At 45.7% G+C, this 576,716-nt stretch overlaps 6 protein-coding genes and 3 long non-coding RNA genes across 22 annotated transcripts; 3 read left to right on the plus strand and 6 right to left on the minus strand.

Moving 5' to 3' along the window:
• Nucleotides 1-1,860: 1,860 nt before the first annotated feature.
• LOC143765938 (uncharacterized) lies at nt 1,861-51,546 on the minus strand. Of its 4 annotated transcripts, XR_013213484.1 has the most exons (5): nt 50,717-51,546; nt 37,805-37,961; nt 30,130-31,519; nt 5,743-5,839; nt 1,861-2,750 (listed from the first exon to the last, which is right to left on the minus strand). It is a non-coding gene; the product is annotated as an uncharacterized LOC143765938 (long non-coding RNA). The 4 variants fall into 4 exon arrangements; XR_013213485.1 differs by lacking the exon at nt 50,717-51,546 and having other exon boundaries at nt 30,130-30,257; nt 37,805-39,374; XR_013213482.1 differs by lacking the exon at nt 50,717-51,546 and having other exon boundaries at nt 37,805-39,374.
• A 2,130-nt stretch (nt 51,547-53,676) lies between these two features.
• Nucleotides 53,677-124,363, minus strand: RTF2 (replication termination factor 2). Of its 4 annotated transcripts, none has more exons than XM_077253148.1 (9): nt 124,171-124,363; nt 121,516-121,610; nt 121,020-121,113; nt 120,541-120,677; nt 111,643-111,721; nt 66,456-66,569; nt 65,224-65,281; nt 64,574-64,657; nt 53,677-54,630 (listed from the first exon to the last, which is right to left on the minus strand). In XM_077253148.1, exons 1-9 carry the CDS (start codon nt 124,237-124,239, stop codon nt 54,452-54,454), a joined length of 909 nt encoding a protein of 302 aa, XP_077109263.1. In that variant the 5' UTR covers nt 124,240-124,363; the 3' UTR covers nt 53,677-54,451. The 4 variants fall into 4 exon arrangements, with proteins under 4 accessions (XP_077109263.1, XP_077109265.1, XP_077109264.1 ...); XM_077253150.1 differs by having other exon boundaries at nt 64,574-64,651; nt 124,171-124,334; XM_077253149.1 differs by having other exon boundaries at nt 53,677-54,627; nt 124,171-124,334.
• Nucleotides 98,720-105,239, plus strand: LOC143769207 (putative beta-1,3-galactosyl-O-glycosyl-glycoprotein beta-1,6-N-acetylglucosaminyltransferase 7). The gene is made up of 3 exons (XM_077257761.1): nt 98,720-100,034; nt 102,246-102,341; nt 104,527-105,239. Exons 1-3 carry the CDS (start codon nt 99,068-99,070, stop codon nt 104,745-104,747), a joined length of 1,284 nt encoding a protein of 427 aa, XP_077113876.1. The 5' UTR covers nt 98,720-99,067; the 3' UTR covers nt 104,748-105,239.
• Nucleotides 124,364-133,560: 9,197 nt separating the features above from the next.
• LOC143769208 (uncharacterized) lies at nt 133,561-142,924 on the plus strand. The gene is made up of 3 exons (XR_013214265.1): nt 133,561-133,590; nt 134,129-134,218; nt 142,892-142,924. It is a non-coding gene; the product is annotated as an uncharacterized LOC143769208 (long non-coding RNA).
• A 209-nt stretch (nt 142,925-143,133) lies between these two features.
• Nucleotides 143,134-236,200, minus strand: CASS4 (Cas scaffold protein family member 4). 5 transcript variants are annotated; one of them, XM_077253152.1, is made up of 9 exons: nt 236,075-236,155; nt 177,445-177,534; nt 156,119-156,544; nt 148,432-148,542; nt 148,178-148,309; nt 146,734-148,071; nt 145,689-145,766; nt 144,549-144,617; nt 143,134-144,227 (listed from the first exon to the last, which is right to left on the minus strand). In XM_077253152.1, the coding sequence occupies exons 1-9, from the start codon at nt 236,105-236,107 to the stop codon at nt 143,814-143,816; spliced, it is 2,691 nt and encodes an 896-aa protein (XP_077109267.1). In that variant the 5' UTR covers nt 236,108-236,155; the 3' UTR covers nt 143,134-143,813. The 5 variants fall into 5 exon arrangements, with proteins under 5 accessions (XP_077109267.1, XP_077109269.1, XP_077109270.1 ...); XM_077253154.1 differs by lacking the exon at nt 177,445-177,534 and having other exon boundaries at nt 236,075-236,200; XM_077253155.1 differs by lacking the exons at nt 177,445-177,534; nt 236,075-236,155 and adding an exon at nt 204,345-204,464.
• A 4,144-nt stretch (nt 236,201-240,344) lies between these two features.
• CSTF1 (cleavage stimulation factor subunit 1) lies at nt 240,345-252,667 on the minus strand. 3 transcript variants are annotated; one of them, XM_077253159.1, is made up of 6 exons: nt 252,649-252,667; nt 248,563-248,778; nt 246,314-246,591; nt 245,319-245,516; nt 241,998-242,388; nt 240,345-241,280 (listed from the first exon to the last, which is right to left on the minus strand). In XM_077253159.1, exons 2-6 carry the CDS (start codon nt 248,729-248,731, stop codon nt 241,021-241,023), a joined length of 1,296 nt encoding a protein of 431 aa, XP_077109274.1. In that variant the 5' UTR covers nt 248,732-248,778; nt 252,649-252,667; the 3' UTR covers nt 240,345-241,020. The 3 variants fall into 3 exon arrangements, with proteins under 3 accessions (XP_077109274.1, XP_077109273.1, XP_077109275.1); XM_077253158.1 differs by lacking the exon at nt 252,649-252,667 and adding an exon at nt 252,501-252,628; XM_077253160.1 differs by lacking the exon at nt 252,649-252,667 and adding an exon at nt 251,646-251,664.
• Nucleotides 252,668-252,749: 82 nt separating this feature from the next.
• On the plus strand, nt 252,750-280,000 carry AURKA (aurora kinase A). Of its 2 annotated transcripts, none has more exons than XM_077253161.1 (9): nt 252,750-252,915; nt 262,148-262,210; nt 272,243-272,510; nt 273,179-273,251; nt 274,079-274,270; nt 275,273-275,411; nt 277,103-277,251; nt 279,049-279,223; nt 279,436-280,000. In XM_077253161.1, exons 2-9 carry the CDS (start codon nt 262,154-262,156, stop codon nt 279,613-279,615), a joined length of 1,233 nt encoding a protein of 410 aa, XP_077109276.1. In that variant the 5' UTR covers nt 252,750-252,915; nt 262,148-262,153; the 3' UTR covers nt 279,616-280,000. The 2 variants fall into 2 exon arrangements, with proteins under 2 accessions (XP_077109276.1, XP_077109277.1); XM_077253162.1 differs by having other exon boundaries at nt 252,750-252,887.
• Nucleotides 280,001-288,511: 8,511 nt separating this feature from the next.
• Nucleotides 288,512-290,924, minus strand: FAM210B (family with sequence similarity 210 member B). The gene is made up of 3 exons (XM_077253163.1): nt 290,617-290,924; nt 290,375-290,538; nt 288,512-289,302 (listed from the first exon to the last, which is right to left on the minus strand). Exons 1-3 carry the CDS (start codon nt 290,797-290,799, stop codon nt 289,095-289,097), a joined length of 555 nt encoding a protein of 184 aa, XP_077109278.1. The 5' UTR covers nt 290,800-290,924; the 3' UTR covers nt 288,512-289,094.
• A 21,749-nt stretch (nt 290,925-312,673) lies between these two features.
• On the minus strand, nt 312,674-458,840 carry LOC143769209 (uncharacterized). The gene is made up of 3 exons (XR_013214266.1): nt 458,575-458,840; nt 389,915-390,081; nt 312,674-314,219 (listed from the first exon to the last, which is right to left on the minus strand). It is a non-coding gene; the product is annotated as an uncharacterized LOC143769209 (long non-coding RNA).
• Nucleotides 458,841-576,716: the final 117,876 nt, after the last annotated feature.

Consider the following 576,716-nt stretch of genomic DNA (forward strand, 5'->3'; position numbering starts at 1 on the left):
AAAGGGAGAGAGAGAGAAAGGGAGAGAGAGAGGGAGAGAAAGAAAGTTTGGGTCCGCATTCATTTCTATGGGGTTCGGGTTCATGTTCAAGTTTTTGTACAGTCCTGGCACCCGAACCAAACTTTGGATTAAAGCTCAGTCGAACTCAACCTTCCACGGGTCAGCTCATTCCTAAATACAAAGAATTTAGCAATTTACAACTTATTAAAATTTTCAGTCGTCCTTGAGATATTTCCACTTTTCTTTTGTTTACAGCTTGTTGCTTTGAAGACCGATCACCGCTGCTAGCCAGTAGAACATATGCAGTGGTTACAAGCTCTTTTCTATTGCGCTTGTAAGCACTGTTTTGAAGCTGGCCAGGATTCCTAGAGCACACTCTTACCTCCTAATCCCGGCCAGTTAAAAAAGGTACACAGCAGCGGTGGTTGGTCTCCTAGGCAACGAGATGAAAACAAAAAGAGAAAAGTATCTCAAGAATATCTGACAGTTTTAATAGGCAGTAAATTGCAAATGTGCTTGTTTTTACAATCACTATCTGACATTATCCATCGATGAAGATCGGAATAACCTTTTAGGCTGCTTTTGAAGAATACCATTCATCTTACCTCATAGTGTAGTGTAAACTGGAAAAAAAAAAGTCCAAGTGCAGTGAAATTGTGAAAAAAAAAGCCTTGTTTTTTCGCAATTGTTTTTATGGCACGCATTGTGTGGTAAAAATGACCTGGAAATATGATTGTCCTCATCAGTACGATTACGGTGATACCAAACATGTCCAGTCTTTCTATCAATTTAGTGGTGAAAAAAAAAATCAGCAGTTTGAAAAAAAAATTGGGAGGTTTTGTAGCCATTATTCGAGTCCCGTAACTTTTTCATTTTTCTGGTCGATGAAGCTGGCTGAGGGCTTACTTTTTGCAGGACGAGACCAAGTTTTTATTGATACCATTTTGGGATACATGTCATTTTGATCGCTTGTTACAGCATTTTTTTTGTGGTTGTTGCAGTGACTAAAAAAACGTAATTTTGGCGTTCTTGAATTTTTCTTTGCTTACGAATCAAGTTAATAATTTTTATATTTTATAGGTCGAACTTTTCTGAACACATTAATCCCACATACTGTATGTGTATTTTATTTTATTTTTTATTATCTTTATATTTAATGGGGGAAAATGGCCGTGATTTGAATTTATTGTTTTTTTTAATTTATTTCCAATTTTTTTTAAATACTCTTTTTTTACTTTTCACTGTATTTATTAGTCCCCTTCGGGGACTATGAACCTGTGATGGTCTGATCGCTTGTTCTACATACAGCAATACCACAGTATTTCTGCATATTGTAAAAATCACGGTCTCCTTTGGAGCCCGGCCACTGGCAGGTCCTCAAGGGAGCTCCATAATGACAGTCAAGGAGGTTTACATAGACACCCAGGTGTTATAGCAACCTATCAGGGACCCGCAAACACATCACGGGTGCCCTGATGGGTACATAGAATGATGCCCCCCATGCGGAAACACTGTTAATGCTGCATGGGGGCATTTAACAGGTTAATAATCGCCGGCAGTGCTGTAGCACACAGCCATTACCTGCTGGGTATGGGGCATACTAACCTGTGAGCCTGCTCCATACGCCCACTACCGTCTTGCCCCGTATGTAATATTTTAACTGCTATAAATGCCGCTGTTCTCCTGAATCTGACATTGTCTTTCTATTGTTTCTTGCGAAATGGCCCCCTATTCCTTCCATATTCATCTAATAATTTTAGCCAAGTGGGTGTGGTCTTTGAGAAGATTTGACACCCACTTGGCTAAAAGACTTGATTTACGTACAGGGAAGAAGGGGCCATATCTCAAGATTGGAGAGGGGCAGATAAAAAAGAAAAACAGCGCCAGATTCAGGAAAACAGTGGCATGTATGCCACGTGAAAATATATATATTTATGGCAGGTGACTGGTCCTCTGTGAATGGGGTAGTTGGCCAAGATGTCAGCTTAAAGGCCTTTTAGTGAATGTCTCTGGCCCCTTTTGCGATCTGACCATGTCTTGCACAACCCTCTGCAGTGGTCATCATTCAGCCCGGGCAGCTCATTATCATAGGGCCCTCGGGGCGATGATGAAGCTGTTTGAATGGATTATGGCAGCTCGGCTATATATTAGATTAGCCCTAAACCAGTCCCATGCCCGAGGCCTGCAAGAACTCATTTATCTCTCAGTGGGCCGACCCTTCACACAAATCTTACGTCTCCGGCCCTATCGTGCTTCTCTGTGGCTGATTGATATTGTTGCCCCCATCACATGGATAGCATCCAAACCAGAAGGATAGTCATACGCTTTACATTCATCAGTAATATTCCTTTAATTAGAGAAGATTGCTGGATTATCAAATGTTATTAGTTTTGGCCTTTCTATCAGCTTCCATATTCCATGATCATTTATTGGAATGTTTCCAGTCTGTGCCAGTGTGTCAGTCATTACTGCAGTTCTGAAATTCTGTTCATGAACAAGAGAGCCCTGGATGAACAGAACTGAAGTTGAATTTATTGCCAGCTGCAATATCTGTGCTTGTAATTTACGAGGAGCGATATCTGCAAATATCAGATCATATCTTAAATTTTCTTCTTCTTAACCTTTTCTGCAAAAGCCACAAAGAATTCTTAAAAGTGTGAGAACAAAACCGAGCTGTCGTCCTTCCATCAAATCTGAGGTTACCCTTCACACTATGATGTATCGATCCGAGGAGCTTTGAAACCAGACACCTGCAGTAGCAAGAAATAAGTATGAGGGCCGTGTTATGTGATCTACCTGGAAAAAAAGAATTATCCGAGTTCTGACAGCTCAAGATGAGACAAAGTCCTGAAATTTCTAATATGAAATGTACAAGAGAAAAATATCTGTATTTTGTGCACTTTACATTTTTTTTAAAGTATTGTTGTATGTAGAGCAATGAATTCACCTGGAAACTGTCAGCAAGCTGCTGCTGATGCATATGTCATATGTATTATATATTGTGTTCTGCCTGGAAACGTCCCCCTAAATTACTTATTATGGATTACTGATGTATAGGCAGAAATATGTCAGTTAGGACCAGTGCAGGATAAGTAATGTAATGTATGTACACAGTGACTCCACCAGCAGAATAGTGAGTGCAGCTCTGGAGTATAATACTGGATGTACAGTTGTGGCCAAAAGTATTGACACCCCTGCAATTCTGTCAGATAATACTCCGTTTCTTCCTGAAAATGATTGCAATCACAAATTCTTTGGTATTATTATCATTTAATTTGTCTTAAATGAAAAACACAAAAGAGAATGAAGAAAAAAGCAAAACATTGATCATTTCACACCAAACTCCACAAATGGGCCAGACAAAAGTATTGGCACCCTCAGCCTAATACTTGGTTGCACATCCTTTAGCCAAAATAACTGCGACCAACCGCTTCCGGTAACCATCAATGAGTTTCTTACAATGCTCTGCTGGAATTTTAGACCATTCTTCTTTGGCAAACTGCTCCAGGTCCCTGATATTTGAAGGGTGCCTTCTCCAAACTGCCATTTTTAGATCTCCCCACAGGTGTTCTATGGGATTCAGGTCTGGACTCATTGCTGGCCACCTTCGAAGTCTCCAGTGCTTTCTCTCAAACCATTTTCTAGTGCTTTTTGAAGTGTGTTTTGGGTCATTGTCCTGCTGGAAGACCCATGACCTCTGAGGGAGACCCAGTTTTCTCACGCTGGGCCCTACATTATGCTGCAAAATTTGTTGGTAGTCTTCAGACTTCATAATGCCATGCACACGGTCAAGCAGTCCAGTGCTAGAGGCAGCAAAGCAACCCCAAAACATCAGGGAACCTCCGCCATGTTTGACTGTAGGGACCGTGTTCTTTTCTTTGAATGCCTCTTTTTTTTCTCCTGTAAAATCTATGTTGATGCCTTTGCCCAAAAAGCTCTACTTTTGTCTCATCTGACCAGAGAACATACTTCCAAAACGTTTTAGGCTTTTTCAGGTAAGTTTTGGCAAACTCCAGCCTGGCTTTTTTATGTCTCAGGGTAAGAAGTGGGGTCTTCTACCATACAGTCCCTTTTCATTCAGACGCCGACGGATAGTACGGGTTGACACTGTTGTACCCTCGGACTGCAGGGCAGCTTGAACTTGTTTGGATGTTAGTCGAGGTTCTTTATCCGACATCCGCACAATCTTGCGTTGAAATCTCTTGTCAATTTTTCTTTTCCGTCCACATCTAGGGAGGTTAGCCACAGTGCCATGGGCTTTAAACTTCTTGATGACACTGCGCACGGTAGACACAGGAACATTCAGGTCTTTGGAGATGGACTTGTAGCCTTGAGATTGCTCATGCTTCTTCACAATTTGGTTTCTCAAGTCCTCAGACAGTTCTTTGGTTTTCTTTCTTTTCTCCATGCTCAATGTGGTACACACAAGGACACAGGACAGAGGTTGAGTCAACTTTAATCCATGTCAACTGGCTGCAAGTGTGATTTAGTTATTGCCAACACCTGTTAGGTGCCACAGGTAAGTTACAGGTGCTGTTAATTGTGCCAATACTTTTGTCCACCCCCTTTTTTATGTTTGGTGTGGAATTATATCCAATTTGGCTTTAGGACAGGGCCGGACTGGCCATCGGGCAGTTCTGGCAAATGCCAGAAGGGCTGGTGGCAGTAGTGGGCCACTCGAGTGTGCCTCTGTCGGCACACTCCCCCCCGTTGTCGGCACACTCCCCCCGTTGTCGGCACACTCCCGGCCCCGCATTCAACTATACCGGCGTCATAGACACCGGTACAGTTGAATGCAATGATGGAGGAGAGAGCGTCTGCTGACGCTCCCTCTCCCATCATTCCCCGCTCTGCCTGCCGCTGACACTGCGGGTGCGCGATAACGTCATATCATCGCGCACCTGCTGTGTGACCGGGCGGGCAGACTGCAGCTGCTGAGACCAGAGCCAGGAGCAGCGCGGGGCAAGTGGAAAGGTGAGTAGAGTGTTGTTTTTTTTTATTATTACATATCAATGAGTGATACTGATAACTGGATTGTGGGGCTATTGGGGGGGGGCTGTGCTGCATTACATTCTATGGGGGCTGTGTGACAAGTGGGTCTGTGTGACTTCAAATGCCAGGGCTGAATTTTAGTCCCAGTCCGGCCCTGCTTTAGGACAATTCTTTTTGTGTTTTTTCATTTAAGACAAATTAAATGAAGATAATAATAACAAATAATTTGTGTTTGCAATCATTTTCAGGAAGAAACTGAGTATTATTTGACAGAATTGCTGGGGTATGTACACAGTGTCTGCACCAGAAGAATAGTGAGTGCAGCTCTGGAGTATAATACAGGATGTAACTCGGGATCAGTACAGCATAAGTAATGTACAGTATGTACACAGTGACTCCACCAGCAGGATAGTGAGTGCAGCTCTGGAGTATAATTCAGGATGTAACTCAGGATCAGTAATGTAATGTATGTACACAGTGACTCCACCAGCAGAATAGTGAGTGCAGCTCTGGAGTATAATACAGGGTGTAACTCAGGATCAGTACATGATAGATATTGTAATGTATGTGCACAGTGACTCCACCAGCAGACTAGTGAGTGCAGCTCTGGAGTATTAATACAGGTACAGGATAATTAATGTAATGTATGTGTGAGGGGCAGAGCCAGGGCCATATTCATGGCAGAGTATATCTGGTTAAGCGCGCCCTGGCCTCCTGTCACATTTATACAATGTCCCTTTGCTTGCATACCTTCTGCTGCACCCTCTGCAATGTCAGGGTCCCATCGGGGCTGCTGAAGTTCGGCTGCTGGTGTTGTTGAGCACAAAGAGACAGAGTCCATTTCAAACTGTAAATGAAGAACTTTACCTGGTTTTAATCACAGCACATCCATATCAATTAGTGCATCAACACAGAGTACGGAATCATTCACATCTGTAACTTTCCCTGTGTCTTCACTTATTCCTTTCAGGGGTTCCCCGGGTCATACCAAACCATTCGGTACTGCAGCATCCTCCATGTCTAGCATGACTACTCTTAGGAATTCCCTCATCTGTTTTGCCCCAGACAGAAGGGCATCTGCCCACGAAGAAAGCTGCCACATTTTGGAGCGACCTGTGTTTTTTTATCCTGCTGCAATTCTTAGGCAGTAACTATCTGACCCACTGGCACTGGATTGCTGGGCCCTCTTCTCCAAATGTTGCGGTCCTGCTGCACTGATCTGGGCTCATAAGCCCTTTGGGGTGCCTGGGGCTCTCTGGTCCCTTTGAGCTGTATCAGCTCCCTGTCTTCCCTGAACTAGAATCAGGAAATGCTCCTGCTTTACCCACAGCTAGCTCCTCCCATAGTTAACTATGTTGTTTTAAGAGACCCTATCTAGTGGCCAAACTTCAATACTACACTGTCCCCATCATACATAACAAGACACACACAGTGAATATACATAGCAATATAGCGGAACACAACAGCAATTACAATGATTTAAAATGTCCACATATTATAAGGAGAACCGGTTCAGTTCTTAAAGGAGTAGGGGTGAACACCAGTCCTTAGAGCCCCTTACATTCCCCTTTCCCTTTGAGATGGTCGTCCCCAACCATGTCACATGAAAATTTTATTTTTTACATATAATACTCCACGCAGGGAGGTAAACGGTTAAACAAGGTAGTATTAAACACTTTCAATGTACTGAGAGGGGGGTAATGAGGCAGAAGGTACAACAAAGGTTCCATAATATCAGTCCGTGGTGGATAAGTAGCAGAGAGAAGTGAAGCCCATGGCATCACCGGGGCTGGACAGAACCTGGCAGACGTTAGCGGGTGAGTAAGGGTAAAGTTCTCAATAAGTCACTTGGTTTCTTTTAGGCAGCATGTGCGTGTTATACGGTGGCCCGAAACATGGAGTTACTTGAGCAGTAGGGGCCAACGAGTGGAAAATGGTTCTCCTATAATAATCATTTTAGGGAGCCGCTGAGACAATGTAGCGCGGTCCTGCGCTGTTATGGTGCTCAGAGGACGAAGCACCTAAATTCCCCTGCTACATGCTATGTCTTCCTGCCAAGTCTCTTTTCCTCAACAAAGTCTGTTTTGCCTTTAATAAAATATAGGGGCGCGGCACACAGTCCTACAGTTGTTTACACCATTCATTGTTTTACATGACCTGTCCGTCAGGTCCTTGGAGGAGGTTTACCCCCTTCCTTTGTCCATGGCACTGCCCTTTCTTTACATGTGCACTGCCTGTAACCGGAGTACAGTCTGTTGCTGCAGCCACACACAGTCCATGACACAGTTCCAGAGCAAATTCCTGCTTCCCAGCAGAAAAGGCGCAACAAAACATTAACAAGGAAAAAGTTCACTCCTGGCAGTAGTGGCCTCATTACACCCAATTCTGGGGGGTGCTTCAGGGCTCCTATGCCCACTGGGACGTGAAACAGTCCCGTGCAAATGGATAGTACAATAAGCACAACTATTAGCAAGGGAGTGATATCTTTTAAACGACATCCACTTATCAGCGGCACTTATCCTGTGCTGCTCTACTCCACATCAGGCTTTGTGCCCGTACTCCAGTAAACGACCCTGTACTGCAGGTGTCGTGTCCTCCTGCCGCCGCAATGACATGAGAGGGGCATAACTTGGTCGTTTATTGACCAGGGAACAGGGGTCCAATTGCACCTGTTCCAGGCCCACATATAACTTCAGGTGACAACGTGATGGGCTGGGGCAGGGCGTTGCTGAACACTGACCGGCATTCTGGGACTTTCGACCGAGGTTCACTCACTACCATCTGCCCATTGTCCGGCTCCTGTCGCTCCACCATCCCGGCCACGACTGCTCCGCAACCACCAGATCCCTCTGCCACGGCAGCTGCGCACTCTGGCTCAGACTACTTTTCCGGCATGGGCTTCTCCAGGGCAACTTTTTCTGATTCACTGGCTTTCTCCTGTTCCAGGTTATGTTGCTCGGGTTCCCGCAACCATCGGCACCACTCCTGTGGTACGTGATGGTGTACCCAGTTGCACATGAGATTTTCTTCTAGGCTTCACCCGTTCCAAGGTGGGGTCGCTTCCGGCCGCTCCACCCATTTCTTTGCAATCAGTGGTAAGGGGCCAGGTCTTCTCTTTTTCAGACACACCTACCAGGGACAGACACCATGCTTAGTCTGCCGACTCTGCCAGGCAATCTTTCGTGCCACTTCCAAGTCAGAATGCCCAGAAGGGGTGGGATCAAAGTGGTTGTTCTCCATTTTGGCACCATTTTCCACCATCTTTGGGGTCGCCATCTTGGTCATCACAGAGTCAATCACGTCCAGTACATTAGTCACATCAACAGTTTCTTCATGTTTCTTATAAACATCCAGAACATCAATTTCTTCATTTCTTATGGCATCCAGAATATCCATTTCTTCATTTTTCACCGCATCCCTGCTTTGCAAGGCTGCGACATCCTGCCGACTACGCCAAGTGTGAGGGGCAGAGCCAGGGCCGTAGTCGTGGCAGAGCATATCTGGTTAATCGCGCCCTGGCCTCCTGTCACATATAAACAATGTCCTTTTGCTTGCATGTGCAGCGCCCCAGAGTCCTGGTCGTTGCAGTAATGTCATTCTCCCACCAGTGGGAGTGATATTACGTCCGAAGGTAATAAAGGAGTCCATCCTTCCAGGTATCACCAAACATACACCACACTTCACACTCCAGTCCACTAGGGGGAGCCATGCTCCTATCTAGTAGGGCACTCCTCACAGTAGAGTAAAACTGGTGGTTTGGATAGGAAGTTAGAGAGACGCTGGCTGGGCTTTGCCCAGACAACACCTGTCAGGCAGACAGGGGGAGAAGGAGAAACATCTGAGCTGCAGACAGAGGGTCCCTGTCAGGGGTGGGATCCTGACAGAGGCCTAGCAGGATAGAAAGCTACGGAGCTGCGCCTGCCCCACGTGCGGCAGCATCCTAAGAAAGGACATGAAAAGAACTGTGTTGTAAAGAGTGAGAAACGAGATCATGGCACTAGGAGAAAACACCGGGAAGAGTTCTGCCCTGAGACAGGCAGCCTCTTTCTGAGGCGCGTAGCCGGTGGCCGGAACACCGAGGGAGTAATTGACTACGCATTACTTCAGAGACCGGCAGGACAGTCAATTCCAAGTTGGCTGCCCGACCTTAATACCTAAGAAGACACGGTGGCATATTGTGGGGGTCGGGGTGTCTCTAGGGTCCCTATAAACAAGCCTCAGACCATCCCAGTCATACGGGTTTGTCCTATCCACACCATCTGGGGGACAGAGAGGAAGAAACAACATCTAGAACATCCACGAGAGTTGTGAGGACCTTACCGAGTTGCTCAGCAGGGAGGTACTACAACACACAGGCGCTAGTAGGAAGGCTACTGATTTCCACCTGGATAAGGGGACTCTGGATTTGCCTTCGGACCGGCCGGACTCTACCTACCCTGTGGTCTGTACCCTGGACTGTGGATGCTGAAGCTTCCAGTAAAAGGTAAAGAGACTGCAACCTTTTGTCCTCGCTATTCGCCACACCTTATATTGTCCACCATCACCACCTACACTTCTGGGAAGCCCTGGGGATACACTTCACCTGTGGGAAGGTATACCATCTAGCTGCCATACCATCACCCCAGCGGACCCCTAAGCAGCGTCGGTCACTCTGACCGAATACCACAGGTGGCGTCACGAACACCGTACAAACTATCCCTTTTATTGGGCGCCCCTCAAAGGGCCACGAACCGGGTCGGGCCACCGTGACATCCCCCGAACCGAAGGACCCGGTGCCGAGTACCCCATTGCCCTTGCGCGTGGGGGCGCTCCAACTTTGGCGTCACTAACAGGATCTACTTAAGCCTGAAAAATCGGGTCATGTGTGCCTAAGAACTGTGCCAAACTGTATTGGAATTGTGATTTGCTTAAGGACTGTGTATTGCAAAAGACCGCCAAAATTCCCGCCAAAACCGCCGCCATTACAGCGCCACGAGGAGCGCAGGAGAAGAAGAAGGGCGTGCCATGGGAGGAGACCACCACAGCGGAACCGAAAGTGACGACCGCCCCCTCCAACTACTTCTGCGAGATGATGACGTGCCCGGGAGCCAAGAAGGAGCTCCACCCCCAGAAAATGGAGGAGCAGCGTGTGTGTGCTATCGTAGACCTAGGAGCAGGGATGGCGACCAGCGGGTACCTGAAAGACGAAGTGACCCAGGACCATCTCAGCCGACCGGAGACTAATCCGAACTTATCGCTGCTGGAGGAGTCGGACCCCTGGGATCCGTCGGAGGAGGAGCTGAATCCCCAACTCCCGAATGCGGAGCCGACCGCAACGAAGAAATGGAAGTCAGAGCTGTGCAAGAAAATCGCGTTGGAAGAACTGTGGTCCGAGCCTCCGCCGATTCCGGTGTCCTCGTCAGCGGAGCAGATCGACACCGGTGAAATCACATCAGACGCAGGTATTGAAAGCGCCCCTGCCCCACCGACCGATCCTGCTCCAGTGGCCGCTTCCCGCCCCGCTTGTGACCAGTCACCCGCTGCGGAGCTAGTCTTGACCGCTCTCGGCACAATGGAAGGGATACTGCCCCCGTTACCGACGTCCCTGGGTAAACCACTGGAAGTGAGCTCAGAAGGGGTGATCTTCAAGTGGGATGCCCCAAGAACCAAGTTGGACGGATCCAAACAGGAGGGGACCTATATTGCTGTGCTCACCTGGGAGCAGTATAAACAATGCCTAATTTCACACTGGAAACACCGAAAAGGAACCAGAACAAAATGACCAACCTAAAGTACAGATGCCTAAGACCAAACGCGGTAATAAGAACTCGGCGAAACAAGGAACGGTAGTAGCCTTTCACCCGAAAAGGGGTTGGGGCTTTATACAGGAGCCGGGACTACCGACCGAAGTCTTTGTTACCAGCTACAACGTGGAGGCCCAGTTCTGCGACGGACACCATAAACGAAACTTGAATAGAGGAGATCATGTGACCTACACCCGCCATTGGAGTGAGCAAGGTTGGTATGCTAAGAATGTTAAGCGATGCGAGCCTACAGTAGCGCCACCTGCTGTCCTGACTAAGACTAATTCTGAACTGACAAATTCTAACACTGCCACCACTGTGTGCATCATTTCTACTACTGAGCCTGTCACTAAAACTGACATTCAAATCCAGACTCCTAGTGACTTGACCGCACCTGAGAGACGAACCAACGACATTGACACCGCATCAGGTGAGAACACGGAACCGAAGCTTCCCCGGTCAGGAAGTGTTCATTACCGACTGATGTCTTGCAATCTACTATGAGAATAAACCTCGGAAACCTGAAATTGCAAATAGTTAAACTGTTCCTCTTTGCTGCTTAAACCTGTCTAGGGTAACTTCTTAAAGGGATCCCTTTGTTTACCCGGGATCTCTAATGTTTCAAGTTTTACAGAAGTTCATCATTGTTTTAAAGAACATTGGAATCATGGACGGTGAATGGTTCACAAACTGTTGCTGTAAATAGTTTGCACCTTCTTAAAGGTGCTCTCTACTGGTTTTACATAAGAGGCTTTTACAGAGACTGCCTCTTAACAGAAACTGCTGTTCATTATGCTGTGAAACTAACTGCTTTGCCTTACAGACCTGAAGAAAACCCGTTGGTGCGGCAGAATTCCGGGTCAGGATTACATGTCTTGTAGCCCACCCAAGCCCAACGTTTGGGGGTTCGTAACGGGTCCCTCATCTCCAATCACGTCATGTTGCCTTTAAGTAAACTTGCATATTGCTGGTGTGATTATTTTGCACTACCTCGAAAAGACTTGGGTTTCCCCTTAAAGGGAATGTTTATTTGTTGCACTTTGCTTTGAATAGTTAAATAGTAATAATGTTTATACATAGCTGATAGTATGTAGCTAGGAATAGGAAATGTTAATAAATAAAAATTGAAGTAAACTGAAGAAAAATGCAGTTAGCCCGTAGGGATAGATAGATAGTCCTGCATGTAGAAGAATTGAGAAAAAGGAAAAATGTTAATTTATACTTTGAAGTTTAATAGTATACCCTTAGAGGGTACTTGCACTTAAAGAAAGAGAAATACTGTTTTATACTTGCACTTAGTAGATAACATACCTGTATGGGTAATGGTTGTTCATAGCTAGTTAATAATTGTTATTTAAAGTCATACGCACAAAGTAAATGTTTTTTTTTGCAACGTTCAAGTGTTCTCACCTCCCATAAAGGGAAGCATTGTTATATTTACTTGTTTACAGCATTCCAAAAATTTTGTATGTCTTTTTGCTGATGTATTGTTGTTTTCTTTTCCCAGCCCGGGAGTGCTGGACTTAACGGAGGGGGGAAGTGCAGCGCCCCAGAGTCCTGGTCGTTGCAGTAATGTCATTCTCCCACCAGGGGGAGTGATATTACGTCCGAAGGTAAGAAAGGAGTCCATCCTTCCAGGTATCACCAAACATACACCACACTTCACACTCCAATCCACTAGGGGGAGCCATGCTCCTATCTAGTAGGGCACTCTTCACAGAAGGGTAAAACTGGTGGTTTGGATAGGAAGTTAGAGAGACGCTGGCTGGGCTTTGCCCAGACAATGCCTGTCAGGCAGACAGGGGGAGAAGGAGGAACATTTGAGCTGCAGACAGAGGGTCCCTGTCAGGGGTGGGATCCTGACAGAGGCCTAGCAGGATAGAAAGCTACGGAGCTGCACCTGCCCCACGTGCAGCAGCATCCTAAGAAAGGACACGAAGAGAACTGTGTTGTAAAGAGTGAGAAACGAGATCACGGCACTAGGAGAAAACACCGGGAGGAGTTCTGCCCCGAGACAGGCAGCCTCCTTCTGAGGCGCGTAGCCAGTGGCCGGAACACCGAGGGAGTAATTGACTCTACACATTACTTCAGAGCCCGGCAGGACAGTCAATTCCAAGTTGGCTGCCCGACCTTAATTCCTAAGAAGACACGGTGGCAAATTGTGGGGGTCGGGGCGTCTCTAGGGTCCCTATAAACAAGTCTCAGGCCATACCAGTCATACGGGTTTGTCCTATCCACACCATCTGGGGGACAGAGAGGAAGAAACAACATCTAGAACATCCACGAGAGTTGTGAGGACCTTACCGAGTTGCTCAGCAGGGAGGTACTACAACACACAGGCGCTAGTAGGAATGCTACTGAATTCCACCTGGATAAGGGGACTCTGGATTTGCCTTCTGACCAGACTCTACCTACCCTGTGGTCTGTACCCTGGACTGTGGATGCTGCAGCTTCCAGTAAAAGGTAAAGAGACTGCAACCTTGTGTCCTCGTTATTCACCGCGCCTTATATCGTCCACCATCACCACCTACACTTCTGGGAAGCCCTGGGGATACACTTCACCTGTGGGAAGGTATACCATCTAGCTGCCATACCATCACCCCAGCGGACCCCTAAGCAGCGTCGGTCACTCTGACCGAATACCACAGGTGGCGTCACGAACACCGTACAAACTATCCCTTTTATTGGGCGCCCCTCAAAGGGCCACGGACCGGGTCGGGCCACCGTGACATCCCCCGAACCGAAGGACCCGGTGCCGAGTACCCCATTGCCCTTACGCGTGGGGGCGCTCCACATACCTTCTGCTGCACCCTTTGCACCTTCAGGGTCCTATCGGGGCTGCTGAAGTTCGGCTGCTGGTGTTGTTGAGCACAAATAGACAGAGTCCATTTCAATCGCAGCACATCCACATCAGTTACAACATCAACACAAAGCATGGCATCATTCGCATCTGTTACTTTTCCTGTGTCTTCACTTATTCATTCCAGGGGTTCCCCAGGTCATACCAAACCATTCGGTACTGCAGCGTCTTCCCTGTCCAGCATGACTACTCTTAGGAATTCCTCTGTTTTGCCCCAGACAGAAGGGCATCTGCCCACGTAAAAAGCTGCCACATTTTGGAGCGACCTGCGTCTTTATCCTGCTGCAATTCTTAGGCTGTAACTATCTGACCCACTGGCACTGGACGGCTGAGCCCTCTTCTCGAAATGTTGCGGTGCTGCTGCATTGTCCCGGGCTCTTAAGCCGTTTGGGATGCCTGGGGCTCCCTGGACCCTCTGAGCTGTACCAGCTCCCTGTCTTCCCTGAACTAGAATCAGGAAATGCTCCTGCTTTACTCACAGATAGGTCCTCCCATAGTTAACTATATATAGTTTTAAGAGACCCTATCTAGTGGCCAAACTTCAATTCTACACTGACCCTATCATACATAACGACACAGTGGATATACATAGCAATATACCGGAACACAACAGCAATTATAATGATATAAAATATCCACATATTTTGAGGAGAATCGATTCTTAAAGGGGTAGGGGCGATCACCAGTCCGTAGAGCCCATTACATATGTACACAGTGACTCCACCAGCAGAATAGTAAGTGCGGCTCTGGAGTATAATACAGGATGTAACTCAGGATCAGTAAAGGATAAGTATTGTAATATACAGTATGTAACACAGTGACTGCACCAGCAGAATAGTGAGTGCAGCTCTTGAGTATTAATATAGGATGTAACTCAGGATCAGTGCAGGATAAGTAATATAATGTATGTATGCAGCGCCCCCAGGGGCCGTGGGGTACTCAGTACCGGGTCCGGTCGGCTCGAAGGGGAATGTCACGGTGGCTGACCCGGTCCGTGGCCCTGGGACGTCCGTATAAGTGGGAAAGGTCTTTAAAGGGATAAAGTTTATGTTCATGACGCCACCTGTGGTATTCGGTCAGGGTGACCGACGCTGCTTTAAGGGGTCCACTGGGGTGATGTTATGGCAGCTAGATGGTATACCTTCCGACAGGTGAAGTGTATCCCCAGGGCTTCACAGTGTGTAGATGGTAGAATGGTTAGAGGCGCAGTGAAGAACGAGGACACAAGGTTGCAGTCTCTTTACCTTTTACTGAAGACTTCAGCATCCACAGTCCAGAGCACCAGATCACAGGGCAGGCAGAGTGCAGCCAGTTTGGAGGCAAGTCCAGAGTCCCCTTGTCCAGGTGGAAATCAGTAGCCTTCCCTTGCACTGCAGTGGTGTAGCCCCTTACTGCCTATGGCTTCACATAAGGGTCTCACAGATGTGGTGTTTCTCTCTCTCTCTGTCCCCCGTATTGGATAGGACAAAACCCGTATGACTGGTGACTTGAGCCTGTTTATAGGGTCTCTTAGATAACCCAGCTCTGTGGGGTGTCACCGTGCCTCCTGCGTGTATATGCGGACAGGTAACCTGCAATTAGCTGTCCTGCCGGTCTCTGAAATAAGGCGTAGAGGTCCTTACTCCCTCTGTGTTCTGGCTACCGGTGTTCTGCGCCTCAGAAGGAGACAGCTTGAGTGGGGCTGGTCCCCTTCTGGTATCCTCTCCTTTGCTTCGACTTCCTTCACGCTCGCTGCAATACAATTCTGAGTGAGCACAGCTCTGGAGTATAATACAGGATGTAACTCAGGATCAGTACAGGATAAGAAATGTAATGCACGTACACAGTGACTCCACCAGCAGAATAGTGAGTGCAGCTCTGGAGTATAATACAGGATGTAACTCAGGATCAGTTCAGGATAAGTAATGTAATGTATGTACTCAGTGACTCCACCAGCAGAATAGTGAGCACAGCTCTGGAGTATAATGCAGGATGTAACTCAGGATCAGTTCAGGATAAGTAATGTAATGTATGTACACAGTGACTCCACCAGCAGAATAGTGAGCACAGCTCTGGAGTATAATACAGGATGTAACTCAGGATCAGTGCAGGATAAGTAATGTAATGTATGTACACAGTGACTGCACCAGCAGAATAGTGAGTGCAGCTCTGGAGTATAATACAGGATGTAACTCAGGATCAGTACAGGATAAGTAATGTAATGTATGTACACAGTGACTGCACCAGCAGAATAGTGAGTGCAGCTCTGGGGTATAATACAGGATGTAACTCAGGGTCAGTACAGGATATGTAATGTATGTACACAGTGACTGCACCAGCAGAATAGTGAGCACAGCTCTGGAGTATAATACAGGATGTAACTCAGGATCAGTGCAGGATAAGTAATGTAATGTATGTACTCAGTGACTCCACCAGCAGAATAGTGAGTGCAGCTCTGGAGTATAATACAGGATGTAACTCAGGATCAGTACAGGATAAGTAATATAATGTATGTATACAGTGACTGCACCAGCAGAATAGTGAGTTCAGCTCTGTAGTATAATACTGCTCATTCTCCAGAGCTGTAAGTATTCATTAATTTTGTCAGCCCGATATCAGTAATTCAGCCAAAACAAGTAGTGCTGTGAACTCTCTAGCAACTCTTGTAGTATTGGACGCCGCACCCTTCTTTCTATGAAAAAGATTGTATTTGGATATTTGGGTCAGTGTGGTGCAGGAAAAGGCGAGCATTGTTATCATGGTAGTAAAGCTTTGTATCATTGATCAGTTCTGACAGCACAAACACTTGGTATTAGTTTCTGAGTCATTTTAAAAACAATGGAGGGACGTAGTCGTTGTCTTTCCCCCCAGTTTTGTCGCTTTCTGCTCCTTTTTTGTTAGAGATTTCCATCTTATTTATTCTTGAATTATATGTGTTGTATGATTTTAACAGTGTGACATTTATATTTGCGTAAATTTGGCGCAATTTCACTCCAGGCACGTATGGGATAAAATTATTACTTTTCGTATTTGCAAACAGAAACTTTAATTTGATAGGCAATTCAGGAAATTTGTGATTTATCATGCCCATTTTTATGCAAATTGTGCTGGTAATATATAAAAAAGTGTTGTTTACATCCATATCATTGGCCCCTACAGGGTTACTAACGCTTTAAATTCTCCAGTGACTTCCATACCTCCTGGCCATACACAGCACATGAAGTCCAAGACAGGTCAACACCACCAGGTACCCCCAGGAGAGAGACTCCGCCACAGGTTATGTCTGCTGCATTAGAGTATAGCTAAGGAGCTTTGGAGCCTTTATAGTGGACGATCCCCTTTAATTACCATCCTAATTGTTTCCTAGGCTGGATGGGGTGTCCAAACTAATGAAAACTGACTGAAACACAATTTTAAAAATATTTCAATTTCACCCCTCCTTCACCTCCTGAAAAAAATGGGACGCCTAAGCTGATGAGCTTCTACTATCTGCCCCGGGCTGAGGCAACCATATTGCTCAGCAATGCATTGTGTGACCTGAGGCAACGGCAGAGGTTCCTATCATTCCATATCTCTCAGATGACGTCAGAACTGTGCGGCAGGTTCTAAGTAAACCCCCGGGACTGTTGGCTTCAGCTGACAGACATGCTGGTGTGGTTTGACCGGACTGTCCTGACAATGTGACATAATGACCCAAGGTGGAGAGCTAGAAGTGGACTTGTCCTCCTAATGGTCCTACAATGGCTAGTTCCCATGTCTTAAAGGATAAGTAGAGACAAGTGTGTAGGGGGGGAGTGTTTAGCCCTCTAGTGCTGAAGGGGTTAAGTCAGTACAAAGTACTACAAAACTACTTGCTCAGGGTAGGAAGTGCTAAAATCCAGGGCTTGGGGCAGTGGTTTAGCTATGGGGGTGCAGACATTGCAGATAGACCCAGACACCAATGCCAGAATGGCCCAAAGGGCAACAACATGGGACAACCCTCCAACATCCTTTGTGTTTAAATTCCTCCCAATTTTCTGCTTGCTCTCAATAAATAAAGGAATTCTTCTTTCACATCGTAAAATTTAAAACCGCGTTAGGCTGTGTTCACACGTTACTTTTTGCTGTGTTATTTCTTCTGCATCCAAAACTGGTCCCTTGACAGTAAAAATGCTGCTTACAAAAAGCAGGTTTTGCTGCGCTTTTTTTTTGCGTGCGTTTTTACTGCATTTTTTCATTTTTTTTTTACTCTGCTTTGGATGCAGATTATATGTGTTATTTGCCTACACTAAATGTTTAATAAAACTAGCTTCATTCACGTTCTGCGTTTTTTGCACTTTCTCATTGCTTTTCATAGTTAAAAATGCTGAAAGAATTGAAGAATGTTGCGGTTATCAAAAAACAAAGCAGTTTTCCAATTCAGCCAGGAAAAAAACAGTGTGTGCAGGAAATTTGTGAAACCTCATAGCTTTTGCTGGTACTGTAAAACACAACTTTCAATTTGCATTTAAAAACCACTGCAAAAACGCAACGTGTGCACATGACCAGGGTATCAGAGCTTAGAACGTCTCCCTACTTTCTCAGGCTCGTGATTCACAGATCTGCCTGCTTATTTATTGCTCCATAATGGGGCAGATGTCATTCAAGAGTCACTTGGCTGCAACTTTTTTCCTTTCTCACCTTAGTGCAAAATAGACATGGATGTGGCACAGAAAAAGTCCACAAGTATTAGGCCAAAAGAAAGAAGACTCCCATAGGGGTGGGATGATTTTTATGCTTTGATCAATACAAGTTAACTAAGTAACCTATGTTATTTGTTTATTTTTTACAGGGTATTTTCTCACTTTATTTACATCTTAGATTATGTCTGTTAAACTGCCACAGTGTGAATATGCACCAATGCATTGCACTTAAACCAGCATATGAACCAGCTCAATTTTTTTGTTTTAGGTTTTGCTTTAGTTTTTTGCACTTTGTAGAAACTGCAGCGTGGCTCTCCATTTTTGGGCTGTTCACTTTGTATGTAGCTTTCCATGGGCAGGTGTTTTTTGAACAGTTGGGACCTGGTCTTCCTCTGCCCATGCTGATTGGGGTACACCTTGTTCTGAAGTCAATAGCCTTTTCATACGTTGTAGATAGCTGTCGGCCAAGACAGCTATCTCTCCCGTCTCCCCCATACACAGAAAAACTTGGTTTGGATGAGTGCTCCTATGTTCTCTGAGAGAACCGGTGCAAGATTCCTCTGGCAACAGCTGATCTCTCCACTAAACAAATGGTTTGGTTGTTGAAAGTCAAAAGGCTAGATCCTTTCTTCTCCAACATCAACTATCGGGAGAAAGTCAGAAGGCTCCATACACATTAGATTGTGGTCCTTCAGTCAGCTCTCCAATAACAGCTTGAGCTTATTCATAAAACAGTTTTTTTTAGGTTTCACGTGTAGTCCTATCTGCACATGGACTGTACACTGGCCCTGTAATAGTCAAGGACACAATTCACGTGAGAACTTTTCCACTCAGACCAAGAGAGTCAGATTGGATTGTGCTATATGACATATAAAAACGTACAGACCTCTGGTCCTATCCTTGCAATATTCATGTGAACAAGACCCTAAGGTTAGTGTTAGTGTTGGGTAGTGGGGAGCCAAAGTTGAGGATCACCAAATCCCTGGGGGCCTTCTTTACCTTGGGCTTTCAAATTGGTCAACGCATGGTGCTAGTGACATACAGAGGACATCGGAATCTCCACCATACACCAAGCCTTAATGTCTTACCACCAAGTGTAGATCTATTACACATCATGGCATAACAGAACAGAGTACGCCATCCTTGCCAAAACCAACTGCCATATTGTCTTCTAGATACACTGCCTAATAGTCCTGAACTCCAGGACATTTATTTCCTGCTGGTCATTTTTAAGGGGAAAATAAAAATTACTTGACGATTTAGTGGTGGCGACAGCAGCATTTTATAGGAGCCCTTTAAGATTGTGGATAGAATGTTTCTTGCACAACAGTACACATTATTACCTGCTGAAATATACAAGGAGGGCACACAAGCAGCAGTATCCCAGCAGGCGGCGCTGCCCCATAAAGGGTTTTTATTGGGATAGTAATGGCGACCCCTGTATGCTGGCACCTTCTATAAAGGTCTGCACCTTGGCTAATGTCCTGGATTCCTGTGTACAGTAAACACACAGCACAGCGGGGCACCTCTGTCATTGTAAATGGCTTTATTTGGGGTAAAAGCCCTCCGTTCCCCCAGACAATGTGTATTGTCACCATAAAACAATAATTACTGACTTGACAGCCTGTGTCTATGAACCCATGGGCCTTTCATCTGCACCTAGATGTGTTGTATCCATTATATCTTTTTTTTGATCATCCTGATTGCTACTTTATTATACAAATTTTGCAACAGTTCAAAATGATTTGTCATTAACCCCCGGGCACTGCAGCCGGTATTGGTAGAAACTTTTTTTTTTTTTCTTCTTCTTCCCTGCCATCCAAGAACCATAACTTTTTAATTTTCCGTCGACAATGGGATTTATTTTTTGTAAGACAAGTTTTATTTTTTATTATTGACATCATTAATTAGATCTAGTGTTGAGCGAATATACTCGTTACTCGAGATTTCTCGAGCATGCTCGGGGGTCCTCCGAGTATTTTTTAGTGTTCGGAAATTTAGTTTTTCTTGCCGCAGCTGAATGATTTACATCTGTTAGCCAGCATAAGTACATGTGGGGATTCCCTACAACCAGGCAGCCCCCATTCTGATCTCCAACAATGTTTTTAAGAGGTCTGAATAAAGTTAAAAGTTCATTATCAAGAAGACGTGCTGGAGTATCATGGATTCAGTTTGCATGCAGGCTTGGACGCTATTCCATGCCCCTTCGTGGATAACTGCACCTGCTGCGGACAATTCAAGGGTGATGAACTTTTTTCTTATATCCTATAGATTAAATACCTTTAGTAAAACATTTGGAGGTATTTTATTTGTATGTAGTTAGATCCTTCCTAATGGCCCAATCACGAGATTGACACCAGCGCGGTAATCATATGATTACCATAGAGTTGGATTTTTTAGAACTTCCTCCCTCCTCCTAGCACCCACCCACCCCATATAACACGGAGAAATAGTACATCCCAAGATTGTAATGGCGTTCAATGACAGGACATGAATTTTAGGGTAATTCTGTCCTCCCAGGTGTGTGCTCAAATCATCTGGCTCCAGGCAAAGTTATTTTTATTGTCAGCTATAATTAACCACACAAGCTGTACGAGCTGACATCAGCACTCAAAGGGGGAAGGTCTGGGTTTTATAACACCGTGTTCCTAAAAAAGAGAAAAAAAGCTAGGGCCAATGATACTGTATATATATAGATATGTACAGTATATATCAAGAAAATGAGGTGTAGGCCCTAAAAATATACATGCACCGATTCAGCAAGAACAATCAACTATGAGATGGAAATAGGCCTGAAGAAGACCGAAACCAAAGCTTATGTCCACACTTAGGCCGGGGTCACACTGGTGTGTGCAATGCGAGAAACTCGCACGAGTCTCTCGCCTCAATACCTGGCACTGCCGCCGGCACTCGGGACCGGAGTGTGCGGCTGCATGTATTTCTATGCAGCTGAACGCTCCTGTCCCGAGTGAGTTGCACAGGCAAGTGTGACCCCGGCCTTATTTTAAGGGCCTCAATCACTTACTTACCTTGCCTTGATGGATTTATAAGTATCATTTCAAGGAGTAACATTTAGTATAATTTACCTTAACCCCTTAAGGATCAGGTAATTTTTCATTTTTTTTTGTTTTTCTTTTCCTTCCCCTTTTTTTTCCAAGAGCCATAACTTTTTAAAAACATTTTTGCTGACATTACTGTACAACTTTTATTTTATAATTTGTACCTTTAAAATGGAAAGTGCTGCGAAATATGTTGACGCTTTAGAAATTATTATTACTTTTGAATTACACCATCCATTTTACCATGCCATGTTATGGAAAATGGGGAAAAAAATCCAAATGCAAAGAAAATGTACATTTTTTTTAAAAAAAAATGCATCTCTGTAATTGTTTTTTTTTTTTTTTTTCATGGCATTCGTTACGCAGTAAAAATCCCCCCAAGCAATATAATTCTCCAGGTCAGTACGATTACGGTGATACCAAACTTGCTATTTTTTTTTATTTAAGATAATGAAAAAAATAGGACATTTAAAAAAAAAAATGCTTGTGTCACTATTTTCCATCCTTTACGTTTTCCAGTTAATGGAGGTGAGGGGATGTTTGTGGTGACCTAACACTTTTATTGATATCATTTTGGGGCAGACACAACATTTTGATCCTTTCTTATTGCTCAGCTTCTGAGCCCGCTTCATAAACCCACTTCCGATGAGTGTTAGGCTGGGGTCACACATGGCGTAAGACAATACGCCACGTATTATACGTCCGTACTACGGCCGTAATACGGAGAAATGTTCCCAAAATAGTGATCCGTAGTCAGGGTGTGTCAGCGTATTTTGCGCATGGCATCCTCCGTATGTAATCCGTATGGCATCCGTACTGCGAGATTTTCGCGCAGGCTTGCAAAACCGACATCTAATGGATTTATGTGCTCAAATGTTCGGGAAAACATATATACAGTATATATATATATATATATGTCATTGTGACACATATATATATATTCTGTATTTAGATTTCAATCAGCGCGATATCTGTGAACAGCCGGTAATTCAATTGCCGGCTTTTCATTTCTCCTGCACAAACCCGACAGGATATGAGACATGGTTTACATACAGTAAACCATCTCATATCCCCCTTTTTTTTGCATATTCCACACTACTAATGTTAGTAGTGTGTATGTGCAAAATTTCTGCGCTGTAGCTGCTAAAATAAAGGGTTAAATGGCGGAAAAAATTGGCGTGGGCTCCCGCTCAATTTTCTCCGCCAGAGCGGTAAAGCCAGTGACTGAGGGCAGATATTAATAGCCAGGAGAGGGTCCATGGTTATTGGCCCCCCCGTGGCTAAAACCATCTGCCCCCAGCCACCCCAGAAAAGGCACAGCTGGAAGATGCGCCTATTCTGGCACTTGGCCACTCTCTTCCCACTCCCTGTAGCGGTGGGATATGGGGTAATGAAGGGTTAATGCCACCTTGCTATTGAAAGGTGACATTAAGCCAGATTAATAATGGAGAGGCGTCAATTATGACACCTCTCCATTATTAATCCAATTGTAGGAAAGGGTTAAAAAACACACACACATGATTGAAAAGTATTTTAATGAAATAAACACAGCGGTTGTTGTAATAATTTATTGTTCTCTCAAATCCATTTGCAGTCCCTCGCTTGGCAACATAATAAACGCACAAGATACATACCTTCTGATGTACTGTCAGGTCCAACGATGTAATCCATCTGAAGGGGTTAACTAATATTACAGGCAGGAGCCCTGCTAATGCAGCTGTGCTCCGTGCCTGTAATCCCCGGCGAATGAATGAAATGTAGGTCATTGACCTACATTTCATTCATTCGCGGTGAGGCGCCCTCTGGTGGATGTTCTCATGAACTGCAGCCTGGGAACTTTTTCCCACGCTCCAGGTCATATGAGGACATCCACCAGGGGGCGCATCACCGCGAATGAATGAAATGTAGGTCAATGACCTACATTTCATTCATTCGCCGGGGATTACAGGCACGGAGCACAGCTGCATTAGCAGGGCTCCTGCCTGTAATATTAGTTAACCCCTTCAGATGGATTACATCGTTGGACCTGACAGTACATCAGAAGGTATGTATCTTGTGCGTTTATTATGTTGCCAAGCGAGGGACTGCAAATGGATTTGAGAGAACAATAAATTATTACAACAACCGCTGTGTTTATTTCATTAAAATACTTTTCAATCATGTGTGTGTGTGTTTTTTAACCCTTTCCTACAATTGGATTAATAATGGATAGGTGTCATAATTGACGCCTCTCCATCATTAATCTGGCTTAATGTCACCTTCCAATAGCAAGGTGGCATTAACCCTTCATTACCCCATATCCCACCGCTACAGGGAGTGGGAAGAGAGTGGCCAAGTGCCAGAATAGGCGCATCTTCCAGATGTGCCTTTTCTGGGGTGGCTGGGGGCAGATGTTTTTAGCCACGGGGGGGCCAATAACCATGGACCCTCTCCTGGCTATTAATATCTGCCCTCAGTCACTGGCTTTACCACTCTGGCGGAGAAAATTGCGCGGGAGCCCACGCCAATTTTTTCCGCCATTTAACCCTTTATTTCAGCAGCTACAGCGCTGAAATTTTGCACATACACACTACTAACATTAGTAGTGTGGAATATGCAAAAAAAAAGGGGATATGAGATGGTTTACTATATGTAAACCACGTCTCATATCCTGTCGGGTTTGTGCAGGAGAAATGAAAAGCCGGCAATTGAATTACCGACTTTTCACTAACAGCGCTGCGTATTTCTCGCAAGTCACACTGCTGGTCCGTGTGGAATCCGTATTTTTCTCGCCCCCATAGACTTTCATTGGCGTATTATTTGCGCAATACGCTGACAAACGCAGCATGCTGCGATTTTGTACGGCCGTAGAACGCCGTATAATACTGAACCGTAATATACGGCTAATAGGAGCAGCCCCATTGAGAAGCATTGTGCCGTATGTAATGCGAGTTTTACGTACGTAGTTTTTGCGCTCTTACGTACGTAAAACACGCATGTGTGACCCCAGCCTTAAACATATAGCGCTTGTACATATAGCCCTTGTCTTTAAGGGGTTAAAAACTCAAAGAAAAAATCCAGTTTTGAAAGTAGCTCTCCTCTAAGTCACTGTATTTTAACCCCTCAATGACTGCCGATATGCCTTTTAACGGCGGCAGTTAAGGGTGCAAAAATTAAAAGTTTGAAAATTGCAAAATTGCAAATTTGCAAAAACTGGTCAGAATTGTAATAATTGGCTTGATCATTAAGTACCAAATTGACTCTGTCACTAAGGGGTTAATTGATTTTACAAGAATAAATAATAAAATAATATGAATAAAAAGAAAAAAAAATAGATAACAGACCCATTAGGACGTCATAGGAACAGGAAAACCAGAGCAGTGAGAATTGATCCCCGAAATTAAAGACCAGGAATTATTAAAGTTAATTATTTTTTCATACTTTGGTGGCTATTTTTATTATACTGTTTGTTTTTTTACTTTCTTTTTTTATTTAAAGGCATGCCCTTTTATAGTCAGTCTTTTGTATTTTTTTTAATCATTTATTCAATGGAATGAAAGAAAGAAATACAGAACATCAAAGTAGTCACAAAAGTTTAAAGTAATAATCAGTAATTATTCATTTCTGTACAATTAAATAAAAATTGACTCCTCCTATTCTCAAAATAAAATGTTACCATATTTAACCCAGCAGAGAATAAATGACCACTTTCTCTCGAATCTAACCCAAAAATACAGGACGGCATTCTCATCCCCCCATCTGATGGGGATTGGACTCCACAGGTCTCTGTCTTCCGACCACGAACACCTGGACCGTCACTGATAATAAATTATGAAGAACTTCTTGAGGCTAAATTTAAAAAAATAAATAAATCACAATTTACAGTTAAAAGTATTTTCCATGTTATCGCTGCGTCTCTTCCTAATCTTTTCTGTCTAGGGGAAGCTATGAGTAAAACGCATGCTCAAGTGTGGTATTTATGGATGCATGTAAATCCTACGGAGGCGGCTTGTAACCTCATGGGCGAAAAAAATCACTTTTATCATAACTGCAAAAAAAACTGGTGCAAAGGATTCTGGGAAATGTAACTAAAGTAGGTCAAATCCTGAGCTCATTTCTAGGATATCTGTCATTAGGTTCTCTAGGGCTATACTTTTCCTACATTAGTGTAAGTCACCACCCAATGGGCTAAAAAAAAGTGAAATCTGCCCTGGGTGCCAATTTGTGATGCCCAGGAGGGTTGTCACTCCCTTTCTCACATGTAACTTTGAAGTGAGATTCTTTACTTTGATACTTTGCAGAATTTGCTTCCTGGTCCAGGAGGCAAATTTATCTTGGACCATGAAGAAAGGATTTTAATTTCTTAAATCAACCTTTTTACATGTCAACAAACGCTGTACGATAGGCAGAGAAAGTTAATTTTTGCCAAAACATTTTACCAAAATTTCCATGAAACCAATAGCTGTCCAAGATCTATGACACAAAGCCATGGATCATGAAGAAAGGATTTTATTTTCTTAAATTAACCTTTTTACATGTCATCAAAAGCTGTATCATAGGGAAAAGATGCTAATTTTTGCCCAAAATATTTTACCAAAATTTCCATGAAACCAATAGCTGCACAAGATCCATGACACCAAGCCATGGATCCATGACAATGACAATGGGCTTTTTGTAAACTTAAGGGAAAAATGTTTACTAATTTTTTATCTCAGAAAAGCCAATAATAAAAAAAAAAAATAGATTAGTAACGATAAAATGATAGACGTGAAAAATCAATTTGGGTGCCAATCAGTTGTGCACTCATTATTATAAGGGTCAAAAAGGTAAAGGAACAAATATACATTACATTCACTCCCTTTTTTTTTATTTTTCTGCCAACATAGACTTATAAGGCTTATTTTTTGCAAGACGAGTTATAGTTTTGAATGCTGCCGTTCATTTTGCCATACAGTGTAAGGAAAAATAGCAAACAAAATTCCAAGTGCTTTCAAATGGTTAAAAATAAATGTAATTCCACCTTAGTTTTTAGGTTTTATTTTTACCGCATTAATTTTGCAGTTAAAATAATTTGACCTTATGATTCTCCTCGGCAGCATTGCGATTCCAACCTTGAATATTTATTTTTTTTTTACTACTATAATGCTTTAAAAAAAATTGGAACTTGAAAAAAAAATTGGGTTTGTGCCACCATTTTAAAAGACCCCCAATTTTAATGTTCCATTAGGCCGGTTTCACACGTCAGTGGCTCCGGTACGTGAGGTGACAGTTTCCTCACGTACCGGAGACACTGACACGTAGACCCATAAAAATCAATGCATCTGTTCAGATTTTATTGATTTTTTGCGGACCGTGTCTCCGTGTGCCAAACACGGAGACATGTCAGTGTTCGTGGGAGCGCACGTATTACACGGACCCATTAAAGTCAATGGGTCCGTGTAAAACACGGACCTCACTCGGACGTTCTCCGTCTGGGGTCCGTGTGCGTGCAGGAGACAGCGCTACAGTAAGCGCTGTCCCCCCCACATGGTGCTGAAGCCGCGATTCATATGTTCCCTGCAGCAGCGTTTGCTGCAGAGAAAATATGAATAATAGTGTTTAAAATAAAGATCTATGTGTCAGCCGCCCTCCCACCCCCTGTGCGCCCCCCCGCTGTTCAGAAAATACTCACCCGCTCCCACGTTGGCTGTCACTCCTTCCTCTCTGCCCCGCGCCTTCTACTGTATGCGGTCATGTGGGGCCGCTCATTTACAATCATGAATAGACGGCTCCGCCCCTATGGGAGGTGGAGCCACATATTCATGACTGTAAATGAGCGGCCCCACGTGACCGCATACAGTAGAAGGCGCGGTCAGACCAGGAAGCTGTGACAGCCAACGTGGGAGCGGGTGAGTATTTTCTGAACAGCGGGGGGGGCGCACAGGGGGTGGGAGGGCGGGTAACACATAGATCTTTCTTTTAAACACTATTATTCATATTTTCTCTGCAGCAAACGCTGCTGCAGGGAACATATGAATCGCGGCTTCAGCACGATGCAGGGTACCACACGCTCCGTGTGGTACCCACTCGCCATACGGGCGGCACACGTGTGCCGCACGTATGGCCTACGTGAGTTCCCAGGCACACGGACATGGATAACTCCGGTACCGATTTATTCCGGTACCGGAATTATCTGGACGTGTGGGACAGCCCTTAAAGGAATTATTTTTCTCGTGGCAAACTGGTGTTATCATTTATCTCAATTAGGGTACATGCTATGTTTTGGTAGATTTTTATTGTATTTTTTATAGGAGGTACATAGACAAAGTAACAGCAAATTTGTCAATTTCATTTATTTTTCTCTATGAAATTTACAATAAGGGTTAAACGTTTTTCTAGACACTTTTACAGACACTGCAATACCAAATACCGTATATACTCGAGTATAAGCCGACTCGAGTTTAAGCCGAGGTACCTAAATTTTCCTCAAAAATTGGGAAAACTTATTGACTCGAGTATACGCCGAGGGATGAGATGCAGCAGCTACTGGGTCCGCAAGTCTCCCCTCTCCCCATCAGTCCGCGAGTCTCCCACTGGGGTGTTTCTTACCCACTTCTACACAGCAGGAGAGAGAGAGAGAGAGAGAGAGAGAAAAAAAAAAAAAAAGAGAAAAAGAATCCACATTGACTTGCATTGGGTTTCGTGTTCCGGTCCGGAACCCGACCTCACAGTAGAATCGGCCGATTTCACGCGATCCGACTTTCGAGAAGGTCGGGTTTCACAAAACCCAACTCGATCCTAAAAAAGCAAAAGTCGCTCAACCCTAGTCGTGAAGGCAAGCGGTAGCCGTACGGCAGGCGGAGATTGCGGTGGGGGTGACTCGAGTATAAGCCGAGAGGGGCACTTTCAGCCTAAAAAAATGGGCTGAAAATCTAGGCTTATACTCGAGTATATACGATAGTTTTTTACTTTGTTTTGTACATTTCTTATTTCTAACTAGAAAAAAAAAAGTTTGTAATATTTTGTAAAACTTTTCACTTCTTTGTTTCAGTTGCAGTTGCGATAGTCTGATCGCTTGTGCAATACACTGCAATATTTCAGAACCTCATAAAATGAGCAAACACCCTCTAGTAAGTAAATAAATAGTAATAGTGCATGTAAATAACATGGGGTAGAGAGTTAACAGAAGGGATCTGGTCCTGATCTGCCCTTATTATGTTGAGGTCTGGTGACACATAGTGAGGCGAACTACAAGAGTTAGGTACTGTCCAGACCGGATACACCTTGTCGCGGTGGGATGGCTTTTACTTTTCTTTGAGCAAAACAATGTTTATTAAATACACTATTATTCACATGCACTATTACTAGGTATGTGATCATTTTGTTTTTATCTAAGGTTCTGCTTGTTAAATGGCCACAGTGTGACAACACACCTATAAATTGCTCTTATACCAACATGTGCTCCGGCTCAATTTTTTTTAAGGTTTTGGTTTATTGATGGATACAGTAAAAATAAATCTCCTTTGATGCTCAGCCTGTAGCTGGATATCATAGGAGAAACAACATGACAGGCATGGGGGCATTTAGTAGGCCCGTGGCCATGTGAACTCATCAGTTCCCCACAATCAGGGGTTGATGAGTGCCCAAATGAATTGCCAAGTCAGACTGTGGTGCTTAAATGCCATTGTCAGTAATTCACAGCAGCATGTAAGTGGTTGACAGCAGTGATTGGCAGTAGAGTTGATTGATGCTGTTAAAGGCAGATGCCAGCCATGCAATATAACCAGCATCTGCCCTGAGTTGGAGCAGGATCAGCTCTGGAGACCGCCGCTCTAAACACATTGACCATTGACATGCTCCATTAAATAATAGTACATCATGGAGCATTAAGGGGTTCAAATTGACCAAATCAATCAATTTCTTTTCTCCGGAAAATGAGCCACTGCCAAATATGTCAAACAGTGACTTTCTCCCCTCTCCCTATTAAAGAAAAAAAACACTTGATCAAGCCAAGCATTTGTCTGCGGGAGATGGGAGAGATCACTGTTGGCCGAACAAGTATCCATTCTACAGCAGATTCCTTTGTATGGGCACCTGAAGTCAGTGGTTGGGGCACTAGCAAGCCACTCTGCCATGGCCTGGGTATTTAGACGATGGGTTATGGCAGCAAACTGTTTGTCCCTAGTGAAGGAAACCCTATCTACAGCTCAAAATAAAGTCTACCATGAATAGTTGGACATCTTGCACCTCCATGAACATATTCTATGTTGTCTACTTTTATAAGGATATCTGTCAAGCTCTTCCTTCCTCCATAGAATTTGAAAAGCCCCAATGATCATCTCCTATCTCAGTAATGGGAAAATATGTTTCACTGAATACAGATTTTATCCATGAATTGAAAATGAAAAATTAGTCCCGGAGGAGAAAGAAGCAGATTTCTTGAATAAGATGTGTTACAAAGTTGCTTATGTACTATTGGTTTATTTAAGAATATATTTTTACTTTTAATCTAGTTTTTATGTTTTAATATATAATATATTATATTTTTTATAAATGTTTTATTTTAGTATTAATCTATTTTTTTTTTTACTTTGCAGCCCATATACTGGACAATCACTCCTATGGTTGACTCACCCTGATATCCAGTTTTCACAAATCAATCTTTTTATTTGACTTTTTTTTCCAAAAGTTGACAAGTTAGCCATTAATGTATTTTTTTTTTCATTTCTATACAAATCCTCTGATTAATCTCCAACTAAAATAATTTTTGGTTTCTAGCAGATAATCAATCAAAAAAAGTCACTTTAAAAAAAAAAAATTTGGGGTTTTTGACATACCCACTTGTCTTTGATATTCATGGACAGTCTTAAAACTTTTTTTTTGATCATTAGTCATGGACAGACCGAGACATAAGCCAGGCATCGCCGTGTCTATGGCCATGTTAATGGAGACGAGACTCGGAGTTCTAGAGTAAAAAAAAAAAAGAAGGTAAGAGATAAAGAGAATGAACACCTGTAAAGACAAGATGTGTATGATAAGTTATGATGCAATCACCTGGGGCAAAGGTTTGTACTGTTGACCTCTGATCCCTTCCCCCTGACCTCTCCAGTTTAACAGATTAACCCCAGAGTGTCATCGGCCAAGAAGACTTCGGGTTCTCAGAGGTCAGATATCAAAAGCACTTTTTAAAAACCCTCACTCCGAAACTATAAAACACAAGCCATAAATCACATGATCATTTTCCATGGGTGCACAGGTTTAGACAATGACTCCATATAGCACATAGATTTTTGCATTTTCCACTTTATTAATTTTAACCGTTATACAATAAATCATTTCTAATTACAAATGTTCTGAAATTTCAAAATGACAAATTATCGCTTGTATCAACATTTGAAGATTTCGGGTTTGAGGATTTTTTTTTTTTAGATTGGCAAATTGTCCATGGTAAAGAACTGAAAGTGGAGCCAGTAAGAAGTTAAAATCACTTGTTTTGTTTGTTTCCTTTTCTTTTACAAGAATTGATATTGTTCCAATATGAAACATTTTTGCCCCGAACTGAACAATTGTTAATATATTAATATCTGTGGTAGGGTGTTTGGGATTTTTGACTTCCAAGTTTTGCTGCTTATTTTGTTTTTAGCTCAATCAGACGTCAGTGTTTTCCACCTATGATAAAAATTGACTGATTATTCTGATCAGACTTTGGTCAGCGTTTGGTGGGGTCCGATTGTCATCAGTTGCTCCAAATTCTCCTTTCTGACAGTCCATGACTGCACTTGGATGTCATCTGAGTGCAGTCCGATATTTTTTTGCCCAGACCCATAGACTTGAATTGCTGATTTTGATCTGGCGCCCAGATCAAAATTGGACATGTCTCCGATATTTTCCTGGGAACCTTTGGTCCATACAAAATCATAGGTATGAGTGGTGTCCACAGGTAGCACTTTTCTGAGAAAACGGGACATGTGGCCGAGCCCTTCCCCTTCCAATATAGAGACACAAGTGAGTTCTAAGTTGGGAATATCATGGATACCTATTTAGATGGGCAGCACACCAATGTCCAGTTGGGAGATAGCCACGTGGTTTTCAGATATATAAAAAAAAGACCGGTTGCCCCTGGGAAAGTGACTATAGCTCCTGGCTTATTGTGATTGCAAGTCATCCCTGGTCACATCCAGTTCAGCTGAGTTATTTCAGTTTGTTCTTGTTCTTGTAGGTTACTTTCTGCAAACACAAAACAAAACAAGAACAAACAGATGTTTTAGCATTCATTTTGTTTACTTTTTACTTTTTCTTTTTAGCTGTCAATATTTTTCTTTTATCATTATTTAGCGTTCTTTTTATTTAAATGTAATTTTATGTACAAAATGTGATAACTATTAATAGTGAACCATTCCGTGACAAAACAATATATATTATTTCTTTCAGAATTTTAGTCACTTTACTTAGGTTTTTTTTACCAGTACATATTGCTTTCTTTCTTTCATTCTTTCTCTTCTTTCTCTTCTTTCCTTCTTTTTTTTCTTTCCGTCTGTCATTCTTTTCTTTCCTTCTTTTTTTTCTTTCCGTCTGTCATTCTTTTCTTTCTTTCTTTTTCTCTTTCTTTCTTTCTTTCTTTCTTTTCTTCTTCCTTTCTCTTCTTTCCTTCTTCCTTTTTCTTTCTTTCTTTTTTCTTTCTCTTCTTTCCTTCTTTTTTTCTTCCTGTATTTCTTTATTTCTATCTTTCTTTTCTTCCCTCTTTATTTCTCTTCTTTCTTTCCTTCTTTCTTTCATTCTTTTTTTTTAATATTTTTTTTCCTGATGTTTAATGTAATTGAGTCATCCCAAAATGTGACTTGCTGGCCCATCCTATAAAAGCTACAAAAACCTATTAGAGAAATTATTGGTTACTAACAGGATTGTTTTTTACAGTTAACCTCCCAAACTGGACGCTGGGTGTTGAAAGCGCACATTCCATTCTGTCATCTAACTTGGGGGCTAATTCACCTGGACTGTCCATCACAAAGTGATGTCACGCTGCATCTTTGTACACAAACAATGGTTTTTCCTTTGTTGTCCTAAGTAATTTTAGTTTAGACACTTATCAACAGATTAATCACATAAAAGAGCTCTGGATATTGGCATGTAAATGACCGTCCACCTCAAAAGAAAACCTTCATTAACATAGAAATGTTGGGGTTTTGTTTTCTCTACCTGTTCTTTTAAAGAAAAAAAAAAAACATAGTGTAGCAGGTCTGACTTCTTGGTGGGATTTTTCGGCCAAACTGGGATTTCAAGGGATTCAGTTTCAAAATTTTGGCAACTTTTCAAAAGATTAAAAAACACTTGTGCAGAATTGCACTAAAAAATGTCTCTTTTAGGGATTTGCACAAACCAAACGCATTTAGTGATTACTAATGTAGGGCTATTTTAACCCCGCAACGGCCAATTTTTTTTTACCTCCATGCAAAAGCCATAACTTTTTATTTTATTCCAGCAACATAGCCAAAGGAGGCCTTGTATTTTTTTTTTTTTTGCTGGTCGAGCCTTAGTTTTATGACACCTTACTATAATATATTTGAAAATGGGAAAAAAAATCCAAGAGATGTGAAATTGTGACAGAAACCCAATTCCGTTTTTGTTTTTTTTGGACTTTTATGGTGTTCATTGTGCAGTCAAAATGTCACACTGCAATACGATTTCCCCACTTGAACGCGATTACGGCGACACCAAACTTGTATTAGCTTTTTTATTATTATTTAAGTGGTGATTTTAAATTTTTGACATTTTTAACAATACAAATTGGGTTTGTGTTGCCATCTTCTGAGAGCCGTAACTTTTATTTATTTATTTTTTCTACCAATTAAGCTATGTGAAGGCTTGTTTTTTTGTGTGGCGAATGACGTTTTTAATGATATAATTTTTGGCTACATGCAATGTTTTGATTTCCTTTTTTTTCAAAAACTGTAATTCTGGCATCTCTTTTTTTTTTTCTTTACAGTGTTGACTGCACGGGTAAATTTTCTATCTTGATAGATCAGACTGTTGCGGACGCAGCGATATCAAATATGTTTACTTTTATTTTTTAAACTGGGAACAGAAAGGAGAATAACATTTTTACACGTTTAACTTTTTAAGAGAATTGTTTGTTTTTCTTTTTTTTTTAATTCTTTAGTTTCCTTTTTAGTCCCCTTAGGGTAATTACACCGGTTATCATTTGATTGCTTGGCCTACATACGACAATGTTAATGTATTCCACTATATAGTCAAAATAATATACTCTTATGAAGCCCAGCCATAACTGGGCTTCAATGGAGGACCATCTGTGCAGTTTTGAAGGTCTTCAGGAGACTCCTTGCTGCCATAACAACCTATGGCCATTTAAATGCCACAGTCATTCATTGACAGCGGCATTTAAATGATTAAACAGCAGTGATCAGAGCTAACTGAGCGCTGCTGTCACAGGCAGGTGCCAGCTGTGTAACGCTGCCAATATCTTTCAGGTACGGGGCAGGCTCACTTGCAACCTACAAGGCTTTACATGCTACTATTCCTGTAGAACAATCCCTATAGAACAAAGGCAGAGATTGGTGGAGTGGCTGTTTTCAGTGTGTCAACAACTGGTTCCAGGAGGCAAAGACCAATGGGCATTGGGTAAAAAAAAAAGTGAATCTAATTAAACGAATGATGGTGTTGTGTTTTGTTTTGTTGTTTTTTTTTTACATCACCAAAACTTATCATGCAAACAGTGTCTATGTAAACCCTAATTCCGTGTGAGGATAGCCTTACAGCAACCTAGAAAATAGTCGACAATAATTGGATGCAGCTAATTGTTTTCCGAAAAATTGTACTTTTTAATTTTCTTTGTAACGGTCTTCAGCTTAATCTTGAGACATCGTGAATTGGTGGATGAACGTTCTGTAGGAAAATCGACCTTGTACAAGCCTAGATAGGTCCATCTGCATCTTCTCCACCGTTATCTTGATAGTGTAAAGCCATCAGGTTGTTGGTCCTAATCTTCACCTTATTCCTTCTATTCATTTTTTTGGGGGGGTGGAAGACTTACAAATACTGTATTCGAGACATGAAAACAGTTACCAAGTGTCTTGTCCTGTTAGAAGTTGAATTACTATGAGTCAGGGCCCCTGATTGTTCTTGGAGTGAAGAACTTTACCTTTGGTTATGATTTGTGCTGTGACAATAGAGAATGGCGGTGGGTATGCTCTGAGATCTGTTTGTTAGGCATTGCTTGGGGGACGGTTGAGTCATTTCTGGCCCCTAGTCACCACATAAGGCTGTATTTCCCTGACAGCAAGGGAAGTCTTGAGATGTCCCAGTGACTCCAAACGTCTCAAACATTCACCAACGTGTGGCTACCTGCACTGATACCATTGTTGACAAACAGACTCGTTACCCAATCTCCGCTCATCAAGGTTACACCCAGCCGCAAGTCTATTAAATTAAATGATTGGAAACATGGAAATATGCCAACATGAGAAATGGTAATAAAGTTATTTTTATGAGATTACAGGGTAGCATTTAGGGATTTCATGTCAACATGTACACCCCCATCCCCCACCATAGATTATAATTTATATTAATCTGGGAATTAGCATGGTTGGATGGCTTTAACATCTAATCTGTGGAATGGCAAAAAATAATTCTTCTGGAATTGTAAATATACAAATAAAAAGAGTATGACATATAAATATAAAAACATGTAGCTGAACGATATAAACAAAATCCTAAAAGTACCCACTAACCCTAATCTATACATTTCAACACAATTAAAAACTAATAAAATAAATAAATCATAAAAATATAAAATTATGCAGTTGAAAACTATAAAAAATCCTAAAAAATAAACACTAACCCTAATTTATACATTTAAACACAAATACAATCCAATAAAGTATATTATAAAACTATAAATATATGTTGTTGAAAAATATAAAATAAATCCTACAAAAACACTAACCCTAACTTATGCAATTAAACACAAATGAAAACTAACAGTTTATATTAAAAGAATCAGACAAGAATGTTTTGGAATAATATGCAAAAATATATATTACAAAAATGCCTAAAAATATAAATTACAAATATGACAGCGTAAACATATAGCGTAAACAATAGACATAATTATGAAAGTGAAAAGAAAATTGGCTTTCAGTTGCATTGCATTCATTCATCTCTAGCTAAAGGCCAAGTACAAGTGAAAAAAAAAATTTACAAGTTTTAAGCAAACCAAACTTTTAAGCTTGTGAGTTTTTCACCTAGAGCCATAATACTGGAAAGGTGTGAAGCCGAGAAATTGCAGCCTCTGGTTGAACTCTGAAATAAAGCAGGCGTGGATCTTCTTGTTTTCTACTTTCGTGAAATACCACTGCTTTTTTTTTTATTAATTCAAACCTCATAGATGACAAACAATCAACGTTCAAAGCTCTAAGTAATACCTGGAGGAAAGGTTTTCCTGGCTTCCAGCAAAGTCTATCTATAGTCTTGTAATCCTCTCCTTTTATTCTTTGCAGAAGAACTTTCTGATCATTGTATAGACGATGGGGATGCTGTTTATTATTATTATTGTTTATCCTATTTCATTATTTAACTTTTTATGAAGTATTTTTATGCACTGTTAGACTATATATTTCATATACTATTTGCATATATATATATATATATATATATATATATACACACACACATTATATATATATATATATATATATATATATATATATATATACGTATTTTAGATATAAGTATATATGTATTTATAAATATATACATACTGTATAAATGTATACATATATATATATATATATATATATATATATATATAGATAGATATTAATTTTTAACATTCCCAATATTTCTATTATTCATACCATTGCTGTTAGTGATGTAATATCAATGTATTATATACTTTAATTTGCTTTCCTATTTTTCTTAATAACATTGGTTCATTTTAATAATCTTCACTATACATATAATTAGATTTGGATTGCGATATTTTTTTTTTACCATAAGAAACCGATAATGTGCTTGAAATAAAATCTTTTTTCTAAATATGAGTCCAGGTGAAAGAGGTGAGGACAAGGAGGGTGGGATAAAGTTCTCACAATAAATAAAAAAAAAAATGAAAACTATGTAAGGTAACGTTTTTACAGTTGCCAATTTATCTTGCCTTTGCAAGCAGGATGACACATTTATTACCCTGCCCACAAGGAATTTCTGCGAAAAAAATTACAGGTAAAATGATCTACTTACTGGCAGCTAATTATACCGCTCTCACATGAATTTAAATTCTGTGAATTGTTTCAGATTTTTTTTGCTAATTTATTCTACATTCATTTTTTGACTTCCTTTTTCTTTATATTTTTCTCTTAACTTATCTTTTTCTTTTATTTCCGGTACAATTAACATCAGAGTCTATCTCCCTCCTAGTATACACATGTATAAATATGTATTTCTCATCATCTAATTTTGGACTGAGGCTTTGGTTTTTGGATTTGTACACAACTGGGTTTGGTGATGGAAGGGTGCTGCTTTTCTTTCTTTCTTTCTTTCTTTCTCTCTTTCTCCCTCTTTCTTTTTTTTTAACTTTTTTTTCTGTCTTCCTTTTTTCTTCCTTTCTTTTCGCTTTCCTTTTTTCTTTCTTTCTTACATTTTTCTCTTTTTTTCTTCTTTTATTCCATCTTCTTTCTGTCTTTCTCTCTTTCTTTCTGTCTTTTTCTTTTTTCTTTTCTTCTTTCTTCCTTTTTCTTACTTTTCTATCTTTTTTCTTTCTTTCTTACTTTCTTTTTCTTCTCTTATTCCCTCTTCTTTCTTTTTTTAATTTATTTTCTGTCTTTCTTTTTTTCTTTCTTTCTTCCTTCCTTCCTTCTTCTCTTTCATCCATCTTTGGTTTTTTTTCGCATCATGCATTCATGAAAAAAAGCTTTTCTACATAACTGATGCTGCATTACTCAGCACCATAGCTGTTAGTGGAGGCTACATCAGGGATGCGAAGAGGGTGTAGGGTCCTATGGTAGGGATTCCAGCATGAGACTCTGCCTTGGTATTAGGTTACAGCAGTATGATTAGTTTTTGAGTTTCTGTTGTATTTTTATGTTGTTTTTTCAGCATTTAGACTTTTTTTTTATGTAGGTAGACAGTTTTATATCTAATGCAAATTTGGTCAAATTGACAGGAAATTATGTCAAATATCACATTCAAAATAAGGCAAAATCCGAACGTGTAAATAGAGCTTTACTGTCAAAATATTGTAATTGTTCTTATGTAAAAAAACATCCTGAGTCTTTTATATTTTGTTCTGCTTGGTAAAATAATAAAAAAATAAAGAAATATTTTGCTTCTTCCAAATCAGCCCTCAAGCAAACATAATTGCTGCATTTTTCTACAATCTTTTTTTTCTTCCTAATTTCTGTAGTATGCCATTGCTGCTAATAATGGTAATTTGTTTTCTTTCTTTGGGGTTTTTTTTTTTGCTGACAGCCAGGTGCTACAAATTATCAAAAGTTATGTCACCTGAGTAACTGTATGTAAACTTCAAGCAAAACACAGGAGCTGGCCTGCAGGACGGGTTACATTCCTGACTCCGGAGAGATATAAAGTAGAAATATGTCTGCCCGCGGGACTTCTGTGATATATTCATGCTATGTTCATGCCAATGGCTCTCACAGTCCTGTGTGTAAAAAGAAGAAAAAAAAACATCTAAAAAAATGAATAAATAAAAAAAATTAAGTTGGGTTGCATCTATCATGGCCCAAAGGATGGCAGCCCCTGTTTAGTGCCAAAACCAATGCAATGTATTCTATCTATGTGCATGAATAATAGTCATCACTCCCTGTTATTGGCCATGTCAGTTGAATGTGGGTTGAGATGTGGATTGACCATAGAGTTCCTCAGCGGGTATAATTATCCACTGCCCACTGCAGGTTTATTACTGAAAATTTGAAGTGATGGGCAGGTATCAGTCATAAAAGACCTCATAGCGATCCCAAGATAGGAAGTCCCTTAGCAAAACCATCATGGAGTCATGTCATCATGATCACCATCCCAGAAGTTTGGTGTCCCCAACTGATAATGGAGAAAGGGAGCTAAATGCACATTTACTGAGCCTGAACCCATCGTTTTGTCGTGTCCTCAGTAGCTGCTTGGTTCTTGTACAACCTCAGATGTCATCAAAAATATTACCTTACATTTTTGGTGGAGACATGTTTAAAATATCTTGTTGCTACCCTAGATGTACATGTAAGGAACATCTTGTAGACATTTCTTCAGAGCTGATGCTATGTGGATCACAGATACCAAAACTACTAGGGCTAGGATATTAGAAGTATTTCCACAAAGCCCAAATGTCCCTCTTCTACCCAAGAGCCCAGCATTATAAGTGGAACATTGCATGTGTTTCCTTGGGACAGATTTTCCTTTCAAGGTCCAGGAGCCTTACGTTCTGTCTCTTGTGGCCATCTGATGGAAATTTGTTCCACTGGATGGAGAAATTTTTGCAATCATACCCTCTATGATGTCAACACAAAAAATGACTGACAAATTCCCATGTGGGCCAAAAGAAATATTAAACTCTACTATTAGAACAGACATCTATGACTTAGTTGGCATATATTTTCCATCTCTAGCCCAATTCAACAAAATGTAATTAAAGACCATTGCTCAAAATAAAGGACTAACATTTGGCTTCAATCTCAAGGAAATAGAATCTGACCTTGTTTGACCACCACAGCAGCATTATACCAAAGAGTCTGTTACCTAAATTTTGTTAAAAAAATTAAAATATTTGGTGGGTGCCATGTATACCTAAGATCAAAGGCGATCCCAAGAATAGTGATGACCTAAATTCATTAATTTTAAGATATCCGTAAAATACATTAGTATGCAAAATGTCAAATAAATTACCTTACAGGGTGAAATGCAGTTTAGAAAAAGTTATATAACCTTTCCATGGATTTTCTCATCGAAACTATTACAGATCTTTCAGTGCACATCATTTACTTCAGTCTGGCCAGGTAAGCAGATTATTATACCACCGTCAATATGTTAAAGTTTACCAAGCAGTGTTTGTTTAGTGCCGCCGGACCCTAAGGCCATGTGCACACGTTAAGTATTTTTCGCGTTTTTTTAGCGTTTTTTCGCTATAAAAACGTGATAAAAACGCAAAAAAACCGCTTACATATGCCTCCTATTATTTTAAGTGTATTCTGCATTTTTTGTGCAAATGTAGCCTTTTTTTCCGTGAAAAAAATCGCATCGCGGAAAAAAAAGCAACATGTTCATTAAAATGCGGAATTGCAGGGGATTCCGCACACCTAGGGGTCCATTGATCTGCTTACTTCCCGCACGGGGCTGTGCACACCATGCGGGAAGTAAGCAGATTATGTGCGGTTGGTACCCAGGGTGGAGGAGAGGAGACTCTCCTCCACGGACTGGGCACCATATAATTGGTAAAAAAATAAGAATTAAAATAAAAAACAGTCCTATACTCACCCTCGATGTCTTCCCGCCTCCACTGCATGCTGCCGCTTCGGTTCCTGTAGCTGGTGTGCGGTGAAAGACCTTGCCGATGACGTCACTGTCCTGTGATTGGTCGTGAGCGGTCATGTGACCGCTCACGTGACCGTGACGTCACGGAAGGTCCTGTGCGCACACACCAGCTATACGGAACGGACGCCGGTGAGATGTCTGGGTGAGTATAAGCATTTTTTTATTTTTTTTATTATTTTTAAACATTCTATCTTTTACTATAGATGCTGCATAAGCTGCATCTATAGTAAAAAGTTGGTCACACTTGTCAAACGCTATGTTTGACAAGTGTGACCAACCTGTCAGTCAGTTTTCCAAGCGATGCTACAGATCGCTTGGAAAACTTTAGCATTCTGCAAGCTAATTACGCTTGCAGAATGCTAAAAAAACGCGAAAAAAACCGGAAAAAAAAACGCAAAAAAAAAAATGCGGATTTCTTGCAGAAAATTTCCGGTTTTCTTCAGGAAATTTCTGCAAGAAATCCGCAACGTGTGCACATACCCTAAGAGTCAAGGTAGTCACATCTTGTGTAGACAGAGCAATCAATCTTGTTCTGCGCATGCACCAGTACTCAGTTCGCCTATGGGTTATCAGGGCTAAGGCATGTACAGACCAAAAAGAGTGTGTACTATTTTTTTAGCTTTACCATACAAGCCTCAATCTTCCTGCAGCCTGTGCAAAACATTGTAGACGCCATCCACATTAATCAATATACCAGTGGTGGTGAGTGTGACCATAGATAATTGGGACTTTTAAGACCCTCAAACACACTAGACTAATGTTGGCTGAATCCACGATATCGACGGGCTCAGTTAACAGCTTAAGGGCTGTCCCACACGTCCAGATAATTCCGGTACCGGAATAAATCGGTACCAGAGTTATCCGTGTCCGTGTGCCTGGGAACTCACGGAGGCCATACGTGCGGCACACGTGTGCCGCCCGTATGGCGAGTGGGTACCACACGAAGCGTATGGTACCCACTCTGCATGGTGCTGAAGCTGCGATTCATATCTTCCCTGCAGCAACGTTTGCTGTAGAGAAAATATGAAGAATAGTGTTTAAAATAAAGATCTATGTGTCCGCCGCCCCCCCACCCCCTGTGCGCCCCCCCGCTGGTCAGAAAATACTTACCCGCCTCCCTCGCTGCGTCCTGGTCTGGCCGCGGCTTCTCCTGCATGCGGTCACGTGGGGCCGATCATTTACAGTCATGAATATGTGGCTCCACCTCCCATAGGGGCGGAGCCGACTATTCATGATTGTAAATGATCGGCCCCACGTGACCGCATACAGTAGGAGGCGCGGCCAGACCAGGAAGGAGCGAGGGAGCGGGTAAGTATTTTCTGACCAGCGGGGGGGCGCACAGGGGGTGGGGGGGCGGCGGACACATGGATCTTTATTTTTAACACTATTCTTCATATTTTCTCTATAGCAAACGCTGCTACAGGGAAGATATGAATACCGGCTTCAGCACCATGTGGGGGGGACAGCGCTTACTGTAGCGCTGTCTTCTGCACGCACACGGACCCCAGACGGAGAATGTCCGTGTGAGGTCCGTGTTTTACGCGGACCCATTGACTCTATTGGGTCCGTGTAAAACGTGCGCTCCCACGAACACTGACATGTCTCCGTGTTTGGCACACGGAGACACGGTCCGCAAAAAATCAATGACATCTGCACAGATGCATTGATTTTTATGGGTCTACGTGTGTCAGTGTCTCCGGTACGTGAGGAAACTGTCACCTCACGTACCGGAATCACTGACGTGTGAAACCGGCCTAATGTGTATGAAGTCTCCTGACTCTCCTGTGACAGATTATGTCAGAGAACAGAAGGATCTAGCAAGTCCATTTTTCGGATGGCTGTTCCTTTTGTTCAAAATGAGATAAATAGCCACCAGAGGAGTAGATGGGGGAGAAACACAGGAGTAATTTGGTGAAGAATACAGTAGTAGCTGAGGGGGAAAATACAGGAGTAGTTGGGGAGGAATACAGGAGTAGTTGGGGAGAAACACAGGAGGTAGTTCGGGGAGAAACACAGGAGGTAGTTGGGGGAGAAACACAGGAGGTAGTTGGGTGAGAACACAGGAGTAATTGGGGAGGAACACATGAGTAGATGGGGAGGAAAACAGGAGTAGTTGGGTGAGGAACACAGGACTAGTTGGGTGAGGAATACAGTAGTAATTAAGGGGGGAATACAGGTGTAGTTGGGGGAGGAACACAGGAGGTAATTGGGTGAGAACACAGAAGTAATTGGGGAGGAACCCAGGAGTAGATGGGGAAGAACACAGGAGTAGATGGGGGAGGAACACAGGAGTAGTTGGGTGAAGAACACAGGACTAGTTGGGTGAGGAATACAGTAGTAGTTGGGGGGAATACAGGAGTAGTCGGGGAGGAATACAGGAATAGTTGGGGGAGAAACACAGGAGGTAGTTGGGGAGAAACACAGAAGTAGTTGGGGGAATAACACGGGAGTAGTTGGGGGAGGAATACAGTAATAGATGGGGGAGAAACTCAGGAGTGGTTGTGGGAAGATAGCCGCCAGTCGAAGGATTGGTCAAACCATCTAACGTCTGACACCTATTTATTGTGCATGGGGCCCTTAAAAGTCTAGGCCCACCCTGATCTTTCAGTTGCATACAGCACAAATTAAGCTCTCTTTCAAAGAACTTTTTATGCAGTATGTGGTACTATAACTGACTACTGGTTAAACCTTTACAAAGATCTTGACCAGACACAAAGGGTCATAAGGGTAACTCCTGAATGACAGTTTCCCATTAAAACAGTTCCATCAAATATTGTGAGGTCGCCATTTGGAGAAAAATCTAGGCAAAAAAAAAATCTGAGAAATTAATAAATTTAGGATTTCCATATAAATGCAATCTGCCAGGGATAAAGTTCACTACTGAGCAGTGAAAGTAAAGTAAATGTAACAGAATACTGTAATTACTAATGGAATAGATTTTTACATAAAATGTGGAATTTTAGAAGCTACTGATATATTTAGCAGCTCTGCTCCAGGCAAGGTTTATCCAGTGATCTGTAAAGCAGCGTTATTAATGTTATCTAATCTACCCCACCCACAGCTGCCATTAAGACACCCAGACAAACTTCTCAACTTTGTTACTTTACAGCAAGGACTTCATGGCCCCCAAGATATCGAACGGTTCAAATGTTTCCAAGAATTTGTAGAAAATAAACTTCTGCAATTGCAAAAAATATATATTAACATAAAATACACTACTACTAATACTACTATTACTGTAAATGTGCAACACAGTTAGTCTTTAAATCCGCATCCAGACAGTAGGATGAATTAACTAAGACTAAACAACACATAAAGTGGTAAAATGTATGAAATAAAAAACAGGGTTGTTTTTTTTTAATATTTTTCAAACTAAAGAATCGTTTTAGGGTTTGAATTTCCTTGCAAAAATGCCATTGCAGTCACAGAGAGCATTAAAACAGCGCCACCTGATGGCAACTTTACTATGGAATACTTAATCTACATATATCTTTAATTACATTATTGCAAACAAATTATCGCTGCTTTCAACCTGTAATTCTGACATTAATTTTTATTTATATTTTAATATATATATATATATATATATATATATATATATATATATATATATATATATATATATATATATACACCTTATTTATTTATTAATAAAAATGAAAACTTCTAGCAGATTCCAGGGAAAATGTTAGCAATGTTACGATGTGGACGAGTCTTAATGAAAATAGGCCATAGACAAAAAAAATATTACCTACATCAAACCTTTTAAAAAAATTCTCAGTTGTTTTGCTAAATTTTGTATTCAACTGGATAAATCCGCATTTGTCAAATCTGATTGTTTTGATACCATATATAACTTATTGATAGGAGCATTACTGGTTCTATGGGCTGAAATATTTTATTTTTTTATGGCAGCTTTTATATACTTTTTTGGGGCCATAATCAGAGGTTGATTTATAAGGAATGGGAATTTAAAAAAAATCTCCTTCCTTTTGGATCTTCTTTTTGGCTTTGGCTCAAAAAACTGCATCAAAACCTGCATGTGTGTTTTCAGCCTACAGCTAATATTAAATTAAGCCGTCACTAACAACGAGTTATTGATGGAGCCAAGAACAATGAATAATGTTTAATATAAAGTTTTGTCTTTGAAGTCCCCGCACTGTAATTCATGGCTGCGGGGTGCACCCATTTTATTTCTCCACCATTTTTCTTTTCTTTAAAAAATTCTTTGAAGGATAGAAATATGTAAAAATAATATTAATAAGAAGGGAGACAGATACACTCATAGATCTCTGTGTGTGTCACTGTTTTCTGCTGTCTCACGTTCATGTTTTCAGTCTTATTTAAGGCAACCGAGGTAAAAAAAAAAAAAAGTATAAAAATCTGTAATTTCTAAAATGTATAATAATTTGATACTTCAAGGAAATAAATTGACAAAAGTAAAAAAATAAAAAATAGGAAAACATTGCAAGTGTATTGAATTTTCCTTTAACATTGTTTTCTTCTGTAAATATTGCTTAAAAAATGAAGACAATACACAATGAAACATATTACAAAAAAACCCTTAAAAATATGAGGTGCAAAGTCAATAGTACCATTCAAGGTACAAGTATTACCTTAAATTCAGACTTATTTTTAAAGGGCCCATATATTGTTCTTGCACATGGGCCCTTTTCTGTCTTGGTCCGCCAGTGATCTAGTGAATGCAGACTACTGTGACTCCCTTTGTTTTCAATGGAAGCCATAGGACTCTGTCTATTTACAGAATTGGCTGTGTGCAATGTACAGGGGGTATTAGAGCTCTACACCGTGTTCCAAATTATTATGCAAAATGGATTAAAGTGTCATAAAGAATAAATTGTTTTGTTTTTCAAATAAAATCATGGATGGTATTGTGTCAGGGCTCAACGAATCACTGAAATCAATCTTAAACACATGAGATAATTAGTTTTCCAGGTGATTCTAATAAAAGGAAAACTACTTAAAAATGATGTTCCACATTATTAAGCAGCCCACAGGTTTCAAGCAATATGGGAAATAAGGATCTCTCTGCTGCTGAAAAGCGTTAAATAGTGCAATGCCTTGGACATGGTATGAAAACATTAGAGATTTCATGAAAACTTAAGAGTGATCATCATACTGTGAAGAGATTTGTGACTGAAACAAAGCACAGATAGAGTTCATGCAGATAAAGGCATAATGAGGAAGGTGTCTGCCAGATAAATTCATTGGATTAAAAGTAGCAGCAATTCAAGTCTTCATACTCCTACATGAAACTGTTGCATATTAATGCTACTTACTTGTGGAGTTAGTTAAAATACTGTTTATTACTCCATTCTGTAGTACAACCTTGTGCGGCTGTGCTCGGATTAAAACAGGGTGGGATATTTGCTGCTTGTAAGGTAATTATAAACTGTTGCATTCTATTGTTTTTCTTGTTTCTGTACCTATAATACTTTCAATAAAAAGATCATTGAAAAGGAAAAGAGAGCAGCTGCCAAAATACCATTAGAAAGCAGCAAACAGATATTTGAAGCTGCTGGTGCCTCTGGAGTCTCTTGAACCTCAAGGTGTAGGATCCTTCAAAGGCTTGCTGTGGTGCATAAACCTACTATTCGGCCACTCCTAAACAGTGTTCTCAAGCAGAAATGGTTGCAGTGGGCCCAGACATACATGAAGGCTAATTTTCATACAGTCTTGTTTACTGATGAGTGTCGAACAACCCTGGATGGTCCAGATGGATGGAGTAGTGGATGGTTGGTGGATAGCCACCATGTCCTAACAAGGCTGCGATGTCAGCAAGGAGGTGGAGGAGTCATGTTTTGGGTCGGAATCATGGGGAAACAGCTGGTAGGGCCCTTTAAGGTTCCTGAAGGTGTGAAAATTACCACTGCAAAGTATATAGAGTTTCTGACTGACAACTTCCTTCCATGGTATAAAAAGCAGAAACGTGCCTTCAGGAGCAAAATCATCTTCATGCTGACATTGCACCATCTCATGCTGCAAAGAATACCTCTGAGTCATTGGATGCTATGGGCATAAAAGGAGATAAACTCATGGTGTGGCCACCATCTTCCCCTGACCTCAACCCTATAGAGAACCTTTGGAGTATCATCAAGCAAAAGATCTATGAGGGTGGGAGGCAGTTCACATCAAAACAGCAGCTCTGGGAGGCTATTCTAACTTCATGCAAAGAAATACAGGCAGAAACTCAATGGATGCAGGAATTGTGAAGGTGATATCAAAGAAGGGTTCCTATGTTAACATGTAACTTGGCCTGTTGGGATGTTTTGGCGTTAAATAGCTTTTTTGTTCAGTGAATGTGACCTCCTAATGCTGCAAATTCCACAAATGAGCATTTTCAGTTCTTTAAAACATATCAAATGTTTAGAAATTCTACTGTGCCTAATAATTTGGAACAGTGCATTTTGAGTTTTTATTCATTTTGGAGATTATACTGTTATCATTGGGAGTTTTTTTCAAAAAAATCTGATATATAATCAAACGGGTGATGACTTTTATTAGACTGACTGTCATTTGCACCGCCCATTTAGGAAAATCCGAGAAAAATATAATTTGCATAATAATTTGGAACATGGTGTATATTGGGGCACCCTCATTCTTATAAAAGTACATGACCACCTTCCCGATGCAAGATGTACTCAAATTGTACGTGAATGCAGCAGGCTCAGGAGATGAGTCTGCAGCACACTAGGCAGATGCTGGATAACAGCAGCAACCAGAGTTTTTTCTGATCTGTAGTGTTTAACCCCTTAAGTGCTGCTGACAATCTCTGACAGTGGCATTTAAGGCAAGTGATCCTGCCCGAATACCCTTGGCCGATGGATTGACAGGACTGCCATGTTGGTGCTACTGTAGAGCCAAGTCACAGGCCGGGTGTCATAGGAGACAGTCAGGTTCCCTATAAACTGCCAAACTGAGGTATGGCAGAATAAAAAAAGTTCCTCATGGTTACCCTATAACTACCACCATATCACATATAATAAAGTATAATAAGATTCTTTTACAAATAATATGAAAACTTTATTCATAAAAAAATTTTTTAAACACAAGTACGAAAGGCAAAAAAAGTTTAAAAAACAAACAAACAAAAAACCCAAATAGAAGGAAAACGGGCAGTGTGCTTTGATATTTAATAGCATGAAAATATACAAAAAATCGCCCATAACAAAATAATGAAGGCATAGAACTATAGTTTGCACTATTTATAGGAACAAGGAAACTATACAGCACCTATAATGAGTAATGATGTAACCAGACCCTAAATATATATGGCCCCAACGCTACACATCATGCAGAAAGGGCAACACTGCCCCTTACCTCGACGCGCGTTTCACGTGCAGCTTCATTTTTTAAAACTATATTATATGATATTTGTCTGTAGTTATAGGATTATTTACTGTCTGCTGGTACCCCCTACATCTAAATTTGGCTATTTTGAATATGGGTTAAAATCTCCAATGTTTGCTATTAAGTTGAGTTACATTTAATGCAAATGATATATATATATATATATATATATATATATATATATATATATTAATCTAAAAAAAACATTTGAATCACCCCCTTTTCCATAATTGCATAGTTGAAAATACATACAAAAAAAATTGGAGAGTCTATAAAAATAAAATCTATAAATAAGGAAACTCATTTGACATATACGGTAAAAGCGATCAAGCAAAAACAAAAACAACATTGCCATTTTTGAGTTTTTGCTCCACCCACCAAAAAAAGTGACATTCAAAATATATTTTCCCTAAAATGGCATAAATGAAAACATTAGTCCTCCAATAGGAATTTTTAAATGTTCAATTTCTATTAAATAAGAAAAAACTTTACAAGTAAAGTAATCTTACTTCCCAGGGGACAATCATGTTACCAGCTCATTTTCATTGAACAGTGTAAAGACAAAAGTAAAAAACAATTGCAGAATTGCTGTTTTTCTTTTAACCAACTTGGAATTTTCCTCCCTTTTGTCCAGCACATCACATGGTAATAAAAAAATGGTGTCATTCTAAACTACCGTACATTTTGTCCCAAAAATTCTTATGGGTTTTGGAAAAAGGGAAGGAAAAAACCCAATGGGGAAAACTAAATTTGGCTAAGGTGTGAATGGGTTAAAGATAAATGAGGGTCACATGTATAAAAAAAACTTTAATAAACTATTTTCCAAATATTTCTTTCAGTGCAGACTCGAGTAGCTTGTGCCTTCCTTGAAAGGAGCGTAGTTATTTTTATAATTGCAGGTTACATTGAGAAGGCGGAGAAAAAAAACTGAACATAAAATGATAATAATGAGTTACACAAACAAGTTTAAGTGTTACTGTGAAGATAAACACGGCTGCTGACAATGGAGCGCCCCGGGGCCGACAACGCCACCATCCGAGGTGATGATGGGAGAAGAGCTCCACAGAAAGGAACAGAGGACGCGCTGCTCCCAAACAATGGCCGCAGCCAACACCAGCACCGAGCCGGGAGCACACTGCTGCCAGTAGTGCAAAAGATCCATAGAAGTCTACAGTGCTGCTGTATCTAAGCCTGTCCACTGTGATACTGTCTGCTGATCCTTGCATCTAAGCCTATCCGGTCATACTTACTGGTGATCCATGTATCTAAGCCTATCCGGTCATACTTACTGTTGATCCATACATCTAAGCCTATCCTGTGTCATACTTCCTGCTGATCCATATATCTAAGCCTAGTCTGGGTCATACCTTCGGCGGATCCATGCATCTAAGCCTATCCAGTGTCATGCCTTTTGCGGATCCATGCATCTAAGCCTATCCTGCCATACTTACTGCTGAACAATGTATCTAAGCATATCCTGTCATACTGTCTGCTGATCCATGTATCTAAGCCTATCCTGTGTCATACCTTTTGCAGATGCATGTATCTAAGCCTATCCTGTGTCATACTTTCTGCAGATCCATGTACAGTATTTACCCTATCCTGTGTCATACTTTGTGGATCCATGTACAGTATCTAAGCCTATCCTGTGTCATACCTTTTGCTGATCCATGTATCTAAGCCTATCCTGTGTCATACCTTCTGCGGATCCATGTATCTAAGCCTATCCTGTGTCATAGTTACTGCTGATCCATGTATCTAAGCCTGTCCTGTGTCATACCTTCTGGGGATCTATGTATCTAAGCTTATTCTGTGCAACCCTTTTTCTCATATAGTGTATCTAAACCTATTATGCGAGATCCTCTCTTCTGACCCAGTGTCTTTAATCCTAATATTTGATACTGTCCTCTGAGCTCATGTATCCAAGTCATTAACAAGTGATACTGTCTGCTGACCTGATGTATCTAAGACTAAGTGCTCACTGTGTTTTTGTATTTAGCAGTACATGCATGCTGGGAAAAGCTCCTGGCATATACATTAACGTTCCTAAAGGCCCCCATTCGGCAGAGGCCTAAATGGTGTACTTTGACCCTCCATCTGGTCAGTATACATTTCATACCGATTATTTACCTCCATCATAAATGAATATTGTCGCATAGTACTTGTAAATGCGAGCAATTTTACAATTTACTGCTTATTAAAATTTGCAGCCGTTCTTGAGATATTAAAATTTTTCTCTTTTGTTTACGGCTTGTTGCCTTGGAAACCAACCACTGTTGCTAGAGTGGAACATGCACAGCGCTTACAAGCTCTTTTCTTTTGAGCTTGTAAGCACTGTTTTGAAGCTGGTAAAGATCTCTGGAGCATGCAGATACCTCTCAGTCCTGGCCAGTTTCAGCACAGTGCTTAAAAGCTTGACAGCAACAGTGGTCGGTCTCCCAGGCAACTAGCAGCAAACAAGTGTGTTAATATCTCAAGAAAGGCTGCGAATTTTAATAAGCAGTCAATTACAAAATTGCTTGGCTTTTTACAACAATATTCATCTATGAAGATGGGCTTAACCCTTTAAGACAAGCAAAGCACAACTGTCCATCATGGTGATTGCACAAGGCACAGCTTCTGGTCACCTTGGGATCCCGGTGGCAATTGACTCCTACTGTAACATCCAGGATCCATGGGGAAACCTCTGATTCTGGCCATTTAATGCCTTAGATGCTGCAGTCAGTTGCAAGTGCACCATCTATGCGGTTAGAGAGAGGGAGAGAATTCCTCCCACTCAAAAAAATTAATAAAAAGTAAACAAAAAATTGTATATTCCCCCAAATCAACACAAGTAATGATGAAGATGGGGATAGAAAGCAGTAAGACACACAAAAATGGTATCGCTATAATCATAATGCGCCTTAGTATTAGGGTAACACATTGGTTATGCGGCACAGAGACTCTCGTACTTTTTTTTTTTTTTTAAAGTGCATGATTTATTTTTTTCCCAAGAAGTTACTAAAATTAATAATAAATTGTATGTATTGCTGTAATCATTAATGACTTCTCGGAATAATTAAATTAAAAGTTCTGCAGATTTTTTTTTATTTTTTACAATGGGCCTCTAGCGTCGGGCACACACCTCCTGATACGCAGCATGTAGTCATCACTTTCTGCTGAGCTGTGTATCTAAGCTTAGCTTGTGATACTGTCTACGTCGGTGTATCTAAGTCTATATAGCAGCAGCTCAGGCCCAATCTTGGAAGTTCAGGGTAAAAGCCATAATCCCAGGTCACATCCGTGATTGTAGTCCTATATGGAGGCTGCCAGCTATAGAGACACAAGGTCATAAATATATATATTAACATACTATGAAAATATCGTCAACCTGTAGTCTGAGCCCTACAACTACAGCTGCTGCAGTACTTCTTGAGGCCTCATTTTCTTCAGCAATGTCCTGACCCAGATCACCTGCGAGAGTGAGTCAGTCGTCTGCACCTTGTTGCATAAAGCCCTGAGTAATACCTCGTTAGACGGCGGAAGGAATGGCCGCTGCTCAGACGTCTCCTTGAGTCAGTGGCTTCTGGAGACAGTTCCTGCGTGTTGTGTCAATAATGATTCCAGTCATTGGATGAATCATCCACAGCCGATAATGGGAAGTAATGTAGAAATAAATAACGCATATGGCGGGTGTTTGTGTTGTCAGCGATGCAATAAGGTCATATCAGGGAAAAAATAAACCAAAAACTGGAAAGCAGCGTTCCCCATAAGTGCCAGATAATGAGGGCACAGAGCGGATAGCAATATATAGCATTATGCTGCCATCCGGTGGTTATAGGAGGAAGTGCGGACTCACAGCTCATTGCAGCTTGCAAGACATTCTAGGAGTTGTAGATTTTCAATAGGAGTACCAGTGTGTTAGATTCTACAATTAGGGGTGTGCACAATTTTTTTTTTTTATCAACTTGAATATTAGTGTGTGACCATCAAAGAACACACGACTTTCTATCCCCATCATGAATGGTATCAGTGCATGGATCATAGAATGTTAAAAGTTGGGTCATCATATCTAACCCCCTGCTCAATACAGCGAAGGATCATCTAAACCAGGGGTCTCAAACTGTATTACTCGAGGGCCGCAAACCACGCGTGTCTTCAAGATTTCCTTAGCACTGCACAAGGTGCTGGAATCATTATCTGTGCAGGTGATTAAATTATCATCTGTGAAATACAAGGAAATCCGGAAAACATGACCTGTTTGTGGCCCTTGAGGAATGCAGTTTGAGACCCCTGATCAAAACCATCTCAGACAGATGTTTGTGCAGCCTCTGTTTGAAGACTTCCATTGGAAGGAGAACTCACCACACCTCTCGTGGCAGCCTGTTCCACTCACCCTGTCAAAAAGTTTTTTCTATCTAATCTGTATCTTTTCCCTTTCAGTTTCATCCCACTGCTTCTAGTCTTTCCTTGTGCAAATGAGAATAAGGATGATCCTTCTCCATTGTGACAGCCCTTCAGATATTTGTAGATAGCTAATAAGTCTCTTAGCCTTCTTTTTTTTCAAGCTAAACATTCCCAGATCCTTTGATCGGTCCTCATAGGACGTAGTTTGCAGTCCACTCACCATCCTGGTCGCTCTTCTCTGAACTTGCTCCAGTTTTTCTATGTCTTTTTTTAAAATGTGTTGTCCAGAACTGGACACATTATACCAGATGAGGCCTGACCAAGGAGGTGTAGAGTAGACTGTATGCTTCTCTTTATACATCTTAGAACTGTATTTGCCTTTTTTTCTGCTGCATTACACTGTAGACTCATGTGCAGTCTGTGATCTATTAGTATACACGAGTCTTTCTCACATGTGCTGTTGCTTAGTTCTATTCCTCCCATTCTGTAGATGTAATGTTATTGTTTTTCTTACCCAGATGTAGAAACTTGCATTTCTCCGTTAAAAACCATTCTATTAGTCGCTGCCCATTGTTCAAGCTTATCTAGATCCTTCTGAATCCTTTTTCTGACTTCTCTATTAGCTATCCTTCCTAGCTTTGCATCATCTGCAAATTTGGTTAGTTTACCGTCATATCCCTTATCTTGTATCATTTATAAAACTGTTAAACACTGGGGCCAGGACAGAGCCTTGTGGTACCCACTTGCAACACTCTTCCAATTGGATGTGCAACCACTCGGAGTACGATCAGTGAGCCAATTATGAATCCACTTAAGCGTAGCCTTGTCAATCCCATACTTGGTCATTTTTCAATAAGAATAAAGTAATGGGGTTTAGCTTTTACAAAACTATAAGTCCTGGCATGCAGTCACAACCTGCTTCTGTTAGAGCATGCTGGGAGGTGTAGCTCTGCAACAGCGGGAGACCTGGTAATTACCAATGCAGACCCGGATATAAAAGAAAGCTGTATATAAGTAAATATCACTGCCCCACCTAGTGTCCACAATGATGTACTACAACAAAGCAACAGAGCGTGACTTCTCTGGCATTTGATCTAACACAATATTCTAATCATGAGAGACCATCATGCGATATTGCCCCCTTAACCGCTGTAACTAAGCCTATCGTGTGATACCGTGTACATGGAGGTGTCTGCTGAGCGGTGTATCTAAAGGCCCCGTCTCACTAAGCGATTTACCAACGATCACGACCAGCGATACGACCTGGCCGTGATCGTTGGTAAGTCGCTGTGTGGTCGCTGGGGAGCTGTCACACAGACAGCTCTCTCCAGCGACCAACGATCAGGGGAACGACTTCGGCATCGTTGAAACTGTCTTCAACGATGCCGAAGTCCCCCTGCAGCACCCGGGTAACCAGGGTAAACATCGGGTTACTAAGCGCAGGGCCGCGCTTAGTAACCCGATGTTTACCCTGGTTACCAGCGTAAATGTAAAAAAAAACAAACAGTACATACTCGCCTTTCGGTGTCCAGGTCCCTTGCCGTCTGCTTCCTGCTCTGACTGAGATCCGGCCGTACACTGAGAGCAGAGCGCAGCGGTGACGTCACTGCTGTGCTCTCACTTCTCACTGTACGGCCGGCAGTCAGTGAGAGCAGGAAGCGGACGGCAAGGGACCTGGACACCGAAAGGCGAGTATGTACTGTTTGTTTTTTTTTACATTTACGCTGGTAACCAGGGTAAACATCGGGTTACTAAGCGCGGCCCTGCGCTTAGTAACCCGATGTTTACCCTGGTTACCAGTGAAGACATCGCTGGATCGGTGTCACACACACCGATTCAGCGATGTCAGCGGGACCTCAGCGACCAAAAAAAGGTCCAGGCCATTCCGACACGACCAGCGATCTCGCAGCAGGGGCCTGATCGCTGGTACGTGTCACACATAGCGAGATCGCTATGGAGGTCGCTGTTGCGTCACAAAACTTGTGACTCAGCAGCGATCTCGCTAGCGATCTCGCTATGTGAGACGGGGCCTTTACCATATCTTGTGTTTCTCAGTAATAACAGACAACAGAACCAGGTAATGAGATTACAGGAGCCACATCTTTAATTATATTCTTTTAAAGGGGAACTCCACTTTCCATCTTCAACCAGCATAGATCCCTAGAATTTATGAGGCAAGGCGACCTATGAATCTAGTAAAGAGGCAGCAGCGTTCAGTGTAACAAAATCTTAGGCATGGGTCAAATTGTCATTGAAATTATGGTTTTACCCACGGAGTCAAAAATCACATCAGGAAATTCTGTGCGGTTTTGCAGCACTTTTGCAATGCTTTTCTTGGCCATACAGGTTTACAGGTGAAAGTCATAAAATAAACTCTTTTCACAAAAAAACAAAACAAAAACAAAGCAAAATCACAGAAATTTGTGATAATGCCATGTGCAATTTTAAGGTGCAGTTTTGATTGTGCCATAAAAAAAATAAATAAAAAAACCATCTCCTGCACTGGTCCTACGATGCCTAGAGCTGAAGGTATGTGGACTCTTTAGAGCTGAGCCCTGTTCTGGCTGCTAGTATATGATCCAGCCCATATGCCTTCCCTTATGTTAAAATGTGGATTACCCCTTTAAAAACCTGGCTAGTGAATCATCCAGAAGCCATGTAGGCATTTCCATATCTGTGTATGGCAGACAGTGGTGTGGAAAAAGAACTGATTAGGTACGAGAGATTAGAAGTGGCCATGAGGCCATCGCCCCTTTAATAATGGGAGTTCTATAAGAAGAAAAGCACAATAACGGTCCCACACTTTACACACATGTCCATTCTCAGGGTGGTAGAGGCGAGGTTGTGTAAGATTCGTTAGAAGTAATATGCCGTGTGGGTGACCCAGTTGGAGGATTGATCCTTGGTGCGTTTGGCAGAGCTGTGAGATGTGAAGATGGATTTATAAGCTTCAGATTTCTTATCTGTGCTGGAAAATGGTCTCTTAGCGGCAGAAGAGGATGATGATACAGCCTTCTCCGATGATCCGGACTCTGCTGAAAGAAGCAAAGCAGTTATAGACATCATAAAGAATACTCGATCACCGACCATAAGGATACATGTAATTACTGATCCTGCATTATCCTCCAGAGATAAAACCACTATTCTGCTGATGAATTCACTGTACACATAATTAGTAATGTAATATTACTTACCCTGTACTGATCCTGAGTTACATCCTGTATTATACCCCAGAGCTGCACTCACTATTCTGCTGGTGCAGTCACTGTGTACATACATTACTTATCCTGTACTGATCCTGAATTACATCCTGTATTATACCCCAGAGCTGCACTCTCTATTCTGCTGGTGCAGTCACTGTGTACATACATTACATTACTTACCCTGTACTGATCCTGAGTTACATCCTGTATTATACCCCAGAGCTGCACTCACTATTCTGCTGGTGCAGTCACTGTGTACATACATTACTTATCCTGTACTGATCCTGAGTTACATCCTGTATTATACTCCAGAGCTGCACTCACTATTCTGCTGGTGCAGTCACTGTGTACATACATTACTTATCCTGTACTGATCCTGAGTTACATCCTGTATTATACCCCAGAGCTGCACTCTCTATTCTGCTGGTGCAGTCACTGTGTACATACATTACATTACTTACCCTGTACTGATCCTGAGTTACATCCTGTATTATACCCCAGAGCTGCACTCTCTATTCTGCTGGTGCAGTCACTGTGTACATACATTACTTATCCTGTACTGATCCTGAATTACATCCTGTATTATACCCCAGAGCTGCACTCTCTATTCTGCTGGTGCAGTCACTGTGTACATATTACATTACTTATCCTGTACTGATATTGAGTTACACCCTGTATTATACTCCAGAGCTGCACTCACTATTCTGCTGGTGGAGTCACTGTGTACATACATTACTTATCCTGTACTGTTCCTGAGTTACATCCTGTATTGTACTCCAGAGCTGCACTCACTATTCTGCTGGTGGAGTCACTGAACAGTTGTGGCCAAAAGGTTTGAAATTGATCCAAATTTTGGTTTTCACACTTTGCTGCTTCAGTGTTTTAGCTGTTTTAGTCGGAAGTTTCTCTGGTTACTTAAGTATGATTATTTCACAAATTTTTCACATTTTTAATGATGAATTCATCATCAAGTAAAGACTCAATATTTAGTGTTGTCCCTTATTTTTCTGCCCTTCCCTCCTGGAAGGATATCAGCTTCCGGGCCAAATCCTGACTGATGTTGTCCGATCCGTGCTTGGAGCTTATCACAATTTCTGTGGCTTCAGTCAATGGGATTGAAATCTGCCCAGTTTCCTGGCCATAGACCCAAAATTCAAAGTTTTTTTCATTGCTCCACTTAATTATCATAAATAGAGATGGGAGAACCCTAACAGTAAAGTTTGGTGTCCGTACCAAACACCTACTGTTCGGGCATGGACACAGAACACGCACTTCATGAGGAAGTCCGTGTTACTGTTCGAGTTTGGCTGCCCGAACACCGGGTGTTTGTCGCGCTGTCATGTGCATGACAGTGCAGCAAACAGCTTCTGATCGGCAGTGAAATCATCCCCGCCGGTCAGAGAGCCGCGGTTCCCACGCTGTCAAAAGACAGCATGAGCGCTCAGCTGTGATCGGACGTATAAAGTTTACCTCCGGTCACTGGTGTCAGTGGATGGGACTACAGCTCTCATCATCCAACACCTGCTGCCGCTAATAAGAGCGAGAACAGGGGTGGCTGATGGGTGCATTCATTAGCCGGCTCTTGTGCTGTAAATAAATAATTTCAAAAAACCCGGCGTGGGTTCCCCTGTATTTTTGATAACCAGCCAGGCAAAACTCACAGCTGGGGGCTACAACCCTCAGCTGTCAGCTTCAACAAGGCTGATTATCAAGAATAGTGGGGTCCCCATGCCATATTTTTTAAATTTAAATAATTTTAAAAAACGGCGTGGGGTCCCTCTCATTTTTGACAACCAGCCTTGCTAAAGAAGACATCTGGGGGCTGGTATTCTCAAGCTTGTAAGGGCCAAGGATATTGCAATCCCCCAGCCTAAAAATAGCAGCCCGCTGCTGCCCAGAAAAGGAACATCTATTAGGTGCAAAAATTCTAGCGCTTTATTCAGCTCTTCCAACTTGCCCTGTAGTGATGGCAAGTGGGGTCCATAATAGTGGGGTTGCTGTCACCTTTGTATTGTCAGGTGACATAAAGCCCACGGATCAGTAATGGAGAGGTGTCTACAAGACACCTAACCATCCATTACTAATCCTATAGTTGAATTGTAAATAAAGACACAGCCAAAATAAAATATTTTATTAGAAATAAAAAAACACAACTTTTTTATTTAAAAATAACAGAACACAGATACTCACCAAACGCCTAATCCACCGAAGCTCTCATCTTCTGTAATAAAGCAAAAAACTACAATTTCCCTCACCTGTCTGTCGTTCTGACCCACGCCGTAATCCATGTCTGGGGGAAATAGGGATTTTTGTGTACTCACCGTAAAATCCTTTTCTCCGAGCCAATCATTGGGGGACACAGACCGTGGGTGTTATGCTGCTGCCACTAGGAGGCTGACACTAAGTTGAAACAAAAAGTTAGCTCCTCCTCTGCAGTATACACCCTCCTGCTGGCTCCCAGAGAACCAGTTCAGTGCAAAAGCAGTAGGAGATCATTAACATCATATCAGAGTACAACACATCAAATTAAAGAAAAAACAAACGCAAGCCAAAAGATTAACAGGGTGGGTGCTGTGTCCCCCAATGATTGGCTCGGAGAAAAGGATTTTACGTTGAGTACACAAAAATCCCTATTTCTCCTTCGTTTCATTGGGGGGGACACAGACCGTGGGACATCCAAAAGCAGTCCCTGGGTGGGGAATCACATCACAGATCGAACCCCATGTACCAACTGACCAAAGTTGCGCTACCGCCGCTTGCAGAATACGTCTGCAAGGGGCCGCATGTGCAGAAGTCTGACAGTGTAGGCTGTATCAATTTGCAGCCTTGCAGACCTGTTCTGCTGACGCCTGATGCCGAATGTCACAAAAAGAACATCCACCGACTGATTAGAGTGTGCCTTAATCCCCACTGGGATAAGCTGGTCTCTGATGCAGTAGGACTTCTGAAAAACCAAGTGAATCCATTTGGTATTGTGGTCCTGTAGCGGCTAAACCCTACCTGAGACCCTCAGGAAGCACAAATAGGGCGCCCGACTTACTGAAGGGCACAGTCTTTGAGATGCACCTTCTGAGAGCCCTTACTACGTCCAGGGTGCGAGGAGCTCATTCCACCCGAAGTACCGCTGCTGGACAAAAAGAGAGAAGGACAAAGTCCTCGTTAAAGGTGGAAAGACACGAACACCTTGGAAAACAGAGAACGTAGATGATTCGATGGCCACCTTGTCCTGGGAGAAAATCAGGAAAGGCACTCAACCGGACAGAGTGGCTAGCTCTGAGACTTGTCTGATAGACATCACTGCGACAAGAAAAAACGACTTTCAGAGACTTCCTGCAACGGTTCGAAAGGCGTCTGCTAAAGAGCACCCGGGACCAATATAAGGTCCCAGGCCTCTAACGGCATTATATAGGGGAATACCACATGGGAGCCTCCCTGAAAGAAAATGCTCACTTACAGGATGGAAGTAATCCTGCGCTGGAATAAAACAGATAAAGAGCTGAGAGCCAAACCTGATTCCAGACCAGTCTGGAGAAATTCCCAAAATTGAAGGAACAGAGAAGACATGAGGACGTCCGCGGTGCCTGCACCATGGGGAAAAAGGTTATCAGGTGTGCTGATAGATGCTAGCTGATGCAGGCTTCCCACGCTAATCATGGTGGGAAACCCCTGATGACAGAACCCAGCTTGAAATCGCTCGTAGGCTTCAACCGTCAAGCTATTAAACACAGGGTCCCCGATTTCTCAAAAAAGGACAATGGCAGAGCAGATCTAGATGATCCGGCAGTCGCCACGGGACATCGGCGACTTTCTGCACTAGATCTGCATATCACACCCAGCGTGGCGAAGCCTGGGCGACAAGGATTACTGGAGTCCCCTCCGCTTAGATTTTCCTGATGACCCTCGGAAGTAAAGAAAGTGGAGAAAAAACACGTATGGAAATCGAAACTGAAGCCACGGAGAGATCCGTGCATGCACCTTGAAGTCTAGAGATCCCGAGACCGAGCTCTGAAGTGGAGTATCTTGGCGTTCAATCTTGAAGCCATCAGATCCACGTCCGAAGTCCTTAAACAAATACATATCTGTCAAAAGCCCAGTTTTTTTTTTTTTTTATGCCTTGGATATGGACTGCTGAAAATATCAAGTGGTTCCTCTCTGCCCATCAGAGAATATGGGCTACCTCGTGCATGGCCACCCTGCTGCGGGTTACCCCCTTTAATGATTGATACATGCGACAGCCATGGCTTTGTCCAATTGAATTCGGATGGGGTGACCCGCCAGGAGATAATGGAACTGGTGCAGAGCTATCCTGATTGCTCGGATTTCCCAGACATTAATTGGAAGGCTCGACTCCTGAGTTGACCAGCGCCCCTGAGCCATGAGGTGACGAAGACTACTCCCCAGCCAAGGAGACTGGCATCGGTAGTCACCACTAGCCATTAAACCGTGAGAAAGAATTTTCCCTGGAAGAGAGAAGACCTCAATGTCCACCACTTGAGAGGTTTCCTGACCCGCCGGGGCAAGCGGCACCGGCGATCGAGGGAGAACGGGTTCAAGCTGCAGGGGACGGAGATGCAGCTGAACGAAAACAGACCGCTTTAATTGCTGCCACCATTTTTCCCCAGTGCCTTCACAGCAAACCAGATAGAATGATGGGATGAGTGGCTAAGTGCGCGGGCTCCCTGTTGAAGGGCTCGGACCTTGTCCTGAGGGAGAATCACTAACCCACGGAGGTATCCAGGGTCATTCCTAAAAAGGATATCCACTGGGCTGGAACGAGGGAAGACCTGTATACGTTTATCAGTGAGCTCCGGTGAGGAAGAGTATCGCCAGTGATGCGAAGGCACTTCGCGCAGTCCTGGAAGGACGGCCCCTAATGAGGTCGTCTGAGTAGGGCAGCACAATCACGACCCGAGAGTGCAAGATGGACGAGATGGCCGTCATGACTTTCGAGAGCACTATGTGAACTGAAAATGCTGTTCGGGAATGGTGAAGAACAGGAATGTCTAGAGAGGGCAAATTCGGAATATGGAGGAAAGCATCCCGTTGTCGATGGATGCTAGAAACGCTTCTCTTTTACTGACGAGTTTGCATGATCCTTGGTAGGAGCTGATCCCGAGATTCCAGCGCCGCAAAGCTGTAGTACTAACCACTGAATCAACGTGCTGAGAAAGGATTTCCCCTGCGTTAGAGATGGAGGAATCATCCGAGTCAGGCTGGCGAAGACCCTGACTGATAGAGGAAAGATCATGAAGGGACTGTATCGCTGTCACTAGTGACGCCATGGCCTGTGACAGTGACGAAAACCAGTCCGGGGGTCCCAGCCCCAGCAAAATGAGGCTGTACCACAGAATACCCCATGACACATTAATCCAATGCATCCTTTGCAGGGAAACCAATGGTGCCTCAGGGTCAGAGCACTTTCCCAGGACTGTTGTCCAAGGGTGCTGCAGATCCGAGAAACTATGGTGGGATTTTGATCCCAAGACCACATGCAGCCAAAGTAATAACCGAACTTCAAACAGGTTCGAGTAGAAACCCTTTGAGCTTTTCGTGAATCTGTGGTGTCCGAAGTAGGATTTGTTGTTGACGCCAAAAAAAAAAAGACATCTAAGCCTTGCTGCGGAAAAAATTTGCTCTTTCCTCGCGTAGCATCAGAGACAAGCTTCACTCTAAATAAACGGCCACTCTAGTAAGGAAGAGATGCCAGAGACTTTTTGCACACAGAGTCCGTTTTCTATTCACTGAGCCATAATGTCCTTCTGAACGTGATGGCCTTGGCTGCTGATAGTGGAGCACAGCTAGCCGCATCCAAAGAGGCGTCCAGGAGACCATGGCTTTAGCTACACCCACCGCGGCAAACAATAGATAGTGCTGAACCCGAGGCCTCAAAGACAGAGCGAGTCAGATTCTCTGAAGAGTCCGTGGTGAAGATCCATCCGGCTAGGATAGAAGCATTCTGAATACCAGACAAAATACTGTCGGGTTCACAGCAGGAGATTCAGCTCAATCTTTCCGCAGATCAGCTGAAACAGGGGGTACCTCGCACGAGAAGCTTCTGACCTGTGAGGCGTTTATCAGGTCACTCTCAGCGCCGGTTAAGTATAACCCGGACCACCAGGTGAATGGTAAACGCTGTATGAGGGTGATTAGTCCTCTTGAAGGGACTGTGTGTTCGGGGACTGAACCGGAATCCTCGTCAACCTTAAGAGTCTGATTGACGGTCTCAATAAGAGAGTCCCCCATTTTCTGGAACTCTGGCGAGTGCAGATCCGGGAAAACATCCAATTCAAACTCAGTCTTGTTCTGCAAATCTCTGGTGAGGGAGAGAGAGAAACAGAGCTCATGTATACCAAGGACCAAGATTGCTCGGGTATTCGTACCACAAATCTGATTTCTAGACGCCTGTACGTTTCTAGAATACTTGAGGCCACTGCTAGCCGATGACTCCCATGTAGGAGAGGATCCATTTATATCAGACCTGCTCACGCTCCGATCCACAGAGGAATCATGGAGGGATTCAATCTCTTTGGCCAGAAAAGCCATGGATTGCTACAGTGACGCAGCCCACTTAGGGGAACTAGGTACACTGGGATTGGGGCGGCGGAGGGCTCCTGAACACATTTGAGGTCGCAGGCTTTGCAAATTAAATAAGACTTCTAGTCTTATTAGACCCTATGGGAGCTTGGACCGTGACAAGGTGTCATGGCGCCTTTAAGACCGGGAAATACTACAGGGGGAAACTGCAGGGGGAGAGAGCACTGCTTCCTTACCTGGGTACTGATGTTCCTGGAGTCCGCATTGGATTATCGCAATGTTTTTGCGCTAAGAGTTGCCTGCCAGGTCCTGTGCGGAGTGGTTGTGCTCCTGTAATGCAAAGCCGTCGCCCCTGTGTGACCCGTCCGGGTGGACCAAGATGGCCACCGGGAATTGCAGAGGTGGTAAAGTCTCCCATAAAGCGAGAGGTGCCAATACGGGGCGGAGCCACAGCCACAATGTCATTTAGTGGGCGGAGCCTCGTGACGTCCATGAATAGGCCCAAGCCGGGACCTAAATTTCTGCAGCCGGCGGGAGCCTTACCAGGGGTTGAGTGAAGGGGCGTTGGGGGGGGGGGGGGGGGGGATTATGGCGAGAAAAGCGAGTGCTCTTATCCCAAGCGAGAAGCGCCAGAAAAGTGGACGGAGCCTCCTTAGTGCGCCATAGTGCTTCCGGGATGCGGCCTACACATCGGCCAAAGCCGGGGGCAAAATTTTTTCTAGCCGCCCAGCGCCGATGGAAAAAGGGATACAGAAGTGTGCCCTCGCTGCCAGAACGAGCCCCCTCGTCAGCGTTGCCCCAGACCGCCTGTCCAGAGCCCTCCAGCCCCGGCACTTACCCGGAGAAGCTGCCAGGTGGCAGGTAACACAGCATGCGGCAGGTGCTGAAGTCCACTTGCTGCCGCTGCTGGTCTTGGACGGTGCAGGGATAAAGGGATCACCCTCAATCCACCATCCCTTTAATAGGGAGGTGGAGAGGGACCGTCCGCCTCCTTGTACCATCCGCTTTAACAGTGGTGGTGCAGTGGGGGCTGCTCAGACACCACGAGGTGGGCCTCTGTACATCCAAAGGGTTAATCACCTAGGATGGGACAGGGCTGAATGTCCAGCAATAGGCCTAGCTGCGGAAGAGGGTATATGGAGGCGACACTCCATGTGCTCGTCCGTTGAAGGTGTGGGGAGATCGGTGCCCTTGAAGGGTCCCGTCGCCCCTAAGAATCAGCTCAGGCGTGGCATCCCACGTCGCAGGAGAGGATACGGGAGGCGACACTCCGTGCTCGCCTATTGATGGTTCGGGGAGATTGGAACCTTGAAAGGATGCGTCGCCCCATTCGTCCGTGGAAAAAATAAAAATCAAAAACGTAACAAGTCAAAATTGAAAAGTAAAATAATAAAGAGTTTTTGGTACTGAAGAGCAGACCCGTCCGTGTGCCTCCTACGGACACTAAGCAAGAACTGGTTCTCTGGGAGCCAGAAGAGGAAGAGCTAACTCTTTTTGTTTTAACTTACTGTCAGCCTCCTAGTGGCAGCAGCAGCATAACACCCACGGTCTGTGTCCTCCAATGAGGCGAAGGAGAAAAACAGTTTTCAACCTGGACGGTGCCAAGATGCGACCATCCAGGCTGAGAACCACTGCTGACTGAACTGCTGCGAGCATGGCGTCAGTGACCGGCGGTGACGTCATTGAGGTTACCTCCGGTCACTGAGGCTGCGTTCCCAACAGAGCCGAACTGCTGTGACCTCGGTGAGATCCCTGCTAGCACCGTGAGAAAAACTCATCAGAGAAAATAAGTTTGCAAACAGTACAGAAATTGGACTGCACAGGACTGGGGTAAAGGTTATTTTCCCTCATGAAGCCCCTTTCAGACTGTTTGGGACATCTGGAAGAATAATTGACCACAGAAGAAAAGGTGAGCGCTACCATGAGTCCAGAGCCATGCCAACAGTAAAGCATCCTGAGACCATTGATGTGTGGGGGCTTTTCATCCACGGAGGGGGCTCAATCTCAGTTTTGCTTTAGAACACGGCCATGAATAAAGAATGGGATCTAACATCCTGAAAGAGCAGCTTCTCTTCCAGCAAGATGGAGACCTTCTCACCAGGCAAAAGTGATAACTTTAAGTGTCTCGGTGATCAAAACATTGAACTTGTGTCCATGAGCAGGAAACTTCCCAGATCTTAATCTCATTGAGAACCGGTGATCAAACCTAAAAAAGTTTGATGACAAACATAACACAAAAATTGTGATAAACTCCAAGCACCGATGACACAAGAATGGGTGGTCATCACTCAGGATTGTGCCCAGTAGCCGATATCTAGCTGCCAGGGAGAAGGGCAGAAGTCTTGAAAAATAAGGAAGAACTTAAAGTGTGCACGTACCCTTATACTCCAGAGCTGTACTCACTATTCTGCTGGCTGAAAGTCAGCAAGTTTGAAGCCAGACACTCACTCACATCTTAGCTATGCTACAATAATGCTGCGGGGCGGGGGGTGGGGGGGGAGGCAGATAGTTTTTTCTATAACAGATGACTGATGTAGGAATACCTGATCTATAGAATACAAATGAGAATAGCAAACCCTGAACAAAGTAACAGCAACGAATGGGAACTGAAACTTAACATTTAATATACATGATTAAAAAGTGGTCGCCTGGTGAAACATATAAACAAGACAGAGTATATTAGAACCAAAGAGTGTGAATTCATTCAAAAAGGGTAGATCATACAATGAAAACAATCACAAGCTGTTCATTAATCTGTGTAAATGTGCAATCAAAACATAACAGATTGCTAAATAAATGCAGTTATCTCAATGTCGGTCACAATATCATAAGGAAATCAATAGAAATCTGCAAGAAGAGAATAAATGCAGTCAGTCTGTAACCACATTCAAGGCTGCAACAGGCTGCTAGATAGATATAATAATGTCAAGGTTAATCACCATAGAGCAAATAAGCAGCAGATGCTTATGCTTTATGTTCCTATGCTGCCACTACATATACATTGAGTTTTAATATATAATTTTAATAATATTAACGTTAAGTTTTAGTTCCCATTTTTTGCTGTTACTTAGTCTTGTGGAATTATTGGAACCCTTCTTAATTTGGGATGCTAGTGTAGTTTCTACAAAACCCTGAACAAGCAGCGATCACCGGAAGAATTCAGCCTAGTTAGTCTGACAACTTTAGGTGGTGGCGTATCAGAAATTCTGGGTAATGAAACTAGTTTAGTTTTAACACTTACCGGTGGATTCAGTACTGGACACAAAACTGATTTTGTCCCTTGAGTTGATTTTGCTTCCATTTGTTATCCCTGAGGGTCCTGCAGCTACCGGGAAAAAAGAAAAATAAAAGAACTTAGAGGAGGTTAACCACTGGAGAGCTGCATCCAGGATTGTAATGTTAGGCACCCCGGGAGTCTGTGTACTGACAAACTGTACTGTGCTTAATTTCCCCTTTGGTGCAGCTGCAAAGAACCATTTCCTGCTTTTATAAACGAACAAAAATGAAAAATCCCTTTAAGTGGGTTGTCCACTACTTATAGCGTATCTGGAGTATATCTCAAGAGAACAGCACAAATCCGTCTACTATGTAGTGGCTGTTCCTACAGAACGGCATCTCTTGAGTCGTATAGTAGTAGAGCTGCAGCACTGGGGAGCGGCCACTACACAGTAGATGGAGCCATGCTGTTCTGCTCCATACAGTTTACATTACAAAGGAGTTACCTATCCAATAATTAGGTCGTCAATAACAATGTAGAGGATGAACCCGTTAATATCTTCCATTAACATCGGTCCTTCACAGCTCTTAGGACTCCCTGGATGATTATGATCACAGCTGTCTCATGGTTCAGTCTTTAATATTGGCTACGGTAGCATGCCCATGGCATCTTACCTCCTTCCATTTGTCCATGCACACTTGTGTTCTCAGCGGGTTTGGTCTTCTTGGATTTCTAGAAGTACAGAGTATTTCAGCATTATATACAAATGAAAAAAATATATAATATAAATATGATATAATAAACACACACACACACACAACTATGCAAAGGTTTTAAGCAGGTTAGGAAAAAGTACCACAACCTAAAAAAAATAAAAAAAAAGTGTTAATATGCAAAGTGAATGCACAAAAGAGAAATCTAAAATCACATCAATATTTGGTGTGACTGCTCTTTGCTTTTAGCTGTTCGAGATACACTTGTGACTTGCACAAAATGTTTTTCATGAACTCAGCAGGGAGGTTGTTCCAAACATCTTGGAGAAGTAACCACAGATCTTCTGCGGATGTCGCTTGTGTAAATCCTTGTGTCTCCTCATGTGATCCCAGACAGACTGGATGATGTGAGGTCAGGGCTCTGTGGGGCCGTATCATCACTTCCAGGACTCATTGTTCTTAATGACATTGGCTGTATGTTTGGGGTTGTAGTTCTGCTGCAGAATACATTTAGAGCTGCTGCCATTTGTCTTCACCTCAGATTCTATGTTTTTATGTATAGCTGAGTCACTTGTGCTCCCTTCTATGATGAAGGCATGGCATCATGTGAAGTAAGTATCGTGTCTTTCTTCTGCTGTGGTAAATTTCCTTGGCCATTTGATTCTTCAAAAGAACTTGTACAGCACATGTTCAGACCCCAGTCTGATTTGAATTCTAGGTTTGGGAAAGGCCTTGCTGATGCAGTGTAACTACCTTGTTGCTGTGCTCAGTTTTCTCATGGTGTTTGACCTGTGACATGAAACGGTCTTCCACATCCTCACCTTTGCAGCTGAGTTTGTCTGTTCCTCACCCAGTCTTAAGTCTCCTACACAGCTGTTTCTGGTACAGTTAATGACAGTTTCAATCTACATCTGAAAATGATGATCATTTTCTCCCCATTGGTATAATTGGTTGATTATATATTGTTACATCCTTTTCTGTTATCAACATCCTATAACGATCTTCGTTATGTCACTTTATGGCCAAAACATAGCTACTCATCCCAGAATGAAGAGCACAGAACGATGTTAGAGAAGTATGGCTATTGTAAAATTTTAGCTTTCTAAATTGAGCACTTCTCTCAAATTTTAAAGAAGCTGTGAAGAACAGTCTTTAGTGGGCACAGCCCAGAGAGTCATCCTGCACCTCCTCACCTTCTCCATCTTGGCTCTTAGCCGTCGTTCTTCCATCTTCCTCCTCAGTAATTCTACTTCGTCTTTATCTCCATTTAACAGAATGACATCGTCGTCCGTGAAGTTCGCTCCACACTAAAGACGAGGAGATAGAAAAAAATTAATCAATGTACATGCTCCCTCATTCCCCGATAAAGATGGACCAACATCTGCAGCTCCATCACCTGTGCAACCTTGCAAATACTGTATTAGCATTACTGAGTCTCATACTGCTCTTATACCAAGAGCAGCATTCAGACTTCAGCTGCTTCCTGCTAACATCGGGCTCTAGACTTTAGTAAGCACATTAAGGGGTACAAAATTTACGGGTCCCCAATACAGCTGACATGGATGGAAATGCCTGCACAAACAATCACTAAGCAGCCTCAGCCACTAGTGAGGATTTTCAGCTATTTTCTGAGTACTAAGTCATTAAACGTAGGCCAAAGGGGATCAAGAAGCATCAGAACTAGTGTTGAGCATTCCGATACCGCAAGTATCGGGTATCGGCCGATACTTGCGGTATCGGAATTCCGATACCGGGATTCCGATACTTGCCGCGTATCGGATACCGGAATCGGAAGTTCCAAGATTCAAAATGCAGAAATTCAGCCAATGAGAATGATTCCAAGTGTGGGCACATCCTGTTCAGCATGGAGGGCATGAAACTACTGGCATGGCTGTGATTGGCTGCTGAAATGATGTCATGATGCAGTTTAAAAGTCGCTGGCGCCATTTTGCGATCACTCTGCTGTGAATTCAGTTAGTGACAGGACGCTGTTTGCTGACTGAGGGACAGTTTAGAGATAGCGATTTGCTTCTTTGTGCTTTCCAAAGGCTAATTTAGCAACCGCTGTGTTCACCTACTATTCACCTTGCTTTTGCCTTGTAGCGCTGTTTTCACAGCGATCTGCAAGGTCTGTGTGTGTGTGTGTGTGTGTGTGTGTGTGTGTGTGAGTGCAGCCCACTCTCTAGTCTGAGTGCAGCCACATAGGCCATCCATAGCTGGTTGTATTCAGTTCAGGGAGGGTGGTTCATTGCCTCATACTGTTCTTTTTTTTTTTTTTTTTTTTCAAGTAGTGTAGTCTGCTGCTAATTTATTCAAAAAAATCCTATTAGTGTCTTTCCACCCGTCTCCAGCTAATTTGTGGAAAAACACTACATGGGATAACGTAGAGGAGGGTTTTTGGGCCTTGCAGCGCCGTTTACGGCTGTCTGCACGGTCTCCGTGTGACTGCAGCTCGCCCTGTAGTCTGTGAGCAGCCGTAGCCTGGTTGTCTCCAGCTCAGGGTTGTTCACTGCGTCATACCGCCAAATCAATTTTCATTTTGTTTTAAGTAGTGCAGGCTGCTGCACATTTTTTCAAAAAATTCCTATTAGTGTCTTTCCACCCGTCTCCAGCTAACTTGTGGAAAAACACTACATAGGATAAAGTAGAGGAGGGTTTTTGGGCCTTGTAGCGCCGTTTACGTCTGTCTGCACGGTCTCCGTGTGACTGCAGCTCTATCCGTTGTCAGTTCAGCCCCCAAAAAATAAATAAATAATAAAGTTCACCAAACACACCAGTTACACCACTTTACATTTGTGTAGGCCACATTAGCTCATATTAAAGTCTAGTCCACACTTTAGAAAATTAGTGTTTCTTATACCTGTTAGGAGGAGTTGCTCAGGAATAAGCACACAAAGCCGTTAGTACTTTTCTGCTTATCTTTATCAGTCAACCAAGATGAAGAAGGCAGTGAGTAAGGCACGTGGGCGTGGGCGCGGAGCAGGGAGGGGACGTGGGGATTCTGTGCCTGCTGCGGGCACCGGTGACTCATCAGCACCCACATTCACCAGGCAACAGTCGTTCATGCGCAGCTTTGTGTCAGAGCGCCGTACACCGCTGCTGCGTGAAGAACAAATTGAAGCCGTTGTCGGATGGATGGCAGCTAATGCATCAACTTCAATTAGTGCCACATCCTCTCAGACACAGAGCACTGGAGAGCAGCCATCTGTCTCTTCACCACCTGCCAAATTGCCCAGGCAGACAGAGAGCCCAGGACAGGAGCCGTCTCTACTTCTGTTCTCTGAATCTCTTGGCTTGGAAACAGGGGGCCAGCCAAGCAGCATTGGAGAAATGGAAGAGGAGGCAGGGTGCAGTGATGCCCAACAGCTTTTTCTCTCTTCCTCTGAAGAGGCGGGTGGGCCAGTGGCTCTGGTCACCACATCGCAGGCCGCATCAGCTGATGATGACACTCAGGTGCCACTTACTGGTGCGTGCTCTGCTGCTGAGACTACCCAGGAGGAGCAGTTGGGGGCAGAGGGTAGTGTAGATGATGAGGTCCTTGACCCATCTTGGCGTGAGGGACAGGAAGGTGGTGGGAGCAGCTCTGAGGAAGAGATTCCCCGTACGGCCCAAAGAGGGAGAGGGAGGGGGAAGACTGCGGATCCTGCAGCCTCCGCTTTGGCACCCGTTAGGAGCATGTCTCTTCCAAAAGCCAAAAAGGGCGCTCCCAAGACTTGCAGTGCCTGGTCCTTTTTTGACACAGTTGCAGATGACATTTGCTATGTCAGATGCAAGGTGTGTCATCAAAAAGTCAAAAGAGGGAAAAATGTCAGCAACCTCAATACCTCCAACATGTGGAAACATGTGCGCAACAGGCACCCGGCGGAGTTAGAAAAACACACTGAAGAGCTAGGCCAACCAACAGCGGCAGCTACCACCTCTTCAGCTCGTGTTGCCTCTTCCTCTAGCTCACACGCAGCTGGTTCGGCTTCCTCCCAGGATCGCCGTGGAAGAACCTCTGGCCCTGTTGTCCAGAGACCCGCTGTAATTCCACCCGCAGCACCACTTTCCCAGTCATCCACACACTCCCAGCCCACTCTACAGCCATCGGTAGTACAGGCATGGGAGAAAAGGCGGCCTTTCTCGTCAAACCACCCACGAGCACAGGCTCTGACTGCAGGCATTGCCAAACTTCTGTCACTGGAAATGCTGTCATTCAGGCTGGTGGAGACTGACAGCTTCCGTGACTTGATGTCATTGGCAGTCCCACAGTACAATGTGCCCAGCCGCTTTTACTTCAGCAGGCAAGCCGTCCCTGCCCTGCACAAGCATGTGGAGGGACACATAAAACACGCGCTACTGAACGCCGTCAGTAGCAAGGTCCACCTCACCACCGATGCGTGGACCAGTCAACATGGACAGGGGCGATACCTTTCCCTCACTGCCCATTGGGTTAATGTCGTTGAGCCGGGTACAGACCGTGCGAGTGGCGCAGGACGTGTCCTGCCCACTCCAAGGATTGCAGGAATCCATTCTGTACGCATTGACTCCTCCTCTTACACCAGTTCCTCAGAATCATCGCTGCAGGAGCCGTCACAGTCCACCTCCACATGGACCCGTGATGAACGTGTACCTGTTACGACCGACATGAGCACAGCCGTGGCCAAACGTCAACAGGCCGTGTTGAAATTAATTTTTTTGGGGAATCGTAGCCACACAGCGCAGGAGCTCTGGAATGCCATCAAGCAGGAGAGCGATGTGTGGTTTGTGCCAGCGAATCTCCAGCCAGGCATGGTAGTGTGTGATAATGGCCGAAATCTGGTGGCAGCTCTGGGCCTCGGCAACCTCACTCACATCCCATGTCTGGCACATGTGCTCAATTTGGTCGTGCAGAGCTTTTTGAGGGACTATCCGGATCTTGATGCACTGCTGCACAAGGTCCGCCTAGAGTGTGCTCACTTGCGGCGTTCCAGCACGGCAAAAGCGCGCATTGCGGCTCTGCAGCGCCGACACCGCCTGCCGGAACATCGCATCATATGTGACCTACCTACCAGGTGGAATTCCACGTTACATATGTTGGAGCGGTTGTGTGAGCAGCAGCAAGCTGTAATGGAGTACCAGCTGCTTCAGGCGCAAAAAAGTCGCAGTCAGCGCCGTACAGACTTCACAACCACAGAGTGGGCCACTATGAATGACGTCTGCCAGGTTTTGCGTCCCTTTGATTATTCCACGCGGATGGCGAGTGCAGATGATGCACTAGTCAGCATGACTGTCCCCCTTATCTGCCTGCTTGAAAAATCACTGCAAGCGCTAAGGGATGATGTTGTGGAAGAGGTGGAGGATGAGGATTCACCATTTCCATCATCTTCTGGACAGTCAGCGCCACGTGGTTCCTCACAAACGCGTAGGCAGGGGACAGTTTGTGAGGAGGATGAGGAGGAGTCAATGGAGGAGGAAGACATCCGTCCAGAGGAGGGAGTTACCGAATTGTCCAGTACTCAGTGTGTACAGCGAGGGTGGGGTGATGACGAGCGGGCAGAGACCACGCCTCCAGCAGGGGACAGCGTTTCTTGGGCAGTTGGCAGTCTGCAGCACATGGTGGATTACATGCTGCAGTGCCTGAGAAACGACCGCCGCATCGCCCACATTCTCAACATGTCTGATTATTGGGTGTTCACCCTCCTCGATCCTCGCTACCGGGACAACGTAGAAAGCCTCATCACACCGTTGAACCGGGAGCGAAAATGCGGGAGTACCAAGACACACTGGTCAATTCCATCATCTTCTCCATTCCAACTGAGAGAAGTGCTGCTAGTGCATTCCAAAGCAGCTCAGTGCGTCCAGGCAGTGGTGGAGGCTCTGCACAAAGAGGGAGCAGAAGCAGTGCCTCTGCCCAAGGCAAGACCAGTATGGCCCAACTGTGCCACAGTTTTCTGTGCCCCCCACAAAAGTCTACACCATCACAGACGGCTCCAGTCAGCAGGAGGCAACGGTTCCGTCAGATGGTGACAGACTACATGTCTTGCCCTCTTGCTGTACTCCCAGACGGCTCTTCCCCTTTCAAGTTTTGGGTCTCAAAGCTGGATATATGGCCAGAGCTAAGCCAGTATGCATTGGAGGTGCTGTCTTGCCCTGCGGCCAGTGTATTATCGGAACGTGTCTTTAGTGCTGCAGGTGGTGTACTAACTGACCGTCGCATGCGACTATCCTCCGATAACGTTGACCGGCTTACTTTCCTGAAAATGAACAAGGCCTGGATCTCGCAGGAATTTGCCACTCCTCCTCCTGATTAAATAATTAGGTCACTGTATACGTTATCCAGGTCTCCTGTTGTGTTCATCTTTCTACCACCTGAACTTAAATTCCTGGGCTCCAACACCGCCAGTTGAGGCTCAGAAGTGCCGTCTGCACAGTCAAAACATACGACCCAGTGTTATTGGGTTTCAGTAACGTCAGCTGATCCCCAGCTGTGTAGCCGGCAATGTGTCATGCGACTGCCACGCTGACACAACAACTGAAATGTAAGGGAATCTGTCCCCCCCCCCAAGGCGTTTGTTACTGAAAGAGCCACCTTGTGCAGCAGTAATGCTGCACAAGGAAAAGGTAGCTATTTTGGTTTAGCTCCTTGCACACGCAGAACTTAACACTTATAAAATGTGTCCACTGATACCGTAAAACCGTCCCGGAGGTGGGACTTTCCTTCGTAATATGACGCAGCACAGCCGTCATTCCTACCCCCCCGGCGCTGCGCCCCGGCTCCTCAGCGTTGTTTGATTCCGTCCAGGAGCCTGCGCTGTTATGTTATCCCGTGGCCAGGCACACTTAGCGCTGCCCGTCTTCTGGCATCATTTGGTGTCAGGATGGCTGCGCCTGTGCGGCCGCGCTGGCCGAGAGCCCGCCTCGCAGTGTCTTCTGATTTAATCCCACTGGGGGCCTGGGATCCATGGACATGCGCATTGCATATCTGAACCTCCACCTCTCACTCATCTCCCTATGGCTTCTTCAGACTGTTCGGTGTCAGCTGGTCCCTAATAGCATGCCACGGTCGTGACACCGCACAGTCTTAAGAAGCCGTAGGGAGGGGAGTGAGAGGCGAGGATATGCACTGCGCATGGCCATGGATCCCAGGCCCCCAGTGGGATAAAATCAGAAGACACTGCGAGGCGGGCTCTCGTCCAGCGCGGCCGCACAGGCGCAGCCAGCCTGACACCAAATGATGTCAGAAGATGGGCAGCGCTAAGTGTGCCTGGCCAAGGGATAACTTAACAGCGCAGGCTCCGGGACGGAATCAAACAACGCTGAGGAGCCGGGGCACGGCGCCGGGGGGGTAGGAATGACGGCTGTGCTGCGTCATATTACGAAGGAAAGTCCCACCTCCGGGACGGTTTCACGGTTTCAGGGGACACATTTTATAAGTGTTTAGTTCTGTGTTTGCAAGGAGCGTGATGAAAAGAGCCACCTTTTCCTTTTGCATCTTTTGTGCTGCACAAGCTGGCTCTTTCAGCTACAAACGCCTTGGGGGGGGGGGGTTAAAGGTTCCCATTCGACTTTCTCAGGCTTCGGCCTACATTGTGTTCCTCTGCTTTTCCACCTGTCCCTGGGCTCCAACACCGCCAGTTGCCGTCCAGAAGTGCTGTACGCACAGTCAACAGTCCCTCCTCTGTTATTGGGGTTCAGTAACGTCAGCTGTTCCCCAGCTGTGTGTGTGGCAATCCCTCCTACCTCCTCCTACCTCCTCCTCCTCCACCTGTCCCTGGGCTCCAACACCGCCAGTTGCCGTCCAGAAGTGCTGTCCGCACAGTCCCAACAGTCCCTCCTCTGTTATTGGGGTTCAGTAACGTCAGCTGTTCCCCAGCTGTGTGTGTGGCAATCCCTCCTACCTCCTCCACCTCCCCCTCCTGTCCCTGGGCTCCAACACCGCCAGTTGCCGTCCAGAAGTGCTGTCCGCACAGTCCCAACAGTCCCTCCTCTGTTATTGGGGTTCAGTAACGTCAGCTGTTCCCCAGCTGTGTGTGTGGCAATCCCTCCTACCTCCTCCACCTCCTTCTCCTCCACCTGTCCCTGGGCTCCAACACCGCCAGTTGCCGTCCAGAAGTGCTGTCCGCACAGTCCCAACAGTCCCTCCTCTGTTATTGGGGTTCAGTAACGTCAGCTGTTCCCCAGCTGTGTGTGTGGCAATCCCTCCTACCTCCTCCACCTCCCCCTCCTGTCCCTGGGCTCCAACACCGCCAGTTGCCGTCCAGAAGTGCTGTACGCACAGTCAACAGTCCCTCCTCTGTTATTGGGGTTCAGTAACGTCAGCTGTTCCCCAGCTGTGTGTGTGGCAATCCCTCCTACCTCCTCCACCTCCCCCTCCTGTCCCTGGGCTCCAACACCGCCAGTTGCCGTCCAGAAGTGCTGTACGCACAGTCAACAGTCCCTCCTCTGTTATTGGGGTTCAGTAACGTCAGCTGTTCCCCAGCTGTGTGTGTGGCAATCCCTCCTACCTCCTCCACCTCCCCCTCCTGTCCCTGGGCTCCAACACCGCCAGTTGCCGTCCAGAAGTGCTGTACGCACAGTCAACAGTCCCTCCTCTGTTATTGGGGTTCAGTAACGTCAGCTGTTCCCCAGCTGTGTGTGTGGCAATCCCTCCTACCTCCTCCACCTCCCCCTCCTGTCCCTGGGCTCCAACACCGCCAGTTGCCGTCCAGAAGTGCTGTACGCACAGTCAACAGTCCCTCCTCTGTTATTGGGGTTCAGTAACGTCAGCTGTTCCCCAGCTGTGTGTGTGGCAATCCCTCCTACCTCCTCCACCTCCCCCACCTGTCCCTGGGCTCCAACACCGCCAGTTGCCGTCCAGAAGTGCTGTACGCACAGTCAACAGTCCCTCCTCTGTTATTGGGGTTCAGTAACGTCAGCTGTTCCCCAGCTGTGTGTGTGGCAATCCCTCCTACCTCCTCCACCTGTCCCTGGGCTCCAACACCGCCAGTTGCCGTCCAGAAGTGCTGTACGCACAGTCAACAGTCCCTCCTCTGTTATTGGGGTTCAGTAACGTCAGCTGTTCCCCAGCTGTGTGTGTGGCAATCCCTCCTACCTCCTCCACCTCCTCCACCTGTCCCTGGGCTCCAACAACGCTAGTTGCCGTCCAGAAGTGCTGTCCGCACAGAGCAAAACACCTCGCCAATGTGTTAGTCGGGTTCAGCACCGCCAGCTGTTCCCCTGCTGTGCAGCCGGCAACGTGTACTGCGACCGCCACGCAGGCACAACAAGTTAAATTTAAGGGAACCTGTCCCCCCCCCCCCCCAGGCGTTTGTTACTGAAGGAGCCACCTTGTGCAGCAGTAATGATGCAAAGGGAAAAAGTGCCTCTTTTCGTGGTGCTCCTTGCACATGCTGATCCTAACACTTATGAAAAGTGTCCCCTCCTACCGTGATACCGTCCGGTTGGTGGAACTTTCCTTTGTGATGTGACGCAGCACAGCCGTCATTCTTACCCCCTTGGCGCCGTGCGCCGCCTCCTCAGCGTTGTTTGAATCAGTCCCGGAGCCTGCGCTGTTAGGTTAGCCCTTGGCCATGCACACATTTTGCGCTGCCTGTCTTCTGACATCATTTGGTGTCAGGCTGGCTGCGCCTGTGCGGCCGCGCTGGCAGAGAGCCCGCCTCGTACTGTCTTCTGATTAAATCCCACTGGGGGCCTGAGATCCATGGACATGCGCAGTGCATATCTGAACCTCCACCTCTCACTCATCTCCCTACGGCTTCTTCAAACTGTGCGGTGTCAGCTGGTCCCTAATAGCATGCCACGGCCGTGACACCGCACAGTCAGAAGAAGCCGTAGGGAGATGAGTGAGAGGTGGAGGTTCAGATATGCACTGCGCATGTCCATGGATCTCAGGCCCCCAGTGGGATTTAATCAGAAGACAGTACGAGGCGGGCTCTCTGCCAGCGCGGCCGCACAGGCGCAGCCAGCCTGACACCAAATGATGTCAGAAGACGGGCAGCGCAAAATGTGTGCATGGCCAAGGGCTAACCTAACAGCGCAGGCTCCGGGACTGATTCAAACAACGCTGAGGAGGCGGCGCACGGCGCCAAGGGGGTAAGAATGACGGCTGTGCTGCGTCACATCACAAAGGAAAGTTCCACCTACCGGACGGTATCACGGTAGGAGGGGACACTTTTTATAAGTGTTAGGTTCAGCATGTGCAAGGACCATAATTAAAAGAGCTAAGTTTACCTTTTCCAGCATTAGTGCTGTACACGATGGCTCTTTCAGCTACAAACGCCTGGGGGGGGGTTAAAGTTTCCCTTTCAACTTGCTCCAGTGCAGGCTTCGGCCTACACTCTGCTCCCTCTCCTCCTCCTGCTGACCCTGGGCTCTAACACCGCCAGTTGGGGCCCAGATGTGCTAGCTGCACAGAGCCAAACACCAGCCAATGTGTCAGTGGGGTTCAGCACCGCCAGCTGTTCCCCTGCTGTGCAGCCGGCAACGTGTCCTGCAACAGCCACGCAGGCACAACAGACCCAAAGCTGCCGCCAGTGCAGGCTTCGGCCTACACTCTGCTCCATCTCCTCCTCCTGCTGACCCCGGGCTCTAACACCGCCAGTTGGGGCCCGGTACTGCTAGCTGCACAGAGAAAAACACCAGCCAATGTGTCAGTGGGGTTCAGCACCGCCAGCTGTTCCCCTGCTGTGCAGCCGGCATCGTGTCCTGCAAAAGCCACGCAGACACAAGAACTGAAATTGAAGGGAACCTGTCCCCCCTCCCCCAGGCGTTTGTACGTTTTTAAGGCCACCTTGTACAGCGGTAATGCTGCATGTGTGCAAGGTGGCTCATAAACGTATTCTCCTCGCACATGTGGAACTGAAAACACGTCTGAAATGTGTCCTCTGTGTGACCATTTAACCGTCCCGGGGGTGTGACTTTCCTTTGTAATGACACGCTGCAACCCCCTTGGTAGCGCTGCCCGTCTTCTGGCATCATTGTTTGGCTGCCTGCGCCCTCTGCGGCCGCCCTGACCCACACAACGCCCCTCGGTGTCTTACTTCTTGGGACTGCGAGGGTGTGATTGATGGGCATGAGCAGTGCATCAGTTCGCCTGTCCCTCATCTCCTTCCGCCTTCTTCAGACTGTGCGGCTTCATGGCCGTGGCATGCGATAAGGGATCAGCTGACGCCGCACAGTCTGCAGCAGGTGTAAGGACCCGAGTGCGAGAGGCGAACATATGTGCTGCGCCAGGCCATGAATCTCAGCCCCGCAGTGTTTTAACAATGTTAAGACACCGCGGGGCTGGGATTCATGGTCATCGCGAACCGCAGCGGCCGACATTAAATGAGGTCAGAAGATGGGCAGCGCTAACAGCGCTAGGCCAGGGGATAACACGACAGCGCAGACTCCTGTACAGCAAATAACAACGCTCAGGAGGCTGCACCCAGCACCAAGGTGGGATTCTTGACATCTGTGCTGCGTCTCATTACAAAGGGAACTCGCGCCTCCAACACAGTTTGACTGTATAAAGGGCTAAATGTTATACGTGTTTCATTCAGCGTGTGCAAGGAGCAAAATTAAAAGAGCAACCTTTGACTTGTGCAGCACTACTGCTGCATAAGCTGTGGCTCTTCTACTTTGTAACCCCTGAGGGGGGGTTAAAGGTTACCTTTGAAATTGGTTCAAGTAGGCTTCGGCCTACACTCTGCTCCCCCTGCAGAGCCCGGGCTCCAACACCGCCAGTTGGGGCCCGGTACTGCTAGCTGCACAGAGCCAAACACCAGCCAATGTGTCAGTGGGGTTCAGCACCGCCAGCTGTTCCCCTGCTGTGCAGCCGGCAACGTGTCCTGCAACAGCCACGCAGGCACAACAGACCCAAAGCTGCCGCCAGTGCAGGCTTCGGCCTACACTCTGCTCCATCTCCTCCTCCTGCTGACCCCGGGCTCTAACACCGCCAGTTGGGGCCCGGTACTGCTAGCTGCACAGAGAAAAACACCAGCCAATGTGTCAGTGGGGTTCAGCACCGCCAGCTGTTCCCCTGCTGTGCAGCCGGCATCGTGTCCTGCAAAAGCCACGCAGACACTTGCTCTTGTACCTTCTGCTCTCCATCCTGGTTCCAGTACCGTCAGCTGGTTCCGGGAAGAGCCTTTGGCTTAGGTGCCTCCCTCTGGGTATCCGAGTTCCACCAACGTCAGGTGGTCCTTGGTAGTGCTTTCAGGCACGGGTACCTCCTGCTTAGTAACCGGTTTCCAGTAACGTCAGCTGGTCTTCGGTAGTTCCATTGGCTCTTGGACCTTCGGCTACCCATCCGGGTTCCAGCACCGTCAGCTGGTTCTCGGCAGTGTCTTTTGCTCTTGTACCTTCTGCTCCCCATCCTGGTTCCAGTACCGTCAGCTGGTTCCGGGCAGAGCCTTTGGCTTAGGTGCCTCCCTCTGGGTATCCGAGTTCCACCAACGTCAGGTGGTCCTTGGTAGTGCTTTCAGGCACGGGTACCTCCTGCTTAGTAACCGGGTTCCAGTAACGTCAGCTGGTCCTCGGTAGTTCCATTGGCTCTTGGACCTTCGGGTAGCCATCCGAGTTCCAGTTCCATCAGCTGGTTCTCGGCATTTTCTCAGCCTTCTTGTACCTTCTGCTACATTTCCAAGTTCAAGAGACTAAACACGATGACCCGGAAGACCACCCCTAAGATGACGACGACACCAGAGACGACAACCACCGTGATGACGACGACCCTGGAGACGATGACCCCGAAGACCACCCCGATGACGACGACCCCGGAGACGACGACCCTGAAGACCACCCCGATGACGACGACCCCGGAGACGACGACCCTGGAGACGACGACGACCTGGAAGACCGAGAAGCAGAAGAACAAGAGGCTGCAGAACAAAGAGCAGAAGAACATTAAGCATAACACTAAATATCAGAGCAAAAAATATTATCTAAATTATAAGCAGAAGAAGACTAAGCAGTGTATGGGGGTGAGTCCGTTCCTCCTCGTGGTGCCCCTGGATAAAGCCTGATGCTGCAGGCCAAACTGAACGCGGACAAATGTAACTCTTTTGTGACAGGCAGAACGGAAGGTGTAATCTTCAAACTTTTATAGATAACAACTACGGGAATGCCTGTCACAAATAAGAATATGATGAAGAAGTAGAATATGATGAAGATAATAGTAAAATAAAAAGAATATGAACAATGTAAGAAAAAAAATAATAGGTAGAAGATGAAGAAGAAGATGAATAAGGTGAAGAAGTTGATGTCAAAGAAGCTGATGATGAGGATAATGAAGAAGAAAGTGTGGGAGAAGTAAAAAAGAAGGTGAAGGGCGTGGAAGTAGTGAAACATCAATATCTGACAAAATAAAAAAAAATTAACATAGTCAAAATCTTTCTACCGCCGAACGTCATAAAAAAAAAACAAAAACCTGCTATTCTATTACATTGGGCTAAACCTCTGTGCCTTTAATGTCTCCACCACGTCCCCCAATACATCCTACATTATTCTTAGTTGTTTTCCTTCATGTAGAATGAACCTACAAGTTTATAAAGGGTTTATTTTAATTCCGATATTTTCGTCCCATTGACTTGCATTGGGATCGGGTATCGGTATCGGATTAGATCCGATATTTTGACGGTATCGGCCGATACTTTCCGATACCGATACTTTCCGATATCGGAAAGTATCGCTCAACACTAATCAGAACACTACTTTCTTCGTAGTTTTCGGGTAATGAGATTCTCATGCTCCTGGGGGGCCTGTGGGGGGTCTTCATGTGGTGCTCTGCTTACATATTCATCTGTATGGCTAATGACAGGTCAGTGATCATCGCATCTGCTGTCTCAGTGGCACACACTGAATGGTGGAAGGAGACACATAGCGGTGGAATCAGGAGGTCGAAAGGAGTAGAATCAGGTCAGTGTTTTCAGGCTGCCTCAGTCTACGGGGTGGACTGGAATAGCCAAAGGGTCACACTTTGTCCAGGTCTGAGATTAGGTCAACTATAAATGGCAGGAACAGGATGAGGATTAAAGTTTGGGGAAGCAGTATATGCAGCGGACAAGCTGTTGATAGATGAGGTCAGGGATGTATGGAGGGGACAGGCTGTGGATTGCAGATTAGGGTAGGGATGTGTGGAGTGGACAGGCTGTGGATTGCAGATTAGATAAGGGATGTATGGAGGGGACAGGCTGTGGATTGCAGATTACGGTAGGGATGTATGGAGGGGACAGGCTGTGGATTGAAGGTTAGGGTAGAAATATATAAGGGGACAGGCTGTGGATTGCAGATTACGGTAGGGATGTATGGAGGGGACAGGCTGTGGATTGAAGGTTAGGGTAGAAATGTATAAGGGGACAGGCTGTGGATTGAAGATTAGGGTAGAAATGTATAAGGGGACAGGCTGTGGATTGCAGATTAGGGTAGGGATGTATGGAGGGGACAGGCTGTGGATTGCAGATTAGGGTAGGGATGTATGGAGGGGACAGGCTATGGATTGCAGATTACGGTAGGGATGTATGGAGGGGACAGGCTGTGGATTGCAGATTACGGTAGGGATGTATGGAGGGGACAGGCTGTGGATTGAAGGTTAGGGTAGAAATGTATAAGGGGACAGGCTGTGGATTGCAGATTAGGGTAGGGATGTATGGAGGGGACAGGCTGTGGATTGCAGGTTAGGGTAGGGATGTATGGAGGGAACAGGCTGTGGATTGCAGATTAGGGTAGGGATGTATGGAGGGAACAGGCTGTGGATTACAGAATAGGGTAGGGATGTATGGAGGGAACAGGCTGTGGATTACAGAATAGGGTAGGGATGTATGGAGGGGACAGGCTGTGGATTGCAGATGTAAAATGGTGATGTCTTTTTCTATCATAAACAGTGTTGATACAGTAACTGTGTTCAGCCACCGGAGGTCACATTGAGTAATAGACAGGATAATTACAATGTTGTTGCAGTAATTTTGTTCAGCCACCGGAGGTCACTCATGAGTTAAAGACAAGAAGATTCTGGAAACAGGACAGTTACCTGAGAGAGAGTTTCTGGGCGTTTAAGAAGAAGCAGCGCGGTGATGGAGATTGGGGAATCCAGATCTTGAGGCATTCCTGTTTTTGGCGTTCCTGTCGCTCCCCCTGCCTGTCACTGTCTTCGGTGCCGCAGCCTCTTCCCCTGAGCTGTCACGTGGGACCGCTCATTAGAGAAATGAATAGGCTGCTCCACCTCCCATAGGGGCGGAGCCGCATAATTCATTTCTCTAATCAGCGGTGCCGGTGACCGCTGACAGAGGAAGAGGCTGCGGCACCGAAGAACAGCTGTCTGGGGGAAGGAGCGGGACGCCGGGAGCAGGTAAGTATATCATATTCACCTGTCCTCGTTCCACACTGTCTTCCCAGCGTCTCTCTCTCCGCACTGACTGTGCAGGTCAGAGGGCGCGATGACGCATATAGTGTGCGCGCCGCCCTCTGCCTGATCAGTCAGTGCAGAGAGCCGCCGGGACGGGACGCTGAGGAGATGAGAGCAAGACAGGTGAGTATGTGTTTTTTTTTTTTTTTTATTGCAGCAGCAGCAGCAGCTATGGGGCAATAATGGACGGTGCAGAGCACTATATGGCACAGCTATGGGGCAATGGTGCAGAGCACTATATGGCACAGCTATGGGGCAATGGTGCAGAGCATTATATATATGGCACAGCTATGGGGCAACGGTGCAGAGCACTATATATATGGCACAGCTATGGGGCAACGGTGCAGAGCATTATATATATGGCACAGCTATGGGGCAACGGTGCAGAGCACTATATATATGGCACAGCTATGGGGCAATGGTGCAGAGCATTATATATATGGCACAGCTATGGGGCAACGGTGCAGAGCACTATATATATGGCACAGCTATGGGGCAACAGTGCAAAGCACTATATGGCACAGCTATGGGGCAATGGTGCAGAGCACTATATGGCACAGCTATGGGGCAACGGTGCAGAGCACTATATGGCACAGCTATGGGCAACGGTGCAGAGCACTATATGGCACAGCTATGGGGCAACGGTGCAGAGCACTATATGGCACAGCTATGGGGCAACGGTGCAGAGCATTATATATATGGCACAGCTATGGGGCAATGGTGCAGAGCATTATATATATGGCACAGCTATGGGGCAATGGTGCAGAGCATTATATATATGGCACAGCTATGGGGCAACGGTGCAGAGCATTATATATATGGCACAGCTATGGGGCAATGGTGCAGAGCATTATATATATGGCACAGCTATGGGGCAATGGTGCAGAGCATTATATATATGGCACAGCTATGGGGCAACGGTGCAGAGCACTATATATATGGCACAGCTATGGGGCAACGGTGCAAAGCACTATATGGCACAGCTATGGGGCAACGGTGCAGAGCACTATATGGCACAGCTATGGGGCAACGGTGCAGAGCATTGTATATATGGCACAGCTATGGGGCAACGGTGCAGAGCACTATATGGCACAGCTATGGGGCAACGGTGCAGAGCACTATATGGCACAGCTATGGGGCAATGGTGCAGAACACTATATGGCACAGCTATGGGGCAACGGTGCAGAGCATTATATATATGGCACAGCTATGGGGCAATGGTGCAGAGCATTATATATATGGCACAGCTATGGGGCAACGGTGCAGAGCATTATATATATGGCACAGCTATGGGGCAACGGTGCAGAGCACTATATATATGGCACAGCTATGGGGCAACGGTGCAGAGCATTATATATATGGCACAGCTATGGGGCAACGGTGCAGAGCACTATATATATGGCACAGCTATGGGGCAATGGTGCAGAGCATTATATATATGGCACAGCTATGGGGCAACGGTGCAGAGCACTATATATATGGCACAGCTATGGGGCAACGGTGCAAAGCACTATATGGCACAGCTATGGGGCAATGGTGCAGAGCACTATATGGCACAGCTATGGGGCAACGGTGCAGAGCACTATATGGCACAGCTATGGGGCAACGGTGCAGAGCACTATATGGCACAGCTATGGGGCAACGGTGCAGAGCACTATATGGCACAGCTATGGGGCAACGGTGCAGAGCATTATATATATGGCACAGCTATGGGGCAATGGTGCAGAGCATTATATATATGGCACAGCTATGGGGCAATGGTGCAGAGCATTATATATATGGCACAGCTATGGGGCAACGGTGCAGAGCATTATATATATGGCACAGCTATGGGGCAATGGTGCAGAGCATTATATATATGGCACAGCTATGGGGCAATGGTGCAGAGCATTATATATATGGCACAGCTATGGGGCAACGGTGCAGAGCACTATATATATGGCACAGCTATGGGGCAACGGTGCAAAGCACTATATGGCACAGCTATGGGGCAACGGTGCAGAGCACTATATGGCACAGCTATGGGGCAACGGTGCAGAGCATTGTATATATGGCACAGCTATGGGGCAACGGTGCAGAGCACTATATGGCACAGCTATGGGGCAACGGTGCAGAGCACTATATGGCACAGCTATGGGGCAATGGTGCAGAACACTATATGGCACAGCTATGGGGCAACGGTGCAGAGCACTATATGGCACAGCTATGGGGCAACGGTGCAGAGCACTATATATATGGCACAGCTATGGGGCAATGGTGCAGAGCATTATATATATGGCACAGCTATGGGGCAATGGTGCAGAGCACTATATATATATATGGCACAGCTATGGGGCAATGGTGCAGAGCATTATATATGGCACAGCTATGGGGCAACGGTGCAGAGCACTATATATATGGCACAGCTATGGGGCAACGGTGCAAAGCACTATATGGCACAGCTATGGGGCAACGGTGCAGAGCACTATATGGCACAGCTATGGGGCAATGGTGCAGAGCACTATATGGCACAGCCATGGGGCAACGGTGCAGAGCATTATATATATGGCACAGCTACGGGGCAACGGTGCAGAGCACTATATGGCACAGCTATGGGGCAACGGTGCAGAGCATTATATATATGGCACAGCTATGGGGCAACGGTGCAGAGCACTATATGGCACAGCTATGGGGCAACGGTGCAGAGCACTATATGGCACAGCTATGGGGCAACGGTGCAGAGCATTATATATATGGCACAGCTATGGGGCAATGGTGCAGAGCATTATATATATGGCACAGCTATGGGGCAATGGTGCAGAGCATTATATATATGGCACAGCTATGGGGCAACGGTGCAGAGCATTATATATATGGCACAGCTATGGGGCAATGGTGCAGAGCATAATATATATGGCACAGCTATGGGGCAATGGTGCAGAGCATTATATATATGGCACAGCTATGGGGCAACGGTGCAGAGCACTATATATATGGCACAGCTATGGGGCAACGGTGCAAAGCACTATATGGCACAGCTATGGGGCAACGGTGCAGAGCACTATATGGCACAGCTATGGGGCAACGGTGCAGAGCATTGTATATATGGCACAGCTATGGGGCAACGGTGCAGAGCACTATATGGCACAGCTATGGGGCAACGGTGCAGAGCACTATATGGCACAGCTATGGGGCAATGGTGCAGAACACTATATGGCACAGCTATGGGGCAACGGTGCAGAGCACTATATGGCACAGCTATGGGGCAACGGTGCAGAGCACTATATATATGGCACAGCTATGGGGCAATGGTGCAGAGCATTATATATATGGCACAGCTATGGGGCAATGGTGCAGAGCACTATATATATATATGGCACAGCTATGGGGCAATGGTGCAGAGCATTATATATGGCACAGCTATGGGGCAACGGTGCAGAGCACTATATATATGGCACAGCTATGGGGCAACGGTGCAAAGCACTATATGGCACAGCTATGGGGCAACGGTGCAGAGCACTATATGGCACAGCTATGGGGCAATGGTGCAGAGCACTATATGGCACAGCCATGGGGCAACGGTGCAGAGCATTATATATATGGCACAGCTACGGGGCAACGGTGCAGAGCACTATATGGCACAGCTATGGGGCAACGGTGCAGAGCATTATATATATGGCACAGCTATGGGGCAACGGTGCAGAGCACTATATGGCACAGCTGTGGGGCAACGGTGCAGAGCACTATATGGCACAGCTATGGAGCAATGGTGCAGAGCACTATATGGCACAGCTATGGGGCAACGGTGCAGAGCATTATATATATGGCACAGCTATGGGGCAACGGTGCAGAGCACTATATGGCACAGCTATGGGGCAACGGTGCAGAGCATTATATATATGGCACAGCTATGGGGCAACGGTGCAGATCATTATATATATGGCACAGCTATGGGGCAACGGTGCAGAGCATTGTATATATGGCACAGCTTTATGTGGAGTATCTATGGGGCAATGGTGCAGAGCATTGTATATATGGCACAGCTTTATGTGGAGCATCTATGGGGCCATAATGAACGGTATGGAGTATCTATTTTTAATTTTGAAATTCACCGGTACCTGCTGCATTTTCCACCCTAGGCTTATACTCGAGTCAATAAGTTTCCCCAGTTTTTTGTGCCAAAATTAGGGGGGTCGGCTTATACTCGGGTCGGCTTATACTCGAGTATATACGGTATATATATATATATATATATATATATATATATATATATATATATATATATATATATATATATATATATATATATATTTATATTGGGAAAAACCGGGTACCCGTGATTTATTGTAAATTAGGCGGGTGTAATATTGTATTCCTGAGAGGACCACGTGTCACAGGCACAGTGTAACCCCGTGTAGGCCCATTACAGTTACGGGAGGGAGTGGTATAGTTGTGGGGTAGTCGGATTCCTGTCTGTGAAGCTGGCACTTGGGGTCTCTCAGGCTGTATAACTTGTATTCTGTGAGTTGTGGCTGTTGTGGCCCATATTGTGTTGGGAGAGAAAATTCTGTTATTTTTTGCATAAGTTATAAAGAAAAGTTGGTTTAATATCATATTGTGCCCTGAGTCATTCATAGCAGCACCGTATTCTGTTCTCGAGCAGCGACCGGCATAACGGTCGTTACACAGATTAGGTATGTATGGAGGGGACAGGCTATGGATTGCAGATGACAGTAGGGATGTATGGAAGGGACAGGCTGTGGATTGCAGATTAGGGTAGGGATGTATGTAGGTGACAGGCTGTGGATTGCAGATTAGGGTAGGGATATATGGAGGGGACAGGCTGTAGATTGCAGATTATGTATGTATGGAGGGGACAGGCTATGGATTGCAGATGACAGTAGGGATGTATGGAAGGGACAGGCTGTGGATTGCAGATTAGGGTAGGGATGTATGGAGGTGACAGGCTGTGGATTGCAGATTAGGGTAGGGATGTATGGAGGGGACAGGCTATGGATTGCAGATGACAGTAGGGATGTATGGAAGGGACAGGCTGTGGATTGCAGATTATGGTAAGGATGTATGGAGGTGACAGGCTGTGGATTGCAGATTAGGGTAGGGATATATGGAGGGGACAGGCTGTAGATTGCAGATTAGGGTAGGGATGTATGGAGGAGACAGGCTGTGGATTGCAGATTAGGGTAAGGATGTATGCAGGGGACAGGCTGTGGATTGCTGATTAGGGTAGGGATGTATGGAGGGGACAGGCTGTGGATTGCAGATTAGGGTAGGGATGTATGGAGGGGACAGGCTGTGGATTGCAGATTAGGGTAGGGATGTATGGAGGGGACAGGCTGTGGATTGCAGATTAGGGTAGGGATGTATGGAGGGGACAGGCTGTGGATTGCAGATTAGGGTAGGGATGTATGGAGGGGACAGGCTGTGGATTGCAGATTAGGTATGTGTCGAGGGGCAGGCTGTGGATTGCAGATTAGGGTAGGGATGTATGGAGGGGACAGGCTGTGGATTGCAGATTATGTATGTATGGAGGGGACAGGCTGTGGATTGCAGATTAGGGTAGGGATATATGGAGGGGACAGGCTGTGGATTGCAGATTATGTACGGAGGGGACAGGCTGTGGATTGCAGATTATGTATGTATGGAGGGGACAGGCTGTGGATTGCAGATTAGGGTAGGGATGTATGGAGGGGACAGGCTGTGGATTGCAGATTAGGGTAGGGATGTATGGAGGGGACAGGCTGTGGATTGCAGATTAGGGTAGAGATGTATGGAGGGGACAGGCTGTGGATTGCAGATTAGGGTAGAGATGTATGGAGGGGACAGGTTGTGGATTGCAGATTAGGTATGTATAGAGGGGACAGACTGTGGATTGCTGATTAGGGTAGGGATGTATGGAGGGGACAGGCTGTGGATTGCTGATTAGGGTAGGGATGTATGGAGGGGACAGGCTGTGGATTGCTGATTAGGGTAGGGATGTATGGAGGGGACAGGTTGTGGATTGCAGATTAGGGTAGGGATGTATGGAGGGGATAGGCTGTGGATTGCAAATTAGGGTAGGGATATATGGATGGGACAGGCTGTAGATTGCAGATTAGGTATGTATGGAGGGGAAAGGCTGTGGATTGCAGATTAGGGTAGGGATGTAAGGAGGGGACAGGCTGTGGATTGATTAGGGTAGGGATGTATGGAGGGGACAGGCTGTGGATTGCAGATTAGGGTAGGGATGTATGGAGGGGACAGCTGTGGATTGCAGATTAGGGTAGGGATGTGTGGAGGGGCAGGCTGTGGATTGCAGATTAGGGTAGGGATGTATGGAGGGGACAGGTTGTGGATTGCAGATTAGTTATGTATGGAGGGGACAGGCTGTGGATTGCGGATTAGGGTAGGGATGTATGGAGGGGACAGGCTGTGGATTTCAGATTATGTATGTATGGAGGGGACAGGCTGTGGATTGCAGATTAGGGTAGGGATATATGGAGGGGACAGGCTGTGGATTGCAGATTAGGGTAGGGATATATGGAGGGGACAGGCTGTGGATTGCAGATTAGGGTAGGGATATATGGAGGGGACAGGCTGTGGATTGCAGATTAGGGTAGGGATGTATGGAGGGGACAGGCTGTGGATTGCAGATTAGGGTAGGGATATATGGAGGGGACAGGCTGTGGATTGCAGATTAGGGTAGGGATATATGGAGGGGACAGGCTGTGGATTGCAGATTATGTATGTATGGAGGGGACAGGCTGTGGATTGCAGATTAGGGTAGGGATGTATGGAGGGGACAGGCTGTGGATTGCAGATTAGGGTAGGGATGTATGGAGGGGACAGGCTGTGGATTGCAGATTAGGGTAGGGATGTATGGAGGGGACAGGCTGTGGATTGCAGATTAGGGTAGGGATGTATGGAGGGGACAGGCTGTGGATTGCTTATTAGGGTAGGGATGTATGGAGGGGACAGGCTGTGGATTGCTGATTAGGGTAGGGATGTATGGAGGGGACATGCTGTGGATTGCAGATTAGGGTAGGGATATATGGAGGGGACAGGCTGTGGTTTGCAGATTAGGGTAGGGATGTATGGAGGGGACAGGTTGTGGATTGCAGATTAGGTATGTATGGAGGGGACAGGCTGTGGATTGCTGAGTAGGGTAGGGATGTATGGAGGGGACAGGCTGTGGATTGCTGATTAGGGTAGGGATGTATGGAGGGGACAGGCTGTGGACTACTGATTAGGGTAAGGATGTATGGAGGGGACAGGCTGTGGATTGCAGATTAGGGTAGGGATATAAGGAGGGGACAGGCTGTAGATTGCAGATTAGGTATGTATGGAAAGGAAAGGCTGTGCATTGCAGATTAGGGTAGGGATGTATGGAGGGGACAGGCTGTGGATTGCAGATTAGCTATGTACGGAGGGGACAGGCTGTGGATTTCAGATTAGGGTAGGGATATATGGAGGGGACAGGCTGTGGATTGCAGATTAGGTATGTATGGAGGGGACAGGATGTGGATTGCAGATTAGGGTAGGGATATATGGAGAGGACAGGCTGTGGATTGCAGATTATGTATGTATGGTGGGGACAGGCTGTGGATTGCAGATTAGGGTACGGATGTATGGAGGGGACTGGCTGTGGATTGCAGATTAGGGTAGGGATATATGGAGGGGACAGGCTGTGGATTGCAGATTATGTATGTATGTATGGAGGGGACAGGCTGTGAATTGCAGATTAGGGTAGGGATATATGGAGGGGACAGGCTGTGGATTGCAGATTAGGTATGTATGTATGGAGGGGACAGGCTGTGAATTGCAGATTAGGGTAGGGATATATGGAGGGGACAGGCTGTGGATTGCTGATTAGGGTAGGGATGTATGGAGGGGACAGGCTGTGGATTGCAGATTAGGGTAGGGATATATGGAGGGGACAGGCTGTAGATTGCAGATTAGGTATGTATGGAGGGGAAAGGCTGTGGATTGCAGATTAGGGTAGGGATGTATGGAGGGGACAGGCTGTGGATTGCAGATTAGGTATGTATGGAGGGGACAGGCTGTGGATTGCAGATTAGGGTAGGGATATATGGAGGGGACAGGCTGTGGATTGCAGATTATGTATGTATGGAGGGGACAGGCTGTGGATTGCAGATTAGGGTAGGGATGTATGGAGGGGAAATGCTGTGGATTGCAGATTAGGGTAGGGATATATGGAGGGGACAGGCTGTGGATTGCAGATTAGGTATGTATGGAGGGGAAAGGCTGTGGAATGCAGATTAGGGTAGCGATGTATGGAGGGGACAGGTTGTGGATTGCAGATTAGGTATGTATGGAGGGGACAGGCTGTGGATTGCTGATTAGGGTAGGGATGTATGGAGGGGACAGGCTGTGGATTGCAGATTAGGGTAGGGATATATGGAGGGGACAGGCTGTAGATTGCAGATTAGGTATGTATGGAGGGGAAAGGCTGTGGATTGCAGATTAGGGTAGGGATGTATGGAGGGGACAGGCTGTGGATTGCAGATTATGTATGTATGGAGGGGACAGGCTGTGGATTGCAGATTAGGGTAGGGATGTATGGAGGGGACAGGCTGTGGATTGCAGATTAGGGTAGGGATGTATGGAGGGGACAGGCTGTGGATTGCTTATTAGGGTAGGGATGTATGGAGGGGACAGGCTGTGGATTGCTGATTAGGGTAGGGATGTATGGAGGGGACATGCTGTGGATTGCAGATTAGGGTAGGGATATATGGAGGGGACAGGCTGTGGATTGCAGATTAGGGTAGGGATGTATGGAGGGGACAGGTTGTGGATTGCAGATTAGGTATGTATGGAGGGGACAGGCTGTGGATTGCTGATTAGGGTAGGGATGTATGGAGGGGACAGGCTGCGGATTGCTGATTAGGGTAGGGATGTATGGAGGGGACAGGCTGTGGATTGCTGATTAGGGTAGGGATGTATGGAGGGGACAGGCTGTGGATTGCAGATTAGGGTAGGGATATATGGAGGGGACAGGCTGTGGATTGCAGATTAGGTATGTACGGAGGGGACAGGCTGTGGATTTCAGATTAGGGTAGGGATATATGGAGGGGACAGGCTGTGGATTGCAGATTAGGTATGTATGGAGGGGACAGGATGTGGATTGCAGATTAGGGTACGGATGTATGGAGGGGACTGGCTGTGGATTGCAGGTTAGGGTAGGGATATATGGAGGGGACAGGCTGTGGATTGCAGATTATGTATGTATGTATGGAGGGGACAGGCTGTGAATTGCAGATTAGGGTAGGGATATATGGAAGGGACAGGCTGTGGATTGCAGATTAGGTATGTATGGAGGGGACAGGCTGTGGATTGCAGATTAGGGTAGGGATGTATGGAAGGGACAGGCTGTGGATTGCAGATTAGGGTAGGGATATATGGAGGGGACAGGCTGTGGATTGCAGATTAGGGTAGGGATGTATGGAGGGGACAGGCTGTGGATTGCAGATTATGTATGTATGGAGGGGACAGGCTGTGGATTGCAGATTAGGGTAGGGATGTATGGAGGGGACAGGCTGTGGATTGCAGATTAGGGTAGGGATATATGGAGGGGACAGGCTGTGGATTGCAGATTATGTATGTATGGAGGGGACAGGCTGTGGATTGCAGATTAGGGTAGGGATGTATGGAGGGGCATGCTGTGGATTGCAGATTAGGGTAGGGATATATGGAGGGGACAGGCTGTGGATTGCAGATTAGGTATGTATGGAGGGGAAAGGCTGTGGATTGCAGATTAGGGTAAGGATGTATGGAGGGGACAGGTTGTGGATTGCAGATTAGGTATGTATGGAGGGGACAGGCTGTGGATTGCTGATTAGGGTAGGGATGTATGGAGGGGACAGGCTGTGGATTGCAGATTAGGGTAGGGATATATGGAGGGGACAGGCTGTAGATTGCAGATTAGGTATGTATGGAGGGGAAAGGCTGTGGATTGCAGATTAGGGTAGGGATGTATGGAGGGGAGAGGCTGTGGATTGCAGATTAGGGTACGGATATATGGAGGGGACAGGCTGTGGATTGCAGATTATGTATGTATGGAGGGGACAGGCTGTGGATTGCAGATTATGTATGTATGGAGGGGACAGGCTGTGGATTGCAGATTATGTATGTATGGAGGGGACAGGCTGTGGATTGCAGATTAGGGTAGGGATATATGGAGGGGACAGGCTGTGGATTGCAGATTAGGGTAGGGATATATGGAGGGGACAGGCTGTGGATTGCAGATTATGTATGTATGGAGGGGACAGGCTGTGGATTGCAGATTAGGGTAGGGATGTATGGAGGGGACATGCTGTGGATTGCAGATTAGGGTAGGGATATATGGAGGGGACAGGCTGTGGATTGCAGATTAGGTATGGAGGGGAAAGGCTGTGGATTGCAGATTAGGGTAGGGATGTATGGAGGGGACAGGTTGTCGATTGCAGATTAGGTATGTATGGAGGGGACAGGCTGTGGATTGCTGATTAGGGTAGGGATGTATGGAGGGGACAGGCTGTGGATTGCAGATTAGGGTAGGGATATATGGAGGGGACAGGCTGTAGATTGCAGATTAGGTATGTATGGAGAGGAAAGGGTGTGGATTGCAGATTAGGGTAGGGATGTATGGAGGGGACAAGCTGTGGATTGCAGATTAGGTATGTACGGAGGGGACAGGCTGTGGATTGCAGATTAGGGTAGGGATATATGGAGGGGACAGGCTGTGGATTGCAGATTAGGTATGTATGGAGGGGACAGAATGTGGATTGCAGATTAGGGTAGGGATATATGGAGGGGACAGGCTGTGGATTGCAGATTATGTATGTATGGAGGGGACAGGCTGTGGATTGCAGATTAGGGTACGGATGTATGGAGGGGACAGGCTGTGGATTGCAGATTAGGGTAGGGATGTATGGAGGGGACAGGCTGTGGATTGCAGATTAGGGTAGGGATGTATGGAGGGGACAGGCTGTGGATTGCAGATTAGGGTAGGGATGTATGGAGGGGACAGGCTGTGGATTGCAGATTAGGGTAGGGATGCATGGAGGGGACAGGCTGTGGATTGCTGATTAGGGTAGGGATGTATGGAGGGGACAGGCTGTGGATTGCATTTTAGGGTAGGGATGAAAGGAGGGGACAGGCTGTGGATTGCTGATTAGGGTAGGGATGTATGGAGGGGACTGGCTGTGGATTGCAGATTAGGGTAGGGATGTATGGAGGGGACTGGCTGTGGATTGCAGATTAGGGTAGGGATATATGGAGGGGACAAGCTGTGGATTGCAGATTATGTATGTATGTATGGAGGGGACAGGCTGTGAATTGCAGATTAGGGTAGGGATATATGGAAGGGACAGGCTGTGGATTGCAGATTACGTATGTATGGAGGGGACAGGCTGTGGATTGCAGATTAGGGTAGGGATGTATGGAGGGACAGGCTGTGGATTGCCGATTAGGGTAGGGATATATGGAGGGGACAGGCTGTGGATTGCAGATTAGGGTAGGGATGTATGGAGGGGACAGGCTGTGGATTGCAGATTATGTATGTATGGAGGCGACAGGCTGTGGATTGCAGATTAGGGTAGGGATATATGGAGGGGACAGGCTGTGGATTGCAGATTATGTATGTATGGAGGGGACAGGCTGTGGATTGCAGATTAGGGTAGGGATGTATGGAGGGGACTGGCTGTGGATTGCAGATTAGGGTAGGGATATATGGAGGGGACAAGCTGTGGATTGCAGATTATGTATGTATGTATGGAGGGGACAGGCTGTGAATTGCAGATTAGGGTAGGGATATATGGAAGGGACAGGCTGTGGATTGCAGATTACGTATGTATGGAGGGGACAGGCTGTGGATTGCAGATTAGGGTAGGGATGTATGGAGGGACAGGCTGTGGATTGCCGATTAGGGTAGGGATATATGGAGGGGACAGGCTGTGGATTGCAGATTAGGGTAGGGATGTATGGAGGGGACAGGCTGTGGATTGCAGATTATGTATGTATGGAGGCGACAGGCTGTGGATTGCAGATTAGGGTAGGGATATATGGAGGGGACAGGCTGTGGATTGCAGATTATGTATGTATGGAGGGGACAGGCTGTGGATTGCAGATTAGGGTAGGGATGTATGGAGGGGACAGGCTGTGGATTGCAGATTAGGTATGTATGGAGGGGACAGGCTGTGGATTGCAGATTAGGGTAGGGATATATGGAGGGGACAGGCTGTGGATTGCAGATTATGTATGTATGGAGGGGACAGGCAGTGGATTGCAGATCAGGGTAGGGATATATGGAGGGGACAGGCTGTGGATTGCAGATTATGTATGTATGGAGGGGACAGGCTGTGGATTGCAGATTAAGGTACCGTTACACTAAACGATTTACCAACGATCACGACCAGCGATACGACCTGGCCGTGATCGTTGGTAAGTCGTTGTGTGGTCGCTGGAGAGCTGTCACACAGACAGCTCTCCAGCTACCAACGATGCCGAAGTCCCCGGGTAACCAGGGTAAACATCGGGTTACTAAGCGCAGGGCCGCGCTTAGTAACCCGATGTTTACCCTGGTTACCATTGTAAATGTAAAAAAAAACAAAAAAAAAAACCAGTACATACTTACATTCCGGTGTCTGTCACGTCCCTCGCCGTCAGCTTCCCGCACTGACGGTGTCAGTGCCGGCCGTAAAGCACAGCACAGCGGTGATGTCACCGCTGTGCTCTGCTTTACGGCCGGCCGGCGCTGACACATTCAGTACAGGTTAGCCGCCGGCGGGGGACGTGACAGACATCACAAGGTGAGTATGTAGTGTTTTATTTTTACTTTTACAATGGTAACCAGGGTAAATATCGGGTTACTAAGCGCGGCCCTGCGCTTAGTAACCCGATATTTACCCTGGTTACAAGTGAACACATCGCTGGATCGGTGTCACACACACCGATTCAGCGATGGCAGCGGGTGATCAGCGACGAAATAAAGTTCTGGACTTCTAGCTCCGACCAACGATATCACAGCGGGATCCAGATCGCTGCTGCGTGTCAAACACAACGAGATCGCTATCCAGGACGCTGCAACGTCACGGATCGTCGTCGTTCTCGCTGCAAAGTCGCTTAGTGTGAAGGTACCTTTAGGGTAGGGATGTATGGAGGGGACAGGCTGTGGATTGCAGATTAGGGTAGGGATATATGGAGGGGACAGGCTGTGGATTGCAGATTAGGTATGTATGGAGGGGACAGGCTGTGGATTGCAGATTAGGGTAGGGATGTATGGAGGGGACAGGCTGTGGATTACAGATGAGGGCAGGAATGTATGGAGTTTCATTATCATGGATAATCCTTTGTTCTGGGATGTGAGCTGGAACTGTGGAAATATCTCGATTGCAGGCAAGTAACGTTTAGACATTCTTTGCATAATTTTTTTTTGCATTTTTATTTGCGATCTGTCATTGCCCAGGTCCACCCTTCATGATGTCATGCTGAACAAGCAGCACAGAGGATTTGTGCAGATGATTTTACATTTGTGAAGCTGGACAGTTTTGCATAGGTAAAATATTCAAAACCCTATTAAAAACACCTGCAACCACGGAGCAGGTAAGAGATACCAGTGCGGAGGACGACAGCAGCACATACATACAGGGTAAGACACTGCTATCTAGCCCAAAATGCTAGAAAACTTCTTAAATGGTCCTCCTATGTGACATTTAACGAGGGTCATTCCATATCAAGTGATCCAAATATGATTTTTTTTTTACCTGACGTCTTTAGATTTTTTTTTATTTTTTGTTTTTATGAAGTACAACTTTAGTTAATTACAAATTAAAAGTTTTGAATTTTTTTCTTCATCAGTTAATTTTCTACAGATTTCTAAAGTTTTGAAAAAGTGCGGATTTTGGCCTGGTATGGCTTTACATTTTTTATCATATCTCGGGCTACAATTAAGATAAAGAGGTGGGAGAGGCATCATTTTTCTCAGAACGGTACCAGCTTTCATTTGATATGTCACAAGACTATGTTTCTTTATATTTTGTTTTAGAGAAATCAAATTCAAAATTTTGATGTGCAATTGTGAAAAAAACGTATGTTTTAAAATTGTGAAAACATGCATGTGTGTTACTTGTGTTCTTGTTTATATTTGTACAGGGATTCAACTTGGGACCTATCAAATTTGAATTTTTTTTTTAAGCCGTGAATCATCTGATTTTATGTTTGTGTGAGTTTCTTCCTTTTTTCTTCTCAAATTACAACTTATTGCATTCAACATTTATATGCAACAATAAAGAAACACAAGAAAAACAAATACCGAAGTGCCAGAATAAATGCATCTTAATCATCATAACACAACTTGTTCAATGCATTCACGTTAAAAATGCTGAGCAAGCCAAAAGAAAAAAGGTGATCACATCCTCAAGTGTGATTCTCTAAATACAGTCTGATCCTAATTACCGTATATGTTAAAAACCAGATTAAAAGAACCAATATTTTTACCACCTATTTATACATGTAACAATTTTTTTTTCTATCACTAAACATGTCATTTATGAAGTGTTTAAGAAGAATAGTCCAGTAGTTAAATCCTCGTTTTATAAAATATGAACTAATCAAACAATTAATAGTAGGTTTTTACACTGGCCTTCTATCATCAATGTGTCCCTTCTAGTGGGTGAAATGTCATCTTGTCTATAAGCACTTACTAGCAATGGCCGTTTCCTTTTGTGTCAGAGTATGTGCGGCTGTCATGGTGCTCGGCTCCACCTGAGTTAATATCTGATTTTTGCTCACTAATACAATGTCTGGTTTTCTTGGTAACACAAAGGACGGCGCTGGACCAGAAGGTGCAGAAAAGTCACTTCTACGTCTTCATTTTCTCAATCTTTGGAGAGTCCAGTAGCCGCCAGCGCCAATCATATTCACAGGTCACATCACCAGTTGTGTCATCCATTGCCGATCTTGTGCCGCCTTCTACCACTTCATGGACTTCACTCTCTTTGCTGAATGATGAAATCCGTGTTTTTTATTTCTGTTTCACTACATGGAATGGCAGTCTGGTATTACTGAGTCCCTGTGATGGGTTCTGCTTCCTGTAACCGATGTTATAACAAACTCTCCTCCTCTTCATAGTCCTGGTTTGTACAATACATGAACTGGGTGTTAAGAATATTTTTCTCCCTCCATTTGAGGAGTTTCCTGGGTGTTCAGATTTGGTGTGAATACGGCCTCTGGAGACCCGAGCTGCCGGCCTGTCATCTGCTCTGCAGTCACCGTCTACCCCTGCTCATCCTCAGCCCTAACAAAGCTTCTCCTCTGCCCTCTCCTGCTCCTAAGCTGTAACATAATAAAATAATACAGTAATATCTAAAAATCATAGATTTGGTAAATATGGACCCCACACTTTTACACCACAGGCTGAACAGATCTAAATTTCAGATTTTTGAACTGACACTGTAATAGTTTTATTTTTTAAAATATGATCCCATCACAATCCCAACTTGTGTTTTGGTACAGATATTGCTAGGAACATAGCAGGTACATGTGCAGTTTTTAACATTTTGAAATTAAACGTTTTTTTTCAGAAATGCGTTTTAAAATTTTGCGTTTCTGTTCGCATGGGTAAAATATTAACAAAGATACTCTTGTGACATATCTGGTGAAAGCCTGTACAGATCTGAGCTGAATGGTGTTTATTTTGTTTCTCTATCTTTTTTCTAGCCTGAGTTATGAGGAGAAATGTAAAGGCAGGCAACACCGAAATTCGCACTTTTTCCGAACTTTGAAAATCAATAAAAAAAAATAAAAAAAATATCTAGAATTTTTTTTCTTCACATTTTGCATTCTCTGACACACTATTACCAAATAACAAAATCTCAAAAGAATTAAAAATATAGAGGTAAAAATCATTGGTTCACTTGACACGGAATGACCCACTATTAAATGTCACATTTAACTTTTGTAATCAGTTTGTCTCCTATGTGGGTGACTTGAGTCTCACCATCCTCTTGCTATCGCTACTGAAGCCATAGTTGCATAGTTTGGCAAATGATATACATATGTTCTTCAAGCGTCAGTCTTTACTGTAATACTGGCATTCTACTCATGAAAGTGGAAGCTCAGTACATGGGGGTAAGCGGTTGCTGCACAGAAAATATGGATATAAGTAATTCAGAGGATTCAGTAGAGTAAATGCTCATTAATGTGCAGCATCTTGAGATCTGAAGATTGCGGTGGCATTACTTTCCATTTAATGAAACCCAAAAGGACGCAGGTGTGGTCCCAGGGGCCCCAGGAGCCGGCAGAGAGGAAATGTAAAGCTCGCTTGGAAACGCCATCTCAGCCTCTGATACCTGACAACTACCATTGCTCGTCAGAAGCGTCTGCGGCAAAGAAGACTCTGGAGGCGAGGAAATCTGAGCGGGTAAGTGAGGCCCTGAGAGCTCCGGTCACCATAGCCTAGTGGGGTCACGGATATACACCACGGGGAGGGATGTCATCAGTAATGTGCATCTGTCCACATCATCCATGGCTGAGAACAATCCTGTGTGCACCAGGCAGAGAATACAACAGAAATAATGATTCGGGGGAAACTCATTTACCATTAATTAATGGCTGAGAGTGTGGAGATAAATAGAGATAATAAAAGACAACTTAAGACTTGGTTCACACAGTGTTCTCCCATGAGCGCTACATCAGGGTGTGTGTTAGAATCCCTCTCCTCCTCTTAAATTCTAATGGAGTGAAACTGATGCTGGGCACTGACTGGCCTCGGCCCTGGCAGCGTTCATTATGTTCAGACATGCAGGGAAATGTGGTCCACCATGGAGACTGCCAGGATGGGACTACAGCAACTAGATGACGTCAAGTTACAGAGTGCGGAGGAGCAGAAGACATAGAAGTCACCAACGCTCTGCCAATTCCATAGTTCAATCCTCGGCTTGTATTATCATCACCATAAAAACTGTGCAAAGGGAACATCATGGCCGAGCAACTGCATGCAGCATTACATCACCAAGCACAATGCCAGCATCAGAATGAGTGGTGTAAAGTCGCCATCACCATACTGTGGAGATGTGTTCTGTGCAGTGATGGATCTCACTTTTCTATGTGACGTCCCCATGCCGGGGTGTGCATACAGCCACCACTCACTATATACTGAACAATGACTGAAGCTGCACTGGCGGAGCCCCTATGACTGAAAGTCAGAGGCTGCCCAAAGGAATAAAATTCATTTTCTCGTTGTAGCCGCGCTTTCAGTGCCGCAGAGCTTTAGGACGCTTTCATCCTGCAGATTAACCCCATATCTGCAGGTGAATAGTGTTTGGGGACGTGACAGGTTCCCTTTAACATTTCAGCATATAAGATACTTTGGACAATAATAGATATGAATTAAGGTCCATGAAGACATGGTTGGGGGAGTTTGGTGGGAAGAACATGACCAGCCTCAACCTCCTCCAGCACCTTTGAGATTAACTAGAATGGAGATTGTGAGCCTGGCCTCTCCTCCAACATCAGTGTGTGCTCTTCTGGATGAAAGGGGAAAAAACAGACACCTCCAAAATGTTATAGAAATCCTTCCCAGAAGAGTGGGAGCTGGTATAGCTGCAAATGGACAGACTCCGTATTCTTGACTGTGGATGTAGAAAATACAATATTTTTGTCCATATCCTGTATGGGATGATGATAAAATATGTATCTATGTTTAAAGAAGTAATTCAATGTCCACACCAATTCCTAACATCCATTATCTGCACTCTACTTCACATTGAACATTATGTATCTGTATAGAGACGCTGTAGTCTGTTGTTCAGGACTCACGGTTTCCTAGTGAAGCCAATAGAAGGTTTATGCAACTACAGATAGGACTGGAGAAAAAAATACATGATGTAGACAAATGTAATCTGTTTGCAGAGATCAATGAGAATTGTGAATGCAGCTCTGGCTGTGACAGCCAATGAGGATTGTGAATGCAGCTCTGGCTGTGACAGCCAATGAGAATTGTGAATGCAGCTCTGGCTGTGACAGCCAGTGAGGATTGTGAATGCAGCTCTGGCTGTGACAGCCAGTGAGGATTGTGAATGCAGCTCTGGCTGTGACAGCCAGTGAGGACTGTGAATGCAGCTCTGGCTGTGACAGCCAGTGAGGATTGTGAATGCAGCTCTGGCTGTGACAGCCAGTGAGGATTGTGAATGCAGCTCTGGCTGTGACAGCCAGTGAGGATTGTGAATGCAGCTCTGGCTGTGACAGCCAGTGAGGATTGTGAATGCAGCTGTGGCTGTGACAGCCAGTGAGGATTGTGAATACAGCTCTGGCTGTGACAGCCAGTGAGGATTGTGAATGCAGCTCTGGATTTGAATAGAGAGTTAGATATTTTGTATTAACAGAAAACGAATGTTTCCATATTGGTAGAATGATTTTTCTTTTTCTGTAGGTTCACGAAGGGAATGCCCCAATGATGCTAATGATAAGACACTGGCAGAGCAAACAATGAGCCTCCTTGGGTGCACCAAGTCAGGATTCGTGTTATGTCTCGGCCTTTCCATCATTCTTTTGGCCATTAACAACATTAACCAAGTGGAGGACGGACAAAGCATCGAGGAGGAGATCAAGGAATGCGGCTTCTATCCGGGAGAACTGTGTAAAGCGTTATTCGATGGAAAGCCTGCCGCCCTGGTGGTGGGAAATATATGTCAAGAAGCCCTTCCCCTATCCAGAGAAGAAGTCCCGATCACCCTGCAGTCCAACTGCACCAACCTGATAACCGAGCTGCACTTTATAACAACCCCACTGTCGCTGGAGGAGGCAGACTATCCCTTGGCGTACATCGTGACTATACACAAACAGCTGGACATGTTCATCAAGTTGCTTGCCGCCATTTATGCCCCACAGAACGTGTACTGCATCCACGTCGACCAAAAGTCTTCCAAGACATACAGTCAGGCGGTGCAGAGACTTGCTAACTGCTTCCACAATGTGTTCTTATCATCCCAACAGGAGACTGTGGTCTACGCGGGGTTTTCAAGGCTGCGCGCCGACATTAACTGCATGGAAGACCTGGTCCGCTCTGCCCTACCATGGAGACATGTCATCAACCTATGTGGCCAGGACTTTCCCATGAAAACCAACAGGGAGATAGTCCAGTACCTCAAGTCCAGGTGGAACGGGAAGAATCTAACGCCGGGAGTGATCCAGCCGCCGCACATGAGGTACCGCACACAAGCCACTTACAAGGAGTTTGTCCATATGGGGAAGTCTTACGTCTACCCCACCAAAGAGGAGAAGGTTGGCCCACCACACAACATCACCCTCTACTTTGGGACGGCCTACTACGCCCTCACCAGGAACTTTGTAGAATTTGTGTTGACGGACCAAAGGGCGAAGGATCTCCTGGAGTGGTCAAAGGACACGTATAGTCCGGACGAGCACTACTGGGTGACCCTCAACAGGATCGAAGGTGAGATTTTCCACATCAGCCATAAAACGATCTCCTGATCTAATCGTGCCCCCCCTTTATTACCAGGACCAGAGGTGTCCATGCTCAGTAGGGATCAAATCTTGTCCCTACCCAAGACTTCTCACAGCTGAGGGTTTGTTATATTGTATTCAATCTGTAACATAAATGGCCAGGACTCCAGATTGATACTTTACCTGCACTGACACATTGCAGCACACATGATGATGTATTAAGTTTACGGAAGATTATATAAAACTGGATACACCCTCAGCTATAAGAAGCATCAGGTCGGCACAAGCAAGCCTCTGTTTACATCCACTGACAGAGCGCTTGAAAACAGTAATGAATACAAATACAAAACATCAATGAAGGAGCTGCCGTGGAGTACAAAACCGTGTCTGCATTCTTCCAAAATTGGCTCCTCTCCTGTCCATGGGTTGATTAGAAATCTAATGAAGTGCTATACACTGTGTTCCAAATTATTATGCACAAAGAGTTTAGGAGTGATAAGGTTAGAATTTTTTTGTTTGTCATTTAAACTCATTGATGGTGATGTGTGTCAGGGCTCTTTATATCACTGAAAGCAATTGCAGATACCTGTGCAAATTAGTTTGGCAGGTGTGTCCAAATAAAGGCAAGACTACTTAAGAAGGCTGTTCCACATTATTAAGCAGCCTACATTTTTTGCCAAAATGGGAAAAAAACGGATGTGTCGGCTGCTGAGAAGCAACAAATTGTGGAGTATTTAGGTCAAGGCATGACTACAATCAACATTGCCAAGACACTTCATCGTGATCATTGCACAATCAAGAAGTATGTAGCTGATTCCCAGCACACACGTGTGCGTGCTGATAAGGAAAAACTGAGGACTCTTTCCAATAGGCAATTGCGTAAGGTTAAAAGAGCAGATGCAAAAATGCCTTGTCATAGCAGCAGACAAGTTTTTGAAGCTGCTGGTGCCTCCAACGTCCCCAGAACAACAAGATGCAGGGTCCTTCAGAGGTTTGCAGCTGTGCGTAAGCCATCCTGTCGACCACCTCTATCCACTGCACACAAGCAGAAACGGCTCCAGTGGGCCAAACGATACATGAAGACTGACTTCCAAACTGTTTTGTTCACCGATGAGTGCCGTGCAACGCTCGATGGTCCAGATGGATGGAGTGGAGGATGGCTGGTTGATGGACACCCCATGAAAACACGGCTAAGGCGCCAACAAGGAGGAGGTGGAGTAATGTTTTGGGCTGGAATCATGGGGAGAGAGATTGTCGGCCCCTTTATGATCCCTGAAGGGGTAAAGATGAACTCCATAATCTATGTGGAGTTTCTAAAACAACACTTCCTGCCATGGTTCAAGAGGAAGAACTGTGCTTTCCGCAGCAAGATCATTTTCATGCATGATAATGCACCGTCTCATGCTGCAAAAAACACATCTGCATCTCTGGCTGCTATGGGCATAAAAGAGGACAAACTTATGGTGTGGCCACCATCTTCCCCTGACCTCAACCCCATTGAGAACCTCTAGAGCATCATCAAAAGGAGTGTCTATGATGGCGGGAGGCAGTTCACATCTAAGCAACAGCTCTGGGAGGGTATTCTGTCCACATGCAAAACAATTGAAGCAGAAACCATCCAAAAACTGACAAATTCAATGGACGAGAGAGTTCAGAAGCTTCTTTCGAACAAGGGGTCCTATGTGCAAATGTATCATCACCTAGAATAAAGTTTTCACTTGAAAACTGTTTGATTTCATTTTGTAATAAGCTGATAATGCTTATAACCTCACAATTGACCATTTTTTTGTTCAAAGTAAAAAAAAAAAAAAAGGTTGAAAACTCTGCTGTGCATAATAATTTGGAACATGCATTTTGAGTGTTTATTTATTTTTTTTAAAAGATACTGTTTTCATAGGCAGTTTGTTCCAAAACATTGCAATTATACTAGAATAGTAGATGACTGGAAAATAACAATGACTGCAATTCAGATAGGTAATTTAGAGGAAATATGAGGAAATATTATTTGCATAATAATTTGGAACACAGTGTATATGGAAGAAAGCAACCATAAATCTTTATAAGAAAAATAAAAAACCCTCTTTGAATATCTCACCATCTACTGTATATGCATTTAACTTGCAGGCAAGAGGTAACTCAAACAGAATCCCCAGACAGGTTACTGGCCCCTTAAACTGTGTTCTGCATTTATTTTTTTCAGATTTTCCGGGATCGACCCCTCACGCTGGCTGGGAGGGGAACATCCGAGCTGTGAAATGGAGGGACCAAGAGGGCATCTCACACTCTGGCTGCAGCGGTAACTTCATTATCTTTTGGCCTTGGACCACAAAAGGGGGGAAACCGATATTTAGGTCAGGGCCAGGCTAGACTGCCATACGGTTGGTTTAAAGGAAAGACATCCTGTGCTGTGCCTAGTACAAGGCCTGGCAAAGAGAATCCACGTGTACCTGGAGCGGGTACAGCACAGGGCAGCGGTCTCCCTTTGAGTGTTGCTATAACACGCGCCTCACTACAACTTATTCTGTCACGTTTCATCGAACTCAGCCCAACCTGTAGTCTTTCTGCAATTTTCTAGTACGCTTAAGGCCTGAATCGTTGATTTAAATACCGTAAACAATTTTTTGATCCATAAAGTATCCCATGCTTAAAACTTAACAACAAATCCCCATCTATCACCCTATATGCTCGTCTAGAGCAAAATGACTAGAGTTGCACAAGAAAAATGAAGAATACATTACAATTTTATTGAAAATTCCAAGACAAACGTACAAAAATAAAATAAAAACAAATGCCTCAATAGCGAGGAACGTGATTGGCTGGGGACACCTAAAGAATATCAAGAAGGTTATGCATAGACTTATGTGCTAGACTAACTTCATCAGGACGATGAAGTGAGGACAAAACGCGCGTCGAGGTTAAGGTATGCTGGCAAGGACATTCCATATGTATTGAACGTAATTGCTACAGAAACTGCCCTATTATAATGGAAATGTAGCAGATTAATTGATTGTTGAATACCAGGTTATATCAATTAGTCTATGCATAACCTTCTTGATATTCTTTGGGTGTCCCCAGCCAATCACGTTCCTCACTATTGAGGTATTTGCTTTTATTTTTGTATGCTTGTCATGGAATTTTTCAATAAAATTGTAATTTATTCTTCATTTTTCTTGTGCAACTCTGGTCATTTTGCTCTGGATGAGCATATAGGGTGACAAATGGAGATTCACTGAATCATCATTAGCATCTTCTTTTTTATCTAGTTTTACCCTTTCGCTTGTTTTCATTTGCATCTTATTTAAAGTCTACTTTATATGCGTTTGGCTGGCTTTGTTTTTGTTTTTCAATTTTTATGAGCCTTTTAGATTTTGATCAAAATTAACTAACCGCGTAAGCCATTTTGAAAAATTTGGCACAACAAACATCAACAAAAACTAGAAGATTACAAAAAAAAAAATTTAACACACAATACCCTTTGTGCTTCAGTTCTTCCCAATTTTTAAGAACTCTGCTTGTTTCTGGTGAGTGGGAGCCATGATTATTTACGCCCCACCTCTCCGGATCCAATACTGTTCCTAGCTGAGGGTTTTGTCAGTCTTATCCAGTTTGGACAACCCTTAAGGGTACGTTTCCACGGGCCGTATAGTTGGCGCCTTGGACGGAGCGGAAACCCTGCTCCGCCAAACGTCAACCCCTTCTGTACGCACGGTGATTCCAGATGTGTTGATTGTACACATCTGGAATCGCCGCACCCTATTCATAGGACTGTGTTATTTACCTTGCAGGGACGGAGCATCGCCGCAAGGTAAACAGACATGCTGTGGTCTAAAAAGAAGCCTGCATGTCCGTAAACGCAGGGCCACCGGATGCGTGTTAACACGCATAGTGAAGACAGGATTTCATAAAATCCCCTCCACTATGCTGTAAATCTGGACGCTGCGGATTGAACGCTGCGGTTGTACACAGCATCCAATCCGCAGCTAATCCAGATGTAATCTGGCCCGTGGAAACATACTCTTAGAGTATGTGCACACGTAGATGGAACTCCTGTGGATTTTCCCGCACCTGTTTTTGTAAATCCGTAGGTAATCCGCACTGTGGATTACCTGCGGATTTACCGCGGTTTTTGTGCAGATTCCACTTGCGGTTTTACACCTGCAGATTCCTATTACGGAGCACGTGTAAACCGCAGCGGAATCCGCACAAAGAATTGACATGCTGTGGAATAAACAATGCAGCTTTTCCGCACGTTTTTTTCCACGGCATATGCACTGCGGATTTTGTTTTCCATAGGTTTATATGGTACTGTAAGCTCATGAAAAACAGCTGCAAATCCACAGCGTCAAAACCGCTGCGGAGCCACACCAAGATCTGCAGCGTGGGCACATACCCTAATACATTTTACATGCACTGACACATTGTAACATTTAGCTCAGAGGACGGGATACAATAGTAACCTACTTGTCCCATTCCTCTCTCAGGGCACTATGTCCGGGATATCTGCGTGTACGGCCTCGGAGATCTGCGCTGGTTGATCAACTCTCCACACTTATTTGCAAACAAGTTTGATCCGAGTCGCTACGGTCTGGTCACAGACTGCCTAGAAACACATTATAGACGGCGTGTCCTGGATGGGGCGGATGTCCCGGTGGAGCAGAGCTGGTATTTGCAAGATGAGTATTCGACAAAGGCCTTAAAGTGATGGCTAGTGTTTCCAAGAGGTGAAACGAGATATGTCCTTTGAATACATGCAAACCAAACCTACCACTCTGGTCCCGGGTTCTTGTAAATCCTCAACTTTATTATCCCTGGATGGGTTATCTGTTATAAACAGCAGAATGGACAGGGGAATTATCGAAGGATCAGCCATACAGGATGAAAACACAGAATGAGTCAGGAGTAACGAAGGGTCCAACATCCTGAAAAAGCCAATCACATCGGACAAAAATACAACGGGCAAGTTCAGACCAAAGTCCGGCAACAGAGCTCCTGCTTGATATTTACTATGCAAGACTACACAGTCAACGGGTGTCAATCATTTTTTAGCAAAGACTCAGTTCTAAGACCCTTCTCGTCAGGATTGCCAACTGGCAAGACCCTTCAGAGAAGACGCAGGTGCTGGCACAGGAGTGCCAAGGGTTGTATTCGCTGAATAGTATACCCAGGGAGGGGACAGGAGTCTCATATTCCAATCAGCAATTTGACTCACAAAAATCAAGGAAAATACACATTCTTAAACCAGGGGTGGGCCACATGAGGCCCAAGATGCCATTCTATGAGGCTCGCCCATCCATATGGACAGAAAAATGCCTGACTGACAGGTTAACTATAAGGGGGTAGCCACACACACACTCAAAAAAATAGTGGTGGCAGCTGAAGAGCAGGGCCTGGAAAGTACTAATGGTGCACGGTGTAGACATCTCTGGATGCCTCATACATCAGGAGAATGGGGTCCCGTAACTCGCTTAGCACTACAGAAAGGAATATGTAAAAAATGTTCAAAATAACGTGAAAAAATTCAGTACTGTGTACACAAAACAAGCTTTTCCTATTAAAATCAGCCAGAAACTTATTATAAGAGTATTTGGGCATTTTTTGATGTGGATTTAGGAGCAGAATCTATTTCTAAATGCTTGACAAAAAACTCAGTGAGAACCTACCATTAAAGTGCTGATTTTTGGATGGAAGATTCCTGTAACTTGAATATGTACTGATCAGACAGTTATGCTGTATGCCACAAAGGTCATAGATGTGAATATCCCTTTCATTTTTAGTGCTGTCCCCATATTGGTTCAGTATGATGATGTGGTCCATAAAACGAAAAAAGCTTGTGCACCCCTGTAGTAAACCATCACTTATTTATTCCAATAAACCATAATTTATTTACTTGGGATTTCAATGATCATATATGCAAAATGAGTAAGTGGAAATGTAAATAATACATTTACCATATTTTTCTGACTAAGAAGCATTTTTAAGCAAGTTTACAACTTGCTAAAATTGTGTGTGTGTCTCATAGCCCTTTGAAAAATCAACCACACTCACACGGAGACCTTGGAATTTTAAATTATGCTGATTTTCATTGATGCAGAATAAGTCACCGCGGTGCTGGTTAGGGGGACAGAAAGCGACAGGAAATGTTTTTGACGTTTCGATCCTTCCCGGGTATTTTTCAAACAGTCGCTGTGCCCAGAACGCGAAGACGGAGAGGTGAATAGCACAACATGCGATCCAGCGTCAATGTGTGACACAGACGTAGGCTCGCACCGAAACACGTGTAGGGGCTGGCGTAATTTTAATAGGAGGAACACATGGGTACAGATGAATTTTGACATTTATTTATATATTATATATGAGGCTCCATTTACTGACCTCAGTCTTATTTCTTTACTTTACTGCATATGACTGGTTATTCAGCCTTGATTTCAGACTACTCATTTATGTTTTATCATACTGGTCAGTTGACATCTTTTCCATTTTTCATTCATTTAATATTATTGTTATTTTTTGTTCGTATATCCAAATTGGAGTCTACTTACTCCCATTCACCATTTCCTCCTGCTGTGTTTGTCACCCTCTAGTGTTCCCCCTATTTTAAACATTTGTCTTTTATCCATTGTCAGTGTTTATCTCAACACATTTAGTGCTATGTACACACGTTCAGGATTTCTTGCAGAAAATTCCTGAGAAAAACCTGAAATTTTCTGCAAGAAATCTGCATGCGTTTTTGCCGCATTTTTTTCCAGACATTTCCCAATGCATTTTATAGTGGGAAATCCGCAAAAAAACCCGCAAAATTAATGAACATGCTGCATTTTTTACCGCAATGCGTTTTTTTCGCGGAAAAAAAACCCGCATCATGTGCACAAAAATTGCGGAATTCATTCTAAATGATGGGATGCATATTGTATGCAGTTTTTTTGCGCTTTTATAGCGTTTTTATAGCGAAAAAAACGCGAAAAATCAGCAACGTGTGCACACAGCCTTATAGTTCACAAACCAGAGGCCAAGAAATGGATCACTTACCTGGTCCTTGCTGTCAAATTTTCTTTTAATCCATATTACGATAACATCCACATCTTGATGAAGTGCAGGTGATTAGGCAGGAGAAAGGAGTTCCTCTCACCTGCCTACTCCCCTGCCACCAGCACACCGCACTTTATCAAGATGTGGATGTTATCGCAATATGGATTTAAAGAAAAATTTGACAGCAAGGACCAGGTGAGTGCTCCATTTCTTGGCCTCTTGTTTGTGAACTATATGAACATCTCCTGTGTATGCACCACCCAAAAGAGGTCCTGGATATTTAATTGTGGGGTGAACATTTGTCTTCAAACAAAGCACTTACTTAGATGTTTTCATTGCTGCCTAAATCTCTAAAACACATTTTTGTAGGTTTTTTAAAAAAGAAAACATTACACATGTGTAAGACACCATTGTGCCCTTTATGGCCCTTGGTACAAAACAACAAGAAAAATAAAAGGCATTGGCCCCTTGTTAGGTCCCTGTTGGGGACAGTACATAATGCCCTTTGTTTGGAACAACCCTCCTCCACTCATACCCCTTCGGAATAGACCAGTACCAACGTTTTTACCCTAGAGAACCAAGAAATGAGACCAACCATAGACCACCAGCTCCACATCTTTACATCACAATAGTGTTAATATTTTTCTCTATTTTCTGTTGTCCAAACTTGAGTGCGTCTTTACAGCACAAAAATATTGTAAATGTTAAATGCCCTTTCTATGTCGCACCAACAACAAAGTAATGTATGTACACAGTGACTGCCCCAGCAGAATAGTGAGTGCAGCTCTGGAGTATAATACAGGATGGATGTAACTCAGGATCAGTACAGGATAAGTAATGTAATGTATGTACACAGTGACTCCACCAGCAGAATAGTGAGTGCAGCTCTGGAGTATAATACAGGATGTAACTCAGGATCAGTGCAGGATAAGTGATGTAATGTATGTACACGGTGACTCCACCAGCAGAATAGTGAGTGCAGCTCTGGAGTATAATACAGGATGTAACTCAGGATCAGTGCAGGATACGTAATGTATGTACACAGTGACTGCACCAGCAGAATAGTGAGTGCAGCTCTGTAGTATTATAGAGGATGGATGTAACTCAGGATCAGTACAGGATAAGTAATGTAATGTATGTACACATTGACTGCACCAGCAGAATAGTGAGTGCAGCTCTGGGGTATAATACAGCAGAGGTCCCCAACCGCCGGTCCGCGGACCAGGACCGGGCCGTTGGGGTTTTTCAGCCGGTCCGCGGCGCCCCTGTTCAGCGGTCACGTGGGACCGCTCATTAGAGAAATGAATAGGCGGCTCCACCTCCCATAGGGGCGGAGCCGCATAATTCATTTCTCTAATCAGCGGTGCCGGTGACCGCTGAACAGAGGAAGAGGCTGCGGCACCGAAGACCAGCTGTCCGGGGGAAGGAGCAGGACGCCGGGAGCAGGTAAGTATATCATATTTACCTGTCCTCGTTCCACACGCCGGGCGCTGTCTCCATCTTCCCGGCGTCTCTCCGCACTGACTGCAGGCAGAGGGCGCGATGACGCATATAGTGTGCGCGCTGCCCTCTGCCTGATAAGTCAGTGCAGGGAGACGCCGGGAAGATGGCGCCGAGGAGCTGCAAGCAAGACAGGTGAGTATGTGTTTTATTATTTTTATTGCAGCAGCAGCAGCACAGCTATGGGGCAATAATGGACGGTGCAGAGCACTATATGGCACAGCTATGGGGCAATAATGGACGGTGCAGAGCACTATATGGCACAGCTATGGGGCAATAATGGACGGTGCAGAGCACTATATGGCACAGCTATGGGGCAATAATGGACGGTGCAGAGCACTATATGGCACAGCTATGGGGCAATAATGGACGGTGCAGAGCACTATATGGCACAGCTATGGGGCAATAATGGACGGTGCAGAGCACTATATGGCACAGCTATGGGGCAATAATGGACGGTGCAGAGCACTATATGGCACAGCTATGGGGCAATAATGGTGCAGAGCACTATATGGCACAGCTATGGGGCAATAATGGTGCAGAGCACTATATGGCACAGCTATGGGGCAATGGTGCAGAGCACTGTATGGCACAGCTATGGGGCAATAATGGTGCAGAGCACTATATGGCACAGCTATGGGGCAATAATGGTGCAGAGCACTATATGGCACAGCTATGGGGCAATAATGGTGCAGAGCACTATATGGCACAGCTATGGGGCAATAATGGTGCAGAGCACTATATGGCACAGCTATGGGGCAATAATGGTGCAGAGCACTATATGGCACAGCTATGGGGCAATAATGGTGCAGAGCACTATATGGCACAGCTATGGGGCAATGGTGCAGAGCACTATATGGCACAGCTATGGGGCAATAATGGTGCAGAGCACTGTATGGCACAGCTATGGGGCAATAATGGTGCAGAGCACTGTATGGCACAGCTATGGGGCAATGGTGCAGAGCACTATATGGCACAGCTATGGGGCAATTATGAACGGTGCAGAGCACTATATGGCACAGCTATGGGGCAATTATGAACGGTGCAGAGCACTATATGGCACAGCTATGGGGCAATTATGAACGGTGCAGAGCACTGTATGGCACAGCTATGGGGCAATAATAAACGGTGCAGAGCACTGTATGGCACAGCTATGGGGCAATAATGGTGCAGAGCACTATATGGCACAGCTATGGGGCAATAATGGTGCAAAGCACCAGGGAAACAAGCATGGTGCTCCCACTCATTCTGAACCTATGGTAAGTTGAATCACATTCTCATTATAAATGTCATAATTATATGATAAGTATGCACTAAGCTCCATCCCTCCATAACCCCACCCCCATATGACCAAAGCCCCGCCCCTGCCCCACCCCCACCGGGCCATGGAAAACTGGTCTTGCTTAAAGCCGGTCCCTGGTGCAAAAAAGGTTGGGGACCTCTGCAATACAGGATGTAACTCAGGATCAGTACAGGATAAGTAATGTAATGTATGTACACAGTGACTGCACCAGCAGAATAGTGAGTGCAGCTCTGGAGTATAATACAGGATGTAACTCAGGATCAGTAATATGATGATGTACGCACACAGTGGCTCCACTGTTCATGGTTATTATATAGCTGGTTCATGTAACATACGGGCCTTCTATTACTTGGTGCTGCCATACAATATTGCTTGTATTAGAATTAGAACTTTTAGCCATGATTGTGCATTCAGTGTAAACATTAATTCCACATTTACAGACTGGGGGGTAAATCTGTGCCTGCTGACGGCGTGCACCTAAGGCCATGTGCACACGTTCAGTATTTTTCGCGTTTTTTCGCTATAAAAACGTGATAAAAACGCTAACATATGCCTCCCATGTATTCCGCATTTTTTGTGCAAATGCGATTTTTTTCGCGGAAAAAAAAGGCTACATCACGGAAAAAAAAGCAACATGTTCATTAAAATGCGGAATTGCAGGGATTCCGCACACCTAGGAGTCCATTGATCTGCTTACTTCCCGCACGGGGCTGTGCACACCATGCGGGAAGTAAGCAGATTATGTGCGGTTGGTACCCAGGGTGGAGGAGAGGAGACTCTCCTCCACGCACTGGGCACCATATAAGTGGTCAAAAAATAAGAATTAAAATAAAAAATAGTCATATACTCACCCTCGATGTCTTCCCGCCTCTCAGCTGCATGCTGCCACTTCGGTTTCTGTAGCTGGTGTGCGGTGAAGGACCTGTGATGACGTCACTGTCTTGTGATTGACCGCGACGTCATGGAAGGTCCTGCGCGCACACACCATCTATACGGAACGGACGCCGCTGAGGTCTGCAGGTGAGTATAAGCATTTTTTTTATTTTTAAACATTCTCTCTTTTACTATAGATGCTGCATAGGCTGCATCTATAGTAAAAAGTTGGTCACACTTGTCAAACAGTATGTTTGACAAGTGTGACCAACCTGTCAGTCAGTTTTCCAAGCGATGCTACAGATCGCTTGGAAAACTTTAGCATTCTGCAAGCTAATTACGCTTGCAGAATGCTAAAAAAAAAACGCGAAAAAAAAAATGCGGATTTCTTGCAGAAAATTTCCGGTTTTCTTCAGGAAATTTCTGAAAGAAATCCGGACATGTGCACATACCCTTATAGTAACGTAAGTGAATGGTATCAGAGAATCTCCTGGACTAATAACAGCGCAGGGCTATGATGCCTCCGCCACCAGGGAGCGATCCCAGAGGAGAAATAGCTAATGATCTTACAGAACACAAATAAAGGATTAGTAACAAGAAACCTTAGCGACGGCCCCAGGGGAACGTCCCACAGTTTACACGGCGGCTAAACCACTTTGTGTTACTATAATGATCGCACCTTAGTACAAAGTGACAGGGCTGTAAAGGAAGAGGACACCGCTGAACAATGGGGGGACATAGAAGCAATGCCGCAGTGCCCTGCTACAATCACTATCCTGCAACTGCCTGCTAGAGCAGTGCACTAATCCCCTGAAATACTCTGTGCTGCTACAGTACAGCATGCTGACACCTACTGATGTGCACCACATTTCTGTCATTACAATAAGATGCCCACCTTATGGCATATGTCCGTCTTGATCTCTTTTAACGCTCTCTCAGAGAATACGCAGCCGCATCGTCTCAGCACGCAGAACCTGGGAGACAGAGGACACATTACAGAAATACTTACACCTAAGGAAAACGTGACCAGCCAGGCCTGATAAGGCTCTGGAGCTCCACTAGGTTATATTCACTGTACATCTTCCTCAGGCTGAAAATCCATCCAATATACGTGAATAGGTTTGTATCAGGTGCACGTATCTATACAAACACCATCCAGATGGAATTAACAGTCAGAGATTACTGCAACAAATATGCCATGTATGAGCTGTTAGACGGTGCGGAGAGTAATGCTGTTACCCCACTAGTGTAGGGGGATGGACACTAACGCAAAGCAATATGTCTCATGCCTTGCATAATATTTTCTTCACCCTCTAATGTAGATAAGACGTGGCTGAAACAGAGCTGAGCGTTACTAAGTGTGTAAGGAACAGGCTTGCCACAATTTATACTGCTGGTTTATCAGAAAAATGCAAATCTGTGATTGCCTGTAATTACACATTATGACCTGTAGATGTCACTGATGCTGTGCTCTTGTCCACCGATGTTTCTCTATGAAAGCCAACCACAGCTGGCAACCAGAATCCATTTTAGGGCTCAGTCACAGGAGTGTATAACACGGCCGAGTCGAGTACAATGCAACATTTTATCAGATAGCACTCAAACCAATGTTATACTAACGTGGCAAAGAGCGCAGGAGTCGGCACCAAAAAAAAAAAGTTGCAGCATATCGCGAGTGCATCCTTAAATCGGAGGATGCGCACCCATACAAGTTTGTGGGTGCGTGGAAATCATCGGACTCAGACAATGGAGAAATTAATTTCTCCATCTTCTCTACACCTGTGCTCGCATGAGAGAATTGGATCACACTGAGATGACACTGCTCAATCTCTAGCAGAGTTTCATCTGAGTGTCTTCAGCATAATTGGACTGATTTTCTCCCATGACAGAACACACGGCTGTCTGACCGCAGCCTTAGGGTGCAGCAAGAGGCATCTGCCATCCAGTTAGGTTTTATCTATGGACAGGGCAGCAATAGAAAAGCTTCTGTCCTGCTGCATTCATGCGCATTTCTCCACCACCACATACATGACCCTATCCAAAGGGAACAATCAGAGTTGGTCTGAATCGATTCACAGGACCCAGTTCGGCGGCCGGGTCACTGATCCGTGGCTGCTGGACGTGAGCCCTTTAAACCAGGTCCAACTTCCTTTCATCCGTGGTTTCTCTTTTCATGAGCCGACCTGGCACAAAGTCACATGTGCGTCACGCTGCAACGTTGACGTTATGCCAGGCCGGACGATCCCAGGGCTCCTGTGCAGCGGCCATAGATTACTCAACTGGGTCCTGCAAATCAATTTACACCCACACTGGTAACCATGGTAAAAGAGAAATGGAACAGTAGGTCATTTTCTAATATACTATGCTATCCGTGATAATACAAATCTTCGAGGTATTCTGGTTAAAAAAAATGTATCACCTCTTCACATGATAAATGATAACGGCTAGATCGGTGGGGGTCCATCTGCTGGGGACCTTTATCCCTGTCAGAATGGATTATCAGTGCATTAATTACCTATGGCCAGAGTGCGGCATCCAGCTATTACCGCAGTGTGCACGGCGACTCCACTATAATAAGGATAAAAGTGAATGAGAATATCCATGCTTCCATTCAGAGGGACACACTTCCCAAAACCAACTTTGCTACAATTGTACCCAGAGAGGATCTGTCAGTTCTCCAGATATGTGTAACCCCTTTCCGACACGGCCAATTTCCATTTTTTGCATTTTCATGTTTTCCTCCCCTTCTTCCCAAAGCCATAACTTTTTTTTTTTTTTTCTGACCACATGGACATGAGAGAGCTTGTTTTTTACTGAACAAGTTGTACTTTTGAATGACACCAGTCTTTTTATCACATACTGTACTGGAAAATGGGAAAAATTCCAAGTGTGGTAAAATTGTGAAAATTAAAAAAAAAAAATAAATACATAAAAAAAAAACAATTCTGACATTGTTTTTACAGTTTACATTTTGTGGTAAAAATGACCTTGCAATATGATCCTGCCCATTAGTACGATTACAGTGATAACAAACATGTCCAGTTTTTATTTATATTAGTGGTGGGAAAAAACACGGGTATTACATACCTGGTAATGTGTTTTTTCATGAGACATGACGGCACCACGAGAGAGGGGATCCGCCCATCAAGGACAGGAAACCTTCAAGATAAAAGGGGCGGCTCCTCTCTCCACATCAGTTGTTTACAGAGTACGAGAGGAACTCCGCTGGTTAGTGTACACATAAATAATACATCCTATACGGTTCTATTCACCGATACCCCAGGGAGTGTATAATACAAATAATGCTAATAATGCACCCAACTAATGACGTGATCAAAAGGGTGGGAATATAAGGGTGCCGTCATGTCTCATGAAAAAACACATTACCAGGTATGTAATACCCGTGTTTTTCCATCATACATGACGGCACCACGAGAGAGTTACAGAGATTGTATTCTCTTTAGGGAGGGATCACTGCTTGTAACACTCTTCTCCCAAATGTGAGATCAGAGGTAGCAGATAGGTCTAGCCTATAATGTTTAAAGAACGTAGACGGAGAGGACCAAGTGGCCGCCTTACAAATCTGGTCGATGGTAGCATCTGCTCTCTCCGCCCACGACGTCGCCATGGCCCTCGTGGAGTGGGCTTTCAGACCCTGTGGAACAACCTTGCCTGCACTACTATACGCTAGAATAATGGCCTCTCTCACCCATCTAGCTATAGTCTGTTTTGAGGCTTTAAGGCCCTTCCTTGACCCCTGGAACGAAACAAATAAAGCCCTATGCTTCCTCCAGGATTTTGTCACCTCTAGATACTGTAGGATACATCTCCTAACGTCTAGGCAATGGAGTCTCTCCTCTTTTTGGTTACTGGGATTGGGACAGAAAGAGGGTAGGGTTATGTCCTGAGCCCTATGAAATCTCGATACCACTTTGGGGAGATATGCCGGATCTAATTTTAATACAACCCTATCGTCCATGATTTGTGTGTAAGGGGGGTCAGCTGACAACGCGTGTAAATCCCCCACCCTACGGGCTGATGTAAGGGCCACTAACAAAGCTGTTTTTAATGTTAGTATTTTATCAGAAGTTGTATTTAATGGCTCAAAGGGGCTTTCCGTCAGGGCTGTTAACACTAGATTTAGATCCCATGGTGGAGGAGTAGGAGATGGAACAGAGTCAGCTCTACTACAGGCTCGGACAAACCTCACCACCCACCTATTACTTGCCAGGTCACAGTTAAATAGGGCTGCTAAGGCTGAAATGTGTACTTTGAGGGTACTAACAGCTAACCCCAGATCTAAGCCCTTCTGCAGGAACTCCAGTATTGCCACTATTGGGACCTCCCCTTCCCGTATTGGCCCTGAGCTGGAGAGGAATTTCTTCCATATTCTCCCATAGATCTTGGTCGTTACTGGCTTTCTGCTGCTGAGCAAGGTGGATATTAGCCCAGCCGAGAACCCTTCTTTCTCTAGTAACGACCGCTCAAATGCCAGGCTGTCAAATGAAGCCCGGAGTTCTGCGGGTGGTTGAAGGGACCCTGCGTTAGAAGGTCCTGGTCTTCCGGGAGAACCCATGGGTCCGTCACTGACATCACTCTCAGCCAGTAAAACCACGGTCTTTTCGGCCAGAAGGGAGCTATGACAATTACCCTGGCCTTGTCCTCCCTGATCTTCCTCAGAACCACTGGGATTAGACATATCGGTGGGAAGGCATACAGGAGTCCTGACGTCCATTCTATGCTGAAGGCGTCTACTGCCAACGGCCTGTCTGCTGGGTTCAGGGAGCAGAACTTTTGGACTTTCTTGTTGACTTTTGAGGCAAAGAGGTCTATCTTGGGTTTTCCCCACATGTGCACTATCCGTTGAAAAACGGACTTTTTTAGGGACCATTCTCCTTGCCTCAAGTGGTTCCTGCTTAAAAAGTCTGCCTTTATGTTGTCCACGCCTCGGATATGCAGGGCCGATAATGACAGGAGGTGCCTTTCGGCTAGAGACATGAGTCTTGTGGTTACGTGCATCAGAGCCCGAGAGCGGGTGCCTCCCTGGTGGTTCACGTATGCGACCGCTGTTCGGTTGTCCGATAGGACTCTCACATGATGCCCTGCCAAGTGAGGAAGTAATCTCTCTAGCGCTTTTTCTATTGCTAGGAGCTCCCACTCGTTTGAGGATAGATCTTTCTCCTCTTGAGCCCAGGGGTCTTGGACCCATAGTGTGTCTGAGTGGGCTCCCCACCCCCACGGACTGGCGTCTGTTGTGATCACCTTGGAGGCTGTGAATGTCCAGGGAACTCCTCTCGGGGATGACTCTATCTGTAACCACCATCTGAGAGATTGGAGCACAGAGAGTGGGAGAGTGAGCTTCTGCTCTAACTGCCCCTGAAGTTCCTGGTCGTTCTGCAGCACACACCATTGCAGTTCTCTTGCATGGAACTGGGCCCATTTTACTGCCGGTATGCAGGAGGTTAGGGATCCTAACACCGACATGGCCCTTCTTAAAGTCATTTCCGGTTTTTTTAAAGTGGTCATAATCATTTGTTTGATTTTTTCCTCTTTTCCTTCTGGGAGGCGACACTCCTGTGCCACGGAGTCTACCGTTATCCCCAGGAAATTCTGGACCATAGCTGGCTCCAGCTTGGACTTCTTGAGATTTAGTTGCCATCCCAGTGTCTGAAGAGTGTCCATCACTATCCTGACCTGTTCCTGACAGTGAGAAAAGTTCTTCCCCACTATCAGGAAGTCGTCCAGGTAGGGTATTATCAGAGTGTCTTTTTCTCTGAGATGAGCTGTGACCTCTGCTATCAGCTTTGTGAATACCCGTGGGGCTGTTGCTATCCCAAAGGGCAGAGCCTTGTACTGGAAGTGACGCAGCTGGGACCCCATCTGGACTGCCACTCTGAGAAACCGACGATCTTGTTGCCTGATTGGGACGTGATAATAAGCGTCCTTGAGGTCGAGGACGGACATGTAACACTGGGGATAGAGAAGTTTCACCGCTGATTTTATGGTCTCCATCTTGAATGATGGTATTACAAGAAATTTGTTGAGGCCTTTTAGGTTTATTATTGTCCTCCAGGAGTTGTCTGGTTTCTTTATGAGAAAAAGAGGGGAATAAAATCCTTCCCTTCTTTCCTCTATAGGAACTTCCTCCAAGACGTGTTTGTCTAGGAGTGATGTTACTTCTCCTTCCAGACTGTCTTGTTTCTCCTGAGAGGATTGTACTGGGGTCTGCATATACCTTCTTGGAGGCCAGTGGTGAAACTTTAGTTTTAGGCCTGATCCTACGATCTGCCGGATCCATATGCTGGATGAGATCCTCTCCCAGGCTGGAAGGAAGTGAGAGAGCCTCCCTCCCACCTGAGAAGGACCGTCACTGGGAGGGTTTTTTGGTGTCTCTGGGGGACTTGCCGAAATAGAAGCCCTTTCCTCCCCTGGGTCGCTTGTCCAGGTTGCTCCTGTCTCGGTCTCTGTACTGCTGTCTCCGGAATTTTTGACCTCTCCGAAAGGAGCGACGAAAGGGCTGAAACGGCTGTTTCGGGAAGTTCTTCTTTTTATCCCCGGCTTTCTCCAACACCTCGTCTAAAGCCGGTCCGAAGAGGAAGTTCCCCTCACAAGGCAAAGAGCAGAGCTTCATCTTCGCCTGAGTATCTCCTGGCCAGCATTTAAGCCATACGGCACGGCGTCCTGTGTTGGCTAACGCTGCTGATTTTGCTGCCAGCCTAGCCGAGTCCGCTGATGCTTCAGCTAGAAACACCGCCGCTGCTTTCATAGTTAGTATTGCCTCCAGGATAGTTTCCCTGGGAACTTTTTTCTCTACCTGTTCCTCCAGGTTGTCTATCCAGATTTTAAGGGATCTGGCTACACAAGTGGCCGCGATGGCTGGCCTTAGTGCTCCTGCTGAGGCTTCCCAAGCTGTCTTCAGGGAACTGTCCACCTTCCTATCCAGAGGTTCTTTTAGAGAACCTAGGTCCTCGAATGGCAGGGAGGATTTCCTGGCAACTTTGGAGACCGCCACATCAATTTTTGGGGCTCTGTCCCAAGATGAGGACGCCTCCTCTTCAAAAGGGTACCTTCTTTTTAGGGAGGTAGTTAACTGGGACCTTTTTTCTGGCTTTTGCCATTCTCTTTTAATTAGTTCTTGTAGCTGCTCATTAACAGGGAATGACCTCCGTTTTTTCTTTTGTAGGCCAATGAACATGAGTTCCTGGGCTGTCTTTTTGGCCTTCTCATCTACCAGCCCCATGGTAGAGCGAACAGCTTTAATAAGCCTATCCGTAGCCTCTGCTGGAAAGATGTCTTCTTCCTCTGAGCTACTATCAGAGCAGCGGGCTGTATCGGAATCCTGCTCTGACCCCGAGGAATCTCTTTGGGATCCTACTGAAGGGCTGGATCTGTGCCTAGATCTGGCATCTGTGTCAGCTGTCTGTAATGCGTTTACGGACCTAGAGACTTCGGTCTGAATCAGGGACCTTAGGCTGTCCGTAAAGGAGGGTGTTTCCTCCGCAACAGTCTGGTTGATACATTCCTGACACAGTCTTTTACCCCAAGATGTCTTTAAGGGTTTTTTACATAAGGGGCACTCCTTATTTTTAGTTTTCCCCTGACGCTTTTTGGGGACCTCCTATACTCCACCCCGCAATGTATGTAAGAAAAGAGGGGAGAGACGGAGATAAGAGAAGAGAAAAGAACAGACATTAGCGTGCTGGACTTTCTCGCAGATCACTCACCACTCGGACGCTTTCAAAGTACGGGTACCGGATCCGGAGGTTGGCTGGATTTCTCCATGTCTCCTACTGAGACTAGGGACCCTTCCTTGGCACGGCGATCCGTCCGTACGCTGTCCGAGCGGCTTCTGCTGCTGCCATGGCGGGACTGGCTCTTTTCGCTTGAGCGAGACCGCCTCTCCTGCATCTCTTGCTGTGGCATCAAATGCTCTGGTGAAAGACTCTGCATCATACACGTTAACACTTAGCAAGAGTAGTCACCTTCAACCTGGCCTGGTTTTAGTGACACAGGGCAGCGTTTCTGGCTTGTTTAAATAGATTCACTTTTTTTTTTTTTTAATGAATCACCTGGTTGATCCTGCCTTACTGGCTGCTTCAGTGATCAGGTGTATAATCGCACCTGTCCTGAATAAATACCTGGTTGATCGTGCCTGCACCACTTCCGGTGCTTCTATGTGCAATCAATCACCTGGTTGATCCTGCCGCGCTAGCGCAATGCCTGCGCTGAATAACCGTGCCAGCGCGCACCCGGCAACCACTTCCGGTGCGCGCTTTGTAATTCACGATTCACCTGGTTGATCCTGCCTCTGCCAGAGCTCTGTGCGCGCTCCCGGACTTACTTCCGGTGCGCGTTGCTGAATTGTGCTCCAGGCGCGCGCATCACTTCCGGTGTGCGCCGCCTTTTTCGGTCCCCCTGTCCCTTAGCCCCTGAGAAAAGTTCCGAGTGCTGCGGCCGGATGTCGTGCGCATGCGCGTACCCACCGTTTTCGGCACCCGACGCCGGCCGGGACTCCAGAAGGCAGTGCCGCACACACCTCCAGCGTCAGATGTCCTCTTAGCCGGACATCGCTCCATGCCGCACTCCATGTATCAGGTACCGCCAGAAAGGGGGAAGGAGGCAAGGGTGGAGACCTGCTTCTTCACGCTCGACAGGGAGGGCCCCAAAACCCACCGAGGAGCTTACCTAGCCCGGGCACCGATGTGCCTCACGGGCTGCATGGCCACCTTTGGTCAACAGGGGGGGCACCAAAGGGTGACCCCCGTGGACAGCAGGATTTCTACTCGACAGGGGGGGGGCGCCCTGCGGTCCCCGTGGAGGATCTTCACCCGGGCGTTCGCCTCGCGGGCTGTGGCCATGCTTCGCTCAGGGGGGGCATGGTATACATTGACCCCCGAGGCGACTACGGGTACCTGGTGACGGGTGCAGCAGACAGCGCCTGCCCAAATTTCACCCGACCCAGATCCCGGCATCCTCTTCAATCTTCAGACGTCATCCATCTTCATCAGACGTCTTCCATCTTGAGGGTTCCCCGTCAAGGACAGGAAACCAACTGATGTGGAGAGAGGAGCCGCCCCTTTTATCTTGAAGGTTTCCTGTCCTTGATGGGCGGATCCCCTCTCTCGTGGTGCCGTCATGTATGATGGAAAAAACAAGATTTTTTTATAAAAAGAAAAAAAAAAAAAAAAGGAGGGGGGGGCCTTGTGTCGGGTTTTTAGCTTGTAACATGTATAGTGGATGTCGGAAAGGGGTTAAGTAAAACACTTGCATTCCTAATTAAATAATTCTGGAATATCTTTCCTTAGTCCTCTGTGTGGTGCCGTTCTGCTGATATTTCTCCAAATCAACCATAGCAAACAATGTAGACACACTCCCTTTACACAAGAAAACCCTTATCAAGGAGAGATATTCGATCAGGATAGGATATTAGCCAATTGATGTAAACAGAAATGACAATAATGAGTATTTGGGATGCACGGTATAAACCTAATGGGGAAATACTACGCCACCCTAGCTGAGGCACCTATATCTGCCCCTACCTAGCTGCGGAGGTAGACGCCCTAGGGGGGGGAACGCTGTGGCGCCCCCGCTCAACGATGACTATCCCTATGGGCCCTGATATGCCCTGCAACCACTAGTGGCTAGATGGTTGTACCTCGCGCCAATTTAATTTTTTTTTTAGATTATTTTGGGATGCACGGTATAAAAGGTTACAGAACGCATCACTGTACCGGGATCCAGCTTTATGCATTATAAAACCAATATTTCACAATGGTTTTCATAGATCACCTACCGGTGTTTGCCGTTCATTTCCAGACCCACAACAGGGCAGATGAACTGTGCTCGCTGATCGTCATATTTGTCACCTTTCGTATTGCCTTTGTCGCCTGTCCAAGCTGGGTTGTCACTGAGATTGAGCTCAATCACGTTCTGTCAGGAAACAACATATTATTACATGAGCTAAAGCCTAAACGTTCCCCCGTAATATAATAGCACTGATCTGATTGGCATTGCAGGAGGTGCAGAGCTCATGTCAGATGCTGTGCAGGGATTCTTTGTTCTGATCTTGTCACACTGATTTTGTAACCTGCGACGGAGGCTGCAAAGCAGTGGGGTGAACAAAGCCTGAGAGCCTCCGTCGCAGGTTACAAAATCAGTGTGACAAAATCAGGAGAACAAAGAAGAAGTGTGCAGCAATAGCACAAGATGGTAGCCAACATCTCCCACAATGCATGTAACCAGAGCCTGTACAATAAATAGCAGGTGTGGTACCTTGATGCTTTTGATGTGAGCAGCAGAATCCGTGTGCGGTTTGTCCGTGGATTTGTCCAGTAAGAATTCAATTACAGCGTCTTTATTATACAACCTGAAGAGAGATAAGGAGATAGAGTGCCCGTTGTTGAGCCGTTTACCATAGTGACGGGACATACACTAACACGACTCCTTATGGCATTACGGAGCCTGGCCCTATTCTAAAGGATGACCAGACATTTAGCAGCACAGATGAGAATTAGCATTAATGTATCTAAAATGAAAGACAAAAAATCTCTCCATCTTCCAGACGGTCTGGTGAAGGTGATTGTATGAGACAAACTAGCAGCACTTAGGGCAGGATGGGTTTCTAAGGCTCTGGAGGAAGACTACGGTCAATCTTTATGGTTGGTTTTTATCTTATGTGGGGACCAGTAATAACAGAAAAGCAGAGATCTAGTAATAAATGGAAACAAAAAGATCGAATATGTAAGGGTTAGGCCTTGGTGGTCCGCACCTTCCCAGCTCACAGGTCACGATGGGCCTCTTCAGCTTCTCCTGGCTCAGGGTGCAGTAATACCAGCGGGCGACCAGCTCTGCGTTCTTATCAATCTGCAAGAGACAAGAAGGGACATCAGATCTGAACAGATTAAAACATTCATTAAGCTGTTTGAGTTACTTCAGGTCCCGAGAACTGACATGTCCACTACTACATGTGCTGTATAATGAAGTGCTCAACAAGCAATCCTGCACTGCACAAAAGGAAAGCGCCCCCAGCGCTCACATATAGCGGCACAACTCGGCAGGTGAGCAATTCAGCAGTCCAAAGGGAGAAGCACGGCGCGGAGGGGCAACAAGCGGTTAAGAGCACGTTGAGGAGGGCCCACCAGCGGGGGGGAAACGAACAGCGCAGAGGGGCCACCAGTGGGAAGGACGCACGGCGCAGAGGGGCCACCAGTGGGAGGGACGCACGGCGCAGAGGGGCCACCAGTGGGAGGGACGCACGGCGCAGAGGGGCCACCAGTGGGAGGGACGCACGGCGCAGAGGGGCCACCAGTGGGAGGGACGCACGGCGCAGAGGGGCCACCAGTGGGAGGGACGCACGGCGCAGAGGGGCCACCAGTGGGAGGGACGCACGGCGCAGAGGGGCCACCAGTGGGAGGGACGCACGGCGCAGAGGGGCCACCAGTGGGAGGGACGCACGGCGCAGAGGGGCCACCAGTGGGAGGGACGCACGGCGCAGAGGGGCCACCAGTGGGAGGGACGCACGGCGCAGAGGGGCCACCAGTGGGAGGGACGCACGGCGCAGAGGGGCCACCAGTGGGAGGGACGCACGGCGCAGAGGGGCCACCAGTGGGAGGGACGCACGGCGCAGAGGGGCCACCAGTGGGAGGGACGCACGGCGCAGAGGGGCCACCAGTGAGGGGGAAGCACGGCGCAGAGGGGCCACCGGTGGGGGGGGACGCACGGCGCAGAGGGGCCACCGGTGGGAGGGACGCACGGCGCAGAGGGGCCCCCACTGGGAGGGACGCACGGCGCAGAGGGGCCACCAGTGGGAGGGATGCACGGCGCAGAGGGGCCACCAGTGGGAGGGATGCACGGCGCAGAGGGGCCACCAGTGGGAGGGACGCACGGCGCAGAGGGGCCACCAGTGGGAGGGATGCACGGCGCAGAGGGGCCACCAGTGGGAGGGACGCACGGCGCAGAGGGGCCACCAGTGGGAGGGACGCACGGCGCAGAGGGGCCACCAGTGAGGGGGAAGCACGGCGCAGAGGGGCCACCGGTGGGGGGGGACGCACGGCGCAGAGGGGCCACCGGTGGGAGGGACGCACGGCGCAGAGGGGCCCCCACTGGGAGGGACGCACGGCGCAGAGGGGCCACCAGTGGGAGGGATGCACGGCGCAGAGGGGCCACCAGTGGGAGGGACGCACGGCGCAGAGGGGCCACCAGTGGGAGGGACGCACGGCGCAGAGGGGCCACCAGTGGGGGGGACGCACGGCGCAGAGGGGCCACCAGTGGGGGGGACGCACGGCGCAGAGGGGCCACCAGTGGGGGGGACGCACGGCGCAGAGGGGCCACCAGTGGGGGGGACGCACGGCGCAGAGGGCCCACCAGTGGGAGGGACGCACGGCGCAGAGGGCCCACCAGTGGGAGGGACGCACGGCGCAGAGGGCCCACCAGTGGGAGGGACGCACGGCGCAGAGGGCCCACCAGTGGGAGGGACGCACGGCGCAGAGGGGCCACCAGTGGGAGGGACGCACGGCGCAGAGGGGCCACCAGTGGGAGGGACGCACGGCGCAGAGGGGCCACCAGTGGGAGGGACGCACGGCGCAGAGGGGCCACCAGTGGGAGGGACGCACGGCGCAGAGGGGCCACCAGTGGGAGGGACGCACGGCGCAGAGGGGCCACCAGTGGGGGGGGGACGCACGGCGCAGAGGGGCCACCAGTGGGAGGGACGCACGGCGCAGAGGGGCCACCAGTGGGAGGGATGCACGGCGCAGAGGGGCCACCAGTGGGAGGGATGCACGGCGCAGAGGGGCCACCAGTGGGGGGGACGCACAGCGCAGAGGGGCCACCAGTGGGGGGGACGCACGGCGCAGAGGGGCCACCAGTGGGGGGGGACGCACGGCGCAGAGGGGCCCCCACTGGGAGGGACGCACGGCGCAGAGGGGCCACCAGTGGGAGGGATGCACGGCGCAGAGGGGCCACCAGTGGGGGGGGACGCACGGCGCAGAGGGGCCCCCACTGGGAGGGACGCACGGCGCAGAGGGGCCCCCACTGGGAGGGACGCACGGCGCAGAGGGGCCACCAGTGGGAGGGACGCACGGCGCAGAGGGGCCACCAGTGGGAGGGATGCACGGCGCAGAGGGGCCACCAGTGGGAGGGATGCACGGCGCAGAGGGGCCACCAGTGGGAGGGACGCACGGCGCAGAGGGGCCACCAGTGGGAGGGACGCACGGCGCAGAGGGGCCACCAGTGGGGGGGACGCACGGCACAGAGGGGCCACCAGCCAGGGGGACTGATGAGGCACAAACAGAGGACAGCAAGTGAGGTAAGACACAAAATATATGGAACAAAGCAGGGGCCACTAATCGCCATATGTATTGTACACCCTCCAGTGTGACCTGGAGCCACCACAGCTCAGGAGCCAGGCCCTTCACCCCGTCCTCACCTTCTCCACCTTCTTCGGCCCTTTCACCAGTTCATGGCGCTTGGGGATGGTTCCTCCGTCACAACCCATCTCACGACTCAGTCTCTCAGCGACCACAACAAACTCTGACCGAAAACTGAACTACTTCCGCTTCCGGCGTTACGTGACGTCACTTCCCGTTCATTCTGTGCCTCCCGGATCGGCCATCTTGCTGCACCTTACGTATGACGTTTGTGAAGTGAATATCTTAGAATGATTATCTTGATATAGTGAAAAAAGCGGGAATTTTGTGACTGTGACATTACAAAAATATCCAAAGTCTGGTAACAAAAACAGATTAAATTAGTTGTCTTATCTGCGCAGCTGCTACTGTGAACTACACATCCCGGCATTCCTTGCCCCATGCTATGACTCCTATACAGCGTGAATGTGGCAAGGCATGATGGGAACTGTAGTTTCGCTTCTGCTCAATTTCAAGTACCCGAACTAGAGATGCTGAGGTTGGGTTTCTTAGAGGAGATGGTGCTGGTGAGGTTTCCTGAGGTGAAAACATCCTCAAAAGAAACAAGTGGCAGCCAAGCTTGTGACTTAGGCTACTTTCACACTAGCGTTAACTGCAATCCGCCACAATGCGTCGTTTTGCCGAAAAAACGCATCCTGCAAAAGTGTTTGCAGGATGCGTTTTTTCCCCATAGACTTACATTAAGCGACGTATTGCGACGGATTGACACACGTCGCAACCGTCGTGCGACGGTTGCGCCGTGCTATGGCGGACCGTCGGGACCAAAAAATGCTACATGTAACATTTTTTGCTCACTACGGTCCGCTTTTTCCGACCGCACATGCGCGGCTGGAACTCCGCCCCACCTCCCCGCACTTCCCCGCACCTCACAATGGGGCAGCGGATGCGCTGGAAAAATGCATCCGCTGCCCCCGTTGTGCGGCGGAGAGAACGCTAGCGTCGGGAACCTCGGCCCGACGCTAGTGTGAAAGTAGCCTTAAACATACCTGTCCATCAGCTTTTTACATATTTTATGACCAAAAATATATTTTTACTTTGTCCCTTATTATTATTATTTATTGTTATAGCGCCATTTATTCCATGGCGCTTTACATGTGAGGAGGGGTATACATAATAAAAACAAGTACAATAATCTTGAACAATACAAGTCATAACTGGTACAGGAGGAGTGAGGACCCTGCCCGCGAAGGCTCACAATCTACAAGGGATGGGTGAGAATACAGTAGGTGAGGAAGAAGGTCCCTTCTTATGAACCAATTTTTATATATCAAAAATGTTTTTTGTGGTTGGTGGGGGCGAGAGCCTTAATAGCAACATTTGTTTCTCAATAATCGTGCGCTGTAAACAGGCTGCCAGTCACCAGCAAAACTCTCGTTCGTCGGGTGAAATGATTTTAAAGCAGACTTTAAAAATCATCATTCTCGGCAGCACATTGTCCACCTGTGCTGCCGACAACAGTGACAGTCTGTGTACACTAAACAATCTATCCCTGATCGTTCTGTGGGCATATTAAATGCGGTCAGCCTGTTCGCTTTTACATGACCACTGATAAGCTAATTTACAGCCGATCAGTGGTCACTTAATGCTGCTAATTGTGCAGTGTAAACCCCGCATAAGGGTCATCAGTATCATGGTCCCAGACCACCCTTTTATGAGGCAGCGTGGGGGGGATATTATGGAGAGGGGCAGTGTGGGGGAATTTATGAAGAGGGACAGTGTTTGGAAAATATTGTTGAGATGTGCAGTGTGGGCGGCATATATTGTGCAGGAAGTACAACGAGGGACAAATACTTTTTCATCACACAGCAGCATGGGGAGGGTCGGATTGGCCCAGGTGAAATACCGGATGAAGCTCCGGTGAGCCCCAGGTCCTTGGTGGACCCCTGAGCAGGTCGCAAAGGGGACCCGCCAGTACTGCACTAGTAAAAATGTCCACCGGCTTATAAGAGACTAGCAGCTGACATCAGCGCACGGAACAGGCATATGGCAGTGACATCACTATCTTGCGGCACATGCTGATGACAGCATGCGACCTCTTATAGGCCGGCGGCCATTTTAGCTTCCGCTCCGGATATGAAGCAGCAAGATGGCGCCAGGGGAGCGCAGGAAGAAGAATATATATTTTTGCTTCTGTGGATGCCGCAGGATAGTGAAAATAGGGGCACAGGACAGAGGAAATAGGGACCCAGGATGAGGCAACATACGGCTTAAGATGGGGCAACATAGTGTCCCAGGATGGGGCGACATAAGGCCCAAGATGGGGCAACATACGGCTTAAGATGGGGCAACATAATGTCCCAGGATGGGGCGACATCAGGCTCAATATGGGGCAACATAGTGGCCTAGGATGGGGTAACATAAGGCCCAAGATAGGGCAACATAGGGCCCAAGATGCGGCAACATAGTGCACCAAGATTGGGAAACATAGGAGCCAAGGATGGGGCTACATAAGGGCCCAGGATGGCGGACATTATTGAACAAAGTGGGCAAGGATGGGGGACATTATTAAATAAAGGGGCCCAAGATGGGGGACATTATTAAACAGGGCCAGGATGGGGGGCATTATTAAATAAAGGGGCCCAGGATGTGGGACATTATTAAACAGGGCCAGGATGGGGGGGCATTATTAAATAAAGGGGCCCAGGATGTGGGACATTATTAAACAGGGCAAGGATGGGGGGTATTATTAAATAAAGGGGCCCAGGATGTGGGACATTATTAAACAGGGCCAGGATGGGGAGCATTATCAAATAAAGGGGCCCAAGATGGGGGAGCTTATTAAATGGCCCAGGATGGGGGGCATTAGAAATATTAGTAAATAGAGGGTCATAGGATGGGTGACATTATTAAATAATGGGAGCCAGGATTGATTACATAATTGTATGGGGGCCAGGTAGCTTTTTTTTCATTTGTTGCAGTGTAGTAGCCGAGGGGGGGGGGGGGGATGGAGAAAGTGCACTACAAGTGATGACCTATAGATGATGTGTGTTACTTTCTGCAGAATTGAGTCTGGGCTGGAAGTAGTGATAGAGGTCTACGCTAAATGAAGAAGAAAAACGAAGATGGATTACGTCAACTAGAGATGTCACTGGTGAGTCACTGTATTACCTGTACATTACACACTCTATACTATCTACACAGCTCCTGTGTATAATGTCACTGGTGATCCCTGTATTATCTGTACACTGACATTATATACAGAGCTGCTGTGTATAATGTCACTGGCGATCACTGTATTACCTGAATTTTTTTCCCCAATTTGAAGTTTACTGTTTGCCACATGGGTTTTTTTTGCCTTCCTCTGGATCAACGTGTTAGGGCATGTTACGTTAGGCTATGGGTTGAACTAGATGGACTTAAAGTCTTCCTTCAACCTTAATAACTATGTTACTGTGTTACTATATACAGAGCTCCTGTGTATAAAGTCACTGGTGATCACTGTATTACCTGTACACTACACACTATATACAGATATTCTGTGTATAATGTAACTTGTGATCACTGTATTTCCTGTACATTATATACGGATCTCGTGTATAATGTCACTGGTGATCACTGTATTACCTGTACACTGACACTATATACAGAGCTCCTGTGTATAATGTGACTGGTGATCACCGTATTATCTGTACACTGACACTGTATACAGAGCTCCTGTGTATATTGTCACTGGTGATCAGTGTATTAGGCCAGTCTCACACATCCAGATAATTCCGGTACCGGAAAAATCGGTACCGGAGTTATCCGTGTCCGTGAGCTCACGTGGCACATCAGTGTGGCACACATGCGGCAGCCGTGTGTCGCCCGTGTGCCGACTGAGTACCACACGGACCGTGCAGGAGACAGCTCTACAGTAAGCGCTGTCCCCAGCGTGGTGCTGAAGCCACCATTCATCCCTTCTCTCCAGCAGCGTTCGCTGGAGAGAAGGAATGAAAAATCAATGTTTTTTTAAATTATTTTTGTCTTTAAAATCAAGTTCCTTGTCACCTCCCCCCTCCCACCCCCTGTGCGCCCGCCCGCTGGCATTAAAATACTCACCCAGCTCCCTCGATGCTTCCAGCTTGTCCTGTATGAGCGGTCACGTGGTACCGCTCATTACAGTGATGAATATGCGGCTCCACCCCTATGGGAGGTGGAGCTGGGTGAGTATTTTAATGCCAGCGTGCGGGCGCACAGGGGGTGGGAGGGGGGAGGTGACAAGGAACTTGATTTTAAAGACAAAAATAATTAAAAAAACATTGATTTTTCATTCCTTCTCTCCAGCGAACGCTGCTGGAGAGAAGAAATGAATGGTGGCTTCAGCACCACAAGCTGGGGGGACAGCGCTTACTGTAGCGCTGTCTCCTGACTTTAATGGGTCCGTGTGATCCGTGCGCTCCCACAAACACTGACATGTCTCCGTGTTTTTCAAACGGACACACGGTCAGTGAAAACATGCTGACATGTGCAGAGACACATTGATTTTAATGTGTCTACGTGAGTCAGTGTCTCCGGTACGTGAGAAAACTGTCACCACACGTACCGGAGCCATTGACGTGTGAAACAGGCCTTACCTGTACACTGACACTATATACAGAGCTCCTGTGTATAATGTGACTGGTGATCAGTGTATTATCTGAACACTGACACTATATACAGAGCTCCTGTGTATAATGTCACTGGTGATCACTGTATTACCTGTACACTGGCACTATATACAGAGCTCCTATGTATAATGTTACCGATGATCACTGTATTACCTGTAAATTATATACAATGGAGCTCTGTATTTAGTGTATAGTTAGTGTACAGCTAGTACAATGATCACTGGTGACATTATACACATGAGTTGTGTAGATAGTGTCAGTGTACAGGTAATACAGAGATTGATTTGTGGGGGTCCGACTGCTGGGACCCGGCTGATTGGCAGAATGTGGAACTTTTATCCCCATTAGAATGGAGCTCATGTTCGACTCGACCACTGATCCTTCCATTCATTCTCTAAGTGGCTGCCAAATGCTGCACTTGGCTTTTTCTGTAAGCCCTAAAGAGGATGAATGGGGCTGAGGTCAGACATCCCACCTGTGGCTCCATTTTAAAATGGGAATAAAAGCTCCCTGTCTGGTATAAAAGTTCCCAATTCTTCTGATCAGTGCGGTTTCCAATGGTCGGATTCCTCCAATCAATAAGTTATCACCTGCCTAACCTGTGGATCCATGATAACTTGTTTTCATCAAAGAACTCTTTAATGCAAGCTACTGTAATTGTACATCCCAGTTATAATGTGGGCACAGTAGATGTGCAGGAGCCCCCTGTGTTTTACAGTTCATGCTCCACTATATTGGGGATAACGGCTAACAGGTATTTGCATGTAGCTGTAGTTTGGGCCCTTAGAGTCCATTCCCCTGTGGGCCACAAACACCCCAGTCTGACCGTGTGCATGGGAGATATTTTTGTTTATGGGGCAGAATACTATTTTTTATGGGCACTTTGTTGAGAAGTGCTTCTGAAGACTGGTAAGAGGAAAATCTGCAGAAATCAGTTCTAGCCTTGAAATCTCATCATGGCATCTGTATTATATGGAGACAAAAGACTAATCAGACATGTCATCTTTAAGTCACCTGGGTGTAAATGTTTATTTGTAATACTGCTTGCGTCTCATCGGTGGTGTAGTTCCTGTATGGTCCGCAGTCTGATTATGGCTAGTAACAACAACTCTTATATCTCCTTATCATTGTTATGGACTTACTAGGAGTTGTAGGTTCATGCGATAAAATTGTATATGGGGCTGACCTGACATTAAAATTGATCGCTGTACTAAGCTTGCTCTTGTGCTACATTCATGTACTGGCTGTGATTCTGGTCCTGCATTCATGCACTGACTGTGGTTCTGGTGATGTATTCATGTACTGAATGTGGTTCTGATGCTGCATTCTGTTACGCCCAACCATGGCACATGTAGATTTGTGGATCCAATATGCCACAGGGCCGCACCTATCCAGGAAGGGGCGTAAGTGAGCTGCTACCTTGGTGCTTCCTGGAGTCTTTAATGGTAAGGGCAGGCTTGTACACCAGGCAGCCATCAGGTACCATTCCTGTGAAGAACACGGTACTATAGCTGCTGACCAAAGGGGACAGGAACATTGACACTGTTTTAGGACTTCGTTCAGACACACTTTTCTAGGATATTGGATCAGGGTTTGGCCTCTAATGGACCTGGGAATATTGCTCATGCACTGGCCGCACCGGGACCAGGGTATACAGGTTCAGGACACTGGTCACACTGGGACCAGGGGACCTCACAACTCAAACACCTTATTAACTAATAATTCAATATGCTGCTTGGCGACTCCCTAGGGTAGAGAAAGTCTTTTATACAAGATACCTCTCAGCAACAGGCTGAGAGCATTTACCATAACGCACGCACTGCACCTTTAAAAAAGGGGAAGTGCAGTCATGCAGGTAATAGGCGCGACACACATAGAAGTGAGAGGAAAGCAGAACGCTAGGGACCATGCCGCAGTGCTGGGCTAGTGAGTATACCAACATCCCTGCATGGAGAGGGAAGCGGACACGATGCAGGGGCGCCTGCAGCAGCGTTACACATTAATGTACTGATGGTGGTTCTGATGCTGTATTTATGTACTGACAGGGTTTCTGGTCCTGCATTCATGTATTAATAGTGGTTCTGGCGCTCACTCATACGCTGAGAGTGGTTTTGATCTTGTACACATGAAGCAATCCATAACATTCAGGGCTATGTTAAAACTTAAATTTGAGATTTAACATTAGATTTAAGAAGGATTTGTCGAGTTTCTGCTCCAAAAACTTAGATTAAGTTAATGTCTGTTCACACTGATTTTTTGGAAGCAGAAACTCTCTAAATCCTCCTCAAATACTCAGAATTTGACTCTGGTGATGTACTAACATACTGATGGAGGGTATAGTGATGTATTAATGTAAGTACCTCTACGTATTTTTTTTTTGCAGCCCTTGGGATTGGTTTGATATGGCAATGTGGCCCTTGAACCAAAAATGTTGTGCACCTCTGATCTAAACAAACATGTACAACAATGGCTTATCCTGTACTAATCCTGAATTATATCCTTTAGTATATTCCAAAGCTGAACTCACTGTTCTGCTGGTGCAGTCACTGTGTACATACATTACATACATTAATTATCCTGTACTAATCCTGAGTTACATCCTGTATTATACCCCAGTGCTGCACTCACTATTCTGCTGGTGCAGTCACTGTGTACACACATTACATTACTTATCCTGTACTGATCCTGAGTTACATCCTGTATTATACTCCAGAGCTGCACTCACTATTCTGCTGGTGGAGTCACTGTGTACATACATTACATTACTTATCCTGTACTGATCCTGAGTTACATCCTGTATTATACTCCAGAGCTGCACTCACTATTCTGCTGGTGCAGTCACTGTGTACACACATTACATTACTTATCCTGTACTGATCCTGAGTTACATCCTGTATTATATTCCAGAGCTGCACTCACTATTCTGCTGGTGGAGTCACTGTGTACATACATTACATTACTTATCCTATACTGATCCTGAGTTGCATCCTGTATTATACCCAGAGCTGCACTCACTATTCTGCTGGTGCAGTCACTGTGTACACACATTACATTACTTATCCTGTACTGATCCTGAGTTACATCCTGTATTATATTCCAGAGCTGCACTCACTATTCTGCTGGTGCAGTCACTGTGTACATACATTACATTACTTATCCTGTACTGATCCTGAGTTACATCCTGTATTATATTCCAGAGCTGCACTCACTATTCTGCTAGTGCAGTTACTGTGTACATACATTACATTACTTATCCTGTACTGATCCTGAGTTACATCCTGTATTATACTCCAGAGCTGTACTCACTGTTCTGCTGGTGCAGTCACTGTGTACATACATTACATTACTTATCCTGTACTGATCCTGAGTTGCATCCTGTATTATACCCAGAGCTGCACTCACTATTCTGCTGGTGGAGTCACTGTGTACATACATTACATTACTTATCCTGTACTACAGTGGGTATGGCAAGTATTCAGAACCCTTTAAAATTGTCACTCTATTTCATTGTAGCCATTTGGTAAATTCCAAAAAGTTAATTTTTTTTGTCACATTAATGTACACACTGCACCCCATCTTGACTGGAAAAAAACAGAAATGTAGAATTGTTTGCAAATTTAATAAAAAAGAAAAACTGAAATATCACGGTCATAAGTATTCAGACCCTTTGCTCAGACACTCATATTTAAGTCACATGCTGTCCATTTCCTTGCAATCCTCATTAATGGTTCTAGTCCTTCATTGGAGGCCAGCAGTGTTTAATTAAACTGATAGGACTTGATTTGGAGAGTCACACACCTGTCTATATAAGACCTCACAGCTCACAGTACATGTCGGACCAAATGAGAATCATGAGGTCAAAGGAACTGGTCAAGGAGCTCAGAGACAGAATTGTGGCAAGGCACAACAGGTGCCAAGGTTACAACAGAATTTCTGCAGTACTCAAGGTTCCTAAGAGCACTGTGGCCTCCATAATCCTTAAATGGAAGAAGTTTCGGACCACCAGAAGTCTTCCTAGACCTGGCCGTCCAGCCAAACTGAGCAATCGTGGGAGAAGAACCTTGATGAGAGAGGTAAAGGTGAACCCCAAGATTACTGTGGCTGAGCTCCAGAGATGCAGTAGGGAGATGGGAGAAAGTTCCTACAAAGTCAACTATCACTGTAGTCCTCAACCAGTGGGGCCTTTATGGCAGAGTGGCCCGACGGAAGCCTCTCCTCAGTGCAAGACATATGAAAGCCTGTATAGAGTTTGCTAAGGACTCCCAGACTATGAGAAAAAGGATTCTCTGGTCTGATGAGAGGAAGATAGACCTCTTTGGTGATAATTCTAAGCGGTATGTGTGGAGAAAACCAGGCACTGCTCATCACCTGCCCAATACAATCCCTACAGTGAAACGTGGTGGCAGCATCATGCTATGGGGGTGATTATCAGTTGCAGGGACAGGACGACTGGTTGTCATTGAAGGTAACATGAATGCAGCCAAATACAGAGATATCCTGGATGAAAACCCTCTTCCAGAGTGTTCTGGACCTCAGACTTGGCCAAAGGTTCACCTTCCAACAAGACAATGACCCTAAGCACACAGCTAAAGTAACAAAGGAGTGGCTTCAGAACAACTCTGTGACCATTCTTGACTGGCCCGGCCAGAGCTCTGACCTAAACCCAATTGAGCATCTCTGGAGAGACCTGAAAATGGCTGTCCACCAACGTTCACCATCCAACCTGACGGAACTGGAGAAGATCTGCAAGGAAGAATGGCAGAGGATCCCCAAATCCAGGTGTGAAAAACTTCATCATTCCCAAGAAGACTCATGGCTGTACTAGCTCAAAAGGTGCTTCTACTCAATACTGAGCAAAGGATCTGAATACTTATGACCATGTGATATTTCAGTTTTTCTTTTTTAATAAATTTGCAAAAATGTCTACATTTCTGATTTTTTTTCAGTCAAGATGGGGTACAGAGTGTACATTAATGAGAAAAAATGAACTTTTTTGAATGTACTAAATGGCAGCAATGAAACAAAGAGTGAGAAATTTAAAGGGGTCTGAATACTTTCCATACCCACTGTACATCCTGTATTACTGTATACTCCATAGCTAACTTATTATTTTGTGTATTGTTTATTGAAACAGTCAGCAAGCTTGCGGGCAGTCACCCCTAGCAGTGTAACTGAGCCACTACAATGTAGGGAGTAGATGGTTTCCTCACACCAGAAGTCTGGTGTAAAATCAACACATCCGAGATTATAAATCCCCAAAACTAGCGTTGAGCACCAATGACAAGATGGATGTCAAATATTTTTTCAAATTATTCTATACGGAAATGTAAAGGCCCAGAGCCTGAGTATGTTTCTTCTTGATTGTTTGCAGTACTGTTATAGAGACGTTATCCTGGTCACCATCCACATCAGTTTCTACCCATAGCTGCCACTATGCACCTCAGGTGGATGAATATCACAGGTGAGTGGATGTTTCTGATTCGCAACGTCCTTTTATTTCAGTTAAATTGTAGCCATGCGACACTCCAGCCACCGACAAACTGAGCCCGACCACGTAACAGCAAAAGGGGTAAGCAGTATGAACTGCTCAGTGTAACAAATGACATGTTGACTGTATTTATGTGTACACTAGAGGGCAGTACACACCAGTAGAAGGACTATAGTGCGGTCATGGTCCATACATAAAAGACTAAAGGAAGTCTCCACTGACACCTAAAATGTGTCATCAAAAAGGTATATGGTTAAATATAATGTCTAGTTCTTGGATATTTTCCTTTTTACAGTATATTAAGGTTGTTTTTTGAGCCGAGAGCAAGATAATCGGGGATAGGCCTTAATTTGCAGCATCGTGTTCTTTTTTTGCTGGCATGATAGAGCCCTTTAGATGTGTCTATAGAATGCTCAAATTGTAGATTAAACTACAGACTGCTATCCTCTTTGTAGATTGGTCAACATATTCTTATTGTAGACTAGATGGTGGCCCGATTCTAAAGCATCGGGTATTCTAGAATATGTATGTATGTATGTATGTATGTATATCGCGCTGTGAGTGGGGTTTAAATTCCGTGCCAATATCACTGGTCGCGTGCGGCTGGCCGATCAGCGAAGCGTGGTTCAAATCTGGCGCCAATTCGCGTCTGAACTGCGTCTGTCCCTGATTGGTCGCTGGATGTCAGGGGTTTGGGTGCAGGATATAGTACAGCCACGTAGTATATAGCACAGCCACGTAGTATGTAGTATATAATACAGCCACATAGTATATAGCACAGCCATGTAGTATATAGCAGCCACGTAGTATATAGCACAGCCACGTAGTATATAGCACAGCCACTTAGTATATAGCAGCCACGTAGTATATAACACAGCCACGTAGTATATAACACAGCCACGTAGTATATAGCACAGCCACATAGTATACAGCAGCCACATAGTATATAGCAGGCACATAGTATATAGCAGCCACAGAGTATATAGCAGCCAGAGTATATAGCAGCCACATAGTATATAGCACAGCCACATAGTATACAGCAGCCACATAGTATATAGCAGGCACATAGTATATAGCAGCCACAGAGTATATAGCAGCCAGAGTATATAGCAGCCACATAGTATATAGCACAGCCACGTAGTATATAGCACAGCCACGTAGTATATAGCACAGCCACGTAGTATATAGCACAGCCACGTAGTATATAGCACAGCTACGTAGTATATAGCACAGCCACGTAGTATAACAGCCCACGTACTATATAACACAGACAGCCAAGCAGTATATAGCACAGCCATGTAGTATATAGCACAGCCACGTAGTATATAGCAGAGCCACGTAGTATATAGCACAGCCACATAGTATATAGCACAGCCACGTAGTATGTAGCAGCCACATAGTATATAGCAGCCACATCGTATATAGCACAGCCACGTGGTATATAGCAGCCACGTAGTATATAACACAGCCCACGTAGCATATAGCACAGCCACGTAGTATATAGCACAGCCACGTAGTATATAACACAGCCCACATACTATATAACAGACAGCCACGTAGTATATAGCAGAGCCACGTAGTATATTGCACAGCCACGTAGTATATAGCACAGCCACGTAGTATATAGCACAGCCACGTAGTATATAGCACAGCCACGTAGTATATAGCACAGCCACGTAGTATATAGCACAGCCACGTAGTATATAGCACAGCCACGTAGTATATAACACAGCCCATGCAGTGTATAACACTGCCCACGTAGTGTTAAACATTTAGGGGGCACCACAGTCAAAGAGGTGGGATCTACTACCTGACCAACCACATTGTATACCATAAAAAAACAAAGAGAAAAGCAAAGGTCATATAAATGGGGATCACCACACGAATGGACTTTGGCTAAAGTGAACACAACTTTTTATTCATGTGCAATAACAAATCAGAACATGCAATAGAAAAAAAACACATTTTAAAAACGATTAAAAAAAGGAAACATATTTGTCCCTTATATACACAGCCCACAATATGGCTAACACCTGCGCAGGTTAACTAGGACCAGGGCCGGACTGGCCATAGGGCACTTCTGGCAAATGCCAGAAGGGCCGGTGCCAGTGGTGGGCCGCTCAATCCGCCGCCCCCGCCGTCGCATTCAACTATACCGGCGACGCCGGTACAGTTGAATGCAATGATGGAGGAGAGAGCGTCTACAGACGCTCCTCTCCCATCATTCCCCGCTCTGCCTCTGACACTGCGGGTGCGCGATGATGTCATATCATCGTGCACCTGCTGTGTCCCGGGCAGACTGCAGCTGCTGAGACAGGAGCAGGAACCAGGAAGCAACGCTGGGCACGAGGAGAGGTGAGGAGAGTTTTTTTTTTTTCTGGACTGTGGGGCCATTCTCGGAGGAGGTGAGGGGAGGAAGAGAAGAGATGTGGGCTGTATATAGTTCTCTGTGGGCTGTGCTCTGTGCTGTATACTGCTGTGGGCTGTATATAGTTCTCTGTGGGCTGTGCTCTGTGCTGTATACTACTGTGGGCTGTATATAGTTCTCTGTGGGCTGTGCTCTGTGCTGTATACTGCTGTGGGCTGTATATAGTTCTCTGTGGGCTGTGCTCTGTGCTGTATACTGCTGTGGGCTGTATATAGTTCTCTGTGGGCTGTGCTCTGTGCTGTATACTACTGTGGGCTGTATATAGTTCTCTGTGGGCTGTGCTCTGTGCTGTATACTACTGTGGGCTGTATATAGTTCTCTGTGGGCTGTGCTCTGTGCTGTATACTGCTGTGGGCTGTATATAGTTCTCTGTGGGCTGTGCTCTGTGCTGTATACTACTGTGGGCTATATATAGTTCTCTGTGGGCTGTGCTCTGTGCTGTATACTACTGTGGGCTGTATATAGTTCTCTGTGGGCTGTGCTCTGTGCTGTATACTACTGTGTGCTCTGTGCTATATATAGTTCTCTGTGGGCTGTGCTCTGTGCTGTATACTGCTGTGGGCTGTATATAGTTCTCTGTGGGCTGTGCTCTGTGCTGTATACTACTGTGGGCTGTATATAGTTCTCTGTGGGCTGTGCTCTGTGCTGTATACTACTGTGGGCTGTATATAGTTATCTGTGGGCTGTGCTCTGTGCTGTATACTACTGTGTGCTGTATATAGTTCTCTGGGCTGTGCTGTATATAGTACTCTGTGGGCTGTGCTGTATATAGTACTCTGTGGGCTGTGCTGTATATAGTACTCTGTGGGCTGTGCTGTGTATAGTACTCTGTGGGCTGTGCTGTATATAGTACTCTGTGGGCTGTGCTGTATATAGTACTCTCTGGGCTGTGCTGTATATAGTACTCTCTGGGCTGTGCTGTATATAGTACTCTCTGGGCTGTGCTTTATATAGTACTCTGGGTTGTGCTGTATATAGTACTCTGGGCTGTGCTTTATATAGTTCTCTGTGGGCTGTGCTGTATATAGTTCTCTGTGGGCTGTGCTGTATATAGTTCTCTGTGGGCTGTGCTGTATATATTACTTTGTGGGCTGTGCTGTATATATTACTTTGTGGGCTGTGCTGTATATATTACTCTGTGGGCTGTGCTGTATACTACTGTGTGGACTGTGCTGTATACTTCTACGTGGGCTGTGCTGTATACTACTGTGTGGTCTGTGCTGTATACTACTGTGTGGTCTGTGCTGTATACTACTGTGTGGTCTGTGCTGAATACTGCTGTGTGGGCTGTGTTATCTACTACGCGAGCTGTGCTATAGTATGCAGGCTGTGCTGTATACTATGCGGTTTGTGCTATATAATATGCGGGCTTTGCTATATACTATGGGGAGTATATTATATTCTATGGGGGAGGCTGCGTTATATACTATGGGGGGCTGCATTATATTCTATGGGGGGCTACATTATATATTATGGGGAGGTGGGCTGTATTATATTCTATGGGGGTTACATACTCTGGGGTGGCTGCATTATACTCTGGGGTGGCTGCATTATACTCTGGGGTGGCTGCATTATACTATATGTGGGCTGCATTATACTGTATCGAGGACTATGGGGAATACGTTATACTATATGAAGAACTATGGGGTGCATTATACTATGGGAAGTGAATTGTACTACATGGATGACTGTGGCGGTGCATTATACTATATGGAGCACTATGAGGATTGTATTATGCTATATGGAGGACTATGAGGATTGTATTATGCTATATGGAGGACTATGAGGAGTGTATTATACTATGTGGAGGACTGAGCAGTGTATTTTAATATATGGAGGACTATAGGGAGTGTATTATACTATATGGAGGACTATGGAGCACATTATAATATATGGAGGACTATGGGGTGTATTTTACTAAACAAGTAAAATGCTGCATATTCGGATTGTTTTTGCTGGAACAAAAAGCCTTGTTGTCAGCAGCACATTGCCAGTGTAAACTGTAGATGTGCTGCTGAAAACATGATACTGTATGGTGATCTATTAGTGATCGTTCTGTCTCATCATTATTCCTCAGCTGGTGGAAAGAGGCCAGGAAACAAGCGTTGAACAACTTCAGTATTGTCGATCAAACTCGTTTAGCGGCCTGAACTCAGCGCACGTAAATACAACAGAAAGGCTTCTGTGTGATGTGCAATATGTTAGCATTTGGGGACCCATTTTAAACTTTGCCTAGGGCCCCACTTTGCCTAAAACCGGCCCTGCCTACAAGTGTACAAAGATATTATACAGTCATCATGTGACAAGTGGGCCTGTGTAACTTCAAATGCCAGGGCTGAATTTTAGTCCCAGTCCGGCCCTGACTAGGACCCATAACCCTGAATAGGGTGCCTATATGGACAACACTGTGATTAAATGACATACAATAGAGCAAAGCCCATTAATAAGTCCTAAAGATGGAATAGCAACTAAATAGATTATCTCTCTGCCATGGTACAATTTGGACACTCATAGGGACGAAGACATCATGTAGAAATAGGCTTAGCAGTATCCCACCAGTGAACAATGCCAATATGCTATAGATACGAAAACACAATGCTGTTAAATATATAACAAATACCGCTACCACTAATAGAGGAAATCTCTCTAGTAGGCTTACACATGAGTAATAATCCTAGCTCACGTCAACTGCTATAGCTGACTGTGAACAAAAAGTGCTGCGGACCCCATGTGGAGCCTGGTCACATACAATACCATGAGCCAGCTACAGGCGGTAAACAGTCTAATATACCAAAGCGCAGGTGAAGCGGAGACCCGACGCGTGTCGCCACACCAACGTGGCTTCGCCAGGGGTCACCCCTGTAGCTGGCTCATGGTATTGTATGTGACCAGGCTCCAAATGGGGTCCGCTGCACTTTTTGTTCACAGTCAGCTATAGCAGTTGACGTGAGCTAGGATTATTACTCATGTGTAAGCCTACTAGAGAGATTTCCTCTATTAGTGGTAGCGGTATTTGTTATATATTTAACAGCATTGTGTTTTCGTATCTATAGCATATTGGCATTGTTCACTGGTGGGATACTGCTAAGCCTATTTCTACATGATATCTTCGTCCCTATGAGTGTCCAAATTGTACCATGGCAGGGAGATAATAATCTATTTAGTTGCTATTCCATCTTTAGGACTTATTAATGGGCTTTGCTCTATTGTATGTAATTTAACCCCTTTCTGACCTCGGACGGTATAGTACGTCCGAGGTCAGATCCCCTGCTTTGATGCAGGGCTCTGCGGTGAGCCCGCATCAAAGCCGGGACATGTCAGCTGTTTTGAACAGCTGACATGTGCCCGCAATAGCGGCGGGTCAAATCGCGATTCACCCGCCGCTATTAACTAGTTAAATGCCGCTGTCAAACGCACACAGCGGCATTTAACCGGCGCTTCCGGCCGGGCGGCCGGAAATGATCGCATCGCCGACCCCCGTCACATGATCGGAGATCGGCAATGCTTCAGAAGAGTAACCATAGAGGTCCTTGAGACCTCTATGGTTACTGATCCCCGGCAGCTGTGAGCGGCACCCTGTGGTGGGCGCTCACAGCACACCTGCATTTCTGCTACATAGCAGCGAACATCAGATGCAAAAAATAAGCCCTCAACCGACCCCAGATCATGAAAAATGGAGACGCTACGGGGATCGGAAAATGGCGCAATTTTAAAAAGAATTTTTTTTAGCAAAGTTTGGAATTTTTTTTCACCACTTAGATAAAAAATAACCTAGTCATGTTAGGTGTCTATGAACTCGTACTGATCTGGAGAATCATAATGGTAGGTTAGTTTTAGCATTTAGTGAACCTAGCAAAAAAGCCAAAAAAAAAACAAGTGTGGGACTGCACTTTTTTTGCAATTTCACAGCACTTGGAATTTTTTTCCCATATTCTAGTACACGACATGGTAAAACCAATAATTTCGTTCAAAAGTACAACTCATCCCGCAAAAAATAAGCCCTCACATGGCCATATTGACGGAAAAATAAAAAAGTTATGGCTCTGGGAAGGAGGGGAGCGAAAAACGAACACGGAAAAACGGAAAATCCCAAGGTCATGAAGGGGTTAATCACAGTGTTGTCCATATAGGCACCCTATTCAGGGTTATGGGTCCTAGTTAACCTGCGCAGGTGTTACCCATATTGTGGGCTGTGTATATAAGGGACAAATATGTTTCCTTTTTTTAATTGTTTTTAAAATATGTGTGTTTTTTCTATTACATGTTCTGATTTGTTATTGCACATGAATAAAAAGCTGTGTTCACTTTAGCCAAAGTCCATTCGTGTGGTGATCCCCGTTTATATGACCTTCGCTTTTCTCTTTGTTTTTTCACTGCCTACGTAGTATATATCAGCAGTGTGGGCACCATATCGCTGTTAAAAAAAAGAATTAAAATAAAAAATAGTTATATACTCACCCTCCGGCATTCACCGATGCGCAAGAGCGAGACCGCTATGTCATTTGGGTAATTTTGCAATGCATCTCTGGGAACGGAAGCTGGCAGCAGCCTCGCCGCTCGTGCGCATCGGTGGACGGCGGAAGGTGAGAATAGCACCATTTTTTATTTACTTTTTATTATTTTTAACATCTTTTTACTATTGATGCTGCATAGGCAGCATCAATAGTAAAAAGTTTGTCACAGTGTTAATAGCAGCATTAACAGACTGCGTTACACCGCGTTATGCCACGGTGTAACGCAGTCGGTTTAACGGACTGCTAAAACGCTATGTGGGCGGCGGGTGTGACTGGGGGGGGGGGGGGTTGGAGTATGGAGGGGGCACTGACTGCAGGGGAGTAGGGAGCGGCCATTTAGCAGCCGGACTGTGCCTGTCGCTGATTGGTCGCAGCCATCTGGCCTCGACCAATCAGCGACTTGGGATTTCCGTGACAGACAGACAAACAGACGGAAGTGCCCCTTAGACGTTTATATATGTAGAATGCTCTCCTTATGGTCTATAGAATGCTCTCCTTATTGTAGATACATTTATATAATGCTCTCCTTTTTGTAGATTAGTCTATTTCTCTCCTTATTTTAGATTGATCTATAGAATGCTCTCCTTATTGTAGGTTAGAGTACAGACTGCTATTCTCATTGTACATTGGTCTATAGAATGCTCTCCTTATCATAGATTAGTCTATATAAAGCTCTTATTATTGTATACAAGTCTATAGAATGCTACCCTTATTGTACTGTATATTAGTCTATAGAATGCTGTCCTTATTGTATATAAATTTATATAATGCTTTCCTTATTGAAGATTAGTCTATATATTTCTCACCTTTTGGAGATCAGTCTATGGAATGCTCTCATTATTGTAGACTTGTCTATAGAAGGTTCTCCTTATTGTAGATTAGTCTATAGAATGCTCTTATTATTGTAGATTGGTCTATAGAATGCTCCCCTTATTGTAAGGTTAGCCTATGAAATGCTCGCATTATTGTTGATTATAGAATGCTCTCCTTATTGGAGATTAGTCTATAGAATGCTCATTATTTTTCATCATAGAATGTTCTCCTTATTGCAGATTAGTCTATAGAATGCTCGCATTATTGTTGATTATAGAATGCTCTCCTTATTGGAGATTAGTCTATAGAATGCTCATTATTTTTCATCATAGAATGTTCTCCTTATTGCAGATTAGTCTATAGAATGCTCGCATTATTGTTGATTATAGAATGCTCTCCTTATTGGAGATTAGTCTATAGAATGCTCACTATTTTTCATCATAGAATGTTCTCCTAATTGCAGATTAGTCTATAGAATGCTCGCATTATTGTTGATTATAGAATGCTCTCCTTATTGGAGATTAGTCTATAGAATGCTCATTATTTTTCATCATAGAATGTTCTCCTTATTGCAGATTAGTCTATGAAATGCTCTCCTTATTGTAGATTGGTCTATAGCATGCTCTCCTTGTTGTAGATCATAGAATGCTCTCCTTATTGTAGATCATAGAATGTTCTCCTTATTGTAGACTAGTCTATAGAATGCACTTATTATTGTAGATTATAGAATGCTCTCCTTACTGTAGATTAGTCTATGGAATGCTTTCATTATTGTCGATTGGTCTATAGAATTCTCTCCTTATTGTAGATTATAGAATTCTCTCCTTATTGTAGATTATAGAATGCTCGCATTATTGTAGACTAGTCTATAGAATGTTCTATTTATTGTAGATGTCCTTCAGCCATGGTATACTGGGTTTGGATCTGACCAAGGACATCATCTGCATGCAGTTTGTATGTTCTCTTGTCCACTAGGATTTTCTCCTGCTCTTCAAAAACATACTGGTTAAATGGCCCTTCTAGGGAAATTAAATAGCGAGCTCCTTTGGGGACAAGGGACGGATGAAAATCATGACAACAGTATTTTAGAATATGTTGACACTCGATGAGAAATCAAAGGAAACCAGGGACGAAGAATAAAGTGTCATTTAAATATTCTTTTGTATTAAATACAAATTCTGTCAAATTACACATAAAAAAGACTAGCAAGTCTGTACAAATGTCCATTTGGAAATACATTTACAGTATAAGGATGTTCTCATTGTGTTCAGCCTAAAATGAGAAGGCAGAACATATACTGTGGATCCCTTGTGTATATTGATAGTCGTTTGCCCAAAGACTGACAGTTTCATGCAAATGAGGTTCCTTTCGACTTGGAGGTTGTCGACAGTAAACCCCATTAATAGTGGAAACATGTTCTATTTTGTTAATGGTTTTTTTGTCGATCGCCGACTAGCTTGGTAATTTATACAAATGAGACAATACTTCCTGTGAAAAAAGGTACGTAAATGAGCAGTCCTCCAAAAGGAAGAATATCATCTTGAATGCTGCAATAAGGTATCTACCCTATGTGTACTCTTTTCTTTAAAAGCGACACACCAGTACAAAGCAAAATAAGGGATACCAAGATGTTCTCTCCAGCACTGGGTATTGGAAGAGGAAGATAAGAGGATGCCAAAGAGACACTTAATCAACGGTAGCAATACATTCTCCAACTTCTTTGGCTTCACTGGTATCCTTGTCTTTGACCGTGGGTCATTTTTATTCACAGTATATGACAATCCATTTTGTATTTCTTTGACCATTTCCACTCTCATTCCATCATTGCCCGAAATAATTGTGTGTAGTTGGACAGCTCATTTGTCCTACATTGAAGCTCCTGCATGGTGGCCATGTTTGGGTACTGAATGGCAGCCGTCTTGGTTGCTATAGCCAAGTTTTTGAGTAGACTACAAAGCTCACTGCTCTTGAATAAAATGTCATTGCGAGCTTCGTTGGTCTTGACGTCTTGGCAGAGAAGGTCCACCAGTTTCTGTCCGACCATAATGATCAGTTTTCCGTGAGTGATGAAGACTTCTGGTGTCTCATTTTTGTTGAGGCTGTCTTCAAAAACACGGATTGCCTTCTGGAGAGCGCCAAAGTAAAGGTAGCAGCTCTCTGACAGTGCAATCTTCTTGACTGGTTCTGTTGATCTAGGGGCTTCTGGTTTCGTTAGGACTGTGGGCTCCTAAAGGAAATAAATAGAAGGAATCAATATTCTGTTTGTATCATGACTACATTAGAGAAATGCTGTCCTCCTGAAGAATGAGGATCTTCAGGATGAGCACATAGACATGAAAATGTTGATGGTTCTAACCAAAACTAGATTTGTTTCACAGAAGTTGCTTGTAAGCCCCTTATTTACACTATAGAAACAGTATGCCCACTAAACATCTTAATGGGGTAGTCCAGGGAAAATCACGGTCATTGAATGCTCACACTGGCCACCATCCTATCTCCCACTAGCTGTTCAGTGAATATTGTCTGATCTTATGCAAACCACACTTACTTTTAAGAGGCCTGTGCCAGGGTCACTGCATGAATATATCCTGGATTCAGGTTTCAGCCATCCTTTCCTCTAAAATAAAATAGAACATTGTCAAGATCAATTATTCCATTAAAAAACTGACAAAAATAGTTATATGTGAATTGTATCCTATTTTTACATTATATTATACTCCAGTGGCAGCTGTTTTATTAAAATTTATATAAAATGATTTAGTTTTTTTCTGGGAATCGCTGACATAAGCCATATGTCACGGGGTTACCGCAACAGGGAGGAGCCAGTAGGCTGCAGCATCTGATTACTCCTAACTCCTGCACTGAAAGGAAGCACTTCACCTTCTTTTTAAATGTTTTCTTCTTTTGGCAGAACAAGGGTTAATCGGCCATGTCGGAAGCTCTGGGACTCTGAGCTCTCAGCTGAGCTCGGTTAGCCACTCCTATCCCCTATATAACCTGGGTCTTGACTCTAACACATGTCAGAGCTAGCTTATGCTGCATGGCTTGGAGGAGAGGTGTTTTGGGTGTTTATATGAGAAGGAGTTATCTGTGACTGTTGTGTGGGTTTGTAAGTGTGATAAATCCCTTCCCTCCTCTTATTTAGATATTTTCCCCATCTTTCAGGGTCCTCCAGGGTGCATTCCTCTGTTATATGTGAGTGAATATTTGTATGCTTCGTATTTCAGTGTACATTTGTTCATGTTGCCTTGTTCATCAGGTTGGTGTACTGCGGTGCTCGGCAGCTCCCCTTTTCTGTGGGTGGGGGAAGGGAACAGACGGAGGGCTGAATCAGGAGATAAGGCAAGGGTGGCGGCCTTGGCATCTTTACCTTCAGAAAGTATCCCGGGGAATAGGGCAAGCTAGGGCGCCCCCCAGTGTTAGGGACAGGGAAGGAGCCCCTGGTCCCGGGTCACCCGACAGTGGAGTTGTAACACCATATCTGTACAATTGTGGTCACATGTCACATGACTCAAAATAACGCTAATGTAAGGACACATCACCACCAACTGGATATTAGTGGTACTGCAGCCTTAATTACAAAGATTTGCAAAATAAATTACTTAGTGGTGGAAGTAAGCTTGATTTCACTGTGAAGAAAGACCCTTCATTTTGAATATAATAACTACAAGCTGAAACTGGTCTTTACCTTTTCTTCAGGACTTGTCTTATTTTCCAGCTGTTGAATTGGAGATAAGTGCTGCATTTTCTCAAAATCCTCTTTTTTCTGTAGAAGAAGGGAAATATTACATTAAATAAGTTTTCCCTTTAAGAAGAGTGGACTCCAAACACTTTAATATACATAACAAATAAAGCGTGTTTTTGCTTCAGTGGTCATGTCATGTCGACTGCTCACATTAGCACTGCAGCCAATCATTAAGCTCAGCGACATTGTGCCGCTACACCAGCTAAGCTACTGAGCTCACTGATTGGCTGCAGCGGGGACGTGAGCTGTCGTTTAGATGTCACCGTTGCAACCAAAATAAATGAAAGTAGAACAGCAGTAGACAGTCAGCACTGGACCTGGGGAGGGTGATTATCTGGTTTGCTTCTTACGCTATGTTTCTAAAGGAGTTTGGGGTCCAGTTTTCCCAAAGTGGAAAACTCCTTTAATATAAGTTCTAATATGCTATAATCAGTCATTTGATCCCTAAAGATAATCCTATTACTGTAAATGTTGGGAGAACAATTTCAGTGTCAGCTAACCATAGCCCATGTCCATATCGCCTGGTAGGGCATGTGCAGGTCATAGACGGAGATCCCCATTCAGGACTTATTTGTGTCATATAATGCTAGATTTACATTGTGCGGCTAGCGGACACTTTGCGCAATAACTACAGCTTGTCCTCATGGGTCAGAGAAGCTGGATCCATTGTGATCAACTGATTGCTGCAGCAACAATATTTAGAAAAATGAATGGACAGGAGGAGAAAAACAGGGCTGCCATACCTGTTATAGGTTATATCTAATATTGCACCTAAGCCCTATTGAAATGACTAGAGCTATGATGCAATAGCACAAACAACCTGTTTATGGGAAGAAAAAAACAACAACCTTGTTTTCTTTTCCTGTGTACATCCCTTTTAACACTGAAACCCTTTAAATCTTCTTACACAATACATTCAAGTTCTTCAATAGGAACTAGTTACCTTATGGAGTTATAAAATGTAAAGATCTTAACTATAGAAATTTACCTGAAGGTAGACATATCCATTATCTTCCATAGCTTTCTGCCTGAAGATCTGCTGTTTTTCATCCTTGTGTTTTTCAATGGTTTTATTGGCACATGACTCCTGAAGAACTTTGGTTCCTTTGCGGAGGAGAACCTGTGGCTTTCGGCTCACCACATGTTCTTTCACAGGTTTCAGCTTCTTCTCATTCTCTGTTTTTTTAAACAAAAGTTTTCCATTGGCTATAATAATAGACACAAAGCGCTTGATGTCATCTGGAATTGTCCTGGCCACCATGACAAACTGGTCAAGATCATCAGGTGTCGTATGAGGTTTGTTAATAATGACCAAAGCCTGAAGCGACCATTTGCACAGATTTATAGCTTCCTGATTTTGAGAGAGGGTCTGGAAGGAGTCTGTAAGGGTTTGTAGCTGGGTATTAATCCTCGTTTGGATGTTTGTATCTGTCAAGTGAGAAGCATTGATCTTGATGCTCTGGGAAAAGTCTATGAACTGTTTTAACGAGAGAATAATACTGTCTACAGCTCTGTGAATGTCCTCCAGATTGGCCTCCATGTTTTCCTGAAGCCTCCATTTGCTGCTCACAAAGATCATAAGGCTTGCTATAGAACTCGACACCCGTTCTTGAAGCTCAGTAATCCTCTTAATTGCCACTTCTGGTTCTAGAGTCACCTTGGCGGTGCTTTCATCTGGAAGAGACAGCGTAAAGGAGTCACTAGAACCACTGGATGAAGTAGACAAGGTGCTGGTTCGACTTTCTGAGCTGGAGACAGATAACCTATCTTTGTCAAGTCTGTGTAGAGTAGGTTTAGGATTCCTTGGAAGTGGTGGAGGTACATCATATACCCTCTCATTGTATGATATACTACTCATCTCAAACTTTGGGGGAGACCCAGCAGATGATCCTCTTGGGATGTCGTAAACATTTTCCTTGGAATCTTCGTGATTCAACCCTTGCATTCCTAAAGTGGATGAGACTTTCCTTAAGCTTCCATTTTGATGTGGAACAGAAATATCTCTGCATGCAGGAACATCGTAGAGAGTTTGATTAGCCAATGATGGTTTACTTTGCTGTGGTGGGACATCATATATTTGACCTGATGCACAATGGGAATGAACTGGTCCATACCGTGTTGGAGGCACATCGTACACCATACCTCTGTCTATGGATATTTTTCTACATCCATCTTTTAAATGATTTCTCTCTGGGGATAGTGGGTAGTCGTAGATCCAGTCTGACTTCCGGGGGTTTGGTAGAGTGTTGTAATGAGGACTAGCAGGTGGAGTTTCACTTCTGTTCTTTTGGTGAGCCAATGTACCCATTGGCGGTATGTCATATACCTGTAATAGGTACAAAGTGGTCAGCAAAGTCACACAGATGATATTATGGATACATAGACCCTTAGAAGATGGGATATTTTGTATAGTTTAAAGGTACCATACGTACATTTGAACCTTTAGGAGTCTTGACGTTGCTTCTTCCTGGAGTGTCTGGACTAGATGGGATGTCATAAATTTGCTGTTCAGACGGGGTGAGATATGGAGAACGTCCATTGACTGGAGATGGTGTGGTACCCCGCTAAAAATCGTACACATGCGAAAAAAGTTAATATAAAAATAACTGGACGTTAAGGTGTACGATCAGCAACAAAACGGAAAGGAAAATGTAAGGTCAAGATGAATTATCTAGAAGGTACTCACTTGGGAGACAACTGAAACATTCAGCTTAGAAGGTGGTACGTCGTAGACTTCTGGTTGGGATATGTTGGTGACGTTCGAAGCACGTGACGCTCTTGGGAGAGTCAAGAGATGCTGTAGGACAAATGACATAGATATTATGTCTTCTATTTAAAATAGCCAGTTTCAGGTTTGATGTAAAATTATGTGACTTAGTCTTACTGTCTGAACTACATGACCTAACTGTAGGCCAAGAAGTCATCTTAGGCAATAAGATTGGGCCACTAATGGAAGTGAACAAGAATAACTACTAACTAAGAGCAAGGAGGTACTCAAGCATCTTCATCTTGTTGGCTTGGACTTCTAAAGTGATCATCCATTCTGGAGTTTGGAGGAGAATTGTAATGGAATTCCCCTTTAAGTAACCAGGGTTTTTTTGAGGGACTGCAGTAATTTTCTACATAACACAAAGCTTCTCTTTTCTGATCTTTTAGTTTTTACGTAAGAAAAAAATGCACGAGACATCTATAAATACCACATTTTGCTGACTGACAGAAAACATGACAGTCCTTGGAATGCAAGCTGGACATGGAACCTATGAAGCAAAGCGCTCTGCCTACTGTCCCCTGTTTCGCTCTGCCGGGGACATCAACCAGCTGCTGGTAACAGCTGACTATGTAGAGAGTTTAAACATTTGTGTTGTACAATATCCCAAAGGGTAAATAAAAGGAAGAGAACTCATCAGAGATCAGTATTTACAGCCTAGCGCTGTGTCTTTTGTTTCATTTTCTGAATCTGCAGAACATTGCATTACTGGTGTAAATACAGAATGCAGTACAACCTGTCAGCAGGATTGTGCACAGTAACTACAGACAGTGTCAGGTCTGCGCCGTTATACTGATTACAATGATACCTGGTGATGAAATCCGTCTTGTGGTTGTTGTTTAATCTTTATTTTCAGTTTTGAGTTAATGATATGCTCATGCTCCGGGGCGGCTGCGCCAGCTATTTGTGTATTCAGAAGTGCAATTTTGCTAGCGAAGAAAAAAATTCCTCCTCCAAGATGGCGCCACCGAGCCTGCGCAGTAGCAGCTATCGGCGATATCTGCTACTGGTCATGCGCCTTCAGCGCCATCTTGGAGGATTTTTTTTTCTTCCCTAGCAAGATGACACCTATTGAATTCTCTATATATACTGATAGCTGCTACTGCGCAGGTGCGGCGGGCGCTATATTCAAATGGATTATTTTTTTTAACTATTAGGATAACCTCAAACATATTAATTATATGCACATTACACGTGTGATTATGCTGCAGCGCAGGTGCCACGGCCAGCACCTGCCTGCCTGCCTGCAGAACGGATTTTATATTTTTTACTTTGTATATATAATATTCATTATGTTAACTAGGGGGCAGGTCATTGAGGGATTAGTGACCTGTCAGGAGCCATACACATGAATACCTAATCAGAGCACCACATGCAGACCCCCCAAAGGCCGCCCCGGAGCACGAGAATATCATTAACTCAAAACTGAAAATAAAGATTATACAACAACCACAAGACGGATTTCATCAACCAAGGTATCATTTTAATCAGTATAACGGCGCCGACCTGACACTGTCTGTAGGTTACTGTGCACAATCCTGCTGACAGGTTCATTTAATGCAGCACCTTCTTGTTTGAAACCTTTTTTATCCAACATCCCTCGAAAGATCCTAATCATTTTAACCTGGAGAAACGGATAATTCTGAATTTTCACGATTCAGACACTGGAACCCAAGGTCAGCATAAGGCCACAGTCACACGTTCAGTATTCGGTGAGTACCGGTATTTTACATCAGTATTTGCAAGCAAAAATCAAAAGTGGACCAGAGGAAAAGTAGAATAGAGACACGTCACCACTTCTGCATTTATCACCCACTCCTGGTTTTGGCTTACAAATACTAATGTAAAATACTGACCAAATACTGAACGTGGGCAATAGGCTCCATAAGAGCACTTTCATAGTGCGGTCCAAAATTTTTAATCTGCGCAAAGGCTGAATGTTCTTTTATTAAATCCCTTTTCAACTAAAATAAATAATTCTACTTCAGGCATCTTGTCATTTTTCAGGATGTAGTTATCAAAAATAAGGCTCTATTTTTTTTTTTCTTTTTGAAGTTGTCCTTTCACCAGGCTTCTTAAAGGGAATCTGTCGGTAGGATTAACCTCCCCCACACCACACTGCATAAATGGGCATGCAGGTTTTTGAAGTGTAAATCTATTAACAACTTTATTTCTTCTATCTGTTGCTGCATTCCCTAGGAATTCGCTTTTTTAATCATATGCAAATGATGCATTAAGTTTTCTGGGCGTGACAAAGCACTTAACATGCCACTGCCTCCAGAGTTTGTTCCTCATCCAGCACCTCCAAGATTAGGCCTCTTTCACATTTCCGTCGGTACGGGGCCGTCGCAAACCGTCGACCCGACGTACGTTGTGCAAAATTGTGCACAACGTGGGCAGCGGATGCAGTTTTCCGACGCATCCGCTGCCCATTCTGAAGTCCAGGGAGGAGGGGGCGGAGTTCCGGCCGCGCATGCGCGGTCGGAAATGGCGGATCCGATGGACGAAAAAACATTCCCTTGAACGCTTTTTCATCACGACGGTCCGCAAAAACACGACGCATCCGTTGCACGACGGATGCAACGTGTGGCCATCCGTCGCAATCCGTTGTCAATAAAAGTCTATGGCAAAAAAACGCATCCTGTGGGCACATTTGCAGGATCCGTTTTTTTTACAAAAACGACGGATTGCGACGGATGGCAAAAAACGGAAGTGTGAAAGAGGCCTTAGCTGTCTGTGTGACATTAAGCGAAAGGCAAGGAAATCAGACAGTGATCTATCAATCATGCTAAAGAGACTGATCCTAGGCTAGGAAATAACCTAAAGAAGCTGATGCTTGTCGAACTGTTCTGTTACGCCCAAAGCACTTTGTGCCTCATTTGCATATGAATTTAAATATTAATTTATCAGGAATGTAGCAACAGCTAGAAAATATAAAAGTTGTCGCTGGACTTACATTTCAAAGACCTAAGTGCCCATATATGTGATTTGTGGGAGGGAGGGGGAAAATGATTATACTGACATATATTACCTTTAAAGGAAATATGTCAGTAGGATCAATTGCCCTACGCCATCTATATGGGCATGTAGGTCACAGAAAGTTGAATAAAATGATATACTGACATCTACGATAAGTTGAGTGGTTTATGAGAAATCCACCTTTTTCTTACTATGTAAATGAGCTGTTAAGATCTATGGGCCGGAAATAATAATAATAATTTTATTTCTATAGCGCCAACATATTCCACAGCACTTTACATTTTAGATGGGACTTGTACATACAATAATAGACATTACAGCATAACAATAATCACATAAACCAACAGATACCAAGAGGAATGAGGGCCCTGCTGCTCGCAAGCTTACAATCTATGAGGAAAAAAAGGAGACAGGAAAGATGGATGGTAACAATTGCTTTCATTGTTCTAACAAGCCATAAAGTAAGAAATCGGGTGTTCATGTAATGCTGCATGAACCGGTTATCAGCCAGAATGTGTAAAAGTACAGACACAGAGGGCTATTAAATGCATTAAGCGTGTGAGAACATGATACGAGGTTATTGTGAAAATTTTGAATGGGCAACACGGGGATAGTTTAATAAATAGGTTGAGATGGTAGGCCAGTCTGAAGAACACTTAAAACTGTGGGTATTGGGGATTAATCTAATTATCCTGGGTAGTGCATTCCAAAGAATTGGCATACTATGCAAGAAGGCTTGGAGACGGGAGTGGGAGGTTCTGATTATTGATGATGCTAACCTCAGGTCATCAGCAGAATGGAGGGCATGGGTAGGGTGGTAGACTGAGACGAGGGATGAGATGTAGGGTGGTGCTGAGCCATGGAGTGCTTTGTGGGTGAGAGTGATAAGTTTATATTGAATTCTGGAGTGAATGGGTAACCAGTGCAATGACTGGCGCACGGTAGAGGCATCGGTGTAACAGTTGGTGAGGAATATGATCCTGGCTGCAGCATTCAAGACAGATTGGAGAGGGGAGAGTTTGGTAAGAGGGAGACCTATTAAAAAAGAGTAACAATAGTCCAGACAAGAATGAATAAGAGCAACAAGTAAGAGTTTTTGCAGAGTCAAAAGTAAGAAAAGGTCAAATTCTAGAAATGTTTTTGAGGTGCATATAACAAGAATGAGCCAGTGATCTGCTGTGGAGGCGTGAATGAAAGCTCTGAATCAAGTATGACCCCAAGACAGCGGGCATGTTGCTGGGGAGTAATGGTAGAACCGCACACGGAAATGGCAATGTCGGTAGGTTAGTAGAGGGAGGAAACACAAGGAGTTCAGTTTTTGACAGGTTCAGTTTCAGATAGAGGGAGGAAATGTTGTTGGAGACAGCGGTCAGACAATCACTGGTGGTTTGTAATAATGCAGGTGTGATATCAGGAGCAGAAGTGTATAATTGGGTGTCATCAGCATAGAGATGGTACTGGAAACCAAATCTACTGATTGTTTGTCCAATAGGGGCATACAATATACAAGGAGAAGAGGAGGGGGCCTAGAACTGATCCTTGAGGAACCCCAAGAGTAAGGGGGAAGATGAGAGGAGGAGGAACCAGCAAAAGATACAGTGATGGAGCGGTCAGAGAGGTAGGAGCAGAACTAGGAGAGAATGGTGTCCTTGAGGTCAATGGAGCGGAGCATAGTGAGGAGGAGCTGCTGATCCATAGTGTCGAATGCTGCAGAGAGATCCAGGAGAATTAGCATGGAATAGTGACCATTAGAATTATCTGTTTGTAGATCATTAGAGACTTTAATGAGGGCAGTTTCAGTAGTGTAAAGAGCGGAAACCGGAATTAAAAAGGTCAAAAAGAGAGTTATCGGATTAGACAGGAGTGGACCAAGCATTCCAGTTTAGAGGTGAAGGGAAGATTAGAGACAGGTCTATAGTTAGCAGCACAGTTTTGGTCGAGGGAGGGTTTTTTAAGTAATGGATGTATGATGGCATGCTTAAATCAAGAGGGATAGATACCGGGGGAAAGAAGTTGAATATTTTTGTTAGGTGAGAGGTGACAGCAGGGGAAAGTGACTGGAGTAGATGTGACAGAATAGGGTCACTGGTGCAAGTAGTAGGGCGAGAAGATGCAAGGAGCCTGATTACTTCTTCTTCTGTGACTAGTTCAAAGACAGAGAGTGAACTACATAGAGTGGGGAGGGAGGACAGTGCATGATGTGAGGGGATTGGGAGAAAATTTCCTGTCGGATATGGTAAATTTTTTCTTTGAAATAATTGGCCAGATCGTCAGCGCGGAGATCCGTGGTTGGGGCCTTGGGTTGAGTAGGGAATGAAAAGTGTCAAAGAGATGTTTAGGATTATTGGATAGTGAGGTGATGAGGGTGTTGAAATAGGTTTGTTTGGAGAGGTGAAGGGCAGACTTGTATGTTTTAAGCATAAACTAATAATGGGATGAAATCTTCGGGCAGATTGGATTTTCTCCACAAACGTTCAGCGCACCTGGAGAACCGCTGTAAAAATGTGTTTGCAGCATGTGCCAGGGTTGTTGCCATCTGTGCTAAGTTGTTCTATGTATAGGAGGTGCAGCTTCATCATAGGGCACTTTGCAGGTGTTCATTATAATGTTTCAGTGCAGAGTCAGGACATGAGAGGGAGGAGATTGGGGCCAATGAAGGCTGTAAATTCTTCATAAGTTTCTAGGTGTTAATGGCCCGTATATTTCTATAAGTGTGGAAAGTGGGGGTGTCCTCAGCAGGATAACAGTTCTTGACAGAGAATGAAGGGAGGAGAGCACGGGAGAGAGGAGTTGGTAAAAATCATACACTGAGCAAAACCAGGAGAAGACAAAGTCGAGGGATTTTCCATCTTCATGCGTAAGAGAGTTAGTAAGCTGCGAAAGGATGAAGGAAGAGGTTAGAGCTAAAAGGTGAGTGGCAGACAGGGAGAGGGGAAAAGCAATGGGGATGTTAAAGTCTCCGATGATGAGGGTGAGGATGTCACAGGAGAAAAAAGGAGAAGCCAGGTGGCAAAGTGATGCAGGAACTGACAGGAGGGGCCCGGAGGACGATACAAAACCTCCACTCGCATGGAGAAGGGGATGTAGAGTCTGACAGCATGGACCTCAAAAGAAGGGAAGATAAGTGAGGGTACTTGGGGGATAACCTGAAAGGTACATTTGGGTGATAGGAGCAGACCAACGCCTCCACCTGGTGTGTTGTCCGATATTGGGTTATGAGAGAAGTGTAGTCCACCATATGAAAGAGCAGCAGCAGCTGTGGTGTCTGACTCCTGAATCCAAGTTTCAGTAAAGACCAGAAGGGTAAGAGAATCAGAAAGGAAGAAGTCATGGATGAAGGAGAGTTTATTACACACTGAGAGAGAATTCCAGAGGACACAATTAAAAGAGACATAAGGCATGCAGGGAATATTAATGGAATTTGAGGGGTTTCTGAGTGTAGTAGTTGAGGGGTTCAACTTACTATAACTTGAGGGGCCAGGATTGGTAGAGATATCTCCTGCGACTAGGAGAAGGAGGATAGAAAGAGTGGGCAGATGGTTAAGTGATTTGTGAGAGCGTTTCTTGTGTTGGATGGTGGGACTGAATGGATCTGTGCAGTTTAGCAATGTGAAAAGCGCGTGAGTGCTATATATAGGAGAGGAGAGGACTGAGAGGCTGACAAAGATGGAGTGTAAAGAGTTAGTGCAAGAACGGTGGATGTGAGTGAATGCAGCAGCTAGGATATAAATTATACACATGCATATGGTGAATATTTGAAGCAATACAAATGTACTGGGAATAGGTTTCTTTGAATGTCTTATCTGTCTCCTGCCCTGTCTAACAGCCTTGATTAACTGCAAGTGAGAATCTGCCTCCAGAGCTTATTTTAAATAAAAGGCGGCATTACCAGTGTGAGACATGTAGTGACTGACAGTCTGTTCTCCTGATCTACGTGTCTCGAGCTGGTAGCACTCCTTTTCATTTAAAATAATATCTGGAGGCAGATTCTCAGGGAAATCTGTGTCCTGCCCGTTGATCTTAACAGCTCATTTACATATTTATAAAAATGTGGATTTCTTTGGAATAAAACATTGGATCACAGATAGCAAGGTATCATTTTATTCAACTTTCTATAACCTGCATGCCCAAATAGACGGCTTAGGAGGCTTGATCTTACTGACAGATTCCCTTTAAGATAATGACTTCTGTGAAATTCTCCATACAGTTGTTGAAAAGAACTCTTTATAATGATCATCACAATTTTAAAGCATGTCAACAGCATGACCGTCTGATTACCGATACTGCTCTGTTGATTTATTAAGGGTTCTCTCACTGTTTTTAAAATGTTGGGGAGAAGAGAACACACTTACATACAACTTCAAACATATCTCCAGTCCCTGCTCTATACATTTGTAGGAAATTGCACAATTCCTACATACTTTTATGGGGGGAGGGGAGGGTTCTGAGAAAGAACCTTCACAAACTGAAATGGTAAAAATAGAAAAATCTGTGAATGCAAATTTCCAGGGTGGTTATATCAGTTGGCCAAATTTAAAAGAAAAAAAAAACGATACTGAGACTGAACAGAATAGGGGTAACTAACTTCTAGTGACTGGGAATCCTCATGTTCTTGATGATTATTTACCTGGCTGGAGGAGCTGTTCGTCCTTTCATAGAAGACTTGAGCAGGAGAACAAGTAGGAGTCTGATAGATGTCCCCAGATATAGGCTTCTGTGTCTCCGGAGTGATGTATAGGTTTTCCATCCTCTCGTACATGGATGCCACCTCAGTCTTGGGTGCGGTAGGCACTTGGTAGATGTTCTGAGAAGATTGTTGCCTGCCCAGGGAGTTATAGTTTAACTGTGCTACTGGGGACTCATTCTGGGGTATGGTCAACAGTTGTAACCGGTTGGCCGGAGCAAGACCTTGTCGTCCATGTAGGTAGCACCTCCACCAGCCCTCGCTACCCAAGATATTCTGATCTAGCACGGTCAGGATGTCACCCTTTCGGAAGGCCAGCTCATCCGGGCATTCTGCCTTGTTGTCATACAGTGCTTTGGCCAACATGTTCTAAAAGCAAAGAAGACATGAAGATTAGGACATATCTTATTATAAGGTAGTACAAAAGGTCAGCAGTCTTTTGAGCCTACTATTGCTCGTCCTGCATGTGTGACTGTAAACCACAGTGGACCAGAAAATATTTAGTCCCAAACTTATTATAATATAGTTCTTTGCTCTGTTTTTAAATTTAACAGCATCAAGTCTTGATGATAAAATAATAAAAGAAGGCATACTCACCCCTGGACTCCGCTGCCTACTGAACCAAAAGCGATGACTTCACTGACCACTAGTTACCTGACCACTGCTGCCAATTAGCAATCACGGCATTCAGATCACTTGTGGTCAGTGACATCGTTGCTGCTAGAGCAGGTAGTGGAGTCTAAGGCCGGTTTCACACGTCAGTGTCTCTGGTACGTGAGGTGACAGTTTCCTCACGTACCGGAGCCACTGACACACGTAGACCCATTAAAATCAATGCATCTGTGCAGATGTCATTGATTTTTTGCGGACCGTGTCTCCGTGTGCCAAACACGGAGACATGTCAGTGTTCGTGGGAGCGCACGTATTACACGGACCCATTAAAGTCAATGGGTCCGTGTAAAACACGGACCTCACACGGACGTTCTCCGTGTGCGGTCCCTGTGGCGTGCAGGAGACAGCGCTACAGTAAGCGCTGTCCCCCCCACTGGTGCTGAAGCCGCTATTCATATCATCTGTGCAGCAGCGTTTGCTGCATAGAAGATATGAATAATAGTGTTTAAATGAAAGATCTATCTGTCCGCCGCCCCCCCACCCCCTGTGCGCCCCCCCCCACCCCCTGTGCGCCCCCCCGCTGTTCAGAAAATACTCACCCGCTCCCACGTTGGCTGTCGCTGCTTCCTGGTCTGGCCGCGGCTTCTACTGTATGCGGTCACGTGGGGCCGCTCATTTACAATCATGAATAGTCGGCTCCGTCCCTATGGGAGGTGGAGCCGCCTATTCATGACTGTAAATGAGCGGCCCCACGTGACCGCATACAGTGGAAGCCGCGGCCAGACCAGGAAGGAGCGACAGCCAACGAGGGACGCGGGTGAGTATTTTCAGAACAGCGGGGGGCGCACAGGGGGTGGGAGGGCGGCGGACAGATAGATCTTTCATTTAAACACTATTATTCACATCTTCTATGCAGCAAACGCTGCTGCACAGAAGATATGAATCGCGGCTTCAGCACGATGCAGGGGACAGCGCTAAACTTTAGCGCTGTCTCCTGCACGCTCCGTGTGGTACCCACTCGCCACATGGGCGGCACACGTGTGCCGCACGTATGGCCTACGTGAGCTCACGGGCACACGGACACGGATAACTCCGGTACCGATTTTGTCCGGTACCGGAATTATCTGGACGTGTGGGACAGCCCTAATAGAGAGTATGCCTTCTTTTATTGTTTTTCCATCATGGTTTTCCCCTTTAACAACCATAATTTATATTCACATTTATATCACTAGATAGCAGTATTATAGTAGATATTTGTATATATAAAAGAGGCAATATTAAAGTAGTTATACACTTGTACATACGGGCACGGGCAGTATTATAGTAGTTATATACTTGTACATAGGAGCAGTATTATAGTAGTTATATTCTGGTACATAGGGGCAGTATTATAGTAGTTATATACTTGTACATAGGGGCAGTATTATAGTAGTTATATTCTTGTACATAAGAGGCAGTATTATAGTAGTTATATTCTTGTACATAGGAGGCAGTATTATAGTAGTTATATTCTTGTACATAGGAGGCAGTATTATAGTAGTTATATACTTGTACATAGGGGCAGTATTATAGTAGTTATATTCTTGTACATAGGGGCTGTATTATAGTAGTTATGTTCTTGTACATACGGGCAGTATTATAGTAGTTATATTGTACATAGTGGACAGTATTATAATATTTATATTCCTGCACATAGGGGGCAGTATTATAGTAGTTATATTCTTGTACATGGGGCAGCATTATAGTAGTTATATTCTTGTACATAGGGGGCAGTATTATAGTAGTTATATTCTTGTACATAGGAGCAGTATTAGCGTAGTTATATTCTTGTACATAGGGGCAGTATTATAGTAGTTATATTTTTGTACATAAGAGCAGTATTATAGTAGTTATATTTTTGTACATAGGAGCAGTATTATAGTAGTTATATTCTTGCACATAGGAGCAGTATTATAGTAGTTATATTCCTGTACATAGGAGCAGTATTATAGTAATTATATTCTTGTACATAGGGGGCAGTATTATAGTAATTATATTCTTGTACATAGGGGGCAGTATTATAGTAGTGATGTTCTTGTACATAGGAGCAGTATTATAGTAGTTATATTCCTGTACATAGGAGCAGTATTATAGTAATTATATTCTTGTACATAGGGAGCAGTATTACAGTACCGTAATTATATTCCTGCTCTTAAAGTAGCAGCACATATAAAATACATTGCTTAGAGGGAGTGACAATTAGCTTAGGAAAAGGCAGGTACATTTAATATAAAATTAAAGAATTTGATAAAGACCTATTACAAAAATGAAATGAATCCTTATTGCTGATTAACAGTTGTACGTGGAGTTGCTCACTTTGTGCACAGAATAGACTTTTAGCGTAATCTGACTTTATCCTTTCATCATGGATGTCTCAGAATGCAAAGATAGTGCTGAGAATTAAAAAAAAAAAAACCTGAATCCCTGCTATAACCCGAACCCCTTCCCCCACCTCTTTCTTGGTAAACTCACTTCTAGAATCATTGACATAACCGCTAGAGGAATATGTTACAGCTCACTGCAGGAATAAGAATATAACAAAGATATGGCCTTATGTTATTAATATAGGAAGACCCCAACCATGAATTCCATGACCAAAGGGTAAGATAAATGAAAGCAGACATACAATGCGTGGACACACGTGAGCATCCTACTGAAACCAGTCTCATGCACTGAAGAGATGAATAATTATTAACAGATGGGGAGGAAAGCAATCCCATCTCAAAGGTTACGCAAGAATTGTCATCTTCAAATCTCACTCACCTGCAGTGACAACCACAAGCCCCTAGAGGGCCCTGTGCTGGGATAAATACTAGAAATATTAATTACTAGATGTTGGTTGGACTTTTCCTCTCTTTAGTACAGTGCAGCTGGGAGATAATACAAATGATATGCAGATTAAATAGTGATTACATTTGGCATTTTTCATATTGTCCACTAGGGGTCAGTATAGTAGTAAAGTCTGACCATGTCGTTTTACAGCCTGCTGTGAAAGACTTACCATATTATCTTATAATTAGTAAAAGAAGTGGATTAATGATAGAAAGATGCTACCACTGTAGTAGAGTGACTTATCTAGCTTTTATACCAAGGGAAAGAGCAATTTTATTAGAATATGATCTCTGCAGCAATTCTGTAATTATATTTTTGGAAAAATTGTCTGTAGAAATGGTAAGAATCCTATAACATCCTGCACATCCTTCACAGAATATTAGATCTTTTGTCCCATAATTCTGCTGTTTTGACAGCCCCCATTTCTTTTTGTTGACAGTTTGGGGTGTTCCATTTAATGGGGGCACTTTGCATTTATTAAAGGGGCTAATTAAAGGGACAGTACCCCTACATTCTCCTCTCAATTTTATAGTATTGGTAATTGCAATCTGTTGTTCCCCGTTATCAGGATTCGGCTGGGAAAAAGTTTTGGACTTGCTGCAAACTGTTCCTCTGCCATTAATAAAAGTCCGCTGATAAATTCCTATTTGGGCAGTTGACGTCTTCCTGTCACCAAAAGCAAAAATAAAATGAAAGTTGTTTTCGGACACGCGGAAGGTAACTGGAGCCTGAGTATTTATATCCTGAGCATTTGCTGGAAGGAGCAGCTGGTTTAAAGGGACATGGACATGTCAGCTCAGCTGATAACATGGTGTGTGCATCCCAGGGAGAACAATGAGCCTTTCATAGAGGCCACAGGGCCAGCACAGGTCCCATAGCCGCAGCTGTCACATACAGCAACAGTGCCACCGATGTGATGACTGGCAGGACCCTCGCTGTGCTGGGCACTGCCCTGACACCCACACTATAAGAACTGACAACTACAACCCCCAGCATGTAATGTTACTCAATGTCATCAGAAAATATTATCCAGGATTAAGGGGTGCCTGGCCTGTGTATCTAAGCTTATAATGTGTGATACAGTCTCAGCAGCGCATCTAACCCTATCTTGAGGGATACTATCACCTGGACTGCTGTATCCAAGCCTCTCATGTGTGCTACTGTTATGTCATCGACTTCTTGGTAAACCACTATATTTCAAAAAGAATGTGTGATTATTCGCTTTTCCAGTGTATCTAAGCCAAATACTGCTTGCCAAACGGAATGAATAATCTGCTAATATGTTAAACTATCTGCAAAGCTGTATATCTAAGTCTATCAAGTGTAATATTGCCTGCGGAGCTGCTTATCTAAGCTTATCACGCAAACTAATATCTGCCAAGCAGGCGTATCTAAACCTATCATGTGTAATACGGTCTGCAGAGCTGTGTATCTAAGCCTGTTATGTCTAATACTGTGTGCAAGCTGTGTAGCTAAGTCCAATCATGTGTAGTTCTGTTTGCAAAGCTGTGTATCGAAGTCCATCATGTGTAATATTGTTCACAGAGCTGGGTATCTAAGCCTATCATGTGTAATACTGTCTCAAGAGCTGTGTATCTAAGCCTATTATGCATGATACTGTCTGCAGAGCTATGTATCTAAGCCTATTATGTATGATACTGTCTGCAGAGCTATGTATCTAAGCCTATTATGTATGATACTGTCCGCAGAGCTGTGTATCTTAGCCTATCATGTGTGATACTGTCTGCAGAGCTGTGTATCTAAGCCTAGCGTGTAATACTGTCCGCAGAGCTGTGTATCTAAGCCTATTATATGTGATACTGTCTGCAGAGCTGTGTATCTAAGCCTATCATTTGTGATAGTCTACAGAGACGTGTATCTAAGCCCATCATGTGTGATACTGTCTGCAGAGCTGTGTACCTAAGCCTATTATGTGATACAGTCTGCAGAGCCGTGTATCTAAGCCCATCATGTGTGAGTCTGCAGAGCCGTGTGTGATAGTCTGCAGAGCCATGTATCTAAGCCCATCATGTGTGATACTGTCAGCAGAACTGTGTACCTAAGCCTATTATATGTGATACTGTCTGCAGAGCTGTGTATCTAAGCCAATTATGTGTGATACTGTCTGCAGAGCTGTGTATCTAAGCCCATCATGTGCGATACTGTCAGCAGAACTGTGTGTCTAAGCCTATTATATGTGATACTGTCTGCAGAGCTGTGTATCTAAGCCCATTATGTGTGATACTGTCTGCAGAGCTGTGTATCTAAAGGTACCTTCACACTAAGCGACACTGCAGCGATATCGACAACGATGCCGATCGCTGCAGCGTCGCTGTTTGATCGCTGGAGAGCTGTCACACAGACCGCTCTCCAGCGACCAACGATGCCGAAGTCCCCGGGTAACCAGGGTAAACATTGGGTTGCTAAGCGCAGGGCCGCGCTTAGTAACCCGATGTTTACCCTGGTTACCAGTGTAAATGTAAAAAAACAAACACTACATACTTACATTCGCGTCCCCCGGCGTCCGCTTCCCTGCACTGTGTAAGCGCCGGCCCTAAAGCAGAGCGGTGACGTCACCGCTGTGCTTTGCTTTCCAGCCGGCACTGACACACACGGTGCAGGAAGCTCTGAGCAGCAGCGCGGACGCCGGGGGACGTGACAGACATCAGAAGGTGAGTATGTAGTGTTTGTTTTTTTACATTTACAATGGTAACCAGGGTAAATATCGGGTTACTAAGCGCGGCACCGCGCTTAGTAACCCGATATTTACCCTGGTTACCATTGTAAAACATTGCTGGCATCGTTGCTTTTGCTGTCAAACACGACGATACACGCCGATCGGACGACCAAATAAAGTTCTGAACTTTGTTCAACGACCAGCGATATCACAGCAGGATCCAGATCGCTGCTGCGTGTCAAACTAAACGATATCGCTATCCAGGACGCTGCAACGTCACGGATCGTTGTCGTTATCGTTGGAAAGTCGTTTAGTGTGAAGGTACCTTAAGCCCATCATGTGTGATACTGTCTGCAGAGCTGTGTGTCTAAGCCTATTATGTGTGATACTGTCTGAAGATGTTTTTCTAAGCCCATCATGTGTGATACTGTCTGCAGAGCTGTGTATCTAAGCCTATTATGTGTGATACTGTCTGCAGAGCTGTGTATCTAAGCCCATTATGTGTGATACTGTCTGCAGAGCTGTGTATCTAAGCCCATCATGTGTGATACTGTATGCAGAGCTGTGTACCTAAGCCTATCATGTGTGATAGTCTACAGAGCTGTGTATCTAAGCCCATCATGTGTGATACTGTCTGCAGAGCTGTGTATCTAAGCCCATCATGTGTGATAGTCCACAGAGCTGTGTATCTAAGCCCATCATGTGTGATAGCCCACAGAGCTGTGTATCTAAGCCCATCATGTGTGATACTGTCTGCAGAGCTGTGTATCTAAGCCCATCATGTGTGATAGTCCACAGAGCTGTGTATCTAAGCCCATCATGTGTGATACTGTCTGCAGAGCTGGCATACTCAAGTCCTACATGATCAGTCTGTCCAATAAACCTGACTGACAACCTGCTGGGGCTTTGATGTTGCCTACAGTAGTTGTCAGGCAGCCATTAATAATTTCTCCATATCTCTTTCCGCTCGGGCAGATGGTTTTCTCTGAATTCCTCCAGTCCGCCTTAAGACTTCACAGATCCAAGAAATATAAGGAAAGTTTGGAAACTTTCCGCCTGTCCTCCAGTAAACAGAGCAGGAATACAATGGCCTGCCGCCATAGAAAACTGTGCTGAAGAAAACATAAAAGGACAGGACTACAAAGAGGGAGCTAGGCACAAGTATGGTGGGGAGAGACCCTCTGCCTGTACCCACAAAGAGGGTAAGCAGGGGGGCTGTCCCATCCCAGAATCCTCTGCAATCTAAACATCCCCTGCTTGTTGTGGCCCGGGGTCACATTCTTCTGGACGTGTCAGAGAAATGGTTTAGTCTTATACATAAACTGTAAGTGTAGCCTGACATAACACAACACTGGGATTTTTACCTCAGCCTCCTCCTTAAACGGTAACTCCACCAATAATAAGACTTTCCCCGTTTGGTTTCCGTAAAGAAAAAAAAATGGATGTGCTAAAAGAAATCAATAATAAAAATAGGTTCTGAGACATCGGCCCTTTAAGTCTAGAGATACCGAGTTATATCCATTTCGTATAAGTGACAACCCATGTGCCGGCCATGGAAATGGTCACCCCGGGACATAGTGGAAATGTCAAGAAGGGATCTGGTTATGTTACCAGCACTGTCAGCAGAGGAGCCATAGACTGTCAAGTATCAGTTTATCGCCAGAATGATTTAAAAGGGCAACTCCACTTTTAAAGGGAACCTGTCAGTAGGATCAACACTCCTAAGCCACCTAAATGGACATGTAGGTCATAAAAAGTTGAGTAATATTATACCTTGATATCTGCAATCTGATGTATTATTGACGAAAAATCCACATTTTTCTTAATATGTAAAATAGCTGTTAAGATCTATGGGCAGGACAGCTAATTTACATATCCACATTTTTGTTAATTTCTCTGGAATAAGACAACAGATCGCAGATATCAAGGTGTCATTTTATTCAGCTTCCTATGACCTACAAGTTCATGTAAACGTCTTAGTAGGGCTGATCCTACTGACAGATGCCCTTTAATAATTTATTCACTTTTAAGAACACATTGGAGGACGACTGTGACCTAATTTTGGGGACCAAGATGCCATAAATCTAGGTCAAATACTCAAAATCCTTTAATATGGTTCTTGTTTTTTGGTCACCATGACTTCCTCAAAGGCTTTGGGGATTCTCCGAAGTTCATGGATTGTAAATGTCTGATTGTTGATGCCCCATCAATACAAGTGTGGGAGGCTGTGTCCTTTATTCGAGCGGAGCGGTGGTTGTGCGGGTGAAGTACTGACTCTGGGACTGGTGGAGCTGGCCAACCACAGTGCTCAGATCTCTGCCTGTCCTATAGTCAGTGAATGGAGCAGTATTGTGCATGCGTGACCACTGCCAGCGATCATACGTTTATCACCATATTGTTTTTGATCCTTAATATAATAATAATAATAATTTTTATTTATATAGCGCCAACATATTCCGCAGCGCTTTACATTATAGAGGGGACTTGTACAGACAATAGACATTACAGCATAACAGAAATCACAGTTCAAAATAGATACCAGGAGGAATGAGGGCCCTGCTCGCAAGCTTACAAACTATGAGGAAAAGGGGAGACACGAGAGGTGGATGGTAACAATTGCTTTAGTTATTTGGACCAGCCATAGTGTAAGGCTCGGGTGTTCATGTAAAGCTGCATGAACCAGTTAACTGCCTAAGTATGTAGCAGTACAGACACAGAGGGCTATTAACTGCATAAAGTGTATGAGAACACGATGCAAGGAACCTGATTATGTGTTTTGTTTTGTTTTCCTTCCCATATACTTTCCCATATACCTTATTTATGTGCAATTCTCCTTTTCCTAAAAAAAAAAAAAAAAAAGCATTCTCCACTACCAAAAATATATAAAAAATTAAAATTCTTGCTTCTGCTGGGGGGGATCATCAGATGGCGAGTGGTAAAACATGTGTTTGTGTAAATATCCCGGCTCTCACAGGAATCCGAGGCTGGGAAGAATTCCGGCTACTTCCTGTGTCCTCTTACCACAAATATTAAGTTCCCGGGGTCTTGTGTGGAACTCCGCTCAGCCTGAGAATCCCACAGTCAGAGCGTCCCACAGATCCTGACTCTGCGCCCCACAGCTGCAAAACGTGTCATAACCAGAAACTGAAAACGTGTCTATGGTATGAAATAAAAGGGGGGGATTTGTCCACCACTCCTGGGCAGAGGATAGCCACTGTTCACCTGACCATACACACTGGATTAAGGTCGGACGAACCCATCAACGGTCTGAGGCTATGTTCACATGTCCAGTAATCATCCATCAGAACAGCAGACGCAACCTTTTTGTCCAGCTAAAAAAAAAAAACTGATTTCAACTAGATCTGTTTTTTTTTAGCATTGAAGTCTATGGAAAAACGGATTCATTAATTTGCCATCAGTTTTCTTCCATTTGAAACTGATCCAGTAAGAGGAAAAAATGGATCCATTTCAAATGAAAAAATAAAATGGATGGCTAATGAATGGATCCGTTTTCCATAGACTTCAAAGTTAAAAAAAACAGATCTAGTTGAAATCAGTTTGTTACGTTTGCATCCAGGTTATACAATCCTCTTGGAGCTAAACAGGTCAGCAGCAGAGTCTCTTTCCGGTCCTGATCGTTTGTTACATTGTATCAGTGCGATTTAGGCTGGAGTCACACTAGCGAGTTTTACGGACGTAAGAGCGCAGAAAATACGTCCGTAAAACTCGCCAAACAAACGGCACAATTATTCTCAATGGGTCTGCTCCTATCAGCCGTATATTACGGTTCAGTATTATACGGCTTTCTACGGCCGTACAAAATCGCAGCATGCTGCGTTTGTCAGCGTATTGCGCAAAAAAACGCCAATGAAAGTCTATGGGGGCGAGAAAAATACGGATTACACGCGGACCAGCAGTGTGACTTGCGAGAAATACGCAGCGGTGTTAGTGAAAAGCCGGTAATTCAATTGCCGGCTTTTCATTTCTCCTTCCCAAACCCGACATGATATGAGACATGGTTTACATACAGTAAACCATCTCATATCCCCCTTTTTTGTGCATATTCCACACTACTAATGTTAGTAGTGTGTATGTGCAAAATTTGGGCGCTGTAGCTTGTAAAATAAAGGGTTAAATGGCGGAAAAAATTGGCGTGGGCTCCCGCGCAATTTTCACCGCCAGAGTGGTAAAGCCAGTGACTGAGGGCAGATATTAATAGCCAGGAGAGGGTCCATGGTTATTGGCCCCCCCCCCTGGCTACAAACATCTGCCCCCAGCCACCCCAGAAAAGGCACATCTGGAAGATGCGCCTATTCTGGCACTTGGCCACTCTCTTCCCACTCCCGTGTAGCGGTGGGATATGGGGTAATGAAGGGTTAATGCCACCTTGCTATTGTAAGGTGACATTAAGCCAGATTAATAATGGAGAGGCGTCAATTATGACACCTATCCATTATTAATCCAATTGTCTGAAAGGGTTAAAAAACACACACACAATATTGCAAAGTATTTTAATGAAATAAACACACAGGTTGTTTTAGTATTTTATTGCTCTCTCAATCCAGCTGAAGACCCTCGCTTGGGAAAATAATAAACCCACAATATACATACCCTCTGATGAACCGTCACGTTCCACGAGGTAATCCATCTGAAGGGGTTAAAATATTTTACAAGCAGGAGCCCTGCTAATACAGCTGTGCTCGTGCTTGTAAGCCCCGGCGAATGAAGGAAATGTAGGTCAATGACCTATAGTTACCTTCAGTCGTGGTGAGGCGCCCCCTGCAGGTTGTCCTCATATGAGCTCGAGCGTGGGAAAAAGTTCCCAGGCTGCAGTTCATGAGGACATCCAGCAGAGGGCGCCTCACCGCGACTGAAGGTAACTATAGGTCATTGACCTACATTTCCTTCATTCGCCGGGGCTTACAAGCACGAGCACAGCTGTATTAGCAGGGCTCCTGCTTGTAAAATATTTTAACCCCTTCAGATGGATTACCTCGTGGGACGTGACAGTTAATCAGAAGGTATGTATATTGTGGGTTTATTATTTTGTCAAGCGAGGGTCTTCAGCTGGATTGAGAGAGCAATAAAATACTAAAACAACCTGTGTGTTTATTTCATTAAAATACTTTTTAATAATGTGTGTGTGTTTTTTTAACCCTTTCAGACAATTGGATTAATAATGGATAGGTGTCATAATTGACGCCTCTCCATTATTAATCTGGCTTAATGTCATCTTACAATAGCAAGGTGGCATTAACCCTTCATTACCCCATATCCCACCGCTACACGGGAGTGGGAAGAGAGTGGCCAAGTGCCAGAATAGGCGCATCTTCCAGATGTGCCTTTTCTGGGGTGGCTGGGGGCAGATGTTTGTAGCCAGGGGGGGGCAATAACCATGGACCCTCTCCTGGCTATTAATATCTGCCCTCAATCACTGGCTTTACCACTCTGGTGGAGAAAATTGCGCGGGAGCCCACGCCAATTTTTTCCGCCATTTAACCCTTTATTTTACAAGCTACAGTGCCCAAATTTTGCACATACACACTACTAACATTAGTAGTGTGGAATATGCAAAAAAAAGGGGGATATGAGATGGTTTACTGCATGTAAACCATGTCTCATATCATGTCGGGTTTGTGAAGGAGAAATTAAAAGCCGGCAATTGAATTACCGGCTTTTCACAGATATCGCGCTGAATTAAATATAAATACAGAATATATATATGTGTCTTAATGACATATATATATATATATATATATATATATATATATATATATATATATATATATATATATATATATATATATACACTGTATATATGTTTTCCCGAACATTTGAGCACATAAATCCATTAGATGTCGGTTTTGCAAGCCTGCGAGAAAATATCGCAGTACGGATGCCATACGGATTACATACGGAGGATGCCATGCGCAAAATACGCTGACACACCCTGCCTACGGATCACTCTTTGGGAACATTTCTCCGTATTACGGCCGTAAAAAACGGACCGTATTGTCTTACGCTGAGTGTCACGCCGGCCTTATATGTATCAGGCTGGAGTTCAAGATTGTCACAGTATCTCAGAGCTTTGTCTAGAATCTAGCTGTACCAAACCCTCAGCTGTGAGCAGTCTTGGGTCAGAGCGGGTTTTCAGACCCTAAAAATGCCCGGGGTGCCCATGCCAGGGGAGAGATCACCGTTTTCTCCACATTTATTCCATGTGTAGCCAGCAGGGCTGTAACTATAGCGGGTGCCGGATTTGAGGTCCCAAGAGGTCACTTTGACTCATTTGAAAAAGACCAATACCATTAAAGACCAGGCTGTGATCGTTGGGGGACCTGTTGGAGATTTTGCTTTGGAACTCACAAAATTCCATTTCCTCCACTGGTATCCATATAGTTAGCCATGAATCTGAGCTGATTAATAGAACGGCACGATTAGCTGTAATTACATTCTCTTTGTGGAAAACATGTGTCCGCGGCATAATGAACACCTAGGACTCAGCAGGTCACACAGCCCTCCGGGCCTGATGAAATGTAACAATCAGTGACTTTGTGCTGGTGACTACCCCAGGCCCGGTCCCTACACCCTGCCTCATTACTGAGCATTTGTTCTCATTAATTATCATTTAATCTCATTGTCATGCACAGTCACTACTCTCCCTACAAAGATTTACATCTGTAAAATGACTTAATCTGCCCGCAATTTGCTAAATTAAAACCTAACGAGTTATAAAAGCTGCAGCCTGATTGGACGAGAGAAGACTTGTAAGATACAGGCACGAAAATGTAAAGGGAAGATCTGTTTTTGACAAGCCATATGTATTCTATTTGGGTATATGGTGGTGTATTTGTAGTCCTACAGTATCATTACAGGGGAAGGTAGCATTTGGAGGGTGCTAGCTTGCTAAAATGTAAAAGTCCCCCCCCCCTTATACATTAGACCAAAGTTTGACAAACTCAAGGTTGGGGGGGTTGGCAGGTTCCGAACTGTTTGCCTACCCTGCTTAACTGATTTCTGCATTCAGTATTATCTGTGTATGTAAGATGCGAATTCAATAGTAGGTATGAGCCTCGACACCGCAGGAGTAGAGGAGCGTAGTAATCTCCCTATCCTATATGCCGCGCCATGATGCTGTCACATCATCACACTGCTGACATTGCTACAGTACTGCAGCAAAAACAATGGCAATGATAAATTATCCATATGGAGTCGAAGATTCAAGGGACTTTTATTATTGTTAAGGCACAGTATGGAAGGAGAGTATGGGGGGGGAGAAATTGTGAAGAGGATGAACAATATAGAGCAGGGGCATTGTGAACTGGGGGTCACAGTATGGAGAAACAGCAGCATGGGGGGCTGTTTGAGGGCAAAGTATGAAGAAGGGGCAATATGGGACGACACTGAAGATGGGCAGTGTTGAGGAGGGGCAACATGGAGATAGCGATAGTATGAGGGGAAACTGGAGAAAAGACAATTTGAAGTGGGAAGAAAGTAGAGAAAACAGTTCATAAGGGAACATGGTGTTGAGGCAAATTTATAGGAGAGGGTGGTGTAGTGTAGATCATAACTGGGTATAGTACGATGGGTATCTGCGTTCATAAGGGCGTACAGAGTAGCCGATATAGTTCATGAGAGCAAACGGTGCTGCTGTTATAGTTCAGTAGCACAAACAGTATGGCGGTTGTAGTTAATAAGGGAGGACAGTCTTGAGGCAATATTTTATAGGAGAAGATAGTGGTAGTTATAGTTCATAAAGGGAGACAGCATGGCAGCTATAGCTTATAAAGGTGGACAGTGTGGTGGTTATAGTTAAAAATAGAGGCAAAGCATGGCTGTTATAGTTCATAAAGGGTGGCGGGTGTAGCTCATAAGAAGGGACAGAATGGCGGTTGTAATTCACAAGGGGGGAAAGTGTGCTGAAAATAATATATAGGATAGATTGTGTGGAGGCATACTTTCTGCAGGGAGCACAGTGAGGTGCAATTGTTTATTTAAGGGCACAGCATGGGCCGATATTTTAATTCAGGGGGCACAATAATGACAACATATTTAAGGGGACCATGTTGTCATGTGCAAAATAAGGTTGGTGAAGAGGAAAGTCTGCAAAGACAAGCAGTGGATTTGAAAATTCTTTATGGCATCTGGTCAAGATAGAAAAGAAAGGGATAAGAATGACTCCAAATCAGAGGTCAACCTGGATGTAAATATTTATTTGCGATACTGACTGAATCTAAACAGTATTGTGGTTCTCCTCAGTCTGAGGATAGCCGGTAACAACAACTTTCAGCATCACCTTTAGGCCTGTTTCACACGTCAGTGGCTCTGGTACGTGTGGTGACAGTTTTCTCACGTACCGGAGACACTGACACACGTAGACACATTAAAATCAATGTGTCTCTGCAGATGTCAGTGATTTTTTGCGGACCGTGTGTCCGTTTGCAAAACACGGAGACATGTCCGTGTTCGTGGGAGCGCACGGATCACACGGACCCATTAAAGTCAATGGGTCCGTGTAAAACACGTACCGCACACGGATGCTGTCCGTGTGCCATCCGTGTGCTGTCCATGTGCGTTTTTCCTGTCATAGGGTTAAAATTGTAAAAATTGTTGCAATACACGGACAGCACATGGACCTTAAAAACATACTCACGGACATCACACGGATCCCACATGGATGGCCTACGTGAGCACACGGACACGGATAACTCCGGTACCGGAATTATCTGGACGTGTGAGACTGGCCTTAAGGACATATGACCAGAAATTAAAATTAATCACTGTACAAAGCTTGTTTCTGTAGTCCTGTACTAATGGTAGTTCTGGTGCTGTACCAATGTACTGATTATTGTTACAGTGATGAATCCCTGTACTGATAATGGTTCTGGTGCTGTATTAATGTACTGATGATTGTTTTGGTGATGTATTCATATACTAATGATGGTTCTGCTGCTATATTCATGTACTAATATTGTTTTTGATCATGTACTAATATAGCAATCTATATGTTGTCAGATTACGTTCTAAGTTAATAAAGTAGTACCATTTGAAAAGCTAAAAGAGTACTACATCTGTATTTACATTAGGAGCATTAAAATGTCGTATTTAGTAAGAGTGGGGGGTGCATTAAAGATGGGAGTCCTACCTCGGCATACAGTGTAATCTGTGTAGGTAGATTCTGTAATCTTCTGAAATACTTGTATAATACCTACTACATTATCAGGTAATGCTGTGTACTACCTCAGAGACCACAGGTGTGCTTGGCCAAGCCTTCCTGTGTATGGAGAAATTGGGAGTGGTAGCAGTCGGCCTCCACACATAATAGATGGCTGTTGGGCAAACAATCGATTGGCTGGCAGCTATCTCATCCGATTCTCCCATGGAGAGAGGGGCACGGACTCTGCCAAGTGCTCCTGTGTCCTGTCAGTGAATATTGGTGGGTTCGGCCGACGTTTGTCTAATATATATTGGGGTCAAACTAGCCCTATTACATAAACAACAACAACAAACTACTTTTGGATCCAGAATATGGCAGCCATTACATCTGAAGCAGTAAATTTCTCCCAGATTTTTTTGCCCTCATGTCCATACATTTGAATGTGGCAGCCATATTGGTTGTCATTCAGCTTTCTCCTGAAAAAAAAGATTTTTATACTTTTTTATGGAGTCCTGGGAGAGGAAGTAGAACATCTGTGTTTGAGATGGTAATCAGCACCATCACCACCAGTCAGCCCCCACATGGAGGGGAACAATAGAAGATTCCCTATCTACAAGAGTGGCCATCTGCATATGAATGTGGCCATCTCTCCATGACCCCAAGCCCTGAGTGCTGCAGCCACCAATGCAAAGTTAATAAGGAAGAGGAGGAGGCCTCCATATTAACAAATGTGCCGCATCCTGCTGCATAACATTGGTAACACTGATTAATGGGAGGCAGATGTCCATAGTAATATATCAGTATCCAGGTTCTGTAATACATAGCAACCAGTCATTAGTGATCACTTACCAATAGCAACTAACACAATTTGTAGCCCACAGCAACCAGAGAACCATTAATTTTGACCAGGTGTAAACCATAGCAACCAGCTATGTGTGCTGGTATGGTCCACTCCTCTTCAATGGCTGTGCGAAGTCTAGCATTGGAAGCATGTTTGGGATGCTCTAGATCGCTTTATAGGACTGTGTGTTCAAGTTCCTGCCGTTATCAAGCAACTTCACACAGCCATTGACGGGGAGTGGACCAACATTGCAGAGGCCGCCATCAACAACCTGATCAACTGTATGTGAAGGAGATGTGTGAGGCAAATGGTGGTCACCCCAGATACTGGCTGGTTTTCTGACCCCCTCTTACTCCCACACCTTCCCAATACTGTAAATTACACATTTTTTGAGTGGCCTTTTATTGTGGCCACCCTAAGGCACACCTGAGCAATAGTCATGCTGTCTACTCAGAATCTGGATATGCCACGCCTGGGAGGTGGATGGATTATCTCAGCAAAGGAGAAGAGCTCACTAACACTGATTTAGACACATTTGTGAACAACGTTTGAGAGAAAAAGGCCTTTTGTGTACAGAGAAAAAGTCTTAGATCTTTTGAGTTCAGCTCGCGAAAAATGGGAGCAAAAACAATAGTGTTGCGTTGATATTTTTGTTCAGTATATATGCCTATGAGGGTGTTGAAACCCACCTCTGGTCTGGACATTATAGTTCATACTTATTAGACTATGAATTATCGTGACTTTTGAAACTGGTCTTTTGGGGAAAATTCCGGGTTCTGAGATCGATGCATCCCTGATCTGTCCCATAGGCCTCATAGATATTAGATTCCTGATCTGTCCCATAGGCCTCATAGATATTAGATTGTTGACTGATCCTACCAAAATTGTTGCAATGTGCCCTCATTGCTTTTATATCCGGATGTTTGGAGATGCATTGTACAGAGTATTAGCTCATTTAGGTCATAAAGGCATTTTGTTTCAGAAGTCACTTCACCCTTTCCCTTCCCCCAAATCCCTTGTAGAAGCTGGTGGCAACTAGTCTTGGTCACCTGAGGTCATCACAGGACAGATTGGAACATCACTCAACCAGAGTAGCCATTAACAGCTCTGGTGTCACCTTTATCTCTGCAGTGTGATGACTAAAGCCCCCCATACACTTCAGATGGGTATCAGCCAAAGAATGGGTTCCACAGACCGTTCATTTGGTTGGCACATAAGCTCACATCCGAATCTCCCATACCCAGGAGTGCTCACTTTGAGATAGCTTCTGTGAAACATCTCTGGTGGCAGCTCAGCTGTAGAGCACAAAACATCAACTGTCCGAAATTGGACATGTCGGATAGAGAATTGTCTTGGGCCCCCATAGAAATTAGATGGCCAAACCCATTTATATAAGGGGAAAAAAAACAAAAACCAAGAAATGCAGTATCAGTTTTTATCACAATTTTAAGTACTAGGAGCCATAAGAACATTTCCTAAAATCTAAACTGCCACCAAACCATGTTTTGTCCTTCCAGGACAGTAGGAAAGCTGAAATGCATCTGTAGGATCAGTCAGTGAGGATATGTGGGTTGTCACTCGATTTTCCTTTATAGGAACTATGTTCTTAAAACTTTATGCAGGCGGACGACTCGTGCTTCTGTCAGAAACAATAGCTTTCTGCCCCAATTTATGGTGCCCCAGGGGTGACCAGGAAGCCCTCCTAAAGATCACAGAGATCAATTGAAAGGATTGTGGAGGTTTCCTCATACTTTGGGAAGGGACTTCACTATTAAGTGCCGGAAAACAGAGCTAAAAGTATTGAGAAAATGAGAACCGATGATCATTAAGTATGAAGAGCCGCGAACAGAAGTATGAGGCCATCAAGTGCTCCTGCCTCAATTAGGTTATTTGTGAATTCCTAATATTATCATATTGGCCTAGGACACACAAAAGCGTTTTCATCTGGCCACAATGTACAAAAACATTATTGGCCTCCTCTTACAATCCAGTATCAGCTCCATAGCACCATGTATTGACATTGCAGTCCCATTGCCAACCCCTTAAAATCATTATACACAGACACTTATTGCCAGTTCCTCAGGGCTGCAACGCTTGTACCTCATTCTGCGCTCCATATACCGTAGTGATTGTGACTACTTCTTCCAAGAAGTCACCATGCATGGACCTCCTGGAGCACCCAAAGTGCAGATCATTTCCAATCTATACATAGTGCATAGATGCCATTACCATATTAATGCTCTAATCATGTACTAAACTGGTTGTCAGCCCTTGTCCCAACAATACTCCATTGCCAGTTGTCAAACCTGTGAAGCCCCCCAACACAACATCCCCACTGCCAGGTCAATAAAGTCCAAAGCCTTACTATTCTGCTCCCATAAACCTCTTTGGCAGCCATTCTGAGCAGATGGATCTCATTTTGGTCTACTGACCAGACCATGAGTGGATATGATCATGAGAATTCAGGTCAACGAACCTGTGATCGGGTCGAAAATTGTGGCCGTAATAGGACTAATATACGGTAGATCATGTGAATTAACCCTTATGGTGATATCAGTCATACAAAAATCACTCCACCTTATGAAGGTCCTGCCATCCTCAGTCATGCCTTGAACTCATATTGCAACCCGCACTCGGACAACATGGGGAAAAAAAAGGAAATTTCTTCATCTAATCATCTAGTAATGGTTTCCTGTTGTGCAGACTTTGCACGTCCACCTGGTTGGACACAAGGAGAGTGAGATCATCTGATCTAAACCACGGCCCTTTAAATATGACAGCTGTACATGGGTGACACATGTTTTGTTATAGAGTACGCCTGACACAAAACATGTGACCATTTAAAGGGCCACTGTACCATCTTCTCCAAAACACAATGAAGAACTCATTTAGAAACGCATAGAGGGTGACGATTATCCTACAGGTATTATTCATAGATATACCAGAACACGTCACTGCCACGCATTAGTTTTTGATTGCGAGCCCGACTGCTCAGAGGATATAAAAATGCATTATGCTGGCCGGTGACATTTATTCAGTGTGCCCAGTGGCACCGTCACCCTCCACTGAGTCAGCCTTTGTACTCACCAGTCAGGTATGTGGCAGTTCCTCCAGGAACTAGCTGCATGTGTCACCGCTCTCATTCCTCCCCTCTAAATATAAAGATCTTTCTGCTTCACTTGCATAAATAAAGTATTGAAATGACCTTTTCCCTTTTATTTTATTTTTTTTACAAAAATCTGAAATCTTCATTTTCAAACATTGTGCAACCGAAAAGAAAGAAAAAAAAAAAGCACATTTCTCTCGCAGGAAAATTGAACTTGGGATCGAGTCCATCTGTTTTAACCCTTCTTTGCCAGCACCATGCAATGCAAATATACAAAAAAAAAAAAAAAAAGAAGCATAAGGAAAACTTGATCCCTATGTAAATTCACATCCAAATTTTACATACTTTTTATAGTACTGCTACCCTGTTATAGGGGCAAAGTACCTTAGGGACCCCTTTGCCATTACAAGTCACCTTGTAGCAATAGACTGAAGTGGATGATACAAAGTTGCACTATAGTGACAATATAATTATTGCAACCAGTGGAAATTTGTTTCTTAATTCTTGGTGCCAATTTTTCCGTTGTTCTAATTTTCCCAAAAAACCTATACCAAACCTTCTGGTCTGGTCTTACTATAGTGACCGTACTGAATACACAATGCAACATTCGTGTATCAATGCTCGGGTTCATATCATTTCAACCTGATACTGATATATCATCAATCTGTAACCTGCGACTCTGGCCGTTAGGCAACTACAACTCTCAGGATGCTCTGACTGTCAGGATATACTTGGAAATATAGACTATAGAGGAAGAAAATAAATCAACATGGATATTGCTTCAAAAGTCCAAATAATAATAAATACAATAAATAAGATATATAAATAATAAGAGTCACGTAAATGTAAAAAAAGCCATCATCATAAAAAAATTACTTAAGTAAAAACTTCTAAAAACAATATTTAAAGTACAAATGTAAATATTTGCAAAAAATATATATAAAAATAATGTTACAATGCACAAAAGTCAATAAAATAAACTTTCTTTGCATGCAATTCTGCCGCCTTAAAGGAAAAATTCTCCCAAACTATTAGACCCCCATCCTGATTATTGTTTGTTCCTTTTTTTCTAGCGGCCCCAGGATATTAATCATTGATGTCGCTATGAATCAGAAAGTTCAGCACTTACTGTAACCTTCATCTTCTGCCCAGGGGTTTAGTAGTCCATGCCAGGGGAGGTAATAGTATCCAGTGTGAGGTTGTGGGAAGTGTTTGGAGCTGCAGCTTTGTCCTGACTGAGACTCACTCAGAGATGAATGGGATAGAGTTCCAGCATCCCCCCTCCCACCGCCAGCGATTGGCCCAGGACCCTGCTTTATAATGTAGATGAAAGGCCCTGCCTGTGGACACACAATGCCATATATATATAGCTGCACAGCATTGCAATCCTAGGTAGCCTATGACTGCTAAACGTGGCCAACTACAACTCCCAGAATATAACGGTGGAAGCAATGGTGGACACAAACATAAGAGGCCCATGTGCAAGAACAATACATGGGCCCTTTGCAATCCAATAGCTCATCATAATGCACAATCCCACCTGCTTTGGAGATGGATGTGGCCCCCTTACCTCTTGGGCCCCTGTGCTACAGGTTGCACCAATGATATGTCTACCTCTGAGCTGAAGGGCCACAAGTTGGTTGGGGAAAACTGATCTAGAATATTATGTAAGAATGAATTCCTTCAATCCTTATGGTTCTCCTGAATAAGTCTGAGAATGTCGAAACGCGCTGAGAATAAACTGCATGTCCAGAGGCGTAGCTAGGGTTTTGGTTCGGGGGGGGGGGGGGGGGGCGAAGCTTCTGAGTGGGCCCCTAACCAGGTAATCTTCATTACAATTCGGTGATGCGCCCTAATAGTAGAGAAAAACCTCAGCAGATGACAGCGCTATTACTGAAGATAATCTCTATATAAAGACCACTATTGATATTACCGCCATATGGTCAGTGGTAGATACCAGTCCTACAGAACATAGATTACAGCACAGTTACAGATAATGACTTACCGCTGATGTTCTCTGATGGAATCGTTCACTTTTCACGTCTTTTCCATCTGGCGCAGAACGACATGACAACTTCTTCCAGCCAGGACTCATCTGCAGAGAATACAACAAAGACACATTTCACTTCTCATATTCCAGCCCCATCACCATCTATTCCCAACCTGCACAAACTCCTCATCCTGCTGATACCCCCAATACTGAGCCTCTGCTGCCGTATGTGTCCCTATTACTGCACCTGCTGTGTGGTTCTCTGTGCCTTCTAAATTCTAAAGCACCCCTCTATAATATAGTAATGCCGGGTGCAAGTGCCCTACAAAACAGTGTCCACATATTGCTCCCTAGAAAGTAATATTGTCCTGTGTGCCCCTTTGATAGTCACAGTAACCTGAGATCCCCTATAACAAGAAGTGCCCACTTTACATTCAATAATGTCCCGAGTCTCCCCCCTGTACAGCTCCCCTATACAGTATAATGCCCCCTCACTGCATAGTACCATCCATACAGTATACTGACCCCTTAGTAGCCCCCAAGCTGTTTGATGGCTCCAACACTCTATGATGGCCCCTTCACTGTAATCTCCACACTGTATGATGGCCCACTAGATGGCATCTGTCATGTTCCCAATGGCAGGGAATTAACAAAAGAACACGGGCAAAAACAGGACGAGCTCTAGGGTGATGGAACCTGAGCTGACCGCGATCCTGAACCTCAACACACAACTAGCAGCAGCCGGGGAACGTTCCTGGGGGGGCTCTAGACGTCTCGCGCCAGCCGGAGATCTAGCTTCCCCTATCAGAAGAATCACAGACCTCTCTTGCCTCCAGAGAAATATTCCCACAGAAATAGCAGCCCCCCACATGTAATGACGGTGAAATGAGAGGAAGGCACAAACGTAGTTATGAAAACAGATTCAGCAAAATGAGGCCCGCTAAAGCTAGATAGCAGAGGATACAAAAGGTGAACTGCGCGGTCAGCTTAAAACCCTTCAAAATACCATCCTGAAATTACTTGAACTCATTTGCCAACTCATGGTACATGAGTGGTAATTTCAGCCCACTAGAGCAACCAGCAGCAGAGATTTACATATCTGCAAGCTGGACTAAAAACATGAAAGCAAACATGAAACAGGGAAATCCAGACTTAGCTTGTCCTGTAGGCTTTAGGAGCAGGTAGCAAAGGTAACAGAGACACACTGATACATTGATAGCCGGCGAGGGAATGACAGAGAAGCCAGGTTAAATAGGAACTCCCACTTCCTGATGGAACAGGTGGATGCCAGAGACCGTAGGGAACGCAAGTCACCCAGTACCATCTGCAGCCACCAGAGGGAGCCCAAAAACAGAATTCACAACAGGCATCCATATAGTATAATGCACCAGATCATCCTAAATATAGTATAATGCACTCCCCATAGGTCTCCATATAGTATAATGCACTCCCCATAAGCCTCCATATAGTATAATGCACTCCCCATAGGACTCCATATAGTATAATGCACTCCCCATAGGACTCCATATAGTATAATGCACTCCCCATAGGCCTACTCTATAGCACAAGGCAGCACCCATAGGCAGACTCTATAGCACAAGACAGCATCCCCATAGGCAGACCCTGTAGTATAAGACAGCACCCCAATAGGTAGACCCTGTAGTATAAGACAGCACCCCATAGGCAGACCCTGTAGTATAAGGCAGCACCCCATAGGCAGATTCTGAAGTAAAAGGCAGCACCCCATAGGCAGACCCTGTAAGTATAAGGCAGCACCCCATAGGCAAACTCTAGTAAAAGGCAACACCCCATAGGCAGACCCTGTAGTAAAAGGCAGTACCCCCATAGGCAGATTCTGAAGTATAAGGCAGCACCCATATAGGCAGATCCTGAAGTATAAGGCAGCCCCCCATAGGCAGATCCTGAAGTATAAGGCAGCCCCCTATAGGCAGATCCTGAAGTATAAGGCAGCCCCGCTATAGGCAGATCCTGAAGTATAAGGCAGCCCCCCGTAGGCAGATCCTGAAGTATAAGGCAGCCCCCTATAGGCAGATCCTGAAGTATAAGGCAGCCCCGCTATAGGCAGATCCTGAAGTATAAGGCAGCCCCCCGTAGGCAGATCCTGAAGTTTAAGGCAGCACCCTTATAGGCAGATCCTAAAGTATAAGGCAGCCCCCCTATAGGCAGATCCTGAAGTATAAGGCAGCCCCCAGAAAAAAAACAATACTCACCTCTCTTCCTCCTTGTGCCAGCAGTGCTCCGACCTCCCGCTTATCTTCTGACAGCGGGCGCCGGGTGGTGACGTCATCGCGCCCACTGTCGGCGTCGGTGACGCTGACAGGGGGATGATGGGAGAAGGAGCGCAGCGCAGCGCTCCTTCCCTCATCAGTGCGGTGATGGGCGGGGGCCCACTACTGGCACTACTGCTCAGGGGCCCCATAGCGGGCGGCAGAGCAGGGAGATCGATTCAGTTACAGTAGCGTAGCTCCAGGTGGACCCCCTCTGAGCACCGGGCCCGAGGCGATGGCCCCCTCTGCCCCCCCCCCCCCCCCCGGTAGCTACGCTACTGTGCATATCGGATGTGCTGTCATGCTTGATTTGTTGCCATGACATATTTCAATTCCTTCAATCCGCCATCTCATAACCCAGTAAATCTAACATATTTCCATCTTAGGACTGTCTGATTAATGTACACAATTATAGCAACAGGACTATATTAGATTGCAAGCTCCAACAGTGAGGCTGTTCGCCCACGATAACTTTTTGATGCTCCGTATTATCGCTGTTCCAGAAATGCAGTGTACTGCAGTTATAGCAAAGTGGATGGGATTTCTGGAAATCTTCTGCCCACTGTGATATTTATTTTTTTAACTAAGTGTAAACTGACCTGCGACGTGCGTTTCAAATCCGTAACCTGACAATTTCCCTTGTGGGTACGCTGAGCTTTCTGTGCAGATTTTCCAATAGGCTTGCAGAAAATCTGCAGGTAAAAAAAACCACACATGCATTTGTAGAGCGTTTCCGCCGTGTAAAAATGCATGTAATCCGCACATGACTGTATGAATAAAGTTTTATCAAAACCAAATAACAGGAAGTATCAAAAACGACGCAGCTTTATTTAAAACATGAGAGACAAAAAAACACAGCATCAAAAACGCGATAAAAACGCATGTAAAAAAGCAAAATAAAAAATGCAAGTAACCAGAAGAAATTCTGCAACATCAAAAACTCACCAGAAGCTCATCGTGGGAACGTGGCCTAAGGGTTCAAGAATGACTGTTAGGAAAAAATAACCAGTGCCTGTAAGTAAAGGCTTCCAAACTTAGTGGAAAAGTTAAAGTTGGTTGCACCAGCCATTTTCGGTGAAGACTGGTCAACTGATGTGTATGGGCTGTGCATGTGTTGGCGCCCGCCAAAGGTGTCTCTCCCCATTGAAAACACATGCATGCAGGCAAATAATGCATGTATTTGGGAGTCAGGAGAGAAAACTGAATTACAGATTTTCCAACATGATTATTCTTTACCAATGTACACTATAAGGACAAATGTATTGAGCCCCCTCCACATTACACGTACCGGAGCTTTAAGGCCTCCCATTCTATATCCACAGCCATTAATACGGAGTTGGTCCCTTTGCAGGTATAACAGCTTCCTCTCTTCTGGGAAGGATTTGTAGAAGATTTTTATATTTTTGCCCTTTCATCCAGAAGAATATTTGTGCGATCAGACCCTGATGTTGGATGAGAGGCCGGGCTCACAATCTCGATTATAGGTCTTTTCAACAGGTGTTGGATTGGGTCAAACTCTCATGTTCTTCCCACCAAACTTCACCCAACCATGTCTTTATGGACTTTGCTTTCTCACTGTGGGTGGCACAGTCATGGGGAGCAGAAAAGGGCCTTCCCAAACTGTTCCCTTAAAGTTGGAAGCTTCACTTGCCTTATAAGCATTAACATTCCCCTTCACTGAAACTAAGAGGCCTTGAAAAACCAATCCATATCATTAGCTCTCCTCCACCAAACTATTTAGCTGACAGAATGCAGTCAGGTAAGATTCTCCTGGTACTCGTCAAACCCAGAATCGTCCATCAGATGCCAGATAGAGAAGTGAGATCCGTCACTGAACAGAATGTGTTCCCACTGCCCCACAGTCCGGTGACAGCTTTATATCATTTCTAGTGATGAGCGAATATACTCGTTACTCCAGATTTCCTGATCACGCTCAGGGGTCCTCCGAGTATTTTTTAGTGCTCGGAGTTTTAGTTTTTCTTGCCGCAGCTGAATGATTTACAGCTGTTAGCCAGCATAAGTACATGTGAGGGTTGCCTGGTTGCTAGGGAATCCCCACATGTAATCAAGCTGGCTAACAGCTGTAAATCATTCAGCTGCAGTGATGAAAACTAAATCTCCGAGCACTAAAAAATACTCAATCTCTAGTAACGAGTATACTCGCTCATCACTAAGATTCATTTCATATGATGCTTGGCATTGTGCTTGGTGATTGCACATAACTGCTCCGTCATGAAGCGGGGCAGTTTTTGTGCTGATGTTGATACCAGTAGAAGTTTGGACAGTTATGGAGTCAGCAGGGCATTGGTGACTTCCCTGCTCCTCAGCACTCGGTGACCCTGCTCTGTAATGTTACGTGTTCTCCACTTTGTGGCCAAGTTGCTGCGGTTCCTTCCACTTCTCAGTAATATCACTCACAGGTGATGGGGGAATATTTAGGAGGGAAGAAATGTCATGAGCTGACGTGTTACACATAGTACAGGACCGGGCTGGTATCAGGGAGCTCTGTACCACCAGCCATGTCAGTAAAGACAGACGACATGGTGAGGGGCTGGATGTGATATAGCGGGGGGCAATAGGACTGAGCGAAATACCCGAATTCAATGAGTAAGAGGAGCCTCCCAATATTTCTGTGCACCTAGTGTATGAGCTACACATAGGGGGACATATACCTAATCACCCCACACAGTCAGCACCTTGCTCCATCTTCTGTCATCCTCAGCCCATATCTGTTCCGCATTGGACAATTTGGATCCATGTTCTTTATACTGCATTATTGCTCTTCTCCTCCAATAAGAACTTCTATGTACTGCAGGGGTTCGATTGCAAAAATAATCACACTCCCATAGAAATCCTATTAATATATTTTATATGTATTGGGGAAAGCTGATAACCAACCATCATGACCGATCCAAAGAAGATTCAAGACTGAAGATAGATGTGTGGTCAAGCAGCGGACTGACTGTGGCACCGTCTGCAGTGGTTTTTATGGCATTTATCTAACTGTGTACCTAATCAGCGGGCCAATCAGAACTCTAGAAAGCTAAGTGCCTATGGAGGAGGGGGCTTAAAGCCATGAAAAACAGTATTTCCTGTGTCCTCCATGTTTACGGTTTCTTCTAATAATGCAATTAGGTTTGACAAAAAGACTTGACACCTTCCCCCCAGACCAAAAAGTGTAGCTGCGGGGCGAACATTTTAGAACAACCTGCCCACTACACAAGAACTTCCACCACTGTTTGCTACTACCCCATGCACAGGGCCAGGGGAGATGTCAGACCCTTATAATTATCCCGAATAAACAAACATAAAGGTGAGTGGTGACTACCATATACAGGTGTGCAATAATAAAGTTGTCACCCCCTCCGTTCCGGGGTGCGTTACTATAGATAGAGGATTGTCGCCTGCCAGTAAGGCTATGTTCACACTTTGCGTTTTTTGCTGCGGATCCGCAGCAGTTTTCCATGCAGGGTACAGTACAATGTTACCCTATGGAAAACAAAAACCGCTGTGCCCACATTGTGGAAAATCCCTTTAAAAACCGTGCGGAATTGCTGCGGAAAAAAAGAAGGAGCATGTCACTTCTTTCTGCGGATTCCGCAGTGGTTTTCAACATGCACCAATAGGAAAGTGCTGTTGAAAACCCGCAGAGGAATCCGCAGATGAAAACGCAGGAAAATCCGCAGTGAAAACCGCAGCGGTTTTTGCAATGCGGTTTTTCAAAATCTGCTGCGGAAAAATCCGCAGCAAAATCTGCCAAGTGTGAACCTGCCCTAATATGGAAGAGAAGGTCTGATGTGTGAGATGTGCTTTGCCGTACTCTGTGCTTCACTCTGCCCTAGTCAGGTTAGAGAAGCCCGCCTAAGCAGGAGCGCGATGTCGGGGGGACTGTGTGGACGCGTCATCCACACGAAGCAAGGCAGAGGACGGCATCGCAAGAAGGAGGGAGGCGCCGGACCAAGACCTGCGACACCCCTCTGATCGGACCCCGCAGGTGAGTATAATAAAAGCTCTTTTTCTTGCCTTGCAGGTCGGGTTGGGGCTTATATACAGCATTATAGAATGCTGTATATCAGGCCTGAAAAGTGATGGTCTTATCTCATATCAGCCAAACCTGGTGACAGGTTCCCTTTAAATGGTACACATAAGAGCCGTCATATGATAAAGTCTGATAATCAAGCCATGCAAAAATGAATAAATCACATAGACATGTGTCTCTGATTCTAGGCACAATGTCCAAAATTGACCCCCATATTGTGGTATTAAAAATGCAAGGTGCCAATCTATATATATAATTGTCTAAGGGGTACTTCCGTCTTTCTGTCCGCAACTTCCGTCACGGAAATCCCGCGTCGCTGATTGGTCTCGCCAGCTGCCTGTCATGGCTGCTGCGACCAATCAGCGACGGGCACAGTCCGATTACTCCTTCCCTACTCCCCTGCAGTCAGTGCCCGGCGCCCGCATAATCCCCTCCAGTCACCGCTCACACAGGGTTAATGCCAGCGATAACGGACCGCGTTATGCCGCGGGTAACGCACTCCGTTACCGCTGCTATTAACCCTGTGTGTCCCCAACTTTTTACTATTGATGCTGCCTAATGCAGCATCAATAGTAAAAAGATGTAATGTTAAAAATAATAAAAAACAAAAAACCTGCTATTCTCACCCTCCGTAGTCCGACGATGCGCTCGCGCCTGCCGCCATCTTCCGTTCTCAGAGATGCATTGCGAAATTACCCAGAAGACTTAGCGGTCTCGCGAGACTGCTAAGTCTTCTGGGTAATTTTGCAATGCATCCTGGGAACGGAAGATGGCGGCAGCCGCGAGCGCATCGCCAGAGCTTCAGTGGATCCCGCCGGGTGAGTATATAACTATTTTTTATTTTAATTATTTTTTTTTAACAGGGATATGGTACCCACACTGCTATATACTACGTGGGCTGTGTGATATACTGCGTGGGCTGTGCTATATACTACATGGGCAGTGTGATATACTGCGTGGGCTGCGTGATATACTGCGGGGGCTGTGCTATATACTACATAGGCAGTGTGATATACTGCGTGGGCTGTGTGATATACTGCGTGGGCTGTGTGATATACTGCGTGGGCTGTGCTATATACTACATGGACAGTGTTATATACTGCATGGGCTGTGCTATATACTATGTGCCCTGTGTTATATACTGCGTGGCCTGTGTTATATACTACGTCGCCTGTGTTATACACTGCGTGGCTGCTATATACTGCGTGGGCTGTGTTATATACTGTTTGGGCTGTGCTATATACTGCGTGGCCTGTATTAACGCATCGGGTATTCTAGAATAAATATGTATGTATGTATATAGCAGCCACATAGTATATAGCACAGGCCATGTAGTATTTGTCTGCTATATACTACATGGCTCCTATATACTATGTGGCCTGTGCTATATACTATGTGACTGCTATATACATACATACATATTCTAGAATACCCGATGCATTAGAATCGGGCCACCATCTAGTTAATAATAAACATCAACTATTTATATGACAATCAAATGCACAATGCAATGCGGATCTTTATCAATGGAATGGCAAGGTGAAATACATTTGTGGCACAGGCAAAAAATGCTAAAGATGTAAAGAGATGGTGCTAGGCTCAACAGGGTAATGGTAATGAGCATCAGGTAAGTAAGTAAATTCCTGCGCACAAGTAAGTAAAATACAGATCCTAAGGCCGCCTTCACACTAGCGAGTTTTATGGACATATGAGCGCAGAAAATCTGTAATATACGGTATGTTACGGGCGTAGAAAATCGCAGCATGCATGCTGCGATGCGTTTGTCAGCGTATTGCGCAGAAAATCCGCCAATGAAAGTCTACGGGGGAGAGAAAATTACGGATTACACATGGACCATGCGTGTGACTTGCGAGAAATACGCACCGGAGTTCTATCGAAAAGTCGGCAATTCAGTGCGGTGTACAGTAAAATCACACTGACAGAATAGAATAGATAGAATAAATGTCTACGCATAGTATGTGTATATATGTATGTATATATATATATATATATATATATATATGTCAGTGAGACACATATATATATTTAATTCAGCGCTAGATAGCAGAAAAGCTGGTAATTCAATTGCCGGCTTTTCCTATCTCCTTCTCAAACCCGACAGGATATGAGACATGGTTTACATGCAGTAAACCATCTCATATCCCTTATTTTATTACATATTCCTCTTTATTAATGTAACAAGTGTCTCTGTGTAAAATTTGGGGTCTCTAGCTATTAAATTAAAGGGTTAAATCCCGGAAAAAATTGGCGTGGGCTCCCGCGCAATTTTCTCCACCAGAGTGGTAAAGCCAGTGACTGAGGGCAGATATTAATAGCCTAGAGAGGGACCATGGTTATAGGCCCCCCTGGCTAAAAACATCTGCCCCCCAGCCACCCCAGAAAAGGCACATCTGTAAGATGAGCCTATTCTGGCACTTAGCCTCTCTCTTCCCACTCCCGTGTAGCGGTGGGATATGGGGTAATAAAGGGTTAATGCCACCTTGCTATTGTAAGGTGACATTAAGCCAGGTTAATAATGGAGAGGCGTCAATTATGTCACCTATCCATTATTAATCCAATAGTACTGGATGAACTCATGAACTCGAGCCTGGGAACTTTTCAGAATATTTTCTCAGGCTCGAGTTCATATGAGTTCAGCCAGTAGAGGGCGCATCACCGCAACTCGAGGTAACTACAGTACATTCCCCTGCATTCCATTCATTCACCAAGTTTTACAGTCAGGAGCACAGCTGCATTAGCAGAGCTCATGGGTGTAAAATGATTTAACCCCTTCAGATGGATTTACAGCATGGGACAAGACTGAACGACGGAAGGTATGGAATATTGTTGTTTTTTTTTTTTAACTTTATTTCAGGTGACAAGGGTCTTCAGGTGGATTAAGAGTATAATAAAATATTAAAACACCATGTGTCTATTTCATTAAAATACTTTTTAATAATGTGTGTGTTTTATTAACCATTTCGTACTATTGGATTAATAATGGATAGGTGTCATAATTGACGCCTCTCCATTATTAACCTGGCTTAATGTCACCTTACAATAGCAAGGTGACATTAACCCTTCATTACCCCATATCCCACTGCTACAGGGGAGTGGGAAGAGAGAGGCTAAGTGCCAGAATAGGCACATATTACAGATGTGCCTTTTCTGGGGTGGCTGGGGGTCAGATGTTTTTAGCCAGGGGGGGTGCTATAACCATGGTCCCTCTGTAGGCTATTAATATCTGCCCTCAGTCACTGGCTTTCCCACTCTGGCGGAGAAAATTGCGCGGGAGCCCACGCCAATTTTTTCCGGGATTTAACCCTTTAATTTAATAGCTAGAGACCCCAAATTTTACTCAGAGACACTTGTTACATTAGTAAAGAGGAATATGTAATAAAAGAAGGGATATGAGATGGTTTACTGTATGTAACCCATGTCTCATATCCTGTTGGGTTTGTGAAGGAGATAGGAAAAGCCGGCAATTGAATTACCGGCTTTTCTGTTAACTAGCGCTGAATTAAATATAAATATATATATGTGTCTCACTGACATATATATATATATATATATATATATATATATATATATAGACTGTATATATGTTTTTAAGAATATTTGAGCCGATGGATCCATGATATGTCCATTTTGCAAGCCTGCGAGGAAAAATCGCCGTACGGAAGCCATACGGATGACACACGGATAAATTTGTGCGTAAAAATCGCATCCTCACAATTGAATACGGAACACTGTTTTGGGACAATTACTGCGTATTACGGCCGTAAAAAACGGACCGTATTTTCATACGCCTAGTGTGACGCCGGCCTAATCCAGAGCCTATAACTGCCATCTAAAAAAGTTACCATCCCAAAAAGATGTGCCGCAAGGGAATTGAAGAGAGATCACGCAGGCAAACAAATAGGTGATGGAAGACTAGAGGACCCCACGCGTTTCGCCACCACCCTTTGTGGCTTCCTCAGGGGTAATGTGAGCATATGGTCTGTCAAAGAAGTATATATACTGTACACAATGAGTGATTATCAGATATACAGTAGAGAGTAGCGGGAGGCGCAATGACTGGAGTCCACCATTTTGTTCTCACAGTGGCATTGTTAAGGTCTAAATAAAGTTGATACAAAATACAAGATGCAGCCGAAAACAGCACACGTGCAAGAAGCCCTCGGACCGAACGGACCCAACAGAAATTACCAAGTGTGCCTGCTCCCCGTAATCATTGCAGCCCCACAAAAATGACATTAGATAACACGTCACCTGTGATAATAAAATCTAAATAATAAATTACAGGCTGATTGTGTGATCGTGGATTGTTTGCTGGTTTCCAAGCACCAGTATTTGTGTTCACAATATCACCAGAGTAATCATATAACTTCCTCACAGGTCACTAATTCCCAGCTAAGCACAAACACATGGCTGCAGATTGACAGGTTACAGGCATTCCTGGCAGTGAGGGGAAGCTAAGCCGAGGTAATGGAGGGTCTCACTTCCAGGAATGTCCCCTGACACAAAACTCCAACCAGTAGGCTACTCCATCACCCAAAACCCACGTAGGAGAGTACAACTGGGGGATGAAGAAACTCAGAAGAGGTAAAAAAAATAAATATCTAAAAGGAAAGTATAATAAGAACTAGTTCCTAGTGTTTTCTTTGCAGGGGTTTCTAATTGTTCCTGCCATCGTGCCTCCAGAGGATGCGCATATTTCATTGTCCAGCGTCAACCCCTGATAAGCAATATGCTGTGTATGATCCAAAGCAGAGCGGAGAAAGTGACAACTCTGAGTATTTTTCTACCTCCCAGAAATGGTTGTCATACTGAATAAAAGTAAACCTTCAATCTAATATTCTTCAAACCATCCATAAATAATACCACCTGTGCACAACAATGTAGCTTCGATAACATTGCCACTGTGTAGAAAAAATATAACTAACACTGCCTGTTGTGTAAGAGAGTATAAGTACTGTAATACTGCCCCATGAACAAAAATATAACTACTACAATAATGCCCCAATGTAGAAGAGTATTACTATTATAATACTGTTCCTATGTACAAGAATATAACTACTATAATACTGCCCCTATGTACAAGAATATAACTACTATAATACTGCCCCAATGTACAAGAATATAACTACTATAATACTGCCCCTATGTACAAGAATATAACTACTATAATACTGCTCCTATGTACAAGAATATAACTACTATAATACTTCCCCTATGTACAAGAATATAAATACTATAATACTGCTCCAATGTAAGAGAATATAACTACAATAATACTGCTCCTATGTACAAGAATATAACTACTATAATACTACCCCTATGTACAAGAATATAACTACTGTAATACTGCTCCAATGTAAGAGAATATAACTACTATAATACTGCTCCTATGTACAAGAATATAACTACTATAATACTGCCCCTATGTACAAGAATATAACTACTATAATACTACTCCTATGTACAAGAATATAACTACTATAATACTGACTCATCTGTACAAGAATAAAACTACTATAATACTGCTCCAATGTAAAAGAATATAACTACTATAATACTACCCATATGTACAAGAATATAACTACTATAATACTGCTCCAATGTAAGATAATACAACTACTATAGTACTGCTCCTATGTACAAGAATATAACTACTATAATACTGCTCCTATGTACAAGAATATAACTACTATAATACTGCCTCATCTGTACAAGAATATAATACTATAATACTGTCCCATATGTACAAGAATATAATCACTATAATACTGCCCCTATATACAAGAATATAACTACTATAATACTGCTCCTATATGCAAGGATATAACCACTATAATACTGTCCCTATGTACAAGAATATAACTACTATAATACTGCCTCTATGTACAAGAATATAACTACTATAATACTCCCCCTATGTACAAGAATATACCTACTATATTACTGCTCCTATATACAAGAATATAACTACTATAATACTGTCCCTATGTACAAGAATATAACTACTATAATACTGTCCCTATGTACAAGCATATAACTACTATAATACTGCCCCTATATACAAGAATATAACTACTATAATACTGCTCCTATATACAAGAATATAACTACTATAATACTGTCCCTATGCACAAGAATATAACTACTATAATACTGCCCCTATGTACAAGAATATAACTACTATAATACTGCCCCTATATACAAGAATATAACTACTATAATACTGCTCTTATATACAAGAATATAACTACTATAACACTGCCTCTATGTACAAGAATATAACTACTATAATACTCCCCCTATGTACAAGAATATAACTACTATAGTATTGCCCCTTTGTACAAGAATATAACTACTATTATATTGCTCCCTGCATACAAGAATATAACTACTATAGTACTGCCCCTATAATAATAATAATAATAATCTTTATTTTTATATAGCACTAACATATTCCACAGCACTTTACAGTTTTGCACACATTATCATCACTGTCCCTGATGGGGCTCACAATCTAAATTCCCTATCAGTATGTCTTTGGAATGTGGGAGGAAACCGGAGAACCCTGAGGAAACCCACGCAAACACGGGGAGAACATACAAACTCCTTGCAGATGTTGTCCAAGGTGGGATTAGAACCCAGGACTCCAGCGCTGCAATGCTATCCACTGAGCCACTGTGCTGCCCCTATGTACAAGAATATAACTACTATAATACTGCCCCTATGTACAAGAATATAACTACTATAATACTGCCCCTATGTACAAGAATATAACTACTATAATACTGCACCCTATGTACAAGAATATAACTATTATAATACTGCCCCCTATGTAAAAGAATATAACTACTATAATACTGCTCCCTATGTACAAGAATATAACTACTATAATACTGCCCCCTATGTACCAGAATATAACTACTATAATACTGTCCCTATGTACAAGAATATAACTATTATAATACTGCCCCCTATGTACAAGAATATAACCACTATAATACTGCCCCTAATGTACAAGAATATAACTATTATAATACTGCCCCCTATGTACAAGAATATAACTACTATAATACTGCTCCCTATGTACAAGAATATAACTACTATAATACTGCCCCCTATGTACCAGAATATAACTACTATAATACTGTCCCTATGTACAAGAATATAACTACTATAATACTGCCCCCTATGTACAAGAATATAACCACTATAATACTGCCCCTAATGTACAAGAATATAACCACTATAATACTGCCTCCTATGTACAAGAATATAACTATTATAATACTGCCCCCTATGTACAAGAATATAACCACTATAATACTGCCCCCTATGTACAAGAATATAACTATTATAATACTGCCCCCTATGTACAAGAATATAACTGCTATATCAGACTAAATACTCATAATGTGTTTCTTACTGTAGCTCATCAGATCTTTTCCTTCCTTGGGTATGTGGACACCCACAGAACGTTCTGTTTTTTGCTTGCACCCTGGAGATATTCGCTCGGTTGCCCGCTGCTGTTGGATGCAGACTCACACAGGAAGTTACAGAGGCTAATAATAAAGCTGAGGCTGTTGTGTACAAGGAAAGATAAAAAAATTTCTTCCAAAGCTGATTTATCTAATCATTTATTCATGTTCTACAGTGGGAAACTGGGCACCAAATAAAGAGGCGGCACTGTATAAAAGGTGTCATGTTGGGTTTGTATGGACATCAATACTTTGTAAGGAATGGAAGCCGTCTTGTGCCTTCTGTCTTGTTTGTCATTTGCAGAACATATAATTATAATGTTGCCATGTTTTATATCGGGCAAGTGACACTGATGTAATTTTTATAATTTATGTACAAGATTTATTGAAGTGTTTCCCTTTAAAGGGAATCTGTCAGCAGGCTTTTTCTATGTAATATGAATACAGTATAAAGTAGAGGCTGAGACACTGTTTTCAGAGATGTGTCATTTATTAGGCTGTGTGCTATTGTTTTACTTACAATGAAGGTTTTATGACCAGGAGATCATCACTGGCCAGATTTGCTCCCCAGCTCCAAGTGCTCAACCACGCCCCCTCCTCTGATAAGCAGCTTATTGTCAATAGACAAAGTGCATAAAGAGCCTGGCGTGGCTTTTGAGCCCTGCTTTATGCTAGATCTAAGAACACTGTGTCACAACTGCTGTACCCAGTAAACTAAGTAATATATTGTTGGAATCGGGGTCTATTTTCCTACATTATGCTGTGCTCAGATAAGGAAGCAAAAACCTGGTGACAGATTCTCTTTAAGGACGGTATAGTAGTCTAACAGGTAGCTGACATGTTTCCCGAGTGCATCGACCCTGATGCCATGTAAGTGAAGGCTACTGCCACTGGCTGTCTTTAAGGGTGAGTCCTAGCGGTCCTTACTCTGGGTACCACCCTGCGGTGGTAGCCCTCCATGCACTACTGATTGTTAGGCCTGGTAGAGTGCTGCTCTGTTCTCCTCCATGCTCCTACCATGTGAGGGGCCACTGATTGAAGGTAGCCATGCAGTCAAGACATACTGGATGACCATTTGATGTGTATGGGGGGCTCCCTGACTAGTCTTTGGTAGATTATGTGGGGGGTGGGGAAGGATTGGGCAAATGGAATTTCAACAGCAGATCCTTTTGTTTTCATGGAACATAATCAGCTGAAACGGCCTGCTCCCCTCTCCCCATTGAAAACACGACTGTTTTGCCAGAATTGAATGGAAGAAAGGATATTCCTAAGCCCCCCAGACACATATTAAATTTGGATGAACCCACCAATATCGGCGGGTTGGGCTGACACTCTAATATGTATGAGGGCACCAGCCAAACGATCATTGGGGAAGATGTCGATCCGGCACGTCCTGTTTCAGAACTACAATCGTTTTGTTCCGGCAGAGACAGTTGTCAGCTTTCTCAGCCAAGCGAGCGCTCCTGTGTGTGGGAGAGACGGCCGAGATGGCTGCTGAAGCTTCGTTAGGCCCAAAGTCATCTACTATGTATGGCCGGCTCAGGCTCTTGTCCATCCGGAAGACCCCATCATAAAGCTACGCAAGCAATAGTAGTACCCAATACAGGAACTATTTACAGTTACATATTATTGCCCATATATTAATTGTGGGCACAAACACATATTAATATCTATATATAAGTGCCAGTCCTAACAGTATCTCGGGTTACTACCGGCTCATGTCTCAGTGGTATACACATGTGTAATAGTGCCATCTATGTACAGTAAGGATCCATATAACAGTGCCAGTCATTGCAGTGCCAATGTAATCATTTTTGGTGCATACAAATGATACAACTAAACAATTATCTGTATTACGGTACCATTGCTACCCGAGTCCATACCTACCATAAGAGTCCATCTAACCATGCCAGGTATATCAGTGCCATGTAATATTACCAACATATCAGTGTTCACTCATGACACAGTCTATATGCAACGCCCCAGATTCCTGGTCGTTGCAGTACTGGGGTGGGCTCGTATGACCACCGACGGGATAGTACGTCATATGCGATCGCAGCAGACATCCGGCACTATGTACCAGGAGCGGTCACGGACCGCCCCCGCCACATTAACCCCCGGCACACTGCGATCAAACATGTTCGCAGTGTTCTGGCGGTATAGGGAAGCATCGCGCAGGGAGGGGGCTCCTACAAATACATTTCTCTATCTAAATTAAAAAAAAACAATAAACGTACACCAATTTAGTATCGCCGCGTCCGTAACGACCCGACCTATAAAACTGTCCCACTAGTTAACCCCTTCAGTGAACACCGTAAAAAAAAAAAAAAAAAAAAACGAGGCAAAAAGCAACGCTTTATTATCATACCGCCAAACAAAAAGTGGAATAACACGCGATCAAAAAGACATATGAATAACCATGGTACCACTGAAAACGTCATCTTGTCCCGCAAAAAACGAGCAGCGTCATCAAAGAAAAAATAAAAATTATAGTCCTCAGAATAAAGCGATGCAAAAATAATTATTTTTTATATAAAATAGTTTTTTTTATTGCATAAAAGCGCCAAAATATAAAAAAAAATGATATAAATGAGGTATCGCTGTAATCGTACTGACCCGAAAAATAAAACTGCTTTATCCATTTTACCAAACGCTGAACGGTATAAACGCCTCCCCCAAAAGAAATTCATGAATAGCTGGTTTTTGGCCATTCTGCCTCACAAAAATCGGAATAAAAAGCGATCAAAAAATGTCACATGCCCGAAAATGTTACCAATAAAAACGTCAACTCGTCCCGCAAAAAACAAGACCTCACATGACTCTGTGGACCAAAATATGGAAAAATTATAGCTCTCAAAATGTGGAGACGCAAAAACTATTTTTTGCAATAAAAAGCGTCTTTCAGTGTGTGATGGCTGCCAATCATAAAAATCCGCCAAAAAAAAGCTATAAAAGAAAATCAATCCCCCCTTCATCACCCCCTTAGTTAGGGAAAAATTAAAAAAATGTATTTATTTCCATTTTCCCATTAGGGTTAGGGTTGGGGCTAAAGTTAGGGTTAGGGCTAGGGTTAGGGTTGGGGCTAGGGTTAAGGCTTCAGTAAGGGTTGGGGCTAAAGTTAGGGTTAGGGTTGGGGCTAAAGTTAGGGTTAGGGTTTGGATTACATTTACGGTTGGGTATAGGGTTGGGATTAGGGTTAGGGGTGTGGTTAGGGTTACCATTGGGATTAGGGTTAGGGTTGTGTTTGGATTAGGGCTTCAGTTATAATTGGGGAGTTTCCACTGTTTAGGCACATCAGGGGCTCTCCAAACGCGACATGGCGTCCAATCTCAATTCCAGCCAATTCTGCGTTGAAAAAGTAAAACAGTGCTCCTTCCCTTCTGAGCTCTCCCGTGCGCCCAAACAGGGGTTTACCCCAACATATGGGGTGTCAGCGTACTCAGGACATATTGGACAACAACTTTTGGGGTCCAATTTCTGTTACCCTTGGGAAAATACAAAACTGGGGGCTAAAAAATAATTTTTGTGGAAACAAAAAGATTTTTTATTTTCACGGCTCTGCGTTATAAACTGTAGTGAAACACTTGGGGGTTCAAAGTTCTCACAACACATCTAGATAAGTTCCTTGGGGGGTTTAGTTTCCAATATGGTGTCACTTGTGGGGGGTTTCTACTGTTTAGGTACATTAGGGGCTCTGCAAACGCAATGTGACGCCTGCAGACCAATCCACCTAAGTCTGCATTCCAAATGACGCTCCTTCCCTTCCGAGCTCTGCCATGCGCTCAAACGGTGGTTCCCCCCCCCACATATGGGGTATCAGCGTACTCAGGACAAATTGGACAACAACTTTTGGGGTCCAATTTCAACTGTTACCCTTGGAAAAATACAAAACTGGGGGCTAAAAAATAACTTGGGGGTTCAAAGCTCTCACAACACATCTAGATGAGTTCCTTAGGGGGTCTACTTTCCAAAATAGTGTCACTTGTGGGGCGTTTCAATGTTTAGGCACATCAGTGGCTCACCAAACGCAACATGGCGTCCCATCTCAATTCCTGTCAATTTTGCATTGAAAAGTCAAACAGCGCTCCTTCCCTTCCGAGCTCTGCCATGCGCCCAAACAGTGGTTTACCCCCACATATAGGGTATCAGCATACTCAGGACAAATTGTACAACACATTTTGGGGTCCAATTTCTTCTCTTACCCTTGGGAAAATAAAAAATTGGGGGCGAAAAGATCATTTTTTTGAAAAAATATGATTTTTTTATTTTTACGGCTCTGCATTATAAACTTCTGTGAATCACTTAATGGGTCAAAGTGCTCACCACACATCTAGATAAGTTCCTTAGGGGGTCTACTTTCCAAAATGGTGTAACTTGTGGTTGGGTTTCAATGTTTAGGCACATCAGGGGCTGTCCAAACGCAACATGGCGTCCCATCTCAATTCCAGTCAATTTTGCATTGAAAAGTCAAATGGCGCTCCTTTGCTTCCGAGCTCTGCCATGCGCCCAAACAGTGGTTTACCCCCACATATGGGGTATCGGCATACTCAGGACAAATTGTACAACAACTTTTGGGGTCCATTTTATCCTGTTACCCTTGGTAAAATAAAACAAATTGGAGCTGAAGTAAATTTTTTGTGAAAAAAAGTTAAATGTCCATTTTTATTTAAACATTACAAAAATTCCTGTGAAACACCTGAAGGGTTAATAAACTTCTTGAATGTGGTTTTGAGCACCTTGAGGGGTGCAGTTTTTAGAATGGTGTCACACTTGGTTATTTTCTATCATATAGATCCCCCAAAATGACTTCAAATGAGATGTGGTCCCTAAAAAAGAAATGGTGTTGTAAAATGAGAAATTGCTGGTCAACTTTTAACCCTTATAACTCCGTAACAAGAAAAAATTTTGGTTCCAAAATTGTGCTGATGTAAAGTAGACATGTGGGAAATGTTACTTATTAAGTATTTTGTGTGACATATCTCTGTGATTTAATTGCATAAAAATTCAAAGTTGGAAAATTGCGAAATTTTCAAAATTTTCGCCAAATTTCGTTTTTTTCACAAATAAACGCAGGTAATATGAAAGAAATGTTACCACTATCATGAAGTACAATATGTCACGAGAAAACAGTGTCAGAATCACCAGGATCCATTGAAGCGTTCCAGAGTTATAACCTCATAAAGGGACAGTGGTCAGAATTGTAAAAATTGGCCTGGTCATTAACGTGCAAACCACCTTTGGGGGTAAAGGGGTTAAAGTTCATATTATGTCTAATTAGCTCTAGTGTCCATTTGTTTTCGGTTTTCTTAGGTCAGTAGCAGAACGGAGAGCACAGGTAGGGTGGCAGACTGAGACGAGGGAGGAGATATAGGGTGTTGCAGAAGCGTGGAGCACTTTCTGGGTGAGTGATCAGTTAATATTGAACTCTATATCAAGTGGACAACCAGTGCAACGACTGGCACAGGGTAGAATAATTGGTGTAGAGGTTGGTGAGGAATATGATCCTGAATGCTACATTCAGGACGGATTGTGTACTACCCAATAGTACCATAATAGTACCATCATATCAATGTCCATATAATAGCATCATTCACACAGGTATAGCATGAACAATATCATTGGCTATATAATCTACCACCATATATAAAAGTCTATTTCATATAACAGTATTGTTATGGTAGTATCAATATACAGAGCCATGTAAAACTTTGGGCACCCCTGATCAAAATTACTGCTATTGTGAACAGGTAAGCAAGTAGAAGATTAAATGATCTCTAAGGGTACCATTACACAAAACGATTTACCAACGATCACGACCAGCGATACGACCTGGCCGTGATCGTTGGTAAGTCGTTGTGTGGTCGCTGGGGAGCTGTCACACAGACCGCTCTCCAGCGACCAACGATGCCGAAGCCCCCGGGTAACCAGGGTAAACATCGGGTTACTATGCGCAGGGCCGCGCTTAGTAACCCGATGTTTACCCTGGTTACCATCGTAAATGTAAAAAAAACAAACCGTACATACTCACATTCCGGTGTCCGTCAGGTCCCTAGCTGTCTGCTTCCCGCACTGACTGAGTGCCGGCCGTAAAGTGAAAGCAGAGCACAGCGGTGACGTCACCGCTGTGCTGTGCTTTTACTTTCCGGCCGGCAGTCAGTCAGTGTGGGAAGCAGACGGCTAGGGACCTGACGGACACCGGAATGTGAGTATGTACGGTTTTTTTTTTTTACATTTACGATGGTAACCAGGGTAAACATCGGGTTACTAAGCGCGGCCCTGCGCTTAGTAACCCGATGTTTACCCTGGTTACAAGCGAACGCATCGCTGGATCGGTGTCACACACACCGATCCAGCGATGACAGCGGGAGATCCAGCGACGAAATAAAGTTCCAAACGATCTGCTACGATGTACGATTCTCAGCAGGGTCCCTGATCGCTGCTGCGTGTCAGACACAGCGATATCGTATGGATATCGCTGGAACGTCACGGATCGTACCGTCGTAGCGACAAAAGTGCCACTGTGAGACGGTACCCTAAAAGGCCTAAAGTTAAAGATAACACATTTTATTGTCATTTGTTACATTTTATAAATTACAAAAAGGAACATGCTAAATTTTGGGCACCATGCATGGTTAGTACCTAGTAGCACCCCCATTTGTATGTATTGCAGCTAGTAAACACTTTTTGTAGCCAGCCAAGAGTCATTCAATTCTTCTTTAAGGCCATGTGCACACGTTCAGGATTTTTTGCGTTTTTTTCGTGTTTTTTCGCTATAAAAACGTGATAAAAACGCGAAAAAACCGCTAACATATGCCTCCTATTATTTACAGGGTATTCCGCATTTTTTGTGCAAATGTTGCATTTTTTTCCGCGAAAAAATCGCATCGCGGAAAAAAAAGCAACATGTTCATTAAAAATGCGGAATTGCGGGGATTCCGCACACCTAGGAGTGCATTGATCTGCTTACTTCCCGCACGGGGCTATGCACACCATGCGGGAAGTAAGCAGATTATGCGCGGTTGGTACCCAGGGTGGAGGAGAGGAGACTCTCCTCCACAGACTGGGCACCATATAATTGGTAAAAAAAAAAAGAATTAAAATAAAAAATAGTCCTATACTCACCCTCTGATGGCCCCCGAAGTGTTCCCGCCTCTCCGGTGCATGCTCTCTCTTCCGTTCCTATAGATGGTGTGGTTCAGGACCTGTGGTGACATCGCTGTCTTGTGATTGGTCGCGTGACCGCTCATGTGACTCACGCGACCAATCACAAGCCACGACGTCATCGAAGGTCCTGAACCACACCGGCATCTATAGGAACGGACGCCGCTGAGATCGGCTGTCTGCAGAGGGTGAGTATAACTATTTTTTTTTTATTATTATTATTTTTAAACATTCTATCTTTTACTATAGATGCTGCATAAGCAGCATCTATAGTAAAAAGTTGGTCACACTTGTCAAACAGTATGTTTGACAAGTGTGACCAACTTGTCAGTCAGTTTTCCAAGCGATGCTACAGATCGTTTGGAAAACTTTAGCATTCTGCAAGCTAATTACGCTTGCAAAATGCTAAAAAAAACAGCGAAAAAACTGGAAAAAAAACGCAAAAAAAAAAATGCGGATTTCTTGCAGAAAATTTCCGGTTTTCTTCAGGAAATTTCTGCAAGAAATCCGGATGTGTGCACATACCCTAAGGGATTTTCATCCATTCTTCCCTGGAAAATTCCCCCCCCTCTGTGAGATTCCTAGTTCGTCTTGCATATGTAAGGAGGTGACAAGGTGTAAGGAGTCCGTCAGGTGTCTTCCCCACCCGAGGACACTATGCACATGTATTCCGTGCTGCACCATGTCGTTTTGCTAATGTTGATGTAATGTACTGTCTTGTTTGTGCACTGTATTGTGATGCATTTGATATATGTAGTAGGAATAGTATAGAGGTTAGCACAGGAAAATAGTGGGGTTAGATTAGTAGGGCACATTAGAGATAAGGAATAGGAATATTATCTTAGGTTTAGTTGGCATAAGGGTTTTCAAGTAGGGAGAGGCTATAGAGCAGTGCAGCATGAAACGAGAGGCTATAGGCAGGCCCTTCCTAGTGCTCAGTGCAGTCAGGATGCAGCAGTGAACAGTGGGAAAGGACAGTCTTCCATCCATTGACATAAAGCTGCTGTGGCAGGAAGGGGCCCCAGGCTGAGGAATGTGCTGGCGGTCACCAGCTAGAACAGAGATCAACTCGAAAAGGATCCGAGGTATACGACCAGGGCAGGTGAAGCTGAGATGGTGAACCTGACACCTTTTCCTATTGAAGCCAGACCAGGGAATGGTAGCATGCTGGTGGCCTGGAGCACGGACGGAACAGGGATTGTTCAGAAGCAGGACAGGGATTGTCCAGGAGTGGGACAGAGATTGTCTCAAAACAAGGCAGGGATTGCTGGAAGGAGAAAGAGACTGCAGGAGAAACAAGGAAAGCTGAGGAAATGTCACTCTGCATAGATTATGCTGCATGTATGATGGATACTCTACTGCCCAGTAAAGTTAAACTGTTGAAAAAGGATATTTTGCTCTGAAGTGGTTTGTGGAGTTAGTGGATTGGGAGCCGGAGTGACAGAAGCCGAGGGGACTCTGACAGTAAACGTGAGTGTACTGCTGCACATGCAGCAGAAGAGACATTGTGTTTAATCTGTGGGGCACCAGTGTGTGGGAACACTACCACCCCCCTGGCTGCCTTAGACCTCTTTCAAACTTCCGTCTTTCAGCTCCCGTCACAATCCGTAGTTTTTTGAGAATGCAGGATCCTGCATTTTCTCAAAGACTTGTATTAGCGACGGATTGTGACGGATGGCATCCTGCGCTGCCCGTCACTGGCTACAATGGCAGCCTATGGGCGCAGGATGCGTCGCTGCCTGTGAAAAGCAGGAATCCAGCAACGGGTCCCCCCTTTTCAAAGAGAGCATGCGTGGAAGAATTTCCCGTCAGGGAAATTCTCTCTCGCTCTCTTTTTCTTTTAACAAGATATCATGTTAAAAATAAAAAAATCGCAATATTCTCACATTCCGGGGTTCCCGGGCAGCGTTACCGATGCTCCCGGGAACGCCGCTAGCTGCCGGGAGCATCGCTGCGCGGGAACGCCGGTAGGTGAGAATACTGCAAGTTTTTATTTTTTTAACCTGGTTTGTGTTGTGTATGCGTTTTCGAGGTGGAAAACCGCTGCGAAGACGCATACACAACAGGTGCACATAGGCTTGACGGGTCCGTCAGAAAGACGGGCCCAGTGCACACGTTTTCCACAATCTGGACAGGATCCGTCATTTCAACGTCTTGACGGATCCTGTGCAGATTTGGAAGACGGAAGTGTAAAAGAAGCCTTACACATGCACTGCTATTTTGAGGTCTAGCCACAGATTTTCAATGATGATCAGGTAAGGGGACTGAGAGGGCCATTGTAAAACCATGCACCTTTTGAGGTAGTTGCGGATTTTGACGTGTGTTTAGGATCAAAATCCATTTGTAGAAGCCATCCTCTTTTCATCTTCAGCTTTTTACAGATTATGTTATCTTTGCATCAAGAATTTGTTGAAATTTAATCGAATACATTTTTCCTTCTACCTGTGACATGTTCCCTGTGCCATTGGCTGCAACACAACCCCAAAGCACGATTGAAATTCTGTGCCCTTTTTTCTCCACACATACCTTTGATAATTGTGGCCAAAGAGTTCTCTTTTAACCTCATTGGTCTACAGGTCTTGTTTCAGAAATGCATCAGGCTTGTTTAGATGCTCTTTTGCATACTTCTGATGATGAATTTTATGGTTAGGACTCAGGAGAGGTTTTCTTCTGATGACTCTTCTTTGAAGGCCATATTTGTGCAGGAGTGAACAGTAGAACAATGTACCACAACTTCTAGAGTCCGCTAAATCTTTCTTAAGGTGTTTTGCATTCAAGTGGGGGGGTTCTGATTTGCCTCTCCAGCAATCCTATGAGCAGCCCTCACTGAAATTTTGCTTGGTCTTCCAGACCTTATCTTGATCTCCACTGTTTCTGTTAACTGCCATTTCTTAATTACATTTAGAACTGAGGAAAGGGCAACTTGAAAACGCTTTTCTCTTCTTATAACCTCCTGCTTTGTGGGCCTCCACCATTTTCATTTTCAGAATGCTAGGCAGCTGCTATGAAGAACCCATGGCTGCTGTTTTTTGGCACAAGGTTAGACGAGGCTGGATTTTTATAAAGATGGAAATTTACATCACCTATCTTTTCCTAACAATGATAATGAACAAGCCATAACCCTGATAGGCCAATTAATGTCTGAAACCTTGGTCAAAATTATCATATGTTCACACAAATCTCTAAGGGTGCCCAAACATTTACATTGGCCCACTTTCCTTTTTTTAATTTTTAAAATGTAAAAAAATGACTTTTTTGTTGCCTTAAATACAAAGGTAATGTATCATCTTTAACTTTAGACCTTTTAGAGATCATTTCATCTTCATCTTTATTAACTGTTCACAATAACAGTAATTTTGACCAGGGATATTCAAACTTTTACGTGCCACTGTATATTGAATTTCTCATGTAATGGTTTCATTTATTCTAGTGTACATACAATACTATTATTCTGATTGGCGTCCATATAAATAGTACCATCCATATTAGCAGGGCTGTCACCGGGAATTTCAGGGCCCCATACTGGCAAACTTTTCGTGCCCCCTTGAGATTCTGCCCAGGCTCCACCCCAGCCCCGCCTCCACCCTTCAAACCTTCCACAGACCCACTGCCAACTCTTGGAAAAATCCAACCATTGGAAACTGCAACGATCTGAAGAATGGGGAACTTTTATCCCGATTTTAAAATGCAACGGCAGGTGGGATGTCTGTCAGACCCCCACTAAACAACAAGTTCCCACCCTCAGGCCACGATCACTTGTTCAGTATTTTACATAATTTATTTGTAAGCCAAAATCAGGAGCGGAAAAATCAGAGGAAAACTATAATAGAAACATGTCACCACTTCTGCATTTATCACCCACTGCTGGTTTTGGCTTACAAAAACTGAGGTAAAATACTGACCAAATACTAAACGTGTGAATATGTCTTTGGGATAGGTAATTACTTGTTTACAACGTAGAACAGCTGTAAGTGCATATTTGCTACTGCGCATCGATCACAGGACAAGTAGGGGTTAAACGTCCAAGTAATTAATCTCTAATGTAAATAACTATCTTCCCCTTACTGAAATCTGAGAGAACAAGTGATCTCCATACATAACATAATCCACTATACCAAGACCAATTAATACCACATACAAGGTACAAATACTGTCACACCATGACCAGACTACATATTATCACCACACAGTGACCGAATAATACCACACATAGTGGATAAATACTGTCACACTATGACCAGACCACATATTATCACCACACAGTGATCAAATAATACCACATACAAGGGATACCACACCATGACCAGACCACATATTACAACATAATGACCAAGTAATACCACATACAGGGAACAAATACTGTCACACCATGACCAGACCACATATTATCACTACACAGTGACCGAATAATACCACACATATAGGGGATAAATACCACCACACCATGACCAGACTACATATTATCACCACACAGTGACCGAATAATACCACACATAGTGGATAAATACTGTCACACTATGACCAGACCACATATTATCACCACATAGTAATCAAATAATACCACATACAAGGGATACCACACCATGACCAGACCAAATATTACAACATAATGACCAAGTAATACCACATACAAGGAAAAATACTGCCATACCATCACCAGACCACATAGTACCACCGCATAGCAACTGATTAACACCACACAGAGAGGACAAAGACCACAGGCCACAAACAGCTGGAGACAGACCGGAGCAGCGGTGATACTACATGAAGATGCCACAAGGTGAAAATCAGACAGGAGACTTGGATTTAAAGCACCACTCCAGCACTGACATACAAAACAAAACACTGGAGTGGTTCTTTAATTATTCTCTGTGTTTTTTGCAGCAAAAACTGCAGCATTTCTTAGTACCATCTAAGTTAATGAGATTCCTGACGTCTCATGCACACGTTGCTTAGTTTTGCCTTGCAGATATGAAGCAGTTTCCAATCTGCAGCATATCAATTCATTCAGTGTTTTTCACCTTATCCAATGCAATGGGGGAAAGAAAAGCAAATAAAAAACGCATAAAAAATGCAAGTAGAAAATGAGGTAAAGCCGTATGCATGTCATATTGCGTTTTTCCTGCCACAAGACACGTTTTGATGTGGAAATGTCTGCAGCAAATGCTCAATGTGTGCACATACCCACATACAGCCTATTTCATACACACAAGTTCAGCTATATGCCATATATACACACAAATACACACATATAGGAATTGCAGTGCACAAATACACAGCCACAAACATGCAGTACAGGGCACAGTTATAACACATACACATTACATGTACTGTGCATATATTATACACATGTACACTGTGCAGAGGACTGGGCACCTATCATGCACCCTATGGCTATGTGCACACTTGCGGAAATTGCTGCGGGTCCGCAGCAGTTTCCCATGAGTTTACAGTACCATGAAAACCGAAAACTCTGTACACATGCTGCGGAAAAAAACGCGCGGAAACGCAGCGGTTTACATTCCGCAGCATGTCAATTCTTTGTGCGGATTCCGCAGCAGTTTTACACCTGCTCCATAATAGAAAACCGCAGGTGAAAAACCGCAGTGGAATCCGCACAAAAACCGCAGTAAATCCGCAATAAATCCGCAGGAAAAATGCAGTGTTTTTGCCCTGCGGATTTATCAAATCTGCTGCGGAAAATTCCGCAGCCCTCACAAATACGTGTGCACATAGCCTCAGTCTCAAGCAATGGGGGGGACTCGGGAGCATGTACAGCTCTGTGCACAGCACACTGCTCCCCTCCCCCTCCTGGTGTTTGCCGACTACTAGATGTGCTGGAAAGGCAGGATGTGTGGTTGGTGAGAAGCAATAGTGCTGAATAGGGGGCAGGGGGATTCGCATATACCCCATCCTGCTCTAAGAACAAACCTGTGGGCAGCAGAGACAAGGCTTCTTCATCCTGGAGACAGCAGTCTGCTGCTCTGCCCTGCAGGAGGCTCAGGGGAGTGGGCGGAGTCTGCACTGTCTGAAGATTGCATTGAAGCAGCCGAGCAGAGCAGTGAGGGCAGCAGAGCAGTGAGGGCAGCAGAGCAGTGAGGGCAGCAGAGCAGTGAGGGCAGCAGAGCAGTGAGGGCAGCAGCCGGAACAGAGCAGTGAGTGCAGCAGAGCAGTGAGGGCAGCAGCCAGGAAGAGCAGTGAGTGCAGCAGAGCAGTGAGTGCAGCAGAGCAGTGAGGGCAGCAGCCAGGAAGAGCAGTGAGTGCAGCAGAGCAGTGAGGGCAGCAGCCAGAAAGAGCAGTGAGTGCAGTAGAGCAGTGAGTGCAGCAGAGCAGTGAGTGCAGCAGCCGAAACAGAGCAGTGAGTGCAGCAGAGCAGTGAGTGCAGCAGCCTGGGAAGAGCAGTGAGTGCAGCAGCTGCAGCCGAGCAGTGAGTGCTGCAGCCAGAACAATGCTGTGAGTGCAGCAGCAGCCTGGGCAGAGCAGTGAGTGCAGCAGCCGAGCAGTGAGTGCAGCAGCAGCCGAGCAGTGAGTGCAGCAGCCGGAACAAAGCAGTGAGTGCAGCAGCAGCCGTAGCAGAGTGCAGCAGCCGTTGGAGCAGAGCAGTGAGTGCAGCAGCAGCCGGAGTAGAGCAGTGAGTGCAGCAGCAGCCGGAGCAGAGTAGTGAGTGTAGCATGAGCCGATGAGCAGAAGCAAGTGGAGAAATAGGGACTCATACGGCAGCAGTGGTACAGTATTGGGGTATCAGGTGCAGTAATAGGGACACATACGGCAGCAGCGGCTCAGTATTGGGGTATCAGGTGCAGTAATAGGGACACATATGGCAGCAGCGGCTCAGTATTGGGGTATCAGGTGCAGTAATAGGGACACATACAGCAGCAGAGGCTCAGTATTGGGGTATCAGGTGCAGTAATAGGGACACATACGGCAGCAGCGGCTCAGTATTGGGGTATCAGGTGCAGTAATTGGGGCACATACGCAGCAGAGGCTCAGTATTGGGGTATCAGGTGCAGTAATTGGGGCACATACGCAGCAGAGGCTCAGTATTGGGGTGTCAGGTGCAGTAATAGGGACACATACAGCAGCAGAGGCTCAGTATTGGGGTATCAGGTGCAGTAATAGGGACACATACGGCAGCAGCGGCTCAGTATTGGGGTATCAGGTGCAGTAATAGGGACACATACGCAGCAGAGGCTCAGTATTGGGGTATGAGGTGCAGTAATAGGGATACATACGGCAGCAGCGGCTCAGTATTGGGGTATCAGGTGCAGTAATAGGGACACATATGGCAGCAGCGGCTCAGTATTGGGGTATCAGGTGCAGTAATAGGGACACATACAGCAGCAGAGGCTCAGTATTGGGGTATCAGGTGCAGTAATAGGGACACATACGGCAGCAGCGGCTCAGTATTGGGGTATCAGGTGCAGTAATTGGGGCACATACGCAGCAGAGGCTCAGTATTGGGGTATCAGGTGCAGTAATAGGGACACATACAGCAGCAGAGGCTCAGTATTGGGGTATCAGGTGCAGTAATAGGGACACATACGGCAGCAGCGGCTCAGTATTGGGGTATCAGGTGCAGTAATTGGGGCACATACGCAGCAGAGGCTCAGTATTGGGGTGTCAGGTGCAGTAATAGGGACACATACAGCAGCAGAGGCTCAGTATTGGGGTATCAGGTGCAGTAATAGGGACACATACGGCAGCAGCGGCTCAGTATTGGGGTATCAGGTGCAGTAATTGGGGCACATACGCAGCAGAGGCTCAGTATTGGGGTATCAGGTGCAGTAATAGGGACACATATGGCAGCAGCGGCTCAGTATTGGGGTATCAGGTGCAGTAATAGGGACACATACGGCAGCAGAGGCTCAGTATTGGGGTATCAGGTGCAGTAATAGGGACACATATGGCAGCAGCGGCTCAGTATTGGGGTATCAGGTGCAGTAATAGGGACACATACGGCAGCAGAGGCTCAGTATTGGGGTATCAGGTGCAGTAATAGGGACACATACGGCAGCAGCGGCTCAGTATTGGGGTATCAGGTGCAGTAATAGGGACACATACGGCAGCAGCGGCTCAGTATTGGGGTATCAGGTGCAGTAATAGGGACACATACGGCAGCAGAGGCTCAGTATTGGGATATCAGGTGCAGTAATAGAGACACATACGGCAGCAGCGGCTCAGTATTGGGGTATCAGGTGCAGTAATAGGGACACATACGGCAGCAGAGGCTCAGTATTGGGGTATCAGGTGCAGTAATAGGGACACATACGGCAGCAGTGGTACAGTATTGGGGTATCAGGTGCAGTAATAGGGACACATACGGCAGCAGCGGCTCAGTATTGGGGTATCAGGTGCAGTAATAGGGACACATACGGCAGCAGCGGCTCAGTATTGGGGTATCAGGTGCAGTAATAGGGACACATACGCAGCAGAGGCTCAGTATTGGTATCAATATTGTATGTAGTCTCTTTCAATTAAATCTCACTTTCATTTGACCACGTGTGTGCCAAGTTTATCCACAACATAAGTATGGTTTGGGCACCTACTTGTGCACCACAATTTATAGTAGTGCCTACGGCTATCTTCCACTGACCATATGGCGGTAATATCTATGTTGGTCTTTATATAGAGATTATCTTCAGTAACAGCGCGGTCATCTGCTGAGGTTCTCCTCCAGTATAAGGGTGCATCACCCAATTGTAATGAAGGTTACCTGGTTAGGGGCCCACTCAGAAGCTTCGCCCCCCAGAACCAAAACCCTAGCTACGCCTCTGATTAGAACCTACCATATTAGTATCCAAGAACAGTGTCAGGCCTAGCAGTGTCGATGTAAAAAGTACCGGTCATATCAGTGGCTATGTTGTAGGACCATTCCTAGCCGTGTATATTTTATTACACTGCTTTTATCATTGCCATATCATAGTGCCTCCATACTAACATTTATATAATAGGACTATACATAGCAGTGCCCATGTAGCAGTATTCACCATGTTAGTCACCATATAATAGTACCAATTATATTAGTAACTCTATAAAAGTGCTGTTGCTTTAACCATGTAATGGCACGATCAATTCCTGTGTACATACAATAGTACCATTCATATTAGTGTGCATACAATAGTGACAGAATGACGGTGTATAGGCACATCCCTGCTGAATCACTGGTAAAGTGGACCTGTCACCTTTTACATTCTCCTGAATCCGGCCTTATTTCTCTTTTCTTCCAGCGCCTCTCCGTTCCTGAGATATGGCCCCCCGTTTCCCTGTATATAAATCTAGTCTCGATAGCCAAGTGGGTGTGGTTCTCAACTCTCCTGTGAGTGTTTTTTTGAGGGACACACACACTTGAATAACAATATTAGGTTTACATACAGGGAAGAGTGGGCCATATCTCAGGAACAGAGAGGCACAGGAAGAAGAAAAGTAACACCGGATTCAGGAGAATAGCGGCATTTACACCAGGTAAAATATTACATAATTATTCCAAATAACAGGTCCCCCTTAATGATGACATTTGGGGGCATTGTGAAGACCGTTACCCCGGTTATTAGGGTAACGACCTTTCTAGTCAGCCAGTGTGGTGGATCGTGTGACCCTTTATAAATATGGATGCTGCAGAATTTTAGGGGCAACTCTTCTTGCCTGTGGTCGGCTTCACCCCTCATCTTCCCAGAATCCCGAGCTGCAGGAGTAATGTGAGGGAGACTAAATCTGTCCTTGAGGCCACAGAGGAAGGAGAGGGTCGGGCCTGTCCTTGTGGCCATTTGTTATATTTCACCCCTGACAAGTTGTTTGTCTTTGAAGTAAATGATCATCATCACCTCTCAGACAAGTAACCTGCAGGTTACCCTTCACAGCCCCCACCCGAGGGAGCGACCAAATGTCCCCCCAGTCTGGGATCAGCCCAGGTCTTGTGCTTATAAATGGGCCTAGATAGGCTTAGCTACATTAGCTCAGCGGCCAGTATCACACATTAGTGGCTTAGATACAGCAGCTGAGCAGACATTATCACAGATTAATGGCTTAGATACAACAGCTGAGCAGACAGTATGATACACTGGCTTAGCTGCAACACCTATGCAGACAGTATCACACATTAAAGGCTTAGATACAGCAACTGGACAGTATTACAGATAAATGGCTTAGATACAGCAGCTAAACAGACAGTACGACACATTAATGGCTTTGATACTGTCTGCATAGGTCTATCTAATATTTATGGCTTAGATACAGCAGCTGAGCAGACAGTATCACACATTAATGTTGTAGACACATTAATAGCTTGGATACATGAGCTGTGCAGAAATAAGCACACAATGGCTTAGATAGCTCAGCAGATAGTATCACACAATAGGTTTAGATGCAACAGCTCAATAGACAGATTTGGATAGAGCTGGTCAGAAGACTACATCACACATTAAGATTTAGATACAGCAACTAAACAGACAGTGTCGTACAGGATGAGCTTGGATACTTTGAGCAGACAGTAATACACATTAATGGCTTAGATACAGCAGCTCAGCAGACAGAATTACACATGATGACCTGGGATGGATACTCCTCCTGACTGGACAGTGTCACCCAGGATACACTTAGATACACCTTCATAGCCTCATGAATAGCTGACGGTGTCATGGAGGGGTAGGAATATATGGCACCTGGTCTGTGATAATCCGCGCGGTGCGTTCCTGGTCATATATAGATGAGGCCGGCCTCTATTTCGGACCCCTTACTCCACTATATATAGGTGGGGGCCAGAACTTGCAGATGATGGAAAGCCGCCGCCTCGCTGGAGTATTTATAATTTACAGGCATATTTAAGATGATTCATAGAAATAGAGCGGGTGTATGGCAACAAGGGCAAACATGGAGGGTGGCAAGAGCAAGTACCGTACCCGTATACGACTGTGACGGAATAATCCTGGATAACCCCCATAACTTTACCATTCCTTTTAATTTTTGCATCGTCTGATCTCGATAAGCTGAGAAATTATCTATCCTTTCTTCCCAAGGGCATCTGATCACAGCAGCCATTTTTGGGAACTACAAAGCTATAATTTAGTCAGAGTCACCTGGACTTCATAGAACCTGCTCGCTCCTGCCCCTTGTGGCTGTACTAAATGCAGCAGTCGATCTCTGGCAGCCTAAGGCCGGTTTCACACGTCAGTGATTCCGGTACGTGTGGTGACAGTTTTCTCACGTACCGGAGCCACTGACACACGTAGACACATTAAAATCAATGTGTCTCTGCAGATGTCAGCGTGTTTTCACGGACCGTGTGTCTGTTTGAAAAACACGGAGACATGTCAGTGTTCGTGGGAGCGCACGGATCACACAGACCCATTAAAGTCAATGGGTCCGTGTAAAACACGTACCGCACACGGATGCTGTCCGTGTGCCGTCTGTGTGCCGTGCAGGAGACAGAGCTACAGTAAGCGCTGTCCCCCCAGCATGGTGCTGAAGCCGCCATTCATTTGTTCTCTCCAGCAGCGTTCGCTGGAGAGAAGAAATGAAAAATCATTGTATTTTGTGTTCTTTTGCGGTAGAAATACAGTAAATATCTTTGTCTCCACCCCCCTCCCACCCCCTGTGCGCCCGACCGCTGGAAAGAAAATACTCACCCGGCTCCCTCGAAGCGTCATCTCCTCGCCGCAGCTTCTCCTGTATGAGCCGTCACGTGGTGCCGCCCATTACAGTGATGAATATGCGGCTCCACCCCTATGCACCCTGGCTCCTGCTCCCGACTCTCTACTTCATTGCCCCAAGGTGAAAAAAATTACTACGAACAAGCCAATTCCCTTAAAGGGGTTCACCACTATATAAATAAAGTTAACTGATGAGCGCACAAGAAGAATTGACCCTTTACTTATACATTCCTTAAGTTACTAAAACAGAGCGCCAATTACTAGGACAGATGCCTTTAAATAATATAGCCATCACTGATGGAGAAGGAAAGTTTTAATTAGTTTGCATAGTTTTTGGGGATTTAATTAACTTTATCAGGTGACAATAATCTGCCAAAATCCTAAATATTGGCCAAATCGGTTGTAGACACACAACGATCATTCGTTTAAAGAGCTTAGTAACATAAGTATGTACACATTAGTGATTGTCCATGCGAACAATGCACCCTTGTTGTAAAACACTCCATAATTCCTGCACACACTTCACTACAAAGTGCTAGTCATCTAATTTTAAGTATCCATCGTCTCTGAAAATGACTCATTCTCTTTGAAAAATAACAGTAAATCCCGTTTAACGCGTTTTGGTCAGGTAAATGGCGCATAGTGATTTAAATTACTCCATTAAACTACACATATCACATCCGCACACTAGGTAGGAACCATATGCATTTTGGAGTCTTCATGACATTATTATAAACTGGTAAATCCACATAAGGAGGAAGCAGTACACCAAATCCAAATGCGTTTTGGGAATTAATGATCATTGTGTGTAAATATTGAAATCCCTATATGTAGGACTACACTATATAGTACACACATGCCAATCAACTATTCATAATCAACCATGAAACGGCGTGTACATGTTGAAATAGCTCTGTAAAAGACCACAAATATCATACGCAGAACTAGATGGAAACAAACGCGTTTCAGGCATTCATAACCTACACACTAAAGCACAACAACAAAAAATCCATGCTCAACATTTCGGACACTACATTTTTTGAATTTTCAACATTTGGGGCATTCATGATTATGAATGTCAACTTTGATATACAGTATTTATTAAAACCTACATGCTTTTTAGGCCTCCAATAATAATCTAGGGTCTGGTAATCAGCTAATTACAAGTGTTTTGAGGTTCTCATGGGCAATATATCCCTATACGTACAACTAACCCACACATGAGCCATATGCGTTTTAGAAAATCATAGCATGAATATTAAAAAAAATCCATACACACGCGTTTCAGAGCATTTTCGATTATTTAAAATAGGTCTATGCCTAAAATCCATTTTACAAATATTTCAATCATCTAGAGACCACTAATCAGCTTATTAAATGCATTTAGGGGTATTATTGGTCACTCTTGCTAGTTCAGTATACGCATTTCAAGTACTTATCTCCCTATATACAAAAACTAACCAAACAAAATGCATACGCATTTCAGACCATGTCATGCACAAATAACACTAACATTCATACATACTAGCATTTCAGAGCACTCACAATTATGTCAGCTCTTCATATTCATTAATAAAAGTGTTTAATAAAGCCCTATACACTAGTTTACACGCGTTTCAGGCCTTCAATTAGAATTATCCAGGGACCACTAATCAGCATTTTAGCTTGTTAACACTGCATAATTGATGAAAGGACATAACATATCCCTATGCAAACAGATGTCCTACACTGGAGCCATACGCGTTTCAGGCAGAGAGAACACATGAAAATCCATTTGAGATTGGCTGAATAATCTTGATATAAAAATGAGCAGTTTTATGACTCCGGTTAAACCGCATTCAAAATTCTAATTTGAATATAGGACAAAAAAAATAACTTTCAAAATGGATCATACAGCCATTCTGACGTGGATTTTTAAAGTAAGCACACCAGCCTCAGCAGGTCTAAAAGTTCTACTGAACAGTGATTGAAGTTTTTATTGTGAACGCTGATGACGGATCCACTTTAATATGTCGATATACACACACAACTAAACTACAAAGAATTCATGCGCGTTTCAGGCATTGATGGCATATAAACAACCCACGCATTTCGGGGTGTTCATGATCAGTTTAGTTCTTTATATGCGTCTTAAGAACTTAATAAATTCTTATAAAAAACAGGATGAAGATATGTTTACATGGACTGACCGGCGACACGATACGACCGCCAGTCGGAAAACTTCTATGGATCGGCAGTCGATTAGATGCCCTTAGACCAAAGTGGGCTGTGCGTTTCGCTCATTGATCAGGTGATCGGCAGGCTGTTTAAAAGGCAAGATAATGGCGAAACAAGATTTTTTTTTTTAAACAACGCTTCTTCACTTTATCTTTTGCAGCTTTCCAGGCATTTCTGGCCACTAATCATCCAGAGACCACTTATCAATTTATCACAATAACTACTTTCTAGGTACAAGGGTTAATTACCGGAGAACAAGGGGCACTAATGAGATGTTAATGTATTAAATTCCAGCTTCTGTAATTAGATTTAGAGACAGCCGGCTGATGACATTACAATCCGGGTAATCATGGCGGGTTATTTACTGTCCATCAGACAAGTCTAGGGTGCATTGTGAGCCCAGGACGCTCCTGATAAAGGCTTTGATGTCTGGTGAGAACTCTTTGCTTTGTTGATACCTGTAACCTGTCAAATCACTGATATATCTTATAATAGAGGAGACAGCAAGTCCAGGTCCTGTAGTCACTGATATCTCATGTGCATTCTTCCATTGTTAAAGGATCTAATGTAATCCCTTATAATACAGGATCATTACATTTTTAGAGTCCCTTATTTTGATTACAATAAAACATTTGCCATTCTTAGGAGACAGTTACTTCAATTCTGAATGCAGTTTATTACACTAACATCTTTTGCTTGCAGTACCATTTTTCACCACAGTGGTCATCCCCCCCTTAATTTCCATAACCATCAATGCAACAGTGCCCCCAGTTCTAATCTTTATCGTTCCAAGATTCAAATCTTTGCAAAGCAAAGATCACCTCTGCCCTTCTACAACACTGAAAAATGAATTTCCAAATTTAAGATTTCCAGTAGATGTAATTTTGCCATGTTTGTGATATTTATTAGATGGTGTGTAGACCTTTATAAGCCATTTTATTACACTGGTCTACAAAAAAAAAAAAAAATTCTGGCATGGACTTTAAGAACAGTTTTAGACTAATTTGAGGGTGCTGAATTCAAATCTGATCTTATAATTTCTCTATCACATCACGTTTTTGCGCTATAGGTATATAGCCCATTTTCATGAATTCCATGATAAATATAATTAGTCTATGAAAAGTGCCGGTTTATACGGTTCACTAAGGTAAATTTAGTTTTCATTTAGTCCCCCAAAAAATGTGAGAATATCTTTGTTTTCTTTGAACATGCATAATTCCCATTTGTTATGATAACACCCTTGTTTTCTGTGCTACTGGGACAGTAGAGCTACAGCAGAGCATTGGGTGAAAACTGAATGGCCTCAGCGACAGAGTTTGGCATCTGGCGATAAGAATGTCATCCATGATCCTCTAGTGGATAGGAAGGACATTGTTTTTCCTCCCTTACACATAAAACTTGGATTGATGAAGCAGTTCGTCAAACCTCTCAATCACAGTGGAGAATGCTTTAGCTATATATGTTCAACTTTTCCTGGTCTTAGTGAAGAGAAGAAAAAGGCTGGAATATTTGATGGACCTCAAATAAGAACACTTATGAGAGACCCAAATTTTATCACATCAATGAATGAGACAGAAGAAAGAGCTCGGAATGCATTTTGTAATGTGGTGCAGAATTTTCTAGGGAATAAGAAAGCAGACAACTATGAAGAGATTGTGGAAGAGCTACTAATGAGTCTGCGAAATCTTGGATGTAGAATGAGTATCAAGATTCACTATTTACACAGCCATTTGGACTTTTTTTCCAGAGAACCTTGGGGATGTGAGCGAGGAACAAGGGGAGCGTTTTCATCAGGACATTAAAACAATGGAAGAATGGTTTCAAGGCCGGTGGGACTCACATATGATGGCTGACTATTGCTGGAGCTTGATGAGAGACAACCCAGAAGCTGTACATGACAGATCAGCCAAGAAAGGAAAGTTCCAATAACTGCCATTTGTCATTCATCTGTGTGCCATATATATGTGTTTTTATATTTTGTAGTTTAATTCTGTAAGTATATTTGATTTGCTGTACATAGACTTTGTAATCTTTGTTATTCCTTGATTAAAAATATACAAAATGTAGTACCGAAAATCATGTGTTTTTATCATAAAACATTAGGAGTAATTTTCAGCAAAAATTGAAAATATCTCGAAATCCTGATGTGAAAGCCAAAAACGGAGTTCATATTCATAATCAGAAGCCAAAATTGACTTAAAATATGTTTTAAAACCTTTTGCCAGAAAAATTGCATTGACCAGTGTTATTACTCCAATGCCCCCACACATAGTCTTAGTTAAAAACCTGCTACCTTTTTGGATATACACCTATGCAAAACCTGAGTGTCTCCATGGTTACTTTATGTCTCTCCCTCTTTTACTGTCTCTGAGGGACACAAGGTGTGGAGTAGAACATACCTGTAAAGCCCACCATACACGACAATTGTCGGCTGAACGAACATACGCCCGACAGCTAGCTCTTGAATCCCCCATACAAAGGAACGTTAAAACTTGGCCAATCCCCTGTGGTCTCTACTAGAAAACTCTTCTGGCAACGGCCTATTTCCTAGAAGACCATTAAAAATCTGATGTGTCGTATCCTTAGTTTACCTCACATCTTCTGTTTTGGGAAAATCAGCATGGCCCCATACACATTGGGCTATCGTCCGATCCCACCAATATAGGCTTTTTAGTTTAAGGCCCCCCATACACACTAGACTAATTGTCGGCTGAACTTTCCAATATCTACGAGTTCAGCCAATGTTCTGATTTGTATGGGCCGACTGATAGTCGAGAGAGATGTCGATCACACATGACTGCTGATCGCATTGTCCTCCCTGAGATAAGCCGCAGACCGACATGCCATAGAAAACTCAGGAGCACTCATTCGGCCCAGCACTACTGAGTATGCGAGTCAGCTGAGATGGCTGTCTTCCGAGCGATCGGCTGAAGCATCGTGTTATCGAAAGCCATCTAATGTGTATGGCCAGCTTTAGCCCCGGTGGCCTTCAGATCTGACTGCAAGTAGGGTTTGTTTGTAGTCTGTAACCATGGAGAACAGGTCTGCAGAGAAGTTGAAGAAGGAATGGTAGGAGATTTTCAATCTATTTTTTTGTTTTCAATGCACTGGAGCATAACTGGTTGCAGAAGTCTGTACACCCTTTATGATGTCACTGTGTTATACCTCTATAGCAATGTGGGACATGTATGGGCGCTAAGGACGCTGTCAGATGTCATATTGTAAATGATCATTGACCGCAGTCCTCAAGATCTCGGTGGGGCTGTATGTAAAGCCTCCCCAGGTCAATGATCTTTTCCCATGCGGCTGTTTCCTAGGATTCCCACATTAATCATTTCCTAGTTCTGTGTCTTCTGTTTGGCATTAAATCTGTCACAGACAAGGAGCTGCCCTTCCTCCCCAGCCCCCTCCAAACAAATGTACAAATTAGCCTGACCTGGGTAGACAGGATTTACTCCCTATCTCCCAAATCTAACTGGTTTTCCTGCACAATCCTGTGATCTGGAGGGTGGTGGGATTGTGCATCTTCTTAAGGTACCTTCACACGAAACGACTTTGTAACGATATCGCTAGCGATCCGTGACGTTGCAGCGTCCTGGCTAGCGATATCGTTTAGTTTGACACGCAGCAGCGATCAGGATCCTGCTGTGATGTCGCTGGTCGATGAATAAAGTTCAGAACTTTATTTGGTCGTCCGATTGCCGTGTATTGTTGTGTTTGACAGCAAAAGCAACCATACCAGCGACATTTTACACTGGTAACCAGGGTAAACATCGGGTTGCTAAGCGCAGGGCCGCGCTTAGTAACCCGATGTTTACCCTGGTTACCAGTGTAAAATGTAAAAAAAACAAACAGTACATACTTACATGCGTCCCCCGGCGTCCGCTTCCCACACTGACTGAGCGCCGCAAAGTGAAAGTGAAAGCACAGCACAGCGGTGACGTCACCGCTGTGCCCTGCTACTGCCGGCGCTCACACAGTGCAGGAAGCGGACGCCGGGGGACGCATGTAAGTATGTACTGTTTGGTTTTTTTACATTTTACGCTGGTAACCAGGGTAAACATCGGGTTACTAAGCGCGGCCCTGCGCTTAGCAACCCGATGTTTACCCTGGTTACCCGGGGACCTCGGCATCGTTGGTCACTGGAGAGCGGTCTGTGTGACAGCTCTCCAGCGATCAAACAGCGACGCTGCAGCGATCGGCATCGTTGTCGCTATCGCTGCAGCGTCGCTTCGTGTGAAGGTACCTTTAGTGCCCAGACCACCTTTTTTCAGTCACTTACAGCTAGTTCTTGGTAGTAGTTGTAAAAGTTTTTGGTCTCTCAGTTATTCTGGGATAACCATAAAGTTACTCCACCTAGTGGCTAAATTATTGTGAAAAATCCATGTACTTCTGTATACGGCAAGGATTCCAATATGGTAGAAATGTAGAACCACAACATTACAGTACAGTGAACTGGAGAAAAAGTTACCACTGGCATATGCTGGTCTGTATCTAAGCCCATGAGATGGGATACTGTATGCTGAGACACACTGTATCTGAACCTATTATTATATGTTGTCCAGAGGCACTGTATCTAAGCTCATCAAGTGATATCTCACAAAATGGAGTATCATTTGTTGTTTGCTGAGGCACTGTATTTAAGTCTATGACACAGTATCTAAGTATATCATAAGGGATACTGGCTGCTGAACAGTTGTATCTAAGCCCAAAATGTACAATAGCGTTTGTCAAACTGGAGTATCTAAACTTATGACGTGATGTTATCTTTACCTTTCATGTGTGATACTTTTTTCCGAACCAGTTGTATCTAAGCCAATCATGTGTGATACTTGGACATGGAAATAAAGTATCTAAGCCTTCCTGCCATATTTGATACTATCTGCAGAATCATATTTCTAAGAGTATTATATTGTCCTCAGACCCATGTATCTAATCCTATCAGGTGAGCTATGGTGATGGGACAGTGTATCTAATCCTATTATGTGTAATATAGTCTGTACAGAAGTTGTATCTAATCTAATCATCCATGATATTGTCTGCCAAGCCAGTCTGTCAAATCATTGTGCTATACTGTCATGGACTGGTGTAACTAATGCTCTCATATGTAATCCGGTCATGTGCCAGTGTTTCTAATCCACTCATATGTGATGCTATCAGGAATTGGTGTACCTATTAAGCGTGACAAAGTAGGAGATCAGTATATCTACAGTAATGAAATCATGTGTGATACACCCATCCATTACTGTATCTCAGCTTGCCATGTGTACACACACACACACACACACACACACACGCACACATACACACACACACACACACACACGTGCGGTCTGGATGCCCATTTTCCCTCTGCCATCAGCAGAACTTGATGGATTGCGGGCGGCTGTCACATAACTATGTATCAGATTGAGTTGGTTGCGCCCCACGCATTTCATTCCAGGAGACTGACTCCTTATCTGTGCAGATTGCTGCCTCTGAGCAGGAGCTTTCATGTGATGTATGATTACATGAATAAGGAGATAAGGAGGCACTGCTTCTGCTGGAGGATACAAGAATTCCTGGTATGGAGAGAAAATAAATACTAAGTAAATAGACCAGGCCTCCAGAGGAGCAGGGTGGGTACATGACTGACCCCTCATCAGCCCTGGAGAGAATTGAGAGGGAGGCTTATCTAGGAAGTGAGCAGTCCTCAGCTTTTCTTTAGCACTGGTCAATGGGATAATGATCAACAGTAACAAGGGATGGGTAATGAGAACTGAAGGACATAGCAGCCGAAGGTCTGAACCCATCCGGGTTGTGATGCCCGCTGGTGCCCTTCTATGGCAGCCCTGATAACCGCACATTCAACTTCAAAAACACATTGCTAAATAGGAGTTTCTAATACCTGAAGACCCCTTTAAAAGTTAACAACGGTGTGATGTATAATTGCCTTATAGAGTGTTCATCGCATTGCTGCTCTCTGGTCTGGAGGACTGCTAGTGTACATGGAAATTATAAGGGTGGAATATAGAAATGGACCACCAGAAGGACCTCAACCACCCATAACAGATCTGGTCAGAAAGTGAGATGAACCACAGCTCTATAGGACTGTTGGTGTCCATGGAAATTATAGGGGTGGTGTTACGATCTCCACACTGTCCTTGTCTGCTCTGTTACTATTGTATGGAGGCTGTCAGTCTATTTTGGTTGTGCTGGGTCTGGGCTGCAATCACCTGTGTTCACTTCCCTTGATTAGTCTTCTACTTAAGCATGCTAGCTCCTTCATCCAGTGTCAGTCGTACACTTGGTGCTGCCTGTGTAAGTATGATCCCTCTGTGCTCTGTGCCTGATCCGGCCTGACTTTATTCCCTTCCTGGACTTAGACTCTTTGCTTGTGACCTGACTTCTCTTTTGCCTGCTCCCTGTAAACTGTATTGCCTTTCTGGTTTTCCTTACCCCGGCTCGTGAATTGGATTTCGACTCTGACTCCCCCGCCTCCTTGTTGTACTGCGCCATTTCCTGGACCTGACCTCTGATCGTTTGAACTCCCTTTACTTATGCAGTAAGTAGTATTATATTACTATCTGTTATTGTAGTCTTTCTCTCCACTTTTGGGACTTATTACTATAGTGACTCACGTCACAGGTGGGTTATAAGAATTGACCACTAGGAGGTCTTGCAGTACTTATATTTTCTGACCAGACCTGTTGAGATGAACCACAGATCCCGAGTAGAGATTCCTGGAAAAAAGAGCGAGAAAAATAGACTAAAGTTCGGTTGGCTACCAGAGCCCGAACCTCACCTGGTCAGCTAAAATGAATAGATTCTTGCAGTGGAAAAAAAGACAAGCAACTCGTGATTCTAGTTAGGGATCCCTTTATGAAGACCGCTTAACAAACTTGTTATCGCAGAACCTGAATTATGACACTACGGTTTGTGTATGTTTTGCCTAAATCTACCAACTTCTAAAACAGTTTCTTGACCACTTACCTCAGTGCTCCTCTCCGGTCCACACAGCAGCTTCTCAAATCAAGGCACTTTCTGAATTGTTTAACCACAGACCTGAAATTACATGCTGCTGGGAATTAGGACATCACTTTACAGCTGAGGACATGTACATAGACAGCCAGGGTTGTGAGGACCTGAGGCAAGTCTGGGTGAAGTCAGCCCATAAGAAGGGTGTGGATGCTGAACCTATCTCCCAGGGGGTCACACTCTAACACCTCATGTGCCAATGTAGACACCTCAGCACTCTGCTTACTGGAGGCTCTGACCCCTGTACACCATTCTGCCTTTTGTTGATGCCCAGTTTATTCTGCTTGGTGGCTAAGTAGATAACATTCATAGGTGGTCTGAGGAAACATCTGACTAAATGTTGGACTCACTAGTTCACTAGGCGAGGTGGATCCTCTAAGCCTCAGGTCCGGGTGGGCGCACAGGCCCAGACAGGCGTTGATGTTGTAAGCTCGAAGGCACAAGGGCAGTGAGGACCAGGCACACACAGGAATTTCAGGATCAGGAGGATGGATGAAGTGGAACCAAGTAGGGATGGAAGTAAGTAAAGCACAGTATGCACCGAAAGTCAAGCACACCAAACAGAGGTCTAGAGTCTCAATCATAGGACACAGGTGTGTGTATGTGTCAATGGACCTTAAATAGGTCTAGGGAGATGTCATTGATCAACGCCGGGCAATTTACAAAACCTGACAAGGAGCACAGCAGAGGGCAATGGAACTAGGGGAAAGAAGCGGAGCCCAGAACAGGTGTGTAACACTAAAGCTAAAAGAAACAACCATCTAAAATATATAGGGGTAAATAAGTTTTGACTTGTTGGATTTCAACCTGTCCCATCATTTTGGACGTATAAGCTGCCACCAAACATGACTTGTTCTTCTCTCCCCATTGAAAACACGTGCACATACTAGGTCTTCTGCCCCACAGACTTTAAAAAAAGAAAAAAAAGAAAACGTATTTGACATAAACCATCTGACTGGTCCCATGGTCAGTTGGTTGTCTCTGTGGCGCCCCTTCAGTCTCTTGGTGGCATTATAGAAAGCAGTTTAGTTGATTTTGGCTTGCCCTAAGATTCTACTCTCTGCCTTAGGGCTCTTTTCCATTTGCGAGAAACACGTCCGTCTCTCGCATGTGAAAACCAAGCTCTGGCGCCAACACTCCAGAGCGGAGCGTGCGGCCGCATAGCAACACATGGAGCTGCGCGCTCCGCTCCCAAGTGCCGGCGCCAGAGCTTGGTTTTCACATGCGAGACACAGACGTGTTTCTCGCAAATGGAAAAGAGCCCTTATGGGGTTTTACGGAGATGAAAGCTCAGGCCTGGCGCTCCTTTTTCACTCTGACCGAATTTACAAAAATGGAACAAATGGACTGGTATCTCCTTTCCAGGATGGCACAATGGTCGTTTTGTCCTTGGTACTAAAAATGTCTGATTCTTATGATTCTTACCCATACAGATCAGGCATATTGTATGAATCAATTTTTTTCCCTGAATTGCATAAAAAATTGCAATAATTGTCAGATCTGGGTAGGTTCGTTACATTGGGGTTCGGCTGCAAAGGATGTAATCCGTATAAAGGGTCCTGGGATAAAATGCGTAAGAAGCACCAACCACAAAGTCAATCTGGTACATTGTGACATGCTAGCCACAATGTATCATCTTGGAAGGACACTAATATAAAGGGGGTTTTATCTTAGTGATATCACTTGGGGGTTTCCTCCTTCAAAGGAAAACTGAAAAATAGATACATAGGAAGCTCTGGTGAATGCTGATTCACATCATACTCACTCATGAAGCGGAGATCCAACACTGAATCATAAAAGGACTTTCTGCCACTCTTCCCTTTAATTCCTAAGATTTTATCTCCAGCTTCTGTGAGTCTCATTCTGCCATATAATTAAGATAGATAGCTATGTTTCATCAATAAAAAGCACCACACCTGTCCTCAGGTTGTGTATGGTATTGCAATTCAGGTTAATTCCCTTCAAGAAGCCAAGCTGTGATACCAGACACAAACCACAGCCAGGTGATGTTTGCCTGATAGCGCCTACATATACCGATACACTGTGAACTGGAAGGGAGAGATTTATGGCGCTGTGCTGTTTATAGGTTTGCCCAGGCTGATACACGTTCACAACCACACTAGCTGTGTGAGCAGAGCCAGGTCAGGATCAGAGACAGCAGGTCCAGTTTACAGACCTAACTAAAACGACACTGGGACAGCACAGAAAGGGTCAATGTGGGGAGCCAAATATTAGTCCATGGTCCTAATATTTAGGAATAGTTATATTCTTGTACATAGGAGCAGTATTATAGTAGTTCTATTCTTGTACATAGGGGCAGTATTATAGTAGTTTTATTCTTGTACATATGGGCAGTATTATAGTAGTTTTATTCTTGTACATAGGAGGCAGTATTATAGTAGTTATATTCTTGTACATAGGGAGCAGTATTATAGTAGTTATATTCTTGTACATAGGGCAGTATTATAGTAGATATATTCTTGTACATAGGAGCAGGATTATAGTAGTTATATTCTTGTACATAGGGGGCAGTATGATAGTAGTTATATTCTTGTACATAGGGGGCAGTATTATAGTAGTTATATTCTTGTACATAGGGAGCAGTATTATAGTAGTTATATTATTGTACATAGGGGGCAGTATTATAGTAGTTATATTCTTGTACATAGGGAGCAGTATTATAGTAGTTATATTCTTGTACATAGGGCAGTATTATAGTAGATATATTCTTGTACATAGGAGCAGGATTATAGTAGTTATATTCTTGTACATAGGGGGCAGTATTATAGTAGTTATATTCTTGTACATAGGGGCAGTATTATAGTAGTTATATTCTTGTACATAGGAGCAGTATTATAGTAGTTATATTCTTGTACATAGGGGGCAGTATTATAGTAGTTATATTCTTGTACATAGGGGCAGTATTATAGTAGTTATATTCTTGTACATAGGAGCAGTATTATAGTAGTTATATTCTTGTACATAGGAGCAGTATTATAGTAGTTATATTCTTGTACATGGGGGCAGTATTATAGTAGTTATATTCTTGTACATAGGGAGCAGTATTATACTAGCTATATTCTTGTACATAGGAGCAGTATTACAGTAGTTATATTCTTGTACATAGGGAGCAGTATTATACTAGCTATATTCTTGTACATAGGAGCAGTATTACAGTAGTTATATTCTTGTACATAGGGAGCAGTATTATACTAGCTATATTCTTGTACATAGGAGCAGTATTATAGTTGTTATATTCTTGTACATAGGGAGCAGTATTATAGTAGTTATATCCTTGTACATAGGGGGCAGTATTATAGTAGTTATATTCTTGTACATAGGAGCAGGATTATAGTAGTTATATTCTTGTACATAGGGGGCAGTATTATAGTAGTTATATTCTTGTACATAAGAGCAGTATTATAGTAGTTATATTTTTGTACATAGGGGCAGTATTATAGTAGTTATATTCTTGTACATAGGAGCAGTATTATAGTAGTTATATTCTTGTACATAGGGGCAGTATTATAGTAGTTATATTCTTGTACATAGGAGCAGTATTACAGTAGTTATATTCTTGTACATAGGGAGCAGTATTATACTAGCTATATTCTTGTACATAGGATCAGTATTATAGTAGTTATATTCTTGTACATAGGGGGCAGAATTATAGTAGTTACATTCCTGTACATAGGGAGCAGTATTATAGTAGTTATATTCTTGTACATAGGAGCAGTATTATAGTAGTTACAGGTGCTTCTCACAAAATTAGAATATCGTCAAAAAGTTAATTTCAGTTATTTCAGCTCTTCAATACAAAAAGTGAAACTCATATTATATAGAGTGATCTATTTCAAGTGTTTATTTCTGTTAATGTTGATGATTATTGCTTACAGCCAATGAAACCCAAAAGTCATTATCTCAGTAAATTAGAATACTTTATAACATCAGCTTGAAAAATGATATTAAATCCTATATCTTGGCCTACTGAAATGTATGTTCAGTTAATGCACTCAATACTTGGTCGGGGCTCCTTTGACATTAATTACTGCATCAGTGCGGTGTGGCATGGAGACGATCAGCCTGTGGCACTGCTGAGGTGTTATGGAAGCCCAGGTTGCTTTGATAGCAGCCTTCAGCTCCTCTGCATTGTTGGGTCTGGTGTCTCTCATCTTCCTCTTGACAATACCCCATAGATTCTCTATGGGGTTAAGGTCAGGCGAGTTTGATGACCAATCAAGCACAGTGATACTGTTGTTTAAACCAGGTATTGGTACTTTTGGCAGTGTGGACAGGTGCCAAGTCCTGCTTCAGAATTACATTTCCATCTCCAAAAAGCTTGTCGGCAGAGGGATGCATTAAGTGCTCTAATATTTCCTGGTAGACGGCTGCGCTGACTTTGGTCTTGATAAAATACAGTGGACCTACAAAAGCAGATGACATGGCTCCCCAAACCATCACTGATTGTGGAAACGTCACACTAGACCTCAAGCAGCTTGGATTGTGGCCTCTCTACTCTTCCTCCAGACTCTGGGACCTTGATTTCCAAATGAAATGCAAAATTTACTTTCATCTGAAAACAACACCTTGGACCACTCAGCAACAGTCTAGTTCTTTTTCTCCTTGGCCCAGGTAAGACGCTTCTGGCGTTGTTTTTTTGGTCATGAGTGGCTTGACACAAGGAATGTGACACTTGTAGCCCATGTCCTGGATACATCTGTGTGTGGTGGCTCTTGAAGCAATGACTCCAGCAGCAGTCCACTCCTTGTGAATCTCCCCCAAATTTTTGAGTGGCCTTTTCTTAACAATCCTTTCAAGTCTACGGTTATCCCGGTTGCTTGTGTTTTTTCTACCACACTTTTTCCTTCCACTCAACTTTCCGTTAATATGCTTGGATACAGCACCCTGTGAACAGCCAGCTTCTTTAGCAATGACTTTTTGTGGCTTACCCTCCTTGTGGAGCGTGTCAATGACTGCCTTCTAGACATCTGTCAGGTCAGCAGTCTTCCCCATGATTGTGGAGCCTACTGAAACAGACTAAGGGGCCTTTTTATACACTTAGGAAACCTTTGCAGGTGTTTTTTGTTAATTATTCTAATTTGCTGAGATAATGACTTTTGGGTTTTCACTGGCTGCAAGCCATAATCATCAACATTAACAGAAATAAACACTTGAAATAGATCTCTCTGTTTGTAATGACTCTATATAATATAGGAGTTTCACTTTTTGTATTGAAGAACTGAAATTAACTTTTTGATGATATTCTAATTTTGTGAGAAGAAACTGTATATCCTACTTAGTTTCTCAGAAATGAATAGTGTACAGCAATAAACCATTACAGATAACTTTACGACACAGATATGTGCCCAGTAGTAATTTCTTACCCCAGCTCCTTCAAAGTGCCATACCAAACAGGGAGTGACGCAGAGCATTGTACTATTCTTTGCTCATGTTAAACAATCGATGTTGCATCCACTATATTTTAATGCAATTCTGCCTCTAAGTAAATATTACCTCTTCTATTGAAGATTTTTGTTTAATATACACACCCAGTATGTGGTGTACGCTACACGCTGTGGTATATACAGACATTTCCTCTTGTTACATTTCATGCTATTTTGTTACTTTCAGAAACTCCTACTTTAAAACCACAATAAAAGTTGTTGCCAAGGTAGAATCGTTACTTATACCCGAGACTTAACTAATATAGGGGAAATACAAATACTATAATTCAGTCCTCTATGAAAAGACTATAACTACTATAATACTGCTCCCTATGTACAAGAATATAACTACTATAATACTGCTCCTATGTACAAGAATATTACTACTATAATACTGCTCCCTATGTACAAGAATATAACTACTATAATGCTGCTCCTATGTACAAGAATATATCTACTATAATACTGCCCCTATATACAAGAATATGCTCCTATATACAAGAATATAATTACTATAATACTGCTCCCTATGTACAAGAATATAACTAGTATAATACTGCTCCTATGTACAAGAATATAACTACTATAATACTGCCCCGTATGTACAAGAATATTACTACTATAATGCTGCTCCTATGTACAAGAATATAACTACTATAATACTGCCCCGTATGTACAAGAATATAACTACTATAATACTGCTCCTATGTACAAGAATATAACTACTATAATACTGCCCCCTATGTACAAGAATATAAGTACTACCAGATGGTGGCCCGATTCTAACGCATCGGGTATTCTAGAATATGTATGTAGTGTATTTATGAAGATTTGAGAATAATGCAATGAATACACAGGATTCGTCCTGCCAGGCGCGACCAATTAGCGAAGCGTGGTTTAAATCCCGCGCCAATTTGCGGCCAGACTGCATCTGTCGCTGATTTTTCACGGCCGGCCGGGCGCGACCAATCAGTGAAGCCAGGGCCAGCTCCAGGTTTTTGAGGGCCCCGGGGCGAAAGAGTCTCACAGCTCACGTAGCTTATAACACAGGCCACGTAGGATATAGCACAGCCACGTAGTATATAGCACAGCCACGTAGTATATAGCACAGCCACGTAGTATATAGCACAGCCACGTAGTATATAGCACAGGCACATAGTATATAGCACAGGCATGTAGTATATAGCACAGCCCACGCAGTATATAACACAGCCACATAGTATATAACACAGCCACGTAGTATATAGCACAGCCACGTAGTATATTGCACAGTCACGTAGTATATAGCACAGCTACGTAGTATATAACACAGCCACGTAGTATATAGCACAGCCCACGTAGTATATAGCACAGCCCATGTAGTATATAGCACAGCCCATGTAGTATATAGCACAGCCCATGTGGTATATAGCACAGCCCATGTGGTATATAGCAGAGATGTCAAACTGCATTCCTCGAGGGCCGCAAACAGGTCATGTTTTCAGGATTTCCTTAGCATTCCACAAGGTGCTGGAATCATTCTGTGCAGGTGATTAAATTATCACCTGTGCAATACAAGGAAATCCTGAAAACATTACCTGTTTGCGGCCCTCGAAGAATGCAGTTTGACACCTCTGGTATATAGCACAGCCAACAAAGTATATAGCACAGCCCACATAGTATATATCACAGCTCACGTAGTATATAGAACAGCCCATGCAGCATATAACACAGCCCACGTAGTATATAGCACAGCCCACGTAGTATATAGCACAGCCCACGCAGTATATAACAGCCCACGTAGTATCTTGCACAGCCACGTAGTATATAGCACAGCCCACGTAGTGTAGAGCACAGCCACGTAGTATATAACACAGCCCACGCAGTATATAACACAGCCCACGCCGTATGTAACACAGCCCACGTAGTATATAACAACCCACGTAGTATATATCAATGTGGGCACCATATCCCTGTTAAAAAAATAATTAAAATAAAAAATAGTTATATACTCACCTTCCAGTGGCCCCCGGATCCAGCCCAGGCCTTTAGCGATGCTCCGTTCCCAGTAATGCATTGTGGCAAAAACCCGTGATTATGTAGCGGTCTCGTGAGACCGCTACGTCATCACGGGTCGTTGCCGCAATGCATTCTTGGGACAGGAGCATCGCGAGGAGCGGGAAAGGCTGCCACGGATGCCGGAAGGTGAGAATATAATGATTTTTTATTATTATTATTTTTAACATTATATGTATTTACTATTGATGCTGCATAGGCAGCATCAATAGTAAAAAGTTGGTCACACAGGGTTAATGGCAGCGTTAACGGACTGCTAAAATGCTATGTGGGCACTGACTGGAGGGGAGTAGGGAGGGGCCAATTTGCAGCCGGACTGTGCCTGTCGCTGATTGTTCTCGGCCAGCTAGGCGCGACCAATCAGCAACGCGGGATTTCTGTGACAGACAAACAGACGGAAGTGGACCTTTGACGACTATATGGATACATAATACTGTCCCATATGTACAAGAATATAACTACCATAATACTGCACCCTATATAGAACAATATAACTACTATAATACTGCCCCTACATACAAGAATATAACTACTATAATACTGCCTCCTATGTACAAGAATATAACTACTATAATACTGCTCCCTACATACAAGAGTATAACTACTATAATACTGCCCTCTATGTACAAGAATATAACTACTATAATACTGCTTCCCATGTACAAGTATATTACTACTATAATACTGCCCCCTAAGTACAAGAATATAACTACTATATTGCTGCCTTCTCTGTACAAGAATATAACTACTATAGTACGGCCTTCTCTGTATAAGAATATAACTACTATAATACTGCCCCCTATGTACAAGAAAATAACTACTATAATACTGTCTCCTATGTACAAGAATAAAACTACTATAATACTGCCCCTATGTACAAGAATATAACTACTATAATACTGCCCCCTATGTGCAAGAATATAACTACTATATTACTGCCCCCTATGTACAAGAATTTACTATAATACTGCCCCTATGTACAAGCATATAACTACTATAATACTGCTCCCTATGTACAAGAATATAACTACTATAATACTGCCTCCTATGTACAAGCATATAACTACTATAATACTGCTCCCTATGTACAAGAATATAACTACTATAATACTGCCTCCTATCTACAAGCATATAACTACTATAATACTGCTCCCTATGTACAAGAATATAACTACTATAATACTGCCACTATGTACAAGAATATAACTGCTATAATACTGCCCCTTATGTACAAGAATATAACTACTATAATACTGCCACTATGTACAAGAATATAACTGCTATAATACTGCCCCCTATGTACAAGAATATATCTACTATAATACTGCCTCCTATGTAGAAGATGTGATGCAGTGACCCATGTTACAGCCAGAGTCTGTGCTGTAAGCCTGAAGTAAGGTTGTTCTGGGACCTGTAGTCCCACAAGTATTTGTATAGTTAAAAGGCAGGTTTGCAGGGTCAGTTGGAGAGCTGGGGGTGGTTACAGGTACATAATGTGACCAGGGTTTGGGTCACATGTTCAGAGTGTATGGACCGGAATGGTCAGTGTGTAAAGTCCTGTATGGTCTGTGTTGGAATGTCCTGGAGTGGACTGGATTCCTGGAAGCACATGGTGAGGCCATGGACTGAGGGCCTGTGTGTTGCAAGTGCCTGGGACTGGACTTCCTGAACAGCGCACGGAGAGGCCATATCTGCAGAGCCTGTGATTGTTACTGTGTTGGGGAAGCTACAGTTCCGTCTTCGGGTCTGGACTATCTTAAGTGCCCTGGTCACAAGGATGGTGATCCCAGTTCGGCAACTTCCATGGGAACTAGGACTGACAGGAGTCAGTGTTTGGAGCAGGAGCTCCTGTAAGGTAACTCCAGATAAAGGGGGTTATGGGCAGAGAAGTATCTGCCACTGGAACAGACTGTCGGTGGTTGATGTGTTCTGTTGATGCATATAATGAACTGTTCGTGGTGCGCTTTATGATGTTTAATAAACCGGATAGACTGTTTTAGTGAGAAAACGTGCCTGAGTGCTTTAATCCTGTTGCCAAGCGAGTGTCCCCCAACGCACTCAGGGAGCGCTATCTCTCAAAGAATATAACTACTATAATACTGCTCCTTATGTACAAGAATGTAACTACTATAAGGCCATGTGCACACGTTCAGTATTTTTTGCGTTTTATTCCTTATAAAAACATGATAAAAACGCGAAAAAAAAAACCGCTTACATATGCCTCCCATTATTTTCAGTGTATTCTGCATATCTTGTGCAAATGTTGCATTTTTTTCCGCGAAAAAATCGCATAGCGGAAAAAAAAGCAACATGTTCATTAAATTTGCGGAATTGCGGGGATTCCGCACAACTAGGAATGCATTGATTAGCTTACTTTCCACCATGCGGGAAGTAAGCGGATCATGCGCGGTTGGTACCCAGGGTGGAGGAGAGGAGACTCTCCTCCACGGACTGGGCACCGTATAATTGGTTAAAAAAAAAAAAGAATTAAAATAAAAAATAGTCATATACTCACCTTCGATGGCCCCCGCAGTCTTCCCGCCTCTCAGGTGCACGCTGCCGCTTCGGTTCCTATAGCTGGTGTGTGTGAAGGGCCTGCGATGACGTCGCGGTCACAAGACCGCGATGACGTCGCGGTCACGTGACCGCGACATCATCAAAGGTCCTGCACAAACCATCTATAGGAACGGACGCCGCTGAGGAGATCGGCTGTCTGCAGAAGGTGAGTATAACCATTTTTTTTATTTTTTTTATTATTTTTAACATTCTATCTTTTACTATTGATGCTGCATAGGCTGCATCTATAGTAAAAAGTTGGTCACACTTGTCAAACACTATGTTTGACAAGTGTGACCAACCTGTCAATCAGTTTTCCAAGCGATGCTACAGATCGCTTGGAAAACTTTAGCATTCTGCAAGCTAATTACGCTTGCAAACTGCTAAAAAAAAACACGAAAAAAACGCAAAAAGAAACATGCGGATTTCTTGCAGAAAATTTCCGGTTTTCTTCAGGAAATTTCTGCAAGAAATCCTGACGTGTGCACATACCCTAATACTGCTTCCCATGTACAAAAACATAACTGCTATAATACTGCACCCTATGTACAAGAATAACTACTATAATATTGCCCCTATACATAAGAATGCAACTACTATAATACTGCCCGCTATGTACAAGAATATAACTACTATAATACTGCCCCTATGTACAAGAATATAACTACCATAATACTGCCCCTATACATAAGAATGTAACTACTATAATACTACCCCTATGTACAAGAATATAACTACTATAATACTGCCCCCTATGTACAAGAATATAACTGCTATAATACTGCCCTTATGTACAAGAATATTACTACTATAATACTGCCTCCTATGTACAGGAATATAACTACTATAATACTTTTCCCTATGTACAAGAATATAACTACTATAATACTGCTCCCTATGTACAAGAATATAACTACTATAATACTGCTCCTATATACAAGAATATAACTACTATAATACTGCCTTATGTACAAGAATATAACTACTATAATACTGCCTCCTATGTACAAGCATATAACTACTACAATACTGCTCCCTATGTACAAGAATATAACTACTACAATACTGCCTCCTATGTACAAGAATATAACTACTATAATGCTGCTCCTATATACAAGAATATAACTACTATAATACTGCCCCTATGTACAAGAATATAACTACTATAATACTGCCTCCTATGTACAAGCATATAACTACTATAATACTGCCCCTTTGTACAAGAATATAACTACTATAATACTGCCCCTATATACAAGAATATAACTACTATAATACTGCCCCCTATGTACAAGAATATAACTACTATAGTACTGCTTCTATGTACAAGAATATAACTACTATAATACTGCCCCTATGTACAAGAATATAACTACTATAATACTGCCCCCTATGTAGAAGAATATAACTACTACAATACTGCACCCTATGTACAAGAATATTACTACTATAATACTGCCCCTATGTACAAGAATATAACTACTATAATACTGCCCCTATGTACAATAGTATAGCTACTATAATACTGCCTCCTATGTACAAGAATATATCTACTATAATACTGCCCCTATGTACAAGAATATAACTACTATAATACTGCCCCTATGTACAAGAATATAACTACTATAATACTGCCCCTATGTACAAGAATATAACTACTATAATACTGCCCCCTATGTACAAGAATATAACTACTACAACACTGCACCCTAAGTACAAGAATATAACTACTATAAGGCCGGCGTCACACTTGGCGTAAGACAATACGCCACGTATTATACGTCCGTACTACGGCCGTAATACGGAGAAATGTTCCCAAAATATTGATCCGTAGTCAGGGTGTGTCAGCGTATTTTGCGCATGGCATCCTCCGTATGTAATCCGTATGGCATCCGTACTGCGAGATTTTCGTGCAGGCTTGCAAAACCGACATCTAATGGATTTATGTGCTCAAATGTTCGGGAAAACATATATACAGTATATATATATATATATATATATATATATATATATATATATATATATATATATATATATATGTCATTGAGACACATATATATATATATATTCTGTATTTAGATTTCATTCAGCGCGATATCTGTGAACAGCCGGTAATTCAATTGCCGGCTTTTCATTTCTCCTGCACAAACCCGACAGGATATGAGACATGGTTTACATACAGTAAACCATCTCATATCCCCATTTTTTTTGCATATTCCACACTACTAATGTTAGTAGTGTGTATGTGCAAAATTTCAGCGCTGTAGCTGCTAAAATAAAGGGTTAAATGGCGGAAAAAATTGGCGTGGGCTCCCGCGCAATTTTCTCCGCCAGAGTGGTAAAGCCAGTGACTGAGGGCAGATATTAATAGCCTAGAGAGGGTCCATGGTTATTGCCCCCCCCCTGGCTACAAACATCTGCCCCCAGCCACCCCAGAAAAGGCACATCTGGAAGATGCGCCTATTCTGGCACTTGGCCACTCTCTTCCCACTCCCTGTAGCGGTGGGATATGGGGTAATGAAGGGTTAATGCCACCTTGCTATTGTAAGGTGACATTAAGCCAGATTAATAATGGAGAGGCGTCAATTATGACACCTATCCATTATTAATCCAATTGTTTGAAAGGGTTAAAAAACACACACACACACACACACACACACACACACACACACACACACACACACACACACACACACACACACACACACATGATTTAAAAGTATTTTAATGAAATAAACACAGCGGTTGTTTTAATAATTTATTGCTCTCTCAATCCATTTGCAGGCCCTCGCTTGGCAAAATAATAAACGCACAAGATACATACCCTCAGCTGAACCGTCACGTCCCACGAGGTAATCCATCTGAAGGGGTTAACTAATATTACAGGCACGAGCTGCGATAAACCACTCGCTCGTGCCTGTAATCCCCGGGTGCTGAAGGGAAAGCTGGATCTGTACTTACATTGAGTCGCGGTGATGCGCCCCTGCTGGATGTTCTCATGAACTGCAGCCTGGGAACTTTTTCCCACGCTCCAGGTCATATGAGGACATCCACCAGGGGGCGCATCACCGCGACTGAAGGAAATGTAGGTCAATGACCTACATTTCCTTCATTCGCCGGGGAATTACAAGCACGAGCACACAGCTGCATTAGCAGGGCTCCTGCCTGTAAAATAATTAACCCCTTCAGATGGATTACCTCGTGGGATGTGACGGTTCAGCTGAGGGTATGTATCTTGTGCGTTTATTATTTTGCCAAGCGAGGGCCTGCAAATGGATTGAGAGAGCAATAAATTAAAACAACCGCTGTGTTTATTTCATTAAAATACTTTTAAATCATGTGTGTGTGTTTTTAACCCTTTCATACAATTGGATTAATAATGGATAGGTGTCATAATTGACGCCTCTCCATTATTAATCTGGCTTAATGTCACCTTACAATAGCAAGGTGGCATTAACCCTTCATTACCCCATATCCCACCGCTACAGGGAGTGGGAAGAGAGTTGCCAAGTGCCAGAATAGGCGCATCTTCCAGATGTGCCTTTTCTGGGGTGGCTGGGGGCAGATGTTTGTAGCCAGGGGGGGGGGGCCAATAACCGTGGACCCTCTCCTGGCTATTAATATCTGCCCTCAGTCACTGGCTTTACCATTCTGGCGGAGAAAATTGCGCGGGAGCCCACGACAATTTTTTCCGCCATTTAACCCTTTATTTTAGCAGCTACAGCGCTGAAATTTTGTACATACACACTACTAACATTAGTAGTGTGGAATATACAAAAAAAATGGGGATATGAGATGGTTTACTGTATGAAAACCATGTCTCATATCCTGTCGGGTTTGTGCAGGAGAAATGAAAAGCCGGCAATTGAATTACCGACTTTTCACTAACACCGCTGCGTATTTCTCGCAAGTCACACTGCTGGTCCGTGTGGAATCCGTATTTTTCTCGCCCCCATAGACTTTCATTGGCGATTTTTTTGCGCAATACGCTGACAAACGCAGCATGCTGCGATTTTGTACGGCCGTAGAAAGCCGTATAATACTGAACCGTAATATACGGCTAATAGGAGCAGCCCCATTGAGAATAATTGTGCCGTATGTAATGCGAGTTTTACGGACGTAGTTTCTGCGCTCATACGTCCGTAAAACTCGCATGTGTGACGCCGGCCTAATACTGCCCCTATGTACAAGAATATACCGTAACTACTATAATACTGCTCCCTATGTACAAGAATATAACTACTATAATACTGCTCCTATGTACAAGAATACTATAATGTTGCTCTACAGATTGGAACAAGCAGTTGAAATTTCTGGTGTAGTTCTTGAAATGTATGAGGCCATTAGGTGCATCCAGGTTAAAGATATTGTGTAGTTTAGGAAACACATTTTCATGACCCTGTTAGGGAACTCCATGTTAATAGAGGTCTGGATCCTCCTCTCGATAGACCTGTCGTACATTACACATGTGCTGTGGGACACAATGTATTGCAGGTTTAATCTCATGGGTCCTCTCTAGGGATTGTGATGATGCCTTTAATAGATACAGTTTGGTATTTTCCTGGATGATGGCCTTCTCCGCTACTGTGTGTTTCCTAGTGGGGGCACTGGACCTCCCGATGCTCGTGCTGGAGATATTCTTGGAACGTGTTCCCAGACTTTCTGTATTTGGACATTTTCGCTTGTCGGCCTCGCACTGATTTGTGTTAGATGAAAGCTCCAACCAAGAAGTAATGGGATTTGGGGGATGTGGCGCTGTGGGGAATATAATGCTGCTTTCTATCTCCGCCACATGGAGTGAAGTCTGCGAGTAATAAACCACAGACGACAAGTTCAGGAGAACAGCCAGAAGTGTCCACATGGGTATGTGGCACACCACGATGAGAAAGAGAAGAAGTGACAACCAACCAAAAAGTAGATGACATTTAAAGGGGCGGTTACTGCAGAATGTACTTTTTGCGTTTCCAGTGTTGGAACGCCAGTGTTGAGCGCCATCTATTACTTCCTGTTATCAGCCATTTCAGCATGGTGAGAAGATGTCTGCAGGACGGGTGAATGCAGTTATGAGCTATTTAGGCTTAGGAGAGGATGACACACTTTGTTCTATCTGCGGCCAATCCGTGCTCCTACCATGTTTGACGGACGTGGTACCTACTGGCACCCACCTGGATCCAGGCCGCTCTGCACTGACCCAGCAAGAGCGAACGCCAGCAATCAACCAGCAGCAGAATGGCTGTAGCTGGGTAACTGGCTGAAAGACAGGATCAGAAAACCAATCAATAATGCGTTACTCAAGTCACAGGACCACTGCAGCCAATCACACGAGGCAGCGGTCCTGCTGCTGGTGAAACGCTGACGTCTCTCCCCTTCACATCACATTGCCATGGAGCGGCCTGTGCTGGGTCAAGGTGGGTAACAGTAGGTGATTATTACTTGGTTTATTTTTACAGCCACAAGCCCCTGGGCAACTCTTGCTGTTTCCCCACACAACACTTTTAAGAGATTGAACAGCTCTTGTTAAATGAAAGCAGCAGTCTGACTGAAATTGGGAGACTCTTCAGAGAGTTTTCAATAGATGTGTGGGTGAGATCAGTCTATAGGCGGCAGACATCAGGGTTTCAGGGCGCTACAGACTATAAACAGAGGTGGTCATGTTTCCGTAGGTTGTTTATTGCCGCAGTTACCACAAATCTGATCTTGGCCTTCACTAGAGGGAGAATAACATCTGATGCTCTAAGTCACTAGTTACATGGTACAATGTGTGTAACGGAGTATACCCTATATAATATACATAGTAATGGCCAACCTTGTACAACCGTGCCGCCTGCCAACATCACCTTATACACTTTACCCTATAGCCACTCTAGCCTGCCATCAAGGTTCTAGCTGCTCAAAGATAGATAGATAGATAGATAGATAGATAGATAGATAGATAGATAGATATGGGATAGATAGATATGGGATAGATATGAGATAGATAGAATAGATAGATAGATAGATATGGGATAGATAGATAGAATAGATATATATATGAGATAGATAGATATGGGATAGATATGAGATAGATAGAATAGATATATATGAGATAGATAGATAGATAGATAGATAGATAGATAGATAGATAGATAGATAGATAGATAGATAATTGCTGCTGAAAGTCATGAATTAGGCATCCGCTTTTTTTTTTTACTTAAGCATTTTTAGTGCTGCCCTCTTTCTGGATTAAAGATAGATTAATCGATAGACAGAAAGATACAATAGATTGATAAACAGGCAGACAGATAGCTGGATCCGATAAAGATAGATAACCAATGGAAAAGCACCAGAAGATGAAACTTTGTGTATACGGCCACAAACAGAATCCAACCGTTGCAATAAAGATGAAATAGATCACTCCAATAAATTAGGAAAATAAACCTGAGAAGGTTCTGGGACAGAACTGATGGGCTTATAAAAGTCCACATTTTTTCACAGAATTTATTTGAGCGCTGCCCCCTTTTTTACATTGATAGAGTCACTGCCTCATTTAATCTTGTGGCTATGTGATTGGGCCGGTGACCATTAGACAATTTGCTTTTTCGTTTTCTTCTACATAGAAGATGAATCTTATGCCAGGGGGTCCATATGAAATATGGCTGCGGACATTCTGTATCCATATCCCCCTTCTCCCCAGCTCCCATCCAATAGTCCCCGGAGCTGTCCCCCGGTCCTTGGCTCTGGGACTTACCTTTTTGGAGAGGCCCTGGACGGTCACCTCCATGCCTGGACAGTCGTGCCAGCGTCCCCTCTTGCTGCTGACTGCTCGCTGGCTCCGCGCGCTCTGCACAGTCACCACACGCTCAGCTGCAGCACATCTGGCTGACACACAGTCCAGGAAGTTTCTGGCAAGGTGGAATGGTCTGTGCAAGCGCTGATAAGAAGGCAAGGAAAAGTAGCGTAAAATACCAACCAGAATATTACAAAAATATTTATACAGAAAATAATAAAAAAGTAAAGCTTCTCACTCAGGAAGGTAGGACTGCGACATTTTCCAAGAATGCAGTCTTGTTCATCTGCTGTGGTAAGCTCAGGTTCTTGCTCACACCCAGGAATATTTCTTCACCTTTTTAGCTTCAGTTTTAGAGAAGACGAGGTTCTGTTTTCATGTTCTTCGGAAGTCGACCTAGATTTTTAAGATCACCTCAGTCTACGATGAAGACTAGAGACCCAAGTGTGATCCATAGAGGTGTGAACACAGGAAGGTCCCGAGGATTCCTCTAGGGCAGTGTTTCTCAACTCCAGTCCTCAAGACCCCACAACAGGTCATGTTTTCAGGATTTCCTTAGTATTGCACAGGTGATAATTTCATCACCTGCTCAAGCATTAATTCCATCGCCTGTGCAATACTAAGGAAATCCTGAAAACATGACCTGTTGTGGGGTCTTGAGGACTGGAGTTGAGAAACACTGCTCTAGGGGTGAGGAGCCTTGCAAGCCAAGCTGTGGTCAAAGGTGGCCTTGTAATTTGGGTTGTAAGTGCGCCTCTAGACCTCGGGCCCACAATGTGGGGGGATGTTCTTCAATAAAAACTCCATAACATTTATCATCTACTGGTGACGGGCGCTGCAAACCCACGTGTAGAGGCCACAGCTGCCACTGATCTATAAACATGGTCGAATTTTACCATTTCACGATGACAGAGGGCTGGTGTACTTATTTCTTATTTCACAAAGGTTTATTCAACCATTCTGACGTGGATTTATCAAGTTTAAACTCAACCTCTACTAAAACAAACTGATCAGCTACCCCTCAGGGTTCCTCCTCCCTGTTGATATCTCATGCTGCTCAGTAGCAGCTGCAGCTGGTCACCGTAGCTAGGCAGAGACTGAAAACACTTTGGCCTTCGATTTATCAAATCCTTTTTTTGCCTAAAAAACAAAAATTAAACACTTTGAAAAGTAACAAAATGTTTGCATTTTAGACATTTTCAGGCAGCTCCGCCATAATGAGCGGAAAGGATCAGGAGCCGTGGTGTAGCTACGCCCGCTGGCCAAGTTCATCAATAGTGCTGGCGTCTCTTACTTCAGAGATATTACTCTGATCCCCAACTGGGGTAACATTTCTGGTGAGGCACAAGCCACTGGTAAGATGTGCCAAATTCATTTAGTGATGCGCACCTCTTAATGAATTTGGCGCCTCTTGTTCTTGCACTCCCGTCATTATGACTGGGGTACGAAGCTTCAATGTTAATGAATCGGGGCCCTGGGCTCCTGAGCTCTCGCACTACTTGGACTCATTAAATGTTGATTATTGGGAAATCTGCCTCACTTACGCTGTCTTACTCCACTAATGACCACGTCTCAGCACCTCCCTTCTGTGTAACTTGTGGACCACTGCCTGGAGCCAAGTGTAATCCGCTACTAACAGCAAAAGATGGATTACTGGAAGTCTTTGCTCCTGCTCTCCTGTCTGTCACAATCGATACAGGCATTACAGATATAACATTTCCAGTTTGGGAATGGTAAGATGCAATGCATGCCGGGAAGTGAAGTAAAGGAAGTTCCAGAACCTATTATACTGGCAGAATGCTGATGATGAGGAATCACAATTTAGAGTGTGTGAGAATCTAAATATCTCCTGGATTGGGACGCGCACCAAAAACAGTTATACCGTGTTGTAGGGGATAAGGCAACACCACCATGATGTCCTACAGGTTTTGTGTGAAAGGACTGAAGTACTTGAAGGGAACATGGTGAGAACATACAAGCTCCATGGAGATGTTGTACTTAGACTCAACTGTGACCAGCTGGTTAGTCTAGACTCGATAAAGGGTCGTCTACCCCAGACTGTCCATACATGTAGTCTACATTGATCATACATGGTGACCATAGTTTGAAGATTTTAAAGGGGACGTCTACCTAAATGTTTTCGATAATGCCGCTTGGGCTGGGTGCTGACATGACTGCTGCCGAGTGACCTTTTCCCATAGCCAGCCCAGCTCTCAGTGGAAATGCCTGACAATCTGGTTGCTATGGCTTTTACATGGGATTGTCAGACAGCGTGTCCATGAGGCGAGATGGATGAAAGGACCCCGCATTGCGTGACACGCCGAGTCAGTTCTGACGGGCTGATGCCTGTAGTCCAGCCTGAACGTGCAGAAGGCGAGTGGCGGACAGCACCGAAGCACCCACTCCCAACGGTTCTTGACTGTGATGATGAAGAGACACTCGCCACAGCCGTAGAAGTGAATAATTCACCGGCCCCAGGGAAGTGTCGGGGCCTGAAGTGAAAGAGGGCAGATTCATCGGACCAAACTATTCTCTCGCCTCCTATCAGTCAACCTGAACTACACTGGTCAGAGCGAACGACAGACAGAGTACCTCCCACTCGGTTATTAACAAGACCAATTTATTTTGCAACTAATTATTGCAATGGAAGAATGTGAAGGAACCCTCGCCCGTGGAATGGCGAGTTCAAGGAGGAAGACCGGGCTGCGGGTCTGGAACTGCTGTTGTTGGAGGGAATGCAATTGTAGCCGGAGCGAGCCGATAACCTTGGTGAAGAGGGCATGGCCAGGGACAGTAAGCAACAAGGTGCTGCGCAGGAACAGAGAAGGGCTTCCCGCCAGAACATAAGACAGGTGCAGCCGCTGTGAGGGGAGCGACAGGCCGCGGCGTGAGAGCCTCACCCATACCGGCGGGTGAGCAGGGGAACACGCCCGAGACAGAGCATCGCAGTAGACATCCTGTCGGCTGACACCCAGAGAGGCGCGCGCCGGACAGAGCATCGCAGTGCAGCCATTCAGGTGATGAGAGCTGCCAACGCGACATCTTGATCCTTTTGCTCTGCAGCTATATGGACTAGGGGCTCAGCGGGCAAAACTGAAGACTGCCCGCTGCCGCCAGAAGCAGGACCGTGTGCTGGCGAGGACGCCAGCAGACACCACACCCACAGCCGCCAGCATCCTGCTACCCACGGAACCTTCAGCGAGTGACAGGCCGTGGAGCCACCATAAGTGCAGCTGTTAACCAAAGACTGTATAGTTGAATAGCAGTTATACGGTTTCCCCTGCCTCCCCTTTTATCTCCCTGCGAGGAGCACATCCCTGTTGTACCATTAAACCATAGTTAACCCCTGCTCTGCACGTCTGTGTCACTGCATCCAAGTACCTGCTCACATCCATAGCAACCAGTCCGTTTTAGATTACCGTGAAACACACATCTAAACTGAATCGCCGCGTTGTGACAAGTGCTTCTGAGCGCAGACTTCCTGCCCCCCCAAGATGTTCGCTTATGTTGTGGTTCTCTAAAAATAAAATAAAAATGACAAAAGCAAAAAAGAGGAAAGAGAAGCGCGCAGCTGACACCAGCGGATATGTGCAACATCCTGACTGACGGCCAATTCCTGGACCTACCCGCAATGGTGAACGCTGCGGCATCACCCACAGTCCATAATAAGGGCCAGAGGCAACTTCAAGGACAAATCCACCCGTGTTTCATTTCCATACCAATGATGGGGGAATGGTTCGCAAGCCACGTGGCACAAAGATAGTATATAGTAGGTTTTCCTACACTCGGTTATTTCATTCTGATGCCCCATCCATCAGATCTCAGGAGGGAGCACTGGGTATCTATCACTATGGGAGGAGCTCATCGTCGCCCCCTACTGATGACTAATGTACTGGTTCTAAGATTCCAAATGGAGCAGGGGTGGAAAGTGCCAACTGCCCTGAGGTGTCCAAGGCCAGCACCAGGGTGTCACATCTCACACTTGTTAATCAGAGCAGATTGAGAGTGTGGTTATCCCCGCCAGTGAGGACACTGCTCCTCCCTTTTCACAATGTAGGAGATGTAGTGAGGCCAGAGGGTGAGATTAGGACTCCATTATTACCAGCCTGTGTGCCCAGTTCAGCATGCTTCCTATCTGACGCTGTCCCAGCCGATATACACCAAGCTGCAGATTACCTACACAGCGTAACATCCAGCAGGGCGGCGACACACAATGACCACAACACAGAGGGGCAGTGTAATCCATTTATTATTAAAAAAAAAAAAAGAAAAAAAAAAAAAAGGTAGAATTTATATGATCCTGCCACAAGTGAAAAGACCCATCCGATGGCCGAGACGCTGGACGTCTGCCAGGTGTTATATCGACCCTACGGAGCAGCAAAGCTGGAGTTAAGGGGCGGTCAGGTATTATTGGTGACTTAGTGGTCACGAAGAAGTACCGCACCTCATGTCCTACCACCTACGAGGCTTCAGTTACACCCTGCACAGCGTTGCTCCTGGGACACGTCCACATTTAATCGAGAAGCCAGGGGCCCTTTGTATTTGGATCAGTGGGAGCCCATAGGTCAGAAATCCCCTGATTATAAGGAGATGACATGTTCCAGCAATATACAATAAGACAGGAATACCGCAATGTGAGAGACGACCCATCATGGACGGGTGCGCACTAACAATAGCGCAGGTCATGATGAGCGATGGGGGGCACTGTGGGGGGAGAACGCAGTCAGTGATGGAGGGCTGACATCCCGTGTACCTCTCCTTGTGGGTTGTCAGGGATTGTGGCTGGCAGAGACCATAATAAAATAAAGCCCGGGCAGGTGCGTGCTGGAGATGTCACATCGGGGGGGGGCGCTCCGGCATCACTTCTACCTTATCATTAATTGAGAATTTTTTTTTTTTTTTTTTAATTAGTCTGTGGTTGACCTGCGGTACCAGAACCGGGCTCGGAAGTCGTCGCTGCAGGTCATGAATCCGGGGTTAGTGGGAGAGTGGACGATGCAGCGGACAATGTTATTGTGCCCTAAGGAGAGGAGGTTGCGGCGCTCGGACGTCCGGGAATCCCAGCAACACAAGCTGATTGTCCTTTCGTCTGGGAGCAGGATGTAGTCTTCTGTATGGTTGAATACGGCCTGGGTCCTGTGTACCTGCCTGCCGCTGAGCCCGGCACCTGCAGATGGAAAAGAGGTGTTTATAGGGGTTCAGTACCAAGCCTACAACCAACAAGGGTTAATGGTCACATCTGCACCACAAATGGCTTCTGTCCTATGTTCTGCCTGGTAGATAATCTGTACTGTAGTGCCCCCTGCTGTTCACAAGCGGTAACTCGCACATACCAAACTAATAATGATACAGGAGTGAGACACCCATACTAAATCCTTGACCCCTTCACAAACATGTACCTAAGCTTGCTCTATAGATGGTGTGCACTGTCTGTGTCACACAGCCTGCACCTAAACAACAGAATTGCTATTTAACCTCTTAGATACTGCTTTTACCGGTAACTGCTGGTTCAATGGAAAGGGAAGACCTTTAAAAATTTTTTTAATAGTAAAAAAAAACCAACAAAAAAAACCCCCAGAAGTGATAAACTCATTTCAACTCCAAAAGAAATGCAATAAAAAGATCAAAAAGTCATACGTAACCCAAACTGTTAGCAAGCAATACAACAGACCGCCATGCGAAAACCAAGCCCTTACACAGCCTCCTCAACAGAAACAACATTATTATGGGTCTCAAAAAATGAAGACAAGGCTATTTTTTTGTTGTTGCAAAATGTTGAAAAAAATAAAATTAAAAAAAATAAATAAATCAGTAAATACAGTATAACCCCCCCCCAGAAATTTGGGGTCGCTGTAATAGTACAGATCTGGCACCCGGGCCTTACCTGTGTACTTGACCAGCATTCGGCCGGTGGAGATCTCCCACAGCTTGGCCACAGAGTCCTTGCCGTTGGACAGAATGTATTTGGAATTTTTGGAGAAGATGGCGGAGCAGACTTCGGCCCCGTCGTGCGCCTTCTCGTAGGTGGTGATGCAGCGGTTGGAGACCCCGTCCCAGAGTTTGATGCTGCCGTCTTTGCTGCAGGTGACGTAGGTGTTGGCGGATGGATTGTAGTGGACGGAGCAGATGGCATCCGTGTGCTGGTCTTGGGGGTTACAGGAGACGAAGCACTGGAAGGTGTTGATATCGTAGAGGCGCAGCGTGGGGTGCTGGGTGCCCACAATGATGTAGTCTCCCGACGGGTGGAAGGAGATGGAGCGCAGCATTTCTGCTTCCTGGAGAATTAGATCACGGCAGTGTTAGAGTACAGGCTCCGCAGGGAACATCTGTGCATAATTATTCTATATTTAACACACATTTTAAAGGGAACCTGTCACCCCGTTTTTTCAGTACGAGATAAAAATACCGTTAAATAGGGCCTGAACTGTGCATTACAATAGTGTATTTTGTGTACCCTGATTCCCCACCTATGCTGCCGAAATACCTTACAAAAGTCGCCGTTTTCGCCTGTCAATCCAGGTGGTCAGGTCAAATGGGCGTGGTGACATCGCTGTTTCTTCCCCCAGATCTTGCTTATCTTTCCGTTGGTGGCGCAGTGGTTTGCGCATGCCCAACTGCCGAATCCACAGCGCAGGTGAAGAAAAAGAGCGCGATTCCCCGGTGAACGGTGGGGGCGGCCATCTTCCTGAGGCCGCGCGTGCGCAGATGGAGTGCTCTGCTGCCCGGAGCTTCAGGAAAATAGCCACGGGATGCCGCGCGTGCGCAGATGGAGATCACGGCGGCCATTTTCCTGAAGCCCCGGGCAGCAGAGCGCTCCATCTGCGCATGCGCGGCCTCAGGAAGATGGCCGCCCCCACCGATCACCAGGGGAATAGCGCAGATCGCGCTCTCTTTTCCCTTCACCAGCGCTGTGGATTCGGCAGTTGGGCATGCGCAAACCACTGCGCCACCAACGGAAAAATAAGCAAGATCTGGGGGAAGAAACAGCGATGTCACCACGGCCATTTGACCTGACCACCTGGATTGACAGGCGAAAACGGCGACTTTGGTAAGGTATTTCGGCAGCATAGGTGGGAAATCAGGGTACACAAAATACACTATTGTAAAGCACAGCTCAGGCCCTATTTAACGGTATTTTTATCTCATACTGAAAAAACGGGGTGACAGGTTCCCTTTAAGTAGAGGTGATAGTATGACCGTAGTGTTCTGTAACCGCCACAATCTCATTACTATATATGACTGATATCTGCTGTAATACCACATATCATCCGGTGTTCACACACACTGTCTGCATACACCTGGTTCTGCCAGTTTTCATACTGGGAGATGTCCTATTTATGCCAAAGTGTATAGTCATCTCATGTAGAAAAAGATCAGCAGAATAGTGAGTGCAGCTCTGGAGTATAATACAGGATGTAACTCAGGATCAGTACAGGATAAGTAATGTATGTACACAGTGACTGCACCAGCAGAATAGTGAGTGCAGCTCTGGGGTATAATACAGGACGTAACTCAGGATCAGTACAGGATCAGTAATGTAATGTATGTACACAGTGACTCCACCAGCAGAATAGTGAGTGCAGCTCTGGAGTATAATACAGGATGTAACTCAGGATCAGTACAGGATAAGTAATGTAATGTATGTACACAGTGACTCCACCAGCAAAATAGTGAGTGCAGCTCTGGGGTATAATACAGGATGTAACTCAGGATCAGTACAGGATAAGTAATGTAATGAATGTACACAGTGACTGCACCAGCAGAATAGTGAGTGCAGCTCTGGAGTATAATACAGGATGTAACTCAGGATCAGTACAGGATAAGTAATGTAATGTATGTACACAGTGACTGCACCAGCAGAATAGTGAGTGCAGCTCTGGAGTATAATACAGGATGTAACTCAGGATCAGTACAGGATAAGTAATGTAATGTATGTACACAGTGACTGCACCAGCAGAATAGTGAGTGCAGCTCTGGAGTATAATACAGGATGTAACTCAGGATCAGTACAGGATAAGTAATGTAATGAATGTACACAGTGACTGCACCAGCAGAATAGTGAGTGCAGCTCTGGAGTATAATACAGGATGTAACTCAGGATCAGTACAGGATAAGTAATGTAATGTATGTACACAGTGACTGCACCAGCAGAATAGTGAGTGCAGCTCTGGAGTATAATACAGGATGTAACTCAGGATCAGTACAGGATAAGTAATGTAATGTATGTACACAGTGACTGCACCAGCAGAATAGTGAGTGCAGCTCTGGAGTATAATACAGGATGTAACTCAGGATCAGTACAGGATAAGTAATGTAATGTATGTACACAGTGACTGCACCAGCAGAATAGTGAGTGCAGCTCTGGAGTATAATACAGGATGTAACTCAGGATCAGTACAGGATAAGTAATGTAATGAATGTACACAGTGACTGCACTGTAAAAGTTGTTAACTTATTTCTTGTAGCACCCAACTGACCACTAGGGGCACTACAGGTGCAGTACTCGCTGCGGTCAGGAATGTTATATGCAGATGCTGCTCACAGACACAAACTGATGAGGTCACTAAATGGCGCAATTATCAGGAGAGGACACAGATGCTGGTGCGGAGACCAGGAGAACACCTTATTGTCTCTGAGCTCAGATGAAATCATATGGGGATCAATACTGCAATGTACTGCAAAGATGCAATAATGGATCTCGATGTAGTAGAGACCCTTCACATTGTCAATGTCACCAGCACCTGACGTTGTGCCATCAGTAGGTGAGTCACTGCGGCAGCAACTGAGATCTCTGGAGAAGAATGAACTTGCAAACCCCGAAGACCTTTAAAAACCTTCCAAGATTCTAGTGTAACGTGAAGTGTTGCTTCTACATGTGGACCTAATGCTGGATTATCATAGTCATGCAGTAATCTCTCCGGCTCCATCTGACAAGAGATTTAGGAGAGACCCCATTGTGCGCTGGATAGGACCCCTGCAAGTATAATACAGTGATCCTATGCAGGATAGCTGCTCATGGCTGGATGGCTGCCTTCTCGACTGTCCCATCGTGCGAGCAGAGAAGCCTCTCCATAACTGGTGTCAGATGGGAGGGAGGATTTGAGTGTAGCCCCCAAGGTGAAGCTCTGAGTTACTCAGCGCCACTTGAAGTAGTTCTGATAGGACCAGCAGATTAGAGAATAAGGGGGTCTGGGTGGTCACCCACCTGGATGTACTTGAAGGCTCTCTTAGCTGATGGTTTTGAGTAGTCGAACAACTTTAGGGTGTAGTCTTTGGAGCCGGAGGCGAGAATCTGCTCTGTGGGGTGAAAAGCTAAACATGTGACTTCATCCACGTGATCATAGAGAGTGCGGATGACGGGATGGTTCTCCATGTTCTGCTGTGCGGTCTCATTCATCATGACCTGAGAGTCGAATACAGGAGAGAAAGCATTAATATAGGTTTCTCCACAGAAAATGCCAGACAATGTCTAATAGATGTGACTCCCAGCCCTGGAATACTGGAAATAAGTGTCCCTGACCCTCGTCCTGCCTACTGAGGCAGCCACTGGCGGAGAAGACATGCATAGGTGTCAGTTCTATCTCCATAAACATAAGGATGAATGACCTCGGGGAGATCAAAACATGTTCCTTCCCGGTGAAAGACCTGGCTATTCATTGCTTGCGTTGAGAAACAGGTGATGGTGTCTCCGCGGCTTTTCGACATGCATTTGCATATTTCCCTTTGGGGATGGGGGCAGTGTTCTGGATCACTGCGTTGAGAAACACGTGATGGTGTCTCCGCAGTGTTGGATGTTTTGATCTCCCCGAGGTCATTCATCCTCATGTTTATAGCCTTTTCACTAGGCACTGCTCCTAATAGCCAGTTTCCTACTCCCCACTGATGAGGGGCAAATACCCCGAAACAGCTGTCTGTGGATGGATACCATGTTTTGGCATAGGTGGTTTTCCTTTCTTGGATGCTGCCCTTTCCATGGTTGTTCCTTCTCGGTGAAAGACCTAGCTATTCATTGCTTGCATTGAGAAACACGTGATGGTGTCTCCGCGGCTTTTCTACATGCATTCTATCTCCATAACACCCACAGAAGTGATGGGACTGCTCTCTACATGTGTGCAGACCACCCTCCTTTCATCCTCCGCCTGGATGTGGAGGCTGCAGTCTCAAACAATATCCATCGCTTCACACATGAGGAGCAGGTACCTCTATCGGCATGGCACTCTTAGCCAGCATGCGCTCCGTGTCGAGGATCTTGATGGAGGCGTCAGCAGAGCCGGTTGCGATCAGCTGGCCATCTCTGCTGTAGGTGGCTACACGACAGGGACCTTTGTGGGAGGTCACATAGCAGGTCTCGTACTCCGACGCCTCTGGGGACATCGTCTGGACATCAGCATCAAACTCAAGGTCGATTCCTGTGCCGGGAGCCACAGTATCAGATCGGCCAATGGCATACTGCACGGCGCTGTCATCGTTCTCCATGCCTGCAAAGAAAAAGGTATATCAAAGCTTAAAGGGAAGCGGTCATAAGTGTTTACCCTTTAAAGGGAATGTGTCAGGTGATTTATGCAGGCAGCATGAACTAGCGCCTGGCTGCACGATTACAGCTAGTTTTTCTCTGACATATTCTGGAACTGCAGTAAAATAAAGTTAGAAGATCCAGTCAGGAACCTTAGCCACCTTAGCCGTAAAACAGAAGCCTGGCCTGCTTCTCCCAGGACTGCTGCAGGGGATTGACAGGTCTCTCCCACAGCGATAGACCTGTCAATCACCTCTAGTACTGCTGGGGAAAAAAAAAAAAGTCTCATCACCAGGTATGTTACCCAGCTGGAGCTAACAAGTTTATATTTTCTGAACTGCTGGAGACTTTCAGAGAAAATTTATACCTGGCCGTAAATGCGCTGTCAGGCCCCAATTCATGCTGCCTGCGGTTTTGATAGCATGAGTTAGGTGCCCTTTAAATTCATAACACTACAAAATATGTGGTGACGAGGCAACGTCAATCATCCCCATGCCTGGTAATGTAATCTATGCCTGAGAAAATCAACCTATACTCCCTCCAGCACCCCATGCCAATGAAGTGTATGATGGGCGTCCCGAGGAAACCACTGCACTCCTGCCGCATCCAAGGTACCTTGTGGGGGAAGGATTGCTGCCAAAATCTCAGGACACTTCAGAAATGCCCTGGTATAAGGGGACACTTAACAAATCCTATACATGAGTGCATTCATCTTCATAGTATGCTTGGCTCAAGATAAGTAGCAGCATGTCTTCAGATTAAATCATCTTTAGTAATAACCTGAATATACTTCCGATAGTCACTCTTGCCAAAGGGTTCTGCTGGCTGTTAGTGAATGCGAGCGTTCTTTTATACCCACAGTATGACTAATAAATCAATGTGAATTTTTGTGCCCTCTGACAGATCATAGCTATACTGGAACATTGCAATGGGTTGATAGTAAAGCCAATAAGCCCCCTATAAGAACATACATTGCCCTTGACCCAATGAACACGCATAACGATCATGGGGTAAATGTATCGCTTATGCCGACATAAAAATCGTCATTATTATCAATAGCACATTGCCTGGTGAACCCATGGAATGTGCTGCCGATTACACAGCACTATACGATGGGCCTTTATTACCAGAATCATACACCCCTACCATGCGGGTCAGGATTCACAGCCCTTTTGAGGTTACATGCGGCTTGTCACAATATTTTTGTAGGCTGTTATTGAAACACAACAGCAGAACGTAGTTCCTCCTCTGCCACTAGGCCATCAGGTCTGATCTACCATATATATTGCCAGCAGATTAAGGTAAAGACAAGTTTAGAGCCTCTGGAAGTTCCCATTCATTAACAGCAAGTAAGTCCTGAAAATGGTAAAGAAATGCGCCATCCATCACCAGTCTGGGGATGCCCCATGTAAGAGTGGGCACTCACAGTGGCAATTTCTTCAAATATCACCCATTAACAAAGCAAGTAACCCGAATGTTCCCTGAAAGGGCCCAACTTTCTAACAAATGTCATAGCCGAACCTTCGGGTTGTGGGATCTCGGCGTATAACCTTCCCGGCCCCTCTTGCAGAGAGAATACACTAACCCGGCACTGACATGTACTTTAGTGCCAGTAACCAGTAAAGTACGGGCAGCTCTGGGTTAGTGCAAAGAGCGAGATCTTGCAACTTCAATGGAGCTGTGAGATCCCACCCTGCATGCCAGGATCCCAGCACCCCAAAGTTTAAAGTCAGGACCGTTCACGAGACATTAGGATCACTTATGACACAGACTTAGATGTTATAGGTTCACCAGTCTGAGGCCGCCGCTCCTTTATTAAACAGGGAAGCCCCAGACTGCTGATATAATGTAAGGCCTGGACGATGGTGGTCCAAATGGGAGACGCAACCCAGTGTAGCAATGAGCCTCAGTCCCTACTGTGGACTCTTCCACTCACCCACTTTAATGAGGTGCAGCAGCTGTTCGGAGGGGGCGCACACCGTGTTCATCTTGGTCTCGCTGATCAGGCCGTTGGCGATGTTTATGTGGCCGTCGTACAGCAGCTGGCTTATGATCAGCTTGTACAGCTGGTGGCGGTCCTTCAGGGTTACCTTATACCGATACATTGTACTGGAGCTGCTGCTGTGTCAGGACGAAGTACAAAACAACACAACTGGAAAAGACAAGGAGACATACGGTCATCCTCATGCCTGGGGAATACACATTATAGCTGCTTACCCCCCATCCAATGTATTGTAAAATAAGACATGCAAAACTCAAGTACTTGGGGGTTTTCCTTTGAGTCTACTTGTCACACACTGCAGTAGTCCTTGACTTTCATCCCCAGTCAGTATATATGTGGCTGCACCAAACTCATTGCACAGGGCAGACATGGCCTGTAGATGGGCTCCTCTGTCAGTGCCACATGAAGTAACAATGACCAGACATGGAGGCGCTGATACCTCAAATGTCATGACTCAATGGGGGCAGCAGCAACACTATGGATGATCACAGAGGCCAGCGTCTGGCTACATATTTCATGTGACTGATGGATACGACAACATTGCCTAGTCAAAAGGGGACACGGGGTCCTCATTAGATTGAATGGTAAGGCTGTTATTTCTATAATGAGTAGCTGTACATCCCCTTCATTAGGTACTATCCAGCCTTTTACAAATGATGGCCCACCCTTAGAACAATCCATGAATACTATATTGGAGGGGATCTGACGCTCAGCACCAATCAACTGATTGAGGGGGCAGTGGAGCTTACCGTTTAGTTAATATAGAATAATGCCACAATACTTAGCCACTGTTACTAAAAGTATTGACTTCCTCCCACGTATCAATTTCGGAAAGTCCTGTGTGTATATAATATACACTCACCGGCCACTTTATTAGGTACACCATGCTAGTAACGGGTTGGACCCCTTTTGCCTTCAGAACTGCCTCAATTCTTCGTGGCATAGATTCAACAAGGTGCTGGAAGCATTCCTCAGAGATTTTGGTCCATATTGACATGATGGCATCACACAGTTGCCGCAGATTTGTCGGCTGCACATCCCAAAGATGCTCCATACAAGGCAGGATGGATCCATGCTTTCATGTTGTTTACGCCAAATTCTGACCCTACCATCCGAATGTCGCAGCAGAAATCGAGACTCATCAGACCAAGCAACGTTTTTCCAATCTTCTACTGTCCAATTTCGATGAGCTTGTACAAATTGTAGCCTCAGTTTCCTGTTCTTAGCTGAAAGGAGTGGTACCCGGTGTGGTCTTCTGCTGCTGTAGCCCATCTGCCTCAAAGTTCGACGCACTGTGCGTTCAGAGATGCTCTTAGGCCTACCTTGGTTGTAACGGGTGGCGATTTGAGTCACTGTTGCCTTTCTATCAGCTCGAACCAGTCTGCCCATTCTCCTCTGACCTCTGGCATCAACAAGGCATTTCCGCCCACAGAACTGCCGCTCACTGGATTTTTTTTCTTTTTCGGACCATTCTCTGTAAACCCTAGAGATGGTTGTGCGTGAAAATCCCAGTAGATCAGCAGTTTCTGAAATACTCAGACCAGCCCTTCTGGCACCAACAACCATGCCACGTTCAAAGGCACTCAAATCACCTTTCTTCCCCATACTGATGCTCGGTTTGAACTGCAGGAGATTGTCTTGACCATGTCTACATGCCTAAATGCACTGAGTTGCCGCCATGTGATTGGCTGATTAGAAATTAAGTGTTAACAAGAAGTTGGACAGGTGTACCTAATAAAGTGGCCAGTGAGTGTATATACCCAGCACCCTGGAATTAATGGGGCTTTACAAATAAATAAATAACAAGGTCTCTGCTGCTACAATATTCTGATCTCAAATGAGGTTGCAAAAACCTGCAGAAAGAGACTCTTTAAAGGGAACCTGTCACCCCCAAAATCGAAGGTGAGCTAAGCCCACCAGCATCAGGGGCTTATCTACAGCATTCTGGACGGGCGGTCTGATCCGATGGGCGTCGCGGTCCGGTCCGGGGTCTCCTATCTTCATAGGATGACGTCCTCTTCTTGTCTTCACGCTGTGGCGCAGGCGTACTTTGTCTGCCTTGTTGAGGGTAGAGCAAAGTACTGCAGTGCGCAGGCGCCGGGCCTCTCTGACCTTTCCCAGCACCTGGGCACTGCAGTACTTTGCTCTGCCCTCAACAGGGCAACCAAAGTACGCCTGTGCCAGAGCCGCAGTGTGAAGACAAAAAGAGGACATCATCGTAAGAAGATGGGAGGCGCCGGACCGTGACACCCATCGGACCGGACCGGACCGCACCGCACCGGGACCGCCCCTGGGTGAGTATAATCTAACCTCTTTTTCTCATCTTTCAGGATACATCGGGGGCATTACAGAATGCTGTAGATAAGCCTCTGATGCCGGTGGGCTTCGCTCACCTTCGATTTTGGGGGTGACAGGTTCCCTTTAAAAAGACTAAATATCTCCTTGAGGCTACGTGCACATGTTGTGGAAAGTCCTGCAGATTTTTCAGGACTGATTTTGGTAAATCCGCAGGTAAAAAGCACTGCGGATTTTATGCATTTTTTGTGCAGATGCCACCTGCGGTTTTACACCTGCGGATTCCTATTATGGAGCACGTGTAAACCGCTGCGGAATCCGCACAAAGAATTGAAATGCTGCGGAATAAACAACGCTACGTTTCCGCGCGTTTTTTTCCGCAGCATGTGCACTGTGGATTTTGTTTTCCACAGGTTTACATGGTACTGTAAACTCATGGAAAACAGCTGCGAATCCACAGCAAAATCTGCAACATGTGCACATAGTCATAGGGCTCGTCTGAGTGCAGTCTGAGAAAAAAACAGCCCAGCTAGGACCAATGTTATCCAATGGGGTAGTGCAGATGGGTAAGTTTTTTCACTGACTGAATGTGGAAAAAAAAGGCAGCACTAGATTCTTCCATAAATCAGAGGAGACTCAGCCATTCGAGTCTATGGTTGCGTAAAATAAATAAATAAATATTTAAAAAAATTGAGTGCCGTGGTATATCCTCTGATACTTACACAGGAAACTGTAGATGATCAATAGCGGCTGCTGTAAATAACGGATTGTGCACGAATGACAAGTGAGGAAAAAACAAATCATCCCACTTATCTGGATACAGCTCAGATTATTTATATGCTTTAGTGAACCTTTAAAAGTATTTTATGGGTTCTAAAATTCCCGCTGTCCCTGGCGAGTATTGTTGTCTGCAGCACTGCAGACAATAGCTGAGCTCAATGATTCTGCCTGTGTAGACAACAACCACCGGTAACAACAGCAGACTCAGGGTTTGGACCTGGGGAGGGGATTAAGGGACAGTTCATTTTTTTTTCTTTTCATAAACAAATTTCAGCCAAGGAAGAAGGGTTTCCCCAAACTGAAAAGCCCTTTAATTGTCACCTCAGAATGCTTTTCCAGGGAGATCAGTAGCACTAACACTTGTCTAAAAGGCGGCCGCTCAGTGGTGTAAAAAGGTGCAGAAACGTGAGATCGACCGGTCAGCTCTCTCTCCAGTCAGCCAGGAGGGACACTGCAGGCAATCATCATTATTTGCATCCACTATTAATGGGTCATATGATCAATTAAAGGACAACTCCACTGTTACATAAAATAGCAGCAAAATCAACAGCAGCCAATCAGATGTCACGTTTCAGCTTTGCAGTCTAACTGGAACATGAAAGCTGCATGCTGATTGGTTGCTATGGGCAACAAAGAATCTCTCTCCAAATCCTACTGAACCACGAGGTCCAGGCGGCCACGTTTAGACTGGACTCCGCTGCTCTATATAAGCTCATAAAATCCATCCTCCATTACACATAACGGCCCTGACCGTGCTAGGAGAACCGCACACAGTCCAATGTAACGCACATACTCACAGTTCGGTTGCCGCTTTGAACGGTAAAAAAAAAAAGGCCGTACGTCACCAGGGAGCGCCGGTCTACCGACAATGACGTCACGATTTGACTCTTAACTGCGCTTGCGCTTTGTATGCACCGCCTCCTCCCTCCTATCTTGCGTCATTACCTCCTTTGCTTACAACGGCTTTTCTTTCCACCAACCAATCAACTTCCAACACCTTCAAGGCTTCAGCCAATCAGCGTCGAGAGCGGTTTAAAGCGCTTTAAAAGCGGGCTGTTTGAATCCGAGCTGCTGCGAGCGGTTGGTGGAGTTCGAGCTGAGGAGGGAGTGAGGCCTCAGGGGTTGGAGGACGGAGTGCGCCGGGTGAGGAGGAAGGCGCAGCCGCTGCTGTCGTGTGCACTGAGGTGTGTTCTGGCCGGCCTGCTGTGAGAGGTATGTGCCCGTCCGGCAGCGCAGGTTATGGGGGCGGGTGGGCGCAGGGGCTCGCACTCTAGTGCTACTATATGGTCGGGGCTGCGGTGCAGTGATTAACAAAGAACGCGACCACTGGTTATGACACTGTCACATGACCGTTCTGTGAGCCCCCACATAACGATGCCACTAGTCTGTTCAGTGGGTGGCGGGTGCAACTGCTACGCTGGTATTGGGGTGGTCACCCGCAGAGTCCTCCCCCGGGTATGCTGGTATTGGGGTGAGGGGCTACCCGCAGAGTCCTCCCCCGGGTATGCTGGTGTTGGGGTGAGGGGCTACCCGCAGAGTCCTCCCCCGGGTATGCTGGTGTTGGGGTGAGGGGCTACCCGCAGAGTCCTCCCCCGGGTATGCTGGTGTTGGGGTGAGGGGCTACCCGCAGAGTCCTCCCCCGGGTATGCTGGTGTTGGGGTGAGGGGCTACCCGCAGAGTCCTCCCCTGGGTATGTTGGGGTGAGGGGCTACCCGCAGAGTCCTCCCCCGGGTATGCTGGTGTTGGGGTGAGGGGCTACCCGCAGAGTCCTCCCCCGGGTATGCTGGTGTTGGGGTGAGGGGCTACCCGCAGAGTCCTCCCCCGGGTATGTTGGGGTGAGGGGCTACCCGCAGAGTCCTCCCCCGGGTATGTTGGGGTGAGGGGCTACCCGCAGAGTCCTCCCCTGGGTATGTTGGGGTGAGGGGCTACCCGCAGAGTCCTCCCCTGGGTATGTTGGGGTGAGGGGCTACCCGCAGAGTCCTCCCCCGGGTATGTTGGGGTGAGGGGCTACCCGCAGAGTCCTCCCCCGGGTATGTTGGGGTGAGGGGCTACCCGCAGAGTCCTCCCCCGGGTATGTTGGGGTGAGGGGCTACCCGCAGAGTCCTCCCCCGGGTATGTTGGGGTGAGGGGCTACCCGCAGAGTCCTCCCCCGGGTATGTTGGGGTGAGGGGCTACCCGCAGAGTCCTCCCCCGGGTATGTTGGGGTGAGGGGCTACCCGCAGAGTCCTCCCCCGGGTATGTTGGGGTGAGGGGCTACCCGCAGAGTCCTCCCCCGGGTATGTTGGGGTGAGGGGCTACCCGCAGAGTCCTCCCCCGGGTATGTTGGGGTGAGGGGCTACCCGCAGAGTCCTCCCCCGGGTATGTTGGGGTGAGGGGCTACCCGCAGAGTCCTCCCCCGGGTATGTTGGGGTGAGGGGCTACCCGCAGAGTCCTCCCCCGGGTATGTTGGGGTGAGGGGCTACCCGCAGAGTCCTCCCCCGGGTATGTTGGGGTGAGGGGCTACCCGCAGAGTCCTCCCCCGGGTATGTTGGGGTGAGGGGCTACCCGCAGAGTCCTCCCCCGGGTATGTTGGGGTGAGGGGCTACCCGCAGAGTCCTCCCCCGGGTATGTTGGGGTGAGGGGCTACCCGCAGAGTCCTCCCCCGGGTATGTTGGGGTGAGGGGCTACCCGCAGAGTCCTCCCCCGGGTATGTTGGGGTGAGGGGCTACCCGCAGAGTCCTCCCCCGGGTATGTTGGGGTGAGGGGCTACCCGCAGAGTCCTCCCCCGGGTATGTTGGGGTGAGGGGCTACCCGCAGAGTCCTCCCCCGGGTATGTTGGGGTGAGGGGCTACCCGCAGAGTCCTCCCCCGGGTATGTTGGGGTGAGGGGCTACCCGCAGAGTCCTCCCCCGGGTATGTTGGGGTGAGGGGCTACCCGCAGAGTCCTCCCCCGGGTATGTTGGGGTGAGGGGCTACCCGCAGAGTCCTCCCCCGGGTATGTTGGGGTGAGGGGCTACCCGCAGAGTCCTCCCCCGGGTATGTTGGGGTGAGGGGCTACCCGCAGAGTCCTCCCCCGGGTATGTTGGGGTGAGGGGCTACCCGCAGAGTCCTCCCCCGGGTATGTTGGGGTGAGGGGCTACCCGCAGAGTCCTCCCCCGGGTATGTTGGGGTGAGGGGCTACCCGCAGAGTCCTCCCCCGGGTATGTTGGGGTGAGGGGCTACCCGCAGAGTCCTCCCCCGGGTATGTTGGGGTGAGGGGCTACCCGCAGAGTCCTCCCCCGGGTATGTTGGGGTGAGGGGCTACCCGCAGAGTCCTCCCCCGGGTATGTTGGGGTGAGGGGCTACCCGCAGAGTCCTCCCCCGGGTATGTTGGGGTGAGGGGCTACCCGCAGAGTCCTCCCCCGGGTATGTTGGGGTGAGGGGCTACCCGCAGAGTCCTCCCCCGGGTATGTTGGGGTGAGGGGCTACCCGCAGAGTCCTCCCCCGGGTATGTTGGGGTGAGGGGCTACCCGCAGAGTCCTCCCCCGGGTATGTTGGGGTGAGGGGCTACCCGCAGAGTCCTCCCCCGGGTATGTTGGGGTGAGGGGCTACCCGCAGAGTCCTCCCCCGGGTATGTTGGGGTGAGGGGCTACCCGCAGAGTCCTCCCCCGGGTATGTTGGGGTGAGGGGCTACCCGCAGAGTCCTCCCCCGGGTATGTTGGGGTGAGGGGCTACCCGCAGAGTCCTCCCCCGGGTATGTTGGGGTGAGGGGCTACCCGCAGAGTCCTCCCCCGGGTATGTTGGGGTGAGGGGCTACCCGCAGAGTCCTCCCCCGGGTATGTTGGGGTGAGGGGCTACCCGCAGAGTCCTCCCCCGGGTATGTTGGGGTGAGGGGCTACCCGCAGAGTCCTCCCCCGGGTATGTTGGGGTGAGGGGCTACCCGCAGAGTCCTCCCCCGGGTATGTTGGGGTGAGGGGCTACCCGCAGAGTCCTCCCCCGGGTATGTTGGGGTGAGGGGCTACCCGCAGAGTCCTCCCCCGGGTATGTTGGGGTGAGGGGCTACCCGCAGAGTCCTCCCCCGGGTATGTTGGGGTGAGGGGCTACCCGCAGAGTCCTCCCCCGGGTATGTTGGGGTGAGGGGCTACCCGCAGAGTCCTCCCCCGGGTATGTTGGGGTGAGGGGCTACCCGCAGAGTCCTCCCCCGGGTGTGTTGGGGTGAGGGGCTACCCGCAGAGTCCTCCCCCGGGTGTGTTGGGGTGAGGGGCTACCCGCAGAGTCCTCCCCCGGGTGTGTTGGGGTGAGGGGCTACCCGCAGAGTCCTCCCCCGGGTGTGTTGGGGTGAGGGGCTACCCGCAGAGTCCTCCCCCGGGTGTGTTGGGGTGAGGGGCTACCCGCAGAGTCCTCCCCCGGGTGTGTTGGGGTGAGGGGCTACCCGCAGAGTCCTCCCCCGGGTGTGTTGGGGTGAGGGGCTACCCGCAGAGTCCTCCCCCGGGTGTGTTGGGGTGAGGGGCTACCCGCAGAGTCCTCCCCCGGGTGTGTTGGGGTGAGGGGCTACCCGCAGAGTCCTCCCCCGGGTGTGTTGGGGTGAGGGGCTACCCGCAGAGTCCTCCCCCGGGTGTGTTGGGGTGAGGGGCTACCCGCAGAGTCCTCCCCCGGGTGTGTTGGGGTGAGGGGCTACCCGCAGAGTCCTCCCCCCGGGTGTGTTGGGGTGAGGGGCTACCCGCAGAGTCCTCCCCCCGGGTGTGTTGGGGTGAGGGGCTACCCGCAGAGTCCTCCCCCCGGGTGTGTTGGGGTGAGGGGCTACCCGCAGAGTCCTCCCCCCGGGTGTGTTGGGGTGAGGGGCTACCCGCAGAGTCCTCCCCCCGGGTGTGTTGGGGTGAGGGGCTACCCGCAGAGTCCTCCCCCCGGGTGTGTTGGGGTGAGGGGCTACCCGCAGAGTCCTCCCCCCGGGTGTGTTGGGGTGAGGGGCTACCCGCAGAGTCCTCCCCCCGGGTGTGTTGGGGTGAGGGGCTACCCGCAGAGTCCTCCCCCCGGGTGTGTTGGGGTGAGGGGCTACCCGCAGAGTCCTCCCCCCGGGTGTGTTGGGGTGAGGGGCTACCCGCAGAGTCCTCCCCCCGGGTGTGTTGGGGTGAGGGGCTACCCGCAGAGTCCTCCCCCCGGGTGTGTTGGGGTGAGGGGCTACCCGCAGAGTCCTCCCCCCGGGTGTGTTGGGGTGAGGGGCTACCCGCAGAGTCCTCCCCCCGGGTGTGTTGGGGTGAGGGGCTACCCGCAGAGTCCTCCCCCCGGGTGTGTTGGGGTGAGGGGCTACCCGCAGAGTCCTCCCCCCGGGTGTGTTGGGGTGAGGGGCTACCCGCAGAGTCCTCCCCCCGGGTGTGTTGGGGTGAGGGGCTACCCGCAGAGTCCTCCCCCCGGGTGTGTTGGGGTGAGGGGCTACCCGCAGAGTCCTCCCCCCGGGTGTGTTGGGGTGAGGGGCTACCCGCAGAGTCCTCCCCCCGGGTGTGTTGGGGTGAGGGGCTACCCGCAGAGTCCTCCCCCCGGGTGTGTTGGGGTGAGGGGCTACCCGCAGAGTCCTCCCCCCGGGTGTGTTGGGGTGAGGGGCTACCCGCAGAGTCCTCCCCCCGGGTGTGTTGGGGTGAGGGGCTACCCGCAGAGTCCTCCCCCCGGGTGTGTTGGGGTGAGGGGCTACCCGCAGAGTCCTCCCCCCGGGTGTGTTGGGGTGAGGGGCTACCCGCAGAGTCCTCCCCCCGGGTGTGTTGGGGTGAGGGGCTACCCGCAGAGTCCTCCCCCCGGGTGTGTTGGGGTGAGGGGCTACCCGCAGAGTCCTCCCCCCGGGTGTGTTGGGGTGAGGGGCTACCCGCAGAGTCCTCCCCCCGGGTGTGTTGGGGTGAGGGGCTACCCGCAGAGTCCTCCCCCCGGGTATGCTGGTGTTGGGGTGAGGGGCTACCCGCAGAGTCCTCCCCCCCGGGTATGCTGGTGTTGGGGTGAGGGGCTACCCGCAGAGTCCTCCCCCCCGGGTATGCTGGTGTTGGGGTGAGGGGCTACCCGCAGAGTCCTCCCCCCCGGGTATGCTGGTGTTGGGGTGAGGGGCTACCCGCAGAGTCCTCCCCCCCGGGTATGCTGGTGTTGGGGTGAGGGGCTACCCGCAGAGTCCTCCCCCCCGGGTATGCTGGTGTTGGGGTGAGGGGCTACCCGCAGAGTCCTCCCCCCCGGGTATGCTGGTGTTGGGGTGAGGGGCTACCCGCAGAGTCCTCCCCCCCGGGTATGCTGGTGTTGGGGTGAGGGGCTACCCGCAGAGTCCTCCCCCCCGGGTATGCTGGTGTTGGGGTGAGGGGCTACCCGCAGAGTCCTCCCCCCGGGTATGCTGGTGTTGGGGTGAGGGGCTACCCGCAGAGTCCTCCCCCCGGGTATGCTGGGGTGAGGGGCTACCCGCAGAGTCCTCCCCCCGGGTATGCTGGTGTTGGGGTGAGGGGAGGGGCTTCTCGCAGGTTTCCCCCCTGGCTTATCTAGTATTGCGGGTCACCCGCAGGTTTCTCCTTAGGGTACCGTCACACAGTGAAATTTCCATCGCTGCGACGGCACGATTTGTGACGTCGCAGTGTCGTATGAATATCGCTCCAGCGTCGTAGACTGCGGTCACACTTTGCAATCACGGCGCTGGAGCGATGCCGAAGTCCCCGGGTAACCAGGGTAAACATCGGGTTACTAAGCGCAGGGCCGCGCTTAGTAACCCGATGTTTACCCTGGTTACCAGCGTTAACGTAAAAAAAACAAACAGTACATACTCACATTCCGGTGTCTGTCCCCGGCGTTCTGCTTCTCTCCACTGTGTAAGCGCCATAGCCGGAAAGCAGAGCGGTGACGTCACCGCTGTGCTCGCTTTCCGGCCGGCAGGTGCTCACACAGTGCAGAGAAGCTGAGACGCCAGAGGACAGACACCGGAATGTAAGTATGTACTGTTTGTTTTTTTTACGTTTACGCTTGTAACCAGGGTAAACATCGGGTTACTAAGCGCGGCCCTGCGCTTAGTTACCCGATGTTTACCCTGGTTACAAGCGAACACATCGCTGGATCGGTGTCACACACAACAATCCAGCGATGTCAGCGGGTGATCAAGCGACGAAAGAAAGTTCCAAACGATCTGCTACGACGTACGATTCTCAGCAGGATCCCTGATCGCTGCTGCGTGTCAGACACTGCGATATCGTAACGATATCGCTAGAACGTCACGAATCGTACCGTCGTAGCGATGGAAATTTCACTGTGTGACGGTACCCTTAGTCCTTTACCTTACATGTCTTTACTTTTATCCCAAACTCCGTGTACAAAGGACAGTTTCATCTGACTTGCTTGTCTATAGAGCCCTGATTTATACCAGCCCCTCTCACCATGCTCGGCTTGTAATTTGTATCTGAACATCGAGGAAGGGGGCATGGATGCTCGCACAGTAGTGCATTTATTTAAAGGGGTATTCCCATCTCTAAGATCCCATCCCGATATGTAGTGGGTGTAATATTAGCAAATGCCTCCAATTAGGAACATGGTATAGTTTAGGCGTCCATGACTACGACCACTAGCAACTGTCACTATATCAGTGGTTGTAACATGGCTACCTAAGGTTCTGCGCATGAAGAGAAAACTAGTGAATCAGAGAAACTATGCCATGTTTCTAACTGGAGATAATTGCTAATATTACACATACTACATATTGGTATAGGATCTTGGAGATGCCCCTTTTACTAGACCTGCAATTCAAACCGACCACTCTTGTACGTGAAGCATGCCTCGCCATGGTGTCAAAGAAAGCCGGATAAGAAACAATATTTCATATTCCGAACTCTACAAAGACTGGTTAATAATTATTACTCTTGCTGCTTAGTGTTCATTTTTGGCTGAACTCCCACTCTTGATTCTCATCCTTGGACTAAATTGTTTCAGACACTTAAAAGGGTTGTTCCTCTGCAGCCACCCAGGGGAGAAACTTGATTTAAGTTTGTTATAAGATAACAAGCTTCCCCGGTGTAGTGCAATATGTATAGGTATGACCAGCAGTAATTTAACATCTGTCCTGAGACTGCAGGGGTCACAGCATATGTTATCCTGGCAAGGCAGTCTCCTGTCTCCCATCTCGCCAGGGCGCCTTGTGAAGAACCACTGAAGTGGAAACACGTCACACCTTCTGGCTCTTTTGAAGAGATGCCAATTAACAGCCTGATAACATCTATCTATGAGAAATGTTAAACAAAGTTTCAGAGAAAATACACTGCTCAATAAAATAAAGGGAGCACTAAAATCCCACATCCTAGATATCGCTGAATGAAATATTCCAGTTGTAAATCTTTATTCATTACATAGTGGAATGTGTTGAGAACAATAAAACCTAAAAATGATCAGCGTAAATCACAATTAATATTCCATGGAGGTCTGGAGTTGGAATGATGCTCAAAATCAAAGTGGAAAATGAAGTTACAGGCTGATCCAACTTCAGTGGAAATGCCTCAAGACAAGGAAATGATGCTCAGTAGTGTGTGTGGCCTCCATGTGCCTGTATGACCTCCCTACAATGCCTGGGCATGCTCCTGATAAGGCAGCGGATGGTCTGAGGGATCTCCTCCCAGACCAGGACTAAAGCATCCGCCAACCCCTGGACAGTCTGTGCTGTGACGTTGGTGGATGATGCGAGACATGATGTTCCAGATGTGTTCAATCGAATTCAGGTCTGGGGAACGGGTGGGCCAGTCCATAGCCTCAATGCCTTCATCTTGCAGGAACTGCTGACGTACCTCAACCACATGAGGTCTGGCATTGTCCTGCATTTGGAGGGACCCAGGGCCAACCGCACCAGCATATGGTCTCACAAGGGGTCTGAGGATCTCACCTCTGTACCTAATGGCAGTCAGGCTACCTCTGTCGAGCACATGGAGTGCTGTGTGGCCTTCTAAAGAAATGCCACCCCACATCATTACTGACCCACTGCCAAATCGGTCATGCTGAAGGATGTTGCAGGCAGCAGATTGCTCTCCACGGCGTCTCCAGACTGTCACATGTGCTCAGTGTGAACCTGTTTCATCTGTGAAGAGCACAGGGTGCCAGTGGCCAATTTGCCAATCCTGGTTTTCCGTGGCAAATGCCAAGTGTCCTGCACAGTGTTGGGCTGTGAGCACAACCCCGATCTGTGGACATCGGGCACTCAGTGCTTCCTCTGTTCCTCCTTGCACAAAGGCTGAGGTAGTTGCCCTCTTACTCTCCCCCCCCCCCCCCCCCCCTCCACTTCACTTCTCCTGGTGTACTGGCCTGTCTCCTGGTAGCGCCTCTGGACACTTCCCTGACAGACACAGCAAACCTTGCCACAGCTCGCATTGATGTGCCATCCTGAATGAGCTGCACTACCTGAGCCACTTGTGTGGGTTGTAGAGTGTCTCATGCTACCACGAGTGTGAAAGCACAACCAACATTGAAAAATGACCAAAACACCAGCCAGAAAGCATTGGTACTGAGATTTAGTCTGTGGTCCCCACCTGCAGAACCACTCCTTTATTGAGTGTCTTGATTGCCAATAACTTCCATCTGTCTATTCCATTTGCACAACAGCATGTGAAATTGATTGTCAGTGTTGCTTCCTAAGTGGACAGCTTGATTTCACAGAAGTTTGATTTACTTGGAGTTATATTCTGTTTAAGTGTTCCCTTTATTTTTTTTGAGCAGTGTGTATTCATTGGTGGAGTGGCCATGGTTCAGTCAAACCAGCAGTTACAATAACATGAGGCTAGTCTAGAAATTTCACCTCCAAGGTGACTCTATAAATTAGGCCTAAACACAAAGAAGGATGTTCACATGTGGGGGCAGCCTGGAAAGCTGATGTGAGCCATTCCATATTTCCCCCCTCCCTCAGGGGCAGGATACCATAATGCAAAGTTCGATATTTCTGTAAGTTTATCACTGTTTTTACATATTTGTATGTCACTTTTTTATTCCCATATTTTTATACCACTTTTATTGTAAGCACTGTACCTTTTCTATTACAGCTTAAAACTTTATCAAGTCTGAACCTTGCATGCTATAAAAGAATCCATAGCTTTAAAGTGTGTGATCCTTATGATTGGCCAGCAGCACTCATCGCCCGTGTGTGGCCTGTGTCGGTGTGATTTGTGCTCCCATTACAGCATAGGACAGAGGTTGAATGCTGGACTGAATGAGTGGAGATAGGGTTGCGCCTGCAAAGTTAATCTAAGTCACACGCTGAGAAATGGGTATGTGACACCTGGGTCTACCAGTGAATCTCCAACATTGCTCCTTTATTCTGGCAAAGGCCGAGGCTCTGAAAGTGGAGGTCCTGGCTACACTGGCATCACAGGAGCTAGTGGCAGACACTCTCTGGTGGTGCCGGGAATGTTATCACAGCAAGGTTTGTTTTATAACGAACTCTGCCCAGGGGAGAAACTTAACTAAAAAAAGGAACAAACCTCTTAACCCCTCTTATCTTATTACAGGACGCTATGGAGCAGCGCTCAGCCAAGGAGAACCGCCATGGAGTTTCTGGCTATAATGTGAAGGTAGGAGGAGATACTAGGTGGAAGGATGAGTGGTTAAGAACTATGCAGATTTACCGCATCTAATGAGTTTATTGGTGAGAATATACACCAGAGACTAGTGTCTCCGCTACAGCAATTGACATGCTGCAGCTCATAAAACCGCACTGTGGGTGAGTTTACACTATAAGGCCTGTCCCACACGTCCAGATAATTCCGGTACCGGAGTTATCCGTGTGTCCGTCAGCTCACGTAGGCCATCCGTTTGGCACACGTGCGGCAGCCGTGTGCCGCCTGGGTACCACACGGACCGTGCAGGAGACAGCGATAGAGATAAGCGCTGTCCCCTGCATCTGGTGCTGAAGCCGCCATTCATATCTTCTCTCCAGCAGCGTTCGCTGGAGAGAAGATATGAAAAATCCTTTTTTTTTTTTTTTCGTGTTTAAAATAAAGATCCCTGTCCCCACCCCCTGTGCGCCCGCCCGCTGTTAATAAAATACTCACCTGGCTCCCTCGAAGCGTCCTCTCCGCGCCACAGCTTCTCCTGTATGAGCGGTCACGTGGTGCTGCCTATTAGTCACGAATATGCGGCTCCACCCCTATGGGAGGTGGAGCCGCATATTCATGACTGTAATGGGCAGCACCACGTGACCACTCATACTGGAGAAGCTGCGGTGCAGAGGATGCTTCGAGGGAGCCGGGTGAGTATTTTATTAACAGCGGGCGGGCGCACAGGGGGTGGGACAGGGATCTTTATTTTAAACACGAAAAAAAAGGATTTTTCATATCTTCTCTCCAGCAAATGCTGCTGGAGAGAAGATATGAATGGCGTTTTCAGCACCACGTTGGGGGGACAGCGCTTACTGTAGCATTGTCTCCTGCACGGAACATGGACTGCACACGGACAGCATCCATGTGCGGTACGTGTTTACACGGACCCATTGACTTTAATGGGTCCATGCGCTCCCACGAACACTGACATGTCTCCGTGTTTTTCAAACGGACACACGGTCCGAAAACACGCTGACATCTGCAGAGACACATTGATTTTAATGTGTCTACGTGAGTCAGTGTCTCCGGTACGTGAGAAATCTGACACCTCACGTACCGGAATCACTGACGTGTGAAACTGGCCTAACTAAGCACAGTGGGCAGGGGATGTCTATAAATCTCATTGACTGAGCTTGAGATGTAGAATGCAGTGTTTCGGACACAATGAAAATGCACTGCATCCAAAACGCTACTATTCCTGATCATTCACACCCAGCCTAAAGGTAACCTGTACAAAAAAAGCTGCTATTCTATTAATCTGCAGATTTTTCCACCTTATGTAGCTCGGAATCTTGCCTAATAGTGCGGTAATAATCTTTATCTCCTCCCTATGACTTTTTGGGGGGAGGGGGGGTGGTTGCTAGACCTTAGACCTGGCTGTGTTGGCTGGAAACAAGGAGCAGGGTTTACCTTTGTTTGTGTATGAAAGGTGGGTCCTTATCCCTCTCCAAACCGTTCAGAGCTTTCTGGGTTAAAGAATGGGACAGGTGGGCGTTTAACTTTTTTTTTTATCCATCACCCCCCAAAATGGAAGGTGAGCTAAGCCCACCGGCATCAGGGGCTTATCTACAACATTCTATAATGCTGTAAATAAGCCCCCGATGTATCCTGAAAGATGAGAAAAAGAGGTTAGATTATACTCACCCAGGGGCGGTCCCGCTGCGGTGGGTGTCGCAGTTCGGTCCGGGGCCTCCCATCTTCTTATGATGACGTCCTCTTCTTGTCTTCACGCTTTGGCTTCGGCGCAGGCGTACTTTGTCTGTCCTGTTGAGGGCAGAGCAAAGTACTGCAGTGCGCAGGAGCCGCAGCCTGAAGATGACATCATCGTAAGAAGATGGGAGGCCCCAGACCGTGACACCCACCGCAGTGGGACCGCCCCTGGGTGAGTGTAATCTAACCTCTTTTTCTCATCTTTCAGGATACATCGGGGGCTTATTTACAGAATGCTGTAGATAAGCCCCTGATGCCGTTGGGCTTAGCTCACCTTCCATTTTGGGGGTGACAGGTTCCCTTTAAAGGGGGAGGTGGGCTTTACAATAGACATTCTGTGTGACAACACGTGCCCACTAGGGTTGTCAGGTGGTGAACAGCACTGATTAATTATGTGCAGACAATATTAACTGTTTTTCACTTTGTGCCAGTGAAGGAAAAATCAGTGGTCTTAGCATCTTCTGTTGGACCCTGCCCTGCTCCCATCAGGAAGTTGAGTGACTTAAAGGGAACCTGTCAGCAGGATTGTGCACAGTAACCTACAGTGTCAGGTCGGTGCAGTTATACTGAATAAAATAATACCTGGTTGATGAAATCCATCTTGTGGTTGTTGTTTAATATTTTCGGTTTTGAGTTAATGATATGCTTGGGCTGCCTGTGGGGGTCCTCATGTGGTGCTCTGATTAGGTATTGATAGTTTGCATTATCACTGATCTCTCACCAGGGTGGAGTGATTTAAATCACGCAGATTTAAATCATGATTTAAATCACGATTTAAATCAAAAGATTTTTTTCTATTTAAATCGGATCGATTTAAATCATGATTTTATTCATGATTTAAATCACTGATTTAAATCAAAAGGGTTTTTTTAATATAAATCACGATTAAAATGAGAAGTGAGAGCAGTGCGCATGTGCGCCCATAGTTACACGGACGAAACTAGGGGCAACGATCTAACGCCAGGGTGAGGGGGAGACCCCAAAGTAAGTAAAAATCTTTTTTGTTTTACTATATGGCAATAGGTAGGTGTTTAAAAGCAGCATGTCTTAATTGTATAAACTATTAATAGCCTCCACATTTTGTTCATACTGCCCCTTTAATTCCACACTTCTAGCTTGGTTTCACTTTTGGTTTAGTTTCTTTTTCCATTCAGTTGACATGCCCAAACTTGTTGGATAGTCAGCATCCTACAGAAACCTCTGGAAGAGCATGGCATTGTGAATGTTACACATATACAGCCTTTATTCTACTGAGTTAAACAACTCAGCTTTATCTCATGATGGAAGAACCTTTGGATGGTAAAATATTTTCCTCAAAAAGCAGTTTATTGAAAAAAATCCGATTTAAATAAAAAAAATCCGATTTAAATAAAAAAAATCCGATTTTTTTGATTTTTTTTAAAAAAACATTGATTTTTATCCACCCTGTCTCTCACTGACCTGCCCCCTAGTTTACATAATAAATATACTAAAGTGTGTATTTGAGAAGTCACTTCACCAAAATGACAGTGCCTGTGCACAATCACTTATCAGTTGGTGCCTATTATATTGCTGTGCTTGGGGGGAAAAAAAAATCACCATCAAAATAGCACCATCAGCTGTGCCTGAGCATTGGGGTGGAGACACACTGCCGTATTTCTCGTGCGAGCATCGCACTGGCCAGCACCTCTCCTGACCTGAGCAAGACCGTGTGATGGATTACTATGCAGCTGTAAAGCTCAGGTCAGGAGAGCCGACAGCCAGTACGAGGTTCACGATGCCATTCTCGCACGAGAAATATGGCAGTCTCTCTGCCCTTGGCATCTATGGCATTCCGATAGATGCTACTGCACAAGTGCCTCCGCGGGCTCCTTGTTGCTGCAGCCAAAAAATGTACACAACAAAATTGTGCCAGAGGTGGCGCATACACAGTAGCATCCATTGCATTCTGACAGAGGCTACTGTGGAAGTGCCTCCTTGTTGCTGCAGCCAAAAGGCACCTTTTTGTTGTAGTGTTAATTTGTTTTTTTTTTTTTTTTTTTGGCTGCAGCGACAAGGAGGCACTTCCACAGTAGCCTCTGTCAGAATGCAATGGATGCTAATTTTAAAGGTGGTTTTTCTTTTCAGCACAGCAATATAATAGGCAGCAACTGATAAGTGGTAGTGTGCAGGCACCGTCATTTTGATGAAATGACATAAATTTTTTTTTTTCTCTAGTCACCTTCCACGACGGCATATGGAGGTTGTCTCTTTGCCCTAATGGGGAACAGGAAACACAAGAGAGGTTAAAAGCACCTCCCACCTCCCATTCACCAGTGTCTTTCCTGTTCCCCATGGGACAGGGAGAGGTTCCATATGCTGTAGTGGCCGGTGGCTACAGTCATTTTTCAGGTCTTACCTGTATTTCAGCCGGGCAGCTGGGGTCGCCTTGTGCCTCTCCATGGGCTGCTCCCGTCGTCCTGCTTGCCAGGTACCTCGGGACCCTTCCCGGCCTTCCTGCGCCCCCGTGAGGGTAAAGCAGGCCGGGATCCCCAGCCGGGATCCTCTCCGTAGCTTCCCGGCTTCCTCCCTCCATGCTGCCTGGTCGGCATTCCGGAAGTGACATCGGCGGCGCGCGCGTCACTTCCGGTTTTCATATCACCCTGAAGCTGGCTCTTCCGGGTTCCGGCGGTGTCGGTGCAATGGCGTCCCACACGTGGATCCTGGAGGAGGAGGAGGGGAAATTCTACCGCTGGGACAGGTGCTAGGAGAGTTACTCCATAAAAGCCTGCTGAACCACCACTGAGGTAAGACTATAATCTCTTCAGTATGGACGGTTCTTTATGCCCTGCAACTGCAGAGCCCAGCACTGCCCCTGCTACTGTGAGTATGCAGGGTATGGATCCGGGAGGTAGTTTTATCTTAGGGGTAGCTCCTCATTCTTCTCTCCCTCTCTGTTTCAGGGAGAAAAATCTGCCCCTAGAGCTACTATTAGGAAGAAGTGTCCGGTCTGTTCTGCAAAACTCCCTCATACCTGGGATAAAAAACTCTGCCAGCCATGCACTGACAGGATAGTTAAAGCAGAGCAACCATCTCTTCTAGATGAGATACGCTCTCTTGTTAAACAGGAGGTACAATCTTCCTTAGCAGCCTTCACTCCTTCACCTCCACCTCCGCCGCCACATTCCCCAGCTAAGAAGAGGAAGATTCAGGTCATAGAATCGGATTTGGATTCTGACCACTCTTTTTCTTCATCTGCTGGCTGGGAAGATCCAGCATCCCCCTAGGGCTGAGGTCAGGAAATACCTCTTCTCTTCGGATTATATTGAGGACCTGGTGTCTGCTGTTCGTAACACCATGGGGCTTGAAGAGGAACCTGTACCACAGTCCATACAGGATCATATGTTTGGTGGGCTTAAATCGGAGAAAAAGGCAGGGTTCCCTGTTCATGCAAATGTGCTTAATATGATTGAGCAAGAGTGGGATCTCCCTGAGAAGCGCCTTAATATGTCTTCCGAGATGAAACAGATTTCCTCTAGAAGGCGACCTTGTTAAACTTGACATTCCCAAGGTGGATGTGCAGGTGGCCAGAGTCGCCAAAAGAACAGCACTCCCCTTTGAGGATGCGTCGCAGTTAAAAGACCCTATGGACAGGAAGATTGAGAGTCTCCTGAAGAAATCCTGGGAGTCGTCTTCTTCTGTTCTCAAGGCTAATATTGCCTCTACATGTGTTGCGAGGACCCTTTCCTGCTGGCTGGAGAAATTAGAATCACACATTTCTCAGGGTACCTCCAGAAGTGAGATGTTGGATTCCCTCCCTATCTTACATAAGGCTACTGGGTTTCTGGCGGATGCTTCTCTGGAATCCGTTAGAATTGCTGCCAGATCTTTAGTGCTCTCTAACTCTGCCAGAAGAGCCCTCTGGCTTAAATTATGGAGTGGTGACGTCACATCTAAGGCCAAGTTATGTGCCATCCCTTTTAAGGGAGACTATGTGTTTGGTCCAGCTTTAGACGACATTCTGGATAAAGCGACCGACAAGAAAAAGGCGCTCCCGGAGCAAAAACAACCAAGAAAACGGTTTTTTCGTACCCCACTGTCTCAACCTTCTCAGCCGAGGGGTAAAGGCAAGACCGGCAGGTGGAGCTATGCTAAAGGCAGAGGGAAAAATATCTTCATCCCGCAACAGCAGCAGCAACAACAGTCATTTCAGCAAGATAAACAATGACTCCGACCCAGTGGGGGGAAGACTCTCAAATTATGTGGATCAGTGGGAAAACATCACCAGCTCCCACTGGGTCCTCAATGTTATCAAGGAGGGCCTATTGATAGTTATCTTCTCCCCCCCCTCAGGGTCTAAAGATTACCACCCCCTCAATGAGGGATCACAAACTGCTAACATTGGGTCTCAGAGACCTTTTAAGATCAAATGTGATCTCTCCAGTTCCACAATCAGAATGGGGTCAGGGACACTACTCCCGCTTATTCATGGTACCAAAGCCATCAGGGGAAGTACGTATCATCATAAATCTAAAAGGTCTGAATCAACATGTAAAATATCGAAGATTCAAGATGGAGTCTGTAAAATCAGCCATTCCTTTAATACATCAGCACGCCTTTATGGTGACAATCGACCTGAAAGATGCGTATTTTCATATCCCTATTCACCCGAGACATACAAAATATCTCAGATTTGCGATTCAAGGGAATCATCAGGTGGAGCACTATCAGTTCGGAGTCCTTCCCTTCGGCATCTCATCAGCTCCGAGAGTGTTCTCCAAAGTGATGGCGGAAGTCGTGTCATTTATTCGGAGACAAGGGGTTTGTATAGTGCCTTATCTGGACGATCTGCTGATAGTGGCTCCCACCAAAATGACCCTGGTATCTCATGTATCAACCACATTAGAGATATTGAAATCTCTGGGTTGGATACCGAACATAAAGAAATCCCAGCTTCAACCCTCAAGAACCAGAAGGTTTTTGGGAGTAATTCTGGACTCGGAAAAGCAGATGTCCTTCCTTCCAGAAGATCACAGACTACCATTAGTAGTAAAGGTCAAGAAATACAGGGAGATGAGATCTCCCACACTCCGGGAAGGAATGTCACTGTTAGGCTCGATGACGGCCTGTATTCAGTCGGTGGCTTGGGCTCAAGCCCACTCAAGAATTCTCCAGACTCATTTGCTAAGCAATTGGGATGGTCATCCTGGCTCTTTAAACAAGAGGATTCACACTCCAGGTCGAGTGAAAGCATCCCTAACGTGGTGGATGAAGTCCGAAAACCTTCGCAGGGGTGTGAGTTGGATTCAATTCCCGTTAACCACGATCAAAACAGATGCCAGCAAGAGAGGCTGGGGAGCCATGATAAATCATGTGCCTTATCAGGGTCTTTGGGACCCGTCAATCAGAGAGAGATCGTCAAACTTCCGAGAACTCAAGGCTGTGGAAGAAGCTCTCCTTGCAATAAATCATCAACTCTCTGGACAACATGTCCAGATATACTCGGACAACATGACCACGGTGGCTCACATCAGACATCAGGGCAGTACAAGATTCACCAGTCTAAAAAATATCTCTGCCCGAATCTTTGCCTGGGCCGAGAAACACCTACTGTCCCTGACGGCAACTCACCTAAAAGGTACTGCCAATTTTCAGGCAGATTATTTGAGCCGACAGGATATTCACCCAGGCGAATGGAGTCTGGATCGGCAAACTTTCAACTTACTGGTAAACAGATGGGGTCTCCCGGAGGTCGACCTCTTTGCTTCCCACCAGAACGCGAAAGTAGAAATATTTTTTTCCCTGGATACAAGAGGAAATCCCAGAGCAATAGACGCCTTGGTTCAAGATTGGCAATTTCATCTGGCATATGCTTTTCCGCCCATTCCGATTCGTGCTACGGAAGATTCGGATAGAAAAGACTCCAACTATTTTGGTTGCTGCATTTTGGCCCAAGAGAAGTTGGTTCAACCTGATTATTCAACTTCAGGTGGACGGACCGATAATGTTACCGATGAAGACCAATCTCCTTTCCCAGGGCCCAGTTCTTCACTCGGATACTCAGAGGTGGAATTTAGCGGCGTGGTTTCTGAAGCCAATGTACTAAGAGCGAAAGGGCTATCAAACCCATTTATAGCTACTCTACAAAAATCCAGAAAACCGGTAACAAATGCTATTTATAATATCTGGAAAAAATTTTCATCTTTTTGTCTGCCTAACCCTCCAGACCCTCTTAGGCCAGATATATCTAAGATATTGGACTTTTTACAAAGAGGCCTAGAAATTGCTCTGAAACCCAGTACTCTGAAGGTCCAGGTCTCTGCGCTTAGCTCCATCTTTGATCAAGATCTAGCAGGACATCGCTGGATTAAAAGGTTCATGACCTCAGCAAACAGAATGAACCCTAGGAAGCAAGTTATAGTTCCTCCATGGGATCTTAATATTGTGCTTCAAGGCCTTACAGGTCCACCGTTCGAGCCTTTGTCTACCTGTTCCCCACAGAATCTCGCCTACAAGACTATTTTCTTGGTAGCTATAACTTCAGCTAGAAGAGTGGGTGAATTACAGGCCTTATCAATAAGAGAACCTTATCTTCTGGTTAGAGAGGATTCAATAGTACTCCGTCTTGATCCTTCTTTCCTCCCAAAAGTGGTCTCTGAATTTCATCGTTCTCAAGAGATAGTGTTACCAACTTTTTGCAGTAATCCTGCAAACTCTGAGGAAAGAAAATTTAATACTCTTGATGTTAGACGTATCCTGCTACATTATTTGGATCAAACCAGTGCTCTTAGAGTTGATCACAACCTTTTTGTCCACTCTTCAGGACAAAATAAGGGGAAGAAGGTAGCCAAGAGTACCATCGCTACTTGGATTAAAAAAGCCATAACAGAAGCTTACCTTGCTCCAAAATAAACTACCTCCAGTAGGAATCAAGGCCCATTCAACTAGATCTACGTCGGTCTCCTGGGCAGAGAGAGCAGGCGCAACTCCAGAGCAGATCTGCAGGGCAGCTACGTGGTCGTCACTCCATACCTTCTCCAAGCATTATAGGTTGGATGTATTATCCAACAGAGATTTAGTCTTCGGCCGCAAGGTTCTTCAGGCCGTTGTCCCTCCCTAGTGCCAATTAGTTGGTATTCCTCCATATGCCGTCGTGGAAGGTGACTAGAGAAAATAGAATTATTCTTACCGTTAATTCGGTTTCTAGGAACCTTCCACGACGGCACTAATTTCCCACCCTCTATATTTCCTGGATTAATTCTGGGACTCAGAAGGTAACCGGTGCTATGGTTTCACTTATAAGTCACTGGTGAATGGGAGGTGGGAGGTGCTTTTAACCTCTCTTGTGTTTCCTGTTCCCCATTAGGGCAAAGAGACAACCTCCATATGCCGTCGTGGAAGGTTCCTAGAAACCGAATTAACGGTAAGAATAATTCTATTTTTTTTTTTTCCTCTCCACTTAAGTATATTATATAAACTAGGGGTCAGTGACCAATCAGCAGTCTGCATTATGAATACCTAATCAGAGCAGCACCTGATGACATCTCCTACCCCCCCCCCCATGCCCATAGGCTGCCCCACAGCACGAGCAAATCATTAACTCAATCTGACAATAAGGATTAAAAAAAAGCACAACTGGTTTCAGGCATCCTTTTTAATCAGTATAACTGCATTGACCTGACACTGTAGGTTACTATGCACAGTCCTGCCGACAGGTTCCCTTTAAGGGTTTATGAAAGTCTCAGACTGTAAGAATAAGTACACCCCTCACTCCCTGCTCTGAGGAGACTGTCAGATATATATGGGCTGTGCACTGATTCTCATTTCAAATAGTAGAGCGAGGGTCTCCGCTCTCCTCACCCCCCCCAGGAAAATCCTAATGTTTCAAAAATTGGATTCCTTCATGGCATCTTCTGTAATGATCATGTTGGAGATTCTTTGGCCTGTTTCCATCCTGAAATGGCTGCTATTGACCTACAACAATCCATAACGTGCTTAATCGAGCAAATGTGATACATGGCCAGAGCCCGCAGTTAGTGCATCAACTGCCTCCACACCTTAAAAGACATGTCCTCTTACTGTCTTTATTGCTGTTGTCTCCCACTTCCAGCTTCCATCTCCATCTGTGTATGTGTAATGCATGGATGCCAGTGGTCTTCATTTGTGCAACGCTCTGTTAACATGCCCTGTGAGGAGGCTTGTGTCAGAGCCTTCAATCTACTGCTTCCTACAGTGTTAAGCCCAGTTGGTCACTATTTTCAACCACTTTTGGGATGCCAGAATTGGTGTCATGACAACCTTCTTCTAACTTAAGTTTTGCATGTTGTTTGTCTTTAGAGCTTGACATCTATGGCCGACGGCCCAAAACGTATTCCAGTTACCCAGCAACATGCCCCCCAGATGAAGCAAGCTGGAAATGGTACTGGCCCCCAGAGGGTCCTCTGCTCTTCCAACCTGCCGCAGAGGGTCCTCACTCAGAAGCCAGTTTTAACCAATCAGAAGCAGACGGTACAACCAACAAAGCCAACTGCTCCAGTGCAGCATCCATGCAAACCCCAGGCGGTGAATGAGAGCAAGGAGCCGGCCCAGAGCAATAACTTGGCAGGTAAGGGATCTCCTACTAGATGTCTGCTGCATTCACAACAATTTGTGGCAAAGGGACTGTCTGCACAGAATGGCTGTTCAAACCCAGTTTGCCACTAAATTTCCTGCACCGCCTTCCATATCTGTGCTTTTGTCCTACTCACTGTATGTGAAATAAACTCTCTGCAAATGTTCATCAAGAGTGTGCAGTGATTCATTACTACCTGTTTATGGGGATTTCCATCCCACTTCAGACACAGGAGTTCCCGCACAGAGTGCACAACATTGTTTCTTCTTCAAACCAAAGTATAGGTGCTTGGTGCATCATTTTGGGGAACCTTTTTATATGCTCCTTTCACCTGCTTGGTTTCAATTTATCTATACCCTTCTTGACTATGAAGCTGGATCTGTCAAAGGGGGAGATGGAGGAAGGTGTATGTAAATGATTGGCCCCACAATAAAGCAACGAGCAGTGGGACTTCACCAATCATTCTGCTGACTGGTCCTTTAGTATATGGGTTAGTACTCTGCTGTAGATGACATCATTGTATGATTGAGGGGTTAGCCCAATGTGCTGTAAGTATTTTCTACAGAGGATTGAAGAGAAACTCATCAAGTCACACCCAAGAATCAATAAGTGGCTGCTGTGAACACTAGGCTTCATGACTGTCATGTTTTGTGCTTTCCCAGCACCAGTTATAGACAAGAAGGCTATTGCCGATCAGAACAAGGCCACAGTCGTTCCCAAGGAAGAGGGTAAAAAGTGAGTATATAAGTTTATTTCAATATGAATGGTTCCACTAATGTTGGAATGTTCTGGGGATATTACGAATAAGATTTGCAATGTGTAAGGGCATTAAATAAACACTTCTCCGCACTTTATTTGGGTGACTGCAAGGGGTTAATCAATTTTGCACTCCTTCCACTCTGCTGTAGACTGAGCATAAATGTCACCCCAGATACACCACATGCTACCCTCAAATAGGGCAATGAGTCTCCAAAAGACACTGTTCAACAGTCAGCCTGAGGATTAAAAGGGAACCTGTCAGCTGATGCATGCTGCCCAGACTATGGGCACTGGCTGTATGATCACAGCCATGTGTGTTAGTCTCTGAAACGTTGCGGGATTTCACAGAAACAAGCTATCGGGGACTGAGCTGCACTATTGACTAGTTGTACAGGCCACTCTCGGCGGGCAGGGAGAAGCCTCCAGGGCGTAAATGATCTCGTTAAGGGCAGTGTTTGCAGTTCTTAGAAAATGCATTGATGTGGGCACGATGCATGCGGTGTATCTGGGTCCTGCTGAACCTGAAACTTGGCTGAGATTGCAAACTGAATGTGAGGGAGTCTGAAAAGATATGAAGAGTGCGGGCTTCAACTTGGGCCTTATACAGACCTATTGGTCTGCCAAAAGAAAAATGTATAAAATGGACATGTGAAAAGCCTCAGTAACTCGGATCAAATCGGACAAGACACATTGCTGTCAGTTATACAGGACTCAGCTTCTGTAGACTCTCATTATTTTCAGAAGACTGACTGCCACACTTCCAGGAGTATTCCCGTGGTTTACAGTCTACCTTGTTCCTGCAGGAAGCAGTGGTGTCTTGAAGACTTTGAGATTGGCCGTCCTTTAGGGAAAGGAAAGTTTGGCAATGTGTACTTGGCCCGTGAGAAGCAGAGTAAATTCATCCTGGCGCTGAAGGTTCTGTTCAAGTCCCAGCTGGAGAAGGCAGGGGTAGAACACCAGCTGCGCCGAGAGGTGGAAATCCAGTCTCACTTGAGGTGAGTGCGTGGTCTGCTGCAGATGCCCTGAGTGAGGTGGGTTTTATTACAAATAACCAGTCACTCAATGGTCTAGTTTAGTATTTGGTCAGTACTTTAAATCTGTATCTGTAAGCCAAAGTCAGGAGTGCCACAATCAGTGGACAAGTATAATAGAAACACGTCACCACTTCTGCATTGATCACCTACTCTTGGGTTTGGCTTACAAATGCGGAGGTCAAATGCTGAACATGGCCCAGTCTGCCGTTTGTACTCCTGTTACTTGGAAGTCAGACTCCTCCATAGGAGAAACATCAAAATGGAGCAGAACCTGTCTGCTGACATCTGGGATCCTAAATTTCTTTACCACCTCCCAATGATGGCTGTGTTGCCTGTGTTCAAGTTGTTTCTCATGACCATACTCAAAACTACACTGAATATAGAGTAAACTTGTGGTCATGAGACCCATGTATAAAAAAGCCACTTGATCAAACTTCCATTTAGCCTGTCCAATAATGCCATTTAGCTACAGATATGGGGGGTTAATAGTTCAGCAGCTGGTCTCTTCAAAATGCTAAGTGACACTTGAAAGAAAACTGCCTCTATTCCTCCCTGGAGCTGCTGGCTAGTCATATTGGCATGCTGGTACAGCTGTTGATCACTCCCAGCACTGAGCGGAGGCTGTAGGTGCGCACTGGCACTTTGACAGATGGCTCTGCAGAGTGCCAGTGCTTAGTCACCACTCAGTGCTGGGAGTGATCACTGAAGGCTGGCTTCTCCTGGGAGGAATAGTTAAATTTGACCACACTTCTAGTTCAGCAGCCAGGCACCTTCTCAATGTTGTTGACCTACAGATTAACCCTATATCTGCAGGTTAATAATTGGCAGACCTGACTAGACTTTCTCAAGAATATTAAAGTGAAGCTGTCAGGTTAGATATAAGGTCATCTGAGCTGACAGGTTGCCGTTTAGTTTTCATACTTTTTAATATTATTGGTATTTGAACTCTTACATTTGTTTCAGGCATCCCAACATTCTTCGACTTTATGGCTATTTTCATGATACCACCAGAGTCTACCTCATCTTGGATTATGCCCCCCGTGGGGAGCTCTACAGGGAACTCCAGAGGTGCACACGATTCGATGAGCAGAGATCGGCTACTGTGAGTAGTGTAATCTGATTAGTGGGGTCACTGGTTATCATGGCCATACAGGCATGAAAGGAAATGCCTCCAAATAGAACCTCATGGTTATGTTCACAAGACCTGTATTCATCTGTGACACTAATGTATCAGGTTTTCCAAAGCATTCCATAGAAAGTGACTTTTTAAAGAGTTGACAGATGTTTGCACAATTATCTTTTTCTGCTAAGATAACTGTTTGCTGCTGGAGCCGTTTCATATGGCTGATTACTTGACATGTGAACTCTGCCTCAAAATGAGTGCCCATAACCAAGGAAAGCAAAGTCTATAGGCAGGAAGTCGGGAGAAGCAAACTGCATTGTATTGGGATCTCATGGGCTCAAACTCCTGCTGTTGGTCGGCAGCATGAAGATTGATCTTCTGTGAACTGCGCCAAACCTGCTTTGTTGTGTTTATATTCCATACCAGTCACTAATAATGGAATTTTCTGCAGTCATGCAAACTACACTGATCTGTAGACTAGCAGAGCTTTCTGACTAGTAGTGTCCACAGCGCAGCTGCAATGTGAACGCAGCCTGACGGATGTAATTCCTGTAAGGCTAGGTTCAGATTGCGTTAGAGCAATCCATTTAGCGCTAAGTGCTAGCGGATTGCGCTAACGCAATGTCTTTTAAGGGGTCGCGTTAAACGTCCCCGCTAGCGCAGATCCCCGAACTGCGAGAGCGGGGAACGGACCGCGGACGCTGCAAGCAGCGTCCGAGGCACGCTACATAAGACCGGCACATCGCTAGCGCGTGCCAAAAATGACACGCGCTAGCAATGCGCTTTAACATTGCGGGCAATGGGAGCGCTAACGGATCATATGCTGCACACAAATGCTAATGTGAACCCGGCCTTGGAGGCTGATTTGAACTGTAGTAAGTGTATTACCCCCATGTGCTTCTGCTTCTGTCCCCCATGCTCAAGACAGGAAAGGGGGCTTGTAACAAGTGTGTGTGTGTGTGTGTGTGTGGGGGGGGTGGCTCCTAAGTCTATCTGTATAGTTACCAATGTTATCTAAGTGCATGTTAGTGTAAAGTTAATTAAGTGCACGAACAAGGCAGGTGAAACAGGAGGATGAGAGCAGCTAGATAAGTTAAAGGAGTAATTATAAAATGTGTAACTTTGCAAAGATTGATTAAAAATGTATCCTTCCTTTCCCTGACTAATACACCACTTGGTATCTTGATGCTGACATAGGAGGCCCCCCACAAACACACACTTTTTGGAAATGGATGACATGGGTGTACAGCTATTGCACTCTTCCACCCACTCCAGTGCCACTTGCTATGTGGCTCTTCTGCTGTCTCACTTTTACTGTGGTCTATAAACCTTTTTAGATAGTATGGGTTATTATTGAGAGACAACTATCATGCAGTGTTGATCCTGACTGTCTGCAAATGTGGTGACCAGAGTAGTGCCCCCTTCCCATCTCCTGAGTGAGGATGCAGATGTGGCAGCAGAAGCTGAGACTGCTCTGTGCCAGTCTGATCCTAGTTCTTATTGAGCACACACAATTAGTCTTGTTACTGTCTGGTCCTTCATATTGTACAGAAAATATATTCACTAGTCCTACTGCAGGTTTGGGGGTTTAACTGCAAGAAACATAAGCCCAAACAGATGTTAAATGATCTCCAAGAAGCCTCAATCACTGACATGTATTCTCTTTGCAGTACGTCACTGAGCTCGCAGATGCCCTTCTGTATTGTCACTCAAAGAAAGTCATCCACCGAGACATCAAGCCTGAGAATCTCCTCCTTGGGTCTAATGGGGAGCTGAAGATTGCAGACTTTGGCTGGTCAGTGCATGCCCCATCTTCAAGGTGAGTGCCATGCTCCAGGGCAGGAATGGCGTTCCTACAGCTCCAGAGAAGGCAGTCTGTACCCCTAGCCATTGTATTGGCATATGGTTCCACAACTGTAAACCCCAGACCCTGAAGATGATGGATCCAATGGCCTAATCTCAACTCTTTTATGGCTTTACAGCTTGCATGGAGCGACTGCTGTTTGTACAAAGTAAATCAGTCCTTGCAGCATTGCACGTCAGGAACTGGGACTAAGCATTCCGATCCGTTACTCGTACATATTCTATAATGGTCCTTTATGCCTCAAATCCAAAACAAAGCCACTCTTCTATGCAGCTTGACATGAGATTTGCTTTGTCATAGTGATATTGATATAGGGAGTTAGTAATAGACACGGGACAGCTGGGCAGCTAGCGATAAGTACCCAACATGCCAAGCTCATAACTTCATCCTTTGTAGACTTCTTCTACCAGCTCTTGCAAGTGAGGTCTTCTCCCCCCCCCCCCCAGTTCTGTCCTCGGAGCTTGTCCTGATATTGCCTGTGCTGAGGCAGAACTTGTTGTGCCCACCATAACGGAGCAGCATTTCTCTGCATACAGGGGTCATGCTGATCTTGCCAATATAAAATATTCAGCAAGCGCTTGATGGCTTCCTCATGTCAGGAAAGGAAATTAATGTGCATCTAATAAGGGATGCGGGCTTCACTTAAAAGGCCTTGAGTTGAGTGTAACGGTGGGATGTGAATCTATCCACTGTGTCATCGTGACCAATCCAGTGGGTCGCAGTACCGTCTGAGCTGGCGTCAGTCTGACTCAGAAAATACTCCAGAACTGGTGATTGCTGTCCGATGCCTTTGCTTATAGTAATGGGGGTTTATCAGCGCAGAAGAGTGAAGTGCTTGAATTCATATCCTTGCAATGTAACATCCAGCACCTGAGGCTTGTTAAAGACCCATTATACAAAGAATGCATAAAAGGTATTGACTCCATATGTATTGTATATGGTATTCCAATACTTGGTCCTTGTCCTATGTTAAAGCCCTAGGGGCACTTATCTTGGCATGTTTCCTGTGTAAGGCCTCATTCACACCAGTATATTTGATCAGTATTTGTATGCCAAAACCAGGAGCATCTCAAACATCACAAACGAGTGTCCCTTTTTAATCCTAGTTTTTCTTTAAGTTCCACTCTTGATTATTGGCATACACTGATGCAAAATAGTTAGGAGTGATTGAGGCCTTAAACAGCTAAAAGCCACCAATGAACACTATGTAATAGATCTGTACTGGATCACTCAGTGCACATGGGCTGCCATATTTCTCTGCAGCAAAAGCTGTGCTTGCACTACTGAGAACTATTCCATTTCTGCGCAAAAGATCACTTCACCCAATTAATGAGTTTTGTTCATTCATCAAATGATTGGCAGAGTGAAAAATCCAGCGCTGCACTCGCTGTTCTGCTGGTGTACTCACTGTGCATACATTACCTATCTTTCTTTTCATGCTATACTACACTCTGCAGCACAGGAAGGGCCTATATAGCTCTTGTATGGATTAAGCTGTTAACATTGGAACATAATGTGCGGTGTCCTGGGATATATCTGAAACCAAGGTCCTTTCCCCTCCCCTCTGGGCTGTTGAGACTACAGGAAATATGTCAGCACTCAAACCATGGTAACAATGCTGTGCTGTGGCGTGTGACCGACACCATCAGTGGCCTTCACCCCAAGCTTGGTCTAGTCTTTGTGCCTTGTTTTCGCACTTCCTGAATCACATGCAGTATTAGGTTTTGTACCTAGAGACACCATATATTTCAGGAGGACCACATTGTGCGGGACCTTGGACTACCTGCCCCCTGAGATGATTGAGGGTCGGATGCACGATGAGAAGGTTGACCTGTGGAGTCTCGGTGTCCTCTGCTACGAGTTCCTAGTTGGGAAGCCCCCTTTTGAAGCTGAGACTCACCAGGAAACTTACCGTAGAATTTCAAAGGTAAAGTCAATCGTTCCTGTGACCCACTGGTCACTGTAAGGGCAGAACTTCCTTTGTTTATGGACCTGTGGCTTACCCTGGCTGTGCCAACATGGTACCTATACATGGTTTCATGAAAGTAGCTTGGTCCTACCAACTGCAGGGGGCAAGTAGCTGCGTGGTGCCCAGATGATGCTTGTGTATAGTTAGTGACTCCTCACTCTTCTTTGCAGGTGGAGTACCAGTACCCTCCGTATGTGTTAGAGGGTGCCAGAGACCTCATCTCTAAACTGCTGAAGCACAACCCCAATCACAGGCTGCTTCTGAGGGATGTCCTTAAACACCCCTGGATTGTACAGAACTCCAGTAAGCACCCCCAGATGACAGAATGCCCCCCAGGCCTGTCGCAGTGAGACCAGGCTGCGATCTTACAGCTTGTATTCCAGTAATCTGTGGTGGTTTCTATTGCTGCCCTGTGTGGCCTGCAGGGGATCTGTCAGAGCGGTGAGTGCCCTTGCTGTGAATACACTGAATGTTTGAGGACCCTGTGGATGAGATCTGCCTGCTCCTGGGAGGATGACCAGTGCAATATTGATCTACGAATGCCATGATGTATTTATTGAGGCTGCAGGCGCAGTCTTCACCAGCTGCTTGAATATGTGAATGGGTCGTCCAGATCTACTACGTGTAAATACCTACTGGGATTTTTTTTTTTTTTCTTTTTGTTCCTTTTAAGTGTTTGTCTCTTTCTATGTTTTGAAGGCAAATTTTACATATTTCAATAAAAAGTCTAACTTTTGGGTGTTAATTACTATATGCAGAGGCTGAAGTCTCAACATTAAAGAAATGTCTGTCCTCTCCCCGGGACATATGACCTATTAATATTGGCATACCGGTAATGGTGTAACATTTCTAGTCCTATCTGTATGCCTCATTAACTGTCTTGTTGCTGAGAAATGTTAGTCTCGGTATGTTAATGATGTCTTCCAGGTTCTGGGGCATGAGGTGTCTAGGAGAAATTCCTACCTCCTTACAATACTGCCCATGCACATCAGTTATGGCCCTAGAATCCTGCGTGCTGCACTCTCTCAGAAATGTATTCCTTATCCTCAAGAAGAAAATGTTCAGCTTTACCGAATCCGTGAAAAGTTTTTTTTTGATTCACAAACTTAAACATGGAGGATACAAACTTCAGTACAAACCATATGGGTAAAAATCTCAATGCGTTTCTGGAGACTAAGCTCCCTTAATCATGACCAAGTTTGTATCCTCCATGTCCAAGTTTGTGAATAAAGAGAACTTTTTTCACTGATTCGGTGAAGCTGGACATTTTCTTCTCATGGATTCTACACACCCAGACAGTGGGTCCGTGCTCCTGAAATTCAGCTTATGCATCACGGGTGAGCTGGTTTATATTCCTTCTTTCAAAATTCCTTATCCTCCCCTTCTGTGGGTGCTGCATTCAGGGATCTTCTGCTCCAGTGACCTTTGGTGTGCATGCTGATGGGGTACTTTTTCATTCCTGCCACGAAGAGCAGGTTTTGCTGTAGTAAAAAAAGCCCTGTCTGAACTTAACCTATGGGTGTGAGTGAAACATCGTACTGCACTCTGATATCACCCTAGTGCAGTACAATTCCTGTTGATGCTGGCAGCAAAGGAGAGAACTTACTCCTCCACAGTTGTGCTCTGCTCCTGTTATGCAAGGTGATCAGAGCACCGAGTCTCCTGCTCACAGCAGAGGTTAGTTAGCATATGGCATCAGATGCTATATACTAGTGTGGTATCAGCCTTTGGGAAGGTGCCCACTTTTTTCTGGCTAAAGGTAGCTTCACACTAAGCGACGCTGCAGTGATATAGACAACAATGCCGATCGCTGCAGCGTCGCTGGAGAGCTGTCACACAGACAGCTCTCCAGCGACCAACGATGCTGAAGCCCCGGGTAAACATCAGGTTGCTAAGCGCAGGGCCGCGCTTAGTAACCCGATGTTTACCCTGGTTACCAGTGTAAAATAACAAACAGTACATACTCACCTTCACTTCCCTGCACTGACTGAGTGCCGGCCCTAACAGCAGAGCGGTGACGTCACAGCTGTGCTTTGCTTTTACTTTACGGCCGGCGCTCAGTCAGTGCAGGAAGCGGACGGTGAGGGACGTGTGACAGACATCAGAAGGTGAGTATGTACTGGTTTTTTTTTTTTTTTACTTTTACGCTGATAACCAGGGTAAACATCAGGTTACTAAGCGCAGCCCTGCGCTTAGTAACCCGATATTTACCCTGGTTACCATTGTAAAACATCGCTGGCATCGTTGCTTTGGCTGTCAAACACAACGATACACGGCAATCTGACGACCAAATAAAGTTCTGAACTTTCCTAAACGACCAGCGACATCACAGCAGGATCCTGATCGCTGCTGCCTGTCAAACTCAACGATATCGCTAGCCAGGATGCTGCAACGTCACGGATCGCTAGCGATATCGTTTAGTGTGAAGGTACCTTTAGTTGTCTCCTCATTCAAAGTGTACCTAAATCTTAATGTTATATTTAAATACTAAACTGGAAAGTTAGTATCGAAGTGTGGAAAACATTACAAATCCATCACCGCTCCTGGTTCTGACAGCTGCCCTTTCCCAAAATGGCTGGGATCTGCAGCATGGAAGGGGGAGACAGGATTTTATTTAACCCCCTCATCATCTAGATGAACTTGTTTCTCAAATGCAATGATTTGCAAGCTGTGCAACATGTCACCCAGTGTGCACATTGTTGCTGCTTAAATAGTATTTTAGGTACATAGAACAAATGTATTAATCTTCTGTGCAGAGAATGTTTGTCTAACTGTAAACTATTCCTTTGCATTGATCAGCCTAGATTGTCCTGTGTAAAAGGGCATTAGTCTAATGGAGAGCACAGAAAGTCAGTTACTCACCGATAACGGTGTTTCTCAGAGCCCATGACAGCACTACCAGAGAGGGGATCTGCCCTTCAGGGACAGGAAACCTACAGGATAAAAGGGCAGTACCTCTCCCCTGCATCAGTTTTGTTTACAGAGCATCGGAGGTCCTCCAGGTTAGTCACAACAACAAAAGAAATATACAATTTTACGTATCTCTTGGGCTACGTTCACATTTGCGGTCGTCGCCGCCGCATGCGTCATGCGCCCCTATATTTAACATGGGGGCGCATGGACATGCGTCGCACTTGCGGTTTGCGCCGCATGAGTCCCTGCGGCGTCCGGGTGCAGAGGACGCAGCAAGTTGCATTTTTGCTGCGTCCAAAATCAATGAAAAAAAGGACGCATGCGGCGCAAAACGCAGCGTTGTGCGTGCGGTTTGCTGCGTTTTTGTTTGCGGTGTGCGTTGCGGCGCCGACGCTGCGGCGCACAACGCAAATGTGAACGTAGCATTATTAAGTAAACACCGTGTCTATATGGAAAACCACTTCACACAAAATAATGTGCTCACTGCACACGTGATGAGGGGGGGGGGGGATAAGCAGGTGCTGTCATGGGCTCTGAAAAACACCGTTATCGGTGAGTAACTATGACTTTCTCAGTCGCCCATGACAGCACTGCCAGAGAGAATTTCAGAGATATTGCTTAGGGAGGGACCACAGCCTGTAGAACCCTTCTTCCGAAGGTCAGGTCAGATGAAGAGGCTAGCTCTAAGCGGTAGTGTCTGAAAAAGGTTGAAGGTGATGACCAGGTGGCCGCTTTACAGATTTGATCTAATGGTACCTCCGACCTTTCGGCCCAGGAGGTCGCCATAGCCCTCGTAGAGTGGGCTTTCAGTCCCTCTGGAACAGCGTTTCCAGTGGATGAGTACGCCAAGGCTATTGCGTCTGTCACCCATCGAGCAATAGTGCCTTTAGAAGCTTTGAGTCCTTTCCTAGGCCCCTGGAAGCAGATAAAAAGAGACCCTTCCTTCCTATGCTGCTGGGTGATTTTAAGGTATTGGGCTAGACACCTTTTCACATCTAGTGTGTGGAATTTCTCTTCCTTATTTCTAGGGTCTGGACAAAAAGAAGGAAGTATTATTTCCTGAGATCTATGAAATGAGGATGCAACTTTTGGCAAATAGGCAGGGTCTGTTTTTAGTATCTATCATCCAGGATTTGTGTAAATGGATGGTTTGCGGATAGGGCTTGGAGGTCACTTATTCTACGGGCCGAAGTCAGGGCTATTAGGAGGGCCGTTTTAAGTGAAAGAATCTTAAGAGGGAGTGATTCTAAAGGCTCGAACGGGGATTCTGTTAGGGCTGACAATACTAAGTTCAAATCCCAGGATGGTAACCTCCGTATAGTTACGGGTTTAGACCTTGCGGCTGCTCTGACGAATCGTACTACCCAAGGGTTGGCTGCTATGTTTTCGCAGTATAATGCTCCTAGAGCTGCTATTTGTACCTTTAATGTACTTACTGAAAGGCCTAGGTCTAACCCTTTTTTGTAAAAACTCTAGTATTTCAGTGATTGGGACCCCGTCCTGCAATCTTACCCCCGAGGATGATAGAAATTTTTTCCAGGTTTTACCGTAAATTTTTGTAGTCACAGGTTTCCTACTTTTCATTAAAGTGGACACTAGTTTGTCAGAAAAACCTCTCCCTCAATAGTGACCTCTCAAATACCATGCTGTCAGATGTAAATTCTCTGACTGAGGGTGGAACACCGGTCCCTGAGACAGGAGGTCCGGAAGGACCCAGGGATCGGTGATCGATAGCATCCTCAGCCATGAGAACCAGGCTCTCCTGGGCCAGAAGGGGGGCTATTAGCATAAGACTGGATCTGTCCTGCCTGACCTTCCGCAGGACTGCTGGAATGAGAATGGTGGGGGGAAAAGCGTACGCCAGTGTTTGTGTCCAGGGAATTGTGAATGCATCCACAGCCTGAGGGTTCCCCCCGGGATCTAGGGAGCAGAAGGCTTCCACCTTCCTGTTGTGAGAGTTGGCAAAGAGGTTTATCACAGGGACTCCCCATAGATCTGTGATTTTGTTGAAAATCCCCTGATTTAGAGACCACTCTCCCTGTCTTAATTGGGTACGACTCAAGAAGTCCGCTTTCTGGTTTTCTACTCCCTTTATGTGTAGGGCCGATAGGGAAAGAAAGTTGTTTTGAACCAGGCTGAAAATTTCGGAGGTGGTTCTCATTAATGTTTGGGATCTGGTTCCCCCCTGGTGGTTTAAGTAAGCTACCACTACTCTGTTGTCTGAGAATACTCGGACATGGTGACTTTGCAACTCGTTTAGAAAGTACAGTAAGGCATGCTTTACCGCTCTCAGTTCTTTTTGATTTGAGGAGGACACTAGCTCCTGATTTGTCCATAACCCCTGAGTGATTCTGTTGTCCAGGTGAGCCCCCCACCCTGTGGGACTTGCGTCCGTAGTGACTATCTGAGATGTCTCTATCACCCAAGGAACTCCCCTTGACAAGTTGCTGGGATTTAACCACCAGGCTAGGGAACGAATAGTAGGCAAATCTAGAGTCATGCGACCTTCTAATCGCCCTCCCAGTAGTTTCTGGTTTTTTAAGACGTCCCACTGGAGGGGTCTTGTGTGGAGTTGCGCCCACTGAACTGCTGGAAGGCAAGCAGAGAGGGACCCCAGTAGTGACATCGCCTTCCTTAGAGTCATGGTAGGGTTCGTACGTGCTTGTGACATTAAGTGAATTATTTTTTGTCGTGTGGCAGGAGACACATTTGAGAATTTGAGTCTAAGATGAGACCCAAAAATTCTTGAACCCTGGCTGGTTCCAGCTTCGACTTTTGGAGGTTCACTAACCACCCCAATTTTTTAAAAAAAAATGTCTATGACTCTGTCGCGTTGCTGGCAGCAGAGTTCGGCCGAATTGCTCACAATCAAAAAATCGTCTAGATATGGAATAATCAAGACATTTTCCTCCCTCAGATGCGCCATCATCTCTGCTATCAGCTTGGTGAAGACGAGAGGGGCAATTGATATACCGAATGGGAGAGCCTTGTATTGGTATTCCTTTGTCTGTCCTTTCATGACTACCGCTAGTCTGAGGAATTTCTGAGAAGTCTTGTGGATGGGGACGTGATAATATGCATCGCTGAGATCTAGAACTATCATAAAACAGTTTGGAAACAGATTTTTTATCGTTGACTTTATTGACTCCATTTTGAACCTCTGGTTTTTTACATAGGTGTTCAACTTCCGTAAGTTTATTATGGTTCGGAAGGTTCCGTCTGGTTTGGGCACCAGAAACAATGGAGAATAAAATCCCATTCCCCTCTCTAGAGGGGGGACCTCTTGGATGACAGATTTGTTTAGTAGTTTTATGATTTCTAGCTCCAGGGCTTCTTGCTGAAGGGGAGACGACCTCAGCGGTGTTACCACATAGTTCCTTGGGGGTAAGGATAGAAAGTTTATGCGAAGCCCTTCCCGTATTAGATTTATAATCCAAGGGCTGGACGAAACTTTCTCCCAGGCCGGGAGGAATTGGGATAATCTCCCTCCCACCCTGGGAGAGATGTCACTTGGAGGGGGTTTTTTTATCGCGAGGGGAGTTACCAAAGAGGAACCCTCTATCCTTTCTTCTCCCGTCATCCCATCGGGTTTGTTCTCTTGGTGGTCTCCTTTTAAAGAATTTTCTGTTCCGAAAGGGCCGCTTATTATATGTTGGGGCGAGGATAGGAAACCCTTTCTTTTTATCACCCGCTTTTTGCAGGATATCATCCAGAGTTTCTCCAAAGAGGAATTTGCCCTCACACGGAATGGAACAAAGTTTCTGTTTAGTTTGCAAGTCCCCTGGCCAGGTTTTCAGCCACAAGGTTCTACGTGCTGCATTTGAAAGGGCTGCGGATTTAGATGTTAGTTTAAGTGAGTCAGCCGAAGAATCCGCCAGGAATGCCGCAGCTCCCCTAATCATAGGGATAGACTCTAAGATTTTATTTCTCGGGACCCCATCTCTGAGCTGTTTTTCTAGGTTATCAACCCAGATCATTTCACTCACAGCGTCGCCCCTGAACCGGAAGTTCCACTACTACTTCCGGTGCGGCGCCATCTTGGATTTCGGCGTTTCTCACAGCAGGATGAAGCCCCAAGCTCCCATCAGAGCGGCGGCTGCGCTTCCCCCTGCACACACTACCGGACCTCTCAGTCGGAGCTGTGGCGGCTTCGGATACCGGACCAGCCGTGGCAGGGGCGTCCCCGCCGCCAGAAGTCGGACTGGCGGGCCCCGGTCCTCGTCGGTCGGGTCTTCACGCAGGTACCGTCCAAGGAGGTTCCCCGTCAGGGACAGGAAACCAAACTGATGCAGGGGAGAGGTACCGCCCTTTTATCCTGTAGGTTTCCTGTCCCTGAAGGGCAGATCCCCTCTCTCTGGTAGTGCTGTCATGGGCGACTGAGAAAATGGGTCTATAAGGAGGGAAGCACCTGAAGATGAGATGTGCCGGATAGAAGCTCTGCTGATTTATGCTAATAAAAACTGCAGACACTCACATGTTCTGTGTACACAGAAAGCTGCTAATCCATATGGAATACTACATGCCTGTAGGATTGCTAGTCCGATAATATCTGCTGATGATTTAATCGGAACTATAGCAAGGGCCCCAGGAACTGATACATCACTGCAATCAGTCTCTACTGTGCTGCTGTCATTAACGGTAAAATCCTAATGATCCCTTCAAAAAACTGCACCATTTGTTTAAAAAAAAAAAGTCTAAATCCATCTGTTGTCCTTATGCTGGTAGTAGTACCTCTAGCCTCATAATATGCAATATAACAGCAAGCAGAGCTCCTAAGTAGTAATGCAAGTAAAATATTAAAGGTCCCCCCCCCCCTCTCTCCTACACCAAATCTGTGTATGTACACACATTATGTTAATGGGAATCTGTCACCTAATTTTGGCCCTATAAGCTGCAGCCACCGCCATCGGGGGCTTATAAGCCCCCCAACATGTAACCTGAAAAATAAGTTAGATTATCACCCAGGGGCGGTCCCAGTTCGGGTCCAATGGGCATCGCAGGTCCAGCGCCTCCCATCTTCATACGATCTCGTCGTCCTCCTAGCTTCCTGTCGTGGCTCCTACGCAGGCGTACTGATTTGCCCTGTTGAGGGCAGTGTAAAGTACTGCAGTGCGCAGGCGTCGGGAAAGGTCAGAGAGGCCCAGCACACTGCAGTACTTTGCTCTGCCCTCAACAGGGCAAATCAGTACGCCTGCGCAGAAAGCAAAGAGGATGTCATTGTATGAAGATGGGAGGCCCCAGACCGCCCCTGGGTGAGTATAATCTACAGAATGCTCCCCTGATGGCGGTGACCGAAGCCTATATATGAAATGAGGTGACAGATTCCCTTTAATCTACTCCCCTATCTCTATTGGCACCCAACTCTGGTCTGCTCTTCTTCTCCATAATGTCTGCAGTAAATACTTAAATGTGTGTGCTCACACACACTACATACTTAAGCACAAATTTAGCTTAAACCCCCCCCCCCCCCCCCCCCCCAGAGAATGATCCTGTTGCAGTTCAGCGTGTGACCAGCAGATGTCAGTGAAGGAGCAATGTTTGCAGTCCTTGATTAAATCTTGCCGGAAAACTGATCTAAGACCCCAAAGCTCATAAATACAGGGGGGCACTTTAGTCTACCGCTTTAGTTGACATTTAGCTCAAAGGCTAAAGGCTCATCCTCCACACTGGCATTTATTATCAAGGAAGGAAAAAAATATGTAACTGGGGATTTTACCTGCGATATGAGGAAAATGAATAGTCTCCTACACTGTGGCCCATCCAGGATCACATGAATCCCTAAAGTCACAGCTAGAGCTGCAGCAACACATCTGCCTATACATTGTTATGCTTCCCCCTGGTGGTTGTGGGCTATATCGCAATCTGCTGTCCATTACATAAGTGGATCTAGAAACATGGGTCCCCTAAATCCAGAGCAGGGTATGTGCCCACCTAGCGGACTCCACCCCTACTTATACATGCACTAAGCATTGTGATCTGCAGAGTTCTGGTTCCAGCTGGCAGTATGCAGAAGTGTAAGGGTATGTGCACACGTTGCAGATTTCCTGCAGATCTACAAGTGATTTACAGTACAGTGTAAATCAATAGAAAAAAAAAAAATGCTGTGCTGATGGTGTGGAAAAACCTGCATAGAAAACGCAGCAGATTCAAAAAAGGACCATGTCACTTCTTTGTGCAGATCTGCTGTGTTTCTGCACCCATTCTATAATAGAAATCAGCAGGGGTAAAAAAAAAAGGAAGAAATCTGCACAAAAATCTGCAATGTGTGTGCAGCTTGGGATGTGACTGGCGTAGTCACTATGAACTACATCAAAACAGGAGACAATCTTATAATTTATTTTTATTTTTTATAAAGGATTTTTTTGTTTTTAATATTTGAAGTGGATTCTAAAAAGGTAAGGCACTAAGAAAACCCGAGCAAGCCAGACATGACTGTAGTAAAACCACGCTCCTGCCAAGTTTCACCAGTGATGGGGTGGGAGAGTCCCCACTGGGGATATTGTTAGTACTTTACTAAAGATTTACTCCAGTCACTCACAGATCTGTCTACACAAGAATGCTGAGGGCAGACACTGAACAAGCAGGAGGCCCCCTGCTGGATCGGTGTCTGCACAGCACACACCAGCTGCCCTGCATTGTGGACCCTGCCAGCTGCAGAGGATATTTCAGGCAGATTTGGATGTGACTGGAGTAAGACAGGATGATGTCTCCAATCAGTACTTTATAGTCAGACTTAACCCGTTAATAACTAGGGCGCTGTTCCAGTGTTTATCTTCTAGAGTAACTGATTCAAATTAATATATTAAATCTCTGGTACATTATAAAGCTCATTATTTCACAAAGGCGCAGACTCCTGGAGATGACGTGCAGGAAGGGGTCCGCAGAATCACCTGGTGGGACGTAGACCCTCTGCATTTTACGATGGAGGCTTGAAGAAGCCAGTCCTTCTGAAGTACCTGACGAGGAAGGGAACGGACACGACGGTGATGCTGATCCGTACCGGGGCAAACAGTTTATGAACGGCATACGCCAGCACGAAGGTACTGGTGCCGGACGCCAGCTTGGACTGGACCACAGCTTCACTGAAGCCCACTTTAAGAAGCAGCGACGGGACATCCAGACCGCTGAGGAGGAAGAAACACACGGTAAATGCACAAGGAAAGACAAGTGACAACTAGTATGAAGCTACCGCTGTCTCTGGGAAAGTTGGGTGACACCATTTCCCATGAAGAGCTTAGGAGCCCAGTTATACAGAGTGTGGTTTCCTCACTGCACAATTCCAGACTCAGAAAGAGACAAATGTGATCGGCTATTCCACACAGCTTTCCTAGATTCCTGAATAGCAGACATGTAACCTGGTTATACAATGGAAAGCTGGGAGGTAAGATGGACACAAGCCCTCATGTGAGGTCACCCAGCTTTACCAGACTCCTGAACAGGAGATAAAGCACTTCATAAGAAGGCATTTACCATTTTGCCCTATAGGAAAGTTGGGTGATTACTAGTTCTCCTATACGATGGGCTGTCACTCAGCTTTCCTAAATTCCACAGCAGGAAAGCTTCCTCACCATACAATATTACAGCATGCAGTAACTAGACAGGTTTTTCAGGACTCCGGTAAAGCTGAGTGACGCTCATTAAAGATAATCCCACGTTTCCAAAGTCCTAGATGGCAAATCTATATCTAGTGCATGACATGGGAAAAGCATGAGATATATTTATATAATTCGGCACTAGGAAGGCTGGGTGCCACTGTAATTAACACGCTGCTATCCAGCTTTCCTAATTTCCTGAATGGCAAGGTTCTTTCCATTACACACCACTAGCCAGAGGAGCATAACTTCAATCTGTCTCAAGTAGAAAATAACAAATCTACAATCATCTTATTACTGTTCTACCTGGTAAACGCTGGGTGATGCCCATCATGGCGGCTCGCACAGGAGAACGTCACCCAGCTTTTCTGACTGGATATGGAAAGACACAGAGCACAGATCTTTCCAGAGGAGATAACACATCACTTGCCCTTCAGTGGTCTTGGAAAGCTGGGTGACAACTCAGGAGCTATAATAGCGCCATATTGTCACAGTTTTCCCAGAAAGTTCTAATTTTCAGCACCGAATGTTCATCGTACACATGGATTGGCGCCTTGTAGATGCCCGGCGTGCCCATACAGGCAGGGCAGAGTGTCCTCCTCACCTGGAGACCAGTGCATAGAATATTCCCAGCGACACCAGTGAAATCCCAACGTGGAAGGCCACCGCCACTCCGCCGTACTCCGTGAAGACCCGCTTCAGCTGCTGCGCCCTGCTTAGCTTCTGCCCATCGTCACCCGCAGAGACGCCGGCCGGCTCCCCGCTGCCCTGCACACAGAGGAAGAGAGCGAAATGGCAGAACTGCTGGGCTTAGCGCCCACACAGCCCGGGGCACATTACACCCACCTGAGCCGCGTACGTCCGCACACTCATGGCTGCGAGCTGCGGCAGGGGGCAGACAGCGGGAGGCCGCAGAGCCCCGACCTCCCGTACACACCGCAGCCGGGCAGCCCCCAAGCACAGGCCGCGGAGTGCAGGCCGCAGCACCGGGCCCCGGCGGAGGAGGAGGTGTCCCGGGAGAAGCAGCATTACCGGCAGCAGCAGGCCCCTCACACAGCGCCGAGCACAGCCCCGGCCTTATCACTGGCGCCCAGAGCGCGGGAGCCGCCTCCCCGCCAGCGCTGATAACATCAGTGGACGCGGCTACAGTGGAGCAGTGCTGCGCCTGCGCGGGGGGGATGTCACCGGAGGGGCGGAGCCTTCATCCAGTGTGGCGCAGATAGCAGAGTTGTGCTGTGCTGTGGCTGCTGCATGCTGGGGGCTGCGCAGAGAAGGCGTGATGTCATTGAGTGGGGGCTGCACAGAGAAGGCGTGATGTCATTGAGTGGGGGCTGCGCAGAGAAGGCGTGATGGCATTGAGTGGGGCTGCGCAGAGAAGGGGTGCTGTCATTGAGTGGGGCTGCGCAGAGAAGGGGTGCTGTCATTGAGTGGGGCTGCGCAGACAAGGGGTGCTGTCATTGAGTGGGGCTGCGCAGAGAAGGCGTGATGTCATTGAGTGGGGGCTGCGCAGAGAAGGGGTGATGTCATTGAGTGGGGGCTGCGCAGAGAAGGGGTGATGGCATTGAGTGGGGCTGCGCAGAGAAGGGGTGATGTCATTGAGTGGGGCTGCGCAGAGAAGGGGTGATGTCATTGAGTGGGGCTGCGCAGAGAAGGCGTGATGGCATTGAGTGGGGATGTGCAGAGAAGGGGTGATGTCATTGAGTGGGGGCTGCGCAGAGAAGGGGTGATGTCATTGAGTGGGGGCTGCGCAGAGAAGGTGTGATGTCATTGAGTGGGGCTGCGCAGCGAAGGCGTGATGTCATTGAGTGGGGCTGCACAGAGAAGGGGTGATGTCATTGAGTGGGGCTGCGCAGAGAAGGGGTGATGTCATTGAGTGGGGGCTGCGCAGCGAAGGCGTGATGTCATTGAGTGGGGCTGCGCAGAGAAGGGGTGATGTCATTGAGTGGGGGCTGCGCAGAGAAGGGGTGATGTCATTGAGTGGGGGCTGCGCAGCGAAGGCGTGATGTCATTGAGTGGGGCTGCGCAGAGAAGGAGTGATGTCATTGAGTGGGGGCTGCGCAGAGAAGGGGTGATGTCATTGAGTGGGGGCTGCGTAGAGAAGGGGTGATGTCATTGAGTGGGGCTGCGCAGAGAAGGGGTGATGTCATTGAGTGGTGGCTGCGCAGAGAAGGGGTGATGTCATTGAGTGGGGGCTGCGCAGAGAAGGGGTAATGTCATTGAGTGGGGGCTGCGCAGAGAAGGGGTGATGTCATTGAGTGGGGCTGCGCAGAGAAGGGGTGATGTCATTGAGTGGGGGCTGCGCAGAGAAGGCGTGATGTTATTGAGTGGGGCTGCGCAGAGAAGGGGTGATGTCATTGAGTGGGGGCTGCGCAGAGAAGGGGTGATGTCATTGAGTGGGGCTGCGCAGCAAAGGCGTGATGTCATTGAGTGGGGCTGCGCAGAGAAGGGGTGATGTCATTGAGTGGGGCTGCGCAGAGAAGGGGTGATGTCATTGAGTGGGGCTGCGCAGAGAAGGGGTGATCTCATTGAGTGGGGGCTGCGCAGAGAAGGGGTGATGTCATTGAGTGGGGGCTGCGCAGCGAAGGCGTGATGTCATTGAGTGGGGCTGCGCAGAGAAGGGGTGATGTCATTGAGTGGGGCTGCGCAGAGAAGGCGTGATGTCATTGAGTGGGGCTGCGCAGAGAAGGGGTGATGTCATTGAGTGGGGGCTGCGCAGAGAAGGGGTGATGTCATTGAGTGGGGGCTGCGCAGCGAAGGCGTGATGTCATTGAGTGGGGCTGCGCAGAGAAGGGGTGATGTCATTGAGTGGGGCTGCGCAGAGAAGGCGTGATGTCATTGAGTGGGGCTGCGCAGAGAAGGCGTGATGTCATTGAGTGGGGGCTGCGCAGAGAAGGCGTGATGGCATTGAGTGGGGGCTGCACAGAGAAGGCGTGATGTCATTGAGTGGGGGCTGCGCAGAGAAGGCGTGATGTCATTGAGTGGGGCTGCACAGAGAAGGCGTGATGTCATTGAGTGGGGCTGCACAGAGAAGGCGTGATGTCATTGAGTGGGGCTGCGCAGAGAAGGCGTGATGGCATTGAGTGGGGCTGCGCAGAGAAGGGGTGATGGCATTGAGTGGTGGCTGCGCAGAGAAGGGGTGATGTCATTGAGTGGGGGCTGCGCAGAGAAGGGGTGATGTCATTGAGTGGGGGCTGCGCAGAGAAGGGGTGATGTCATTGAGTGGGGCTGCGCAGAGAAGGGGTGATGTCATTGAGTGGGGCTGCGCAGAGAAGGGGTGATGGCATTGAGTGGGGCTGCGCAGAGAAGGCGTGATGGCATTGAGTGGGGATGTGCAGAGAAGGGGTGATGTCATTGAGTGGGGGCTGCGCAGAGAAGGGGTGATGTCATTGAGTGGGGGCTGCGCAGAGAAGGTGTGATGTCATTGAGTGGGGCTGCGCAGCGAAGGCGTGATGTCATTGAGTGGGGCTGCACAGAGAAGGGGTGATGTCATTGAGTGGGGCTGCGCAGAGAAGGGGTGATGTCATTGAGTGGGGCTGCGCAGAGAAGGGGTGATGTCATTGAGTGGGGGCTGCGCAGAGAAGGGGTGATGTCATTGAGTGGGGGCTGCGCAGCGAAGGCGTGATGTCATTGAGTGGGGCTGCGCAGAGAAGGGGTGATGTCATTGAGTGGGGGCTGCGCAGAGAAGGGGTGATGTCATTGAGTGGGGGCTGCGCAGCGAAGGCGTGATGTCATTGAGTGGGGCTGCGCAGAGAAGGAGTGATGTCATTGAGTGGGGGCTGCGCAGAGAAGGGGTGATGTCATTGAGTGGGGGCTGCGTAGAGAAGGGGTGATGTCATTGAGTGGGGCTGCGCAGAGAAGGGGTGATGTCATTGAGTGGTGGCTGCGCAGAGAAGGGGTGATGTCATTGAGTGGGGGCTGCGCAGAGAAGGGGTAATGTCATTGAGTGGGGGCTGCGCAGAGAAGGGGTGATGTCATTGAGTGGGGCTGCGCAGAGAAGGGGTGATGTCATTGAGTGGGGGCTGCGCAGAGAAGGCGTGATGTTATTGAGTGGGGCTGCGCAGAGAAGGGGTGATGTCATTGAGTGGGGGCTGCGCAGAGAAGGGGTGATGTCATTGAGTGGGGCTGCGCAGCAAAGGCGTGATGTCATTGAGTGGGGCTGCGCAGAGAAGGGGTGATGTCATTGAGTGGGGCTGCGCAGAGAAGGGGTGATGTCATTGAGTGGGGCTGCGCAGAGAAGGGGTGATCTCATTGAGTGGGGGCTGCGCAGAGAAGGGGTGATGTCATTGAGTGGGGGCTGCGCAGCGAAGGCGTGATGTCATTGAGTGGGGCTGCGCAGAGAAGGGGTGATGTCATTGAGTGGGGCTGCGCAGAGAAGGCGTGATGTCATTGAGTGGGGCTGCGCAGAGAAGGGGTGATGTCATTGAGTGGGGGCTGCGCAGAGAAGGGGTGATGTCATTGAGTGGGGGCTGCGCAGCGAAGGCGTGATGTCATTGAGTGGGGCTGCGCAGAGAAGGGGTGATGTCATTGAGTGGGGCTGCGCAGAGAAGGCGTGATGTCATTGAGTGGGGCTGCGCAGAGAAGGCGTGATGTCATTGAGTGGGGGCTGCGCAGAGAAGGCGTGATGTCATTGAGTGGGGCTGCACAGAGAAGGCGTGATGTCATTGAGTGGGGCTGCGCAGAGAAGGGGTGATGTAATTGTGTGGGGGCTGCGTAGAGAAGGCGTGATGTCATTGAGTGGGGCTGCGCAGAGAAGGGGTGATGTAATTGAGTGGGGGCTGCGTAGAGAAGGCGTGATGTAATTGAGTGGGGCTGCGCAGAGAAGGTGTGATGTCATTGAGTGGGGCTGCGCAGAGAAGGGGTGATGTAATTGAGTGGGGCTGCGCAGAGAAGGGGTGATGTCATTGAGTGGGGGCTGCGCAGATAAGGGGTGATGTCATTGAGTGGGGAGCGCAGAGAAGGGGTGATGTCATTGAGTGGAGGCTGCGCAGAGAAGGGGTGATGTCATTGAGTGGGGCTGCGCAGCGAAGGCATGATGTCATTGAGTGGGGCAGCGCAGAGAAGGGGTGATGTCATTGAGTGGGGCTGCGCAGAGAAGGGGTGATGTCATTGAGTGGGGCTGCGCAGAGAAGGGGTGATGTCATTGAGTGGGGCTGCGCAGAGAAGGTGTGATGTCATTGAGTGGGGCTGCGCAGCGAAGGCGTGATGTCATTGAGTGGGGCTGCGCAGAGAAGGTGATGTCATTGAGTGGGGGCTGCACAGAGAAGGGGTGATGTCATTGAGTGGGGGCTGCGCAGCGAAGGCGTGATGTCATTGAGTGGGGCTGCGCAGAGAAGGGGTGATGTCATTGAGTGCCGGCTGCGCAGAGAAGGGGTGATGTCATTGAGTGGGGGCTGCGCAGAGAAGATGTGATGTCATTGAGTGGGGGCTGCGCAGAGAAGATGTGATGTCATTGAGTGGGGGCTGCACAGCGAAGACGTGATGTCATTGAGTGGGGCTGCGCAGAGAAAGGGTGATGCCATTGAGTGGGGGCTGCGCAGAGAAGATGTGATGTCATTGAGTGGGGCCTGCGCAGCGAAGGCGTGATGTCATTGAGTGGGGGCTGCGCAGAGAAGGCGTGATGTCATTGAGTGGGGCTGCGCAGAGAAGGCGTGATGTCTTTGAGTGGGGGCCGCACAGAGAAGGCGTGATGTCATTGAGTGGGGCTGCGCAGAGAAGGCGTGATGTCATTGAGTGGGGCTGCGCAGAGAGGGGGGGAATTTAATTGAGTGGGGGCTGCGCAGAGAAGGGGTGATGTCATTGAGTGGGGCTGCGCAGAGAAGCGGTGATGTCATTGAGTGGGGGCTGCGCAGAGAAGGCGTGATGTCATTGAGTGGGGGCTGCGCAGAGAAGGGGTGATGTCATTGAGTGGGGGCTGCACAGAAAAGGCGTGATGTCATTGAGTGGGGCTGCGCAGAGAAACGGTGATGTCATTGAGTGGGGGCTGCGCAGAGAAGGCGTGATGTCATTGAGTGGGGCTGCGCAGAGAAGGGGTGATGTTATTGAGTGGGGGCTGCGCAGAGAAGGGGTGATGTCATTGAGTGGGGCTGCGCAGAGAAGCGGTGATGTCATTGAGTGGGGGCTGCGCAGAGAAGGCGTGATGTCATTGAGTGGGGGCTGCGCAGAGAAGGCGTGATGTCATTGAGTGGGGGCTGCGCAGAGAAGGCGTGATGTCATTGAGTGGGGGCTGCGCAGAGATGGCGTCATGTCATTGAGTGGGGCTGCGCAGAGAAGACGTGATGTCATTGAGTGGGGCTGCGCAGAGAAGGCGTGATGTCATTGAGTGGGGCTGCGCAGAGAAGGGGTGATGTCATTGAGTGGGGCTGCGCAGAGAAGGGGTGATATCATTGAGTGGGGCTGCGCAGAGAAGGCGTGATGTCATTGAGTGGGGCTGCGCAGAGAAGGCGTGATGGCATTGAGTGGAGGCTGCACAGAGAAGGCGTGATGTCATTGAGTGGGGCTGCGCAGCGAAGGCATGATGTCATTGAGTGGGGCTGCGCAGAGAAGGCGTGATGTCATTGAGTGGGGGCTGCGCAGAGAAGGGGTGATGTCATTGAGTGGGGGCTGCGCAGAGAAGGCGTGATGTCATTGAGTGGGGCTGCGCAGAGAAGGCGTGATATCATTGAGTGGGGCTGCGCAGAGAAGGCGTGATGTCATTGAGTGGGGTTGCGCAGCGAAGGCATGATGTCATTGAGTGGGGCTGCGCAGAGAAGGGGTGATGTCATTGAGTGGGGCTGCGCAGAGAAGGCGTGATGTCATTGAGTGGGGCTGCGCAGAGAAGGGGTGATGTAATTGAGTGGGGCTGCGCAGCGAAGGCATGATGTCATTGAGTGGGGCTGCACAGAGAAGGGGTGATGTCATTGAGTGGGGCTGCGCAGAGAAGGCGTGATGTCATTGAGTGGGGCTGCGCAGAGAAGACGTGATGTCATTGAGTGGGGCTGCGCAGAGAAGGCGTGATGTCATTGAGTGGGGCTGCGCAGAGAAGGGGTGATGTCATTGAGTGGAGGCTGCGCAGAGAAGGGGTGATGTCATTGAGTGGGGCTGCGCAGCGAAGGCATGATGTCATTGAGTGGGGCAGCGCAGAGAAGGGGTGATGTCATTGAGTGGGACTGCGCAGAGAAGGGGTGATGTCATTGAGTGGGGCTGCGCAGAGAAGGGGTGATGTCATTGAGTGGGGCTGCACAGAGAAGGTGTGATGTCATTGAATGGGGCTGCGCAGCGAAGGCGTGATGTCATTGAGTGGGGCTGCGCAGAGAAGGGGTGATGTCATTGAGTGGGGCTGCGCAGAGAAGGTGATGTCATTGAGTGGGGGCTGCACAGAGAAGGGGTGATGTCATTGAGTGGGGGCTGCGCAGCGAAGGCGTGATGTCATTGAGTGGGGCTGCGCAGAGAAGGGGTGATGTCATTGAGTGCGGGCTGCGCAGAGAAGGGGTGATGTCATTGAGTGGGGGCTGCGCAGAGAAGATGTGATGTCATTGAGTGGGGGCTGCGCAGAGAAGATGTGATGTCATTGAGTGGGGGCTGCACAGCGAAGGCGTGATGTCATTGAGTGGGGCTGCGCAGAGAAAGGGTGATGTCATTGAGTGGGGGCTGCGCAGAGAAGATGTGATGTCATTGAGTGGGGGCTGCGCAGCGAAGGCGTGATGTCATTGAGTGGGGCTGCGCAGCGAAGGCATGATGTCATTGAGTGGGGCTGCACAGAGAAGGGGTGATGTCATTGAGTGGGGCTGCGCAGAGAAGGCGTGATGTCATTGAGTGGGGCTGCGCAGAGAAGGCGTGATGTCATTGAGTGGGGCTGCACAGAGAAGGCGTGATGTCATTGAGTGGGGCTGCGCAGAGAAGGGGTGATGTCATTGAGTGGAGGCTGCGCAGAGAAGGGGTGATGTCATTGAGTGGGGCTGCGCAGCGAAGGCATGATGTCATTGAGTGGGGCTGCGCAGCGAAGGCATGATGTCATTGAGTGGGGCTGCACAGAGAAGGGGTGATGTCATTGAGTGGGGCTGCGCAGAGAAGGCGTGATGTCATTGAGTGGGGCTGCGCAGAGAAGGCGTGATGTCATTGAGTGGGGCTGCACAGAGAAGGCGTGATGTCATTGAGTGGGGCTGCGCAGAGAAGGGGTGATGTCATTGAGTGGGGGCTGCACAGAAAAGGCGTGATGTCATTGAGTGGGGCTGCGCAGAGAAACGGTGATGTCATTGAGTGGGGGCTGCGCAGAGAAGGCGTGATGTCATTTAGTGGGGCTGCGCAGAGAAGGGGTGATGTCATTGAGTGGGGGCTGCGCAGAGAAGGGGTGATGTCATTGAGTGGGGCTGCGCAGAGAAGCGGTGATGTCATTGAGTGGGGGCTGCGCAGAGAAGGCGTGATGTCATTGAGTGGGGGCTGCGCAGAGAAGGCGTGATGTCATTGAGTGGGGGCTGCGCAGAGATGGCGTCATGTCATTGAGTGGGGCTGCGCAGAGAAGACGTGATGTCATTGAGTGGGGCTGCGCAGAGAAGGCGTGATGTCATTGAGTGGGGCTGCGCAGAGAAGGGGTGATGTCATTGAGTGGGGCTGCGCAGAGAAGGGGTGATATCATTGAGTGGGGCTGCGCAGAGAAGGCGTGATGTCATTGAGTGGGGCTGCGCAGAGAAGGCGTGATGGCATTGAGTGGAGGCTGCACAGAGAAGGCGTGATGTCATTGAGTGGGGCTGCGCAGCGAAGGCATGATGTCATTGAGTGGGGCTGCGCAGAGAAGGCGTGATGTCATTGAGTGGGGGCTGCGCAGAGAAGGGGTGATGTCATTGAGTGGGGGCTGCGCAGAGAAGGCGTGATGTCATTGAGTGGGGCTGCGCAGAGAAGGCGTGATATCATTGAGTGGGGCTGCGCAGAGAAGGCGTGATGTCATTGAGTGGGGTTGCGCAGCGAAGGCATGATGTCATTGAGTGGGGCTGCGCAGAGAAGGGGTGATGTCATTGAGTGGGGCTGCGCAGAGAAGGCGTGATGTCATTGAGTGGGGCTGCGCAGAGAAGGGGTGATGTAATTGAGTGGGGCTGCGCAGCGAAGGCATGATGTCATTGAGTGGGGCTGCACAGAGAAGGGGTGATGTCATTGAGTGGGGCTGCGCAGAGAAGGCGTGATGTCATTGAGTGGGGCTGCGCAGAGAAGACGTGATGTCATTGAGTGGGGCTGCGCAGAGAAGGCGTGATGTCATTGAGTGGGGCTGCGCAGAGAAGGGGTGATGTCATTGAGTGGAGGCTGCGCAGAGAAGGGGTGATGTCATTGAGTGGGGCTGCGCAGCGAAGGCATGATGTCATTGAGTGGGGCAGCGCAGAGAAGGGGTGATGTCATTGAGTGGGACTGCGCAGAGAAGGGGTGATGTCATTGAGTGGGGCTGCGCAGAGAAGGGGTGATGTCATTGAGTGGGGCTGCACAGAGAAGGTGTGATGTCATTGAATGGGGCTGCGCAGCGAAGGCGTGATGTCATTGAGTGGGGCTGCGCAGAGAAGGGGTGATGTCATTGAGTGGGGCTGCGCAGAGAAGGTGATGTCATTGAGTGGGGGCTGCACAGAGAAGGGGTGATGTCATTGAGTGGGGGCTGCGCAGCGAAGGCGTGATGTCATTGAGTGGGGCTGCGCAGAGAAGGGGTGATGTCATTGAGTGCGGGCTGCGCAGAGAAGGGGTGATGTCATTGAGTGGGGGCTGCGCAGAGAAGATGTGATGTCATTGAGTGGGGGCTGCGCAGAGAAGATGTGATGTCATTGAGTGGGGGCTGCACAGCGAAGGCGTGATGTCATTGAGTGGGGCTGCGCAGAGAAAGGGTGATGTCATTGAGTGGGGGCTGCGCAGAGAAGATGTGATGTCATTGAGTGGGGGCTGCGCAGCGAAGGCGTGATGTCATTGAGTGGGGCTGCGCAGCGAAGGCATGATGTCATTGAGTGGGGCTGCACAGAGAAGGGGTGATGTCATTGAGTGGGGCTGCGCAGAGAAGGCGTGATGTCATTGAGTGGGGCTGCGCAGAGAAGGCGTGATGTCATTGAGTGGGGCTGCACAGAGAAGGCGTGATGTCATTGAGTGGGGCTGCGCAGAGAAGGGGTGATGTCATTGAGTGGAGGCTGCGCAGAGAAGGGGTGATGTCATTGAGTGGGGCTGCGCAGCGAAGGCATGATGTCATTGAGTGGGGCAGCGCAGAGAAGGGGTGATGTCATTGAGTGGGGCTGCGCAGAGAAGGGGTGATGTCATTGAGTGGGGCTGCACAGAGAAGGGGTGATGTCATTGAGTGGGGCTGCGCAGAGAAGGTGTGATGTCATTGAATGGGGCTGCGCAGCGAAGGCATGATGTCATTGAGTGGGGCTGCGCAGAGAAGGGGTGATGTCATTGTGTGGGGGCTGCGCAGAGAAGGGGTGATGTCATTGAGTGGGGGCTGCGCAGCGAAGGCGTGATGTCATTGAGTGGGGCTGCGCAGAGAAGGGGTGATGTCATTGAGTGGGGCTGCGCAGAGAAGGTGATGTCATTGAGTGGGGGCTGCACAGAGAAGGGGTGATGTCATTGAGGGGGCTGCACAGCGAAGGCGTGATGTCATTGAGTGGGGCTGCGCAGAGAAGGGGTGATGTCATTGAGTGCGGGCTGCGCAGAGAAGGGGTGATGTCATTGAGTGGGGGCTGCGCAGAGAAGATGTGATGTCATTGAGTGGGGGCTGCGCAGAGAAGATGTGATGTCATTGAGTGGGGGCTGCACAGCGAAGGCGTGATGTCATTGAGTGGGGCTGCGCAGAGAAAGGGTGATGTCATTGAGTGGGGGCTGCGCAGAGAAGATGTGATGTCATTGATTGGGGGCTGCGCAGCGAAGGCGTGATGTCATTGAGTGGGGGCTGCGCAGAGAAGGCGTGATGTCATTGAGTGGGGCTGCGCAGAGAAGGCGTGATGTCATTGAGTGGGGGCTGCGCAGAGAAGGCGTGATGTCATTGAGTGGGGCTGCGCAGAGAAGGCGTGATGTCATTGAGTGGGGCTGTGCAGAGAGGGGGGGAATTTAATTGAGTGGGGGCTGCGCAGAGAAGGGGTGATGTAATTGAGTGGGGCTGCGCAGAGAAGCGGTGATGTCATTGAGTGGGGGCTGCGCAGAGAAGGCGTGATGTCATTGAGTGGGGCTGCGCAGAGAAGGCGTGATGTCATTGAGTGGGGGCTGCGCAGAGAAGGCGTGATGTCATTGAGTGGGGCTGCGCAGAGAAGCGGTGATGTCATTGAGTGGGGGCTGCGCAGAGAAGGCGTGATGTCATTGAGTGGGGCTGCGCAGAGAAGGCGTGATGCTATTGAGTGGGGGCTGCGCAGAGAAGGCGTGATGTCATTGAGTGGGGCTGCGCAGAGAAGGCGTGATGTCATTGAGTGGGGCTGCGCAGAGAGGGGGGGAATTTAATTGAGTGGGGGCTGTGCAGAGAAGGGGTGATGTCATTGAGTGGGGCTGCGCAGAGAAGCGGTGATGTCATTGAGTGGGGGCTGCGCAGAGAAGGGGTGATGTCATTGAGTGGGGGCTGCACTGAAAAGGCGTGATGTCATTGAGTGGGGCTGCGCAGAGAAGCGGTGATGTCATTGAGTGGGGGCTGCGCAGAGAAGGCGTGATGTCATTGAGTGGGGCTGCGCAGAGAAGGGGTGATGTCATTGAGTGGGGGCTGCGCAGAGAAGGGGTGATGTCATTGAGTGGGGCTGCACAGAGAAGCGGTGATGTCATTGAGTGGGGGCTGCGCAGAGAAGGCGTGATGTCATTGAGTGGGGACTGTGCAGAGAAGGCGTGATGTCATTGGGGGCTGCGCAGAGAAGGCGTGATGTCATTGAGTGGGGGCTGCGCAGAGAAGGCGTCATGTCATTGAGTGGGGCTGCGCAGAGAAGGGGTGATGGCATTGAGTGGGGCTGCGCAGAGAAGGCATGATGTCATTGAGTGGGGCTGCGCAGAGAAGGCGTGATGTTATTGAGTGGGGGCTGCGCAGAGAAGGCGTGATGTCATTGAGTGGGGCTGCGCAGAGAAGGCGTGATGTCATTGAGTGGGGCTGCGCAGAGAGGGGGGGAATTTAATTGAGTGGGGGCTGTGCAGAGAAGGGGTGATGTCATTGAGTGGGGCTGCGCAGAGAAGCGGTGATGTCATTGAGTGGGGGCTGCGCAGAGAAGGGGTGATGTCATTGAGTGGGGGCTGCACTGAAAAGGCGTGATGTCATTGAGTGGGGCTGCGCAGAGAAGCGGTGATGTCATTGAGTGGGGGCTGCGCAGAGAAGGCGTGATGTCATTGAGTGGGGCTGCGCAGAGAAGGGGTGATGTCATTGAGTGGGGGCTGCGCAGAGAAGGGGTGATGTCATTGAGTGGGGCTGCACAGAGAAGCGGTGATGTCATTGAGTGGGGGCTGCGCAGAGAAGGCGTGATGTCATTGAGTGGGGACTGTGCAGAGAAGGCGTGATGTCATTGGGGGCTGCGCAGAGAAGGCGTGATGTCATTGAGTGGGGGCTGCGCAGAGAAGGCGTCATGTCATTGAGTGGGGCTGCGCAGAGAAGGGGTGATGGCATTGAGTGGGGCTGCGCAGAGAAGGCATGATGTCATTGAGTGGGGCTGCGCAGAGAAGGCGTGATGTCATTGAGTGGGGCTGCGCAGAGAAGGCGTGATGGCAATGAGTGGGGCTGCGCAGAGAAGGCGTGATGTCATTGAGTGGGGCTGCGTAGAGAAGGCGTGATGTCATTGAGTGGGGCTGCGTAGAGAAGGCGTGATGGCATTGAGTGGGGCTGCGCAGAGAAGGCGTGATGTCATTGATGGGGCTGTGCAGAGAAGTCGTGTTGTCATTGAGTGGGGGCTGCACAGAGAAGGTGTGATGTCATTGAGTGGGGGCTGCGCAGAGAAGGGGTGATGTCATTGAGTGGGGCTGCGCAGAGAAGGCGTCATGTCATTGAGTGGGGCTGCGCAGAGAAGGCGTGATGGCATTGAGTGGGGCTGCACAGAGAAGGCGTGATGTCATTGAGTGGGGCTGCGCAGAGAAGGCGTGATGGCATTGAGTGGGGCTGCGCCGAGAAGGCGTGATGTCATTGAGTGGGTCTGCGCAGAGAAGGCGTGATGTCATTGAGTGGGGCTGCGCAGAGAAGGCGTGATGTCATTGAGTGGGGCTGCGCAGAGAAGGCGTGATGTCATTGAGTGGGGCTGCGTGGGAAAGAGGGTTGATATCACTTGCATGGAGGGGTCTACACAGAGAAAAGGGTGATGTCACTCACGACAAGGAAGATGGACAAGAATACTGGTCTGTCTTGCGTGTCTGGGCCGGTACTGTCACCATTGTTGCCGGGGGAAGCACTTTCTGACCAGAGCAGACCTTTGCTTCGGACTGTTGGGGGCTGGTGTGATATAAGAGACTGAGCGCGTGGGAACGGGGCTTTTGGCGGGTAACCAGCGTGTGCTACAGGAGAAGGTGGTCTCCCTCTCTGCTGACTGACGCCAGTACCAGCCCTCGCGCATACAGACTGTGCCTCTATGGAGACTTACTCACCCCGTTATTCTCTGAACCCTAACATCACTAATCGGTCGCTGCACTTTTAGACATATCTAATAGACCTGACAGAATAACAAATCTGCAGGTCATCGGGCATCTAGGAAATAACTGTACAATATTGTACAGTTTCACTTGTCTTTCGCCAGGGGGACTTGTCAGGCTATGTGCCCACGTTCAGGAATGTCTGCAGAATTTTCCTGAGCAAAACCGGACTCCCTGCGCAGGAAATCCGCTCGTGGTTTTTTTCGCGTATTTGTCACGTTTTTGGCCCCTTTTATTGCAGGACCCTTCTTTGTCAAGGCTTTTACCAAAACAAGCATCCATTGTTGCTAAAGTTTATATATTTGATATTTTGGTATTTTGGATACTTTTTCTTTTTTGGATTTATTTCTACCCTAGCTATACCTCCACCCCTCAAACCTTCCACAGTCCCACTGCCTACTCTTGGAAAAACTCCACTTCTGCACCACGTCCTCTCCAATAAAAAAAATGTACAGTTCCCATTGAACACCAGATCACATACATAGCCAGCAGCTTTTGTTTTGACCAAAAGGTTTTATAAATCTGCCACCATGACAAAGTAGACTCTTTTAGCAGGGTCCTTCTCTACTCTAATATTAAACATTTGTTAAAATATCCAATACTCTTAGGTGTAATTTTATTTAAGAGAATGTGTCACATACATTTTTTAAAAAGAACAATAATACTATAATGCCTGCTGCAGTGCAGTAGCACACAACCTCCATCAAGGGGTGCGAGTGAAGGAAAACCGGTATACTCTCAGTGAAATCACAGAGCAGCAGGCAGGAGCCACTAGGTGGCGAAAGAGTAGTCAGACAAAGCCAGGTCAGCAACAGAGGGGGAATGAAGTACCAGAGGTCACAGCAATACACGTGGTCAGAAACAAGCCAAAGAAGTCAGCCGAACGGGAGCAGGAAAGCCAAAAATACAAGACAGTCAAACAGGTCAGAGAACAAGCCGATACGACGGCCCGCCAAATACCGAAGCATCCAGTGCACGACGTAGGGAACGTGTGTCCATACGTCGCGATGCGTCGGTAATACAAGTCTATGTGCAAAAAACGCATCCTGCGGGCAACTTTGCAGGATGCGTTTTTTACACAGAACGATGCATTGTGACGTCTTGTGGAAGACGGAAGTCTGAAAGAAGCCTTAGAGGGAACCCAAGCAAATTTGCTCGTCTCTAGTCATGACTTGTATTGGTCATGACTATTGTATTTGTTTTTATGTATACCCCTTTTCACATGTAAAGTGCCATGGAATAAATGGCGCTATAATAATTAATAATAATCCACAGTGCCCCTCTTCTGATCACATCCACAGTGCCGACGCCTTTCAGGACTGTGATAAATCTGAGTGATGGCTGTGTGGCAGCTGTACTGGGGTACAGATATTTGGGGTTCTCATTGGTTAGAAGGATCACTGGACCTATCCCTCCACACCCGTTACTGAACTGGGGACCTTCATGAAGCGGTTATGTCTAGGTGATCACCTGGGTGTTTAGCACCCAGATTTCCAGCGATGGGATAAGACATCATCTGCTTCTCCCAGTCTGATGTGCAGCAAGCACATCACCATATGGTGTGACGGTGGGTAATTGCCGCCGCTCGTGGTGTTCGGGCCTCAGATAAGCACATCAGATGCAGGCGCTCGTCCTATAACTGGAAATTAATGTGGTCACATAATATAAGACGCTGCATAAATCCGTCTGGCATAAATAGGACGAAACTCCGTCCCGGACTCATAATAAGAGCAGATAATGGCCGAGCAGCTGCTGCCGCTTTACCCTCCATACATCAGAAATTACATGATGGTGCCGAAACGGCTTCAGTTATTGCTTCCTCCGCTACAAGAGGGAAGTTTTGTTAGTGCAGGGTAATGAGGGGTTTATGTGTAGTACAGGTTGCTGGTAAATTGCTAAAATTTAAAGCAATACTGCTGTTGGTGTTTCTGCTTCTGAAATCCTCTGTGCTGCAGCAGAGAACTTGCACCATGTGACCTTGCAAAAACAAAAAATCAGTACACTCCGCTCCTGACATCCTCTGTGCTGCTAGGAGACTTTTTACTATGAAACCCTCAGACGGTGATCTCCCACAAGATCAGCACAGTCTACTCCTAAAATACTTTGTGCTGCTGCGATACCCTTTCATTCTGAAACTCTCAGTGTGTGAGCCCCATAAAATCGGCATACTTTTCTCCTGATACTCTGCTAACTGCACCTCTCAGCCTTTGACCTCACATAAGATCAGCATGTTGCTGCTGGTGGACACTGTATAAGGCCTCCTTCACACGTCCTGGTGATTCCCGTACAGGAAAAAACAGTCACGGTGTGATCCGTGGTCCGTGTCAGTGTGCCATCTGTGTGTCCGTGTGCAAAGCCCGTGTGTCCATATGTCCAGATTCCTGACTACTGGCAATTCGTTTGGTTCTCTTCATTTTGAGTTCCTATGGGAATGTATCAGATGCTCCCATCTTTTGCGCTTTCTGATTTGCAACAGAGGAACAACAGCACGGTACACAAGCAGGACCGTCTGACTTTAGAACCCGTGGTTTATTAGATGTATATTTCCTTTCCACACGTGGCTCCGTACCATTGAACATGGATGTCAATGTGTAAATGTTAGTTTTTATAACCAAACATTTTTCAACTGGCGATATTTAGATAAAAAACCCTTATATTTAAATCCATAGGAACTCCCAAGACAATGAGGACCCTTGACGTGGGTGGCGAGCTTATGTCTGTTTGCAGGGCCGTATTTGCCACTAGGCACTTGAGGGCACGTGCCTAAGGCGGGGACAATGCAGGGGGCGGCACCTGAGCAAGTTTAAAAAAAAATATATATATATTTTTTTTTAAATCCGGGGTCGCCCTGCCCACCCACCTACCTCAGTCCCGGCTTCTGCGGGGGGAGGGGTTCTCGGGCGCAGGGCAAACATCAGGGCATTACTGCCCTGACTACTGTATGGGGCAGAAATGGGTGCTGTACCTTTAAGCAGCAGCAGGCCCAAGTGCATCACTGCGCGCTCTTCTTAATGTAGGAGCCCAGCAGACTGCAGAGAAGCAGGTCATGTTTGTGGGAGAAGATACTGAAGTCAGCGGTGAGCAGGGAGAGGAGGCGGGCAGTGTGTGAGGACTCAGAGGAAGCTGCAGAGAGGAGTGAGGTGAGAGGAGACGGGAGTCTGCTGATGTGAGTGAGGAGAGGAGGTGAGAGGCTGGTAAGGAGAGGGGATGAGAGGCTGGTAAGTAGAGGAGAGGCTGGTAAGTAGAGGAGAGGCTGGTGAGGAGAGGAGAGGCTGGAAAGGAGAGGAGAGGCTGGAAAGGAGAGGAGAGGCTGGAAAGGAGAGAAGCTGGAAAGGAGAGGAGATGAGAGGCTGGTGAGGAGATGAGAGGCTGGAAAAGAGGATAAGAGAGGCTGGAAAAGAGAAGAGAGGCTGGAAAAGAGAGGAGAGGCTGGAAAGGAGAGGAGAGGCTGGAAAGGAGAGGCTGGAAAGGAGAGGAGAGGCTGGAAAGGAGAGGAGATGAGAGGCTGGTAAGGAGAGGAGATGAGAGGCTGGAGAGGGGAGGCTGGTAAGGAGAGGAGATGAGAGGCTGGAGAGGGGAGGCTGGTAAGGAGAGGAGATGAGAGGCTGGTAAGGAGAGGAGATGAGAGGCTGGTAAGGAGAGGAGATGAGAGGCTGGTGAGGAGATGAGAGGCTGGTAAGGAGAGGAGATGAGAGGCTGGTAAGGAGAGGAGATGAGAGGCTGGTGAGGAGATGAGAGGCTGGTAAGGAGAGGAGATGAGAGGCTGGAAAGGAGAGGAGATGAGAGGCTGGTGAGGAGATGAGAGGCTGGTAAGGAGAGGAGATGAGAGGCTGGTAAGGAGAGGAGATGAGAGGCTGGTGAGGAGATGAGAGGCTGGAAAAGAGGAGAAGAGAGGCTGGAAAGGAGAGGAGATGAGAGGCTGGTGAAGGGAGGCTGGTGAGAGGATATGAGAGGCTGCTGAGGAGAGGAGATGAGAGGCTGTTGAGGGGAGGCTGCTGCGGGGAGGAGATGAGAGGCTGGTGAGGAGAGGGGAGGCTGCTAAGGGGAGGATATGAGAGGCTGCTGATGAGAGGAGAGGCTGGTGAGGGCAGGCTGCTGAGGAGAGGAGATGAGGCTGGTGAGGAGATGAGAGGCTGCTGAGGGGAGGATATGAGAGGCTGCTGAGGAGAGGAGATGAGAGACTGGTGAGGGGAGGCTGCTGAGGAGAGGAGATGAGAGGCTGGTGAGATGAGAGGCTGTTGATGTGAGTGAGGAGAGGGGAGGCTGCTAAGGGGAGTATATGAGAGGCTGGTGAGGGGAGGCTGCTGAGGAGAGGAGATGAGAGGCTGGTGAGGAGATGAGATGCTGCTGATGTGAGTGAGGAGAGGGGAGGCTACTAAGGGGAGGATATGAGAGGCTGGTGAGGAGAGGGGATGAGAGGCTGGAGAGGGGAGGCTGCTGAGGAGAGGAGATGAGAGGCTGGAGAGGGGAGGCTGCTGAGGTGAGGAGATGAGAGGCTGGTCTCATGCTGTATATGGGGAGGCTGTGTGGGGCTCATGCTGTATATGGGGAGGCTGTGTGGGGCTCATGCTGTATATGGGGAGGCTGTGTGGGGCTCATGCTGTATATAAGGAGGCTGTGTGGGGCTCATGCAGTGTATATGGGGAGGCTGTGTGGGGCTCATGTAGTATATAAGGAGGATGTGTGGGGCTCATGCTGTGTATAGGGAGGCTGTGTGGGGCTCATGCTGTATATGGGGAGGCTGTGTGGGGCTCATGCTGTATATAGGGAGGCTGTGTGGGGCTCATGCAGTGTATATGGGGAGGCTGTGTGGGGCTCATGTAGTATATAAGGAGGATGTGTGGGGCTCATGCTGTGTATAGGGAGGCTGTGTGGGGCTCATGCTGTGTATAGGGAGGCTGTGTGGGGCTCATGCTGTATATGGGGAGGCTGTGTGGGGCTCATGCTGTATATGGGGAGGCTGTGTGGGGCTCATGCTGTATATGGGGAGGCTGTGTGGGGCTCATGCTGTATATGGGGAGGCTGTGTGGGGCTCATGCTGTATATAGGGAGGCTGTGTGGGGCTCATGCTGTATATGGGGAGGCTGTGTGGGGCTCATGCTGTATATGGGGAGGCTGTGTGGGGCTCATGCTGTATATAGGGAGGCTGTGTGGGGCTCAAGCAGTGTATAGGGAGGCTGTGTGGGGCTCATGCTGTATATAGGGAGGCTGTGTGGGGCTCATGCTGTATATGGGGAGGCTGTGTGGGGCTCATGCAGTATATAGGGAGGCTGTGTGGGGCTCATGCAGTATATAGGGAAGCTGTGTGGGGCTCATGCTGTATATAAGGAAGCTGTGTGGGGCTCATGCTATATATGGGGAGGCTGTGTGGGGCTCATGCTGTATATGGGGAGGCTGTGTGGGGCTCATGCAGTATATAGGGAGGCTGTGTGGGGCTCATGCAGTATATAGGGAAGCTGTGTGGGGCTCATGCTGTATAGGGGGAGGCTGTGTGGGGCTCATGCTGTATAGGGGGAGGCTGTGTGGGGCTCATGCTGTATATAAGGGGCTTTGGGGGGTTTAAAGATATATAGGGGGATGTCAACATACTTAATTCTGCTCAATATTAAGTGATACAATTAATATTAATTAATATTGAGTAGAATTATTTTCATGCTATTGGTTCGGCCTCCACAACAGTCATGGTCTCTCATGTGACCCCCTCGGGAAAATAAATTGCGCACCCCTGATCTAGAGACATGGAGGGAGAAGCCCACAGACGATGGCAACAGATTAGTCAGTTCTCTCACTAAGTTACCCATCCAGCTCTTCAAACTATTCTCTCTGAAACGTCCGAGCATTGCAGAGATAAACTTCCCTGTTTGCAGTCTGAGTGATGCTGCCCGTGGATTTGGTAATATGAATCGACTGACAGGTTCCCCCTTAAAAATCTGTCAGCAAAACCTTGCAACCGTGGCAGAATCAACTGACCATGTACTGTGTATGAGATCCACTAGATTCTCAAATATGACAACTAATGGAAAGGTTTGCTAAGGCTACTTTCAGCGATTTTCTCCGTTGGCGGCAGATACTGCAGTTTTTCCGCATCTGTCGCGTAACATATCACTTACGGGCCAGCAACTCTGCGTTCGGCCTCATTCATTCCCTATGGGACTTGTGGACATGTGCGGCACTTGAGGTGAAACAAAAAAAACACTGCTAGCAGCATTTTTTTTTCCTGTTGCTGCAAGTACCGCATTTGCCGGATCGCAGCAAAACCGCAAGTGCCGCAAGTCCCATAGGGAATGAATGAGGCAGAACACAGTGTTGCCATAAGTGATCCGTTACGGATGCGGAAAAACTGCCGGATCTGCCGCAAATGTCAAAAATCGCTGATGTGAAAGTAGCCTAAGTCATTGCCGATAGTGTCTGCATTAGTCATACTCGCCAATGGGGGAGGCAGCACGAAAAGTGCCTAGGGCAGCAGAAACTCTAAATACGGCCCTGTCTGTTTGGACAAATAAGGCAATGCTTTTAGGCCAATTCTTCCTAGATAACCAGCAGGAAATAGGGAACTTAAAATTTAACATTTAATCCTTTTAAAATAGTGCGACACAACAAATAGAATCAAATCCCCACAATGTATGATATATGTTCCCCCATGAGATTTTACAGGGACTTTTTTTGTCATGTAAAGCAGCGTTGTAATTGTCACGGACACTCGGCCGACTCTCTGTTGAAAGATCATGTGATGCTTCTTTAATTTGTGTAATTAACAGCACCTGTAACTTACCTGTGGCACCTAACAGGTGTTGGCAATAACTAAATCACACTTGCAGCCAGTTGACATGGATTAAAGTTGACTCAACCTCTGTCCTGTGTCCTTGCGTGTACCACATTGAGCATGGAGAAAAGAAAGAAGACCAAAGAACTGTCTGAGGACTTGAGAAACCAAATTGTGAGGAAGCATGAGCAATCTCAAGGCTACAAGTCCATCTCCAAAGACCTGATTGTTCCTGTGTCTATCGTGCGCAGCGTCATCAAGAAGTTTGAAGCCCATGGCACTGTGGCTAACCTCCCTAGATGTGGACGGAAAAGAAAAATTGACAAGAGATTTCAACGCAAGATTGTGCAGATGTTGGATAAAGAACCTCTACTAACATCCAAACAAGTTCAAGCTGCCCTGCAGCCCGAGGGTACAATAGTGTCAACCCGTACTATCCGTCGGCATCTGAATGAAAAGGGACTGTATGGCAGGAGACCCAGGAAGACCCCACTTCTTACCCCGAGACATAAAAAGGCCAGGCTGGAGTTTGCCAAAACTTACCTGAAAAAGCCTAAAACGTTTTGGAAGAATGTTCTCTGGTCAGAAGAGACAAAAGTAGAGCTTTTTGGGCAAAGGCATCAACATAGAGTTTACAGGAGGAAAAAAGAGGCATTCAAAGAAAAGAACACGGTCCCTACAGTCAAACATGGCGGAGGTTCCCTGATGTTTTGGGGCTGCTTTGCTGCCTCTGGCACTGGACTGCTTGACCGTGTGCATGGCATTATGAAGTCTGAAGACTACCAACAAATTTTGCAGCATAATGTAGGGCCCAGTGTGAGAAAGCTGGGTCTCCCTCAGAGGTAATGGGTCTTCCAGCAGGACAATGACCCAAAACACACTTCAAAAAGCACTAGAAAATGGTTTGAGAGAAAGCACTGGAGACTTCTAAGGTGGCCAGCAATGAGTCCAGACCTGAATGCCATAGAACACCTGTGGAGAGATCTAAAAATGGCAGTTTGGAGAAGGCACCCTTCAAATATCAGGGACCTGGAGCAGTTTGCCACAGTTATTTTGGCTAAAGGTTGTGCAACCAAGTATTAGGCTGAGGGTGCCAATACTTTTGTCTGGCCCATTTTTGAAGTTTTGTGTGAAATGATCAATGTTTTGCTTTTTGCTTCATTCTCTTTTGTGTTTTTTCATTTAAGACAAATTAAATGAAGATAATAATACCAAAGAATTTGTGATTGCAATCATTTTCAGGAAGAAACTGAGTATTATCTGACAGAATTGCAGGGGTGTCAATACTTTTGGCCATGACTGTATGTGTTATGTCTATTTTTCATTACTATTGCCAGTGTAACTGGTAGTCTCTTTACCCACAATCAGTTCCCTGTTTATTCCAATTATGTCATACATTGTGGGGATTTGATTCTATTTGTTGTGTCGCATTATTTTAAAAGTATAAATTAAATATTAAATTTTAAGTTCCCTAATCCTTGCTGGTTAAGTAAGATATTTTTGGGATCCATATATAAATACCTCTTATAATTTTTTTTTTTTTTTTTTTGCTTCTTGCAATTCTTCTTAGTCCTTAAAAAAACAACAGAGACCTAATTTTTAAGTAATAACATGTTATTACAAGCCTTAGCCAAACTGCATGATGGACCCAGCATTGAAATACGCATCAAAGGTAAGGCTGAGATCTGATCATATGAGGCTGCGAAAGGTCCATAGTTAATTGGCCATTCCCTGGTATTAAATCTGACATTTAGTGGTCTTTTTCTTGGCTCTTCACGATTGCCCTAGTGCATTGCCATTTATGAGAAGCCAAATATCAATGCCCAATTATGAACCTGGAATGTGATGTGGACTTTATGTGCCATATGCGGGATTTTTGTTGGTCTTGGACTGGCAAAATAAACATAACCCTTGCCAGGCTGATAAGATGTTCTCACAGCTGTCTGACTTACCTTTGCTGGTTCTTCCAAAATATGGGTGAACTGAACACGTTTGTTTCATTTCAACCAAGAGTCAATTTAGATACCGTATTTGTTTTAGAGATCACTTAAATTTTGGCATATTTTAAAGTCATATCTATCTGTATATTTGCCCTTCTGTAAGTATTGTGATTTGATTTTTTTAAATATAACATAAGTGATGTTATGCTCAATATAAATTGTCTAACATTACAATGTGTTCCTGTAAAATGCATATTCTAACATGAGGTACAATACAAAAATGTCAAAATCATTAGTTTAGTCAAATGTGACAATGGCTAATTCATGTTGAAAGAATGTGTCACTGTTGCGTAACAAGCCAAAACCCTCACCACAACGCATACCTTTCTTCAGTGGACATGAGATGCGTGAACGGACAACATTCTGGATGATTGCGCTATAGTGTTAGCATTTCAAACCTAAAAATAATTAAATTTTTTTTTATAAAACTTGAATATGTTTTTATTCACATATCAATGGAAATATACTTGACACAAATCCAAAACAGAAACGACAACGTTAAAAGTAGACCTAAATGATCAACAAACAACTTATCTTTCATTCAAGTAGCCTTGATTTGTGGACTGGGAGGTACTATACTCATGCCAAGATACCGGTGTGGAGTGGGTGGAGGGGATATTTGTAGTGTGGTTGTGTGGGTAAGGAGAGTTGTTTGGGTCAAATGCGGCCAAAACTGGCAGGGATGCAAATTATAAGGGAAGGAAAAGTATGGGTGTTGGGCAAATTTAGGAAAGGATGGCCAATTCTTCCAAGCTCACCTGAAAACATAGGCCGCTGGTATGTGCCAGCAGCTGGGTTTAAATGCTGGACAATAGAGCTTGAAGCTGCAGCAGGTAGGTGGCTCAAGGACAATTGATGTTGTTGCCCAGATAATCCAGCTGCCTCACGTTTGGATGTCATCATGAGTATGTGCTCTGGAAACTATGGCTTCAGCATCACCTTATGAGACTGTAATGAGGAAAACCGGACTGCGGGTATCTGTGCCAGACCAGGTCCGGAACTGCTGAGGCTGCATCCCATGTTGTCCGGGGGAAGGCAAAAAGGCCCAGACAGGTTCACTGACCCGGAAGCTGGGGATGCCGGCGGTGACAGAGGCAACATACATGCGCAGCGGTCTCCGAGGGGCACGCAGCTGGGCCGTAACAACACGTGGCTGATCCGATGCCGGAGCCCACCGCCGTGATAAGGAAAGAACCGGGAGTCCTAATCAGCTAAGCGCAGCACGCCAGCCTAAGAGATGGGGCAGAGTTCACGACTGTTCACTGCTGCCCTCGTTGTCGGACCATGGTCTGCAGGACCTCGTTGGAGAATCATCATGCCAGCTGTTGTCAGCGCTTTAGTCTTGGCAGGAACAGGCAGCAAGCAGCACAGAGTGAGAGGTGCAGCGCCCCAAGTGGCTGACAGAGAGCAAGGTGCCGTGTACTTCGTGACCGTGAGTACAGCGCACGTGCCGCAAAGAGAGAACCGGGTACTGGACAGACGTTTTCAGCCCACTTTACCAGCATATACCTTCTGGCCTACGGGAGACCCTGATCGTGCTGCGGCCTTGTTTGCTCTGGCCGCATATGTTCATGGACTAGGGGCTCAGCGGAAGATACCAGAGACCGACTGCTGCTGCCAGAAGACGGACCACCGTTACCAGCTGTACCTTCTTGCACCAGCATTGCGCCAGCCGTTGTTGGCGCTATTGACTCCCCCGCAGCATTCACAAGAACTGCCGTTATCTAATTCATTGTTCTTTATCTCTGCTTATCTTTTACAATTGGACTGTTATTCTCCCAATTTAACCATCCCTGCGAGGAGGTAGCCCCCTGTTAAATTAAAACTGTTATATTTGTTAACCCTTGCTCTCCCTTCTGTCTGTCACTGCATCCCGCAACCTGCTTACAAGACTGCCACCTGTTCCTGGGCTGTGGCAGATGTTCTTGCTTATGGTGGAAGAACAGTTGGAACGGTATAATGAGGCAGAGTTGTGTGAAGATTAGGAGAAGTAGATGGTGGCCTTGTCACCAGCCATTGTGGTGGTGGTGAATTTTCTTCTGCTTCTGCTGGTGTTGGTGTTGCAGGTAAGGTTCGAGTTTCAAAAAGTAGTTTGTTAGAATCCAAGTCCTCCTTTCCTAAAACAAAAACATAAGTTACAAACACAATTGCACATCATAGTCCAAGACGATTTTTTTTCACAAGGTAAACAACCAACTGATTTGTTACGATCAATTAACATTATCTATTTCATAGATGGGGGTGTGCAGTGTTTTATGGATTGTGTTTTTGGAATATTGTTATGAATGCATAATTTTATGGGAAAGAAGCTGAGATTTCAATCTGCACATTTGCTGCCTCCGGTATAGAGCAATATATGAGACTTATTATACTGTATGGAGCATTATATGGGGCTCATTAATAATGAGCCCCATATAGTTCTCCATACAGTATAATAAGCCCCATATATGGCTCCATACAGTATAATGAGTCATTATACTGAATAGAGCCATATATGGGGACCATTATGCCGAATGGAGCAATACATGAGATCCATTATACTGTATGGAGGACTATGTGGTGCTCATAATACTGTATGAAGGACTATGTGGTGCCCATTATACTGTATGGAGGACAATGTAGTGCCATATAATACTGTAAAGAGGACTATACTGTCTGAGTTTCGGAGCTATTGTAGAATTTACAATAGATATCACTCATGTAATGTAAGAAGTAAGTGAAATCTTTGGCATTGTACTATACCTATATTTCTCTGCTGTACAGTATCTTTGCATCATGAATCGTGGTATGTGTTAAAGGCTCTTTTGCCCTGGGGCCGCAAAAACCTGGTGCCGGCCCTGAGATGATAGATTGATTAATAGATAGATGATAGATAGACAGATAGAAATATGTAAGTGTGCTATATAATCAGTGCTTTTTGTGTTTTTTTTGTCTGTACTTGTTTTTTATTTTTAAATAAATACAGTTAACTAATTTAAAAAAGAAAAATGGTGTGGGCTCCCTCGTAATTTTCATAACCAGCAGAGAGAAAGCCCAAGGCTAGGGACTAATGTTAATAATCAGGGAAAGTGGGCATTAGTCCTAAATGTTCCCATGCTATTAATAATAGCTCACAGCTGTTTGCTTATCCTTTACTGGTTAGTTTACATAGGAACCTCAGAAAAAAATGTCAAAAGGTTCCCCTATGAATTCTAACCAGCAAAGGCTAAACAGACAGCTGTGGGTTGATATTAATAGCCAGGGAAGGGGCCATGGATATTGGCCCCCTCTCAGACTAATAACATCAGCCCTCAGTGGCTCCAGAAATGGTGAATCAATAAGATGCGCAAATCTGATGCTTAGCCTCGCTCTTCCCACTTGCTTTAGGGCGGTGGAAATTGGGGTAATAGGGTTGGGGTTGACGTCAGCTGTTTTATGGTTGCTGACATCAAGCCCAGTGGTTAGTAATGGAGAGAAAATGGAGTAAATAAGTAAAAGCGGGTGGGAAGTGTTTATTTGAAATGAAGGAGTCTGTGTTGCTCTTTCAATTAAAGGACTTAATTCTGGCTGTGTACTTTTTACGATATGACTATGGGGTTAGCAATGAGGGCCTCTTATAGAGGCCTCTCCATTACTAACCCATGGGCTTGATGTCAGCTAACAATACAAAGCTGACATCAACCCCATCCCTATTACCCCACTTGCCACCACACCAGGGCAAAGTGGGGTAATAGGGATGGGCGAGGCTAAGCACCAGATACATAACATGCTCCATTTCTGGGGTGGCTGGGGACTGATGATGAGAACCTGGGAGGGGGGCCAATATTAACCCACAGCTGTCTGTTTAACCTTTGCTTGTTAGAATTTATAGTGGGACCCTACGTTTTTTTTTTTTGGGGGGGGTCCCTTGTAAGCTAACGAGTAAAAGTTAAGCAAACAGCAGTGAGCTGTTATTACCAGTCTGTGAACCTTTTGGGATATTCTTGTCATTCCCTTATTAGTAACATCAGCCCACAGACGTCGGCATCCCCTCTACTGGTTATCAAAATTATATGGGAGCCCACGGCAATTTTTTTTATTTAATCCTTTATTTTACTCACGATGTACACAGCAGGTGCTGAATACAACTCCCATCATTGTTGCCAGGTAGCGTTGATCTCAAGGAGACCAGGTGACAATGATTAGAGCTGCCTTCAGCAGCCAGTGTCTGGGAACAGCACACACTGTACGGCTTTTCCCAGGCGCCGGTACGTATCACGCTGATGACACAACGGATGTAAGCCGTGTGTCATCAGCATGCAGCACGCATGCAGCACGCATTTTGTCCGTGGTGCTGGTAAAAAATAGACATGTCTGTGGGTTTTTCATACAGACACATAAGCACCACCATTGAATACAATGGGTATGCAGTGTCTGCAGTTCCGGACCTCGCTCATATGGACTTGAAAAACCGACGTGTGAAGGGGGCCTAACTCTCAGTCTGCACATACTCATCAGCTGAAATACTCTGTGCCACTGGGAGAGCCTGCAACTTCTAACTCTCAGTCGTAGACCTCTAACAAGACCAGTTTAGTCCGCTTCTGAAATACTTTGCACTGATAGGCCAGGGTCACACTAGAGAGAAATACGGAGGAGCGAGAGGCGCAAAAACAACGTATTGCACATGGACCAATGTTTCTCTATGGGGCAGCTCCTGTCTGCCCTATATTTCTCGGCCGTATTTTACGGGCTGAGAAAATCACAGCATGCTGCATTTGTCAGCGTATTGCACAAAAAATCCACCAATTAAAGTGTATGGGGACGAGGAAAATACGGATTACACACGGACCATGCGTGTGACTTCCGAGAAATACGCACCGGTGTTCTATAGAAAAGCCTGAAAGGCTGGAGTCACACACAACGTATAAAAATACTGTCCGTTTTTTACAGACCAGATATGCAGAAATGTTCCCTGAACAGTGATCCGTATGTCATCCGTAAGCAAGGTGTGGCTGCGTATTTTACACATGTAAACCTCCGTATGGCATCCGTACGGCGAGATTTCCTCGCCGGCTTGCAAAATGGACATAGAATGGATCAATGGGTTCAAATACTCGTGAAAACATATATACAGTCGATATATATATATATATATATATATATATATATATATATATATATATATATACTAGATGGTGGCCCGATTCTAACGCATCGGGTATTCTAGAATATGCATGTCCACGTAGTATATTGCCCAGCCACGTAGTATATTGCCCAGCCACATAGTATATTTGCCAGCCACGTAGTATATTGCCCAGCCACGTAGTATATTGCCCAGTCACGTAGTATATTGCCCAGCCAAGTAGTATATTGCCCAGCCACGTAGTATATTGCCCTGCCACGTAGTATATTGCCCAGTCACGTAGTATATTGCCCAGTCACGTAGTATATTGCCCAGCCACGTACTATATTTCCCAGCCACGTAGTATATTGCCCAGCCACGTAGTATATTGCCCAGTCACGTAGTATATTGCCCAGCCACGTAGTATATTGCCCAGTCACGTAGTATATTGCCCAGTCACGTAGTATATTGCCCAGCCACGTACTATATTTCCCAGCCACGTAGTATATTGCCCAGCCACGTAGTATATTGCCCAGTCACGTAGTATATTGCCCAGCCACGTAGTATATTGCCCAGTCACGTAGTATATTGCCTAGTCACGTAGTATATTGCCCAGCCACGTAGTATATTGCCCAGCCACGTAGTATATTGCCCAGCCATGTAGTATATTGCCCAGCCACGTAGTATATTGCCCAGCCACGTAGTATATTGCCCAACCACATAGTATATTGCCCAGTCACGTAGTATATTGCCCAGCCACGTAGTATATTGCCCAGCCACGTAGTATATTGCCCAGCCATGTAGTATATTGCACAGCGACCGAGTATACAGCACAGAGCCATGTAGTATACAGACTTAAAATAAAAAATAAACATACACTCACCTTCCGAAGGCCCGTTGAAGTCCTAGCCCTGTGTGCGGTGCACGTGGCAGCTTCCGGTCCCAGGGTTGGTATGAGCGCAGGACCCGTGATGACATCGCGGTCACATGACCGTGACGTCATGGCAGGTTCTTCTCGCATACCATCCTTGGCACCTGAACCTGCCGCTTGCATGGAGCGGTCACCGGAGAGTCACGAGGAGCGGAAAAGGCGGCGGATGGTGAGTATAGCAGGTTTTTTGTTTTTTTTTAATTATTTTTAACATGACATATTTTTACTATTGATGCTGCATAGGCAGCATCAATAGTAAATAGTTGGGGACACACAGGGTTAATAGCAGCGGTAACGGAGTGCGTTACACTGTGGCCCGTTACCACTGGCATTAACGCTGTGTGAGCAGTGACCGGAGGGGAGTATGGAGCGGGCGCCGCGCACTGACTGCAGGGGAGTAGGGGAGGGACTAATCAGACTGTGCCCATCGCTGATTGGTCGCGGCAGCCATGACAAGCAGCTGCCGAGACCAATCAGCGACGCGGGATTTCTGTTACGGAAGTTGAGGACAGAAAGACGGAAGTACCCCTTAGACAATTATATATGTAGATATATTTATATTTAATACTGAGCTAGATAGCAGAAAAGCCAGTAATTCAATTGCCGGCTTTTGCTATCTCCTTATCAAACCCGACAGGATGTGGGACATGGTTTACATACAGTAAACCATTTCAGATCCGTTATATTTTTACATATTCCTCACTACTAATGTTAGAAGTGTCTGTGTGCAAAATTTGGGGGCTCTAGCTGTTAAAATAAATGGTTAAATCACGGAAAAAACTGGTGTGGGCTCCCGCGCAATTTTCTCCGCCAGAGTGGGAAAGCCAGTGACTGAGGGCAGATTGTTATGACCTGGTGGTTAAGAGGCCACACTGATATGACCTGGTGGCTAAAACGCAACATGGGACGAGCTCTGAGGTGGTGGTATCTCTACTGACCGCAGTCCCTAATCCTAACAACAACACTAGTAATAGCCGTGGGATGTTCCTGACTCTCCCTAGACACCTCTTCACAGCCTAAGAATTAACTACCCATAAAGAAGGAAATAGAAAGCTATCTTGCCTCAGAGAAAACCCCAAAAGGAAAGATAGCCCCCCACAAATATTGACTGTGAGTGGAGAGGGAAATGACGTACACAGAAATGAAATCAGTTTTCAGCAAAGGAGGCCAATACTAAACTTGATAGACAGAGAGAAAAGGATACTGTGCGGTCAGTATTAAAAACTACAAAAATCCACGCAGAGTTTACAAAAATGAACTCCACACCGACTCACGGTGTGGAGGGGCAAAACTGCTACCCCAGAGCTTCCAGCTAGCCTGAATATGACATAGTGACAAGCTGGACAAAAAGAGACATGTTTGCAAAACAATAGAGTCCAAAGCAAATGGACAAACAAGAATTAGCAGAAACTTATCTTTTGCTGACAAGGACAGGCCATATGAGAAATCCAAGGAGAGAACCAAATTCAACCTAAGACATTGACAGCTGGCATGAACTAAAGCCCAGAGCAGGTTTAAATAACAGACCCAGGCAAGGCGATCAGTGAATGCAGCTGCTACAGCTACCTAAAGGAGCGCAGTTCCACTCGAAACCACCAGAGGGAGCCCAAGGGCAGAACTCACAAAAATACCATTAGCAACCACAGGAGGGAGCTCCAGAACGGAATTCACAACAGTACCCCCCCCCCCCCTTGAGGAGGGGTCACCGAACCCTCACCAGAGCTCCCAGGCCGATCAGGACGAGCCAAATGGAAAGCACGAACCAAATCGGCAGCATGAACATCAGAGGCAACAACCCAAGAATTATCCTCCTGGCCATAACCCTTCCACTTGACCAGATACTGAAGCTTCCGTCTCGAAAAACGAAAATCCAAAATCTTCTCCACCACATATTCCAATTCCCCCTCAACCAACACCGGAGCAGGAGGATCAATGGAGGGAACCATAGGTACCACATATCTCCGCAACAAGGATCTATGGAACACATTATGAATGGAAAAAGAAGCTGGAAGTGCAAACGAAAAGACACCGGATTGATAATTTCAGAAATCTTATAAGGCCCAATAAAGCGAGGCTTGAACTTAGGGGAAGAAACCTTCATAGGAACATGACGAGAAGACAACCAGACCAAATCCCCAACACGAAGCCGGGGACCAACACACCAACGACGGTTAGCAAAACGTTGAGCCTTTTCCTGAGACAACGTCAAATTGTCCACCACATGAGTCCAAATTTGCTGCAACCTGTCCACCACAGAATCCACACCAGGACAGTCAGAAGGCTCAAGCTGCCCTGAAGAAAAACGAGAATGAAAACCAAAGTTACAAAAGAAAGGCGAAACCAAGGTAGCGGAACTAGCCCGATTATTAAGGGCAAACTCGGCCAACGGCAAAAAGGTCACCCAATCATCCTGATCAGCAGACACGAAGCATCTCAAATAGGTTTCCAAGGTCTGATTGGTTCGCTCCGTTTAGCCATTTGTCTAAGGATGGAATGCTGAAGAAAAAGACAAATCAATGCCCATTCTAGCACAAAAGGACCGCCAAAACCTAGAAACGAACTGGGAACCTCTGTCAGACACAATATTCTCCAGAATACCATGCAAACGAACCACATGCTGAAAAAATAATGGAACCAAATCAGAGGAGGAAGGCAACTTAGGCAACCGTACCAAATGGACCATCTTAGAAAACCGGTCACAAACCACCCAGATGACAGACATCTTCTGAGAAACAGGAAGATCAGAAATAAAATCCATGGAAATATGCGTCCAGGGCCTCTCAGGAATAGGCAAAGGCAAAAGCAACCCACTAGCACGGGAACAGCAAGGCTTAGCCCGAGCACAGGTCCCACAGGACTGCACAAACGAACGCACATCCCGCGACAAGGAAGGCCACCAAAAGGACCTAGCCACCAAATCTCTGGTACCAAAAATCCCAGGGTGACCAGCCAACACCGAACAATGAACCTCAGAAATTACCCTGCTAGTCCATCTATCAGGAACAAACAGTTTCCCCACTGGACAGCGGTCAGGTTTATCAGCCTGAAACTCCTGAAGTACCCGCCGCAAATCAGGGGAGATGGCAGAAAGAATCACCCCTCCTTGAGGATCCCAGCCGGCTCAAGAACTCCCGGAGAATCAGGCAAAAAACTCCTAGAAAGGGCATCAGCCTTCACATTCTTAGATCCCAGAATATACGAGAGCACAAAATCAAAACGGGAGAAAAACAGAGACCACCGAGCCTGTTTAGGATTCAACCGCTTAGCAGACTCGAGGTAAATCAAATTTTTATGATCAGTCAAGACCACCACGCGATGCTTGGCTCCCTCAAGCCAATGTCGCCACTCCTCAAATGCCCACTTCATAGCCAACAACTCCCGATTGCCGACATCATAATTACGCTCAGCAGGCGAAAACTTTCTGGAGAAGAAAGCACACGGTTTCATCAAAGAGCCATCAGAATTTCTCTGAGACAAAATGACCCCTGCCCCAATCTCAGAAGCATCAACCTCAACCTGAAAAGGGAGAGAAACATCTGGCTGACGCAACACAGGGGCAGAAGTAAAACGACGTTTAAGCTCCTGAAAGGCCTCAACAGCCGCAGAGGACCAATTCATCACATCAGCGCCTTTCTTCGTCAAATCGGTCAGAGGCTTCACCACACTAGAAAAATTAGCAATCAAGCGGCGATAAAAATTAGCAAAGCCCAAAAATGTTTGAAGGCTCTTTACAGATGTGGGTTGAGTCCAATCATGAATGGCCTGGACTTTAACAGGGTCCATTTCAATAGCCGAGGGAGAAAAAATGAAACCCAAAAAAGAAACTTTCTGAACTCCAAAGAGGCACTTAGACCCTTTCACAAACAACGCATTAGCACGAAGGACCTGAAATACCATCCTAACCTGCTTCACATGAGACTCCCAATCATCGGAAAAAAACAAAATATCATCCAAATACACAATCATGAATTTATCCAGATAATTCCGGAAGATATCATGCATAAAGGACTGAAATACCGATGGAGCATTAGAGAGCCCGAATGGCATCACAAGATATTCAAAATGGCCTTCGGGCGTATTAAATGCTGTTTTCCATTCATCACCTTGTTTGATACGCACGAGATTATACGCCCCTCGAAGGTCGATTTTAGTAAACCAACTGGCACCCTTAATCCGAGCAAACAAATCAGAAAGTAAAGGTAAAGGATACTGGAATTTGACCGTGATCTTATTGAGAAGGCGATAATCTATACAGGGTCTCAAGGAACCATCCTTCTTGGCAACAAAAAAAAATCCCGCTCCCAACGGTGACGAAGATGGGCAAATATGCCCCTTCTCCAAGGACTCCTTTACATAACTCCGCATAGCGGCATGCTCTGGCACAGACAGATTGAAAAGTCGGCCCTTAGGGAACTTACAGCCAGGAATCAAATTAATGGCACAATCGCAGTCCCTATGAGGAGGCAGAGAACTGGACTTGGGCTCATCAAATATATCCTGGAAATCCGACAAAAACTCAGGAACTTCAGAAGAAGGGGACGAGGAAATGGACATCAAAGGAATATCACTATGTATCCCCTGACAACCCCAACCAGTTAGAGACATAGGTCTTCAATCCAGCACTGGATTATGTACCTGTAACCATGGAAAACCCAGCACAACAACATCATGCAAATTATGCAACACAATGTGCTGGAGCCATGTACATGGTCAACTGTGTCCAGTACTGAGGTTTATTCTTGGCCAATGGCGTAGCATCAATCCCCCTTAAGGGAATAGGGCTCCGTAAAGGCTCCAAGGAAAAACCACAGCGCTTGGCAAATTCTAAGTCCATTAAGTTCAGGGCAGCGCCAGAATCCACAAATGCCATAACAGAAAAGGACGACAATGAGCAAATCAGGGTAACAGACAAAAGAAATTTAGGCTGTACAGTACTAATGGTAACAGACCTAGGGACCCTCTTAGTACGCTTAGGGCAATCAGAAATAGCATGAGCAGAATCACCACAGTAAAAACACAGGCCATTCTGACGTCTGAATTTCTGCCTTTCTGCTCTAGTCAAAATCCTATCAAATTGCATAGGCTCAGGACTCTGCTCAGAGGACACTGCCATATGATGCACAACCTTGCGTTCGCGCAGGCGCCGATCAATCTGAATGGCCAAAGACATTGACTCATTCAGACCAGCAGGCGTGGGAAACCCCACCATAACATCTTTAAGGGCTTCAGAAAGACCCTTTCTGAAAATCGCTGCCAGGGCATACTCATTCCATTTTGTGAGCACAGGCCACTTTCTAAATTTCTGGCAGTATACTTCTGCTGCTTCCTGACCCTGACACAGAGCTAGCAAAGTTTTTTCTGCCTGATCCACAGAATTAGGCTCGTCATACAGCAATCCGAGCGCTTGAAAAAATGCGTCAATATTGAGCAATGCAGGATTTCCTGGCTCAAGGGAGAATGCCCAGTCCTGCAGGTTGCCACGCAGTAAAGAAATAACAATCTTCACCTGCTGAATGGGGTCACCAGAGGAACGGGGTCTCAGAGCAAAAAACAATCTGCAATTATTTTTAAAATTCAAAAATTTAGATCTATCCCCAGAAAATAAATCAGGAATAGGAATTCTAGGCTCTAATACCGGAGTCTGGACAACATAATCTTGGATACTCTGTACCCTTGCAGCGAGTTGATCCACGTGCAAGGACAGACCCTGAACCTCCATATCAGCACCAAAATCCTGAACCACCCATAGATTAAGGGGAAAAAAAAGACAAAACAAGCTACAAAGGAAAAAAAAATGACTCAGAACTTTCTTTTCTCTCTTTTGAGATGCATTTAACTAGGGTTGAGCGACTTTTGTTTTTTTAGGATCGAGTTGGGTTTTGTGAAACCCGACCTTCTCGAAAGTCGGATCGTGTGAAATCGTCCGATTCTACTGTAAAGTCGGGTTCCGGACCGGAACACGAAACCCAATGCAAGTCAATGTGGATTATTTCTCTCTCTCTCTCTCTCTCTCTCTCTCTCTCTCTCTCCTCTGTGCAAAGCATATGTTGTGTTTGACTCCGGAAATCACTGCAGCCCAAACGGTAATATGGCTCTATGACGCCGCGGAAACCGGGCCGGAACCTATGCCATCACGCTGCCCACAATTAATTGGCTGAAAAAATGGCGGGCAAGGCGTCATTCAAAACGCAACTTTGGCACCAAGATCGCGTTCCACATGGCCGACCCCACGCTGGGATCGGGTCGGGTTTCATGAGACGCCGACTTTGCCAAAAGTCGGCGACTTATGAAAATGACCGATCCGTTTCGCTCAACCCTACATTTAACACATTGTGGGCCAGCTGTACTGTTATGACCTGGTGGTTAAGAGGCCACACTGATATGACCTGGTGGCTAAAACGCAACATGGGACGAGCTCTGAGGTGGTGGTATCTCTACTGACCGCAGTCCCTAATCCTAACAACAACACTAATAATAGCCGTGGGATGTTCCTGACTCTCCCTAGACACCTCTTCACAGCCTAAGAATTAACTACCCCTAAAGAAGGAAATAGAAAGCTATCTTGCCTCAGAGAAAACCCCAAAAGGAAAGATAGCCCCCCACAAATATTGACTGTGAGTGGAGAGGGAAATGACATACACAGAAATGAAATCAGTTTTCAGCAAAGGAGGCCAATACTAAACTTGATAGACAGAGAGAAAAGGATACTGTGTGGTCAGTATTAAAAACTACAAAAATCCACGCAGAGTTTACAAAAATGAACTCCACACCGACTCACGGTGTGGAGGGGCAAAACTGCTACCCCAGAGCTTCCAGCTAGCCTGAATATGACATAGTGACAAGCTGGACAAAAAGAGACATGTTTGCAAAACAATAGAGTCCAAAGCAAATGGACAAACAAGAATTAGCAGAAACTTATCTTTTGCTGACAAGGACAGGCCATATGAGAAATCCAAGGAGAGAACCAAATTCAACCTAAGACATTGACAGCTGGCATGAACTAAAGCCCAGAGCAGGTTTAAATAACAGCCCCAGGCAAGGCGATCAGTGAATGCAGCTGCTACAGCCACCTAAAGGAGCGCAGTTCCACTCAAAACCACCAGAGGGAGCCCAAGGGCAGAACTCACAAAAATACCATTAGCAACCACAGGAGGGAGCTCCAGAACGGAATTCACAACAACAGATATTAATAGCCTAGAGAGGGACTATGGTTATAGGACCCCCCTGGCTAAAAACATCTGCCCCCAGCCACCCCAGGAAAGGTGCATCTGTAAGATGCGCCTATTCTGGCACTTAGCCACTCTCTTCCCACTCCCCTGTAGCCGTGGGATATGGGGAAATAAAGGGTTAGGCCGGGGTCACACTAGAGAGGAATACGGACGTATGAGAGGCGCAAAAATAACGCATTGCACATGGACCAATGTTTCTCTATGAGGCAGCTCCTATCTGCCGTATATTTCTTGGCCGCATTTTACGGGCTGAGAAAATCGCTGCAGTATATATATATATATATATATATATATATATATATATACAGTACAGACCAAAAGTTTGGACACACCTCATCTAAAGATTTTTCTGTATTTTCATGACTATGAAAATTGTACATTCACACTGAAGTCATCAAAACTATGAATTAACACATGTGGAATTATATACTTAACAAAAAAGTGTGAAATAACTGAAATTATGTCTTATATTCTAGGTTCATCAAAGTAGCCACCTTTTGCTTTGATGACTGCTTTGCACACTCTTGGCATTCTCTTGATGAGCTTCAAGAGGTAGTCACCGGGAATGGTGGTTCCGGAGGTTCCCAATGCAATAATATAGTGGGAAATCCACAAAAAATTAATTAAAATTAACGAACATGCTGCGTTTTCTACCGCGATGCGTTTTTTTCACGGAAAAAAATGCATCATGTGCACAAAAATTTTGGAATGCATTCTAAATCATGGGATGTGTTGTGAATTCTGCTCTTGGGCTCCCTCCGGTGGTTATAAGTGGTAGTGCTGCTGTCTTTGGATCGCAGCAGTCATCAGGTGTGTCCACTTATTGCAATTCTGACTGGGCTATTTAGTCTTGCTTGACCCTTTGGTTAGTGCCAGTTGTCCATTGTTTCCTGGAGGATTCACTTCCCTGCCTGGTCTCTCTTGCGTGCTGTTCATTTCAACAAAGATAAGTGCTGGCTTTGTTTCTGCAGTCCACATGCTGTGGGCCTGATCGTTCTAGTTATTTTCCATGTTTTGTCTTGTCCAGCTTGGTCTGTATAAGGATTTGTTTAGCCAAGCTGGTATCTCTGGAGATGCAGATATACCCTCCATGCCTTTAGTTAGATGTGGAGTTTTTGTATTTTCTGTGGTGGATATTTTCTAGTGTTACTGACCGCATAGTACTCTGTCCTATCCTTTCTATTTAGCTAGAAGTGGCCTCCTTTGCTAAATCCTGATTTCAGTCTGCGTATGTTATTTCCCTCTCTTCTCACAGTCAATATTTGTGGGGGGCTGTCTATCCTTTGGGGGATTTTCTCTGAGGCAAGATAGTTTTCCCCTTTCTATCTCTAGGGGTAATTAGTCCTCCGGCTGTGTCGAGATGTCTAGGGAGTGATAGGTACATTCCACTACTTCTAGTTGCGGTGTTAAGTTCAGGGTCTGTGGTCAGTACAGGTACCACCTTCTCCAGAGTACGTCTCATGCTGCTCCTAGGCCACCAGTTCATAACAGGGATGCATAATGTATGCGTTTTTTCGCGTTTTTATAGCGAAAAAACAAAAAAAACACAAAAAATCTGCAACGTGTGCACACAGCCTAAGTGGATAACTAGAGTTGAGCGACTTTCATTTTTTTAAGATCGAGTCGGGTTTTGTGAAACCCGATTTTGTCCAGAGTCGAGTCGAGTGCAGTCGGCCGATTATCGCTAAAAGTCGGGGATCGACCGAAACACGAAACCCAATGCAAGTCAATGGGGAAGCATAGTCGGCAGTGAGTGGAGGCCAGGAAAACACCTACAGTGCCCATTTTAATGCCAAAAACATCCATTCTTGTTTCTGAAGCTTGTCAATCTTAATTAACTTTATAATAATAGTTGGGCATAGGGAATTGGGGGTCATTTGGCAAAAGTTGTGGGGGGAGTAGGGCCGGCTCAAGTTTTTCGTGGGCCCAGGAAATGCGGACTACGTCACGGCGGTGTTGCAGGGAAAGGTAAGTATTTCAACGTTGCAAGTGCTGTGATCCTGAGCAAGCAGGGGGGGCCCACTCGTTCGCATTGGCACTGGCACAGGGCCCCTCAAAGTACAGCGATGTGTGTTTGCATGGCGGGGGCGCCTCCCACCAGCAGCGACACTTTTGCGTACTCTGAGGGGCCCTGTGCCAGTGACGTCGCCAACGAGTATGCCCCCCCACCTGATGAAGGAACCTGCACTTTCATCTGCACCTTCCTCTCTGTCCCTGTGTAAGGTGGTATAACATGCGGGAAGGGGAACCTTACTTTCAGCAGGGTCAGATTCTGGCTGTGTAGAGTATAAGGGGAATGTAGTGGTCTAGGTCAATGTACCAGCAGACTCATCTAGCAGTGGCTGGGCAATGGGCAGGATGAGGAGGAAACAGATATAGGGCCAAAGAATAAAGTAGGCTAAATGCAGTTCAAAATTGGTAACAGGACTAAACAGGCGGCATTGCTTTGTTCAGTGGAGTAGCAAACCCAAGAGCAGCAGACACTGTTTCAAGGGCATAACCACACTAGTAGGCCAAATGCAGTTTAATATCTGATAGTATAGGGCGAAAGCCAGAATGTGGAAGCTCAGCTTTGTTCAGTTGAGGACAACACCAGGCAGGGGCAGACAGACACATTTAGTAGGCCGGAACAGCCAATTGCATTTTTAAAAATGGTAATTTGGAACTGAAGGTTGAAGCTCAGCTTTATTCAGTTGAGGACAACACCAGGCAGGGGCAGACAGACACCTTTAGTAGGCCGGAACAGCCAATTGCATTTTTAAAAATGGTAATTTGGAACTGAAGGTTGAAGCTCAGCTTTATTCAGTTGAGGACAACACCAGGCAGGGGCAGACATTCACCTTTAGTAGGCCGGAACAGCCAATTGCATTTTTAAAAATGGTAATTTGGAACAGAAGGTTGAAGCTCAGCTTTATTCAGTTGAGGACAACACCAGGCAGGGGCAGACAGACACCTTTAGTAGGCCGGAACAGCCAATTTTTTAAAAAAACAGCAGTTAGTAAGAGGCAGAAGGTAGAAGCTCAGCTTTATTCAGTTGAGGACAACACCAGGCAGGGGCAGACAGACACCTTTAGTAGGCCGGAACAGCCAATTGCTTTTTTAAAAATGGTAATTTGGAACAGAAGGTAGAAGCTCAGCTTTATTCAGTTGAGGACAACACCAGGCAGGGGCAGACAGACACCTTTAGTAGGCCGGAACAGCGAATTGCTTTTTTAAAAATGGTAATTTGGAACAGAAGGTTGAAGCTCAGCTTTATTCAGTTGAGGACAACACCAGGCAGGGGCAGACAGACACCTTTAGTAGGCCGGAACAGCCAATTGCTTTTTTAAAAATGGTAATTTGGAACAGAAGGTTGAAGCTCAGCTTTATTCAGTTGAGGACAACACCAGGCAGGGGCAGACATTCACCTTTAGTAGGCCGGAACAGCCAATTGCATTTTTAAAAATGGTAATTTGGAACAGAAGGTTGAAGCTCAGCTTTATTCAGTTGAGGACAACACCAGGCAGGGGCAGACAGACACCTTTAGTAGGCCGGAACAGCCAATTTTTTAAAAAAACAGCAGTTAGTAAGAGGCAGAAGGTAGAAGCTCAGCTTTATTCAGTTGAGGACAACACCAGGCAGGGGCAGACAGACACCTTTAGTAGGCCGGAACAGCCAATTGCTTTTTTAAAAATGGTAATTTGGAACAGAAGGTAGAAGCTCAGCTTTATTCAGTTGAGGACAACACCAGGCAGGGGCAGACAGACACCTTTAGTAGGCCGGAACAGCCGATTGCTTTTTTAAAAATGGTAATTTGGAACAGAAGGTTGAAGCTCAGCTTTATTCAGTTGAGGACAACACCAGGCAGGGGCAGACAGACACCTTTAGTAGGCCGGAACAGCCAATTGCTTTTTTAAAAATGGTAATTTGGAACAGAAGGTTGAAGCTCAGCTTTATTCAGTTGAGGACAACACCAGGCAGGGGCAGACATTCACCTTTAGTAGGCCGGAACAGCCAATTGCATTTTTAAAAATGGTAATTTGGAACAGAAGGTTGAAGCTCAGCTTTATTCAGTTGAGGACAACACCAGGCAGTGGCAGACAGACACCTTTAGTAGGCCGGAACAGCCAATTTTTTAAAAAAACAGCAGTTAGTAAGAGGCAGAAGGTAGAAGCTCAGCTTTATTCAGTTGAGGACAACACCAGGCAGGGGCAGACAGACACCTTTAGTAGGCCGGAACAGCCAATTGCTTTTTTAAAAATGGTAATTTGGAACAGAAGGTAGAAGCTCAGCTTTATTCAGTTGAGGACAACACCAGGCAGGGGCAGACAGACACCTTTAGTAGGCCGGAACAGCCAATTGCTTTTTTAAAAATGGTAATTTGGAACAGAAGGTTGAAGCTCAGCTTTATTCAGTTGAGGACAACACCAGGCAGGGGCAGACAGACACCTTTAGTAGGCCGGAACAGCCAATTGCATTTTTAAAAATGGTAATTTGGAACAGAAGGTTGAAGCTCAGCTTTATTCAGTTGAGGACAACACCAGGCAGGGGCAGACAGACACCTTTAGTAGGCCGGAACAGCCAATTGCTTTTTTAAAAATGGTAATTTGGAACAGAAGGTAGAAGCTCAGCTTTATTCAGTTGAGGACAACACCAGGCAGGGGCAGACAGACACCTTTAGTAGGCCGGAACAGCCAATTGCTTTTTTAAAAATGGTAATTTGGAACAGAAGGTTGAAGCTCAGCTTTATTCAGTTGAGGACAACACCAGGCAGGGGCAGACAGACACCTTTAGTAGGCCGGAACAGCCAATTGCTTTTTTAAAAATGGTAATTTGGAACAGAAGGTTGAAGCTCAGCTTTATTCAGTTGAGGACAACACCAGGCAGGGGCAGACATTCACCTTTAGTAGGCCGGAACAGCCAATTGCATTTTTAAAAATGGTAATTTGGAACTGAAGGTTGAAGCTCAGCTTTATTCAGTTGAGGACAACACCAGGCAGGGGCAGACAGACACCTTTAGTAGGCCGGAACAGCCAATTTTTTAAAAAAAACAGCAGTTAGTAAGAGGCAGAAGGTAGAAGCTCAGCTTTATTCAGTTGAGGACAACACCAGGCAGGGGCAGACAGACACCTTTAGTAGGCCGGAACAGCCAATTGCTTTTTTAAAAATGGTAATTTGGAACAGAAGGTTGAAGCTCAGCTTTATTCAGTTGAGGACAACACCAGGCAGGGGCAGACAGACACCTTTAGTAGGCCGGAACAGCCAATTGCATTTTTAAAAATGGTAATTTGGAACAGAAGGTTGAAGCTCAGCTTTATTCAGTTGAGGACAACACCAGGCAGGGGCAGACAGACACCTTTAGTAGGCCGGAACAGCCAATTTTTTAAAAAAACAGCAGTTAGTAAGAGGCATAAGGTAGAAGCTCAGCTTTATTCAGTTGAGGACAACACCAGGCAGGGGCAGACAGACACCTTTAGTAGGCCGGAACAGCCAATTGCTTTTTTAAAAATGGTAATTTGGAACAGAAGGTTGAAGCTCAGCTTTATTCAGTTGCAGCTTCTTGGCAATAATATAAAGAAGACGAGACAGGACAACACTCGTTGGATGCCATATCTGTGTTTTCACTGGAAAAAAAACTGTCAGTTAACTACTTGTAGGAGAAAGTTTTTGTAGCTGGAGGCCACTTTTTGTATTGTACCAGTTTTCTGTTGTATGTTTGGAACTGAAGGTTGAAGCTCAGCTTTGTTCAGTTGAGGACAACACCAGGCAGGGGCAGACACCTTTAGAAGGACGGAACAGCCAATTTTTTTAAAAACAGCAGTTAATCAGAGCCAGAAGGTAGAAGCTCAGCTTTATTCAGTTGAGGACAACTTGAATTAGGGACTGCAGACAGACCCTGTGTGGACCATGCATCCAATACATTAACCCATTTAGCCACAAAGGACACGTAACCTTCCGTGGCCAGGCCTACAGGTCCATGTGTCTGTTGTCAGGTATACCTTTGGACTGACAAATTGACAGAATGCAAGGACAATGCGGTCTTTAACATGCAGGTGGAGGGGTGGGATGGCTTTTCTCGCAAAAGAATTGTCAACTGGGTAGCTCATAGCGTGGTATATCGTAGTTCATCCTGGCTTTATTAATATTAAATTAAATAAAAAAATAGGCTCTAGGCACTTTATTATTGGTTCCAGGGGTACACGGGCAGCAGTGGTCAGGTGAGTGGAGGCCTAGTGGAAGGAGGGACCTTAGACAGGCTTCGAAGGCCTAACATAATAAAATGGGCTGGCGGTAGGCACTTTATTATTGGTTCCAGGGGTACACGGGCAGCAGTGGTCTGGTCAGTGGAGGCCTAGTGGAAGGAGGGACCGCAGACAGGCTTCAAAGGCCTAAAATAACAAACAATAGGCTCATGGCAGTTTTACAGCGGTTACATGGATACACGGGCAGGCAGCTTGGTGGTCAGTGGAGGAGTATTTAAAGTAGGGACCGCAGACAGGCTATCAAAGGCCTAAAATAACAAACAATAGGCTCATGGCAGCTTTACAGCGGTTACATGGATACACAGGCAGCTTGGTGGTCAGTGGAGGAGTATTTAAAGTAGGGACCGCAGACAGGCTATCAAAGGCCTAAAATAACAAACAATAGGCTTATGGCAGTTTTACAGCGGTTACATGGATACACGGGCAGGCAGCTTGGTGGTCAGTGGAGGAGTATTTAAAGTAGGGACCGCAGACAGGCTATCAAAGGCCTAAAATAACAAACAATAGGCTCATGGCAGCTTTACAGCGGTTACATGGATACACGGGCAGGCAGCTTGGTGGTCAGTGGAGGAGTATTTAAAGTAGGGACCGCAGACAGGCTATCAAAGGCCTAAAATAACAAACAATAGGCTTATGGCAGTTTTACAGCGGTTACATGGATACACGGGCAGGCAGCTTGGTGGTCAGTGGAGGAGTATTTAAAGTAGGGACCGCAGACAGGCTATCAAAGGCCTAAAATAACAAACAATAGGCTCATGGCAGTTTTACAGCGGTTACATGGATACACGGGCAGGCAGCTTGGTGGTCAGTGGAGGAGTATTTAAAGTAGGGACCGCAGACAGGCTATCAAAGGCCTAAAATAACAAACAATAGGCTCATGGCAGCTTTACAGCGGTTACATGGATACACAGGCAGGTTGGTGGTCAGTGGAGGAGTATTTAAAGTAGGGACCGCAGACAGGCTATCAAAGGCCTAAAATAACAAACAATAGGCTCATGGCAGTTTTACAGCGGTTACATGGATACACAGGCAGCTTGGTGGTCAGTGGAGGAGTATTTAAAGTAGGGACCGCAGACAGGCTATCAAAGGCCTAAAATAACAAACAATAGGCTCATGGCAGTTTTACAGCGGTTACATGGATACACGGGCAGCTTGGTGGTGAGTGGAGGAGTATTTAAAGTAGGGACCGCAGACAGGCTATCAAAGGCCTAAAATAACAAACAATAGGCTCATGGCAGCTTTACAGCGGTTACATGGATACACAGGCAGCTTGGTGGTGAGTGGAGGAGTATTTAAAGTAGGGACCGCAGACAGGCTATCAAAGGCCTAAAATAACAAACAATAGGCTCATGGCAGTTTTACAGCGGTTACATGGATACACGGGCAGGCAGCTTGGTGGTCAGTGGAGGAGTATTTAAAGTAGGGACCGCAGACAGGCTATCAAAGGCCTAAAATAACAAACAATAGGCTCATGGCAGCTTTACAGCGGTTACATGGATACACGGGCAGGCAGCTTGGTGGTCAGTGGAGGAGTATTTAAAGTAGGGACCGCAGACAGGCTATCAAAGGCCTAAAATAACAAACAATAGGCTCATGGCAGCTTTACAGCGGTTACATGGATACACGGGCAGGCAGCTTGGTGGTCAGTGGAGGAGTATTTAAAGTAGGGACCGCAGACAGGCTATCAAAGGCCTAAAATAACAAACAATAGGCTCATGGCAGTTTTACAGCGGTTACATGGATACACGGGCAGGCAGCTTGGTGGTCAGTGGAGGAGTATTTAAAGTAGGGACCGCAGACAGGCTATCAAAGGCCTAAAATAACAAACAATAGGCTCATGGCAGCTTTACAGCGGTTACATGGATACACGGGCAGGCAGCTTGGTGGTCAGTGGAGGAGTATTTAAAGTAGGGACCGCAGACAGGCTATCAAAGGCCTAAAATAACAAACAATAGGCTCATGGCAGTTTTACAGCGGTTACATGGATACACAGGCAGCTTGGTGGTCAGTGGAGGAGTATTTAAAGTAGGGACCGCAGACAGGCTATCAAAGGCCTAAAATAACAAACAATAGGCTCATGGCAGTTTTACAGCGGTTACATGGATACACGGGCAGCTTGGTGGTGAGTGGAGGAGTATTTAAAGTAGGGACCGCAGACAGGCTATCAAAGGCCTAAAATAACAAACAATAGGCTCATGGCAGCTTTACAGCGGTTACATGGATACACAGGCAGCTTGGTGGTGAGTGGAGGAGTATTTAAAGTAGGGACCGCAGACAGGCTATCAAAGGCCTAAAATAACAAACAATAGGCTCATGGCAGTTTTACAGCGGTTACATGGATACACGGGCAGGCAGCTTGGTGGTCAGTGGAGGAGTATTTAAAGTAGGGACCGCAGACAGGCTATCAAAGGCCTAAAATAACAAACAATAGGCTCATGGCAGCTTTACAGCGGTTACATGGATACACGGGCAGGCAGCTTGGTGGTCAGTGGAGGAGTATTTAAAGTAGGGACCGCAGACAGGCTATCAAAGGCCTAAAATAACAAACAATAGGCTCATGGCAGCTTTACAGCGGTTACATGGATACACGGGCAGGCAGCTTGGTGGTCAGTGGAGGAGTATTTAAAGTAGGGACCGCAGACAGGCTATCAAAGGCCTAAAATAACAAACAATAGGCTCATGGCAGTTTTACAGCGGTTACATGGATACACGGGCAGGCAGCTTGGTGGTCAGTGGAGGAGTATTTAAAGTAGGGACCGCAGACAGGCTATCAAAGGCCTAAAATAACAAACAATAGGCTCATGGCAGCTTTACAGCGGTTACATGGATACACGGGCAGGCAGCTTGGTGGTCAGTGGAGGAGTATTTAAAGTAGGGACCGCAGACAGGCTATCAAAGGCCTAAAATAACAAACAATAGGCTCATGGCAGCTTTACAGCGGTTACATGGATACACGGGCAGGCAGCTTGGTGGTCAGTGGAGGAGTATTTAAAGTAGGGACCGCAGACAGGCTATCAAAGGCCTAAAATAACAAACAATACGCTCATGGCAGCTTTACAGCGGTTACATGGATACACGGGCAGGCAGCTTGGTGGTCAGTGGAGGAGTATTTAAAGTAGGGACCGCAGACAGGCTATCAAAGGCCTAAAATAACAAACAATAGGCTCATGGCAGCTTTACAGCGGTTACATGGATACACGGGCAGGCAGCTTGGTGGTCAGTGGAGGAGTATTTAAAGTAGGGACCGCAGACAGGCTATCAAAGGCCTAAAATAACAAACAATAGGCTCATGGCAGCTTTACAGCGGTTACATGGATACACGGGCAGGCAGCTTGGTGGTCAGTGGAGGAGTATTTAAAGTAGGGACCGCAGACAGGCTATCAAAGGCCTAAAATAACAAACAATAGGCTCATGGCAGTTTTACAGCGGTTACATGGATACACGGGCAGGCAGCTTGGTGGTCAGTGGAGGAGTATTTAAAGTAGGGACCGCAGACAGGCTATCAAAGGCCTAAAATAACAAACAATAGGCTCATGGCAGCTTTACAGCGGTTACATGGATACACGGGCAGGCAGCTTGGTGGTCAGTGGAGGAGTATTTAAAGTAGGGACCGCAGACAGGCTATCAAAGGCCTAAAATAACAAACAATAGGCTCATGGCAGTTTTACAGCGGTTACATGGATACACGGGCAGGCAGCTTGGTGGTCAGTGGAGGAGTATTTAAAGTAGGGACCGCAGACAGGCTATCAAAGGCCTAAAATAACAAACAATAGGCTCATGGCAGCTTTACAGCGGTTACATGGATACACGGGCAGGCAGCTTGGTGGTCAGTGGAGGAGTATTTAAAGTAGGGACCGCAGACAGGCTATCAAAGGCCTAAAATAACAAACAATAGGCTTATGGCAGTTTTACAGCGGTTACATGGATACACGGGCAGGCAGCTTGGTGATGAGTGGAGGAGTATTTAAAGTAGGGACCGCAGACAGGCTATCAAAGGCCTAAAATAACAAACAATAGGCTCATGGCAGTTTTACAGCGGTTACATGGATACACGGGCAGCTTGGTGGTGAGTGGAGGAGTAGTGCAGGGAGTGTCTGTCCCAGTACTCCCAAAATATAAATAGATGTTAATGTCTCGCAAAACAACCAAAACAAAAAAAAATGTGGCATACTTAGGTACAGGGGTGGGCTCATCTACTGAGTTTCTGACATAGTAATTTGGCAGTAACTATTTAATGGTGCCAATATAGGACACAGACACAGACTACTTTAAGTTGCATCATAGATGTCTACAAATTTGTATTGTCAGTGCCAGACATTGAATGATGTCAGCGAATAGACTAAAGATTGGTGGAGCTGTGCGACATAATTTTGCACGTGGTAGAGCACATTTTGAGCTGGGGTAGGGGGGAACTCTCTTGAGGCCGGCGGGACCGCCCCAGGGCCCCTCATGTTACAACGGTGTGTCTGACGTTGGGTGCGCACCACCACCGCCAGAGACACTACATTGTACTATGAGGGACCCAGTAGCAATGCCGTCAACCAAAAGCGAGCACACCCACCTCTTCAGACAAACAGCAGTCTCACGGGTGCTTGCGCCAAGTCGCGATACCACGGCCCCGTGTGGGGAGTTTTGCCATTTAGGGAGGTGTAAACATGTCGTATGCTGTACAATCAGCTGCAGCAAATTAGACATTAGAAAAGTAATTCACAGGCAAGAGCTTTTCATAGGAAAGCTAGGTGTCGGCCGGGCAAGGTGGGGCAAAAGATTTCGAAATCCAGTTGTGGTTCATTTTAATGAATGTTAGATCGTCAACATTTTGGGTAGCCAGACGAGTCCTTTTTTCGGTTAATATTGAACCTGCAGCACTGAATACTCTTTCTGATAGGACACTTGCTGCCGGGCAAGCAAGCTCCTGCAATGCATATTCTGCCAATTCTGGCCAGGTGTCTAATTTGGAGGCCGAGTAATCAAATGGGAATGACGGTTGAGGGAGAACATCGATAAGGGATGAAAAATAGTTAGTAACCATACTGGACAAATGTTGTCTCCTGTCACTTTCAATTGATGCAGCAGTACCTGTCCTGTCTGCGGTCATAGCAAAATCACTCCACAACCTGGTCAGAAAACCCCTCTGTCCAACGCCACTTCTGATGTGTGCACCCCTAACACTCCTAGTCTGCTGCCCCCTGGAGCTCGTGTGAGAACGATCACGTGCGCTGTGTGCTGGGAATGCCTGAAGCAAACGGTCAACAAGAGTTGATTGTTTGGTTGCTAATATTAGTTCCAAGTTCTCATGTGGCATAATATTTTGCAATTTGCCTTTATAGCGTGGATCAAGGAGGCAGGCCAACCAGTAATCGTCATCGTTCATCATTTTCGTAATGCGTGTGTCCCTTTTTAGGATACGTAAGGCATAATCCGCCATGTGGGCCAAAGTTCCAGTTGTCAAATCTCCGGTTGTGATTGGTTGAGGGGCAGTTGCAGGCAAATCTACGTCACTTGTGTCCCTCAAAAAACCAGAACCCGGCCGTGACACGCAACCAATTTCCTGTGCCCCCGGAAAAGGTTCGGCATTAAAAATATACTCATCCCCATCATCCTCCTCGTCCTCCACCTCCTCTTCACCCGCTACCTCGTCCTGTACACTGCCCTGACCAGACAATGGCTGACTGTCATCAAGGCTTTCCTCTTCCTCTGGTGCAGACGCCTGCTCCTTTATGTGCGTCAAACTTTGCATCAGCAGACGCATTAGGGGGATGCTCATGCTTATTACGGCGTTGTCTGCACTAACCAGCCGTGTGCATTCCTCAAAACACTGAAGGACTTGACACATGTCTTGTATCTTAGACCACTGCACACCTGACAACTCCATGTCTGCCATCCTACTGCCTGCCCGTGTATCCTCCCACAAATAAATAACAGCACGCCTCTGTTCGCACAGTCTCTGAAGCATGTGCAGTGTTGAGTTCCACCTTGTTGCAACGTCTATGATTAGGCGATGCTGGGGAAGGTTCAAAGACCGCTGATAGGTCTGCATACGGCTGGCGTGTACAGGCGAACGTCGGATATATGAGCAAAGTGCACGCACTTTGAGGAGCAGGTCGGAGAACCCAGGATAAGTTTTCAATAAGCACTGCACCACCAGGTTTAAGGTGTGAGCCAGGCAAGGAATGTGTTTCAGTTGGGAAAGGGAGATGGCAGCCATGAAATTCCTTCCGTTATCACTCACTACCTTGCCTGCCTCAAGATCTACTGTGCCCAGCCACGACTGTGTTTCTTGTTGCAAGAACTCGGATAGAACTTCTGCGGTGTGTCTGTTGTCGCCCAAACACTTCATAGCCAATACAGCCTGCTGACGCTTGGCAGTAGCTGGCCCATAATGGGACAACTGGTGTGCAACAGTGTCATCTGCCGATGGAGTGGTTGGCAGACTGCGTTCTGTGGAAGAGCTGTAGCTTCTGCAGGAGGACGAGGAGGAGGAGGAGGAGGGGGTGCGAACGCCTACAGCCAACTGTTTCCTAGACCGTGGGCTAGGCACAACTGTCCCTAAATTGATGTCGCCTGTGGACCCTGCATCCACCACATTCACCCAGTGTGCCGTGATGGACACATAACGTCCCTGGCCATGCCTACTGGTCCATGCATCTGTAGTCAGGTGCACCTTTGTACTCACAGATTGCCTGAGTGCATGGACGATGCGCTGTTTAACATGCTGGTGCAGGGCTGGGATGGCTTTTCTGGAAAAAAAGTGTCGACTGGGTAGCTCGTATCGTGGTTCAGCGTACTCCATCAGGGCTTTGAAAGCTTCGCTTTCAACTAACCGGTAGGGCATCATCTCTAACGAGATTAGTCTAGCTATGTGGGCGTTAAAACCCTGTGTACGCGGATGCGAGGATAAGTACTTCCTTTTTCTAACCAGAGTCTCATGTAGGGTGAGCTGGACTGGAGAGCTGGAGATCGTGGAACTTTCGGGTGTGCCGGTGTACATGGCAGACTGAGAGACGGTTGGAGACGGTATTGTTTCCGCCGGTGCCCTAGATGCAATATTTCCTCCTACAAAACTGGTGGTTCCCTGACCCTGACTGCTTTTGGCTGGCAAAGAAACCTGCACAGATACTGCCGGTGGTGCGGAAAATGGTGGCCTTACAGTGACGGAAGGGATGTTGCGTTGCTGACTAGCTTCATTGGCCGAGGGTGCTACAACCTTAAGGGACATTTGGTAGTTAGTCCAGGCTTGAAAATGCATGGTGGTTAAGTGTCTATGCATGCAACTAGTATTTAGACTTTTCAGATTCTGACCTCTGCTTAAGCTAGTTGAACATTTTTGACAGATGACTTTGCGCTGATCAGTTGGATGTTGTTTAAAAAAATGCCAGACTGCACTCTTCCTAGACTCGGATCCCTTTTCAGGGATTGCAGACTGAGCTTTAACCGGATGGCCACGCTGTCCTCCAACAGGTTTTGGCTTTGACACGCGTTTTGGGCCAGATACGGGCCCGGCAGATGGAACCTGTTGCGATGTTGATGCCTGCTGCGGCCCCTCCTCCACCTCCGCTTCTGAACTACTGCCGCCTGCACCCTGTTCCCCCAATGGCTGCCAATCGGGGTCAATAACTGGGTCATCTATTACCTCCTCTTCGAGCTCGTGTGCAACTTCGTCTGTGTCACTGTGTCGGTCGGTGGTATAGCGTTCGTGGCGGGGCAACATAGTCTCATCAGGGTCTGATTGTGGATCTGTACCCTGAGAGGGCAATGTGGTGGTCTGAGTCAAAGGAGCAGCATAGTACTCTGGCTGTGGCTGTGCATCAGTGCACTCCATGTCAGAATATACTTGTAATGGGCATGGCCTGTTAAATGTTTCACTTTCTAAGCCAGGGACGGTATGTGTAAAGAGCTCCATGGAGTGACCCGTTGTGTCGCCTGCTGCATCCTTCTCTCTTGTTGTAGTTTTTGCTGAGGAGGACAAGGAAGCGACTTGTCCCTGACCGTGAACATCCACAAGCGACGCGCTGCTTTTACATTTACCAGTTTCGGAAGAGGAGGCAAAAGAGCTAGAGGCTGAGTCTGCAATGTAAGCCAAAACTTGCTGTTGCTGCTCCGCCTTTAAAAGCGGTTTTCCTACTCCCAGAAAAGAGAGCGTTCGAGGCCTTGTGTAGCCTGACGACGAAACTGGCTCCACAGCTCCAGACTTAGGTGGAATATTTTTATCCCCACGACCACCTGATGCTCCACTACCACTACCATCATTACCAGCTGACAATGAACGCCCACGACGACCTCTTGCACCAGACTTCCTCATTGTTTTAAAATCTTAACCAAAGTAACTTTATTTGTTGCTGTCAAACAACTTACACGGTGAGCTATAACTTCAGTATGATTTCAATATCCCTTAACAGGTTGGTGAGACCACAAGGAAAATCAGGCACAATGTTACACACTCTGTTTTCTGTGGCACAAAATCACAGAGATGACACACACGCAGGACTGTCACTCAAGCACTAATGTCAATATTAATCTCCCACCTAATTTATTTATTTTTTTTTTTCAGGGAGACTTTAGAAACCAAATAATATTAAAAAAAACAAAAAAATAAATAGGCTTTCTATGGCCCACTGAATGAGAGAGAGGTGGCACACCCAGGAGTCAAGACTGGCACACAAGCTGAAAGGGCAATATTACTCTCCCACTGTTTTTTTTTTTTTTTTTTTTTCAGGGAGACTTTAGAAACCAAATAATAAGAAAAAAAATAAATAAATAAATAGGCTTTCTATAGCCCACTGAATGAGAGATAGCACACACAGCAGTGGCACACAAGCCCTGACTGAGGCCAATATTTTTCTCCCACTGATTGATGTAGTGTTTTTGTGTTGAGGTAGATTTTAGAACACAAATCAAGGAAAAAAAAAAATGCTTTCTATGGCCCACTGAATGAGAGAGGTGGCACACCCAGGAGTCAAGACTGGCACACAAGCTGAAAGGGCAATATTACTCTCCCACTGTTTTTTTATGTATTTTTTGTTTTTTAAGGGAGACTTTAGAATCCCAATAATATTTAAAAAAATAAATAAATAGACTTTCTATGGCCCACTGAATGAGAGAGGTGGCACACCCAGGAGTCAAGACTGGCACACAAGCTGAAAGGGCAATATTACTCTCCCACTGTTTTTTTAAGTTTTTATTTTTTTATTTTCAGGGAGACTTTAGAAACCAAATAATATTAAAAAAACCAAAAAAATAAATAGGCTTTCTATGGCCCACTGAATGAGAGAGAGGTGGCACACCCAGGAGTCAAGACTGGCACACAAGCTGAAAGGGCAATATTACTCTCCCACTGTTTTTTTTTTTTTTCAGGGAGACTTTAGAAACCAAATAATAAGAAAAAAAATAAATAAATAAATAGGCTTTCTATAGCCCACTGAATGAGAGATAGCACACACAGCAGTGGCACACAAGCCCTGACTGAGGCCAATATTTTTCTCCCACTGATTGATGTAGTGTTTTTGTGTTGAGGTAGATTTTAGAACACAAATCAAGGAAAAAAAAAAAATGCTTTCTATGGCCCACTGAATGAGAGAGGTGGCACACCCAGGAGTCAAGACTGGCACACAAGCTGAAAGGGCAATATTACTCTCCCACTGTTTTTTTATGTATTTTTTGTTTTTTAAGGGAGACTTTAGAATCCCAATAATATTTAAAAAAAAAAATAAATAGACTTTCTATGGCCCACTGAATGAGAGAGGTGGCACACCCAGGAGTCAAGACTGGCACACAAGCTGAAAGGGCAATATTACTCTCCCACTGTTTTTTTATGTATTTTTTGTTTTTTAAGGGAGACTTTAGAAACCCAATAATATTTAAAAAAATAAATAAATAGGCTTTCTATGGCCCACTGAATGAGAGAGGTGGCACACCCAGGAGTCAAGACTGGCACACAAGCTGAAAGGGCAATATTACTCTCCCACTGTTTTTTTAAGTTTTTTTTTTTTTAGTTTCAGGGAGACTTTAGAAACCAAATAATATTAAAAAAACCAAAAAAATAAATAGGCTTTCTATGGCCCACTGAATGAGAGAGAGGTAGCACACCCAGGAGTCAAGACTGGCACACAAGCTGAAAGGGCAATATTACTCTCCCACTGTTTTTTTTTTTTTTTTCAGGGAGACTTTAGAAACCAAATAATAAGAAAAAAAATAAATAAATAAATAGGCTTTCTATAGCCCACTGAATGAGAGATAGCACACACAGCAGTGGCACACAAGCCCTGACTGAGGCCAATATTTTTCTCCCACTGATTGATGTAGTGTTTTTGTGTTGAGGTAGATTTTAGAACACAAATCAAGGAAAAAAAAAATGCTTTCTATGGCCCACTGAATGAGAGAGGTGGCACACCCAGGAGTCAAGACTGGCACACAAGCTGAAAGGGCAATATTACTCTCCCACTGTTTTTTTATGTATTTTTTGTTTTTTAAGGGAGACTTTAGAATCCCAATAATATTTAAAAAAAAAAATAAATAGACTTTCTATGGCCCACTGAATGAGAGAGGTGGCACACCCAGGAGTCAAGACTGGCACACAAGCTGAAAGGGCAATATTACTCTCCCACTGTTTTTTTATGTATTTTTTGTTTTTTAAGGGAGACTTTAGAAACCCAATAATATTTAAAAAAATAAATAAATAGGCTTTCTATGGCCCACTGAATGAGAGAGGTGGCACACCCAGGAGTCAAGACTGGCACACAAGCTGAAAGGGCAATATTACTCTCCCACTGTTTTTTTAAGTTTTTTATTTTTTATTTTCAGGGAGACTTTAGAAACCAAATAATATTAAAAAAACCAAAAAAATAAATAGGCTTTCTATGGCCCACTGAATGAGAGAGAGGTGGCACACCCAGGAGTCAAGACTGGCACACAAGCTGAAAGGGCAATATTACTCTCCCACTGTTTTTTTTGTTTGTTTTTTTTTCAGGGAGACTTTAGAAACCAAATAATAAGAAAAAAAATAAATAAATAAATAGGCTTTCTATAGCCCACTGAATGAGAGATAGCACACACAGCAGTGGCACACAAGCCCTGACTGAGGCCAATATTTTTCTCCCACTGATTGATGTAGTGTTTTTGTGTTGAGGTAGATTTTAGAACAAACACAAATCAAGGAAAAAAAAAAAATGCTTTCTATGGCCCACTGAATGAGAGAGGTGGCACACCCAGGAGTCAAGACTGGCACACAAGCTGAAAGGGCAATATTACTCTCCCACTGTTTTTTTATGTATTTTTTGTTTTTTAAGGGAGACTTTAGAATCCCAATAATATTTTAAAAAAAAAATAAATAGACTTTCTATGGCCCACTGAATGAGAGAGGTGGCACACCCAGGAGTCAAGACTGGCACACAAGCTGAAAGGGCAATATTACTCTCCCACTGTTTTTTTAAGTTTTTTTTTTTTTATTTTCAGGGAGACTTTAGAAACCAAATAATATTAAAAAAACCAAAAAAATAAATAGGCTTTCTATGGCCCACTGAATGAGAGAGAGGTGGCACACCCAGGAGTCAAGACTGGCACACAAGCTGAAAGGGCAATATTACTCTCCCACTGTTTTTTTTTTTTTTTTTTTTTTTTCAGGGAGACTTTAGAAACCAAATAATAAGAAAAAAAATAAATAAATAAATAGGCTTTCTATAGCCCACTGAATGAGAGATAGCACACACAGCAGTGGCACACAAGCCCTGACTGAGGCCAATATTTTTCTACCACTGATTGATGTAGTGTTTTTGTGTTGAGGTAGAATTTAGAACACAAATCACGGAAAAAATAAATAGGCTTTCTATGACCCACTCAGTGAGAGATGGCACACACAGGGATGGCACTGTAGCAGAAATGCCAATCTTAATCTCACACAAAAAAAACACAAAAAAAAAAACAGGGACTGTCCTACAATTACTATCTCCCTGCAGTAATCTAAGCCAGGTATGGCAGGCAGCAATAGGAGTGGACTGATGCACAAATTAAATAAAAAGTGTGGACAAACAAAAAAGATAGCTGTGCAGAAAGGAAGGAACAAGAGGATATGTGCTTTGAAAAAAGCAGTTGGTTTGCACAGTGGCGTACACACAGCAATACAGCTATCACGGAGCCTTCTAGGCAGTAGCGTAGCTACCAGGGGGGCAGAGGGGGCGGTCGCCCCGGGCCCCTTGCTCTGAGGGGGCCCACCTGGAGCTACACTACTCTCAGGGCCAGCGTTAGGGGCCCCTGCCTCCGGGCAATGATTATCTTTCATTTCCCCTGCCTTTGTACTGTGTATGTAGCTAAAGTAACATGCACGGTACAAACGCTCACAGGGAGTCAGCAGAGAGAAGGAAGAGAAGGCCTCCAATCAGAGTGCAGGGAGTGAGTCATGTGATCGCTCTTCTGCAGTCTGTGGAGGAGAGGGGGAAGGGAGGTCACTCACCGCTCGCCCAATCCCGGCTGAGCGCGCTCTGCTCAAAGCTCCTGTGCTGCAGAGAAGTGATCAGCTCCAGCAGCAGCAGCAGCAGCCGGGGCCGCAGGGGGACTGTGACCTGAGCTCACTGCCTACACATGTTGTCTGCAGCATCTGACTGGAAGGAGCCGCCCCCAGGACCAGAGGACACTCTCCACACAGCATGAGGAGTATCTTGGCACATGTCATTTGCTTTTTGATATGTCTGATCTGTTGCCTTGAATACATACATACAGGCACAGTATATAAAGCAATGAAGGGAATGTCTTGTTTATCCTGCAATCTGGACAGACACTGAACACTGACATGTGATCGATAAGGGTCTTGGCACATAATGTATTTACTGCTGATTAGCTTATGAGAAGGAGAATGATTATTTTCTTAAGTTTGCGAGTGGCTGGAATCTTGCAGGACGGCTTTTACATGTGGGAGCCTGTCATCATATAAGGTCCGGCCAGCATCTGTACTATGCCCTCACATAGTGTCCTAGAGTGCTCTCTATGTCCCCAATCCTCTATGCAAGGCACAAAAAAGAGCTTTTATTACACTCATGGATGGCGCGGTCCGGGCGTCTCTAGTCTTGATCCGGCGCCGTCCCTCTTCCTGTGATCGCTGTCCCTCTTCGTGTGGAAGATGCGTCCTACATCATGCATTCAGTGTCCTCTATCGCACTCCCGTGCACGTGCACTTTTTTTTGCCCTGCTGAAGTCAGAGCACAGTATTGTAGTGCGCATTCTCTGGTTTATTTCCAGGTCATCAGTGCCCTTTGGCCTTTCTCAGCGCATACACACTACAGTACTTGGCTCTGCTTTCAGTAGCGCAGACAGAAGTGTGCCTGCACAGGAGCGCGATGGGTGACACAGTGTGGATGACGTAGGATGTGTCATCCAGATAAAGCAGTAATGGAGGATGGCGATCTTAAGTCAAGACCAGCGATGCCTTGGTGAGCGCCGTTGGTGAGTATAATGAGAGGTAATTTTTATGCCTTGCGGAGGGGATTGGGGACACATTTATAGCCTTCCTTATAGAGGCTGCCTATGGCGAGCTGCATTATACTATACAGTCTTCCTATGTGAAGCGCATTATACTATAGGGTGTGCCTATGGGGAGTGCATGATACTATATGGAGGCCTATGGGGAATGTATTATACCATATTGAGGACTATCTGGTGTATTATGCTTTATGGAGGCTATCTAGAGGGCCATCATTCAGTGTGGAGATTACAGCAACGGGGCCATCATACAGTGTTGGAGCCAGTTTGGGGGATATTAAGGGGTCAGTATATACAGTGAGGGGGCATCATACTGTGTATAGGGGAGCTGTACAGTGGGGGAGACTCAGGGCTTTATTAAATGTAAAGTGGGCATTTATTCTTATAGGGGAACTCAGGTTACTGTGACTATCAAAGGGTCACACACAAAGGGCATTATTACTTTCTAGGGGACAAAATGTGGGCACTGTTTTCTAGGGCACTTGCACCCGGCATTACTATATTATAGAGGGGTGCTTTAGAATTTAGAGGGCACAGAGAACCACACAGCAGGTGCAGTAATAGGGACACATACGGCAGCAGCGGCTCAGTATTGGGGTATCAGGTGCAATAATAGGGACACATACGGCAGAGGCTCAGTATTAGGGCATCAGGTGCAGTAATAGGGACATATGGCAGCAGAGGCTCAGTATTGGGGTATCAGGGGCAGTAATAGGGACACATACGGCAGCAGAGGCTCAGTATTGGGGTATCAGGTGCAGTAATTTGGACATATGGCAGCAGAGGCTCAGTATTGGGGTATCAGGTGCAGTAATAAGGACACATACAGCAGCAGCGGCTCAGTATTGGGATATCAGGGGCAGTAATAGGGTCACATACGGCAGCAGCGGCTTAGTATTGGGGAATCAGGTGCAGTAATAGGGACACATACGGCAGCAGCAGCTCAGTATTGGGGTATCAGAGGCAATAATAGGGACACATACGGCAGCAGCGGCTCAGTATTGGGGTATCAGGGGCAGTAATAGGGTCACATACGGCAGCAGCAGCTCAGTATTGGGGTATCAGGGTCAGTAATAGGGACACATACGGCAGCAGTGGCTCAGTATTGGGGTATCAGGGGCAGTAATAGGGACACATACGGCAGCAGCGGCTCGGTATTGGGGTATCAGGGACAGTAATAGGGTCACATACGGCAGCAGCAGCTCAGTATTGGGGTATCAGGGTCAGTAATAGGGACACATACGGCAGCAGTGGCTCAGTATTGGGGTATCAGGGGCAGTAATAGGGTCACATACGGCAGCAGCAGCTCAGTATTGGGGTATCAGGGTCAGTAATACGATACGATACGATACGATACACTTTATTGATCCCGTGGGAAATTATGGTATCACAGCAGCACAACTTACATCATAAGAATCATAAAATGAATTACATAATTGACATGACAGTTTGTTGACAGAAGGACATTATACATTAGAATAGGACATACACAACGGGTGAACTGAAAGTAGAAGAAATAAAGTAGACAATCCCCTTTATGATTTAACCCTAATGTTATTGTTGTACATCCCCATAGCAGTTGGCACAAACGATTTCCTAAATTTTTCCTTCTTACACCTCAGAAGTATTAGCCGGTTACTGAAGGTGCTCTTCTGTCTCATGAATAGCTCATATAGTGGATGTGCATTATTGTTCATGATTGCCATACACTTTTTCAGAGTTCTTCTCTCCACTACCTCCTCAAGAGAGTCCAGATTGCAGCCGACAGCAGAGCTTGCCTTTTTGATAAGCTTATTCAGCTTATTAGCATCAGAGGCCCGCACACTATTACCCCAGCATATGATTGCAAAAAAAGATGGCACTTGCCACTACAGATTGGTAGAACATTTCTAACATTTTGCTACACACATTAAAAGACCTCAGTTTCCTTAGGAAATACAGTCTGCTCATCCCCTTCTTGTAGACAGTCTCTGAGTGGCATCTCCAGTCCAGTTTGCTATCCAAATGGACCCCCAAATATTTATAACTCTCCACCTGCTCTACCTCCTGACCAGCAATAGTGATCGGTAAGCATTCCATCTTTATCCTGATAAATAATAATCCTAATAGGGACACATACGGCAGCAGCGGCTCGGTATTGGGGTATCAGGGGCAATAATAGGGACACATACGGCAGCAGCGGCTCAGTATTGGGGTATCAGGGGCAGTAATAGGGACACATACGGCAGCAGCGGCTCAGTATTGGGATATCAGTAGGATGAGGAGTTTGTGCAGGTTGGGAATAGATGGTGATGGGGCTGGAATATGAGAAGTGAAATGTGTCTTTGTTGTAATCTCTGCAGATGAGATGTAGCTGGAAGAAGTTGTCACGTCGGTCTGGGCCAGATGGAAAAGACGGGAAAAATTAACAATTCTATCAGAACGTCAGAGGTAAGTAATTATCTGTAACTATGCAGTGATCTCTTATATATTCTGTAGGGCTGGTATCTACCACTGACCATATGGCGGTAATATCCATATTGGTCTTTATGTAGAGATTATCTTTTCTGACTTGAACGTCCCGCCCTTCTCCAGGTTTTAATTACATCTCAACACAGTTGGTTCTGAGCTTCCTATATAAGTAGGCTTTATCCTGTTATTAGCCATAGGTAAGTGTTCACATTAGGCAGTCAGCTCAGATACCACAAGTAAGTGTTCACACCAGTCAGTGTAGTTACCCATTCGATCTGAGATTACCTTGACGTTTTGGTGAATGGGCTCACAATATTTGCAAATCTTGTGCTAAAAATCTCATGTGTTTGTTCATAAAGTTCATAAGCCAGTATGCTATTTCCTATTTCACATATTTCACATTTTCCTTAGTTTTTAGCACAGACTAATGTAACCATTGATCTATTTTTGTATCTTCAGTAATAGCGAGGTCATCTGCTGAGGTTCTCCTCCACTATTAGGGCGCATCACCGAATTGTAATAAAGGTTACCTGGTTAGGGGCCCACTCAGAAGCTTCGCCCCCCCTGGACCAAAACCCTAGCTACGCCTCTGCTTCTAGGGCAGCCCAATGAGCTACAGCGCTGAGGAAAAAAAAAAAAAAAAATAGCTTCCACTGTTCCTGCACACCGAAGGTGGTGTTGGACAGTGGAAATCGCTACAGCACAAGCGGTTTGGTGGTTAGTGGACCCTGCCTAACGCTCTCCCTGCTTCTGACGAAGCGGCAGCAACCTCTCCCTAAGCTCAGATCAGCAGCAGTAAGATGGCGGTCGGCGGGAACGCCCCTTTATAGCCCCTGTGACGCCGCAGACAGCAAGCCAATCACTGCAATGCCCTTCTCTAAGATGGTGGGGACCAGGACCTATGTCATCACGCTGCCCACACTCTGCGTTCACCTTCATTGGCTGAGAAATGGCGCTTTTCGCGTCATTGAAACGCGACTTTGGCGCGAAAGTCGCGTACCGCATGGCCGACAAGCACAGGGGTCGGATCGGGTTTCATGAGACGCCGACTTAGCCAAAAGTCGGCGACTTTTGAAAATGATCGACCCGTTTCGCTCAACCCTATGGATAACCTTTGACAAGATCATCACCCTCCTCTCCTAAGGGGGGACTCTGCAGTATGAAAATTCCCTCCTGAAATACTCTGTGCTGCTATGGAATCATTCTCAAACAAAACCCCTTGATGACCAGATTACAGGAGCAGCTATTGATGTTCTTGAAGTTTTGATCTCACCTTCTCCCAGTCACTGATTCTCAATGTCCTGTGCCCTTATATGATGTTAATTACTTCCTGATTTACATTTCAGATATTGGCCCTGGTAACCAGGCTGCTGTTCTAATAAATATTCATTTTCTTTGAAGGGCAGATGATTTTTACTGAGCTGTAATCAGAGAATTCACATCAGGAACAGTAATGTAAATATGAGAGATCGTCACTGCGAGCACAAGGGCACGACCTGACAGAGGGTTTATAAGTGGTAAACTAGAACTACAGGAAAGTCTGAGTCAGCTGAATAGTGAGCGCTGCTCTGAAGTATATACAATATCAGTGTATGATAAGTAATGTAATATATGTACACAATGACCGCAGCATCAGAATAGTGAGTGCAGCTCTGGAGTATAATACAGGATGTAACTCAGGATCAGTACAGGATAAGTAATGTAATGTATGTATGTAAGGGGGCACAGACAGAGGCGTAGCTAGGGTGTTGGTTCAGGGGGGGAGAAGCTTCTGAGTGGGCCCCTAGCCAGGTAACCTTGATTACAGCTGGGTGATGCGCCCTAATAGTGGAGGAAAACCTCAGCAGATGACCGCGCTGTTACTGAAGATAATCTCTATACAAAGACCGACATGGATATTACCGCCGTATGGTCAGTGGTAGATACCAGCCCTACAGAACATATAAGTGATCACAGCACAGTTATAGATAATGTCTTATCGCTGACTTTCTGTATGATGGAGTCGTCACTTTTCCCGTCTTTTCCATCTGGCTCAGACCTACATGACAACTTCTTCCAGCCACGACTTGTCTGCAGAGAATACAACAAAGACACATTTCACTTCTCATATTCCAGCCCCATTACAATCTATTCCCAACCTGCACAAACTCCTCATCCTGCTGATACCCTAAATACTGAGCCACTGCTGCCATATGTGTCCCTATTACTGCACCTGATACCCCAATACTGAGCCGCTGCTGCCGTATGTGTCCCTATTAGTGCACCTGATACCCCAATACTGAGCCGCTGCTGCCGTATGTGTCCCTATTACTGCACCTGATACCCCAATACTGAGCCGCTGCTGCCGTATGTGTCCCTATTACTGTAACGGATACCCCAATACTGAGCCGCTGCTGCCATATGTGTCCCTATTACTGCACCTGATACCCCAATACTGAGCCGCTGCTGCCGTATGTGTCCCTATTACTGCACCTGCTGTGTGGTTCTCTGTGCCCTCTAAATTCTAAAGCACCCCTCTATAATATAGTAATGCTGGGTGCAAATGCCCTAGAAAACAGTGCCCACATTTTGCCCCCCTAGAAAGTAATAATGACTTATCTGCCCCTTTGAAAGTCACAGTAACCTGAGTTCCCCTATAACAATAAGTGCCCACTTTACATTTAATAATGTCCCGAGTCTCCCCCCTGTACAGCTCCCCTATACACAGTATGATGCTCTCTTATACACAGTATACTGACCCCTTAGTAGCCTCCAAACTGTTTGATGGCTCCAACACTGTAATTCCCACACTGCATAATGCCCCTCTAGATAGCCTCCATATAGTATAATGCACCAGATGGTCCTCAATATAGTATAATGCACCAGATAGTCCTCAATATAGTATAATGTACCAGATAGTCCTCAATGTAGTATAATGCACTCCCCATAGGCCTACTCTATACTGTATAATGCACTCCCCATAGGCAGACTCTGTAGTATAAAGCAGCACCCCAAAGGCAGACCCTTAAGTATAAGGTAGCACCCCACAGGCAGACCCTGTAGTATAAAGCAGCACTGCTATAGGCAGACTCCTGTAGTATAAGGTAGCACCCCTATAGGCAGACCCTGTACTATAAGGCAGCATCCCCATAGGCGCACCCTGTAGTATAAGGCAGACCCCCCAAAGGCAGACCCTGTAGTATTAGTCAGACCCCCATAGGCAGACCCTGTAGTATAAGGCAGACCCCCATAGGCAGACCCTGTAGTATTCGACAGACCACCCCCCAGGCAGACCCTGTAGTATTAGGCATACCCCCCACAGGGAGACCCTGTAGTATTAGGCAGACCCCCACAGGCAGACTCTGTAGTATTAGGCAGACCCCCCATAGGCAGACCCTGTAGCAATAGGAAGACCCCCCATAGGCAGACCCTGTAGTATTAGGCAGACTCCCCATAGGCAGACCCTGTAGTATAAGACAGCACACACCCCCTTCCATAGGCAGATTCTGTAGTATACGGCAGCACCCCTTAAAAAAATAAATAAATACTCACCTCTCCTCTTCCTGGTTCCTGCGCTGCTCTGAGCTCCTGCTTGTCTCCTGACAGTGGGCGCTGGGCAGTGACGTCATCGCACCTGCTGTCAGCGTCGCTGACGTCAGACGCTGACAGGGGGATGATGGGGGAAAGAGCGCAGTGCTCCTTCTCTCATCATTGCGGTCAGCTGTATCGGCTAAATGCCGGTACAGCTGACCCTGCGATGACAGGATGGGGGCCCACTGCTGGCACCGGCCCCCCCGCCTGCTCAGGGGCCCCATAGCAGCCGGTGGCAGAGCAGGGAGATTGAGTCTCCCTGCTCTGCCGCAGAAGGTAACTGTATCGGTGCACACAGCGCGCCGATACAGTTACAGTAGCGTAGCTCCGGGTGGGCCCCCTCAGAGCACCGGGCCCGGGGTGCCCGCACCCTCTGCCCTCCCGGTAGCTACGCTAATGGGTACAGAGACTGGTTCATGCCCCACAGGGCATGGTATATTTCTTGTGGTAATGTTATGTTGTGTAAGGCCCTGTATATATGCATGTTACCTCATATGTCTTATAATACTGCTATACTGTCTAATCTAATGTACATACATTCTTTGTATTATGTGGATATAGGGAAAGTGTAGGCTTTAGTTAAGCATAGGAACTAGATTAGCCCACTACAGGGAGCACAATAGAAACTAGTTAGTTAGGAGGGGCCATTTTTGTGTAAGCTAGATTAACCCACTAGAGGGGTCACGATAGAAACTAGTTTGGAGGGGCCAACTGTGTGTAAGTTAAAGAGAGCTTCCTGCATTTAGTCAGTTGGGGCTGGGAGCCTGGATGAGTCAGTTGAGTCCCGTAAAGTTTAAGGAAGGAGCCCAGACATCCAGGGCCTATGGGCTGAAGGTCACTTGGTAGTGGCGGAATACAGGGCAGCATCAGGATGGTAGCGGATAACTTCAGGGGAATGATCCCAAATGCTGTTTCGAAACGGACAGGGGATCCCTGAAGCAGGTTGATATGATCATGAAGCTGCGGTACCGAATGTGATGGTATGACCCTGCAATATTCCTGGAGGAGTGGGGGACAGCACAGGGAAAGGAAAAGTTATACTCTGTCCAGAACCTTGTGCTGCCTTTGTGATGAAACTGGACGCGCTGTGTAAAGAACTGAGTAAAGTTATTTCTCTTACCCCCATGACGGCACCACGAAGAGAGAGGGATCCGCCCTCAGGGACAGGAAACCTACAGGTGAAAAAGGCGGTACCTCTCTCCCACATCAGTTCAGTTTCCTGTCCCTGACGGGGGAACCTGCAGCGTGATCATCGTGGGATGCCGGGGGTCCATCGCTTCGATTACTGGCAGCGGGGGGCCCTCCTTTGGACGCGGTGGATATCCCTCCCCCGAAGGCCACGATCCCAGGGTCGGCGGGCCTTGTGCGTGAGCAGGGGAGAAGCAGTGAACAAAGACCCAGTCTGCTTTTCCCCATAAAAAAGTTTAGCAGCCGGTAATAGGTGACGGCGGTCACCTGGCGTCTTACCGCCGGTTTTTCCTGCTGGAGCGGTGCTCCCTCTGCTGTGGGTGCGCCTGTAATCCCAGAAGAGGCTGGTCGGGTGCGGTGGTGGTGGCGTGGCGATCTGGCAGGCGATGGAATGGCCGAGCTCCGTCCAGGAAGCAAGACGCTGGAGGAATGAGCGCGCGCACGTGCGTACTGGCCGCAAAGCATTGTGGTATTCCCAGAATGCTCGGCGGTGGGGTCACTTCTGGGGCGGCATCTCTGGGTAATGGATGCAGCGGTGCACCGCCCCGCTTATGGATAAAAAGAAGCAGAATCCAGTGTGGCCGGTGCTCAGGAAATTGTCCCACCATGAGTGAGAAGGAGCAACCAGCAAGAGAAATTCTGCAGTCCCCGCCGAAAAAGCGCCAACTGCAGCAACGTCAGCAGCAGCAGCATCATAACCAGCAGCGGCGACAGCATGACACTCTTTCCCAGCGTCGCAGCTCAGGATCTCAACGTAGCAAAGGCTAGGGTGGATCCGGAAGACCAGTAACGGTTCAAGTCGAGGAAGCTACTCCTACGCCAGAACCGGTATCCCCCTTAAATTAGGAGGGTAAGTGATCTTTGTGAATGCTCATTTTCTAAAAAGGGGTTTTTATTGTGTCTTTCTTAGGGGAAGAAGTGTAAAACGAAAACCAGGCACAGAGTATGTCCGACCTGCTCTGTAGAACTGCCCGCTACGTGGGTAAAAAAACTCTGTGCCATATGCATAGAAAATACCATTTCAGAAGAGTCCCCAAGATTTGCATCTGACTTAAAACAGTTAATTAAGTCCCAGGTAGAGGATGCGTTAAAAAGTGCCAAAGGTTTAAAAAGGAGACACAGGTCTAAACATAGATCCCGGGAGCCAAGTTCCAGCGAAGAAGATAGCGATACCTTTAATTCACACAGTTCGTTCTCCTCTCTATTATCCTCTTCCTCCTCGGAGGGGGGCCGCAATTGCTTTCCCATTGATGAAACAGATGCTTTAGTAAAAGCGGTAAGAACAACTATGGGACTAGTAGAGACCAAATAAAAAAAAAGCATGCAAGACTTTATGTTTAGCGGTCTAGAACAAAGGAAATGAAGGTCGTTTCCAGTAAATGATAAATACATGCCCTAATAAAAAAAGAGTGGAAAAGGCCAGACAAAATAGTCCTCCTAACCCCGAAAAGGAAATATCCTTTTGACGACCCGGCCTGTTCTTCCTGGAGTAAGGCACCAAAACTAGATGTCGCCATTGCAAAAGCATCAAAAAAATTTGCTTTACCTTTCGAAGTTATGGGGACCCTAAAGGACCCCATGGATAAGAAGGCTGAGGTATTTTTAAAAAGGTTCTTGGGAAGCTGCTGGGGGGGACTAAAACCAGCTATAGCCGCCACGTGCACCGCCAGAGCGTTAATGGTCTGGTTAGATCATTTACAGTCACAGCTAAAAGATAGATCTCAGAGAAAGTCAATATCAGATTCAATCTCAATAATGAAAGGAGCAGCTGCGTTTCTAGCAGACGCATCTATAGACTCTGTGAGACTGGCGGCAAGAGCTGCTTCCTTTTCAAATGCAGCTAGGAGGGCTTTATGGCTCAACTGTTGGCCGGGGGACCTACAAACGAAATCCAAGTTATGTTCCATACCCTGTGAAGTGGAGTTCCTATTTGGCCCTACCCTAGATCATATCCTGGAAAAAGTGGGGGACAAGAAAAAAGCGTTTCCGGGGTTCCCTAACGGGGTTCCTTTCGGAACAGAAAATTCATGCGTAGAAGGCCCCCAAAAAATCAGAAAGAAGGATGGGACGAAAAAAAAATTTAAAGGAAAGGGCTACTTGTTTAACAAGCCTGACACCAAAAAACAACCCCAATGAAGGTGGTCCCCAGGTGGGGGGGAGACTGGCACTCTTTCTCCCAGCCTGGGAAGAAATATCGGGGAGCCTATGGACGCTAGATATAATAAAAACAGGGCTGAAACTAATATTCCATTCAATGCCGTCACGTCACTTTGTAATAACACCACAAAGGAAAGCGTAAGCCGAACAACTGGGCCTTCAAAAGGAGATTCAAACGCTATTAGAAAAGAATGTACTACAGGAAGTCCCAAACCAGGAGAAAGGCATGGGATTCTATTCTCCTCTGTTTCCTCAGACAAAACCGGATGGAACTTACAGGACGATAATAAATTTTAAAAAATTGAATCAGTACCTAGTGACGGAGAGTTTCAAGATGGAAACAATAAAGACATGTGTGAGAACGCTTTATCCGTCTTGTTTTATGACTGTCATTGATCTAAAGGACGCATACTACCATGTGCCCATACACCCAGACTACCAGAAATTTCTCAGAGTGGCGGTATTAATGCAGGGAGAGTTAAAGCACTACCAATTCAGGGCCCTTCCCTTCGGCCTAGCCATAGCTCCGAGGGTATTTACGAAGTTGATGGCGGAGGTCATGGCTCACATAAGAGAGCAAAACATATTAATAGTTCCATATTTGGACGACCTCCTGGTAGTTGGCAAAACTCCCCTCCACTGCACTCAACAATTGAACAAAGTAACGAAATCCCTGACAAACCTAGGTTGGATGTTGAACCTAGCGAAGTCCAGGATCATTCCAACCCAAATACAACAATACTTGGGGTTAATAATAGGCTCAAACCGGCAAGAATGCCACCTTCCAGGGGGGAAAGTTTCAAACATGGTCCAACTGGTAGAACAACTCAGAGAGTCTCCAGTAGTAACTCTACGAAAAGCGACGTCCATACTGGAATCGATGACAGCCTGTCTTCCAGCGGTCCAATGGGCCCAGAGTCACACCAGAGACCTCCAGTGGGAGATCTTAGAAGCAGATTCTATGTTAAAAGGGGATTTAGAAAAGCACTTAAAAATCTCCTTGCAAACAATACATTCCCTAGCTTGGTGGGTGGACCCACACAATCTAACCAGGGGTGTTCCATGGGTATGGCCAACATCTATAACCCTAACTACCGATGCGAGTCCTTGGGGTTGGGGGCTCATGTAGACAACCAGGTTGCTCAAGGGCCATGGTCGGAGGAAGAAAAACTGGGTTCCTCCAACATGAAAGAACTCCAAGCAGTAAAATATGCACTCATCCACTTCCTACACTCCCTCCATTCCCATCACGTGTGGGTATTATCGGACAACAGGGTGGTGGTAGCCTACTTAAATCACCAGGGGGGCACGAGATCTCGTACACTGATGGAAGTGACAAAATCCATTCTATTACTAGCAGAGACCAATCTGTCGTCACTGTCAGCCCTTCACATCAAGGGGTCGGAAAATCAAACTGCAGATTTTCTAAGCCGAACACAACTCAAACAGGGAGAGTGGGAATTGAATCAGGCAGTCTTCAACCACATAATACAATTGTGGGGTCTCCCAGAAATAGATTTATTTGCGAACAACCAGAACCGAAAGACACGGGCCTTTTGTTCAATAGACCCGTGCGGAAACCCGGTGACCCTAGATGCCTTTTCAATTCTATGGAATTTTCATCTAGCCTATGTGTTTCCCCCAATAGCGCTAATTCCTTTAGTGTTGAAAAAGATCAGGGAGGACAGAGCGAGAGTCATCATGATAGCTCCTTTCTGGCCAAAGAGAGCATGGTTTCCATGGCTAAGGATAATGTCTGTAACAGACCCTTGGGTCCTTCCAGAGATTCCGAACCTGCTGTATCAGGGGCCGGTAAATCACCCGCAAGTAAAGAACTTGCATATGACGGCTTGTAATTTGAAAAGAGGCTTCTAATCAAGAGAGGGTTCTCTTCAAATCTAGTCTCCACTCTCCTGCTAAGTAGAAAACCAGTGACTACTAGGGCATATGGGAAGGTTTGGCACAGATTTTTATCAGTATCAGGTGTCAGTTTATCTGAGGAAATCCCAATTCAAAAGGTACTAGAATTTCTTCAGAAGGGGCTAGAAAAAGGCTTAGCAACGAGCACGCTTAAAGTCCAGGTTGCAGTGCTGGGGGCCCTTTACAACTGTGACTTGGCGGGGAACCGCTGGGTAAAGAGATTCATTAAGGCCTCGACCAGATCTAGACCAGTGGTACACCATACTACACCTCCCTGGGATCTAAATCTAGTTCTCTCCGCACTAACCAAACCACCTTTTGAGCCACTGTCCCAAGCCTCTTTAAAAATAATATCTCTCAAAACCTCCCTTCTTGTGGCACTAACGTCAGCACGGAGGATTAGTGACACGCAGGCCCTATCAGCATACCCACCTCTGACATGCATACTAGATGACAGAGTAATCCTTAAAACCGATCCATCCTACCTTCCTAAAGTGGGATCACGTTTCCATAGATCTCAGGAGATCTCATTACCCTCTTTCTGTCCAAATCCCATAAATTGGAAAGAGGAACATCTACACACTAGACATTAAAAGATGTTTAAAGTTCAAAGTGAAGGACATCATCCAATCCAGGTGAAGACCATAAACACTTTATTGTGCCATAAGTGCACTTATGGCACAATAAAGTGTTTATGGTCTTCACCTGGATTGGATGCTGTCCTTCACTTTGAACTTTTGGTATGTACTCCTCCATTTGGATCCTGTGGAGTTAGGACGAGCAACCACTTTCTGCAGCAGTGCTGTCAGCTGCCATTGTGTTATTTGTTAAAAGATGTTTAGTCCAATATCTAGCGGCCACAAGAGACTATAGGAAGGATAGGGCTCTGTTTGTGTGTTTTCAGGATCCAAATAAAGGGCATAAAGCATCGAAGGCCACACTTGTGAGATGGATAAGGGACGCCATCATCCTCTCGTATTCGTCAAGTAATGAAGCCATTCCAGAGGAAGTCAGAGCCATTCCAGAGGAAGTCAGAGCTCATTCAACCAGATCAGTGGCGACCTCCTGGGCAGAGAGAGCAGGAGCATCAATTGAACAGATATGTAGGGTGGCCACTTGGTCGTCTCCTTCCTCATTTTTAAGCACTACTAACTAGACCTGACTCCCTCTTCAGACCTCACCTTTGGCAGAAGGGTTCTAGAGGCAGTGGTCCCTCCCTAATGTACATCTATGAAATTCTCTCCATGGTGCCGTCATGGGGGTAAGAGAATATCGTAGTTACTTACCGATAACGGTATTTGTCTGATCCCATGACGGTACCCATACATTCCCTCCCTTCACGTGTGAGTGTGAACACTAGAGTTAGTCTTAATACTTAGTCACGCGGTGCCTCTAATAAGTTAAAGTAAAAATTTTGGTTTGATAACATTTAAGTTACAGCTGAAGTTCTGTTAAGGCTCCGTAAACCAACTGATGTGGGAGAGAGGTACCGCCTTTTTCACCTGAAGGTTTCTTGTCCCTGAGGGCGGATCCCTTTCTCTCCGTGGTGCCGTCATGGATCAGAGAAATACCGTTATCGGTAAGTAACTACATATTTGTTGTAACTGGATATGGACTCTGACTCTCATTGCGTGATATTCAAAGAAAGAAAGCCCCAGCAGAATGGAGAGGACTCTGATGTGCAAGTAAGTGAATCACCATGTGCACAACAGCAGGGACAATGTGGTAATGTGACAGAGGACCAGGGTGTGCTATTACTACCATCCTCAGCCATGACTATCTCCCTGGCCCCTGTTATACTTGGTGTAGTCAGAAGGATCCAGTAACCTTGCAATGTGGAGTTGCCCTGAATGTGACAGATGCCCTGAATGTGATAGATACTCTGAATGTGACAAAGATGGTGGAAAATGGCGTGGAGATCGAGGATAGCTTCAACCCCACCCTTCGTGGGCATCCTGACCTGATAATGGCACGAAATTCCATCTGGCAAAGACAGTAGACCAGGCCTGAAATACATTCCCTGGTGAGCAGTGCCCGCCCATGGGAAGAAAAGAAAGCCATGCCCCTTGCAGGGCAGAGTCTGATGCTGAACAGGTGGAGCAGCTGGAAGCGGCTCCATCCTGGAATGGGTGGGGCCCAGAAGAAAACCCCGTGTGCAGCTGTGCGGTGCCAATACGAGACACGGCACTGGCAGCGATTAACCACTCCTGCACTCGTTGCTGCTGCGACGTCGACCGCATAGAGTAGAAGTGGGGGCAGGCAGAGGAGAAGCCATAACCCGGAAGGCTGAGTGGAGTGACTGATGAGTATTGGCCCACTGGATTGCCTCTACCTGCAGAGGAGCGGAGCTGGTGGCTGCCAGAGCCGGAGCGTCGTTGCAAGCTGGAAGAGGCCGGTGAACTGGAAGCCGAACCTGCCCCGGAGGATCTAGAGCCGGAAGTGGAGGAGTCTGAGCTAGAAGGTGCAGCCACCATGGCAGAAGGATTCGATGTTCACGGAGCGATCGCGGCCGGGATGCTGGAGCAGATGTTGGTGAATGAGCTTCGATCCCAGGCCTAAGAACCCAGGTCCATGCTCGGCGACATGCCGTCTTTCGGCCTGTCACGTTGTCATCAGGCAGAGGGTCCCTTCCCGTCCCCCAGGCAGGCCGCCTGGATCACTGGGGTGATTGAAAAGAAAAAGCAGCAGGAGAAGGAGATCTGGGCCGAACTCCACCAAGCTGGAGGGGGCGCAATGGCTGGACGGCGTACCAGTGGGCAGCTGGTCTACACAGACTCCTCCCATGGGTAAGGCTTCATCTGTGAGGTAGACACTGATGCTAGAGAATACATCAACGCCAGTTCGGTTACATTCGGAAGGCCCCTGAGGGAAGGAGATATTGTCTCCTTCTACAAAGAGGATGGTCCTCGGGGTATTTTGCTGTGGCCATGAGTCTGTTCCCAGAGGAAGACCTGGAGCTAGATGCGGGCCCAGAGCAGACCCAATCGGCCCTCTGTTCCCTGGTCGCTAAACAACCAAGTCCTGCCCCTCTCCTGTCATTGCAGCAGGAGAATGTGACACCTGCGGCTGCAGAAGTGTCATCATCTACTGGATTATGTGCGCGGAGCCCGATGTGGGACAGAGCGATACGGAAAACGTGTCACTGAAATAGTGAGTGACATTTAAATGAGAAGTGCTTGTTGCACCAGAGTGGAAATGGGACTGTTCTGCGTCCCTGTGGGCAAAGGAGCCCTGCAGCACCAGAGTTGGGTGCAGTGTGTATGTTCCAGCTATGTTGGTGTAAGAGGGTGGTGCTGTTATGGACAGCAAGGAACACGCTGTCACTTTAAGAGGCTGCACCTCCTTGTCTGGCATGATGGAATGTTCTGCTCCTCCCCTGCAATAATCGTTGTAATGAACTAGTTGGTGCAGAGTGCAGGTGTGGAGCTGGAGCAGCATGTGAGAGCTGAGGCTGGTGCAGAGAGGACTTTTTGTGCTGATAGCTGAAAGAGAGAAGAACTGTGTCCTGATCAATAGCTGCAAGAGAGCCAAGAAGATACAGATAAAGGGATTTACAGTTACCAGGAGCATCTCTAGGATCCAGAAGCAAGGAGAAGACCATGCTTCACAGAGCTGACAGAAAGCCATGCGCACTACCGTATAGACTGCTGGGGGCCCCCTTGGGACTGCATCTGATTCTCCAACATCACTGTGAGTTTGTTCCTGTTTGGTGCACCTGTTAGGGCCTAGTGTAGGCTTCAATAGTCAGTACATGGGAGCCGTGTGGCCTGCTTAGTAAAGGCCAGGGAGGTTATACGTAGAGTAGCATCATCACTTGTTTATTGTTTACATTTGCTTGTTAGACATATTTTGAGTCTGTAATAGTTGGAGCACCGTGCTGTTTTACGGAAAAGTTAAAGTTCATACCTCTTGTAAATTGTCTGTTGCCATTGTATACCCCTGTTTGCATCTTCCTCATTCCCTTCATTCCTTGCCTTCCAATAAATCTACCCTTTGTTGTTTGCACTTCATCTTGTGTACAGTAGTCTTCCTGCACCGTGGTGGTCCCCCGGCCATCGCTTCAAGTGGTGCTGCAAGCAGGGTACTGTCACCAAGATGGAGGCAGCAGACAGCAATGGCGGGAATGCTAATGTTAATGGAGATGCTGTGGGCATTGGTGGAACCCCTGCAAGGACACTCCCTATGGGCACCATATTTAGTGTGCTACCAAAGTTTGACGGCAAGAATATGCCACTGTCCGACTGGGTGTCTCGGCTGCAAAGCACCCTGAAGATTTATAACATCAGCCCAGACCTTGAAGTGGACATTGCGTTAACTGCCTTAGAGGGAGAAGCCCATAGAAACGTCTGCCTACAACCAGAACTCACCCGCAGTACCCTGAAGGAGCTAGTGAAGTTCCTGGAAGAGATCTACGGCGAGATTGCTAGTGCCGGACACCTTCGCGCCAAATTTTTTTCTAGGCTGCAGCGGGAAGAAGAAGGAATCTCAAAGTATGCAACAGCACTGCAAGAAGTGTTAGCAAAGGTGCAGAGAAAGAAGGCGGATGGATTTGACGGCATGGGCTCTAAAGACCGGATACTCCGAGAGCAATTCATTCTGGGACTGCACAGCACATCCTTGAGGCGAGCACTGTCAGAACGGGTCCGGGCAGATCCAGCTCTTACGTTTCGTCAAATCCTGGCGGAAACAGTGGCCCGAAGTAAAGAAGAGAGCTATGCGTCTGGGGTGATGCATGTCCAGGGCGCCAATACCAGAGGGGACCCAAACCATCAGGAGGTGCTAGTCCAGGTGGTGCAAGACTTGCAGCGGTCCCTTGTCAACGTGGAAGAGAAACTGACCCAGATGGAGCGAAGAGTGGGGGAACTACAACAGTCTGACCCACCGTACTCATGCAACCACTCTTCAGCCCGACTGATAAGGGATCAGTGGGAGCAAGCCCCCTCCCGTCAGGCATTGGAGGCACGAGGACAGGATCGAGGTACCCTTCGGCGAGGAGGAGGCATCCAATGCTGGGAATGTGGAGGACGGGGGCACCTTGCCAGAGACTGTCGGAACTATTCTCAAGGCCAGCGGAAGCCGCCGTTAAACTACCAACCCCCGCAGTAGTGCGGCACTCTGCGGGGGAGGTGAGAAGAGATGTCGCTCCATATCATAACGAACACTTGATTGCTGGGAGCCCCATCCTACTTGCTGAATTCGAAGGAGTTCTAGTGGATTGCCTGATAGATACCGGGTCACAAGTGACAACGATGCCAGAAGCGTATTTCAAGCAGCATTTCCAGGACCTGGCCAAGCCAGAAAAAGAGACATTGATCCGGTTGTTTGCCGCCAACCAACAAACAATCCCGGTCACAGGGGTCGTGTGGATGAATATTCGAATCTATGGGCAAGAAGTTGGGAGAAAAGGGATAATGCTAGTCCCTGAGCCTATCAAGGAGGATGTGCCTGTAGTACTGGGAATGAATATCCTACGTGAACTCAATCAGATTATGTTTACCAAATGGGGACCTGGATATTGGAAGAAGGCTACTACCCATAAGCCTACCCAAGAAGCCCTTCAACGACTGATCCGCGTCTGTGGGATGCAGAAGAGTGTGCCATCTTATCAGATGTATCAAGAGGTGAAAACATTACTGAGACAGATGCTGGACTCAGGAGTGGTGCAGAGTAGTCAGAGCCCTTGGGCAGCCCCGGTGGAGCTCGTCAAGAAAAAGGATGGGACCATCCGGCTCTGTGTAGATTACAGGAAACTCAATGCCTGCACTGTTCGAGACTCGTACCCGTTGCCCCGCATCGAGGAATCCTTGACAGCGTTGGGGAAAGCCAAGTACTTCTCCACCCTGGACCTAGCAAGTGGATACTGGCAAGTAGCCGTGGCAGAGAAAGACAAAGAGAAAACCGCCTTCATCCTCCCTATGGGGCTGTTCGAGTTTAACCGGATGCTCCAGGCACATTTCAACAGCCGATGGAAAAATGTTTGGGAGACTTAAATTTTGAGGCTACCCTGATCTATCTGGATGACATCATTGTGTTTTAGGCCTCATTCAAAGAACACCTTGCCCGGCTTGGACAGGTACTTGGAAGACTGCGGGCTCATGACCTGAAGGTGAAGCCAAAGAAGTGCCACCTCTTCAAGAGAGAGATCAAGTACCTGGGCCACATAATGTCACAAGATGGAGTTCTACCCTCGCCAGAAAAAGTGGCTGCTATCCAGAAGTTGCCAGTCCCTCGACTCGAACCGTGAGAGAACTCCAGGCCTTCTTGGGACTCACTGGGTACTACCGCCGGTTTGTTAAAGACTTCGCAAAGGTGGTGGGTCCTCTCAATGAGTTGCTGAGGGGGACCGCTGGAGTGCCGAAGACCCAGCGCATCCCCTGGGCACAGGGACAAGACAAAGCCTTCCAGGCTATAAAGAATGCCCTTACCTCAGCCCCGATTTTGGCCTACGCAGACTTCGATCAACCGTTCCTGTTGTACACAGATGGTAGCCTTCATGGACTCGGTGCAGTACTTTCTCAGATACAGGATGGACATGAGAGAGTCATTGGGTATGCCAGCAGGTCCCTGCGAGACAGCAAAAGAAACCCTCACAATTACAGCTCCTTCCGGTTAGAGCTTCTGGCCCTGGTGTGGGCCATGACAGAAAAGTTTGCAGGCTTCCTGACAAGTACCAAGATTCAAGTTTTGAACAGACAATAATCCCCTGGCCCACGTTGAGAGTGCTAAATTGGGGGCCTTGGAACAACGGTGGGTGGCTCGCCTAGCCAAGTTCGACTTTACCATCTGTTATCGCTCTGCTACCGAAAACGCAAATGCTGATGGGCTGTCAAGAGTGACTGTGGAGACTCCTGTGTGGTATCTTGATGAGCAACTCGAAGAGGAGGAAACCCCAGACTTTCGTAAGTTTAAGCCCCCAATGGTTGCAGCCCAGTCAAGAAGGGAGGCCTGCGCATTACCCCGGTCCCTGGGGAGAACCAATGAGGACTGGGGACACGTTCAGGATGAAGACGAAGGGCTGAGACAGATGAAATGGTGGGTAACTCAAAAGCGGAAGCCTGGCAAACAAGAGAGAGATGATCTGGACTCTGAAATGAGTGTGTTACACCAGTGGGATAGACTGGATGTGCGAGAGTCAGTGCTGTATCATGAGGCAACAGCCAAAAGATATGGAAGTAAGGTGGCAAGTGGTCATCCCAGGAAAAATAGCTCAAGAAGTAGCTAAAGAAGCCCACGAATTTTGGAGCGCACTTCGGCCCCACAAAGACCTACCAATGGTTACAGCGGTATGTGTATTGCTCCCGGTTGGAGTTTGTGGTGGAAGAGGTTTGCCGGCAATGTCGAGTATGTGACCTCATTATGAGAACCGAACAGAGGGCACCCATTCAAACCATACAAACTAAGGAACCGCTAGAAGTCTTGATGATCGACTATCTCCTTGTGGGACACTCGGCTCGGGGGCTGCAATACTGTTTGGTGATGACCAATCATTTCTCTAAGTTCGCAGTAGTCACTCCGACTTTAGATCAGACTGCGGAATCGGCGGCGCGAGCCATTTGTCAAGACTTCATTTGGGTGTATGGGTGCCCAAAGCGCATCCACTCCGACCAAGGCGCATGTTTCCAAGGCAAGGTGATGGAAGAATTGTATCGTATGTATGGCATCGAGCGGTCCCGGACCACCCTTTACCACCCTCAAGGCAACGGAGCTTGTGAATGCTTCAACCGAACCTTACTTCAAATGCTGAGAACGTTGGAGGAGGATAAGAAGGCGTGTTGGCCAGACTATCTGCCGGAATTGGTCTGGACCTACAACAATCGGGTCCACTCCACCACGGGTTATACCCCCTATCTACTGTTGTTTGGAAGAGCTGGACGAGAGATCATTGAGCTGAATTTGGAACAGCCAGAGGAGCTGATGGAGCGAACTGTAACTTCATGGGTGAAAGAGCATCGGCAACGATTGCAAATGATACGGCGGTTGGCGGGTCAGCAGCTGCAAGAAAAAGAACATACAGGCCGCAAACCGGCTCAAGAGTTACTGCTCCAACCTGAGTAGTAGAGTACTTCACAGAATTATGCTGCGGCCTTGCTGATCTGAGGTCTGTTATATACCATTGTGACCTGAAGGCGCTACTCCACTTCCTGAATCTGTCATGGCTGATGGTGAAATCAATAATGAGTGGTGGACCGTCCCTGACACAGTAGAGGGTCCTCAGCCGCACAGAGACGGTAATCCCATGGATGTACCAGTACCGCCATGCGAGGATGAGACCAGACAAGAGCTCGCAATGTCTCCTGCAACAAGTGGTCCTCTGGAAGATAGTCAAGCCTTGCCTGACAGCCAAGAGCTTCGGAGATCCCAGAGGTCTAATGCAGGGGTTCCACCAGTCTGATATGTAGAACAGTGTGCTCTGTCTGTTTTTACACCTTTGTTGCCCCCTCTATAGGTGCTGTTTCCACATTGCACGTTCCTCCATTACACTTTGACCCTGATGCTGTGATGGCCGAGGATGACCATCATTAAGAAGGGAAGCATGTAAGAGGGTGGTGCTGTTATGGACAGTAAGGAACACGCTGTCACTTTAAGAGGCTGCACCCCCTTGTCTGGCGTGATGGAATGTTCTGCTTCTCCCCTGCAATAATCGTTGTAATGAACTAGTCGGTGCAGAGTGCAGGTGTGGAGCTGGAGCAGCGTGTGAGAGCTGAGGTTGGAGCAGAGACGACTTTTTGTGCTGATAGCTGAAAGAGAAGAACTGAGTCCTGATATAGCTGCAAGAGAGCCACGAAGATACAGAGAAAGGGATTTACAGTTACAAGGAGCATCCCTAGGATCCAGAAGCAAGGAGAAGACCACGCTTCACAGAGCTGACAGAAAGCCATGCACACCACCATATTAGACTGTTGGGGGCCCCCCTGGGACTGGAGCTGATTCTCCAATAGCACCGTGAGTCTGTTCCTGTTTGGTTCACCTGTTAGGGCCTAGTGTAGGCTTCAATAGTCAGTACACGGGAGCCGTGTGGCCTGCTTAGTAAAGGCCAGAGAGGTTATACGTAGAGTAGCATCATCACTTGGTTATTGTTTACATTTGCTGGTTAGACATATTTTGAGTCTGCAATAGTTGTAGCACCTTGCTGTTTTACGGAAAAGTTAAAGTTCATAACTCTTGTAAATTGTCTGTTGCCATTGTATACCCCTGTTTGCATCTTCCTCATTCCCTTCATCTCTTGCCTTCCAATAAATCTACCCTTTGTAGTTTGCACCTCATCTTGTGTACAGTAGTCTTCCTGCACCGTGGTGGTCATCGCTTCATTGGCACTAGCGGTCCTGGGGCTGTGATGTGGTGGAATGACACATTGTGCCCGGTGCCCAATCAGCGTTGGCGTCACTGTCTCCGCCTCCTGTTGAAATGAACATGAAGAGAAAGTCCAAGATCAGCTGCAGCCTAGACTTCCACTTCATGTTCATTTCATACAAAGGCGGAGAGAGTGACGCCGGCGCTGATTGAACACCAGCCATCATGTGTCATTCTGCTGCTTCACGGCCCTGGGTCAGCGAGTGCCGACACGGCTGGAAAGGATCCAGCATGCGAGGGGAGAATACAGTTGTGCTCAAAAGTTTACATACTCTGGCAGAGTTTTTGCTTTCTTGGCCTTTTTTCAGAGACTATGAATAGTTATTGCTATATTCTTGTACATAGGGGCAGTATTATAGTAGTTATATTTTTGTACATAGGGGCAGTATTATAGGAATTATATTCTTGCACATAGGGAGCAGCATTATAGTAATTATATTCTTGTACATAGGGAGCAGCATTATAGTAATTATATTCTTGTACATAGGGGCAGTATTATAGTAGTTATATTCTTGTACATAGGGGACAGTATTATAGTAGTTATATTCTTGTACATAGGGGCAGTATTATAGTAGTTATATTCTTGTACACAGGGGCAGTATTATACTATTTATATTCTTGCTCATAGGGGTGATATTATAGTAGTTATATTCTTGTACATAAGGGCAGGATTATAGTAGTTATATTCTTGTACATGGGGGCCATATTATAGAATTTATATTCTTGTACATAGGGGGAGTATTATAATAGTTATATTCTTATAAATAGGGGGCAGCATTATAGTAGTTACATTCTAGAACATAGGGGCAGTATTATAGTAGGTATATTCTTATACTTAGGGAGCAGTATTATAGTAGTTATATTCTTATACATGGGGGCAGTATTATAGTAGTTATATTCTTGTACATAGGAGCAGCATTATAGTAGTTATATTCTTGTACATAGGGGCAGTATTTTAGTAGTCATATTCTTGTACATAGGAGCAGTATTATAGTAGTTATATTCTTATACATGGGGCAGTATTATAGTAGTTATATTCTTGTACATAGGAGCAGTATTATAGTAGTTATATTCTTGTACATAGCAGCAGTATTATAGTAACTATATTCTTGTACATAGGAGCAGCATTATAGTAGTTATATTCTTGTACATAGGGGCAGTATTATAGTAGTTATATTCTTGCACATAGGAGCAGTATTATAGTAGTTAGGCTACTTTCACACTAGCGTCGTTTGGCCTCCTTCGCAATGCGTCGTTTTGGAGAAAAAACGCATCCTGCAAAAGTGCTTGCAGGATGCGTTTTTTCTCCATTGACTTGCATTAGCGACACATTGCGACGGATTGCCACACGTCGCATCCGTCGTGCGAGGGATGCGTCGTGTTTTGGCGGACCGTCGGCACAAAAAACGTTACATGTAACGTTTTTTTGTGCGTCGTGTCCGCCATTTCCGACCGCGCATGCGCGGCCGGAACTCCGCCCCCTCCTCCCCGGACCTTACAATGGGGCAGCGGATGCATTGAAAAACTGCATCTGCTGCCCCCGTTGTGCGGCGCTTTCAACACTAGCGTCGTTGCGTCGGCACGTCGCATTGCGATGTGCAGTGCACGACGCTAGTGTGAAAGTACCCTTAGATTCTTGTACAGAGGAGCAGTATTATAGTAGTTATATTCTTGTACATAGGGGCATTATTATAGTAGTCATATTCTTGTACGTAGGGGCAGTATTATAGTAGTTATACTCTTGTACATAGGGGCAGTATTATAGTAGTTATATTTTTGTACATAGGGGCAGTATTATAGTAGTCATATTCTTATACATAGGGGGCAGTATTATAGTAACTATATTCTTGTACATAGGGGCAGTATTATAGTAGTTATATTTTTGTACATAGGGGCAGTATTATAGTAGTCATATTCTTGTACATAGGAGAAGTATTATAGTAGTTATATTCTTATACTTAAGGAACAGTAATATAGTAGTTATATTCTTGTACGTGGGGGGCAGTATTATAGTAGTTATATTCTTGTACATAGGAACAGTAGTATAGTAACTATATTTTTGTACATAGGAGCAGTATTATAGTAGTTATATTCTTGTACATAGTAGGCAGTATTATAGTAGTTATATTCTTATACATAGGGGCAGTATTATAGTAGTTATATTCGTGTACATAGGAGCAGTATTATAGTAGTTAGATTCTTGTACAGAGGAGCAGTATTATAGTAGTTATATTCTTGAACATAGGGGCAGTATTATAGTTGTCATATTCTTGAACATAGGGGCAGTATTATAGTAGTTATATTCTTGTACATAGGAGCAGTATTATAGTAGTTATATTCTTGTACATAGGAGGCAGTATTATAGTAGTCATATTCTTGTACATAGGAGAAGTATTATAGTAGTTATATTCTTATTCTTAGGGAACAGTAATATAGTAGTTATATTCTTGTACGTGGGGGGCAGTATGAGTAATATTCCAAAGGGTTGATAATGTGGACAGAGCCCTCATATTTATCTTACCTTTTTTGAGATGGGAGTAATTTTTTTGTTTTAGCTATATATGTGAAGTTGTACTTTATGATGTTGTGAATTATTTTTAGACAAAGCTGGTTCCTGTTTTTGTAGAAGACATTAGGAGCTTTATAATAAAGTATTTAAGTCGTGGACACTTGACTTTCTGGTCACGTGTGTCTGTGCCTGATTTTCGTCGTCTTATCTCATGCTGCTGCATTAATAACTCCCAGTAAATGAGCTTCGGCAGGATATTGACTAATTACTGTGTAAATGTATCTGGGTACATTAAAGGACCTTATTAAAACGTCCTCTTCCCTTAATGTCCACAGGTTGGTAATTAATGATGGTTCCTGAGATGTGATGAGAGAGCTTGGGGCTGCGCAGAGGATTAACAAGTGGATTTTCTGAAGATCTAAAATTACACGTTTATGAAATATCACATGGTAAGAGTAATAGATGGATGACATAAAGCTGGTCATACATACTAGACAGGGGTCCAACATGACCCCAATAGAAGGTAGGTCTGGCCCCACAAGCGTATGACATCACCTTCAATGCTTTATTTGTAAATCATTAAAACAAAATTACAGCAAATCCAGATGGAATCTGTACCACCAAGCATGTCTAGCACATTATGTCCCCTTCCTCATAGTACATTGTGTATGTGAAGGCAAAAAGAGGAGTAAGTCGCTGCCAGACTCCGCTGGCGGTGACTTATCACAAAAGGATTGGCTATTGAAACTCAGTGAGATCCATCTCACCCTTATGCACATTGGCACAAATGACAAAGTTAGAGGTAGGTGGAAGGTCCTTAAAGATGATTTCAGGGAATTAGGCTGCAAGCTAAAAGCAAGGACCTCCAACGTGGTATTTTCCGAAATACTGCCTGTACCACGTGCCACGCCAGAGAGGCAACGGGAGATTAGGGAGGTTAATAAGTGGCTCAAGAATTGATGTAGGAAGGAGGGGTTTGGGTTCCTGCAGAACTGGGCCGACTTCTCAGTTGGCTACAGGCTCTACGCTAGGGACGGGCTGCACCTCAATGGGGAAGGTGCAGCTGTACTGGGGGAGAAAATGGCTAGAAGGTTGGAGGAGTGTTTAAACTAGGGATTGGGGGGAGGGTATTCATTTTATAGGAGGGGAAGATAGTGCAGATAGAGACCTGGGCACAAATAAGGAAGTTGGGGGTGGCGGTGGCATGGGGGGTGGGGTTAGAACAGTTAATAATTTAAGAAAGAATAGAGGTACAGAGAGTAACATCAAGTGCATGTATACTAATGCCAGAAGCCTCGCCAACAAAATGGACGAATTAGAACTAATGTTGTTGGAGCATAATTATGACATGGTGGGGATATCTGAGACGTGGCTGGATGAGAGCCATGACTGGGCTGTTAACTTGCAGGGCTATAGCCTGTTCAGAAATGACCGTACAGATAAGCGAGGGGGTGGGGTGTGTCTATATGTAAAATCTTCCTTAAAACCCATCCTGCGTGATAATATAGGTGAATTTAATGAAAATGTAGAGTCCCTGTGGGTGGAGATAAGGGGAGGGGGAAAAAATAATAAATTACTGATAGGGGTTTGTTATAAATCTCCAAAACTAATGGAAGCAATGGAGAATATCCTCGTAAAGCAAATAGATGAAGCTGCGACTCAAGGAGAAGTCATTATTATGGGGGACTTCAACTACCCTGAAATAGATTGGGGAACAGAAACCTGCAGTTCCAGTAAAGGTAATCGATTTTTGACAACTATGAGAGACAATTACCTTTCACAACTGGTTCAGGACCCAACAAGGAGGGGGGCACTGCTAGACCTAATATTAACCAACAGGCCAGACCGCATATCAAATATAAGGGTTGGGGGTCACTTGGGGAATAGTGATCACAAAATAATAAGTTTTCATGTATCCTCTAATAAGATGTGTAGTAGAGGGGTGACAAGGACACTAAACTTCAGGAGGGCAAATTTCCAACGGATGAGAGAGGATCTTGGTGCAATTAACTGGGACGATATCCTGAGACATAAAAGTACACAAAGAAAATGGGAGACGTTTATTAGCATCCTGGATAGGACCTGTGCACAGTATATACCGTATGGGAATAAACATACTAGAAATAGGAGGAAACCAATTTGGCTAAATAGAGCTGTAAGGGGCACAATAAGGGACAAAAAGAAAGCATTTAGAGAATTAAAGGAAGTAGGTAGTGAGGAGGCATTAAATAAATACAGAAAATTAAATAAATTCTGTAAAAAGCAAATCAAGGCAGCAAAGATTGAGACAGAGAGACTCATTGCCAGAGAGAGCAAAAATAATCCCAAAATATTCTTTAACTACATAAATAGTAAGAAACTAAAAAATGATAGTGCTGGCCCCCTTAAAAATAGTCTGGGTGAAATGGTGGATGAGGATGAGGAAAAAGCCAATATGCTAAATGACTTTTTTTCATCAGTATTTACAAAAGAAAATCCCATGGCAGCCAATATGACTAGTGATAAAAATTCCCAATTAAAGGTTACCTGCTTAACCCAGCAGGAAGTACGGCAGCGTCTAAAAATCACTAAAATTGACAAATCTCCGGGCCCGGATGGGATACACCCCCGAGTACTGCAGGAATTAAGTACAGTCATTGATAGACCATTATTTTTAATCTTTAAAGAGTCCATAATAACAGGGTCTGTACCACAGGACTGGCGTATAGCAAATGTGGTGCCAATATTCAAAAAGGGGACAAAAACTGAACTCGGAAATTATAGGCCAGTAAGTTTAACCTCTACTGTGGGTAAAATCCTGGAGGGCATTCTAAGGGATGCTATACTGGAGTATCTGAAGAGGAATAACCTCATGACCCAGTATCAGCACGGGTTTACTAGGGACCGATCATGTCAGACTTATTTGATCAGCTTCTATGAAGAGGTAAGTTCCGGACTGGACCAAGGGAACGCAGTGGACGTAGTGTATATGAAGTTTTCAAAAGCTTTTGATACGGTGCCACACAAAAGGTTGATACGTAAAATGAGAATAATGGGGATAGGGGAAAATATGTGTAAGTGGATTGAGAGCTGGCTCAGGGATAGGAAACAAAGGGTGGTTATTAATGGAGCACATTCGGACTGGGTCACGGTTAGCAGTGGGGTACCACAGGGGTCAGTATTGGGCCCTCTTCTTTTTAACATATTTATTAATGACCTTGTAGGGGGCATTCAGAGTAGAATTTCAATATTTGCAGATGACACTAAACTCTGCAGGGTAATCAATACAGAGGAGGACAATTTTATATTACAGGATGATTTATGTAAACTAGAAGCTTGGGCTGATAAATGGCAAATGAGCTTTAATGGGGATAAATGTAAGGTCATGCACTTGGGTAGAAGTAATAAGATGGATAACTATGTGCTTAATTCTAAAACTCTGGGCAAAACCGTCAATGAAAAAGACCTGGGTGTATGGGTGGATGACAAACTCATATTCAATGGCCAGTGTCAGGCAGCTGCTACAAAGGCAAATAAAATAATGGGATGCATTAAAAGAGGAATAGATGCTCATGAGGAGAACATAATTTTACCTCTATACAAGTCACTAGTTCGACCACACTTAGAATACTGTGCACAATTCTGGTCTCCGGTGTATAAGAAAGACATAGCTGAACTGGAGCGGGTGCAGAGAAGAGCGACTAAGGTTATTAGAGGACTGGGGGGTCTGCAATACCAAGATAGGTTATCACACTTGGGGCTATTTAGTTTGGAAAAACGAAGGCTAAGGGGTGATCTTATGTTAATGTATAAATATATGAGGGGACAGTACAAAGACCTTTCTGATGATCTTTTTAATCATAGACCGGTGACAGGGACAAGGGGGCATCCTCTACGTCTGGAGGAAAAAAGGTTTAAGCATAATAACAGACGCGGATTCTTTACTGTAAGAGCAGTGAGACTATGGAACTCTCTGCCGTATGATGTTGTAATGAGTGAGTCATTACTTAAATTTAAAAGGGGACTGGATACCTTCCTGGAAAAGTTTAATGTTACAGGGTATATACACTAGATTCCTTGATACGGCGTTGATCCAGGGAACTAGTCTGATTGCCGTATGTGGGGTCGGGAAGGAATTTTTTCCCCATGGTGGAGCTTACTCTTACCACATGGGTTTTTTTTGCCTTCCCCTGGATCAACATGTTAGGGCATGTTAGGTTAGGCTATGGGTTGAACTAGATGGACTTAAAGTCTTCCTTCAACCTTAATAACTATGTTACTATGTTACTATGTTATATCATCTGTAAGGTAGAGTCGGGAGACCCCCATACTGATTAAATGGTTGACCATTCTTACTAAAGCCCTCCATACACTTTAGATAGCTGTTTGCTGAAAGATATCTTTCAGCCAATGGTTAAGCTATTGCCTCTCTCGCCCAACTCCCCCATACATAAGAGCGTCCAGTTTCACTAAAGGCTTACTCCCACGAACCTATACATCGGACAAGTGATATGCAATGATTTATTGGATAGCAGTCGCACCAATGTTATACTATGGGGCAGTGCAGATCCTCTTTTTTTCTCAAGCCTATTCAGCTTGAGATAAATATCGCCGCATCCGACAAGTGGAAATCGTATCACGCACACCCATACAAGTCTATCAGTGCATGTAAAACTACTATGACACTCCACTACAGGCTGTGCTGCACAAGAGAACTAAGATGGCAGTCATGGGGACACTTGCAAGCCCTCAACTTTCCATAAGAACTTATTGGTACCCCATGGTGATACTGGCAATCCATCCATTTAAATTCCACTGTTAGGAATTGACAGCAGCAGTTAAATGTTTAAACATCAATGATCCACTATCGCTTCAGTCACTGCTGTTACAAGCAGATGCTGGCTGTATAACACAGAAGCAGGGCCGGACTGGGACTAAAATTCAGCCCTGGCATTTGAAGTTACACAGGCCCACTTGTCACATGGTGACTGTATAATATCTTTGTACACTTGTAGGCAGGGCCGGTTTTAGGCAAAGTGGGGCCCTAGGCAAAGTTTAAAATGGGTCCCCAAATGCTAACATATTGCACATCACACAGAAGCCTTTCTGTTGTATTTACGTGCGCTGAGTTCAGGCCGCTAAACGAGTTTGATCGACAATACTGAAGTTGTTCAACGCTTGTTTCCCGGCCTCTTTCCACCAGCTGAGGAATAATGATGAGACAGAACGATCACTAATAGATCACTAACAGATCACCATACAGTATCATGTTTTCAGCAGCACATCTACAGTTTACACTGGCAATGTGCTGCTGACAACAAGGCTTTTTGTTCCAGCAAAAACAATCCGAATATGCAGCATTTTACTTGTTTAGTAAAATACACCCCATAGTCCTCCATATATTATAATGTGCTCCATAGTCCTCCATATAGTATAATACACTCCCTATAGTCCTCCATATATTAAAATACACTGCTCAGTCCTCCACATAGTATAATACACTCCTCACAGTCCTCCATATAGCATAATACAATCCTCATAGTCCTCCATATAGCATAATACAATCCTCATAGTGCTCCATATAGTATAATGCACCGCCACAGTCATCCATGTAGTACAATTCACTTCCCATAGTATAATGCACCCCATAGTTCTTCATATAGTATAACGTATTCCCCATAGTCCTCGATACAGTATAATGCAGCCCACATATAGTATAATGCAGCCACCCCAGAGTATAATGCAGCCACCCCAGAGTATAATGCAGCCACCCCAGAGTATAATGCAGCCACCCCACAGAGTATAATGCAGCCACCCCAGAGTATGTAACCCCCATAGAATATAATACAGCCCACCTCCCCATAATATATAATGTAGCCCCCCATAGAATATAATGCAGCCCCCCATAGTATATAACGCAGCCTCCCCCATAGAATATAATATACCCCCACAATAGTATATAACACAGCCACATAGTACATAACATGGCCTCCCCCATAGAATATAATATACTCCCCATAGTATATAGCAAAGCCCGCATATTATATAGCACAAACCGCATAGTATACAGCACAGCCTGCATACTATAGCACAGCTCGCGTAGTAGATAACACAGCCCACACAGCAGTATTCAGCACAGACCACACAGTAGTATACAGCACAGACCACACAGTAGTATACAGCACAGCCCACGTAGAAGTATACAGCACAGTCCACACAGTAGTATACAGCACAGCCCACAGAGTAATATATACAGCACAGCCCACAAAGTAATATATACAGCACAGCCCACAGAGAACTATATACAGCACAGCCCACAGAGAACTATATACAGCACAGCCCACAGAGAACTATATAAAGCACAGCCCACAGAGAACTATATACAGCACAGCCCACAGAGTACTATATACAGCACAGCCCAGAGTACTATATAAAGCACAGCCCAGAGAGTACTATATACAGCACAGCCCAGAGTACTATATAAAGCACAGCCCAGAGAGTACTATATACAGCACAGCCCAGAGAGTACTATATACAGCACAGCCCAGAGAGTACTATATACAGCACAGCCCAGAGAGTACTATATACAGTACAGCCCAGAGAGTACTATATACAGCACAGCCCACAGAGTACTATATACAGCACAGCCCACAGAGTACTATATACAGCACAGCCCACAGAGAACTATATACAGCACACAGTAGTATACAGCACAGAGCACAGCCCACAGAGAACTATATACAGCCCACAGTAGTATACAGCACAGAGCACAGCCCACAGAGAACTATATACAGCCCACAGTAGTATACAGCACAGAGCACAGCCCACAGAGAACTATATACAGCACAGAGCACAGCCCACAGAGAACTATATACAGCCCACAGTAGCATACAGCACAGAGCACAGCCCACAGATAACTATATACAGCCCACAGTAGTATACAGCACAGAGCACAGCCCACAGAGTACTATATACAGCCCACAGTAGTATACAGCACAGAGCACAGCCCAGAGTACTATATACAGCCCACAGTAGTATACAGCACAGAGCACAGCCCAGAGAACTATATATAGCACACAGTAGTATACAGCACAGAGCACAGCCCACAGAGTACTATATATAGCACAGAGCACACAGTAGTATACAGCACAGAGCACAGCCCACAGAGAGCTATATACAGCCCACAGTAGTATACAGCACAGAGCACAGCCCACAGAGAGCTATATACAGCCCACAGCAGTATACAGCACAGAGCACAGCCCACAGAGTACTATATACAGCCCACAGTAGTATACAGCACAGAGCACAGCCCACAGAGTACTATATACAGCCCACAGTAGTATACAGCACAGAGCACAGCCCACAGAGTACTATATACAGCCCACAGTAGTATACAGCACAGAGCACAGCCCACAGAGTACTATATACAGCCCACAGTAGTATACAGCACAGAGCACAGCCCACAGAGTACTATATATAGCACAGAGCACACAGTAGTATACAGCACAGAGCACAGCCCAGAGAACTATATATAGCACACAGTAGTATACAGCACAGAGCACAGCCCACAGAGAGCTATATACAGCCCACAGCAGTATACAGCACAGAGCACAGCCCACAGAGAGCTATATACAGCCCACAGTAGTATACAGCACAGAGCACAGCCCACAGAGAGCTATATACAGCCCACAGTAGTATACAGCACAGAGCACAGCCCACAGAGAACTATATACAGCCCACAGCAGTATACAGCACAGAGCACAGCCCACAGAGAACTATATATAGCACAGAGCACACAGTAGTATACAGCACAGAGCACAGCCCACAGAGAGCTATATTCAGCCCACAGTAGTATACAGCACAGAGCACAGCCCACAGAGAACTATATACAGCACAGAGCACAGCCCACAGAGAACTATATACAGCCCACAGCAGTATACAGCACAGAGCACAGCCCACAGAGAACTATATACAGCCCACAGCAGTATACAGCACAGAGCACAGCCCACAGAGAGCTATATTCAGCCCACATCTCTTCTCTTCCTCCCCTCACCTCCTCCGAGAATGGCCCCACAGTCCAGAAAAAAAAAAAAACTCTCCTCACCTCTCCTCTTGCCAGCGTTGCTTCCTGGTTCCTGCTCCTGTCTCAGCAGCTGCAGTCTGCCCGGGACACAGCAGGTGCGCGATGATATGACATCATCGCGCACCCGCAGTGTCAGAGGCAGAGCGGGGAATGATGGGAGAGGAGTGTCTGTAGACGCTCTCTCCTCCATCATTGCATTCAACTGTACCGGCGTCTATACGCCGGTATAGTTGAATGCGACGGCGGGGGCGGCGGATTGAGCGGCCCACCACTGGCACCGGCCCTTCTGGCATTTGCCAGAAGTGCCCTATGGCCAGTCCGGCCCTGCACAGAAGGCATCTGCCAGGCATTGTGCGGGCTCAGCTCCTGAGTCTGCTCCATAACGCACGGCTACAGGGAACCTTTCGCATCTGCTACTCATGAGGTAACAAATTTTTAAATTTTTTTGCAGCTTTAATTATGCATTTTGTGGCAGGAGTTCATGTACGTTTTAGTACTTAGTTATGAGCAACTTGCTTTCACCTTCAGCTGCATTTCGATCGCTTGCAGATGTCTCCACACTTTTAAATATTTTTCCATTTATTTTGTTCAAATTGTGGTGATGCATTGTCTTAGGATTTTTTTCCATGTATTATTATCAAAGTGTGGTGTCCTGTCTGTTTCCCTGGCTCCGTGTGTCTCGGTGCAGTTATGCATTTGTGTAATGGTTTGTGCCATTGGTCACACATTTGCCTTACCTGTGTTATGCACTTTTTGTAATAAAGTATTTTCTTTTATTACTTGTGGACTCTATGGTCGTACATACATACAGACTCATTATGGTACTATGTGGACCTCATACTTGTGATATTATTACATCGTATATCAGGAAGGGAATAAGCATCGTCGGTACAATAACTGAAGACAACTCCGTTATAGGATATTAATATCACAACAGATGAAAATTGGTTGAATCTTAACATAATATCTGTGAGTGTAAACGTCAAGCTCAGGCCAATTTCATCCTCTGGGAGATCAGTGTGATTGATCAGAAATTTTCTGTTATGTCAGAGTCAGCAGACATAGAAAATCCTATCGAATTCCAGTAGCTGGAGAAGTGAGCTGCATCTTATATGCTCTTCCTCACACGTCCGCATCTGGTCACTCACGATGGAGGACGCTTCACAACCTACCAGCAGGTGTTTGGAGCTCTGACAATATCTAATAGAGCTCCTGTCAGTCAGATATTGCCGGTCACTGGAATATGGTGCTGGGTCCCCGTCCTCATCATGGTGGCCAAGCATGTGTTGTCACGTTTAAGAATGAACATTTCTGCCAAAATGTGAATTTGACAAAATTGCTCGAATATTGATGGATAACTTGAGTTGCATTTTATTTTTTGGCTATGTGAATGTGCATAATGCTCTGAAGTCTTTCCAGACCACCAAGCATAATAATGTTTTTTTTGTCATTTGCACCTCAACTGTCCTATGGTGCAGAGCCGGTCATTTTCTTCTGTATAATCACCAGTGTGGTCACTTCAAACACAACCTCAGTTCCTCTGGCATCCTGTGATGTTAATGGGGGATGCACATTATAACATCATGGAGCCTTGTTGGTGCAGAAGATGCTTTTGAGCCTTATTGGTGACCAGCCAGGAGAAGAAGACTGGAACAGAGGGGGCTGCCTGAGTCAATGTCTTATATTCTAGGTTATTCAAAGTAGCCACCTTTTGCTTTGATGACTGCTTTGCACACTCATGGGATTCTCTTGATGAGCTTCAAGAGGTAGTCACCGGGAATGGTTTTAACTTCACAGGTGTGCCCTGTCAAGTTTAATAAGTGGGATTTCTTGCCTTATAAATGGGATTGGGACCATCAGTTGTGTTGAGCAGAAGTCTGGTGGATACACAGCTGATAGTCCTAATGAATAGACTGTTAGAATTTGTATTATGGCAAGAAAAAAACAGCTAAGTAAAGAAAAACGAGTGGCCATCATTACTTTAAGAAATGAAAGTCAGTCGGTCCGAAAAATTGGAAAAACTTTGAAAGTGTCCCCAAGTGCAGTTGCAAAAACCATCATGCGCTACAAAGAAACTGGCTCACATGAGGACCGCCCCAGGAAAGGAAGACCAAGAGTCACCTCTGCTTCTGAGGATAAGTTTATCCAAGTCATCAGCCTCAGAAATCGCAGGTGAACAGCAGCTCAGATTAGAGACGAGGTCAATGCCACACAGAGTTCTAGCAGGAGACACATCTCGATAACAACTGTTAGGGTGTGTGCACACGTCAGGATTTCTTGCAGAAATTTTCCTGACAAAAACCGGACATTTCTGCCAGAAATCCAAATGCTTTTTTCTCTTTTTTTTTCGCGTTTTTGACGTGTTTTGATGCGTTTTTGACGCGTTTTTGTGCGGTTTTTCCCGATGCATAGAACAGCAGGAAAAGCGCGGAAAATCCGCAAAATTAATGAACATGCTGCTTTTTTTGCCGCGATGCGTTTTTTCATGGAAAAAAAAGCACCATGTGCACAAAACATGCAGAATGCATTCTAAATGATAGGATGCATAATGTATGCGCTTTTAATGAATTTTTATAGCGTTTTTATCGCGAAAAAAACACGAAAAAACCTGAACGTGTGCACATACCCTTAAAAGGAGACTGTGAGGCAGGCCTTCATGGTAAATTAGCTGCTAGGAAACCACTGCTAAGGACAGGCAACAAGCAGACGAGACTTGTTTGTGCTAAAGAACACAAGGAATGGACATTAGACCAGTGGAAATCTGTGCTTTGGTCATATGAGTCCAAATTTGAGATCTTTGGTTCCAACCACCGTGTCTTTGTGAGACGCAGAAAAGGTGAACGGATGGACTCTACATGCCTGGTTCCCACTGTGAATCATGGAGGAGGAGGTGTGATGGTGTGGGGGTGCTTTGCTGGTGACACTGTTGGGGATTTATTCAAAATTGAAGGCATACTGAACCAGCATGGCTACCACAGCATCTTGCAGTGGCATGCTATTCCATCCAGTTTGCGTTTAGTTAGACCATCATTTATTTTTCAGACCTGAACCCAATCGAGATGGTTTGGGGTGAGCTAGACAGCAGAGTGAAGGCAAAAGGGCCAACAAGTGCTAAGCATCTCTGGGAACTCCTTCAAGATTGTTGGAAGACCATTTCCGGTGACTACCTCTTGAAGCTCATGAAGAGAATGCCAAGAGTGTGCAAAGCAGTCATCAAAGCAAAAGGTGGCTACTTTGAAGAACCTAAAATATAAGACATATTTTCAGTTGTTTCACACTTTTTTGTTAAGTGTATAATTCCACATGTGTTAATTCATAGTTTTGATGCCTTCAGTGTGATTTTATAATTTTCATAGTCATGAAAATATAGAAAAATCTTTAAATGAGAAGGTGTGTCCAAACTTTTGGTCTGTACTGTATGTCACAGCAAAATAGTGATTCCTAGATTCACTGGAAGCAAGACACCAAAAATGTAGATTCCTATTTCAAATCCAAATTTATTTTGTAAAATTTCAAGTTGAGTTTGTTTCACCTCAAACCGATTTACTTGTTTCATCAAAGTGTTTTTATTAGATTTATGAAGGAACAGATGATTGGCCTCGGGGAGACCAAAACATCCAACACCGCGGAGACACCATCACGTGTTTCTCAACGCAGTGATCCAGAACACTGCCCCCATCCCTTATGGGAAATATGCAAATGCATGAAGGATAGCTGCGGAGACACCATCACGTGTTTCTCAACGCCAGCAGTGAATAGCCAGACCTTTCCCCGGGAAGGAACAACCACGGGAAGGGCAGCATCCCATAAAGGAAAACATCCAATACAGGAAAACCACCTATGCCAAGCATGGTATCCATCCACAGACAGCTGTTTCGGGGTGTTTGCCCCTCATCAGTGTGGAGTAGGAATCTGGCTATTCTGGATCACTGCGTTGAGAAACACGTGATGGTGTCTCCGCGGTGTTGGATGTTTTGGTCTCCCCGAGGCCAATCATCTGTTCCTTCACAGCCTTTCACTAGGCACTGCTCCTAATAGCCAGATTCCTACTCCACACTGATGAGGGGCAAACACCCCGAAACAGCTGTCTGTGGATGGATACCATGCTTGGCATAGGTGGTTTTCCTGTATTGGATGTTTTCCTTTATGGGATGCTGCCCTTCCCGTGGTTGTTCCTTCCCGGGGAAAGGTCTGGCTATTCACTGCTGGCGTTGAGAAACACGTGATGGTGTCTCCGCAGCTATCCTTCATTTATTAGATTTATGACATAAAACAATTTGATAACTTGCAAAATTTTTCTTAAGTTGATATTGCTCAAAAAATTGCAACTTTTGGTGTTTTCACCCCAGTTTCGCCCACAGCTCTGTCAAAGAGGGTTGAGCTGAGGTGGTATGGGGGCATGATGCCACAAATCATCTTAATTCATGAAAAACTGTGGTGTACCTTTCTCCAGAAATTTTATTCCAGTCAGTTGTGCCTCTTAATGAAACAGGAGCATCTTACTCCACCACACCCCATCATCATTGTTCACGCCAGTCTTGATGAATTGGGGCCTTCATGTTGTCACCATGGACCTGAATCATCATTGCATTTCTGTCAGATTTTTGCTTGAATACCAATAAATTAGTGGCTTTGTGGTTTGCGATAAATTTATGAAACGATTTGTACCTTTTTTTCAAGTTGCTGCTTATGTTTATTTTCAATTTTCTGATTTTATGATGTTAATGTGGCTTTTCCAGATGTTATAGACACATTCATAAAATGTAAAAGTCACAAAATTTGGAACAACTCTACTGCTGTCACCAACAGCAATAATGTTGTTAAAACAGTTAAAAATAGAAAAAAAATAATTTGGGGATTTTTGCAAAATTCATGAATTGCCCGAGCCATTTTGATGAAACGACAGCGAAAACCACAAGTCAAAAAAAGAAAGTGTTTTCAGGAATACAGCAAATGATGAATCGGGCTCAAAATTTTCTTTATTTTTTTTTCTGACAGGAAAATGACTAAAAAAGCTTAATCTGAGGTGATTTTTGAAGGTTTGTAGAGAAATTTGTTCTTTTTTTTTTTTAAACCAATCCATGCACCAATTTCAGACCTAAAAGTGAGGCCTCCATCATTTGTCTCCTCTCACAATACATTTCCAGGAACAGATGGTTTTTTTTCACTTTACATATAAATGTACAGGAGAATTTATAAGAGAAGTGTTATTTGCAGAGAATGTTTTCCTCTGCCTGAGGTGGTAATATTTCTATTCTTATTTTTTACCACTTCTCATTATTTCTGGGCAGAAATTGCTGTCTGGGGCGACGACTAGGACATTCCGTATTGGAAATTGGACAAGACGTAAAGCTGCACTTATGTACAGAAAATCACTGCTGCCGCTCTGCTCTTACTTGACCCAGGGGCAATACTACAGCTCATAAATAAATAAATGTAAGAAACAGATTTTATGCATCAGAGTCTGCGTTAAAGAAAAAATTACACTTAAAGATGTCAGGTTATAACCATGCTGGAGCGTAATAAGAGTCTTAGTGCCGCTGTGACACCCCAAGTTACTGGTTGTCACAGTGGCATTGCTTTCCTCATGGGGAGAGTGATGTCACGCTTGGAAGCGAGGAAGGATCTTCTTTATCAGATGCACACAAACATGCAACATGTTCACACTCCAGGCCAGAAAGGGGAGCTCTGATCCAGCTTGTGGGTGGCTCCCCTATATATATTCTGGTCTCGAGGGAAAGTTAGGCAGTCTGTCAGAGGAACAGAACAGAGAGGAAGCAGACAGTGAGAGTCTAAGAGAGAAGGAGGGGCCGTGCAGCCACAAGAGGTGCTGCAGCTCCTAGAAAGTACGAGAACAGAACAGTTTGTAGAGACAGTGAAAGGGAAGTGGAGCGCAGCATAGTGAAGAGCTGGAGAGAGAAGCTGAGACTGGGCTTCCTCCATGCTGAACGCAGATACCGGTAGCCAGAAGACCGAGGTTATGTACTCTATGTCTCACAGCAGAAACCGGTAGGACAGCTGGATTGCAAGTCACCTGTCCACCATTGACACCTGAGGGTACAGTAGCAAATAGAGCCCAGGTCATGATAGAGATCCTGTAAAAAGGCTCAAGCTACCGATCCTGCCAATGCCGAGGCCTGGAGGAGTAGATCGCCAGCTATACCGGGGCTGGGGAGATGATAGCTCAGATCAGTTGGCAGCTCCACTAATCCCAACATGTGAGCCCCAGGCTAGCTATCAGGAACCCGTGGTGTTCGCAGAGGGACCCGGGGAGGAGGACATGATTGCGCTCCAGGGGGAGATCCCCATGATAGCCTGGCAGGAACATTGTAGACGGCGGGAGAAACAGCAATCCCTGGCCCGTCAGGCAGCATAAGAGAAAGTAAATGAAAAAAGTGACGTGACTGTGAATAGTTAAAAGTTAAAAGTTAACCTGGCAATGTTTTTGCTTTAAAAGTTCATTTGCTTAAAGATACTGAGGCCATGGACAATGAGTGACCCACAAACTTTCTATTGTACATAGTTAGCACCTCTTTAGGTGCTTTCTACTGGTTTTACAAGGAGCCGTTGAAGAAACTGTTTGCTAATGTTTGCCTTAAAAGTTGTTTTACTTTAAAAGTGACCTGAAGAAAAACCGTTTGGTGTGGCTGAAGACCAGGTCAGGATATTACGCCTTGTAGCCCGCCCAAGAACCTACGTTAGGGTTTTATGACGGGTCCTGTTGTGAATTTACCTTTTGGCTCCCTCTAGTGGCTACTAGTGATTTGACTCTGGGTATGTCATTCATCCCTTGTATGCTCACCTGGGTCGTTAGGTCAGGGGTGTTGCTATATAAGCTCCCTGGACCTTCAGTTCAATGCCTGGCAACGTTGATATCAGAGCTAATCTGTAGTGCTCTTGTCTACTGATCCTGGTTCCTGCTTGATTAAGCTAAGTCTGCTTCCTTGCTTTTTGCTATTTGTTTTGGTTTGCATTTTTGTCCAGCTTGTATATAATCTGTTTCCTGACCTTGCTGGAAGCTCTAGGGTGGCTGGTGTTCTCCCCCCGGGCCGTTAGACGGTTCGGGGGTTCTTGAATCTCCAGCGTGGATTTTGATAGGGTTTTTGTTGACCATATAAGTTATCTTACTATATTCTGCTATTAGTAAGTGGGCCTCTCTTTGCTAAAACCTAGTTCATCTCTGTGTTTGTCATTTCCTCTTACCTCACCGTTATTATTTGTGGGGGGCTACTATCCTACTTTTGGGGTCTATTCTCTGGAGGCAAGAGAGGTCTTTGTTTTCCTCTTCTAGGGGTAGTTAGTCCTCCGGCTGGCGCGAGACATCTAGCGACCAACGTAGGCATGTTCCCCGGCTACTGCTAGTGTTGGCGTTAGGAGTAGATATATGGTCAACCCAGTTACCACTGCCCTATGAGCTGGATTTTTGTACGTCGCAGACTTACTTGTTTCTCTGAGACCCTCGCCATTGGGGTCATAACAGGGTCCCCCACATCATTGCTGCTGTTTAAATGTTTTTGAATGACTTGAATATTAATTGCACCTTTAAATGCACTACCTCAGAGTGAAAGAATATTAAATTTGTTGCACTTTATTAAAGTGATAATGTTTAATGTTGTTGGTGAACTTAGCTAGTATCATATTTTTGAGTGTCAGATAGTTAAAAATATACTGTATATAGATAATATTGAGTATTACAGTAAGAGTATCATATATTTGTAGGAAAGTTAATATTTTTGCATTCTGATTAAAGAGAGTTCTAAAGATAGTATACCCGTAATGGGTAATCGTCCTTAATTAGTTAATATTTCATATTTAATGTCAAAGAAAGTTCTATTTTTGATAAAAAAAATCAATTCTACTCATAAAGGGAAGTCAAAGTTTTAAAATAGCCTAATCAGTTTACATGCACTTTAAAAATTTTGTATGTCTTTGTTCAACCTGTTATTGTTGTTTCTCTTTTCCCAGTCTGGGAGTACTGGATTTAACGGGGGGGGGGGGGAGGATGGAAGTGTGACACCCCAGGTTCCTGCTGGTTGTCACAGTGTCATTGCTTTCCTCACAGGAAGAGTGATGCCACGCTTGGGAGCGGGGAAGGGTCTTCTTTATCAGGTACACACAAACATGCAACATGTTCAAAATCCAGGCCAGTAGGGGGAGCTCTGATCCAGCTCCAAGAAAGTGCGAGAACAGAACAGTTTGTAGAGACAGTGAAGGGGAAGTGGAGCGCAGGAGAGTGAAGAGCTAGAGAGAGAAGCTGCGACTGGGCTTCTCCATGCTGAGCGCAGATACCGGTAGCCGGAAGACCGAGGTTGTGAAGTACTCTACGTCTCACAGCAGAAACCGGCGGGACAGCTGGATTGCAAGTCACCTGTCCACCATTGACACCTGAGGACACAGTAGCAAATAGAGCCCGGGTCATGATAGAGATCCTAAAAAAGGCTCGAGCTACCTGTTGTACGGATAGTGTCCTACCTAATGGGGAACAGAGAGAAAACGTGAGGACCTTGTGAGAGGCCTAAGGCAGCAAGGGACTACACCACAGAGCTAGAGGGAAGGCTTCCAACCCCACCTGGTAAGGAGGATTCTAGATTCGCTTCCAAGCCGGCCGGACCGTACCAGCACCTGTGAACCGGTACCGTGGACTGTTGCTGCCTGAATTTGACAGTAAAAAGGTAAAGAGACTGCAACCCTGTGTCCTCCGTTTCTTGCTACACCATTCACCATCTTTATCTATACACCTGAGCCCTGGGGACCCAGCTTCACCTGTGGGAAGCCATACCATCCCTGCTGCCACAACATCACCCCAGGGGACCCCTTTAAGCAGCGTTGGTCTTCCCTGACTGAATACCACAGGTGGCGTCATGAACATACTTTATTCAAACAACCCCTTAAAGACCATTCCCTTTTATATGGGCGCCCAGGGCCACGGACCGGGTCGCTGCTGCTGTGACACATCCCTTTAAGTACCGGACCTGATACAGAGTACCCCACGGCCCTGGTGGGCGTTCCAATGCCATTTGAACACGCGCAATTAAATATGGAAATGTGAACATAACCATAGACTATTAGAGACATGTATTTTATCTCTGAAAAACACGGATCCTTGAAAATCATGTCAGTATGAGGCCTAACTGCCTTTACTTTTTACGATCAATTGAAAGTAAATCCTAAAGCAGATGTTTCTGTAGACAGAACAGTCGTCAATCATCCTTTATTTTTGTCTGATTGACATCTAAATGATTTCTACCACATGGAAGAAAATAAATCATGACCCGAAAACAAAATCGAAAAATAATAAATGAATATAAAAATTATTAAAGTATAATAAAAAAAATATTATAAGAAGACATAATACAATAAAATTCATTAATCATGTCCTAGGAAATCAGTACCTTGTTATACATAGCACTTCAAGATTGCATAGAACAACAACACATTGAGATGTGGGTGAAATCTGAGAAAAAAGAGAATCATCTTTTTTTTCTTTTTCCTTTTTTTTTGGTAGAGCATTGAACAGCAAGGTGGATTGTTGCTGAAGGGAAAAAAAAATAAATCTTTAAATCTTCAGCATAGCGAGTGTGAGCGAGCTGAGTGTGACCTGAGCGTAAGTGTGGGCGGCGGTAAGTGTGACTTGTGACTCAGTGACTTTGGAATCAGGGAGTTTCCAAGGGAGGAATTGCTGTTCCAAGTGTTAATTAATACTTTGTATTTATTTTTATTTAACGTTTCTGTCTGGTGCAATCCCCATTAGGAAATGTGCTCCACAATTGTTAATGCCATCCAGTGCACATCTTGCCACATGTATGCAGTCCTTGATCAGCCGGTCGAGGGTGCATACTGCTGTGCGAGATGTGAGCACGTTGTACATTTGGAAACCCAGATACTGGATCTAAATGTGCAGCTGGCAACACTGAGATCCATAGACAATATGGAGAGGAGTCTTCTGCTCATAGAGCAGACGCTCAATGGGATAGATGAGGAGGGGGATGGTAGGATGGAGCTGCAGGACAGTGAAGTAGGTAGCTGGGTGACATTCAGAAAGCGGGGTAGAGGGAAGAGTGCCAGGAAGGCTAGTCCTGATCTTTCACACCCCAATAAGTTTGCTAAGTTGGCGGATGAGGGGGGTGCCAGTACAGGAGTAGCACTGCTGCAGCCAGGCATGTCCTCTGAAAGCCGGAGGAGTGACTGCTCCAGTAAGGAGGGAAATAGGAGAGCAGGGCAGGCCAGACAGGTGCTGGTAGTGGGGGACTCAATTATTAGGGGAACAGATAGGGCAATCTGTCACAAAGACAGGGATCGTCGAACGGTGTGCTGCCTACCTGGCGCTCGAGTCCGACACATCGCTGATCGGGTGGACAGATTACTGGGAGGGGCTGGTGAGGACCCAGCAGTCATGGTACACATTGGCACAAATGACAAAGTTAGAGGTAGGTGGAAGGTCCTTAAAAATGATTTCAGGGAATTAGGCTGCAAGCTGAAAGCAAGGACCTCCAACGTGGTATTTTCCGAAATACTGCCTGTACCACGCCAGAGAGGCAACGGGAGATTAGGGAGGTTAATAAGTGGCTCAAGAATTGGTGTAGGAAGGAGGGGTTTGGGTTCCTGCAGAACTGGGCCGACTTCTCAGTTGGCTACAGGCTCTACGCTAGGGATGGGCTGCACCTCAATGGGGAAGGTGCAGCTGTGCTGGGGGAGAAAATGGTTAGAAGGTTGGAGGAGTGTTTAAACTAGGGAATGGGGGGGAGGGTATTCATTTTATAGGTGGGGAAGATAGTGCAGATAGAGACCTGGGCACAAATAAGGAAGTTGGGGGTGGTGGAGGCATGGGGGGTGGGGTTAGAACAGTTAGTAATTTAAGAAAGAATAGAGGTACAGAGAGGAACATCAAGTGCATGTATACTAATGCCAGAAGCCTCGCCAACAAAATGGACGAATTAGAACTAATGTTGTTGGAACATAATTATGACATGGTGAGGATATCTGAAACATGGCTGGATGAGAGCCATGACTGGGCTGTTAACTTGCAGGGCTATAGCCTTTTCAGAAATGACCGTACAGATAAGCGAGGGGGTGGGGTGTGTCTGTATGTAAAATCGACCTTTAAACCCATCCTGCGTGATAATATAGGTGAATCTAATGAAAATGTAGAGTCCCTGTGGGTGGAGATAAGGGGAGGGGAAAAAAATAATAAATTACTGATAGGGGTTTGTTATAAATATCCAAAAATAATGGAAGCAATGGAGAATATCCTTGTAAAGCAAATAGATGAAGCTGCGACTCAAGGAGAAGTCATTATTATGGGGGACTTCAACTACCCTGAAATAGATTGGGGAACAGAAACCTGCAGTTCCAGTAAAGGTAATCGGTTTTTGACAACTATGAGAGACAATTACCTTTCACAACTGGTTCAGGACCCAACAAGAAGGGGGGCACTGCTAGACCTAATATTAACCAACAGGCCAGACCGCATATCAAATATAAGGGTTGGGGGTCACTTGGGGAATAGTGATCACAAAATAATAAGTTTTCATGTCTCCTTTAATAAGATGTGTAGTAGAGGGGTGACAAGGACACTAAACTTCAGGAGGGCAAATTTCCAACGGATGAGAGAGGATCTTGGTGCAATTAACTGGGACGATATCCTGAGACATAAAAGTACACAAAGAAAATGGGAGACATTTATTAGCATCCTGGATAGGACCTGTGCACAGTATATACCGTATGGGAATAAACATACTAGAAATAGGAGGAAACCAATATGGCTAAATAAAGCTGTAAGGGGCGCAATAAGTGACAAAAAGAAAGCATTTAGAGAATTAAAGGCAGTAGGTAGTGAGGAGGCATTAAATAAATGCAAAAAATTAAATAAATTATGTAAAAATCAAATCAAGGCAGCAAAGATTGAGACAGAGAGACTCATTGCCAGAGTGAGCAATGGAATTTTTTTCCCCATGATGGAGCTTACTCTTACCACATGGTTTTTTTTTGCCTTCCCCTGGATCAACATGTTAGGGCATGCTAGGCTATGGGTTGAACTAGATGGACTTAAAGTCTTCCTTCAACCTTAATAACTATGTAACTATGTAATAACTATATAACTATATAACTATATGGAGGAATGTCAAATACATACTTTTAAACGAAAAAAAATATAATTTTTTTTAATAAAATAGTAAGTGCCTCACAGATAGGGACACAGTATAAACCTGTATTAGAATAGATGCTAATCAGCACAAAATAGCATAGCGTATTAAGAAATAGGAAGAAAAGTTAATAAAAATGCCAGTGCAGAGAGTGTATCCAATGCAATCTATTGTAATGCAAACTTGCCAGTCCTAATAAGGAACAAGTACACAGTGCGGTGGGTATGCAGATGAACAGATATAGGTATAAATACCTCTAATAATGAAGTTACCGCTAATGGGGATATGATAAGTAACATGTCCCTTCACCCCAATGCGTGTTTTGCCTTACTTCTTCCGAGGGTTCTAATACATTGTAGTAAAAAAATAATATGTAGAATAAAATCTAAATTGAAATATAAAATAATTCTAGCAAAAAATAATAAAACGGTAAAATTTATAAAAATATTAAATGTTTGAATATAAAACATGAGTATTATAAAACTTAATGGAAAATATTAAAACATACTTATAATAAAATATAGAAAATATATAAAGCAATATATATATATATATATATATATATATATATATATATGTATTTCTATATATATATATATATATATACACACATACATATATACAATAGTAAATTTAATATACTGTATATATATTACATGTATGTATATGTGTATAATGTACAGTATATAAAAAAAATTTGTATAATAAAATATAAGTAATAAAAATAATTCTAACAAGAATAATAAAATGAAAGTTCTACAAATATAAAACATTCAAATATATTAAAATCTTAAGTATAATAAAACCTAATACCTGAAAAATAACAAAACATAATTATGATATGCATATATTTATTTTAAATAATAAATTTTTCTAATAAAACATAATAAAAATAACGATCATACTAAAACCTTAAAAACTCTTGACAAAAATAATAAAAAAATTGTTAGAATAAAATAAAAATGTATTATAATAAGTCATTATCAAATATTATTAACAATAATTTTTAGCATGGTGCTTTGCCGGCGGTGTAGGATTAAATATCCTAGAAGAGACTCTATTTATGACATTAGGTTATGTCGATGAGACAATCAGGTCTACCCCCTTCCCCCACAGTATAACCTTTAAGTACAATCTATGGTATAGATAATTCCTTCATCTCTCCACCTATAATCCTCTCAGGATCTACTTTGTGGGTCATTGAAGGTCAAGCTGCCTCCTCAATTAAATCTATTATTTATCAGGGAAAAGATCAGGAACATAAAAAGCGACGGAATGTGATAGGAGCGGCAGGTCAGACCTTCTATGAGAAACACGACCGTTCGCCGATATCACCAAGACGCGTCGTTACTCTGAGCCGCAGAGGGGGTTATACACGAAGCTTCAATGGATAAATTCTAGAATGAGATAAGTATAATAATCACAGTTTATTTGTATGGATGTAACACATAATGTGGCCTTGCAGAGAGCAGATGTGTTCTGGAAGCTGTGCCAGGTCACAAGGAGTGCTACCTTCATTAGCTTTGCCTACATGTGTCTCTCATCTTCCCGGACCTCCTGTCTGTTCAGCACGTGCCCATTATTGTGTGTCTGTCCCAAGCCCCTCCATGCTCTCCGGCTTCTTCTGCTCAGTAGATGAGAGGTGTCCATGATGCGATCATTTGCCCACACGTCAAAACCTGCAAAGACAAAACCATAAAAGTTACCATCTTATTGCATTTTATCTCGCTCACAGCAACATAATCCAATTGTGGACACGTCCGGTATCATCACAGCCGGCAGCAAAGTGGTATTTATTGTAAATGGGGGGAGGTTGATGCAGCGTTCCGCTGCCCGGGGTGAAAATTACCATGGATGACGTCTGATTTTTAATAAAAGCAGATGTAATAATTTGTTTTACTGCGTAGTAGGCCCAGAAAAAGTTGTTTCAGTCACTTGCAGAAGTCTCAGATGACACATGTAACACACCAATGGATATACAGCCAGAAGCATTATAGACTGCGGACGGTTTAATGCGGATGATCCACAAAAATGAAACTATTGGCAGTAGTGGACAGCAAGAGTCCGGCCACCTCAGACTGGGGCTGGTGACATCACCGAATCCATATGATGACATTATTATTATTATTATACATTTTTATAGGCTGACTGCAGCCTTCAATAATGAGCCACCTGGGCATAAACGGTGGAAAGTGCACCGCAAAGATGAATCACTGCAAGAAATACACAGTGTATAAGCAGATAAAGTCACCCATGACTAGAGTAAGAGATATATAATATTACCCAGGGGAGTAGCCAGGGACACAGTCCCCGTGTGCAGGCTAACACGGACCAAGTGACACGACCCAACGCGTATCGCCCTCCAAATAGGGCTTCGTCAGGGGAAGTAGTGATTTGCCAACAATAACCTGTTTATATAGTAAGGGATATAACAAACCTGATGGAGATCCGGTGAGCATGGACCTGAGAAGGTTTGTTATATCCCTTACTATATAAACAGGTTATTGTTGGCAAATCACTACTTCCCCTGACGAAGCCCTATTTGGAGGGCGATACGCGTTGGGTCATGTCACTTGGTCCGTGTTAGCCTGCACACGGGGACTGTGTCCCTGGCTACTCCCCTGGGTAATATTATATATCTCTTACTCTAGTCATGGGTGACTTTATCTGCTTATAGACTGCGTATTTCTTGCGGTGATTCATCTTTGCGGTGCACTTTCCACCGTTTATGCCCAGGTGGCTCATTATTGAGGGCTGCAGTCAGGGCTATTCTCTGCCTCGGTTGGATATCTCGCCATTGTATTTATGGTTGGGGGCGATCTATAGGTGCTAAGGCCATAAATACACATTTTGTCCTTTAGTCCCATGAGCCAGGGGGTAGGTATATATCAGTGTTGTTGTGCAGGCTTGCTTTTGTTTATTTAAATACTCCAAATATTATATGTTACCATCTGTATATGGACCAAGTTTTCTTGTGTATTGTTTTTAATTATGTTTTAATATTTTTTGTGTGGTGTGCCAATAAATTCTTGTTTCTACATTTGCTTCATTATTATTTATATGTCCGTGGTGTGCATAGTATAGTGGCTTTCTTTTTCTTTTGTTTCTTGCGACCAGAGAATCTCACAGCAAAGATTTGGACCTGTGATCCATTAGCGACTTCCTGTGGTCACATGCTACATAACATGGTAATTGCAATCTATCTGTACCCTACCCTTGTACTACACTCCTGACTGTATACCTGTATATTTGCTTTTGTAAATATATACCTGTATCTTTCTAGTGTGCCTTTCGGTGACTAAATATAAAATTATTCTTGAGCTGCTTTTTTATCTTGATTCACGAATCCCCACATCCACACACTCAGTTCGTTATTATACACTACCCGGGTTGGTTTCTGACCCGATATAAGCCTGCTGTTAGACGGGGCTTATATCGAATGAGGAACTGGTGTCAACATACTGTACTGTGTTAATGAGGAGCCCTGACAGTGATGGCCTGTAGGTTTATATACTGTATATCCCCAGCCTGGACTGGTGATGTATATCCCCCCTCACTGGGAGCACCTCAATAACTCGTACCTATAAGGGAAGCCTTTCCGGTGACTATTTGCCCTCGGTGCAGTTCCCTGACTGACCTGGGGCAAGTGGTGGTGCCAGAGAGCCGATCCCTGCTGGGTCCTTCTCTCCCCTCCCCAGAGGTGAAAGAAGTTAACACATCCCTTCCCCTGTGCGATTCGTCACACCAACCATATACAATACACACACCAAACAACAGAGTGGAACACAAGGGAGTTAAAGGAAGGAGAAAGCAAATAGGAGAGGATGAGGATGTGCACATAGACAAAACTCCAAGCAACAATCTCCTGAACGAATCTCCAAATGCCAACTCCAACCACAAACAACTCCACCATCTCAGCCAGTAAGAACTAACACTGGCAATCCCTAAGTGTCAGAGGCAAGCATATATAGCAGAGGGAAGTGGCCAACACTGAACAGCTGAGCCAATCCAAGTAGGAAGACTCCAGTCCAGGAGCTTCAACTGAATAGATTAACCCCTGCACAGTTAGCAAGGAAAAACCTGCAGTGTTTAATTTGTTGTTGAAGTACTTCTAACCAGTGCAGGAGTGCATGAAACCAGACACCATGGTCTTCTGGACCCTCTTTGTCGCAAAATCCCCATGACACCTGTAATACCAATGCTGTTGCCACAAGATCTTTTGGGACTCGTATCACACCGATACATCACGTGAGCCCTGCAGTCAATTGCCGGCAGCTGCACTCTCATGTTTTTCGGACATAACTGACATCCGGAGTCAGTGAGAAATCAGGAGCAGCAAAGTAAGTGAGAATGAAGCGGCCGCTGATTAGCTGCAGCGCTCATGAGACATTATGTCACATGAGTCTCTGTGAGACCTGGTGCCATCAATGATAAAATGGTGCTGGCACCAACTGGAGGTGAGTAGAGGCTGTTACTATTTATGCAGCAGAAGAGAAGGAGTTGTACAAGTAGTGGAAAATCCATTTAAATAAATGCCCATTTACACCTACAAATATAAGACCAATTTCTTTCCACTATGATCAAAATTAGTGCATGTAAATGGCCATTTGATCTGATTGAAATCTGTCTCATCTGCCAGAAAATTCATCTGCAGCACCCCAGAGTCTGGTCGTTGCAGTAACATCGCTCTTCCACCAGGGGGAGTGATGGTACGTCTGATGGCACTAAAGGAGTTCACCTGACCAGGTATCACAGTCACACATTACACTTCACACTCCGGCCACCAGGGGGAGCAAAAGGTTCTATCTACTAGGCCACCCCTCACACATGGGTAAAACTGGGGGTTGGATAGGAAGTTAGGCAGAAAGCAGCCTGGGAGAGTTCCAGGGAGAACCTGTCAGGTGTGGGATCCTGACAGTGGCCTAGCACAGACAGAGCGTTACGGAGCCGTGCCTGCACCTCATTGCGGCGGCATCCTAAGAAAGGACACGAAGCGAAGTATATTGTGGAGAAGTGAGAGACGAGATCGCAGCATAAAGGAGATAGACCCAGAAGGAGTCCTGCCATAAGATCGGTAACATCCTTCTGAGGCCCGTAGCCGGTGGCCGGAACGCCGAGGAAGTAATAGACTCTACGCATTACTTTGAACTACGGCAGGGCAGTTAACTTTAGGTTGGCTGTCTCACCTATACACCTAACGAAGACAACAGAGGCAATTGTGGGAGAGGGGCGTCTCTAGGGTCCCTATAAAATAACTCCAGGCCTACCCCGTCATACGGGTGCGTCCTATCCAAACCATCTGGGGGACGGAGAGAAAGAACAGAAACAAACACGACAGTTGTGAGGACTATCCTGTGGTGCTCAGCAGGGAAGTACTACAACACCCAGGCGCTAGTAGGTAGGCTACTGATTTCCACCTGCAAATGGAACTCTGGATGTGCCTTCGGACCGGCTGGTCTCAGCCAGCCCTGTTAACAGTGCTCTGGATTGCGGATGCAGAAAGCCTTCAGTAAAGAGGTAAAGAGACTGCAATCCTGTGTCCTCGTCATATACTGCGACCTACACCATCACCTACATCTTTAACCCCTTCCCGACCCATGACGCCACGTAGGCGTCATGAAAACCCGTGCCAATCCGACCCATGACGCCTATGTGGCGTCATGGAATGATCGCGTCCCTGCAGATCGGGTGAAGGGGTTAACTCCTATTTTACCCGATCTGCAGGGAGAGGGGGAGTGGTGCTTCAGCCCAGGGGGGGTGGCTTCACCCCCCCGTGGCTACGATCGCTCTGATTGGCTGTTGAAAGTGAAACTGCCAATCAGAGCGATTTGTAATATTTCACCTGAAAAACTGGTGAAATATTACAATCCAGCCATGGCCGATGCTGCAATATCATCGGCCATGGCTGGAAACACTAATGTGACCCCCCCACACCCCACCGATCGCCCCCCCAGTGCTCCGTTATGGGGTCCGGTCCCCTCGGTCCTGTGCTCCGCTGCCCCGTGCTCCTGCCCGCTCCCCCCGTGCTGCTATGCCACCCCCCTGTGCTCCAACGCCCCCCCGTGCCCCGATCTCCCCCCCCTTATACTCACCGAGGCTCCCGGTGTCCGTCCACCTCCTCGCTGGGCGCCGCCATCTTCCAAGATGGCGGGCGCATGCTCAGTGCGCCCGCCGAATCTGCCAGTCGGCAGATTCGTTAAAAGTACATTTTGATCGCTGCGAAAGGTTCTATCACAGCGATCAAAATAAAAAAAAATAATAAATAACCCCCCCCCCTTTATCACCCCCATAGGTAGGGACAATAATAAAATAAAGAAAATATATTTTTTTTTTTTTTCTTTTTCCACTAGGGTTAGGGTTAGAACTAGGGTTAGGGTTACGGGTAGGGTTAGGGTTAGGGGTAGGGTTAGGGTTACAGGTAGGGTTAGGGTTAGGGGTAGGGTTAGGGTTATGGCATGTGCGGATTTGGCTGCGGATCCGCAGCGGATTGGCCGCGGATCCGCAGCGGATTGGCCGCGGATCCGCAGCGGATTGGCCGTGGATCCGCAGCGGATTGGCCGCTGTGAATTCGTAGCAGTTTTCCATCAGGTTTACAGTACCATGTACACCTATGGAAAACCAAATCCGCTGTGCCCATGGTGCGGAAAATTCCGTGCAGAAACGCTGCGTTGTATTTTCCGCAGCATGTCAATTCTTTGTGCGGATTCCGCAGCGTTTTACACCTGTTGCTCAATAGGAATCCGCAGGTGAAAACCGCACAAAAAAACACTGGAAATCTGCTGTAAATCCGCAGGTAAAACGCAGTGCCTTTTACCTGCAGATTTTTCAAAAATCATGCGGAAAAATCTTACACGAATCCGCAACGTGGGCACATACCCTTAGGGTTAGGGTTGGAATTAGGGCTAGGGTTGGAAATAGGGTTAAGAATAGGCTTGTGGTTAGGGTTACGGATAGGGTTAGGGGTGTGTTGGGGTTACAGTTGTGGTTAGGGTTGGGATTAGGGTTAGGGTTGGGATTAGGGTTAGGATTAGGGTTGGAATTAGGGTTACGGGTGTGTTGGGGTTAGGGTTGTGGTTAGGGGTGTGTTGGGATTAGGGTTGGGATTAGGGTTATGGCTACAGTTGGGATTAGTATTAGGGGTGTGTTGGTGTTAGTGTTGAAGTTAGAATTGAGGGGTATCCACTGTTTAGGCACATCAGGGGCTCTGCAAACGCAACATGGCGCCACCATTGATTCCAGCCAATCTTGCATTCAAAAAGTCAAATGGTGCTCCCTCCATTCCAAGCCCCGACATGCGCCCAAACAGTGGTTTACCCCCACATTTGGGGTACCAGCATACTCAGGACAAACTGGGCAACAACTGTTGGGGTCCAATTTCTCCTGTTACCCTTGCAAAAATAAAAAATTACTTGCTAAGACATAATTTTTGAGGAAAGAACAATTATTTTTTATTTTCATGGCTCTGCGTTATAAACTTCTGTGAAGCACTTGGGGGTTGAAAGTGCTCACCACTAGGGTTGAGCGAAACGGGTCGATCATTTTCAAAAGTCGCCGACTTTTGGCTAAGTCGGCGTCTCATGAAACCCGATCCGACCCCTGTGCTTGTCGGCCATGCGGTACGCGACTTTCGCGCCAAAGTCGCGTTTCAATGACGCGAAAAACGCCATTTCTCAGCCAATGAAGGTGAACGCAGAGTGTGGGCAGCGTGATGACATAGATCCTGGTCCCCACCATCTTAGAGAAGGGCATTGCAGTGATTGGCTTGCTGTCTGCGGCGTCACAGGGGCTATAAAGGGGCGTTCCCGCCGACCGCCATCTTACTGCTGCTGATCTGAGCTTAGGGAGAGGTTGCTGCCGCTTCGTCAGAAGCAGGGATAGCGTTAGGCAGGGTCCACTAACCACCAAACCGCTTGTGCTGTAGCGATTTCCACTGTCCAACACCACCTTCGGTGTGCAGGAACAGTGGAAGCTATTTTTTTTTTTTTTTCCTCAGCGCTGTAGCTCATTGGGCTGCCCTAGAAGGCTCCGTGATAGCTGTATTGCTGTGTGTACGCCACTGTGGAAACCAACTGCTTTTTTCAAAGCACATATCCTCTTGTTCCTTTCTGCACAGCTATCTTTTTTGTTTGTCCATACTTTTTATTTAATTTGTGCATCAGTCCACTCCTATTGCTGCCTGCCATACCTGGCTTAGATTACTGCAGGGAGATAGTAATTGTAGGACAGTCCCTGTTTTTTTTTTTTTTTTTTTGTGGGAGATTAAGATTGGCATTTCTGCTACAGTGCCATCCCTGTGTGTGCCATCTCTCACTGAGTGGGCCATAGAAAGCCTATTTATTTTTTCCGTGATTTGTGTTCTAAATTCTACCTCAACACAAAAACACTACATCAATCAGTGGTAGAAAAATATTGGCCTCAGTCAGGGCTTGTGTGCCACTGCTGTGTGTGCTATCTCTTATTCAGTGGGCTATAGAAAGCCTATTTATTTATTTATTTTTTTTCTTATTATCTGGTTTCTAAAGTCTCCCTGAAAAAAAAAAAAAAAAAAAACAGTGGGAGAGTAATATTGCCCTTTCAGCTTGTGTGCCAGTCTTGACTCCTGGGTGTGCCACCTCTCTCTCTAATTGTGGGCCATAGAAAGCCTTTTTTTTTTTTTTTTTAAATATTATTGGGTTTCTAAAGTCTCCCTTAAAAAACAAAAAATAAATAAAAAAACAGTGGGAGAGTAATATTGCCCTTTCACCTTGTGTGCCAGTCTTGACTCCTGGGTGTGCCACCTCTCTCTCTAATTGTGGGCCATAGAAAGCCTTTTTTTTTTTTTTTTTTTTAAATATTATTTGGTTTCTAAAGTCTCCCTTAAAAAACAAAAAATACATAAAAAAACAGTGGGAGAGTAATATTGCCCTTTCAGCTTGTGTGCCAGTCTTGACTCCTGGGTGTGCCACCTCTCTCTCTCATTCAGTGGGCCATAGAAAGGCTATTTATTTTTTTGGTTTTTTTAATATTATTTGGTTTCTAAAGTCTCCCTGAAAAAAAAAAAAAAAACTTAAAAAAACAGTGGGAGAGTAATATTGCCCTTTCAGCTTGTGCGCCAGTCTTGACTCCTGGGTGTGCCACCTCTCTCTCTCTAATTGTGGGCCATAGAAAGCATTTTTTTTTTTGTTTTTTTTTTAATATTATTTGGTTTCTAAAGTCTCCCTTAAAAAACAAAAAATACATAAAAAAACAGTGGGAGAGTAATATTGCCCTTTCAGCTTGTGTGCCAGTCTTGACTCCTGGGTGTGCCACCTCTCTCTCTAATTGTGGGCCATAGAAAGCCTTTTTTTTTTTTTTTTTTAAATATTATTTGGTTTCTAAAGTCTCCCTTAAAAAACAAAAAATACATAAAAAAACAGTGGGAGAGTAATATTGCCCTTTCAGCTTGTGTGCCAGTCTTGACTCCTGGGTGTGCCACCTCTCTCTCTCATTCAGTGGGCCATAGAAAGGCTATTTATTTTTTTGGTTTTTTTAATATTATTTGGTTTCTAAAGTCTCCCTGAAAAAAAAAAAAAACATAAAAAAACAGTGGGAGAGTAATATTGCCCTTTCAGCTTGTGTGCCAGTCTTGACTCCTGGGTGTGCCACCTCTCTCTCTCATTCAGTGGGCCATAGAAAGGCTATTTATTTTTTTGGTTTTTTTAATATTATTTGGTTTCTAAAGTCTCCCTGAAAATAAAAAAAAAAAAACTTAAAAAAACAGTGGGAGAGTAATATTGCCCTTTCAGCTTGTGCGCCAGTCTTGACTCCTGGGTGTGCCACCTCTCTCTCTCTAATTGTGGGCCATAGAAAGCCTTTTTTTTTGTTTTTTTTTAATATTATTTGGTTTCTAAAGTCTCCCTTAAAAAACAAAAAATACATAAAAAAACAGTGGGAGAGTAATATTGCCCTTTCAGCTTGTGTGCCAGTCTTGACTCCTGGGTGTGCCACCTCTCTCTCTAATTGTGGGCCATAGAAAGCCTTTTTTTTTTTTTTTTTTTAAATATTATTTGGTTTCTAAAGTCTCCCTTAAAAAACAAAAAATACATAAAAAAACAGTGGGAGAGTAATATTGCCCTTTCAGCTTGTGTGCCAGTCTTGACTCCTGGGTGTGCCACCTCTCTCTCTCATTCAGTGGGCCATAGAAAGGCTATTTATTTTTTTGTTTTTTTTAATATTATTTGGTTTCTAAAGTCTCCCTGAAAAAACAAAAAATACATAAAAAAACAGTGGGAGAGTAATATTGCCCTTTCAGCTTGTGTGCCAGTCTTGACTCCTGGGTGTGCCACCTCTCTCTCTAATTGTGGGCCATAGAAAGCCTTTTTTTTTTTTTTTTTTTAAATATTATTTGGTTTCTAAAGTCTCCCTTAAAAAACAAAAAATACATAAAAAAACAGTGGGAGAGTAATATTGCCCTTTCAGCTTGTGTGACAGTCTTGACTCCTGGGTGTGCCACCTCTCTCTCTCATTCAGTGGGCCATAGAAAGGCTATTTATTTTTTTGGTTTTTTTAATATTATTTGGTTTCTAAAGTCTCCCTGAAAATAAAAAAAAAAAAACTTAAAAAAACAGTGGGAGAGTAATATTGCCCTTTCAGCTTGTGCGCCAGTCTTGACTCCTGGGTGTGCCACCTCTCTCTCTCTAATTGTGGGCCATAGAAAGCCTTTTTTTTTTTGTTTTTTTTTTAATATTATTTGGTTTCTAAAGTCTCCCTTAAAAAACAAAAAATACATAAAAAAAACAGTGGGAGAGTAATATTGCCCTTTCAGCTTGTGTGCCAGTCTTGACTCCTGGGTGTGCCACCTCTCTCTCTCAGGCCGGCGTCACACTCGGCGTAAGACAATACGGTCCGTTTTTTACGGCTGTAATACGGCCGTAATACGGAGAAATGTTCCCAAAATAGTGATCCGTAGTCAGGGTGTGTCAGCGTATTTTGCGCATGGCATCCTCCGTATGTAATCCGTATGGCATCCGTACTGCGAGATTTTCGCGCAGGCTTGCAAAACCGACATCTAATGGATTTATGTGCTCAAATGTTCGGGAAACTATATATATAGTATATATATATATATATATATATATATGTCATTGAGACACATATATATATATTCTGTATTTAGATTTCATTCAGCGCGATATCTGTGAACAGCCGGTAATTCAATTGCCGGCTTTTCATTTCTCCTGCACAAACCCGACAGGATATGAGACATGGTTTACATACAGTAAACCATCTCATATCCCCCTTTTTTTTGCATATTCCACACTACTAATGTTAGTAGTGTGTATGTGCAAAATTTCAGCGCTGTAGCTGCTGAAATAAAGGGTTAAATGGCGGAAAAAATTGGCGTGGGCTCCCGCGCAATTTTCTCCGCCAGAGCGGTAAAGCCAGTGACTGAGGGCAGATATTAATAGCCAGGAGAGGGTCCATGGTTATTGGCCCCCCCGTGGCTAAAAACATCTGCCCTCAGCCACCCCAGAAAAGGCACATCTGGAAGATGTGCCTATTCTGGCACTTGGCCACTCTCTTCCCACTCCCTGTAGCGGTGGGATATGGGGTAATGAAGGGTTAATGCCACCTTGCTATTGGAAGGTGACATTAAGCCAGATTAATAATGGAGAGGCGTCAATTATGACACCTATCCATTATTAATCCAATTGTTGGAAAGGGTTAAAAAACACACACACACATGATTAAAAAGGATTTTAATGAAATAAACACAGCGGTTGTTGTAATAATTTATTGTTCTCTCAAATCCATTTGCAGTCCCTCGCTTGGCAACATAATAAACGCACAAGATACATACCCTCTCTGATGAACTGTCACGTCCCACGAAGTAATCCATCTGAAGGGGTTAACTAATATTACAAGCAGGAGCCCTGCTATAATGCAGCTGTGCTCCGTGCTTGTAATTCCCCTGCGAATGAATGAAATGTAGGTCATTGACCTACATTTCATTCATTCGCGGTGAGGCGCCCTCTGGTGGATGTTCTCATGAACTGCAGCCTGGGAACTTTTTCCCACGCTCCAGGTCATATGAGGACATCCACCAGGGGGCGCATCACCGCGAATGAATGAAATGTAGGTCAATGACCTACATTTCATTCATTCGCAGGGGAATTACAAGCACGGAGCACAGCTGCATTATAGCAGGGCTCCTGCTTGTAATATTAGTTAACCCCTTCAGATGGATTACATCGTTGGACCTGACAGTACATCAGAAGGTATGTATCTTGTGCGTTTATTATGTTGCCAAGCGAGGGACTGCAAATGGATTTGAGAGAACAATAAATTATTACAACAACCGCTGTGTTTATTTCATTAAAATACTTTTCAATCATGTGTGTGTGTGTTTTTTAACCCTTGCAAACACTTAGATTAATAATGGATAGGTGACATAATTGACGCCTCTCCATTATTAATCTGGCTTAATGTCACCTTCCAATAGCAAGGTGGCATTAACCCTTCATTACCCCATAGCCCACCGCTACAGGGAGTGGGAAGAGAGTGGCCAAGTGCCAGAATAGGCGCATCTTCCAGATGTGCCTTTTCTGGGGCGGCTGGGGGCAGATGTTTGTAGCCGGGGGGGGCCAATAACCATGGACCCTCTCCTGGCTATTAATATCTGCCCTCAGTCACTGGCTTTACCGCTCTGGCGGAGAAAATTGCGCGGGAGCCCACGCCAATTTTTTCCGCCATTTAACCCTTTATTTTAGCAGCTACAGCGCTGAAATTTTGCACATACACACTACTAACATTAGTAGTGTGGAATATGCAAAAAAAAAGGGGATATGAGATGGTTTACTGTATGTAAACCATGTCTCATATCCTGTCGGGTTTGTGCAGGAGAAATGAAAAGCCGGCAATTGAATTACCGACTTTTCACTAACAGCGCTGCGTATTTCTCGCAAGTCACACTGCTGGTCCGTGTGGAATCCGTATTTTTCTCGCCCCCATAGACTTTCATTGGCGATTTTTTTGCACAGTACGCTGACAAACGCAGCATGCTGCGATTTTGTACGGCCGTAGAAAGCCGTATAATACTGAACCGTAATATACGGCTAATAGGAGCAGCCCCATTGAGAATAATTGTGCCGTATGTTATGCGAGTTTTACAGACGTAGTTTCTGCGCTCTTACGTCCGTAAAACTCGCCAGTGTGACGCCGGCCTCATTCAGTGGGCCATAGAAAGGCTTTTTATTTTTTTGGTTTTTTTAATATTATTTGGTTTCTAAAGTCTCCCTGAGAAAAAAAAATAAATAAATTAGGTGGGAGATTAATATTGACATTAGTGCTTGAGTGACAGTCCTGCGTGTGTGTCATCTCTGTGATTTTGTGCCACAGAAAACAGAGTGTGTAACATTGTGCCTGATTTTCCTTGTGGTCTCACCAACCTGTTAAGGGATATTGAAATCATACTGAAGTTATAGCTCACCGTGTAAGTTGTTTGACAGCAACAAATAAAGTTACTTTGGTTAAGATTTTAAAACAATGAGGAAGTCTGGTGCAAGAGGTCGTCGTGGGCGTTCATTGTCAGCTGGTAATGATGGTAGTGGTAGTGGAGCATCAGGTGGTCGTGGGGATAAAAATATTCCACCTAAGTCTGGAGCTGTGGAGCCAGTTTCGTCGTCAGGCTACACAAGGCCTCGAACGCTCTCTTTTCTGGGAGTAGGAAAACCGCTTTTAAAGGCGGAGCAGCAACAGCAAGTTTTGGCTTACATTGCAGACTCAGCCTGTAGCTCTTTTGCCTCCTCTTCCGAAACTGGTAAATGTAAAAGCAGCGCGTCGCTTGTGGATGTTCACGGTCAGGGACAAGTCGCTTCCTTGTCCTCCTCAGCAAAAACTACAACAAGAGAGAAGGATGCAGCAGGCGACACAACGGGTCACTCCATGGAGCTCTTTACACATACCGTCCCTGGCTTAGAAAGTGAAACATTTAACAGGCCATGCCCATTACAAGTAGATTCTGACATGGAGTGCACTGATGCACAGCCACAGCCAGAGTACTATGCTGCTCCTTTGACTCAGACCACCACATTGCCCTCTCAGGGTACAGATCCACAATCAGACCCTGATGAGACTATGTTGCCCCGCCACGAACGCTATACCACCGACCGACACAGTGACACAGACGAAGTTGCACACGAGCTCGAAGAGGAGGTAATAGATGACCCAGTTATTGACCCCGATTGGCAGCCATTGGGGGAACAGGGTGCAGGCGGCAGTAGTTCAGAAGCGGAGGTGGAGGAGGGGCCGCAGCAGGCATCAACATCGCAACAGGTTCCATCTGCCGGGCCCGTATCTGGCCCAAAACGCGTGTCAAAGCCAAAACCTGTTGGAGGACAGCGTGGCCATCCGGTTAAAGCTCAGTCTGCAATCCCTGAAAAGGGATCCGAGTCTAGGAAGAGTGCAGTCTGGCATTTTTTTAAACAACATCCAACTGATCAGCGCAAAGTCATCTGTCAAAAATGTTCAACTAGCTTAAGCAGAGGTCAGAATCTGAAAAGTCTAAATACTAGTTGCATGCATAGACACTTAACCACCATGCATTTTCAAGCCTGGACTAACTACCAAACGTCTCTTAAGGTTGTAGCACCCTCGGCCAATGAAGCTAGTCAGCAACGCAACATCCCTTCCGTCACTGTAAGGCCACCATTTTCCGCACCACCGGCAGTATCTGTGCAGGTTTCTTTGCCAGCCAAAAGCAGTCAGGGTCAGGGAACCACCAGTTTTGTAGGAGGAAATATTGCATCTAGGGCACCGGCGGAAACAATACCGTCTCCAACCGTCTCTCAGTCTGCCATGTACACCGGCACACCCGAAAGTTCCACGATCTCCAGCTCTCCAGTCCAGCTCACCCTACATGAGACTCTGGTTAGAAAAAGGAAGTACTTATCCTCGCATCCGCGTACACAGGGTTTTAACGCCCACATAGCTAGACTAATCTCGTTAGAGATGATGCCCTACCGGTTAGTTGAAAGCGAAGCTTTCAAAGCCCTGATGGAGTACGCTGAACCACGATACGAGCTACCCAGTCGACACTTTTTTTCCAGAAAAACCATCCCAGCCCTGCACCAGCATGTTAAACAGCGCATCGTCCATGCACTCAGGCAATCTGTGAGTACAAAGGTGCACCTGACTACAGATGCATGGACCAGTAGGCATGGCCAGGGACGTTATGTGTCCATCACGGCACACTGGGTGAATGTGGTGGATGCAGGGTCCACAGGCGACATCAATTTAGGGACAGTTGTGCCTAGCCCACGGTCTAGGAAACAGTTGGCTGTAGGCGTTCGCACCCCCTCCTCCTCCTCCTCCTCGTCCTCCTGCAGAAGCTACAGCTCTTCCACAGAACGCAGTCTGCCAACCACTCCATCGGCAGATGACACTGTTGCACACCAGTTGTCCCATTATGGGCCAGCTACTGCCAAGCGTCAGCAGGCTGTATTGGCTATGAAGTGTTTGGGCGACAACAGACACACCGCGGAAGTTCTGTCCGAGTTCTTGCAACAAGAAACGCAGTCGTGGCTGGGCACAGTAGATCTTGAGGCAGGCAAGGTAGTGAGTGATAACGGAAGGAATTTCATGGCTGCCATCTCCCTTTCCCAACTGAAACACATTCCTTGCCTGGCTCACACCTTAAACCTGGTGGTGCAGTGCTTATTGAAAACTTATCCTGGGTTCTCCGACCTGCTCCTCAAAGTGCGTGCACTTTGCTCACATATCCGACGTTCGCCTGTACACGCCAGCCGTATGCAGACCTATCAGCGGTCTTTGAACCTTCCCCAGCATCGCCTAATCATAGACGTTGCAACAAGGTGGAACTCAACACTGCACATGCTTCAGAGACTGTGCGAACAGAGGCGTGCTGTTATTTATTTGTGGGAGGATACACGGGCAGGCAGTAGGATGGCAGACATGGAGTTGTCAGGTGTGCAGTGGTCTAAGATACAAGACATGTGTCAAGTCCTTCAGTGTTTTGAGGAATGCACACGGCTGGTTAGTGCAGACAACGCCGTAATAAGCATGAGCATCCCCCTAATGCGTCTGCTGATGCAAAGTTTGACGCACATAAAGGAGCAGGCGTCTGCACCAGAGGAAGAGGAAAGCCTTGATGACAGTCAGCCATTGTCTGGTCAGGGCAGTGTACAGGACGAGGTAGCGGGCGAAGAGGAGGTGGAGGACGAGGAGGATGATGGGGATGAGTATATTTTTAATGCCGAACCTTTCCCGGGGGCACAGGAAATTGGTTGCGTGTCACGGCCGGGTTCTGGTTTTTTGAGGGACACAAGTGACGTAGATTTGCCTGCAACTGCCCCTCAACCAATCACAACCGGAGATTTGACAACTGGAACTTTGGCCCACATGGCGGATTATGCCTTACGTATCCTAAAAAGGGACACACGCATTACGAAAATGATGAACGATGACGATTACTGGTTGGCCTGCCTCCTTGATCCACGCTATAAAGGCAAATTGCAAAATATTATGCCACATGAGAACTTGGAACTAATATTAGCAACCAAACAATCAACTCTTGTTGACCGTTTGCTTCAGGCATTCCCAGCACACAGCGCACGTGATCGTTCTCACACGAGCTCCAGGGGGCCCCCACACGGGGCCGTGGTATCGCGACTTGGCGCAAGCACCCGTGAGACTGCTGTTTGTCTGAAGAGGTGGGTGTGCTCGCTTTTGGTTGACGGCATTGCTACTGGGTCCCTCATAGTACAATGTAGTGTCTCTGGCGGTGGTGGTGCGCACCCAACGTCAGACACACCGTTGTAACATGAGGGGCCCTGGGGCGGTCCCGCCGGCCTCAAGAGAGTTCCCCCCTACCCCAGCTCAAAATGTGCTCTACCACGTGCAAAATTATGTCACACAGCTCCACCAATCTTTAGTCTATTCGCTGACATCATTCAATGTCTGGCACTGACAATACAAATTTGTAGACATCTATGATGCAACTTAAAGTAGTCTGTGTCTGTGTCCTATATTGGCACCATTAAATAGTTACTGCCAAATTACAATGTCAGAAACTCAGTAGATGAGCCCACCCCTGTACCTAAGTATGCCACCTTTTTTTTTTTTTTGGTTGTTTTGCGAGACATTAACATCTATTTATATTTTGGGAGTACTGGGACAGACACTCCTTGCACTACTCCTCCACTCACCACCAAGCTGCCTGTGTATCCATGTAACCGCTGTAAAACTGCCATGAGCCTATTGTTTGTTATTTTAGGCCTTTGATAGCCTGTCTGCGGTCCCTACTTTAAATACTCCTCCACTCATCACCAGCTGCCTGCCCGTGTTTCCATGTAACCGCTGTAAAACTGCCATGAGCCTATTGTTTGTTATTTTAGGCCTTTGATAGCCTGTCTGCGGTCCCTACTTTAAATACTCCTCCACTCATCACCAGCTGCCTGCCCGTGTATCCATGTAACCGCTGTAAAACTGCCATGAGCCTATTGTTTGTTATTTTAGGCCTTTGATAGCCTGTCTGCGGTCCCTACTTTAAATACTCCTCCACTCACCACCAAGCTGCCTGTGTATCCATGTAACCGCTGTAAAACTGCCATGAGCCTATTGTTTGTTATTTTAGGCCTTCGAAGCCTGTCTGCGGTCCCTCCTTCCACTAGGCCTCCACTGACCAGACCACTGCTGCCCGTGTACCCCTGGAACCAATTTTAAAGTGCCTACAGCCAGCCAATTTTATTGTGTTAGGCCTTCGAAGCCTGTCTGCGGTCCCTCCTTCCAATAGGCCTACACTGACAAAGGTACACCTGACAACAGACACATGGACCTGTAGGCATGGCCACGGAAGGTTACGTGTCCTTTGTGGCTCAATGGGTTAATGTATTGGATGCATGGTCCACACAGGGGACAGCCTGCTAAGTCTGTATGCAGTCCCTAATTCAAGTTGTCCTCAACTGAATAAAGCTGAGCTTCTACCTTCTGGCTCTCATTAAGTGTTTTTTAAAAAACAAAATGGTGGTTAGGGCCTACTAACGGCTTCTGCCCCTCCCTGGTGTTGCCCTCAACTGAATAAAGCTGAGCTTCTACCTTCCGGCTCTGATTAACTGCTGTTTTTAAACACATTGCTGGTTCCGGCCTACTAACGGTGTCTGCCCCTCCCTGGTGTTGCCCTCAACTGAATAAAGCTGAGCTTCTACCTTCCGGCTCTGATTAACTGCTGTTTTTAAACACATTGCTGGTTCCGGCCTACTAACGGTGTCTGCCCCTGCCTGGTGTTGCCCTCAACTGAATAAAGCTGAGCTTCAACCTTCTGGCTCTCATTAAGTGTTTTTTAAAAAACAAAATGGTGGTTCCGGCCTACTAACGGTGTCTGCCCCTGCCTGGTGTTGCCCTCAACTGAATAAAGCTGAGCTTCAACCTTCTGGCTCTGATTAACTGCTGTTTTTAAACACATTGCTGGTTCCGGCCTACTAACGGTGTTTGCCCCTCCCTGGTGTTGCCCTCAACTGAATAAAGCTGAGCTTCTACCTTCCGGCTCTGATTAACTGCTGTTTTTAAACACATTGCTGGTTCCGGCCTACTAACGGTGTCTGCCCCTGCCTGGTGTTGCCCTCAACTGAATAAAGCTGAGCTTCAACCTTCTGGCTCTCATTAAGTGTTTTTTAAAAAACAAAATGGTGGTTAGGGCCTACTAACGGCTTCTGCCCCTCCCTGGTGTTGCCCTCAACTGAATAAAGCTGAGCTTCTACCTTCCGGCTCTGATTAACTGCTGTTTTTAAACACATTGCTGGTTCCGGCCTACTAACGGTGTCTGCCCCTGCCTGGTGTTGCCCTCAACTGAATAAAGCTGAGCTTCAACCTTCTGGCTCTCATTAAGTGTTTTTTAAAAAACAAAATGGTGGTTAGGGCCTACTAACGGCTTCTGCCCCTCCCTGGTGTTGCCCTCAACTGAATAAAGCTGAGCTTCTACCTTCCGGCTCTGATTAACTGCTGTTTTTAAACACATTGCTGGTTCCGGCCTACTAACGGTGTCTGCCCCTGCCTGGTGTTGCCCTCAACTGAATAAAGCTGAGCTTCAACCTTCTGGCTCTCATTAAGTGTTTTTTAAAAAACAAAATGGTGGTTCCGGCCTACTAACGGTGTCTGCCCCTGCCTGGTGTTGCCCTCAACTGAATAAAGCTGAGCTTCAACCTTCTGGCTCTGATTAACTGCTGTTTTTAAACACATTGCTGGTTCCGGCCTACTAACGGTGTTTGCCCCTCCCTGGTGTTGCCCTCAACTGAATAAAGCTGAGCTTCTACCTTCCGGCTCTGATTAACTGCTGTTTTTAAACACATTGCTGGTTCCGGCCTACTAACGGTGTCTGCCCCTGCCTGGTGTTGCCCTCAACTGAATAAAGCTGAGCTTCAACCTTCTGGCTCTCATTAAGTGTTTTTTAAAAAACAAAATGGTGGTTAGGGCCTACTAACGGCTTCTGCCCCTCCCTGGTGTTGCCCTCAACTGAATAAAGCTGAGCTTCTACCTTCCGGCTCTGATTAACTGCTGTTTTTAAACACATTGCTGGTTCCGGCCTACTAACGGTTTCTGCCCCTGCCTGGTGTTGCCCTCAACTGAATAAAGCTGAGCTTCAACCTTCTGGCTCTCATTAAGTGTTTTTTAAAAAACAAAATGGTGGTTAGGGCCTACTAACGGCTTCTGCCCCTCCCTGGTGTTGCCCTCAACTGAATAAAGCTGAGCTTCTACCTTCCGGCTCTGATTAACTGCTGTTTTTAAACACATTGCTGGTTCCGGCCTACTAACGGCTTCTGCCCCTCCCTGGTGTTGCCCTCAACTGAATAAAGCTGAGCTTCTACCTTCCGGCTCTGATTAACTGTTGTTTTTAAACACATTGCTGGTTCCGGCCTACTAACGGTGTCTGCCCCTGCCTGGTGTTGCCCTCAACTGAATAAAGCTGAGCTTCAACCTTCTGCTCTCATTAAGTGTTTTTTAAAAAACAAAATGGTGGTTAGGGCCTACTAACGGCTTCTGCCCCTCCCTGGTGTTGCCCTCAACTGAATAAAGCTGAGCTTCTACCTTCCGGCTCTGATTAACTGCTGTTTTTAAACACATTGCTGGTTCCGGCCTACTAACGGTGTCTGCCCCTGCCTGGTGTTGCCCTCAACTGAATAAAGCTGAGCTTCAACCTTCTGGCTCTCATTAAGTGTTTTTTAAAAAACAAAATGGTGGTTAGGGCCTACTAACGGCTTCTGCCCCTCCCTGGTGTTGCCCTCAACTGAATAAAGCTGAGCTTCTACCTTCCGGCTCTGATTAACTGCTGTTTTTAAACACATTGCTGGTTCCGGCCTACTAACGGCTTCTGCCCCTCCCTGGTGTTGCCCTCAACTGAATAAAGCTGAGCTTCTACCTTCCGGCTCTGATTAACTGCTGTTTTTAAACACATTGCTGGTTCCGGCCTACTAACGGTGTCTGCCCCTGCCTGGTGTTGCCCTCAACTGAATAAAGCTGAGCTTCAACCTTCTGGCTCTCATTAAGTGTTTTTTAAAAAACAAAATGGTGGTTAGGGCCTACTAACGGCTTCTGCCCCTCCCTGGTGTTGCCCTCAACTGAATAAAGCTGAGCTTCTACCTTCCGGCTCTGATTAACTGCTGTTTTTAAACACATTGCTGGTTCCGGCCTACTAACGGCTTCTGCCCCTCCCTGGTGTTGCCCTCAACTGAATAAAGCTGAGCTTCTACCTTCCGGCTCTGATTAACTGCTGTTTTTAAACACATTGCTGGTTCCGGCCTACTAACGGTGTCTGCCCCTGCCTGGTGTTGCCCTCAACTGAATAAAGCTGAGCTTCAACCTTCTGGCTCTCATTAAGTGTTTTTTAAAAAACAAAATGGTGGTTAGGGCCTACTAACGGCTTCTGCCCCTCCCTGGTGTTGCCCTCAACTGAATAAAGCTGAGCTTCTACCTTCCGGCTCTGATTAACTGCTGTTTTTAAACACATTGCTGGTTCCGGCCTACTAACGGTGTCTGCCCCTGCCTGGTGTTGCCCTCAACTGAATAAAGCTGAGCTTCAACCTTCTGGCTCTCATTAAGTGTTTTTTAAAAAACAAAATGGTGGTTAGGGCCTACTAACGGCTTCTGCCCCTCCCTGGTGTTGCCCTCAACTGAATAAAGCTGAGCTTCTACCTTCCGGCTCTGATTAACTGCTGTTTTTAAACACATTGCTGGTTCCGGCCTACTAACGGCTTCTGCCCCTCCCTGGTGTTGCCCTCAACTGAATAAAGCTGAGCTTCTACCTTCCGGCTCTGATTAACTGCTGTTTTTAAACACATTGCTGGTTCCGGCCTACTAACGGTGTCTGCCCCTGCCTGGTGTTGCCCTCAACTGAATAAAGCTGAGCTTCAACCTTCTGGCTCTCATTAAGTGTTTTTTAAAAAACAAAATGGTGGTTAGGGCCTACTAACGGCTTCTGCCCCTCCCTGGTGTTGCCCTCAACTGAATAAAGCTGAGCTTCTACCTTCCGGCTCTGATTAACTGCTGTTTTTAAACACATTGCTGGTTCCGGCCTACTAACGGTGTCTGCCCCTGCCTGGTGTTGCCCTCAACTGAATAAAGCTGAGCTTCAACCTTCTGGCTCTCATTAAGTGTTTTTTAAAAAACAAAATGGTGGTTAGGGCCTACTAACGGCTTCTGCCCCTCCCTGGTGTTGCCCTCAACTGAATAAAGCTGAGCTTCAACCTTCTGGCTCTCATTAAGTGTTTTTTAAAAAACAAAATGGTGGTTAGGGCCTACTAACGGTGTCTGCCCCTCCCTGGTGTTGTCCTCAACTGAACAAAGCTGAGCTTCCACATTCTGGCTTTCGGCCTATACTATCAGATATTAAACTGCATTTGGCCTACTAGTGTGGTTAGGCCCTTGAAACAGTGTCTGCTGCTCTTGGGTTTGCTACTCCACTGAACAAAGCAATGCCGCCTGTTTAGTCCTGTTACCAATTTTGATCTGCATTTAGCCTACTTTATTCTTTGGCCCTATATCTGTTTCCTCATCATCCTGCCCATTGCCCAGCCACTGCTAGATGAGTCTGCTGGTACATTGACCTAGACCACTACATTCCCCTTGTACTCTACACAGCCAGAATCTGACCCTGCTGAAAGTAAGGTTCCCCTTCCCGCATATTATACCACCTTACACAGGGACAAAGAGGAAGGTGCAGATGAAAGTGCAGGTTCCTTCATCAGGTGGGGGGGCATACTCGTTGGCGACGTCACTGGCACAGGGCCACTCAGAGTACGCAAAAGTGTCGCTGCTGGTGGGAGGCGCCCCCGCCATGCAAACACACCGCCGTACTTTGAGGGGCCCTGTGCCAGTGCCAATGCGAACGAGTGGGCCCCCCCTGCTTGCTCAGGATCACAGCACTTGCAACGTTGAAATACTTACCTCTCCCTGCTCCACCGCCATGACGTAGTCCATGTTTCCTGGGCCCACTAAAACCTTGAACCAGCCCTACCCCCACAACTTTTGCCAAATGACCCCCAATTTCCAGTGCCCAACTATTATTATAAAGTTAATTAAGATTGACAAGCTTCAGAAAACAAGAATGGATGTTTTTGGCAGTAAAATGTGCACTGTAGGTGTTTTCCTGGCCTCCACTCACTGCCGGCTATGCTTCCCCATTGACTTGCATTGGGTTTCGTGTTTCGGTCGATCCCCGACTTTTAGCGATAATCGGCCGACTTCACTCGACTCGACTCTGGACTAAATCGGGTTTCACAAAACCAGACTCGATCTTAAAAAAATGAAAGTCGCTCAACCCTACTCACCACACATCTAGATAAGTTCCTTCGGGGGTCTAGTTTCCAAAATGGGGTCATTTGTGGGGTGTTTCTACTGTTTAGGCACATCAGGGGCTCTGCAAATGCAACGTGACGCCCGCAGACCATTCCATCAAAGTCTGCATTTCAAATGTCACTACTTCCCTTCCGAGCCCTGACGTGCGCCCAAACAGTGGTTTACCCCCACATATGGGGTATCACTGTACTCACAACAAACTGAGCAACAAACATTGGGGCCCAATTTCTCCTGTTACCCTTGTGAAAATAAAGAATTGCTTGCTAAAACATCTTTTTTGAGGAAAGAAAAATGATTTTTTATTTTCACGGCTCTGCGTTGTAAACTTCTGTGAAGCACTTGGGGGTTGAACGTGCTCATCACACATCTAGATAAGTTCCTTGGGGGGTCTAGTTTCCAAAATGGGGTCACTTGTGGGGTGTTTCTACTGTTTAGGCACATCAGGGGCTCTGCAAATGCAATGTGACGCCCGCAGACCATTCCATCAAAGTCTGCATTTCAAATGTCACTACTTCCCTTCCGAGCCCTGACGTGTGCCCAAACAGTGGTTTACCCCCACATATGGGGTATCAGCGTACTCACAACAAACTGGGCAACAAATATTGGGGTCCAATTTCTCCTGTTACCCTTGAGAAAATAAAAAATTGCTTGCTAAAACATCTTTTTTGAGGAAAGAAAAATGATTTTTTATTTTCACGGCTCTGCGTTGTAAACTTCTGTGAAGCACTTGGGGGTTGAACATGCTCACCACACATCTAGATAAGTTCCTTGGGGGTCTAGTTTCCAAAATGGGGTCACTTGTGGGGGGTTTCTACTGTTTAGGCATATCAGGGGCTCTGCAAACGTAACATGATGCCCGCAGACCATTCCATCAAAGTCTGCATTCCAAAACGTCACTACTTCCCTTCCGAGCCCCGGCATGTGCCCAAACAGTGGTTTACCCCCACATATGGGGTATCAGCGTACTCAGGAGAAACTGGACAACAACTTTTGGGGTCCAATTTCTCCTGTTACCCTTGCAAAAATGAAAAATTCTGGGCTAAAAAAATATTTTTGAGGAAAGGAAACACATTTATTATTTTCACAGCTCTGCGTTATAAACTTCTGTGAAGCACTTGGGGGTTCAAAGTGCTCACCACACATCTAGATAAGTTCCCTTGGGGGTCTAGTTTCCAAAATGGAGTCACTTGTGGGGAGTTCCTACTGTTTAGGCACATCAGGGGCTCTGCAAACGCAACCTGACGCCCGCAGAGCATTCCATCAAAGTCTGCATTTCAAAACGTCACTACTTCCCTTCCGAACCCCGACGTGTGCCAAAACAGTGGTTTACCCCCACATATGGGGTATCAGCGTACTCAGGAGAAACTGGACAACAACTTTTGGGGTCCAATTTCTCCTGTTACCTTTGGGAAAATAAAAAATTGTGGGCTAAAAAATCATTTTTGAGAAAAGAAAAATTATTTTTTATTTTCACGGCTCTGCGTTATAAACTTCTGCGAAGCACTTGGGGGTTCAAAGTGCTCACCACACATCTAGATTAGTTCCTTGGGAGGTCTAGTTTCCAAAATGGGGTCACTTGTGCGGGAGCTCCAATGTTTAGGCACACAGGGGCTCTCCAAACGCGACATGGTGTCCGCTAATGATTGGAGCTAATTTTCCATTCAAAAAGCCAAATGGCGTGCCTTCCCTTCCGAGCCCTGCCGTGCGCCCAAACAGTGGTTTACCCCCACATATGGGGTATCATCGTACTGAGTACAAACTGGACAACAACATTTGGGGTCCAATTTCTCCTATTACCCTTGGGAAAATAAAAAATTCTGGGCTAAAAATCATTTTTGAGGAAAGAAAAATTATTTTTTATTTTCACGGCTCTGCGTTATAAACTTCTGTGAAGCACCTGGGGGTTATAAGTGCTCACTATGCATCTAGATAAGTTTATTTGGGGGTCTAGTTTCCAAAATGGGGTAACTTGTAGGGGAGCTCCAATGTTTAGGCACACAGGGGCTCTCCAAACGCCACATGGTGTCCGCTAACGATTGGAGCTAATTTTCCATTCAAAAAGTCAAATGGCACGCCTCCCCTTCCGAGCCTTGCCGTGCACCCAAACAGTGGTTTACCCCCACATATGAGGTATCAACATACTCAGGAGAAATTGCCCAACAAATTTTAGGATCCATTTTATCCTGTTGCCCATGTGAAAATGAAAAAATTAAGGCTAAAAGAAATTTTGTGTGAAAAAAAAGTACTTTTTCATTTTTACGGATCAATTTGTGAAGCACCTGAGAGTTTAAAGTGCTCACTATGCTTCTAGATAAGTTCCTTGGGGGGTCTAGTTTTCAAAATGGGGTCACTTGTGGGAGCGCTCCAATGTTTAGGCACACAGGGGCTCTCCAAACGTGACATGGTGTCTGCTAGCGATGGAGATAATTTTTCATTCAAAAAGTCAAATGGCGCTCCTTCCCTTCCGAGCCTTACCATGTGCCCAAACAGTGGTTTACCCCCACATGTGAGGTATCGGTGTACTCAGGAGAAATTGTCCAACAAATTTTAGGATCCATTTTATCCTGTTGCCCATGTGAAAATGAAAAAATTGAGGCTAAAATAATTTTTTTGTGAAAAAAAAGTACTGTTTCATTTTTACGAATCAATTTGTGAAGCACCTGGGGGTTTAAAGTGCTCACTATGCTTCTAGATAAGTTCCTTGGGGGGTCTAGTTTCCAAAATGGGGTCACTTGTGGGGGAGCTCCAATGTTTAGGCACACGGGGGCTCTCCAAACGCGACATGGTGTCCGCTAAAGATTGGAGCCAATTTTTCATTGAAAAAGTCAAATGGCGCTCCTTCCCTTCCGAGCCCTGCCGTGCGCCCAAACAGTGGTTTACCCCCACATATGAGGTATCAGCGTACTCAGGACAAATTGGACAACAACGTTCGTGGTCCAGTTTCTCCTTTTACCCTTGGGAAAATAAAAAAAATTTCGCTAAAATATCATTTTTGTGACTAAAAAGTTAAATGTTCATTTTTTCCTTCCATGTTGCTTCTGCTGCTGTGAAACACCCGAAGGGTTAATAAACTTCTTGAATGTGGTTTTGAGCACCTTGAGGGGTGCAGTTTTTAGAATGGTGTCACTTTTGGGTATTTTCAGCCATATAGAACCCTCAAACTGACTTCAAATGTGAGGTGGTCCCTAAAAAAAATGGTTTTGTAAATTTTGTTGTAAAAATGAGAAATCACTGGTCAAATTTTAACCCTTATAACTTCCTAGCAAAAAAAATAATTGTTTCCAAAATTGAGCTGATGTAAAGTAGACATGTGGGAAATGTTATTTATTAACTATTTTGTGTCACATAACTCTCTGGTTTAACAGAATAAAATTTCAAAATGTGAAAATTGCAAAATTTTCAAAATTTTTGCCAAATTTCCGTTTTTTTCACAAATAAACTCAGAAATTATCGACCTATATTTACCACTAACATGAAGCCCAATATGTCACGAAAAAACAATCTCAGAATCGCTAGGATCCGTTGAAGCGTTCCTGAGTTATTACCTCATAAAGGGACACTGGTCAGAATTGCAAAAAACGGCAAGGTCATTAAGGCCAAAATAGGCTGGGTCATGAAGGGGTTAATTGGGCGCCCCTTAGCAGGACCACGGACTGGGTCAGGCCACCGTGACACTCTCAGAACCGAGAGACCCGGTACCGAGTACCCCGCTGCCCTGCGTTTGGGGGCCGCTCCAAATCCTATGTACTCCGTCTGAACTTCTTTTTACCTGTCCTTTACTGTTCTTTACCTCTCTACCTTTAGTGAGTGTTTGTATGTTTGTTGCTCCATTTTCACTCCAGTCTGTCTTATGTGTTGATACACTAGTTTTCCAGGCCCGGGCCTCCTGGAGATCAGTAAGGTTGGAGATCTGGGCCTCTCTACCATCAAGAGTACACCTGGGACAGGGATAGTTAGGGTCCCAGTTCCAGGGACAGTTTGAGACCCCCCTCAGTCATAGCATGACAGCACCATTGCTCTTTAAAGCTATCCCTCAGCACCATTGCTCTTTAAGACCACTCATCAGCACCATTGCTTTTTAGGTTGCCTTTGTTGCCCATTTTGATGTGTAAATCTACATTTCCTGAATGCAGACCCCTAGGAGTTTTGAATACAGAGACCATAGTCTAAAAATAAAGAATCTATTATCATTTCCCCACCGGCAGCGTTATCTGTAGGATTACATGGAGACGAGTAGGAGAGGACCTGGGACTGTAATGACGTTCAGTTCACAGGATTTACAGTTTAATTGGTCGTTTTCCTGCAGACATCGATTTCTGGCTCATATGGATTTGGAGTTGCCGGACATGTCCAGAATATCTTATTGGGTATTGCAGACCTGGCTGCTGGTAATGAAGAGCTACGATCCGTACTTAAAGAAGTTCCACAGTGAACTGGCCCGCTGTCATCATCTGCATGTAAATAACAAAATGATATGTTCGGGTGCTGTGCAAAGTGGATTGTGTGTGGACAGCAAACTGACCAATGCATGTCAATGGGGCAGTTCACTTCAAGGCTTCACATGACAGATGGTCCAGGTGTAAAAAATCGCAGCGGGTACTAGTAGGATCAATTTTTCGCATCTCACTCGTCCATTACACTGAATCAATCGGTGTGTTAAAAAAAATCAGATCCCATGTGGATCCATTGCAATTAACATAGGAAACTGTACTTGGATGATTATTATAGCGATATGGCAAAATCTGTGCTGCCTATTGCTGCCACTGGGGGGGTTAGATGAATGCAGCCATACTCATATTTCTACACACTGCCTGCTAGTGGTAGCAGTAGATACTGCTATCAGTGCAGATTATCCATTTCAGCACCCTAGGAAAGCTGAATAACGGCGGGAACTGACATGGCGGCCATATTGCTCGTTACCCAGCTTTCTCTATAAAGACATGTTAGTTCCAGATTTTTTCTTATAGCTTTTAGGAGTGTCAGCGCCTTGCCGCTATAATTGGTTAATTATCTTGTCTGAAATTACTACAATCACTTGTTCTGATTGAAACATTGACAGAAAGGAAGTAGGAGGGATTGACAGGAAAATGTTGGGCTACTTTATGTATACTTTAATTATCTTATGCTGATTTTGAGTTCTATAGAAGTTTCTTTTCAGAAAGTCCAGGATCTGCAGCGTATCTAAAAAACCAAGCTAGAAGGAAATACCAAAAATAACAAAATAAGTAAATACCTATAAACATACGAACTGAAAACCTACAAAATTTGTTCAAAAATTAGGCAGAAACAATCAATATTTTAAAAAATAAATGAATTTTATTTGTGCAATAATTAAAACATAACACCATAAAATGAAAGAAAGATAGGAAAAAATAAAAAACAACATAGACAGTAACAGAAAAGTGCGGGGACGGGAGTGTAGTAAATAAAAAAATTATTTATAATACGATATACCATAAATAGCCATATGATGCAACAATTGACATCAGATATAAATGCATAGAGATTAGGAAAAATCCACTGTATACAATCTAAATCATGGTGGGATCATGGAAAAGTGCTTGTGCAACCATTTAATGATTATATATCAGGGGTGGGCAATTAATTTTCCCGAGGGGTCACATGAGAGACCATGACTATTGTGGAGGCCGAACCAATAGGCCGAAATTAATTCTACTCAATATTAAAGGGGTGGCCCGGCATGTAATATATCCTTTTTAAATATTTATCTTTACACCCTAACCCCATTTGTAATTAGCTTTTTATACAATTTCACAATTGTCTTTTTTACACTTCTCCCTATCCTGCTAATCCTTAAATGTGGTGTTTTTTTTTAACTTCACTTCCGATGTTTTGCTTCAGAGGAGTCTCACAAAGGACTTCACAAGAGGCTGGGGCTGAACTCACTACCCACAGCATCTGTCTATCGCCCCTCCTGGAACACATTATCAGGAGGCATCGCTGCAGTTACTTACTACAATTTCTTGCATCACCACCCTCTGAAGATGTCCTTAAGGGCTCATGCCCATTTGCAATGAAATCGGACGAATTCAATCCGATAAAAAATCGGATTGAATTCAGACCAATGTTATTCTATGATTGTGTCTTCATCTGCGTTTTTTTTCCAGCTCGGATCAGATCACGATCGGGCTGGAAAAAAATCGCAGCATGCTGCGATTGCAATCAGAAATCGGATCTCATTCGCAATAGAAGTCAATGAGTATGAGAAAAAAAATCGCACAGCACTCGCACCATGCGAGTGTTGTCCCATTTTAACTCACTGATGTCCTTTGAAAAGACAGCAATCCATATGTGGCTACTTTAAAATCACACTGACAGGTTAGAATAGAAAAGATAGAATACATATATACACATAGGATAGGTCTATCTATCTGTGTATATATATATATATATATATATATATATATACATATCAGTGACACACACATATATATATATATATATATCTTTATATTTCATAGAGAAATAGATAGAAGATTAGCCGGTAATTCATTTGTCGGCTTCTGTAAAATCACTGCAGGAGCCAACAGGATGACATGGATTACATACACTAAATAGATGCAGAATAGGTAGATATATAGATGTCAGTGACCAATCCAATTAGTAGTGTGTGTGCAAATTATGGGACATGTATGTAATTAATAAAAGATTATTTTTTGGGAAAAAAATGGCGTGGGGTCCCGCGCAATTTTCGGAACCAAAAGAGGGGAAGCCAGTGCCTGGGGGCTGATATTAATAGCCTAGGAAGAAACCAGCTAAAAACATCCGCTCCCAGCCACCCCAGAAAAGGCACATCTATAAGATGCGCCAATTCCGGCACTCAGCCTCGCTCTTCCCACTTGCCCTGTAGCGGTGGCAAGTGGAGTAATAGTTGTGGGGTTGATGTCATCTTTGTATTGTAAGGTGACATCAAGCCCGGCTTAGTAATGGAGAGGTGTCAATAAGACATCTATCCATTACTAATCCTATAGTTGCTATAGGTTAAATAAAAACACAGCCAGAATAAAGTATTTTAATGAAATAAAACACTAAACACAGTTTGCCATCTTTATTATCCAGCTAATCCATGCAACACACTCGTTCTCCTGTAATAAAAGTAATAATAAAAACCCAACAATATACCATACCTGTCCATCGCTGTGTCCCACGCTGTAATCCATATCTGGGGTATATACAGTTTTTCACCAGGATGGTGCCAAGATGTTACCACCCCGGCTGAAAACTACTGGTGAATGAGATGTGAGCAGACCTTCAGTGACTGGGGGTGACGTCACTGATGCTGCGCTGCCTCACAGCCTGACCTGTGCTGAACTCTGGAGTGTGAGAAAATGCCAATTCATTTTCCCACGCTTCAGAGTTCAGCGCAGGTCAGGCTGTGAGGGAGCGCAGCATCAGTGATGACATCGCTAGTCACTGAAGCTCCACTCGCAGCATCTCCTCATTCACCAGTTTACAGCCGGGGTGGTCGCAGGCTACAGTGCATACAGTGCACAGGTGCTGGGCTTCTCGGACCTTTCCCGGCACCTGCGCACTGCAGTACTTTCCTCTGCCCTCAACAGGGCAGATAAAGTACGCCTGCGCAGGAGCCGCAACAGGAAGCAAGGAAGAGGACGTCATCGCATGAAGTTGGGAGGCGCCGGACCTGGACCGCAACGCCCATTGGACCAGACTGCACCAGGAGCGCCCATGGGTGAGTATAATATAACCTGTTTTTCTTATCTTTCAGGTTACATCGGGGGCTTATCTACAGCATTACAGAGTGCTGTAGATAAGCCCCTAATGGTGGTGTGGCCGCAGCTTACAGCCCAAAAATGAGGTGACAGATTCCCTTTAACTACAGTCACTATCTTCTAACACAGGGGAGGGGAATCTTTTTTCTGCCAAGGGCCATTTGGATATTTATACCATCCTTCGGGGGCCATACAAACTCCGCCCACAAAGTGCATCATGACTCTGGCACTGGTGTAAGGACGTAATCATTCATTGCATGCTCTTCAGTGTTCAGTAGTGAACACTGCGTGTGTGTGCTAACAGAGCAAGAAGAAATTAATGAGTTGGTTGTAATCAAAATATAGCTCCCTGCCCAAGAATGCGGTCCCTGAGAATCTGTTCGGGGGCCTGATAGTAAGTCATCGATGGCCGTAAATGGCCCTGTGGCATGAGGTTCCCCACCCCTGTTCTAACAGTATGCACAGAACTTTCAATCACTGTCTAATTTGCTCTACTCTGGGTCCTAAATCCTAATCTATATTTTAAACTGTACTTACCCTGCGTTTTCCCTAGTACCTTCAATGCTTATAACACTTCATTCATTTTACATTTCACATGACACAATAAAACGCCTGACAGTATTCACACCACTCAATTGTTGTCTTCAGGGGCAGGAACACGACATTCCCTGTCACACCCTTACACTCTCATAGACACACACTGAGAGCTTGTGACCATTACTTCTCACTCCTGGTCAGTCAAAAGTTGTGGTGAGATAGTTGATTTGGACTGGAGTGGCTCCAGGAAGAGCAAAAGATGGCGGCTGGTAAGTATATTACTAGGGTCAGGGAACTTGCATTAGTGGCACCACTCCAGTGCTGATCTAATAGAAACCCACTGGAGTGGTGCTTTAAACACATCGATTCAGCGATACTTTGCAGAAGAAAGGACCTGCATGGCACAATATGGGGTTATATGGACTGAAGATACCAGGATTTTATCCCTTACCAATGGTAGCCCTCTCACTATCCTTGGCCAAATAATGCACATCACGAGCAAGTTTGTTGGATCGGGGTTGGTCACAGCTTTAATTTACAATTCATCCATTAACCCAGTTAATGTGACTATCAAATTCGATGCCTTATGCCACCAGAGAACAGATCTGCAATTATCTCCACCACTTCATCTCTACAGTAACCATCACCTGCCAGTTGTGACATGTTATATGGCTCTATCAAAAGAGCGTTACACTCAAAAGCAAAAAACAGGAAGTGCGTATGTGACCAACAGTAAGGCTGCCGTCACACTATCAGTATTTGGTCAGTATTTTACCTCAGTATTTGTAAGCCAAAACCAGGAGTGGCTGATAAATGCAGAAGTGGTGCATATGTTTCTATTATACTTTTCCTCTAATTGTTCCACTCCTGGTTTTGGCTTACAAATACTGATGTAAAATACTGACCAAATACTGATAGTGTGACGGCAGCCTAAGAGAGAGTACAGTGCTGTGCAAAAGCTTTAGGCAAGTGTGCAAAAAATGCTATAAAGTAAGAATGTCTCAGAAATAAAAGTTTTAATAGCTTATTTTTATCAATTAAATTGCAAAATGAATATGAATAAAAGAGAAATCTAAATCACATCAATATTTGTAGGGCAGTATCATCACTGCCAGGACTCCTTGCTCGTCTTTAAACTGAAGATACTTTTTAATTAGTGATGAGCGAGCGTGCTGGGATAAGGTGTATATCCGAGCAAGCTCGTGTCCTAATCGAGTATTTTCAGCGTGCTTGAAAAAAATGCTTGAGTTGCCGCTGATGTATGTGTTGCAGATGTTCACTTTACGTTTTTTTGTGACACATTTGTGGCTCTGAAGGTTTCCATCTGAAGTGGGATTTGGTAGGAATTCACATCAAAGCAATTCATTATAGTGAGGCCGATGGAGTCGCTTTGTACTCTCTCTAGCCTCTATGCTGCCGGGGTCTGTCTCTTTAGGCAAGCACAAATGGCAGCACTGATGGAACCAGATATCTGATGTGATCTTGATCTTACACGTTCCACAGGTGCTGGCCAAAAGCTTGTTCAGCTGATAACTATTCCTTCCGATCCCCTCTTACACAGGTATGTTCGGTATGGCCAACCTTGGATGTGTTTTCTTGGGTGGAAGCTTGTTGAATTACATCCTGCCTGAGACTTTTTCTCATTGGGCAAACAAGTATTGGCCGAAGATCACATGAACATCTGATAGTTTAAAATTTTTTTTAAAGGATGGCAGTCCATGAGTGGCATATGTCATTGAATGTCATTCATAATGTAGCGCCCCCACTGCCGCAGGGCCGAGGGGTACCCGGTACCGGGCCTCTGAGTCTCTGCTCTGGGGTTGTCACGGTGACTAGACCCGGTCCGTGACCCTGCTGAGGGGCGTACAGTAATAGATGTGGATGGTGGTGGTGGTGCGGTGCAGTAAATAACGAGGACACCAGGTTGCAGTCTCTTTACCTCTTTACTGAAGGCTTCTGGGTCCTCAGTCCGGAATACGGTTAGCCGGGCTGCGCAAGTCCGGCCGGTCCGATGGCACCTCCAGAGTTCCCTTCGCAGGTGGAAATCTGTGCCTTCCTTCTAGCGCTTATGTGTTGTGGTCCTCCCCTGCTGTGCTTACGGGATAGTCCCCACAACTGTTGTGTCTGTTTCTCGTGTTCCCTCACAACTCGATTCTGATGTTCTTCTTAATCTCATCCCCCAGATCTTATGGTAGGACGCACCCGTATGACGGGAAGGCTCGGAGCTCTTCCGGGACCCTAGAGTTGCCCCTCTCCACAAGTTGCCCCCTATGTCTGCGTAGGTGATGTAGGTGAAACAGCCAGCCTATAGCTCTCTGTCCTGCCGTTGGTTTGAAGTAATGCTTAGAGCTCTGTACTTCCTCGGCGTTCCGGCCACCGGTTAGTTACGCCTCAGTAGGATGTTGCCTCGGTCTAACAGCACGACTCCTGCTGGTATTTCTCCCTGTTGCGTTGATCTCGTTTCTCACTCAGCACAATAAATCTCGCTTCTTGTCCTTTCTTAGGGCACCGCCTCTATGAAGTGCAGGCGCGGTCCCGTAGCTTTCTCTCCGTTTGCCAGGCCTCTGTCAGGATCCCACCCCTGACAGGGACCCTACCGAATCTTCCCCTACAACACCCTCTGCCACAAGGTGTTGCCTGGTTCCAACCCAGTCAGCGTTCTCTCTAACTTCCTGCCTAACCCCCAGTTTTACCACACTGTGAGGAGTGGCCTAATGAATAGTACCCTTAGCTCCCCCTGGAGGCCAGACTGTGAAATGTATTGGTGTATGTGATACCTGGTCAGGTGAACTCCTTCAGTACCATCAGATGTACCATAGTCCCCCTTAGCGGCGGAGCCACAGTACTGCAATGACCAGGACTCTGGGGCGCTGCATTCCCCCCCCCCCCCCCGGCTAAATCCAGTACTCCTGGACTGGGAAGAAAACAACAATACATGTCAGCAAAAAGACATACAATTTTGAAAATGCAAGTACAAGTCAACTTTTTAACAGAGCTTCCCTTTATGGGAGGTGAGGACACTTGAACGTTACAAACATGGTTAAACACTTTTAAATAACTTTACTATAAATAACTTTTCTTACCCAACCGGGTATTCTACTGTGTGCAAATTCTGAACAATAATCCAACTTTGCCTTTAAGGACGTACTCGCTAAATCCACTAAAGACCTTCTTATATCACATATAAGGCTAATTAACTTTTATGCATTCTCCTACTTTAAGTCTGCAGGACCACCTGTCCTAACTGCTCCAGACCTACTGCCTCTCCTTTCTGTTACAGGACCGCTCCTTTCCACCCGAGCCTACTGTCCTTCCACTACTATACACAGTATAGAACATATTTTTCTTTCAGTTCAAGATCACTGAGCCATCCCTATATGGCTCCTAAGAGGACTCACCACTAACCCCTACGGGTTCACTTCCTGTCCTCATTCTTCTATTAACATTATTGAACATTTCTTACAATCAACTAATTGGTTACATTTAACTTTCACATATCAACATCATCAATACTTTCTTTTCAAGACATTATTGCCATTCAACCATCTTAAGGCAACACTGTTCATAAGTGCAAAATGTGAACATCCCCTTTAAGAGGGGACCAAGTCTCTATGAGGTAGTGCAACTTTTCAAGCTGCAAGTCCGTATGCAGCAAGGACTCCAGTGCAGGTTCCAAGAACCGTATCTTCGCAAAGAGTCTGTTTTTTATGTAAAACCAGTAGAGAGGACCTTTAAGAAGGTGCAAACTATACACAAGGAGTTTGTATCATGCATTGTTCATGATTCAGCAGTTCTTTGATAACTTGTGCAAAACGTAGAAAACAAACAAAAAGCAATAGGGATCCCGGGTCAACAAAGGGATCCCTTTAAGAGTTAACCCTGGACGGGTTTTAGCAGCAAAATAGCAGAGAAAAACAAGGAACTATTTACAGTCATTAAAGCTTACTCACTACTCAGTTTCTGGCAGAGTGTTAAGATATTTACTTAAACCAATCAGGGGGCAGCACCGGCGGAGGCAACCCCTTTGGATATTGTCCGCCGCCTGGTACTGCGTAAGGTGGAGCACTGTCCCATCTGGGGGTTTGTGTACCCACTGTCTTCAGTGCTTGAGCAGCAGAAGCACCGCCCACCTGAGGAGGCGCCTCCTTGGCCACGATGGTGGTTGAAGTGACGATGCTGCACGTTGTGGTCCTGACCATAGTGCACGTTGGAGTGACCTCGGTGGTCCTGGTGGTGATCATGGGCTGGCCACATGGGGGCACCTTTGCTACAGGGGTCAGCTTCACTGGCACCTTAATCGGGGGCATCACAGGGCTCTGCCTCTTGTGGACGCTCAGGGCAAACCACCCCTTTTCCCCAAAGTGCCTGGTGTAACTAACCCCGTCCCCCGGGTAGAGATCCCGGCCTGGGTGGCCCTCTCTGAGGTGCGACTCAACATCCCTCCGGTTTACAAACACCTCCGCATACAGGCCCGGCTCTTTAATGAAGCCCCAGCCTCCGCGGAGCTTGAAGGTGGTGATGATGCCCTGCCTGCGCGGGGCCTGGTGAGCGGTGGGGTCCTTGCGGGCCCGGTCCTTGACCGCCAGGTCTTTCTGATGGTAGGCCTCCAGCCTGGCCTTGTACTCCTTTTCCTTCTCCTTCCACTGCTGTTCCAGCTGGGCCTGGTATTCCTCCCAGCTCAGGGCCTGCACCATCTCCCCTTCCCGTGTCTTCACCCCGGGGAACCCCATGAGGTCGGATCCTGGGTTCACCCAGCGGCATACCGTGCGCTCCGCACGGGTCTCACACAACAGGGTGGTTGGCGCGATCGGGGCCTTTTAAGCGGTGTTCCATGCCCATTGCCTCCTCCCATGGTAACAGGCGTTGGAGTCTATGGGTCCCAGGGAGAGGGGGTGCCGCAACGGGACCTATTAACAAGCCCTCCACCGGCGGGACAGGGTCGACGGACTCACCAGCCAATGCAGGTTCCTCCTCCGCGGCGGGTTCCGCTGGCGGTGTCGGCGAGGGCCTCAGCAACAACTCCGGTAGTGGTACAGGATCCGATGTCGGAGGGCTTCCTTCCGGCACTACCTGGTGCGGAGCCTGGGCCTTCGCGTTCAGCTGAAGGAGCTGGTGGATCAAGTCTCCCATCTCAGCCTGCAAAAGATCAGCACTGTCCGTGGAGAATTGGCTGCGGTACTCGTCCGGGTAGTTGGGGGAGACTTCTGCTTCCATCCCACTGTCGGGTTCCGAGCTGCTGGCCATGGCGTCCTCCACGTGGGTCGCTTCCTGATCCTTTTCCCGCTCTCTCCTTCGTGGGCGGTTTCGTTTTCTCTGTTTCCGCCCACCATTGAGAATCAGGAGGCGGATCTCGGCTGCTGACGGACACGTCCTCACAGTGCAGAAATATTTAGACTGGGCGGCCATTGTCTTTCGCACGCTCCAGCTTGTCTACGCCCACTCCACGCCCTTCTTCTTCTCCTGCGCTCTCCTCAGCGCTGTAATGGCGGCGGATTTTGGCGGCAAGTGGAACAGCACAGTCTTTGCAATAAAGTACAGTCCAAGAACAATAAATCACAGTTCCAAGGCACACATGACCTGATTCTTCAGGCTTAAGTAGATCCTGTTCGTGACGCCAAGTTGTAGCGCCCCCACTACCGCAGGGCCGAGGGGTACCCGGTACCAGGCCTCTGAGTCTCTGCTCTGGGGTTGTCACGGTGGCTAGACCCGGTCCGTGACCCTGCTGAGGGGCGTACAGTAATAGATGTGGATGGTGGTGGTGGTGCGGTGCAGTAAATAACGAGGACACCAGGTTGCAGTCTCTTTACCTCTTTACTGAAGGCTTCTGGGTCCTCAGTCCGGAATACGGCTAGCCGGGCTGCGCAAGTCCGGCCGGTCCGATGGCACCTCCAGAGTTCCCTTCGCAGGTGGAAATCTGTGCCTTCCTTCTAGCGCTTATGTGTTGTGGTCCTCCCCTGCTGTGCTTACGGGATAGTCCCCACAACTGTTGTGTCTGTTTCTCGTGTTCCCTCACAACTTGATTCTGATGTTCTTCTTAATCTCGTCCCCCAGATCTTATGGTAGGACGCACCCGTATGACGGGAAGGCTCGGAGCTCTTCCGGGACCCTAGAGTCGCCCCTCTCCACAAGTTGCCCCCTATGTCTGCGTAGGTGATGTAGGTGAGACAGCCAGCCTATAGCTCTCTGTCCTGCCGTTGGTTTGAAGTAATGCTTAGAGCTCTGTACTTCCTCGGCGTTCCGGCCACCGGTTAGTTACGCCTCAGTAGGATGTTGCCTCGGTCTAACAGCACGACTCCTACTGGTATTTCTCCCTGTTGCGTTGATCTCGTTTCTCACTCAGCACAATAAATCTCGCTTCTTGTCCTTTCTTAGGGCACCGCCGCTATGAAGTGCAGGCGCGGTCCCGTAGCTTTCTCTCCGTTTGCCAGGCCTCTGTCAGGATCCCACCCCTGACAGGGACCCTACCGAATCTTCCCCTACAACACCCTCTGCCACAAGGTGTTGCCTGGTTCCAACCCAGTCAGCGTTCTCTCTAACTTCCTGCCTAACCCCCAGTTTTACCAGACTGTGAGAAGTGGCCTAATGAATAGTACCCTTAGCTCCCCCTGGAGGCCAGACTGTGAAATGTATTGGTGTATGTGATACCTGGTCAGGTGAACTCCTTCAGTGCCATCAGACGTACCATAGCCCCCCTTAGCGGCGGAGCCACAGTACTGCAACGACCAGGACTCTGGGGCGCTGCATTAACAGTCATCTGTTAAGTATATACAGTGGGGCAAAAAAGAATTTAGTCATTCAGCAATAGTGCAAGTTCCACCACTTAAAAAGATGAGAGGCGTCTGTAATTTACATCATAGGTAGACCTCAACTATGGGAGACAAACTGAGAAAAAAAAATCCAGAAAATCACATTGTCTGTTTTTTTATCATTTTATTTGCATATTATGGTGGAAAATAAGTATTTGGTCAGAAACCAAATTTCATCTCAATACTTTGTAATATATTCTTTGTTGGCAATGACAGAGGTCAAACGTTTTCTGTAAGTCTTCACAAGGTTGCCACACACTGTTGTTGGTATGTTGGCCCATTCCTCCATGCAGATCTCCTCTAGAGCAGTGATGTTTTTGGCTTTTCGCTTGGCAACACGGACTTTCAACTCCCTCCAAAGGTTTTCTATAGGGTTGAGATCTGGAGACTGGCTAGGCCACTCCAGGACCTTGAAATGCTTCTTACGAAGCCACTCCTTCGTTGCCCTGGCGGTGTGCTTTGGATCATTGTCATGTTGAAAGACCCAGCCACGTTTCATCTTCAATGCCTTTGCTGATGGAAGGAGGTTTGCACTCAAAATCTCACGATACATGGCCCCATTCATTCTTTCATGTACCCGGATCAGTCGTCCTGGCCCCTTTGCAGAGAAACAGCCCCAAAGCATGATGTTTCCACCACCATGCTTTACAGTAGGTATGGTGTTTGATGGATGCAACTCAGTATTCTTTTTCCTCCAAACACGACAAGTTGTGTTTCTACCAAACAGTTCCAGTTTGGTTTCATCAGACCATAGGACATTCTCCCAAAACTCCTCTGGATCATCCAAATGCTCTCTAGCAAACTTCAGACGGGCCCGGACATGTACTGGCTTAAGCAGTGGGACACGTCTGGCACTGCAGGATCTGAGTCCATGGTGGCGTAGTGTGTTACTTATGGTAGGCCTTGTTACATTGGTCCCAGCTCTTTGCAGTTCATTCACTAGGTCCCCCCGCGAGGTTCTGGGATTTTTGCTCACCGTTCTTGTGATCATTCTGACCCCACGGGGTGGGATTTTGCGTGGAGCCCCAGATCGAGGGAGATTATCAGTGGTCTTGAATGTCTTCCATTTTCTAATTATTGCTCCCACTGTTGATTTCTTCACTCCAAGCTGGTTGGCTATTGCAGATTCAGTCTTCCCAGCCTGGTGCAGGGCTACAATTTTGTTTCTGGTGTCCTTTGACAGCTCTTTGGTCTTCACCATAGTGGAGTTTGGAGTCAGACTGTTTGAGGGTGTGCACAGGTGTCTTTTTATACTGATAACAAGTTTAAACAGGTGCCATTACTACAGGTAATGAGTGGAGGAAAGAGGAGACTCTTAAAGAAGAAGTTACAGGTCTGTGAGAGCCAGAAATCTTGATTGTTTGTTTCTGACCAAATACTTATTTTCCACCATAATATGCAAATAAAATGATAAAAAAACAGACAATGTGATTTTCTGGATTTTTTTTTTCTCAGTTTGTCTCCCATAGTTGAGGTCTACCTATGATGTAAATTACAGACGCCTCATCTTTTTAAGTGGTGGAACTTGCACTATTGCTGAATGACTAAATACTTTTTTGCCCCACTGTACATGCTGAGTTTTTCCTGAAATATCCTTTAAAGAAAAGCCAATTAGAGGCATCCATCACACTTCACATTGAGAGCTGTTCCCAAATAATATGGTTAACAGACACAAAAACACTGATCATAGCCTCATAAAAAACGGCTCATCAAACAGAGGTTTCTGCTATTCAACAGTTTAGATTTCATTTCATGCATTATATGGAAAAGTTGTGAAGATCGGAGCAATGACAACGACCTCGGGTCGGCTTGTTCTGGGTTACGGGTTTGGAAACTATTATTCTGATGTCAGTGAGGACATTGTCATTGCTCTTCATTTTCCAGGTTTGCTCCTAATGACTGCAGGAGGGACACTAATGACATGTACAGATATATGGCCATTGTGATGGTCAGCCTGTCTCCAATGACCGGGCAGGATTCTACATGTCATACCACTCCAAAAAATATCAACACCTCAGCACTCGGCATTTTTTTTTTGCTTTTATGATCTTCTTTCTTCATTCCTGGTCTCCAAGAGTTATAACATTTTTTTTTCAGTTGACACATATGCATAAACAATTATTTGTGATGGTAATTGAAAAAATAAAGATATTATTCCTCCAGTGTTTCTCAGATTTAATTTTTAACATGTTCACTGTGTAGTACTAATGATATTTTTATTTTGTTTTATGGTAAGGAAGATTTTAGTGACACTCTGTTAAAATAGTCATTTTTAGAGGTGAACAAATCTATTTCATACACATTTAATTTGTGTCATTTTTAGAAACTCAGCAAATTCAACCAATTTGTGATTCACTTTTCAGAAAGTACAGAGATTGCACTTCAGTGTACTTCAGAGGATTGGAGTAAAGGTTATTTTATCTGAAGAAGCGATGTTTGGGATATCTGCAAGCATAATTGTCCAGAGAAGAAATGGTGATCGCTACCATGAGTCCTGTGTGCAAGTGAAACAATCAGATACAAAGAAAGAGATGCCATAATAGTTACATATGTGTTTGCGTGCGTGTGTATATATATATATATATATATATATATATATATATATATATATATATATTGTAGTATAGTGACTCCTGTGGCAGCTAGGGGGCGCTGTGTGTGGTTTTTGGGATATGCATTGAGGCATATCTGTTGTGATAATGGTAGTAAAACAGTGACTGGCAGTGTTGTGAATGGCTGATATGTGTCGCAGAGGGAGTCTGCGTGGTAAGTCTGATGCAATGTTGTTGTTCTGGGACCTGTAGTCCCTCAAGAGTGTGTATATCTATTTTGTAGTTGTAAGGGAGATTTACTAGGCTAGTTGTGTGAGATGGGCGGGACAAACTAGCCACACATGCACGCTCCCACCTGTGGGAGTGGTTAGTACTATATAATGTGACTGAGGTCTGGTCACATGGGCTCTGAGTGTGGATCTGAGTGGTCTGTGCTGGAAGGTCCTGGAGAGAGCCCCATGTGTTGGGAGTGTCGGCTCCCTGAAGAGCACATGACGGGGGCTCTGGACCTCGCACAGACCAGACTGTGGAATGGATGGAGATCTGTGTTATACTGACCGGGGTCAGAGTGAGAATGTCTGAAGGATGCCTCTGGTGAAGAGAGGTATCCGAGAACCTGTGCAGCAATGGCAGGTAACGAATGGAGATTCGTGTTGTACTGACCGGGGTCAGAGAAAAGGAAAGACAGAGTGTGAATGTCTGCAGGATGCCTCTAAGGAAGAGAGGTATCCGAGAACCTGTGCGGCACCAACAGGTAACGGGAAGGAACCGTGTTGTACTGATCGGGGTCAGAGTGAAAGAAAGAGAGAGACATTGTGTCTGGAGCACCTCTGAGGCCAAGAAGTGTCCAGGAACTCGTGAAGGTTGCCAACGGGTAACGGTCTGAAAACCGTGTGTAATGCTGACCGGGGTCAGAGACGAACTGTTGTGAAGTTGAATACGTCCAGATGGTGTTCAAACTGTTACTAAGTTCCTGTGTATGTGGTTTATGTTGTGAGAAATAAACCTAAGAGACTGTGTTTTGATAGAAAATCGTGCCTGAGTGCATTAATCCTGTGCCAAGCGAGTGTCCCCCAAGACACGTAGTAGGCGCTATGCTACAATATGTATATACAGTACAGACCAAAAGTTTGGGCACACCTTCTTATTTAAATATTTTTCTGTATTTTCATTACTATGAAAATTGTAAATTCACACTGGAGGCATCAAAAATATGAATTATCACATGTGGAATTAAATACTTAACAGAAAAGTGTGAAACAACTGAAAACATGTCTTATATTCTAGGTTCTTCAAAGTAGCCACCTTTTGCTTTGATGACTGCTTTGCACACTCTTGGCATTCTCTTGATGAGCTTCAAGAGGTAGTCACCGGAAATGGTTTTCACTTCACAGGTGTGCCCTGACAGGTTTAATAAGTGGGATTTCTTGCCTTATAAATGGGGTTGGGACCATCAGTTGTGTTGTCCAGACGTCAGGTGGATACACAGCTGATATTCCTACTAAATAGACTGTTAGCTGCTTTTTTCTTGTCATAATACAAATTCTAAGCAAAGGGAAATGAGTGGCCATCATTACTTTAAGAAATGAAGGTCAGTCAGTCCCAACAATTGGGAAAACTTTGAAAGTGTCCCCAAGTGCAGTGGCAAAAACCATCAAGCGCTACAAAGAAATTGGCTCACATGAGGACCGCCCCAGGAAAGGAAGACCAAGAGTCACCTCTGCTTCTGAGGATAAGTTTATCCGAGTCACCAGCCTCAGAAATCACAGGTTAACAGCAGCTCAGATTAGAGACCAGGTCAATGCCACACAGCGTTCTAGCAGCAGACACATCTCTACAACAACTGTTAAGAGGAGACTTTGTGCAGCAGGCCTTCATGGCTTCATGGTAGAATAGCTGCTAGAAAACCACTGTTAAGGACAGGCAACAAGCAGAAGAGACTTGTTTGGGCTAAAGAACACAAGGAATAGACATTAGACCAGTAGAAATCTGTGCTTTGGTCTGATGAGTCCAAATTTGAGATCTTTGGTTCCAACCACCGTGTCTTTGTGCGACGCAGAAAAGGTGAACGGATGGACTCTACGTGCCTGGTTCCCACCGTGAAGCATGGAGGAGGAGGTGTGATGGTGTGGGGGTGCTTTGCTGGTGACACTGTTTGGGATTTATTCAAAATTGAAGGCATACTGAACAAGCATGGCTACCACAGCATCTTGCAGTGGCATACTATTCCATCCGGTTTGCGTTTAGTTGGACCATCATTTATTTTTCAACAGGACAATGACCCCAAACACACCTCCAGGCTGTGTAAGGGCTATTTGACCAAGAAGGAGAGTGATGGGTTGCTACGCCAGGTGACCTGGTCTCCACAGAAACCAGACCTGAACCCAATCGAGATGGTTTGGGGTGAGCTGGACCGCAGAGTGAAGGCAAAAGGGCCAACAAGTGCTAAGCATCTCTGGGAACTCCTTCAAGATTGTTGGAAGACCATTCCCGGTGACTACCTCTTGAAGGGATGCTCTCGACAGGCAACAACAGAACAAGTTGGTGGATGGGTCTTGTAAAAGTATTTGCCTCGCCTTTCCTGATGACCTTCAATTCCATCTTCTGAACTTTGCCATCCTGGCTAGGGAGTATTTTAGTAATTAGTCCCATAAGCCAGTCAGACCTTTTTGTGGGTTGGTCTTTCATGAGCACTGGGTTGTTGGTCAGCTTTGGTTGTGGTGTTTGTCTTAAGAAGGCATCTTGCCCCTCTGCAGCAGGGCCCAGAGGCTTAGTCTCCAGATTCTCGGAAGGTTGGCTTGGTCCTCTGATCATGTCCTTTGCGTCCTCAACTTTCCTTATGATATTGTGAAAAGACTTGGATGCGGGGGAAGATTTCTACAGAGGGATTGGCTTTGGAACAGGCACTTCTGTGTAGGCGTGGCTTCCATTGATGCAGACAGAAGACTTGGAGATGGGGCTGCCCTTTGACTTTAGGTACTGTATGGCCTTTGGTTCTGGGAAGCGCTTGAGTTGGCTGACCTCATGGCTGAATGCCCTCTTGTGCATCATCCTGGGCAAAGCTTGATGGTCTTTATCCGTAGGCTCAGTGGAAATGCTGCTGTTTCTGCTGGCAGGTTTCTTGACAACATTGGGAAGAACTATGGAGATTCCAGCATTGGTGGGAATGGTGCCGCTTGTGAAGGAGATGGTGCTTTCCAGGCCTTAGCTCAGGGCTCTGGCTGGGCTAGTCATGAATGGTCACAGAGTTGTTCTGAAGCAACTCCTTTGTTATTTTAGCTGTGTGCTTAGGGTCATTATGTTGTTGGAAGGTGAACTTTCGGCCAAGTCTGAGGTCCAAAGCACTCTGGAAGAGGTTTTCATCCAGGATATATCTGTACTTGGGCACATTTATCTTTCCTTCAATGACAACCAGTCATCCTGTCCCTGCAGCTGATGAACACCCCATAGCATGAAGCTGCCACCACTCTGTTTCACTGTTGGGATTGTATTAGGCAGGTGATGAATAGTGCCTGGTTTTCTACACACATACTGCTTAGAATTATCACCAAAAAAGTCTATCTTTGTCTCATCAGACCAGAGAATCCTTTTTCTCATAGTCTTTCTTGTGTGTTTTTAGCAAACTCTATGCAGACTTTCATAAGTCTTTCACTGAGGAGAGGCTTCTGTCGGTCCACTCTGCCCTAAAGACCCGACTGGTGGAGGGCTGCAGTGATAACTGACTTTGTGGAACCTTCTCCCATCTCCCAACTGCATCTCTGGAGCTCAGCCACAGTGATCTTGGGGTTCTTCTTTACCTCTCTCACCAAGGCTCTTCTCTCTGCTCAATTTGACTGGACGGCCAGGTCTAGGAAGACTTCTGGTGGTCCCAATCTTCTTCCATTTAAGGATTATGGAGGCCACTGTGCTCATAGGAACCTTGAGTAGTGCAGAAATTCTGTTGTAACCTTGGCCAGATCTGTGCCTTGCCACAATTCTGTCTCTGAGCTCCTTGGCCAGTTCCTTTGACCTCATGATTCTCATTTGGTCTGACATGCACTGTGAGCTGTGAGGTCTTAGGCTACTTTCACACTAGCGTCGTCCGACGCACGACGAATTGCGTTGTTGCAACGTACTGACGCAAGCAGTAAAAGCGCCGCACAACGGGGGCAGCGGATGCTGTTTTTCAATGCATCCGCTGCCCTATTGTGAGGTGCGGGGAGGAGGGGGCGGAGTTCTGGCAGTGCATGCGCGGTCAGAAATGGTGGACACGACGCACCAAAAAACGTTACATGCAACGTTTTTTGGTGGCGACGGTCCGACGCAACACGACGCAACCGTTGCACGACGGTTGCGACGTGTGTCAATGCGTCGCACTGCGTCGCTAATGCAAGTCTATGGAGAAAAAACGCATCCTGCAAGCACTTTTGCAGGATGCGTTTTTTCTACAAAACGACGCATAGCGATGTGCAGTGCACGACGCTAGTGTGAAAGTAGCCTTAGGGTACCGTCACACAGTGAAATTTTCATCGCTACGTCGGCACGATTCGTGACGTTCTAGCGATATCGTTACAATATCGCTGTGTCTGACACGCTACTGCGATCAGACATCACGCTGAGAATCGTACGTCGTAGCAGATCGTTTGGAACTTTCTTTCGTCGCTTGATCACCCGCTGACATCGCTGGATCGTTGTGTGTGACACCGATCCAGCGATGTGTTCGCTTGTAACCAGGATAAACATTGGGTAACTAAGCGCAGGGCCGCGCTTAGTAACCCGATGTTTACCCTGGTTACCAGCGTAAACGTAAAAAAAACAAACAGTACATACTTACATTCCGGTGTCTGTACCCCGGCGTCTCAGCTTCTCTGCACTGTGAGCGCCTGCCGGCCGGAAAGCGAGCACAGCGGTGACGTCACCGCTCTGCTTTCCGGATATGGTGCTTACACAGTGCAGAGAAGCAGAACGCTGGGGGACAGACACCGGAATGTAAGTATGTACTGTTTGTTTTTTTTACGTTTACGCTGGTAACCAGGGTAAACATCGGGTTACTAAGCGTGGCCGTGCGCTTAGTAACCCGATGTTTACCCTGGTTACCCAGGGACTTCGGCATCGCTCCAGCGCCGTGATTGCAAAGTGTGACCGCAGTCTACGACGCTGGAGCGATAATCATATGACGCTGCGACGTCACGGATCGTGCCGTCGTAGCGATGAAAATGGCACTGTGTGACGGTACCCTTATATAGACAGGTATGTGCCTCTCCAAATCAAATCCTATCAGTTTAATTAAACAATTAAATTAAATTAAACAATTAAACACAGCTGGACTCCAATGAAGGAGTAAAGCCATCTCAAGGAGGATCGCAAGTAAATAGACAGCATGTGACTTAAATATGAATGTCTGAGCAAAGGTTCTGAATACTTAAGACCATGTGAAATTTCAGTTTTTCTTTTTTATTAAATTTGCAAACAATTCTACATTTCTGTTTTTTTCAGTCAAGATAGAGTGCAGAGTGTACATTAATGATTAATGTGAAAAAAATCAACTTTTTTAAATTTACCAAATGGTTGCAATGAAACAAAGAGTGAAACATTTAAAGAGGTCTGAATACTTTCCGTACCCAGTGTAACTAGTATAATACTACTCTATGTGCAAGAATATAACTACTATAATACTACCCCCTATGTACAGGAATATACTATAATACTGCCCCAATGTACAAGAATATAACTACTATAATACTGCTCCCTATGTACAAGAATTCAACTACTATAATACTGCCCCTATGTACAGGAATACAACTACTATCATACTGCCCCCATGTACAAGAATATTTTTTTCCTATATTCAACAATATCACTACTATATTTCTGGCTCTTCTGTACAAGAATGCAGCTGTAATATTAAGCAAACTTTGATATATGCTCATAAAATCAGTGGGAGGCTTCTTGCTTTTAATTTGTACATTGTTTGATGTCAATGGTCAATAACTGTTTGGCCACTACTGTTGATGAAAGTAAACCATCATAAAGAGAAAATGTTCTAAGTAAGACCATTTCTGTACACCTATTGATCTACACTTACTGCTAGTTTTACCATGCTGAAGAATCATTCCTTTTTCTTGAAAATGCAGGTTTAGAGATAAAGTGCTTTATTCTTCTGATCGTTTGTTAGTTTGTGGGTAGCTCATGACAAAATATTTCTGGTAAATACTGATTATAGGATTTATAGAATCATTCCCACAAACAACATTTATTACTTATACATGGGACAAGTAAAAATTGTTTGTACAAGTGGTTGATTCCAAACAATCACAAAAACAGGGGTCCTATGTAGCATCCATAACATCTTTATTCACTGCCTATGGGAACAAGAATCATGCCATCATATTACCATTCACATTGACCTAGAGAAGTAAATGGATTGGTGCAACTCATGAGTATTAAAACTTCATCCCCATTCTGCCCCTATGTGCAAGAATATAACTACTATAATGCTGCTCCCATGTACAAGAATATAACTACTATAATACTGCCCCTATGTACAAGAATATAATTACTATAATACTGCTCCTATGTACAAGAATATAACTACTATAATACTGCCCCTATGTACAAGAATATAACTACTATAATACTGCTCCTATGTACAAGAATATAACTACTATAATACTGCCCCCTATGTACAGGTATATAACTACTATAATACTACTCCCTATGTACAAGAATATAACTACTATAATACTGCCCCCTATGTACAGGAATATAACTACTATAATACTGCCCCTTATTATTCAAGAATATAACTACTATAATACTGCTCCTATGTACAAGAATATAACTACTATAATACTGCCCCTATGTACAAGAATATAACTACTATAATACTGCCCCTGTGTACAAGAATATAACTACTATAATGCTGCTCCCATGTACAAGAATATAACTGCTATAATGCTGCCCCCTATGTAAAGTACATAACTACTATAATACTGCTCCAATTAACAAGAATATAGCTCCAATAATACTGCCTCTATGTACTGATATATACCTATTATAATGATCTTTTTATTTTAAAACTGACAACCATATATTAGAAATATATTACGTTAAAATCACAAGACAATGAATAACAAAGGAAATAAATAGTGTTGTTACATCACTTTACACGATAGCATTGACAAATCCCAATACATGTATGTTCCTCCAGGTCACATTACCCGGGTATCTCTTAATATCCTTCTTATATACAGCCTTGAGACTTTCTAGGATCTTATTGAGGAGCACACCACAGGTGGTAGATGGTCACCCCATTTATTATATACAGGGAGCTTCTGTTATACGCCCTGAGCTCAGGCTGGAAGTCTCCGTACAGCAGCTGACCATATGACTGTCTCACCAGGTGCGGTAACTTTAGGGACAAGGACACAGACTCCCATACCTGCATACTAAAGGGACACTCTAACAGCAGATGCTCCATCGTCTCCAGTATATGGGGGCACTCTTTTCTGGGACAGGATCTGTCTGATACATTCCTGCACTTTAGTTTATCTCTAACGTATATTTTACCATGAAGCGCCAGCCACGCTACATCTCTCATATGAGGAGGAACTCTAGGATCTAGCACGCTTCTTGCAGCCTGTTTTACATCTACACTTGGGGCGCCCCTCATTTGTACCTGGACACTGAAGTGAGAGGACAGGACATTCTTATACAACTCCTTTCTACTGAGCTTCTTGACATCATCATACAGGATCCTCCATCTGATGACCTTACTTATTATGCGGACACGATACCAAGAAACATTATTCTTCATTTTTCCTGAGATTCTCTTGATGGGGTCCCCTACTGGCCACACAGACACAAAATGCTGGATCTGGCTCTTAAACATACAAGACCGTGGCACCTTCTCCGAATTCTTACAAAAGGAAAAATTCTTCATAAGAAACAAAAGATTAAAGAAGAGCTCTGGACAAGGCATGAAGAGACCACCATCCTTATGAGGGAGATAGACAATGTTTCTCTTGACCACATTCACTCTGTTACCCCACAAAAAGTGAAAGAACACATTGGTAAGTCTGGGGAGCAGCGTATCTGGCATCGGGAACACCACACTGATATAGAGGAAGAGCGGGAGCAGGAAGGTCTTCAGCAGGCGGATCTTCTCCAGATATGTCAGCTTCCAGTGTTTCCAGCTCCGCACCTTCCGCTCACACACCACCAGCTTCTCCTCCCAATTCACCTTCCCATCATCTAAAGCACCAAACACAACTCCCAGAATCTTTATCTGACCCTCAACTGTTCTGAAGGCCACAGAGAAGACATCATGGTCACCTCCCAGCCACAGTGCCTCGCTCTTCTCCATGTTCACAGCGGAGTTAGATACATTGGAGAAGGCTGTGATCTCCTGCTGTAGAGCCACACAATCATCTTTAGAAGATACCACAACCGACACATCATCAGCATAGGCACAGAACTTTACATCCTCCAAAATACTCTGCAGGTGGCACCTCAGCCCTGTGAAATCCCTGTGATCCTGGACCCTTCTGAGAAAAGGATCCAGACTGAAGACATACAACAATGGGCTAAGAGGACATCCCTGCCTCACCCCAGACATGATCGCGAAGGGCTCGGCCAAGTGACCATTAATCAGCGGCATGCTTATAGCTCCTTTATACAGAAACCACAGCCATTGCACAAACCGCACTGGGAGGCCATACTGCAACAACACTTGATACAGGTAGTCATGATGGACTCTTTCAAAGGCTTTACTCTGGTCTAAGCCCACAATATAAACCCCCACATGGTGCTGCTTAATGTACGTCACAGCTTCACTCACCAACAGCAATGAATCCTCTATCGTCCGACCCTTCACACCACACGTCTGGTTGGCGACGATGAGCTCACCCGCCACCTCACTCAGCCGATAATACCAGATTTTGGCCAGAATTTTATAATCCGTGTTCAGCAAAGACAATGGACGCCAGTTCTTTATATCTTTTAAATTTCCTTTCTTTGCCAGAAGAACCAGAACAGACTTATAATGGGACTGTAAGAGCTTCCCTGCAGAGAGGCAATCATTATAGACCTGCACCAGGTCCAGAGCTAATAAGTCCCTGAACTCTCTATAAAACTCTCTGGTCAGGCTGTCCAGCCCCCGGCTTTTGTTGGCCTTTAAGGAGTCAATGCTCTTCTTCACCTCCTCCTCAGTTATGGGAGTGGCCATACTAGCTGCCGGCGCGGGATCTAGCGTTGGTAGGGACACCCCCTTTAGATAGGCTTTAATGTCCTCCTTATTGATATGAGACCCTTTATAAAGATCTCTATAATAATCACCCTATTCTCATCCAACAAGCCAGTGATTAGCTTCTTACTGACTCTGTTTTTTGACGAGGCAATCAGGCGGGTCAAGAAGTTGGTAAGGGGCACCCTAATGGCCAAAACAGACATTGAGGGGGCATTCCAGTTACTACCTGTGCCTCCGAATAGTGTCCTCCCATTGGGCTGCTTCTGTGAAGGAGCATACTACATAGATCACTGTTTGCCCATGGGGTGCTCCATATTCTGCTCACTATTTGAGGTGTTTAGTTGCTTCCTCGAATGTGGCGTCATGGACGTTTGTAAGGCGGCACATATTATCCATTACCTCGATGACTTCTTATGCCTGGGCCCAAAAGATTCGCCACAGTGTGAATACACGCGGTAGTCTACCTGTGAGAAGGAGAGAGCTGGAGGGAGAGTGGACACCCCAGAGCCGAGGGGTTAGATTGAGAAAGGAAGAAGGCGGTGTAGCTTGCTTCATGGGTGGGGTACTCTGCTGAGTAGCAGAAATTGCTACTAGGCCCAAAAGGATTTCCTGGGCCAGATGCCATTAAAAAAAAATAGTACTTACGTAAACAGGCGGTGTAGCTTGCTTCATGGGTGGGCTACTGTGCTGAGTAGCCCTAAATTCTACTAGGCCCAAAAGGATTTCCTGGGCTAGATGCCGTTACAAAATAGTAGTTAGGTAAACAGGCGGTGTAGCTTGCTTCATGGGTGGGGTACTTTGCTGAGTAGCAAAAAATGCTATTAGGTACAAAACGATTTTCTGGGCTAGATGCAGTTAAAAATTAGTAATTAGATCACCAGGCGGTGTAGCTTGCTTCATGGGTGGGGTACTCTGCTGAGTAGCACTAAATTCTACTAGGCCCAAAAGGATTTCCTGGGCTAGATGCAGTTAAAAAATAGTACTTAGGTAAACAGGCGGTGTAGCTTGCTTCATGGGTGGGGTACTCTGCTGAGTAGCAGAAATTGCTACTAGACCCAAAAGGATTTCCTGGGCTAGATGCCGTTAAAAAATAGTACTTAGGTAAACAGGCGGTGTAGCTTGCTTCATGGGTGGGGTACTCTGCTGAGTAGCAGAAATTGCTACTAGGCCCAAAAGGATTTCCTGGGCTAGATGCCGTTAAAAAATAGTACTTAGGTAAACAGGCGGTGGGTGGGTGGGCTACTCTGCTGACTAGCAGACACTGAAGCTTTGGAGCAGACCTCTGAATCCCAGGCCATAGTATGAGTAAACAACTCTGCAGACGACCCCACCCACCTGGAATTGACTATGGCAACGTCATGTAAAACACAGCAAGGGGACTCAATAAAGAGCCTCCATTTCTTCAAAAAATTCGTCCACAGACACCACTTAAGTGGAATCAATTTCACCAGAGTTTTTTTAAAACGGTTGGTGAGGTGATTTTCAAAAATCATCAAGCTTTTAGTCTCCCCAGGATGACACAGGGGTAGAAAAGTCCTTGCAGATTCAGGATTTGTTCATCTTGATGAACGTTAGTCTGTCTACATTGTCACTGGACAGCCGCGTGCGCTTATCTGTCAGCACACCACCAGCAGCGCTGAACACACGTTCAGAGAGAACGCTGGCTGCGGGGCACGACAAGATCTCCAAGGCGTGAGTGGTGAGCTCAGGCCATTTTTCAAGATTGGAAGCCCAAAATGAGCAAGGGTCCAGTTGCACAGTCATGGCATCGATGTTAACTTGGAGATACTCTTGTACCATCCTCTCTAGGCGTTGGCTGTGCGTCAGACTTCTTGTCTCCTGTGGCCTTGCAAAGGATGGTCTAAAAAAATCTTAAAATGATTGGAAGAAATTGCTGTTACCACCAGATACGATGTTACTGTTACGGTTTGAGTGATGACTCGATAGTCCAACGGTTGGCAAGTTAGAACTCAGAGATTCACTACGTGCACCACTGGTGTTTTGTGGAAAAGTAGACGTTAGATTCTGTAACAGTCTCTGCTGCTACTCCTGTAAGAGGGTGGTGCTGTTATGGACAGTAAGGAACACGCTGTCACTTTAAGAGGCTGCACTCCCTTGTCTGGCATGATGGAATGTTCTGCTTCTCCCCAGCAATAATCGTTGTAATGAACTAGTCTGTGCAGAGTGCAGATGTGGAGATGGAGCAGTGTGTGTGAGCTGAGGCTGCTGCAGAGAGGACTTTTTGTGCTGATAGCTGAAATAGAGAAGAACTGTGCCCTGATATAGCTGCAAGAGAGCCATGAAGATACAGAGAAAGGGATTTACAGTTTCCAGGAGCATCCCTAGGATCCAGAAGCAAGGAGAAGACCACGTTTCACAGAGCTGACAGGAAGCCGTGCGCACCACCGTATTAGACTGCTGGGGCCCCCCTGGGACTGGAGCTGATTCTCCAACATCACCGTTAGTTTGTTCCTGTTTGGTGCACCTGTTAGGGCCTAGTGTAGGCTTCAATAGTCAGTATACGGGAGCCGTGTGGCCTACTTAGTAAAGGCCAGGGAGGTTATACGTAGAGTAGCATCATCACTTGTTTATTGTTTACATATGCTTGTTAGACATATTTTAAGTCTGTAATAGCTGGAGCACCGTTCAATTTAAGGAAAAAAATACCCCTTCAAGTGGCGCTGCGAGCAGGGTACTGTCACCAAGATGGAGGCAGCAGACAGCAATGGCGGGAATGCTAATGTTAATGGAGATGCTGTGGGCATTGGTGGACCCCCTGCAAGGACACTCCCTATGGGCACGATATTTAGTGTGCTACCAAAGTTTGACGGCAAGAATATGCCACTGTCCGACTGGGTGTCCCAGCAGCAAAGCACCCTGAAGATTTATAACATCAGCCCACCCAGACCTTGAAGTGGACATTGCGTTAACTGCCCTAGAGGGAGAAGCCCATAGAAACGTCTGCCTACAACCAGAACTCACCCGCAGTACCCTGAAGGAGCTAGTGAAGTTCCTGGAAGAGATCTACGAAGAGACTGCTAGCACCGGACACCTTCGCGCCAAATTTTTCTCTAGGCTGCAGCGGGAAGAAGAAGGAATTTCTCAGTATGCAACAGCACTGAAAGAAGTGTTAGCAGAGGTGCAGAGAAAGGAGGCGCATGGATTTGGTGGCATGAGCTCTAAAGACCGGATACTCCGGGAGCAATTCATTCTGGGACTGCACAGCACATCCTTGAGGCAAGCACTGTCAGAACGGGTCTGGGCAGATCCGGCTCTTACGTTTCGTCAAATCCTGGCGGAAACAGTGGCCCGAAGTAAAGAAGAGAGCTATGCGTCTGGGGTGATGCGTGTCCAGGGCACCAATACCAGAGGGGACCCAAACCATCAGGAGGTACTGGTCCAGGTGATGCAAGACTTGCAGTGGTCCCTTGTCAACGTGCAAGAGAAACTGACCCAGATGCAGCGAAGAGTGGGGGAACTACAACAGTCTGACCCACCGTACTCATGCAACCATACTTCAGCCCGACCGATAAGCGATCAGTGGGAGCAAGCCCCCTTCCGTCAGGCATCGGAGGCACGAGGACAGGCTCGAGGTACCCCCCGGCGAGGAGGAGGCATCCAATGCTGGGAATGTGGAGGACGGGGGCACCTTGCCAGAGACTGTCGGAACTATAATCAAGGCCAGCGGAAGCCGCCGTTAAACTACCAACCCCCGCAGTAGTGCAGTACTCTGCGGGGGAGGCGAGGAGAGAGGCCGCTCCATATCATAACGATCACTTGATTGCTGGGAGCACCATCCTACGTGCTGAATTCAAAGGAGTTCTAGTGGATTGCCTGATAGATACCGGGTCACAAGTGACAACTATGCCAGAAGTGTATTTCAAGCAGCATTTCCAGGACCGGGCCAAGCCAGAAAAAGAGACATTGATCCGGTTGTTTGCTGCCAACCAACAACCAATCCTGGTCACAGGGGTCGTGTGGATGAATATTCGAATCTGTGGGCAAGAAGTTGGGAGAAAAGGGATCCTGCTAGTCCTTGAGCCTATCAAGTAAGATGTGCCTGTAGTACTGGGAATGAACATCCTACGTGAACTCGATCAGATTATGTTTACCAAACGGGGACCTGGATATTGGAAGAAGGCTACTACACATAAGCCTACTCAAGAAGCCCTTCAACGACTGATCCGCATCTGTGGGACGCAGAAGAGTGTGCCATCTTATCAGATGGTAGGGGTCATCAGGGCTCCTGGTAAAGAACCTGTAATCCTACCTTCCGAGCGAGAAACTATAGTATACCTTCCAGTGGGGACTCACCGCAACCTTGATGTGTTGGAAGTGGTTGTTCAGCCTGTGGTAGGTGGAGGAGTGGACCAAGAAGTCATGATAGCTCATATGATAGCTGTGGTCCAGCGAGGACATGTCCCCATAAGAGCTTTGAATGTGGGCCCCGGGAAGGTCACCTTGCCACGAGAGACAGATCTGGCCCTGGTGTACCTACATAAGGGTGAAGTGGTGAGTCAGAAGGAGATGTCTTTATCACCGAAAGAAGGCATGGGGTGGACCCTAGCAGTTGCTTCGGGGGACGAAGAGATGCCATCCCCGGAGTGGAGTGGACGTGTCATCCTTGATCAAATGGAAGTGGATGTGAAGGCTCTGAGCCCTGAGCGTGTGCAAGCAATAGAAACTATGCTGTGGGAAAATCAGGCCGCATTCACCCGTCATGCCGAAGATTTCGGCTGTACTGAAGCCATCACACATGAGACACCGACTGGGGAAGCTCGTCCAATTCGAGAACGATACCGGCAGATCCCGCCCAAGATGTATCAAGAGGTGAAAACATTACTGAGGCAGATGCTGGATTCAGGAGTGGTGCAGAGTAGTCAGAGCCCTTGGGCAGCCCCGGTGGTGCTCGTCAAGAAAAAGGATGGGACCATCCAGTTCTGTGTAGATTACAGGAAACTCAATGCCTGCACTGTTCGAGACTCGTATCCGTTGCCCCGCATCGAGGAATCCTTGACAGCATTGGGGAAAGCCAAGTACTTCTCCACCCTGGACCTAGCAAGCGGATACTGGCAAGTAGCCGTGGCAGAGAAAGACAAAGAGAAAACCACCTTCATCCTCCCTATGGGGCTGTTCGGGTTTAACCGGATGCCCTTCGGGCTCTCCAATGCTCCAGGCACATTTCAACGGCTGATGGAAAAGTGTTTGGGAGACTTAAATTTTGAGGCTACCCTGATCTATCTGGATGACATCATTGTGTTTTCAGCCTCATTCGAAGAACACCTTGCCCAGCTTGGGCAGGTACTTGGAAGACTGTGGGCTCATAACCTGAAGGTGAAGCCAAAGAAGTGCCACCTCTTCAAGAGAGAGATCAAGTACCTGGGCCACATAGTGTCACAAGATGGAGTTCTACCCTCACCAGAAAAAGTGGCTGCTATCCAGAAGTTGCCAGTCCTTTGAACCGTGAGAGAACTCCAGGCCTTCTTGGGACTCACTGGGTACTACCGCCGGTTTGTTAAAGACTTCGCAAAGGTGGCGGGTCCTCTCAATGAGTTGCTGAGGGGGACCGCTAGAGTGCCGAAGACCCAGCGCATCCCCTGGGCACAGGGACAAGACAAAGCCTTCCAGGCTATAAAGAATGCCCTTACCTCAGCCCCGATTTTGGCCTACGCAGACTTCGATCAACCGTTCCTGTTGTACACAGATGGTAGCCTTCATGGACTCGGTGCAGTTCTTTCTCAGATACAGGATGGACATGAGAGAGTCATCGGGTATGCCAGCAGGTCCCTGCGAGACAGCGAAAGAAACCCTCACAATTACAGCTCCTTCCGGTTAGAGCTCCTGACCCTGGTGTGGGCCATGACAGAAAAGTTTGCAGGCTTCCTGACAGGTACCAAGATTCAAGTTCGAACAGATAATAATCCACTGGCCCACCTTGAGAATGCTAAATTGGGGGCCTTAGAACAACGGTGGGTGGCTCGCCTAGCCAAGTTCGACTTTACCATGCGTTATCGCTCTGCTACCGAAAATGCAAATGCTGATGGGCTGTCAAGAGTGACTGTGGAGACTCCAGTGGGGGATCTTGATGAGCAACTCGAAGAGGAGGAAACCCCAGACTTTTGCAAGTTTAAGCCCCCAATGGTTGCAGCCCAGTCAAGAAGGGAGGCCTGCGTATTACCCCGGTCCCTGGGGAGAACCCATGAGGAATGGGGACACGTTCAGGATGAAGACGAAGGGCTGAGACAGATGAAATGGTGGGTAACTCAAAAGCGGAAGCCTGGCAAACAAGAGAGAGATTATCTGGACTCTGAAATGAGGAGTGTGTTACATCAGTGGGATAGACTGGAGGTGCGAGAGTCAGTGCTACATCGTAAGAGGCAACAGCCAAAAGATATGGAAGTAAGGTGGCAAGTTGTCATCCCAGGAAGAATGGCTCAAGAAGTAGCTAAAGAAGCCCACGAATTTGGAGCGCACTTCGGCCCCACAAAGACCTACCAATGGTTACAGCGGTATGGGTATTGCCCGCAGTTGGAGTTTGTGGTGGAAGAGGTTTGCCGGCAATGTCGAGTATGTGACCTCATTAAGAGTACCGAACAGAGGGCACCCATCCAGACCATACAAACTAAGGAACCACTAGAAGTCTTGATGATCGACTATCTCCTCATGGGACACTCGGCCCGGGGGCTGCAATACTGTTTGGTGATAACCGATCATTTCCCTAAGTTCGTAGTAGTCACTCCGACTAGAGATCAGACTGCGGAATCGGCGGCGCGAGCCATCTGTCAAGACTTCATCCGAGTGTATGGGTGCCCAAAGCGCATCCACTCCGACCAAGGCGCATGTTTCCAAGGCAAGGTGATGGAAGAATTGTATCATATGTATGGCATTGAGCGGTCCCGGACCACCCCTTACCACCCTCAAGGCAACGGAGCTTGTGAACGCTTCAACCGAACCTTACTTCAAATGCTGAGAACGTTGGAGGAGGATAAGAAGGCGTGTTGGCCAGACTATCTGAAGGAATTGGTCTGGACCTACAACAATTGGGTCCACTCCACCACGGGTTATACCCCCTATCTACTGTTGTTTGGAAGAGCTGGACAAGAGATCATTGAGCTGAATTTGGAACAGCCAGAGGAGCTGATGGAGCGAACTGTCACCTCATGGGTGAAAGAGCATCGGCAACGATTGCAAACGATATGGCGGTTGGCGGGTCAGCAGCTGCAAGAAAAAGAACATATGGGCTGCAAATCGACTCAAGAGTTACCGCTCCAACCTGGAGACCGAGTACTAGTCAGACAGAAACGTTTTCAGAGAGTCCAGTATTTCAGCTGATATTATTTGTGGGTTTTTCTTTGCATCCCGAACAATTTTCCTGGCAGTTGTGGATGACATTTTTGTTGGTCTACCTGACCGTGGTTTTGTTTTTAGAGAGCCCCTGATTTTCCATTTGTTAATCACAGTTTGAACGCTGCTGACTGGCATTATGAATTACTTGGACATGTTTTTGTATCCCTTTCCTGTTTTATACAGTTCAACTACCTTTTCCCGTTGACAATTACTTTGCTTTGCTTTCCCCATGACTCACAATCCAGAAATGTCAGTGGCTGAATAAAAGATGTAAGAGTCTGTCTGGATCGCAGAAACTCACTCAGCTTTTATGCACATGTAAGGTTCTAGCAGGAACGTAGGATGCAGTGAGAGCAGGAGGCAGAGCAAGAGTTAACGGGTTTTATATATATATATATATATATATATATATATATATATAGTAATATCAACAGTAAATACGCCATGCAGGGAGTGAGGGGGTTGTAAATATACAGGCCCAAAATGTGTATATAACAATAAAGTAACTTCTACGGGTGAAATGTCGGGTTAACTTATCAGTCTCTGGTTCCTGGACGATGGTGGCTGGAAAATCCTGCCTTAGGTGGCATGAGAAGTCCCTGATCCGCTTCAGGAGAAAAGTGTAGCTCTGTCTCTGCACGGCAACGAAGTATCCTTGTCTTCTTTCACGTGGCCTTGTGATCCTGGAACAGACTGCTGAACGGTGAAAGGTCTGCTGCACAGCTGAGGATGTACAAAGTCCCGGACGCAACGCCGGATCAGCAGTACCAAGAGAGACCGCAGATGTTAGATGCACCTACCGGTTAGTGATGTTAGGGTCAGAGAATAACGGGGAGTCAGTCTCAAGAGAGGCACAGTCTGTATGCGTGGGGGATGGTGCACTGCAAAGCGGGCTTGTCAATAGGCGTCTGTCAGCAGAGAGAGAGTCAACCTTCTCCTGTAGCACACGCTGGGTCCCCACCAAAAGCCCCTTTTCCGCGCGCAGTCTCTTTTATATCACACCCGCCCCCAACGGTCAGGTGCAAAAGTCTGCTCCAGTAAGAAAGTGCTTCCCCTGGCAACAATGGTGACAGTCCCGATGGATCCTACCCAGACACGCAAGATAGACCACTATTTTGGTCCATCTTCCAACCCACACACACTGATTACAAGCAAACAGGTCACAGGTGAGGATGTTAAATTTAGTAGCCATTCAAACCCATTTGTGCCAACTTCTGTGCATGTTATCTGGCCAAAATCACCAGGGTATGTGGACTTTTGATAAAGGTCATTTGGATGTTTTGGGTTGTTATTATGATTTAAAAAGAGAAAACACAGCAGTTTGACAATAAATGGCTTCACCCAACCACTAACCATAAGTCACTGGAAAAGTCCCTGGCAGGGAAAAAAGGGAGCAGCTGGGTCAGAAGTTGAAGAGGGGATGATAAATGCAGTGATAAGAGGCTTCCTGTTTCTACATAGAGCAGACAAAATAAAACAATTAGCGGGGTAGTAAGGCAAAATGAGCAATTGTAAGTACACAGTGCTAGATAATATGGTGACTGCAATATATTAAGAGGACGAAAACTGATGGGAGAGATTCTTTAAATATTTTTCCTGTACATTGGTAATAATACGTTTCTTTTGTAACATAACATCCACCCAAAACTCAAGATGGAGAAGAAACTAGGGGTGTTTGTAAGGCCGGATCTCTATATGGAGTCATTAAATATTGGTTCATTATTCGCCTTCCATGGAGAAGTCATTCCTATGGAGACACTTAGTAAATAATGAAGTTAATGGTCATTTTAGGAAAAAAACAACAACAGCCTATTATGTGGTGATGATTTATGTCGTAGGTCAGGGTAGCAATCCTTTTCACTCCAGGTGATGTAATGCAGGGATACACGTGAGTCTTATTTTTCAATACTGTTAGAAGCAGGATTTGCAGTGAATAGGATTAAATTTATCATTAATTTCTATCAATAACTTTAATTATTTATATTTGTATTACTTTTATCTTTTTTTACACCCTTACAATTGTTTTTAATATTTTAGTTTACCTTTTTGTATTTATTTTTAGATTATTTTTTAGAGATATATAATTAACTAGATGGTAGCCCGATTCTAACGCATCGGGTATTCTAGAATATGTATGTAGTTTATTTATGAAGATTTTAGAATAATACATTGAATACACAGGATTCGGCCAACCGCGATGCCACGTAGTATATAGCACAGCCACGTAGTATATAACAGCCCACATAGTAAATAGCACAGCCACGTAGTATATTGCACAGCCACGTAGTATATAGCACAGCCACATAGTATATAGCACAGCCATGTAGTATATAGCACAGCCCACAGAGTATATAGCACAGTCCACGGAGTATAAAGCACAGCCACGTAGTATATAACACAGCCCACAGAGTATAAAGCCCAGCCACATAGTATATAGCACAGCCCACGGAGTGTATAACAGCCCACATAGCATATAACACAGCCACGTAGTTTATAACAGCCCACGTAGCATATAACACAGCTCACATCTATATATATAATTGTCTAAGGGTTTTTCTGTCTGTCTGTCTGTCCTGGAAATCCCGCGTCCCCGATTGGTCGAGGCCGCCAGGCCTCGACCAATCAGCGACGGGCACAGCATGGCGACGATGATGTCATAAAGGTTGCCTCAACCAATCAGCGACGGCCACAGTCTGCCGCGAATTCACCTCGACCAATCAGCGACGGGCACAGTATCGACGTAGATGTCATAATGGTTGCCATGGCGACGATGATGTCATAAAGGTTGCCTCGACCAATCAGCGACGGGCACAGTCTGCCGCGAATTCTGGAATCATCATTGTCCATATACTACGGGGACATGCATATTCTAGAATACCCGATGCATTAGAATCGGGCCACAATCTAGTAGTATATAACAGTCCACGCATGCAGTATATAACACAGCCCACGTAGTGTATAACACAGGCCATGTAGTGTATAACACAGCCCACATAGTGTATAACACAGCACACACAGTATATAGCACAGCCCACATAGTATATAGCACAGCCACGTAGTATATTGCACAGCCATGTAGTATATTGCACAGCCCACGTAGTATATTGCACAGCCCACGTAGTATATTGCACAGCCCATGTAGTATATTGCACAGCCAACGTAGTATATAACACAGCCCACACAGTATATTGCACAGCCCACGAAGTATATTGCACAGCCCACGTACTACATTGCACAGCCCACGTAGTAGTACATTGCACAGCCCACTTAGTATATTGCACAGCCCATGTATATTGCACAGACCATGTAGTATATTGCACAGCCCACGTAGTATATTGCACAGCCCACGCAGTATATTGCACAGCCCACATAGTATATTGCACAGCCCACGTAGTATATAGCACAGCCCACGCAGTATATTGCACAGCCCATGTAGTACATTACACAGCCCACATAGTATATTGCACACCCCACATAGTATATTGCACAGCCCACGTAGTATATTGCACAGCCCACATAGTATATTGCACAGCCCACGCAGTACATTGCACAGCCCACGTAGTATATTGCACGGCCCATGTAGTATATTGCACAGACCACGTAGTATATTGCACAGCCCACGTAGTATATAGCACAGCCCACGCAGTATATTGCACAGCCCACATAGTATATAGCAATGTGGGCATCATATCCCTGTTAAAAAAAGAATTAAAATAAAAAATAGTTATATACTCACCCTCCGTTGGCCCCCGGATCCAGGCGAAGCGTTTACCGATGCGCCTCACGCGCTCCGGTTCCAAGAGTGCATTGCGGTCTCGCGATGCATGGAGCGGTCACCGAAGCATCGCGAGGAGCAGGAAAGGCCTGTTCTGGATCCGAGGGGCCGACGGACGGTGAGTATATAACTATTTTTTATTTTTTTTATTATTTTTAACATTAGATCTTTTTTTACTATTGATGCTGCATAGGCAGCAACAATAGTAAAAAGTTGGTCACACAGGGTTAATAGCAGCATTAACGGACTGCGTTACACCGCAGCATAACGCGGCCCGTTAATGCTGCCATTAACTCTGTGTGAGCGCTGACTGGAGGAGAGTATGGAGCGGGCACTGACTGCGGGGAGTAAGGAGCGGTCATTTTGCCGCCGGACTGTGCCCGTCGCTGATTTGCCGCAACCAATCAGCGACTTGGGATTTCCGTAACAGACAGACAGAAGGACAGACAGAAAAACGGAAGTGACCCTTAGACAAATATATAGTAGACTAGATGGTAGCCCGATTCTAACGCATCGGGTATTCTAGAATATGTATGTAGTTTATTTATGAAGATTTTAGAATAATGCATTGAATACACAGGATTCAGCCAACCACGATGCCACGTAGTATATAGCACAGCCCATGTAGTATATAGCACAGCCACGTAGTATATAGCACAGCCACGTAGTATATTGCACAGCCACGCAGTATGTTGCACAGCCCATGTAATATATAGCACAGCCAACATAGTATATTGCACAGCTCACGTAGTAGATTGCACAGCCCACGTAGTATACAGCACAGCCCACGTAGTATATAGCACAGCCCATGTAGTATATAACAGCCCCCGTAGTATATGACAGCCCATGTAGTGTATAACACAGCCACACAGTATATTGCACAGCCCACGTAGTATATAGCACAGCCCACGTAGTATATTGCACAGCCCACATAGTATACAGCACAGACCACGTAGTATATAGCACAGCCCACATAGTACATAACAGCCCACATAGTATAACAGCCCATGTAGTGTATAACACAGCCATGTAGTATATTGCACAGCCACGTAGTATATAGCACAGACACGTAGTATATTGCACTGCCACATAGTATATTGCACAGCCCACAGAGTATGTAGCACAGCCCACGTAGTATATAACACAGCCCACATAGTATATTGCACAGCCCATGTAGTATATAGCACAGCCACGTAGTATATTGCACAGCCCACGTAGTATATTGCACAGCCCACGTAGTATATTGCACAGCCCACATAGTATATTGCACAGCCCACGGAGTATATAGCACAGTCCACGTAGTATATAGCACAGCCACATAGTATATTACACAGCCCACGTAGTATATTGCACAGCCCACGTAGTATATTGCACAGCCCACATAGTATATAGCAATGTGGGCATCATATCCCTGTTAAAAAAGAATTAAAATAAAAATAGTGATATACTCACCTTCCGTTGGCCCCCGGATCCAGGCGAAGCGTTTACCGATGCTCCCCGCGCGCTCCGGTTCCAAGAGTGCATTGCGGTCTTGTGAGATGATGATGTAGCAGTCTCGCAAGGCCGCTACGTCATCATCTCGCGAGACCGCAATGCATGGAGCGGTCACCGGTGCGTCGTGAGGAGCGGGAAAGGCCTGTTCTGGATCCGAGGGGCCGACGGACGGTGAGTATATAACGATTTTTTATCTTTTGATTATTTTTAACATTAGATATTTTTACTATTGATGCTGCATAGGCAGCATCAATAGTAAAAAGTTGGTCACACAGGGTTAATAGCAGCGTTAACGGAGTGCGTTACACGGGCGGTCCGTTAACGCTGCCATTAACCCTGTGTGAGCGCTGACTGGAGGGGATTATGGAGCGGGAATTGACTGCGGGGAGGAAGGAGCGGCCATTTTGACGCCAGACTGTGCCCGTCGCTGATTGGTCGTGGCTGTTTTGCCACGAGTCCACGACCAATCAGCGACTTGGGATTTCCGTGACAGACAGACAGACAGAAAGACAGACAGAAAGACGGAAGTGACCCTTAGACAATTATATAGTAGATATTCCATTCATTATCTCGTGCGGCGGCACCGCATGTTGCAAAATGTTTACAGGTAACACATTTATTTAAAGAATGTACATTTACAAAATGCAGCGTAGAACATATTGGAGACAAAGCTGATTTTTCCAAAATTAATCAGGTTAAATTGGTTAATTTCCACCATATTGATCTTCTATTTAACAATGAAGGATTGTTATAGCCGGAGACACAGTCATCATCTAGAACATTTTTTTCATCAGAAATGAATTTTTGTTTTAAAAACATTCCCCAAAAGTGAATTTGTCCATCACCCTCGGTCATAGAACACGAATGGCTAGTTTGAATGACTGCAGTTGCCAGTATGGACTAAAATGTGCAAGGCAGCATCGGCGAAACCATTGTTGCTTCAGCAGATGGTCATTTGTATGACGGTTGTTCAGCTATCAGGTCATTTCTATCTATCATCACCTACCAGGAGCAAGTACAAAGCAATAAGACTTAGTGTTAGTTTTATTGTATTCTTTTATTTTTAGTAATTTTTTGTTTATTATTTTTTATTTCAGTAATTTTTTTAACTTTTTTTTTTTCCGTTTTTTAGTTGTCTTTTTTTACTCTATGGTTTGTATTTATTCTAAATATTATTTTTTTCTCCTAAGGCTCCAAGTGATATATGGCAGCCTGATGTTAGATTTATTCTTTCCTCTGTACGTCATCATACAATTTCTGCTCTCCTCTTAGTTTTCCGCATTGTTTACAGCTCATTGAAAAAAGTTTTTCGTAACTAAGCAATTGTAGTGTCAGTGTGAAGAGTAGTGATTATCATTTTCCTACCTATCTATCTATCTATCTATCTATCTATCTATCTGTCTGTCTGTCTGTCTGTCTGTCTGTCTGTCTGTCTATCTATCTATCTATCTATCTATCTATGTACCTAGGTTCAGATTGGTGCCCCCCACGAGCACATATACCATTTGCACACTTACGCTAAGTTCACACTAGTTGTTTTTTATGCAGTTTTTATGCAAATTTTCAGCTGTGTTTTACAGTACCAGCAAAGTCTATGACATTTCAGAAATCTCACGCACACACTTTTTTTTTGTCATTACGATTTTGTGCTTTGCATTTTTTTCGCACTTTTTTTTACACAATGGAGCATGTCACTTCTTTCAGCGTTTTTCACCCATTGAAATGAATAGGTGGTGAAAAAAACACTGAAAAAAACACACCAAAAATGCAGGTATCAGGTTTTGCTTCGTTTTTTGTGCCAAAATCTGATTATGTAGAATAGGACTTTTTTTTCTAAAACATTACATTTTATCAGCACGGACAAGAGACAAATCTAGCAAACGAAAACCGCAGCAAAAAACATACAAAAAACACAAGGAATACCAAGGAAAATATACTTTTTTTCTGCTGTTTCTTTCCCGCCAAGAGATCAGGTTTTGCTGCAGAAAAAAATGCTGAAAAAACACCTAGTGTGAAGTCACCCTTAGTCGCGCACTGACTAGCTGCTCTCTCTAAGGCCGGGGTCACACTTGCGAGTGCAATACGAGAAACCCGCACGTGTCTCTCACCTCAATACCCGGCACTACCGCCGGCACTCGGGACTGCAGGGTTCAGCTGCATAGAAATACATGCAGCCGCACGCTCCGGTCCCGAGTGCCGGCTGCAGTGCCGGGATTGATGTGAGAGACTCATGCGAGTTTCTCGCATTGCACTCGCAAGTGTGACCCCGGCCTAATTCTTTTAATTTTCAGTGAAAAATTGAGTGAAGCTGGAAGAAAAGCTAATTGTTACATGATCGTAAGTAAGAAAACCGCATATGATTGGCCATGTGATAACTGCTGGAACCAGCAAGCAGAGCTGAATCCTGACAGTGAGGATATTACACAGTTAGGATTGGCTACAGGGCTTCATTTTATAATTAAAGGGCTTGTAGAGGTTTGAGATGAAAGTCTGCAGTCATTCTATGTGACAGCAGGCTTCTGAATTCTCACAGCGCATGCACTGCACGCTTTTAGGATTATCTCTTGCTGGTGGCAAGAGTGGACGGTCGTGTCAGCACAAGTATGAGATTTGTATACTTCTGGCCACATTCTGACTAGACGTGTCCGGCTTTGCTCAACTCATTTTCATTGAGTGAGGCCACACATGTCTAGTTGGCACATAACCGCATTGGATATTTGCAGTTTTGTGATCTCCCACTCTCACTGACAGCAGTGCGCGCTGTGAGAATTCAGAAATCTGCAGTCAGATGACATCAGTCTGACTACAGACTCATCACATACTTAATGTTCCTAACATAAATAAAAATGAGACTTAGCATCACAACATTTTTTTACATCCAGGTATGTTATAGATGATGTCTTAGATTGGAGTCGTTCCGGTCTTGTGCAGCACATTCCCACATGATGCCCTTAAAAATACTATTGTTTTTATAATGCTCCTGAATAAAAATATCTGCCCTACGCTGAGCCCCTGAATAGATAATTGCCCCTCACTATATTCTCTGCACAAAATATATGACCCACACACAGTCTTCTTATGGTACATGCCCTCCATACTGCTACCGTCCTTTCCATACTGTGCCCCCTCTTCATACTGTGTTCCCTCATCACACTCACCCTCCTTGGCATACTGCCCTCTCCTGTCTGTGCCCCTACACTGTCCCCCCATGGTACCCCTACACTACTCAGTCTCTATTCTGTGCCCACTCACACTTTTCTCCCCCATACTGTCTCTTCCCACTACTCCCCATAATAGTCTCCTCATGCATTTCCCACCACTCCACATACTGGTTCCTCTCTATGTCCTCTATGCTGCTGTTTAATGTATAGAAAAAAATAAACCATTATACTCACCACCGGCATACATAGAAGTCATGGGGCCTCATAGCAAAAGTATAATGCACTCACTACAGTCCTTCATATAGTATAATGTACCCCCATAGTTTAATGCACCCCCATAGTCCTCCCTATAGTATAATGCATAGCCCATAGTCATCCCCATAATATAAGTCACTCCCATAGACCTTCATATAGTATAATTCACCCCTCATAGTCCTCCATGCAGTGTAATGTACAATCTATAGTCATCAATACAGTATAATACACACTGCAAAGTCATCCATGTAGTATAATGCACAGTACTTAGTTATTCATGTAATATAATGCACAGCCCATAGTCATCCATGTAATGTAATTCACAGCATATAGTCATACATCTAATATATAAAGCTGAATGTGTGTGTGTGTGTATGTATGTATGTATGTATGTATGTATGTCCGGGATTGGCATCTGAACCGTAGCAGCTACAGCCACAAAATTTTGCACAGTCACACGTCTGGACCCCGAGAGCGTCATAGGCTATGTTGTGAGGTGAAATTTTAACCCCGCGCTTTCCAATTCACCAAACAATTTTGCCCCTATCTACATAATGGGGAAAAAGTGAAAGGAAAAGTGTTGGAGGCGTCGCAGCTACAGGCACAAAATTTTGCACAGTCACACGTCTGGACCCTGAGAGCGTCAAAGCTATATTGTGAGGTGAAATTTTAACCCCGCGCTTTCCAAGTCACCAAACAATTTTGCCCCTATCTACATAATGGGGAAAAAATGAAAGGAAAAGTGTTGGAGGCAAATTAACAGCTGCCAGATGTGAACAAGGGGGACTTAAAGAATGACAGCGATGGCACCAAAGAGTATATACTGTACAGTTGCTAAGGTGGGGCCCCAACATGGGATAATCACACCACCACGGGGATATGAACACACACACAAAATGCGCCACACACTACCACGTGCTCGAACACATATACCACCCTCAGTGCACATTTCACCACACATACACCAACCTCGCCACATAAAAGTAGAAACACAAAAGTCGCCGCTCAAAACTCGCCACGCGCAAAACTCTCCACATGCAAAACTCGCCACACGTGCAAAACTCGCCACACGCAAAACTTGCACACGCAGAAAAATTGCCACACGCAGAAAAATTGCCACATGCACAAAAGTTGCAACACATGCAAAAGTTGCCTCACACAAAACTTGCACATACTCAAAAGGCACCACACATAAAACTCGCCACGCGCAAAACTCGCCATGCGCAAAACTTGCTGCACACAACTTGCTACACTAACCTGTCACATGCAACTCGACACACAAAAAGTTGCTACACGCATGTCGCCACACAAAACTCATCTCACAAAAGTCCCTACATGCATGTCGCCACACGCAACTCAACACACACAACTTGACACACGAAACTCGCCCTAAAACACACACAAGTCTGGTATCCTTCAAAAATAAAAATCTGATTAATAAGCAGACAAACTACAAGAGCAACAAATGTACCATATAGGAATCCGGCAGCTGTCAGTCACATGACCAGTCTATTATGTGTATGTGTGAGCTAATATATACTGCCAGGGGGTGGGCTTACTGTTGGCTGGGGATTTATCAGGCTGCCATTTTAGCTTACAAATACTGAGGTAAAAATACTGACCAAATAACATGTGAACGAGGGCTAATACAGGAGGAGATGGCATACAGCTATATACTATATACAGGAGATGACACACAGGTATATACTATTTACAGGGGAGATGACACACAGGTATATACTATATACAGGAGGAGATGACACACAGATATATACTATATACAGGAGAGATGACACACAGGTATATACTATATAGAGGAGGAGATGACATACAGGTACATACTACATACAGGAGGAGATGACATACAGGTATATACTATATACAGGAGGAGATGACACACAGGTATATACTATATACAGGAGCAGATTACCTACAGGTATATAGTATATACAGGAGGAGATGACACAGGTATATGCTATGTATAGGAGGAGATGACATACAGGTATATACTATATACAGGAGATGACACACAGATATATACTATATATAGGTGAGATGACACACAGGTATATACTATATACAGGAGATTACATACAGGTATATCTAATATATAAAGCTGAATGTGTGTATGTATGTATGTGTGTATGTCCGGGATTGGCATCTGTACCGTCGCAGCTACAGCCACAAAATTTTGCACAGTCACACGTCTGGACCCCGAGAGCGTCATAGGCTATGTTGTGAGGTGAAATTTTAACCCCGCGCGTTCCAATTCACCAAACAATTTTGCTCCTATCTACATAATGGGGAAAAAGTGAAGGGAAAAGTGTTGGAGGAAAATTGACAGCTGCCAGATGTGAACAATGAGGACTTAAAGAATGAGAGCGATGGCGACAAAGAGTATATACCGTACAGTTGCTAAGGTGGGGCCCCGACATGGGATACTCACCACACACGGGGATATGAACACAAACACAAAATGCGCCACACACTACCACGTGCTTGAACACATATACCACCCTCAGCACACATTTCACCACACACACACACCAACCTCGCCACATAAAAGTCGAAACACAAAAGTCACCACTCAAAACTCGCTACATGCAAAACTCGCCATATGCAAAACTAGGCTCACGCAAAACTCGCCACACGTGCAAAACTCACCTCATGGAAAACTTACCTCATGCAAAACTTGCACACACAGAAAAATTGCCACATGTACAAAAGTTGCACCACATGCAAAAGTTGCCTCACACAAAACTTGCACATACTCAAAATGCACCACACATAAAACTCGCCACGCGCAAAACTCGCCATGCACAAATCTTGCTGCACACAACTTGCTACACTAACCTGTCACATGCAACTCAACACACAAAATGTTGCTACACGCATGTCGCCACACAAAACTCATCTCACAAAAGTCGCTACATGCATGTCGCCACACGCAACTCAACACACACAACTTGACACATAAAACTCGCCCTAAAACACACACAAGTCTGGTATTGTCCTTCAAAAATAAAAATCTGATTAATAAGCAAACTACAAGAGCAACAAATGTACCATATAGGAAATACGGCAGCTGTCAGTCACATGACCTGTCTATTATGTGTATGTGTGAGCTAATATATACTGCCAGGGGGGAGGGCTTCCTGTTGGCTGGGGATTTATCAGGCTGCCAATAGCAACCAATCACAGCTCAGCTTCTATTTTGCTACAGTTAATTAACCTGAGCTCTGATTGGTTAATATAGGCAACAAAGACATTCTCAGTATAACAAAGCTAATATATGTTGTGAAATGCTTCTATTTGCTTAGTTTTTGCCTTTTAATAATTACATTTCTATCTATTTGTTTTGTGGTTTTTGTGTGCAGAATAAATTTTTGTTAACACATTCTATTTTGCTAACAGCAGTCATTAACCCGGGCGAAGCCGGGTAGTACAGCTAGTATAGTATAATGGCAGATGATGTTCTTTTTGTGATAACCTTAGCATAAACAATAGGTCTCTATAAATTGGTCCTTATTTTTATGGTGCCACTTTACCTAAATATTTTTTAGCGCATAACCCATGGAATTTTGTTTTTGTGCCATATCTTGGTAGAATTCCCCTATATTCCTGCTTGCTCTGCGATACTCTAACAATATTTTGTGATTTCTTTAATAAATTGATATGTTTGTTTAAAAATACACTTGACCTTGTTTTGCTCTTTTGCACTAAGAAAGGTTTGCTGTGGTATTGATCTTTTGAGTTTATTCCATTTACTTATTTGTTTGGTCCTAATTTGGGATTTATTTGTGCTTAAATGTAATATAATGCATAGCCCATAGTCATATGAGTAGCCCGTTAGGGCAGTGGGATACTCGGTACTGGGCCCGGTACTTAAAGGGATGTGTCACAGTGGCAACGACCCGGTCCGTGGCCCTGGGCGCCCATGTTAAAGGGAAGGTCATTAAAGGGGTTTTTGAAATAAAGAAAGTTCATGACGCCACCTGTGGTATTCGGCAAGAGGTGACCAACGCTGGTTAAAGGGGTCATCTGGGGTAATGTTATGGCAGCCAGATGGTATAACTTCCCACAGGTGAAGTAGGTCCCCAGGGCTCTCGGTGAATAGATGGAAGATGGTGAGTGGTGCAGTAAAGGACGTAGTTGTGCAGTCTTTTTACTTGGTTTACTGATGGTAGCAGGCAACCACAGTCCAGGGCCCGGATCAAAGGTACAGGCAGGGTCCAAGCACTGTGTTGTTATAGTCCCTTACGACCTATGGCTTTGTAGCAAGGTCCTCTCAGTTATCTCTGTCCTTTATTGATGTAGGACACAAACCCATATGACTGGTGGTTTGAGCGTTTCTACAGGGTCTCTATCACGACCCAGGCTCTATGTGTCACTGTGTCTCTTGGGTGTTAGGGCGGACAGGTTATGTGTAGTTTAGCTGTCCTACCGGTTTCTGCTGTGCCTCCTAGAGTACGACACAACCTCGGTCTTCCGGTTATCGGTATCTGCGCTCTATTAGGGATCTAGCCCAGTCGCAGCTATTCTCCCTTGTTTTCACTCTCCTGTGCTTCGCTCTCCAGCACGTTCGCTAAAAGCTGTTCTTCCTTCTATATTTCGCTATCTAGGAGCTCCAGCACCTCAGACTGTACGGCCCCTCACTCGTCCTTCTGCCTCAGACTGCTCCAGTCTGCTGTCTGGCACCAACTGTCTAAATCTTCCTAACTGCCTAGCAACTAACTCCTCCCGACCAGAGAGAGCAGCTCCCCTGAAGTCGGGGTAGAGCTCCCCCTTCTGGCCTGGAGTCAGAATGGTGTTGTATGTGCTAATTATTTGTTAAGAGGAATCTTCCATTGTTTCCAAGCGTGACATCACTCTCCCCGTGAGGAAAGCAATGCCACTGTGACAACCAGGACCCTGGGGCGTCACACATACATGTAGTATAATGCACAGCCGATAGTCATCAACGTAATATAATGCATAGCCCATAGTCATCCATGTAGCATTTTTTTTTTTCAGGTGGCAATTCATTCAGGTGAATGGATTTTAGGGTATTTGAGGGAGCTTAATCCAAAAATCCCATTACTTTTACTGAATTAGTTCTAGTTTTTTTTATATAGTTCATCCATAAAAGTAATGCATCCCCCAATGCGACTTGTATGTAATAACAAATGAAACAGCTTTTAGTCTTTAGACTCTTTTACAGTGTCTTAGGAAATTAAATATCCCTTATAATTATTTTGTGTTTCAATTTCTAGACTTACAATGCTATAAAAGGGACTTTTTAATGCCAGAATTCTACTGCATTTAATTAATTAACTATTAAATATCTTAGAAACTAGAGCCTATCTGGCAAAACCAAAGTCATATTCTTAATCAGCACCATACGTCATTACCGATCAGCCACGCTCACAGGGGGATCGCGGCCAATCGGGGCCGGGTGTCAGCTGACTATCGCAGCTGACATCCGGCACTATGTGCCAGGAGCGGTCACGGACTGCTCCTGGCACATTAACCCCCGGCACACTGCGATCAAAGATGATCGCAACGTTCCGGCGGTACAGGGAAGCATCGCACAGAGAGGGGGCTCCCTGTGTGCTTCCCTAAGACCCTCGGAGCAACGCGATGTGATCGCTTTGCTCCGAGGGTCTCCTACCTCCTCCTCCCTGCAGGCTCCGGATCCAATATGGCCATGGAGCTGCTTCCGGGTCCTGCAGCGAGGTGGCTTGCAAACGCCTGCTCAGAGCAAGCGCTTGCAAGCGACCCTGCAGTGCCTGTCAGATCGCTGATCTGACACAGTGCTCTGCAAAGTGTCAGATCAGCGATCTGACCCTATAACATGATGCCCCCCCTGGGGCAATGTTATAAAGTAAAAAGAAAAACATATTCACATATGTAAAAAAAAATAAAAATTCCTAAATAAAGAAAAATATATATATATTGTTCCCATAATTACATTTCTTTATCTAAAAAAAAACAATAAAACTACACATATTTAGTATCGCCGCATCCAAAACGACCGGACCTATAAAACTGTCCCACTAGTTAACCCCTTCAGTGATCACCGTAAGAAAAAAAAAACGAGGCAAAAAACGATGCTTTATTATCATACCACCGAACAAAAAGTGGAATAACACGCTATCAAAAATACGGGTATAAATAATCATGGTACCGCCGAAAACGTCATCTTGTCCCGCAAAAAACGAGCCACCATACAGCATCATCATCGAAAAAATAAAAAAGTTATAGTCCTCAGAATAAAGCGATGCAAAAATAATTATTTTTACTATAAAATAGTTTTTATCATATAAAAGCGCCAAAACATAAAAAAATTATATAAATGAGGTATTGCTGTAATCGTACTGACCTGAAGAATAAAACAGCTTTACCAATTTTACCAATCATGGAACGGTATAAACGCCCCCAAAAAAGAAATTCATAAATAGCTGGTTTTTGGTCATTTTGCCTCACAAAAATCGGAATAAAAAGAGATCAAAAAATTTTACGTGCCCGAAAATGATAACAATAAAAACATCAACTCGTCCTGCAAAAAACAAGACCTCACATGACTCTGTGGACCAAAATATGGAAAAATTATAGCTGTCAAAATGTGGAGAAGCAAAAACTATTTTTTGCAATAAAAAGCATCTTTTAGTGTTTAGAGGCCAAGCATAAAAATCCGCTAAAAAACCCGCTGTAAAAGTAAATCAAACCCCCCTTCATCACCCCCTTATTTAGGGAAATATAATAAAATTAAAAAAATGCATTTATTTCCATTTTCCATTTAGGGTTAGGGTTGGGGCTAGGGCTAGGGTTAGGGTTGGGGCTAGGGTTAGGGTTGGGGTTAGTGCTACAGTTAGGGTTGGGGCTAAAGTTAAGGTTAGGGTTGGAGTTAAAGTTAGGGTTGGGGCTAAAGTTAGGGTTTGAATTACATTTACGGTTGGGATTATGGTTATGGGTGTGTCAGGGTTAGGGGTGTGGTTAGGGTTATGGTTGGGAATAGGGTTAGGGGTGTGTTGGAGTTAGGGGTGTGGTTAGGGTTGGGATTAGGGTTAGGGGCCTGTTGAGGGTAGGGGTGTGTTGGGTAAGGGGTGTGGTTGGGGTTTGGGTTAGGGGCATGTTCGGGTTAGGGGTGGGGTTAGGATTATGGGTTGAGTTGGGATTAGGGTTAGGGGTGTGTTTGGGTTAGGGTTTCAGTTAGAATTGGGGGCTTCCACTGTTTAGGCACATCAGGGGCTCTCCAAACGTGACATGGCGTCCAATCTCAATTCCAGCCAATTCTGCGTTGAAAAAGTAAAACAGTCTCCTTCCCTTCAGAGCTCTCCCGTGCACCCAAACAGGGGTTTACCCTAACATATGGGGTATCAGCGTACTCAGGACAAATTGGACAACAAATTTTGGGGTCCAATTTCTCTTGTTACCCTTGGGAAAATAAAAATTTGGGGGCTAAAAAATCATTTTTGTGGGAAAAAATGATTTTTTATTTTCACAGCTCTGCGTTATAAACTGTAGTGAAACACTTGGGGGTTCAAAGTTCTCACAACACATCTAGATAAGTTCCTTGGGGGATCTAGTTTCCAATATGGGGTCACTTGTTGGGGGTTTCTACTGTTTAGGTACATTAGGGGCTCTGCAAATGCAATGTGACGTCTGCAGACCATTCCATCTAAGTCTGCATTCCAAACGGAGCTCCTTCCCTTCCGAGCTCTACCATGCGCCCAAACGGTGGTTCCCCCCCACATATGGCATATCAGCATACTCAGAACAAATTGGACAACAATTTTTGGAGTCCAATTTCTCCTTTTACCCATGTGAAAATATAAAACAGGGAGCTAAAAAATTATTTTTGTGACAAAAAAAAATATATATTTTCACGGCTCTGCGTTATAAACTGTAGTGAAACACAGTTCAAAGCTCTCAAAACACATCTAGATAAGTTCCTTAGGGGGTCTACTTTCCAAAATGGTGTCACTTGTGGGGGTTTCAATGTTTAGGCACATCAGGGCTCTCCAAACACGTCATGGTGTCCCATCTCAATTCCAGTCAATTTTGCATTGAAAAGTCAAACAGCGCTCCTTCCCTTCCGAGCTCTGCCATGCGCCCAAACAATGGTTTACCCCCACATATTGGGTATCAGCATACTCAAGACAAATTGTACAACAATTTTGGGGTCCAATTTCTTCTCTTACCCTTGGGAAAATAAAAAATTGGGGGCGAAAATATCATTTTCGTGAAAAAATATGATTTTTTATTTTTACGGCTCTTCATTATAAACTTCTGTGAAGCAGTTGGTGAGTCAAAGTGCGCACCACACATCTAGATAAGTTCCTTAGGGGGTCTACTTTCCAAAATGGTGTCATGTGTGGGGGTTTCAATGTTTAGACACATCAGGGGCTCTCCAAATGCAACATGGCGTCCCATCTCAATTACAGTCAATTTTGCATTGAAAAGTCAAATGGCGCTCCTTCCCTTCCGAGCTCTGCCATGCGCCCAAACATTGGTTTACCCCCACATATGGGGTATCGAAGTACTCAGGACAAATTGTACAACAACTTTTGTGGTCCATTTTCTCCTGTTACTCTTGGTAAAATAAAACAAATTGGAGCTGAAGTAAATTTTTTGTGAAAAAAAGTTAAATGTTTGTTTTTTTTAAAGATTCCAAAAATTCCTGTGAGACACCTGAAGGATTAATAAACTTCTTGAATGTGGTTTTGAGCACTTTGAGGGGTGAAGTTTTTAGAATGGTGTCACACTTGGTTATTTTCTATCATATAGACCCCTCAAAATGACTTCAAATGTGATGTGGTCCCTAAAAAAAAAATGGTGTTGTAAAATGAGAAATTGCTGGTCAACTTTTAACCCTTATAACTCCCTAACAAAAAAAATGTTGGTTCCAAAATTGTGCTGATGTAAAGTAGACATGTGGAAAATGTTACTTATGAAGTGTTTTGTGTGACATATCTCTGTGATTTAAGGGCATAAAAATTCAAAGTTGGAAAATTGCGAAATTTTCAAAATTTTCACCAAAATGTCTTGAGAAAAGTGTGTCAGAATCATCAGGATCTGTTGAAGCGTTCCAGAGTTATAACCTCATAAATGGGCAGTGGTCAGAATTGTAAAAATTGGCCCAGTCATTAATGTGCAAACCACCCTTGGGGCTAAAGGGGTTAATATAAAACTGTTCAGACATTTTTGGCACCAAAATCACTGTATACCAGTGTTATCTATTTGAATTTTACTGCAGTTACTACGTGTCGTTTGTTTTGATGCTTCCTCTGCGTCAAAAATAAAATTATCTGCAATGTTATAATGTCTCAGTACACAACAAGACGGGCAGTGCCAGGGTCAGAGCAGCTGCCAGGTTTTCCCTTTGATTGTTGCTCATCTAGTTTTCTCTAAATATGGCAGAGTCTCATATTCATGGTTCTAGCTGAATGAGTCACACAAGCCCAGCTGGATCAAGAGACTTTCATCCCTGCCTGTCAAATATTATTCTAGTAGTACATGATGTATCTGGCCGCTCGGCGTGGCCTGGCAGAACACACTGAATAATGCAGAAGGACGACAGCCTGTCGATAATAACTGCTGGGTGCTTGTCCATAATTAAGTGTCATTGCTGAATTACTGACGTATAAGAATTGTCCAATGTAAAAGAAACTCAAAACCTATTATGTATGATCAAATACTTAAGCCCTTCACCCCCCGAGCTTTTTTTTCACCTTCATGACCAAGCCAAATTTTACAATTCTGACTGCTGTCACTTTATGAAGTAATAACTATGGAATACTTCAACGGATCCAACTGATTCTGAGACTGTTTTTATATTGAAAATTTGTTCAATATGACTTGCATTTATTTGTGAAAAAATTGGAAATTTGACGAAAATTTCGCAATGTTCAAGCTTCTAATTTTTATGCCCGTAAATCAGAGAGATACATCATACGAAATATTTATTAAATAAGATTTCTCACATGTCATCTTTACATCAGCACAGTTTTTGAAACATATTTTTTTGTTAGAAGAACTAAAAGTTGACCAGTGATTTCTAATTTTTCCAACCAAATTTATAAAACCATTTTTTTTGAGACCACATGACATTTGAAATGAGTTGAGGGGCCTATATGACAGAAAATACTGATACAAAAATTTTACTTTCGCACCATTTTTTCATTTTCATATAAGGGTAACAGGAGAAAATGGACCCCAAAATTTGTGGGCAATTTCTCCTGAGTATGCTGGTACCCCTTTTGTTGGGGGAAATCTAATGTTTGGGCCCATGGCAGAGCTCGGAAGGGAAGGAGCACAGTTTGAGTTTTTGAATGTAAAATTGACTGGAGTAGAGAGCGGATGCTATGTCACGAGAGCCCCTGATGTGCCTAAACAGTGTAAACCTCCACAAGTGACCCCATTTTGTAAAGTAGACCCCTGAAAGAACTTAAACCCCCAGGAAGAAGCAGCACGCGAAACGCGCGTCGGGGCATACGGACACAGCACGCCTTTCGGCTGAGCACGTTGGGAGAGACACGGAGCAGGTAATATGTGTGGGGCATAGGGCATTCCACCAAATACACCGGGATTTTATAAATATTGCTGTTATTGGAGGATACCGGGATTGTGCAAATATTGCTGCTATTAGAGTAGAAACAGTGGAGGAGGCTGTATGGTATCGGCTTTAGCTGAGCCTCAATCAGTACTTGGAAAATTGTATCACACAAATAATATGTAAGAGCACCTTCCAATTGCTTCTTGTAGTTGGGACATATGCAGTGGGAAGATTGCAATGGATTATATACATGACTTGATAATTCCAGACCCAGCCTCACTCCTGGTCCTGCTTCAAAAATGAAAAGTGTCCTGCTCATGCTGACCGTATTGAATTTTTGTTGGTTGTATTGAGGCACCTTTTTGTCAGTTTATGTTTTGTCTGTATTTTAACTTGTTTGCAAATAAAGTGAATATTCTTTTAAATATATTCTTGTTACACTTCTCTGAACACAGTTCTAGTATCTGTGTTTTCAGTATGTTCTAAAGTTATGTGAAGCGTTGCCCACTCCCCCCTTTTGGGGAATATGGGCTTGGGCGTTATGCTTACAAATGGTGTATTTGCGTATCTCTCTTTTGTAACACACATGGCACCTCTTTTGCAACCTTCATTTCTTTCAGGTTTGAGGGACTTCACCAGGGAAATGTTTACCTGGTACGATGTGAGCACCTTCACTTCTGAAAATACTGGGGGCTTCTCCTTCCTGATTGCCAAATATTAATGCCTTAATCACTACCTCTTAGAATTTAATGTATGACTTAGTGGTCTGGCTTGCACATCGTGGTAGTGCAAAAGCGTTGTACATTGCTGTCTGTACAATCTGCATAGCCAGCTGACCACACCTTGTCTTTTCTCATGGCACTGTATAGCTGGAGGACTTGTGTTCTGTCCTCACTAAATGAGGCAGGCTCATGTAGCTATCCAGTCAGCTAAACCGCTATACCGGGTCCAATAAGGAGACTGTGGTTGAGTCTGTGCTTTATTAAACGTATTGGTATATTGATGCGGTGAAACTGTGAACAATGATATACATGGAATCAGTACATGGTATAGAACGATACATACTACACATGATAAACATTATGCATTACATTTAGAAGGCTAGTAACTGAACTAGGAGTGCAACTGGTTAAGCTAGGCTAATATAGAGCAGAAATATCTAGAGAAAAAACATAAAGACATACCGGCAATGCAATCGCAAGGGGAATGAAGTGTAAGCGTCTTCCCTGGAAGGCAAACTAGAGGAAGTGAATGAAAACTGGAGGGAAATGTGGGCTGAGCTACCATAATGCATTGCAAAGGAGGATCAGACATAAAAAATACATAGCAGAAAAATAGAACAGTCAACATATCTCTGACCGCTAGAGGGAGCCAAAGCACTACAGATGAATAAAGGCATGAATATATCAATACTGTATACTGAGAAACTGCGATTATGCAAACAAATAATTGGAGGCAACAAATTAGATGGCGGAGACAGAACACTCCCCGTCTGACATCAACGGATGTCACTACTCCTTTCTTCCGAAGGCAACATGTCATGATCTCTGCAGGCAGAGATCATAGCAAGCCTATAGAGGGACAAGCTCTCGGAAGATGGAACTATACTGACCATGAACTAAGCCTGCCGCGCAACTAGAAATAGCCAGGTAGCATTTCCTATTTATAGCTAGATGCCCAGCTCTGGCCTAAGACCTAAATAGCTAGCAGAGGGAAATATAAGACCTGGCTCACCTCTAGAGAAATATTCCAAAGAAGACAGTAGCCCCCCACATATAATGACGGTGAGTTCAGATGAAACAACAAACGCAGCAGGAAAATAGTCTTAGCAAATTTGAGGTCCGCTTACTAGATAGCAGAAGACAGATAGTATACTTTCATGGTCAGCAGAAAAACACTAACAAAACACCATCCAGAGATTACCTTAAACTCTGGCATTAACTCATAACGCCAGAGTAGCAATCCCTGATCAACGAGAGCTTTCCAGACACAGTAACAAAACTTCAGCTGTGAACTGGAACAAATAGGCAAAACAAAACATGGACAAAAGTCCAACTTATCTAGTAGTTGTCTAGAAGCAGGAACAAGCACTGAGAGGCATCAGATAACATTGTTGACCGGCAAGAAACCACCAGAGAAATGAGCTTAAATAGCGACACCCACTACTGATGGAACCAGGTGAAACAGGAAAGAGGATGACAAGTCCAATTCCACAAGCGGCCACCGGGGGAGCCCAGAATCCAAATTCACAACAGTACCCCCCCCTCAAGGAGGGGGCACCGAACCCTCACCAGATCCACCAGGGCGACCAGGATGAGCCCTATGGAAGGCACGAACAAGATCAGAAGCATGAACATCAGATGCATTGACCCAAGAATTATCCTCCTGGCCGTAACCCTTCCAGTTGACCAGATACTGGAGTTTCCGTCTGGAAACACGAGAGTCCAAAATTTTCTCCACAACGTACTCCAACTCACCCTCAACCAACACCGGAGCAGGAGGCTCAACTGAAGGTACAACAGGTACCTCATACCTGCGCAATAACGACCGATGAAAAACGTTATGAATGGAAAAGGACGCAGGGAGGTCCAAACGGAAAGAAACAGGATTAAGAATCTCCAATATTCTATAAGGGCCGATGAACCGAGGTTTAAACTTAGGAGAAGAGACCCTCATAGGGACAAAACGAGAAGACAACCACACTAAATCTCCAACACAAAGCCGAGAACCAACACGACGACGACGGTTGGCAAAACGCTGAGTCTTCTCCTGGGACAACTTCAAATTGTCCATAACCTGCCCCCAGATGTGATGCAATCTCTCCACCACCGCATCCACTCCAGGACAATCCGAGGATTCCACCTGACCGGAGGAAAATCGAGGGTGAAACCCCGAATTACAGAAAAACGGGGACACCAAGGTGGAAGAACTGGCCCGATTATTGAGGGCGAACTCTGCCAATGGCAAAAAAGCAACCCAATCATCCTGGTCAGCAGAGACAAAACACCTCAGATATGTCTCAAGGGTCTGATTAGTCCGCTCGGTCTGGCCATTAGTCTGAGGGTGAAAAGCAGATGAAAAAGACAAATCTATGCCCATCCTAGCACAGAATGCCCGCCAAAATCTAGACACAAATTGGGTACCTCTGTCAGAAACAATATTCTCAGGAATACCGTGCAATCGGACAACATTCTGAAAAAACAGAGGAACCAACTCAGAAGAAGAAGGCAACTTGGGCAGAGGAACCAAATGGACCATTTTAGAGAAACGGTCACAGACCACCCAGATGACAGACATCTTCTGGGAAACAGGCAGATCTGAAATAAAATCCATCGAGATGTGAGTCCAAGGCCTCTTAGGAATAGGCAAGGGCAACAGCAGTCCGCTAGCCCGAGAACTACAAGACTTGGCCCGAGCACAAACGTCACATGACTGCACAAAGACTCGCACATCTCGTGACAGGGAAGGCCACCAGAAGGATCTTGCCACCAAATCCCTGGTACCAAAAATTCCGGGATGACCTGCCAATGCAGAAGAATGTACCTCAGAGATGACTCTGCTGGTCCAATCATCCGGAACAAACAGTCTATCAGGCGGACAACGATCCGGTCTATCCGCCTGAAACTCTTGCAAGGACCGCCGCAGATCAGGAGAAACGGCCGACAAAATTACTCCCTCCCTAAGGATACCTGTGGGTTCAGAATTACCAGGAGAGTCCGGGTCAAAACTCCTAGAAAGGGCATCTGCCTTAACATTCTTAGAACCCGGTAGGTATGACACCACAAAATTAAAGCGAGAAAAAAATAAAGACCAGCGCGCCTGTCTAGGATTCAGGCGTCTGGCAGTCTCAAGATAAATCAAATTTTTGTGGTCAGTCAATACCACCACCTGATGCCTAGCCCCCTCGAGCCAATGGCGCCACTCCTCAAACGCCCACTTCATGGCCAAAAGCTCCCGATTCCCAACATCATAATTCCGCTCTGCGGGCGAAAACTTGCGAGAAAAGAAGGCACAAGGCCTAATGACGGAGCAGTCGGAACCTTTCTGCGACAACACTGCCCCAGCTCCGATCTCCGAAGCGTCAACCTCAACCTGAAAAGGCAGATTCACATCAGGCTGACGCAACACAGGGGCAGAGGCAAAACGGCGCTTAAGCTCCTGAAAGGCCTCTACAGCATGAGGGGACCAATTAGCAACATCAGCGCCTTGTCTGGTCAAATCAGTCAGTGGTTTAACGACCTCCGAAAAACCAGCAATAAATCGGCGGTAAAAGTTGGCAAAGCCCAAAAATCTCTGAAGACCCTTAAGAGAGGAGGGCTGAGTCCAGTCACAAATAGCTTGCACCTTGACGGGATCCATCTCAATGGAAGAGGGAGAAAAAATATACCCCAAAAAGGAAATTTTCTGGACCCCAAAAACGCACTTAGACCCCTTCACACATAAAGAATTAGACCGCAGAACCTGAAAAACTCTCCTGACCTGCTGGACATGAGAGTCCCAGTCATCAGAAAAAATCAGAATATCATCCAGATATATTATCATAAATTTATCCAGAAAATCGCGGAAAATATCATGCATAAAAGACTGGAAAACTGAAGGGGCATTAGAAAGACCAAAAGGCATGACCAAATACTCAAAGTGGCCCTCGGGCGTATTAAATGCGGTCTTCCACTCATCCCCCTGCCTGATCCGCACCAAATTATACGCCCCACGAAGATCAATTTTAGAGAACCACTTAGCACCCTCTATACGAGCAAACAAATCAGTAAGCAATGGCAATGGGTATTGATACTTAACAGTGATCTTATTCAGAAGCCGATAATCAATACATGGTCTCAAAGAGCCGTCTTTCTTTGAGACAAAGAAAAACCCAGCTCCCAAGGGAGAAGAAGATGGACGAATATGTCCCTTTTCCAAAGACTCCTTTATATATTCCCGCATAGCAGCATGTTCCGGCACAGACAAATTAAACAAACGACCCTTTGGATATTTACAACCCGGTATCAAATCTATGGCACAATCGCACTCACGGTGCGGAGGTAACGACCCAAGCTTGGGTTCGTCAAAGACGTCTTGATAATCAGAGAGGAACTCAGGGACTTCAGAGGGAATGGACGACGAAATAGAAACCAAAGGTACGTCCCCATGAATACCCTTACATCCCCAGCTCAACACAGACATTGCTCTCCAGTCCAAGACTGGGTTGTGAGACTGCAACCATGGCAATCCCAGTACCAAATCGTCATGTAAATTATACAGCACCAGGAAACGAATAATCTCCTGGTGATCCGGATTGATACGCATGGTTACTTGTGTCCAGTATTGTGGTTTATTATTAGCCAATGGGGTGGAGTCAATCCCCTTCAGAGGAATAAGAGTCTCCAAAGGCTCTAAATCAAAACCACAACGATTGGCAAAGGACCAATCCATAAGACTCAGAGCGGCGCCAGAGTCAACATAGGCGTCCGTGGCAATGGATGACAAAGAGCAAATCAGGGTTACAGACAAAATAAACTTAGACTGAATGGTGCCAATGGAAACAGACTTATCAAGCTTCTTTGTACGCCTAGAGCATGCTGATATAACATGAGTAGAATCCCCACAATAGAAACACAATCCATTCTTCCGTCTAAAATTCTGTCGCTCGCTCCTGGACAGAATTCTATCACACTGCATACTTTCTGGCGTCTTTTCCATAGACACCGCCAGATGGTGCACCGGTTTGCGCTCCCGCAGACGCCTATCAATCTGAATAGCCATTGTCATGGACTCATTCAGACCTGCAGGCAAAGGGAACCCCACCATAACATCCTTAACGGCATCAGAGAGACCTTCTCTGAAAGTTGCCGCCAAGGCGCACTCATTCCACTGAGTAAGCACAGACCATTTACGGAATTTTTGGCAGAAAACTTCAGCTTCGTCTTGCCCCTGAGATAGTGCCATCAAAGTTTTTTCTGCCTGAAGTTCCAAATGAGGTTCCTCATAAAGCAAGCCCAAGGCCAGAAAAAACGCATCCACATCGCGTAACGCAGGATCCCCTGCTGGCAATGAGAAGGCCCAATCTTGAGGGTCACCCCTGAGCAAGGAAATCACAATCCTAACCTGCTGAGCAGGGTCTCCAGCTGAAAGAGACTTCAGGGACAAATAAAGCTTACAATTATTTCGGAAATTCTGGAAGCTAGCTCTATTCCCTGTAAAGAACTCCGGCAAAGGAATTCTCGGCTCAGATACCGGAGCATGTACCACAAAATCTTGTAAATTTTGTACTTTCGTGATGAGATTATTCAAACCCGCAGTTACACTCTGGAGATCCATTATTGTCAGGTGCACACAGAGCATACAGAGATTAGGAGGAGAGAGAGAAAAAAGACTGCAGCAAGGCAGACTGGAGGAAAAAAAAAAAAAAAAAATTCCAGCAGACTTCTTATAACTCTCCTTTCTAAACCTGGGTCTTTAACACTTTATGGGCCGGTCAAACTGTCATGATCTCTGCAGGCAGAGATCATAGCAAGCCTATAGAGGGACAAGCTCTCGGAAGATGGAACTATACTGACCATGAACTAAGCCTGCCGCGCAACTAGAAATAGCCAGGTAGCATTTCCTATTTATAGCTAGATGCCCAGCTCTGGCCTAAGACCTAAATAGCTAGCAGAGGGAAATATAAGACCTGGCTCACCTCTAGAGAAATATTCCAAAGAAGACAGTAGCCCCCCACATATAATGACGGTGAGTTCAGATGAAACAACAAACGCAGCAGGAAAATAGTCTTAGCAAATTTGAGGTCCGCTTACTAGATAGCAGAAGACAGATAGTATACTTTCATGGTCAGCAGAAAAACACTAACAAAACACCATCCAGAGATTACCTTAAACTCTGGCATTAACTCATAACGCCAGAGTAGCAATCCCTGATCAACGAGAGCTTTCCAGACACAGTAACAAAACTTCAGCTGTGAACTGGAACAAATAGGCAAAACAAAACATGGACAAAAGTCCAACTTATCTAGTAGTTGTCTAGAAGCAGGAACAAGCACTGAGAGGCATCAGATAACATTGTTGACCGGCAAGAAACCACCAGAGAAATGAGCTTAAATAGCGACACCCACTACTGATGGAACCAGGTGAAACAGGAAAGAGGATGACAAGTCCAATTCCACAAGCGGCCACCGGGGGAGCCCAGAATCCAAATTCACAACAGCAACAATAGGACCAGTTCAGATACCGGTCTGGAAAATGTCTTAGGTTCATTCCCTTTGGTCATCCTTAGTTCAACTTTGCGGACATTGCCATCCTTGCTGGGGAACGTTGCGGTAACTAGACCAAGTGGCCACTGGTTCCGGTGAATTTGACAGTCCTTCACAAGAACAAGGTCACCTACGTTCAGATTAGGTTTAGTAGATTGCCACTTCGTACGTGGCTGCAGAGTAGACAAATATTGTTTGCGCCACCTGTCCCAGAAAGTATTTGCAAGACTTTGTACCTGTCTCCATTGGCGCTTGTAGAGGTCCTTAGCGTCGAATCCTCCTGGAGGGGCACTGGACAGTCCCGTTTTCTGGGTAAGTAGAGTAGCTGGAGTCAATAACAAGGGCTCCTCAGGGTCGTTAGGAACTGGAACCAGGGGTCTTGCGTTAATTATAGCTGCAGCTTCTGCCATGAAGGTGATGAGGCTTTCATGGGTGAGCCTCGCTGTTCCTTCTTGAAGAAGAGTGGAGTCAAGAATCCTCCGTACTAGACCAATCATTCGCTCCCAAGATCCTCCCATATGTGAAGAATGAGGTGGGTTGAATGACCATGTGCAACTTTGGTCACTGAGGAACCTCTCAAGAGTCTTATAGTCTAGATTTGAAGGTATTCCCAATTCCTTTGCTGCACCGACGAAGTTGGTACCTCTGTCTGAGCGTATGTGCTTGATAGGACCACGGATGGCAATAAAGCGTCTTAAGGCATTGATGAAGCTTGACGTGTCGAGGGACTCAATGACCTCTATGTGGACGGCTCTGATTGACATGCAAGTGAACATGACTGCCCAACGTTTACTATTGGCTTGGCCGCCTCTAGTACGACGTGTAACAACTGACCAAGGCCCGAACACATCGAGACCAACGCTGGTAAAGGGAGGGTCTGGGCTGAGTCTATCTGCTGGTAGGTCAGCCATCTTTTGAGTTTGAGTCGAACCACGAAGCTTACGGCAGGTAATACATTTGTAGATGACACTACTGATGAGTCTCTTTGCACCAACGATCCACATACCGGCAGACCTGATGGCTCCTTCAGTAAATAGTCTTCTTTGGTGCTTGACCAGATTGTGGTAATGTTGTACGATTAGGTAGGCAACATGACATTTTCCGGGAAGTATAAGAGGGAATTTCTCCACAAACCCCATCTCAGCTTCTTTGAGTCGGCCTCCTACTCTCAGTAGGCCACTGTTGTCGATGAATGGGTCGAGTTTTCTCAATACGCTGCTCACTGGTATTGGAGCTTTGTTGATAAGACATTGGATTTCTGCAAAGTAGGTTTCTCTTTGAACGGTGAGGATGATGTGATTTCTAGAGAACTCTAAGTCGGAGGTAACATAGGTATTTTTACAAAGATGCCAACCTTTACATTTTTCTGTGCCACAAGTTCTGGTGGTCTTGAATGAGCGAGCTATATGAGTCAGGCAGGTAATAGCTCGAGTAAGTGACTTCCAACTTGAGAATCTGTCGAACCTGCAAGATCCAAGCTGGATAACAGAGGTCATTGTATGAAGTGTAGACACCTGAGGGCGAATTTCAGCATCTGAGTCCTCTCCTACTAGTTTAAAGGTGTCTGGAAAACATTCCTCAATGTACAATAGTTTTGGTCCTGAGAGCCACGTTGTGCTTCCTAGTCGACTTGCGTCAACTGCTCTAGTTGCATGATCTGCAGGATTCTGGTCTGTGGGTATGTAATGCCACTGCTTTGGATGAACTGATCTCCTGATTCGTAGCACTCTGTTATTGACATAAACATAGAATCGCCTGGTTTCGTTGTGGATATATCCCAGGACTACTTTGCTGTCTGAGTAGAACTTGGCCTGTGTCAGGTCGATATCCATTTCGGATGTGAAGAACTCCGCTAACTCAATGGCTAGGACTGCGGCACAAAGCTCTAACCTGGGTATAGTGTGCTCTGGTTGTGGTGCGAGTTTGGCCTTTCCCATAATGAAACCAATGTGACACTGACCTTTGGAGTCTACAGTTTTGAGGTAGGCAACAGCGGCAATTGCTTTGATGGAAGCATCTGCAAATATGTACAGTCTTTGGCTTTGTATTTCAGTAGATGGCACAGGGGCGTATGGTCTTGGCACATTCAGGTTGGAGAGTGCCGCTAACGAGTTCTTCCACTCTTCCCACTGGATCCTCTTATCAGGTGGCAGAGGTGCATCCCAGTCAGATGTTTCCCTAGTTAAGTCTCTTAGTAGGGCCTTGCCTTGCATAGTAACAGGAGCTGCGAAACCCAAGGGATCGTACAGACTGTTGATGGTAGACAGGACGCCTCTACGTGTAAAAGGCCTTTCTTCCTGGTTGACCTGAAAGGTGAAAGTTTCTGACTGTAGATTCCAGAGAAGCCCGAGGCTGCGTTGCATTGGTGCGGGGTCTGACCCCAGGTCTAGGTCTCTGAGACCATTACATAGGTCCTGAGAAGGGAACGCTTCCATGAGTTCTTGGCTGTTTGAGGCTATTTTATGAAGCCTAAGGTTCGAGCAGGCAAGCATGTCCTGGGCTCTCCTGAGAAGACTGATGGCAGTCTCATTTGAAGGCATGGCTTTGAGACAGTCGTCGACATAAAAGTCCTTTTCTATGAATCTTCTGACATCTTCTCCGTATTCTGCTTCTCCTTCCTGAGCTGACCTTTTGAGTCCGTAAATGGTGACGGCAGGGGAAGGACTGTTGCCGAAGATGTGCACTCTCATGCGGTACTCTGTGACTTCTTTAGTAGGATCATTGTCTCTGTACCAGAAGAATCTTAGGAAGTTCCTGTCTCTCTCTCTCACAAGGAAACAATGGAACATTTGCTGGATGTCAGCGATGAAGGCAATGGAATCCTTACGGAAGCGCATAAGTACTCCCAGCAGTTTGTTATTGAGGTCTGGTCCTGTTAGTAGAACGTCATTTAGGGAGACATCATTAAATTTGGCACTGGAATCGAACACAACTCTAATCTGGCCTGGTTTCTTAGGGTGGTATACTCCGAACATGGGTAGGAACCAGCATTCTTCAGAGTCTTTGAGAGTGGGAGCTAGTTCTGCGTGACAGTTTTCAAAAATCTTTGACATGAAGGAGAAAAAGTGATCTTTCATCTCTGGTTTCTTTTGCAGATTACGTTTGAGAGAGGAGAAACGTTGTAATGCCTGATTTTTGTTGTTCGGTAGACGTGGTCTGTGGGTTTTGAAGGGAAGAGGTGCGACCCAGCTGTTGGTCTCATCTTTAACGAGTCCCTTGTCCATTACCTCTAAGAACAACTTGTCCTCTACCGACATTGCCACTTGGTTGTCCTGTTTAGTTCTCTGGAAGACTGTGCACCCTAACTGATCCTCATAGCTTCCCGACACTATACTGCTGTCGTGAGTAAAGTCTATTAAATGATTGGGCAGTTGGATGCTGTGTGGCAGTTCCCTGACATGGAACTCATTGTTACAAGGTTGAAACAGAGATGGTCGTCCTTTCTCCAATGTATTTGTCAGCATGCTTGTCACAGAAGATGGGGCGTGCATGTGTCCCAAGCATACGTTGCCAATTATGACCCATCCTAGGTCTAGCTTTTGGGCATAGGGAGCATTGTGGAGTCCATTGATATGACGTCTCACTTTATGAACCTGCAGGATATCTCTCCCCAACAGCAGAATTATCTGGGCCTGATGGTCGAGTTCTGGTATAAGGTGTGCTATTTGCTTTAAGTGAGCGTGATGGATTGCTACATCTGGCGTAGGGATTTCAGATCTGTTGTCTGGGATCTGGTTACATTCGATGATCGTAGGTAGTGGTAGGCAGAATTGTCCGTCTAATGACTCGATTTGGTAGTCTGTAGCTTTCCTGCCCGCTGTTGTCACAGTACCTGCACATGTCTTTAATGAGTAGGGAGTGCTTGGCCCTTTGATGTTGAATAGGTCAAAGAAAGTTGATCTAGCCAAGGATCGATTACTTTGATCATCCAAGATAGCATACAGTCTTACAGCCTGGTCTCTATGGCCTTTTGGGTATACTCTGACAAGGCATATTTTTGAACAGGACCTACTGTCTATTGTCCCTTTGCAGACCTCGGTACATTGTGAAGTGATCTCTGGCGTAGCTGTATCAGTGTTCCTTTCCTCCCCGCCATGCTCACTGTCAGCTGGCGTGTTTTGTGCACTCCATGGAGCTGGGCCTGGGTGTAGAGCAGTGTTATGGTCTGTGGTGCCACATTCTGTGCATTTTACACTGACCTTGCAATCCTTGGCGAGATGAGTTGTGGATGAGCAGCACTTGTAGCAGATACCGTTCTCTTTCAGGAAGCTTCTGCGGTCTGGCATAGATTTTCCTCTGAAGGCTCTGCATTTCAGGAGAGGATGAGGCTTCTGATGAAGTGGGCACTGCTTGTCAGGGTCCTGCACCTTTGTCTCTGATTGGGAGCAGCCAGCAGACCTGTAATTAGAACCTGGAGAAGAAACATAAGTCTTGTGTACTGCCACAGATGTTCTGCGTGGATTTGCAGGTGGTGACGGTGTGGCATATGGCATTGCAAAGTCAAAGCTGGGATCGTTTCTAATTCTCGCTTGTTGGTGTATAAAGTCTACAAAAACGGAGAAGGGGGGAAATGGAACACTGTGTTTGTATTTGTACGTGGAACCATGTGTGAGCCACCTCTCCTGTAGATTGTAGGGCAACTTCTGGACTATAGGGTTAACACCTCTGGCTGTGTCGAGAAATGCAAGTCCCTGTAGGTCGTCCTCGTATTTGGCAACTTGGACTTCCTTTAGTAGGTCGCTTAGCTCTCTAAGTTTCTGGAGACCTTTGTTAGAAATTTTAGGAAAGTCATCGATTCTTTTGAACAAGGCTCTTTCTATTACTTCTGCTGAGCCGTAACACTCATCCAGCCTCTTCCAGATCTCTTTGAGGCCGGTCTCAGGGCGGTTTATATTAATGTCTCTGATCCTTACTGCGTGTTTGACTGACTCTCCTCCCAGGTATTTGACTAACAGGTCTATCTCTTCCCTGTGTTGTAGCCCCAAGTCTCTAATGACATTTTGGAAGGAAGCTTTCCAAGCTCTGTAACCTTCAGCTTGGTCAGTGAATTTCATGAGTCCCTTGGCAACCAGTTCACGTCGTGTGAAGAACTTGGCAAATTCTGTTGTGAACCGGTTGTCGGTGGAGTACACTGGTGATGGATCGCCCTGATAGTGATGTGAGGTGCGTTCATACCTGTTAGTGTCCTCAGGGTGGCGCCAGCCGGTGTCGTATTGCTTCGGTCTGACGTACGGTGTGTCAGCAGGGTGATCCACGTTGGTTACCTGGTGAGGGGCAAGGTAGTCATTAGCAGAGTCATTTTGTCTCACGTTTTCGAGTTTGTTTCTGTCCTGGAGCTGAGCCTCGTGGTGACTCTCGCTCACTTCGCTGGAGACGTCGTATTCTCGTTCTGGTGCTGGTTCAGGGTTATAGTTTGGATCAGGAAGTTCATTAACATACTGAGATGTGCGTTGTGGTGTGTCTTGTAGTGGAAACTCCAGACTTGACGTACTGCTTTGGCTATGCAGCTTGGGGCTTTGCGCGGCTTCTAGCGATTCCGCTTCAGCGAGGGCTGCGGCAGCTTCCCTTTTTGCTGCTAGGCTTTCTAAGGCGACATCCACACGTGCCTTTTCTAACTGCATCCTTCTCTCTTGATCGGCTCTCTCATGATCTATGCGTGCTCTCTCTAAGCGTGACCTTCTCTCTTCATCATCTAGGCGTGCTTTTTCTAATTTAAGTTGCATCTCTTGGTCAGCAAAGCTCGCTCGTATTTTGGCGGCTTCAGCATTTGCGCGGGCAATGGCAACCGCGCTGGTGATGGATGTTGTCTTTGAGGAAACGGAAGTAACAGATCTTGTTCTATGCGATTTGTGAGACATGGTGTCTTGGGAAAGTGCTTGGCTGTGCAGAGATTGCTGTAGCTGTATTTAGTCTCTGAGTAGCCGGTGACTTGAATCCCACTAGTTGGATGGCTGCCGTTTCACTGTTCTGTCCTCACTAAATGAGGCAGGCTCATGTAGCTATCCAGTCAGCTAAACCGCTATACCGGGTCCAATAAGGAGACTGTGGTTGAGTCTGTGCTTTATTAAACGTATTGGTATATTGATGCGGTGAAACTGTGAACAATGATATACATGGAATCAGTACATGGTATAGAACGATACATACTACACATGATAAACATTATGCATTACATTTAGAAGGCTAGTAACTGAACTAGGAGTGCAACTGGTTAAGCTAGGCTAATATAGAGCAGAAATATCTAGAGAAAAAACAAAGACATACCGGCAATGCAATCGCAAGGGGAATGAAGTGTAAGCGTCTTCCCTGGAAGGCAAACTAGAGGAAGTGAATGAAAACTGGAGGGAAATGTGGGCTGAGCTACCATAATGCATTGCAAAGGAGGATCAGACATAAAAAATACATAGCAGAAAAATAGAACAGTCAACATATCTCTGACCGCTAGAGGGAGCCAAAGCACTACAGATGAATAAAGGCATGAATATATCAATACTGTATACTGAGAAACTGCGATTATGCAAACAAATAATTGGAGGCAACAAATTAGATGGCGGAGACAGAACAACTTGATTAGAAACATTAACTTCCCCCATGTTTTTGTTGTACACCAGTACAGTTTTTTTGTGGACCTGTGTAGAGGTACCTCATACAGTGGTGGGGGTGCTGCTATCACCACAAGAAAAGTACATGCCTCTTGTATTTGAACTTGACCACCAGCATGTTGTAGCCACATTGGGCTCTGCTCTCACCCTTTCTGAGCATCTGCCCAATTAGTGTCTTAGGGAGGTGTCACGATTCACACCGTGACTGTCAAGATCCCTTAGCCGCGGCCAGCAGTTTGTCACGAAATCCACAGGGATTCCTGACCACTGCCACCAATATGTCACGGATTGGGGTGACTTTAGACCAACAGACGGCTATCACATGTGCAGGGGCTTATCTTAGTTATCCCTCCACTGCCACAATGTGATAAAAAAAACCACACACAAGTTTATTGACCTCTTAGGTTACAGCAGGGGCTTATTTTAGGTATCCCACTGCTCTTCAATATACCATGAACTGCAGGGATTTGTGTATCCCGCTTACAGTTCCACTTAAACCTTGCAGCTCTCTGGCGCCCCCCTTTCTGTCAGGTCAGATCAGGTACTGCACCTAGGGTAATTAGTCGCCAGAAAGGCTGCCTGCTATGTACTGGCTATTGGGCCCGCTGCAGCGACGCGATAACTACTCCCACTCAGGCAGGAACAATAATTATCAAGCCGCAGTCGCTACAGTGACCCCCCAAAAGCCTGCACAGTATCGCTGCCACCAGCTTCGATTAAACGGGTCAGAAGCTAACCCAACACAGTAGCGTAATTTCCCTTCAAGAGACAGGGTACGTTTTTAGAGCAGGGAGAAAGAACTGGCATGAAATAATATACCCCACAAGGAGTAGGCAGTGCTTTATAAAAATATTTTACAAAGATGTTACAAATGAGACAATTGCAAATATGTACAAGGTAATTATAAAAAAACAGGAAATAACATGAGAAATAACACTTACAGTTGTTCAAAGCATTGCAGGCAACAGGCTAGGGGAGTTTCCATCTATCCCAGTGCATCAGGGCGTGCACTCTGGGCTCTTCAGGTAAAAACTCAAATCTGACCCTCTTGGACGCCGGCCAGCACTTAAAACCTACAGCCTGTGACCTCACAGAAAGGGCTGGCTGTCATGGTTCTCAATGGCAAGAGAACGTAGTTAAGCATACAAAAAGGACTAGCTCTTGGAAGATGGGAACTCGAGCTGACTGTGAGCTAAACCTACCGCACAAATAACAGTGGCCGGGTAGCGTGCCTACGTTTTATCCCTAGACGCCCAGCGCCAGCCGAAGAACTGACTGACCCTAGCAGAGGAAAATACAGACCTGGCTTACCTCTAGAGAAATTTTCCCCCAAAGGCAGACAGTAGCCCCCACATATATTGTCGGTGATTTCAGAGGAAATTGACATACGAAGTATGAAGATAGGTTTAGCAAATTGAGGTCCGCTTACTAGATAGTAGGAAGACAGAAAAGGGAACTTCACAGTCAGCTGAAAACCCTTTCAAAACACCATCCTGGAATTACTTTAAGACTCTAATATCAACTCATGACACCAGAGTGGCAATTCCAGCTCACAAGAGCTTCCAGCCTCAGAAATAAACAATCACAGAGAACTGGAACAAAAATGCAAAACAAACTTAGGACTACAAGTCCAACTTAGCTGATAGTAGTCTAGGAGCAGGAACATGCAACAGAAAGGCTTCTGGTAACATTGTTGGCCGGCATAGAAATGACTGAGGAGCAAGGCTAAATAGACAACTCCCACATCCTGATGGAAACAGGTGAACAGAGGCGATGAAGCACACAAGTTCAGTACCACCAGTGACCACCGGGGGAGCCCAGAAACCAAATTCACAACAGTACCCCCCCCTCAAGGAGGGGGCACCGAACCCTCACCAGAACCACCAGGGCGATCAGGATGAGCCCTATGAAAGGCACGGACCAAATCGGAGGCATGAACATCAGAGGCAGTCACCCAAGAATTATCCTCCTGACCGTAGCCCTTCCACTTGACCAGATACTGAAGTCTCCGTCTGGAAACACGGGAGTCCAAGATCTTTTCGACAACGTACTCTAACTCACCCTCAACCAACACCGGAGCAGGAGGCTCAACGGAAGGCACAACCGGTGCCTCATACCTGCGCAACAATGACCGATGGAAGACATTATGAATAGAAAAAGATGCAGGGAGGTCCAAACAAAAGGACACAGGGTTAAGAATCTCCAATATCTTGTACGGGCCGATGAACCGAGGCTTAAACTTAGGAGAAGAAACCTTCATAGGGACAAAACGAGAAGACAACCACACCAAGTCCCCAACACAAAGACGAGGACCAACACAACGACGGCGGTTGGCAAAATGCTGAGTCTTCTCCTGGGACAACTTCAAATTGTCCACCACATGCCCCCAAATCTGATGCAACCTCTCCACCACAGCATCCACTCCAGGACAATCCGAAGACTCCACCTGACCGGAAGAGAAACGAGGATGAAACCCCGAATTACAGAAGAAAGGAGAAACCAAGGTGGCAGAACTAGCCCGATTATTGAGGGCAAACTCCGCCAAGGGCAAAAAGGCAACCCAATCATCCTGATCCGCAGACACAAAACACCTCAAATAAGTCTCCAAGGTCTGATTAGTTCGCTCGGTCTGGCCATTAGTCTGAGGATGGAAAGCAGACGAAAAAGACAAATCAATGCCCATCCTAGCACAGAACGCTCGCCAAAATCTAGACACGAATTGGGTTCCCCTGTCAGACACGATATTCTCCGGAATACCATGCAAGCGAACCACATTTTGAAAAAACAGAGGAACCAGCTCGGATGAGGAAGGCAATTTAGGCAAGGGGACCAAATGGACCATCTTAGAGAAACGGTCACACACCACCCAGATGACAGACATCCTCTGAGAAACAGGAAGATCAGAAATAAAATCCATGGAGATGTGAGTCCAAGGCCTCTTCGGAATAGGCAAAGATAACAACAATCCACTAGCCCGAGAACAACAAGGCTTGGCCCGAGCACAAACATCACAAGACTGCACAAAACCTCGCACATCTCGCGACAGGGAAGGCCACCAGAAGGACCTAGCCACCAAATCCCTGGTACCAAAGATTCCAGGATGACCAGCTAACGCAGAAGAATGGACCTCCGATATGACTCTACTGGTCCAATCATCAGGAACAAACATTCTACCAGGCGGGCAACGATCAGGTCTATCCGCCTGAAACTCCTGCAAGACCCGTCGCAAGTCTGGGGAAACAGCAGATAATATCACTCCATCCTTAAGGATACCTGTAGGTTCAGAATTACCAGGGGAATCAGGCTCAAAACTCCTAGAAAGGGCATCCGCCTTCACATTTTTAGAACCCGGTAGGTAAGAAACCACAAAATTAAACCGAGAGAAAAATAACGACCAGCGCGCCTGTCTAGGATTCAGGCGCCTGGCAGACTCAAGATAAATCAAATTCTTGTGGTCAGTCAATACCACCACCTGATGTCTAGCCCCCTCAAGCCAATGACGCCACTCCTCAAAAGCCCACTTCATAGCCAAGAGCTCCCGATTACCAATATCATAATTTCGCTCAGCGGGCGAAAATTTACGAGAAAAGAACGCGCAAGGTCTCATCACGGAGCAGTCGGAACTTTTCTGCGACAAAACCGCCCAGCTACGATTTATGAAGCGTCGACCTCAACCTGAAAAGGAAGAGCAACATCAGGCTGACGCAATACAGGGGCGGAAGAAAAGCGGCGCTTAAGCTCCCGAAAGGCCTCCACAGCAGCAGGGGACCAATCAGCAACATCAGCACCCTTCTTAGTCAAATCAGTCAACGGTTTAGCAACATCAGAAAAACCAGTTATAAATCGACGATAAAAATTAGCAAAGCCCAAAAACTTCTGAAGGCTCTTAAGAGAAGAGGGTTGCGTCCAATCACAAATAGCCTGAACCTTGACAGGGTCCATCTCAATGGAAGAGGGGGAAAAAATGTACCCCAAAAACGAAATCTTTTGAACCCCAAAAACGCACTTAGAACCCTTTACACACAAGGAATTAGAACGCAAAACCTGAAAAACCCTCCTGACCTGTTGGACATGAGAGTCCCAGTCGTCCGAAAAAATCAAAATATCATCCAGATACACAATCATAAATTTATCCAAATATTCACGGAAAATGTCATGCATAAAAGACTGAAAGACTGAAGGGGCATTTGAAAGACCAAAAGGCATTACTAAATACTCAAAATGGCCCTCAGGCGTATTAAATGCGGTTTTCCACTCATCCCCCTGCTTAATTCGCACTAAATTATACGCCCCACGAAGATCAATCTTAGAGAAACACTTGGCCCCCTTTATTCGAGCAAACAAATCAGTAAGCAGTGGCAAAGGATACTGATATTTAACCGTGATTTTATTCAAAAGCCGATAATCAATACACGGCCTCAAAGAGCCATCTTTTTTAGATACAAAGAAAAAACCGGCTCCTAAGGGAGATGACGAAGGACGAATATGTCCCTTTTCCAAGGACTCCTTAATATATTCCCGCATAGCAGCGTGTTCAGGCACAGATAGATTAAATAAACGACCCTTTGGAAACTTACTGCCCGGAATCAGATCTATTGTACAATCGCAATCTCTGTGCGGAGGTAGTGAACCAAGTTTAGGCTCCTCAAAAACGTCACGATAATCAGATAAAAATTCCGGAATCTCAGAGGGAATAGATGACGAAATGGAAACCAAAGGTACGTCCCCATGAGTCCCCTGACATCCCCAGCTTAACACAGACATTGCTTTCCAGTCGAGGACTGGGTTATGAGATTGCAGCCATGGCAATCCAAGCACCAACACATCATGTAGATTATACAACACAAGGAAGCGAATAATCTCCTGGTGATCCGGATTAATACGCATAGTTACTTGTGTCCAGTATTGTGGTTTATTACTAGCCAATGGCGTGGAGTCAATACCCTTCAGAGGTATAGGAACTTCCAGAGGCTCTAAATTAAACCCACAGCGTTTGGCAAAGGACCAATCCATAAGACTCAAAGCGGCGCCAGAGTCGACATAGGCGTCCGCGGTAATAGACGATAAAGAGCAAATCAGGGTCACAGATAGAATAAACTTGGACTGTAAAGTACCAATTGAAACAGACTTATCAACCTTCTTAGTACGTTTAGAGCATGCTGATATAACATGAGTTGAATCGCCACAATAGAAACATAACCCATTTTTTCGCCTAAAATTCTGTCGTTCGCTTCTGGACAGAATTCTATCACATTGCATAATCTCTGGCGCCTTCTCAGTAGACACCGCCAAATGGTGCACAGGTTTGCGCTCCCGCAAACGCCGATCAATCTGAATAGCCATTGTCATGGACTCATTCAGACCTGCAGGCACAGGGAACACCACCATAACATCTTTAATGGCATCAGAGAGACCCTCTCTGAAATTCGCCGCCAATGCGCACTCATTCCACTGAGTAAGCACAGACCACTTACGAAATTTTTGGCAGTATATTTCAGCCTCATCTTGCCCTTGAGACAGGGCCATCAAGGCTTTTTCAGCCTGAATCTCTAAATGAGGTTCCTCATAAAGCAACCCCAAAGCCAGGAAAAACGCATCCACATTGAGCAACGCAGGATCCCCTGGTGCCAAAGCAAATGCCCAATCCTGAGGGTCGCCCCGGAGCAAGGATATTGCAATCCTGACCTGCTGTGCAGGATCTCCAGCTGAGCGAGATCTCAGAGACAAAAATAATTTACAATTATGTTTGAAATTCTGGAAGCGAGATCTATCCCCGGAGAAAAATTCAGGCAAAGGTACTCTAGGTTCAGATATAGGAGCATGAATTACAAAATCCTGTAAACTTTGAACCTTCATAGCGAGATTGTTCAGACCTGTAGCTAAACTCTGAGAATCCATTTTCATCAGGTGAAGTCAGAACCATTCAAGGATTAGAAGGAGAGAGAGACGAAGGCTGCAGTAAGCAGAGATGCTAGGAATCAACTAATGAGCAAACTCAGAAAAAAAAAAAAAAAAAATTTTCTGCAGACTTCTTTTCTCTCCTTTCTTCTGCCAATAATTTTAACCCTTGGCCAGCCAAACTGTCATGGTTCTCAATGGCAAGAGAACGTAGTTAAGCATACAAAAAGGACTAGCTCTTGGAAGATGGGAACTCGAGCTGACTGTGAGCTAAACCTACCGCACAAATAACAGTGGCCGGGTAGCGTGCCTACGTTTTATCCCTAGACGCCCAGCGCCAGCCGGAGAACTGACTGACCCTAGCAGAGGAAAATACAGACCTGGCTTACCTCTAGAGAAATTTTCCCCCAAAGGCAGACAGTAGCCCCCACATATATTGTCGGTGATTTCAGAGGAAATTGACATACGAAGTATGAAGATAGGTTTAGCAAATTGAGGTCCGCTTACTAGATAGTAGGAAGACAGAAAAGGGAACTTCACAGTCAGCTGAAAACCCTTTCAAAACACCATCCTGGAATTACTTTAAGACTCTAATATCAACTCATGACACCAGAGTGGCAATTCCAGCTCACAAGAGCTTCCAGCCTCAGAAATAAACAATCACAGAGAACTGGAACAAAAATGCAAAACAAACGTAGGACTACAAGTCCAACTTAGCTGATAGTAGTCTAGGAGCAGGAACATGCAACAGAAAGGCTTCTGGTAACATTGTTGGCCGGCATAGAAATGACTGAGGAGCAAGGCTAAATAGACAACTCCCACATCCTGATGGAAACAGGTGAACAGAGGCGATGAAGCACACAAGTTCAGTACCACCAGTGACCACCGGGGGAGCCCAGAAACCAAATTCACAACAGCTGGCTTTTCCAAATCCTCCTACCCTTACCATCTGACTAAGTGTAAGCTAAATTTTCTAAGACTTGTAATTCCGCTACCGAGCATGTCATAGTCCTAACAAAACCAGCATTCATCTCGGATTAACGTGAGCATTCTTATGAGATCACATATGTCCTATTATTTACAGAGCAATCCCTACTTCTTCACCCGATGGAGTTAGACGCCCGTGTTTAGAGTGATGCGTAGATCCACCGAGGGAGAATAAGAAGATATATCTACCATTTTCCTATCTTACATCGTCTGCCTAATATCTTACAAAAATGGAACAAAGGACTTCCATGATTCTTCTCTAACAGTTCCAGCTAGAGCAGTTGGGAGGGGGGCGAGTAACTTTCTTCAGAGCCTGGAATTTATGGCATGGCCATAAAACCCCCTTCTGCCTTAGATTCAGAAACTCACAGGGAAGCAAAGAGAACCAGAGAGAGGGGGGGTTTAGCCCCCGCATGCTAGCAAGGAAACTAACTTATGATATTTCATACCATATCGTGACACCTCCCCCTTTTAGCGTGCGCTACGGCGGCAGAACCTCTCGGTATGCCTCCATGCGCACCTCCGTGGGTTAACCCTGGCGGGAGAGTCCATCTGCATTCCCATGCTCTTTGCCTGCTTTGTGTTTAATGGTGAAGTCAAATTGCTGAAGGGCAAGGCTCCAGCGTAGCAACCTGCCATTGGTTCCACACATGGTGCTTAGCCAGCGCAGAGGGTTGTGGTCGGTCACCACAGTGAAGGTGCGACCGTACAAGTAGGGCTGCAAGCGCTGCAGGGCCCAGACTATGGCCAGGCATTCCTTCTCGATGGTGGAGTAGGCCACTTCCCACGGCAAAAGTTTCCGGCTCAGGTACAACACGGGGTGCTCTTGGTCCTCCGAGTCAACCTGGCTGAGCACAGCACCAAGGCCAAACTCGCTGGCGTCGGTCTGTACCAAGAATGGTCAACTGCTGTCAACTGCTTTCAACACAGGGGCATTGCACAGTGCTGTTTTCAACGCCTGTAAGGCCCCCTCACAGCCATCTGTCCAGTTGACGATGTGGGGTAGCTTCTTCCTGGTGAGGTCCATCAAAGGTTTTGCCAGGCTACTATAGTGCTGCACAAAGCGCCTATAGTACCCTGCAGTGCCCAGGAAGGACATCACCTGTTTCTTGGTCCCAGGAGTGGGCCAGTTCACGATCGCGCCCACTTTCTCAGGCTCCGGTTTCAGGGTGCCTCCGCCTACCCGGTGCCCCAGGTAGTGGACCTCCCTCATGCCCATCTGGCACTTTCCCGGCTTGATAGTCAGTCCTGCTCGGTGAATTCGCCTGAGCACCTCCTCGAGATGCTGCAGGTGTTCCCACCAGGAGGGACTGAAGATGGCAATGTCATCCAAGTACGCCACTGCGTACTTCTCCAGTCCCTGAAGCAGGAGATTGACCATCCGCTGGAAAGTGGCAGGGGCATTCTTCATGCCGAAGGGCATGACCGTGGACTCGTACAGTCCAAAGGGTGTGATAAAGGCGGACTTCTCCTGCACCTCGGGGCTCAGGGGAATCTGCCAGTATCCGCGACTCAGATCCATTATTGTCAGGTATTTTGCGCCAGCTAACTTCTCAAGCAGCTCCTCGATGCGCGGCATTGGGTGCGCGTCAGAGGCTGTAATGGCGTTGAGCCCCCTGTAGTCCACGCAGAACCGGGTGGTCCGGTCCTTCTTTGGCACGAGAACTACAGGTGAGGCCCACGCGCTCTTTGACTGTCGAATCACCCCCAGCTGTAACATCTCATCGATCTCCTGGCGCATAATCTGCTGCACCTGGTCAGAGATTCGATAGGGTGTTCGCCGTAGTGGGGCGTGATTCCCGGTGTCCACCTCGTGGACGGCTAACTCAGTCCTTCCAGGCCAGTTGGAGAACACGACCCGGAAGGGTTCCAGTGTGGTTTGCAACTGCAACCGCTGTGGTTCATCTAGCGAGGCGCTTACCTCCACGTCCTCAATGGACCCACGGGCCTTGGCTTGGGCCAGCAGGTCCAGGAGGGTGTCCTCCTCCCCGTCTTCGGGTAAGCTGCAGACCGGCAGGACGAAAGGTTCACGTTCGTGATGAGCCTTCATCATGTTGACGTGAAAGGCCTTTCGCCTACCCCGAGCGTGGTCAAGCGTGACCACGTAGGTGACCGGGTTGAGCTGTTGGTGGACGACGTACGGGCCCTCTCAGGCTGCCTGAAGCTTATCCGTTGGTACGGGAACCAGCACCCACACCTTTTGACCCACGTGGTAGGTCCGCTCCCGGGCGTTCTGGTCGTACCAGTGCTTCTGATCAGCCTGAGCCTGCGTCATGTTGTCATGCACCAACTGCGTCAAGGTCTGCATCTTGTCACGGAGGCGCATGACATACTCCACTATGGACACTTCAGAAGGGTTCGGCTCCTCTTCCCAGGATTCTCTTACCAACCCAAGGGGTCCCCGGACTCGCCTGCCGTACAGGAGCTCGAAGGGGGAGAACCCCGTCGAGGCCTGCGGAACCTCTCGGTAAGCGAATAGCAGGTGTGGGAGGTACCGCTCCCAGTCGCGCCCTTGTGTCTCAACCAGCATGCGTAGCATCTGTTTGAGGGTACCATTGAAGCGTTCACACAAGCCATTGGTCTGTGGGTGATACGCACTCGATACCAGGTGCTTCACCTGCATTTTCTTACAGAGAGCCTCCATTAGGCGAGACATAAATTGGGTCCCTTGATCAGTAAGCATTTCCCTGGGAAATCCTACACGTGAAAAGATGGCCAACAGGGCATCCGCCACCTTATCTGCCCTAGTTGACGACAGAGCTACTGCCTCTGGGTACCGGGTAGCGTAGTCTACCACAGTAAGAATATATCGCTTTCCAGAGCTGCTGGAGACGGCCAGCGGGCCCACAATGTCCACCGCAATCCTCTGGAAAGGCTCCTCTATCACTGGCAAAGGGATCAGGGGAGCCTTAAGAGCAGGCCCCGCCTTCCCCACTCTTTGACAGGTGACACAGGAGCGGCAGTAGTTTGACACATCTGTCCACATCTTAGGCCAATAGAAGTGTTGAGACAGCCGGGCCTTAGTTTTGCTGATCCCCAAGTGTCCAGCTAGCGGGATCTCATGGGCAATCCGCAATAACTCACCCCGGAATTGCTGCGGGACGACCAGCTGTCTTTCCCTCAACCACTCCTTTTGTGATTCTCCGGGTACTGTCTCCCGGTACAACCTTCCTCCTTCCCAGAACACCTTCTCCTTATCAGCCTCGGAGAAGCGCTTCCCGGTGAGTTGTCTCAAACTCTCTAGGCTCGCATCTGTGTGCAGAGCGGCCTGAAACTCCTGGCTAAAGGAAGCCAGAAGCGACGTCAGGGTCCCTTCCCCACGGGAGCCCTCTGGGACCTGCTCTGGGTCCACCTCTGGTTCAGTCATACTGATGACTGAGGAGGGTCCGGGAGGCAAACAGGTATCTGCGTTCCGGGCACTCTGACTGCGGGTGACAGCAGCTACGTAGGCTGTCTCCCCGGGGGTTTCTACAGACCCATCAGCCGACGCTGCTACAGGTTCTGCCTTCCCATCCACCCCCATTACCTCAGGAGCATTGCTACTTATGGTCCAGTTACCTTCCTCGGTGGCACTGGTCAATTGCATGGCATCACCTTCTTCACAGTTCCCATGTATCTCCCCATTTCTTGTAGCACCGACACTTGCCCCTGCTAGGGGTTCCTCAGCCGTCTCACTCCGCAGAGCAACGTGGCTGAGCACTCCTGTACCTATGGACACATCAACTTTCACAGAAACATCATTATCAGATTCAGTTGGCCCAGGTACAACATTTTCACCATCAATCCTAGGGAAAAAATGGTTAACAGATGCATCATTACAAGATAAAGCATGGTCAGGTAACACATGCGATCTCCCATCATCATCATCATCATCATCATCAGGGTTAACTTTACCCTCATTAGTAGATTGGGGAGGGGTGTCAATGACGAAGTGTGCCACCAACCTCCCCAAATCAGTCCCCAACAAAACATCAGTGGGCAAATTATCAGACAGCCCCACTTCCTTCACCCCGCTCCCGGCTCCCTAATCAATAAAAACCCGGGCCATCGGTAAGGGACAGCTGATGCCCCCAATCCCCGTGACAGTTAGGGCTTTCCCCGGAATGATTTCTTCAGGGGCCGCCAGTTCGGGTCGGATGAGGGTTCGTTCAGCCCCGGTGTCCTTGAGGCCTGTAGCAACACGACCTCCCACAGTGACGGGCTGTACGTTGTCACACACCCTCCCAACCACACCACCCACCAAAAGAACTGCTGCATTCGGCCCTGGGGCCTTGGCTGGGGGGTTCTTCTGCTTGGTTGGACAGAAGGTACTGATATGACCAGGCTGCCTGCAGTGGTAACACTGGCGAAGTTCGGTGGTAGGTCTGGTGCTGTTGGCCACGGGGACAGGACCTCTGGTGTGTTGGCTGGCAGGGGTACTGGCGTTGGATGCAGGCTTACCCCCTCTCCAGCTGGAGGTGACTGGCTTCCGCACTTCCGATCTACGGTTGGCCTCATAGGCATAAGCAATCTGCACTGCTTTCGTCATGTCTTTGGGTTCTCTGTCCATCACGAACTGTCGCACCTCAGCTGGGCAAAGATGGAAGAACTGGTCTTTGATCATCAGGTCTCACAGCTGTGCAAAGGTGGTCACTGACAGTCCTTGGGTCTACTGGTCAAAGTGGGTCCCCAGTCCATGCACCACATCACTGTAACTGTCGTGTGGGCCACGTTGGAGGGTCCGAAACTTTTTACGGTACACCTCGGGTGTAAGCTGGTACTTGGCTATCAGAGCCTGCTTGATGGCCTCATAGTCACCATCTTGTTCTTGAGGGAGTGCAGCAAACGCCTCCAGAGCTTTGCCTCTCAGCCCTGGTGTCAGGTATCGTGCCCATTCATCTGTAGGCAGTCGGTACTGTCTGCAGGCTTTCTCAAAGGCCCGCAGAAAAGTGTCCAAGTCCCCATCCTTTTCCATAACAGGAAAGTGGTCGGGCCAGGGCTTTGGTGTCTGAGCACTGCTGGGCTCACCGCTGGACTGGGACGACCTCTGCATTTGCAGTTGGGCCATCTGCAGCCGGTACTCCCGCTCCGCTTGGGCCTCCCACTCGGATCGGGCCTCGGCTCGCTCCTGGTATTGCTGGATCAGCTGTCGACATCCCTCATGGTCGTCAGCGGGGAATTCTTTCAAGGCCGCCTGCAGGTGGGGGTCCAATTCGCCCGGATTGCTAACGGGGCGAGCATTCAGTGGTTGGACCTCGGCTGCAGCACCATGTTCGCTGGTGCCGGCTTCTGCGGCTTCTGGGCCCTGTGAGTGGTCTAGAGCGGCTTCCCATTGCATCAGGACTGCGACCAGTTGGCTTTTGTTTTTGTTTGCATAGTCAATGTGCTGTGACTTGCACAAGGCCACAATGGTGTCTTTGGTCTGCTGCTCATAAAAGGTTTCTCCCAGCACAACCATGGTTGCCAAATAAAAGATAGGATAGAAAAATGAAGAGAAAGGGAGGGGATAATTACCATTACACAATTGTCTCACAACTAATAAGCACTGAGTTCGTTCTCCCAAACTTATTTGCGCAGAGTTCTCGCAAGAACTTTCTGCAAGTTTTTAGTGAGAGGAATGATTGCTCAAATCAAATCACTAATGCTCTAATATCCCACTGCCTTGCCACCAATTGTCACGATTCACACCGTGACTGTCAAGTTCCCTTAGCCGCGGCCAGCAGTTTGTCACGAAATCCACAGGGATTCCTGACCACTGCCACCAATAGGTCACGGATTGGGGTGACTTTAGACCAACAGACGGCTATCACATGTGCAGGGGGCTTATCTTAGTTATCCCACCGCTGCCACCAATTGTCACGATTCACACCGTGACTGTCAAGATCCCTTAGCCGCGGCCAGCAGTTTGTCACGAAATCCACAGGGATTCCTGACCACTGCCACCAATATGTCACGGATTGGGGTGACTTTAGACCAACAGACGGCTATCACATGTGCAGGGGCTTATCTTAGTTATCCCTCCACTGCCACAATGTGATAAAAAAAAACCACACACAAGTTTATTGACCTCTTAGGTTACAGCAGGGGCTTATTTTAGGTATCCCACTGCTCTTCAATATACCATGAACTGCAGGGATTTGTGTATCCCGCTTACAGTTCCACTTAAACCTTGCAGCTCTCTGGCGCCCCCCTTTCTGTCAGGTCAGATCAGGTACTGCACCTAGGGTAATTAGTCGCCAGAAAGGCTGCCTGCTATGTACTGGCTATTGGGCCCGCTGCAGCGACGCGATAACTACTCCAACTCAGGCAGGAACAATAATTATCAAGCCGCAGTCGCTACAGTGACCCCCAAAAGCCTGCACAGTATCGCTGCCACCAGCTTTGATTAAACGGGTCCGAAGCTAACCCAACACAGTAGCGTAATTTCCCTTCAAGAGACAGGGTACATTTTTAGAGCAGGGAGAAAGAACTGGCATGAAATAATATACCCCACAAGGAGTAGGCAGTGCTTTATAAAAATATTTTACAAAGATGTTACAAATGAGACAATTGCAAATATGTAGAAGGTAATTATAAAAAAACAGGAAATAACATGAGAAATAACACTTACAGTTGTTCAAAGCATTGCAGGCAACAGGCTAGGGGAGTTTCCATCTATCCCAGTGCATCAGGGCGTGCACTCTGGGCTCTTCAGGTAAAAACTCAAATCTGACCCTCTTGGACGCCGGCCAGCACTTAAAACCTACAGCCTGTGACCTCACAGAAAGGGCTGGCTTTTCCAAATCCTCCTACCTTTTCCATCTGACTAAGTGTAAGCTAAATTTTCTAAGACTTGTAATTCCGCTACCGAGCATGTCATAGTCCTAACAAAACCAGCATTCATCTCGGATTAACGTGAGCATTCTTATGAGATCAAATATGTCCTATTATTTACAGAGCAATCCCTACTTCTTCACCCGATGGAGTTAGATGCCCGTGTTTAGAGTGATGTGTAGATCCACCGAGGGAGAATAAGAAGATATATCTACCATTTTCCTATCTTGCATCGTCTGCCTAATATCTTACAAAAATGGAACAAAGGACTTCCATGATTCTTTTCTAACAGTTCCAGCTAGAGCAGTTGGGAGGGGGGTGAGTAACTTTCTTCAGAGCCTGGAATTTATGGCATGGCCATAAAACCCCCTTCTGCCTTAGATTCAGAAACTCACAGGGAAGCAAAGAGAACCAGAGAGAGGGGGGGTTTAGCCCCCACATGCTAGCAAGGAAACTAACTTATGATATTTCATACCATATCGTGACAGGAGGCCTTTCTGATTTTTCCGGGCAGTATCGAAGGCTGCAGTAGCTCGTGCAGACAGGGACTTGAAGACAGGGATGCTGGTATACAAGTTATCTACAGAGAGGTGATAACCTTGATCCAGCAGTGGGTGTACTGAATCCCACACCATTTTAACATTCACTCACAGGACACAGGGGCATTCAGGGGGTTTAATTCCGGTGTCCTTAACTTCATAAACTCTAAACCTGTGGGTGTATCCTGAGGTACTCTAGCACAGCTTGTAGAGTTTAATTTCGTACATGGTTCTCTTACTGGGCAGGTATTGTGGGAATTTGAGCCTCCCCTTGAAATGTATTAGTGACTCATCCGCACAGATGGCCCTTTGGTGATTGTACACCTCAGCAAACTTGTTGCTGAAGTGCTCAATGACCGGCTGAACTTTGAAAAGTCAGACAAAGTTGGTGTTATTTTGTGGAGTGAACCATGTATTTTCATTGTGCAGTGCCCCAGAGTCCTGGTCGTTGCAGTACTGATGCTCCACCGCTAAGGGGGGCTATGGTACGTCCGATGGCACTGAAGGAGTTCATCTGACCAGGTATCACAGACACCAATACACTTCACAGTCTGGCCTCCAGGGGGAGCTAATGGTGCTATGTATTAGGCCACTCCTCACAATCTGGTAAAACTGGGGGTTAGATAGGAAGTTAGACAGAAGCTGACTGGGTTGGAACCAGGCAACATCCTGTGGCAGAGGGTGTTGCAGGGGAAGATTCAGGGGGGTCCCTGTCAGGGGTGGGATCCTTGAAATCCACCGCACTCCCTGTGTGGAATATCTTAGAAACAAAAGGATTTTTTGAAATTTGCTAATTTATTCAAGTGAAAAACAGAAAATCAAATGTGACAGATCAAATAGTAGGCAGTATAAGCGACTGAGTGATTGACGTTTCGACCCTCCCGGGAGGGTCGAAACGTCAATTACTCAGTCGCTTATACTGCCTACTATTTGATCTGTCACATTTGATTTTCTGTTTTTCACTTGAATAAATTAGCAAATTTCAAAAAATCCTTTTGTTTCTAAGATATTCCACACAGGGAGTGCGGTGGATTTCAATAATACTGATACTAGACCTTACGGTCTGTCTCACCAGCACCCCGATCTAAATTTAGAGTGCAGGCCAAATTATATTTACAGGGGTGGGATCCTGACAGAGGCCTAGCGAACAGGAAAGAACGTTACAGGACCGCGCCTGCACTTCATCGCGGCGGTACCCCAAGAAAGGACAAGAAGCGAGGTTTATTGTGCTGAGTGAGAAACGAGATCAACGCAACAAGGAGAAACACCAGTAGGAGTCGTGCTGTAAGACGAGGCAACATCCTACTGAGGCGCGTAGCCGGTGGCCGGAAACGCCGAGGAAGTATTGAGCTCCAGGCCTTACTTCAAACCTACATAGTAAATATAGAAAAACTGACTGAACAGCCATCTAGTCTGAACTGGTGCATAACCAAAAAGTCTTACATAGCAAATAGATAATGGCTGCACTCAAGTTTATTGTGCTAAAGCAAGGAAATGTGCAATACATGAAATGTGAACAGCATAATGGCTTGTGAAATTTATGAAAAAACACATGAGATTTTTAGCACAAAATTTGGCCAAATATTGTGAGCCCATTCACCAAACGTCAAGGTAATCTCAGATCGAATGGGTAACTAACCTGTCTGCCTAGTGTGAACACTTACCTATGGCTAATAAAATGGTAAAGCCTGTATTTATAGAGGAGGTTAGAACCAACTGTGTTTGGATGTAGTTAAAATCACAGCATGGTGAAGGGCGGGGCGTTCAAGTCAGAAAAAGCAATACATAGTAAATATAGAAAAACTGACTGAACAGCCATCTAGTCTGAACTGGTGCATAACCAAAAAGTCTTACATAGCAAATAGATAATGGCTGCACTCAAGTTTATTGTGCTAAAGCAAGGAAATGTGCAATACATGAAATGTGAACAGCATAATGGCTTGTGAAATTTATGAAAAAACACATGAGATTTTTAGCACAAAATTTGGCCAAATATTGTGAGCCCATTCACCAAACGTCAAGGTAATCTCAGATCGAATGGGTAACTAACCTGTCTGCCTAGTGTGAACACTTACCTATGGCTAATAAAATGGTAAAGCCTGTATTTATAGAGGAGGTTAGAACCAACTGTGTTTGGATGTAGTTAAAATCACAGCATGGTGAAGGGCGGGGCGTTCAAGTCAGAAAAAGCAATACATAGTAAATATAGAAAAACTGACTGAACAGCCATCTAGTCTGAACTGGTGCATAACCAAAAAGTCTTACATAGCAAATAGATAATGGCTGCACTCAAGTTTATTGTGCTAAAGCAAGGAAATGTGCAATACATGAAATGTGAACAGCATAATGGCTTGTGAAATTTATGAAAAAACACATGAGATTTTTAGCACAAAATTTGGCCAAATATTGTGAGCCCATTCACCAAACGTCAAGGTAATCTCAGATCGAATGGGTAACTGTTCACATTTCATGTATTGCACATTTCCTTGCTTTAGCACAATAAACTTGAGTGCAGCCATTATCTATTTGCTATGTAAGACTTTTTGGTTATGCACCAGTTCAGACTAGATGGCTGTTCAGTCAGTTTTTCTATATTTACTATGTATTGCTTTTTCTGACTTGAACGCCCCGCCCTTCACCATGCTGTGATTTTAACTACATCCAAACACAGTTGGTTCTAACCTCCTCTATAAATACAGGCTTTACCATTTTATTAGCCATAGGTAAGTGTTCACACTAGGCAGACAGGTTAGTTACCCATTCGATCTGAGATTACCTTGACGTTTGGTGAATGGGCTCACAATATTTGGCCAAATTTTGTGCTAAAAATCTCATGTGTTTTTTCATAAATTTCACAAGCCATTATGCTGTTCACATTTCATGTATTGCACATTTCCTTGCTTTAGCACAATAAACTTGAGTGCAGCCATTATCTATTTACTTCAAACCTACGGCAGGACAGTCAGTTATAGGAGGGCTGTCTCACTCAAATCACCTAAGAAGACATAGGGGGCAACAGTTGGAGAGGGGCGACACTAGGGTCCCGGAAGAGCTCCGAGCCTACCCGTCATACGGGTGCGTCCTAGCCATATCATCTGGGGGGACGAAGAAGAACATCAAAATCGAGTTGTGAGGGAACTTCAGAAACAGACACAACAGTTGTGGGGACTATCCCGTAAGCACAGCAGGGGAGGACCACAACACACAAGCGCTAGAAGGTAGGCACCGATTTCCACCTTCAAAGGGAACTCTGGAGGTGCCATCGGACCGGCCGGACTCCCGCAGCCCGGTTAACCGTATTCCGGACTGAGGATCCTGAAGCCTTCAGTAAAGAGGTAAAGAGACTGCAACCTGGTGTCCTCGTTATTTACTGCGACCTGCACCACACCATAATATCATCACCATCCACACCTTTCATTGGACGCCCCTCAGCAGGGTCACGGACCGGGTCTAGCCACCGTGACAACCCCAGAACAGAGACACAGAGGCCCGGTACCGGGTACCCCTCGGCCCTGCGGCAGTGGGGGCGCTCCAACTTGGCGTCACGAACAGGATCTACTTAAGCCTGAAGAATCAGGTCATGTGTGCCTTGGAACTGTGATTTATTTTGCTTGAACTGTGACTTATTGCAAAGGCTGTGGATTGCCACTTGCCGCTAAAAGTTCCCGCCAAAACCGCCGCCATTACAGCGCTGAGGAGAGCGCAGGAGAAGAAGAAGGGCGTGGAAGTGGGCGTAAACAAGCTGAAGGGCGCGAAAGACAATGGCCGCCCAGTCTAAGTATTTCTGCCCCTTGAGGACGTGTCCGTCAGCAGCCGAGATCCGCCTCCTGATTCTCAATGGAGGGCGGAGACAAAGAAAACGAAACCGCCCACGAAGGAGAGAGCGGGAAAAGGACAAAGAGGAAGTCAGCCACGTGAAGGACGCCATGGCGAGCCACCCGGAGCCGGAGTATGGGGTCGGACTCCCCCTGCTACCCGGAGGGGCACCGCAACCAGGCCTCCACCGCTGATGCTGAATTCCTGCAGGCCGGAGTGGATGAGCTTAGTGACCAACTCCTGCGGACGCAGCTGAGCACTGAGACCGGGTGGAAGAAGATCTTCATCGGGAGCCTCGCCAGACGCCTGTTGGCAGCCTCATCTGGTCCGGAGCAGGAAAGAAGTTCCAGCGCTCCGATGCTGGAAAGCAAGGCCCTGCCGGAAAGCGGGATGCTGCAAGCAGAGATGACAACGTCGCAGCACAAGGCCCCGCAACCAGCGTTCCAGACCCCGGCGGAGGCAGAGCAGACCGGCACCGGAGGGACCGCATCTGAAGCAGGTATGAAGAACTACCCTGCCCTGATGACCGACACCACTCCAGCGACTGCTAGTGCCCCAGCTGCTGACTCCGTTCCAGTGACTGATCTTGTAGCAGCCGCTACCTCTGTTGCAGGAAATGCCCCTACTCAAGCTGCGCAGACCTCCATCGCTGTGCATGATTTAGCCGTACATGAAAGATGGATTAACGGCGTTTGTCCAGCACTGGGTGTAACCCTGGACCTCACTTTTCCCAGGCCACGATGGGTTAAGTGCCAGGTACAGCCCTGGAAGCCGTCCAACTAAACCTCGGAAACCTGAACATGTAAATAGTTAACTGTTTGTTTCCCTGCTTTTTGCTGCTTTAAACCCAACTAGGGTTACTCTTAAAGGGATCCCTTCGTTTACCCGGGATCCCTATTGTTTTTTATTTTTGCTTTTATTTTCCTTTTTGCTCCCTCTTCACCCATGTTATAAAGACTTCCGAATCATGGACGGTGAATGATTCACAAACTGTTTTGTAAATAGTTTGCACCTTCTTAAAGGTGCCCTCTACTGGTTTTACAAAGAAAAGGACTTTTGCGAAGAGATTGTTCCTGGAAGCAGTATCGGAGTCCTTGCTGCATAAGGACTTGCAGCTTGAGAAGTTGCACTACCTCATAGAGACTTGGTCCCCTCTTAAAGGGAACGTTCATCAATGGCCCTTAAAGAATGATGATGCTTTAAAAGGAAGTACTAATAATGCTTACATATAAAAGTTATATGTAGTGAGCTAGTTAATTGTGGGAAATGTTTAATGATGTTGCTAGAAGAATGAGGACAGGAAGTGAACCTGTATGGGGTTAGTCGGTGAGTCCTCCTAGGAGCCATACCGAGATGGCTCAGTGATCCTGAACTGAGGGAAGGTTGATAAGTTCTATACTGTGTATAGTAGCAGAAAGGCAGTAGGCCCGGGTGGAAAGGGGCGGTCCTGCAACAGAGCGAGAGGCAGTAGGCCTGGGGCAGATAGACAGGCGGTCCTGCAGATGTAAGGATGGAAAGTGAAGAAAAAGTTGATTAGCCTTATAGTGTTTTATAGGAAGGTCTTTAGTGGATTCAGCGTGTACGTCCTTAAAGGCAACGTTAAATTATTGTTCAAAAATTTGCACTTAGTAGAATACCCGGTTGGGTAAGAAAAGTTATTTATAGTATGTTATTTAAAGTATTTAACCATGTTTGTAACGTTCAAGTGTCCTCACCTCCCATAAAGGGAAGCTCTGTTCAAATTTGCTTATTGTTATTGCATTTCAAAATTGTATGTCTTTTTGCTGACATGTATTGTTGTTTTCTTCCCAGTCCAAGAGTACTGGATTTAACCGGGGGGAGTGCAGCGCCCCAGAGTCCTGGTCGTTGCAGTACTGATGCTCCGCCGCTAAGGGGGGCTATGGTACGTCCAATGGCACTGAAGGAGTTCACCTGACCAGGTATCACAGACACCAATACACTTCACAGTCTGGCCTCCAGGGGGAGCTAAGGGTGCTATGTATTAGGCCACTCCTCACAATCTGGTAAAACTGGGGGTTAGATAGGAAGTTAGACAGAAGCTGACTGGGTTGGAACCAGGCAACATCCTGTGGCAGAGGGTGTTGCAGGGGAAGATTCAGGGGGTCCCTGTCAAGGGTGGGATCCTGACAGAGGCCTAGCGAACAGAAAGAACGTTACGGGACCGCGCCTGCACTTCACTTGGCGGTACCCCAAGAAAGGACAAGAAGCGAGGTTTATTGTGCTGAGTGAGAAACGAGATCAACGCAACAAGGAGAAACACCAGTAGGAGTTGTGCTGTAAGACGAGGCAACATCCTACTGAGGCGCGTAGCCGGTGGCCGGAAACGCCGAGGAAGTATTGAGCTCCAGGCCTTACTTCAAACCTACGGCAGGACAGTCAGTTATAGGCGGGCTGTCTCACTCAAATCACCTAAGAAAACATAGGGGGCAACAGTTGGAGAGGGGCGACACTAGGGTCCCGGAAGAGCTCCGAGCCTACCCGTCATACGGGTGCGTCCTAGCCATATCATCTGGGGGGACGAAGAAGAACATCAAAATCGAGTTGTGAGGGAACTTCAGAAACAGACACAACAGTTGTGGGGACTATCCCGTAAGCACAGCAGGGGAGGACCACAACACACAAGCGCTAGAAGGTAGGCACCGATTTCCACCTTCAAAGGGAACTCTGGAGGTGCCATCGGACCGGCCGGACTCCCGCAGCCCGGTTAACCGTATTCCGGACTGAGGATCCTGAAGCCTTCAGTAAAGAGGTAAAGAGACTGCAACCTGGTGTCCTCGTTATTTACTGCGACCTGCACCGCACCATAACATCATCACCATCCACACCTTTCATTGGACCCCCCTCAGCAGGGTCATGGACCGGGTCTAGCCACCGTGACAACCCCAGAACAGAGACTCAGAGGCCCGGTACCGGGTACCCCTCGGCCCTGTGGCAGTGGGGGCGCTCCAATTGTAACTAGTGATAAGCGAGTATACTCGTTGCTCAGGTGGTCTCCGAGTATTTATGACTGCTCGGAGATTTAGTTTTTATCACCGCAGCTGAATGATTTACAGGTACTAGCCAGCTTGAATACATGTGGGGATTCCCTAGCAACCAGGCAACTCCCACATGTACTTAGGCTGGCTTGTAGCTGTAAATCATTCAGCTGCAGCGATGAAAACTAAATCTCCGAACACTAACAAAGACTCGGAGGTCACCCGAGCGTGCTCAGGAAAACCCGAGCAACGAGTATACTCGCTCATCACTAATTGTAACGCTAACATTTGTGGATGGCCTCAAAATGTTTATGGGTCATGGCCATGAGGAACAGTGGAGTATTGTATAAAACATTAACACTCCAATATTGCTGACGTTCTGGTTTCTTCACTAACACCATATGGAGGACCAGGCCCCAAAACATCTTCATTTGTTCTGTGTCTAGAGGGGTCCAGTTAGAAAATGAAATAGTGGTGTTATGTGCTAAAAATTGCAGGGCGAACAAATTTCTCTAGATTACCATGAGGTATACAAAAAAAGATAAAAAAGATTTTTTTATTTAGAAGTGAAAAAAAGAAAAGAATCTAGAAAGGAAAAGATAAAAATAAAATAAAAAGAATATAAAAATTTGGTAAAATAAAAACAGACTTACTAAATGGAAGTCAGTAAAAAAAAAATACTGGGCACCCCAACTATCTGACACTAACCCTGACTATATTCAGTAAAAAACTGTAGTAGCCTCCGATTACTGCAGTATATTTTTACTGTGCCTCATCTAGTCCTATCAACTAATCGAAATTATTATTTTTTATTTTTTACACAAAAAAACAACTATAGGCTGACCGGTGATGTGTCGCTGATCAGTGCTTGACGCTCATAGGGAAGTGATACTTTGCTTCTGCTATCAGACTCTAACCTTGACTAAATTCAATGAAACATACTGTAGTAGATGCTGATTACAATTGTATATTTTTACTGTCCCTAATCTAGTCCTAACACCTAATCTAAATTATTTTTTTGCTTTTTTCTGCTTCACTATCTAACAGTAACTCTGACTAAATTCAGTAAAAAAAGTGTAGTAACACAGATTACTACAGTACATTTTACATATTTTACTGTCCCTAATCTAGTTGTATCAACTAATGTAAATTATTTTTGTGCAATTCTTTTTTTCTCACAAAAAACAAAAAAACACCCAACAACTGGAGGCCGATCAGTGATTCGTGTCACCAACCAGCGCACGACGGCTGTAGGAAGCACGCACTTATGTAGTACAAAAGGAGGATAAAAAGAATAGAACGGGATAGAAAAAAGTCCTGGCCAAAAGCGAGTATGGGTGCCAATCATGCATGGAGAGGTGCAAAAGGAAAGGGGTGGGGTGGAACTTGTTACAGCAAAAAAATCCTGGAAAAAAGTGAGCACAAGAGATAATCAGTGATTTGTGTCACTGATCAGTGCTTGGCGGCTGCAGAACGCATGCATGGAGGTGAGGCAAAGGTAGGAGGAAATAGACAAAGACAAAAAAAAACAGCATGCACCAACATTGATCAGTGATTTATGTCACTGATTAGCATTAGTCTGCTGCAGGATGCATGAACAATAATAAATTTGCCAAAAATCGAGCGATCAAGTACTGATGAGTGATCAAATACTGATCAGCGCTTGGCTGAAGAATAGCGGTTGGGTAGGGGGTTAGGAAGAGGGAAAAATGGGGGAAAAAGGGTGAGATGTGGATTGGGGTGGATTAGGAAAAAGCTAAGGATCAGGAACAGATCAGAAACGTTTTCGTTCCTCTTTCAGAAATCTCAGGAACACCAGCAGTAGTGATGGCACACGCTTGAAAAAGTCTGTCGCACCACAAGACCCAGCACCGTGGGCCAAAACAGGTCATACTGAGGTCAGATCGCCTCTGTGCACTCTGATTGAGGCTATTGGTGTCATTGTCCATCTAATCAGAGCTGGCTCTGGTGACGCTGCCGTTGCTAGACTGCAGTCTATGATCGGCACTGTTATTAATATTACCAACAGGTTGTCACTGACCCAATGCTTTTTTTTTTTATCAGTAAACATTATTTGTAGTATTGAGTGCATTTCATAAGTATAATATAGGATGTAACTCAAGATCAGTACAGGATAAGTAATGTAATGTATGTACACAGTGACTCCACCAGCAGAATAGTGAGTGCAGCTCTGGAGTATAATACAGGATGTAACTCAGGATCACTACAGGATAAGTAATGTAATGTATGTACACAGTGACTGCACCAGCAGAATAGTGAGTGCAGCTCTGGAGTATAATACAGGATGTAACTCAGGATCACTACAGGATAAGTAATGTAATGTATGTACACAGTGACTCCACCAGTAGAATAGTGAGTGCAGCTCTGGAGTATAATACAGGATGTAACTCAGGATCAGTACAGGATAAGTAATGTAATGTATGTACACAGTGACGGCACCAGCAGAATAGTGAGTGCAGCTCTGGAGTATAATGCAGGATGTAACTCAGGATCAGTAAAGGATAAGTAATGTAATGTACGTATGTACACAGTGACTGCACCAGCAGAATAGTGAGTGCAGCTCTGGAGTATAATACAGGATGTAACTCAGGATCAGTACAGGATGAGTAATGTAATGTATGTACACAGTGACTCCACCAGCAGAATAGTGAGTGCAGCTCTGGAGTATAATACAAGATGTAACTTAGGATCAGTACAGGATAAGTAATGTAATGTATGTACATAGTGACTGCACCAGCAGAACAATGAGTGCAGCTCTGGAGTATAATACAGGATGTAACTCAGGATCAGTAAAGGATAAGTAATGTAATGTACGTATGTACACAGTGACTGCACCAGCAGAATAGTGAGTGCAGCTCTGGAGTATAATACAGGATGTAACTCAGGATCAGTACAGGATAAGTAATGTAATGTATGTACACAGTGACTCCACCAGTAGAATAGTGAGTGCAGCTCTGGAGTATATATTACAGGATGTAACTCAGGATCTGTACAGGATAAGTAATGTAATGTATGTACATAGTGACTCCACCAGCAGAATAATGAGTGCAGCTCTGGAGTATAATACAGGCTGTAATTCAGGATCAGGAAAGAATCAGTAACAAGGTAAGTATAAGGAGAAAAAAATTCAGCTGCTGCTAAGGGATTGCATTATAAATAAAAAAATATACATTTTATTTACACATCTTAAAACACTGTTGAAACATGAGAAACACGAGGCCTAGGCGTTTCAGAGAAAAAAACTCTTTGTCATTGCCATGGCCAAGCCATAATGATCAGAGATGGTTATCCCCTTTAAGACAAGGATTAATATATAATTCTAGAAATTGTAGATATGAAAAAAAAAAACATACAGAAACAACGTATCATTATAGTACAATCTTTGAATCATTTGTGGTATCTTTCCCTGCCAAGAATACAATTCCACCATAGCTCTGCCTGAGGTCATTACTGCAGAAACAAAGCTGTGAACATGAAAAGACTATTGGAACATTCTGTGAATGAATTACCCAGAGACGTGAAATCCCTTCTATGAGCAAAGAGATGAGAGGACGCTCTATAACTGGGGAATGAGTAGACACCGTCACATGAACTGTTAACAAGCCCTATTGTTGTCATACCATAATGCGGCAACAACCCCCTCCTCCCTCGGGCCGTTATCCCCTCAAATGAGAAAAAATGACCTGCATGGTCCTTTGAAGTGGAGTTTATTAAAATTCTCTTTATCTGACTTATCCTCATGTCCCACAGGGGTAACAAATGCTGCAGAACAATCACTAACATTGCCTATTTCCATACATTGTAACAATAAATATGCAGCGCCCCAGCGGTTTCTAGCGTCTCCCATGGCCTCTCACATTCAATGCGGCTACACACCCGTCCGGGTGGTCATGGTGGAGGGGAGTCTATGTCGACAAGCAGGAGTTCCTCGGCCGCCCGGGCCGGGTTAATGGCGCCGTCCGCCTCCGCGGTATCTCCGGTGTCAGCCTCCTCCTCCACAGAGTGCGGTATCAGCGTTTGGGGATGACGTGGTCTCTCACTGGCAGTGGCTTTACGCCGACACAGACTCTGGAGTTGGCGGCATAGCTCTTCCACTTCCGCCCCGAGGATTCCTTGGTCCTCGCAACCAAGTGAGAGTTGGCTCGGCTCCCATTGGCTGGGACTGGTGCGGGTCTTCTCCCCGACTGAGGATCCTGAAGCCTTCAGTAAAGAGGTAAAGAGACTGCAACCTGGTGTCCTCGTTATTCACCGCGACCTACACCGCACCACAACATCCTCACATTCTCAACTTTCACTGGACGCCCCTCAGCAGGGTCACGGACCGGGCCTAGCCACCGTGACAACCCCAGAACCGAGACACAGAGGCCCGGTACCGGGTGCCCCTCGGCCCTGCGGCAGTGGGGGCGCTCCAACTACATACATAACAGTGTAGCCCAGATCATGAGTGGCACATACATCTGTGTTGGCATGCCAAGCTCTGCTACTGACAAGTTGGCATAAAGACAGTCAATTAATTTCTGTTCATTAGTCCTATAGCATTGCCCTGTAGGATATTGAAACACAGGTGTAAAAACACGTTCATAGGCCTGCGCCTCATTCTCTAATTTACGAGTATTTCTTTCTACAGTTATTATTGCTTTGGTGTTGCACATTGTCTACAGTGAGTGTGCACTTAAGGACATTCAGGATCAGTTGATGTTGAGTGGGGGGGGCACTTTTGTAATCTTAGGTGGCAACTCATGTGGTCAGACAGGGGCAAATCAGGGTCAGATTAGAGACTTTCCTAGTCTGAACAGGGACCTGTTGAGATGAGTGAACCTTTTAAGGTTTGGTTCGGCTCGGATTGGCGAACTTCCCGATGTTCACTGAACATAACCGAACTACAGTGAATTCAATGGGAGGCAAATGAAACGCACAGACAACACCTTCAAGGGGGCCCAAAAACTGCAAGAACAGCTCAAATTAGGGTCAGACACAGGAAAAGTGGCATCAATTGACTCAGAGTACAAATAGTATAATTGCGCAGCATGGATGTATGGGACAGGGCTTGACCAGCATTTCTAGCTTTAAACATTGATCAGTAACTAGTGCATGAGTGACAAATGTAGGCCTGGTGTTCTGAGAGTCCTGCCAAATTTAGGCAACACACATGAAGGAGACCCAACTTGGAGTCCAGACATTTCCAAAAGATAGTGTTAGATGAGTCGCCCACCAGGGCAGCGGGGTACTCGGCACCGGGTCCAGTCGCTATTAAAGGGGATGTCACAGTGGCTGCGTCCCGGTCCGTGGCCCTGGGACTCACTGTAAAAAGGGGAACGGTCTTTAAAGGGAATGGTGATAAAGTCTGTCGTGATGCCACCTGTGGAGTTCGGTCAATAGGGGGATGTTGTTGCAGCAATGATGGTGACGCTTCCCACAGGTGAAGCGGGGTCCCCAGGGGTCCTAGAGTGTATGGCGATGATGGTGTATGCCGGTCAATGACTAAAGGACACAGCGTTGCAGTCTTTATCTGGTTTACTGAAGATGTAACAGGCCTCAGTCCAGGGTACCGGCAACAGGTACATTAGGTGTCCAGGCAGCCCAGAAACAAGTGAAATCCCCTTGGCAAGTCAGGTTGGGAGCCTTCCACTTTGAGCTCGCTATAAGTCCCTTGCTGCCTGAAGTGTCCTAACAAGGTCCTGATTCTTTCCCCTGTCCTGGGACACATACCTGTATGGTAGGCAGCTTGAGCCATTACTTCTGGGGTCTCTGCATGGTGACTCCAGGCTCCTGAATGCTGCTGTACCACAGGCGTAATTTGAGCAATATACGTGTAGTTTTGTGCCCTCCGGTTCTGCCATGGGGCTTGCAGCTGCCCACAGCCTCAGGCTCCCGGTACCCGGTCTCTGTGCTCTGGCCCCTCGGAGGCCCACTCACAGCCTCCTTGAGCCCTATTCTCTCCTCTATGCTCGTTTCCCTTCACTTATCACCACAAAATGCCCCGCTGTGATTAGACAGGGGACATTAACGAAGAGAGCCATAGATTACAATAAAAAGATAAACTTTTATTACTATTCATTAAAATACCAATACAGACATAACTTTGACACAAAAATACCAAAGGGGGTATCCGAAGCTCATTTAAGACCAACTTGCAGGAGTTAATCAAACATTTAATAGTTATGCATATGCCTATATTGTGGTGTTTTTCTCATACATGAACCAGCATCCCATCAATATAGGCAATAGTATAAATATAAGGTCTAAACAATATCCGAAAGAATCAAGAGACCTAAAATCCTAATTATAAATGGCCCTGCATAAGAGGTATAGCCCAAGGTGCATCGCTGAGTAACAATATCTACCTGATTTCAGAAGGTCATCAGTGAAGGGTGAAAGGTCCGGTAGTTCCCCTGCACCCCGACTTGCGTTTCGCCCATAGCTTCTTCCGGGGGCGTGCAGTATAGGGATAGGGGGGTTTATAAAAGACCGTGTGACCAATCGTGGTGCCGCATCGATGCAGGATGCCATGTATTGATAAAAATCTGGGAACGTGTCGGCGCATGCATCTGTCATGCTCCTCCTCCTAGTCAATGCTCTTCCGTAAGTGCGCTCCCCGGCCCGCAAGCTGGAACGCAAGCGAAGTCAGAGTGGAGCCCATCCGGAGGTGCGAGGAGAGGTGACGTTACACGCATGCACACTGTTCTGAAACATAAAGGGCAAAGGGAAAGAAAGGTCCCTATTAAAACGCCGGCAAAAGGAGTGTGAAAGAAAGTGAGGCACCAATCTACAGAGTGCACAGGACACAAATATATACCACCATTATTATCATTATAGTGAACGTGTCCAGGGGGAGGGAAAAAGAACAGGAGGGAGAAAAAAAGAATAGAAATAGGGAGAAAAGTGATTTAATATTTACTGTCTCACTGTCTGCTCCAGATTGAACTCGCTCCTCCTCCAGACCAGGATCTTTATTAGGGGAAGTTCACCTAAAAATGGGTTTTGAGCTCCCCCTCCTGACCTGGATTCAGAAAGTGTTGTGTGTGTGTTGTTACCTGCCAAAGAGATCCCTCTTGTTTCCAGGCATAGCACTACCCTCCCCGAGAGGAAGGACTACTGTGGTACCCGAACTCCTGGGGTGCCACATATACACCATGAAAAGTGGCATCAATTAACCCACAGTAGAAATTTTATAATGGCGCTGTGGTCAGGCATGGACAATTTATGAGACAGGGTCTGGGACAGCATTTACAGCTTTGAAATTAAGATGAAATTAAGAGGTGGATGAGGGATGCAACAGCTCAAACTGCTTTTCAGCTCAGCCACTCTCAGGTGGCACAAATATCAGCTTCATAGACTACTATAGATAGCAAAAAAAAAAACACAAAAGTTGAGCTTGGTTTGAGTTGGTATACATGCAAAACATAAAAGCATGTTCACATTGTCCATAAAACATACAAAACTTACAAGAAACAAAATCAGCAAAAACCCTGCTGTAACTAAATAAATAAAAAGAAAAACTGCATTTAAATAGCACGGAGTTGTTAATAACACTGTTTTTGATCAAAAATAGCATAAAAGCCATCACACCTCGACAAGGTAACTCTGATTGGGACAGTCCTACGTTGTCTAATTTTAAAAACCTTACCATGTGACAAAGTTGACCTCAGTGTGTGAATAAGGGCAGACAAATGTACTGGGTCCCAACCAGTAGACACCAGACTTGGGAAGCCTTTAAGTGTAATTTCCAGCTCAGAAAAGGGAGGCCACACCCCAGTTTGCACAGAATGCAAAAATACAAAGAAAAAAACACAAAAGTTGAGCTTGCTTTGAGTTGGTATACATGTAAAACCTAAACGCATGTTCACATTGGCCATAAAGCATGCAAAACCTACAAGAAACAAAATGAGCAAAAACCCTGCTGTAACTAAATTTATAAAAAGCAAAAGTGCATTTAAATAACACAGAGTTCTTAGTAATACTGTTTTTGATCAAAAATGGCACAAAAGCCATCCCACCTTGACCCGCTTCGTAGACTACTATTGTTAGCAGTCTGGCATGGGCCATGCATGAGACATGGTCTGGGACAGCATTTACAGCTTTGAAATTAAGTTGAAATTAAGAGTAGAGGTGAGCGAACCTTTCAAAGTTCGGTTTGGCTTGCCGAAAGTCCCAATGTTCGCCGAACATATTCACCCTACAGTTTGGCAAATGTACACGAACCCCACTAAATTAATGCAGGATTTGGGAATATTTAGCTTGCAAAAAAAGACTGAGAGGAGACTTAATAGCTGTCTACAAATATCTCAAGGGCTGTCACATTGGAGAAGGATCATCTTTATTCTCATTTGCACAAGGAAAGACTAGAGGCAATGGGATGAAACTGAATGGGAGGAGACACAGATTAGATATTAGAAAAAAGTTTTTGACAGTTAGGCTAGGTTCACATTGCGTTTACAGCAGCCTGTTCAACACATACGGTAACGGGCTGCTGTAAACGCAAGTGCCGGTATGGCAGCACGCTAGCACAGATAGAGCATCTGCTAGCGTTAGCAGTGACGGACCCGGAAACGCTGCAGCCTGCGTCTCAGGGTCCGTCACTCAATGACGGCACATCCCTAGCGCACGCCCATTGTGGGCGGGCGCTAGTGATGCGTCCAACATTGGAGTCAATGGCAGCGTTAAAAAGACTACGTTACACTGCGTTATGCCACTGTGTAACGTAGTCCGTCTAATGGACGCCATTAACGTAATGTGAACCCAGCCTTAGGGTGATCAATGAGTGGAACAAGCTGCCATGAGAGGTGGTGAGTTCTCCTTCAATGGAAGTCTTCAAACAGAGGCTGGACAGACATCTGTCTGGGATGTTTTAGTGAATCCTGCTTTGAGCAGGGGGTTGGACCAGATGACCCAGTAGGTCCCTTCTAACTCTATCATTCTATGATTCTACAATGGGAGGCAAAACCAAACATATACACAAAACGTTAAGGGGTGACAAAAGCTTCCCAAACATCTAAAATTAGGGGCAGACACCATGAAAAGTGGCATCAATTGACCCACAGTAGAAATTTGCTGATGGCACAGAGGCAATCAGCCATGCAAGAAGTATCAGGGTCTGGGCCAGAATTTACAGCTTTGAATTGAAGTTTCAATTAATACCTGGTGGTTAAGGGAGCCATGTAAGCCTTCTTTGCTGGGAGCCCTCATACCTCATGTAACATTTTTTTTCTCCCAGTCACACTCAGATGGCACAAACATCAGTTTCTTAGAGTAGTATTGGTAGAAAAATGTAAGGAACACTGGTAGTTGAGTAAAAATAAGTGCGGGCCTGCCTATCTAGGAGCCCTGCTTCTACAGGCAACACACTTGAAGGAGACCCAAAGTGGATTATCCACATTTTAAACAATTATTGTCACACATGATTAAAGTGGCATCAATTTCCACAGAGTAAAAACAGTATAATAGGCCTCTGACACACCTTACACTACAGTGGTCACCACACTAGAAATGTAACAAAAATAGGTGATTCTGAAGATAGCAGAAAGCAAGCAACGTTTCGACCCAATCCTAAGTCTTTTTCAAGCACACTATAGGGAACCTCTACCCAGCCCCCTGGCAACAAGGCGCTACATCCAAAAGCATTGAAGGAATTCCCCAGCACTTACCCCTGGTTGTCTACCACAATAGCAATGCTTGAAAAAGACTCAGGATTGGGTTGAAATGTTGCTTGCTTTCTGCTATCTTCAGAATTATCTATTTTTATTACATTTCTAGTGTGGTGACCACTGTAAATGAAATTTGCACATTTTGCATTCAGCTATGAGTGCGGCTGTTTCTCCTACTGTTTAGTTGAACTAAAGGTACCGTCACACTTAGCGATGCTGCAGCGATACAGACAACGATGCCGATCGCTGCAGCGTCGCTGTTTGGTCGCTGGGGAGCTGTCACACAGACCGCTCTCCAGCGACCAACGATGCCGAGGTCCCCGGGTAACCAGGGTAAACATCGGGTTGCTAAGCGCAGGGCCGCGCTTAGTAACCCGATGTTTACCCTGGTTACCAGCGTAAAATGTAAAAAAAACAAACACTACATACTTACATTCGCGTCCCCCGGCGTCTGCTTCCCTGCACTGACTTAGCCCGGCCCTAACAGCAGAGCGGTGACGTCACCGCTGTGCTGTACTTTCACTTTGCGGCCGGCGCTCAGTCAGTTTGGGAAGCGGACGCCGGGGGACGCGAAGGTGAGCATGTACTGCGCTTAGCAACCCGATGTTTACCCTGGTTACCAGTGTAAAACATCGCTGGTATCGTTGCTTTTGGTGTCAAACACGACGATACACGCCGGTCTGACGACCAAATAAAGTTCTGAACTTTCTTCAACGACCAGCGACATCACAGCAGGATCCTGATCGCTGCTGCGTGTCACACTCAACGATATCGCTAGCCAGGACGCTGCAACGTCACGGATCGCTAGCGATATCGTTTAGTGTGACGGTACCTTTAGTCCTGTTCAGCCAACACCAATCTACCTTGCTGAGAGTGCACCTTCTCTAAATTCCCACACCTTCCACTACAGGCAACCCACCAGATGGAGACCCAACTTAAAGACTATGTGCACACGTTCAGGATGTCTTGCAGAAATTTCCTGAGCAAAACCGCACATTTTCTGCTAGAAATCTGCATGCGTTTTTGACGCGTTTTTTGCACGTTTTTGACCCTTTTTTTCCGGAGCTTCCCAATGCATTAAATAGAGGGAAAAATGTGAAAACTCCGCAAAATTAATGAACATGCTGTGTTTTTTACCGCAATGTGATTTTTTCACGGGAAAAAAACGCATCATGTGCACAAAAATTGCGGAATGCATTCTAAATGATGGGATGCATAATGTATGCGTTTTTTATGCGTTTTTTTAGTGTTTTTGCGAAAAAAACGCAATGTGTGCACACAGCCTTAGTCTTCAGATTTAAAAAAAATGTTTGTATCATCAGCAGCAGTAGCAACAGGAGGCACAGAAGTCATGACAAAGGTGTCATAGACTGCAGTAACGCAAGATCAATGCATGACGCTAAAAACTACACCATCGCCTAGTCTGGCCAGTCTGCGACAGGGGTGCAAAAGTTAATAGAGATTCATGGCTTGTTTATTTTGATGAAAGTTTGGAGGTCTACACTTTCAGGGGACCTCCTGATGCGCTTACCCTTCAGGACACCTCCAGCAGTGCCAAAGACACGTTCTGAGAGAACGCTGGTTGCCGGGCATGACAAAACCTCCAAGGCATGACAGGTAAATTCAGGCCACTCTTCCATTTTTGAAGACCAAAATGCAAAAGGGTTTAAATTCCCTCTGATGCCATTGATATTGAGCTCGAGATACTCCTTCACCGTCCTCTCCAGTCATCCATAACGTGTCAGACTTGTAGTCTGTTCTGCTGGTGTAAAAATGTGTGAAATGACGCAAAGAAATTGCCTATGACACTTATACTGCTGCTTCTGTGATGACGATGCGCATTGTGTGCCTCACTGATGTCTTGGGGAAAACCACTCTTAAGATTGTCCACAAGGATGTTTCGATACTCCAGCATGCGTTTGTCCCTTTCCAGGCATCTGGCAAAATTAACTCTTGTACGGTGGATCTAACAGAGTGGCAACCCAGTAGTCAGCACTATTTCTCACCGTAAGGATACGTGCATCTTGTTGAAGATAGTGCAGCAAGAAGGCGCATATGTGTTGGGCACTTCCATGAGGTCTAAGTTCATGGTGGCGAGCTGACACTCAATGTTGCTTCCTACATCCCCTTCCACCAACCACGGGCAACAGAGAAGGGATCATTATCCTGTTCATATACTGACTGTTGCAAGTCCATCACCTCTTCCTCCTCATCCTCCAACATTTGTTCCTCGACTCCTGCAACTTCAATAACAGTTTATCTGGTACAGTGAGTCCCCCTCGATCACTGTAAGTGATCCTCCCATGCAACGACAGTCTGGAACTTAGAGATATTGTTATCAATTCCACATCCTCCTCTGTTTCCACCTCTTCCTCTGCGACCACCACTTCCTCACACAGACTATTCAAAGTGTGCTCCAACATGTAGATGATTGGAATAGAGATGCTGATGATGGCATTGTCAGCACTAACCATCTTAATAGCCATTTCAAAACTGTGCAGAAGGGTGCAGAGTTCCTTCATCTGTGCCCACTCTGCAAGCATGATTTGTACTATGTCTGTGCTGCGTTGACCCAGGCTATGCAAAAGAACATACTGCACCAGGGCTCATCACTGATGCCACAGTCACTGCAACATGTGCAGATTGGAATTCCACCGTGTCAGCAAATCGCATATCAACCGGTTAACCGGTAGGCCGAAAGACCTCTGTAATGATGCAAGTTGATGACCTTCCATGTCAGAACATCGCAAATCAGGAGGAGAGGCCACTTGATGCAGTGCTTGTCACCCACAGGAGCCCATGCTTGTCTGGCCCTCATCTGCAAGGTGAACCTCTGCGCGGCTGCCAAAAAAATAAGTGAAGTAGCCCGTCCAGTAATAGATGTTGTCAGTGGTCTTTGGATAGGACAAGACTGTGTTTGTTCAGTTGAGCATTCATCATTAGCATTAACACCTAACCCACATACACGTCGAACACCAACCCTTTCCTTCTTGTTATCTGCTGTTTCATAACCTTAAGGTACCGTCACACTCAGCGATGCTGCAGCGATATAGACAACGAGCCGATCGCTGCAGCGTCGCTGTTTAGGTCGCTGGGGAGCTGTCACACAGACAGCTCTCTCCAGTGACCAACGATCAAGGGAACGACTTCGGCATCGTTGAAACTGTCTTCAACGATGCCGAAGTCCCCCTGCAGCACCCGGGTAACCAGGGTAAACATCGGGTTACTAAGTGCAGGGCCGCGCTTAGTAACCCGATATTTACCCTGGTTACCATTGTAAAAGTAAAAAAAAAGCACTACATACTCACCTTCTGATGTCTGTCACGTCCCCCGGCGTCCACAGGGTTACGCGCTGCTGCTCAAAGCTTCCTGCACTGAATGTGTCAGCGCCGGCAGTAAAGCAGAGCACAGCGGTGACGTCACCGCTGTTACTGCCGGCACTGACACATTCAGTGCAGGAGGCTCTGAGCAGCTGCGCGTAACCCTGTGGACAAATGAATAAATGAACAATTTACTACATTTTACTCAAAAATATACCTATAAGGAGAAAAATCAGACAAACTGAACATTTTGCAGTGGTCTCTTAATTTTTGTCAGATCTATAAATCTTTTGTGCTAATTCTGTGGTGCAGCAACATTATCTCAGCAAACAAATACTGATTGTTAATTTAGTGGCAGGTGACTGACAGGTCTGAGCCTAGGGTTGTGAAGTGGCTGGTTAAAAGAGGGAGAAGTGCATTCAACATGAATGTGAAAAAGCGAGGTCGTGGTGGAAGGGGAAATAGGCTTGGTGTTCAAGGTGTACGTGGGGTAGGAGGCAATCTTGCTGAATGCTCTACTGAACAAACATCGCCTCGTCTTATCCAAAGACAACTGACAACTTATGTTACTGGATGGGCTACTCAACTCCCTTTCTTTGGCAGCTACACAGCGATAAGCCTTATAGATAAGGGCCAGAAAGAGCGTGTGCTCCAGTGGATGGCAAGCACTGCATCAAGTCGCCTCTCCTCCTCTTCCTCCAACATCACACAGTACAGTCCTCAGAGGTGATACCCCAATTACCCTTGAATCCCCCCATGACACAACTCTCCACCTGCCCAACTGACTGTGGGGAATGACAAATGGGCCATTCTGCAGAGCTGTACACATATTCTATGCCATGGGCATCAGAGGTCTGCTCCAAAGATTCACAGACTCGAGAGGCAGTAAGCATCTGCAACGATGTCCAAAATATTGTTCAGTTGGATCCAGGGCCAGAAGAAGTAGGGTCCGAGCAGAATTCAGACCCTCGTCACCAGATGTTAACCCCTGGGGGTGGAAGTGATCCTGATGAGACTCAGATACCTGAGGCACACGTGTAGTCTACTATGCTGTCAGAGCAGGAAGAGGAGGAGGGTGACTCTCAAGGCAAGGAATGTGAGAACAGAGAGGATGACAATATGGTTGTAGATCCCATTTGGTGTGAACCCAAAGGCACGCAACTGAGTAGCTCAGCAGAGGAGATGGAGGAGGAGGAAGACGAGGAGGCTACGTTGTGAAGTGATGCAACAAGAACTGCATCCTCAGCCACAATTGTTGCTGTGGCCATCAGGAGTTGCTGGTCTGTAGTTTGCAGCAGCAGCAAGGGTTGCCTAATAGGGGCCTTTTTTGAGACCGCAATATATGACCCAACTGATGTTATCTGCCAACTTTGTAAAAAAACAACTCAGGAGAGGCAAAAATTGCAATAATTTGACTACTACATGCATGAACCAGAATATGGACAATCAACATGCGTTAGTCTGGGAATCTCACTGCGCTAAAATTCGGCCTAGTAGGTCTCACCAACCACCCATCTACTGCATCAGCTGCTTCTTCCTCCTCTGTCACCGTGCCAAGTGTTCTCACATAAGTCTCAGGTTGCAGAACCTCCACTTGTTTAGCCCCTACAATCGGGGTGAGTGAGAGTCTGTCAGCTGTTACGGAAGTGGACATGCCTGTTGTTTTTAACAGATCTCAGACACCAAGCACATTACATCTTTCTCAATCTACCATAACATCTCCACTTGCACTCACTCACAGTCCAGCAGTTTGTCTATTCCACCCTCTCAGCACAGTAGCCAGCCCTCGGTCCCATATTTGTAGTTATGTAAAAGATTTTTCCTCCTACACATGCCAAAGCTAAGAGCTTAAACTTCACCATCTCAAATCTGCCAAGGAAATGCTGTCTTTCCGCCTGGTGGATACAGACTGTGGATACAGACTGTTTTCACCAGCATGTTGCAGACATCACCTGTTCCTTGAAAAAAATCTATGTCTGCCAGCTGGCATTTCATCACTGACACCTGGATGAGCAAACACGGGCATGGACGTTACATCTCGCTGACTGGGCACTGGATAACTCTCTGTGGCTGTGGGGTCATGCAGTAAAGGGACTGCTCCACAAGTCTTGGAATCTCTCCTAACTAACTAGATCCTATTGTTCTATTTAATTTCTATTGTGGCCCCCCTAGTGGGCTAAAACTATATCCCACACTTTCCCTACATCTACACAATACAGGGAATATATATATTTGCAAAACATCACACAGTATAGCAATATTACAATACACATACCACATATCGGACATACACAATATCCACAGGACACAGGACATCTTTATCTTTCTGTGGCATTGCTCTATGTCCCCTGATGAACCCCCAGGATTCCCACGGGGGGGAAACGCCTCGGGCAGTGTAGGGAGGATATCCCGGCAGGAGACTAGCGGAGCAGTATGACTGTATTATCACCCACAACGCCTCTGGGATGCAGATGAGTAGAAGCGTATATCATAGTACTATAATATGGGGTGTTGTCTTATTGGTTGTTTAAACCGCTCTGGTGGTCCCTTGTGGGGATGTCTTTGTGTTTTTGTGGGCTGCAGTCCTATTAAGGACACTACATATGTGGGTGTCATCTGACCACTTGAAAATTTTGGATACACATGACTACATATAGGAATGTGGGATGGAGTGGCCGGTTGATTTATTTTTTGGATAAACGAGACACTGATATTTTCATCCAATAGGTGTGATTAGTTGCACCCTATTAGGGACCTTTTTGTCTGGTACTAAATAATAATTGTGTTTTTTTGCTGAGTTTATTTTTTTGCTTTTTTCTATTCTAATTTTTGCATTTTTTTGATTTTTTATATTTGTTTCATTTTTTTTGGTAATTAGTAGGTCTCATTTAGGGAATATAGGGTGTAATTAGGGCTAATAGGGCCAGTCGTCGAGGAGCGGGGGCGCCTACCGCAGAAACTTAGGGTGTCAACCTCCGCAGTCAGGTAGGGAGCAGTAATAGGATACCTGACAGGGCGAATTAGATTTATTCTTTGATACATTTTCTGAATATTATTGTCTCTCATATTGGAGCAAACTGTTTTTAGCTTTTATAAATATTAAAAGTTATATTTTAGGGATCCTTGTTGTTTTTTGTTTTTTGGTTGTTTCTAGGATTCTACTAATATCTTTTTTGAGTGGTTCTTTTTTGGTTTGCATTTAAAGAGGTCGTAGGGAAATTTTAAGGCATTACCAAAGACCCTGACTACAAAAAAATTGTCGGACGAATGCTGAAAGCATTTCAAGCTTTAGGATGCCTGATGAGTTTGAAAGTGCATTTCCTTCATTCCCACCTTGACAACTTTCCTGATAATTTGAGAGCTGTGAGTGAAGAGCAAGGTGAACGATACCACCAGGACATTAAAGAGATGGAAAGAGGATACCACGGAAGATGGAGCATTACAATGATGGCAGACTACTGTTGGACACTTCAGAGAGACATTATAGATGCTACTCACAAGCGTAAATGTACCAAGAGAAGCCTCACAGGGAAGAAGAATCGATTTTAGTGTGTGTTAGTGAGCTCATTGCAGTTAAAAAATGATTTTCATGAAACATTTGTAATACAAAAATTAATTTTATGAGTCTATTTTCATTTATTTTGAGGTATTGTCTTATTTAACATAGTTACTTAAATTGTCAGAAAACGTGATGTCCTATGACAAAATGAAGGTCATTTTCGGATTCAGCGCACTTAAAAACATAAAGATTACGTGGAATAACCAAAACAGCTCTTGAAAAATTTTTTTTTGCAGACCTGTGATTAATTATTCATTTAATCCAGATAGTCATACCACACAAAAACATAAATAAATAACATTTCCCTCATGTCTGCTTTACACAAGCACCATTTGTAAAAGGTTGCTTTATTTTGTTAGCATTTTAGAAGGTTTAAAAATGTAGCAGTAATTTTTCATTTTTTCAAGGACATTACAAAACCTATTTTATTAGGGATTTATACAGTTTTGAAGTGACTTTGGGAGTCCTATATAATGGAATCCCCCAAAAGTGATACCATTTTAAAAACCGCACCCCTCAAGGTATTCAAAATTGCTTTCTGGTAGTTTAGTAACCCTTCAGTTGCTTTTCAGGAATTAATGTAAAATGACATGACAGGAATGAAGAAATGTATTTTTTCCATCTAAATGTCGCTAACTTCTGAATAGGCCATTGTATCCCGTCCATATTTGGCCATGAATTGCCATGGCAAACATCAGGACCACACGATCAAGATTTCAGAGTGCCGATGGGGTTAAAGAGGGAGCTCCTGCACTCTGTTAGCCATCTAGATGCTTTAGTCATTATTGACAACAGCATTTAAGGGGTTAAACAGCTATAGTCGGCATCAACACTGATCATGGCTGATACAGGAAGTTGTCAACTACATTGTACAGCTGACAGCTATGGGATTGTCACCTGCATAGAGATGCTATTCTCTTATATTGCAGGTCAGTAAAAAGACATATTGGTGGTCACTAAGGGGTTAACAATATTCATACCAATAGGTTTCATTTTAGATTTTTTTTCCACCTTTATTGTCATCTATCTGTTGAAGTCCATTGAAAAACAAACTGAAAAGTTTGGGCAGAACAAAAATCCTAAAGAGTTAAAGTAATGTGGTTGCATAAATAAGCACAACCTTAAACTAATGCTTTGTTGAAGTACCCTTTGAATTTATGACAACATTCAGTATTTGTGGTTAACAATCTATCAGCATGGCACATCTAGAATTAGCAATCTATTTCTTCACTCATTTGCAGAAGTGCTCCAAATCCGTCAGATTGCCAGGACATCTCCTGTGTACAGCACCCAATTCAGGTAACCCACAGATTTTCATTTTGATTTAAGCCTGGACTCTTAGTTCTGCTGAAGCTATTCTTTTGTTGATTTGCAGGCATGCTTAGGTTTGTTGTGCTAAAAATGTGATATTGCTCTTCAGTTTTTTAGTAGAGGCCTTGAGATTTTGATGAAAAACTGACTGATATTTGGAACGGTTCATAATTCTCTCCTCCTGAAATAAAGCCTCAATTCTAGCTGATGAAAAACTGCCCCAAAGCATAATGCAGCCTCCACACTGCTTCACTTTGTGTTTGGTGTTCATTTGGTGCTGCTCAGTGATGGTGTTGTGCCAAAAATATTTTTTGGAATAATGGCCAAAAGTTCAAACTTGGTCTTATCAGACTATTACACATATTCTCACATGCCTTTGGCAGAGTAGATGTGGATTTTGGCTTGAATGTCTTTCTTTGTAAGAAATGGTTCTTTCTGCCAACCTACCCCACAAGCCAGACAAATGAAGATTACATGAGATTGTTGTCACATGCAGTACACAAGAAGTACTTGCTAGACATTCCTGCATCTCTCATTAATGTTGTTGAAGACCTCTTGCCAGTCTCCTGGACCATATTCCATCTTTTATTTTCAGCAATTTTCGAAGAATGTCCAGTTCTAGGTAATGCCACTGCTTTGCCAAATTTAAGCCACTTCATTGAATAGTATACAACAGTACATAAACATTTAAAAACACTTAAAAATTGAACAAACTTATCCCCACAATAAAATAATTATTAGGAAGCCCATAGCAGCCCATCCATTCAACAATGGATCATCTTCCCATTAGAGTACATTGACAAGAATAACTAAATAATATACAATGAGTTCAGAATATGCACAATACAAAAATAGGGATTAAACACGCCAAGCAATATCAAATGATAATAACCATAAACAAATACTTGCAGCACCTCTTTATGCATATGTTGGCCATTGTTGACATTAACCCCTTTCCGACGTGATCCGTAATAATATGTCCCTGCACCCTGATTCTTATTGACGCAGGACAGAGCATGATCAGCAACTTTATCTATCAGTGCAGAGCTGACAGCTTGCATAGCATAGGGATGCTGCTACATCCCCATGCTATACAAGCGATCAAACTGCAAAAAATGATAGTCCCATAGTGGGACGAAGTACAAAAAGTTTAAAAAAGTAAAAAGAAAAAAATTTAATGTAATAATTGTAAAAATATAAAATAAATAAAATAATAATAATAATAATAATAATAAAATCAAAAGATAAGTGGATTAAAACATGATCAAAAAGACAAATATAAATAAACATGGTACCGCGGACAATGGCATCTTGTTCCACAAAAAACAAGACTCGATATAGCTCCATCAGCGGAAAAATAAAAAGTTATAGCTCTCAGAATAAAGCGATGCAATAATAATAATTTTTTTTATAAAATAGTTTTATTGTGTAAAAGTGCCAAAACATAAAAAAAAGATATAAATGAGCTGTCGCTGTAATAGTATTGACCCGAAAAATGAAATAGCTTTCTCAATGTTGCCACATGCAGAATGACATGAACCCCTAAATTGCTGGTTTTTGTTCATTCTGCCTCCCAAAAATCAGAATAGAAGGCAATCAAAAAATGTCATGTGCCGAAAATGTTACCAATAAAAATGTCAACTCGTTCCGCAAAAAACAAGCCCTCACATGACTCTGTGGACCAAAATATGGAAAAATTATAGCTCTCAAAATATGGTGATGCAAAAAACGTCTTTTAGTGTGTGACAGCAGCCAAACGTAAAAACCCGCTAAAAATCTGGTATCGCTGTAATTGCACTGACCTGAAGAAAAAAACGCACTAGGAACGGTGTAAAAAATAAATAAAAACTATTCTTCACCTGCTATAGGTTTTTTCATTCTGCCTCCTAAAGATCGCAGTAAGGCCGGTGCACATATATCCTGCGCTCTGCACTGAGCGCTTACGCTGGGGTTTTTTGTGTAAATCTCTGAAATACGTGATTCAGATCGAACCCTCAATGATAGATTCCCTATAATGAGTTGAATTCCTTCCTAAGAATCAGCCCTTCCAGGACCTTCGGTGACGTCACGGTGACGTCGCGGCTTGTGATTGGTCGCGCGAGCGGTCACATGGGCGGCCGCGCGACCAATCACAAGCCGCGACGTCACCGCGACATCACCGCAAGGTCCTGGAAGGCTGATTCTAAGGAAGAAAGGTTCCCGCTTAGTACCAGGGCGCATCAGAGGGTAAGTATGGCGATATTTTTTATTTTAATTCTTTATTTTACACTTAAATATGGATCCCAGGGCCTGAAGGAGAGTTTACGCTCCTTCAGACCCTGGGAACCATTGGAAACCCAATGCACTGCATTGGGTTTCGAGTTTCGGCCGACCCCGACCCCGACTTTTTTATAGGATCGGCCGATTTCACTCGACCCGACTTTTGAAAAAGTCGCGTTTCGTGAAACCCGACCCGATCCTTTAAATGTAAAGGTCGCTCAACCCTAGTGATCAGGCCTGTCTTTTTAGGGTTTCATAAAAGTTCCGTTGGACACAGTTTTGTGCACTTCTGAAAAGAAGGACACTACTGAACAGAGGCCAGACGGAGTCCAAAGTAACTCTGCTACCTCATAGTGAATGGATCCCTCTGAGGTTTCATCTGAATCATGCCACTTAGAGATTTTGATGGAAACCCCAAAATAAGTGGTCAGCGTAGAGCGCTAGATAAATGTCATCCCAAACGTTATTTAAAATTTCCCAATAAAAGCATTAACTCAATCCACAAAAAAGCAAGTCCCCACTCAGGTCCATCATCTGTTAACAGAAATATAGAGGGGCTTCCACGTTACTGGTAGCACAAAGGCTCTGGAAAATCAAAATGTTTCCTCGCGCTCCAAAAGAAATGTAGCAAATTTTCCGCTCCCAAATCCAAATGCCCTCTCCCTTCTGAGCCCACCATTGTACCTAAACCACATATTGCGTCCACATGGCATTTCGGAAGCGATGAGAGTCTGCCTAACTTATGGGTGCATCTCTCCAAAAGCACGGGCTGGACATAACGTACTGGTGACTACAACGTACTGGTCACTACAGCGTACTGTTCACTACAATAACAATTTGCAATATTCACTCAGCAACATTCATTGCTGCTTGTTTCTGGAAAATAATCATGGAGTTAAAATCATCACTACATCTGTAGATAAATTCCCAAAGGGTTATAATTTCAAAAATGGGGTCAATTGATGGGGGATTCTGCTCTTCTAGCAATTGGGGCTCCGTATATGGAGTCTGCAAACTGTTCTAGGAAAATCTGCGCTCCAGGAGGAAAATAGCTTTCCGTTCCTCCAGAGTCTCTGTATGGATAAGTAGTACTGTATAGCCGCATATGAGGTATTGCCACTTTCAGTAGAAATTGAGGGACAAAAAATATGGTGCCATTTTTACCCACTTCTTGTGTGAAAATGTAAACTATGGGGCTAAAAGAAAATGTTGGTGGTAAAAATATAGTTATTCTTTCTTCACTGCCCAATGGTATAAAATTCTGTGATACACCCATGATGTTAATATGATCACTGCACTCCTAGATGAATTCATCGATAGGTGTAGTTTGAAAAATGGAGTCACTTATGGGGAACACTGCTGTCCTGGCACCTCATGGGCTCTGCTAGTGGGACATGGCACCAGCAAACTATAACAGTAAAATCTGGCGCTCCTTGCCTTCTGAGCTTTGCACTGCGCCTGAAAAATATTTACCGATTACATGTAGGGTATTGGCGCACTCAGGAATAAGTGGACCTTAGTTTGTTTCCTATTAGCCCTTAGAAAAATTAAAAACTTGGGGCTAAAACAACATTTTAGTGGTAAAAATGTAATTTATTCTTTCTTCACCACTCAATGGTATAAAATTCTATGAGGCACATGTGGTGTCAATATGATCACTGCATCCCTAAATGAACTCATTGGGGAGTGTAGTTTGTAAAATGAGCTCACATACAGGGAATTTCTGTTGTTCTGGCACCTCAGGGGCTCTGCCAATGTCACCTGGCACCCTCAAACCATTCCAGCAAAATCTGAACTCCAATATGGTGCCTCTTCCCTTTCTGAGCTTTGCACTGTGCCTCAAAAGTAGTATTCCCTCACATATTGGGTATTGGCGTGCTCAGGAGAAATTACACAAATGGTATGGAGGAATTTCTTCTGTTACCCTTATAAAAATGCTAAATTTGGGGCCCAAAAAAAGTTTGTGGTGATAATTTCATTTTTTAATTTTCACGTCTCAATGTTATAAACTTCTGTGAAGCACCTGGGGCTTCAAGGTGCTCCCCACACATCTATATACATTCCTTCAGGAGTCTAGTTTCCAAAATGGGGTCACTTATATGGGGTTTCCACTGTTTAGGCACATCAGGGGCACTTCAAATGGGACATGAAGTCCCCTAATGATTCCAGGAAATTTTATATTGAAAGTGTCAAATGGCACTCCTTCCCTTCCGAGCCCTCCATGCTCCCAAACAGTAGTTTTCTCCCTCATATGGGGTATCGGCGTACTCAGGAGAAATTGCACAACAAATTTTGCGGTCCATTTTTTCCTGTTACCCTTGTCAAAATACAAAAAAATAGATCTGAACTAAATTTTTTGTGAAAAAAGTTAAATGTAATTTTTTTTCCACATTCCAAAAATTCCTGTGAAGAACCTGAAGGGCTAATAAACTTCTTGAATGTGGTTTTGACCAACTTGAGGGGTGCAGTTTTTAGAACAGTGTCACGTTTAGTTATTTTCTGTCATATAGACCACTCAAAGTGACTTCAAATGTGATGTGGTCCCTAAAAAAAATGGTTTTGTAAATTTTGTTGGAAAAAATGAGAAATTGCTGGTCAACTTTTAATCCTTATAACTTCCTAACAAAAAAAAAATTTGGTTCCAAAATTGTGCTGATGTAAAAGTAAACATATGGGAAATGTTATTTATTAACTATTTTGGGTGACCTATCTCTGTGATTTAAGGGTATGAAAATTCAAAGTTTGAAAATTGCAAAATGTTCTAAATTTTTGCTAAATTTCCATTTTTTTCACAAATAAACGCAAATGATATGGAAGAAATGTTGCCAATATCATAAAGTACAATATGACACAAATAAACAGTCTTAGAATCACTGGGATCCGTTGAACCCTTCCAGGAGTTATTACCTCATAAAGTGAAACTGGTCAGAATTCTAATAATTGGTGTGTTAATTAACGTGCAAACCACCTTCGGGGGTAAAGGGGTTAAAGGTGGACAAAGTTCTGAAATGATTCATGTTTGTATGATTTTTTTACATTATAGAAGCCTGGCATTTCAACAGGGGTGTGCAGACTTTGCATATACACTGTGTTTGGAAGATGCTCATGTTATACCAACATGGTCTACATCATGGTCTACATCATGTATAACTTATACCAGCTGTATATATATATATAATTACATAGAGATGCTGCGCGGGTTATACCAGTATGCTCCATATCACTATATATAAGAAAAAGCATAAATGGTACTCTCTTGATTGCATGATATGATTGCCTATCTTGAATTCACCGAAATGCGAGGTCATCCGGTTATGATGCCTCCCCGTAGATACAGAGCTGACTCACAATTGATAATCTATAGATGCGTTTCGGGTCATTTATCTCTGCAGGTGAATCGCAATCACTGCTCTGATTCTCCACAGTCCTCAGACTTCACACAGTTGGTGACCTCCACCCTCGCCTAGCAGAAGACAATAGCGGTGATCTCATTGTGTCATGGTCTTATACCACTGAACTCATGACATGACCTACCTGCTGACTGACATTATGGACCCGATATACTACACTCTGCTGCATTAGAAGCTTTATGAACAGATCAGATGAACATAAGGAGCCGCAGCGAGCGGCTGTTACATTACCCATGAAGAAGATGAAGTTGGAGGCACACAATAAGCTCATCAGGTACACTATAAAGTTGTATTATTAATGGACTATTTCATAAATTGCTGCATTATAAAGCTTATTCAATCCTCATACATTAGTATAATGTATAAATCAAGGTTATGATGGCTTGTGGCAGGGAGAGTTCACGTGTTCAGATATTGAAATGTTATAAAGTGTCACAACCACCAAATCTAAAAATAATGAACTACAAAAATCGTTACTCATGCACTCTACTTTTTTCGGAGAATTTTCTTGAAGAATCTGTTCTAGGAAAGGATATCAGATGAGTTACAATTCTCTGAAGGGCACTTTTCATTATAAAGATTGATTGTAAAGTACTCGAAATGCATAGATGTACCATACATATGTGTAATAAGCTGCACTTGAAGTGTGTCATAATAATATGCATTTTGTGCTGGTAGTGTTCCATAAATTGGCCTGCTGGCTTCAAAATGTGGGAGCATTTAATTTCCAGGAAACTTGCATTTTTAATCCTGGCCCAGAATTCTGTTTTATTCTTTTGTATCATATTAAGAATTTCAATCAGGTCTCGAAATGTGTGAGTTTTTTATGAATTTTTATGCAAGGAATTTTCTAGAGATGGGTGGATTTTTTGAACCTCAAATTGACCAGCTTTGTCAAATGCCCCCCCCCCTAAAAATGTGATTCTTAGCAAACAAATTTGCCACAGATCTCAACACTGCAAAGCCTCTAATCGCCCAGAAAATATGTGTATAACAGCTTGAGGTCTGTATTGAGCCCCTTTTGAGCTATTTAATGCAAACATAGCCTTGTTAATGTCCAGGTGAACTCAACCTATCCGGGAAGTGAAGAAAAATGTTGAGATGTTTCTTTTAACTTAAAACAAAAGATTTTTTGGGACAGGATTGTGAGTCACCCACTAGGCCCTGGGGTACTCGGTACCGGGTCCGGTACTTAAAGGGGATGTCACAGTGGTTGCAACCCAGTCCATGGCCTTAGGCGCCCAAGTAAAAGGGAAAGGTCTTTTAAGGGAGTTACAGTATATTAAAGTTTGTATTCGTGATGCCACCTGTGGTTTTCAGTCAGAGGGGACCGACGCTGCTTAAAGGGGTCCTCTGGGGTGATGTTACTGCAGCAAAGATGGTGACGCTTCCCACAGGTGAAGCGGGGTCCCCAGGGCTCCCAATGTGTGAGGCAAGGGTGGTGAATGCCGGCAAATAAACAGAGGACACAAGGTTGTGACATCTTTACCTGGTTTACTGGTTGTAAGCAGCCGCAGTCCAGGGTACCAGCAACAGGTGGTGATGTGGTCCAGCCAGCCTGGAGGCAATGGTGGATCCCTCTCCCAGGTGAAGTCCGTAAGCCTTCCTGCTTGCTCTCTTATGGGAGGTCCTTGCTGTCCTCTCTCTCCTGTCCTCGTATGGTGGGCAGTGCAAGCCTTTTTATAGGGTCTCTATCACAACCCGGGCTCTTCATATACTGCTGCACCTTCAGGTGTGGGTGCGGGCAAATTACATAAAGTCCTTTGCCCTCCGGTTCTGCTGTGCGACCTAGAGTTCAACACAACCTCGGGCTCCCGGTGCCCGGTTCCTGTGCTTCGGCTCAGAGGGTGCCTGGTCACAGTTCCCCTCTAAGCCCTTTCCTTCTCATGTGCTTTATTCCTCAGATGCTCACTACATTCCAACCCTTCATGTTATCTTCCTTTCCTGGAGCTCCAGCTCACATGTGGCTGCACGGCCCCACTCTCTGCTCACACTCCTCTCTCCTCCACTGTCTCTCAACAACTAACTAACTCTTCCTCCAGACCTGAATACTTAAAGCTGGGGAAGCTCCCCTGATCCCGGGTTCAGAGCTCCCCCTTCTGGCCTGGATTCAGAATGTGTTGCATGTAGGTGCTTTACCTGATAAAGGGAATCCTCCTTGCCACCAAACATAATATCGCCCTCCCCGAAAGGTAGGCAACATCACTGTAACAACTGGCTACCTGGGGTGTTACTGAGTCGCCCACCAGGGCAATGAGGATACTCGGTACCGGGTCCGGTCACTCTTAAAGGGGATGTCTCGGTGGCTGTGACCCGGTCCGTGGCCCTGGTCACTCAGTAAAAGGGAAAGGTCTTTAAAGGGTTTAATAAAGTCTATTTGTAACACCACCTGTGGTTCTCGGTCAGTGGGACCGATGTTGCTTAAAGGGATCCTCTGGGGTGATGTTGTGATGCAGCAAGATGGTGACGCTTCCCACAGATGAAGCAGGGTCCCCAGGGCTCCCAAAATATATGGCAAGGATGGTGTATGCCGGCAAATATGTGGAGGACACAGAGTTGTTTAGTCTTTACCTGGTTTACTGGCAGTCCACAGTCCAGGATACCAGGCACGGGTGGTGATGTGGTCTGGCTGGCCTGGAGGCAAAGGAAGATCCCTCTCCCAGGTGAGGTCCGTAAGCCTTTCCTACTTGCGCTGATGTGTGAGGTCCCTGCTGCCTGAAGCTTGCTGGCAAGTACCCCTTCCTTCTCCTGTCCTGGTACAGGTACCTGTATGGGCTCTTCAGGTGCTGCTTCACTTTCAGGTGTAGTGTGGGCAAATCACATACAGTTCTAAGCCCTCCGGTTCTGCTAAGTGTCCTAGAGTCTCGCTAAAGCCTTGGGCTCCCGGTGCCCGGTCTCTGCGCTTCGGCCCTGAGGGTGCCCGGTCATAGTTCCCCTCTAAGCACTTTTCCACTCCTGTGCTCCATCCCTCAATTGCTCCACTGCACATAACAACCCCTCGGGTTCTAGTCCTTTTTTGGAGCTGCAGCTCAGTCCTGGCTGCATGGCTCCATAGTCTGCACTCTTCTCCAGACTTCCTTTCTCCTCAGTGTCTCTCTCCAACTAATCTGACTCCTCCTCCAGACCAGAATACTTAAAGCTGAGGGAAGCTCCCCTGAATCTGGGTCCCGAGCTCCCCCTTCTGGCCTGGATGCAGAATGTGTTGTGTGCATGTGCTTACCTGGTAAAGAGAATCCTCCTTGCCTCCAAGCATGATATTGCCCTCCCCAAAATGAAGGCAACCCTTAATACTATTGGCCTCTTTAAAGAATATTGACACCAGCCCCCAGCTGTCGACTTTCCCTCAGCTGGTTAGGAAAATCAAGGGGGACCTCACGTTGTTTTTTTAATTTATTTAATACAAGCTACACAGCTGGAGCTGAATACAAGTTTTGTCAGCGTTGCCTGGTATCGCTGATTGCAGGGAGACTAGGCAGCAATTATGAGTTTAGTTCAGCACCCGGTGCCTGGGGACAGCGTTAACTGTACAGCTTTTCCCAGATGTATTATATATGTATTATATACATATCATGTATTACATTGATGACACATGGATGTCATCATCATACTGTACATGTGTGTGACACGCATTTCGACTGTGAAAGAAAAGGACATGTCTGTGGGTTTTTCGCATTGGGCACACGGTCTATGTGGAAAACCTGACATGTGTGCACCACTATTGAATACAATGGACGTGTGTATGTCTGTATTTGCGGTCCTTAAAGAACGGACCACATACGGACATAAAAAAATGGACGTGTGAACGGGGCCTAAGTGTAATGAGCTGTTGCATCTGAATTCCTAGCTCTAGTCTGTAAACTCCTGAAATTGCCACTGCTTGGCCAGCCCTTATCTTTTATAGTGACTGTGATAGTTCTCCCTGAATGACTGCACTAGACCATGTAACAGCATCTCATCTCTATATTTTTCTAATAAGGTTGGTTTTATTCTTTGCTCAAAAATGTGTGATCCTGATACTATGGTTTATACTGGTTATTTTTGAAAAAAACACGCATATTTTTACTGGATTGAAAACGCATGGGCCTTTATTCGTTTTATACCCATGCTTTTCAAATTGCAATTTTGATCAATATAGTGGTCTCACTACAGCACAGTTGGTGAAATTTGAAGGGTTCACTGTGGTCACTTTGTAATTGACAAAACTTTATTTCCATTTTTTCCATAATGTTTGACAGATTGAATCTCTCCTGACGACCGCTGATATTCAGAGGAGATGAACTATGGTTAATTGCACAATTTGGAAATAAGGGAAATACCGTACTTTAGATCGACAGATGGCAGAGTGTAAAACAAATAATACTGTGTCCATAAACTTTGCAGGAAAATAAATTGCTGCATTTACCATCAACAGGGACAGTTCTTACAATTGACAAATTGCCAGTAGAGGATAGTTTTGGCACCTTGATAACAGCAGGGTTCTTCTAGATACTTATAAGAGCAGTTAGTCACATCTGCAAGTATTCCCTCCTCGTGTTCCCACATCTTATTTTTTCCGCCTGCGATAGGATCAGATGCTTGACTTTCTGCATCAAACACTGCACAAGCTGTAATGCACTGTATCAACAGCAGGACTTCTTTACTCACATATTCTCTCTGGACTTCCTGTTTATTTAAAATGAAAAATTAAGAATTACCTGGAGAGAGTAGGGTACAGAACCCGCAGGAACTGTAACAGGCACACACACGTGCTGCGTCAGGACTGGCACATGTACAAATTTAACAGGGAGCAATAATCTAATATATTGTGCCCAAATTGCCAGTATTATGCAGGATTTATTTTAGGAACAAAACTCAAAAGGGACAAACTTGTGCAAATGTATCTCAAAATGGGTGTTTCTGTGAGGTTTTAAGTTGTATTTAAAATTACAGAAAGAACAAGTACAGTATATAGGAGCAGATTTGAAGGAATTCTTATGCTGGAACAGAACAAACCACTCTATAAGGGTATGTGCACATGTTGCGGATTTCTTGCAGAAATTTCCTGAAGAAAACCGGAAATTTTCTGCAAGAAATCCGCATTTTTTTTTTTGCGTTTTTTTTCCGTTTTTTTTTCGCGTTTTTTTAGCATTCTGCAAGCGTAATTAGCTTGCAGAATGCTAAAGTTTTCCAAGCGATCTGTAGCATCGCGTGGAAAACTGACTGACAGGTTGGTCACACTTGTCAAACATAGCGTTTGACAAGTGTGACCAACTTTTTACTATAGATGCAGCTTATGCAGCATCTATAGTAAAAGATAGAATGTTTAAAAATAATAATAAAAAAAAAAAAATGCTTATACTCACCCAGACATCTCCTCACCGGCGTCCGTTCCTCTTCCTATAGCTGGTCTGTGCGCACAGGACCTTCCGTGACGTCACGGTCACGTGAGCGGTCACATGACCGCTCACGACCAATCACAGGACAGTGACGTCATCGGCAGGTCTTTCACCGCACATCAGCTACAGGAACCGAAGCGACAGCATGCAGTGGAGGCGGGAAGACATCGAGGGTGAGTATAGGACTATTTTTTATTTTAATTCTTATTTTTTGACCACTTATATGGTGCCCAGTCCGTGGAGGAGAGTCTCCTCTCCTCCACCCTGGGTACCAACCGCACATAATCTGCTTACTTCCCGCATGGTGTGCACAGCCCCGTGCGGGAAGTAAGCAGATCAATGGACTCCTAGGTGTGCGGAATCCCCGCAATTCCGCATTTTTAATGAACATGTTGCTTTTTTTTCCACGATGCGATTTTTTCGCGGAAAAAAAGGCTACATTTGCACAAAAAATGCGGAATACACTTAAAATAATAGGAGGCATATGTAAGCGTTTTTTTCGCGTTTTTATCACGTTTTTATAGCGAAAAAACGCGAAAAAAACGCGAAAAATACTTAACGTGTGCACATGGCGTAATAGTTACTTCCCCAATGACAGATATACAGTGGATGTAAAAAGTCTACACACCTGTTAAAATACCGGGTCAAGTCAAATATCACACCTAGAAGAATTATTTCTGAAATTTTAGGTTATTTCACATACATTCATACTGTACTTTATTTTTCTGCACCAAAAAACAGAATGCGTTCCATACCTGTATTGTTGCTGCATTTTTATGTGCCTTTTTTTGCAACATTGCCTTGCAAAAGCTCTGCAAAAAAATACATAAAGAATTGACATGCTGCATCTTGGCAAAAATGCAGCAGGGCTCAAAATAAAAGTGGGAGAAAAAAAAGTACATATACAGTGACATGTAAAAGTTTGGGCACCCCTGGTCAAAGTTACTGTGATTGTGAACAGTTAAGGAAGTTGAAGATGAAATGATCTCTAAAAGGCCTAAAGTTAAAGCTGACGCATTTCCTTTGTAGTTTAGGCAAAAAATATATATATTGTGATTTTTTACATTTTAAAAATTACAAAAAGGAAAATGGGCCAATGCAAAAGTTTGGGCACCCTGCATGGTTAGTACCTAGTAGCTTTTCCTTTTGCAAGTATTGCAGCTTGTAATAGTTTTTTTGTAGCCAGGCAAGAGTCTTGCAATTCTTGTTTGAGGGATTTTCATCCATTCTTCCTTAGAAAATTCTTCCACAATTCTGTGAGATTCCTGGGTTGTCTTGCATCCTTTACTATTTTGAGGTCTAGCCACAGATTTCCAATGATGTTTAATGCACGTGATCTGAATGCAACAGCAGAGACAACAGGCGGGATTAACAATCTACTTCTACTTTATTCATTTAACAGGATTAAATGCGGTAAAGATTATTTTCATAGATAAATGCACGAGAACAACATTCACATGTTCATTTACAAGCAACAGGCAATTATATGCATAGAGATATATTGGTTAGTACATTACGAGAGATATGTCCTCGAGATCAGCTTGGGGTCTAAAGTCCAACCTCAGTCTAACCGGGAAGGAGGGAAAGGCTGTATGTAGCAGGAACAGTCTCTAGGACACTCTTGCATCTCTCCAGTCCCTGATGAAGTCTAATAACACTTTCTGAGGCTCTTTATCGTCAGCCATCTTATCTGCAGCCTCCCCCTGCCCACACCCGATACTGTGAGTCTGTGCTGAAAGCAACGGTCCTGCTCACTCGCATCCTCCGACCACCAGCTGAGGAGAGAGTCTTCGGTTGTGTATTCTTCGAGTATCTTCGCCGAATGGCATCTCTTCCATCTGGTAAAGTGGGGGGCTGGTCCTCAACGCTTAACTGGTGTGTCTGGGTTCTGGGCCTTGACCGGCATTGCTCTGGTCTTCAGTACTTGACCAGTGTAGTCTGGAGCCCACGCCTTGACTGGAGTCATCCGAATCTCGCTCTCTGACTCACAATGTCCTGCCTGTCTCGCTCTCCAAGCATGTCCCAGTAACACAGCCACGACTTCCCTTGGGCCTGGCATGACTCTGATCATGGCCTTCTACTGTAGTGGGGAACGGATCTTCCTCACAATGTAGGCCTTCTCCAGCATCTGACCGCTCTTGGATTCTTTTGTCCCGATGATGGCTGCAAGCCCACCTCACAAGCATACAACTTGCACTGGTGCAGGTTTTGGCGCCGACTGCCCTTCTCAGCCTGGCCAGGCCTTTTATATTTAGGAGGTCTTTCCTGTGTGTCACTTGATCAGGTTCAGCAGGTTAATTCATTCCCTCTGCAAATCTCCCAGCACAATTTGGTTCTTGCTAACACAATTCTTTCTTTTTTACTTTCACTTTCAGTTTGGTCCAGCAGATGACAGTGTTCGCTTACAGTTACTCAGTCTCTCTTATCCATCTCGTTACAGATGTTCAGATCAGGGGACTTTGAGGGCTATTTCAAAACTTTCAGCTTGCACCTTTTGAGGTAGTCTATAGTGGATTTTAATGTGTGTGTGTGTGTGTGTGTGTGTGTGTGTGTGTGTTTAGAGTCATTATCCATTTGTACAAGCCATCCTCTTTTCAACTTCAGCTTTTTTACATGTGGTGTTATGTTTGCATCAAGAATTTGTTGAAATTTCATTGAATACATTCTTCCCTCTAACCGTGAAATGTTTCCCCTGCCATTGGCTGCAACACAACCCCAAAGTATTATTGATCCAATTGGTTGTTGAGATGTTCTTTTCTCCACACATACTTTTGATCATTGTGGCCAAAGAGTTCTATTTTATCCTCATCGGTCCACAAGATTAGTTTCCAAAATGCATCAGGCTTGTTTAGATGTTCTTTTGCATGCTTCTGATGCTGAATTTTATGGTCAGCACGCAGGAGGTTTTCTTCTTCCATGAAGGCCATATTTGTGCAGATGTCTCTGAACAGTAGAACAATGTACCACAACTCCAGAGTCTGCTAAATCTTTCTGAAGGTCTTTTGTAGTCAAATTGGGGTTCTGATTTGATTCTCTAGAAATCCTATGAGCAGCTCTCACTGAAATTTTCCTTGGTGTTCCAGACCTTATCTTGACCTCCACTGTTCCTTTTAACTGGAACAGCCTTCTCCTGGTTTGTGGCCCTCCACCAATTTCATTTTCAGACTGCTAAGCAGCTGCTTAGAAGAACCCATGGCTGCAGTTTTTTGACACAAGGTTAGAGGTGGTAGGATTTTTATAAAGCTGGGAAATTTGCATCACCTGGCCTTTCCTAACAGTGATAGTGAACAAGTCATAACCCTAACAGGTGAAATAAGGTCTAAAACATAGGTTAAAGTTATCTGAGCACACAAATCTCCATGAGTGCCCAAACTTTTGCATTAGCTCATTTTCCTTTTTGTAATTTTTAACCCCTTCCCGACCTTTGACGCCACTTAGGCGTCATGAAAGTCGGTGCCAATCCGACCTATGACGCCTATGTGGCGTCATGGAATGATCGCATCCCTGCAGATCGGGTGAAAGGGTTAACTCCAATTTCACCCGATCTGCAGGGACAGGGGGAGTGGTACTGCAGCCCAGGGGGGGTGGCTTCAACCCCTCGTGGCTACGATCGCTCTGATTGGCTGTTGAAAGTGAAACAGCCAATCAGAGCGATTTGTAATATTTCGCCTATGAAAATGGAGAAATATTACAATCCAGCCATGGCCGATGCTGCAATATCATCGGCCATGGCTGGAAACCCTGATCTGCCCCCCCCCACTGCCACCGATCACCTCCCCAGTCCTTTCTGCCCCGTACTGTGGTCCGCACCCCTCCGTCCTCCTGTCCGCTCCCCCCGTCCTCCTGTCCGCTCCCCCGTGCTTCGAACCACCCCCCGTGCTCCGATCCCCCCCGTGCTCCGATTCCCCCCCCTCATACTTACCGAGCCTCGTGGTGTCCATCCGTCTTCTTCATGGGTGCCGCCATCTTCCAAAATGGCGGGCGCATGCGCAGTGCGCCCGCCAAATCTGCCGGCCGGCAGATTCGTTCCAAGCACATTTTGATCACTGTGATAAAACCTATCACAGTGATCAAAATAAAAAAATAGTAAATGAACCCCCCCTTTATCACCCCCATAGGTAGGGACAATAATAAAAATAAAGAAAATATATATATATTTTTTTGTCTTCCCCCACTAGGGTTAGGGTTAGGGTTAGGGCTAGGGTTAGGGTTAGAATTAGGGTTAGAACTAGAGTTAGGGTATGTGCACATGTCCGGATTTCTTGCAGAAATTTCCTGAAGAAAACCGGAAATTTACTGCAAGAAATCCGCATTTTTTATTTTCCGTTTTTTTCCGTTTTTTTCACGGGTTTTTTAACATTCTGCAAGCGTAATTAGCTTGCAGAATGCTAGTTTTTCAAGCGATCTGTAGCATCGCTTGGAAAACTGACTGACAGGTTGGTCACACTTGTCAAACATACTGTTTGACAAGTGTGACCAACTTTTTACTATAGATGCTGCTTATGCAGCATCTATAGTAAAAGATAGAATGTTTAAAAATAATAAAAAAAATGCTTATACTCACCTGCAGACCTCAGCGGCGTCCGTTCCGTATAGATGGTGTGTGCGCGCAGGACCTTCCATGACGTCGCGGTCACGTGAGCAGTCACATGACCGGTCTCGACCAATCACAGGACCGTGAGGTCATCGCAGGTCCTTTACCGCACACCAGCTACAGGAACCGAAGCGGCAGCATGCAGCTGAGAGGCGGGAAGACATCGAAGGTGAGTATATCACTATTTTTTATTTTAATTCTTTTTTTTTTACCACTTATATGGTGCCCAGCCCGTGGAGGAGAGTCTCCTCTCCTCCACCCTGGGTACCAACCGCACATAATCTGCTTACTTCCCTCATGGTGTGCACAGCCCCGTGCGGGAAGTAAGCAGATCAATGGACTCCTAGGTGTGCGGAATCCCCGCAATTCCGCATTTTTAATGAACATGTTGCTTTTTTTTCCGCGATGCGATTTTTTCGCGGGAAAAATCGCAACATTTGCACAAAAAATGCGGAATACACTGTAAATAATAGGAGGCATAGGTTAGCGGTTTTTTTGCGTTTTTATCACGTTTTTATAGCGAAAAAACGCGAAAAAAAGGCGAAAAATCCTGAACGTGTGCACATGGCCTTAGGGTTAGATTAGACTATGTGCACACATGGTGCGGATTTGGCTGTGGATCCGCAGCGGATTGGCCGCTGCAGATTCGTAGCAGTTTTCCATCAGGTTTACAGTACCATGTAAACCTACTGAAAACCAAATCCGCTGTGACCATGGTGTGGAAAATACCGTGCGGAAACGCTGTGTTTTATTTTCCGCAGCATGTCAATTCTTTGTGCGGATTCCGTTTTACACCTGCTCCTCAATAGGAATCCGCAGGTGAAATCCACACAAAAAACACTGGAAATCCGCGGTAATGCGCAGGTAAAACGCAGTGCCTTTTACCTGCGGATTTTTCAAAAATGGTGCGGAAAAATCTCACACGAATCCGCAATGTGGGCACATAGCCTTAGGGTTAGGGTTGGAATTAGAGTTAGGGTTGGAATTAGGGCTAGGATTGGAAATAGGGTTAAGATTAGGCTTGTGGTTAGGGTTATGGTTAGGGTTAGGGGTGTGTTGGGGTTAGGGTTGTGGTTAGGGTTGGGATTAGGGTTAGGGTTAGGATTAGGGTTAGGGGTGTGTTGGGTTAGGGTTGTGGTTAGGGGTGTGTTGGGGTTAGGGTTATATCTAGAGTTGGGATTAGGGTTTGGGGTGTGTTGGGGTTAGTGTTGGAGTTAGAATTGAGGGGTTTCCACTGTTTAGGCACATCAGGGCACATCTCCAAACGCAACATGGCGCCACCATTGATTCTAGCCAATCTTGCGTTCAAAAAGTCAAATGGTGCTCCCTCCCTTCCGAACCCCGACGTGCGCCCAAACAGTGGTTTACCCCCACATATGGGGTACCAGCATACTCAGAACAAACTGGGCAACAATTATTGGGGTCCAATTTCTCCTGTTACCCTTGCGAAAATAAAAAATTGCTTGCTAAAACATAATTTTAGAGGAATGAAAAATTATTTTTTATTTTCACGGCTCTGCGTTATAAACTTTTGTGAAGCACTTGGGGGTTTAAAGTGCTCACCACACATCTAGATAAGTTCCTTGGGGGGGGGTCTAGTTTCCAAAATGGGGTCACTTGTGGGGGTTTTCTACTCTTTAGGTACATCAGGGGCTCTGCAAATGCAACGTGACACCCGCAGACCATTCCATCAAAATCTGCATTTCAAAACGTCACTGCTTCCCTTCCGAGCCCCGACATGTGCCCAAACAGTGGTTTACCCCCACATATGGGGTACCAGCATACTCATGACAAACTGGACAACAACTATTGGGGTCCAATTTCTCCTGTTACTCTTGCAAAAATAAATTGCTTGCTAAAACATAATTTTTGAGGAATGAAAAATTATTTTTTATTTTCACGGCTCTGCGTTGTAAACTTCTATGAAGCACTTTGGGGTTCTAAGTGCTCACTACACATCTAGATAAGTTCCTTTGGGGGTCTAGTTTCCAAAATGGGGTCACTTGTGGGGGGTTTCTACTGTTTAGGCACATCAGGAGCTCTGCAAATGGAATGTGACGCCCGCAGACCACTCCATCAAAGTCTGCATTTCAAAACGTCACTACTTCCCTTCTGAGCCCCGACTTGTGCCCAAACAGTGGTTTACCCCCACATATGGGGTATCAGTGTACTCAGGACAAACTGAGCAACAACTACTGGGGTCCAATTTCTCCTGTTACCCTTGTGAAAATAAAAAATTGCTTGCTAAAACATCATTTTTGAGGAAAGAAAAATGATTTTTTATTTTCACACCTCTGCGTTGTAAACTTCTGTGAAGCACTTGGGGGTTCAAAGTGCGCACCACATATCTAGATAAGTTCCTTGGGGGAGTCTAGTTTCCAAAATGGGGTCACTTGTGGGGGGTTTCTACTGATTAGGCACATCAGGGGCTCTGCAAACGTAACATGATGCCCGCAGACCATTCCATCAAAGTCTGCATTCTAAAACGTCACTACTTCCCTTCTGAGCCCCGGCATGTGCCCAAACAGTGGTTTACCCCCACATATGGGGTATCAGCGTACTCAGGAGAAACTGGACAACAACGTTTGGGGTCCAATTTCTCCTGTTACCCTTGGGAAAATAAAAAATTGTTGGCTAAAAAATCATTTTTGAGAAAAGAAAAAATATTTTTTATTTTCATGGCTCTGCGTTATAAACTTCTGTGAAGCACTTGGGGGTTCAAAGTGCTCACCACACATCTAGATTAGTTCCTTGGGAGGTCTAGTTTCCAAAACGCAGTCATTTGTGGGGGAGATCCAATGTTTAGGCACACAGGGGCTCTACAAACGCGACATGGTGTCCGCTAATGATTGGAGCTAATTTTCCATTCAAAAAGCCAAATGGTGTGCCTTCCCTTCCGAGCCCTGCCGTGTGCCCAAACAGTGGTTTACCCCCACATATGGGGGATCATCGTACTCAGGACAAACTGGACAACAACATTTGGGGTCCAATTTCTCCTGTTACCCTTGGGAAAATAAAAAATTACGTGCTAAAAATCATTTTTGAGGAAAGAAAAATTATTTTTTATTTTCACGGCTCTGCGTTATAAACTTCTGTGAAACACCTGGGGGTTTAAAGTGCTCACTATGCATCTAGATAAGTTCCTTGGGGGGTCTAGTTTCCAAAATAGGGTCACTTGTAGGGGAACTCCAATGTTTAGGCACACAGGGGCTCTCCAAACGCGATATGGTGTCCACTAAAGATTGGAGCTAATTTTCCATTCAAAAAGTCAAATGGCGCACCTTCCCTTCAGAGCCTTGCCGTGCACCCAAACAGTGGTTTACCCCCACATATAAGGTATCAGCGTACTCAGGAGAAATTGCCCAACAAATTTTAGGATCCATTTTATCCTGTTGCTCATGGGAAAATGAAAAAATTGAGGCTAAAAGAAATTTTGTGTGAAAAAAAGTACTTTTTCATTTTTACGGATCAATTTGTGAAGCATCTGAGGGTTTAAAGTGCTCACTATGCTTTTAGATAAGTTCCTTGGGGGGTCTAGTTTCTAAAATGGGGTCACTTGTGGGGGAGCTCCAATGTTTAGGCACACAGGGGCTTTCCAAACGCGACATGGTGTCCGCTAACGATGGAGATAATTTTTCATTCAAAAAGTCAAATGGCGCTCCTTCCCTTCCAAGCCTTACCATGTGCCCAAACAGTGGTTTACCCCCACATGTGAGGTATCGGTATACTAAGGAGAAATTGCCCAACAAATTTTAGGATCCATTTTATCCTGTTGTCCATGTGAAAATGAAAAAATTGAGGCTAAAATAATTTTTTTGTGAAAAAAAAGTACTTTTTCATTTTTACGGATCAATTTGTGAAGCACCTGGGGGATTAAAGTGCTCACTATGCTTCTAGATAAGTTCCTTGGGGGGTCTAGTTTCCAAAATGGGGTCACTTGTGGGGGAGCTCCAATGTTTAGGCACACGGGGGCTCTCCAAACGCGGCATGGTGTCCGCTAAAGATTGGAGCCAATTTTTCATTCAAAAAGTCAAATGGCGCTCCTTCCCCTCCGAGCCCTGCCGTGTGCCTAAACAGTGGTTTAGCCCCACATATGAGGTATCAGCGTGCTCAGGACAAATTGGACAACAACGATCATTGTCCAGTTTCTCCTTTTACCATTGGGAAAATAAAAAAATTGTTGCTAAAAGATAATTTTTGTGACTAAAAAGTTAAATGTTCATTTTTTCCTTCCATCTTGCTTCTGCTGCTGTGAAACACCTGAAGGGTTAATAAACTTCTTGAATGTGGTTTTGAGCACCTTGAGGGGTGCAGTTTTTAGAATGGTGTCACTTTTGGGTATTTTCAGCCATATAGAACCCTCAAACTGACTTCAAATGTGAGGTGGTCCCTAAAAAAAATGGTTTTGTAAATTTTGTTGTAAAAATGAGAAATCACTGGTCAAATTTTAAACCTTATAACTTCCTAGCAAAAAAAATGTTGTTTCCAAAATTGTGCTGATGTAAAGTAGACATGAGGGAAATGTTATTTATTAACTATTTTGTGTCACATAGCTCTCTGGTTTAACAGAATAAAAATTCAAAATGTGAAAATTGCGAAATTTTCAAAATTTTCGCCAAATTTCCATTTTTTTCACAAATAAACTCAGAAATTATCAACCTAAATTTACCACAAACATGAAGCCCAATATGTCACGAAAAAACAGTCTCAGAACCGCTAGGATCCGTTGACGCGTTCCTGAGTTATTACCTCATAAAGGGACCCTGGTCAGAATTGCAAAAAACGGCCAGGTCATTAAGGTCAAAATAGGCTTGGTCATGAAGGGGTTAAAATGTAAAAAATTACACTATATATATATAGTACATACATGTGTATGCATGTGTATATATATATATATATATATATATATATATATATATATATATATATAGTAGGAGTTGTACTCAGGTGCGACGGGAGGAAAAAAGGAGGCACGTTCCTTTAAAAATGTATGTAGGTTTATTTGCTCCATAAACCCAGATGCACCAACAATAAGAAAACAGCCTTTAGAGCAGGCAAAAACAAAACATACATGTCCTTAGCAGGGCTCTGCTCCACCAGGCCTGTGGGTACCACACATAATACCACCCCCCACCACATTACCACACATAATCCTAAACCCCCACCACATTACTACAGATAATCCCGCCCCCCACCACATTACCACACATAATCCCGACACCCCCACATTACCACACATAATCCTGCCCCCCCACCACATTACTACAGATAATAACGCCCCCCACCACATTACCACACATAATCTGGCCCCCACCACAATACCACAGATAATCTCTCCCCCACTACATTACCACACATAATCCCGCCACCCCCACATTACCACACATAATCTCGCCCCCACCACATTACCACACATAATCTGGCCCCCACCACATTACCACACATAATCTGGCCCCCACCACAATACCACAGATAATCCCTCCCCCCACTACATTACCACACATAATCCCACCCCCCACCACATTACCACACACAATCCCGCCCCCCCACCACATAAACCACAGATAATCCCGCCCCCCACATTACCACACATAATCCCGACCCCTACCACATTACCACACATAATCCTGCCCCCCACCACATTACTACAGATAATCCGGCCCCCCACCACATTACCACACATAATCCCGCCCCCCACCACATTACCACACATAATCCTGCCCCCCACCACATTACCACAGATAATCCCTCCCTTTCATCATATTACCAAACAATCCCGCCCCCACCACATTACCACACATAATCTCGAACCCCACCACATTACCACACACAATCCCGCCCCCCTCCACATCACCACACATAATCCCGCCACCCCACCACAATACCACACATAATCCCGCCCCCCACCACATTACCACAGATAAACCCGCCCCCCACATTACCACACGTAATCCCGACCCCTACCACTTTACCACACATAATCCTGCCCCCACCACATTACCACACACAATCCCGCCCCCCTCCACATCACCACACATAATCCTGCCACCCCACCACAATACCACACATAATCCCGCCCCCCACCACATTACCACAGATAAACCCGCCCCCCACATTACCACACGTAATCCCGACCCCTACCACTTTACCACACATAATCCTGCCCCCACCACATTACCACACATAATCCCGTCCCCCACATTACCACAAGATAATCCCGCCCCCCACATTACCACACGTAATCCCGCCCCCCACCACATTACCACACATAATCCCGCCCCCCCACCACATTACCACACATAATCTCGCCCCCACCCCATTACCACATAATCTCGCCCCCACCCCATTACCACATAATCCCGCCCCCACCCCATCACCACACATAATCTCGCCCCCCTACCCCATCACCACACAAAATCCCGCCCCCATCACATCAGCACACATAATTACGTCCCCCACCACATTACTACGCATAATCACGCCCCCACCACATTACCTCAGATAATCCCGCCACCCACCACATTACCACACATAATCCATCCCCCCCACATTACCACACATAATCCCACCCCCCCACCCTATTACCACACATAATCCCACCCCCCCACCCCATTACCACACATAATCCCACCCCCCCACCCCATTACCACACATAATCCCACCCCTCACCACATTACCACACACAATCCCGCCCCCCCACCACATTACCACAGATAATCCCGCCCCCCACATTACCACACATAATCCCGACCCCTACCACATTACCACACATAATCCTGCCCCCTCACCACATTACTACAGATAATCCGGACCCCACCACATTACCACACATAATCCCGCCCCCCACCACATTACCACAGATAATCCCTCCCTTTCACCACATTACCACACACAATCCCGCCCCCACCACATTACCACACATAATCCCGAACCCCACCACATTACCACACACAATCCCGCCCCCCACCACATCACCACACATAATCCCGCCACCCCACCACAATACCACACATAATCCCGCCCCCCACCACATTACCACAGATAAACCCGCCCCCCACATTACCACACATAATCCATCCCCCCCACATTACCACACATAATCCCGCCCCACCACATCACCACACATAATCCCACCCCCCCACCCCATTACCACACATAATCACACCCCCCACCCCATTACCACACATAATCCCACCCCCCCACCCCATTACCACCCATAATCCCACCCCCCACCACATCACCACACATAATACTGCCCCCCCACCACATTACCACAGATAATCCCGCCCCCACCACATTACCACACATAATCCCGCCCCCCCACCACATTACCACAGATAATCCTGCCCCCCACCACATTACCACACATAATCCCGCCCCCACCACATTACCACACATAATCCCGCCCCCACCACATTACCACAAATAATCCCACCCCCACCACATTACCACACATAATCCCGCCCCCACCACATTACCACACATAATCCCGCCACCCCCACATTACCGCACATAATCCCGCCCCCCCACCACATTACTACAGATAATAACGCCCCCCACCACATTACCACACATAATCCCACCCCCCACCACATTACCACACATAATCCCGTCCCCCCACCACATTACCACAGATAATCCCGCCCCCCACCACATTACCACACATAATCCTACCCCCCACCACATTACTACAGATAATCCCGCCCCCCACCACATTACCACACATAATCCCGTCCTCCCACCACATTACCACACATAATCCCACTCCCCACCACATTACCACACATAATCCCGCCACCCCCACATTACCGCACATAATCCCGCCCCCCACAATACCACACATAATCCCGCCCCCTACCACGTTACCACACATAATACCACCCCCCACCACATTACCACATATTATCCCGCCCCCCACCACATTACCACACATTATCCCGCCCCCCACCACATTACCACACATTATCCCGCCCCCCACCACATTACCACAGATAATCCCTCCCTTTCACCACATTACCACACACAATCCCGCCCCCCACCACATTACCACACATAATCCCGCCATCCCCACATTACCACACATAATCCCGCCCCCCCACCACATTACTACAGATAATAACGCCCCCCCACCACATTACCACACATAATCTGGCCCCCACCACAATACCACAGATAATCCCTCCCCACACTACATTACCACACATAATCCCACCCCCACCACATTACCACACACAATCCCGCCCCCCCACCACATTACCACAGATAATCCCGCCCCCCACATTACCACACATAATCCCGACCCCTACCACATTACCACACATAATCCTGCCCCCCCACCACATTACTACAGATATTCCGGCCCCACACCACATTACCACACATAATCCCGCCCCCCACCACATTACCACACATTATCCCGCCCCCCACCACATTACCACAGATAATCCCTCCCTTTCACCACATTACCACACACAATCCCGCCCCCACCACATTACCACACATAATCCCGAACCCCACCACATTACCACACACAATCCCGCCCCCCACCACATCACCACACATAATCCCGCCACCGCACCACAATACCACACATAATCTCACCCCCCACCACATTACCACAGATAATCCCGCCCCCCACATTACCACACGTAATCCCGACCCCTACCACATTACCACACATAATCCTGCCCCCCCACCCACATTACTACAGATATTCCGGCCCCACACCACATTACCACACATAATCCCGCCCCCCACCACATTACCACACATAATCCCGCCCCCCACCACATTACCACAGATAATCCCTCCCTTTCACCACATTACCACACATAATCCTGCCCCCACCACATTACCACACATAATCCCATCCACCACATTACCACACACAATCCGGCCCCCCACCACATTACCACACATAATCTCGCACCCACCCCATTACCACATAATCTCGCCCCCACCCCATTACCACATAATCCCGCCCCCCACCCCATCACCACACATAATCTCGCCCCCCTACCTCATCACCACACAAAATCCCGCCCCCACCACATCAGCACACATAATCACGCCCCCCACCACATTACTACGCATAATCCCGCCCCCACCACATTACCACAGATAATCCTGCCACTCACCACATTACCACACATAATCCATCCCCCCCATTACCACATATAATCCCACCCCCACCACATCACCACACATAATCCCGCCCCCACCACATTACCACACATAATCCCGCCCCCCACCACATTACCACAGATAATCCCTCCCTTTCACCACATTACCACACATAATCCTGCCCCCACCACATTAGCACACATAATCCCGCCCCCACCACATCACCACACATAATCCCACCCCCCCACCCCATTACCACACATAATCCTGCCCCCCACCACATTAGCACAAATAATCCCGCCCCACCACATTACCACAGATAATCCCACCCCCCATCACATTACCACAAATAATCCCGCCCCCCACCACATTACCACACATAATCTTGCCCCCCACATTACCACACATAATCCCGCCCCCCCACCACATTACCACACATAATCCTGCCCCCTCACCACATTAACACACATAATCCCGCCACCCAGCACCTTACTATTGATAATCCCGCCCCCCACCACATTACCACACATAATCCATCCCCCCACATTACCACACATAATCCCGCCCCCACCACATCACCACACATAATCCCACCCCCCCATCCCATTACCACACATAATCCCACCACATCACCACACATAATACTGCCCCCACCACATTACCACAGATAATCCCGCCACCCACCACATTACCACACATAATCCCGCCCCCCACCACATTAGCACAAATAATCCCGCCCCACCACATTACCACAGATAATCCCGCCACCATCACATTACTACAAATAATCCCGCCCCCCACCACATTCCCACACATAATCTTGCCCCTCTACCCCATTACCACACATAATCCCGCCCCCACATCAGCACACATAATCACGCCCCCCACCACATTACTTCGCATAATCCCGCCCCCACCACATTACCACAGATAATCACGCCCCCACCACATTACCACACATAATCCCGCCCCCCACCACATTACCACATATAATCCCGCCCCACCACTTTACCACAGATAATCCCGCCCCATCACATTACCACAAATAATCCCGCCCCCACCACATTACCACACATAATCCCACCCCCCACCACATTACCACACATAATCCTGCCCCCACCACATTACCACACATAATCCCGCCCCCCACCACATTACCACACATAATCCCGCCCCCAGCACCTTACTATTGATAATGCCGCCCCCCACCACATTACCACACATAATCCATCCCCCCCACATTACCACACATAATCCCGCCCCCACCACATCACCACACATAATCCCACCCCCCACCCCATTACCACACATAATCCCACCCCCCACCACATCACCACACACAATAATGCCCCCCCCACCACATTACCACAGATAATCCCGCCCCCACCACACTACCACATATAATCCTGCCCCCCCACCACATTACCACACATAATGCCACCCCCCACCACATTACTACAGTTAATCCCACCCCCACCACATTACCACACATAATCCCGCCACCCACTACATTACCACACACAATCCCGCCCCCCACACCATTGCTACACATAATCCCGCCCCCACCACATTATCACACATAATTCCGTCCCCCCACCACATTACCACACATAATCCCGCCCCCACCACATTACCACACATAATCCCGCCCCCACCACATTACCACACATAATCCCGCCACCCCCACATTACCACACATAATCCCGCCCCCACCACATTACTACAGATAATAACGCCCCCCACCACATTACCACACATAATCCCGCCCCCCACCACATTACCACACATAATCCCGCCCCCTACCACATCACCACACATAATCCCGCCACCCCACCACATTACCACACATAATCCCACCCCCCCACCGCATTACCACAGATAATCCCGCCCCCTACTACATTACCACACATAATCCCGCCCCCTACTACATTACCACATATAATCCCGCCCCCACCACATTACCACACATAATCCCACCCCCCCACATAACCACACATAATCCCACCCCCCCACATAACCACACATAATCCCGCCCCCCACCACATTACCACAGATAATCCCTCCCCCTCACCACATTACCACACACAATCCTGCCCCCCACTGTTGTGAATTTGGTTTCTGGGCTCCCCCGGTGGTTATTGGTGGTACTGAACTTGTGTGCTTCATCTCCTCTGTTCACCTGTTTCCATCAGGATGTGGGAGTTTCTATTTAGCCTTGCTCCTCAGTCATTTCTATGCCGGCCAACAATGTTACCAGAAGCCTTTCTGTTGCATGTTCCTGCTCCTAGACTACTATCAGCTAAGTTGGACTTGTAGTCCTAAGATTGTTTTGCATTTTTGTTCCAGTTCTCTGTTTTTGAATATTTCTGAGGCTGGAAGCTCTTGTGAGCTGAAATTGCCACTCTGGTGTCATGAGTTGATATTAGAGTCTTAAAGTAATTTCAGGATGGTGTTTGAAAGGGTTTTCAGCTGACTGTGAAGTTCCCTTTTCTGTCTTCCTACTATCTAGTAAGCGGACCTCAATTTGCTAAACCTATCTTCATACTTCGTATGTCATTTTCCTCTAAAATCACCGACAATATATGTGGGGGCTACTGTCTGCCTTTTGGGGAAAATTTCTCTAGAGGTAAGCCATGTCTGCATTTTCCTCTGCTAGGGTCAGTCAGTCCTCCGGCTGGCGCTGGGCGTCTAGGGATAAAACGTAGGCACGGTACCCGGCCACTGTTAGTTGTGCGTTAGGTTTAGCTCACAGTCAGCTCGAGTTCCCATCTTCCAAGAGCTAGTCCTTTTGTATGCTTTACTACGGTCTCTTGCCATTGAGAACCATGACAGTTTGGCCGGCCAAGAGTTAAAATAATTGGCAGAAGAAAGGAGAGAAAAGAAGTCTGCAGAGAATTTTATTTTTTTTTTTCTGAGGTTGCTCATTAGTTGATTCACTTGCATCTCTGCTTACTGCAGCCTTCGTCTCTCTCTCCTTCTAATCCTTGAATGGTTCTGATTTCACCTGATTAAAATGGATCCTCAGAGTTTAGCTATTGGTTTGGATAATCTCGCTATGAAGGTTCAAAGTTTACAGGATTTTGTAATTCATGCTCCTATATCTGAACCTAGAATTCCTTTACCTGAATTTTTCTCCGGGGATAGATCTCGCTTCCAGAATTTCAAACATAATTGTAAATTATTTTTGTCTCTGAGATCTCGCTCCGCTGGAGATCCTGCACAGCAGGTCAGGATTGTAATTTCCTTGCTCCGGGGCGACCCTCAGGATTGGGCATTTGCTTTGGCACCAGGGGATCCTGCGTTGCTCAATGTGGATGCGTTTTTCCTGGCTTTGGGGTTGCTTTATGAGGAACCTCATTTAGAGATTCAGGCTGAAAAAGCCTTGATGGCCCTGTCTCAAGGGCAAGATGAGGTTGAAATATACTGCCAAAAATTTCGTAAGTGGTCTGTGCTTACTCAGTGGAATGAGTGCGCCCTGGCGGCGAATTTCAGAGAGGGTCTCTCTGATGCCATTAAAGATGTTATGGTGGGGTTCCCTGTGCCTACAGGTCTGAATGAGTCCATGACAATGGCTATTCAGATTGATCGGCGTTTGCGGGAGCGCAAACCTGTGCACCATTTGGTGGTGTCTACTGAGAAGGCGCCAGAGATTATGCAATGTGATAGAATTCTGTCCAGAAGCGAACAACAGAATTTTAGGCGAAAAAATGGGTTATGCTTCTATTGTGGTGATTCAACTCATGTTATATCAGCATGCTCTAAACGTACTAAGAAGGTTGATAAGTCTGTTTCAATTGGCACTTTACAGTCTAAGTTTATTCTGTCTGTGACCCTGATTTGCTCTTTATCGTCTATTACCGCGGACGCCTATGTCGACTCTGGCGCCGCTTTGAGTCTTATGGATTGGTCCTTTGCCAAACGCTGTGGGTTTAATTTAGAGCCTCTGGAAGTTCCTATACCTCTGAAGGGTATTGACTCCACGCCATTGGCTAGTAATAAACCACAATACTGGACACAAGTAACTATGCGTATTAATCCGGATCACCAGGAGATTATTCGCTTCCTTGTGTTGTATAATCTACATGATGTGTTGGTGCTTGGATTGCCATGGCTGCAATCTCATAACCCAGTCCTCGACTGGAAAGCAATGTCTGTGTTAAGCTGGGGATGTCAGGGGACTCATGGGGACGTACCTTTGGTTTCCATTTCGTCATCTATTCCCTCTGAGATTCCGGAATTTTTATCTGATTATCGTGACGTTTTTGAGGAGCCTAAACTTGGTTCACTACCTCCGCACAGAGATTGCGATTGTACTATAGATCTGATTCCGGGCAGTAAGTTTCCAAAGGGTCGTTTATTTAATCTATCTGTGCCTGAACATGCTGCTATGCGGGAATATATTAAGGAGTCCTTGGAAAAGGGACATATTCGTCCTTCGTCATCTCCCTTAGGAGCCGGTTTTTTCTTTGTATCTAAAAAAGATGGCTCTTTGAGGCCGTGTATTGATTATCGGCTTTTGAATAAAATCACGGTTAAATATCAGTATCCTTTGCCACTGCTTACTGATTTGTTTGCTCAAATAGAGGGGGCCAAGTGGTTCTCTAAGATTGATCTTCGTGGGGCGTATAATTTAGTGCGAATTAAGCAGGGGGATGAGTGGAAAACCGCATTTAATACGCCTGAGGGCCATTTTGAGTATTTAGTAATGCCTTTTGGTCTTTCAAATGCCCCTTCAGTCTTTCAGTCTTTTATGCATGACATTTTCCGTGAATATTTGGATAAATTTATGATTGTGTATCTGGATGATATTTTGATTTTTTCGGATGATTGGGACTCTCATGTCCAACAGGTCAGGAGGGTTTTTCAGGTTTTGCGCTCTAATTCCTTGTGTGTAAAGGGTTCTAAGTGTGTTTTTGGGGTTCAAAAGATTTCGTTTTTGGGGTACATTTTTTCCCCCTCTTCCATTGAGATGGACCCTGTCAAGGTTCAGGCTATTTGTGATTGGACGCAACCCTCTTCTCTTAAGAGCCTTCAGAAGTTTTTGGGCTTTGCTAATTTTTATCGTCGATTTATAACTGGTTTTTCTGATGTTGCTAAGCCGTTGACCGATTTGACTAAGAAGGGTGCTGATGTTGCTGATTGGTCCCCTGCTGCTGTGGAGGCCTTTCGGGAGCTTAAGCGCCGCTTTTCTTCCGCCCCTGTATTGCGTCAGCCTGATGTTACTCTTCCTTTTCAGGTTGAGGTCGACGCTTCAGAAATCGGAGCTGGGGCGGTTTTGTCGCAGAAAAGTTCCGACTGCTCCGTGATGAGACCTTGCGCGTTCTTTTCTCGTAAATTTTCGCCTGCTGAGCAAAATTATGATATTGGTAATCGGGAGCTCTTGGCTATGAAGTGGGCTTTTGAGGAGTGGCGTCATTGGCTTGAGGGGGCTAGACATCAGGTGGTGGTATTGACCGACCACAAGAATTTGATTTATCTTGAGTCTGCCAGGCGCCTGAATCCTAGACAGGCGCGCTGGTCGTTATTTTTCTCTCGGTTTAATTTTGTGGTTTCTTACCTACCGGGTTCTAAAAATGTGAAGGCGGACGCCCTTTCTAGGAGTTTTTAAGGATGGAGTGATATTATCTGCTGTTTCCCCAGACTTGCGACGGGTCTTGCAGGAGTTTCAGGCGGATAGACCTGATCGTTGCCCGCCTGGTAGACTGTTTGTTCCGGATGATTGGACCAGTAGAGTCATCTCGGAGGTCCATTCTTCTGCGTTAGCTGGTCATCCTGGAATCTTTGGTACCAGGGATTTGGTGGCTAGGTCCTTCTGGTGGCCTTCCCTGTCGCGAGATGTGCGAGGTTTTGTGCAGTCTTGTGATGTTTGTGCTCGGGCCAAGCCTTGTTGTTCTCGGGCTAGTGGATTGTTGTTATCTTTGCCTATTCCGAAGAGGCCTTGGACTCACATCTCCATGGATTTTATTTCTGATCTCCCTGTTTCTCAGAAGATGTCTGTCATCTGGGTGGTGTGTGACCGTTTCTCTAAGATGGTCCATTTGGTCCCCTTGCCTAAATTGCCTTCCTCATCCGAGCTGGTTCCTCTGTTTTTTCAAAATGTGGTTCGCTTGCATGGTATTCCGGAGAATATCGTTTCTGACAGGGGAACCCAATTCGTGTCTAGATTTTGGCGGGCGTTCTGTGCTAGGATGGGCATTGATTTGTCTTTTTCGTCTGCTTTCCATCCTCAGACTAATGGCCAGACCGAGCGAACTAATCAGACCTTGGAGACTTATTTGAGGTGTTTTGTGTCTGCGGATCAGGATGATTGGGTTGCCTTTTTGCCCTTGGCGGAGTTTGCCCTCAATAATCGGGCTAGTTCTGCCACCTTGGTTTCTCCTTTCTTCTGTAATTCGGGGTTTCATCCTCGTTTCTCTTCCGGTCAGGTGGAGTCTTCGGATTGTCCTGGAGTGGATGCTGTGGTGGAGAGGTTGCATCAGATTTGGGGGCATGTGGTGGACAATTTGAAGTTGTCCCAGGAGAAGACTCAGCAGTTTGCCAACCGCCGTCGTCGTGCTGGTCCTCGTCTTTGTGTTGGGGACTTGGTGTGGTTGTCTTCTCGTTTTGTCCCTATGAAGGTTTCTTCTCCTAAGTTTAAGCCTCGGTTCATCGGCCCGTACAAGATATTGGAGATTCTTAACCCTGTGTCCTTTCGTTTGGACGTCCCTGCATCTTTTTCTATTCATAATGTCTTCCATCGGTCATTGTTGCGCAGGTATGAGGTACCGGTTGTGCCTTCCGTTGAGCCTCCTGCTCCGGTGTTGGTTGAGGGTGAGTTGGAGTATGTTGTCGAGAAGATCTTGGACTCCCGTGTTTCCAGACGGAGACTTCAGTATTTGGTCAAGTGGAAGGGCTACGGTCAGGAGGATAATTCTTGGGTGACAGCCTCTGATGTTCATGCCTCCGATTTGGTCCGTGCCTTTCATAGGGCTCATCCTGATCGCCCTGGTGGTTCTGGTGAGGGTTCGGTGCCCCCTCCTTGAGGGGGGGTACTGTTGTGAATTTGGTTTCTGGGCTCCCCCGGTGGTTATTGGTGGTACTGAACTTGTGTGCTTCATCTCCTCTGTTCACCTGTTTCCATCAGGATGTGGGAGTTTCTATTTAGCCTTGCTCCTCAGTCATTTCTATGCCGGCCAACAATGTTACCAGAAGCCTTTCTGTTGCATGTTCCTGCTCCTAGACTACTATCAGCTAAGTTGGACTTGTAGTCCTAAGATTGTTTTGCATTTTTGTTCCAGTTCTCTGTTTTTGAATATTTCTGAGGCTGGAAGCTCTTGTGAGCTGAAATTGCCACTCTGGTGTCATGAGTTGATATTAGAGTCTTAAAGTAATTTCAGGATGGTGTTTGAAAGGGTTTTCAGCTGACTGTGAAGTTCCCTTTTCTGTCTTCCTACTATCTAGTAAGCGGACCTCAATTTGCTAAACCTTCATACTTCGTATGTCATTTTCCTCTAAAATCACCGACAATATATGTGGGGGCTACTGTCTGCCTTTTGGGGAAAATTTCTCTAGAGGTAAGCCAGGTCTGCATTTTCCTCTGCTAGGGTCAGTCAGTCCTCCGGCTGGCGCTGGGCGTCTAGGGATAAAACGTAGGCACGCTACCCGGCCACTGTTAGTTGTGCGTTAGGTTTAGCTCACAGTCAGCTCGAGTTCCCATCTTCCAAGAGCTAGTCCTTTTGTATGCTTTACTACGGTCTCTTGCCATTGAGAACCATGACACCCCACATTACCACGCATAATCCCGCCCCCCACCACATTACCACACATAATCCCGCATTTGTGGCAGATCCGGCAGTTTTTCTGCATCTGCCACGTAACGCATCACTTACTGCAACACTGCGTTTGTTCTCATTCATTCCCTGTGGGACTTGCGGACATGTGCTGCACTTGCAGTTTTGCCGCGATCCGGTAAATGCGGTACTTGCAGCAACAGAAAAAAAACTGCTGCTGGCAGTGTTTTTTTGTCTCATCGTGTAAAACCGCAAGTGCTGCACATGTTCGCAAGTACCATAGGGAATCCGTAAGGGGTCCAAATCTATGTATATGCCCATGTAGCTCTTTCAAAGACAATTCCAGCAATATTTTTACATGCTCAGTCCACTCATCTGAAATCGGTTTGCATACATATGCAAATGAGGGTGTAGATCTGTTACTCCAGCTCTATACCCCCTCAGTGCTGTATTATATAGTATATAACACAGCCACTTAGTATATAGGAGCCACGTAGTATATAGCAGCCACGTAGTATATAGCACAGCCCACGCAGTATATAACACAGCCCATGTAATATATAGCACAGCCCACGCAGTATATAGCACAGCCCACGCAGTATATAGCACAACCCACGCAGTATATATCACTGCCCACGCAGTATATAACACAGCCAGGCAGTATATAACACAGCCCACGTAGTATATAACACAGCCACGCAGTATTTAACACAGCCCACGTAATATATAGCAGTATGGGCACCATATCCCTGTTAAAAAAAAAAGAATTAAAATAAAAAATAGTTATATACTCACCCTCCGGCGTCCACCGAAGCTGTCCCGATGCGCGCGATGCTGCCGCCAGCTTCCGTGCATCACTGGGAACGGAAGCTGGCAGCAGCATCGCGCATATCAGTTGACGGCGGAAGTGAGAATAGCACAATTTTTTATTTTTTAAATTATTTTTAACATTATATCTTTTTACTATTGATGCTGCATCAATAGTAAAAAGTTGGTCCGGGATGGGGCGACACACTGGCACTGACAGCTCCGCACACACATACAGCTCCACACACATACATACAGCTCCACACACATACAGCGCCGCACACACACACACATACAGCTCCACAAGCATACAGCGCCACACACACAGCTCTGCACAAACACACATACAGCTCTGCACACACATACAGCACCGCAGACACACACATGCATACAGCTCCACGCACACACACACATACAGCTCCGCACACAAACACACACAGCTCCACACACACACATACAGCTCCGCGCACACACACATACAGCTCCGCGCACACACACATACAGCTCCGCTGCCCGCACACACACACATACAGCCCCACACACATAAAGCACCACACACATACAGCTCCACTGCCCGCGCACACATACATACAGCCCCACACACACACAGCTCCGCAGACACACACACAGACACACATAGGAGCCGCGCACACACACAGAGCTCCGCAGCCCGCACACACACAAACACATACAGCACCACACAGACACACACATACATTCAGCTCCGCACACACACATACAGCACCGCACAGACACACACATACAGCTTCGCAGACACACACATACATTCAGCTCCGCACACACAGAGCTCCGCACACACACATACAGCACCGCACAGACACACACATACATACAGCTCCGCACACACAGAGCTCCACACAGACACACATAGGAGCCGCGCACACACACACAACTCCGCTGCCTGCACACACACACACACATACAGCCCCACACAGATATAGCTCTGCACACACAAACACATACAGCACCACACATACATTCAGCTCCGCACACACACATACAGCACCGCATAGACACACACATACATACAGCTCCGCACACACAGAGCTCCGCACACACACACAGACACACATAGGAGCCGCGCACACACACACACAGCTCCGCTGCCCGCACACACACGAACACATACAGCCCCACACAGATATAGCTCCGCACACACACATACAGCACCACACAGACACACACATACATTCAGCTCCACACACACAGAGCTCTGCACACACACACACATACAGCACCACACAGACACAAACATACAGCTCCGCTCCGCACACACAGAGGTCCGCACACACACAGACACACACATACATACAGCTCCGCACACACACATACAGCTCCGCTGCCCGCACACACAGCGCCCCACACACACACACAGCACCGCACAGACACACACACAGCTCTGCACACCAGCACTAGCAATGTTTGCTCCCAGGACCCAGATAGAGTGAGTGGGGGTGTATTATACCCCACCCCCACCACTCACTCTCTGGGTCCGTCTGCCGGGAGCAAAGATCAAACAGACATTAAACATTCAAGGGCTGCTGTGTTTGCACGGCTCCTCCAGCCTCAGGCTCTACAGGAAGAAAGGAGGCTGAGGAATGTGAGGGAAGGGGTGAGGACCGTGAGGTGAGTCACAGACAGCCGTGCAGCAGGCAGCGCACGGGCAGGAGCCAGGAGGATGATCATTACAGAGACAGTACACTACTCACTGTGTATGTACTGCTCTACAGCGATTCCTCCAGGCAGGCAATGAGAGTCCAGGACAGGACCCAGGGTCGGGACACAGGGCGCCGCCCCTCCACCTCAGCAGTCAGTCACATTCCGGCCGGACAGGCACCAGTTAGGCTGTGAGCAGGGGGTCACTGTGTCTCAGCAGGGGGAGTAGGGAGAGTCGGCACCAGCACCACGTGTTCTGGCTGCCGCTCTGCCGCCCCGTCTTCAGGAAGGGATGCACAGGACTAGTATAAAAAAAAGAGAGAAAAACAGGTGAGAAAAGCTCAGGTGCCGCCCCCCCCGCCTGTCCCCGCCCTAGGCACGTGCCCTCAAGTGCCTAGTGGCAAATACGGCCCTGCCTGCCCCCCACCACATCACCACACATAATCCCGCACCCCACCACATTACTACACATAATCCTGCCCCCCATCACATTACCACACAATCCCGCCCCCCACCCCATCACCACACATAATCCCGCCCCCCTACCCCATCACCACACATAATCCCGCCCCCCCACCACATCACCACACATAATCCCACCCCCCACCTCATTACCACACATAATCCCGCCTCCCCACCACATATAATCCCGCCTCCCCACCACATATAATCCGGCCTCCCCACCACATCATCACACATAATCCCGCCCCCACCACATTACCACATATAATCCCGCCCGCCAGCACATCACCAAAAATAATACTGCCCCCCCACCCCATTACCACACATAATCGCGCCCCCCACCACATCATTACACATAATCCCGCCCCCATCACATCACCACACATAATCTTGCCCCCCCACCCCATTACCACACATAATCCCGCCCCCCCACCCCATTACTACACATAATCCCGCCCCCCCACCCCATTACTACACATAATCCCGCCCCCCCACCCCATTACTACACATAATCCCGCCCCCCCACCCCATTACCACACATAATCCCGCCCCCCCACCCCATTACCACACATAATACCGCCCCCCCACCCCATTACCACACATAATCCCGCCCCCAACACATCACCACACTACTGTTATTAACTTCATTTTGAGTTAATTTACCACCTGCGTAAGCGCTATTGAATGTTGTCATTATTTGCTTTAGTTTAATCACCAGCAGCGTTAATTAGATAGCAATGAGCGTGTCGAGCGTTAGCTGGCTGGAAACATCTAGTATATTATATATATATATATATATATATATATATATATATATATACACTCACCGGCCACTTTATTAGGTACACCTGTCCAACTTCTTGTTAACACTTAATTTCTAATCAGCCAATCACATGGCGGCAACTCAGTGCATTTAGGCATGTAGACATGGTCAAGACAATCTCCTGCAGTTCAAACCGAGCATCAGTATGGGGAAGAAAGGTGATTTGAGTGCCTTTAAACGTGGCATGGTTGTTGGTGCCAGAAGGGCTGGTCTGAGTATTTCAGAAACTGCTGATCTACTGGGATTTTCACGCACAACCATCTCTAGGGTTTACAGAGAATGGTCCGAAAAAGAAAAAAAATCCAGTGAGCGGCAGTTCTGTGGGCGGAAATGCCTTGTTGATGCCAGAGGTCAGAGGAGAATGGGCAGACTGGTTCGAGCTGATAGAAAGGCAACAGTGACTCAAATCGCCACCCGTTACAACCAAGGTAGGCCTAAGAGCATCTCTGAACGCACAGTGCGTCGAACTTTGAGGCAGATGGGCTACAGCAGCAGAAGACCACACCGGGTACCACTCCTTTCAGCTAAGAACAGGAAACGGAGGCTACAATTTGTACAAGCTCATCGAAATTGGACAGTAGAAGATTGGAAAAACGTTGCTTGGTCTGATGAGTCTCGATTTCTGCTGCGACATTCGGATGGTAGGGTCAGAATTTGGCGTAAACAACATGAAAGCATGGATCCATCCTGCCTTGTATAGAGCATCTTTGGGATGTGCAGCCGACAAATCTGCGGCAACTGTGTGATGCCATCATGTCAATATGGACCAAAATCTCTGAGGAATGCTTCCAGCACCTTGTTGAATCTATGCCACGAAGAATTGAGGCAGTTCTGAAGGCAAAAGGGGGTCCAACCCGTTACTAGCATGGTGTACCTAATAAAGTGGCCGGTGAGTGTATATATATATATATATATATATATATATATATATATATATATATACATATATATATATACACTACCGTTCAAAAGTTTAGGGTCACCCAGACAATTTTGTGTTTTCCATGAAAACTCATACATTTATTAATCAAATGAGTTGGCAAATGAATTGAAAATCTAGTCCAGACATTGACAAGGTTCGAAAAAAAGATTTTTATTTGAAATAATAATTTTCTCCTTCAAACTTTGCTTTTGTCAAAGAATGCTCCCTTTGCAGCAATTACAGCATTGCAGACCTTTGGCATTCTAGCAGTTAATTTGCTGAGGTAATCTGGAGAAATTTCACCCCATGCTTCCAGAAACCCCTCCCACAAGTTGGTTTGACTTGATGGGCACTTTTTGTGTACCATACGGTCAAGCTGCTCCCACAACAGCTCAATGGGGTTGAGATCTGGTGACTGCGCTGGCCACTCCACTTAGGGTACCGTTACACTAAACGATTTACCAACGATCACGACCAGCGATACGACCTGGCCGTGATCGTTGGTAAGTCGTTGTGTGGTCGCTGGAGAGCTGTCACACAGACAGCTCTCCAGCGACCAACGATGCCGAAGTCCCTGGGTAACCAGGGTAAACATTGGGTTACTAAGCGCAGGGCCGCGCTTAGTAACCCGATGTTTACCCTGGTTACCATTGTAAATGTAAAAAAAGCCCACTACATACTCACATTCCTATGTCCGTCAGGTCCCTCGCCGTCTGCTTTCCGCACTGACTGTGTCAGTGCCGGCCGTAAAGCACAGCACAGCGGTGACGTCACCGCTGTGCTCTGCTTTTACTTTACGGCCGGCACTCACAGTCAGTGCGGGAAGCCACCGGCGAGGGACGTGACAGGCACCGGAATGTAAGTATGTAGTGTTTTTTTTTTTACATTTACAATGGTAACCAGGGTAAACATCGGGTTACTAAGCACGGCCCTGCACTTAGTAACCCGATGTTTACCCTGGTTACAAGCGAACACATCACTGGATCGGTGTCACACACACCGATCCAGCGATGACAGCGGGTGATCCAGCGACGAAAGAAAGTTTCAAATGATCTGCTACGACGTACGATTCTCAGCGGGGTCCCTGATCGCAGTAGCGTGTCAGACACAGCGAGATCGTATGTATATCGCTGGAACGTCACGGATCGTGCCGTCGTAGCGACCAAAGTGCCACTGTGAGACGGTACCCTAAAGATAGAATACCAGCTGCCTGCTTCTTCCCTAAATAGTTCTTGCATAATTTGGAGGTGTGCTTTGGGTCATTGTCCTGTTGTAGGATGAAATTGGCTCCAATCAAGCGCTGTCCACAGGGTATGGCATGACATTGCAAAATGGAGTGATAGCCTTCCTTATTCCAAATCCCTTTTACCTTGTAAAAATCTCCCACTTTACCAGCACCAAAGCAACCCCAGACCATCACATTACCTCCACCATTCTTGACAAGATGGCATCAGGCACTCTTCCAGCATCTTTTCAGTTGTTCTGAGTCTCTCAAATGTTCTTCTGTGTGATCCAAACACCTCAAACCTGGATTCGTCTGTCCATAACACTTTTTTCCAGTCTTCCTCTGTCCAATGTCTGTGTTCTTTTGCCCATATTAATCTTTTCCTTTTATTACCCAGTCTCAGATATGGCTTTTTCTTTGCCACTCTGCCCTGAAGGCCAGCACCCGGAGTCCCCTCTTCACTGTAGACGTTGACACTGGTGTTTTGCGTGTACTATTTAATGAAGCTGCCAGTTGAGGACCTGTGAGGTGTCGATTTCTCAAACTACAGACTCTTATGTACTTGTATTGTTGCTCAGTTGTGCATTCTCTTTCTACTCTGGTTAGAGCCTGTTTGTGTGCTCTTCTGAAGGGAGTAGTACACACCGTTGTAGGAAATCTCCATTTTCTTGGCAATTTCTCACATGGAATAGCCTTCATTTCTAAGAACAAGAATAGACTGTTGAGTTTCACATGAAAGTTCTTTTTTTCTGGCCATTTTGAGAGTTTATTGGAACCAACAAATGTAATGCTCCAGATTCCCAACTAGCTCCAAGGAAGGTCAGGTTTATAGGTTCTCTAATCAGCCAATCTGTTTTCAGCTGTGCTAACATACTTGCACAAGGGTTTTTAAAGGGACTCTGTCACCTGAATTTGGAGGGAACCATTTTCAGTCATATGGGCGGGGCAGGCATGTACTACGGAGGACAGAGAATGAACTTCAATCCAATATTGCAGCCAGCATGCAGGCAGCGAGTAAGGAAAGGGTGAATCAAACACCCCAAAACCCCGCCCATATGAATGAAAATTGTTCCCTCCAAATTCAGGTGAGAGATTCCCTTTAAGGGTATTCTAACCATCCATTAGCCTTCTTACACAGTTAGCAAACACAAAGTACCATATGAACACTGGAGTGATGGTTGTTGGAAATGGGTCCCTATACACCTATGAAGATATTGCATTACAAACCAGACGTTTGCAGTTAGAATAGTCATTTACCACATTAACAATGTATAGAGTGTATTTCTGAATCATTTAATGTTAGCTTCATTGGAAAAAACTGTGCTTTTTTTTTCAAAAATACGGAAATTTGTAAGTGACCCTAAACTTTTGAACTGTAGTGTGTATGAGTCACCCCATGGGCTAGGGGGTACTCGGTACCAGGTCCTGCGGTTCACAGGGGGATGTCACGGTGGCTGTGACCCGGTCCGTGGCTTTGGGATGTCCGTATAAAAGAGGAAGGTCTTTAAAGGGATAAAGTTTTTGCTCGTGACGCCACCTGTGGTATTTGGTCAGAGTGACCGACACTGCTTTAAGGGGCTGCTGTGGTGATGTTATGGCAGCTAGATGGTATACCTTCCCACAGGTGAAGTATATCGCCAGGGCTCCCGGTGTGTAGATGGTGGATGGTGAATGGCGCAGAGAAGCACGAGGACACAAGGTTGCAGTCTCTTCACCTTTACTGAAGACTTCAGCATCCACAGTCCAGAGCACCAGATCACAGGGCAGGCAGAGAAGTCCAGGCAGTCCAGAGACAAGCTAGTTCCCCTGGGTAGGTCAGATGGGAGCCTACCACTCTGCGCTTTCTGTCTCTAAGTCCCTGCTGCCACTAAGTGTCTCAACAAGGTTTTTAATCGTCCTGTTGTCCTATGACAGGTACCTGTATGGCAGGCAGCCCGAGACGTAGACTCTGGGGTCCGTTCTTGGTGACTCCGGGCTCCTCAGTGCTGCTGTGCCACAGTTAATTGTGGGCAAAGCTTTGGTAGTACAATGCCCTCCGGTTCTGCTCCGTGTCATAGAGTCCACATGAGCCTCGGACTCCCAGTTCCCGGCTCTTTGCGCTATAGCTCTTCAGAGGTCTGCTCGTGGCCTCCTGGAGCTCTCACTTTCCTCTGTGCCCCACTCCTGTCTCTCCTCGCACACAGACTCCTACTACAAACTGAGCTCACTCTGCCTCCAAACCAAGATCTTTATTCAGGGAAGCTTCCCTAAAACAGGGCTTGGAGTTCCCCCTCCTGGCCTGGAAGTGGAAGGTGTTATGTGTGTGTGTAAACCTACCAAAGGAAATCTCACTTGTCTCCAGCCATAGCATTATCCTCCCCGTGAGGAAAACAGCACTACTGTGGTACCCGAACTCCTGGCATGCCACATGTTTGTATACTGTGTATATATACTGTATATATATATAATATACTGTGTATATATACTATACTATATATATATATATACACTGTATGTGTATATATATATATCTATATATCTATATATCTATATATCTATATATATATATCTATATATATAATATAAAAATTGGAGTCCGGCTCAACAGGATTGGATTTTCCTTTTATTTTTATTTTTCAAAAGAAAATATGGTGCATACAAGTGAAAAATTTACATGGTCGACATGACCCAGTCGACGTGTTTCGACTGCACTAGGCAGTCTTACTCATGACTCATGAGTAGGAAATGTGTCATCTTTAACTTTAGCCGTTTTAGAGATCATTTCATATTCAATTTTGATCAGGGCTGCCAAAACTTTTACATTCCACTGTATATATGCATGTGCAAGAGATTCTAAATCAAATCTCATTAAATTATGCTCATACTGTAAAACGTTGTGTATTTTATGCATCAAATACACTGCACAAAGGTGATGCAAAATCACCCAGAATCTGTAAAAAAAATACTGTGAAGATCGTCATCAAGAAAGGCTTAAATCTGGCACAAAGTTGTCCAAAACTGATGACTAGCCAATAATCATTTTGGTCTGGGAGGCTGTAAGAAGCCTATAGCAACATTCAGGGATCTGCAGGGATTTCTGAGAAGTTCTGGTTGTGTACTGCATGTGACAAGAATTTGCCCTATTGTGCATATATCTGGCCTCTGGGATAGTATGGCAAGCCAGAAACCTTTCATTGTAAAAAAAAAAATTCCAAGTCCAGCTATGTTTTATCAAAAGCTACAGCATGTCTGCCAAAAACATGTGGTAAATATGTTATGCTCTGATAAGGCCAAGGTTGTACTTTTTGGTATAATTCTACAAGGTATGTTTTGTGCAAAGCCAAAAGAGCATCATACGTACAGTGAAGCATGGTGGAGGCAGCATTATGCTTTGTGGCTATTTTCAGCAGCTGGAACTGTGGCTTTAGTCACGGTAGAAGGAATTATTAAGAGTTCAAAATATCAATCAATTTTGCATTAAAACCCTTTGGTAAAAAAAAACAACTGAAGATGGAGAGGAATTTTACTTTTCATCACCACAATGACCCTAAGCATACCTAAAGCGCTACTGCAAGGAAGAAAAGGGTAAAGATTGCTAATTCTAGATGTGCTATGCTGATAGACTCCTACACGAAAATACTGAATGCTGTCATTAATTCAAAAGGTGTTTCAACAAAGTATTAGTTTATTTGCATATTTATGCAATAACATTATTTTAGTTATTTTTTTTTTTTTTTCCACCGAGAAAATAATTCAGTTTCTTTCTCAAAGGATTTGTGCAGATTATGGGGGACACAGGTGGGAACAGTTCTGAAGTGATTTTTCTTGGCATGATTTTTTTCGCATGACAAAAAACTGGCTTTTTGACAAGTGGTTGGACTCTTTTTATATCCAGTGTATTTCGGAGAGGATGTTTTTGTTTTAAGGGCATGGTTCTTTTAAATGTTAAAGCTATTGTTTGGTATGATTTTACTATAAGATAGTTCCTGTGATTTTATAACAATGACTTTAACTTATTTATCAGTTGAGATGAAAGCCAGTAGTCACTATGTTTTTTGCAGTCATCACCACTGTACATCACTAGGTCGTGTTTGTTTCAGTAACCATGAAGCACAAGTACCGTACATTACTGAAACTGCGTATTAAGGGGCCTTGAACATCTCCAAGGAAGTTGCATAACTTGAAAAGAGAAAAATGTTTTTACTGTAAAGAAAATTATTTAGAACTTTAACAGTAAATTAGCAGATTTTACCTGTGAATGCACATAGCTAAAATCCATAATGAATAAAGTACCAGTGTTATTCTCTCAACACAGAGGTTTTAAATCTACAGCTTGTGAAATTTCTTTGTGAGCAGTGCAAAAACGTTTGAGGATTTTCTTATTGAATTCAATGGGAGGAAAGAAACCGCAATCAAACTCTACTGTTGCTGATTTTCATTATTTGCATCTTCCAAATAGCTGTCGCTGTATGTCCCTAGTAAAACAGTTCCCTTTCCCACAATACCTGACTGCCTGACATTTTTGTAGCTCATAATATGAAAAAGTATGGTTAACAATATAACTTTCGTTATAAAATCTTCAGTTTTACTCAGATTAGTTGATGCAGAAATGAGTACACCCCACATCAAAAACTACTACATCTAGTATTTTGTACGACCTCCATGATTGTTAACCCCTTACTGACCAGAGGTATTTCAATTTTTGCATTTTCGTTTTTTGCTCCCCTTTTTCCCAGAGCCATATCTTTTTTTTTTTATTTTTCTGTCAATATGGCCATGTGAGGACTTGTTTTTTGCGGGACAAGTTGTACTTTTGAACGACACCATTGGTTTTAACATATCGGGTACTGAAAAATGGGAAAAAATTCAAAGTGCGGTGAAATTGCAAAAAAAAGTGCAATTCCACACTACTGTGCACCCAAACAGTAGTTTTCCCCCAAATAGACTGTTGACATACACAGAAAAAAATTGCACAACAAATTGTATAATGCATCTTCTCCTGTTAACGTTGTGAAAATGCAAAATTTGGGGCTAAAAGAACATATTTTGGGGAAAAAAGTTTTTGTTTTTATTTAATTTTCACGGCTGTACGTTATAAACTTCTATGAGGCTCCTGAGGGCTCAAGGTGCTCCTCTCACATCTATATAAGTTCCTTGAGAGGTCTAGTTTCCAAAATGGGATCACTTGTGGGAAGTTTCCACTGTTTAGGCATATCAGTAGCTCTCCAAACGTGACATGGTGTCCGCTAATGACTCCCAGCAACTTTGTGCCCAGACAATTGTTTTTCCCAACATATGGGGTATCATCATGTTAAGGAGAAATTGCACAACATATCTCTGTGGTCCGTTTTCTCCTGTTCCCTGTGTGAAAATAAAAAATGTTGGGTCTAAGGTAAAATTTTTGTGAAAAAAATTAAATGTTCATTTTTTCCTTCCAGATTTCTTCAGTTCCACCTGAAGGGTTAATACATTTCTGGAATGTGGTTTTGAGCACCTTGAGGGGTGTAGTTTTTGAAATGGTGTCACTTTTGGTTATTTTCTGTCATATAAAACCCTCAAAGTCACTTCAAGTGTGATATGGTCTCTAAAAAAATCGTTTTGTAAATTTTGCTTTAAAAATGAGAAAGCGCTGGTCAACTTTTAACATTTATAACTTCCTAACTAAAAAAAAATGTTTCAAAAATTGTGCTGATGTAAAGTTGACATGTGGGAAATGTGTTTTATTAACTATTTTGTGTGACATAACTCTAATTTAAGGGCATAAAAAGTTTGAAAATTGCTAAATTTTATACATTTTTACAAATAAACACAAGTTGTATCAAAGACATTTTACCACTATCATGAAGCACAATATGTCACGAAAAAACAGTCTCTATCATGAAGTACAATATGTCATGAAAAAAGAGTCTCAGAATCACTGGGATCCGTTGAAGCGTTGCAGAGTTATTACCTCATAAAGTGACAGTAGCTAGAATTCTAAAATTGGGTTTGGTCGTGAACGTGAAAACAAGCTTGGGGGTGAAATTGTTAATATAATGTATCAATTCTTACTATGAGTGTGCACATATCTTCTTCTTTACTACTTTCCTCTCCCATACATTGGTCTTTATCCTGTGTTAATGGATTTAACTGATCATACTATGTGGGAGCCATTATAACGTGTTTGGGGGCTGTGAGGGATCATACTGAGTGGGTCATCATTCTGTATTGGAGGGCTGTGATGGGTCATACTGTGTGGGGGGACTGTGGGTGCCATCATACTGAGTTGGGCTTATGTGGGAGCTGTCATACTTTGTTGTGGGCTGTGGGGGTCATCATTCTGTTTTTGGTGGATTAAGTTGGTTATCATTCTATGTTTGAGGTCTGCGGCAGATAATAGAGTGGGTGTCATGTTTCTATATTTAGGGGCTGTAGACATGAGCCAGGAAAGATGTGGGCTCAGCACCGGAGCCCACATCAAAGGGAGGGAGTCCGACGTGGGCATATTATTATGCCCAAAGTTGGAAAGGGGATAAAGTGACTAAACTGAATAATGACAGTTACTGGCTATGGAAAGATGACTTGTGGGAATATAAGAAGATGGACAAATGAAAGATTTCCACAGTTTGGGGCCTAATAGAGTGTCGGCAAGCAGGCACCACCATCTGATGGTCAAATTTTGTAGAACAAAAAGAACTGCATCAGCAGGAACTGAAGAGTGAAGTGCATGTTCCCTCAAGGAAGAAAATGGAGGAGACACCAAGTCAGGTGTTAGCCGTGACGATGTTAGTAATGATAAAATACCCAGGAGGGAAGTGAAGGGGAGGAGTCTGTGCCTGGACCTGTAGCAGGATGGACGTGCGGTGCAATGGAGTTGGCTTATAGCTATCGAGTGACCATACCCGAGTGAAGAATCGAGAGACAAGCCCCAAGTGTGGAGTTGAGCAACCAGAATTGAAGGAGAGTGACCAGAGCCGGGTAGCTGGAACCGTAGACAAGAGACCAGAGCTAAGAAATCCGAATCAAGGGAGCAGAGCTAGTGCCGAAAGACAAGACCAGTGCGTTGAAGAGGGATGTTCGTGTTAGCTGTGACTTCCGGTGTAGACATACAGTACACAGGGGACCAGAGCCATGCTTCAGGGGACAAAAGTCGCCAGCGCAACGGATGTGCAAAGTGCTCATCGAATAGCGATTAGCGGCCTAACAATGTGGCACCATAGGTCTCCAATAGGGCCTGTATTGTGGCTTGATTGCTTAGAGAGTAATTGAGAGATGGCGGTAACGGGTTGAATAGCGATATTGACGCACCTCAGATTAAGCTATTAGGTTCAAGACATCACTGATGATAATAATTTGCTTATTTGTAATAACAGAACAATAATGTGTGATTAGAATTATGTTGATATTCTGTATAGCCAAAATTGCTGTATTCTATAGTGCAATAACTTATTGTTCTTCCAGCGTTTGCTTTACTCATTATATTGTGGTGTAGACACCATTTATACTTGTGTTAATCAAATATTTGTTGGTTACGTTACCCCTGTGTCCTTATCCTCTGTGCTGTTGCATACATATTCTGTCCCTGGGGCCTGTGGCTGCAAATATGGCTTTGTGAGATGCTGAATCTTTTCACCCTACTTACAATTGGCGACATTCGCAGATAGCTTAACTCAGCTGCCGACACACATGTTATGAAGAATCCAGAAGAGACTTTGATTTCTTTAAGAATTCTTGTTGAATGCATACAAACAGCAGGAGGTAAAAAAATACTTTTTTCAGACAGGCTGAAAGCACATGTGCCTCTAATGAAGCCAAGATGGAGACTGAGACACAGGGAGAAGAAGAAGGAAGTGACATGACACCCAGCAGAGGGAGACAGGGAGACAGAAGGGACAAACTTCATGAAAAGGGAGGATTTAAGCTATGCAAAACACAGGAACAGATAGCAACAATACACAATATGAGAGACTGCTATACAGCATGTAAAATGTACAAGACAGTCTGTAAAATGTCTCATTCATGGGTAGTGTTGAGCATTCCGATGCTGCAAGTATCGGGTATCGGCCGATACTTGCTGTATCGGAATTTCCGATACCGAGATCCGATATTTTTGTGATATCGGGTATCGGTATCGAAACAACATTAATGTAAAAATGTGTAAAAGAAAGAATTAAAATAAAAAATATCGCTATACTCACCTGTCCGACGCAGCCGGGACCTCAGCGAAGGAACCGGCAGCGTTGTTTGTTTAAAATTCGCGATTTTACTTGGTTACGTGAATTCCCGGCTTGTGATTGGTCAGGGCGGCCATGTTGCCGGGACACGGACCAATCACAGCAAGCCGTGACGAAATTACGTCACGGCTTGCTGTGATTGGTCCGCGTCCCGGCAACATGGCCGCCATTAACCAATCACAAGCCGTGACGTCACGGGAGGCTGGACTTGCACACTTTTTAAAAAACGCGCGTGTCCAGCCTCCAGTGACGTCCCGGCTTATGATTGGTCAAGGCGCCATGTTGCCGGGACGCGGACCAATCACAGTAAGCCGTGACGAAATTACGTCACGGCTTGCTGTGATTGGTCCGCGTCCCGGCAACATGGACGCCATTAACCAATCACAAGCCGTGACGTCACGGGAGGCTGGACACGCGCGTTTTTTAAAAAGTGCGCAAGTCCAGCCTCCCGTGACGTCACGGCTTGTGATTGGTTAATGGCGGCCATGTTGCCGGGACGCGGACCAATCACAGCAAGCCGTGACGTAATTTCGTCACGGCTTGCTGTGATTGGTCCGCGTCCCGGCAACATGGCCGCCCTGACCAATCACAAGCCGGGAATTCACGTAACCAAGTAAAAGCGCGAATTTTAAACAAACAACGCTGCCGGTTCCCTCGCTGAGGTCCCGGCTGCGTCGGACAGGTGAGTATAGCAATATTTTTTATTTTAATTCTTTCTTTTACACATTTATATGGTTCCCAGGGCCTGAAGGAGAGTTTCCTCTCCTTCAGACCCTGGGAACCATCAGGAATACCGTCCGATACATGAGTCCCATTGACTTGTATTGGTATCGGGTATCGGTATCGGATTGGATCCGATACTTTGCCGGTATCGGCCGATACTTTCCGATACCGATACTTTCAAGTATCGGACGGTATCGCTCAACACTATTCATGGGACATAACACTCCCCGTCTGGAATCTTTAGATTTCATAATTCTTATGATGTCCTCTGGGGATGTCACTGTAGACCTGAAAAACAAAAGGAAAACAAGCATGCAAGTAACAACAACAGTTGTAGTCCAATTGGCATGGTCCAATCTTCAGTTGGAGGCGTGAAGTCCTCAACAGTGGGATAGTCTGAGTCCAAACATAAACCCATCTTCAGATTGGGGAAGCCGCAACGTGCATACACTTCCACCAACCCAACAATCCGCTGAAGAAAGTTCAAATGTTCGAATGTTCCAACACAGCTAGAGGAATATATGGCGGTAGGCTCCCTGCCGTGAGTGGTGTCCATAAACAATGACTTTCATGTGATGTCCTCCTTTGGTAAAAGTAGCACAAGCTCAGTGACTGGACGGAAGAAAATATGAGTTGAACTGCCCTTCGTAACCTTGACTTCTACCTTACGGATCTTCCCGCCATTGCTTGGTGTAACCTTGGTGATAAGACCCATTGCCCAGTCGTTGCAATGAGCTTCTTCATCTTTAAGGAGGATGAGGTCTCCTTCTTGGAGATTAGGTTTTCCAGTCTGCCATTTGTGATGGCCTTGAAGCAAGTCCAGGTATTCAGTTTTCCAGTGGTGCCAAACGGCATTGGACAAGTGTTGTACCTGTTTCCACTGACGTCTGTAAATGTGCCCATCCACAAACTTCCCTGGAGGGATTGCGGCAGCTCCAACCTTCTGAGTAAGAAGTGTAGCAGGAGTAAGGATCATTGGTACATCAGGGTCCGATGTAACTGGTACCACTTTACTGTCTGTGTAGAAGGTAAATGAATCAATAGCAATGTCCATTTCATCCTTTATAGCTTCAGCTACCTCCACTGCCAGAAGGGTGGCACAAAGTTCGAGTCTTGGAACAGAGTGAGCAGATTTCGGGGTTAGTTTTGCCTTACCGAGGATGAATCCACAATGCACCTTGTTATCTTCTTCCAATGTCTTCAGGTAGGCTACGGCAGCTATGGCCTCTGTAGAAGCGTCGGAGAAAATGTGGACTTCTCTTCTGATGGTGGCTGAAAGGGTGCCTGGGGAATAACATTGTGAGACTTGGAAATGCTCTAAGACCTTCAGAGACTTCTTTGTTGTTTCTGGGATGGTAGCAGAGTGTCCCAATCCGTACTCTCGGCGGTCAACTGTCTCAACAGTATCTTGCCTTGAATGGTGATGGGTGTGATAAACCCGAGAGGATCATAGATGCTGTTCACAACAGATAGGACTCCTTGTTTAGTGAAAGGTTTATCACAAGCTGACACCTGGAAAGTGAACGTGTCCTGCTTAATATCCCAAAGCAGACCGAGGCTGCGTTGCGTGGGAGGAACGTCAGAACCCAGAACAAGATCCCTTACACCAGCAGCATGATCCTCAGATGGAAATGCTTCCATCACCTTTTTACTGTTGGAGATGATCTTGTGGAGTCTAAGATTTGCTGTTGACAGCATTTCCTGAGTCCTAGAGAGCAGATCGATTGTCTCTTCACTTGTAGGAAGAGACTTAAGCCCATCATCTACATAGAAGTTTCTTTCCACAAATAGACGAGCATCAGACCCATAATCTCTCTCACCTTCCTGTGCTGTCTGTCTTAATCCATAGATGGCCACTGCAGGTGAGGGACTGTTCCCGAAGACGTGCACCTTCATCCTGTAGTCTATGACCTTGTTATGGACGTCGTTGTCTTTGTGCCATAGGAATCTGAGGTAGCTTCTGCTGTCTTCTCTCACGATAAAACAATGAATCATTTGTTGAATGTCGGCCATTACTGCTACAGGTTCTTGCCTGAAGCGAATCAGTACACCTTTAAGGCTGTTGTTTAGATTAGGCCCAGAGAGCAGCAGGCTATTTAGGGAGATGCCTTCATACTGAGCACTGGAATCAAACACCACTCTAATTTGGTCGGGTTTGCGAGGATGGTAGACACGAAATGATGGGAGATACCAGCATTCTTCACCTTCTTTTAGCAGGGGTGCGGGTTCTGCGTGACTTCTGTCGAAGATATTCTGCATGAAGTCGACAAAATGTTTCTCCATCTCTGGTCTTTTCTTTAAGGTGCGTTTTAGGGATGAAAATCTTGCCGTTGCTTGTTGCAGACTATAAGGTAGCCTTGCTCTTGGAGAACGAAAAGGTAAAGGTGCTACCCAGCTATTTGAATTGTCTTGGGCGAATTCCTTTTCCATAATCTTTATGAACTCTTTGTCCTCCCTTGCAGGTGCTAGCTGGTTGTCTTCTCTTGTAGAGTTGAACACTGTTGACCCGAGGTCATCATTGTGGGACAGGAATATGTTTGTGTCGTCAGAGGTTCTTTCTTCCACTTGTTATCACCTAACTTATCTCTCACCCAGTAATAATGTGGGCATGGTTGAAAGTAAGTTCTGCGACCATTTGGTAGGACGTGAGTCTTAAATGAGGAAATCCTCGTGGGTCTTTTCATCTTTCCTAGACAGACATCGCCTATGATAACCCAGCCTAGGTCAAAGCATTGAGCAAATGGAGCATCGTGTGGCCCGTAGTGTTGAGCATTCCGATACCGCAAGTATCGGGTATCGGCCGATACTTGCGGGTATCGGAATTCCGATACCGAGATCCGATACTTTTGTGGTATCGGGTATCGGTATCGAAACAACATTAATGTGTAAAATACAACATTAATGTGTAAAATAAAGAATTAAAATAAAAAATATTGCTATACTCACCTCTCCGACACAGCCTGGACCTCACCAAGGGAACCGGCAGCGTTGTTTGCTTAAAATGCGCGCGTTTCCTTCCTTCCGCGACGTCACGGCTTCTGATTGGTCGCGTCGCGGCCACATGGGCGGCACGCGACCAATCAGAAGCCGTGACGTCACGGAAGGAAGGAAACGCGCGCATTTTAAGCACAGAACGCTGCCGGTTCCCTCGGTGAGGTCCAGGCTGCGTCGGAGAGGTGAGTATAGCAATATTTTTTATTTTAATTCTTTATTTTACACATTAATATGGTTCCCAGGGCCTGAAGGAGAGTTTCCTCTCCTTCAGACCCTGGGAACCATCAGGAATACCGTCCGATACATTAGTCCCATTGACTTGTATTGGTATCGGGTATCGGTATCGGATTAGATCCGATACTTTGCCGGTATCGGCCGATACTTTCCGATACCGATACTTTCAAGTATCGGACGGTATCGCTCAACACTAGTGGCCCGTTGATTTGCTGAAGTACCTTGTGTAGTCGCAGAATGTCTCTGCCAAGCAAGATCAGAATGTTTGCGCTGCTGTTGAGAGCTGGTATCTTGCCTGCCAAAGTCCTTAGATGAGGGTGATGGAGTGCAGTCTCTGGAGTTGGGATTTCCTCTCTGTTGGACGGTATCTGGCTGCATTTTACCAGAGTGGGTAAGGGTATTTCCACATTGTTCTCAAGAGAAGACACCATGAGTCCATTGGCTCTTCTCCCAGAGACCTCCGTAACACCGCTGCAGGTGACCAGGTTGTAGGGGTGAGAGTTTCCCTTTAAGTCAAACATATCAAAGACTTCTGACCTTGCAAGTGACCGGTTGCTCTGATCGTCCAAGATAACATACACCCTTTCGGTTTTCTCTGGTCGACCCTTGGGATCAGGGCCGGACTGGCCATAGGGCACTTCTGGCAAATGCCAGAAGGGCCGGTGCCAGTGGTGGGCAACTCAATCCGCCGCCCCCGCCGTCGCATTCAACTATACCGGCGTATAGACGCCGGTACAGTTGAATGCAATGATGGAGGAGAGAGCGTCTACAGACGCTCCTCTCCCATCATTCCCCGCTCTGCCTCTGACACTGCGGGTGCGCGATGACGTCATATCATCGCGCACCTGCTGTGTCCCGGGCAGACTGCAGCTGCTGAGACAGGAGCAGGAACCAGGAAGCAACGCGGGGCACGAGGAGAGGTGAGGAGAGTTTTTTTTTTTTTCTGGACTGTGGGGCCATTCTCGGAGGAGGTGAGGGGAGGAAGAGAAGATATGTGGGCTGTATATAGTTCTCTGTGGGCTGTGCTCTGTGCTGTATACTGCTGTGGGCTGTATATAGTTCTCTGTGGGCTGTGCTCTGTGCTGTATACTACTGTGGGCTGTATATAGTTCTCTGTGGGCTGTGCTCTGTGCTGTATACTGCTGTGGGCTGTATATAGTTCTCTGTGGGCTGTGCTCTGTGCTGTATACTGCTGTGGGCTGTATATAGTTCTCTGTGGGCTGTGCTCTGTGCTGTATACTGCTGTGGGCTGTATATAGTTCTCTGTGGGCTGTGCTCTGTGCTGTATACTACTGTGGGCTGTATATAGCTCTCTGTGGGCTGTGCTCTGTGCTGTATACTGCTGTGGGCTGTATATAGCTCTCTGTGGGCTGTGCTCTGTGCTGTATACTGCTGTGGGCTGTATATAGTTCTCTGTGGGCTGTGCTCTGTGCTGTATACTACTGTGGGCTGTATATAGTTCTCTGTGGGCTGTGCTCTGTGCTGTATACTGCTGTGGGCTGTATATAGTTCTCTGTGGGCTGTGCTCTGTGCTGTATACTGCTGTGGGCTGTATATAGTTCTCTGTGGGCTGTGCTCTGTGCTGTATACTGCTGTGGGCTGTATATAGTTCTCTGTGGGCTGTGCTCTGTGCTGTATACTGCTGTGGGCTGTATATAGTTCTCTGTGGGCTGTGCTCTGTGCTGTATACTGCTGTGGGCTGTATATAGTTCTCTGTGGGCTGTGCTCTGTGCTGTATACTGCTGTGGGCTGTATATAGTTCTCTGTGGGCTGTGCTCTGTGCTGTATACTGCTGTGGGCTGTATATAGTTCTCTGTGCTCTGTGCTGTATACTACTGTGTGCTCTGTGCTACATATAGTTCTCTGTGGGCTGTGCTCTGTGCTGTATACTACTGTGGGCTGTATATAGTTCTCTGTGGGCTGTGCTCTGTGCTGTATACTGCTGTGGGCTGTATATAGCTCTCTGTGGGCTGTGCTCTGTGCTGTATACTACTGTGGGCTGTATATAGTTCTCTGTGGGCTGTGCTCTGTGCTGTATACTACTGTGGGCTGTATATAGTTCTCTGTGGGCTGTGCTCTGTGCTGTATACTGCTGTGGGCTGTATATAGCTCTCTGTGGGCTGTGCTCTGTGCTGTATACTACTGTGTGCTCTGTGCTATATATAGTTCTCTGTGGGCTGTGCTCTGTGCTGTATACTGCTGTGGGCTGTATAATAGTTCTCTGTGGGCTGTGCTCTGTGCTGTATACTACTGTGGGCTGTATATAGTTCTCTGTGGGCTGTGCTCTGTGCTGTATACTACTGTGGGCTGTATATAGTTCTCTGTGGGCTGTGCTCTGTGCTGTATACTGCTGTGGGCTGTATATAGTTCTCTGTGGGCTGTGCTCTGTGCTGTATACTGCTGTGGGCTGTATATAGTTCTCTGTGGGCTGTGCTCTGTGCTGTATACTACTGTGGGCTGTATATAGTTCTCTGTGGGCTGTGCTCTGTGCTGTATACTGCTGTGGGCTGTATATAGTTCTCTGTGGGCTGTGCTCTGTGCTGTATACTGCTGTGGGCTGTATATAGTTCTCTGTGCTCTGTGCTGTATACTACTGTGTGCTCTGTGCTATATATAGTTCTCTGTGGGCTGTGCTCTGTGCTGTATACTACTGTGGGCTGTATATAGTTCTCTGTGGACTGTGCTCTGTGCTGTATACTGCTGTGGGCTGTATATATTTCTCTGTGGGCTGTGCTCTGTGCTGTATACTACTGTGGGCTGTATATAGTTCTCTGTGGGCTGTGCTCTGTGCTGTATACTACTGTGGGCTGTATATAGTTCTCTGTGGGCTGTGCTCTGTGCTGTATACTGCTGTGGGCTGTATATAGCTCTCTGTGGGCTGTGCTCTGTGCTGTATACTACTGTGTGCTCTGTGCTATATATAGTTCTCTGTGGGCTGTGCTCTGTGCTGTATACTGCTGTGGGCTGTATAATAGTTCTCTGTGGGCTGTGCTCTGTGCTGTATACTGCTGTGGGCTGTATATAGTTCTCTGTGGGCTGTGCTCTGTGCTGTATACTACTGTGGGCTGTATATAGTTCTCTGTGGGCTGTGCTCTGTGCTGTATACTGCTGTGGGCTGTATATAGTTCTCTGTGGGCTGTGCTCTGTGCTGTATACTGCTGTGGGCTGTATATAGTTCTCTGTGGGCTGTGCTCTGTGCTGTATACTACTGTGGGCTGTATATAGTTCTCTGTGGGCTGTGCTCTGTGCTGTATACTGCTGTGGGCTGTATATAGTTCTCTGTGGGCTGTGCTCTGTGCTGTATACTGCTGTGGGCTGTATATAGTTCTCTGTGCTCTGTGCTGTATACTACTGTGTGCTCTGTGCTATATATAGTTCTCTGTGGGCTGTGCTCTGTGCTGTATACTACTGTGGGCTGTATATAGTTCTCTGTGGGCTGTGCTCTGTGCTGTATACTGCTGTGGGCTGTATATAGTTCTCTGTGGGCTGTGCTCTGTGCTGTATACTACTGTGGGCTGTATATAGTTCTCTGTGGGCTGTGCTCTGTGCTGTATACTACTGTGGGCTGTATATAGTTCTCTGTGGGCTGTGCTCTGTGCTGTATACTGCTGTGGGCTGTATATAGCTCTCTGTGGGCTGTGCTCTGTGCTGTATACTACTGTGTGCTCTGTGCTATATATAGTTCTCTGTGGGCTGTGCTCTGTGCTGTATACTGCTGTGGGCTGTATAATAGTTCTCTGTGGGCTGTGCTCTGTGCTGTATACTACTGTGGGCTGTATATAGTTCTCTGTGGGCTGTGCTCTGTGCTGTATACTACTGTGGGCTGTATATAGTTCTCTGTGGGCTGTGCTCTGTGCTGTATACTGCTGTGGGCTGTATATAGTTCTCTGTGGGCTGTGCTCTGTGCTGTATACTGCTGTGGGCTGTATATAGTTCTCTGTGGGCTGTGCTCTGTGCTGTATACTACTGTGGGCTGTATATAGTTCTCTGTGGGCTGTGCTCTGTGCTGTATACTGCTGTGGGCTGTATATAGTTCTCTGTGGGCTGTGCTCTGTGCTGTATACTGCTGTGGGCTGTATATAGTTCTCTGTGGGCTGTGCTCTGTGCTGTATACTACTGTGTGCTCTGTGCTATATATAGTTCTCTGTGGGCTGTGCTCTGTGCTGTATACTACTGTGGGCTGTATATAGTTCTCTGTGGGCTGTGCTCTGTGCTGTATACTGCTGTGGGCTGTATATAGTTCTCTGTGGGCTGTGCTCTGTGCTGTATACTACTGTGGGCTGTATATAGTTCTCTGTGGGCTGTGCTCTGTGCTGTATACTACTGTGGGCTGTATATAGTTCTCTGTGGGCTGTGCTCTGTGCTGTATACTGCTGTGGGCTGTATATAGCTCTCTGTGGGCTGTGCTCTGTGCTGTATACTACTGTGTGCTCTGTGCTATATATAGTTCTCTGTGGGCTGTGCTCTGTGCTGTATACTGCTGTGGGCTGTATAATAGTTCTCTGTGGGCTGTGCTCTGTGCTGTATACTACTGTGGGCTGTATATAGTTCTCTGTGGGCTGTGCTCTGTGCTGTATACTTCTGTGGGCTGTATATAGTTCTCTGTGGGCTGTGCTCTGTGCTGTATACTGCTGTGGGCTGTATATAGTTCTCTGTGGGCTGTGCTCTGTGCTGTATACTGCTGTGGGCTGTATATAGTTCTCTGTGGGCTGTGCTCTGTGCTGTATACTACTGTGGGCTGTATATAGTTCTCTGTGGGCTGTGCTCTGTGCTGTATACTGCTGTGGGCTGTATATAGTTCTCTGTGGGCTGTGCTCTGTGCTGTATACTGCTGTGGGCTGTATATAGTTCTCTGTGGGCTGTGCTCTGTGCTGTATACTACTGTGTGCTCTGTGCTATATATAGTTCTCTGTGGGCTGTGCTCTGTGCTGTATACTACTGTGGGCTGTATATAGTTCTCTGTGGGCTGTGCTCTGTGCTGTATACTGCTGTGGGCTGTATATAGTTCTCTGTGGGCTGTGCTCTGTGCTGTATACTACTGTGGGCTGTATATAGTTCTCTGTGGGCTGTGCTCTGTGCTGTATACTACTGTGGGCTGTATATAGTTCTCTGTGGGCTGTGCTCTGTGCTGTATACTGCTGTGGGCTGTATATAGCTCTCTGTGGGCTGTGCTCTGTGCTGTATACTACTGTGTGCTCTGTGCTATATATAGTTCTCTGTGGGCTGTGCTCTGTGCTGTATACTGCTGTGGGCTGTATAATAGTTCTCTGTGGGCTGTGCTCTGTGCTGTATACTACTGTGGGCTGTATATAGTTCTCTGTGGGCTGTGCTCTGTGCTGTATACTGCTGTGGGCTGTATATAGTTCTCTGTGGGCTGTGCTCTGTGCTGTATACTGCTGTGGGCTGTATATAGTTCTCTGTGGGCTGTGCTCTGTGCTGTATACTACTGTGGGCTGTATATAGTTCTCTGTGGGCTGTGCTCTGTGCTGTATACTGCTGTGGGCTGTATATAGTTCTCTGTGGGCTGTGCTCTGTGCTGTATACTACTGTGGGCTGTATATAGTTCTCTGTGGGCTGTGCTCTGTGCTGTATACTGCTGTGGGCTGTATATAGTTCTCTGTGGGCTGTGCTCTGTGCTGTATACTGCTGTGGGCTGTATATAGTTCTCTGTGGGCTGTGCTCTGTGCTGTATACTGCTGTGGGCTGTATATAGCTCTCTGTGGGCTGTGCTCTGTGCTGTATACTACTGTGTGCTCTGTGCTATATATAGTTCTCTGTGGGCTGTGCTCTGTGCTGTATACTGCTGTGGGCTGTATATAGTTCTCTGTGGGCTGTGCTCTGTGCTGTATACTACTGTGGGCTGTATATAGTTATCTGTGGGCTGTGCTCTGTGCTGTATGCTACTGTGGGCTGTATATAGTTCTCTGTGGGCTGTGCTCTGTGCTGTATACTACTGTGGGCTGTATATAGTTCTCTGTGGGCTGTGCTCTGTGCTGTATACTACTGTGTGCTGTATATAGTTCTCTGTGGGCTGTGCTGTATATAGTACTCTGTGGGCTGTGCTGTATATAGTACTCTGTGGGCTGTGCTGTATATAGTACTCTGTGGGCTGTGCTGTATATAGTACTCTGTGGGCTGTGCTGTGTATAGTACTCTGTGGGCTGTGCTGTATATAGTACTCTCTGGGCTGTGCTGTATATAGTACTCTCTGGGCTGTGCTTTATATAGTACTCTGGGCTGTGCTGTATATAGTACTCTGGGCTGTGCTTTATATAGTTCTCTGTGGGCTGTGCTGTATATAGTTCTCTGTGGGCTGTGCTGTATATAGTTCTCTGTGGGCTGTGCTGTATATATTACTTTGTGGGCTGTGCTGTATATATTACTTTGTGGGCTGTGCTGTATATATTACTCTGTGGTCTGTGCTGTATACTACTGTGTGGTCTGTGCTGTATACTACTGTGTGGTCTGTGCTGAATACTGCTGTGTGGGCTGTGTTATCTACTACGCGAGCTGTGCTATAGTATGCAGGCTGTGCTGTATACTATGCGGTTTGTGCTATATAATATGCGGGCTTTGCTATATACTATGGGGAGTATATTATATTCTATGGGGGAGGCCATGTTATGTACTATGTGGCTGTGTTATATACTATTGTGGGGGTATATTATATTCTATGGGGGAGGCTGCGTTATATACTATGGGGGGCTGCATTATATTCTATGGGGGGCTACATTATATATTATGGGGAGGTGGGCTGTATTATATTCTATGGGGGTTACATACTCTGGGGTGGCTGCATTATACTCTGTGGGGTGGCTGCATTATACTCTGAGGTGGCTGCATTATACTCTGGGGTGGCTGCATTATACTCTGGGGTGGCTGCATTATACTATATGTGGGCTGCATTATACTGTATCGAGGACTATGGGGAATACGTTATACTATATGAAGAACTATGGGGTGCATTATACTATGGGAAGTGAATTGTACTACATGGATGACTGTGGCGGTGCATTATACTATATGGAGCACTATGAGGATTGTATTATGCTATATGGAGGACTATGAGGAATGTATTATGCTATATGGAGGACTATGAGGAGTGTATTATACTATGTGGAGGACTGAGCAGTGTATTTTAATATATGGAGGACTATAGGGAGTGTATTATACTATATGGAGGACTATGGAGCACATTATAATATATGGAGGACTATGGGGTGTATTTTACTAAACAAGTAAAATGCTGCATATTCGGATTGTTTTTGCTGGAACAAAAAGCCTTGTTGTCAGCAGCACATTGCCAGTGTAAACTGTAGATGTGCTGCTGAAAACATGATACTGTATGGTGATCTATTAGTGATCGTTCTGTCTCATCATTATTCCTCAGCTGGTGGAAAGAGGCCGGGAAACAAGCGTTGAACAACTTCAGTATTGTCGATCAAACTCGTTTAGCGGCCTGAACTCAGCGCACGTAAATACAACAGAAAGGCTTCTGTGTGATGTGCAATATGTTAGCATTTGGGGACCCATTTTAAACTTTGCCTAGGGCCCCACTTTGCCTAAAACCGGCCCTGCCTACAAGTGTACAAAGATATTATACAGTCACCATGTGACAAGTGGGCCTGTGTAACTTCAAATGCCAGGGCTGAATTTTAGTCCCAGTCCGGCCCTGCTTGGGATACACATTCACCAGGCATATCTTCGCACATGACTTTTCCCAGAGGCTTTCTCCGCAGACGTCTGTGCATGAAGAAGATATTGTGATAGTACTCACTGTTTGAACAGCATCCTCCCCGCCTTGCCTTGTGGTGGGGGAAGGTGTAAGCTGTGCAGTGTTAAGGCCCCGTCTCACTAAGCGATTTACCAACGATCACGACCAGCGATACGACCTGGCCGTGATCGTTGGTAAGTCGCTGTGTGGTCGCTGGGGAGCTGTCACACAGACCGCTCTCCCCAGCGACCAACGATCAGGGGAACGACTTCGGCATCGTTGAAACTGTCTTCAACTATGCCGAAGTCCCCCTGCAGCACCCGGGTAACCAGGGTAAACATCGGGTTACTAAGCGCAGGGCCGCGCTTAGTAACCCGATGTTTACCCTGGTTACCAAAAAAAACAAACAGTACATACTCGCCTTTCGGTGTCCAGGTCCCTTGCCGTCTGCTTCCTGCTCTGACTGAGCCGCCGTACACTGAGAGCAGAGCGCAGCGGTGACGTCACTGCTGTGCTCTCACTTCTCACTGTACGGCCGGGAGTCAGTGAGAGCAGGAAGCAGACGGCAAGGGACACCGAAAGGCGAGTATGTACTGTTTGTTTTTTTTGGTAACCAGGGTAAACATCGGGTTACTAAGCGCGGCCCTGCGCTTAGTAACCCGATGTTTACCCTGGTTACCAGTGAAGACATCGCTGGATCGGTGTCACACACACCGATTCAGCGATGTCAGCGGGGCCTCAACGACCAAAAAAAGGTCCAGGCCATTCTGACACGACCAGCGATCTCGCAGCAGGGGCCTGATCGCTGGTACGTGTCACACATAGCGAGATCGCTATGGAGGTCGCTGTTGCGTCACAAAACTTGTGACTCAGCAGCGATCTCGCTAGCGATCTCGCTATGTGAGACGGGGCCTTTAGATTGGGATGGATGGAGCGCTTGCACATGCTCCTCTCTGTCACACTCCAAACACTATAGATATTTTACAGTCTTTAGCAAAGTGTCCAGTAGAAGCGCAGC

This window comes from Ranitomeya variabilis, chromosome 4 (assembly GCF_051348905.1).
Source record: "Ranitomeya variabilis isolate aRanVar5 chromosome 4, aRanVar5.hap1, whole genome shotgun sequence".
NCBI classification, from domain to species: Eukaryota; Metazoa; Chordata; class Amphibia; order Anura; family Dendrobatidae; genus Ranitomeya; species Ranitomeya variabilis.

Coding starts and splice junctions, on each gene's coding strand:
- FAM210B (XM_077253163.1), bottom strand. CDS start 290,799: ATGCTGCTTCTCCCGGGACACCTCCTCCTCCGCCGGGGCCCGGTGCTG. Junction 290,539..290,616: donor TGCGGACGTACGCGGCTCAG/GTGGGTGTAATG, acceptor CTCTGTGTGCAG/GGCAGCGGGGAGCCGGCCGG. Junction 289,303..290,374: donor TTCTATGCACTGGTCTCCAG/GTGAGGAGGACA, acceptor CTTCCTCCTCAG/CGGTCTGGATGTCCCGTCGC.
- LOC143769207 (XM_077257761.1), top strand. CDS start 99,068: ATGAGCCTCCTTGGGTGCACCAAGTCAGGATTCGTGTTATGTCTCGGC. Junction 100,035..102,245: donor GACCCTCAACAGGATCGAAG/GTGAGATTTTCC, acceptor TATTTTTTTCAG/ATTTTCCGGGATCGACCCCT. Junction 102,342..104,526: donor CTCACACTCTGGCTGCAGCG/GTAACTTCATTA, acceptor TTCCTCTCTCAG/GGCACTATGTCCGGGATATC.
- RTF2 (XM_077253148.1), bottom strand. CDS start 124,239: ATGGGTTGTGACGGAGGAACCATCCCCAAGCGCCATGAACTGGTGAAA. Junction 120,678..121,019: donor CTCACATCAAAAGCATCAAG/GTACCACACCTG, acceptor GTTTCCTGACAG/AACGTGATTGAGCTCAATCT. Junction 111,722..120,540: donor GAAATGAACGGCAAACACCG/GTAGGTGATCTA, acceptor TCTGTCTCCCAG/GTTCTGCGTGCTGAGACGAT.
- AURKA (XM_077253161.1), top strand. CDS start 262,154: ATGGAGCAGCGCTCAGCCAAGGAGAACCGCCATGGAGTTTCTGGCTAT. Junction 272,511..273,178: donor CCAGAGCAATAACTTGGCAG/GTAAGGGATCTC, acceptor GTGCTTTCCCAG/CACCAGTTATAGACAAGAAG. Junction 279,224..279,435: donor CTTACCGTAGAATTTCAAAG/GTAAAGTCAATC, acceptor TCTTCTTTGCAG/GTGGAGTACCAGTACCCTCC.
- CSTF1 (XM_077253159.1), bottom strand. CDS start 248,731: ATGTATCGGTATAAGGTAACCCTGAAGGACCGCCACCAGCTGTACAAG. Junction 242,389..245,318: donor GAGCCTTCAAGTACATCCAG/GTGGGTGACCAC, acceptor CTAATTCTCCAG/GAAGCAGAAATGCTGCGCTC. Junction 241,281..241,997: donor AATGCTGGTCAAGTACACAG/GTAAGGCCCGGG, acceptor TTCCATCTGCAG/GTGCCGGGCTCAGCGGCAGG.
- CASS4 (XM_077253152.1), bottom strand. CDS start 236,107: ATGGAGGTGACCGTCCAGGGCCTCTCCAAAAAG. Junction 177,535..236,074: donor TCCAGGGCCTCTCCAAAAAG/GTAAGTCCCAGA, acceptor TATTCTCTGCAG/ATGAGTCCTGGCTGGAAGAA. Junction 148,310..148,431: donor ATGTTTCAGTTGTCTCCCAA/GTGAGTACCTTC, acceptor TACGATTTTTAG/CGGGGTACCACACCATCTCC.